The 576,716-nt window shown below is 40.9% G+C and overlaps 3 protein-coding genes, 1 long non-coding RNA gene and 2 other non-coding genes across 7 annotated transcripts; 3 read left to right on the plus strand and 3 right to left on the minus strand.

The window, feature by feature from the left end:
• The first annotated feature begins 42,653 nt into the window (after window positions 1–42,653).
• C1H3orf70 (chromosome 1 C3orf70 homolog) lies at window positions 42,654–164,479 on the plus strand. The gene is given in 3 exon segments (XM_005903385.2): window positions 42,654–43,158; window positions 157,969–158,118; window positions 158,121–164,479. Coding segments are annotated over 3 exon segments (750 nt in total). The 5' UTR covers window positions 42,654–42,962; the 3' UTR covers window positions 158,525–164,479.
• Window positions 164,480–169,826: 5,347 nt separating this feature from the next.
• On the minus strand, window positions 169,827–465,544 carry VPS8 (VPS8 subunit of CORVET complex). Of its 2 annotated transcripts, XM_070372165.1 has the most exons (47): window positions 465,428–465,544; window positions 455,619–455,862; window positions 454,753–454,821; window positions 448,766–448,896; window positions 443,252–443,345; window positions 440,862–440,894; window positions 439,852–439,906; window positions 432,226–432,350; window positions 431,148–431,234; window positions 428,734–428,801; window positions 423,739–423,892; window positions 423,581–423,640; window positions 422,207–422,314; window positions 417,130–417,210; window positions 414,658–414,828; window positions 407,001–407,075; window positions 405,781–405,816; window positions 404,807–404,897; window positions 404,334–404,380; window positions 402,624–402,713; window positions 379,384–379,430; window positions 372,667–372,889; window positions 368,357–368,446; window positions 365,046–365,097; window positions 350,535–350,577; window positions 349,039–349,111; window positions 348,637–348,756; window positions 336,124–336,195; window positions 330,111–330,230; window positions 329,026–329,082; window positions 322,295–322,377; window positions 321,456–321,540; window positions 319,857–319,955; window positions 310,733–310,822; window positions 307,675–307,721; window positions 283,293–283,440; window positions 271,133–271,222; window positions 267,962–268,004; window positions 264,366–264,469; window positions 258,884–258,965; window positions 258,489–258,571; window positions 250,740–250,820; window positions 246,154–246,323; window positions 242,313–242,478; window positions 207,098–207,151; window positions 173,327–173,407; window positions 169,827–170,462 (listed from the first exon to the last, which is right to left on the minus strand). In XM_070372165.1, the coding sequence occupies exons 2-47, from the start codon at window positions 455,769–455,771 to the stop codon at window positions 170,313–170,315; spliced, it is 4,281 nt and encodes a 1,426-aa protein (XP_070228266.1). In that variant the 5' UTR covers window positions 455,772–455,862; window positions 465,428–465,544; the 3' UTR covers window positions 169,827–170,312. The 2 variants fall into 2 exon arrangements, with proteins under 2 accessions (XP_070228266.1, XP_070228274.1); XM_070372173.1 differs by lacking the exon at window positions 207,098–207,151.
• On the minus strand, window positions 184,021–184,093 carry TRNAK-UUU (transfer RNA lysine (anticodon UUU)). Its single transcript has one exon. It is a non-coding gene; the product is annotated as a tRNA-Lys (tRNA).
• Window positions 276,729–276,835, plus strand: LOC138989579 (U6 spliceosomal RNA). Its single transcript, XR_011465847.1, has one exon. It is a non-coding gene; the product is annotated as a U6 spliceosomal RNA (small nuclear RNA).
• A 92,841-nt stretch (window positions 465,545–558,385) lies between the features above and the next one.
• Window positions 558,386–560,427, plus strand: MAGEF1 (MAGE family member F1). The gene has a single exon (XM_005909144.3). The coding sequence runs from the start codon at window positions 558,616–558,618 to the stop codon at window positions 559,537–559,539; it is 924 nt and encodes a 307-aa protein (XP_005909206.1). The 5' UTR covers window positions 558,386–558,615; the 3' UTR covers window positions 559,540–560,427.
• A 107-nt stretch (window positions 560,428–560,534) lies between these two features.
• LOC138989434 (uncharacterized) lies at window positions 560,535–571,095 on the minus strand. Its single transcript, XR_011465747.1, has 4 exons — window positions 569,995–571,095; window positions 564,746–564,867; window positions 564,528–564,663; window positions 560,535–563,096 (listed from the first exon to the last, which is right to left on the minus strand). It is a non-coding gene; the product is annotated as an uncharacterized lncRNA (long non-coding RNA).
• Between the last annotated feature and the right edge of the window lie 5,621 nt (window positions 571,096–576,716).

The following is a 576,716-nucleotide window of genomic DNA, read 5'->3' on the forward strand; positions in this document are numbered from 1 at the left end:
GACGCAATATTCTACGGGCGCTTATGTCACTGGTTCAGAGCCTCTCTAAGTTCTTGGAAAAGGAAGCCCTGCAGTGGGCTTCCCTGGTGGTGCTAGTGGTAAAGAACCTGCCTGCCAATGCAAGAGATGTAAGAGACCTAGGTTCAACCCCTGGGTCAGGAAGATCCCCTGGAGGAGGGTATGGCAGACCATTCCAGTATTCTACAATCCACATGTTTTCCTTTGACTCTATGCTAAATACATCTCCTATCTGGTGCTTACCCTAACAACACCCTTCCCCTTAAAGTTACATATCGGAAAGAAAGCTGCAGAGCCACCTAACTGCCAGACTCAGTTACTGGGTTACTGACACCAGTTTATGACTGCCTTTGAGGAAGACAATGCAAGAGGAAGAGATCAAGATCCTATCACTTTTGTTCCTCATCACTGACTCCTGACTGTGAGCAATTGCGAGTATAAGCTCCTCATGGAGGCGGGGCACAGTTCTTGAGGCTTGAGCCTACTGTGTTCCCCTCTCCACTGGCTGAGAATAAAAGCTGCCTTTCTATTTCCTCCAAACTCTGTCTCTGTATTTTTCATTCGGCTTCGGCGGGCAGAGAAGGCCAAGATTTTGGCTGGCGTCACTGGTTGATGTCAGCCAGCCCGATCGCTCTATCTCCTTGGTTGTTTGATTCATCTTCTGTGGTAGCTGTTTTCTGGAGGCCCTGACATGTGATGCACAGCTCTTCATAGTCTGTGCCCACTCCTATCTGTGCATCCCTTGATTCCCCAGTTTTTGCTGTCTGCAATCTTCCAGTATTTTTTCCTTCTGGGCCCTGACAAACCTTCCAAGACCTTGCCATTGCCCATGTATTCCTACCCAGGCCACTTCTCGGAGTCTTTTTCGTTCCTTCTTCTGCCACCTGCCATGGTATTTTGGCATGCCTACTTCACCACACATGTGCGATCACTTTCTCCAAGCCTCCAAGAGCCAGCCTAGCAGTGTGTTAGTAATGTGTATCCTAGACCCTGCCTGGACACAGAGCCTGTGTGGGTCTCTGTACATCATGGAAAGGGTTTCCACATCAGTAAACTCACTCTACCAAAATTTATGTTCTGCCCATCTTGATCCAGCCACGGGTCACTCCTACATGCTCTCCAGCTTCTGCCAACACCTCTTGGCTAGATCCTATACCTCCTTGAGGATACAAACCCTTTCTTGTCTTAGTCTTAGCTTCTCCCTGGATAGGTTATTTTGTAACTTCACTCTCGTTATTGTTCTGATGCCCAGGAGGGGAGTTATTTCCTGAGCTAGCTTGTGTCTTGGGTAACAGAAGGCTCTGAATTGTTTTTGAGGAAGTGGGGAGCACAGGTCTTTAGGAAGGAGGAGTGGGCCTCTTTTGCAGGCCCAAAGTGTTCAGGGGAACTCAAAATTCGATATTTTCAATTCACTGACCCAGATGTCCCCCTTGCCATTCACAGGGCCCCACTTCTTCTCAATCAAGGCCTTAACTTTGACAAAGCAGAATTGCAATGAGAAGTCACCCTTCCTCTGAAACTCCATTGCCTCATAATTAAACCCTGGGCCTGACCGTCTGTGACTTCCCGTCCTGTGACTTCAGCAAATATCTCTCTTATATGTTGTGAGGGAAGTCCACTGACATTCACAGTTTGTCTTAGATTGGTAGTTAATCACCTTCACACCTTTTATTGTATTTCTGCAGTACAGGAATAGCCCTCAGCAACAGCCATCTGAATCCATGTAATTATGACTTCCTGTAACCTCTCAAATGCCTGAAATAGCACCCCCATCACCTTCTATGGATATCTTGTCCCAACTTGTCCACTGATCAAGGTTTTAACATTTGCACAGTTACAGCATGCTAGTTTTCAATACTCCATTTACTACCAGATGACATTTTCGTTGCTGGTTGGCTGGTTTGTAATCCAGCTCTAGAATCCCATTTTAGATTTTGCTTCCTGAGACCACTTCTGTTAGCAGTTGGTGTCAAACACGTTTCCCAGGAAAGAGACTCTGAAACAGAGATTTCCCTGTAGGAAGGTTCCTAGTGAGAGCTCTTGGGAATAACCCTGTTGAGGGAGTGAAGAAAACAAGACTGAGCAGAAGGAGGAGTTGAACCATGAAGCAGATGTGGCAGCAGCCTCAGCAGATCTTTGGGGAGCTCTGAGGCTCAGAAAGCCCTTCAGAGATGTCCTGAATTGAGGCAAGGGGATTGGGCCTTTGCGCTTCCAACTTTTGGGATGTGGGTTGTCCCCAGGGAGGGAGGCATGGCCTTGGACAAGGCATATACCTTCAGCCAAGTTGAATATCCTTGGAGGAACTCAAGTCCTTGGCTTCTCCCAGCAGCCTAGGGAGTACTGCCTTGTTACTGAAAGGGGGGACCTGGGCCGTGCACCACAGCCTCCAATACACAGCTTCTGCCGTATAGACCTTCCAGGTCACTCTTCCCACAGCAGCTGGTCCTGCTGTGATCAGGAAGCCCTGAACTCCCAGCCGTCCCTCATCTCCAGGACTCCCATCCCAACAGAGCTCTGTATATCTCCTCATTTGGTGCCTTGTCTTCCTCAACTATCTAAATCCTTCCCTGAGTCCCCTAGAATCCACAATTTCCATCAGCAAAATCTCTTCTAATCTAAAAATGTGCTCTGAATATTCCTTCATCTTCTTGGGCCTAAATTCTTGGAGTATTCAGAAAGGCAGCCTCCAATGACTGCCTTCACCAGCCAGCTTCTGAATAATTGAGAAATAAAACAAAAAGTAGTGATGGGGACCAAATATCACCTTTCTTGTTGGTAGAGGCCAGATTGGAGGATATGGGTTTAGTGTATAACCTTGTGGACTTGATAACATCACACTTGAGAATTAGACCACCCCACATATTCACACGTATTTCACATGTGGACCACACATATTTTTCTTTTTTTTCTTCTGAAGCCCTCAGTTATGCAGTTTTAAATAATTCCCTGTTGTATATAAATTGTCTCAGCCCCCTTTTGGAAACATGTCAGGTACAATTAGAAAAAAAAAAGAGAGGCAGGATTCTCAGAAATCGGATAAATGATAATAGGATCTAATGTGTTATGTGCCAAATAAAAAAGGTAGGATATTACTACTGGAATTCTGCAAAGGAGGTGGTCACTAAAAAATTAAAGCCCCAACCTCAAGGAAGCTATCCTGTTACAAGACACTTCCCCAGGCCATTCACTTCCCCACTCTTCTAGATGGCTATTTCACACCCCCTTTTTTTCTGAATTTCGTCACCTCCTTCTCTCCCCCTTCTCTGTTGATGTCCTTGCACAGAAGAAAATAGAAGCAATCAGAGGAGAACAACCACAAGTACCCACCAACACAGCTTGCCCACCCACCCCCTGCATCTGTGCTCCTATATCCTGCTGTCCCTCCTATTTCTGTGAACCGACCACCTGTGTGTATCAAGGCTCAGCTCCTCCACTACGCGCTGATACCACCCCCTTGCACCTACTCAAATGCAGCACTCCAGTGAGCCTCTCCTCTTCCTTCTGCTTCATCAACCCCCCTCTTTCTATGGCTTCTTTCCAACTAGCATACAAGCAAGCAGTAATGTCTTCAATCTTAAAAAAAAAATCTTGTTTGAAGATAATTTCTGCTCTCTTAAAAAGTCTTGATCTTATCTCCCCTTCCCACTACTAGCTTTTCTCCTTTTTCCTTCATGCCAAACATCTAGACTGATTATTCTCATTGTTTCCTGTTGCTTCACTCTCATTTTCTCTTGAACCTGTTTCAATCAGATTTGTACTCCTAGCACCCCACCAACAATGCCTTTGTCAGGGTCGCCAATGGCTCTTTTATTGTTGAATCCAATGTTGAGTTTCTGATTCTCATCCTATTGATTCATCAATCATTCCCTCTTCCTTAAAAAGCTTGCTCCATCTGATCCCAGGACACCACCTCTCTTGATTTCCTCCACCTCACTAGCTTCCTTTTTAGATTCCCCTGCTGGTTCTCTATCTTTCTCACCAGGAAATATTGGAAGGCCCCATGGCACAGTCTTTAAACCTCTTCTTTGGTTGATGTACACCTACTCTCTTGGTGATCTCATTTAGCTTCAGGCTTTAAATATCATCTACACATTGAAAACTCCTAAATTCATACCTTTAGCCTGGACTTCTCCCTGTTTGACTGTCAATTTGACATTTCCATTTAGATGTCTAATGGATATCTAACACTTTATACATTCAACATCAAGCTCTTGATATCTGCCAGCACACCCCCTCCAACCACCACCCCCGCCAAATATAGGCTATTCCTGCAGCTTACCCCATTCTATCCTGCCAATTGCTCAGAACACAGACCTTAGTGCTATCCTAGACTCTTCTCTTTATCTCAGTTTCCACATCTAACCCATCAGCAAATCTTGGTGATTCTACCTGCAAATGACTCCAGAATCCTGCTACTTACCACTACCTCCTCTGCTGTCACCTGGGTCCAAGTTATCTTCGCATCCTAATGGGACTCCCTATTTCCCTCCTATTCCCGTGGCCTTGTCAACACAACATCTGGAGCAATCCTCCTACTCAAAATCCTCCATGGTTTCCCACATCATGTAGTATAAGAATAAGATTCTTTACAATGCCGCAAGAGCCCACATGATAAAGTCCTACTACCTCTTTGACTTCAGCCCCTATTTCTGTTTTGGATTATCCTGCCCCAGCTGACCTCCTTTGTGTTCTCTGCATACACCAAACAAGCTCCCACCCCAGAGCTTTGCACATCCTGTTCTGTCTACCTGAAACTCATGGCCCTCAGATATCTGCATAGCTTGCTTTCTCCCTTTTTTAGCCTCTGTTTCAAGGTCACCTTGTTAGAAGGTGTCAGAAGGGCAACCTCACATACAATAGCAATCATTCCCTTCCTTGTTACTCCCTATCTCCTTGATCTTGCATTTTTTCCATACCACAATTACTGTCTGACATATTATATATTTGTTTATTTACTTTTTTTCTGTAATCCTTCCCCTGATGTAAGTTTCTTGAAAGTATGTTTTCTGGGTGTTTTGTTTGTTATTCTGTCTATCAGATCTAGTCCCTTAAATCTATTTCTCACTTCCACTGTATAGTCATAAGGGATTTGATTTAGGTCATACCTGAATGGTCTAGTGGTTTTCCCTACTTTCTTCAATTTAAGTCTGAATTTGGCAATAAGACTTCATGATCTGAGCCACAGTCAGCTCCTGGTCTTGTTTTTGCTGGCTGTATAGAGCTTCTCTTTCTTTGGCTGCAAAGAATATAATCAAACTGTGGAAAATTCTGAAGGAGATGAGAATACCAGACCACCTGACCTGCCTCTTGAGAAACGTGTACGCAGGTCAGGAAGCAACAGTTAGAACTGGACATGGAACAACAGACTGGTTCCAAATAGGAAAAGGAGTACATCAGGGCTGTATATTGTTACCCTGCTTGTTTAACTTATATGCAGAGTACATCATGAGAAATGCTGGGCTGGATGAAGCACAAGCTGGAATCAAGATTTCCGGGAGAAATATCAATAACCTCAGATATGCAGATGACACCACCCTTATGGCAGAAAGTGAAGAGGAACTAAAGAGCCTCTTGATGAAAGTGAAAGAGGAGACTTAAAAAGTTGACTTAAAGCTCAACATTCAGAAAACGAAGATCATGGCATCCAGTCCCATCACTTCATGGGAAATAGATGGGGAAACAGTGAAAACAGTGTCAGTCTTTATTTTTTGGGCTCCAAAATCACTGCAGATGGTGACTGCAGCCATGAAATGAAAAGACGCTTACTCCTTGGAAGGAAAGTTATGACCCAACCTAGATAGCATATTCAAAAGCAGAGACATTACTTTGTCAACAAAGGTCTGTCTAGTTAAGGCTATAGTTTTTCCAGTAGTCATGTATGGATGTGAAAGTTGGACTATAAAGAAAGCTGAGCACTGAAGAATTGATGCTTTTGAACTGTGGTGTTGGAGAAAACTCTTGAGAGTCCCTTGGACTGCAAGGAGATCCAACCAGTCCATCCTAAAGCAGATCAGTCCTGGGTGTTCATTGGAAGGACTGATGTTGAAGCTGAAACTCTAATACTTTGGCCACCTATGGTAAGAGCTGACTCATTTGAAAAGACTCTGATGCTGGGAAAGATTGAGGGCAGGAGGAGAAGGGGATGACAGAGGATGAGATAGTTGGATGGCATCACTGACTCAATGGACATGGGTTTGGGTAGACTTCGGCAGTTGGTGATGGACAGGGAGGCCTGGTGTGCTGCAGTTCATGGGGTCACAGAGAGTTGAACATGACTGAGTGACTGAACTGAACTGTTTGTTGTTCTAGTTGAAACCTAGACCAGTGCCTGGTACATAGGAGATGCTTAATATACCAGATGATCCTTAAACAATGTAGGGGTTAGAGGTGCTGACTGCCTGTGCAGCTAAAATCCATGTATAACTTTTGCCTCCTCCAAAATTTAGCAATTAATTGCCTACAGTTACCAGGAAGCCCTACCTGTTACATAAAGTCAATTAACACATATGTAGTATGTTATATGTATTATATTCTGCCTTCTTATAGTAAGAAGATGGCATCACTGACTCGATGGACATGAGTTTGAGTAAGCTCTGGGAGTTGGTGATAGACAGGGAAGCCTGGTGTGCTGCAGTCCATGGGCTCGCAAATAATCAGACATGACTGAGCAACTCAACTCAACTGAACTGAACTTCTTATAGTAAAGTGAGCTGCTGCTGCTACTGCTGCTAAGTCACTTTAGTCGTGTCCGACTCTGTGTGACCCCATAGACAGCAGCCCACCAGGCTCCCCCATCCCTGGGATTCTCCAGGCAAGAACACTGGAGTGGGTTGCCATTTCCTTCTCCAATGCATGAAAGTGAAAAGTGAAAGTGAAGTCGCTCAGTCGTGTCCGACTCCTAGCGACCCCATAGACGGCAGCCCACCAGGCTCCCCGGTCCCTGGGATTCTCCAGGCAAGAATACTGGAGTGGGTTGCCATTTCCTTCTGCTGCTGCCGCTAAGTCACTTCAGTCGTGTCCGACTCCTAGCGACCCCATAGACGGCAGCCCACCAGGCTCCCCGGTCCCTGGGATTCTCCAGGCAAGAACACTGGAGTAGGTTGCCATTTCCTTCTCCAATGCATGAAAGTGAAAAGTGAAAGTGAAGTCGCTCAGTCCTATCCGACTCTCATCGACCCCATGGACTGCAGCCTTCCAGGCTCCTCCTGAATGGGATTTTCCAGGCAAGAGTACTGGAGTCGGATGCCATTGAGCTACAGAAAAGAAAATGTTATTAAGAAAATCATGGTGGTTCAATGGTTAAGAATCTGCTTTCCAATGCAGGGGATGTGGGTTCGATCCCTGGTCTGAGAACTGAGATCCCCTATGCCATCAGGCAACTAAATCCATGTGATACAACTAGAGAAGTCTGTGCACCACAGCAAAGATCCAACTCAGTCAAAAAAGAAAATTATAAGGGGGAGAAAATACATTTACAGATTGTACTGTATTTATTAATACCATTAGTTTGGTTGTCTGTTTACAAGATGTTATATGTACATTAATATTGTCTTATATGATACAGAACATGGTAAATGTTATTCTTATTACTAATACTAGACATCAAAAATGAAAAGAGAATGCAAAAAAGAAATTTGTATTTATTTGCAGGTGTAAAGTTTCATACATCAATAGCAAAGCAGCAGCAGTATGATTACTTCAGGGTGGCCTAGCCTATAAGCTAATGAATTAATTATCACAAAATTTTTATGGCACAGAATATTACAGTCATACTCATAACACAGTACTGGAAACATTGTTGCATTAAAAGAACACCCTAACTTGTGGTAGCAGGGTGATACAGTTTATCCAGTTACCAGAGAGAGGCATCCTATATAGTAATGTAATTCTTTGAAAGCAAAGTTATGTAACAGTAAAAAAAAAAAAAGACAAAAACACCACATTATTAATTTTATATCAAATATCACTCACTTTATGCCTATGTTAGGATAGGCTAGTATCTACATATATTTATGCATTCCTAATACACTGTTTTCTTAAATTGTTCAATATTTCTAGGTTATGTGGTTCATTTGTGAATTGTTTCAAATTGTTGCAAATTTCAAAAAAATTTGTCAACATATTTATTAAGAAAATCTGCATGTAAGTGGAATTGTACAGTTCAAATGTATATTGTTCAAGGGTCAACTGTATTTACTGAAGAAGTAAAAATCTTAACGTAACCCTTGTCTGAGGTTAGCCATTCTAAAATATCATAACTCATGTTCTGCATACTGGAGATTAGCCCAGGCTATTTTAAGAATGCTAAAGGATAGTTGTAGAATGATTGCTCATCTACTGTCTATTTAAAACTATATTTGCACAGCTTAATATAAGCTGATATAAAAACTAAATTTCTATAGGTAACCTAACTTCTGTCTTGTCTACTCACCTGAAACTGTAGAACACATGATCCAATAAAATTTTTCTCAGTTTATGATTTGCATTAAAAAATACTTACAAATAACTAAAAATATATTTTGTGTACAATTAAAAAATTCTTTTTATTTAAGATAATAACATTACATAAAAAATATAAAATTCAAGAATATTTGTTAATAGAATGTATGAAAATTTGAAATCTGAACTATTGCAGAAAATCTAACTTTTGCTATACTTTTGTATTTTCAGTTATTCAGCTGGTCCTCAGAATATCTCATAATTTAGACTCTATGTCAGAAAATGAAATAACATTTTTGAAGTAAACTTTAAATAAAGCATTCCATGAACTTGTTATATTGAGTTTTTTGCTGCACTCCCCACTAGATGGTGCTGCTAAGAAGTTTTCTTAAAAATTCCAATTTAGAGATATACTTTTAACCAGGCAATAGAATATCATTCATATGTTTAATGATGGTTCTGTAATAACATTTGTTTGTAAAACTTTCAACAAAATGTTCTGTGGGCTTCTAGAGTTTATGTGTGGATGTGATGTGGGTCAGTTTTATAAATAATAGGCAATCTGCTGCTGCTGCTAAGTCGCTTCAGTCGTGTCCGACTCTGTGAGACCCCATAGACGGCAGCCCACCAGGCTCCCCCATCCCTGGGATTCTCCAGGCAAGAACACTGGAGTGGGTTGCCATTTCCTTCTCCAATGCATGAGAGTGAAAAGTGAAAGTGAAGTCGCTTAGTCGTGTTTGACTCCTAGCAACCCCATGGACTGCAGCCTTCCAGGGTCCTCCATCCATGGGATTTTCCAGGCAAGAGTACTGGAGTGGGGTGCCATTGCCTTCTCCGAATAGGCACTCTGAGTAGGTGAAAATTGGAGAGAGAATTTCAGCTGTAATGGCATTTGAAAGTATTAAATTTCCAGTGATCATCATGCAGTTGGCTTTCAATAAACTGTCTCTAACTTAAAAAAATTAGGTAAGATGTACATAATTTTCTTGTAGATCATGCTCAATCTACAAAAGTGTGTATTTCAATTAAAAAACCCAGTTGCTTATTCTTACATCGTTCATGAAAAGACAGCTTTATTCATTCTTTCAAATAGGAGATAAGTTTTAAAATTCATAATTGAACAGTTGTACTTATGGTTCTTTCTGTGAAGATATTTTGTCTATTAGACAAAAATTCAGTGTTTTTTTCAGTGTATAATATAAGCTGTGCATGCATGCTAAGACACTTTAGTTGTGTCAGCTCTTTGTGACTCCATGGACTGTAGCTTGCCAAGCTCCTCTCTCCATGGGGTTCTTCAGGCAAGAATATGGGAGTGGGTTGCCGTGCCCTCTTCTAGGAGATCTTCCTGACCCAGGGATCGAATCCTCATCTCTTTACTCTCCTGTGTTGGCAGGCAGGTTCTATACCACTTGCACCACCTGGGACCAGTGTAATAGTGTGAGCTATTGGTAAAATACAGCAATTAGCCCTTGTGACCATTTGCTAAGAGCTGCTAATTTCAATGGGAAAACCCAATGGATACAGGGAGTCAGATTCTATAATTTGCTGCAGATTTGATAGTTTAATGGAAATTTGAGGTCAAAGTCCTCTTTTATTTTATCCGTTATGGAAATTGAATCTCATTGTGAAATAGCCATTGCATTTTTTCTTTTCTGTATTAAATTTCCACTTTTTTCCCTTTTACAAATTGATTCTATTTTCTATCTTTTAATTATTATTATCTTCCCAGATTTATTGAGATATAACTGCATACAACATTGTGTAACTTTAAGGTGTACATGATGATTTGATATAGGCATATATGGGAGATGACTACCATAAGATTAGTTACTGTGCTTATCACCTCACATGCAATGGCACCCCACTCCAGTACTCTTGCCTGGAAAATCCCATGGACGGAGGAGCCTGGCAGGCTGCAGTCCATGAGGTCGCTATGAGTTGGACCTGACTGAGCGACTTCCCTTTGACTTTTCACTTTCATGCATTGGAGAAGAAAATGGCAACCCACTCCAGTGTTCTTGCTTGGAGAATCCCAGGGACGGGGGAGCCTGGTGGGCTGCCGTCTATGGGGTCACACAGAGTCGGACAAGACTGAAGTGACTTAGCAGCAGCAGCAGCAAGAGATACTCTCCCAGCAATACAAAATAGTATTGTTAACTTTGGTTACCATGCTGTACATTAGATGCCCAGAATGTATTCATCTTATAACTTTAAGTTTGTACCCTTTGACCACCTTCACTTATCTCCCTCCTTCTCCCCGGCCCCTGTTGTTATTCAGTCGCTATGTCCAAGTCTTTGCAACCCTATGGACTGCAGCACACCAGGCTTCCCTGTCCTTCATTATCTTCTGGAGTTTGTTCAAACTCATGTCCATTGAGCCAGTGATACATCCAACTATCTCATTCTCTGTTGTCCCCTTCTCCTCTAGACCTCAACTTTCCCAGCATCAGGGTATTTTCCAATAAGTTGGTTCTTTGTATCAGATGGCCAAAGTATTGGAGCTTCAGCTTCAGCATCAATCCTTTCAATGAATATTCAGTACTGATTTCCTTTAGGATTGACTGGTTTGATCTCCTTGCTGTCCAAGGGACTCTTAAGAGTCTCCTCCAATAACACAGTTTGGAAGCATCAGCTCTTTGGTGCTCAGCTTTCTTTATGGTCCAACTCTCACATCCATACATGACTACTGGAAAAACCATAGCTTAGATTAGATGGATCTAAAACCATAGTTTAGATTAGATGGACCTTTTTCAGCAAAGTGATGTCTCTGCTTTTTAATACACTGTCTAGGTTTGTCATAGCTTTTCTTCCAAGGAGCAAGCGTCTTTTAATTTCATGACTTCAGTCACTGTCCACATTTGGAGCCTAAGAATATGAAATCTGATACTGTTTCCACTTTTTCCCCATCTATTTGCCAGCCCCTGGTGACCACCAATCTATTGTTTCTATGAGTTCAATTTTTTTAGATTTCATATATAAGTGAGATCATATAATATTTGCCTTTATGTGCCTACTTATTTCACTTAGCATAATGCCCTCAAGTTTTATCCAAGTTGTTGCAAATGGCAGATTGAATCATTATTGTTACTTTATCCTAGTGTTACCAGAATTGGGATGAGAAAAGGGAAGGCATCATTTACATAATCATTTGCTTAATCATCTACATTTATTTGCATAAGTAATATAAATCTATTTGAGCACACGAGAGGCAGATGGGAGGGGAAAGGAGAGGAGCCTGGAGAGGGCAGGGTTGGAACTTCGGAAGGGTCTTCTGGGTCGCAAGGGTCTGCTTCCCTTTTGGAATGTGGGATGACAGCATCCAGGGAGACAGGAGAGACAGAGGCTGACCTCTGGACTTGAGGGCACTGGGGCTACGAGGGGATACAGACTATGAGACTGTCACTGGAAAGAGCCAAAGAGGAAAGGAGAGCAGGCTGCAGGAGCACAACTCAATGCACTTCTTTCTTTTCTCTGCAGCTGCTGTTCCCTCTGCCAATGGCCCCAGCCCAGAGATGGGGAAGTGGGAGCTCAGGGCCAGGGATCAGCAGCTGTTCTGCTTGGCTGCTGGCAGGGGTGCAGCCCAGCACACAGACGTCTTTCTTCTTCCTCGGAGAGAGTGGGAGGCCGCTGTAAGTGGAGCCTTGTTTCTTGGTCTCTCCATCCCCCAATTATCAGAAGGAAACCTCTGTGCGGTAGTCTGTCTCCCACTCCCAGACAGGGCTCGACCACAGGACAACACAAGAGAAATGACCCCAGCCTATTAGCACCCTCTTTTAACTTTTGAGCTTTTAACTCTTCTAACTCTGGGCTTCCCTGGTGGCTCAGATGGTAAAAGAGTCTGCCTGCAATGCAGGAGAGCTGGGTTCAATCCCTGGGTCAGGAAAATCCCCTGGAGAAGGAAACGGCAACCCACTCCAGTGTTCTTGCCTGGGAATTCCCATGGACAGAGAAGCCTGGTGGGCTATAGTCCATGAGGCTACAAAGAGTCGGACACAACTGAGTGACTAACACACACTATTCCTGCCATTTTAACTCTTGAAGAGTTAGGCAATTTGGCAGACCCCAAGGCCAGAGGCTGGCTTCAACTGGAGGAGGTAGTTTGGGAGGAATCTTGGTCTGATGTTCAGAGTTATTTGTTTCTCTGCCTCCAGAAGAGTTAGCAAAATAGGACTGCTGCTGCTGCTGCTAAGTTGCTTCAGTCGTGTCCAACTCTGTGTGACCCCATAGACCGCAGCCCACCAGGCTCCCCTGTCCCTGGGATTCTCCAGGCAAGAACACTGGAGTGGGTTGCCATTTCCTTCTCCAATGCATAAAAGTGAAAAGTGAAAGGGAAGTCGCTCAGTCATGTCCGACTCTGTGCGACCCCATGGACTGCAGCCCACCAGGCTCCTCCTTCCATGGGATTTTCCAGGCAAGAGTACTGGAGTGGGGTGCCATTGCCTTCTCTGGCAAAATAGGGCAGTAATTGCCAAACTTTTAAGATCACACCTTCTCTGGTTTAAAGAGTAAGAAGAAAGCTAGAGAATGAATGAGAGAATGCACTCTTAGTGTGACTTAATATAGGCATGATAATTTTTTCTCTATGGTTGCTAAGTTGTGTCTGACTCTTCTTCGACCCCCATGGACTGTAGCCCCCCAGGTCCTCTGTCCATGGGCTTTCCCAGGCAAGAATACTGGAGTGGGTTGCCATTTCCTTCTCCAGGGGATCTTCCTGACTCAGGGATGGAACCCACATATCCTGAACTGACAGGCAGGTTCTTTACTACCAAGTCCCCAGGGAAGCCCAGGCATTATAATTACCTTTGTCTTTATCGTGGAAAAAACTTGCAGCCCTTACTACTGTAGGGCACTTTTCTAAATATTCTTCAAGTATTTTGTTTTCACAACAACTCTGTGTGGTAGGTATTATTAGCTCATTTTACAGATGAGGGAACTGATGCACAAAAAGGATTCTTGCCTAAGGACACACAGGGGCAAACCTAAGATTTTAACTCAGACCATCTGATCAGGCAGTCTATGCTCTTAACTAGTATTCCATGAGATATATACTTAGTTATAAACACATACATATGCTACTGTGATTACATGTAGTTTATGAAACATAGACATACAGTGACATTTTAAAAGATGAGGGTAAAAATAAATATAAATAGAATTTCTACTATATTATTTCTTTTTTACCCAGATGGATTGTTTTATAATCCCTCGCCTTAGAGACTATTCTGAGAAGTTGGAGCCTGGTGGAAAGACCACCACAGGCTTGGGAAACAGGAGATGTACCATTGCACAGTAACCCACTGGGCTCCCATCCTTTCCAGCACAGGGGCCCTTTTAACATAAAAACAGTTTTGCAAGTGCTCATATAAAAGTTATACCTTTTGTATATGTTGACTGAGAAAGGACTCAATGATTAAAGCTATCAAGTAACACTTGTACTTTTAAATGACTTCATTTTATCCGCTGCAACACTGCGGACAAAGCATGTTGCCCTCCATATCTCAAAAAATGCACCAACCTAAGGCATCTGGTCCCATCACTTCATGGGAAATAGACGGGGAAACAGTGGAAACAGTGTCAGACTTTATTTTTGGGGGCTCCAAAATCACTGCAGATGGTAATTGCAGCCATGAAATTAAAAGACGCTTACTCCTTGGAAGAAAAGTTATGACCAACCTAGATAGCATATTCAAAAGCAGAGACATTACTTTGTCAACAAAGGTCTGTCTAGTCAAGGCTATGGTTTTTCCTGTGGTCATGTATGGATGCGAGAGTTGGACTGTGAAGAAAGCTGAGCGCTGACGAATTGATGCTTTTGAACTGTGGTGTTGGAGAAGACTCTTGAGAGTCCCTTGGACTGCAAGGAGATCCAACCAGTCCATTCTGAAGGAGATCAGCCCTGGGTGTTCTTTGGAAGGAATGGTGCTAAAGCTGAGACTCCAGTATTTTGGCCACCTCATGTGAAGAGTTGACTCATTGGAAAAGACTCTGATGCTGGGAGGGATTGGGGGCAGGAGGAGAAGGGGACAACAGAGGATGAGATGCCTGGATGGCATCACCAACTCGATGGATGTGAGTCTGAGTGAACTCCGGGAGTTGGTGATGGACAGGGAGGCCTGGCATGCTGCAATTCAGGGGGTCACAAAGATTCGGACACGACTGAGCAACTGAACTGAACTGAACTGAACTGAAGAGTTAAGTATTATGTTTTATTCAGCGGACTTGCTGAGGACTTATACCAGGAACTTAAGATAATTCTAAGAGGCTGTCTGCCAGGCTTAAGCTGTCAGCATGCTCAGTCACTTTAGTCTGTCTGACTCCTTGTGACTCCATGAACTGTAGCCCACCAGGCTCCTCTGTCCATGGGATTCTACTGGCAAGAGTACTAGAGTGGGTTGCCATGCCCTCCTCCAGGGGATCTTCCTAATCCAGGGATCGAAACTGCATCTCTTGCATCTCCTGCATTGCAGGCAGATTCTTTATAGCTGAGCCACCGGGGAAGCCCTTAAGTCCTCAGCAAGTCTACTGAATAAAACATAATTCTCAACATTTTAGGTTGTGCATTTTTTCAAGTTGACAACAGTATCTACATCATGTAGAAAAGCATCCATATACATGCCAGTCACATTCATTTTTCAGTCTATATACGTCCCTTGGTGTGGTATGGATTTCCCTGCTTTTTATAATAATCCCTGGCCCCTGGGGGTACCCAGTTTTTGTAGATGTTGAGATCTGCACGTGTAGTGTAAACAGTCTGTGTTCTGGAACCAGCCAGGCCTGGACTGATTTTCAGTGCCAAGTGTGTGTCCCAAGATGAGTAACAAACCTTTTTGAACCAGAGCTTCCCGATTTGTAAAATGAGGATAACACATCCTTGCTTGTTTGTTGTAAGGAGAGCTCCATAGCAAAGTCTCTAGTGTGTGTTGACACAATACATGGTAGTTGTGGTTCTCAGAGGGCTTCCCTGGTGGCTCAGATGCTAAAGAATCTGCTGCAGTGTGGGGACTGGGTTTGATCCCTGGGTTGGGAAGATCCCTGAAGGGAATAGCAACCCACTCCAGTATTCTTGCCTGGAGAATTCCAAGGACAGAGGAACCTGGCAAGCTATAGTCCCAGGAGTTGCAAAGAATCGGACACAACTGAGCAACTAACACACACACACACACACACAAACACATACATGGGTTCTCAGAAGTAGATCTCCTCTGAAGCCGCTGCTGCTGCTGCTGCTAAGTTGCTTAAGTCGTGTCCAACTCTGTGAGACCCCAGAGACTGCAACCCACCAGGCTCCCCCGTCCCTGGGATTCTCCAGGCAAGAACACAGGAGTGGGTTGCCATTTCCTTCTCCTACTGAAGTTTAAATTTAGTTCTTTCCAAAACTTTAGGAGGGTCATGGCAATTTTGTGATTTGTAATTTTGTATTCTTTTTCCTAAAGAGGGGCTCTAAAATTGTATATATTTCAGGTGCATGTGGGTCCTCCCATTAGTTTCTGGCAACCCTTTGGCTCTAAAAGGGTCACCTGAGGGTCAAGGTGCTGTAATGCCCAATGGAATGCCCCGTCCCTCTGAACTAGGAGTAAAGGCAAATAGTGTGAGCGCATGGGAACTGCTGAGTTCTCAGAGAAGAGACTTCAACAGCTACCGTCCAAGAAGATGCAAAAGTGAGAGCACCAAGTATTAAGCCTCATTGGGGTGTGGGTGTGGTGAGGAGCAGGAGTGGTGTGTGTGTGCGTGTGTGTGTGTGTGTATGATGGGTACACGCTGAGAAGGAGCAGAGATGCTTCCTGAATCCACTAAGCTCTGTATGGCAACCATATCAGCAGGGATTCCCTTCCCCATCTGCCTAGTCAGACCAGAATTAAGATCATCTCTTAGCTGGGGTCTGAATGGTATCCTGAGTTGATGGTTCTCAATCCTGGTTGCATAAGCAAATCAATCTTGGGAGCTTTGAAAACATCCTGATACTTGGGCCCACCCTAGAGATTCCCATTCATTCGGCTTTGGGTTGGGCCCAGATCCTGGTATTTTTACAAGTTCCGTAAGAGATTCCAGTGTGTGGTCAGGAAAGCCATTGTCTAAATTAGTACGAGCAACTTCACCAGGACGGCAGCTGCATAAACAGCAGCAGGTGGCATAGACCTTTCTTCAGACAACTGTGGGCCAGGAACTGCATTAGGAACCAACACACCTAAGAGCTAAGACTGTGGGCCACAAGGAATTTGTAGCCTACTCAGGGAGAAGCACACAGGCTGCTATGATGCTTGGAAGAGAGACTTTCATTTCAGCTAGGATGTGTTGAGGAAGACTTCCTGGAGGAGTTACCTGAGTCATAAAGGATAAAGTAATTATCCAGATAAAGAAAAGGGGGAAAAAAAGAGTGGTCCAGACAAAGGGAACAATCCTTGAATAAAGATTTAGAGGTATGAACCACATTTAGAAGGTGTGATAGTTAATTTCATGTATGAACTTGACTGGGCCTTGGGGTACCCAGATTTATTATTTCTGGATGTGTCTGTGAGCGGGTTTCTGGATGGGATTAACACTGAACTGGTAGACAAAGTAAAACAGATTGCTTCTCCAGTGTGAGTGGGCCTCATCAAATCCATGAAGGCCTGAATAGAAGGAGAACCCTCTCTCTCTACTTTACTGTATTGGAGCAGGGAACGGGTCTTTCAGGCGAGAACTTGGACTGGAATTATGTCATGGGTTCTTCTGGGTCTGGACTTCTCAGCCTCCATAATCATCTGAGTTAATTCCTTATTTAAAAATCCCTTTTGAATATTGGTTCTGTTTCTCTGGAGAGCCCTGACTGATACAGAAGTTGTATTGGTTGGGGTGGGTGTATGGGAATGACATGCAATTTAGGATTACTAGAGGGGGAAAAAAGTGAGACAGTGAGGCTCAATCAGGTGGGTGAGAGGGTCAAGAGAACACGGGACCATTGGGCAGTGATAGCTTGCGGTGACCGACGTCGGATTTGTGATCTCCAAAGATTTAGCTTCGGGACCAGGGACCAGGATTGATTACTCAAGAGCTTTTGTGTAGCAGTTTCATTAAAGTATGAAAAGGGACAAGAGAAAGCTTCTGACATAGACATCAGAAGCAGGACAGAGAATGCCCCTCTGGCTAGTGTTAGCAAGGGAGTCACATATTTTTTTAATTAGTTATTACAGTAAATCAAAAGAACGTCTGAAGGTTGTAAAGATCTTACTAGACCCACTCCCATAATTTACATTTTAAGATAACAGGATTAGCCAGAAGGTTTTCAGGAAGGAGAAACTGTCCTCAAGCAGGATACATTGTTGTTATATAATCCTTAGTACAGAGTTTAAAGTGAGTTGTTTGTTGTGTAATCATCAGTTCTCTACTTTTCTTAGTCTTAGTTTTATGTGACTAAGACTAAGGAAAGTAGAGGGGGGAAAAAAGATGTTTGTCCTTTCCTCCTCCTCGAGAATTCCAGACCCCTATCTCCTTGACTGCCCCAGACCCCTCTCTCCTCGGGGACCCCCGGACTTCTTATCAACCTGCCCAGGGGCAGGCTGGCTGGACTGGCTGGAGCTGAGCCAGGTGAGCAGCTCCTGTGAAGAGAAGGAAATGACTCAGTGCCAGTGTGACCACAGGAAGCTCCTCTGGACCCCCAGGCTGTAGGAGGAGGGACCACAGGGCTCCGGACAAACCAGCCAGAGAGGGTGACAGAACAGGGAGGGGGACCACATTTGCTGGGTTTGAGTTCCTCTGAGCTGATGGAAAGACCCTGGGCACATCCTGGAAGGGCTTTTTGACAGAGTGAGACTTCAGCCCATCTTGCAATTCAGCCCCTCCCCTCTCTGGCCTGGCAAGATTCTTCCCAAAGCTATGCCACTTAGGAGCTCAATCATATATGTTTATTCTCAATAATATATTTTGTTTGAAAGTTTTAAAAAAAATTTTTGTACACCTATCTTATCTCTGATAAGGTCCTTTATGCTTCTATGGACAGAAATCTGTTTCTTCTCCACCACTTAGATAAACGTTTTTCTGTTTGTTTTTCTAGATCATTTAACCAATTTGTTTGTTCTAGTTTATATTTAGCGCTCTGACTCACGTTAACACTCTTTACTATGTTCTGGCACTACGCTAAATGCTCTACTTACATTATTTAAGTCACTCCTCAAAAGTACCCTTGTTAGGTAGGTAGTAGAATAGGGAAAAGGAGTCCAAAATGGCGGTGGCTAAAAGACAAGGAAGGTCCGAGGACCAGAGTGAAGACTTCAGGCAGAACAAACAGAACAAACAGCACTCCTGGCTAAGCCCAATTTGCATAGGGCAGGCCCAGGTGGAGGAAAAAACATATAAAAGGAGGAGCCAAAGTGCTTTCTCTTGGACTCTCTCTCCCACGTGCGCTCTCTCTCTCTCTCTCTCCTCCCCCCCCTCCCCCTGCCCTCCCCCTGCCCTCCCCCCTGCCCTCCCCCTCCTCCCCGCCCTCCCCTCCTCCTCCCCGCCCTCTCCCCCCCCCCCTCCTCCCTCCCCCCCCTCCTCCCCCCCCCTCCCCTCCCGTGCGTGGATTCTCCTGCTATCTTATAAATAAAATGGAGCTGTAACACTGATTTGCCTAAGAGCTGTAACACGGTTTGTCCAAGACCCGAGAGCTGTGACAAGCCGAGGGCTTTAATGTCCGTCGCTCCAAATCTTTGTTGTGACAAGACAAAGAACCGAGGAACATACACTCGCGTGACACCCTCAAGTTAGGTATTATGAGTCCCATTTTACCAAGAAGGAAAAAGAGACTTAGGAATTTAAAGAACCCCACCAAACTTGATCTGATTCCAATTTCTTGGAATTATTATTATAATTATTATAATATAATTATTATATTATATATAAATATAATATAATAATTATTATAAGTAAATGCTTTTTTATACCAATAACTGTCTCAATTGTATTTATTAGTGATTCCTTCCCTCACTGTCCTAGTTCTGATTTGTCACATATTAAACTCTTAGAATTTGAATTAATCTGTTACATTTTTATTTTTCTGATTCAACAACTTGATTATTTTTTAACTTGGTGCTCCATTGCTTTTATAATTACCACTCTATAATATGTTTTAAAATTTAGTAAAGCAAAATCTACAGTAGGGTGAGTCAGTAATAATTATGTTTAAAAAAATTACTTGGCATTCTTCTTGTTACTGTTACTGTGGACTTCCCTGGTGGCTCAGAGGTTAAAGCATCTGCCTGCAATGCAGGAGACCTGGGTTCAATCCCTGGGTTGGAAAGATCCCCTGGAGAAGAAAATGGCAACCCACTCCAGTATTCTTGCCTGGAAAATCCCATGGACAGAGGAACCTGGTGGGTTACAGTCCACAGGGTAGCAAAGAGCTGGACACGACTGAACAATTTCACTTTCTTGTTACTGTACCAGAGGAATTGCTCTCTTCATTTGTTAGGGACTTTAACTTTCTGAGGTTTCATTTGATAAATCTGCATATTAACCTTGGAAATACTATTATATTTACTTTCCCAATTAACAGTAACTATAGCACTCAATTTATTAATGATCCTGTCTATAATTTTTATGAATAAACCTTGCCTCAGGTTAAATAAATTCCCATTTGTTTGCTCTTCTTTTTTTTTTTTTGCTATAATAGCAAAAATAGAATCCATTTTTATTGTATTTCCTTGTTATATATCAGTACATATACTGACACATATATAATATAATACACATATACATATATGTTATATGCAGTGTGTGTGTGTGTGCTCAGTCATGTCCAACTCTTTTGTGACCCCATGGACAGTAGCCTGCCAGGCTCCTCTGTCCACGGAATTTTCCAGGCAAGAATTCTGAAGTGGGTTGCCATTTCCTGCTCCAGGGGATCTTGCCGACCCAGGGAGTGAAACTGTGTCTTCTGTGTCTCCGCATTGACAGGTGGATTCTTTGCCACTGCACCAACTGGGAAGCCTGTATAACACGCATATATACCTATACATTTTTTGGAGTCAGTCCTGCAGCTAAACTCATTATTTCCAGTAAATTTTAAGTTACTTTTCTTAGATTTCTAGGTCTATATTCATGTTATCTGTAAAACAGAGATAGTTTAGTTTCTTCCTTTCTGAAATTTATACATACTATTTTTTCTTAAATAGTTATTGACAACATTTATGGAACAATAAATCTGATTTGAGAAACCAGTATGTGTTTCTTCTTTAAGAATAAAATCAACTGTTTGTTTTCAATACACTCTATTATGTTTAGACTGGAAATCCAACATAGCTAATGTTGCCTTACTTTCCTGTTTGGAAGAACTGAAAATAAAAATAGGGTGGCAGTAATTCAAACTAAAATAAGCCAAAAAAAAAAAAAAAGGTATATTATCAGGACTTAGAAGCAATTGTTCCTATGACTTTTTCTGGGCATTGCTGGTATATTTCATCCACACGAGTCTCTTGAATTTGTCTCTCCTTGGATTTTAGATCCCTAGTGCTACACAGTCTGTAGTTACGAGGGTCCCTGCCCTAAGATGCTGATATTTTTCTTGTTACCAGTACCTCTTCTTCCACTTTCCTTACCTGGGAATAAAGGATTTATTCCCACATAAAAGAGGTGACTTTAGTTTGCATTCCCACCAACACTGCTGGGCATACACACTGAGGAAACCAGAAGGGAAAGAGACACGTGTACTCCAATGTTCATCGCAGCACTGTTTATAATAGCCAGGACATGGAAGCAACCTAGATGCCCATCAGCAGATGAATGGATAAGAAAGCTGTGGTACATATACACAATGGAGTATTACTCAGCCATTAAAAAGAATACATTTGAATCAGTTCTAATGAGATGGATGAAACTGGAACCTATTATACAGAGTGAAGTAAGCCAGAAAGAAAAACACCAATACAGTATACTAACACATATATATGGAATTTAGAAAGATGGTAACAATAACCCTGTGTACGAGACAGCAAAAGAGACACTGATGTATAGATCAGTCTTATGGACTCTGTGGGAGAGGGAGAGGGTGGGGAGATTTGGGAGAATAGCAGTGAAACATGTATAATATCATGTATGAAACAAGTCACCAGTCCAGGTTTGATGCATGATACTGGATGCTTGGGGCTGGTGCACTGGGACGACCCAGAGGGATGGTAGGGGGAGGGAGGAGGGAGGAAGGTTCAGGATGGGGAACACAGGTATACCTGTGGCAGATTCATTTCGATATTTGGCAAAACTAATACAATATTGTAAAGTTTAAACATAAAATAAAATAAAAAAAAATAAAATAAAATATGCATACCTGGATACCTATTTCCATAGTAAAAAAAAAAAAAAAAAAAAAAAAAGAGGTGAGTTTAAACATGAGATGCAGAGCAGGATTTTGCCTTTCTGATGAATTAATGAACTATATTCCATAAGACAAAAAGCAACCCTAAATTACCAACACCTGATTTTAAAAGCTTTCATCAGGAAGAGATGAAAATTATAGCTAAAAACCTGTTAAAATCTCTTTGGATATATATTATTATATTATATGTATTTCCATTTTCCTGTTAAAGTGATGTCCTATATTACTTTTACTTCTTTGTATGCACGTGTTTTGTGTTTCTAAAATTAAGCATAGTGACTAGTACATGCAAAGTGTTTTTCTCTGCTTTTACTAACACAAAATCTTAACATTTATGTTCATTAATGAGATGCCTTAACATTTATGTTCATTAATTTGATTTTATTCCTATTCAGATTTTGAAATCATTCATTTTCACTTCATGTAATAAATTGGACAACATGCAACACACACAAACCCGTACATTCAAGGTGTATGTGACATAGACATTTTTGTTGTTGTTCTTTGAAAGTTTGGGAAATTTTTGTGTACCCATCAGGACTACGCATCTTTGTGGGAGTAACTGCTAGTATTTCTCAGTTATTTAATCTTTCACAGGGCTTTATATTTTTGTAAGTAGGCATTCATTTTGGTTATGTATTATATTCTTATTTCTAATCTTATTAATTTGAATTTTTTCTTGTTTTCATTGAGACAATAGTCATTTATTAAAAAACACTTTTTAAATACACATCTTGGTTTTGTTCTTTATTTTATTTACATATATTCTTATTTCTTTTCTTTTCTTTTTTTTTTCTTCTAGTCTTGATTTGCTACTTTCCCCCCAGCTAAATAATTTAGCATTTTAGTTCATTATGTTTATCTTTTTATCTATTTATTAATAAAGGTGCTTACAGTGATCTTTCTACCAATAACTGGTTTGTACAAGGTTTCCCTATGCAACAGTACAATGTTTAAGAGCATGGTCTTCAAAGTTAGGCTGCCTGGGTTCCTATCTCAGTTTTAGGCCTCATCAGCTGTGCTGCCTTGGACTAGTTACTGAACCTCTCTGTGCCTCCAGTTTCCTTATCTGTAAAGTGGAGATGATTTCTAGGATCCACCCTGGAGATCATTTATGTAAAGATTATTTGAGACAGTATGAGTACTTAGCATAGTACGCAGTACATAGTAAGTTGTTAATAAGTGTTAGTATTGGAATTGTTATTGCTATCATTTTTAATTAGAAAATGCAGATTACTTAGTTCCTTCTGTAGGAGACTTCAAAGGGAAGAGGCACCTCCAGTGACAGGTAGGATGAAAGAGGAGCCTGGCGTGGAGGACTGGTGTCTGGCTGAGGGGTGGAGAAGGATCTGTGATTCCCAAGCTGGTAGTGTGGGTCCACAGCTGGAAAACCATGTAAACTGCTTTCAAGAACTAGAGGTTGGTCAAGCACAATACAGCAAAGTTCTAGGTAATTATAGCTTCTGCTCTTTTTGCTTTTTCTTCTTCCTCTACCTTATCCTTGGGGCTTCTCAGGTGGTGCTAGTGGTAAAGAATCCACCTGCCAACACAGGAGACGCAAGAGACGCAGTTTTGAAACCTGGGTCGATAAGATCCCCGGGAGGAGGAAATGGCAACCCACTCCAGTATTCTTGCCTGGAAAATCCCATGGACAGAGGAGCCTGGTGGGCTACAGTCCATGGGGTCGCAGAGTCAAACACCACTGAGCATGCACACTACCTTATCCTTACAGCCTCTCAACTCCATCTTTATCCCCCTCTTACCCCAGTTCAAACCCAAATGAATCTCCACTAAAATGTAAATGATTAATAAGATATAAGTTCTAATGTATTTGAATTTTACATTGGTGTAGTTCCAAGGTAAATTAATTTTCATGTGGATTTCTTGGGCCCACTTCAATAAAGTGTTAGGTTTTTTTTGTTTTGTTTGTTTGCAAGGGGGTTGATGGGCTAAACATAGGGGAGGGGCCTTCTTAAGTATCCACATATGTGCCTAATATCCCATCAACCTAGTCTTATCTAGAAGTCAAGGCCAGACAGCTGATTTGAATTTTTGTTAGGGGCAAGGTAAGGAGGTTACAAAGAGAGTGGGAAGTAGTCTGTAAATTAATATCTGTATGAATAGGGTGATGGTTCTGTGAGAAATAAAATGTGAGGCCCCCTTCCTATCTCAGATCACCTTCTTCCTGGCTTCCCACTCAACAGGGAAGAAATTTTTAGTTGGAACGGTCAGAGCCCAAGACATGGATTGGGCAGTGACATAGATTGTATTTTCCCAAACTGTCTCATCTCTCACACTGTTCTTATGATGTGATGCTGACAGGCTTCATTCTGAGATGGGGTCTGCCCTCTCCCTTTGAACCCAGGCAGACCTTTGTAAGTGCCTCAACTAGTCACCGGAGAAGGAAATGGCAACCCATTCCAGTGTTCTTGCCTGGAGAATCCCAGGGACGGGGGAGCCTTCTGGGCTGCCGTCTATGGGGTCGCACAGAGTCGGACACGACTGAAGCGACTTAGCAACAGCAGCAGTATGAAAGTTACTATGACTTCCACCTGGCTTTCTCTAGAGGCACTGGCCGTGTTAGGGGAAGCCTCCTGGAGAGGACACGTGTGAGCACTCTGGCCAACAGCCAACTACAGACATGTGAGTGAATGCTTCTTTAGACATGCCCAGTCCTCAGCCTTCGAGTGTTCTGTGGAGACTGCAGAAACAGTGGAGCAGAGACAAGCTATCTTTGCTGTGCCCTGTCTGAATTCCTCCTGCTCCATTGGAACCACAAGACATAATCTACGATCCTTGTTGTAAGTCATTACATTTTGGAGTGATTTGTCACACAGCACCAGATAAGGAAAACACAGTACATTTATAACAGGGTGTGAACCCATGGGCTCCTCTCCTGCGCTTTCTGCCTCTCTTCTAGATGCATCGTGCCTGGCGAGTCTCTTTTCTTTTCTACTTTCCTCCTAACATGCACTTGGGGGAGCAAATAAGCCAAACCTATTGTGCAAACCTGGCCATACAGGTCCTCTACTTCTTAGACTTCTTCCTCTTTGCACATGATCAGGGGGCAGGGATATACCAAGAAGAAGGAGGTTCTGCTTACTTCTTTACCAGAGAGCTCTACATTGGGGTATGGGCACCTGGGCCCTCCTAACACGGAGGCATCTTGTTTCACAACCTGTGATTTCTTTCCATGCTTAGTTTCCTTGGAGCCTAATGGGAGGGCAATCAAGCAGTGGCAGCAAGGCAGGGTTTGTGCATTGCTGGGTCCTTGCCTATAATATTGCAGTATCAAAACCTCATCCTAATAACCAAACATGGGTAGAGAGTGAAAAAGGAGTAATCAAAATGTAAAATGCACAAAAGCAGAAGCCAATTCCTCTTTATATCTCTATGTGGAAGAAAAAGAACAGTAGCTTTAGAATCACAATATATGATTTCTTTCTCTACCAGGATAGATTGTAGAATGAGGAGTTTGAAGACCTTGGGCAAGTCAGCTCATCACTTTTCTGTGACCCCACTTTCCTGAATGTTAAAAGGGGAGTTTTCCTTAATCCTGTCCATCTGCAAATCCATAAATCTCTGCTCTCAGTCACTTTCCAAGCAATTTACACCTTCAGTTTCCAAACACGAACATATGCATTTGGATGGGCACCCAACAGGCGATGCGAGAAGGATGAGGGTGGCTCTGTGGCTCCTGGAATTCATAACAGCTGCCACCGGGGCTCAGCTCTCTCTCTTTGGGAAGTGGAGGATGAAATTCCCCAGGATCAGCTGCTCCTTGGGGAAATACAGCTGCCAGTGATGAGAAACGGCCTTGGTCTTACTCTTATCTTACCCTAGATGAACTAGCTCTGCTCATGGAATAACATGGGTGCCCCAAATTCCACTCAGGTATACACTCAGGCCCAGTAGGAATGAGGAGGACAGCAAGCAAGCCTTATTCTATCCCATTGAAACTGGGGCACAGAAGGGCTTCATTTTACAAACAGCTATATATAGAACCTGAATGAAGCCACCACAATGTTTAGAACTAACTGCATTGATGATTCTTTGCACCTGATCCACTGGGGGTGGGAGGGAAAGAGGGGCTTCAGGCAGAAGCTTTCAGTGTTGTCTCATTGCATGTCATCTTCCTACAGCTAATTTCAACCTGACTTTTTTTTAGATAAATTGATATATAAAGTTATACTCATTTCAGTTATACAACACAATGATTTGAAATATGTACCTATTGTGAAATAATTGCCATAATAAGTCTAGTTAACATCCATCACCAGACATTTTTTTTCTTGTGATGAGAACTTTTAAGATTTATCATTTTATCAACTTCCAAATATATAACACAATATTATTCACTGTAATCACCATGCTGTAATTAATTACATCCCCTGCTGCTACGTGCATGCTCAGTCATGTCCGACTCTGTGACTCCACTGTCCATGGGATTCTCCAGGAACTAATACTAGAATGGGTTGCCATTTCCTTCTCCAGGGGATCTTGCCAACCCAGGGATTGAACCTGCATCTCTTGTGTCTCCCGCATTGGCAGGCAGATTCTTTACCACTGCACCACCTGGGACATTATCAGTTATATCCCCAGGACTTATTTTTCTTACAATAAAATTTTACACCTTTTGACTCCCTTCCTCCATTTCTTCCACCCTCCACCCCCCGGCTCCTGCCTCTAGCAGTCACCAATCTGTTCTCAGTATCTATGAATTTGCAGAGGGTGTTTTTGTTTTAGATTCACGTGTAAGTGAGATTCATAAGGTATTTGTCATTCTCTGTCTGGTTTATTTTAGCATTATGCCCTCAAGGTCCATCCAAGTTGTTGCAAATGGCAGGATTTCCTTCTTTTTATGTCTTATTATCCTCACACTGACTTCTGAAATAACAGTATCATATTTCTGACGTGTTCTTCCACTCCCAGCCTCTGCTGGACACACGTTACCTGTACACTACCCCAGGCGTGTCAGCCGCAGCACCTCCATGTCCATAGTTCCTTCAGTGGGAAACTGTCTACCTGCTAAAGGAGCAGTTTAGGCGGCCTTTGCATCACGTGACTTCACTTTCTTTTCCTTCAGTTGCCAATGAGTGCTAAGACGGTGGTCAAATTCTCACTCTTAGGAATTCAAACTGGGAGGAAAGAAGAAAAGCTAGGTCATATAAAGAACTGAATTAGAAAGGATTAATAGTGGAAAAGAATAAGTAGGGGTTGAGACCATATGAGGTCAAAGTTAGAAGAAAGCAGATACTACGAGGGAAGAGAAACTTTAAGGTAGACAACAAAATAATAGAAAAAGTGTGTTTGTGATGTGAAGCAAGAACAGTAGAATCACATTTCTGGAGCACAGGGGTGGCCACCTGCTGCTGTTGGTCCCAGGGCTGGTTTACATGCAACCCCAGTTCCTGGAGGCCTGAATGTTCAATGACTTCTGGTCTTTGTCTCTTTTTTTCTTCCTTTTAAAAAATATTTATTTATTCATTTATTTGGCTATGCCGGGTCTTGGTTGCCGCACATAGGATCTATCAGCTTCTATGCAGTATTCGGGAACGTTAGTTGTGGCATGCAGGATCTAGTTTCCCAACCAAGGATCCAACCTGAGCCGCCTGCATTGGGAGTGTGGTCTTAACCACTGGGATCACCAGGCAAGTCTGAGGTCTTGGTTTCCTTTAGCGCACCGTGTACCTCCTGACTTTAAAATTCACATTGTACAAAGTACTGAATACCTGGACACACACCCACCCACCCACCCTCCAGGACACTGAGTACTAAGAACTCTAGCATGGATGCTCTGTGATGACTCCTGTTCTCTGAGCAAAATGCTGAGGACATTCACTGTGTCCTGAAGAGCCCTTCCATGGGAGATGATGGCCAATTATGTCACTGTCATAATGTCTGCTACCCTTAAGTGTCTGTTCTGTGCCAGGAACTATACTTGGCATTGAATAACCATTGTCTCCTCACTTAATCACAACCATCTCCTCTAAAATTGGTGTTATCAACATGTGAGAGTTGGACTGTGAAGAGGACTGAGTGCCGAAGAATTGATGCTTTTGAACTGTGGTGTTGGAGAAGACTCTTGAGAATCCCTTGGACTGCAAGGAGATCCAACCAGTCCATCCTAACGGAGATCAGTCCTGGGTGTTCATCAGAAGGACTGATGCTGAAGCTGAAACTCCAATACTTTGGCCACCTCATGGGAAAAGTTGACTCATTGGAAAAGACTCTGATGCTGGGAGGGATTGGGGGCAGGAGGAGAAGGGGACGACAGAGAATGAGATGGCTGGATGGCATCACTGACTCGATGGATGTGAGTCTGAGTGAACTCTGGGAGTTGGTGATGGACAGGGAGGCCTGGCGTGCTGCGATTCACGGGGTCGCAAAGAGTCGGGACACGACTGAGCGACTGAACTGAACTGAACTGAACTGATACAGCTAAGAAAATGCTGGCTCAGAGAGCATACGTGATATCAGTTGGCAAATGGTGAAAACAAGATTTGAACTCTAAAACTCAAGTCCTCCTCATTCTGCTGTGACACCTTCCTAAGGAGTGCTGTTAAATCCAGCTTCTCTAGAAACTGAACTCAGCTTCCCACACAGCACAGAGTTTCAAATGGGTTTGATTTTGATAGCTTTAAGGAAGGCAGGGATTCCGCAGTTCATAGGTCCCCATTGCTGTCTATTACTTTATATCCAGAGCTCTTTACTCCTTTATGTTATTTTCTTGGCCCCAAAAGCAGTGGAGTTTTCAGCCTCTGTGAGTGAAGCACACTAACGTGTAAGTACAATTTCTTATGCAGAGTACCCTACCTCAGACGTCTCTGAGCCAGCCTCCAAGTAGCTATTAGAGTTCTCCCTGAGAATGATTCCCAGCCACTTTGATCTCCACACATTCCCAATGGAACTCTTTCTCTTTCTCTCTACATTCCTCCTTCTTTGTTCCCTAGCTAATGACTAGCATGGTCCCTGAAACTCCTTTGCTCCCCAGACTCAAATAATCCAGAATTTTATTGATTATACCCCTTCAGGATTTATACCACTTTTCCTGCTTTCCATTCCCACCATTCAGGCTCTCTTCCCACCCCACTCCCCCTCGCCCAGAGTGGAAATTGCCTTACCTCTCATCTTGCCCCATTCAATTTCTCCTACTGGCTCATTCTAGGCTTAATAGTTTTTAATGGGGTAGCTATTTTATTTTTAAGTTTAACTAATCAATTTTATTGCAATAAGTGGTTCAAATTGTAAATTCTCCTTGGATAATACTTGGTTTTAAAAAATTGAAGTAGAGTTGTTTTACAATGTTGTGTTAGTTTCAAGTGTATAGCAAAGTGATTAGTAAAAGTGAATATATTTTTAAAGATATATTCATATATTCATATGAAATATGAATATATATTCACATATAAAAAGATATAAAAAGGACATATATTCTTTTTCATAATACATTATAAAATATTGAGTATAGTTGCCTGTGATATATAGTAGGTCCTTATTTTTAATCTATTTTATATATAGTAATGTGTATATGTTACCCCGAAATTCCCAATATATTTTAAAATTTTTAATTTATTTATTTTTGGCTGTGCTGGGTCTTTGCTGTTGTGCAGGCTTTTCTCTAGTTGTGAAGAGTGGGGGCTACTCTCTAGTTGCTGTGCACGGGCTTCTCATTGCAGTTGCTTCTCTTGTGGCTCCCGGGCTCTAGAGCACAGGCTCAATAGTTGTGGTGCTTGGGCTTAGTTGTTTTGTGGTAGGTGGGATCTTCCTGGATCAGGGATGATCTTGTGTCTCCTGCATTGGCAGGCAGATTCTTTACTACTGAGCCACCAGGGAAGCCCCTCTAATATTTAAAATTCACACTTGATCCTGTCGCTCTGGGCTCAGAATCCCTCCTTGGCTCCTATATTAGTTATCTCTTGCTGCATAAGAGATTATCTCATAGTTTCTGTGGGTCAGGAATCTGGGTGCTGCTCAACTGGCTCAGGGTCTCTTAAAACTGCAGTGAAGGTGTTGGCTAGAACTGTTTCTTCTCAGGATTCAGTTGGGAGGAATTGCTTTCAAGCTCACTGATTTGGTTTTTGGAACCTTAAGTCCCTTCCAGTGTTGGCCAGAGAAGGTCATTTCCTTCCATGTGGCCTTTTCCATAGGCCACTCACAATGTGACTGCCGGCTTCCCTCACAGTGAGATCTCAGAGACAGACGGAGACAGAGAGTACAACAGCAGAAGCCATAGTCTTTGTAACCTAATCTTGGAAGTGACTCCCTCACTACTTTTGGGGTTGCTTAACCCAGTCCACACTCAAGGGAGGGAATTATTCCGAGTGTGAATACCAGGAGGTGGTGATCCCTGGGGGCCATGTTAGAAGCTTCTTACCACAACCTGCACTCTCCTGAAGCTGTAGTTTGGCTCTGCTCTTATGGGCTTGCAAAGAAATGAGGTTCTAGTATTCCCAACCAATATGTATCAGCTTCAGTGGCAGCAGGTGGACTTCATGAATTTGTTTCATTCATGTTTTATGGTATATTTTTATTGAACAAAGTGCTTCCAGCTGAAAAGTATTTAAAAACCACTGGTTTAGGGGACTCTGTCTAAACTTTGTAGGGCTGTTCATGATCTGTCCCTCCTGCCTATTCCACGCCTCATCTGACTGGCCTGTCAGGCCAGCATGACTTTCAAGCAAGACAGACTTACAGAGTTGCCCTTTGCCTTTCTTGCCTGCATGCATGCTGTGCTCTATTCCATCATACCCCAGCCCAGGCTGACTGCATTGCCAGGGCTAACTCATCCTTTCCATGAAATATTTTTTGCTCCAGGCAGATTTTTCTGTTTCCTCCTCATTCTTTTACTGTGCTTTGTTTAACCCCCTTAGATAAAGCAATTATCTTTTGTATTCTTATGGTTGGTTTATGTTTCCCTTCTAAATTTTCTCCAGCATCTAACCCAGAGCCTGGCACGCAGAAGATGCTCAGCCGCTGTTTGTGGAGTGAATAAACAAGCCCGGCACTGGATGCTGGACGCTGCCTCAATGCTTGGGGCCCTGGGTGTGGACGGAGTGCTGACCGCAGCCCGGCATCTTCAAGGGTTGCATGTGGCACCTTGGCTGTCTCATTTATAATCCATGAGACAGTCACTGTATTCCAGATTGCTCTTCACTGTCATTTTAGCCTTTAGCTGCTTACTGAAATGAGCTAATTAAAGCTGAATTATTTTAATTGCTAATCATCAAGAAAAAAGGTTTTCTTTTTTTTTTTGAATGGAAATGGCAAACTGTGTGTGTTATCCTACCATTAAAAGAAGCCAGAATGTTCTTGTTTCGAAATTATGATGGGTCTGCTGCTTCCAGAAGTGAGTGTGGACCACTGGAGTGTAAAGAAAGGTTATGCTGTGTGGAGCACAAAATTGACCTAGATCCTACTTCCATTAGTGTCACATCATATTACTCAGGAAAAGTCCGGTGGTTATTGGGCTTGAACATTGAGGGTGTGTACAGATGCCCACAGGGGGGTGATGGCTTGGCACATTAATCACAGGCCTTTTGCCCTCCTCTTATGTTCAAAATCTACTCTGGAGGTTATTTTTCCATAAAAAATTTTTCATAGATAAAGATATTTCTCTAGTTGATAAGATAAATTGGGGCAAAACTTGGTGTATCCCTTTAAAGGGCAGCTAAGGGATGGAATGGTGAATTTTGAAAATTATATTAAGATGATCCACAAATATCTACCACTTCCACTGCTTCAAAAAGACTACAGGAATTGCTGTTCGGGATTGCTCAGGGTGTTACAAAACTGAACTTGGGTGGGCTTTACCAACACAAAGCGAAGCCAACCTACTGACATTGGGTTGTGGTGAAGGCAAGCACACTATTTATTGCAAGGTGCCATGCATGGCAAATGGGCAGCAGATGACCTGAATTCCTGGATGGCTCTTAAGGAAGGGTTTTTAAAGGCAAGATTATGGGTGAGGGTTGTGGGAGACGTTTTTCTGGTTGCTTGGTAGCAAGGTAACAAGGTGATGTTTCAGGAATCTCAATCATCAGCCTTTCAGATCAGATCAGTCGCTCAGTCGTGTCCGACTCTTTTCGATCCCATGAATCGCAGCACGCCAGGCCTCCCTGTCCATCACCAACTCCCGGAGTTCACTCAGACTCACGTCCATTGAGTCAGTGATGCCATCCAGCCATCTCATCCTCTGTCGGCCCCTTCTCCTCCTGCCCCCAATCCCTCCCAGCATCAGGGTCTGAGGTGGCCAAAGTACTGGAGTTTCAGCTTTAGCATCATTCCTTCCAAAGAAATCCCAGGGCTGATCTCCTTCAGAACGGACTGGTTGGATCTCCTTGCAGTCCAAGGGACTCTCAAGAGTCTTCTCCAACACCACAGTTCAAAAGCATCAATTCTTCGGCTCTCAGCCTTCTTCACAGCTCAATTCTCACATCCATACATGACCACAGGAAAAACCATAGCCTTGACTAGACAAACCTTTGTTGGCAAAGTAATGTCTCTGCTTTTGAATATGCTATCTAGGTTGGTCATAACTTTCCTTCCAAGAAGTAAGCGTCTTTTCATTTCATGGCTGCAGTCACCATCTGCAGTGATTTTGGAGCCCAGAAAAATAAAGTCTGACACTGTTTCCACTGTATCCCCATCTATGTCCCATGAAGTGGTGGGACCGGATGCCATGATCTTCGTTTTCTGAATGTTGAGCTTTAAGCCAACTTTTTCACTCTCCACTTTCACTTTCATCAAGAGGCTTTTTAGTTCCTCTTCACTTTCTGCCATAAGGGTGGTGTCATCTGCATATCTGAGGTTATAGATATTTCTCCCGGCAATCTTGATTCCAGCTTATGTTTCTTCCAGTCCAGCGTTTCTCATGATGTACTCTGCATATAAGTTAAATAAACAGGGTGACAATATACAGCCTTGACGAACTCCTTTTCCTATTTGGAACCAGTCTGTTGTTCCATGTCCAGTTCTAACTGTTGCTTCCTGACCTGCATACAAATTTCTCAAGAGGCAGGTCAGGTGGTCTGGTCCCATCTCTTTCACAATTTTCCACAGTTTATTGTGATCCACACAGTCAAAGGCTTTGGCATAGTCAATAAAGCAGAAATAGATGTTTTTCTGGAGCTCTCTTGCTTTTTCTATGATCCAGCGGATGTTGGCAATTTGATCTCTGGTTCCTCTGCCTTTTCTAAAACCAGCTTGGACATCTGGAAGTTCACGGTTCACATATTGCTGAAGCCTGTCTTGGAGAATTTTGAGCAGTGTGAGATGAGTGCAATTGTGCGGTAGTTTGAGCATTCTTTGGCATTGCCTTTCTTTAGGATTGGAATGAAAACTGACCTTTTCCAGTCCTGTGGCCACTGCTGAGTTTTCCAAATTTGCTGGCATATTGAGTGCAGCACTTTCACAGCATCATCTTTCAGGATTTGGAATAGCTCAACTGGAATTCCATCACCTCTACTAGCTTTGTTCGTAGTGATGCTTTCTAAGGCCCACTTCACTTCACATTCCAGGATGTCTGGCTCTAGGTCAGTAATCACACCATCGTGATTATCTTGGTCGTAAAGATATTTTTTGTACAGTTCTTCTGTGCATTCTTGCCATCTCTTCTTAATATCTTCTACTTCTGTTAGGTCCATACCATTTCTGTCCTTTATCGAGCTCATCTTTGCATGAAATGTTCCTTTGGTATCTCTAATTTTCTTGAAGAGATCCCTAGTCTTTCCCATTCTGTTGTTTTCCTCTATTTCTTTGCATTGATCACTGAAGAAGGCTTTCTTATCTCTTCTTGCTATTCTTTGGAACTCTGCATTCAGATGCTTGTATCTTTCCTTTTCTCCTTTGCTTTTTGCTTCTCTTCTTTTCACAGCTATTTGTAAGGCCTCCCCAGACAGCCATTTTGCTTTTGTGCATTTCTTTTCTATGGGAATGTTCTTGATCCATAGTTCATCAGGCACTCTATCAGATCTAGGCCCTTAAATCTATTTCTCACTTCCACTGTATAATCATAAGGGATTTGATTTAGGTCATACCTGAATGGTCTAGTGGTTTTTCCTACTTTCTTCAATTTAAGTCTGAATTTGGCAATAAGGAGTTCATGGTCTGAGCCACAGTCAGCTCCTGGTCTTGTTTTTGCTGACTGTATAGAGCTTCTCCATCTTTGGCTGCAAAGAATATAATCAATCTGATTTCGGTGTTGACCATATGGTGATGTCCATGTATAGAGTCTTCTCTTGTGTTGTTGGAAGAGGGTGTTTGTTATGACCAGTGCATTTTCTTGGCAAAACTCTATTAGTCTTTGCCCTGCTTCATTCCGTATTCCAAGGCCAAATTTGCCTGTTACTCCAGGTGTTTCTTGACTTCCTACTTTTGCATTCCATTCCCCTATAATGAAAAGGCCTTTAGTTCTAACCAATCTGGGGACTATTGGCTTGTGATCAGCATATAGTCATCATCTTCCACTGGGTGGGGGTCTTAGTTTCTATAGAATAATGCAAAGACATGCATTACATTGTTTTATATATAATCTCTTTAGAAGAAATTAGAAGTCTTGTGACTCTATTGTTCTAATCATTAACTACTTTAGTCTGTTCTCTGAAACTCAAAGGAAGCCAAACAAGAAGGGGAGGGCACAGAGGGCCTTGTATCCAAGAAAACACTGCAGGATCCTTCTCAGTTTCAGGGACCCATCTGTTTTTCTACTTTGCCTTTGATGAAGGTGCAATGGAATATTTTGCAGGAAAGCTGTCCTTCATGGTGCACTGTGTAGCAGAAGGTTAGGGAAGGACCATGAGTATTTACTATGAGTCTGTTCTTCTTGCAATGTCTAAAATACATCTTGGCAGAGTTGTTGCAGCCTGGGTCACTCACCTATAAGACGTTAAGACATTGATTCAATAAGATTACAAGCCAGTCTGTTAAGCAAGACTTCTTTTTTAATTTCAAAGGCTTCATAGAAATCTCCATGTTCTGGGGGCTTAATGGTTTAAAAAATAGATGTTTTGCCTTTCTATATTGATTTTTTTTTTTTACTGTTTAGTCATACATTTTTTAATGTGTCCATGCAAAAATATTTGTTGAGTGTCTTCTAGTACCAAGTGGTAGGCACAGCATGTCCTTGAGTATGGAGGAGTGAGAAAACTAAGAAAAGGCTTCGAGTTGGCTTCCAGCTAGAATTTGAAGGAAAGGAGGGGCATTCCTCACGTATAAAGTGAGGGGCAGGCAGTTCAAGGCAAGGAGAACAGAATGGGGAAAGGCACAGAGGCAGACAGGAAGGAACGTGTATTACATGTCCAGAAGCAAAGTAACAATCTGGAGAAGATTTGGAGCCATGGGGAGGGCTTTGTATAGCCTCAAGATTAGGAGTTTTTTCAGTAGGCAATGAGAAGTGTCAAAGGTTTTAAGGCCAGGTATGTTTTGATTGGGGTTCCCAGGTGGTGCAGTGGTAAAGAATCCACCTGCCAATGCAGGAGACGCAAGAGACTCTGGTTTGATCCCTGGGTTGGGAAGATCCCCTGGAGGAGGGAATGGCAACCCACTCCTGTAATCTTGCCTGGAGAATCCCATGAACAGAGGAGCCTGGTGGGCTATAGTCCATGGAGTCGCAAAGAGTCAGATACAACTGAGCACCCGTATGTGTGCTCGCACGCACACACACACACACACACACACACACGTGCTGATCAGATTTATGTTTTACAGAAATCTCCTCTCAGCATCATGAAGGAAGGATTGAACATAGAGAGTCTGTAAACATGGGAGACATTTGAAGGTGTTGAGAGGAAGACTGATATTTATTGAGGATCTGCAATGTGCCAGCTATTGTGCTAGACTCTTGACATGTTATTACAGTTACTGACTACTGCAGGTGTATGGGATAGGAATTATAATTCCCATTTAAGAGATGAAGCTAAATAATGTGTCCAAGATGGCTCAGCTAGGTGGTAGAGGAGCCGAGCTTTGATTCTGCTCTGTCTGATTCCAAAGCTACTGCTCTTTCCTTTACATCAAAGTGGATGATGAGGGTCTGAATTATGCCAGTGGCAATGCTAAAGAGGCAGCCTCCCTCCCCACTGAAGACTCTTAATATAGTTGCACCTCATTTGGAAGCTTCTCCATCCACTTCATCATTCTAATTGCTTTAATATGACAAATTGACCAATTACTAGCAGGTTATTTATAACCATGGTGGAATTAGTTGCTTGGTTCAATCAAGCAACCAAAAGTAACTGATTTGTAATGACTCGATTTATCAAAGTGTTCAGAGTGGTTGGTGTGTGTGGACAAAACTCACATTAGCATTAGACAAAAACGTGCAATCGAGAATGGCTGACTATTCACAAATGACAACTGAACCAAAAGGTTTCTAGCACTTGCTCCATCTATAACCAAGTGGGCAGGTCATAGTTTTGAGTGCCAAGAGATATTCTGGGAAATCATTTTTGTTTTGCTGACAAAGAAACTGAAGTCAGGAAAGCACAAATGATTTGCCCAGGCCTCCTAACCAGAAAACAACAGAGCTTAGATTTGAACCATCTCCATTGTTCTGATGCCCAGTCCCAGAGAACCTGTCACACTTTGCCTGCTGAACTGTGACTCTGAGCAAGTCACTTAGCCTCTTGAATCCTCTATTACTTTGCCCACAACAAGATAGAATCAGTGGATGTCATCAGTGAGCTTTTACTCTGTAAGAAAATACTCAAAACTCAGCCTCTTGAAACAACAGCTGTTTTATGTAGCTCCTGATTCCGTGGTGTATCCTCATGGTTGCTCTGCCCAGGACTGGCTCCGCAGGGTTCTACTGGACTTCTCACTTCTGTGATCAGCAGGTAGGTCCAGGGTAATCTAGTATAGCCTCACTATACTTCTATACTATGCTTCTATTGCTTGATAGACAATTATCTGGGCCTTATCATCTGGGGGCACCTCCATTCTCCTCCACAAGACATTTCATCCTCCAGCAGGCTTGTTCCACCAGCTTGTATACATTTTGCTCTCATGGTTTCAAGCACAGAAAGAAAAAGTAAATTTCAATGAGCAGGTTCTTTGGAAATCTATGCATGTTTTCTATTTTCCCACTGGCTAAAGCATTGAGAGTTGGACTGTGAAGAAAGCTGAGTGCTGAAGAATAGATGCTTTGGAACTGTGGTGTTGGAGAAGACTCTTGAGAGTCCCTTGGACTGCAAGGAGATCCAACCAGTCCATCCTAAAAAAGATCAGATCAGTCCTGGGTGTTCATTGGAAAGACTGATGCTAAAGCTGAAACTCCAATACTTTGGCCACCTCATGCGAAGAGTTGACTCATTGGAAAAGACTCTGATGCTGGGAGGGATTGGGGGCAGGAGGAGAAGGGGACGACAGAGGATGAGATGGCTGGATGGCATCACCAACTCGATGGACGTGAGTTTGAGTGAGCTCCGGGAGTTGGTGATGGTCAGGGAGGCCTGGCGTGCTGCGATTCATGGGGTCGCAAAGAGTCGGATACTACTGAGTGACTGAACTGAAAGCAGTTCAGAAGATGTGGTATGCAGTGTCTAAAATGGCTCCCAGTGATTTCTGTCTCCTGATATTTATGTCTTTGTGTAACCTCTGCCCCTGCTGTGAGGGCTGGACCTATTGATTTGCTTCTAATAGATGGAATATGCAAAATGATGAGGCATCACTTCTGAGACTAGATTATAGAAGACTGACACTCTTTTTTACATGCTTGATCTTGTAAAGCATGAAGAGGCCTATGAAGAGGCCCATGTGGCAAGGAACTAAGGGTACCCGCCAGCCAACAACCAGTAAAGAACTGAGACCCCCCAGCCCAACAGTTTTTAATGAATCAGATCCTGACAACAATCAATCAGTGAGCAAGCTTAGAAGTAGGCCCTTCCCCAGTTGAAACTTCAGATGAGAATGCAGCCCTGGCCCATGCCTTCATTGCAGACTTGTCAGTAACTTTGAAGCAAGTGACCTAGCCAAGTCATACCTGGAGTTCTGACCACAGAAACTGTGTTGTGTGTGTTAATTTGGGAGTGATTTATTACACAGCAATAGGTAACCAACATACATAGCTAAGGTCAGCATCAGTGTGGGAGAGGAATATTCAAGGGTATGGTTATTGAAAAGGTAATTATAGGAATTATTCACACACATTTATAAACAGTTTTGTATAGATGGATGTTTTCCAGCCTTTCAGAATCTGAGATGGAATAATTTCCACTACTTCAACAACAATGATTAACTCTGTGTTAAGTACTGGGAACAATATGGTGAACAAGAACAGAGGCCATGTTCCTGGCCTCAGGCACCTATAGTTTGTAGCAGAGGAGAGGGGATGAGGAAAGACATTAGCTCAATAATTCCTTTTTTTTTTTAACTTAAAAAAATTTATTTTTATTTTTTTATTGAAGGATAATTGCTTTACAGAATTTTGTTGTTTTCTGTTAAACCTCAACATGAATCAGCCATAAATAATTCCTTCTTTAATTATGTATTTAAAGCTGTTAAGTGATAGAAAGGAAGTATGTATATAACTATAAATTAGTTTGGATTGGTATGAGAAAACTCGAGAAAGTGGCAGATAAGCTGAAGAGGTAGGCAAGAGAGAAAGAGGCAGGAAAGAGAGAAATTCCACAGTAGAAGTGGCATTCTTAAAGGGAAGCTGGATAGGTGGTCAGGAGCTATGGAATAAGTTCATATTTATGGGCAGATTGTATCCTGCCATGTGATAATGGTATTGTGGGTTACGGTTTTTAAGCTTTCATTTAGAGATAGATGTTAAAATATTTATGGATGAAATTATATGATGTATGGTGTGGTGTGGTGTGGTTTAGTCGCTAAGTCATATCCGACTCTTGCGACCCCATGAACTGCAACCTGCCAGGCTCCTCTGTCCATGGGATTCTCTGGGGAAGAATATTGGAGTGGGTTGCCATTTCCTTTTCCAGGGGATCTTCCCAACCCAGGGATCAAACCTGGGTCTCCTGCGTTGCAGGCAGATTTTTTACCAACTGAGCTACAAGGGAAGCCCATGATGTGTGGGATCTGCTTCAGAATAATTCAGTGGCAGGGTGAGGGTCAGGAGTGGGTAGAGCTGCAGATGAAAGATTTTCCAAATGAGTTAATGATTATTGAAGCTGGGTGATGGATACTTGTGGGTTCATTATACTACTCTACTTTTCTATGTTCCATAATAAAACTTAAAAAACTTAAATCCTGAAAACACATCCTGAAGGCTATGTATATGTATAATGTTTGAGAGGTCACAGCACATATACCTCCTTGTGCTCCATTCCGGAAAATAGAGGTTAATAACATCTTTAGGGCAAGGGAATGGAATGAGTTTTATGTTACAGAAAGTATAAAGACTTCTCAGCTTCAAATCATATGGCTAACATAAAGTAGGGTATTTGGGTCATTTACCTTGCCTCCTGGCTGTAACACATTACTTCTGCTCATTTTTCGCTAGCTCAGACGGCATGGTTTCATATATAACAGAAACTTATAATATGGTTCACTCTTGAATAAAAGCCAGCCGAAGGATTCTGTTCAAATTACATAGCATGGACAGTGTTAGAGCGAATTTATGGGTTAGGAAAGGAAAAGAATACAGTAGGAGAGAGGCGAATCCTCTTTTGTTCAAAAAATTCTGGGTTGGCTTGCAATGGCAATAATGGATTATTAATTTCTTTTTCTCTTTTATGTATGTTATTCTGAGGTGGGTCAGGCTGTGAAATTAATAGCAGGGATGGAGACATGAGTCAGGGATGTACTTCCTTAGGATATTTTTGGTGGGGGAGAGAAATACCTGGGGCTGAAGCTGAAGACATGATGCTTCATGTTTCAATGTTCAATTGTTTCAATGTTAGGTTATTTGGGGAATCACAGTTTGAGATTTTGATTCATACCTTCCTTGACAGTACCTTTGCCACCAAATTGTTTTTCTTCAGTTCAGTTCAGTCACTCAGTCACGTCCAACTCTTTGCGACCCCATGGACTGCAGCATGCCAGGCTTCCTTGTCCATCACCAAATCCCGGAGCTTACTCAAACTGATGTCCATCTAGTTGGTGATGCCATCCAATCGTCTCATCTCTGTCATCCCCTTCTCCTCCCGCCTTTAATCTTTCCCAATATCAGGGTCTTTTCCAATGAGTCAGTTCTTCACATCAGGTGGTCAAAGTACTGGAGTGTCAGCTTCAGCATCAGTCCTCCCAGTGAATATTCAGGACTGATTTCTTTTAGGATTGAGTGGTTTGATCTCCTTGCAGTCCAATGCACTCTCAAGAGTCTTCTCTAACACCACAGTTCAAAAGCATCCATTCTTTGGCACTCAGCTTTCTTTATAGTCCAACTCTCACATCCATAATGACTACTGGAAAAACCATAGATTTGACTAGACAGAACTTTGTTGGGAAAGTAATGTCTCTGCTTTCTAATATGCTGTCTAGATTGGTCATAGCTTTTCTTCTAAGGAGCAAGCATCTCTTAATTTCATGGCTGCAGTCACCATCTGCAGTGATTTTGGAGCCCCCCAAAATAAAGCCTGTCACTGTTTTTTTAAATTTTATTTTATTTTTAAACTTTACATAATTGTATTAGTTTTGCCAAATATCAAAATGAATCCGCCACAGGTATACATGTGTTCCCCATCCTGAACCCTCCTCCCTCCTCCCTCCCCACCTGTCACTGTTTTCATTGTTTCCCCATCTATTTGCCATAAAGTGATGGAACTGGATGCCATGATCTTTGTTTTTTCAATGTTGAGTTTTAAGCCAGCTTTTTCACTCTCCTCTTTTACTTTCATCAAGAGGTTCTTTAGTTCTTCTTCACCTTCCACCATAAGGGTGGTGTCATATACATATCTGAGGTTATTGATATTTCTCCTGGCAATCTTGATTCCAGCTTGTGCTTCATTCAGGCTGGCAGTTCATGTGATGTACTCTGCATATAAGTTAAATAAGCAGGGTGACAATACACAGCCTTGATGTACTCCTTTCCCAATTTTGAACCAGTCAGTTGTTCCATGTCTCGTTCTAACTCTTGCTTCATGACCTGCATACAAGCTTCTCAGGAGGCAGGTAAGGTGGTCTGGTATTCCCATCTCTATAAATTTTCCACATAGTTGTGATCCACACAGTAAAAGGCTTTGGCGTAGTCAATAAAAGGGTTGTTTCTCTTCAACCCCTATTAAATGAAGACTTCACTAGAGTCATATATATGCAGATTACAGTTACCATCTTAAGCCAAGGTTAAATAAAAGGGAAGACTGCTTATGGCAGTGAAGATTTTCAGAGCTTGAAGATGAATTTGGTTATTTCAAAACCATGATGAATCTCTTTGTTAGTGCAAAGCAGCAAAGGAATAAAGTAATGGAGAAGGTGGACCTGGGCATAAACATGTTCCCACACATCATTTGTACTGAAAGGCTTCGTTGTTGTTCCCTGAACCTTGGCAATTACAGGCATTTTCCTGTGCTCTGAAAAACATTTGGCAAACAGCGAGAGGAGGTCCCCTCCTTTTCTGTGTTCAAGGCTGGGCTCTGGCCTTGTTGCAGGGAAACGCTAATTCCCAGTCGTTCTCCCTGGGAGCAAATGGTTTGTTTTCTCCTCACTGAATCCTGCCAGGGGTGAGTTCTCAGCAGCAGAGCCTGGCATGGAAAATCCATTTGGAGCAACTAGTCCCCAAGAGGGAAGAAGGCAAGCCGATTAGGGGGTGCGGGGGACAGCTGCAGCCACCGTCAGGGCCAGTCACACCTGCAGGCCGGGGTGGGCATTAATACACAAAGGCACACACAGAGTCCACAGCAAACACGAGTCTTCTTGTATGCCCACAACTACACGAACCACACCCAACCAAATCCATCCATATATACCACACACGTACACTCAATATAGCAGTCACATGCACCACACTGCCATATACATAGCACAGACACATACACTGCATAACAACTGTGCCCACCACACCCCACATACACATGGTTACATAGAAACTCATCTACTGAATACCACATACAGAACGTATACCCTACCATACAAAACACCCCACTCACTCTCCACAGTGGTCATATGCATCCATGCCACATATGTGCATGAACACACATCTCACAGTCCACGTTACAGTCACAGGCATCATACATACCACACACATACCATGCACACACTTAACACATCCGATTACACATACACACCACATCTAATCCACATAACAAATATACACAGGAAACACATTCCACATACCAGTCCCATGCATCACAAATACATCTCTGTTACATACACAACCCCATGGCACCCAGCTTGATAACCTTCCCGCTTAGCAAGGTGGGGCTGCAGCCTCTGGCTGAGAAGGGGCGGGTGGTGGTGTTAACACAGGCCATGCCCTGCAAGCTGGTGGCCTTGGCCCAGGATGTGTGCCCCAGGGGCCGCGCTGGGAGCGGGAGACAGCCCCGGGGGAGCGCACATGTGTTCTGTGTGCACGTGTGCGTGCCCCCAGGGGCCGATATGCCCCGGCACTCTGGGTGTGTGTGTGTGTGTGTGTGTGTGTGTGTGTGTACGAGAGCAAAGTGGGCCGCGCGTGGGGCAAGGCTGTGCGTGTGTGAAAACTCCGCTCCCACCTGCGCAGGGACTATAGCGCACTCGGCGTCCGGGTCCTCAACGTGCACAGCCCTCCGCGGAGTATGAACATGTGTTTCGGAGGGAGTGTGTGTGGGGGAAGCGTGCGTGGAAGCTGGCGTGCGTGTGAAAACCGAGCCTCCGAGGCGGCTGTGTTCCTAACAGCCCTCCGTCCGTGGGGGCCAGCCTACGGAGGTTGAGTGAGTGTGCGGCGGCAGCAGGGCCGCCGAGCGTGTGTGAGCAGCCGTGTGTGAGAAGGCGGGGCTGGCGGGGGGACTCGTGGCGTCTGCCGGAGCCAACGCGCGTGTGTGCGCGTGCGTGTGCACGTGGGGGCGCGGCGCGCGCCACGGCGGAGGGAGGGAAGGCGGCGGCAGGCCCAGCCCCCGGTCGCAGCGCCCGGGGCGGCTCCTCTGCGAGCCTAGGGACCGCTGCGCTCCCGCCGCCGCCAGCTCTGCTACCGCCACCTCCAAGGGCTGACCTGACTCCCGGCCCGCGCCGCGCCCGCCTCGGCTTCCTGCCCGCCCAGACGCCGCTCCTACCGAGCTCCGGTCTCGGCTCCGCGGAGTGAGAGGAAATGAGTGCGGCCGCGGCGCCGGCGCCCGAGCGCGGTTGGAAGAGCGAGAAAGTGGACGAGGCTCAGGCCCTGGCGCGGAGTTGCGCCGCCCGCAGACCCGACTTCCAGCCATGCGACGGGCTCTCCATCTGTGCCACGCACAGCCACGGCAAGTGCTTCAAGCTGCACTGGTGCTGTCATCTCGGATGGTGTCACTGTAAGTCGAGCCACGTCTCCTCGCCTTTCTCCGCGGTCCCGAGGGCTCCCGCGGGGCCGTCCGGGGTCGTAGTAGGGACTGTGCGGCCTGGGGGGCGCCTGGCTGGGCCGGGGCTGCCCTGCCGCAGGCCGGGGCCACCGTGGGGTCCGGGCGGCGGGAACTGCCCTCGCGCCGGACCAGTCGGGCCGGCGCTGCCTTGGCAACGAGATGAAATCTGTGGGGAACCTACCTTTTTAGCCACTTCTACAAAAGGGGTCTCCCCGTCCCAGGGAAACTGGGGTGTATTCCTCCCCGCCCCCCGCCCCGCCCCTGTTTTCTTTTTCTACCGAAAAGACCAGGCGCGTGTGGAGAAAGGGTAGAGAGCCGTCAGAGTTGACGACAACTGGAGGGGAAGTCTTTTTTCAGGGCTGGTGGTTAAAATGTGTACCTCTTAATTTTTTCACTTTTGTCTTAACTGGCTGCTATTTAGAAGAAAGAGAACCCTTGGATTTGGAATCGTAGCCCATTTCTTGTATCCAGATTGAGAAAGCGCTGAAGAGTGAGGGACTGCTTCAAGAAGTTAATATTAAGAGTTTGGAAGGGTGAACTCCTTGAATACCCAGTTCCAGCATATAAAGCCAGTGTATTATAGAGACTGTTTTAAAATTGCAAAAATAAAATGAAAGTAAGCTTCTGTGATCTTAAAGTAATTTGTAGAACTAAATGGTCTAGACCTTTTCTCTTATGTCTATCCTGCCTGTGATTTTTAAAATATTTAAGTGTCCATTTAATCAGAATTTCACTATTTTATTAGTTTATGGTATTTGGCCTGCTATATCTGATGAATTATTTCTTTTTAGAAATGTATTCTAAACTTAGTTCCCACATAACCTTATAATAGAGGGTTTGTAGTGTTTATTTAGGATGCAGATTCTCAAAGTGATCTTAAAATTATTTTTTCTTCGTTGGTTAGAAAAAATGGCTCCCAACAAGAGATGCAGTACATAACAGATACTTGTTTCTATTAATTGAACATAATAAAATATGTTAAATTTATCACTTCAGGGATAGAGAATTCTTACATTTCCTTTACAAATGCAAGACACGTTGAACAGTATTGGTTTTTTGCATTCTGTGTACTGTTGGGTCTGTTTTGTCCTATATCTCATTATTCCTGTTGCTCTCAGCTCCATTCCTAATTGTATGGCATTGCTTCCGTGGGGAACAGGGTGAAGAGTTGAAAGTAACAACTGTGGGAAACCTGTGATGCTAGAGTACACAAGTAGGGTGACTCCAGTGAGTCCCTTTCCTGTGGAAGTATAGAAAGAGTCATAGTGTGAATTGTGAGGAACATTAAAGATGGTCCAGTTCAGTGCCTGTCATTTCGGCAGTCTCCCCTTTGAGTACACCGTAACTGGTGGTAACCTTGCAGTCTTCTCAGGCAGCCTCTTCCTTCATTAGACAGCTTTGACTCTTAAAAATGCTCTTCCTTATATGGAGCTAAAATCAGTTACATTGGAATTTCTTCCTACACCTCCTATTTCTACCTTATGAAATCATATATAACAATCTTAACCTTTTTTAGATCCTGTCTGTTTCAACTCTTCAGATATACACATGATGTAGACTGTTTTACCCTATCTCTAGTCACAGCATCTGGCCTGAAATAGGTTTGTAATTCACATTTGTTGAATGACTGAATGAAGGTAGCCATTGTTTTCCTCTCAAGCATCGTCTTGTCCTATTTATAAATCTCCATTCCTTTCTATGGGCTTCCCAGGTGGCTCAGTGGTAAAGAATCCTTCTGACAGTGCAGGAGATGCGGATTCGATCCCAGGGTCTGATCCCTGGGTCAGGAAAATCCCCTGGAGAAGGAAATGGCTGCCCACTGCCATATTCTTGCCTGAGAAATCGCATGGACAGAGGAGCTTGGTGGGTTGCAGTCCATGGGGTAGCAAGAGTCGGACATGACTGAGTGACTAAACCACCACCATTCTTTTCTGCCTTTCCTTTAATGGTGTTCAGGCCCCTAAGCATCCTGGTTTTTCTATTCTGAACATATGCCGATATGGTTATGATTCTATGAAGATAGTGACCCCTAGAAGGGTACACCATATCCCAGCTGTGGTATGATCTGTCCAAAATTAAGCAGGACTGATATCGCCTGTTTGATATACTACTACTGCAGCTAGCATCACATTAGCTTTTCCTCCACATCATATTGAGCTTGTCGTTGTCAGATTGAAATAAGCTTGCTGTGAACTAAGCCATTAAGCCTCTTTTTTGTTTGTGTGTGTGTTTTACATTTGTGGCATAAGTTAGAGCGCTTGCCTATCTCATAGTTATATATTTGGGATATGGCTACTCACAGATCACTTAGATAGATCCCTTCCGTATATTTTCCTCTTTCCTTATTGATAAAATTGTTAAACAGGAGAAGACCACAGATGAAAGTCCTGAACTGTCTTTCAGGTTCATAACAATTCATTAATGAACACTCTGTTGTTATGATCATTTTAACAGTTACCTCACTACCTAATTGGGCTTCCCAGGCGGTTGAGCTATAATCTGCCTGCCAGTACAGGAGACCAAGAAATGTGAGTTCGATCCCTGGGGGGTCCGATCATTTGGTGTAGGAAATGGCAACCCACTCCAATATTCTTGCCTGGAAAATTCCATGGACAGAGGAGTCTGGTGGGCTACAGTCCCTGTGGGGTTGCAAAGAGTTGGACATGGCTGAGCGACTGAGCACACACACACACACCTTATCATACCTTTATCCACCTTTTGTTTATCTTATCTATATTGGTTTAGTGAGATACTGATCAGATACTTTGTTGAAATTCTCCCAACATACTACTTTTATGTCTTTTTGATACATGATGTCTATCTGTAAACATACTTCTGTAAAAAAAAATAAAGGAAATTAGTTGAGTATAATGTAGGTTGATTCCACAGATGCTTAACATTTTCTTTTTTAAGTGATTAGTAGCTACTTTTTAAATAATCTGAATTTAGAAAGGACTGGCATTGAGTATACTGGACCATTCGCAGTTCTTTTTTTTTTTTTTTTTTTAAATCAAGCCTGCATTTATTTGCTCTCTTCAGTCTTTGGCAGCCTTCTGGGATTCCATGCTTCCTCTGCTGCTGGTGGTTTGGTGATCACATCCAAGAATAGCTTCAGTTCATTTAGAGCAGCCAGCTGCCCTGTTCAGTCTCCTCACCTGTGTGAGGCATCAATTCTTTCTACCCTTTTTAAGCCTCAATATTATTTTTCTTTAAGAGAAGCAGAATTAACATATTTGAGAAGTTCTACTTCTTTTGGAATGCATGAACACAACATCAGTCCTAAATAAAATTCTTTTAATTTTGGTGAACATACATTGAGCACCTTCTCTTTATGAGACATTATTATGGAAACTGGGAATACAGATACGAATATAGCTGGATCATGTCCCATAAGCAGAGTGTAAGGGTGTGATTCATCCTATATTTATTTTTGCATTCCTTTAAAAGCACAAATGATATGAATGAAAAATGATCAACTTGTTCACCAAATTGGTAAATATTAAACCAGGAAGACTACCTTGAGATGCTTGAGAGAGGAAATTCAGAACAAATAAAGGAAATTCAGTTTTATATGGTTGATGTTAAATTTGTGAAATTTATAACCTTATGAAGTAGAAAAGGCTGCAAGTGCATACCTGTTCATGAAAGACACAAACTGTGTATATGTTGACAGATGCAGTGCTTGATGTAAAGGAAATAGTATATTTGGGTAATCGATTTTGAGGACTATGTCTGTGATGAAAACTGGATATGTTCTATTGATGTCTCTGTCAGAGATAGATTATTGGGCTGATTGAATTATGGCCCTGAATCTGAACCTTTATTTTTTTTTTAAGGAGTGGTATTGGGTTGGTTTAACAAATGAAGGATTCCAAGAAGAGTTTTGAGAGAGGAAAAGATATGGCTTGGCTAGGGAAGAGGGATGGTAAACAATAAATCATATGTAGATATTGTAAAGTAGCTTTTTTGTGACTGGAGTAGATAGAATGTTAGAAGAAATAAGAAATTTGATTGTTGAGGTGTTAGGGAGGGATGAACTGGACAGTGGGGAAGTTCCAGTTGCTAGAGACCTTGGCATTATAATGGTGAAATGAGTAGTGGGGGGATGAAATCGGCATGGGAGAATATTTTCATATTAGTGTAAAAAAATAGGTTGAAATTCATGCAACAATGTCTATTTAATGGAAATTAGAACAGATTAGATTTAGAGGGGGAGGAAGAGGATAGTTATAAAGGATGGATTCTAGAATTTTGCCTTATGCAGCTTGGATGGATGGTGATGCTGTTCATTCACTAACAACCACATACTGGAGAAGAACTAGGTTTGGATGATCATGGAATCATGAATCCACAAAGACCATGAATCCAGTTTTGTATCTATTGAGTTTATGTTGCCTTGTCATTGCATGGCGATGTCAGTAGGCATTTGGATATAGAGGATATAGAGCTTGGAGAAGTCTGCACTGGAGATAATATGGAAGTCTATAACTTCTTTATAGATTGCAGTTGTAGCCATGATGAAGCATGAGATTGCCAGCAGAGAAGTTATAGTGTGAGAAATGAAGAAACCCTTTAGGCTTTCCCTTTAGAACACTTAACATTTAGAGGCTGGTTACAGGAGGATGAGCCGGCAATTGAATCTAGGAAGAGATGGCCAAAGAAGAAAAAATCTGGAAAGCATGGTATTACAGAGGCCAAGGGAAAGGAGTGCTTTAAGAAAGCGTATGAAGATGAAATTTGTTTTCAGCAGGTTATTTCTTAGATATTGGTGAAACTAGAAATAGTGATTTTTTTTTTTTAAATTACTGAAGAAGAGGCTGAAAGGTTTAGTTTTGCAAGAATAACTTAAGGAGTATACTTAATTATAGCATAGCTATTTGCGATCATGAATTCTTCAAGGTAGAAAGGGAATAAAATACCAGGATAAGAGAATTAGGACACAAAGATAGTAGTTAATATTTATTGAGTGATTACTTTGTGCCAGAGTAAGCTGATTATGCTAAGCATTCAATAACCAATGATGTTATTATGTCCATTCTATAGTGGAGGAGAAATGCTTAAGGAAGTCAAGTGACTTTCCCGTGGGCATGTAGCTAGTAAGGAGTAGAACCTGGATTTGAAGCCTTGTCTGTCTGATTCTTGGGCCTGGAGTCTTAACCACTACAGGCATTCTAGAGCAATTTAAAGTTAATGAGCAAAATCAACAGTTTTTTGGCTTTGTTAAAACCAGTGATGGGGAAAGTTTTTAAGAAATAGGTGGCAAATTGTATCAATTGCCATAGTGAAGTACAGAAGAATGGGAAGTGTAAAGAGATCCCTGAATATGGTGAGGCGTGAAATCCAAGTTAAGAACTATCAAAGAGAAAGTGATGAGAGGGTGTTGGGGGTGAGGCGGGGATGGATAGGTAGAGGTGGGGTCATGTGTGTGATGTGATGTCTGTACCACCAGCAGAACTCAGCTTTTATTGGCTTAATAAAATCACACAATAGGTGAGCTCAGTTTTCTGCAGAAGACATCTTAAAAGATGTCTCTTTCAGGTTGAAAGCAGGAAGAGTGGGACTTGATGTAGTCTAATAGATGATATTAACATATCTAAAGAAAAACTGTTAAAGCAGAAGGTGGATAGGCAGCATCGAATTACAGAAAAATGGGAGTAGGAAAGGCAGAATTTGGAAATGTTTTTTCCCAGGACTCTTCAGAGAAGGTGGCACAGCCTAGAGGCTTAAATGTCTGGTCTTGTGACTGGACTATCTCAGCAAGTGTTTGGTTATAATCTGGCCTCCTATTTTTATATGTCCTATAGGGAAAGAAAGCTGATTAGAGGATTTAACTGTCAGGACCTTGGGGCAAGTATAGGTCTGTCCACTAGCTAGTGTATTAGCATTATGGTTTTTGCATTACTCTGTTTGTTCTATTTTCCTGCTTCTACTCAACCTCCCAAATCAAGTTCTGACTTCCCTGGGGTAATGCCAGCTGGTTTTCCCAAAGGGCAGCTCAGGCATATCAGTAACAGAAGCTACAGAAAATATATTTGAGATGTCTGACAGTGAAAACTGGCAAAAATGGGAGTGGTAGTTTGATTAGATGGAGGAGTCAGCTGAAGGTTTTTTCTTCTAATGAGGCCTCTTTCTATGTCTGGTAATTAAAGGAAGAGGATTCAGGTGTTAGCCAGTGCAGAGGTGAAGTCAGTTTCTGAGTTTTCTCTTTTATCCAGAGATAGAGAAAGCTCTTGGGTGTTTTTCCATCTAAGTGGTGTTTCGATAATAGATGACAGCACACTTGTTGTTTATATGCAGGCACAATTGTAACTTTATGCGTGTGTTAGCTCATTTGCACTTCACGACGGCCTTGGGAAGTAGCTATTGTTATTATCCTCATTTTTTAGGTGGGCACTTGCTGGAGGTCCCACGAAGTAGCCCTGGCCACATGTGGTCAGTGTATTAGAATCTCACAGACCAGCTGGTACCCAGGCTCTGGGTTTCTTGGTTCTGCTCAAGGTACAATAAGGAGGATTTCAGCTATTTCAGATTCTCTTTGGAACAAGGAGGATTTAAATAAATAAGGAAAAATAAGAATGGTTTCTTATTTTAAGAGAAGGGCAACTATATGCAATATGAACTTTTTGGAGTGGTTGCAAACTGTACAACTAGGCTTTTAAAAAGCATTTAATGGAGTTTGGGATCTACATGTGCACGCTGCTATATTTTAAATGGATAACCAACAGGGACCTACTGTATAGCACAGGGAACTCTGCTGAATGTTATGTGGCAGCCTGAATGGGAAGGGGGTTTGGGGGAGGATGGATACATGTATATACATATGGCTGAGTCCTTTGCTGTTCACCTGAAACCATCACAACATTGTTAATTGGCTATACTTCAATACAAAATGAAAAGTTAAATAAAAGATATTTAATGATGTATTTGTATAATATGAAGTTTCAGTCATGTCGTATCTTCAGATGATCCCTGACTAGTGCAAGCCTCTTTTGGTGAGCTTTGCATGTGTACCGTTAATTATTACTGGTTTCCAAGACTGATGAACTTTAAAAGGTTTGAACCAAACAGCTTTTGAGGACCTTTTTATGACTATTCCCTGCATTATAACACCCTCAGTTTAAGTTTATCCTCTCATGTTGTGGAACCTCATTACTTCACAAGAAAGAATATCTTCAGAGAAGTTAAGTGTTATTAATTCCAAATAAACACAGGGACATATGTTTAACTTAAACTAACAGTTATCTAGAAGAAGATATGCTTTCTTGAAAAATAAAGTGCTTTATATATAAAATGTGAGGACAGAGTGTGGTCGTAGAAAGAGTGAGGGCTTTGGAGTCAGACGCACTTGAATTCCGTCCTGGTTCTTCCATTCATTGGCAGGATAGCTTCGGGTAGGTTACTCAACCTTTCTCAGCTTCAGTGTTCTCTTCTGAAAAATAGGAATGAGAATCCTACCTCACAGGGTTGTTGTGAAGATTAAATGACATAAGCAGAGTACTTAGTGCAGGTGTTCAGCATCAGCCCCTCCTCAAAACAAGCGATGGAAATATTAGTATAGTCATCCCAGGGACAGGCTCTGCAGTTGGGCTTTGTGTCTGAATCCTGGCTCTGCCCACTGGCTAGTTACATGGTTTGGGGGAAGTTACTTAACTTCCTTCTTTCAGTTTCATCATTTTTAATACGGGGATAATAACGTAGTTACATTATCATAGTGGTGATATGTCAAAAACCCAAACTCCAACTGCTTCTCCTTGAACAAATGTCCCGGTTAATCTGGGATTCACTTTGTAACCACACTCATTTGTTCAGTTACACACTTCAACACAGATGGTAAAAACATACATTTTGAATAGAATGACCTTTAGAAATCAAGTTTTTCAGTTGTCCTCATTGTGGGAAGATCTATTTCATAATAGCTACTTTGTGATAATTTATCTACTTTTTACCTTGGAATTTTATTTTGTGCTCTTCCACTCCCCTGCTCTATCCTATTTTCCACCATTGTTAAGCAATGGATAGTTCTGATTAATTAGATACACCAGTTAATAAGTATTATTATTATATTATAGCAAACATTATATCAAACATGATATAGAAGTATTGTATCAAACATGGGTTAATATGTTTCAAAGGATCAGAATATTATAAAGCTGTTAAAGTGAAGCTGCACATACTAACTTTAATGATTGCTATCCTGTAACAATACTTGGGTATCATCTGGAATATTGATTTTGTGTAGAAAAATGGCAAAGTGCTAATTATATGCAACATGAAGGTTTTTGGACTGGTTGCAAAGTGTATAAAACTATGCTTTTTAGGAGGAGTCCTGGCTGCTAGAATGATGGACAAAGTAGAATTAACTGTTTTTGCAAGTTACTTTACTAAAATTCACAGAATTTTTGTTTTGTGTTTCTTTTCTTCTTATTGTTGGTTTGTTCTTCAATATTCTGATATTTAGCAGTATTCTGTAAGCACACTACCAAAAACATGCAATGTCTGAAGTGGTCAGCAGCTACAATATCTGTATCTGCACAATGCCCTGAAAAAGTCCATTCAGGACAAATTTTTTAACCTCCCTAGTGCTTATTTGCCCATTTAAAACTAGATTCTTAGTGTGACATAGAATGTTATTTCTTCCTCTGTATCTCATTTAAACAGACCTTTAGTGAGATGAAAACACTAAAAGAGTTTTGTAGTGATTTGGTATTTTGTGTAATAATTGTGGTGTTTTGTGTCTGTTAGACTCATTTGTTTTTTCTTTCTGTCTGCACACACACACACATGCACATACATGTGCTTTTTTTCATTTAAAAGTAAGTTGCTGACGTGGCATTTCACCTAAATATTTCAGCATACCTCTCATTTTGCTATGAAACCACAATACTAATCACACCTAAGATAGTAACATGAACTCAGCGACACCATCTAATACACAGTTTCCTTAATTGTCAAAAAATTAATTTTATAGCTGACTTTTCAACTCGAGAGCCAATCAAGATTCATATATCACACGGATATTTTAATGGCATAGACTGTGGCGATGGTTTCACAGGTGTATACTTTCCTCTGCACTCATCACATTTTATGTATTAAATCTGTACAGCTTTTTCTGTGTCAGTCATACCTTAGTAAAATGGTTTAACAAGTGAAATAAATCAGTGGAATAAAAACATTCATGCATCACATTTCATTATTGTATCACTTCAGTCTCCCCTTTAAACATTCTAGAATAATCATACTTTTTTGGGTGGTATTGAAGTTTTTGAAGAGTCCAGATTAACTGTCTGTAGTATATCCCATGTTTTAAATTTGCCTTATTAGATTTAGGTTAAACATTTTTGCCTAGATATTAAATTTGTGCTGTTGTATCCCTTGTATAGCATTATAGGAGGAGACATAGGTCCCTGTGTTCTACTTGTGTAGGGTGATGACTGCCAAATCTGTCAGTATAGACATATTGTTTCTCCTTTGTTACTTTTTTTGTATAGTCATTTTAATCACTTAGTAAGAGTAAGTAACTGTGGAGTGATACTTGGACACTGAGTGAATATCCTGTTCCCCAATAAACTTTAACCCATTGATTTTAGTATTGACTAGAGAGTCTGTGTCAATCACTTATTACATCGTGTTGATAGTGATATTCTAATTCTGTCCTTCCTAACATTTGATGGCGTTTGAAGAGGTTTCTTTTCTTTGTATCTCTTCTCTTTTAGGTAATATGATAGGCAACTTGATTCTTTTTAATGTGCTATAATCAAGCATCATATTTTTTTTTGATGCTCAAATTGTCCTACATTTGGGCAATGAGAGCGTCTTCAAGATGGCTTTGTGACCTTTTGACATGTCCCTATCATTTTACTTTACTGCTTTCTGAAGCAGTAAAGATATTCCAGACTTACCTAGTGATTTCCTCACTCCAGGCCAGAAATGAGTCATTTTTCCAAGAAACCCATGTTCCTTTCAGTGAAGAATGGTATGGAAACCATTATCTGGGTTTTTAATGTACCTGTTTCTGCCGGGATGCTACTGCACGTTACTTTCAGTGGACAGACTTAGAAAGTGTGTGTCTCGTTCATCCTTCCCCATTCTGTAGTTGTGCCTGCCTTCTCTGTGGGTAAAAACCCTGGTTTCCAGTATATCACAATATTTACCCATTTCTTCTATTTTCAGCTACCCATAAGACAGTTTAGGAATTATTATATTGGTTTCACTACCAATGACAAATTGATGACTTAAAGTTCAAGATAGACTATATCCTGGGAAGGATGTATGTAGTCAGAACACTCTGTTCAAAAGTTTCTTGAGTTAATTTTTTTCTGTGTGGTCATGTTATCAGTTGGGTTCATTTATTTCTGATTTGAATCAATTTCAGGTATACTTTTTTCATCTTTTTTACATTGAATTTTTAATTTTGAGATAATTTGTAGGTTCACATACATTTGTGAGAAATAATACAGAGATCCCACATATTCTGTATCCAGTTTCCCAGTGATAGTATTTCACAGAACTGTAGTGTGATATCATAACCAGGAAATTGTCATTGATACATATAGGTTCAGGAACAGTTTCAGCATTGCAAGGATACCTCATGTTGCCTCTTTATAGCCATACTCACTTTCACTTCTGCACCAGCCCTAATTAATCCCTGCCAATTACTAATCTGTTCTCTATTTCTTTAATTTTGTCACTTCCAGGATGTTATATAAATAGATCATATGTTATGTAACCTTTGGGGATTGGCTTTTTCCACTCAGCGTAATAACTCTGGCGATTCGTTCTGTTTGTTGGGTGTATCAATAGCTCGTTCCTTTTTATGGCTAAGTAGTGTTCCATGCTGTATGTGTACCGCAGTTTGTTTACCTGTTCACCCACTGAAGGACACCTGGCTTGTTTCTGGTTTTTAGTTATTATAAATAAGCCTGCTGTAAACCTTTGTGTATGGTTTACTGTGTGAACAAAAGCCTTCATTTTTCGGGAATAAATGCCCAGAAGCACAAATGCTTGGTTATGTGGAGGTTGCACATTTAGTTTTTTAAGTAACTGCTAAACTGTTTTCCATGGTTACCGTACCATTTTACATTCCTGCCAGCAATGTATGAGTGATCCAGTTTCTTCACCACATTTCCTGTCAGTGTTTGGTGGTGCTGCTATTTTTGTTTTAGTGATCTGACAGATGTGTACTGATCACTCATTTTGATTTTAATTTGCATTTACCTGATGGTTAACATTGATGTGCTTATTCACCATTTGTATATCCTCTTTGGTGAAGTGTCTTTAATTTTTAAGACTTTTTTAAGAGCAGTTTTAGGTTTACAGCAAAATCAAGAGGCAGGTATGGAGCTTTCCCGTGTATTTTGCCCCCACATGTGCATAGCCTTGTCTATTATTATTTATCAGAATTGTACATTTTTTTTAACCCAGGATGAACCTATACTGACACATCATAGTTATCTAAGGTGCACAGTTTACCTTCGGCTTCACTCCAGGTGTTGCACATTCTATGAATATGGACAATAATGACATGCATGCATCATTTATAATACCATCCAGAGTGTTTTCACTGCTCTAAAAATACCCTCCCCTTGGAAACCACTGATTTTTCTCATTGTCTCCATTGTTTTATTTTCTCCAGAATGTCATATAGTTGGAATCATACAGTATATAGTCTTTTCAGACTGGCTTCTTCCACTTATTAATGTGCATTTCTCCATGTCTTTTCATGGCTTGGTAGCTCATTTCTTTTTAGTGCTGAATAATATTCCATCACCTGGATGTACCACAGTTTTGTTTTTTTTTAATTATTTTTTTTACAAAAGTAAATTGAGGTATAACTGACATTTGTTTCAGGGGTACAGCATAGTGATTCAGTATTTGTGTATACAGTGAAGTGATCATTGCAGTAAGTCTAGTTAACATCCATCACCATACATAGTTACAGATTTTTTTCCTATGCTGAGAACTTTTAATTTAAGATGTACTCTGGTAGCAACTTGAAAATATACAGTAGAGTATTATTAACTATTATTATAGTTACAATAACTGAAACAACTATTCCCAATTATCAGGTGGTGCTAATGGTAAAGAACCCACCTGCCAGTGCAGGAGACATAGAAGACATGGGTTTGATCTCTGGATTGGGAAGATCCCCTGGAGGAGGGCATGGCAACCCATGCCAGTATTCTTGCCTGGAGAATTCTGTGGACACAGGAGCCTGGCGGGCTATGGTTGCAGCCTGTAGGGTTGCAGAGTTGGATATGACTGAAACAACTTAGCACTCATGCATCCCTGCTGCTGCTAAGTTGCTTCAGTCGTGTCCGACTGTGCGACCCCAGAGACGGCAGCCCACCAGGCTCCCCCATCCCTGGGATTCTCCAGTCAAGAACACTGGAGTGGGGTGCCACTGTCTTCTCCCATGGGTTGCCATTTCCTTCTCCAATGCATGAAAGTGAAAAGTGAAAGTGAAGTCGCTCAGTCGTGTCCGACTCTTAGCGACCCCATAGACTTCAGCCCACCAGGCTTCTCCATCCATGGGATTTTCCAAGCAAGAGTACTGGAGTGGGGTGCCACTGCCTTCTCCCATGCATCCCTAATGATAGTTTATTTTATAACTGAAATTTGGCCATTTTGACCATCTTCACTCATTTTGCCCCATTCTCTCACCACCATGCTTTTGGCAACCACCAGTCTGTTTCCTCTACCTGTGAGTTTTCAGATTTTTATTTTTTTTTTAATCCATGTGTAAGTGAGAATATATGGTATTTATCTTCTTCTGTTTGACTTATATCACTTACCGTAATGCCCTCAAGGTCCATCCATGTTGTCACAAATGGTAAGCTTTCATTCTTTTATATGACTGAATAATATTCTGCACATATAGCACATTTTCTTTATCAATTCACGTGGTGGTGGATACTTAGATTATTTCAGTGTCTTGGCAGTTGTAAATAATGCTGCTGTGAACAGGCGGGTGTGTATATCTTTCCAAATCAACACTTTCATTTTCTTCAAATGCACACCCAGAGGTGGAATTGCTGGATCATATGTAGTTCTGTGTTTAATTTTTTGAGAGACCTTCATACTGTCTTCCATAGTAGCTGCACCAGTTTGCATCCCCACCAATAGCACCAGTGGTTCCCTTTTCTCCACAGCCTCACCAACGCTTATTTCTGGTTATTTCTTGGGTGTTTTTTAATAACAGCTGTTCTAGCAGGTGTGAGGTGATACCTCATTTTTGTTCTGATTTGCATTTCCCTGATGATTAGTGATGTTGAGCTCCTTTTCATGTGTTGACCATCTGTATGTCTTCTTTGGAAAAAGGTCTATTCAGATTGTTTGCCCATTTTTAAACCAGATTTTTTGGGTATTGAATTTAGCGAGTTCATTATATATTTTGGATATTAACCCATAATGAGTTATATGATTTGAAGGTATTTTCTCCCATTGGGGAGGTTACTTTTTCATTTTGTTAATGGTTCCTTTTCTTCTGCATAAGCTTTTTAGTTTGATGTGTTCCCACCTTCTTATTTTTGCTTTTGACATCAAATTTCAAATCATCATCACCAAGAATGAAGTCTAGTTTGAAGCCGAGAAGCATGGTACCGCCAGCTTTGTTCTTCTTTCTCAAGATTGTTTTTGCTGTCTGGGGTCTTGTACACTACGGTTTCTTCATTCATCTACTAAAGGACATCTCGGCTGCTTCTAATTTTTGGCAGTTACGAGGAAAGCTGCCATAAACATCTGTGTGCAGGTTTTCGTGTGAATGGAAGTTTTCCACTCCTTTGTGTAAATAAATACCAAGAAGTGTGATTGCTGGATTGTATGGTAAGAGTCTGTCTTCCAGAGGGACTGTATTATTTTCATTTCCACTGGAAATGTTTGAGCGTTGCTGTTGCTCCACACCCTGTCCAGCTTTGCTGGTGTCAGTGTTCCAGATTTGGGCCGTTCCATGTGTGTGTTTTTCAAATGTTTTCTTCCAGTCTGTGACTTGTTTTCTAATTCTCTTTATATTTTCTTTCACAGAGCAGAAGTTTTTAATTTTAAATAAATCAAGGTTATTAGTTATTTCTTTCATGGATCGTGTCTTTGGTGTTATATTTAAAAAGGCATCACCATACCCAAGGTCACCTAGGTTTTTTCATTTGTTATCTTTTAGGAGTTTATAGTTCTGTATTTTACATTTAGGCCTGTGATTCATTTGGGGTTAATGTATGTGAAGAGTAAAAAGTCTACATCTAGATTTTTTTGCTTTTGCATGTTTATATCCAGTTGTTCCAATACTATTTGCTGAAGAGACTTCTTTTCTTCTTTAATTGGTTTTTTTTTTTTGGCTGTTGAGTTTTGAGAGTTCTTAATATATTCTGTGCACTGGTCTTTTGTCAGAGCAGTAGTTCACATTTTCTCATAGTTCTGTAGCTTGTCTTTTCATCCTCTTACAGAGTCCTTTGTGGATCAAAATTTAAGAATTTTGATGAAGTCAGGTTTATGAAATTTCCTGTTATAGATGATGCTTTTGGTGCTTTTTAGAACTCTCTGCTTAACCTGAGATCCTAAAGATTTTTTCCTAAAGCTGTTACAGGTTTTAGTTTTACATTTAAGTCTGTGATCCATTTTGAGTTTTTGTATAAGGTGTCCATTTTAGATCCAGGTTTTGTGGATTCTTTTTGTTTTTGTTTGCCTATGGATGTCCACATTGCTGCAGCAGTACTTGTTGAAAAGGCAGCCTTTCCTCTATTGAACTGCTTTTTGCACCTTTGTCAAAAAGCATGTTGTGTAGTCTGTTTCTCTGCTCTGCTCCACTGATCTCTGTGTCTGTTCCTCTGCTGACACCACACAGTGTTGACACTATAGCGACAGAACGTGTCTTTAAACCTGGTAGTCTGGGTCTTCCTGCTTTGCTTTTTGTTTTTTTCAGAATTGTTTTAGCTATTCTAGTTCCTTTACCTTTCCATATGAATTGTAGAATAACATTTTCTGTATCTGTTGGGTTGGCTAAGACGTTGGTTCGGGTTTTTCCATACAGTGTTACAAAAAAAAAAAAGAAAAACTGAATGAACTTTCTGGTCACCCAATACATAACTCTTGCTAGGATTTTGATAAACCTGTAAGTCACCTTTGCTGCTACTGCTGCTGCTGCTAAGTCGCTTCAGTCGTGTCCGACTCTGTGCGACCCCGTAGACGGCAGCCCACCAGGCTCCCCCGTCCCTGGGATTCTCCAGGCAAGAACACTGGAGTGGGTTGCCATTTCCTTCTCCAATGTATGAAAGTGAAAAGTAAAAGTGAAGTCGCTCAGTCGTGTCCGACTCCTAGCGACCCCATGGACTGCAGCTTACCAGGCTCCTCCGTCCCTGGGATTTTCCAGGCAAGAGTACTGGAGTGGGTTGCCACTGCCTTCTCCGAAGTCAGCTTTGGGAGAGTTAAAAATCTTCCTTATGTTGACTCTTCGTTCCGTGAACATGGTATGTCCCTCCATTTATTTAAATCTTTGATTTATTTCATCAACATTGTATAAGTTTTAGCATATAAGTCCTGTATATATTTTGTTTGAATCATACATAAGTATTTACAATCTGCCTTTAGTGTAAGAGACCTGGGTTCGATCCCTGGATTGGGAAGATCTCCTGGAGAAGAGATGGCTAACCTCTCCAGTATTCTTGCCTGGCAGAGGAGCCTGGCAGGCTACAGTCCATGGGGTTGCAAAGAGTTGGACACAACTGATGACTTTCAGTCACTCACATTTACAATTTTAAAAATTACAAATGTATTGAGTTTTTAATCTTGGTGTTTATTGCCAAATTTTATTGCTTGTATATGTTTATTGCTAGGATATAGGAATGTAAGTGATTTTCATTTTTCATTCAGTTTATTTTGCATTCTGTGGCCTAGTTGAACTCACTTATTAGTTCCAAGAGTTAAAAAAAAAAATTGGGGGGGGGGATTTTCTATTTAGACAGTCATTTCATATGCAGGTGGCGACAGTTTTATTTATGTTTTTTGCCTCCAATTCATATGGCTTTTCCCTTTCCCCCTTTTCTGCTTTGTTGCACTGGCTAGAACTTCTGGAACTATGTTGAAAAAGAACAGATATCTGTGCCTTGTTCTTTTCTCCTTAGGAGGGAAGCATTAGATTTTTCATCTTTAAGTACAATGTTAGTGTTAGATTTTTTTGTGGTGTCTTTTTATTGAGGAAATCCTTTTCTATTCCTGTTTTATCAAAGTTGTTATTATGAATAAGTATCAAATTTTGTTAGATATGTCAGCTTTGCACCCCTGGAATAAGCGTCACTTGGTTATGGTGTGTAATTCTTTTGATATATTGCTGAATTCTGTTTGTTGATAATTTGTGACGGATCTTTATGTCTATATTTATGAGGAGTGTTAGTCTATAGTTTTCTCTTTTAGACTGTCTTTGTGTGGTTTTGATATCAGGGCAATAGTAATACTAGTTTTATACAATGAATTGGGAATTTTTTATTCCTAGCCTATTTTCTGAAAGAACTTGTTTAGAATTGATGCTCATTTTTCTTAAACATTTGGTGAAATTCTCTAATGAAGTCATCTGGGTCTGGAAACTTTTAAAATTACTATTTCAATACTGTATAGCACAGAAATTATATTCAGTATCTTGTAATAAATTATAATTTAAAAGAATCTGAAAAATATTATTTATATACATACATATATATGGATCTCTTTGCTGTAACCAGGAACTAACACAACATTATAAATCAACTGTACTTCAATAAAAAGCCTAAAAAACTAAATTAATAATTTAGTTTCCTTATTAAACAATATTCAAATAATTGCCAATGGATGAGTTGTGGTAGTTTGTAATTTTTGAGGAATTGATCCATTTCATTCTAAGTTGTCAAATTTGTGTGTGTGTTAATTTTATTGACCTGTTTGCAGAACTAGCTCTTTGTTTCATTTATTTTCTCTATTATTTTTCTGAGTTCATTGTCACTGATTTCTTCTCTCATCTTTATTATGTCCTTCCTTCTCTTCTGCTTGCTTTGAGTTTATTTTGTGCTGCCCACTTTTTAAGAATCTTAAATATGGGAACTTAGATGACTGATTTGAGGCTTTTCTTCTTTTCTAATGTATGCAGTTATTGTTATAAAAATCCATCTCACCATTGCTTTAGGTGTACCCCACAGTTTTGATATGTTTTATTTTAGCTTTCATTAGGCTCATGTTTTGATTTCTTTTGATATATCTTTCTGATTCGTGGATTATTTAGAAGTATGTTTAGTTTCCAAGTGTTTGGAGATTTTCTTGATATAATTTTGTTACTTGGTTTTTCATTTTAATCACAGAACACATTTTGTGTGATTTTAATTCTTTTAAACTTAAAACCGGGAGAAATATCAATAACCTCAGATATGCAGATGACACCACTCTAATGGCGAAAAGTAAAGAGGAATTTAAGAGCCTCTTGATGAAGGTGAAAGAAGAGAGTGAAAAGCTGGCTTAAAATTCAACATTAAGAAAATTAACATCATGACATCCAGTCCCATCACTTCATGGCAAATAGATGGGGATAAAATGGAAACAGTGACAGACTATTTTTTTTGGGCTCCAGAATCACTGCAGATGCTGACTGCAGCCATGAAATTAAAAAATGCTTGCTTCTAGGAAGAAAAGCTATGACACACCTAGATAGCATGTTAAAAAGCAGAGACATCACTTTGCCGAAAAAGGTCCTTATAGTCAAAGCTGTGGTTTTTCCAGTAGTCATGTACAGATGGGAGAATTGGACCATAAAGAAGGCTGAATGTCAAAGAATTGATGCCTTTGAACTGTGCTGTAGGAGACTCTTGAGAGTCCCTTGGGCAGCAAGGAGAGCAAACCAGTCAATCCTAAAGGAAATCAACCCTGAATATTTGCTAGAAGGACTGATGCTGAAGCTGAAGTGCAAATACTCTGGCCACCTGATGCGAAGAGCCGACTCATTGGAAAAGACCCTGATGCTGGGAAAAATTGAGGACAGGAGGAAAAGAAGGCCCCAGATGATGAGATGGTTGGATGGTATCACTGAATCAGTGGACTTGAGTCTGAGCAAACTCTAGGAGATAGTGAAGGACAGGGAAGCCTGGCTTGCTGCAGTTCATGGGTTGCAAAGAGTTGGACACTGCTTAGCAAGTAAACAACTGGTCCAAGTATCATTGACACTTAAAAAGTATGGGTATTCTGTTAGGTGAAGTGTTCTATAAATGTCTGTTAGATTCTACTGGTTGCTTGTGTTGTTTAGTACATCCTTGTTTGTTTTCTAATATTTTCTGTCATTTGTTGAAAAGGATTGTTGATGTCTTATATACTCAGTTATGGATTTGTCTTTTACTCCTTTCAGTTTTTGCTTCATATACATTTGCAGCTCTATTGTTTTGTGCACACACATTTAGAATGGCTCTGTCTTATTAGATGACCCTTTTATCACCATCTACTATCTCTGTATCTCTGGTAACTTTCTTTGCTTCAAAGATTACTTTATGTGATATTTATAGAGGCATACCTGCTTTCCTTTGATTAATATTTTCTTGACATATCTTTTCCTTCCTTTTATTTCTAGTCTGCCTATATTGTTAAATGTGAAGTGAGGTTCTTTATTTTTTAAATTTTAGTTAACTTATCTTTGGCTGCACTAGGTCTTCAGTATCAGTGTCCTCATTGTGAGATATGACACTTGGTGGTTGATCATTGTATTGTATCAGTTTTTTTTATTGTGTAACAAATTACCCTACAACTGAGCAACTGAAAACAACAGTAAATATTTGTTATGCTTTGCATTTTCTATGGGGCAGGAATCTAGAGAGGATTAGTGGGCAGTTTTGGTTTAGGGTCTTTTGTGAGGTTGCAGTCAAGATGTCAGGTAGGATTGCAGATATGTGAACGCTTGGGCTAGAGGATCTGCCTCCATGAGTCCCTCAGAAGGCTAGAAAGCGTGCTGGTCATTGGCAGGGAGACCACGGTTTCTTTATACATGGACCTCTCCTCAGGACTGTGAGTCCCTACTGTCATGCTGTGAGTGTCCTTACAGCATGACAGCTGAGTTCCCCAAGAGCAATCAATACAAGAGAAAGGGAGGCAGAAAGCTCAATGTACGTATAATTAAGAGTCAGAGGTCATACACTGTCAGCCTGTCAAGTATTTTATTGGGTACAGAGGCCAGGCGTGACTTAATATGGGAGGAGACTGCAAGGCTACAAGTACTAGGAACCAGGAATCCTTGGGTGCCATCTTGGAGGCTGGCTACCATATGTACCATCTTTAAAGCATGGAAAAATTAAGTGAAGGAAGGACAGGCTAAGTGAAGGAAGGACAGGCATAGTAGAAAAGTATAAATATGGGATTGACATGAAGCAAGTAAGCTGATAATCTTTGTGTATAATGTTGTGATCTGCAAAAAAGACTTAGCATCTTAGTTTTATGAAAAATAAACCTATAGATAGACCTTAGTAATATTCTAGGATATTGTTTTTAGGGTTTTTGAATTTTACACATTGACTTTATTATTATTAGTGACTTAATTAGGGGATCAGTAAACAAAGGTACGCATGAATGGAAAGGTGCAAAGTTTGAACCAATGTATATCTGAGGTGTGTGTGAATAAATGATTTGGTTAAACCCTGTAACTCTGAGGTCAGAGACCTAGTTAATGCCTGTACAACAGAAGTTAATGCTCAGGATTTTGTTCTCAGGCTATTAATATTCATAGGTCTGGATGGTATTACTATAAGTGAATTAATGAATGAGTAAGTATATCTATATAGAAGACAAGGAAAGCCATATGTGGTCCAATTATGAGTGTTTAATATATTTTTGCTATTAATACATTTCTAAAGTGTTCAATTCCAATGTAAATCTATTTGGATAAATATCATACAGAGATAAATACCTGGAAATCAATGTTCTGCATTATTTGAGAAGTGCTGACTGCTTATTAAAAATAAGAAGATATGATCTAATTGGTTATGTCTGGGAGTAATGATGGAGAAGGCAATGGCAACCCACTCCAGTACTCTTGCCTTGAAAATCCCATGGATGGAGGAGCCTGGTAGGCTGCAGTCCAGGGGGTCACGAAGAGTCAGACACGACTGAGCGACTTCACTTTCACTTTTCACTTTCATGCATTGGAGAAGGAAATGGCAACCCACTCCAGTGTTCTTGCCTGGAGAATCCCAGGGACAGAGGAGCCTGGTGGGCTGCCATCTATGGGGTCGCACAGTTGGACGCGACTGAAGCGACTTAGCAGCAGCAGGTCTTCATCGCTGACCGTGGGCTTTTCTCTAGTTGTGGTATGCAGGGGCTACTCTCTGTTTGTGGTGCATGGTCTTTTCATCGTGTTAGGTTTTCTAGAGTCTGCAGAACACAGACTCTAGGGCAAGATTCAGTAGTTGCAGCATGCGGGCTCAGCAGCTGTGACTTGAGGACTCTAGAGTGTGGACTCTGTAGTTGTTATGTGTGGGCTTATTTGCCTCACAGCATGTGGAATCTTTCTGGAGCATGCATCCAACCCATGTTGCCTGCTTTGGCAGGTGAGTTCTTAACCACTGGACCGCCAGGGAAGTACTGAAGTGAATTTCTTTTACACAGCATAAGTTGTTTTTTAAAGCCACTTTGTCTTTAATTAGACCATTTATATTTAATGTAATTATTGATAAATTAGGGATTGTTTGGCATTATTTTTTTGTTTTCTGTCTTTTTTCTTTGTTTCTTTTTGTTTGTTTCTGCTCTTTCTTTTCTCTATCTTCCTGTGAGTTATTTGGGCATTTTGTAGACTTCCATTATATCTGTAATATTTTTTAGTATTCTCTATGTTTAATTTTTAGGTATACATAGACAGCTTATCATGATCTGTTAGTATCCTTTGACCATTTTGAGTGAAGTATAGAAACCTTCAGTTCAGTTCAGTTGCTCAGTCGTGTCTGACTGTTTGCAACCCCATGGACTGCAGCACGCCAGGCCTACCTGTTCATCACCAACTCCCGGAGTTTACTCAAACTCATGTTGATTGAGTCGGAGATGCTATCCAACCATCTCATCCTCTGTCATCCTCTTCTCCTGCCTTTAGTCCTTCCCAGCATCAGGGTCTTTACCAGTGAGTCAGTTCTTTATATCAGGTGGCCAGAGTATTGGAGCTTCAGCTTCAGCATCAGTCCTTCCAGTGAATATTCAGGACTGATTTCCTTTAGGATTGAGTGGTTTGATCTCCTTGCAGTCCAAGGGACTCTCAAGAGTCTTCTCCAACACCACAGTTGAAAAGCATCAATTCTTCGGTGCTCAGCTTTTTTTGTAGTCCAACTCTCACATCCATACATGACTACTGGAAAAACCATAGCTTTGACTAGACAGACTTTTGTTGCAAAGTAATGTCTCTGATTTCTAATATGCTGTCTAGGTTGGTCATAACATTTCTTCCAAGGAGCAAGCATCCTTTAATTTCATGGCTGCAGTCACCATCTGCAGTGATTTTGGAGCCCCCATAAATAAAAATAAATAAAAATAGAAATCTTACTTCCCTTTGTATCCCTCGTCCTCTACCCATTTATAGTATAACCATCTTAAGTATTTCTTCCACATGTTTAGAACCATATCAGACAGGATTATAATTTCTGTTTTAACTGTCAAATATAACTGAGAAAACTCAGGAGCAAAAGAAATATATTTATCTACTTTTTTTTTTCTTATTGTGTTTTCTCTGATTTTCAGAAGTTCCTTCTTTTATTGTTGCCTTTTTGTTTAGAAAGAAGGAAATGGCAACCCACTCCAGTACTCTTGCCTGGGAAATCCCATGGACAGAGGAGCCTGGTAGGCTACATACAGTCCATGAAGTCACAAAGAGTCGGACACAACTGAGTGACTAAACTTTCACTTTAGCCATTCTTTCACAGCAGGTCTGCTGGTGACAATTCTTTTAGCTTTCCTTCATTTCAGAATGTCTTGATTTTTCCTTTATTCCCGAAGGATGTGTTTACTGGGTATATAATTCTTAACTGAGGGACTGAACTGAATTCTTGATTGATGTTCTTTTCTTTTAGCACTTGAAAAAAAGTCGTTCTGCTTCCTTCTGATGATAAATGATAAATGGCTTCTGATGATAAATCCAGTGTTGTTTGAATTATTTTTCCCTTCTGGGTAAGGAGTTGTTTTTCTCTGGCTCCCTTTAAGACTTTCTTTCTGTTCATTTGGTTATCCGAAGTTTGAATATGATGGGCTGACCTGATTTCTTTGGATTTGTCTTATTTGAGGTTTGCTCAGTCCTTTAATCTTGTAGGTTATGTTTCCAGTCAAATTCAGGAAGTTTTCAGCCATTATTTCTTCTGCTTTTGCAACCTTATCTGTTTTGTCCTATCCTTTTGGGACATCAATAAAATGAATGTTAGATTTTTTTTTTTATTATTATAATCCTGTAGTGCCTGAAGTTCTGTTCATTCTTTTTGGGAATATTTTCTTTCTGTTAAAATTGGGTGATTTCTATTATTCTTTCTTCAAGCTCATTGAAACTTTCCTCTTCCATTCTGTTGATGCCTATTCACAGGGATTTTTATTTTGCTTATTGTATTTTTCAGTTCTCATATTGTTTGGTTGTTTATTCTTCTGTCTCTTTGAGATGATTTCTGAGACTTTCTATATTTTTCTTTGTTTCAAGCATTTTGTAATGACTCACTGAAGCACTGAAAAGTCATGCTGTTTTAAATTCCTTGTCAGATAATTCTAATATCTCTGTCATCTTGGTGTTGGCATTTGCTATAATTTCTCATTGGTTTGAGTTCTTGTTTTCTTGCTATGACTACTGATTTTCAGTTGAAACCTGGACATTCTTGTTGTTATAAGATTCTGGATCTTAAACCTATTTTTTACTGACTTTCTTGGTACTACTCTAGCAGAGTAAGGAAAGTGCTGCCTCTAATTGACACCGAATGGAGTGGCTGGTTTCTGTTACTGCTGGGTGGGAGTTGGGGCTCTCCATGTGGCCTCTACCGACACAATGGTAGAGATGACTTCATCCTGTCTTTGCACTCCGTTTCTGAGTTTACCTGTTTAGAGTGTTGAGATATCTCATTAGAATCTTTCAAGTATAGAAGTCTAGGTTCTTCACGCTTTCCTGGCCTTTGCTGTCATGAATCAGGGTACAGTTCAGTTCAGTCACTCAGTTGTGTCCGACTCTTTGTGACCCCATGGACTGCAGCCCGCCAGGCCTCCCTGTCCATCACCAACTCTCAGAGTTTACCCAAACTCATCTCCATTGAGTTGGTGATGCCATCTAACCATCTCATCCTCTGTTGTCCCCTTCTCCTCCTGCTGTCAGTCCTTCCCAGCATCAGGGTCTTTTCCAGTGAGTCAGTTCTTCACATGAAGTGGCCAAAGTATTGGAGTTTCAGCTTAAACATCAGTTCTTCCAATGAACACTCAGGACTACTCTCTCTTAGGATAGACTGGTTGGATCTGATTGCAGTCCAAGGAACTCTCAAGAGTATTCTCCAACACCACAGTTTAAAAGCATCAATTCTTCGACGGTCAGCTTTCTTTATAGTCCAACTCTCACATCCATACATGACTACTGGAAAAACCATAGCCCTGACTAGATGGACCTTTGTTGGCAAAGTAATGTCTCTGCTTTTTAATATGCTGTCTAGGTTGGTCATAACCTTCCTTCCAAGGAGTAAGCGTCTTTTAATTTCATGGCTGCAGTCACCATCTTCAGTGATTTTGGAGCCCCCCAAAATGCCATGATCTTAGTTTTCTGAATGTTGAGCTTTAAGCCAACTTTTTCACTCTCCTCTTTCACGTTCATCAAGAGGCTCTTTAGTTCTTCACTTTCTGCCATAAGGGTGGTGTCATCTGCATATCTGAGGTTATTGATATTTCTCCCGGCAATCTTGATTCCAGCTTGTGCTTCATCTAGCCCAGCATTTCTCATGATGTACTCTGCATATAAATTAAATAAGCAGAGTGAAAATATACAGCCTTGATGTACTCCTTTTCCTATTTGGAACCAGTCTGTTGTTCCATGTCCAGTTATAACTGTTGCCTCCTGACCTGCATACAGGTTTCTCAAGAGGCAGGTCAGGTGGTCTAGTATTCCCATCTCTTTCAGAATTTTCCACAGTTTGTTGTGAATCGGGGTACAGTACACAGTATTTTCTCTAATATTTGCCTGGAGTAGAGTGATTACTGTCTAAAAGTTTTACATCATGCTGGGTGATTTCTTTCCTTGTCCTTTGGTAAGAGAGAACAGGTTTTTGTTGAGACATCACCCTAAGAAAAAGAAATGCAAAAAGGCAAAATGGTTATCTGAGGAGGCCTTACAAATAGCTGAGAAAAGAGAAGTTAAAGGCAAAGGAGAAAAGGAAAGATACACCCATTTGAATGCAGAGTTCCAAAGAATAGCATGGAGAGATAAGAAAGCCTTCTTCAGTGATCAATGCAAAGAAATAGAGGAAAACAATATAATGGGAGAGACTAGAGATCACTTCAAGAAAATTAGAGATACCAAGGGAACATTGCATGCAAAGGTGGGCACAATAAAGGACAGAAATGGTATGGACCTAACAAAAGCAGAAGATATTATGAAGAGGTGGCAAGAATACACAGAAGAACTATACAAAAAAGATTTTCATGACCCAGAGTCCGCAGTGGTGTGATCACTCACCTAGAGCCAGACCTCCTGGAGCGTGAAGTTAAGTGGGCCTTAGGAAGCATCCCTACAAACAAAGCTAGTGGATGTGATGGAATTCCAGTTGAGCTATTTCCAATCCTAAAAGATGATGCTGTTAAAGTGCTGCACTCAATATGCTAGCAAATTTGGAAAACTGAACAGGGGCCACAGGACTGAAAAAGGTCAATTTTCATTCCAATCCCAAACAAAAGCAATGCCAAAGAATGTTCAAACTGCCACACAATTGCACTTATTTCATGAGAAACACTGGGCTGGATGAAGCACAAGCTGGAATCAAGATTGCTGGGAGAAATATCAATAACCTCAGATAGGCAGATGACACCACCCTTATAGCAGAAAGCAAAGAACTAAAGAGCTTCTTGATGAAAGTGAAAGAGGAGAGTGAAAAAGTTGGCTTAAAATACAACATTCAGAAAACTGAGATCATGGCATCTGGTCCCATCACTTCATGGCAGATAGAAAGGAAACAGTGGAAACAGTGAGAGGCTTTCTTGGACTGCAAAATCACTGAAGATGGTTACTGTAACCATGAAATTAAAAGATGGTGCTCCCTGGAAGGAAAATTATGACCAACCTAGACAGCATATTAAGAAGCAGAGACATTACTTTGCTGACAAAGGTCCATCTAGTCAGGGCTATGGTTTTTCCAGTAGTCATGTATGGATGTCAGAGTTGGACCTTAAAGAAAGCTGAGCACCTAAGAATTGATGCTTTTCAACTGTGGTGTTGGAGAAGACTCTTGAGAGTCCCTTGGACTGCAAGGAGATCCAACCAGTAAATATCCAACCAGCATATTAAAAAGCAGAGGCATTACTTTCCCAACAGAGGTCTGTCTAGTCAAAGCTATGGTCTTCCCTTTTGCCTTAGCTGATAGAGAATCTGCCTGCAATGAGGGAGACCTGGGTTCAGTTCCTGGGTTGGGAAGATCCCCTGGAGAAGAGAAAGGCTACCCACTCCAGTATTCTGGCCTGGAGAATTACATTTAATTTTTCTAGTAGTCGTGTATGGATGTGAAAGTTGGACCATACAGAAAGCTGAGCACAGAATAATTGATGGTTTCAAACTGTGGTGTTGGAGAAGACTCTTGAGTGTCTTAGACTGCAAGGAGATCAAACCTCTCAATCCTAAAGGTGATCAGTTCTGAATATTCATTGGGAGGACTGATGCTGAAGCTGACACCCCAGTACTGTGGCCATTGATGTGGAGAAGTGACTCATTAAAAAGACCCTGATGCTGGGAAAGACTGAAGGTGGGAGGGGAAGGGGACGACAGAATATGATGGTTGGAGAGCATCACCAACTCGATGGACATGAGTTTGAGCAAACTGTGGGATTTGGTGATGAACATGGACACCTGGCGTGCTGCAGTCCATGGGGTTGCAAAGAGTCAGACATGACCGAGCGGCTGAACTGAACTGAATTTAGCTCCAAACCTGGAATATAAACCCCCGCAAAAATCCCCAGTAACTCACCACCAAGTTGTTGCTTGATTCCTAAGATACTGGTTGGTTAGCTTTCCTTTCTCCCCAATTCAGTCATTTTCTGTTTTATTCAGTATATATAATGTGTAGGGTTTTTAGTTGTAGTTAGTGAGAAAGCATAGGAAAAAGCATCTACTCCATAGCGTCTACTCCGTATTCCTGAAAGTATTAGTCTCTGTCTTTTTAATTTGATTTTAACTTTTGACTATATCAAAAGTCAAAGCTACATATAAAAGAATGCTGAGAAAGAGTCTCATTTATAATTCTGTATCTTCCACTCCATTCCAGTGCACCTCTTTTAAATATTTTTTTCTATTAATTTTCTCTGTTATTCTATCTGTGTTTGTGTTTGCAAAATAACTGCATTCTGTGTTATGTTCACACATGTATATGGGTGTTTATATACTCATACACATTTTTATTTTTACGTTTTTTGTGAACTAAATCTAGTCATACTTTATTGCTTATTGCATTGTGTTATTGTTTGACAGTATATCCTAAAAATCATTCCCTACTCATTCATGGAGGTCCTTCTTATATCTTTTTGCCTGCATAGTACTCTTTTGTATTTATATGTGCAATAGGTTTTTAACCATTTTTCTTGCTTGACATTTTGTTTCTCATATTTTATTACAAATAATGTAACAGTGAATAACTGGTGCATGTATTGTTATGTATTTGTAGAAGTGTGCCTTTAGAATAAAATCCTAGAGGGGAGGTTGCTAGATCAAGAATAAATGCATATATAGTTTTGTTAGTGCCAAATTCTGCTTCACAGGAGTTGTTGCTCTGCTGCTGCAGCTGCAGCTGCTAAGTCGCTTCAATTGTGTCCAACTCTGTGCGGCCCCATAGAAGGCAGCCCACCAGGCTCTCCTGTCCCTGGGATTCTCCAGGCAAGAATACTGGAGTGGGTTGCCATTTTCCTCTCCAATGCATGAAAGTGAAAAATCAAAGTGAAGTTGCTCAGTTGTGTCTGACTCTTAGCAACCCCATGGACTGTAGCCCACCAGGCTCCTCCGTCCAAGGGATTTTCCAGGCAGGAGTACTGGAGTGGGGTGCCATTGCCTTCTCCTTGTTGCTCTGGTCAGCAACATACAAGAATTCCAGTTTCCTCACAGACTTATGGTTAGAGTGTGTTGTCAAACTTCTGAGCTTTTGCCAATATGATAGGATAGAAATAGCATTTCATCTAAGTTTTAACTTCTCATATTATGAGTGGAGTTTAGCATATTTTTGTTTTTACCCTCATTCTTCAAAGATATGTTCATAAACATAGACTTCTAGTATACTGAAGATATCATTCTATGTTCTGCTAGGTCTTCTTGTTGCTGCAGGGAAATCATCTGTCAATTTGTCATTCCTTTGAAGGTTATCTATCTCTTTTTCTCTTGCTTTTAATATAGTGTCTTTGTCTTTGATGTTCTACATTTGACTTATGTGTCCAACATTTGACTGTCTGTCCAAATGTGGAATTCTTTTCTCTTTATCCTGTTTGTGATTCATTTGGCTTCTTCAGTCTGTGGATTGATGTCTGTTATCAGTTCTAGAAAATACTTGCCCACTTACTCTTCATATATTATGTTTTCCCTATTCTCACTATTTTCTTTTTCTTTTTTTGAACTCTAATCAGATGTTTTAAATGTTCATTTTACCATCCTTGTCTTTTAATCTGTATTTTTTATTGTGAGTCCGTTTGTTGCTATATATTGCATTTTCAATAATTTATTTGGATATGCCTTCTAGTTTATAATCCCTTCAGTTGTATTTAATCTGTTATCAAATTAATTCATTGAGTTTTCCACTTATTGTATTATTTTATAGATACTGTCTTTGGTACTTTTTCAAGTAGTCATTTTGAAAAAGACTTGCTCATTTTTAGTAGGTACTTATTTTTACTCTTATTTTCAGTTCCTTTTATTTCTGTGGACGTACCAGGAATACTTGTTTTATATTCTGTTTCTGATCACTCCAGTATTAAAAGCCTGGCAGATCTGATTCTACTGGACTTTACAAAGAGCCTTATTTATTTGTATATTGAGTTTTTGAACTGTGAGCACCTATTTCTTTGAATGTTACCCGTAGAAATTCCTCCAGACTCGATTTGCTTTTGCTTCTGCCAGGCATCTAGAGGCACTCACTATAGTGCAGGACTGCTTTAAACTAGACACATACCTTGACGTATTTGGACCACCCAGGAAGTATAAAGTTTGGCTAAAACCTTTTGAAGGACAGCTTTTGTTTATGAGTTGTTGGTTTTCTCCCCTCATTCCTCGTGTGTCCAAGATTCAAGATATGTAAAAGTCCTACAGGAATAGGTTTATTTCTAGTGTACTCTTACACTCCCCATACTCCCGTCTGTGTGGGGAGCTTACTTTAAGGCTATTTATGTGAAGGCTTACATTTTCAGCTCCTGAACCCTCTGCTTCCAGAAGGTCCTAGAAACCAAAGCTCAAGTTCACCTCTTCCTACAAATATCCTCAAAGTAAATATATTTGTTTTTATACTTACTTCTTTGAATTTCTTCCTTTACTTGGGTTTTGGTCTGGTAATTTCATAATTTTTTGGTCAGTTTTTTAGTGTAGTGGGAATATTAAAATTTTTTTCTAGTGTTTCAAAATTGTTTTTGGCAGGAGAATTAGTCTAGTTGACTAGTATACCATACAATCAGGAAAAGTCTATTTTTAAAATTCCTACTGTGTGGTATTTTTTTTTTTTCAAAGCATTTTAGAGTAAAAATTGTATTCATGGAACATAGATATATGCACATATGAATTTAGTATAATGAGAGGCAGTAAGTATATTAATCATCTGTTTAACCAGACATCAGATTTCAAGCAAACTCTGTTTTAAGAAGACATTATCACTTAGTTTCTTTGTATTGAGTACAACTGACCGTTGGACAGTGCAAGGGCTAGGGGTACTGAAAATCCACATACAGCTTTATATTCAGCTGTCTATATTCATGTTTCAACATTTGTGGGTTCAGTGAATCTCAGATTGTGTAGTACTGTAATACCTGTTAATTGAAAAAAAAAAAAATCCACATTTAAGTGGATCCATACAGTCAAACTAATGTTGTTCAAGGGCCAGCTGTAGTGGGTGTCTCTGTTCCCTTCATTGGAGAAATTATCACCTAATCATATGTTAACTTTTGTGTCAAATTACAGCAACTTCTATTTTGATTTGATTAAGATGACAGTCATTTGATTGTTTTACAATTTTAGACTGTCAAACTATTTGGGATATTACTTGTCACCTAGTAGGATGGCAGTAATACAAACGACAGATAAAAACAGGTGTTAGTGAGAATGTGGAGAAATTTGAACCCTCAATGCATTGCTGGTAGGAGTGTGAAGTGGTGTAATCATCTTGGAAGACAGTTTGTGAGTTACTCAAAAAACATAGAGTTATCATATGACTTAGCAGTTTTACTTCTACATATATACTCAAGAGAAATGAAACATGTCTACACAAAGACTTCTACACAAATGTTACAGAAGTAGTATCCATAATATCCAGAAAGTGGAAACCACCCAAATGTTTCATCAGTTGATTAATGGATGGCTAAACATGGTGTGGTATATCCATACCTGTACTATTATTTGACAATAAAAAGGAATGAAGTACTGATGAATGTGGCCACATAGATGAACTTTGAAAACATGCTGAGTGAAGTCAGTGAGACACAACGCCCACGTATCGTATGATTCCATTTGTATGTAACGTCCAGAATAGGCACAGGGACAGCAAGTGGATTACTGGTTACCCTGGCTGAAGGATGGAAGAGTAGAGAGTGTATTAGGGTTCGCCAAAAAATTAGAACCAGTGGGAGAGACACACACACACACTCACACACACACATTTATTATGGTGAATTGTCTATGTGATTATGGAGGTTGAGAAGCCCCATGATCTACAGCTTATGCTGGAGACCTAGGTAAGCTGAGTAATAATTCAGTCTAAAACTTTGACGTTGACACAGTTGTTATTTACACGGAAGTAATCTAATTGATGCTTTTGAAGTGTGGTGTTGGAGAAGACTCTTGAGAGTCCCTTGGACTGCAAGGAGATCCAACCAGTCCATTCTAAAGGAGATCAGCCCTGGGTGTTCTTTGGAAGGAATGATGCTAAAGCTGAAACTCCAGTACTTTGGCCACCTCATGCGAAGAGTTGACTCATTGGAAAAGACTGATGCTGGGAGGGATTGGGGGCAGGAGGAGAAGGGGACGACAGAGGATGAGATGGCTGGATGGCATCACCGACTCTATGGACGTGAGTTTGAGTGAACTCCGGGAGATGGTGATGGACAGGGAGGCCTGGCGTGCTGCGATTCATAGGGTTGCAAAGAGTCGGACACGACTGAGCGACTGAACTGAATCTAATTAAGAATTATATTTTATTTATTTAATTAACTTTTATTTAACTCTTCATTTTGAACTGAGGGAAAAGTTATAAAATAATATAAATTTATATATCAGTCTGAAGTGCCATCTTTACCCAGGTTTCCCTAAATATTAATATTGAGCTTACAGTTTTATGGTATGATTATCAAAATCAGGCTTACTGCATATTTTGTAAGGTCTGTAAGTTAAGATGGATTATACATTTTTAAAGAATTATTTTTTAAAAAAAGGCAAAGAGGGATATGTAACAGAGACCTTATTTGGTCCACAGATCCTAAAACATCTGCTGTCTGGTCCTTTGCACAGAAGAATTCACTGACCCCTGATCTGATTTCCATAGGCTGTTCAAGCAGCCCCAGTTTTTTCACTGATACCCTTTTCTGGTCCAAGATCAAATTTAGGATGCCACGTTGCATTTAGTTGCTATGTCTCCTTAGTCTCTTAATTTGGAACAGTTCCTCACTCTTTGTTTTTTTGTATTGGTGCTTTTAAAGAATTTGCTCAATTATTTTTTAGGATGCCCTTCACATTGGGCTTGTCTGATATTTCCTCATGATTAAATTCAGGAAATATACAATTTGGTAAACTAGCTTTTTAAAAAATTGAACATTTTACGTATTCAGTTTGAAATCAGAATTTATTGTCCCTCAGTTTTTAATCTGAGAACAATACAAACTGTAGACTATTCCTCTTGTATTACACTGTTAAAGTGATTATTTTTATATAATTTCTGGATGGTGTTATTAGCCTTTTTTTTTTTTTTAACAGTAGTCAGGAGATACTCTGCTGTTATTTATAATGGCTTTTTTCTTCAAGAACTACTGACTATATTGGAACTGTTAACAAGAGTGAAGTTTTGTCTTTGCTTTGAGCTAATGTTAAATATTATATTTAGATTAAGGAGCTAAGGCCTTTATTATAATTTTGTATAGTTTAATGTCACCTGACAGTGAATCTACCTATAATGATGCTGGGAGGGATTGGGGGCAGGAGGAGAAGGGGACAACAGAGGATGAGATGGCTGGATGGCATCACCGACTCGATGGATGTGAGTTTGAGTGAACTCCGGGAGTTGGTGATGGACAGGGAGGCCTGGCGTGCTGCGATTCATGGGGTTGCAAAGAGTCGGACATGAACTGTGCGACTGAACTGAACTGAATGTAGCAATATCAAGCCTCATTTAAATAACAAAGGTTATTAGCAGTTTTTAGCAGCTTGAGAAGCTGTGTTTCAGAATTGATCTGCATTTCAAATTGTGCGTGTGAAATTATAGCTAAAGCTGGAGAACTTATGTTTTACTTTAAAGTCATGATTAGTGTACTTAATTTCTGTATTTAACTTTGGATTTACTTTAAACAGAATTATGGATTTATGAGCCTCCCTGTATAGCTATCATTTTGATAGCCCTTTATTTTGAAAAGATGTAAAAATGATATTTTATTCACTAATCTCATTTAATCATCGTGACTCTCAAAAATATAATAATTTAAAGGCCAAGTTCATATACTTAGAAACTTTCTGTTAAAGAAAAATAGGTAATTGAAGAAAAAAAGCTATTAAATGATTTAATCCGTTTAACATTAGTTTTAATTACTTGTTAAGTAAATGCCATATATTCATAGTATGATAGAACTTATATCTGACTTCTCTAGAACTTAGAAAAGGAAGTACCTAGAGACCATCTGTTTCAGGGTTTTTCAAACTATGCTCTAAGGTAGGGTTCCATAGATGTGCCTGGGAAATTCATAGTGAGGACACCGCCCTTCCACTTCAGAGAGGCATCTCTTTATCTGTTCTACATGAAGTAAAAAAACTGAAGAAATTATTGAAGGAAAGTTATATGGCTCAAAATAGCCTAGAGTCAAAACTCCCCTTCAGGTCCTCCCCACCATTCTATGCAAAACAAAGAACTCTCTCACCCAAAGAAAGAAATGGACCTTAAGGCTGATTACGCTCAGCTGGTCCAGCCTCTGGCCGATCTCCAGAATTCCTTGCCCCAGCTGTTTAAGAGATTACTGCTCGGAACAATCTTGTAGAAGAACAGGCCCTCTTAAGACAGTAGCTTTCCACATATACGCCTATATATACTTACTCTTTTCTTGGTGGGTTAGTGCAGCAGCTCACTATTCTGACTGCTGCCCCTTCTCGCCTCATTAAAGGTGATCTATTCCTGTAAAGTGCCGGTCTGGTTCTTTTTCCGAACCTTGCCTTCTCTAACTCCTTTACCCTACAATTATTAGCATCATGAAACGAAGAAAGTTACATTTTTTGTATTCAGTGCCCTTCACAAGGTTAATCAGATATAAGCTCATTCATTTTCAGAAAAAGAGATGTAAAACTCTGAAACTTATGTATTATAGTGTTTGCTAGATAGAATCTGGAGAAGGAAATGGCAGTCCACTCCAGTACTCTTGCCTGGAAAATCCCATGGACAGAGGAGCCTGGTAGGCTACAGTCCATGGGGTCGCAATAGGATATGGCCTAATTCATTTTAATTTCTAAGCAGTTTATTTTCATTAAGCTTCTTCAAAGGTTTTATGATATCTGAACATTTTAGTTTTACTTCGGTTACTGTAAGCCTGCCTTTTCATTTGTGAATTTATTCCTTGGTTTGGCATGAGTGTTTCTATACTGGTGGATTAATTATATTCACACACAAAACAGAAAATGGAGGCATCTGGAACAGTCAAGAAGCCAGAGAATCAGAATATTTGTCGTATTGCAAGGGGGAATGTGCTTGGCAAGATCCCAGCCTACATCCCTAAAAGAATATGTGAAGATGCCTCATATTCTTCAATATGTGAAAGTAACTTACTTACATAAAATTCTAAGCATGCTGCTTGTTTTGTAAACAAAGTGCAATAATAGTATTATCACCACTAACATTTCTTTTAGATCCTTTTTTTTTTTCCTTTTCCCATTTCCCTTTCTTTTTCTTTTATGTTTAACTGGTTACCAGGGGTACCATTAAAACAGCTGGTTGTATTGGGCTGTTTTGAATGGCTCTTGTACCAAAAGTTTGCTAGCAGCTTTGGATATTTGCTAGTAGAGTGCTGAAGTCACTGACTTCAAATTCTTTTGAACCTAGAAGACAGCCTCATGGAACATTTCTTTTATCCTTCTCAGTATTCTAAGACCTCCAACCATTACTGTTCTTTAAAAGTCTCTTTATTTGTTAGTTGCCTCTCCAGAGATATTTTCACTTAGGTGTTTAATGCCTTTTTAGCTGTAAGAGTCCTTCTCGAGAGTGTCTGTTCTGTGGATAGTTTATACATGGGCTACAGCTCTGCTTATCTCTTATCCCTGAACTTTAAAGTTGTATGTGTACAATCTCTAAAAAACAAAGCAACTGTATATTTGCAGTATATTTCATATGTTTTAATACAAACCTAAAGTATATTTTTTTCTATTTCAATTTTCTCAAAACATAAATTGTTGCGATGTTGAAGAGTATACTTCTCCCTACAGATTTGTTGTTCTTTCTTTAATTACTGCGAGAACTAGTACTTGACTTGTTTATTGTATATATTTGACTTTTAGTCACATTCTAACATGAATGAAAATTACAGAATGTGTCTTGCACAAAGCATGGTGCTTTTAATAACTAAAAATTTCCCACCATAATTTACAAAGATTCTTTATTTTTGGCGGTGCTGTGTCTTCATTGCTGCCCAGGCTTTTCTGTAGTTGCAGGGCTCAGTCTTCTCATTGCGGTGACTTCTCTTGTTGCAGAGCGTGGGCCCTGGGGACTTTCGGTAGTTGTGGCACATGGGCTCAGTAGTTGTGACCCCCCGGGCTGTAGAGCACAGACTCAGATAGTTATGGGCTTGGGTTTAGTTGCTCCAAGGCATGTGGGATCTTCCTGGATCAGGGTTTGAACCCATGTCTCCTGGATTGGCAGGCGGATTCTTTACCACTCAGCTGCCAGGGAAACCCTGCCACCATATTTTTGCTATTCATTCAACAAATAGTTATTGAATACCTAATGGTGCCAGGTACTATTCTAAAAGCTGAGGCTTCAGCAGTGAACAGAATACAAAAATCCCCATCCTCATGGACTTTCTAGTGGTTATTAAAAGTGATGATATGTAAGTTTGTTGCTTTTATGGGATCATTGTCATTAAAAAAAGTCTTTGGTATTATCTCAGGTACTAGGGAGATTTGTGTGTGTGTAGTTTCTTTTTTAAACAAATAATATTTGGATAGTATATTATGATCACAGCAGTATTATAAAAGGTAATGAGAATGGGAAGAGTATGGTCTTTATTGGCAGTCAGATTGACTCAAGTTTGAATTCTAGCTTTTGTGCTTATATTCATTTTGCTATGTGGTCTTGGGTAAATATCTTAACTTCTCTGAGCTTTAGTTTACTAGTGTGTCAACTAGAGGTAATACCTATATTGTAGAATTATAAACAATGTAATACTTCATGGTATTGGTAACTACATCATTATAGTTATCATTGTATTCTCTGTAGTTCATATCTATAGTCAACAATGACGTAAACAATAAGAAGGCAGGGCCTAGGGCCCAAGATTTAGACGTTTCCAGACATCATTTGAGTTACTCCATTCATTGGGAGAGGAACTGGATACTTAGAGTAAAGGAGCATTTTTGGAAATCAGTGAGGCCTTTAAAATGCAAAAAGGTTGATCAGATCAACTTCAACAACTTTCATTTAAAAGCAGAAGCTTTTTGATTGTCTCTCATCAGTGTGGTCACAGATAGGAATTTCTGTTGGCTGCTGTGACCAAGGGCGTTGGGTGCAAAATTTTTCATCACAGCTTTTGCTCTCAGCTTTTGGCATGACGTTATCTACTTTTGTATACTACCTTTAGCTGAGACCAGCTTTTCTTCACCTCATACCATGTGTCTGGCTTCATATTGGTTAATCCAGATGGTTTGAGCTTGTTTTACTCCTTTTGTCATGGGCCAGAGACCTGCATTGGAAATGGAAACGGCAACCCACTCCAGTGTTCTTGCCTGGAGAATCCCAGGGACGGTGGACCCTGGTGGGCTGCCGTCTATGGGGTCGCACAGAGTCGGACACGACTGATGTGACTTAGCAGCAGCAGAGACCTTGAAAATATAACTCTCAGGAGATGTATCAAAGTTGTAGCTAAGCACAGCAGCATGATACGCAGTGGTATAAGAGTGAAATTCATCATGAATTTTTAAAAATTTCTGAAGATTTTTCTTACATATTAAAATCTGTTTATCCTTAGTCACGTTTCAAATGTCAGATTTTGACACCACAGGCAATCTGTCACTTAGAAGCTGGTTGACAGTGTTATTAAATTTGCGTTTTTAGTTAGGTAGAATACACTTTTTCAAGAAATACTGTTCTAACTTATAATTAGGGTCTTAAAGTAGCTACTTGGAGACTAAGATTTTATCGACAGCATATTAAAAAGCAGAGACATTACTTTGCCTCTAAAGGCCTGTGTAGTCAGAGCTATGGTTTTTCCAGTAACCACGTACAGATGTGTGAACTGGACAGTAAAGAAGGCTGAGCGCTGAAAAACTGATGCCTTCAAACTGTGGTGCTGGAGAAGACTCTTGAGAGTCCCTTGGATAGCAAGGAGATCAAACCAGTCAATCCTGACTGTGGTGCTGGAGAAGACTCTTGAGAGTCCCTTGGATAGAAAGGAAATCAAACCAGTCAGTCCTGACTGTGGTGCTGGAGAAGACTGGGGTGCTGGAGAAGACTCTTGAGAGTCCCTTGGATAGCAAGGAGAGTCCCTTGGATAGCAAGGAGATCAAACCAGTCAATCCTAAAGGAAATCAACCCTAAATATTCACTGAAAGGACTGATGCTAAAGCTGAAGCTCCAATACTGTGGCCACCTGATGGGAAGAGCTGACTCTGATGCTGGGAAAGATTGAAGGCAAGAGTAGACGGGGATGACAGAGGATGAGATGGTTGGATGGCATCACTGAGTCAGTGGACATGAGTTTGAGCAAACTCCGGGAGACGGTGAAGGACAGGGAGACCTGGTGTGCTGCAGTCCATGGGGTTGCAAAGAGTAGGACATGACTGAGTGACTGAACAACAACTACAACAAAGATTTTATTCAACACCTAAAATATTCCCAGATGGTTGATTTTATTGTGGTAATACTGGAAGTACAATCATATCGAAACTTGGGGTTCCTAGGGCAGGGAGAACAGGTAACTCTATACATGGTAGTGTAAAACTATGTATTTCCTTCTGATACAGAATATCTTTATGCAAGACTGAACCAAGACACATGGATGCCCTAAGCATGCTGTTATGTTAATGTTCTTCTGCACTGATACTGCTTAAATATTTTGTTCAACATTTATTGGTAGTGAAGAAAAATAAATGAAAGTAGATCTTTATGTTCAGAAAGAAGGATTTCTTATATATTACTAAGTGGAATATAACACTTGTTACATGCAGGATTCAGAATGCTAAGAAATAGGTGGGCTCAGCAGTTTCCGTATAAAAAACTGTCTACCTCAGGCATAGCAGAACCAATTTATACTTCACTATAAAATGTGAAATCCTGGGATTACTAGGGCTCTATTTCCAATTTATCCCTTAGAAACTGGCATCATGGGTCTTGCTGTCCTGTTCCTTATTCAACACTGTCTCCATCTCTGGGTGAAAGAAATTTTTCTGTTTTCCAGTATCTTTGTAGGATAAGAAGATCCTACTAGACCAGCAATAGGTCAAATTGGAAAATAAATGGGTCTTGTCCCAATGCCCACAGGTGGCTCTAGATGAATCTTTTCTGCTATCCATTTTATGGACGGTTTGCCCCAATGGGTCAAGTGCGTGAACACTAGACTCATTTACAGCTGTCCCTTGATATCTGCAAGGGGGAGCAGGGAGACTGGTTGGTTGGCTCCAGCACCCCGCCCCCACCATGGATACCAAAACCCAAGAATTCTCAGTTCCTTACATAAAATGGTGCAGTATTTGCATAGAAACTATGCACATCCTTCTGTATACTTTAAATCAGAGGTCTCCAGCCTTTTTAGTACCAGGAACTGGTTTCGTGGGAGACAGTTTTTCCATGGACAGGAGTGGGGTGGGGGAGGGGGATGGTTTCAGGGTGATTCAAGTACATTACATTTCCTGAGCACTTCATTTGTATTACTATTACATCAGCTGCACTTCAGATCATCAGACATTATATCGCAGAGGTTGGGGACCCCTGCTTTAAATCATGTCTAGATAATGCATCACAAATACAATGTGAATAGTTACGAGTACAATATAAATACTGTGTAAATAGTTGCCTACTTATGGCAAATTTAAGTTTTGCCTTTGGAACTTCTTGAAATTTTTTTAATCTCTTTCTTTAAAATATTAATTTATTTTAATTGGAGGCTAATTAGTTTACAGTATTGTGGTGGTTTTTGCCATACAACAAGAAGAATCAGCCATGGGTCCACATGTGTTCCCCCATCCTGAATCTCCCACCCATCTCCCTCCCCACTCCATACGCCATCCCTCTGGGTTGTCCCAGAGCACTGGGTCTGCTTCATGCATCGAACTTGCACTGGTCATCTGTTTTACATATGGTAATGTACATGTTTTAGTGGTATTCTCTAAAATCATCCCAACCCTTGCCTTCTCCCACAGAATCTAGAAGTCTGTTCTTTACACCCATGTCTCTTTTGGTGTCTCGCATACAGGGTTGTCATTAACTGTCTTTCTAAATTCCATATACATGTGTTAATATACTGTATTGGTGTTTCTCTTTCTGACTTACTTTACTCTGTATAATAGGCTCTAGTTTCATCCACCTCATTAGAACTGACTCAAATGCGTTCTTTTTTTTTATAGCTGAGTAATATTCCATAGTGTATATGTACCATAACTTCCTTATCCATTTGTCTGCTGATGGACATCTAGGTTGCTTCTGTGTCCTAGCTATCGTAAACAGTGCTTCAGTGAACACTGGGGCACATGTCTCTTTCAGTTCTTGTTTCCTTGGTGTTTATGCCCAGCAATGCAATTGCTGGGTCATATGGCAGTTCTGTTTCCAGTTTTTTAAGGAATCTTCACACTGTTCTCCATAGTGGCTGTAACTAGTTTGCATTCCTGCCAACAGTGTAAGAGGGTTCCCTTTTCTCCACATCCTCTCCAGCATTTATTGTTTGCAGACTTTTTGATGGTAGCCATTCTGACCAGCGTGAGATGGTACTGCAGTGTGGTTTTGATTTGCATTTCTCTGATAATGTGTGATGTTGAGCACCTTTTCATGTGTTTTTTAGTCATCTGTATGTCTTCTTCAGAGAAATGTCTGTTTAATTCTTGGCCCACTTTTTGATTGGGTCATTTATTTTTCTGGTGTTGAGCTGCATGAACTGCTTGTATATTTTGGAGGTTAATTCTTTGTCAGTTGTTTCGTTTGCTATTATTTTCTCCCATTCTGAAGGATGCCTTTTCACCTTGCTTATAGTTTCCTTGGTTGTGCAAAAGCTTTTAAGTTTAATTAGGTCCCATTTGTTTATTTTTGTTTTTATTTCCATTACTCTGGGAGGTGGGTCATAGAGGATCTTGCTGTGATTTATGTCAGAGAGTGTTGTGCCTATGTTTTCCTCTAAGAGTGTTATAGTTTATGGTCTTACATTTAGCTCTTTAATCCATTTTGAGTTTATTTTTGTGTATGGTGTTAGAAAGTGTTCTAGTTTAATTATTTTACAAGTGGTTGACCAGTTTTCCCAGCACCACTTGTTAAAGAGATTGTCTTTTCTCCATTGTATATTTTTGCCTCCTTTGTCAAGGATAAGATGTCCATAGGTGCATGGACTTCTCTCTGTGGTTTCTGTTTTGTGGAACTTTCTATTTCTAATCCATAGTTGATTGAATCCATGGATGCATAGCTTGTGAAAATGGGGACCTGACAGTATTGATCACCTTTTGTTTGCCAAGCACAGCACTAGATTTGTTCAGAGATAAAAAGAGTGAAAAACAGCCTTTTCCTTAGAGGAATTTAGAGTCGCAAAGAGTCGGACATGACTGAGCGACTGAACTAACTAACTGAACTAGAGAGTTGGAAGAGAACCAATTTATTGAGTACCTACTGTGTGCTGGGGAGTGTGTTAAAAGCTTTTACATGCATTATCAAACATGATCCTCTGTGAGTGAGTATCATTACCTTTTTGAGGTACAGACAGTACCGGGGTTCAGAATGTGGAGTCAATAGCTTGACTCTTTGGATGTAGACTCCCCCAACATGATTTCATGCAGCAAGTAGACTACTTAACTTCTAGGGACATCCGTTTCCTCATCTGTAAGATGTAATAATACAGCCAACCTTGCAGAGTTATTGTGAGAATTTAATAAATTAATATGAGCAAAGGGATTAGAAAATGTGGCACATAGTAAGTGTTCAGTAAATGTCATTATTTACAGATGTGGAAACTGAGACTCAGAAGTTAATTAACTTGCTAAAGGTTAAATAGCTGAAGCTTAATTGATGAAAATAGAATTTAACTGTTTCTTTCCCTTCACCTGTACTCGGTGGACATTGATATAAGACAATGGTATTCAGAGAGTTTGAGAGGTATAAATGGTTAACAGTAATTCAGAAGAGGGAGTACTTAATTCTGCATTGTGAATTAGATAAAGAAATCCTTAATTGGATGTATTAAGGATAGATGAGGAAAATTCCACTTGGGAAAGGGATATTCCAGAAGGCAAACTTCAATAAAGCAGGGACTATGTCTTAATAATCTGGTAGTCCGGGTACCCAGAACAGTGACTGGAATGCAGTGGACACTTGGTAGATGGTTATTGAAACTGAGCTGAGCAAGTGGGGAATGGAGAATGAGCATTGAGGGCGAATGGGTCAAGCTTGGAGTCTCACTTCCTTCCTTATTTGTCCTGGAGAGGTTGACTTTTTCTTTTCATCAGTCTCGATAAGGAATGACCTCAATTACCCATATCCTGTGTCAATGTCAATGTCAAGGGGCTTCCCTCATAGCTCAGTTGGTAAAGAATCCGCTTGCAATGCAGAAGACCTGGGTTCGATCCCTGGGTTGGGAAGATCCCCTGGAGAAAGGAAAGGCTGCTGCTGCTGCTAAGTTGCTTCAGTCGTGTCCGACTCTGTGCGACCCCATAGACGGCAGCCCACCAGGCTCTGCTGTCCCCAGGATTCTCCAGGCAAGAACACTGGAGTGGGTTGCCATTTCCTTCTTCAGTGCATGAAAGTGAAAAGTGAAAGTGAAGTCTCTCAGTCCTGTCCAACTCTTAGTGACCCCATGGACTGCAGCCTACCAGGCTCCTCCGCCCATGGGATTTTCCAGGCAAGAGTACTGGAGTGGGTTGCCATTGCCTTCTCCAAGGGAAAGGCTACCACTCCAGTATTCTGGGCTAAAGAATGCCATGGACTGTGTAGTCCATGGGGTCGCAAAGAGTTGGACATGACTGAATGACTTTCACTTTCACTTTCTTTGTGTCAATGTAAGTTAAAACCAGTTAAGGAAACATTTTCACTGTACTTTGTTATTCTAGTTTAGCAGAAACTGGAAAAGAACATCCAGTAAGCAAAAACAGTTGCTTTCCTTTCTTTGAAAATGTATAAACCAAAACATTATTTACTATTCTGGCCCACAAAGTTAGTGAGTCTGCAGGTTTGGAAAGAGAAGGCGGAGACAGAGACTTTATATCTGAGTCTTAGATGATTTAGTTTGTTACCACCAAAAATGGCAAATGGAGTAAGTAGATTTGAAGAGAATAGATTGGGTAGAGGAAGCTATATGGTGTTTAGATTTTTTATTTCAGATTTAACTCCTAGTGCAACAAATCATATATATGTGTGTGTGTGTGTGAATGTAGATATATATGTATGTATGTATGTTGTTGTTCCGTTGCTCGGTCATGTCCGACTCTTTCTGACCCCATGGACTGCAGCACACCAGGCTTTCCTGTCCTTCACCATCTCCTGGAGCTTGCTCAAACTCATGTCCATTGAGTCGGTGGTGCCATCCAATTGTCTTGTCCCTGTTGTCCCCCTCTCTTCCTGCCTTCAATCTTTCCTAGCATCAGGGTCTCTTCCAGTGCGTCGGCTCTTTGCATCAGATGGCCACGGTATTGGAGCTTAAGCTTTAGCATCAGTCCTTCCAGTGAATATTCAGGATTGATTTCCTTCAGGATTGATTGGTTTGACATCCTTGCAGTCCAAGGGATTCTCAAGAGTCTTCTCCAACACCACAGTTTGAAAGCATCAATTCTTTGGGTCAGCCTTCTTTATGTTCCAACTCACATCCGTAAGTGACTACTGGAAAAACCATAACTTTGACTATATGGACTATATGCCTTTATAGGCAAAGTAATGTCTCTGCTTTTTAATACTCTAGGTTTGTCTTAGCTTTCTTCCAAGGAGCAAGAGTCTTTTAATTTCATAGCTGCAGTCACCGTCCACAGTGATTTTGGAGCCCAAGAAAATAAAAGTCTGTCATTGTTGCCGTTGTTTCCCCATCTATTTGCCGTGAAGTGATGGGACTGGGTGCCATGATCTTAGTTTTATGAATGTTGAGTTTTAAGTCAACTTTTTCACTCTCCTCTTTCACATTCATCAAGAGACTGTTTTGTTCTCTTTGCTTTCTGTCATAAGGGTGGTGTCATTTGTATATCTGAGGTTATTGATATTCCTCCTGGCAATCTTGATTCCAGCTTGTGCTTCATCCATCCCAGCATTTCACATGATGTACTCTGCATATAAGTTAAATAAGCAGGGTGGCAGTATACATTCTTGACATTTCTCCTTTCCCAGTTTGGAACCAGCCATTGTTACTTGTCCAGTTCTAACTGTTGCTTCTTGACCTGCATACAGGTTTCTCAGGAGGCAGGTAAGGTGGTCTGGTATTTCCATCTCTTGAAGAATTTTCCATGGTTTGTTGTAATCCACACAGTCAAAGGCTTTAGTGTAGTCAAAAAAACAGAAGTAGATGTTTTTCTAGAATTCTCTTGCTTTTTCTATGATTCATTGGGTGTTGGTAACTTGATTCTGATTCCTCTGCCTTTTCTAAATCCAGCTTGAACATCTGAAAGTTGTCAGTTCATGTACTGTTGAAGCTTAGCTTGGAAGATTTTGAACATTACCTTGTTAGTATGTGAGATTAGTGCAATTGTGTGGTAGTTTGAACATTCTTTGGCATACATATATGTATGTATGTATAAACAGAGGGAGTCGTTTTTGTTGTTTTGATGTCATAGCATAGGAGTTCTTAATCTCACTTTTTGTATCCTGCTTTCAAAGGTGTATGTTGTTTCTGGTTGCTTATTTTAACGTTATTGAAAATAGAGTCTTACTGGCAAGTTTTTTACTGGTTTAAAAGGTTTTTAGGATAGGGTAGGGATAAATTGTTGAATGATTTCTGGGATTAAATATATTCCTTTCTACATGGATGTATATGTATACTGTTTCTTCATGACCTTTTAAAATATTTAAAAAATTTAAAACTCTCCAGAAAGCAGGAATAGAAGGAACATACCTCAACATAATAAAAGCTATATATGACAAACCCACAGCAAACATTATCCTCAATGGTGAAAAATTGAAAGCATTTCCTCTAAAGTCAGGAACAAGACAAGGGTGCCCACTTTCACCATTACTATTCAACATAGTTTTGGAAGTTTTGGCCACAGCAATCAGAGCAGAAAAAGAAATAAAAGGAATCCAGATTGGAAAAGAAGAAGTAAAACACTCACTGTTTGCAGATGACATGATCCTCTACATAGAAAACCCTAAAGACTCCACCAGAAAATTACTAGAACTAATCAATGATTATAGTAAAGTTGCAGAATATAAAATCAACACACAGAAATCCCTTGCATTCCTATACACTAATAATGAGAAAACAGAAAGAGAAATTAAGGAAACAATTCCATTCACCATTGCAATGAAAAGAATAAAATACTTAGGAATATATCTACCTAAAGAAACTAAAGACCTATATATAGAAAACTATAAAACACTGGTGAGAGAAATCAAAGAGGACACTAATAGATGGAGAAATATACCGTGTTCATGGATTGGAAGAATCAATATAGTGAAAATGAGTATACTACCCAAAGCAATTTATAGATTCAATGCAATCCCTATCAAGCTACCAACAGTATTCTTCACAGAGCTAGAACAAATAATTTCACAATTTGTATGGAAATACAAAAAACCTCCCGAATAGCTAAAGCGATCTTGAGAAAGAAAAATGGAACTGGAGGAATCAACCTACCTGACTTCAGGCTGTACTACAAAGCCACAGTTATCAAGACAGTATGGTACTGGCACAAAGACAGAAATATAGATCAATGGAACAAAATAGAAAGCCCAGAGATAAATCCACGCACATATGGACACCTTATCTTTGACAAAGGAGGCAAGAATATACAATGGATTAAAGACAATCTCTTTAACAAGTGGTGCTGGGAAATCTGGTCAACCACTTGTAAAAGAATGAAACTAGACCACTTTCTAACACCATATACAAAAATAAACTCAAAATGGATTAAAGATCTCAACGTAAGACCAGAAACTAGAAAACTCCTAGAGGAGAACATAGGCAAAACACTCTCTGACATACATCACAGCAGGATCCTCTATGACCCACCTCCCAGAATATTGGAAATAAAAGCAAAAATAAATAAATGGGACCTAATTAAACTTAAAAGCTTCTGCACATCAAAGGAAACTATTAGCAAGGTGAAAAGACAGCCTTCAGAATGGGAGAAAATAATAGCAAATGAAGCAACCGACAAACAACTAATCTCAAAAATATACAAGCAACTCCTACAGCTCAACTCCAGAAAAATAAATGACCCAATCAAAAAATGGGCCAAAGATCTAAATAGACATTTCTCCAAAGAAGACATACAGATGGCTAACAAACACATGAAAAGATGCTCAACATCACTCATTATCAGAGAAATGCAAATCAAAACCACTATGAGGTACCATTTCACACCAGTCAGAATGGCTGAGATCCAAAAGTCTACAAATAATAAATGCTGGAGAGGGTGTGGAAAAAAGGGAACCCTCTTACACTGTTGGTGGGAATGCAAACTAGTATAGCCACTATGGAGAACAGTGTGGGGATGCCTTAAAAAACTGGAAATAGAACTGCCTTATGATCCAGCAATCCCACTGCTGGGCATACACACTGAGGAAACCAGAAGGGAAAGAGACACGTGTACCCCAATGTTCATCGCAGTACTGTTTATAATAGCCAAGACATGGAAGCAACCTAGATGTCCATCAGCAGATGAATGGATAAGAAAGCTGTGGTACATATACACAATGGAGTATTACTCAGCCATTAAAAAGAATACATTTGAATCAGTTCTAATGAGGTGGATGAAACTGGAGCCTATTATACAGAGTGAAGTAAGCCAGAAGGAAAAACATAAATACAGTATACTAACGTATATATATGGAATTTAGAAAGATGGTAACAATAACCCAGTGTACGAGACAGCAAAAGAGACGCTGGTGTATAGAACAGTCTTATAGTCTCTGTGGGAGAGGGAGAGGGTGGGAAGATTTGGGAGAATGGCAATGAAACATGTAAAATATCATGTAGGAAACGAGTTGCCAGTCCAGGTTCGATGCACGATGCTGGATGCTTGGGGCTGGTGCACTGGGACGGCCCAGAGGGATGGTATGGGGAGGGAGGAGGGTTCGGGATGGGGAACACATGTATACCTGTGGCGGATTCATTTTGATATTTGGCAAAACTAATACAATTATGTAAAGTTTAAAAATAAAATAAAATTAGAAAAAAAAAAAAAGCAGAGACATTACTTTGCCAACAAAGGTCCATCTAGTCAAGGCTAAGGTTTTTCCAGTGGTCATGTATGGATGTGAGAGATGGACTGTGAAGAAAGCTGAGCCCCGAAGAATTGATGCTTTTGAACTGTGGTGTTGGAGAAGACTCTTGAGAGTCCCTTGGACTGCAAGGAGATCCAACCAGTCCATCCTAAAGGAGATCAATCCTAGGTGTTCATTGAAGGGACTGATGCTGAAGCTGAAACTCCAATACTTTGGCCACCTCATGTGAAGAGTTGACTCATTGGAAAAGACCCTGATGCTGGGAATGATTGAGGGCAGGAGGAGAAGGGGACGACAGAGGATGAGATGGCTGGATGGCATCACCGACTCAATGGGCATGGGTTTGGGTGGACTCTGGGAGTTGGTGATGGACAGGGAGGCCTTGTGTGCTGTGGTTCATGGGGTTGCAAAGAGTCAGACACGACTGAATGACTGAACTGAACTGAACTGAACTGAGGCAATAATAGCTCTAAAAGGGGGCTTCCCTTGTGGCTCAGTGGTAAAGAACCCGCCTGCCAATGCAGGAGACAGGTTTGATCCCTGGGTTGAGAAGATACCCTGGAGAAGGAAATGGCAATCCACTACAGATTCTTGCCGGGAGAATCCCATGGACAGAGGACCCTGGCAGGCTACATACAGTTCATGGGATCGCAAAAGAGTCAGACACGACTTAGTGACTAAACAACAACAATCTCTAAAAAGACATTTCTGTTATTGCACTGGGCTTTCATATCAACTCTAACACCAAAAGGCCTAAACAAGATATATAACTTGATATACATTATTATTGGACAGTTTATTATATATCCTGAAAAGAAAAGAGACTAGAAAGGCTTCTATCACCTAACTAATCTTCAGGATTAATCTATAAATGAATTTTATCATGTTCATATCCTTCCATGTAAATTATTGCATTCTGTTATATTGAATTATTTGAAATTGTCATCTTGTGGGTCAAAAATTGTTGAATGTCAGCAATTTCATAAGATTCAACCTAATAGATTACTTCTTAGGTATCTTGTTTGAACTAAGCATTGAGTGGTGCAATGGGGACTCAGCAATGAAGAAAAGCCATAACAGTAATAATAATACCAATAGGTAATGTCTAATAAGTACTTGGGGAATAAATGCTTCATAAGCTAATTTTTCTGGTAATTCATGAAGAAGGTAATTCTTACAATCCCCACTTTCCAGATAAGCTGAGAATTCAAGGAGGTGAAATGATTTGTTCAAGGCTATACAGCTAACAGATATTCTCTAAACTAAAAAATTTTACTACCAACTGGAAGAGATGAACACATGATGTAATGCAAGACATGGCAGAGGGTGGGTGCCGAAACAAGGCTCACACAAATTGCATGCAGAAGGTCATATGATTAAGGCTTTCTTCACTTTACAAACTAAGTCATCTTGGACGAGGGACAAGGGATAACTGTCTGTCATAGAATCTTAATCCGTAACATAAAGTATTACGTGGTCTCTGGATTCGGTATCTGACCTTTAGACAGTGACAATACATTATACTTTTATTTAGTGAACAAAATATAAGGACAATTTAGAACTCAATATTCAAATGAAAGAATGATAAATTCTTCAGTCTAACCATAAAGTGAATGAAGCAATATATGCAATGGAGGCTATGTTTTGGAAGCTGTTCCAAGTTCATGCAGGGTTGATCCTCTTCACCTACCCACATGAAATACTGCCTAGGAATCAGCAGTCTATGGTCCTCAAGCTAAATCCAGCCTGAAGTCTGGTTTTACAAGTAAAGTCTTATTGGAACACAGCCATTCCCATTCCTTTACAATGTGTTATTAATGATCGATAGTTTAAATAAAGACTGTTTTGGGCCCCTAAAAAAAAAATAAAAAAAAAAATAAAATAAAATTAATTAAAAAATAAAAATAAAAATAAAATATTTTTAGAGGCATTGTTTTTACAACTATAGTTGCTGCTTAGTTATCTCAGAAATAAAGGATATATGTGTTGTGAATAATTTATTTACAACAGAGTAAAATTCATTTCTATTAGGTTTTAGAAATAAGAATTAACTGTTTCATAGATTTGTGGATCATAAAGGTACAACATCTGGTTTGATGAAGTTTTTCACTTTTTACTCAGTTGTTTTATTGTTTTATAAAAGTACTCGCTAGCCTCTTCAGAACTGATGTACTTAGAAATGTCTGTATTGTGGCACTGAGTACCATGGTCAAGTTTCAAGGAGAAATTAACTGTCTTTGAAAAACAGCATTATTTGTCAAATTAAATTAGTGTTGCTAATTTATTATTGGTTTTGTTGCTTGTGTATTTAACTTGAAAATTAGTTTCTGATTTGTATTTGTATAAGAGCTATAAGCCTAAGAGGCTTATATGTAGTTTTATGTTTGTTTTTCAGTGATATTATACTAATAAAAAAATTGACATTAGCCTTGAGGGGAAAATTTTCTGGGCCAAATAATCCCGTAACCTTAATTCATAAAAAATGTTTCTCAGTTTTTTAATACTTGTGTTGATCTACTCTATATGTTCTTCATATGCCAATTACATAGATTCTTTTTTTTTGAGGGAATAATTTTACTTAGACTTAAAAAAATGTTTTTTTAAAGGAATTGTTTCTAGATCTTAGTTCCTTTTTACAGGGGACTAATTACTAATTAATTGTATCTAATCAAGGTGTTAGAGATTAATTAAGACTTTAAAAATTGAGATTAAAAATATAAAGAACTTGCATTTTTGCAATACATTTAGCTTTTTAGTAGTACTTTCTTGTTCGTTGTCTCATATATAGGCCCACTTTTTAAACTGATTAATTTCTCTCCATAAGAGTTAGCTTATTTTAGTTTTAATGTCAGAATGAGTTAGGTATTTTACTTTTGCTTTTATATCCTGTATTTCTGGATAGACAGCACATAATGATCTTCAGGGGTATAAAAGGGACACCTTAGAGAAGGTACTGGAAAGGTATTCTCTGTTATTCCTGGGTATGAGATAAGGGGGATGGGGAATTTCAATAGAAAAGGTAGATAAAAGATACCTGGAAAACTTCCTGAGACACTAAAATGGATTTTTTAAAAGCTGTAGAATCTCCTCTGGAAATTTGAAACTGAAGATATTAAATAATACTTTTGTAGTGTAATTATCAGTTCAGTAAAGGAATGGACAAGAGATCTCTTGCGTGTTTATGATGAATTTATCAGTGAACTGTACCTTCTCCCCTGGGCTGCTTTTTTGGCCATGTGACTGTGCAGCTGGACAGCTCTGCTCTTAAAAAGGCTTAGTGCTCAGTTTAATGATTTGCTGTTGTTGGCTTAAAAGTTTTAAGCTTTGAACATGAGGCCTACATTTTCATTTTATACTAGGACCCATAAGTGATGTAGTCGGTTCTGCCTTTTCCTACGACTGTTCCACTCTAGGCAGAGAAACACACATGGCCTTAATACAGAAGAAAATAATACCTGTTTTCCATGGTTGTTTGAAGGTATGATGAGCTACATGTGAAAGTCCATTCTGAGTCTCTTCAGTATCCGATGTGACTTCTGTTTTCTGTTACTTCCCAGGGCTCTCTTTCCAGCTGCATGTACCTGGAGGCACCCAGAGAAGTTATTTGGGACTCCTTGTTCTGACATTTAATGACCTTGTTCTATAGCCATTTTGCCACATATCCCTGAACTTCACTTGTCTGAAAAGACAGCTCCTTCAGTCTGTGACTCACATATCCCTTTTATCATCTTGCAACAAATTCTCTAAGCTGTCTTACCTAGAAAAGGAGCCTGGAGCTTTCAGCTGTAGAGTTTTTATTAGCTGCATAAAGACACTGGCAGCCTGAACCTAGACCGCTCACTGTATTATGTCATTTAATATTTTTTAAATTCAGGAAATTAGGTTAAAGAGTGGTTTTAAAGAAAAAAGAACGTGTAAGAAACTGTTTATAAAAGTTGAGCATTATAGAATTGTAAGATATTTATCGTTTTTAACCTTCACTTTTTTCAGTGGCATCCTTTTCTACTGCTTTCTTTTCCTTTTATAAAGTCAGGTTCATTGAAGTAAAACTCAGTAAAATTCACACATTTTTATGTATACCCATGAAATTTAAACACATATAGTTGTGTAAACATCACCACGCTATGCTACACTAAGTCACTTCAGTCGTGTCTGACTCTGTGTGACCCCATAGATGGTAGCCTACCAGGCTCCCCCGTCCCTGGGATTCTCCAGGCATGAACACTGGAGTGGGCTGCCATATCCTTCTCCAATGCATGAAAGTGAAAAGAGAAAGGAAGTCGCTCAGTTGTGTCCGACTCTTAGCGACCCCATGGACTGTAGCCTACCAGGCTCCTCCGTCCATGGGATTTTCCAGGCAAGAGTACTGGAGTGGGGTGCCATTGCCTTCTCCAAAACATCACCACAACAAGTTGTAAATATTTTGAGCACCCCAAAGTTTTCCTCAAGCTCCTTTGTTATCTCTCCTCCAACCCTAAAGCAACCTTTAGTCTGTTTTGCTCCTTATAGCTTTGCTTTTGCAGAATGTTTTATAAATTGAATCATACAATATGCAACCTTTTTACTATAGTTTTTATAATATTCCAGAATGTTATATAAATGGAATTATGTAGTGTGTAGCTTCTTCCACTTAACATAATGCTCTTAAGTTTCATCCATGTTGTTGAGTGTATCAGTAATTTGTTCCTTTTTATTGCAGTTTCGTATTCCATTGTATGAATGTACCACAGTTTGTTCATTAGATTTGGACACTTGGGTTGTTTCCAGGTTTTGACAATGAAGAATAAAGTTTCTATAAACATTTGAATACATGTTACTGTAGAGATGCATATTTTTATTTCTGTTCAGTAAATATCTGGGAATAGGATTGTTGGGTTGTATATGTTTAATTTTCTAAAAAATTGCCAGACGTTTCCAAAGTTAGCTGTACTGTTTTGTATTCACACTGTCAGTGAATAAGTGTGCCTGTTGTCTTACATCCTTGTCAGCACATGGTATTGTCAGCTTGAAAAAACAATCCATTTAAATATGGGTGTAGTAGTATCTCATTGTAGCTTTAATGTGATTTCTCTAATAACCAGTGATACTGAACATCTTCTCATATACTTATTTGCTATCTGTATAGTCTTTGGTGAAATATCTGATCAAACTGTTTGCTCAGTTATTTGTTGTATGTTTTTTGCAGTTAGGTTGTGAGAGTTCTTTATATATTATGGATGTCAACTCCCAACTCCTTTGTCAAGTACGTGTTTGCAGATTGTTCTCCTAATCTGTGGATTTTCTTGTAGTATGTAGAAAGGAGTTTTAAATTTTGATGACATCTAGTTAAACTTTTGTTTTTTATGGTCCATGCTTTTTGTGTTCTATTTATGAAATCTTTGCCTATTCCAGGATCACAAAGATCACCTCCTGTATGTTTTTCTAGAAGTTTTACGGTAATACGTTTTGTATTTAGTTGACTCCTGCATTTCAAGTTAGTTTTTGTATATAGTGTCGGGTATTAGTTGAGATTCGTTTTTTTGGAAACGTATGGATATTCAGTTGTGTCAGTGCCTTCCATTGAAACTCTCCTCCCTCCATTGGATTACCTTGGTGTCTTTATTGGAAATCTTTTGACTGTAAGGGTGTTAAACTCGGTATTCTGTTTCATTGATCTATGTCTGTCCTTTCACCAGTACCACACTGTCTTAATTACTATGGTTTTGTTATAAGTCTTGAAATCAGGTAATGTTGAGTCCTACTCACATTATTGTTCTTTTTCAAAATTGTTTGAAAATACACATTTTAGAATCAACTTCTTGATTTATAAAACAAAGCAAGTCTTCTGGGATTTGAATTTCGTTTGCATTGAATTTGTAGATGAGTTTGGAGAGATGTGATTTTCCTTCGTGTATTTGGAAGCTCTAATGTTAGGCTTAGATATTTAGGGTTATTATGTCTTCTTACGGAGAAGGCACCCCACTCCAGTACTCTTGCCTGGAAAATCCCATGGATGGAGGAGCCTGGTAGGCTGCAGTCCGTGGGGTCGCTAAGAGTCGGACACGACTGAGCGACTTCACTTTCACTTTTCACTTTCATGCACTGGAGAAGGAAATGGCAACCCAGTCCAGTGTTCTTGCCTGGAGAATCCCAGGGACGGGGGAGCCTGGTGGGCTGCCGTCTCTGGGGTCACAGAGAGTTGGACACGACTGAAGCGACTTAGCAGCAGCAGCAGCATGTCTTCTTAGTCAATTGGCCCTCTTATGTAATATCCCTCTTTATCCTTGGTAATAGTCCTTGTACTGAAATCTACTTTGATGTTAAAGTTACTCCAGTTTCCTTTTGGTTAACTTTTGTATAGTATAGTTTCTTTATCTTTTTACTTTTGACTAGTTTATATCTAAATATTTAAAGTGGGTGTTTTATAGACACCGTATTGTTGGGCCTTGCTTTTTTATATAGCCTGGCGTTGTAACTTTTTGATTGTCCTGTATGATCTTGGTCTTGTTACTTCTCCAGCCTCACATATCTCATTGCCCTCTCCCTCTTCACTGTTCTGTCAGACCAGCCTGAATTCCGATTGTAGGGCTCATAGAGCATTCTTCCCTGCTGTAAGCCATTGTTCTTGCTGCTGTGTCTGCCTTGAATATTCTCGCATCCTGTGGTATCCTACTATCTCTCCCCCCTCCAGCTTCCTGTGCTGTAAGCTGGTAATAGAACACACACCCTTCCTGTGCTTCATGCCATCACTTTTACGCACCATCTCTTCACAGAAGCCTTTCCTGGCGATCCTGTCTCAAGTAGGCCCTCTCAGTTCTTTGTAACAGCATCATACTTTTTTTCCTTTCTAATCACAGTCACAGTGTCTGTGTATTGGCTTTGGATGTCTCTTTGTTTACTATACTCTCTTCCTTCTCCCACTGGAATGCCAATGTCGTGGAACTAAAGGAATCTGTTTTACACTGAATGTTTAACATTCACTAATACAGTGTCTGATATATATGTTTATTGAATTAATAAATGAATACTTTTTCAAAACCTTGCTCTTTCTGGGTGTGACATGACCATATATACGTACACTTTTCCCATTGTATATATTATCCATTAGGCAGAGATGCATTTATACTTGCTGAATTACCCTTTGCCCATTAGCAGTCATGTCTCTCAAGCAACCTTTAGTGATGTTAGTGTTCTGTGACCTAGTATAGGATCTTTAGAAGACATTTATGAAACTTAGCTTCATTTTTCTAAAAGTACCAAAATTCTGAAAAATGAAGATACAAAATTCTGAAAAATGAAGAAAACTAAAAATAGATTAGTGATGTACTTTTAAATTCAGCATTGGATTAATTGAAAGCCTACCTCAAAACTTCATAATCACTTAAACATGCCTTTTCAGTTCATTTTTACATTTGCATATATACTAAAATACGGTACACTGTTCAATCTGTCATGACCAACAAAGTGGTAGTAAACTAGGTGTTAGAGCCAGTGTATCACCAGTCAGTCATTAGGATCAATAAGCATTGTTGGTGGGAAGAGGGACAAAGTCTGTTTAGAAAGTAAGTAAAGTTTTATTTTTGAGGGACTTTAATGAGGACTTATAATGTTAAAGATGATGTATTAGAGAGTAATATATCACAATAAGAAAGTTCTCTGGTAAAATAATGGAATAAGAAAATACAGGAATGTCCTTCTCCTGATGCAAACACAGATACATTTTGAATTAAATATAGCAGCAAGAAAAAAATTTTTCATGCATGACCATGTTTGAAGACAGGAAATGCAAATTTCTTTGTGCCAGAGGGAACTCAAGAGATTGGAAATTAAAGGCCCATGAGACAGTAATTGGACTGGATATTGGCCTCTGGGGTTTTCACTCAGGTCAGGGAGTAAGAGTGGGGAGCAAGGGCTGCATGTGTTAAATAGAAACTAGAACAAGACAGCTTCCTAAAGAGTATTTTTATCTCATGAATCAAATCAGATACAGGAAAGAAACTGAAAAAACATTGCTCAATTAGTGTCATCCAGTTCTTGCTGTTTTCCAGTAAGAAAGTGATCTGGCCATGGGTTTTCCAGATTTGAAGCTGAATCTGTTCCCATTACTCTTTTTTTTTCAAAAATTTTTATTTTATATTGGAGTGTAGTTATTTTATATTGGAGTGTTGTGTTAGCTTCAGGTGTATAGCCAAGTGATGCAGTTATTCATATATATGTATCTATTCATTTTCAAATTCTTTTCTTATTTAAGTTATTACAGAATACTGAACAGAGTTCCCTGTGCTGTACAGTAGATCCTTGGCTATCTGTTTTAAATATAGCAGTGTGTATATGCCAATCCCAAACTCCAAAGTTACCTGTCACCTCATGCATCGCCTCCAGTAACAATAGGTTTGTTCTTGAAGTCTGTGAGTCTCCTTTGTTTTGTAAATATGTTCATTTGTGTGATTTTCTTTTTTTTAGATTTCCCATATAAGTGATATCATATGATATTTGTCTTTGTCTTGACTTCATTTAGTGTGATAATCTCTAGGTCCATTTGCTGCAAATGGTGCGATTTCATTCTTTTTAATGGCAGAGTAATAGATAGCATATTAAAAAGCAGAGACATTACTTTGCCAACAAAAGTCCGTCTAGTCAAGGCTATGGTTTTTCCGGTAGTCATGTATGGATGTGAGAGTTGGACTGTAAAGAAAGCTGACCATCGAAGAATTGATGCTTTTAAACTGTGGTGTTGGAGAAGACTCTTGAGAGTCCCTTGGACTGCAACCAGATCCAACCAGTCCATCCTAAGGGAGATCAGTTCTGAGTGTTCATTGGAAGGACTGATGTTTAAGCTGAAACTCAATACTTTGGCCACCTGATGTGAAGAACTGACTCACTGAAAAAGACCCTGATGCTGGGAAGGATTGACGGCGGGAGGAGAAGGGGACAACAGAGAATGAGATGGTTGGATGGCATCACCGACTCAATGGAGATGAGTCTGAGTGAACTCCAAGAGTTGGTGATGGACAGGGAGGCCTGGCGTGCTGCAGTCCATGGGGTCGCAAAGAGTCAGACATGACTGAGCAACTGAACTGAACTGAATAGTCCATTGTAAATATGTACCATATCTTCTTTATGCATTCACCTATCAGTGGACATATAGATTGCTTTCATGTCTTGATTATTGTAAACAGAGTGGTAATGAACATAGAGAGGCATGTATCCTTTTGAACTGTATTTTTCTCCAGTTGTCTGCCCAGGAATGGGATTGCTGGGTCATATGGTAGTTCTATTTTTAGTTTTATAAGGAACCTCCATACTTTTCTTCATAGTGGGTATACATTCCCATCAGCAGTTTAGGAGGGTTCCCTTGTCACCACATGCTCTTCAGCATTTATTGTTTGTAGACTTCTTGATGATGGCCAGTCTGACCAATGTGAGGTGATACCTCATTGTAGTCTTGATTTGCATCTCTGTAATAATTATTAGTAGTGGTAAGCATCTTTTCATGTGCCTTTTGGCCATCTGTATCTTCTTTGGAGAAACGTCTGTTTTAGTCTTCTGCCTGTTTTTCAAATGTATTTTTTTATTTTTTTGATATTGAGCTGCATGAGCTGTTGGTAAATTTTGGAGATTAATCCCTTGTCAGTTGCATCCTTTGCAAATATTTTCTTCCATTCTGTAGGTTGTCTTTTTGTTTTGTTTATGATTTCCTTTGCTGTGCAGAAGTATTTGAGTTTAATTAGGTCCCATTTGTTTATTTTTGGTTTTATTTTTGTTACTTTTAGGACACAGGTCAAAAAAGATATTGCTATAATTCAGTCAAAGAGTGTTCTGCATATGTTTTTCTCTAAGAGTTTTATAGTATCTGGGCTTATACTTAGCTAACTTTAATCCATTTTGAGTTTATTTTTTGAATGGTTCTAATTTCATTCTTTTACACGGAGCTGTTCAGTTTTCCCAGCACCATTTATTGAAGAGATTGTCTTTTCTACGTTGTAGTCTTGCCTACCTTGTCATAGATTAATGACCATGAGTGTGTGGGTTTATTTCTGTGCTTCCTATCCTGTTCTGTTGATCTGTGTTTCTCTTTTTTTGTGCCAATACCATACTGTTTTGATGGCTGTAGCTTTGTAGTATAGTCTGAAGTCAGGGAGTCTGATTCCTCCAGCTCTGTTTTTCTTTCTTAAGATTGCTTTGGCTGTTCAGGATCTTTTGTGTCTCCATACAGGTTAAAATACTGTTTTTTTAGTTCTGTGAAAAATACCATTGGTAATTTGATAGACACTGCATTGAGTGTGAATTGCCTTGGGTACTACAGTTATTCTGACAATATTGATTCTTCAGCCAAGAACAGGATTAATTCTTTCTACCTATTTGTGTCATCTTCGATTTCTTTCACCAGCATTTTGCAGATTCTTTACCATCTGAGCCACTAGGGAAGCCCATAGTTTTCAGAGTACAAATCTTTTAGGTAGGTTTGTTTCTAGGTATTTTATTCTTTTTGATGTGATGGTAAATGGGATTGTTTCTTTAATTTCTCCACTACACCTTTTGTTGTTAGTGTATAGGACTGCAAGAGGTTTCTTTCTGTGTATTAATTTTATATCCTGCAGCTTTACCAAATTCATTAATAAGCTCTAATAGTTTTCTTCTTCCTCCTTGGGTTTATCCTGCCTGGGACTCTCTGTGCTTCTTGGACTGGGATGACTCTTTCCTTTGCCATATTAGGGACTTTTTCAGCTGTTATCTCTTCAAATATTTTCTCAGGTCCTTTCTCTCTCTCTCCTTTTCTGGTAATGCTATAATGTGAATGTTGATGTGTTTAATGTTGTTTCAGAGGTCTCTTAGGCTGTTCTCATTTCTTTTCATTCTTTTTATTGTTCCATGGCAGTGATTTCCACCATGCTATTTTCCAGCTGACTTACCCATTCTTCTGCCTCATTTTTTCTGCTATTGATTCCTTCTAGATTATTTTTCATTTCAGTTACTGTATTCTTCATCTTTCTGTTCTTTAAGTTTTTCCAGGCCTTGTTAGCTTCTTGATGTGTGCCTCCATTCTTTTTGCAAGACCTTGAATCATCTTTACTATCATAACTCTGAATTCTTTCTTGGGATAGATTGCCTATCTTTACTTTACTTAGTTGTTCTTCTGCAGTTTTATCTTATTCCTTCATCTAAAACAGAGCCCTCTGCCATCTCTTTTTGTGTAACTTTCTGTGATTGCAGTTTCTGTTCTGCAGTGTTGTAGTTCTTGTTTATGCTGTCAGTTCCCTAGTGGATGAGGCTGTGTAAGAGGCTTGTGCAGGCTTCCTGGAGAGTGACTAGTTCCTGCCCACTGGTCAGTAGAGCTGGGTCTTGCCCCTCTGATGGGCAGGGCCGTGTCAAGGGGTGTGGTTAGCAGGCAGCCATGTGCTCAGGAAGACTTTTAGCAGCCTGTCTGCTGATAGATGGGGCTGTGTTCCTGCCCTGTTGGTTATTTGGCCTGAGGCACCCCAGTGCTGGAGCCTGTGGTCTGTTGGGTGGAATGAGGTCTTGGTGAGAAGATGGTGGCCTCCAGGAGGCCAATGAGCACTCCCCAGAATTACTGCTGCCAGTGTCTTTGTCTCTACAGAGAGCCACAGCCACTGCCTGCCTCTGCAGGAGACCCTCCAGTACTAGCAGGTAGGTCTGGCCCAGGCTCTCATGAGATCCTACTTTTTTCCCTGGGCACTGGAGTGTATGAGACCTAGTGTGCTCCCTCCACAAGTAGAGTTTCTATATCCCCCAGTCCTATGAATTCCTGGCATCAAATCTTGCTGGCCTTCAAAGCCAGATGCTCTGAGGGCTTCTCCAAATGCCAGACCCCTAGGCTAGGGAGTTTGATGTGGGGCTCAGAACTTTTACTCCTGCTGGAGAGCATCTGTGATATAGTTATTTTCCATTTTGAGTATTGCATCTGGCAGGTATGGGATTTGATTTTTATCTCATTTGAGCCCCTCCTGTTGTCTCGATGTGGCTTCCTCTTTGTCTTGGATGTAGGGTGTCTTTTTTGGTAGGTTTTAGCATTTTTTTGGTCAATAGTTGTTTAGCAGTTGATTGTTATTTTGGTGTTTTCATAAGAAGAGGTGAGCTCATGTCCTGCTTTGCCATCTTGTCTCTGTCCATACCTGCTATCCTCTAATTGCCTGACTACTCCAAAACATTGTTGACATCCTTTGTGAACTTCTGTCAAGGTGGTCGTTCCTCTGTGTTTGATGAAATTAGAGGAGTATCATGGTTCTATGAGTTGATGAAGGAAAATATTCTGTGCTCTTGGCCTTGGGTGTTTATCTCTTTGGTCCTTGAGTGTCTTTTTTTAAGGATTTGTCTGTAAACCGTATAACCTTCACCATCTACCTCCCACACATAGAAACTGATATCCTCAATAAACATCTTTTCTGCTCCCCACTTTTGAGTGTCTTCCTTGGAGCTGTGGAGGATGACACAAAGGGTAATAAAGGGCAGGGGGGATGGAGGAGGAGGAGGCGCAGGCAGAGGGGAGCTGAGAAAGTGGCTGCTTCTGGAACTAGTGAGATGTCTCTAGGCAGGGCCAAGCGGCAGCAGCAACAGAGAGGGTCTGTGTTGCTAAGAGCCTTTGGTCTCTTTCTCTCCTCCTCTCACAGCCAAAGAGGAGGAGAATGGAGGGTGCTTGGGAGAGAGGCTGTGGAGGGGTGATGGGTTAGGGGTCATGAAAGTAAAAGTTGCTCAATCGTGTCCTGACTCTTTGTGATCCCATGGATTGCAGCCAGGCAGGCTCCTTTGTCCATGGAATTCTCCAGGCAAGAATACTGGAGTGGGTTGCAGTTTCCTTCTCTAGGGGATCTTCCTGACCCAGAGATTGAGCTCATGTCTCAATGCATTGAGAATCTCCTGCATTGCAGGCAGATTCTTTACTATCTGAGCCGCCAGGCAAGGGGTTGTCTTTGGGTGGTTTTTTCTCTCTTAGGCTTACTGCCCCTCTCCCCATCACTCTTCTTTTAGGTCCTATCCGTGTCCTCTCTTTCTACCAGTTTTCATTTTACTGCATTTTAAATAAAGTTGTAAGATAGAAAAAAGGAGAGTCTCCTGGTCATTAACCTTTTATTGGTTTCTTGAAAGCTTTGGTTGTTCTGGGTTTCGGAGAGTGGCTTTTAAGTAGGGCAAACATGTAGTCATTTATGAGCTGTGATAGAAGCAGCCAAGTAACAAAAGCTTCCATCTTTATATTGTTTTAATTATGTCCATTAAAGAATCATTGGAGGAACATTTTAATGTTTCAAAAGTCTGGAGGAATAGACGATGTGTTAAGAAAAATGAGGTTGCTTTAGCAACTAACTCTTCTTTTCAATATAAGGACCTAGGATAAATTTACAGAAGTCATTAACATCATCTGTAAAAGGGTAAAGTCATTTTCTGGCAAATTCTTAAGTTAAAGTATCCTTTCAATAATGGAATAACATGGTAGAGTGGTTCTTGAGATAATATCATTATTTTAAAATGACTCAATTTGCACCGAGTACAACATTCAACTTTCCTGTTTTCTTAGAACTGATTTATTATTTTAAATTGTTTTTTTAGATTTTATATAGTGTTCTGATACGGGTTTTAAAATTTTGTTATTAAAGCACACCAAGGAGAAGTAACATTTTTTTAAAAGCAATTTTGTTAAGTCACAGTCCTCTTTGAAGACCTTCAATGTAATTTAAATGTCAGTGTTTATTTCCAGCTTTATTTTATTCCTATAATGTTTTCACTAAGTAAAGGTTTGTGCAGACAGGTGTGAACCTATGTAATAAAATGCAGTATATGCACATCTGTATGCACTGAAACCTTTACTGAATGCCCCTCTATGTTGGGCACTTGGGTACCTACAGAGCATATACAGATGATAGACACAGCCCTTATTGGGAGAGTCAGGGGGAGAGAGACAAATAAATGGAAAACTACCGTTCAGTGTATATGCCATATGAAAATATATCCAGAATGCTATGAGAGCACAGAAAAGGAGTATCTAACTTAGACTTAGGGATTGGGGAAGACTTCCAGGGTGAAGGATACTGAGCTGACTTTTAAAGGAAAACAGGAACTGACTAGGTAAGGAAAGGAGGGTCTTTACAGATTGGAGATAGCACTGTGAAAAGACTTGTTAGATGTAAAAGAACATTCATTTATTTGCCAGACATTTATTGAGCGTCTGCTTTATGCCAGGCATATGTAGTACCTCCACTGGGGACACACTTGAGCATGAAAACACACACTTCGTGTCCTAAGGGCCCTTACAGTCTGTATGGAGAAAGATGAATAAAATAGTCACACACATAATTGCAAATGCTGTGACTGTGATAAAAGCAGTGAAGGAAAGGTTTAAGGTGCTGTGAGACATTTATTAGAGTTGGGGTTGGGGCAGTGGTCCCTGAGGAAGTGACACTGGACCTGACACCTGAAGCATGGGTTTGTAAACACTGTGCACAGTTGTGTTGATCTCACTTTTACTGTTCTTATAAAACAGGTTCACGGGAACGGCTGGAATGTAGGGTCTGTGTAGGGGAGGGACAGGAAACGAGGCTGGAGAGGTGGGCAGGAACAAGATCATGGAAGGCTTTGCGTACCATTCTAGGAAATTTTGTTTTATCTTGAGGATGATGGATATTGTGAACCACTGAAGGATTTGAAGCCAGGCTAAGAGAAACATCATCAAACTTGTATTTTAGAAGGGTCTCCTTGAGAAAGCTTACTGTGGAAGATTGATTGGAGAAGGCAAGATTACATTAATAAACATACCTGTTTCTCTGCCAAGTAATACATGCTAGGTTCTGTACCTTTAATTAACATTTTAGTTCCTTCATTTCTGTGCTGTCAGTGGCCACTCTTTTGTGTCTTTACTTATATATTTTTGGTGGTACATATGGTAAGAACCATGGTTTTTACCTTTAGTTGTGGGCATGGCTTCTGAGGACTTCTTATAGGTATTACAAGGAGGAAATGTATTTCATGTATTTTAAAGTGCTATGTCATAGCTCCAGAAATAATTACTGATTAATGTTTTCAGGAGGGAAAAACAAGTAGGAAATGACTGGGTTATGCTTATATTTGCATTTTTATTGACAAGGTTGCTGATTTTAAAAGTAAGAGCTTCTGCTTCAATGAATGACTGGTGATAAATATTAATATTTCCTTAACTGTTGGTTCTTATGTGAAAATTCAGAATGTTGGACCAGCTGAGCTCTAATGACCTCTCTGGCCATTGTAAACTGTGATTCTGTGTTTGCTCTTTCAAGAGATAGTCAGTCACACTTTGGCTTTCTTCACTGTCAAATCAAATTAAGGCAGTGGTTTTCACCAGTGCTTGATTTTGCTTCCTAGGAGATACTTGGCTGTGTCTGGAGACATTTTTGACAGTCACAACCAGGGCGTTGCTACTCCTATCTAATGAGCAAAGGCTAGGGATGCAGCTAAACTTCTTACAATGTATAGGACGGCTGTCCATAAAAAGCATTAACAAACTTTTGGACATGATGGATATGTTATGAACTAGACTGTGGTGATGGTTTGACAGAGCATGCTTATCTCCATACTCATCAAGTTGTGTACATTGTATACATTAAAATATGTACGGCTTTTTGTATGTCAGTCATAACTCAGTAAAAGTGGTTTTTTTTTAAAGAATTAATTTTCCATCCCAGAATGTTGGGAAACCCAGAAATAAGACAAGGTTGATGAAACTTCCTTTGGTTAAAATATAATTCTTCAGTAGATGTGATATTCTCTCTCTACCATTGTCTTAGTCACATTGGGCTGCTGTAACACATACGCCCAGGCTGGATGGTTTAAACAGCAACTATTTATTTCTTACAGTTCTGGAAGCTAGAATGCAGAGATCAGGGTGCCAGCATAGTCGTGTTCTGGAGAGGGCCCTCTTCCTGCTTTATAGATGGCTGCTTTTTTGCTGTGTCCTTACATGGTGGAGGGAGATTATTTCTCCTTTGTCTCTTACGAGGGCACCAATCCCGTTTATGGGGGCTCCATATTCATGACCCAATTACTTCCCAAATACCCCACCTTCTAATACCATCACATTGAAGGATAAGATTTCAACATACGAATTTTGGGTGGACACAAACATTCAGTCCGTAACAGCTATAACATTTATTTGCTCCTTTGTTCATTCATTCACTCTGAACATTGCCAAATCACTAAGCACATCATCTTTGTATTTCTGTGATATTATGAAATACAGAGGAGGTCTTGTTGAGATATCTGAAGGACTCAGTAAATAGCATTCCTCTTCTTACACTGAGTTCTGAAGCAGTTGAGAAATAAGACAAGAATCAGTATCTGGGAACCAAAATTTCAGCCTCATTCTAATAAAATCAAAGTTAGAGGATGCAGCTTATATTTGCTGGCAGCTGGGCTTCCAAATTCTGAAGCTCAGAGTTGGAAGGCCTATCCACCCAATCATAGCAGCACTGGACTGAGGTGAGTGCCACTGCAGAGACTGTCCTGAAAGAAGTAGGTCAGACTTGTGTTCTGTGATCGGCTCATTTCCAAGAGGTAAAAGGAGGGAGCTGAGCCAAGTGTACATAGTTTATTCTTCCAAATTTGTCAAGTGGTAAACCATTCTCTGTTTCCTTGGATGAAGGAGGAAAGGCATAGAGAGGGCCAAGAGTTTGCTACTAATTGAGCGCCCTCTATAGGACATGTGGGGCTTCCCAGGTGGTGGTGGTGCTGCTGCTGCTGCTGCTAAGTCACTTCAGTCGTGTCCGACTCTGTGTGACCCTATAGGCGGCAGCCCACCAGGCTCCCCCGTCCCTGGGATTCTCCAGGCAAGGACACTGGAGTGGGTTGCCATTTCCTTCTCCAAAGCATGAAAGTGAAAAGTGAAAGTGAAGTTGCTCAGTTGTGTCTGACTCTTGGCGACCCCGTGGACTGCAGCCTACCACGCCCCTCCAACCTTGGGATTTTCCAGGCAAAAGTACTGGAGTGGGGTGTCATTGCCTTCTCCTGCCACTGCAGGAGACATGAGAGATATGGGTTTGATTCCTGGATTGGGAAGAACCCCCGGAGGAAGGCATGGCAACCCATCCAGTATTCTTGTCTGGAGAATCTCATGGACAGAGGAGCCTGGAGGGCTACAGTCCATAAGTATTGCAAAGAGTCGTACATGACTGAAGCAACTTGGCTCATGTAGGACACATAAGGAAAGAAGCAGACACTTTCTCTGTAACAGGCCTCAATAAATGTTAGGCAGCTGTGGTATAGAATCTACCCATACCTTGAATGTCTGCAAAGTCTAGAAAGGGACAGGTTTTTTTTTCCCTTTCTGGATTTATGTGCATTTATTGTGTTTAATCTATCCATTAGTTAACCCACAGTCAGATGACTACAGCTAAAACTAGGAAAAATGAATTAGAATTTTAGATAATAAAAGAGATCTTACAAATTACTTTTTCTAGTGGATTATAATCTTGGTTGCACATTGGAATCACTTGGGAAGCGTTTAAAAAGTATTGATGCCAAGGCACCATCCCAGACCATTTAAAATATAATCTTGCAAGGTAGGACCTGCGTATTGCTGTTTTATAAAAAGCCACTCACAGGATTCCGCTGCATAGCCAAGACTGAAAATCACTGATCCATTCTGGCCTTCTCATTTTATGTAAAAAACCTGACTCTCAGAGAGTTTTGATAACTTGCCTAAGGCTATAATTATAGTGAGAGCTGGGTAAGAATCTGGCCTTCTGCCTCGGAGTCCAGTGTTTCTTATTGAAAACAAATCTTTTGGTAGGTCTGCCTTTTTCTTTTTCTTCATAATTTTAGCTCAGCAAAAGAATTTGCAAAAGCATGTCAGGAATCCTGGCTCTGGTGCTATCTGGTTAAGTCATTAGACTTCAGTTTCCTTACCTTTTAAAATGGAGAGGTTAGACAAGATCATTTCCAAGCTTTCTTAGTGAAACTGTGTTAGGGAGTTCCCTGGCAGTCCAGTGGTTAGGATTTGGCACTTTGATTGCATGGGTCCAGGTTCAATCCCTGGGTCAGGAAACTAAGATCCTGCAAGCTGTGCAAAGTGGTCAAAAAAACAGACAAAACTGTGTTAAGATTTAGGTAAGATTTACTTTTTTAGTTAGTAAAACTGTGTACTTCTATAGTTTCAAAGCATGAGGTGTTTTTTAAACATTGTTGATTTTGGGCTGCGCCGGGTCTTCATTGCTGCATGGGCTTTTTCTCTAGTTGCTGCAGGTGGGGCCTGTTCTCTAGTTGCAGTGCACAGGCTTCTCACTGCAGTGACTGTCTTGTTGGAGAGCACAGGCTCTAGAGGCATACGGCTTCAGTAATTCAGGCTTCTGGTTCTAGAGCACAAATGTGCTTTGTTGCTCCAAGGCATGTGGGATCCCACCCGGATCAGGATCGAACCTGTGTCTCCTGCATTGGCAGGCAGATTATTTACCACTGAGCCACCAGGGAAGCCCTCAGTGCATGAGCTTTATTGCTTCTTAGATAGGGTTAATTGCTGCTGTTGTTTTATCTTCTGTTAAGAATCTAGCAAGTGTGATGCTAGGTGTTTTAGATACATTAATCCATTTTAATTGAAATATTTTAGGATAGGTTTCGGGTGGGGAATCTTTAAAGTAATCATTAAAATCTAGCTGCTGCCACCATTTAAAATTATAATGCCTTGAATATCTGAGCTTCTTTAATTTGTTGCATTAATTTACTGTACAGGTAGCCTTTAGGGAGGTGTTTACATGCTAAGGAATATCAGAGAAAAATGCTGCCAATTCTTGGATATTTCCAAGTCCGGTTATATTCAAATATCTGAATAGTTACCTGAATCTTTTTAATGTAATCCTAATATCCCTGGTGACTCATAGAGTAAAGAATCTGCCTTTAGTGAAGGGAACCTCAGTTCGATCCCTGGATCGGGAAGTTCCCTTGGAGAAGGAAAGGGCTACCCACTCCAGTATTCTTGTCTGGTGGGCTACAGTCCATAGGGTTGCAAAGAGTCAGACAAGACTGTGCAGGAGTGACTTAACATTTTCACTTTCCATATTCCTCAGTATACAAATAAAACTTGAGATAAAATTACTTAATCCAGTTCTGTTCTTTTAGTTACTTTTGTGTTCGTTTATTTTCTTATAGTAATCATCTTAGAAAGTACTATTTGAAATTTAAATTGTTAATATGAATTGTTTTAGCTTCTGACTCTTAAGGGCAGGGTCTATATTTTACAGGGATTGAGTTATTATGTACTTCCTGCTTCCCTGCCCCACATAGTTCTATCACTGGCGCTTAAGAAGTACTTAATGAATGTTGATTAGCTTCACTGCTGGGCTTCCCTGATAGCTCAGTTGGTAAAGAATCCACCTGCAATGCAGGAGACCCAGGTTCGATTCCTGGGTAAGGAAGATCCCCTGGAGAATGGAAAGGCTACCCACTCCAGTATTCTTGGACTTTGCTTGTGGCTAAGCTGGTAAACGGAGAAGGCAATGGCACCCCGCTCCAGTACTCTTGCCTGGAATATCCCATGGATGGAGGAGCCTGGTGGGCTGCAGTCCATGGGGTCACTGAGAGTTGGACACGACTGAGCGACTTCACTTTCACTTTTCACTTTCATGCATTGCAGAAGGAAATGGCAACCCACTCCAGTGTTCTTACCTGGAGAATCCCAGGGATGGGGGAGCCTGGTGGGCTGCCATCTATGGGGTTGCACAGAGTCAGACACGACTGAAGTGACTTAGCAGCAGCAGCAAGCTGGTGAAGAATCTGCCTGCAATGCAGGAGACCTGAGTGTGATCCCTGGGTTGGGAAGATCCCCTGGAGAAGGGAAAGGCTACCCACTCCAGTATTCTGGCCTGGAGAATTCCATGGACTGTATAGTCCATGGGGTTACAAAGAGTTGGACATGACTGAGCAACTTTTGCTTTCACTTTAGCTATATTACTATTTTATACCTTGGTGTTGATAGTCCACTGTGTCTTTTTTCCATGTATATCATAACTGGGATTTTCCTTTTGTCACTATCTGGTAATGCATTCTACTAAAAACTCACTAAGAATAATGAATAGGATTATTTCATTAGATGATTCTACAAGTGTTATTTATAGAGCCTTTTATGCTTGTCCATAATTCTATGACTGGATAATGTTTTTCGAACTTCTGAATAAACCTCAAGTGAGGCAGGAAACAAGACCCTGCTCTTTTCAGCCGTGTTAGAAGAAAAGGAATACTTTGTTTAAGCAATCTTGTGTTTCTTTCAACTTCTGTTCTTATAATTCTATCAAAAAAAGTATGACACAGTTAATTCTTTACAAGTCTCACTTTTTTTCGTTTTTAATTTTCCACCTGTTTTTCCTTTTTTCTAGTGCAGGTGAAAGTTTCTGCAGGAAGGCAAATAGTAGATAGGCTACTCTGGTTTTTTCCCAGTTCTGTATATGGTTTGTGTGCATGTCAAGCGGCAGCTATCATTTTGGGATAAAAATGTTAAAAATTTAACTCATGTTCAGTGAGTTCAGGTTTGAGATAATGCCATGGGAGTCTCTACATTTGCAGATCTGGGATTTTTTTTTTCAAGTACCATGGTTATATTGATAATTGTTTATATATACCAAAAGAAAATAATTAGTCTATATATGGATAAGTCCAGGGATATAATAATGTTTTGCATGCTAAGTCGCTTCAGTTGTGTCCATCTCTTTTTGGATGTTTAGACTGGTTAAAATATTTTCTTTTTTGTATATTATAAACAATAATAAATAATAATCATGTTACTTCAAAAAAAAAAAAATCCCAGAATCTGCAACTGCAGGAAGATCCCCATGACTTATTTCAAACTTGAGTACTGAACATAAGTTAGATTTTTAACATTTTTGTCCCAAAATGATAGCTCCTGTTTGATGTGCACTATCATTTTGGGATAAAAACTATTTCCTCCAGTGTATCCAAATCTGATTTCTACTTATGGCAGTCGCCATGTTTCATGTGATCAAGAGCTACCAGTGGCCACTGGAAATATTCCAGTGTACCTAATACTGCATAGCATAGGACTAGGACATGGCCTAAATATTATCTTTTCTTAAAAATCAACAGATAGTTCCTGTCTATACTTACAGGTGAGACCACTTGTTGCTTGGAGAGAATAAAAATTTCATGTGCCAAAAAAAAAAAAAAATTAGAACAAGATAGAGAGTCCAGAGATATACCCATGCACCTATGGGTACCTTATATTTTGACAGAGGAGGCTAGAATATACAATGGGGCAAAGATAACCTCTTAAATAAGTGGTGCTGGGAAAACTGGACAGCAAAAGAATGAAATTAAAACACTCAATGACACAAATCAATGCAAGATCCTCTATGACCCACCACCTAGAGTAATGGAAATAAAAACAAACAACTGGGACCTAATTAAATTTAAAAGCTTTTGCGCAGCAAAGAAAACTACAAACAAGGTGGAAAGACAACCCTCAGAAGGGGAGAAAATAATAGCAAAGGAAACAGCTGACAAAGAATAAATTTCCAAAATGTACAAGCAGCTTATACAACTCAATAGCAGAAAAACAACCCAATCAAAAAGTAGGAAAAAGACCTAAACAGACATTTCTCCAACTACAGATGGCTAACAAATACATGAAAAGACACTCAACATCGCTCATTATAAGAGAAATGCAGATCAAAACTACAATGAGATACCACCTCATACGGGTCAGAGTGGCCATCATCAAAAAGTATACAAACAATAAATCTAGAGAGGGTGTGGAGAAAAGGGAACCCTCTTGCATTATTGATAGGAATGTAATTGACATTGCCACTATGGAAGATGGTATGGCAATTCCTTAAAAAACTAGGAATAAAACCACCATATGAACCAGCAATCCCACTCCTAGGCATATACCCTGGGGAAACCAAAATTGAAAAAGATACATGTATCCCATTGTTCATTGCAGCACTATTTACAGTAGCTAGAACATGGAAGCAACCTAGCTGTCCATCAACAGATGAATGGATAAAGAAGTTGTGATACATTTACACAATGGAATATTACTCAGCAATAAAAAGGAACACATTTGAGTCAGTTCTGATGAGGTGGATGAACCTAGAGCCTAGTATACAGAGTGAAGTAAGTCAGAAAGATAAATATCATATACTTACACATGTATATGGACTCTAGAAGGATGGTGCTGATTAATTTATTTGCAGGGCAGCAATGGAGAAACAGACATAGAGAACAGACCTATGGACACGTGGGGAGGGGAGGAGGGAGAGGATGAGATGTATGGAGAGAGTAACATGGAAACTTATAATACCATATGTAATATAGATAGCCAACGGGCATTTGCTGTATGCGCCAGGGAACTCAAACAGGGGCTCTTTGACAATCTAGAGGGGTGGGATGGGGAGGGAGATGGGAGGGAGGTTTTGGAGGGAAGGGAGATAGGTGTACCTAATGGCTGATTCTTGTTGATGTTTGACAGAAAACAACAACATTCTGTAAAGCGATTATCTTTCAATTAAGAAATAAAAACATTAGACAGAAACTCAAGATAGAGGTTATCTCTTGTGGTGATAGGGTCTGTAGAGGGAGAGGGGAATGAAATTAGGAATGAATCACAGAAATTTCAACTATATTGCTAGTTTTAGGATGGGGAGCACATGTATACCTGTGATGGATTCATTTTGATATTTGGCAAAACTAATACAATTATGTGAAGTTTAAAAATAAAATAAAAAAAAAATAAACTTAAGTGGTGGGTGCATGAAAGTTCATTATGTTTTTCTTTATACTTTTGTGTAAGACAGATATTTCACAGTTATTATTTTTAAAGCATTGAAAGTAGACTGTATAAGAATAGGTTGAATATGCAGACACCCTAAATGTAATTTTTTTAGCCAATTTTTTTAGCTAATTGTTTAGCCATATAAGTTCATGCTTATATGAACTATTTGTTGAAAAACTTTGCAGAAATAAATTTTCTAGGTAAATTTGAAAATAGTGGAATTATTTGGCAATGGAAACCTAATGTTTCAAGTCTAAAAGACAGAATGAAAGAAAGCCAGAATAAAGAAAAGTGATGCTTGCTGGGAAATAAGGAAATGAGAGCAGGTGGCAGATACTCACTTAACAAGTTTCTTGTTATAGTCAGAATGTTGTCACACAGTGAGCCACAGAGTCATACACAAGTCATCAATGACATCTGTCAGAGTCTTAGGACTGGGAGGGATGCAGGGGAAAGAGAAACCAAAGTCTGAACTTTCCTAAAGAACAACCTACACAAGTTCACTTAAGTCTCTCTGTTTTGGGGATTTTTTTCCCTTGTTAATATGAGCTGATTTATTTTCTCCCTGAGCATGTCATTTTACATCAAGGCTTAAATCAGTACCTTTCACTGCATGTAAGATTCCTTATCTTTTTGGAGTAGGAGTGACTCAGAAGCCCAGTTGTAAATCTCAGCCTCTGTTGGTGCTGACAAACACAGGGCTTACCCAGCTCTGAAGAAGTCATCCAGACTTTGCATTGGCAGCGTACCAGAGCCAGCCTGCTTAAGGAATCTTTTGGAAACTGGACTGCCTTCTAAGAAATTTGAGTCTAAAATACTTTTTAAAAAAATCATAAAAAGTAGGCATGCAACTTGCATGATAAAATATTTTTGCACAGTTGCCATTACCTTATCTCAGAATTGTTCTTTGGCAATTATGTCTCTCCTTTGTTCCTTTTTCTCTTGTCTTACCACTTTCCACTGGTATAGCAAAAAGAGGCAGGCTTTCAGTAAAATTATGAAAAGTTTCTCCCTTCATCAGCATCAAAATGCATCTCTGTACTTGTAAAAACCAAATCAAACCTCAAACAAGACAAAATAAAACCTAACTAGAAAACTAAACAAAAAAATTGAAAACCCTACTAGAAAAAATATGACTATTAAACTTTCTGTCTAGGTAAGTTTCCCCATTTTTTTTTTTGTTTGTTTAGTTTTCTTTAATTGGGAAAAATACTGAAGTTTGATAACCCTCCTGATTTTCACAATTGTGTTTAAATCCTCTGCATACTCTTCAGGGTATGATTCCTACAACTGCACCTTCTACTCTGGCAGGCCTATGACCAGAACTTAACAATATGTATCCCATTCCCCATGGAATCCTCATGACAGTGTAACACTTGAACCACTTAGATTTATAGTTGTACAACTTCCCTTAGAATCTTTATGGTAAGTTTTAATGGGTGAGCTTTAGTAGGCCAAGAACCTTCCCGTGGGGGGATCTCTAAATAAGTATGTGCTACATAAATTACTAATTTTAGGGTAGATTTCCAAGGCAAAATTTTTCTAACATATTTAGTTTTTAAATTTGTAGTTTCTCAACTATTTGCTTTGAGTTACCTGATGCCAGAACAGTTTTATTAAAAGCAGCTTTTTCATTGATGCATCTCTAACTTCAGAGTAGCTGTTGAGTAGACATCAGTTCAGTCGCTCAGTCGTGTCCGACTCTTTGCTACCCCATGAATTGCAGCATGCCAGGCCTCCCTGTCCATCACCAACTCCTGGAGTTCACTCAAACTCATGTCCATCGGAGTAGGTGATGCCATCCAGCCATCTCATCCTCTGTCGTCCCCTTCTTCTCCTGCCCCCAATCCCTCCCAGCATCAGAGTCTTTTCCAGTGAGTCAACTCTTCGAATGAGGTGGCCAAAGTATTGGAGTTTCAGCTTTAGCATCATTCCTTCCAAAGAACACCCAGGACTGATCTCCTTTAGAATGGACTTGGTTGGATCTCCTTGCAGTCCAAGGGACTCACTCTCAAGAGTCTTCTCCAACACCACAGCTCAAAGGCATCAATTCTTTGGCACTCAGCTTTCTTCACAGTCCAACTCTCACATCCATACATACTAAAGGAAATATTTTTGTAGTTAGGATATCACATATCTTTCCAAAGTGTTTCCAGTAAGACACACTTCTTTTAACTTATAGTCATTGAATAAACATTTACTTAGTACCTTTTCTATGACAGCAATGGTAGCTCATCTGCTTTTCCTCTGCTGAAGTCATATTATATAGAATATGCCACCACAGGAGTGATGATCATGTTATCTACTCAATAACTATCTTTGCCTTTTCTTTTTAATGTTTTAATTCAGTTGGGGTATAAACATATGCTGCTGATACAAACATAAGTACTTCTAATACTGCATAAAGATGCAGATTTCTTTAAAAAAAGGGGGGATATAGCATTAAAAATAGTCACTGTATTTGTTGGATTCATTAATGTCAATCGAGTATGGTTTGATTTATAATATTTACACTTAAACATTTTCCCCCTTTGCTTATTTTTTCACCTTTTAAAAACAAAAAGTTAAAACTTCATAGTGGTTCCTTAATTTAAATGCTTTTTTTTTTTAATTAAAGTGAGGATAATGTTGGACAGAGAACAAAATGTTCCCCATATAATTTAGGGAAACTGTCAATAGGAAAAGCACTGATATGATTTAAATCAGTAAGGTATGATAATTCAGCCATTTAATGATATAAAATAGAAACTATAACATGAACTTTTGCCTAACTAATTAGCTATTCCCCTAGTGTCATCTTATTGCAAGGGAGTTAATTTTGAAGAGAGAGTAATTGCTGTTCTCAGTGTACACTCTCAGGAATGGTAATGTTCATATTCATGGCCTCAGATACCTTATGGACTCTTAAAATTTTGTATCTCCTTCAGATACCTCTCTTCTGTGTTTTAGGTACATGTCCTAGCAGCTTATTAGAGGTCTGCATGTGAATATCCACAGGTACTTCAAGTTCAACATGTATAAGACCTTACACGTCATGTACCTCCCTCCCAAAATCCACTCCTCTCATCATTCTCTAACAGCTTTATTTGAATATATGTGACAGTCAGTAAACTGCATATATTTAAAGAGTACAGTTTGATAAGTTTTTACGTATGTGTACAGCCCCTAAACTATCACCACAGTCAAGATAGTGAACATATCCATCCCCAAAGTCTTGTTGTGTCCCTCTGTAAGCCCTCCTTTCTTCCATCCCCTCCTGTGTCACCCCTCTTCCTCTCCACCTCCAGCCGCAACCACTGGTCTGCTTTCTGTCACTGTAGAGTGATTTCAAATTTCTAGAGCAGGGTTTGGCAAAGTATGGCCTGCTATCATGTTTGCAAGTAAAGTTTTGCTAGAACACTGCAAAACCTGATCTGTGTACTATCTATGGCTGCTTTCGTGTTATAATGGCAGAATTGAGTGTTTGCAACAGAAACTTTATGGCTCACAAACCCTAAGATACTTACTATTTGACCCTTTACAGAAAAAACTTGCTAATAGCTGTTTCATACTGAATCACACAGGATGTACTTTCCCCAACCCCTTCTTTCATTCAGCATAATTGTGAGATTTGTCCATGTCTTACATGTTCTCATTAGTCCCTTCCTTTTTATTAAGTAAAATATTGTTTATTACCTCGTCTGGATATACCACAGTTTATCTGTTCACCACCTGTAGATGGACATTTGTGTTATTGCCAGGTTTTGACTATTGCAAATACAAGTGCAGTGTGCATTCATACTTCATAATAAGAGTATCTGGATCATATGTCTAAAGAATGTTTAAACCTTCAAAGTATTTCACAAAGTAGTATCAAAGTATGTCTTCAGATAAGGTGTGAGAGTTCTAGTTCCTCCATATCCTGCTAGCACTTGGTACAGATAGTCTTTTGAATCTAAGCCATTCTAATAGGTATGTGGGCTTCCCAGGTGGCTCAGCGGTAAAGAATCCGCCTGCCAATGCAGGAGATGCAGGTTTGACCCCTGGGTCGAGAAGATCCCTGAAGAAGGAAATGACAACCCCCTCCAGGATGGAGGAGCCTAGTGGGTTCCAGTCCATGGGGTCACAAAAGAGTCAGACATGACTTAGCGACTAAACAACAACAAATATGTAGTGATTTTTAAATTGGATTGTGCATTTTAAATTGCATTTCCATAATGACTAATGATGTTGAGCATGCTTTCATGTATTTGCTATCTGTGTATCTTTGATGCCTGTATGCAAATTTTTTGCTCAGTTTTTAATTTGTTTTATTATTATTGAGTTTTGAAAGTTCTCTATATATTTTGGATACTAGTCCTTTACTAGATATATGATTTGCAAATATTTTCTTTCAGCTTGTTGCTTGTCTTTTCATTCTCCTAACACTATTTTTTGAGAGCTGAAGTTTGTAATTTTGATGAAGTCTAGTTTATCAGTTTATTCTTTTGAATCATGATTTGGATGTCATCTAAAAGCTTTCCACAACCTAATGTCATAAAAATTGTCCTGTGTTTTCTTATAGAAATTTAATGATTTTAAGTTTTACATTTATATTTATGACCTTAGTTTGAGTTGATTTTTGTATGGGGTGTCAAGTATGGATCGGATGTCTTTTTTTATTTTTTTAATATCCAGTTGTTTCAGTATCATTTGTTTAAAAGACTAGTATTTCTTCATTGAATTGTCTTTCCATCTTTGTCAGAAATTAGTTGTCCATTATATGTATGGAGCTGTTTCTGGACTCTCAGTTCTATCCCATTGATCTCCTTGGCTATCTTGATTCCAATAGTGCTGTCTTCATTTCTCTAGCTTTTTATAAGAAGTCTGGATATCAGGTACTGATAAGCCTCCAGCTTTGTTAGTTTGACTAATCTAGGCCCTTCCACTTTCATATGACTTTTACATGACTGAGCTACTAACACACTTAATGACTTACAATCACTTTTCAGCTGCTGAGCTTTTGATTGAGATTGTGTTGAATTTATACATCAGTTTGGGAGGAATTGACAACAATACTGACTTTTCAAACCTGTGAATAAGATATCTTTCTTCTTATTTAGGTCTTCCTTAATTTTTCTCAACAGTGCTTTGTATTTTCCAGTGTGTGTGCTATACTCAGTTTTGTCCAACTCTTTGCAACCCATGGGCTGCAGATTGCCAGACTCCTCTGTCCATGGGATTCTCCAGGCAAGAATACTGGAGTGGGTTGCCATTTCCTCCTCCAGGGGATCTTCCTGATCCTGGGGTCAAATCTGAGTCTCCTGCATTGGCAGGCGGATTCCTTACCAGTAGAGCCAGCTGGGAAGCCCAGGTGTATTTTCCAAGATATGGTCTAATTTGAATTTATGGTCAAGGAACCATGCTTTGTATGACATGAATTTAATAAATTTAATTTATTGAGGCTGGATTTATGGCCTGTCTTGGAAAATATTTCATATACACTTAAGAATAATATTTATTCTGCTCTTTGGGAGGTGTGTAAGAGTCAGTGATGTCATGGTGGCAGATAGTGCAGTGTAATTCTATCCTGTCCTTACTGATTTTCCTTCTGCTTGTTTTCTCACTTAGAGTTATGGAAACATCTGATTATAAATGTTGATTTGTCTGTTTCTCTTTGCAGTTCTATCAGTTTTTGCTTAAAGTATTTTGAAACATTTTAGGAGCATAACTTTTAAAATTATGTCCTTGTAATTAATTTACCCTGTTGTCATTGTGAAATGACTTATTTCAAATCCAAGGTAATGTTTTTTGCTTTGACATTTATTTTGTCTGATATTAATGTAGTGACTTTAGTTTTCTTTTGATTAGTGTTATGTCCTTTTGCTTTTAATTTATTTGTGTCTTTCTATTTGAAATCGTATTTTTAGATAGCATGTGTGCTAAGTTGCTTCAGTCAGGTCCAACTCTTTGTGACCCTGTGGACTGTAGCCTGCCAGCCTCCTCTGTCTGTGAGATTCTTCAGGCAAGAATACTGGAGTGGGTTTCCCCTACCTTCTTCAGGGAATCTTCCTGACCCAGGAATCGAACCTGCATCTCCTGCGGATCCTGCATTGCAGGCAGATTCCTTACCACTGAGCCATCGGCGGAAGCCCAGAATTGGGTATTTTTTAAAAACCCAACTTGATAATTTCTTTTAGTTGGGTTTTAACCTTTTACATTTATTGTAGTTATTGATGTGCTTAGCTTTACAAGTGTCATGTTGGTATATTTATTCTTCTTCCCTTTTTCTCTTTCCTTTTGAATTAGATTCCATTTCATTTTCTTTGTTGCCCAATTAGGTGATTCTTTGTTATTTTACTGGTTATTTGAGGATTTAAGGTATCAAACTTACCATAGTCTACTTTCAATGATATATCGTATGGTGTATGTATTATATTACAGGTCATATACATCATATTACATATAGTATAAGAACCTTGTGATAGTATACTTCCATTTCTCCCCTTCTGGCCTTTGTGCTATTATTGTCATGCATATTACTTTTATTTATGTTATATTAGTAAATTCCATAATACACTGGGGGTTTTTTGTTGTACAAATGATCATTTGCCTTTTTATAAGATTAAAATAATCATAATTTTATGTATATATACATGAGGTTTCCATTTCCAGTGTTCTTCATTCCTTTGTGTACATCCATAGTTCCATCTGTTACCTTTTCCTTCTGCCTGAAGGATGTCCTTTGATTTTTTTTTTTTGGTAGTGTCGGTCTACTGGTAATGAATTTTTTCACCTTTTGTATATCTGAAAATATCTTTATTTAGCCTTCACTTCTGAAAGGTATTTCCCAGGATATAGAATTCTAGGTTGACAATACTTAAAAAATGTTGTTCTACTGGTTTATTGTTTGCATATTTTGACAAGAAATCTTTGTTCCTTCTTGTATTCAATCCTCTGTCTTTTTACTCTGGCTACTTTTAAAAAGGTATCCACCCCCCCCCCCCGCCCCCAAATACTCTGTACCCATTATCAGTTATTCCCCTGGTACTTCCCCCAACCATCTCTCCAGACCTAGGAAACCACTAATGTACTTCCTCTCTTTATGGATATGCCTGTTCTGACATTTCATATAAAGTGAGTCATACAACATACGGTTTGTGTGTCTGACTTCTTAGCATAATTTTTTTTATGTTTCTTTTTTTTTTTTACTGAAGGATAATTGCTTTACAGAATTTTGTTGTTTTCTGTCAAACCTCAGTGTGAATCAGCCATAGGCAAACATATATCCCCTCCCTCCTGAACCTCCTTCTCATCTCCCTCCCCACCCCACACCCCTAGGCTAATACAGAACCCCTGTTTGAGTTTCCTGAGACACACAGTAAATTCCTGTTGGTTATCTATTTTACACATGGTAGGGTAAGTTTCCATGTCACTCTTTCCATACGTCTCACCCTCTCCTCCCCTCTCCCCATGTCCATAAGTCTGTTCTCTGTGTCCATTTCTCCATTGCTGCCCTGTAAATAAGTTCTTTGGTACCATTCTTCTGGATTCCGTCTATATATGTTAGAATATGATATTTATCTTTCTCTTTTTGACTTACTTTACTCTGTATAATAGGTTCTGGGTTCATCCACCTCATCAGAACTGACTCGAATGTGTTCCTTTTTATGGCTGAGTAATAGTCCATTGTGTATATGTACCACAACTTCTTTATCCATTCATCTGTTGATGGACAGCTAGGTTGCTTCCATGTTCTAGCTGTGTAAAAAGTGTGGCAGTGAATAATGGGATACATGTGTCTTTTTCAGTTTTGGCTTCCTCAGGGTATATGCTTAGGAGTAGGATTGCTGGGTTATATGGTGGTTTTATTCCTAGTTTTTTAAGGAATATCCATACCATCTTCTGTAGTGGCTGTATCAATTTACATTCCCACCAACAGTGCAAGAGCATTCTCTTTTCTCTACACCCTCTCCAGCATTTGTTGACTTTTTGATGATGGCCGTTCTGACTGGTGTGAGGTGATATATCATTGTAGTTTTGATTTGCATTTCTGTAATAATGAATGATGTTGAGCATCTTTTCATGTGTTTGTTAGCCATCTGTATGTCTTCTTTGGAGAAATGTATGTTTAGGTCTTTTCCCCACTTTTTAATTGGATTGTTTGTTTTTCTGGCATTGAGTTGTATGAGCTGCTTGTATATTTTGGAAATTAATCCTTTGTCAGTTGTTTCATCTGCTATTATTTTCTCCCATTGTGAGGGTTGTCTTTTCACCTTGTTTATAGTTTCCTTTGCTGTGAAAAAGCTTTTCAGTTTAATCAGGTCCCACTTGTTTGCTTTTGTTTTATTTCCATTACTGTAGGAGGTGGGTCATAGAGGATCTTGCTTTGATTTATGTCCTTGAGTGTTCTGCCTATGTTTTCATCTAAGAGCTTTATAGTTTCTGGTCTTACATTTAGGTCTTTAATCCATTTTGAGTTTCTCTTTGTGTATGGTGTTAGGAAGTGTTCTAATTTCATTCTTTTACATGTAGCTGTCCAGTTTTCCCAGCACCATTTATTGAAGTGGCTGTCTTTGCACCATTGTATATTCTTGCCTTCTTGGTCAAAAATAAGATACCCATAGGTGCATGGGTTTATTTCTGGGCTTTCTATTTTGTTCCATTGGTCTACACTTCTGTTTTTGTGCCAGTGCCATACTGTCTTGATGACTGTAGCTCTGTAGTATAATCTGAAGTCAGGAAGGTTGATTCTTCCATCTCCATTCTTCTTTCTCAAGACTGCTTTGGTTATTCAGAGTCTTTTGTGTTTCCATATGAATTGTGAAATTTTTTGTTCTTGTTCTGTGAAAAATGCCATTGGTGATTTGATAGGGATCACATTGAATATGTAGATTACATTTGGTAGTATAGTCATTTTCACAATATTGGTTCTAGCTACTCAGGAACATGGAATATCTTTCCATCTGTTTATGTCATCTTTGATTTCTTTCATCAGTGTCTTATTATTTTCTATGTACAGTTCTTTTGTCTCCTTAGGTATGTTTATTCCTAGATATTTAATTCTTTTTGTTGCAATGGTGAATGGGATTGATTCCTTAATTTCTTTTTCTGATTTTTCATTGCTAGTATATAGAAATGCAAGTTATTACTGTGTATTGATTTTGTATCCTGCAACTTTGCTAAATTCACTGATTAGCTCTAATAATTTTCTGATACTGTCTTTAGGGTTTTCTATGTACAGTATCATATCATCTGCAGACAGTGAGAGCTTTACTTCTTTTTTTCTGATCTGGATTCCTTTTATTTATTTTTCTTCTCTGATTGCTGTAGCTAGGACTTCCAGAACTATGTTGAATAATAGTGGTGAAAGTGGACACCCTTATCTTGTTCCTGATCTTAGGGGGAATGCTTTCAGTTTTTCACCATTGAGAATAATGTTTCTGTAGGCTTATCATATATGGCCTTTACTGTGTTGAGGTAGGTTCCTTCTATGCCCATTGTTTGAAGAGTTTTAATCATAAATGGGTGCTGAATTTTGTCAAAGGCTTTTCCTGCATCTGTTAAGATTATCATATGATTTTTATCTTTCAATTTGTTAATATGATGTATCACATTGATTGATTTGTGTATATTGAAGAATCCTTGCATTGCTGGAATAAACCCAACTTGATCATGGTGTGTGAGCTTTTTGATGTGTTGGTGAATTCTGTTTGCTAAAATTTTGTAGAGGATTCTTGCATCTATGTTCATCAGTGATATTTGCCTATAGTTTTCTTTTTTGGTGTTGTCTTTGTCTGGTTTTGCTATCAGGGTGATGGTGGCCTTGTAGAATGAGTTTGGAAGTGTTCCTTCCTTTGCAGTTTTTGGAAAAAGTTTTATAAGGATAGGCATTAGCTCTTCTCTAAATGTTTGATAGAATTCTCCTGTGAAGCCATCTGGTCCTGGGCTTTTATTTGTTTGGGGAGATTTTTGATCACAGCTTCAATTCCAGTGCTTGTAATTGGGTTGTTGATAATTTCTGTTTCTTCCTGGTTCAGTCTTAGAATATGGAACTTTTCTAAGAATCTGTCCATTTCTTTCAGGTTATCCATTTTATTGCCATATAGTTGTTCATAATAGTCTCTTATAATCCTTTTTATTTCTGCATTGTCTGTTGTAACCTCTCCTTTTTCATTTCTAATTTTGTTGATTTGATTCTTCTCTCTTTTTATCGTGATGAGTCTGGCTAAAGGTTTGTCAATTTTGTTTATCTTCTCAAAGAACCAGATTTTAGTTTTATTAATCTTTATGTTATTTTTTTCATTTCTCTCATTCACTTCTGCTCAGATCTTTATGATTTCTTTCCTTCTACTAATTTTGGTTTTTTTGTTGTTGTTCTTCTTCTTTTTCCAGTTGTTTTAGGTGTAAAGTTAGGTTGTCTTGTTGTTTGTCTTGTTTCTTGGGTTAGGATTGTATTGCTATAAACTTCCCTCTTAAAACTGCTTTTGCTGCATCCCATAGGTTTTGAGTTGTCATGTTTTCATTGTCATTTGATTCTAGAAATTTTTTGATTTCCCTTTTGATTTCTTCAGTAACCTGTTGTTTATTTAGAAACACATTGTTTAATCTCCATGTGTTTGTGTTTCTTACAGTTTTTTTCTTGTAATTGATATCTAGTCTCATAGCATTGTGGTTGGAGAAGATGCTTGATATGATTCAGTTTTTCTTAAATTTACTGAGGTTTGATTTGTGACCCAAGATGTGGTCTATCCTGGAGAATGTTCCGTGTGCACTTGAGAAGAAAGTGTATTCTTCTGCATTTGGGTGGAATGTCCTGAAGGCATCAATGAGATCCATCTCATCTAATGTATCATTTAAGACTTGTGTTTCCTTATTCATTTTCTGTTTTGATGATATGTCCAAGGGTGTGAGTAGGGTGTTAAAGTCTCCTACTATTATTGAGTTACTGTCAATTTCTCCTTTTATGTCTGTTAGTGTTTGTCTTATGTATTGAGGTGCTCCTATGTTGGGTGCATAGATATTTACAACTGTTATGTCTTCCTCTTGGATTGACCCCTTGATCATTATGTAGTGTCCTTCCTTATCTCTTGTGATCTTCTTTATTTTAAGGTCTGTTTTGTCTGACATGAGGATTGCTACTCCAGCTTTCTTTTGCTTCCCATTTGCATGGAATATATTTTTCCATCCTCTCACTTTCAGTCTATATGTGTCTTTAGGCCTGAAGTGGGTTTCTTGTAGACAGCAAATATATGGGTCTTGTTTTTGTATCCATTCAGCCAGTCTATGTCTTTTGGTTGGAGCACTTAATCCATTTACATTTAAAGTAATTATTGATATATATGTTCCTATTGCCATTTTCTTAGGTTGGTTTTGTAGATGTTTTTTCTTCTTTTGATTTTCTTGACTATGTAAGTCCCTTTAACATTTGTTTTAAAGGTGGTTTGGTGGTACTGAATTCTCTTAACTTTTGCTTGTCTGAAAAGCATTTTATTTCTCCATCAATTTTGAATGAGATCCTTGCCAGGTACAGGAATCTTGGTTGTAAATTTTCCCCTTTCAGTACTTTAAATATATCCTGCCATTCCCTTCTGGCCTGTAGAGTTTCTGCTGAAAGATCAGCTGTTAAGCATATGGGGTTTCCCTTGTATGTTACGTGTTGCTTCTCCCTTGCGGCTTTTAATATTCTTTCTTTGTGTTTAGTGTTTGTTAGTTTGATTAGTATGTGTCTTGGCATGTTTCTCCTTGGGTTTTTCCTGTATGGGCATCTCTGTGCCTCTTGGACTTGATTGACTATTTCCTTTTCCCTGTTGGGGAAATTTTCAACTATAATCTCTTCAAAAATTTTCTCATACCCTTTCTTTTTTTCTTCTTCTTCTGGGTCCCCTATAATTTGAATGTTGGTGCATATGATATTGTCTCAGAAGTCTCTGAGACTATCCTCAGTTCTTTTCATTCTTTTTACTTTATTCTGCTCTTCAGAAGTATTTCCACCATTTTATCTTCCATCTCACTGTTCATTCTTCTGCTTCAGATATTCTGCTATTGATTCCTTCTAGAGTATTTTTAATTTCAGTAATTATGTTGTTTGTCTCTGCATGTTTATTCTTTGATCCTTCTAGGTCTTTGTTAATTGATTCTTCCATTTTCTCCATTTTGTTTTTAAGGTTTTTGATCATCTTTACTATCATTATTCTGAATTCTTTTTCAGGTAGTTTGCCTGTTTCCTCTTCATTTATTTGGACTTCTGTGTTTCTAGTTTGTTCCTTCATTTGTGTAGTATTTCTCTGCCTTTTCATTTTTTTGTTTTTAACTTACTGTGTTTCAGGTCTCCTTTTCCCAGGTTTCAAGGTTGAATTATTTCTTCTTTGGATTTCTGCCTCCTTAGGTTGGTCCAATGGTTTGTGTAAGGTTTGTATAGGGTGAGATTTGTGCTGAGTTTTTTGTTTGTTTGTTTTTCCTCTGATGGGCAAAGCTGAGTGAGGTGGTAATCCTTTCTGCTGATGATTGGGTTTCTGTTTTTGTTTTGTCATTAAATGAGGTGTCCTGCACAGCGTGCTACTGGGGGTTGGGTGATGCTGGGTCTTGTATTCAAGCAGTTTCCTTTGTGTGAGTTCTCACTATTTGATACTCCCTAGGGTTAGTTCTCTGGTAGTGTAGGGTCTTGGAGTCAGTACTCCCACTCCAAAGGCTCAGGGCTTGATCTCTTTGGTGGGATGGTCACTGGAGGAGGTGGTCTTTCTCGGGTGCTGGTACCATTCTGCTTGATACGTTGTTGTTCTCATTTATCTGGTGTGTAGTCATCATTCAGCCAGGCTTTGGGTTTTTAAGGAGGAAATTGTTTCATAGGTAGCTGCAGAACCAGTTTGCCCATGGGTTGAGGTGAGTTCAGGATCTTCCTACATCACAATCTTGAGCTGGAACCTCATTCTTTATCTGATCCTGTGGCCATTCCTGGTGAGTTTGACTCCAGGACTCCAGGGGTGAGTTGGACTCAACTCACTCCCTCCAGTGAGTCCAGTCGGGGCTCGGCTTTCCGGAGAGTCAGGACGCCGATCTGAACGAGAACCTGGAATACTGTCATGTGACGTGCCTCCTCGTTCGTCTCGGGGTTCCTTCGCTCCAGCCTGGCCAAGCCTCCAGTCCAGTTGGCTCAAGGGGCCAGCATGGTTGGAATCTTGCTGGGGCCTCCACTAATGTTGCAGAAACCAATAATCGAGAAACCAAGCACCACACTTGGAGAGTTGGGGAACTCAGGTTTATTACACCAGTGGGCCCAGAGAAGTTAACACTCTAAGCTCTGAGCCTTAGCATAATGTTTTTAAGATTTATCCATGTTGTAGACAGTATCATTACTTTTCTGCTTTTTATGATCTTATAAGTAAGATTCGATTATATGGATTATACCACATTTTGTTTATCCATTCATCAGTTGAAGGACATTTGGGGTGTTTCTACTGTTTGGCTGCTCTGAATAATATTGCTATAAATGTCTGTGCACAAGTTTTTTTATGGACAACTCTTTTCCATTCTCTTGGTTATATATCTAGAAATGGAATTACTTGGTCATAAGGTAACTATATTTAACTTTTAGAAAAACTTAAAAAATTTCCAAAGCAGCTGCTCCACTTTAGATTCCCACGAGCAGTTTTTCCCATTCTTGCTGACCCTATTGTTGTCTGGGCTTCCCAGGTGATGCTAGTGGTATAGAACCCACCTGCCAATGTTGGAGACATAGAGATGTGGGTTCGACCCCTGGGTTGGTAAGTTCCCCTGGAAAAGGGCTTGGAAACCCACTCCATTATTCTTTGCTGGAGAATCCCCATGAACAGAAGAGCCTGGGAGGCTATAGTCCATAGGATTGCAGAGAGTCTGGAACAACTGAAGCAACTTAACACACTGCTGTCTAGTTTTTTTCTTCTTATTATTACAGTCATCTTAGTAGTTGTGAACCAGTAGCTCATTGTGATCCTAATAACTGATGTTTTTGAGCATCTTTTTACATGTTTGTTGGCCAATTGTATTTCTTCTTTAGAGGAATGTGTATTCAAATCCTTTGCCCATTTTAAAATTAGATTACTTATCATCTTTTGTTGAGCTATAAGAGCTCTTTATATACTCTGGGTAGAAGTCATTTCTCAGATACATGATTTATGGGTATTTTCTCCCATTTTTATGTGTTGCCTTTTAACTTTCTTGAAGCACAAGTTTTTGGTGTTCTATCGAACAAAACACTGTCTAACTCAAGGTCACAAAGATCTAATCCTATATTTTCTTCTAAGAATTGTGTAGTTTTATCTCTTACATTTGGGTCTGTGGTACATTTTGAGATGATTTCCATACATGTTGTACAGTAGGGGTCTAACTTCTTTCTTTTGCATGTGTTATCCAGTTGTCCCACCATCAACTTGCCTGTTGAACATGAGGATTACAGTTACAATAATTGTATTTGTGTCTGCTAATTTTAACATCCTTGTCATTTCTTGATAGATTTCAATTCATTGATGTTTTTCACATTAAAGGTTATATTTCCCTCCTTATTTTATATGTCTGGTTAACCTTTGGTTGGTTGCCAGAATGGTGAATTTTATCTTGTTGGTTTCTGGGTGTTTTTGTATTCTTAAAGACATTCTTGCACTTAGTTCTAGGAGGTAGTTAAGTTAATTGGAAATGATTTTTTTCTGGTTTTGCTTTTATGATTTTTTAGGTGAGTAAAGATCAATGGTTACTCTAGGGCTAGTTTTTCTGTTAAAAAAAAAAAACTACTAAGTACTAAGAAACAGTACTGAGAAAGACCTTCCTGAGTACTGTCCTCAGTGCCCTACAAATTACAAATCTGGCTCGTGGGACCTGCTCTGAGCGGCAGGCATTGTCCCTCTAATCCTCTTCAGTTTTCTCCTCATCAGCATGTGCAGGCACACTCTGGAGATACTGTGGGTTTGATTCTAGAGCACCGTGATAAAGCACATATGACAAAGTGAATCATGCGATTGTTTTGTTTCCTAGTGCCTACAGAGGTTGTCTCTATGTCTACAGCTGAGTCCCTTCTCTGTTCACTTGAAACTATCACAACATCAATACAGAATAAAAAGTTTGAAAAAAAAAACCTAAAAAAAAAAAGGAGTTACGTTTACTCTATACAATTGTCTTTTAAAACTGGAAAAAAATGTGCATACCTTAATTTAAAAATGTATCACTATAAAATGGTATTATCATCTGTGCCTTCAGTGAGTTGTAATCTTTTTGTAGTAATAACACCAAAGATCATGGATCACACTCATCATAACAAATACAGCAATAATGAAAAGGTTTAAAATATTGCAAGGATTACCAATATGTTACATAGAGACACAAAGTGAGAAAATGCTGTTAGAAAAAAATGAAACCAATAGATGCCTCTGTGCATGGTTGCTACAATCTTCAATTTGTTAACAAAATGTATAGTATTTCCAAAATGCAATAAGGTGAATCACAGTGCCTGTACTCATCAGCATGCTATTGAATATTTATAGGGGCTCTCTGCAGGTCTCGGGATTTCTTTTTCATGAGCAGCTCTTTCCTCCCTGGTATTGTAGCTTTCTTAGTCTCCCTGGACTTGCAGCTTTGTCTTCTTATCTCAGAGTATATTTTTTTGAGGCTTTTCCTAGGTTGTCCTTCCCTATGCTGTGGCCAGGGAATTGTCTCAAGGCAGTAAGTTTGGAAACTTGTAAGGCTTACCTCCTTTGTTTTCTGTCTCTCAGGAGAAAATTTTTTGGTCTCTGATGTTCAGCGTCCTGAAAACCAGTGTTTCAGATATTTTGTCTTTTGGGTTTTTTGTTTGTTTGTTTCTGTGTCATTGCTTAAACCTAGGAGTCAGAAACCTAGGAGTTAGCTTTGGCTCTTAATTCTCCCTTCACATATCAAATTATCATGTCTTAAAATTTATCTCTTTCTAACCTACTCCTTTGCCAGTGCTTTAATTTAGGCTCTTATTCATTTTTCTGGTGAAGCCCATTCTTCTGGGCTTCCCTGGTGGCTCAGATGGTAAAGAATCTGCCTGGAATGCAGGAGACCTGGGTTTGATCCCTGGGTGGGGAAGATCCCCTGGAGAAGGGATTGGCAACCCATTCTAGTATTCTTCCCTGGGAATTCCATGGACAGAGGAGCCTGGTGGGCTATATATAGTTCATGGCGTCACAAAGAGTCAGACATGACTGAGTGACTAACATACAGCACACACTCATTCTTTTCCTCTAACCTAGGTTGTCCTCCTCTCTTCCTGATCCTTTGGTTTTTCTTCCCTACTATTGGCAGAGTGGTCTTTCTAAAGCACAGATACACTCTAACTGCTTTCTTCTTTACTTCAGATCCTTCAGTGATTCCCCATTATCTTCTGGATAAAGTCTGTATGTCCAATCCCTATAGCAAGGCCTGGCTCATCTTTTTTGGATTCTTTTCCTTCTTATATTTACTGCTTATTCCAGCCATACTCAGGTGATTTAATCCTTTGAAAACCTTTGCTCTTATGCACTCCTGTGCTTTTACACACTGCATTGTCTGCTTGGAATGCCTGACCTTTTCCAGCCCCACCAGGTCTTCAGCCACCAGACTCAGCTTAGACACCATCTCTTACAAGTATTTGCTTCCCTCCTGCCCTCCAGCAGTAGGTTCCTCTCTTGTTTCTCTGTTCCTCCTCTGTTCTCTCTACATCATCACTTACCACATTGTATTACAATTGTTATTTCTTTACTCTTATACAATATAGAAATGACAGCTATTTGCTAATGATGATACAGGGTTACATACCCATTGTGTAACTAGAAGAGGGATGCAAAATTTGGGGTAGAATCATATGACCCTTGGTACCAAATTCAAAATATATAAAGGAAATAACTGAAAATAAGTGAAATAAGTCAAAATATTTGAGGTACTAAACATAATTTTTATTTGATTTTATAATGTTGAATTGGAACATAAGACTCAGAATGCAGTTTGGTGAAACTGCATAAAAAATAACATTAGAAAAAATTAATATTTAAAAATACTTAAGAGTTGCAAGTATTGTTAATCTAAGGAAGCAGGGACAATATTTATTAGAAAACTTGATGGAAATACCTGAAGAATATAACCCATTAATGTTTGTGAGTTTCATCATTTTGTTATAGTAGAATCAGACTAGATCAAGTTGTATCATTGAATCACTTTGAAGTATATAATACACATGCATGTTTGCCCTTTGAAAAAAATTTTTTTAATTTAAATTTTTATTTCATATTTGGGTGTAGTTGATTTACAATGTTGTGTTAGTTTCAGGTGTATGATTAAGTGGTTCAGTTATACACATTCTTTTTCAGGTCTTCCCTGGTAGCTCAGCTGGTAAAGAATCCACCTGCAATACAGGAGATCCTGGTTCTATTCCTGGGTCAGGAAGATCCTCTGGAGAAGGGATAAGCTGCCCACTCCAGTTTTATTGGGCTTCCCTGGTGGCTCAGATAGTAAAGAATCTGCCTGCAATGTGGGAGACCAGGGTTTGATCCCTGGGTTGGGAAGATCCCCTGGAGGAGGGCATGGCAACCCACTCTAGTGTTCTTGCCTGGATAATTTCATGGACAGAGGAGCCTGGCGGGCTACCGACCGTGCAGTCATAAAGAGTTGGACATGACTGAGTGACTAAGCACAGTACATTACTTTTCATATGCTTTTCCCATATAGGTTATTATAGAATATTGGGTAGACGTCCCTGTGCTATATATTAGGTCCTTGTTGATTATCTCTTTTGTGTATAGTAATGTGTATAGTGAAGTGAAGTGAAGTTGCTCAGTCATGTCCGACCCTTTACGAACCCATGGACTGTAGCCTATCAGGCTCTTCAGTTCATGGAATTTTCCAGGCAAGAGTACTGGAGTGGGTTGCCATTTCCTTCTCCACGGGATCTTCCTGACCCAGGGTTCGAACCCAGGTCTCCTGCATTGCGGGCACTTTACCGTCTGAAGCCACCAGGGAAGTGTATATGCTAATATAAACCTCCTAATTTATCCCCCAACCCCTTCTTTCCCCTTTGTTAACTATAAGCTTGTTTTTGAAGTCTGGGTGTCTGTTTTTGTTTTATAAATAAGTTTATTTGTATCATATTTTTAGATTCCACTTATAAGTGATAATATATGACACATGTCTTTGTCTGCCTTACTTCACTTAGTGTGACAATCTCGAAGTCCATCCATGTTGCTGCACATGGCCTTATTTTATTCTTTTTTAAATGGCTGAGTAATATTCCATTCTATATGTGTACCGTATTTTCTTTTTCCATTCCTCTGTCAGTGGGCATTTAGGTTGCTTCCATGTCTTGGCTGTTGTAAATAGTGCTGCAATGAATATCAGGGTGTGTGTATCTTTTTGAATTATTGTTTTCTCTGGATATATGTCCAGGAATGAGATTTCAGAATCATATAGTAGTACTAATTTTAGTCTTTCTACTCTTATTTGTAGTGACTGTACCAAGTTACATTCCCACCACCAGTATAGGAGGGTTCCCTTTTCTCTACACCCTGTCCAGCATTTATTGTTTGTAGGTTTTATGATGATGGCCTTTCTGACTGGTGTGAGATGGTACATTACTATAGTTTTGATTTGCATTTCTCTAGTAATTAGTGATATTGAGGATCTTTTCATGTGCTTTTTGGCCATCTGTATGTCTTTTTTGGAGAAATGTCTATTTTGACCTTTGGCCTTTTTTGATTGGGGTTTTTCTTTATATTGAGCTGCATTAGCTGTTTGTGTATTTTGGAGATTAATCCTGTGTACGTTGCTTTTTTTCCATATATTTTCTCCCATTCTGTGGATTGTCTTTTCATCTTGTTTATGGTTTCCTTTGTGCTGCAAAAGCTTTTAAGTTTAATTAGGTCCCTTTTGTTTATTTTTTTTTTTATTTTCATTACTGAAGGAGATGGATCTAAAAAGATAATGCAGTGATTCATGTCAAAGAGTGTTTTGCCTATTTTTCTTCTAAGAGTTACCAAATCCATCTTAGTTTGGGTCTTTAATTTATTCTGAGTTTTTAAAAATTAGAATATAATCGATTTACAATGTCATGTTAGTTTCTGCTGTACAGTGAAGTATATCAGCTCTATGTATATGTTTATCCCCTCCCTCTTGAAACTCCCTCCAACTTCTCTGGGTCATCACAGAGCACTCTCTGTGCTCCACAGTAGGTTCCCGCTAGCTATCTGTCTTATACATGGCGGTATGTATATATGTCAGTCCCAGCCTCCCCGTTCATCACACCCTCCTCTTCCTCCCCTATGTCTACATGTCTGTTCTCTGTGTCTCTGTCTCTGTTCCTGCCCTGTAAGTAGGTTCATGTGTACCATTTTTCTTTAAAAAAAAAATTGTTTTTATTAGAGTATAGTTGATTTACAATGTTGTATTAGCTTTTGTAAATTAGAGGGTACTTGCATTACAACGTTGTATTAATGTCTGCTGTACAGCAGTATGAATCAGCTGTAAGTATACATACATACCCTCCCTCCTGAGCCTTCCTCCCACCAACCCCTGTATCATCCCTCAGGTCATCACAGGGTGCTGAGCCGAGCTCCCTGTGCCTGTGTGGCAGCTTCCCACTAGCCATCTGCTTTACACACGGTAGTGTACATATGTCAGTGCTACTCTCTAAATTCATCCCACCCTCTCTTTTCCTTACTGTATCCGCAAGTTCATTCTCTATGTCTGTGTCTCTATTCCTGCCCTGCAAATAGGTTCATCAATACCATTTTTCTAGACTCCATATATATGCATTAATATACAATATTTGCTTTTCTCTTTCTGACTAACTTCACTCTGTTATGGACAGACTCTAGGTTCATCCACATCAGTATAAATGACCCAGTTTGGTTCCTTTTTTATGGCCAAGTAATATTCCTTTGTATATATGTTCCACAACTTCTTTATCCATTCATCTGTCGATGTATATCTAGGTTGCTTACATGTCCTGGCTATTGTAAATAGTGCTTCTATGAACATAGGGGTATGTGTGTCTTTTTGAATTAATGTGTCATTTAAGCCTGTGTTTCCTTATTGACTTTCTGTCTACATGATCTGTCCATTAATGTGAGGTGATAAAGTCCCCCACTATTATTGTCTTACTGTCAGCTGCTCCTTTTATGGATGTTAGTATTTGCCTTGTATATTGAGGTGCTCTTATGTTGGGTGCATATGTATTTGCAGTTGTTATATCTTCTTTTTGGATTGATCCCTTGATCATTTTGTAATGTCCTTCTTTGTCTTTTCTAACAGTTTTTAAAGTCTACCTTGGCTGATATGAGTAGTGCAATTCCAGCTTTCTTTTGATTTCTGTTTGCATAGCTTTTTCTGTCTTCTTACTTTCTACTTCTGCTTCATTGACTACACTAATGCCTTTGACTGTGTTGATCACAACAAACTGTGGAAAATTCTTAAATAAGAGATAGGAATACCACACCACCTTACCTGCCTCCTGAGAAACCTATGTGCAGGTCAGGAAACAACAGTTAGGACCAGACATGGAACAATGAACTGGTTCAAAATTTGGAAAGGAGTACATCAAGGCTGTATGTTGTCACCCTGCTTACTTCATTTATATACAGAGTACATCATGCAAAATGCTAGGCTGGATGAATCACAAGCTGGAATTAGGATTGCTAAGAGAAAGACCAGTAACATCAGATATGCAGATGATACCACTCTAATGGCAGAAAGTGAAGAGGAACTAAAGAGCCTCTTGATGAAGGTGAAGGAAGAGAGTTAAGAAGCGGGCTTAAACTCAATTTTCAAAAAACTAAGGTCATGGCATCTGACCCCATCACTTCATGGCAAATAAATGGGGAGAAAAGTGCAAACAGTGGCAGATTTTATATTCTTGGGCTCCAAAATCACTGAAGATGGTGACTGCAGCCATGAAATTGAAAGACACTTGTTTCTTGGAAGAAAAGCAGTGACAAACCTTTGTTGTTGTTCAGCCACTCAGCCGTTGTTGTCTCTTTGCAACCCCATGAAGTGCAGCATGCCAGGCTTCCCTGTCCTTCACCATCTCTTGGAGCTTGCTCAAACTCATGCCCATTGAGTCAGTGATGCCATCCAACCATCTTGTCCTCTGTCATCCCCTTTACTTCCTGCCTTCAGTCTTTCCCAGAATCAGGTTATTTTCTAATGAGTCAGTTCTTTGTATCAGGTGTCCAAAGTATTGGAGCTGCAGCTTTAGGATCAGTCCTTCCAGTGAATATTCAGGATTGATTTCCTTTAGGATTGACTGGTTTGATCTCTTTGCTGTCCAAGGGACTCTCAAGAGTCTTCTCCAACTCCACAGTTGGAAAGCATCAGCTTTTAGGTGTTCAGCCTTCTTTGTAGTCCACCTCTCACATCCATACATGACTACCAGAAAAACCATACCTTTGACTAGACGGACCTTTGATGGGAAAGTAATGTCTCTGCTTTTTAATATGCTGTCTAGGTTTGTCATAGCTTTTCTCCCAAGAAGCAAGTGTCTTTTAATTTCGTGGCTTCAGTCACCATCTGCAGTGATTTTGGAGCCACAAAAGATAAAGTCTGTCACCATTTCCATTGTTTCTCATCTATTTGCCATGAAGGGATGGGACCAGATGCCAAGATCTTAGTTTTTTGAATGTTGAGTTTTAAGCAAGCTTTTTCACTCTCGTCTTTCACCTTCATCAAGAGGCTCTTTAGTTCCTCCTTGTTTTCTGCCATAAGGGTGGTATCATCTGCATATCTGAGGTTATTGATATTTCTCCTGGCAATCTTGATTCCAGCTTGTGCTTCATCCAGCCTGGCATTTCACTTGATGTACTGGAATTGATGCTTTTGAACTGTGGTGTTGGAGAACACTCTTGAGAGTCCCTTGGACTGCAAGGAGATCCAACCAGTCCTCCTAAAGGAAATCAGTCCTGAATATTCATGGGAAGGAGTGATACTGAAGCTGAAGCTCCAGTATCTGGCCACCTGATGTGAAGAATTGATGCATTGGAAGAGACCCTGATGCTGGGAAAGATTGAAGAAGGCAGGAGGAGAAGGGGATGGCAGAGCATAAGATGGTTAGATGGCATCACTGATTCAATGGACATGAGTTTGAGCAAGCTCCGGAAGTTGGTGATGGACAGGGAAACCTGGAGCGCTACAATCCATGGGGTTGCAAAGAGTCAGACATGACTGAACGACTAAACTGAACTAAATTTTGCATATAAGTTAAATAAGCAGGGTGACAATATACAGCCTTGACATACTCCTTTTCAAATTTTGAACCAGTCCATCATTCTATGTCCAGTTCTAACTGTTATTTCTTGACCTGCATTAAGTTTCTGAGGAGGCAGGTAAGGTGATATGGTATTCCCATCTCTTGAAGAATTTTCCACAGTTTGTTGTGATCCACACAGTCAAAGACTTTAGCACAGTCAATGAAGCAGAAGTAGATGTTTTTCTAGAATTCTGCTTTTTCTATGATTCAGTGGATGTTGTCAGTTTGATCTCTGGTTCCTCTGCCTTTTCAAAATCCAGCTTGCACATGTGAAAGTTCTTGGTTCACATACTGTTGAAGCCTGGCTTGGAGAATTCAGAGCACTATCTTGCTAGTATGCGAAATGAGTGCATTTGTGCGGTAGATCAAGACCATCCCCATGGGAAAAAAAATGCAAAAAAGCAAAATGGCTGTCTGGGGAGGCCTTACAAATAGCTGTGAAAAGAAGAGAAGCGAAAAGCAAAGGAAAAAGGAAAGATATAAGCATCTGAATGCAGAGTTCCAAAGAATAGCAAGGAGAGATAAGAAAGCTTTCCTGAGTGATCAATGCAAAGAAACAGAGGAAAACAACAGAATGAGAAAGACTAGAGATCTCCACAAGAAAATTAGAGATACCAAGGGAACATTTCATGCAAAGATGGGCTCGATAAAGGACAGAAATGGTATGGACCTAACAGAAGCAGAAGATATTAAGAAGAGGTGGCAAGAATACACAGAAGAACTGTACAAAAAAGATCTTCATGACCAAGATAATCACAGTGGTGTGATCACTGACCTAGAGCCAGACATCCTGGAATGTGAAGTCAAGTGGGCCTTAGGAAGCATCACTACAAACAAAGCTAGTGGAGGTAATGGAATTCCAGTTGAGCTATTCCAAATCCTGAAAGATGATGCTGTGAAAGTGCTACACTCAATATGCCAGCAAATTTGGAAAACTCAGCACTGGCCACAGGACTGGAAAAGGTCAGTTTTTATTCCAATCCCAAAGAAAGGCAATGCCAAAGAATGCTCAAACTACCGCACTATTGCATTCATCTCACATGCTAGTAAAGTAATGCTCAAAATTCTCCAAGCCAGGCTTCAGCAGTACGTGAACCGTGAACTTCCAGATGTTCAAGCTGGTTTTAGAAAAGGCAGAGGAACCAGAGATCAAATTGCCAACATCTGCTGGATTATCAAAAAAGAAGAGAGTTCCAGAAAAACATCTATTTCTGCTTTATTGACTATGCCAAAGCCTTTGACTGTGTGGATCACAATAAACTGTAGAAAATTCTTCAAGAGATGGGAATACCAGACCACCTGACCTGCATCTTGAGAAATCTATATGCAGGTCAGGAAGCAACAGTTAGAACTGGACATGGAACAACAGGCTGGTTCCAAAGAGGAAAAGGAATACGTCAAGGCTGTATATTGTCACTCTGCTTATTTAACTTCTATGCAGAGTACATCATGAGAAACGCTGGGCTGGAAGAAGCAGAAGCTGGAATCAAGATTGCCGGGAGAAATATCAATAACCTCAGATATGCAGATGACACCACCCTTATGGCAGAAAGTGAAGAGGAACTAAAAAGCCTCTTGATGAAAGTGAAAGTGGAGAGTGAAAAAGTTGGCTTAAAGCTCAACATTCAGAAAACGAAGATCATGGCATCTAGTCCCATCACTTCATGGGAAATAGATGGGGAAACAGTGGAAACAGTGTCAGCCTTTATTTTTTTGGGCTCCAAAATCACTGCAGATGGTGACTGCAGCCATGAAATTAAAAGACGGTTACTCCTTGGAAGGAAAGTTATGACCAACCTAGATAGCATATTCAAAAACGGAGACATTACTTTGCCAACAAAGGTCCGTCTAGTCAAGGCTATCGTTTTTCCTGTGTTCATGTATGGATGTGAGAGTTGGACTGTGAAGAAGGCTGAGCGCCGAAGAATTGATGCTTTTGAACTGTGGTGTTGGAGAAGACTCTTGAGAGTCCCTTGGATTGCAAAGAGATCCAACCAGTCCATTCTAAAGGAGATCAGCCCTGGGATTTCTTTGGAAGGAATGATGCTAAAGCTGAAACTCCAGTTTTGGTCACCTCATGCGAAGAGTTGACTCATTGGAAAAGACTCTGACACTGGGAGGGATTGGGGGCAAGAGGAGAAGGGGACCACAGAAGATGAGATGGCTGGATGGCATCACTGACTCGATGGACATGAGTCTCAGTGAACTCCAGGAGTTGGTGATGGACAGGTAGGCCTGGCATGGTGCGATTCATGGGGTCACAAAGAGTCGGACACGACTGAGTGACTGATCTGATCTGATCTGATGGTTTTTTTCAGTAGTCATGTACAGATGTTAGAGTTGGACCATAAAGAAGGCTGAGTGCTGAAGAATTGATGCTTTCAAACTGTGGTGCTGGAGAGGACTCTTGAGAGTCCCTTGGGCAGCAAGTAGATCAAACCAGTCTATCCTAAAGCCCAGCAGGCTCCTCCGTCCATGGGGGTTTCCAGGCAGGAGTACTGGAGTGGGGTGCCATTGCCTTCTCCAAAAGGAAATTAACCCTGAATATTCATTAGAAGAAGTGATGTTGAAGCTGAAGCTCCAGTACTTTGGCCACCTGATGTGAAGAGCTGACTATTGGAGAAGATCCTGCTGCTGGGAAAGATTGAGGGCAGGAGGAGAAGGGTGTGACAAAGAATGAGATGGTGGATGGCATCACTGAATCAATGGACATGAGTTTGAACAAATTCCAGGAGATACTGGACAGGAAAGCCTGGCATGCTGAAGTTCATGGGATATCAGAGTTAGGTATGCCTTAGCGTCTGAACAACAACAATACCGCCATTTTCACTCTGTATGTTTTCCTAGGTCTGAAGTGGGTCTCTGGTAGACAGCATGTAAACAGATCTTGTTTTTGTATCCTTTCAGCCAGTCTGTGTCTTTTGGTTGGAGCATTTAATCCCTTTACATTTAAAGTAGTTACTGATATGTAACTTCCCTGATAGCTCAGATGGTCAAGTGTCTGCCTACAATGCGGGAGACCTGGGTTCAGTCCCTGGGTCGGGAAGATCTTCTGGAGAAGGAAATGGCAACCCACTCCAGTATTCTTGCCTGGAAAATCCCATACCAGGTTCCTCCATGGGGTCGCAGAGTCAGTCACGACTGAGCGAATTCACTCACTCACTCACTGATATGTATGTTCTTATTGCCATTTTGTTAATTGTTTAGGATTTGTTTTTGTAGGCCTTTTTTCTTCCCTTCCTCTTTTGCTTTCTTTTCTTGTGATTTAATGATTATCATTAGAATTGTGTTTGGATTACTTTTTCTTTTTTTGTGTGTATCTTTTACATGTTTTGGTTGAGATTACCATGAGGAGGCTTTGATAGAGCAGTCTGTATATATAGTTGTTTTAAGTTGCTGGTCTCTTAATTTCAAATGTAATTCCAATATCCTGCATTTAAACTTCCTTCTCAGGATTACTTGTTTTGATATCATGCTTGTGTGTGGATGATATCCTGCCTTTGCTGTATTTTTTGCCTGTACTGGTGTGCTTTTCTGTTCAAAATGTTCTTGTTTATAGGTGGCCTTTTCTTTTCTGCTTAGAGAAGTTCCTTTAGCATTTGTTGTAATGCTCGTTTGGTGGTGCTGGATTCTCTTAGCTTTTGCTTGTCTGTGAAGCTTTTGATTTTTTCCTTGAATTTGAATGAGAGTCTTGCTGCGTAGAATATTTTTAGTGGTAGGTTTTCCCCTTTCATCACTTCAAATATATCAGGCCATTCCCTTCTGTCCTGCAGACTTGCTGCTGAAAAATAAGCTGATAACCATGTGGGATTTCCTTGTGTGTTATATGTTGCTTTTCCTTTATTGCTTTTAGCATTTTCTCTTTGTCTTTAATGTTTGTCATGTCTCTTTTTGCATGTTCCTCCTTGGCTGGAGAAGGAAATGGCAACCCACTCCAGTGCTCTTGCCTGGAGAATCCCTCGGACAGGGAAGCCTGGTAGGCTGCTGTCCACGGGCTCGCAAAGAGTCGAACACAACTGAGTGACTTTACTTCCTTCCTTCCTTCCTTGGCTTTATACCCTATGGGACTCTGCACTTCCTGGATTTGAGTGAGTGTTTCCTTTCCCATGTTAGTGAAGGTTTTGGCTACTTTCTCCAGATATTTTCTCAGATCCTTTCTTTTGTCTTCTGGGACACCCTGTAATGCAAATATTGGTGCAGTTAATGATGGTCCCAGAGATCTCTTAGATGCTTCTCATTTTTTAAATTCTTTTTCTTTGTTCTGTTCCACAGCATTGTTTTCTACTAATCTGTCTTCCCACTTCCTTATTCTTTCTTCTGCCCCAGTTATTCTTCTATTGATTCCTTCTAGTGTACTTTTCATTTCAGCTATTATGTTATCTCTTTTCGTCAAATCTTCTAGCTCTTTGTTAAATATTTTTTTGTATCTTCTTGGTCTCTGCCGCCATTCTTTATTTATCTTTTGGCCATGCCATGCAGCATGCAGGATCTTAGTTCCCTGACCAAAGATCAAACCTGTGCCCCCTGAAGTGGAAGTGTGGCATCCTAACTAACCACTGGAGCACTAGGGAGTTCCTTGTGACTATTCTTTTTCCAAGATTTTGGATCATCTTTACTGTCACTTTTCTGAATTATTTTTCAGGCTGATTGACTATCTCCACTTCGTTTAGTTACTTTTTCCTAGGCTTTATCTTGTTCCTTCATCTGGAACATACTTCTCTGTCATCTCATTTTTATAACTTTATGTGATTGCAGTCTCTGTTCTGCAGGCTGCAGGGTTGTAGCTGCTCCTCTTGCTTCAGCTGTCAGCCCCCTGGTGGGTGAGGCTGTCCAAGAGGCTTGTTCAGGCTTTCCGATTGGAGGGTCTGGCATGCCCACTGGTGAGTGGAGCTGGGTCTTGTCCCTCTAATGGGCAGGGCCCTGTCAAGGCTTGTGTTTAGAGGCAGCTGGCATCATCAACTCAGTGGACATGAGTTTGAGCAAACTTTGGGAGATAGTGAAGGACAGAGAAGCCTGGCATGTTGAGTCCATAAGGTCACAAAGAATTGGACACTGATTGACCAAACAAGTGCATTTCGGATGACTTCAGCAGCCTGTCTGTCTGTGGGTGGGGCTGTTTTCCCACCCTGTTGGTGGTTTTGCCTGAGCACTGGAGCCTGCAGGCTGATGGGTGGGGCTGGGGCTTGGTGCCAAGATGATGACCTCTGGGACTGCTCACCTAATGAATATTCCTTGGGGCCTCTGCCACCACTGTCCTTGCCACGCCCCTGCCTCCGCAGCTGGTGAGCCATGGCCAACTCCTGCCTCCTCTGGAGACCTTCCAAAACCCACCAGTAGGTCTGTTCTGGACTCCTGTGGAGTCACTGCTTTGCTTTGGGTCTCAGGGCACTGAAACCTTTTGTGCGCCCTCCAAGGTGGTGTCTGTGCTTCCTTCAGTCCTATGGAGCTCTTGCACCCAAGCCCCTCTGGCCTGGAAAGCCAAATGCTCTGAGACACTTCCTCCTAATTGCAGACCTCAGGCTGAGGAGCCTGATGTGGGGCTTGGAACTCTCCCTCCTGTGGAAGAAACTGTGATGTATGTGTTTTCCAATTTGTGGATTGCCTGTCCTCTTGGTATGGGATTTGATTTTATCACAAAAGTGCCTCTCCTACTGCCTCGTTGAGGCTTTCTCTTTGTCTTTGAAAGTAGAATATCTTTTTTTTGGTAGATTCCAAAAAATGATTTTGGCATTTTCGTCAGAGGAGGTGAGCTCAGGTTCTTCTACTCCACCATCTTGTCCTTTTTCCGGTTTTCCCTGAAAAGAACAAAGTTTGGAACGTCTCAGTGCTGTTTCACACCAGCTGGCCTGAGAGACAGTTAAAGCTGAAGTAGAAGATCCCTTTTTGGGGTGGTTTAATCAAGGAAATGGAGAAGGCGATGGCACCCCACTCCAGTACTCTTGCCTGGAAAATCCTATTGACGGAGGAGCCTGGTAGGCTGCAGTCCATGGGGTTGCGAAGAGTCGGACACAACTGGGCGACTTCACTTTCACTTTTCACTTTCATGCATTGGAGAAGGAAATGGCAACCCACTCCAGTGTTCCTGCCTGGAGAATCCCAGGGACGCGGGAGCCTGGTGGGCTGCCGTCTATGGGGTCGCACAGAGTTGGACATGACTGAAGTGACTTAGCAGCAATCAAGGAAAAACGGGCACTAGACTAAAGAGTTGGGTACGTTGTTTCCCCGACAGTAGAGGTTAATGTTCAACAGGTTATACAGACCTTGTCCCCATTGCAGGTAAAATCAGTTTCACTATATTATTCAGGGTGCTCCAGAGAAACAGTACCAATAGGATGTGTGTGCATACAGGAAGAGATTTACTATAAGAAATTGACTCACACAATTATGAAGAATAGTGAGTCCAAAAAGCTGCCGTGTGGACTGGCAGGTTGGAGACCCAGGACAGTCAGTGTTGTAGATGAAGTCCCAAACAGTCTGCTTTGCCTCTTGGCTCGGAAGGCTGGTCTTTCTGCTCTCTTCATGCCTCCAGCTGGTTTGGTGGGGCACGCCTGCATTATGGATGGTGATCTGCTTTACCCAAAGGTTACCAATTTAAATGTTAGTCTCATCTGAAAAACCCTCCTGTGACATACATAATTTACCATCACATCCACCAAGCTGTAAAATGAATAGTTTTGTAGTAAATTTCCTTAGGTAGTACAGTATATGAATATGTCTCCCCCCAACACCCCCCCGCCCCGGGTTTATAAAAATGTTTACTCTAAAGGGAAAAAGTGTCTTCCTTTGTCACATCATTTTGTACTCCTTTGAGGTTTTATGGGAACACTATAGGTTTTTTGAATTATTAGCATTAATGAGTGAACTCTTGGAGATACTTATTTTGAATAGAATGTGGCCTGTTTGTATTCCAGACAGAAGCAATGAAAGCCTCATTATTCTTTGTTTGAAACCATCAAGAAGATCTCACCTGACATTTTAGGTTCGTGTCTGTAAAGGATTCACAGGAATCCTGTTTGGTTGTTTATAGGCAACATTTAAAAAATTCCACAATTGGTATGCCTCTGGCGGGAATAGCTGGGGACCTCTTTGAGCTAGCCATCTGCACAGACAGTTCTCAGGATGGCTTTATTTGCTTAGATTAGTCCAGGCACATAACAACAACTGCACCTGGATATGCTTCATCCTTGCTGTAAGGGTGGTGTCTCTGGGAGTGTTTTTAAGCCACCGTTTAGTCCCCAAAGGCCTGTGGCTTTGTTTCTGTGCAGGGGAGATATTTTTGATGATGGTACATTTTTTTTTCCTTGTAAACTCAAGTGGTAATTTGAAAAACTCATCAAACCCAGAGAAATCTTATTCAGCCTTGAAAATCTGCATTCATTATCATGTTATCAAATCTCATTGTTGTATCATAAAGCTGAACCCATGCAGATAGCCTCTCTCGTCATAAATGACCACACACAATGTGGGCAAATAGCTGTAAAGCTTGCATAGTGCTAAGCATGGTGTTGATTGGAAAGGATTACTTCCCCTGCTGCTCCTGCATGATCCAGTTATGTCTAGGACGTCACATGTACTGAGGATTTCTTTTCTCAGATGGTTCTTTTGTGTTCTACATGCTTTACAAGCAGGGCCACTCTCTTCCTGTCTCTCTCCATTGTCCTCTTTGTAGGCAGTTGTATTCCAGGCTTCAGGGAAGAGCTCTACTGTACTTCACCAGCCACGATGTTCTGCTCTCATTCATAAAGGTACTGAATGCTACTCCCAACCTACCTTGAGAGTGTAGCAATTATGTAAATGTTAATAGTTTGATTTTAAATTAAATCTCATTGATACTTAGAATGTGTTTTATTATTGTGACTAAGAAAAAGTTCCAGAATGCCATGTTGGTTTGTATAAATTTGAAAATGATGTTCTTGACTAACATACAGACACGTTTCTTACAAAAATAACCTTTAACAAAGATGTATTGTTTTACATTCAGTAAACACCTACTGAGTCCCTACTGAGCCCCTGTGCAGAGCACAGATGCTTCAAGATCGTACTTTTCTTAGATCAGGTTGACTGGTTAGCATTCTTTTCTTGTGAATTTCTGAACATTTTATCCCCAGATCAATAGATAAATGTGGCAGATGTCTTATACTATTTCCCTTAGCGTAGCTTTAGACTGTCAGGAATACCTGTCCATTGGATTAATGGCTGCTAACAACTTACTTGGGGGGTCTGTAGAACACAGCTGTGTGCTAGCAAAATGGCAGAAACTGCCCTGGAGTCTTCGTGCTCTCAGTCTCCACTTGTGCTGCCTTCCATCGGAAACTTTTTTGTTCTCAGTTTTTTTCTATTTGAAATTTTAGATATCTGTTGTCCAGTCTGGTAATTCAACCCATCCACTATTGATTTTTGCAGAGAAAGGTAGGAAACTGAGATGGTTTACTAAGATGCCAGTAAGGCCAAGGCTTGTTATAAAGAAATCAAAGGTAATGATTATCATCACCATCGTCTTATCTTCAGACAGAAAAAGGGAGGTAACTCACGCAACTTTCCTTAGCTTGTAATGATACACAATCAGCTACCTTTCTCCTTGTTCCTCTCTCCCTCCATCAAGCTTTTCTCCCAGAGTTCTCCTGTGCTGCCAAGTGCAGATGTGACACATACTGGTTGAGGCTCTGTGTGCTCTCTCAGCAGCCATCTTTTTCTTTCTGAACCTATGGCTTGCATGTTTTATTTCCCCCTCAGTCACCCATCCTTAGAAGACTCCCTAAGCCATCCCTTTTCTAATCAATTACTATATTAAAACCAGCTCTACAGAACAGCTCCCAGTGGGTGAGTAGAATGTCTGACATATTTGCCCCATGAAACCCTTATTTGCCCTCGAAAGGGACTGGAAGCCTAAGAGACTTCTCAATCTCTGCCTTTTTTGTTTGCTTTTTTTTTTCCCGCCTATGGCCTGTTATAGCCAGACTTGCCTGTTGGATGTTTCTGAACTCTCTGGTCCTACAAGAGTCTCTTTCCCAACTGGAATTGTCTGTGTCTGCAGATTCAAGGAGTTCCATTGTATCAGTTTATTCAGCAGAGTGGCTCTTATGGTATCCAGTCTTCCTTGGCAAGGGAAGGGTCCTGCTCTCTCTAGATTGTCTGGGTGGCATTGGTGGTACAGTGGTGAACACAGCTCCTTCCAGATTACCTGGGTGCTGGGACTGGTCTCAGTGACGATAGCGCCTCTGTTGCAGTCAGGCTGTTCACTGCACCGTGCCTCAGACATCCCATGCTTCGCCCACCTCTGGATTTCTCACAGAGCCTGCCACTTTACTTCCTTTTGTCCAAGCCCTCGCTCTTAAGTGTACATTCCGTGTTTCTCAACCCTTCCAGCCCTCACTTTTCTCTGGGCTCCTGCACCGTATATAGTGAATACTTCCTGACTTAATACTTCTCTTTCCTCTTGTGCTTGCACACGTTTGCGTGACCTGAATTGGATCCTAGGAGGGATGTATTTTACACTTTTCTTTACCCCTAGTCATTCGTGGTAGTTACTTACTAAAATACACAAAATTGTTTTGGACATATATCTGCCCCTCACATCAGAAGATGTGACTTCAGGTAGGACTAAACATAATTTCAGAAGGGATAGAGGCTTCATCTTGTCTCTCTTCAGATTGACTGCTCTAACTTGGTAAATGTGGGGAAGAGCTTCTCTCTCTGTTGTTGGTTTATGGCACTTCCAGAAATGTTATTTTTAAGGCAGGCCTCACCGTACCAGCTGCCCACACTTCAGGGTGTCAGAATCGTGGCCCAGAGCATGTGGACTGTGGAGGTCTGTTAGTGAGGGCTTCTACCCTGTGTCGGCTGCTGCATGATCCTTCCTGCCTCTTCCACTCCTTCTCTCACCAGTTTGCCTTAACTCCAGATCTGAGTGTGAAACCAACCCAGAGAGGGTGGTAGCTTGGTTGCCGAAGTCTGATTTGTGCTTCAGACTAGCTTTATCTGCGCATGTCCCATGAATGGAGCAGACAGAAATGGAAGTGAGCAGAAAGCAAGGCTGGGAAGCCTCTCAAGGGGCTTGGAGACCTGCAGGCAGCTCCTGTCTTCTACAAGCAGCACCAGTGGTAGGAAGTCTGCAGTGTGCCTGACACTGAGTCAGTGCTTTAGAAGGGAGAGAGCACTCACCGCTTTACCCCGAGGAAGTGGAAAGCAGGGCACTTGAATGATTTGGTAAAGGTTGGGCAACCAGTACTAGCAGATTGGGATGCAAATCCAGGTGCAGTGGGCTCCCCAGTCCTTGCCCATGAGCCCCCAGGCTCTGTCACCTTTTAGGAATGTCTCCTGGGTTCCTTCCTGTTCTGATCCAGGTGACTTCAGTCAGATGTCATGCTTGAAAACCCACAGTAGCCTCCCTTTAACCGCCCCTCTCTTCTCTTTCCAGTCCCTCTGCACATCTTTACCCGACTGAGTTCTCTGATTCCTCTTTTGTCGTTATTACTTGTCTCCTCAGGAAAACACAAACCCTTTGGCCTTGCATTCCAAGCCCCATCCAGCCTCTGTCTTCCTCACGGACTTCATCCTCCTTTGCTCTCTTGGTTGGCCCTGTGAACCCACATGCCAGCTACATGTTCTGGCTCTGGACATGGCCTGGAGCAGTCCCACTTGCTGCTCCACAGGTGCGTGTCCTTTAACATCCAGGTACAAGCCCCCTGTGAAGTCTGGAATCCTATATCGCGGCATGGCGAAGGCCCTGCATCCTCACAACTTTACTCAACTGGTGTAACCTGCCAGGCTGCTCCTCTCAGTGGGATTTTCCAGGCAAGAATACTGGAGTGGGTAGCCATTCCCTTCTCCAGGGGCTCTTCCTGACTCAGGGATTGAACCCGGGTCTCTGGCATTGCAGGCAGATTCTTTATCATCTGAGCCACGAGAGAAGCCCTTATTTTTACTTTATGTTTTATTTTCTCCCTGCACTTTGACTGGAAGCCACTTAAAGCATGACTGCACATTTTAAGTGATAAGTTGCTCAGTCGTGTCAGACTCTTTGCCATCCCATGGACTGTAGCCCACCAGGTTCCTCCATCCATGGAATTTTCCAGGCAAGAGTACTGGAGTGGGTTGCCATTTCCTTCTCCAGGGGATCTTCCCGACCCAGGGATCGAACCTAGGTCTCCCGCATTGCGGGCAGATGCTTTACTGTCTGAGCCACCAGGGAAGCCCAAAGTGAAAGTGTTAAGTTGCTCAGTCATTTTGTCCAACTCTCTGAGACCCCATAGGCTGTAGCCACCAGGTTTCCCTGCAAGAATACTCGAGTGGGTTGCCACTCCCTCTTCCAGGGGATCTTCTCAACCCAGGGGTTGAACCCAGGTCTCCCACACTGCATTGCAAGCAGATTCTTTACCATCTGAGCCACTAGGGAAGGTGGTAGTCAGTAAATTGGTTAAATAAGTAAATAAACCATGCTCTGGTGCTCTGTCTCACTAGGATTTTGCTTTACATTAGTATATGTTCCACCACACTGAAGCTTACACAATTTGAAAAATGAAGAAACTAGGATCTTGCATACATTTCTGATTGGGGACTTCAATATATTGAGCTATATATGAACTTTATTGTTCTTATAGATTGATATACAAAAATATTGGTATATTGATTGCTAGTGGAGCATGGTGGAGGAGGGTGAGGCCACAAAAAAATATTGGTTATAATAAATGTTAGGTTCTTTTGCTTTTAGCTTATGATATGCTACATAACTAAGTAAATAATGCACATGGCTGAAATAGCTGGATAAGATTATTTAATATTGCTTTCAATATAATGATTGCCCTTGGGACTAAATTAAGCATTCTGTGATTCACTATATAAAATCAAAGAACCAAACTGTGGATGCAATTTCCCTTAGGCCACTCAATTTTTTTCAGTAGATTTACCTTTTTAATTATGTTTTGCTTAGGCTAATTTTAAAATCACTTTGCATTCCCTGAGAGCAGTGTTCTTCATGTGTCAAGGGGACACACATTTAACAGTCATAAAACTGTCTATAAAAGCAAAACTCTCATTGCCCCCAGAGGGTCTTTTTTTTTTTTTTTAAAGAATCAAAATGTGCAACTGGTCCTAAAAAAATAGTTTAACAAAGTACGTACAACAGCTTAAGGGGCTATATAAATCATTTTTTACATCCCTTACCCCACTTTGTGCTCTAAAACCAAAAGAAATGCCTTCAAGGAAATGTATTTACCCTGCTACAAATTGGAGTATTAGCTGAAGTTAATCGTGGAGAATGACAGTATAAACTAATGAGCATTAAGTAAATCTTATTAATTAAAAATGAGTATATGAGAGAATAGCATTGAAACGTTTGTATTACCATGTGTAAAATAGATGACCAGTGCAAATTTGATGCATGAAGCAGGGTACCCAAAGCTGGTGCCCTGGGACAACCCAGACAGATGGGGTGAGGAGGGAGTTGCGTTCAGGATGGTGGGACACATGTGTACCCATGGCTGATTCATGTCGATGTATGCAAAAACCATCACAATATTGTAAACTGATTATCCTCCAATTAAAATAAATAAAATAATTTTTTTAAATGAGTATTCTCATGAAGAAAGAACACAGGATGTCATAAGGCTTAGGTCCTGGAACTGACCTCTGACTTATTACATGAGTTTGAGAAAGTAATTAAGTCTCCCCTCCCACTCGTCCTCCCCCGGCTCCACCAGGATGAAAACATAAATCTTTTTTAGGGTCTCGTTGAGTCATTGTGGAAACAGTATGTACTACATACTATTGCTAAACACCATTGGGAAGAATAAGCAGAAAAATTATGAACCAAGACTTTGAACCAGGTTTCCTGAAAAGAACATATTCAGAATTTATTTTTTACTTAGTGATCACAGAAACCTATTGTGATTAGTTTCATTATTGAGAATGTGATTTCAGCTCCCTTGAAAAAGATCCCAGATAAATTAATTGGGTTATGAAGTTTATTTTTAATTCTTATATTATTTGATTTCTTATTATTTTTTAAACACACTATTTATTTGCCTGTGCTGGGTCTTAGTTGCAGCACATGGGATCTTCTGATCTTTGGTGAGGCACGTGAGATCTTGTGCTAACAGTGGAGCATGTGGGATCTAGCCCTCTGACCAGGGATGGAACCCGGGCCCGGAGAGCACGGTCTTAGCCACTGGACCACCAAGGAAGTCCCTTCTTATATTATTTTTAAAAATGAGTGTTAAATAGTGTAATGAGGTTTAGTCCTCACTTTCCTATGGATGAATTTTGTGAGTGACTGAATGAGTCTTTGGCAAACTAAGATTCTACTTCACAGGAGTATTTTGAGAGTAAGCTTAAGAATGTGTAAGTTCTTAAGAAAGGAGTTAGGGCTCTTTGGAGAAATGGCTGATTCCATGACTGGGCCAGGGGAAGCCAGTAACTTCTTAGGATGTCACAAAATGAGGAAGTTGTCATGAAAATATGGGCATGTTGAAATGACACAGGGGCTAACTGAAAGGAGCTTGTAACAGCTAAGTCTGGGATAGTCTGAACAACAAAATAAGTAATAGTAGTAACGGATTACAATCTCTAGAAAAAATAAATATCTGTGAGTCCATGCTTCTATGAGTAAATAATTGAATACATTTCAATTGAATACATTTGAATAAATAAATGAGGGAGAAGGAGCAGCTCCTGCCAGGGTAGAATTCTCATTAGTAAACATAGAAGAAATGATGGAAATAGAAAATCACTGTTTGGCAGCCACCACCGTATGACTGTTGCGGACCACACCCACATATGTATGTATGTCTGCTGAAATTCATAGATGGAGGTATGATGAGAAGCAGGATATTTGAATAGTCTTGAAATATCTCTTCACAAGATACTTAACACTACAAAGAGACAAGAACTAACTTTACAGTGGGGAAACCTAGACAAATACCACATTTAAACAAGTGTTCCAAGTTAACACCATCTGTCATGAGACCTGTCCATAGCGTCCCTCCTGCTACAGTCCTACATGATGAAAAGGGCACAGCGGCACCTCAGTGATGGTGTTTTTCCCTCATTGTTTTCAATTATACTTTTTTATCTTGAAAAAATTATAGATTCACATGCAGTTGTAAGAAAAATACAGAGAGAGCGCCCATGTATCCTTTACCCAGTGGCAACAGTAGTTGTAACACAGTGGTGTAGCATCATAACTGAGATGCTGACAGTGGTGTAATCAAGGTACAAGCATTCCCATCACCACAAGGATCACTCCTGTTGCCCTTGTCTAGCTAACCTGCTTTTAAAAAATTGGGTTATTTTTCCTGGTTTTGAGTTGTAAGAATTCTTCATATTCTTCATCATACAGATTTTTATCCTCAGTCTGCTAATAGAGTAAATCATACTGATTATTATTTTAAATTATACTAAAAGGCACATAATGTTTGCCATCATAACCATTTTTTAGTATACAGTACAGCAGTATTAAGTACATTCATAGTGTTGTGCAAGCATTGCCAACATCCATCTCCAGAATTCTTTTTATGCTGCAGAACTGGAACCAAAACTATCCCTCTGAAACAACAACTCCCCACACCTTCTTACCCCTAAGCCCCTGGAAAAGACCGTTCCACTTCCTTTCTCTGTGAATTTGACTATTCTAGGTGACTCTGAATGCAGAGTTCCAAAGAATAGCAAGAAGAGATAAGAAAGCCTTCCTCAGCGATCACTGCAAAGATATAGAGGAAAACAACAGAATGGGAAAGCATAGAGATCTCTTCAAGAAAATTAGAGATATCAAGGGAACATTTAATGCAATTTGGGCTCGATAAAGGACAGAAATGGTATGGACCTAACAGAAGCAGAAGATATTAAGAAGAGGTGGCAAGAATACACAGAAGAACTGTACAAAAAAGATCTTCACGACCAAGATAATCACAGTGGTGTGGTCACTCACCTAGAGCCAGACATCCTGGAATGTGAAGTCAAGTGGGCCTTAGAAAGCATCACTACGAACAAAGCTAGTGGAGGTGATGGAATTCCAGTTGAGCTATTTCAAATCCTGAAAGATGATGCTGTGAAAGTGCTGCACTCAATATGCCAGCAAATTTGGAAAACTCAGCAGTGGCCACAGGACTGGAAAAGGTCAGTTTTCATTCCAGTCCCAAAGGCAATGCCAAAGAATGCTCAAACTACTGCACAATTGCACTCATCTCACACGCTAGTAAAGTAATGCTCAAAATTCTCCAAACCAGGCTTCAGCAATACGTGAACCGCGAACTTCCAGATGTTCAAGCTGGTTTTAAAAAAGGCAGAGGAACCAGAGATCAAATTGCCAACATCCACTGGGTCATGGAAAAAGCAAGAGAGTTCCAGAAAAACATCTATTTCTGCTTTATTGACTATGCCAAAGCCTTTGACTGTGTGGATCACAATAAACTGTGGAAAATTCTGAAAGAGATGGGAATACCAGACCACCTGACCTGCCTCTTGAGAAATCTGTATGCAGGTCAGGAAGAAACAGAACTGGACATGGAACAACGGACTGGTTCCAAATAGGAAAAGGAGTACATCAAGGCTGTATATTGTCACCCTGCTTATTTAACTTAGGTGCAGAGTACATCATGAGAAACACTGGACTGGAAGAAACACAAGCTGGAATCAAGATTGCCGGGAGAAATATCAATAACCTCAGATATGCAGATGACACCACCGTTATGGCAGAAAGTGAAGAGGAACTCAAAAGCCTCTTGATGAAAGTGAAAGTGGAGAGTGAAAAGTTGGCTTAAAGCTCAACATTCAGAAAATGAAGATCATGGCATCCGGTCCCATCACTTCATAGGAAATAGATGGGGAAATATTGGAAAGTGTCAGCCTTTATTTTGGGGGGCTCCAAAATCACTGCAGATGGTGACTGCAGCCATGAAATTAAAAGACACTTACTCCTTGGAAGGAAAGTTATGACCAACCTAGATAGCATATTCAAAAGCAGAGACATTACTTTGCCAACAAAGGTTCGTCTAATCAAGGCTATGGTTTTTCCAGTGGTCATGTATGGATGTGAGAGTTGGACTGTGAAGAAGGCTGAGCGCTGAAGAATTGATGCTTTTGAACTGTGGTGTTGGAGAAAATTCTTGAGAGTCCCTTGGACTGCAAGGAGATCCAACCAGTTCATTCTAAAGGAGATCAGTCCTGGGTGTTCTTTGGAAGGAATGATGCTAAAGCTGAAACTCCAGTACTTTGGCCACCTCACGCGAAGAGGTGACTCATTGGAAAAAGACTCTGATGCTGGGAGGGATTGGGGGCAGGAGGAAAAGGGGATGACAGAAGATGAGATGGCTGGATGGCATCACTGACTTGATGGACGTGAGTCTGAGTGAACTCCAGGAGTTGGTGATGGACAGGGAGGCCTGGCATTCTGCGATTCATGGGGTTACAAAGAGTCGGACATGACTGAGCGACTGAACTGAACTGAAGGTGACTCATATAACTGGAATCATAAAGTGTTTGTATTTTTGTCACTGGCCTGTTTCACGTAACATGGTGTCCTCAGGGTTCATCCACATTATGGTGTGGTTTTCCTTACTCTCTGAGGCTGAAGAGCATCACATTGTATATCTTGTTTATCCAGCCGTCCATCGGTGGATGGACCATCCATCAATCGGTGGACCCTCAGGTGGCTTCCACCTTTTTGGTTATTGCAAATAACACTGCCAGGAGTATGGTGCAGATGTCTCTTCCAGACTCTGTTTTCAGTTCTTCTGGGTGTGTTCCCAGAGGTGGAATATTGGGTCACTGTGGTATCTAGATTCTTTTCTCTCTCTCTCTCTCCTTTTCTCTTCTCCAAGCCCTGTTGTCTTTGAGTATCTTTCCTTTTAGGGATTTAAGTTTTAATAGTTTGTATCCATTTTTTTCTTTAAATAACACAGTAAACCTTTCATTAAGATTGTTGTTCAGAGAATACAGTGGTTATTGAGTTTCCTGGCTAAGTGGCCAGAAACCCCTTCTCTGCCCGCGTTTTTGCATTGTACCCCTACATCACCGGATAACAGGCTGTCATTCAAGCTCTGAATAAGCACATTTAGTAGGTGTAACTTGTAGAAGAAAATGTTATCTGGAATGCAGCATACACCTTTCTCTCCAGGCTGCATTTCTCTTACTACACTTCAAGACAGAAAAATGGTACTTTGGAGGAGAGAGGATTAGAGAGAGTAACAGGTAGAAGAACCGAGGAAAAATAAAAGCAAATTATGAAGAAACACAGAGGAGGGTTAATGGGTGGAGGCAGCAAGGAGGGTGAGTGAGAGTAGGAGAGGCTGGGCAGATGGGTCAGGCTGGGCAGATGGGTCAGGCTGGGCAGAGGCTGGGCAGATGGGTCAGGCTGCAGGACGCCCTCCACCTTTGGATGAGGCAGAGCCCTGGTCCCTCAGGATCTTAAGATCCTCTTATGTCGTAACAAGTGGTTGACTAACTCAGAGGTTACTTGGGCCAGAATGTGTTCAATCAGCATCTGCAACAAGCATTTCTTGAGCATCTGCCATCCGCAGCCTCCTGAACTCAGTAACCAACCATTTCAGGTGTTGAGTTCACCACTCTGTGGACAGTAGGCCCTTACATTCTCCCAGTTCCTTCTCTGTCGCCCACCCAACCTCATCTTTCTCTAGTCCTGGGGCTGGTGGATCAGAGGTGAGGCTTGAAGGTCTGCCTTTTTGCTCTCTCTGCTTAGAGCCAGAGGTCCTGCCATAACAAACTGTTAGATCTTGCCTGACTTGAACTTTGCCTGACCAGGAGTAATGCCCTCCTTTACAGATAACAGTATTGAAGATTCCTGATATATTTAAAACAGCTTCCCAAGCAAGCATGATGGTTCTTTTTGCTTGTATTTTTGGTAACCGTAGGATTTGTGTGAAATATATCCAGGCTTGGAAGCAGACCTGGGACCCCAAAGGTTTAACAGTTTTATCCCCAAATTAATTTTTTTTTGTTTTTGTTTCTTGGCTGCACTGTGCAGCATGCAGGATCTAGTTCCCTGACCAGGGACTAAACTCAGACCCTAGGCAGTGAGAGCGCTGGATATCCAGAGAAGTTCCCTTACTCCAGAAGGAAACCCAGTGTATTTTTAGAATAATGTAATTACAAAGAAGTTGTGGCATCTAAGCCTACTTTTGTATACAGGAGCCAAGAAACAGAGGTAAAAAATACAGGCAGGCTTGATTGATCTTAATACATGAGTGATATCATACTGTCTCTGGCACAGTTTGCTGTTTACATGCCTGATCTAAAGTTTCTCTTCAGGAATCTAAGGTAGTTTTCCTTATAAATGTGATCCCTATTCTAGAACTTTCAATTTGATGGAGAACTAAAACAGATGGGAGCAGAGCACAGTGATTGATTTGCCTACAAAGAGATGCTCATGAGAAGGTCATAAACCAGCAGTTCTAAACAAGGGTTATTTTGCCTCCAGGAGCATGTGACAACAACTGGAGACATTTTTGGTGTCAGCCCAGGGAGGAGGTTCTATTGGCGTCTAGTGGGTAGAGGCCAAGGATGCTGCCAAGCATCCTACAGTGCCAGGGGCAGCCCCTCCGCAAAGGGTTATCTGGTCCAAAATAGCGACATCACGAAGGTTAAAAAACAGTCATGAGTATGCATGGAAGATATCACATGGACTGACTGATGAATCAGTTACACTAGGAATAAGCCCAGGGTGGTGCCCACATTTGTGGCTTTAGTCTCTAGGACTTTTAGTACTTTTTTCTTCCAGATTTATATTTTTAAATCATATTATATTTTGTTGTTGTTCAGTCGCTCAGTCATTGTGTGACTCTGCGACCCAGTGGACTGCAGCACGCCAGGCTTCCCTGTCCTTCAGTATCTCCTGGAGTTTGCTCAAACTCATGTCCATTGAGTCAGTGATGCCATCCAATCATCTCATCCTCTGTTGCCCTCTTCCTCTCCTGCCCTCAATCTTTCCCAGTGAATTCACTGGGGAAAAAAGTGAAAAAAAAAAGACCTGCCCATGGTCTTTTCCAGTGAATTGGCTCTTCACATCAGGTGGCCAAAGTATTGGAGCTTCAGCTTCAGCATCAGTCCTTCCAATGAATATTCAGGGTTGATTTCTTTAGGATTCGCTGATATGATCTCCTTGCTACGCAAGGGACTCCTGAGTCTTCTCCAACACCATAGTTAGAAAGCATCGATTCTTTGGTGATAAGCCTTCTTTCTGGTCCAGTCTTAACACCCTTACATGACTACTGGAAAAACCATAACTTGGACTATACAGACATTTGTTGGCAAAGTGATGTCTCAGTTTTTTAATACACTCTCTAGGTTTGTCATAGTTTTTCTTCCAGGAGCAAGCATCTTTACCTTCATGGCTACAGTCGCCGTCCACAGTGATTTTGGAGCCCAAGAAAAGAAAATCTGCTACTGTTTCCATTTTTCCCCATCTGTTTTCTGTGAAGTGATGGGACAGGATGCCATGATCTTAGTCTTTTGCATGTTGAGTTTTAAGTCGGATTTTTCACTCTCCTATTTCAACTTCATCAAGAGGCTCTGTAGTTCCTCTTTTCTTTCTGCCATTAGGGTGGTGTCATGTGCATATTGGAGATTGTTGATATTTCTCCTGGCAGTCTTTTGATTCCAGCTTGAGCTTCATCCTGCCTGGCATTTCACATGATGTACTTTGCATATAAGTTATATAAGCAGGGTGACAATATACAGCCTCGACAAACTCCTTTACCAATTTTGACCCAGTCCATTGTTCCATGTCCAGTTCTAACTGTTACTCTTGACCTACATACAGGTTTCTCAGGAGACAGGTGAAGTGGTCTAGGATTCCCATCTCTTTAAGAATTGTCCACAGTTTGTTGTGATCCACACAGACCAAGACTTTAGTGTAGTCATTGGAGCAGAAGTAGATGTTTTTCTAGAATTCTCTTTCCTTTCCTACGATCCAATGGATGTTGGCAATTTGATCTCTGGTTCTTCTGCCTCTTCTAAATCTAGCTTGTATATCTGGAAGTGCTTGGTTCATGTACTGTTGAAGCCTAGCTTGAAAAATTTTGAGCCATTATCTTGCTAGCATGTGAAATGAGTGCAGTTGTGCAGTAATTTGAACATTCTTTGGCATTGCCCTTTCTTGAGATTGGAATTAAAATTGACCTTTTCCAGTCCTGTGGACACTGCTGAATTTCCCAGTTTGCTGGCATATTGAATGCAGCACTTTCACAGCATCATCTTTTAGGATTTGAAATAGCTCAACTGGAATTCTATCACCTCCACTAGCTTTGTTTGTTGTAATGCTTCCTAAGGCCCACTTGATTTCACACTCTGGCTCTAGGTGATTGACCATGCCATTGTGATTATCTGGGTCATTAAGATCTTTTTTGTACAGTTTTTCTGTGTGTTCTTACCACCTCTTAATCTCTTCTGCTTCTGTTAGTTCAATACCATTTCTGTCCTTTATTGTGCCCAAGTTTGCATGAAATGTTCCCTTGGTACCTCTGAGTTTCTTGAAGAGATCTCTAGTCTTTTCCATTCTGTTGTTTTCCTCTATTTCTTTGCATTGTTCACTTAGGAAGGCTTTCTTATCTCTTCCTTGCTATTCTTTGGAACTCTGCATTCTGATGGATATATCTTTCCTTTTCTCCTTTTGCCTTTAGCTTCTCTTCTTTTCTCAGTTATTTATAAGGCCTCCTTAGACAACCATTTTGCCTGTTTACATTTCTTTTTCTTTGGGATGGTTTTGATCACCACCTCCTCTACAGTGTTACAAACTTCCGTCCATAGTTCTTCAGGCACTGTATCAGATCTGATCCCTTGAATCTATTTGTCACTTCCACTGTATAATCATAAGGGATTAGATTTAGGTCATACCTTAATCAGTTAGTTCATTCATTCAGTCCTTTCTGACTCTTTTCTACCTCATGGACTGCAGCACGCCAGGCTTCCCAGTCTATCACCAACTCCCAGAGCTTGCTCAAACTCATGTGCATCGAGTCGGTGATGCCATCCAACCATCTCATCCTCCGTCATCCCCTTCTCTCCTGCCTTCACTCTTTCCCACCATCTGGGTCTTTTCTAATAAGTCAGTTCTTTGCATCAGGTGGCCAAAGTATTGGAGCTTCAGCTTCAGCATCAGTCCTTCCAGTGAATATTCAGGACTAATTTCCTTTAGGATTGAGTGGTTTGATCTTGCAGTCTAAGGGACCCTCAAGAGTCTTCTCCAATACCACAGTTCAAAAGCATCAGTTCTTTGGCACTCAACTTTCTTTATGATCCAACTCTCCCATCTATACTTCTTGAAAAACCATAGCTTTGACTAGACAGACCTTTGTCAGGAAAAGTAATGTCTCTGCTTTTTAATATGTTATCTAGGTTGGTCATAGCTTTTCTTCCAAGGAGCAAGTGTCTTTTAATTGTATGACTACAGTCACTATCTGCAGTGATTTTGGAGCCCAAGAAAATAAAAATCTGTCACTGTTTACATTGTTTCCCCATATTTACCATGATGTGATGGGACCAAATGCCGTGATCTTAGTTTTTTGAATGTTGAGTTTAAGCCAGCTTTTTCACTCTTCTCTTTTACTTTCATCAAGAGGCTCTTTAGTTCCTCTTCGCTTTCTGCCATTAGGGTGGTGTCATCTGCGTATCTGAGGTTATTGATATTTCTCCTGGCAGTCTTGATTCCATCTTGTGCTTCATCCAGTGTGGCATTTCGCATGATGTAATCTGCGTGTAATTTAAAAATCCATCTGCCCTGTGATGGATAAGGATAAGAAGCTTGTGGAAGCTTGCTGATGGGAGGGACTGGCTATACCTGAATGGCCTAGTGGTTTTCCCTAATTTCTTCAACTTGTCTGAATTTTGCAATAAGGAGTTCATGATCTGAGCCACAGTCAGCTCCAGGTTTTGTTTTTACTGACTGTATACAGCTTCTCCACCTTCAGCTGCAAAGAATATCCATCTGATTTCAGTATGACCATCTGGTGATGTCTATATGTAGAGTCTGTCTCTTGTGTTGTGGGAAGAGGGTGTTTGCTAAGACCAGTGCAGTCTCTTGGCAAAGCTCAGTCTTCGCCCTGCTTCACTTTGTACTGCAAGGCCAAACTTGCGTTTACTCCAGGTGTCTCTTCACTTCCTAGATTTGCGTTCCAGTTCCCTATGATGAGTTTGACATCTTTTTTGGTGATAGTTCTAGAAAGTCTTGTAGGACTTCATAGAAATGTTCAACTTAAGCTTGTTCAGCATTAGTGTTCAGGGCACAGACTAGGATTACTGTAATATTGAATGGTTTGCCTTGGAGACTTAGATCATTCTGTCATTTTTGAGATGGCACCAAAATACTGCATTTCAGACTCTCTTTTAATTATGAGGGCTGCTCCATTTCTTCTAAGTGACTCTTGCCCAGTAGTAGATAAAATTGTTTAGTCTCTAAGTTGTGTCTGATTCTTTTTCGACCCCCTAGACTGTAACCCACCAGGCTCCTCTGTTCATGGGATTTTCCAGGCAAGCATATTGGAGTGGGTTACCATTTCCTTCTCCAGGGGAGTAGATACAATGGTCATCTGAATTAAATTCTCCCATTGCTGCCCATTTTAGTTCACTGATTCCTCGAGTGTCAGTGTTCACTGTTGCCATCTCCTCTTTGACTTCTTCCAATTTACTTGATTTATGGACCTAACATTCCAGATTTCAGTGCAGTATTGTTCTTCGCAGCCTCAGACTTTATTTTCACCGCCGAACACATCCAAGACCGGTCATTGTTTCTTCTTTGGCTCAGCCTCTTCATTCCTTCTGGAGCTGTTTCTCCACTCTTCTCCAGTAGCATACTGGACACCAGCTGGTCTGGGGGGGTTCATCTTTCAGTGTCATATCATTTTGTCTTTTCAGACTGTTCAGGGGTTCTCAAGGCAAGAATGCTGAAGTGGTTTGCCGTTCTCCACTGGGCCACGTTTTGTCAGAACTCTCCACCGTGACCCGTCTGTTTTGGGTGGCCCTACACCGCATGGCTCATAGTTTCATTAAGTTAAACAAAGCTGTCATCCATGTGATCGTTTTGGTTAGGCTTACAGGTAATTGTCATCTCTATTTTCTTAACACTTTATACAGAGATGGCTTTGTTAACTGTTGAGTGAAGAAAATGAGGAAAGAGACAGTAGGAACAGATCCAGTTAGGTTTCACTTCCACATAAATTCTGTGAGAGACACTTGAGGGTTCAGAGCAGAGGGAAGCTTTGGGGCTAAGCTTCTTGATTTTCTGCAGGCCACTCTCTGCATCTGCCTGTGCCTTTACTTCTGCTTGGCTGAGGTTGTGCCTGTGAAGCTGGCATTAGGGAGAATATCTCCTGTTTAGGTCACTGATGAGCTTTGGGTTTTAAAAGAGATCATTTCATACACTGCACCTTACCCCAGCCACTGAGGGTGACCAGGACAATCCTATAGGCAATATGTGTGTGTATGTGTTCTGATTTACATTTAGAAACCTGAAGAATGAAAGTCTTCCCTAATCCTGCTAATAAATTTTAAATATCTACTGTTGCTTACTTGCTAAGTTCTGTTTAACTTTTTATGACCCCTTGGACTGAAGCCCACCAGGCTCCTCTGTCTTTGAGATTTCCCATGCAAGAATAATGGAGTGGGTTGCCGTTTCCTTCTCCAGGGCATCTGTCTTCCCAATCCAGGGATCGAACTGGAGTCTCCTGCATTGGCAGGTGGATTCTTCCCTGGTGAGCCACTGGGGAAGCCCGTTTAAGTTTCTATATTAGCATCTAATCACTAAAGATAAAATGGACTTATTATTTTATGGTGTATTATACTATTTTACACCATAAAATAAGACTGATGCTGAAGCTGAAACTCCAGTACTTTGGCCACCTGATGCAAAGAGCTGACTTACTAGAAAAGACCCTGATGCTGGGAAGGATTGAAGGCAGGAAAAGGGGATGACAGAGGATGAGATGGTTGGATGGCACCACCGACTCAATGGACATGAGTTTGAGCAAACTCCAGGAGGTGATTAAGGACAGGGAAGCCTGGCATGCTGCAGTTCATGGGGTTACAAAGAGTTGAACATGACTGAATAATAGCAACAATACAATTTTACAGTGTGTTTTTACCACATTATATTGTAAATGTTCTTTATTCTGGTATGATGGGAAAATCATTTCAAGATGCCTGAAAATAAGGATGATAGCATCCACCCAGCTACTCCAGAGGCATTAAAAAGACTCAAATATAAAATTAAGATTTCTAAAGCGTGTTGAGTTTTTAGATGAAAACACCATGATGTTTATGTACCATGCTGGATTTTTGATTGATTATAACCATGTTGATTCTATTTTTAGTTTCTTTGGAGATGGTTTTGAAATATTTTTAAAAACATTCCGAGTCCTCCGAGAGAAACCGTTATGGCTCCCTTAGCCTACAGGTGTAGTGCTCTTAGATTTCAGTTGCTTTTCTGTGTCCCCCCACAGGCAAGTACGTGTATCAGCCGATGACCCCTGTGGAACAGCTGCCCAGCACTGAGATTCCTGCGAAGCCTCGGGAGCCTGCGAACACCATTCAGATTTCGGTCTCCCTCACTGAACACTTCCTGAAATTCGCGTCTGTTTTCCAGCCCCCTCTGCCCCTGACTCGCCAAGGTACTGTATGATCTCAGACCTCTTTATTGACAACTATCAGGTTAAATGTATTAATGGGAAGATGTGTTATGTGCAGAAGCAGCCGGCGCCACATTCCCACAAAATGAGCCCTGAGGAGGTCTCTGCACACGATGCCTTTATTTCAAAAGAGAGCAATACACCAAAAATAGATCACTGCTCTTCTCCCTCAAGTTCCGAGGACTCTGGGATCAACGCGATCGGGGCTCACTATGTGGAATCGTGTGACGAGGACACAGAAGAAGGAGCAGAACTGAGTTCAGAGGAAGATTACAGTCCAGAGAGCAGCTGGGAGCCAGATGAGTGCACCCTTCTTTCCCCCTCGCAGTCTGACCTGGAAGTGATTGAAACAATAGAAACCACCGTGTGAGGCCCGGCGGGAAGCCACTGCTCTGCTCCATGCTGAGCTTTTGTACTTCTGTCCGATGGACCCTTTTTCCAGTGCAGTCAGTGTTTTCTACCCCTCTGTAACAACCGTAGCAGTTCAGTGGTCTGCTGATTAGCTTCACTTTTAAATTTGTCTTATAACTAAGACATTCTTTTGTTATAAATGGTTTTCTTTTGTATCTTCACTTCCTTCCTATGTAGCATCTGGTGTCATGAATTGTGACCCAGCCTTAATTTCACTGGGAACTTTGAAAGCAATGAAGCGATGATCACAGAGCGTCATGGATCAGGTTGAGGAGATACCCAGAGTGAAGGAGACACTGTTCTATAAATAGCCAGTTCTTCGCAGAACAGCTCTCTGGCAGTCCTTTTGGCGTGCTGATGAGCACCGCTGCCCTGCTAGTCCTGGTGGAAAATCGGTTCACGTGACCAGTCCAGGGTGTGCTCTGGTGCATGCCATTCTGGCCTTTCCTCATCTCTCTGCTATCTGCACTGGCTCTGGGCCAGTGTTGCCACAGCTTCCTGGAGGCCAGCTCAGCCCCCAGTTAAAGCAGTGTCTGCACAACCAGCCCTTCATGACCTGGGGCTGGGCTAGACCTCGCTCCAGAAGAGATGACATCATCTGTCTCATGCTCAGTCCAGCTTAGGTTGAATGCCTAACCCCCTCCAGGGTGCTATGTGGATACGGAAATGAATAAGGCCTGACTCCCAGCAGGAAGGGACCATAGTCTACTAGGGGAGGTAATCCATGCAGGTGAGGGGACCTAGAGTGCCCTGGGAAGCCGGGGGAGGCAGAGATGCACTTGGCTTGGGCTGGCTGGAGAAGGAGTAGCATTTGAGCTGGCCTCAGGGGTGGCTTCCCCAACATTTCCCTGCTTTTTCAGTTCAGTTCAGTTCAGTCGCTCAGTCGTGTCCGACTCTTTGCGACCCCATGAATCGCAGCACGCCAGGCCTCCCTGTCCATCACCAACTCCCTGCTTTTTAAAATTGTTCAAATCTGCGGGAGACTTTTAGGAAGTTATATAGGTATTATATTTAGGAGGCAGCCACATCTCATGTCTTAAGGGAAAAAAATCAATAATAGTTTTAGTTAGCATGGAAATGCTAAAGACAGCAGTCCTTTAGGGATTAGGAATGAATCTAATAGGTTTGATTAACTCTGCTTCATTTGGTTGTATGAAGCATTAGAATGGCTTAGGTGAGAAATGGATTAGAATTCAGTATGATGCATGGATTTTTTATGCCAATGCAAAAACAGTTGAAATAGTTCACTGCTAAGTCAGGAGAAAATATTTTGTGTAATATTCATTCCCTTTACTACAGTAATATTCATGGGCTATTGTAAATGTTCTCTTTTCCTACACACATAAAATAGTGACTGATTCTTTCTTATTTAGCTCTCTTCAGAATTTTGCTCCTAATCTCCATTTATAACAGGTGTTCTTGTGTAACTTCTCCAAATGTACTGTCTGTGAGGCACAGTTAAGAATCCAGGAAATTTGAAATAGGCCGCATGAAACTAAACTATCCAAGCTGGGGACAGACAGTCACTTCCTGTACCCTGACTCTCCATGAGCGTGCTCTCGTGGCGTCATCTTGTGCCCTGTCAGCATCACGACGCGACTCTTCTGTGTCTCGTTAGTTCGTATTTTAAGAAACAAGAAGGGGCCTGTGTGTCCTTTCCTGAAGCCTCCACTTGGCATCCTGCACAGATCTCTCCAGGCGGAACCTGCTTTCCTAGTTATATGTGCAGTCCATGTGACTGGCTAGAACATTTCGTTAGGTTCAGGTGCCCTAAACATCCTGAAGGGTTTAGAAAGCAGAGTGTGCGTATTCCTTTGGAAGCAGTGTTACTTAACACTTTGTGTGCTAACAGGTGAGAATGCAGCCAGCATCAAGTTCCCACTTAATGAAACATAAAGAGTCAACACATCAACCCGAGAAGATGGTGTCCAGAGCTCCAGGGCCAGCGGGGCCCAGGAGAGGGCGACAGAGGCGGGTGTGGGGAGAAAGGCTTAGGGACAAAGGGCTGATGAGCCCTGCTCTGGGCTCTTAGCACCACTGGGACTGACTGGCCGCCTGCAATCAGGGTCCTGTCTGCAACTAGCCGTGGGTGAGCTCATTTCATCCCTGGACAGGAATATGAGGCTCTGTTTGCACTGTTCCTATTAGTTCTCTCCTCCATCTGTTCATGTGGTGATAGTTGGGGTCAACCACCAGGTCTCTAAAGCCATGGAAATCCATGGGCTCAGGGCCACGCTTCAGGCTGGCTGTGCCAGGGTTGGGCTGTTCATATTTATATCTATGACTTTTGCCTAGGTTCCTGTTTTTTAAAACTCCTGAACTGCCATTCAGATTAGCCAGGATTTTAATGGAATTTTTAGATTTAACACTAGTTGATAATCACTTTAAATACTTGCACAAACTCTTTATAATTAAAATCTCACTAAGATTCACTTACTACTATCAATTTTATAGAATTGGAGACATCCCATTGGATTCTAAATATAAAATGCTCCTGGATCTCAAAATAGCCTTTTCTAAATAAGCACAAGCAAGAATTTTTTTTGTCCTATCACTGTTAATATTAATAATTGTCTGAAATCATATATGATTGAACCAGAATTCTTTATGCTTGGATTCCAAAACAACTGATAAGGGTATAAAAATATGTAGTTTCAACTTCAATTCTAGGCCTATTCTGTTCTATATTATATGAAAGAATTTCTCTGTAATCCTGATACTACATTACTCATTTGTATAAGCATATTTATAGGCACTTTAGAAAATGTTTAGACTGCAGTGTGTATTATAGACATTGAACACAGTTATGTTAAATAGGCTTTTGATTAATACTTGTACATTGAGAGATATGAAAGCTTTATCATTTGGACCTTTGCTCACCTGGGGCAAAGAGGTGGGCTGTGTGAATGGAAAAACTGCTTTCTCAGGCTTTTGTCAAAAACTGACACCATTCCCACTTTTTGAAAGTTGGTGTAAAAGCTGTTAGGTAGAAGATACGAAATAAGTACTGTGTGGAGTTTAGCTTTCTGATCTAACCAAGATTTCTTTTAGCATTTTCGAGTTTCACATGTGTTCATGACTTTTCTGAGAAATAACAAAGCAATTAAAATGCTTTTAGTGGTTATAACTATTTGGTACATTAACAATGGAAACTTTACAATAAAAAATCTAGGTATATTCAAGATTTGAAATGCAAATCTGAGAAAAACCTCTGTAGAAAAACTGCCGCATTCCTGGAAGGGGACGACCTGTAGTTCAAGGTAATACAGTAAAAATAAAATCAGCAGAACCAGAACAAAACCATGAAGTTGTTTTCCTGAAGTACCTTTTTGGATTTGATCTAGGATTTGATTTTATCTTGAGAGTGGTGGTTTTATTTCTTAATCTCTGTTTCCTGGCCTGTTTGAGCCATCATAGTAGTTCCTTTGATCATAACCTCCTTTTATGCAAATATCTCTACTTAGGCAGTAGGATGCAACCAGGTAATTTAGAAAGCTGTCAAAATACCCAGATACTTTTGGTGGTATAAATACTTTTAGGCAAGGGGGAAAAAAAGCACAATTAGAAAAAAATATTTATACTGTCAACACTTATTATTCCATCTTATTTGCAAAATTTTGTTGACACGTTTTGGATTTTTACATGAGGAAACCAAAGCTTTCTTGGTTTCTTCCCCTACCTCCCACTCCAGAGGAGGTGTCAGTGCAGTGAGAAGGCCAGTTGTTTCCGGCTTTCGTCTCTTCCCCTTGAGGAGGGGAGAGCGAGCAGTGGGCGTTCTGTGCTCTCGGTCAGTGCCGTCAGTCCCAGGGATGTCCGTGTTTCTCACATTCAAACACGAGTACAAGGGCACTCAGAACTAACTTTGGAATAATTAACCTTTAGAAAATTTGTGTCACTGCTCCCTTTCATTATCACGGGTAATTGAGAATTGGCTGTGCTGGGAAAGGGCCCCGTCTCTGGCGTGCTTTGAGTTCTTTCTGTTCAGATTGAAGTGCCCTCTTCATAGGCTGGACAAGTCTAAAAGCAAATCATCACTAGCGGTTTTAATGCTGAGCTTCCATATCACGGTGTTCATATGTACTTCTAAGGCTGTTCGTACCTTGTAATGTTCACTTACTGTGTGATTTTTAAAACCTGTCTATTTTCAAGTTTTAAGCACAATGTTGATTGTTCTCTAATTTACCTTGTTTTCCTACAAACAGCTCAACTTTCCTCTCTGTATAATACTTTAGGAGAATACGACCTTGTAAAATAAACGTGATTTTTTCCTTTTTTACCAGCACAAATATGCTATTTTGAATTTTGGAATATCCTTCCTCCCCACCCCACCCCCACCTTTGGAGAAGTTCTGTCTGATTAAATAGTAACACAATGTGAGCTAAATGAAAAACAACCTCATTTGGAAAGTGTGAAAGCATTTATATCAGTGCTTACTTTGTACTAGGAAATAAGTCATTTACATCATTATTCCATTTAAATTTTACAGAAACTTATTGCAGATTATTATTATGTACATTATACACTCAATGCTCAGCACTAGTGGTAACTCCCAGAACCCTTTAAATAACTGTTTTGTTGACTGCATTAGGTTTATAATAAAAATTACGTTCCCTCCCAAATAGGATTTATTTCACACAGAGCGGCACTCTGTGTATTCAGCTCACATGTTCCACGTAAGACGGCTCTGACTGCAGGCTGGCAGCCAGGGTGGCCGCTGCCCTGCTGAGCCTTGGGGCCCGGTCACTTTGGTCACCAAGGCTCAGCGTGGCAGGTCCAAGAGCTTGATTTTTTTATTCATACCAAGAGCAGAGCAGCTTTGGGGTTGGCTTTTACTGAATAACCAACCTCATGGGGAGTGCTAAATAAATTTGTTCATCAGTAATAAAAGTAATACCACTGTTCATAGTAATAATGATGCAGCTGCCTTCCTGCTTCCTGAGTTATCCCCACAGCAGCCCTCCAGGAGAGGGTGCAGCATCTTCCTGTCACACCAGGAAAAGGCCTCAGGAAGTAAACATTTGCCCAAAGTGGTGCAGCCTGCAAGTAAGTGGGACTTGGATGTGAACCCAGTCACCTTGGCCGTGGAGCCCGTGTGCTGGGCCTTTTGCTTCCTCCTGTAGGCCTTCCCGCTCTGAGGACCTTGGGGGCTGAGCCAGGAGGCAGACAGTGGGCGAGCAGCAGGGCACAGGGTGTCCTTTCTGTCCCTGACCCAGTGGACACCTTCCCCTTCCTCATCCAGATGCTGCCAGGCTTCTCCCTCCCTCCCACTGTTCTGTGCTCCACGTGGAGCCCCACCCCCACCCCCCAGGGCGCGGGTACTGCACACACAAGCGGCTGCGCGCGCACATACGCCATCTTTCTGTAGACATCTCAGTGCTTGGATTTGGCCATTGCTGCTTCTGTGTTTAATCACGAATCTAGGCTAGCTCTTCCTGCCTTCACAAAAGATAACTTATCTTTTAGAATGACTTCTGTAGACAGCTAATCTCATCAACTGTGTGTGCATTCTACTGATTTAACTACGTAATTGTATTGCCAAGTTTTAGAAAGCGTCTCATTGTAGCATCTTACAGATGCTGACTACACACACTTTTATTCTGCAATAAACTTTAATTTAGCATCTCGTCCTCATTACATTTCAATCACTGGGAACTGGTAATGCCTTTAACCCTTGGAGTGCCACTCTGATTCTGTGCTGAATGAAGGGGTAAGATGGGACCTTAGGACTCAGGCCTGCTGGGATGAGGGTCAAGGAGAAACAATTAGAAGTCAGAATTCTTCAGAAACCAGGCAGATAAGAGTACATGCCTGCATATTCATGGTGTTTTTCTGTTTGCTTTTTGGAATTTTCCTAGTTTTCAAAGAGTGAATTGATAATTACTTACACACTCAGAAACAAACCCTGTGAGCTGGAAGATACTGAGTCCCAGGACAGTCAGGGCAGGTGGAGCCTGATGTTGCTGGGGGTTTGTGGGAGGGAGTGGGGATCCCGCGAGTCTGGGCAGCTTCCCACCTGCTCCCCTGCCTGGGGGAGGGGCTGCTGAAGGCTGGGCTGCGGACTGTGTGTCCTGGAACCACTGGCCTCCCCAGGGACTGACGCCAGTCCAGGCCTCCACCCATGACTGGAAGGGTTTTGAACCAGTGGGTTGGAGAGGGGATTTGTTTCTCATTGTCGTCCTCAGTTCCCAGCCCGAAACTGTGCGTGTGGTCTTGGAGACGGCAGATCAGGTCTCTGGTGGGACATTTCAGTCCTCTCTCGACGACGAGCCATCACCCAGTGTGCGTGCTTCCCAGAGGATTCATGCCCGGAAGGTCTGGACCATCACTGCAGGATGATGGCAGAAAGTGCAGCGGTGTGGATCCTCGAAGCCACACAGCCTCTGAAGGGGAATTTAGCAGGGCATTTCCACAGACACCATCTTACCTGCCAAACCCAGCAACTGTGTGTGCCAGGTGGGACAGGATAACTTCATGAGTTCATGGCTGAAGCATCCAGGAGCCAAGCTGACAGTAAAGGCAGGTGAGTCGCTCCTAATCTGCAGGTAGGTAGCAGGTCCAGAGCTTGGTCCAAACATCCAAATCCAGCTGGTGTTAGCCCTCACTGGTTAAGCCCCTGCAGTCACGCCTGCCCTCTCCTGCTGCTCTCCCTTACCTGCCTCTCTCCTCCTCACACCTAGCCTTCCCCACCCCTTCCCAGCCCTGGCTCTAGGCAGGGGCATCCAGGAACCACAGCCCAGCCCTCTGGGCATCACTGCTCTAGCTTTCTGCCCAGCCTGGCTTGACCTTGGCCTGGATCTGGCTGAGACCCAGGCTCAGGAGTGGCCCACCCTGGATCTAAGAACCCTCTTGGGAACTGGCCTCGAATCGTAGCACTTTAGGTGTTAGTGGCTTCTACCTTCTTTCTCTCCCAGCCTCACTGAAGTGGGGCCTTGGATCCCAGCTCCTTCCTGTGGTGAGCACCAGCCCTCACCTACCTCAGGCTTGCCTCCTGGGGGCAGCTGACCCCAGGGGACTGTGGCCCGACTCTGATGATCCAGCCGTAAACAAGGAAGAGCCCCGTGTAGTAGACTAAGGGTTTCGGCCCTGTGTTTAGAGTCTGCTTGTGTGAACTCATGCCAGAATTCATCAAGCAAATGTAGGAACACCATGTACTGGCAGAAGACCTTGGTAGAACCACAGCAGTGCTCTCACAGGCCACGCGGTGAGGCCTGGAACCATTGGGAGGATCCAGGTCTGGGGTTCTGTGGTATGTCTAGAGGGTGGGCTTCCTGAGGCCACGTGGGATTCATAGGGATCTTCAGAGCCTGGTTTTGCTGGGAATCTAGACTGTTGAGTGGTGACTGTAGCTTGACATAGGAGCTGCACTGAATGTAGGAAGGACTGGGGTTTCCCAAGGGACCAAGGCCCCAGTGAACATGGGGCCTTGAGTGGGCACCTCTGTAGGTCGCCGGAGATCAGAACACCATCAGAGGGTCCAACTAGAATTCACTGGGGGTCCTTACTGATTCCTGGGTGTCTTGAAGAGGTCGGTTCTTCCCCAGGAGATTTAGCCTCACCCACCTGTCCCAAGAGTCGCAAGCAGGCAGCGAATTCCTAGCGCTGCAGTGTCACTGTGCCCAGCAGCACAGCACGTGGGCCCCACGTGTCAGGGTCAGCCTGACAGGATAGAGGCCTCAGAAGGGAGTCACACGTCATGGCGAGGTCGGCGGCGGGGAGGAGGAACGGAGGAAGCTGACTGGAAGTCAGGAAGTCACTGCTGCAGGTGGAGGTGGATTGGGGGAATATTGAAGAATGATGGACTGACTCATTCTTGTACAGGAGAGGCTGGGCTGGCAAACCATGAGGTCCTCCAGGTTGCTAGGGGCTGGAATCTGGCCCTCCAAGATTATCGGCACCAAATTCTGACCTTTGAGATGGATGTGGCATAGAGTTCTGAGGGAACAGACGTCAGGTAGGAACAGGGGCTACTGGCTTTGTCCTTGAGGCTGGAGACATTCGTTTATTCACACAGGCAGGCATATGCTCAAAAATCTTAATTATACCTGCCCTCTGACCCTGAAAAATCACTCCTAAGTTTAGACCCAACAGAAATGCATACATGTGTCCACCAAAAAGACAGGAAGACAGTACTGCAAACAGCCCAATCATCCATTAACAATAAAAGGGATAGGTTATTGTGTATTCATACAATGGGATACTCCTTGGCAATAAGAATGAACAACGTGGGTAAGTCTCAGACATAATTGGAATAAAAAAAAAAAGCCACTTCCAAAAGAGTAAATGTACTTTATTTATATGAAGTTCAAAACAGGCAAAAGTATGGTTTTATACTGCACGATGGCGGCTAACTTCGGGGTGGGAGGTGATTAACAGAATTCAGGGGACATCTGGGCACTGGTCATTTCTGTTTGCTTGATCTGGGTGCTGCTTATACAGGTGTGTTTATTTCATGGATTAACCCAGCTTTGCACATGTTGTTTGTGAACATTTGTGTCCATAAAAAGTTTACCTTAAAAAGAGACTTAAAAGATGGTTGCAGCCAGTCTGCTTTCAGCACTACTGTGAAAGATGCAGGCATGGACCAGACAGTCGTGTGCCCTCAGGAGCCATGGAGGCAGACAGGACCACACCCAAGTGGGGAAACAAGGCGAGTCAAACTGCTGCTCTCCTGGGGAAGCGGGGAAGGCTTCAGAGAGTACTGGAGTGTGCAGGGGCTGGTGGCAGAAAGATGCCACCGATGCTCTGAAGGGGAGGGGCCGCGGACAAACCCTCTGATGAATCAGAACACCCCCCCACCCCCCGCCCCGGGGCCCAGTGGGGCCAACTCCCCGCAGACTCCCCAAGGTCGTGGAGTCCTCCTTGGGCTGCCCGGAGGACAACACAGCAGGCCTTTCCTGCAGCTGTGCGCGCGTCACAGGCATCTCATTCTGGAGATGCACTTTTGGGAAAACATTTTCAGCGGGGAGAGCCGAGTGGAAACATACTGCTTCTAAAAGGATCCCCAAAGCTCTGAATTACTTATTCACTGAGCGTTCATCACTGATGAGGCCCCTGTTGGCTTTGCTTTTCCACAAACACTTCCCTCCGCATCTCAGCATGGTGGGCTGTGGTTGGTGATATGCTGCCTTTACAAAGCATCTCCCACACATCACCTGGACCTTTGCTGCAGAGGGAGCAGATGTATCTTTGTTTCTCAGAGGCCTGTGGGGGACCCCCTGACCGGCAGCCCAGGGCTGTCTCCATCAGTCCATTCTGCCTCCCGTGGGGGAACTGGGTGAGACTGCATCTGCCCCCACCCACCACAGCAGGAGGCGGGGCGCACTCTGCTGAAGCTGGGAGCTGAGTAACCATTTTCAGATGGTCCTTTCAGATACTCTAGAGAAGGAAATGGCAACCTACTCCAGTATTCTTGCCTGGAGAATTCCATGGACAGAGGAGCCTGGTGGGCTACAGTCCCTGGGGTCGCAGAGTTGGACACGACTGAGCGACTAACTTTCAAATACTATTTACCAGGTACAAAGAAGAAACGGGCTGTGATGGACATTGCTGTGTTTTGGCCAATCAGAACCCCTGCTTTCTTCTCTCAGGACCCCGATTTCCTTTCAGAGGACCCCCTGCCCTCCCCTGGGGCAGCATAGGAGGAGCTGGCTCAGCTCAGGTACATGCCCTCCCTAAATGGGTGCCTGGAGCCTGCCTCCCCAGGGTCCTTCCTCCTGCCACCTGTCACAACCCAGGGGTGGGCACGTGACTGGAAGAGCAGCTGGAGCTCTGCACTGGGCTGGACTGTGTGCTGAGGGCTGGGATTCTGCACCCCTGGGAGCGCCCCCCCTGCAGTGAGCTCCCCTGGCCCCATCCGCAGCACAGCCGCCGACTGAGCCTGGATGTACCTCCAGAGAAGTCTCCCCTGTGGAACTGCTCTCAAGTGGGGCCCGATGTCACTGCAGACTAGGACACGTGCTAAGTGCCAGGAGAGGGGACGTAGGGCCTAGCTCAGGCGGCACGTCCCAGGGCCCAGCAGTGCCCGGCCATGGGGTCAGTTTCTCACCTACCCTCAGATGAGACGAGGGCTCTTCAAATCCAACCCAGGAGGCATGACCTGGGTACAAAGCTGTCAGCCTTTGTTCAGTGGTACTGTGACTCGAATAACAAGGAACTCTTGGGACTGATAAATCAGGGAAGGGCTGGAGGAGAGCCGTGCTGGTGTTTACTGGTCCTGGTGTGAACGGGGGCTCGGATGCACAGTGAACTAACTGCTTTGGCTCCTTCGAGTATAGACTGAGGAAGGGCAGCAAGCGCTGCATTTTGCTTTGAGATTGTCAAGCTCCTTTGGCTTTGATTTTACTCATCATCAAGAAATCAAGAAACCTTCTGATACGGAGCTTGTGGAGTGACATCACTGGCTCTGGACTCAGTTCTGAGTTCGGATCTGTGGTCTACCACTGTGTGTGTCGCCCTGGTTAAATTTTCCTGTGTAAACCTCAGCTTGCTTGTCTGCAGGATGGGGTTGAGACCCTCGTGCGTCTGATTGCTGGTCTTGTACTGTGGCCTTCGTGCACCCCCCGTGCCACCGCCTTGCGGAAGTTCTGTGCTAAGAGTTCAGCTCACATATCTGGGCAGTATGGCACATGTCTGCACTTCGCGTTCTCAGGCACGGGCTCATTTAGTTTTTATCTTATAAAGAAATGGAAGCTGTGAGAGGTGAACTGACTTGCTCAGGATCACAGCCAGGATGTGGCAGAAGCAGGATTTCTTTTCTATTAGCATTTCTATGTAGTTTCTACATGGATTTCCTGGGGGTTGTTCGAGGGGATTAGAAAGGGCCCAGGGTAATGCCTGGCACCTGGAGAGCTGGGGTGTGGACGGTTACTGGGGTGGTAGGAACTGTGGGCGTCGGACCTGGAGCTGGACCGGAGCACTGCTCTGCAGCTCTGGGAGCCTGGCCAGCCCTGAGTCTGAGGGGTGGACACCCAGTCTCTGCCTGTGTGGTGTGCTCTCGTGTGGTGGTTGGCTCAATGATGTACAAAGTTCTTGGGCCAAGAAATGTGAAAATCCTGCTCTGGCAGCCTGGACCCTGGCCGAGGAGCACCTGGGCGGCTGGTGGTCTGGATGGAGCCTGCGACGTGGCTGCTTATGGAATAAAGGCAGGGCTGCCCCAGTCAGGGCCTTGACTTTGAGCTAATAGAACTGAACTGTGGCCACAAAGGTTCTGAACGTCCTTTGTGACTTGGTAGACGGAGAGTGAGACAGTCAGCAGGCCTGAAGGGCATGAACGGGAGGCATTTATTGTTAGAGACGGCAGATGCTAACACTCAAACGGGCTTCAACACAAACGTGAGGCAAGTGAGGTGCCCCAGCCCCCACAGCGCTTCGCTCCCTCCAGCGCAGGCTTCCTTGATGCTGCAGCCCAGCGACCACTGTCCCTCTGGCAGCAGGAGGCAACGGCACCCCATACTAACCACCGGCAGGAGCAGAGGGGCTGGGGTGGCCATGGACTGGGCTGCTGCCCACAGAGCTCTGCCTGTTCTCCACTCTTGGGGAAGAGTCCAACAGACAAAAACGCATATCCTTAAATAACTGGATGCAGGTACATCATGTTCATTTGCTTAATAAGCAAAACAAAATCAGTCTGGTGCCCAGGCTGCAACAACATCGGGAGGGCCAGAGTCTCTGTGGCTGGGGGGCATGGGGTCCTCAGGTAACCCCTCCCCTTGCTGGCCTGTCTCTGGGCTCCAGGCCGAGGAAAGACTTCAGTCCTCAGTCACCGGGGGAGGAATGAGCTGCAGCTGGAAGTTCTCCTTCTGGAAGATGCTGTTGAAGGCGGGGCCACTCTGGGACCCTCCAAATGGCCTGCAGCTCTCGCCACTGCGATTCTGGGAGAGTTCCGTGAGGAGGGCCAGCTGCAGAGGAGAGGACGCAGTCAGCGGGGGCTGGAGGTAAGACTGGGCACGGACCCCACACCTGCATCTGCATCTAGCTAACCACCACGGTGACTCTGCACATGTTCACATCCTCTGGTAAGGCCTAAATTTCCTCCTTTAACGACGAGGAGGCTGGACGTGGTAAGTCTCACAGGCATGTCACACTATGATACTTTCTGAGCCTCCCTCATGCTGTGTACCCTCTGCAGGCACGTGACCCTGTTGCCCAGCTCACTCCAAACTCCCTCTCTCCTTAGTGGGCTTTCCTCAGAGTGAGTGGTGATCTCTGGCTCTGCGTCCTTGCCTTCATGATCCAGATAGCTCCCTATGGACGCCCCAGCTGCCACTCATGGATGCCACCTTCTCCTCCAGGTGCCCTCCGTGCTCCAGTGTCCAGCAGTGACACCCTCCCTGTTACTGGCTCAGTGCTGGGGGACCTGCCAGGGCAGGCAGACTGTTGATCTAGTCCGCTGCCCGCCGGGAAGATTAGGCACAGAGCCTGATGACCTAGCCCCAAGCTGCCCTTGACAGTCAGAGGAGAGAGGGGTGCCACAGCTGAACTTTACCCGCAGGGGCAGCGGCTGTGAGGACTGAGCCGGCACCTACGGCGGGGCAGGCCTCCCGGTGCCAGGACTTCGCACAGCCCCAGGTGACTGCCCCCAGCGCCTTCCAGGCTGCTAGATCCTGCCACCAGGTCTTTCACATGCAATGTGTCTGATCCTCCACAACCACCTTCTGGGGAAAAAACCCAGAGCTCCGAGAAGTGAAGTAGCCGGTTCACCCCAGGGGTGAGTGGTAGCCTGGGGTTCAAGCTCCGGTCCCCGGGACAGTTTCCGGTCGGCCGGGTGGCCTGCGGCTCTGCCTCCCCTGGAGACGACACCTGTCACCTGCTCTCTTCCCGCCTCCTCCAGGCTGGCTGTCTTCTGCCCTCTGACGTCTGATAGGGGTTCTTTCCTCACCTAGGTGACAGTGGCAGGAGGCTTACACGTGTCTGTCCTTCTGTTGAAAACTCACTGCAGAGGCTGTGGTAACTGGGGAGATGTCTGAAGAGCCTTGGTTCACAGTGCCGATTTACCTAAAACACTCCAGTACCTGGCCCTGCTCAGACATGGGACTGTGGTCCGAGGCAGAGTCCCGAACCAGGCTCCCTGCGGGGACTCCCACTGTTGTCGAGCAGGTTACAGAGGCGGGTCCCGAGCTCTGCACAAGCCCCACCCACGCCACTCCCATCTTCTGTAACCCTCTGGGCTGCCACCAGCCGCTGGCATTCTCTGCATACGATGCCGTAACAGGACAGGCAACAGAGGCTACATAAACACCAAGTTCTTTCACACTCAGACACTGAAGTGAAAGGATCAGTCACAAAAATATTTTTTGTTTTCCACTTCTGTACCTTAAGTGTTCTGGAAATTGACTGGGCCCAAATAGTGGCTCAATAGTGTGAAGCAGAACTTCCTGAGAATCAAAGGCCCAGAAACCCCACTCCTGGGGCAGAGCCGGGCTTAGGCTGGGAAGGGGCGAGGTGAAGCCAGGTCAGTGAACCTCCTGGAAGAAAAGCCTCTGTCCAGACCAGCTCTCAGAGATGGAACCACCATTTTCCCTCTGGGCTGCCACCAACCTAGCAGGTGTGTGGGGAATGGGAAAAGGGAGTGCAGCACAAAAACAAGAGCCTAGAGACAGTCTGTGCAAGCTCAAGGAAAGGGTTGGGAAGAAATCTGGCCCGACTAGAATTCAGGTGTGACTGGGGCAAGGAAGAGCTGGTTGAGTATGACTCCACCTGCAGGGGCTGGAGAGCCAGGGAAGTGTTATAAGCCAGGGGGTAACAGGACTTGGGGGCTTGGAGATGGTGCCCTGCACGCAGCAGAATCCCTAGAGAGGGACAGAAGACCTGCAGTGACCTCTGGGAGCTGGAGGGAAAGGGGAGAAACAGGAGACCGCCCTATGGAGTGGGTGGGGTGGGAAGGATGAGCCCAGGGTGCCAGCAGGTGACCGGATGACAAAGAATGCCACACAGAGACAGGCAGGGGCAAGGAAGAGCAGGGTGTTGGGGCATGACTGCCAGTAGCCCTCTAAATATGTACTCTTCTTTTACAGTTCCAGGATTCAGTAGTGTTAGGGCTTCTGGAATCAAGACCAGGTTCCCTAGTCTCCACTGCAGTTAGGTCACGTGTCTAAGTACTGGACAAAGAAGGTAAGTGGAAGTGGTGTATACAGTTTCTAGGAACTATCCTTAAATAGAGGGCTTATGAACTTCCTTTTCTTCTCCCTTGCTAACAAGAACGCAGATGTGATGGTTGGAGCTGGGGCAAACATGTTGAACCACGTGAGTATAATCCACATATTAGAGATGATAGAACCACTAAGTAGAAGAAATCGAGAGAGATATTCATGGAATGTGCCCTGGGATCCCTGCATTTGCAATTCTATCTTGGTTAAGCCACTACAGTTTGGCATTTATCTTTCATGGCCAAAACAAATTCAACCAGTGCAGATGTACAGCAGAGTCTGGGGCTTAGGGCAGATCTGGGAGTCATCAGTAAAAACAAGGCTCCCAGATGAGGGACTGGGCTTAGGCCTGCTTTCTCTGGAGGCAGCACAAACACAGATGCCCTCCTGTGTCCTCAGCCCAGGGTACGTAGGGGACAGAGATCTTTCCACTTCCTCTGCATCCTTTGCCAAGTTCTCAGTGCTCCCCAGGGTCAGGGCTCCACACACCATGACAGGGATGCCAGGGCACCTTACAGACCGAGGAGGAGGCTGGAGTGAGGACCTGGGACATGGCGTTCCCAAAACAGTAATCATAAATAGGGAGATGAACATCTAGATGACCACATGAACATTACCCTGGAACTTCCTCGGTAGAGATGGCAGAGCTGATCAAATGCTTGGATTTGCTGTGGATCCAGAACAGGTTCTGAGGTTGCCTGAGAAATCAGAAACGCTAGGATTAATAACATCCAAGGGCAGCCTCCATGGAACATGATGCCGTGCTTCCTTCACGTGGAAGAAAACCCACGCTACCAGCAATCCACGAGCTACTGTACTGAATATTTATTACAAGTGGTGCACACCCCCACAGGTCCTTAGTGCCAGCTCTAGGCTGACAACCTCCCTAAGGCTTCTCCCTGTAGCCTCAGTGTTTCCATACTTACGAGCTTCCTTTGGGGTGTCGCGGTTCCTCTTTGCCTTTACTATGGAGAATTTAGCTCCACCCAGCCTTGCACCCCCACATCCAGAACTGAATACAACCAGCAAAGATGCCCCTTCTTTGTGCTGGTGGTGGGGCTATGTTACAAATGAAAAATTATGTCATTTCCCTTCCCTTCCCTGTAAAGCTGATAGCTACCCAAGGGACTGAGATTTTAGTCTGTTTTGGGGAGAGGGAAAGTCTAATTTGCTTCTCCAGCAGTTTTGCCTTGTCCCACTGGTTACTGTGCCAACACCGTGATCCTGCTCTCTGTGGATCCAATCCAGCTCACAGCTGGAGGAAGAAATGGGATCCTGGCAGAGGCCGCTGTAGGCTTTGGAGTCAGAGGTGACCTGAAATACAAGTTCTGACACTAACCTGCTGGGTGACCCTTAGGCAGGTCCCTTCTCTGACTTGTGAGAGAGGAAAATGCTTCCTTATGGGCTTACTGAATATTAAATTAGATGAGATCCTTTATATAAAATGTCTTTTATCTGCTACCCCCCCCCCCCATAAGGGCTCAGTATATGCTGGTTTTTATTACTACAATTCAGAGCATCCTCAGTTAAATGATGGTGTGTTTCAACGAGGAAGGTGTCAACATGAGCGCCTATCCCTGAGAGCTGAGCGAGGGTTCTGGGACTTAAGGGCTGCAAATGGGGGTCTGAAGACTTGTTCTGTTTACAGGAAGTCCTGGCAGGAACAGGGGAGGCAGAGAAGAAGTAAACACCACTTGGAACTGTCACCATGTACTGAGCCTTTCCTGCGTGCCAGGCCCTGTGTGCTCTTTGTGGATGAGCTCACTGAACCCTCATAACCACTCTAGGAGGAAGGTGTTGCCATGTCTAGCCCTCCCCAGCCCCTAAGGATTTGAACTTTCAAAAGCATTACAGTGTTAAGAGGTTATATAAACTTGTGTCCTAGGAATGACTTTGCTGCTTTTCTTCAAAATTTTCCCACCCTTAGGGGGAAGAACCCTAAGCACTAAGACAGAATGGAAATAAGCACCACCCCTGAATAAACCATGCTCGTGAGTGTGAAACAGCTTCGCAGCTTCATCTTCTGTGAAAGAATGTGTTTCAGTATCGAGAGAGCAGCTGCCAGTAAGGACGCTCACAGCGCCTGGGCTTGTGGAGTCCCGCTGTGCTCTCCTGGAGACCGGCCCAGGCCGCAGGTGCCCAAAGTCTTCCTGACGCTCTCAGTGACATGGGGATGGCGGAGGTTGGCCCGTGGGAATCCCAAGCCAGGCCACCGGGAAGACAGGAGGATAGACCACAGAGGCCCCACTTTTCATTCTAGACTCACACCTCTGGGTCTCCAGACACTTGGAGGGATCACTCTCTATTCTTGAGAACGTTCCAACTTGCCTTGACACTTTAAGAAACACTTCTCAATCTAATTTGGTAGAAAAATGATTCTGTTCTTGGAGAGAAATTGTGTGGAGTATCACACTTCAGTTTATACTAAGTAAGATGCACAGGGGCGTTCCAAGCTAAAGATGATCTGAAGGTTTGAAAAATACTGCAAACCAAGCTCAAACAAGCAAGAAGAAAAACACATAAATACTTTTGAGAGACTTAACAATGGAAAACATGGTCCTGCCCCGATTTTCCACATCCCTCCAGTACTGCTGGCATGAACTGGGGCCAGGACTGGTTATGGACGACACCTGCCTTTCACTGGCCACTCAGCACCTCAGCTGTGGGGCCTGCCATCCCCACAGTCCATATGACAAGGGACCAAACCACCCTGATCTTACTTTTGCCGATTCCATGGTTACTCCATGATAGAGTTTAAACGAGGGTCTAAGTGGGACAAAGTCAGGAATGGACTAGGTAAGGTGGCGCTGGGTGGGGGTGCTAAGGTGGTTGATTAAAAAGAAGGCGGTAAAAGCCAAGCTGGAAAATGATGAAGTGACAAAAGCAGGAAAAAGCTGTCAGGAGATACACGGCTGTGCTGGTTACGAAAATGCAGATGACGAGCCACCGAAGACATGCCCATCGAGCCCTGTGCGGAGAAAACTGTACTGGACACAATTACTAGTTGTCTAGACTTTGCGCCAATTGTGTTTTCTGTTTTGCTTCTGTCACAAAGGAACTCAAAGCCAAGTGGTCGGTACAGCTAAGTAGCAGCTGTACAGGACGTGTGGCAACAAGGTTAGGTTTTACATTATTTTCCATAGGCACATGGTTTTTAAAATCTAGATTTCTGCATTTATTTCATCATTGGATGTATTTTGGAAGCCAAATCATTTTGTGAAAGCGAAGGTCATGTGAGATCAGAAGTAGAAAATGCATGTGACACACTCACAGATCACTCTCAATGGTGACAAGCGAAAAGCATTCCTTCTACGATTAGGAACAAGACAAGGATGTCCACTCTCACTACTTTTATTCAACATAGTTTTCAAAGTCCTAGCCATGGCACTCAGAGAAGAAAAAGAAAAGGACTCCAAATTGGAAAAGAAGTAAAGCCCTCATTGTTTGCGGATGATATGATACTATACATAGAAAACCCTAAGGCCGCTACCAGAAAACCACTAGGGTCATCAATGAATCTGGTAAAGTTGCAGGATACAAAATTAATACACAGAAATCTCTTGCATTCTTATACACTAACAATGAAAGAGAAATTAAGGAAACAATCCTATTTGCCATCACATCAAAAAAAAAAAAAAAAAAATCCAGGCATAAACCTACCTGAGGAGGCAAATAACCTCTGCTCAGAAAACTCTAAGACGCTGATAAAAGTACTGAATGGATAACACAAACGGAAAGGTACACCGTGTACTTGGATTGGAAGAGGCAACACTCAATGAATACACTACCCAAGGCAATCTGCAGACTCAGTGCGATCCCTATCAAATTACCAATGGCATTTTCTACAGAACCAGAACAAAATTTTTAATTTGTATGGAAACACAAAAGGCCCTGAATTATTCCTTAAAAAACTAAAAACAGAACTACCATATGATCCAGCAATCCCACCCATGGGCGTTTACCTGGAAAAGACCATAGTTGGAAAAGATACGTGCACCTCAGCGTTCACTGCAGCACTCTAGCTAAGACGTAGAATGTCTAAATGTTCATCAACAGAAGAATGGATAAAGATGTAGTACATGTAACAATGGGATATATTATTCAGCTATTAGAACAAACTATACCATCTGCAGCAACATGGATGGACCTAGAGAGTATCATAGTGAAGTAAGCCAGAGAAAGGTAAATGTATCACTCATATATGCAATCTAATTTTAAAAATGGTACAAGTGAACTTACTTACAAAACAGAAATAGACTAACATTTCACAAACAAACTTATGGTCACCAAAGGGAAAATGTGGAAAAGAAACGTGGAAGGGAGGAATAAATTAGGACTTTCAGATTAACGTATACACAGTACTATACATAAAATAGATAACCAACAAGGACCCCTACTGTCCATGGGATCGCAAAGAGTTAGACACAACTTAGTTACTGAGCAACAATAAGAACAAGAAAGACCTACTGCATACAGCACAGGGAATGCTACTCAATATTCTGTAATAACCTGTATGGAAAAGAATCCGAAAAAGAATGAATATATGTATAATGAACTCAATCACTTTGCTGTACACCTGAAAGTAACACAACATTGTAAATAAACTGTACTCTAATAAAAGTATAAAATGGTACTGTTAAAAACAGCATCATGCTTTTGCCCCCAGGAAGCACTACATAGTTGATGAGTCTATCCAGGCACAGAATACACTCCTTTGGGAGTTTGCTCACTGAGGCAGCAAGTGTAGGAGTCTCAAATGCTGGTCCAACTCATATTTTCTGATCTAGCTCTTCTTCAGTATGAATGTGCATAAGAACCACAGAGATCTCGTTAAAATGCAGATTCTGGTTGGAAGGTGCGGGGTGGGGTCCGAGCCTCCAGGCAACACTTGGAGTAGCACCGCTGACCTGTACCCAGAACCACTCAGCACAGCTGGACTTTCTGTCCTCACCCCGTCCTAAGGGGAGCAGAACCCGCTCAGCTTATGGGCATTTGCCTTCTTCCCATTCAACTATACCACATCAACCAAACCACCAGCATTTCTCTTTTTCTAAGGTGTCCCAATTAGGTATGTTTTTAACATTCACTGAGTTCACTTTCATCTTAGCAACCCTTAGGTATAATAAGAAAATTTAATGTTTCTGCCACATGGTTTACTGGATTTAATTGCAGGCCCTACACCTACCTACTTTACCATATAAGTTAACACAGGTGTGTAAATTGAGAAGAAAAAGGCTACGAGACCTGCTCAATAGGAATCAAAAATTCACAATCAAGGGTCATAACAAGAGCCTCTACCTTATAAACCCTAGTCCCCCTCTCCTGGAGAGAAAAGCTGGAGTAATAAATAGGTAAGTGTGCACACAAACACATACCCAGAACCATAATTTCAAACATGATATGCCAATGCAGGGTGACTCTGAGTTCCAGGCTTGTCATCATATTCTGCTCGAGGCCCTTACACTCCTTGGAGATACCTAGGGAAGGGATTTTCCAATGACATCCTTCAGAAACTTAAAAATGTGGTTGTTCCATGGGTGTGAAATAACTAAGGTGACAAGTCCTTTCTGATGAAACAAGCCATCATCCTGAACAACGCAGATACTGAACAAAGGTGCAGGCTGGGGCCACCCTGGAACCCTCTGGAAGCAGAGCTGCTGCAGGATGGGATGCCCTGTTCCTGGCCAGGCCGTGCTGTCTCTGTGGAAGTCTATCTGCGAACAGGTCATCTGAAGAGATAGCAGAGCTATCTGTAGATGTGCCTGGGACCCAGCAGATGCTCACCTGTCTTAAAATCCTGCCTGGAACAAGACAGAGCCTTTAAAAAAAAAAAAAAAAAGCATTCAGGGAATGACTAATACCTCATGAAGGTGAGGATTTCTATCTGCTTCTCTTTGGGTGCAGCAATGAGGTGGGGTAAGAAGGAGGGGCAGGACAGGGCCCTGGGAGGGGGCTCGTCCAGAGTCCTCTTCAGCTGGTTTATGCCCCACCCTATGCAGGCTCATCCCCTCTCACCTCCGGGCTTCACGAATGGGGACCAGTTCTCTGGTTCAGGTATTTCTGGGACCTCTGCTATATTAGCACCTGAGGTATAAAGATGAGTCAATCAAGAGGAACTTAACATCTCATAGATTCTGGGCCATGAGAAATCCATAAGACGATTTCATTTTCTCCAGTGTTGATAAGCAAAGCGTGAGAGATTACTGAGGTATAATAACCATATACACCATATTTACCAGGGCAGCCGCATTTGAAACAACGCTCTCACATTATCTACATATATCGTCAAAATGTCCCTGAAATTACACCATTCTGGGGTCCAGATTACACTCTTGCACACATGAGACACTCTCTCTGAGCACTTCTGTCAATAAATAAGCAGCCACGTGGCTGGCCCATAACTATACTGTGCTTCCTGTAATTGTCTAGCTGTCTCCCTGTTAGCCTGGGAACTTGAATACCAGAACTACTTCTTACTCATCCTTCATTCCCAGTGCTCTGCAGCCAGAAAATGTTCAACCAACATTTGCTGAACATCCCACATCTTCCTTTACTCTGAGTTGTCCATCTTAGGAATCAGAGCGGGCAGCAGCTTGCTCTCCCTGGCCCATTGTGAAATCACTGGCATTGTCTTCCTATTTCTAAGAACTTGATTTTGTAAAGATTCTTTGTGACTTCTGGCATGTTTATCCTGTATCTCAGTGAAATATCTATTTCGTTTTATTTAATTCACTTTAAGGGGAAGGATTATTTCTCAAATGTCAGAAAATACCAGCCCTTTTAAGAAGGGAGGGAAATCTACCAAACCCGTGGGACTTGGTTAAAAGCCTCTTTCTGTTGTAGCTCTGGCATATCCTGTGCTGGACCCTCCCTCGCATGTCCTGCCCGTGACACTGCAGTGGCTGGCAGCCAAAAGCCTGGGCTCTAGAGCCTGCCTGCCTGTGCCCACACCCCAGCATCACCATCACTGGCACCACAATCGCTGGCAAGTTACCTATTCTCTCTGAGCTAGGGTTTCTATGAGCACAGTGAAGACAGCTGCCCCACATAAAGTGGCTGAGAAGATTAAGGAGTACAGTAGAAGCCTAGGACTTCGCAAGTCCTCACTTAAGTGTTACTAACTGGAGGCACAGGAGGGCCTCCCGGTTTACACACAATACTGGTCATGTGTACCTAGTCCTAACGTGGCCACTGAACACAGAAAAGAGACGTCAGAGCACAGTGCAGACAAGACTGGCAACTCTGGCAACGAGAGGGATGGGTGGATGCTGCAGGAGAGAGAGAAGGAGCAGTCGGGGGAAGCCTTGAGCAAGAAGCGCCCCGAGGACAGGGCGCTGTCTCCCACTAACGGGGCCTAGCGCTTGGTCCAGCACGGAACAGCTATGAAATGACTATCCTCTGATCAAACCAATGGAGGCGTGGGAAGGGTGAGCAGATTTTCTACTTACATAGTCACTGAGGCGTTTCTCAACCACCTGGAACTTGCAAAGCAGGAAGTGTGACTTCACACAGCCCTGGCTCCACCTGGATTCTGTGATGACTAGTGAGCAGTTCTGGCTGAGTTATTTAGCTTCTCTCAGCTTCATTAGCTGCAAAACACTACTCTCCAGAATTGTGCGGATCACACTGACATGTGGGTCCGGCACCTTTTTGATGGTCAATAAATGGCCGTGACTGCTGTGCCTGTGTTATGTCTGTGCCTGGGGAAAGCATCTGGAAGGCACGGCACTGGACTGAGAAGCTGGGAACTTGAGTGCTAATCCTGCTATAGGTCCCTGTATAACCTGAGCAGGTCCCACTGCTCTGATGGGTCTGTGTTCTGACCTATTGAAGGGCAGTGCTATCAGGGCCACACTGCCATCCGGGTGCCGTGAGACTACAGGCAATTCGGGGCACAAAGGCTGAAGGTAGTGGTGTTTACTGAAGCTAATCGGGGATCTTACTGCAGCATTAGAAGCAAACTAATGCAACCAACTAGGGCGCTGTCACCAAGACCCATGATAGGGCTGAAGAGAAACAGTAGATTCAGCCTAAGATGCTGTACAGAGAAACTGATTTGCTAAATCAGTGCCATGCTCAAAAGAAAAGCGGGAGCGCCAAACGTGAACACAGCCTCAGTCTCTGCTTTACAGTGCTTTATCCTTAAACAAAGCACCAAACCTAGACCATCTAACCCACAGGCACAGAACTGATCAGGAGTGATTCTCCAATTGGAAGAGAAAGAAACTATCTGCTAGAGCAAATTTCTTTCCTCCCATGTAATGAAGTCCAGTAACAAGAGCTGAAAATTAAACTAGCTGAACATGAAGAGGAAGAAGCAATGACAGCCCCGGACATGTCCTTGTAACACTCAGAATTAAAGTAAATCCAGTGGAAAACGAGGCCCTGATGATCTGGGAGAGCCCCAGGGAAAGGGACGCAGGGCAGAGCGAGTGTGCTAGCCCATTTCAAAGCTCAGTGCCTCCCAGATGGGTGGAAGTGAGCGCTGTAATTACATCCGCTGCAAGGAAGAAAACAAACCAGGGCTTTCGGGATTCACAGGCCTCATAAGCACATCAAGCTTGATACAGGAAACAACTCTGATCGCTGCCACCCCAAAGGCTGAGTTCCTAGGAATATGTATAATAACACCAGGCATTCTGGATACAGAGCCTTCCGAGTCATACATGCAGACAGAGGTACTCATGGAGACTGAGCTCTGCCTGATCATGTCTTATTCTTCACAATAAACAAGGCCCTGAAATAAAAATCCCAGCATCTCCATTCCTAATTGTCTTCCCACATGAGAAGGCTGAGCCTAGAATGTGAGAGACATCGGCTCTTGGTCTAATTTTGTGATACGATTGTCTCCTCTGCACTCCAGGAGCCTTACTGCTGGCGCTTCTGGAATTTGCTGGTGGAGATGGGGGCAGAGTTGGAGCAGAATGGACGTAATGAGAGCCATATTTCCCACTTTCTCTTGCCTTGGCCTCACTATCAAGTCTGTCTTTATTTCTTATACAGCTAAGACTTTTGCTACCACAACAGTTAGAACTGGACATGGAACAACAGACTGGTTCCAAATAGGAAAAGGAGTATGTCAAGGCTGTATACTGTCACCCTGCTTATTTAACTTCTATGCAGAGTACATCATGAGAAACACTGGACTGGAAGAAACACAAGCTGGTATCAAGATTGCCGGGAGAAACATCACTAACCTCAGATATGCAGATGACACCACCCTTATGGCAGAAAGTGAAGAGGAATCAAAAGCCTCTTGATGAAAGTGAAAGTGGAGAGTGAAAAAGTTGGCTTAAAGCTCAACGTTCAGAAAACGAAGATCATGGCATCCGGTCCCATCACTTCATGGGAAATAGATGGGGAAACAGTGGAAACAGTGTCAGACTTTATTTTTCTGGGCTCCAAAATCACTGCAGATGGTGACTGCAGCCATGAAATTAAAAGACACTTACTCCTTGGAAGGAAAGTTATGACCAACCTAGATAGCATATTCAAAAGCAGAGACATTACTTTGCCAACAAAGGTTCGTCTAATCAAGACTATGGTTTTTCCTGTGGTCATGTATGGATGTGAGAGTTGGACTGTGAAGAAGGCTGAGCACCGCAGAATTGATGCTTTTGAACTGTGGTGTTGGAAAAGACTCTTGAGAGTCCTTTGGACTGCAAGGAGATCCAACCAGTCCATTCTGAAAGAGATCAGCCCTGGGATTTCTTTGGAAGGACTGATGCTAAAGCTGAAACTCCAGTACTTTGGCCACCTCATGCAAAGAGTTAACTCACTGGAAAAGACCCTGATGCTGAGAGGGATTGGGGGCAGGAGGAGAAGGGGACGACAGAGGATGAGATGGCTGGATGGCATCACTGACTCGATGGACATGAGTCTGGGTGAACTCCGGGAGTTAGTGATGGACAGGGAGGCCTGGCGTGCTGTGATTCATGGGGTCGCAAAGAGTTGGACACGACTGAGCGACTGAACTGAACTGAACTGAAGCCGACTTCACTTTCACTTTTCACTTTCATGCATTGGAGAAGGAAATGGCAACCCACTCCAGCATTCTTGCCTGGAGAATCCCAGGGACGGGGGAGCCTGGTGGGCTGCCGTCTATGGGGTCGCACAGAGTCGGACATGACTGAAGCGACTTAGCAGCAGTAGCAGCAGCAACTGTTTCAAGAGGGCTACCTAGGTGGTGCTACTGGTAAAGAATCCACTTGCCTATGTAGGAGACATAAGGGATGCGGGGGTTTGATCCCTGGGTCCAGAAGGTCCCCTGGAGGAGGGCATGGTAACCCACTCCAGTATTCCTGCCTGGAGAAACCCATGGACAGAGGAGCCTGGTGGGCTACAGTCCATGGGGTCACAAAGATTCAGACATGGCTAAAGTGACAGCACACACACACACACAAGCTGTTTCAAACTAGAGGTCCTTAATATTTAACCCTTTTGCCTAAAGTGAAACTGACTTCAGAAAGCAGTGACGCCATACTTCCTGCTTCACCTGCAAACAGAAAACACCTCTCCTAAAATTCCCACCCACAAGGCAGTTTGTTTTCACACAGAACCTGACCTCTCACCTTCATTTCCCAATACCGCAAAACTCTCAATGAGCTCACAGTTAACAACGAATTAGGTGAAGAAATAATAAAATAAGCTGGTATGTTGCTAAGCTGACTAGAGACAGGAGGGAAACACTGGCAGAACATCTCCTGAGGAGATTTCTCTTAGAACCAGCTGTGAAGGAAGAAAGTATGTGAGGCTGGACATGGGAATCGTGACAGACTGACTGAAAAATATCCATTAAAAAACCCCACCAACTACAAGACCACAACTGAAAAGAAACAGTACAGTGACTTTTCACAGCAGAGGAAGAAAATGCTGATTTAAGTTTTCTATGATGTGAAAAAGGAGTAACCACCACTAACAGCTAACAGTTATGGAGCAAGTGATTACTGTGTGCCAGCGTGCTCTGCGCCCTGAACTTGTATTATCTCACCTCATCTAATCATCAGACACCCTAAGAGGCTGGTTCTTTCATCACCCTCATCTTACATTTGAAGGAACTAAGCTCCTGGGGCAGGAGGTGCCCAAGGTCACACGGGTTGGTGGCACAGCCCAGATGTGAACTGGGCGGCCCAGGCCCAGGGGTCTCCTCCACTTGCCATGCTCTTGGTATTGGCCTGGAAAAAGCCTGACAGTCACTTTCAAGGGACCCAGAAGGTTTTACCCACACTAGGTACAAACAGCTCATGTAGCTCAGTATCAAACAAATAACCCAATTAAAACATGGGTAAAAGATGTATTTATTTAATTTTGGCACCTGGACAGGGACTTGAACCCTGGACCCTCTGAGTAAAAGTCTGATGCTCTACCAGCTGAGCTACCTGGGCAGGCAAAAGATCTAAACAGACATTTCTCCAAAGAAGACATACAGATGGGCAAAAACCACTTGAAGAGATGCTCAACATCACTAATTATTACAGAAATGCAAATCAAAACTACAATGAGGTATCATCTCACAGTGGTCAGAATGGGCATCATCAAAAAATCTACAAAACAATAAATGCTGGAGAGGGTGTGGAGAAAAGAGAACCCTCCTACAGCATTGGGGGGTATGTAAATTGATAGTCATTATGGAGAACAGTATGGAGGTTCCTTAGACACTAAAAACAGAACTACCATATGAGCCAGCAATCCCACTCCTTGGCATGTATTTGGAGAAAACCATAATTTGAAAAGATACATGCACACCAATGTTAATGGCAGCAGCACCATTTACAACAGCCAGGACAGGAAAGCAAGCTAAATTTCCATCAACAGAGGAATGGATAAAGAATATTATTGAACAATATTGTGAAGTAATTAGCCTCCAATTAAAATAAATAAATTTTAAAAAAGAATATCACTCAGCCATAAAAAGGAACGAAACTGAATCATTTGTAGAGATGTGGATGGTCCTAGAGACTGTCATACAGACTGAAGTTAAGTCAGAAAGAGGGAAACAAATACTGTAATATTGATACATATATGTGGAATCTAGAAAAATGGTACAGATTATCTTATTTGCAAAACAGAGACAGAGACAGAGGTAGAGAACAAACGTATAGATACCAAGCGGGAAAGGGAGGTGGGATGAATCATGAGATTGAGACTGATGTATACACTACTGATACTATGCATAAAGTAGATAACGAATGGGACTGACTGTATTGCACAGGGAGCTCTGCTCTGCTCTGTGGTAACCCAAATGGGAAGGAAACTTTAAAAAGAGGAGATACATGTATATGTGTAGCTGATTCACTCTGCTGTGTAACTAACACATTAGAAAGCAACTATATGCCAATAAAAATTAATAAAAAAGCATATATGTATATAATGGAATATTATTCAGCCATAAAAAATCAAAAAATGCCATTGGCAGCAACATGGATGGATCTAGAGATTGTCATACTCAGTGAAATAAGTCAGACACAGAAAGACAAATGTCATATGATATCGCTTATGTGTGGAATCTAAAAAATGGGAACAAATGAACTTCATTACAAAACAGAAATAGTTATGAATGTAGATAACAGACTTACGGTTACCCGGGGACAAAGGAGGGAGGGATAAACTGGGAGATTTATGTAAAATAGATAACTAGTAAAAATCTGCTATATAGCACCAGGAGCTCTACTCAATACTCCATAGTAGCTTATATGGGAAAAGAACCTTAAAAAAAGAGTGGCTATATGCATAACTGAGTCGCTCTGCTGTACACCTGAAACTAAAACAACACTGTAAATCAACTACACCCCAATAAACAATAAAAAAAAGGAGCACCCTAGGACTAGCTGGGCAGTATGTGAGCCATGCTCTTGAAACACCGATGGCCTCACCTTCTTCAGGAGATCCTTCACCGATCTGTTTTCTAGTTAAAACAACATCCTATAAGGCCTGTGAGGTCTCAACAAAAAGCCCAGGAGGCAGCAGGGTGGATGAAAACCCTCTACAGCTGTCAGTGTCATGCCTACAAGTGCATCTTAACGGGCTGGGCTGCAGAGGTCCTGTGAGAACCAGCAGTGCTGAGGAACGAGCCGAGCTCCTGCAGGGAGACGCCTCATGCATGGTGAGGAGACAGCGTTATGCGCACATCAGGCCATGAATGTGTTCTGCCAGCACAGAAAAGGCTCTGAGCGGGGCTAACACTAATCCATTGTGTTGATACAGTTGAGGTCAGTTATCTCATCTACAAAACAGAAACCTGCATGACCTTCCTCACATGAGGGGAGTTGACAGGAGGGAAGAAGGGGAGGAGAAGGAAGAAATGGAGAAAACGTTTCCTGTCATCTATTTAAGTCTCTGGCCTTATTCTACTACTTTTATGTTTGATGTGTATCAACCCAACAGGTAGACTTGAGTGTCTGGTTTACATGGGAGGAGGTTCAGACACGTTAAAATACAACTTGTAAGGGGAGCTCCTGACAACAGGTCTAATCCTAAGCCCACTCTCCACGTTAGTAATAACACGAGGTGCTCCGAGTGTGGAGGTGTCAGGGACTTTCGGAGGACAGCCTGAGCTGGGGGCATTCCAGGGGGCTGAGGATCCCTGGGGCCACTGACGAGGGCAGCACCACAGCGCCACGTCACTATACAGATGACACAGTGGCTTTTCTTATTTGGTTGTCCGCCCATTTTGCTCCTTCACAAAAAGCAATGTCCCCCAGTTGGTTTCAAGTCTCTGACGCCTGTATACTCCACCAGTCTATGCTTGGCTACTCCTAACCTGCTTTGGAAAGCAACACCCTGGGAAAAATCTATGGTGGCAAAAATTAATGATCTCACTATGCTTAGAAAAAAAAGGTTTTTTAAAAAACAGATCAGGCAACTGTAGAATGCAGCCTCAATTTTATTTAACTAATGTAGTTCCTTGGTCAAATTTACAAACCTTGCCTGTTATCCTAACAGGGATTATTATTATTATAGAGCCAATTAGTGTAATGGAAAGCTCAGACTCCCAAACACATTAAAAAATAATTTCTGGGTGTCGCCACCCCCATGTCATGGAGGCATTATCTAGAGTCGGCATTATCCAGAGATGTCAGGACACAGACCAGGACCATTGGTAACTAGAAATGGAAAATGAAAGTACCAGGAAATGCCGTGGATGACAACTAGGCTGGGACCCCAACCTCCTTCCTTTCCAGGGGCACGTCCTATGCAAACCTTCATTCCTGCTACATGGTATATTATGGTCCCTCCATTCTTGCTTTTTCTTTCTGTCAGGAAAAGAAAATCTAAAAGGATCCAGAAAGACTTATTTTTATGGGAAGCAGAGAAATGGTATAGACCTAACAGAAGCAGAAGAATTAAGGAGAGATGGCAAGAATACACAGAAGAACTGTACAAAAAAGATCTTCATAACCCAGATAATCACAATGGTGTGATCACTGACCTAGAGCCAGACATCCTGGAATGTGAAGTCAAGTGGACCTTAGAAAGCATCACTACGAACAAAGCTAGTGGAGGTGATGGAATTCCAGTTGAGCTATTTCAAATCCTGAAAGATGATGCTGTGAAAGTGCTGCACTCAATATGCCAGTAAATTTGGAAAACTCAGCAGTGGCCACAGGACTGGAAAAGGTCAGTTTTCATTCCAATCCCAAAGAAAGGCAATGCCAAAGAATGCTCAAACTACTGCATATTGCACTCATCTCACACGCTAGTAAAGTAATGCTCAAAATTATCCAAGACAGGCTTCAGCAATATGTGAACCGTGAACTTCCTGATGTTCAAGCTGGTTTTAGAAAAGGCAGAGGAACCAGAGATCAAATTGCCAACATCCGCTGGATCGTCGAAAAAGCAAGAGAGTTCCAGAAAAATATCTATTTCTGCTTTATTGACTATGCCAAAGCCTTTGACTGTGTGGATCACAATAAACTGTGGAAAATTCTTCAAGAGATGGGAATACCAGACCACCTGATCTGCCTCTTGAGAAATTTGTATGCAGGTCAGGAGGCAACAGTTAGAACTGGACATGGAACAATGGACTGGTTCCAAATAGGAAAAGGAGTACGTCAAGGCTGTATATTGTCACCCTGCTTATTTAACTTATATGCAGAGTACATCATGAGAAACGCTGGACTGGAAGAAACACAAGCTGGAATCAAGATTGCTGGGAGAAATATCAATAACCTCAGATATGCAGATGACACCACCCTTATGGCAGAAAGTGAAGAGGAACTAAAAAGCCTCTTGATGAAAGTGAAAGTGGAGAGTGAAAAAGTTGGCTTAAAGTTCAACATTCAGAAAACAAAGATCATGGCATCCGGTCCCATCACTTCATGGGAAATAGATGGGGAAACAGTGGAAACAATGTCAGACTTTATTTTTCTGGGCTCCAAAATCACTGCAGATGGTGGCTGCAGCCATGAAATTAAAAGACGGTTACTCCTTGGAAGGAAAGTTATGACCAACCTAGATAGCATATTCAAAAGCAGAGACATTACTTTGCCAACAAAGGTTTGTCTAGTCAAGGCTATGGTTTTTCCTGTGGTCACGTATGGATGTGAGAGTTGGACTGTGAAGAAGGCTGAGCGCTGAAGAATTGATGCTTTTGAACTGTGGTGTTGGAGAAGACTCTTGAGAGTCCCTTGGACTGCAAGGAGATCCAACCAGTCCATTCAAAGGAGATCAGCCCTGAGATTTCTTTGGAAGGAATGATGCTAAAGCTGAAACTCCAGTACTTTGGCCACCTCATGTGAAGAGTTGACTCATTGGAAAAACTCTGATGCTGGGAGGGATTGGGGGCAGGAGGAGAAGGGGACAACTGAGGATGAGATGGCTGGATGGCATCACTGACTCAATGGACGTGAGTGTGAGTGAACTCCGGGAGATGGTGACAGACAGGGAGGCCTGGCGTGCTGCCATTCATGGGGTCGCAAAGAGTCGGACACGACTGAGCAACTGATCTGATCTGATCTAAGTTACAAAGAAAAGCTCCTGAGTGGGATGGCATTTTCTGTCAGTCAGAAATCCCCCTCTGTCTTATTAAAAAATCAAAACAGGGAATTCATATATGTAATTAAGGCTTCCTACCCTTTGATTATCTAATTGATTACTGTCTACTTAAGAGGAAAGTCAAACGATTATCTTGATGGATGCTGCTGTGGGGTAGCAATTAGGACAAAGCTCTCTTCCGAGAGCAGGGTCCTTAATGATTTCCTATCAGAGTCCTGATTGCTGACACATTTTAAATTCCAGTATTCCTGCCCATTTTAACTGGATAAAATGATTACCTGATAACAAGAGGAGTAAAGAGTCAACTGGAAAAGCAAGTTTAACCCTAACATTATATAGCCAAACCCAATTCAAGTTAACAAGTTAATTACAAACCTAAGGAAAAAGAACGCCTGTGCACTGTGGATATACCCTATTTCTTTTAGACACCAATTTGCTGTCTGCCAACAGAGAAAGAGATTGTGGACCATTTCTCCTTTTAGGTCTTGGTTGTTGGGAGATGGAGGGTAGGAAGTGAAGTGAGAAGAAGAAAGTTAAGAAAAGGTACTATATTAAGCTATTTTAACTGAAAAAAAAAAAAAAAAAAACCAGCAAACTGGAGACTTCCAAATCTTGCCATTATAAAGTAATACTGCTGAACCAGAGTAGCTCTCCCAACATTAGTAGGTACAAAATCAGCCATATATAAATATAAATATAAATATATCAGTTATTTCCAAATTTGGGACAAAAGGCAGAGCCGGACTGCAATCCTTGCCAGAAGGGAGATCCACCACAGGTGTCCTGTGACTGCCCTGGGGTTCTATCTGGATGCACTTTCTGGACTGCAGCACAGGGAAGGAGAGGCCAAGGGGAAAGCGGCAGTCTTGCTGAGTCAAAGAACTAGAGACAGGAGTCTGGGGCTGGGAAATGGGTAGAATTTTGAAAAGGAGGAAGCTGAATTGAGAAGGAGCTCTAGGACTCTATATAGGAGTCCCCTTAAGCAGAGGGTCACCAAGAGTCGGACAGGACTAAGCACAAAGTAAAGTAAGTGAAGCTTCTGACCGATTACTCAGCTGCACATATGCAGGCAAGACTCCAGAGGCCTGTCAGAGAAAAACTGCTGGGGAGCAGCTCTCAACAGCTGTGAGATAAATGGAGCTTCTGGAGGGTACGGAGTGCTGGAAGACATGGGATACTAACTTCTAAGGTGAAAAGGCCTTGACGAACACCTGGGTGTCCACTGAGACCAAAAGAAAAAAGCCATGTATTAGGATCAGGGATATTCTAGATCTGGCCAAACAAAGGTTAAGAGCAAGCCTCAAAAATATGTAGCTGATTTAACAGTAAATTAATAACCTATCAGAACAAAACTCAAAAGTCTCTAAATGAAGACAACAAAATCCAGATGATAGCACATCATCCACAATGATGAGGATAGAATCAAAAGTTTCCAGATATGTGGAACAGGACAATGTAACTTCTAACTGGGAAAGAAGTTGATAGAAACAGAGATGACAAATACTGGGTTAGCAGACAAGGAATTTAAAACATATAAATATGCTTAAAGATTTAAAGGAAAGGATAGCCCTAACAACTCAATATACAAGAGAACCTCACTAGAGACACGGAGACCATAAAAAGAATTAAATGATGGGAGATTAGTAAATGAATCTCTAGCACTGCAAGGTTCCTATATTTTGTGTTAAGTAGTAAAATATTAACTCTAACCAGATTGCAATAATGTAAACATGTAGTCTGTAATTCCTACAGCAACCAGCAAAAAGATAACAACAGAAGAATCAACCAAAATACTAAAAAATATCCAAACAGCCCCAAAGAAAACAAGGAAAAAGGAACAGGAAAGCAAAATACAGATAAATCAAAAAAAGAAAAAGGAAAAGGAGACAGATAAGTCAACAATTATAGTTGGAGACTTTTAACACTCTTCAGTAATTATCAATAATAAGATAACTAGACAAAAAAAATCAGTAAGCATACAGAAGATATAAAGAGCACTAACGACTGTTTTCACTTAATTGAAATTTATAAGAATTATACCCAACAACTGTAGATTACACTTTTGAATGAATAATGTTCATTGAATAATGTTCACATTGAGGAACTATATGCTTGGCCATAAAAAAGTCTCAATGACTTTTCGAAGATTTATATCATACAGTGTATGTTCTTTGACCTCAACAGAATTCAATCAGAAATCCACAACAGTAATGTATCTAGTATGACCTAAATCAAGTCATTTATGATTACACAGTGGAAGTGACAAATAGATTCAAGAGATTAGATCTGATAGAGTGATTGCCTGAAGAACTATGGATGGAGGTTTGTAACACTGTACAGGAGGCAGTGATCAAAACCATTCCTGAGAAGAAGAAATTCAACAAGGCAAACGGCTGTCTGAGGAGGCTTTACAAATAACTGAGAAAAGAGAAGAGAAAGGCAAAGGAGAAAAGGAATGATATAGCCATCTGAATGCCGAGTTCCAAAGAATAGCAAGGAGAGATAAGCAAAGTTGTCCTAAGTGAATAAGGCAAAGAAATAGTGGAAAACAATAGAATGGGAAAGACTAGAGATCACTTCAAGAAAATTACAGAGATACCAAGGGAACGTTTCATGCAAAGATGGGCACAATAAAGGACAGAAACAGTATGGGCCTAACAGAAGCAGAAGATACTAAGAAGAGGTGGCAAGAATACAGAGAACTATATGAAAAAGGTCTTAATGACCCAGACAACCACAATGGTGTGATCACTCACCTAGAGCCAGACATCCTGGAATGTGAAGTCAAGTGGGCCTTAGGAAGCATTATTACAAACAAAGTTAGTGGAGGTGATGGAATTCCAGCTGAGTTATTTCAAAGCCTAAAAGATGAAGCTGTTAAACTGCAGCACTCAATATGCCAGCAAATTTGGAAAACTCAACAGTGGCCACAGGACTGGAAAAGGTCAGTTTTCATTCCAATTCCAAAGAAGAGCAATGCCCAAGAATGTTCAAACTACCGTGCTCATTTCATATGCTAGCAAGGTAATGCTCAAAATCCTTCAAGCTAGGCTTCAACAGTACATGAACCAAGAACTTCCAGATGTACAAGCTGGATTTAGAAAAGACAGAGGAACCAGAGATCAAACTGCCAACATCTGCTGGATCATAGAAAAAGCAAGGGAATTCCACAAAAACATCTACTTCTGCTTCATTGACTACCTTAAAGCCTTTGACTGTGTGGATCACAACAAACTGTAGAAAATTCTTCAAGAGATGGGAATACCAAAGCACCTTACCTGTCTTCTGAAAAATCTGTATGCAGGTCAAGAAACAACAGTTAGAACCAGACATGGAACAACAGACTGGTTCAAAATTGGGAAAGGAGTATGTCAAGGCTGTATTTTGTCACCCTGCTTATTCAACTTACATGCAGAATACATCATGCAAAATGCCAGGCTGGATGAATCACAAGCTGGAATCAAGACTGCTGGGAGACATATCAACAATCTCAGATATGCAGATGATACCACTCTAATGACAGAAAGTAAAGAGGAACCTTTTGATGAGGGTGAAAGAGGAGAGAGGAACAGCTGGTTTGAAACTCAACATTCAAAAAACTAAGATCAAAGAATCTGGTCCCAATACTTCAGGGCAAACAGAAGGGGGAAAAGTGGCAAAATCACTGCAGACGGTGACTACAGCCATGAAACTCAAGATGCTTGCTCCTTGGAAGGAAAGTTGTGAGAGACAACCCTAGACAGTGTATTAAAGAGCAGAGACATCATTTTGCTGACAAAGGCTCATATAGTCAAAGCTATGGTTTTTCCAGTAGTCATATATGGATGTGACAACTGGACCATAAAGAAGGGTAAATGCCAAATAGTTGATACTTTCAAATTATGATGCTGGAGAAGACTCTTGAGAGTCCCTTGGACTGCAAGGAGATCAGACCATTCAATCCTAAAGGAAATCAGTCCTGAATATTCATTGGAAGGACTGATGCTGAAGCTGAAGCTCCAATACTTAGGCCACCTGATGCGAAGAACTGATTCACTGGAAAAGACCGTGATGCTGGGAAAGGTTGAAGGGAGGAGAAGGGGACGAGAGAGGATGAGATGGTTGGATGGCATCACCATCTTGATGGACATGAATTTGAGCAAGCTCTGGGAGTTGGTGATGGACAGGGAAGCCTGGCGTGCTGCAGTCCATGGGGGTCGCAAAGAGTCGGACACGACTGAACAACCTGAACTGACTGAATATATTGGGTACATGTGTAACTTTTATCCTGGGAATCAAGGTGGATGTGTGGGGTAACAATTGAGGCAATGAGAAGGTGGGTTTCACTGTATTTCAACAAACTGTCCTGTTTCAGATTCAGTTCAGTCTCTTGGTCATGTCCAACTCTTTGTGACTCCCTGTTTTAGATAGTGGAGGTTAAAAATTTTTCATTCAAGATTCCTCCTCTCCAAATGCTTTTCAGCTATTACTAAATTCTACTCAAGTATATTTTCATTTTGTTCTGACACTCTCCATTATTTTTGTCCTTTTCTGTTGTTTGCATATTGAAAATTACCTCAAAGCAGCTGAGGAGACAGGTGGGGTATAACATATTAAAAAAAAAAAAAAAAAAAAAGGCCACAACAAATAACAAGTTAGAAAGTTAGGCCAGACACTGAAAACGATAGACAGTAGTTTATGCCAAGTACCAAATGAAGTATGAGTAACAACTGCTGTAAGAATTCAAAGGAAGACGTCAAAGACATTTAAATTCCATATTATGAACTGCAAGTGGGTTTCCTGATTATCTCCCTGGCCTATTCACTCTGCCACTATGGTACAGGTTTTCCTCTCTCTCCAAACTCTCAACATTCCTTACTTCCTTCATATTCTCAATTGATTTCTCAGTGAACTAGAAATCGAGGAAGAAAACCTCTCCAAATGTTTGCCACCACAGCCACAACGCGGTATCCCAGGCAGAGTGGCCTCTGTGTTGTTCCCAGGTCACACTGGCACTCTCCTGCATCCAGACCACTGCATCTGCTGTTGCTTCTGACTGGAATGCTCTTTCCACTCAGGCTCACATGAGTGAAAGTGAAAGTTGCTCAGGTGTGTCTGACTTTTTGTGACCCCATGAAATTCTCCAGGCCAGAATACTGGAGTGGGTAGCCTTTCCCTTCTCCAATCTTCCCAACCCAGGTCTCCCACACTGCAGGCAGATTCTTTACCAACTGAGCTATCAGGGAAGCTCCATGACTGAACCTTCAACTTTTTTCAGGTAGAAAACGTTAGCTATCAACCTTCGATGACTACTCCATTTAAAAATGCAATCTTCCTTTTTATCTCCCTCATTGTGTTTTTCCTCCATAGCCTTTTCAGAATATAACACACCATATATCTTTAATATTTTCCCTCTGTCAGCTGAATGTGAGCTCTGTGAAGGCAGAGACTTGGCTTTGTTCCCTGCAGGATCCCCTTGTACACAGACCGGTGCCTGGTTGTACAGAAGGTACTCGATAAATATTTTTCGAATGAAGCAGAATTTGAGCTGGAGGTTAAAAATAAGGCATCACTTGTGAGGGGAGGGAAGGAAGGACATTCCAGACTACAGAAAGGAGAGGAAGAGCAAATACGTGGACATGGGATTCATTATGCTTAAGAAAGTGAGAAATTTCCTTTAGTTAAAGAAGAAGGAAAAGAAGAGAAGATGAGGACAAAGTGTGGACTGGTGTGCATCAATGGCCTAAACTGTCAATCTAAACTTATTCAGACTTAACTTTGTTAGCACCAAGGAGCAACTGAAGTTTTCTCAGCATAGAAGCGGTGGAGCAGGGGGCACTGGAGCTCTAGGAGACAGAGGCAGTGGGTCAGTGAAGAGATTCTTGGAAGTAGACAGGTACACTGACTGGGGAATCACAGCACTATTGAAGCAAATGGGAAGAGTAGGGAAAGACGGTTGGCACTGTTGAAGAAGACTTCTCACAGCTAAAAGCAAAACACGGGGAATTAGAGAATTTCTTCTTCCTAAAGACTGCAAAGAAATCTCTGTAGAATTTCATTTTCTTTCGCACAGTGCAGTGAAGTTGCTGGAGACAGATATGAATTGCCCTGTGTAGTTCCATAAAAAGGTAGCCTTAACTGAATCAATCAATAAAGGAAAAAGTTATGTGACTCAACCATTTAGAGTGGGGTCTCTTCTTTAAGAAAATGCTGTGTCTGGAATAATAGCTACCATTAACAGCTATTTCACCACAAAACCTGGGGGCTAAAACGTATTCATGTCAAAACAGAATCACAACTAGAACGCCTGTGGGATATGTATGCTGCTGCTGCTAAGTTGCTTCAGTCATATCCCACTCTGTGCGACCCCATAGATGGCAGCCCACCAGGCTCCCCCGTCCCTGGGATTCTCCAGGCAAGAACACTGGAGTGGGTTGCCATTTCCTTCTCCAATGCATGAAAGAGAAAAGTGAAAGTGAAGTCGCTCAGTCGTGTCCGACTCTTCACGACCCCATGGACTGCAGCCTACCAGGCTCTTCCGTCCATGGGATTTTCCAGGCAAGAGTACTGGAGTGGGGTGCCATTACAGAAAACAACAAAAACCACAAAAACGTCCCAAAGCAGTGACCTGTCAGACAGAACACACCATATTAAGTAAATACCCACTCTTCATCTTCTCTTCCTTTAACCAAAGATTTCTCACTGTTGGCTGTACATACTCGATTCCATGTTATGATATTCCATGAAAGGACTGGGAGCTTTCAGGGGTGACACAGTAACTGATTTGGGACAGTGGTCCAGACAGAAGGCTGTACTCTAGGTAACAGTATATCAGCCACTCAGGAACATCACGTACATTAAAGCAATTCAAACTGCAAAGCTCTGCTGTTTGTTGAAATATCACCTATTTGTAAAGGTCATAGACTCCAGAGTGCAATTAAGAATGGCCTACTGAGTTGTTTTTAATGCACAACAATAAGCTGTTGGCTGCTCTGGCACACATGCTGAAGAGAAAAGAAGATCTCTGCCATGTATTTTAGCAAGGCTGAAAAGCTTCATCAGGAATACTGTTGGAGGGGAAAGGCCCTTCTGTAAGCTGCTCAATACTCTGAGCTGCAGTAGGGTCCAAAATTCCAAGGAGATGGTAGACATGATGGCATTACTTGTTTGATAAGCACTACTTATTATATACTTCCATATACTGAGAGGGGACCAAAGATAGAATAAAGAAACACCACTGGCTCTGATGTGCTCTCACATACGTATATGCTTTCATATGACTGGATTCTACTCAGTGGAAACAATCGTATCAACTATTAATAACCAAGAAGCAGAATATTAAGGTGTCACATTAAGAAGCTGAAAAATCACATCCATTAACCTTCAACTGCCAAAGTATGGTGACTAATAAACATGACTAGGTGTCTCATGATCAGCTACACCACTCTATTCCTGGCTTTGTTCAGTACAAATATTTTATCCATGGCTTGGATAAACATAAAACAGGCCAACATGCATGGTATGAAAATACATGACTCCCAAAGGTTATAAACTGAAACAATGCAAGAAAAGCCCTGTTTTGACTCTAGAAACTGATTTATTTACATAGGGCAGGACCAGCAGCATGTGTGAACAGAATCAGGAGTTTGCTATCAAACATAGTTGAATCATCCTTACCAAATGGCTGCTAAAAAAGTTAATGTGCTTCCGGTTCAATTTATAGAAACAGAACCTAGAGAAGGAAAAGGCTGCACACTGTCCAACAATAGGACATTCTGGAAAAGAAAAAACTATGTAGACAGTTAAAAACAAACAAACAAACAAAAAAGCACAGCAGCTGCCAGAACTTTGCAGGGAGGGAGGGAATGATGATTAGGTTATGTAAACTGTACATATGACTGTAGTGTAAACTTTTGATTTTAGCTAATAATAATGGTGGCTAATTAAGTGTAATACATATACCACAGAAATGCTAGAGGTTAATAACAGGGAAAATTGGGGTAAGGGGATATATGGTAACTGCATATTTTCCATAAACCTGAAACTGCTCTAACAAAGTTTATTAATTAAAAAAAAACACATTAATCAAAATGCTACATTAGCAAATATTAACTTAATGCAAAAGAAATGGGTGAGGAATGGGATCTGCACACTGAGTAAGAATTCTGAGATCCCCTGAGACCCTTGGCTAGTCTCACTTTTCAAGCCAGAAGATACATACTATTATAGTAGAGAAGGATTAGTGTCATAAACAAATGCTCACTGCTGTCCTTCTTAGTAACTGTTTCTCATTGACATTCTCTCTTTCTACCTGAGGACTAATAGGCAGGTTTCAGAAAGCCGAAGTCACGGACTTCAGGTCATAATCATGGAAAACAATGAAGGTTTTCTATATATAATATCATGTCATCTGCATATAGTGACATGCAGTTTATACATGCAGTTTACCTCTTCCCTTCCAATTTGGGTATCTTTTTCTTGTCTCATTGCTGTGGCTAGGACTTCCAATACTGTATTGAACAGAAGTGGACTGAGAGTGGGCATCCTTATCTTATTTCAGATTTTAGTGGGAACGCTTTCAGCTTTTCACTGTTGAGGATTACATTGGCTGTGGGTTTGTCATAAATAGCTTTTAATTAGTTGAGATGCATTCCCTCTGTATCCATTTTGGTAAGACTTAGCATGAAAAGATGTTGAATTCTGTCCAATGGGTTTTTTTTTTTTTTTGCATTTATTGAGATGACTGTGTGGTTCTTGTCTTTTCTTTTGTTAATGTAGTATATCACATTAATTTGCATATGCTGAACTATCCTTGTGAACTTGGGATGAATCCCACTTGGTCACTGTGTATGATCTTTAGATCACAGATGTGGCTAACTAAAATTTTGCTGTGAATTTTTGCATCTATATTCACTATGAAAGGTACTGGCCTGTAATTTTCTTTTTTGGTGGTATCTTTGGTTTTGGTATTAGGGTGATGGTGGCTTTGGGAGTGCTCCCTCCTCTTCAATCTTTTGGAAGAGTCTGAGAAGGATCAGTAAAAGTTCTTTGTATGTTGGGTACAATTTGCCTGTGAAGCCCTGGTTCTGAACTTTAGTTTGCAGGGAGTTTTTTTTGGTTGTTTGTTTTTAAATTACAGATTCTATTTCACTTCTAGTGATTGGTCTGTTCAAATCATCTATTTCTTTTTTATTCAGTTTTTATGGACTGTGTGTTTCTAGAAAGTTGTCTATTTCTTCTAGGTCATCAAAATTGTTGACATATAATTGTTCATATTCAAATTGGAGGAGGAAGTAGAACTGTCACTGTCTGCAGATGAAATGATACTGTATATAAAAAATCTTAGAGACTCCACACAAAAACTACTAGAACTGATAAATGAATTCAGCAACACAGCAGGGCACAAGATTAACATCCAGAAATTGGTTGCATTTCTTTACACTAACAATGAAATAGCAGAAGGAGAATGTAGAAAAACAATACCTTTTAGAAATGATACAAATGAACTTAACAAAACAGAAAGAGACTCAAAGACTTACAAAACGAACTTATGGTTGCCAGGAAAGGGATAGTTAGGTAGTTTGGGATGGTCACGTACACGCTGCTATATGTAAAATGGATAACCAACAAGAACCTACTGTACAGCACATGGACCTCTGCTCAATGTTATGTGGCGGCCTTAATGGGAGGGGGGTTTGGAGGAGAATGGGTACATGTACATGTATGGCTGAGGCTCTTCATTGTTCACCTAAACTATCACAACGTTGTTGGTCAGCTATACCCCAATATAAAAGAAGTCAGTTCAAAAAATAAAACTAAAAAAAAAAAGATGCACCCATATGATCACAGCAACACCATTCACAATACCCAAGATATGGAAACAACCTAAATGTCCACTGACAGATGAATTGATAAATAAGATGTGGTGCATATATACAATGGAATACTATTCAGCCATAAAAAAAAGAACAAAATAATGCCATCTGCAACAACATGGATGCAATTAGTAATCATCATACTAAGTGAAGTCAGAAAGACAAATATATGATATCACTTTTATGTGGAATCTAAAATATGGCAAAAAGGAACCTATCTACAAAACAGAAACAGACTCAAAGAGAGAACAGACTTGTGGCTGCCAAGGGGGAGAGGGGCAGAAGGGGGATGGACTAGGAGTCTGGGATTGGTAGACGCAAACTATAACAAACAGAATGGATAAACAATGTCCTATTATATAGCACATGGCATTCCATTCAATATCCTGGGATAAACCAGAATGAAAAGGAATGTATATATGTATATAATTGAGTCACTCTGCTGTACAAAAAAATTTAACCAACACTGTAAATCAACAACACATTAAGTAAATAAATAAGAATAGGAAAGAACATGGCAGCAACAGTCAGATCCATGACCATGTCAAACTTTACCTGAGCCATGAACTCCTGGCAAACAGTCAGATAAGGAAATTCCCCTTAACCTGTTTTCCAGAACACAAAGAACCACCCCTCCCCATAAGACTCAGAGAAGACCTAGCTAGTCCTCAGGCTTACATATGACAAAGCCAGACACACACCTACCAAGTTTCCATTCTTTGCCTCAAAAAAGATTAGCTGACGTGCCTGTCCTCACTGATTGATTAGAACAAAATGCTTGCCAACTGATGACCAAATGTTAGCTAGGCTTCTCTCCTCTCAAGCTTCTGACCCACCCTCTGCTCAAGCCAGCATACAACCTCTCCTTAATGATATCATCTGAGAATCAGCTGACATCAAGGAAAGACATTTCTTGATCACTGTCTGATTCTGCCACCTACTCCCCCATATCTGGTCCTTCCTAGACTTGTTTACCTGCCTTTATAAAAGAAATTTCCTTTCTGCCTGATCTTTGAGACCCTTGCAGATCCTTTGGTCAAATGTTCCCCCTATGGTAATAGCTTCCTCCCTTCTATTGTAATAGCTCCCTCCCCTTATGGCAGTAATTCTTTTGAATGAAGTCTCTTTTTATCTAAGTCCAAATTTGTTTTTCTTTGATAGACAACATATTCTATTAATTCAGACTAGGTGTTAGGGTCTAACTAAAATCATTCAGCATATTAACGAGCATGCCACTTGCTTAATGCAACTACAGACTCATAAGATCTTAACCTTCCAAAAGATCTAAAAATCAACCAGTCCACCCTCTCACCCAGAGCAAGAATACATCTATAGAAGCTTTGAGAGACAGACATGCTGCCACTGCCTGCATACCTCTGGTAATAGGTAATGTAAGAAAATTCTCATACTAAACCAACATCATCATTTACGCAGTATTTACCCTTAAGTACTAGTCTGTCCTCTGAACTACTTACTGGGTTGGCCAAAAATTTGGAAGTCAGAAGCATCCTTTGAATTGGGTTGGCCAAAAATTTCATTCAGGAAACCCAAAAGAAATTTTTGGCCAACCCAGTAGTTCAGCCTAAACAAAATTTTTGGCCAACCCAATACAAACAACACTTCTAACTTCCAAATCAGCACCCTCCAGATATCTGAAGGCGACTGCACCTCAGCTTCTTCACATCAGCATAAAGAGGTCCTTTGGCCTGCTGAGATCTTCTATTCTGTCTATGCAAAAACAAAGATCAAATCACATCCCCTGGTTGCTCTGTTTGTTAAATCAATAGAGGCATGGAAGTCACATCTGGATATAATGTGCATCTAAGTTTTTCTAAGACAAATACTTTAAGGAAAGAGGCAGCATACAACAAGGGCTATCACTTTGTTGTTCGTGAGGAGTCACACCTTTGCAGGAGAGTTAAGGGTGAGGCACAAAAAGGCCAATGACTTTAGCTTATACTACAAAGTTATAGCAATCAGAACAGTATGGTATTGGCACAAAAACCAATACACAGATCAATGGAACAGAATAAAGTTCAGAAAGAAATCCATGCACTTATGGTCAGTAATCTACAACAAAGCATGCAAGAATATACAATGGAGAAAGGACAATCTCTTCAAGTGGTGTGGGGAAAAACGGACAGTTACACGTGAAATTAGAACATTCTGTAACACCATACACAAAAATAAACTCAAATTAAAGACCTAAATGTAAGACCTAAAATCATAAAACTCCTAGAGAAAGACACAGGAAGAACACTCTTTGACATAAATTGTGGCAGTATTTTTTGGATCCATTAGATCCATTTCCTAGAGTAATGGAGACAGAAGGAAAAATAAACAAACAGGACCTAATTAAACTTAAAAGCTTTTGCATAGTGAAGGAAACCATCAACAAAAAAGACAACCTACTGAATGAGAAAAGGAATTGCAAATGATATGACTGATAAGAGGTTAATATCCAAAATAAATAGTTCATGTAACTCAGGATTAAAAACACAAAAAAACAAATGTTGGCAACAATGTAGAGAGAAGGGAACCCTCGTATGCTGTTGATGGGAATGTCAATTGTGCAGCCACTGTGGAAAACAGTATGGAGGTTTCTTATTAAACTAAAAATAAAACTACTACATAACCCAGAAATTCCACTCCTGGGTATATATCCAAAAAAAACCCTCAAAACACTAATTTGAAAAGATACACGCACCCTAATATTCATAGAAGGATTATTTACAATTACCAAAAAAAAAAAAAAAAAACTGGAAGCAACCTAAGTATCCATCAACAGATGAAAGAATAAAGAAGATGTATATATGTACAATGGAATTCTACTCAGCCATAAAAAAGAATGAAATTTTACTACTTGCAGCAACATACATGGATGTGGAAGGTATTATGCTAAGTGAAATAAATCAGATAGAGAAAGACAAATAGTATGTGGTATCACTTATATGCAGAATTTAAAAAATACAATAAACTAGTGAATGTCTCAGAGAAAAGAAACAGACTCTCAGACAGAACAAACTAGTGGTTACCAGTGGGGACAGGAAATACAAGGGGAGGGGAGTGGGAGGGACAAACCATTATATACAAAATAAGCTACAAGGACACATTGTACAACACAGGGAATATAGCCAATATTTTATAATAACTATAAATGGACCATAACCTTTAAAAATTGTGAATCACTATATTGTATACCTGTAGCTTATTGACTCACTGGAAAAGATCCTGATGCTGGGAAAGACTGAAGGCAGAAGGAGAAGAGGGTGACAGAGGATGAGATAGTTGGCTGGCATCACCGATTCAATGGACATGAACCTGGGGGAGATGGTGAGGGACAGGGACACTTGGCGTGCTACAGTCCATGGGGTTGTGAAGAGTCGGACACGACTTGGTGGCTCAACAACAACGACAACAACCTATATAATATTGTACATCAACTGCACTTCAATTAAATAAAGAAGGCAAATGAATTCTTATTTAAGCCATCACCACACAACAGCTAGGAGCTGTTGCATCTGTCTCTCAGCACTTTCTCCTTTTGTGTTCCTTTGACTTTTGTGAAACTATCATTCTTGGGCTGGTCAGTTAAAGCAGCCAGCTTTTCCTGTTGCTATGGAAACAGTGGTTCTATGAGGCTTTTTCCATAAAAAAAAAACAAACTTCCCACTCCATAATTTAATAAAAATCATGAGCAAATACAGTCACCTACATTCCTGACATGACTGGCAAGACTTGGAATCATCTATAAAAATTCTGCCTCACCAGAACATTTCAGAAAAAAAGTCAGCTCTAAATTCTGATATTACGTGTGAAATTGTACACCAATTTCTGGGAGGCTTGGCTATTAAATCCACCAGTTCAGTCACCATTAACTTGTGTAGTTAAGAGCCTGGCACATTATAGGCTTATTGAATATCTGCTGAATGTACCCAGAACTATTAGAAAGGCGTCCCACTCTGCCACTCCCAGTTTCCTCCCTAACTGGAAGAAGAGAACACTGAGTGTACCCCTAACTAGTGGGCTCCACCAGCCAGAGTACCCAGCCCCTGATGCTTCCACAACAGCAGAGAAAGCTCGTCTAAAACAGGGATGGCTCAGAGAGTGTAACCATGCTTTTGTAATCAAGAATAAGACAAAACTGCTTTCTCTGATTATTATGCATGTAACAATGCCATTGTTCATTCTAAATATTCATTGGAATGATTGATGCTGAAGCTCTAATACTTTGTCCACTGGATGCGAAGAGCCAACTCATTGGAAAAGATCCTGATGCTGGGAAAGACAGAAGATGGGAGGAGGAGGGGGTAACAAAGAATGAGGTGGCTGGATGGCATCATCGACTCAATAGACATGAGTCTGAGCAAACTCTGGGAGATAGTGAAGGACAGGGAAGTCTGGTGTGCTGCAGTCTATGGGGCTGCAAAGAGTTGGACACGACTGAGTGAGTGAACAGCAATGTCAACTTTGCCACACAAGTTCTGGTTGGTGTTTCTAGCGTAGTGAAGAAATGATGCATTATAGCTAAGAGGTTTTTAATGCTGCCTTCCACTAACTCTCTACACTTCTTTAATCCACCTCAAACACCAACAGTACCTTCAATCTTGATCTATGCTATGGAGTTTATTGCAATGAACTCTATGACAATTTCTATCTGAGGAAAATGTATCTAATTTTCAAATTTCTAGTCATCCAAGATCAAGATACATTCAAGATACAGAAGTCCTAGGAAAGTATATGCGTCTTCCTACTTTTTTTTATTGAACTTATCAGTTAGAGCACATTAAGAAGAAATTTTATATACAAAAAATATGGTATACAAATTTTAAGCACTATAGATAAATTATTACACATGATAAGTATTTCTAATCCGGAGCTTTCCAAAGGAATTTCTAAAATACGAAATGCTCATGGAATCTGCCAGGTTCTGACACGGCAGCAGAATAGAATGACTCCTCCACGAGATACCCACCCTGAGCCAACACGGCTCCCGGCTCCTCAGCACTTGAATGTGGCTCTTGGCAGGGCCAACACTGACAGCAGAGTCACCAAACACTTCCTGTGGTTACTGGTCAACAGAAAAAAGCTTTGGCTCAAAGCAAGAACACTGCTGCTCTTTTGTGTTTCTTACACATGTCACTCTGGCAGTCACACTGTTCAACAGATACTGCTGGTGCTCCCATCTGTCAGTGCAGCTTTGGGAAGAGTGACTGCAGATCCAAGATGACAACCAGGATACACAGATATGCACAAACAAACACAGATACACGTGCCGAACTAGGGAAGTAACAAGGCTCAGTAACGCTGAGCCTCACACTGATCGTGTCAGAGTGTTGCTGACTGAGCTCAAACAGTAAGGAGCTGACCATGCTGGGAACACAAGCCCAGGACAGCAATGATGTTTCACTGGTTCCTTCTAGAGTTATTCAGCAGAAACTTCCTCTTCCCCCTTGAGCCCCCAAAACAACTATGAAGTCTGTGGAATCTTACATCTCTCTCATCCACGAAACAAATCCTGAGCAACTGCGTACTCTGTTCTACACTTAGAGGAACAAGAAACACAACTGCTGTGGGCCCTGCCCTCTGAGGTGGAGGGTCTAGTTGGGGATACATATAAGCAAAGAGGCAATGTCAACACAGCCAGGTAAGCATGTTGGTAGACACAAGTTCAGGGTACTCTGAGAGCTCAAAAAAGGAAGGACGCCTAACTTAAGACTTAGGGTGTCAAAAGGGTGTACTGCCACTGCCACTGGCAAGTCGCTTCAGTCGTGGCCGACTCTGTGCGACCCCATGGACTGCAGCCCACCAGGCTCCTCCGTCCATGGGATTTTCTGGGCAACAGTACTGGAGTGGGGTGCCATTGTAGGGGGACAAAAAAGGCTAAGACTTGAATCTACCTCACCCCCTCACTCCATTAGCATAGCACAGGCTTAGGATTTTGTTTCCTCTAGTTGGTCCTTCCGCCTCAAACCTCATGTTTGAGGGGAGCACTTATCCTTGAGATGAAAAGCAAACTTCACAGGCTGCGCTCTGTCACCTGGACTCTTGTTTATTTCACTGGGCTGCTGCAAGCTCCCAGATTTAAAATAAGCAGAACAGCCCCCATTTCCTGAAATGTGTTGTGTTCACCCATATCTGCCAATACCACCTTTTCCCTTGTTTCCAGGCTGGATTAGGCTCTACCTCCACTGGGAAGCCTTCCCTGATCTCTTCTCTTAGTCTGGGAGAAGCACCTGTTATGATGTACATTTTAAAGTTTTTCTAAACACTGTAACCAGTGAGATATTAAGTACGTGCTGTTAAGTTAGGGCTTCAAGTCAGGGTGGTCAGTGGCCCTAACCAAGAATCCACATTTCAGAGACGGCAACACATGAACTTCCAAAGGAGGCTCCTAAAAGCCTTTTAGCTGTTCATATATGGACTAACACCTATGACTTTGCTCATTAGCTCAGAAAACACCAGAAAAATTTTCCTTTGGTAAAATTAATGGCTTGATAATCAGAATGTTAAATAGTAGAAATGGTCTCTCATTGCTAAAATAAAAGGTATTCAAAATATGTATTAATAGTCTGGATAAAATGTTTTCGAGATATTAATTTAATAAATGTCTTTAAGTACGGTTGGATTTGCTTTCATTATAATCTAGTAACAAGATTGTAGGGGAGCAGCTAACCATTTCTCAAGTTTCTTAATTGGACTCTGTACCTAAAGGATATAAGAGCTGTACTAAATGAGGTTAGTAATTTCAAAACAAGGCAGCACCCCATCACCCTGCATGGCATGTGTCAAGCTGCAAGGTAACTGTCAGGGCACCTGTCTACCTTCTCCACTAATGGCTGAGGTCCTTGAGAGCATGGGTGTTATTTCTCATCTCTGTAGTCTGCTTCTTTGCTCATTATCTACTACAAAGAAATATTTGCTGAATGGACAATAATATCAGTAGCATAACAAAGTGAAAGGACATTAGACTAGGAGTTGGGGGAAACTTGTGTTTTAATGCCAGTTATAATTTACTGAGTATTTGATATGTGTCAGGCTCAGTGGTAGGCACTTAAATCGTTTCTCATTTAATCTTTAAGTTCTGAGAGGTAGCATTATCCTTTTACAGAGAAGGAAACAGGGAGGCTGACTTGAGGTTATTCAGATAAAGTGGTGGAAGAACCGATCTTTGAATCCAAGTCTGGCTGAACCCAAAACATGGGTTTTTAACTACTGTGTTAGAAGTGTGTTCCACGTTAACATTTGAGAGAGGCAAAAAAATTTCCCTCTAGAGTCCAGTTTCCTCCTTTGTTTACTGAGTGGGACTAAGTGGCAGATGCCCTTTCCAGCTCCTCATGGTACAGTGCGATGGCTCTGAGCGGCAGCAGTCACCACCACCACCTTGCCTGCCTTTGCTGCCTTGACAAGAGTGAAAGAGGCCTTCATGTGCAACATGTTCTAGGGCTTTTCAGATAACATATTTTGCTTCTATTCTTTTTTTTTCTTCCTTTGAAGCAGTCTTGGAGGATTCTGAAGGCAGAGAAAAGGGACCTGTTTTTGGCACAATGCTTTGAAGCTAGAACCTGCTGTTAAGTCAACAGGGCCAGCAAGTTGTTATTTTTGTTCTATTATACAAGCCTTTGCCGACATGGATGCAGTGAAATTGTTTAAAAAGGGGGGGGGCAAGGAAAGCAAACCTTCAACCAGGACACTTCAACTATCAGAGAAATAAAAACAGAAAAAGAGAGCATAGCAAAAGTGCCAATCTTTTGGCTATGTTTCCACTGTACTGCTACATCTGGATAAAGAAAAGGATTTTAGTGGTTCTCTTGGCATCATCTGAGAATTACTTGGTTGAAAGACACACTCTATATGTGCCACAGAGTTTACAGTCAAGGGGTGAAATAGCACAGATAGAAGTTCTATCTCATGAGTATTTATGAGGACTTACTTAGCTGATACCTGCTGAAATGTTAATACCTCAGACTAGTCTGTTCTAGGAATAGCCACCTGGAGGGATGGTACATTGTTAAGAAAAACTATATACCTTTCATCCTTAGAATTTTCATCTGCTATCACTCACTGATACCAGGATGCCCATTTGGTGCTAGTAGTAAAGAACCTTCCTGCCAATGCACAAGACATAAGAGACGTGGGTTCGATCCTTGGGTCAGGAAGATCTCCTGGAGGAGGGCATGACAACCTGTTCTCTCTGTCCTGGAGAATCCCATGGACAGAGTTGCCTGGCAGGCTACAGTCCCTAGGGCTGTGAAGGGTCAGACACAACTGAAGCAACTTGGTACATAGTACACACACAGGAATTCTAGAACAATCAAAGTCCCTAGTTGCCAGGAGACTGATGCTAGACTCAACCCCCCAACTGGCTTCTCTGGAAGAGTCAAAGAGCTCTGGTGAGCTCTTTTTAAGGCATCCAATCAGAAAGAACTTTTGACAGCACTAAGATGATTAAAAATCACTCATTTTGAACACACTGTTCAATAGAGGAGAACACATACACAGAAGGAGGAAGTTGGCTTTCTTCCATTAAAACTCACTCACCTTTTTAATAGCAGGATCCCCTTTGGACAGATGACAGGATGGGGACATTTTTACCTAGGGGAGAAGAAAAAGGCAAACCTTTTGATACGTTCTTATTTACAGTTGAGTTTTGTTTGACCCACCCTCAAAATAACTCAACTAGAAGTGGCATAGTAGTGTGTGTGCATGCTCAGTCATGTCCAATTCTTTGAGGCCCCATAACTGTAGCCTGCCAAGCTCCTCTGCCCATGGAATTTTCCAGGCAAGAATTCTGGAGTGAGGTACCATTTCCTTCATCAGGGGATCTTCCTGACACAGGGATCAAACCCGACTCTCTTGTGTCTCCTGCATTGGCAGGTGGATTCTTTACCACTAGTGCCACCTGGGAAGCCCCAGAAGTGGTATAACTGAGATAAAACAGACATTTTAAGGGAACCAATGAATATATGTATATTTTTTAAAGTCCCTTTGAAGTTTCTCTGAGATGAAAAACTCAGTGGTTAGCCAAGATAAAAATGTGATTAAGCTATGAAAAGTATTACAGATAGTCCAAATTGGTTTTAGCCAAATGGTAAGGAACCTAAGAGATCTTTGGGGACAATATTAATTTTAATTATCTTTGTGGACAACTGACATGATCCAAAGTAGTCAGGAATATATTATTTCATAATGATAAAGAAATCAATTCATCAGGAGGACATAACAATCCTAAACATCTACACATCTAACAGCTTAAAATATGTAAGTTAAAAAGTGATAGAAATGCAAGGAGAAATGGATCTTACAGCCAGAGATTTCCATATTTCTCTCAAGAAATGAGAGAACAAATATGAAGATTACAGAAGATATACCCAATTTCAAAAATGGGCAAAGGATCTGAACATTTTTCAAAAGAACACATACCAAAGAACAATAGATACATGAAAAAGTGCTCAACATCACTTATGAGAGAAATGCAAAGCAAAACTACAGTGATGTATCACCTCACACCAGTTAGGATGGCTTTCATTAAAAAAAGACAAGGTACAACCAATGTTGGGGAGGATGTGGAGAAAGGGAGCCCTTACACATTGTTGGTAGGAATGTAGATTGGTACAGTTATTATGGAAAACAGTATGGCAGTTTCTCAAAACATTTTAAAAACTGAACTATCATATCATCCAGCAATCTCACGGCTAGGTATATACCAGAAGGAACTGAAATCAACATCTTGAAGAGATACCTGCTCACCCATGTTCAGCATACCATTATTTACAATAGCCAAGATATGGAAACAACTCAAGCATCTATCAGAAGATGAATGGATAAAGAAGATCTATCTATCTATCTATCTATCTATCTCACATCCTCATACACACACACAATGAAATATTACTCGGTCATAAGAGAAGGAAATCTTACCATCTGCAACAATAAGGATGGACCTAGAGGGCATTATACAAAGAGAGAAGTCAGACAAAGAAGGACAAATGTTGTATGATATCACTTATAAGTGGAATTTAGAAAAGCTGGACTTGTAAAAACAGAAAGTAGAATGGTGGTTACTAGGGGCTGGGAGGTTAGGGGTAGTGGGGGGGGGGTGTTGTTAAAGAGGATAACCTTGTAACTAGTAGAGAAATAAGTTCTGAAGATCTAAGGCACAACACAGTGATCAGAGTCAACAATACTCTACTATACATTTCAAAGTTGCTAAGAGACTAGATCATTACTGTTCTCAACACAAAAAAGAAATGGTAATTATTGACACGATAAAGGTGTTTGCTAAGGCTACTGGTATGAAAAGGCAAAAAGATATGACACTGAAAGATGAACTCCCCAGGTCAAGAGGTGCCCAATATGCTACTGCAGAAGAGCAGAGAAATAGCTCCAGAAGGAACGAAGAAGCTGAGCCAAAGTGGAAACAACGCCCAGTTGTGGATGTGGCTGGTGGTGAAAGTCCAATGTGTAAAGAACAATACTGCATGGGAACCTGGAATGTTAGGTCCATAAATCAAGGTAAATTGGAAGTGGTCAAACAGGAGATGGCAAGAGTGAACATTGACATTTTAGGAACCAGTGAACTAAAATGGATGGATGGGTGAATTTAATTCAGATGACTGTTATATCTACTACTGTGGGCAAGAATCCCTTAGAAGAAATGGAGTAGCCCTCACAGTCAACAAGAGTCCAAAACACAGTACGTGGGTTCAGTCTCAAAAACGACAGAATGATCTGTTTGTTTCCAAGGCAAACCATTCAATATCACAATAATCCAAATCTAAGTCCCAACCACTAATGCCAAAGAGCTGAACACTTTTATGAAGACCTACAAGACTTTCTAGAATGAACACCAAAAAAAAAAAAGTGTCCTTCATCATAGGGGACTGGAATGCAAAAGTAGAAAGTCAAGAGATATCTGGAGTAACAGGCAAGTTTGACCTTGGAGTACAGAATGAAGCAGGGTAAAGGCTAACTGAGTTTTGTCAACTGGACTGCACTGGTCATAACAAACACCCTCTTCCAACAACACAAGAGATGACTCTATACATGGACATCACCAGATGGTCAATACCGAAATCAGATTGATTACATTCTTTGCAGCCAAAGATGGAGTGACTCTATACAGTCAGCAAAAACAAGACTGGGAGCTGACTGCAGCTCAGATCATGAACTCCTTGTTGCCAAATTCAGACTTATATTGAAGAAAGTAGGGAAAACCATTAGGCCATTCAGGTATAACCTAAATCAAATCCCTTATGATTATACAATGGAAGTGACAAATAGATTCAAGGGATTAGATCTGATAGAGTGCCTGAAGGACTATGGACAGAGGTTCATAACATGGTACAGGAGGTAGTGATCAAAACCATCCCCAAGAAAACGAAATGCAAAAAGGCAAAATGGTTGTCTGAGGAGGCCTTACAAACAGCTGAGAAAAGAAGAGAAGTGAAAGGCAAAGGAGAAAAGGAAAGATATACCCATCTGAATCCTGAGTTCCAAAGAATAGCAAGGAGAGATAAGAAAGCCTTCCTAAGTGAACAATGCAAAGAAATAGAGGAAACCAGCAGAATGGGAAAGACTAGAGATCTCTTCAAGAAAATCAGATACCAAGGGAAAATTTCATGCAAAGATGGACAAAATAAAGGACAGAAATGGTATGGATCTAACAGAAGCAGAAGATATTAAGAAGAGGTGGCAAGAATACACAGAAGAATTATACCAAAAATGTCTTAATGACCCAGATAACCACGGTAGTGTGATCACTCAGATGAGAGCCAAACATCCTGGAATGTGAAGTCAAGTGGGCCTTAGGAAGCATCACTATGAACAAAGCTAGTGGAGGTGATGGAATTCCAGTTGTGCTATTTCAAATTCTAAAAAATGATGCTGTGAAAGTGCTGCACTCAATATGCCAGCAAATTTGGAAAACTCAGCAGTGGCCACAGGACTGGAAAAGGTCAGTTTTCATTCCAATGTTGAAGAAAGGCAATGCCAAAGAATGTTCAAACTACTACACTCATCTCACATGCTAGCAAAGTAATGCTCAAAATTCTCCAAGTCATGCTTCAACAGTACATGAACCGAGAACTTCCTGATGTTCAAGCTGGATTTAGAAAAGGCAGAGGAACCAGAGATAAAATTGCAAACATCCACTGGATCATAGAAAAAGCAAGAGAGTTCCAGAAAAACATCTACTTCTGCTTCATTGACTACACCAAAGCCTTTGATTGTGTGGATCACAACAAACTGCGGAAAATTCTTCAAGAGATGTGAATACCAGACCACCTTACATACCTCCTGAGAAACCTGTATATGCAGATCAAGAAGCAACAGTTAGAATCAGACATGGAACAACAGACTGGTTCAAAACTGAGAAAGGAAAGTCAAGGCTGTATATTGTCACCCTGAATGTTTAACTTACATGCAGAGTACATCATGTGAAATGCTGTGCTGGATGAAGTACAAGCTGGAATCAAGATTGCCAGGGGAAATATCAGTAACCTCAGATATGTGGATGGCACCACCCTTATGGCAGAAAATGAAGAGGAACTAAAGAGCCTCTTGATGAAGGTGAAAGAGGAGAGTGAAAAAGGTGGTTTAAAACTCAACATTTAAAATACTAAGATCATGGCCTCTGGCCCTATCACTTCATGGCAAATAGATGGGGAAACAGTGACAGATTTTATTTTCTTGGGCTCCAAAATCACTGCAGATGGTGACTGCAGCCATGAAATTAAAAGACGCTTGCTCCTTGGAAGAAAAGCTATGACCAACCTAGACAGCATACTAAAAAGCAGAGACATTACGTTGCCAACAAAGGTCCATCTAGTCAAAGCAATGGTTTTTCCAGTAGTTATTTATTGAGGTGAGAGTTGGACCATAAAGAAGGCTAAATGCCAAAGAATTGATGCTTTTGAACTGTGGTGTTGGAGAAGACTCTTGAGAGTGCCTTGGACTGCAAGGAGATCCAACCAGTCCATCCTAAAGGAGATCAACCCTGAATATTCATTGGAAGGACTGATGCTGAAGCTCCAATACGTTGGCCACCTGATGTGAAGAGCTGACTCATTAGAAAAGACCCTGATGCTGGGAAAAACTGAAAGGAGGAGGAGAATCGGATGACAGAGGACGAGATGGTTGGATGGCGTCACTGTCTCAATGGGCATGAGCCTGAGCTAGCTGTCGGAGATGATGACGGACAGGGAAGCCTGGCATGCTGCAGTCCATAGGTCAGACACAATGGAGTGACTGAACAACAAAGCTACTGGGGTAATCATATTGTAATACGTAAATGTATCAAACCAACACAGAGTACACTCAAACCACACAATATTAAATGTCGATTATATGTCAATTTTAAAAAATAAAAAGGAAGGATATAGAAAATGGACATTGACAGAACCCTCCACCCAACAAAGGTAGCATACATACATAATCTTTTTCTGGTACAGTAGAGATATACCTCAGAGATATTATGAATTCAGTTTCAGGTCATTGCATTACAGCAAAAGTTGCGATAAAGCAAGTCACACAACTCTCTGGTTTCCTGCTGCATATAAAAGTTGTTTATACTACACTAGTCTATTAAGGAGCATTATATCTAAAGAAACAATGTACATATTTTAATTGGAAAATATATTCTTGCTTAAAAAATGCTAACTATAATCTGAGCCTTCAGTGAGTAATAATTTCTTTGCTGATGGAGGGTCTTGCCTCTATGTTGATGGCTGCTGATTGATCAGGGTGGTGGTTTCTGGAGGCTGGGGTGGCTGTGGCAATTTCTTACAATAAGACAACAATTAAGTGTGCCACATCTATTGACTCTTCCTTTCACAAATGATGTCTCTGTAGCATGCAAAGCTGTCTGACAGTATTCTACCCACAATAGAACTTCTTTAAAAACTGGAGTCAATCCTCTTAAACCTTGTTGCCACTTTATCAACTAAGTTTACGTAACATAAATCCTTTGTTGTCATGTCAACAATCTTTACAGCATTCTACCAGGAGTGGATCCCATCTCAAGAAAACACTTTCTTTGTTCCTTCATAAGAAGCAACACCTCATCTGTTCAAGTTTTATCATGATATTGCAGCAATCCAGTCACATCCTCAGGCTTTACTTCTAATTCTCTTGCCACTTCCACCATACCTGCAGTGACTTCCTCCATGAAGTCTTGAACCCCTCTAAGTAATCCATGAGGGTTGGAATCAACTTCTTCCAAACTTCTGTTAATGTTGATATTCTGTCCTTTCCCATGAATCACCAATGATCTTAATGGCATTTAGAATGGTGCACCCTTTCCAGAAGGTTTTCAGTTGACTTTGCTCAGATCCATCAGTGAACTATGTCAGCTATAGCCTTATAAAATGTATTTCTTTCATAATAAACTTAAAAGTCAAAATTTCTCTTTGATCCATGGGCTACAGAATGGATACTGTATTAGCAAGCATGAAAACAACATTAATTTTGTTGTGTATCTCCGTCAGAGTCCTTACATGACCAGATGCATTGTCAGTGAGCCATAATATTTTTTTCAAAGGACACTTTTTTTCTGAGCAGTATGTTTCAACAATAAGCTTAAAATATTTAGTAAACCATGTTGTAAGCAGATGTGCTGTCATCCAGACTTCGTTGTTCCATTTATAGAGCACAGGCAAAGCAAAGTTAGCATAATTCTTAAGGGCCCCAGAATTTTGGGAATGGTAAATGAGCACTGGCTTCATCTTCAAGTCATGACCCGCATTAGCCACTAACAAGAGAGTCAATCTGTCCTTTGAAGTTTTGAAGCCAAGCACTTTAAGAACTTCTCCTCTCAAGCTATAAAAGTCCTAGAGGGCAAGGCATCTTCTTTTAATAAAAGGCTATATCATCTATGATGAAAATCTGTCATTTAGTGTCCCTACTTTGATTAATTATCTTAGCTAGATCTTCTGAATAACTTGCTGTTGCTTCTACATCAGTACTTTCTGCTTCACTTTGCACTCTTATGTTACGAAGATGGCTTCTTTTCTTATACTTAATGAACCAGCCTTCGCTAGCTTTAGACTTTTCTTCAGCAGCTTCCTCATTTCTTTCAGCCTGCACAGAATCGAAGACAATTAGGGCCTTGCTTTGGATTAAGTGAATTTTATGGCTGATTTGATCTTCTATCCAGACTACTAAAACTTTCTCCACATGAGCAATAAGACTGTTTTGCTTTACCATTCGTGTGTTCACTGAAGTAGCACTGTTAATTTCCTTTAAGAACTTTTACTTTTCATTCACAACTTGGATTAACTGTTTGGCACAAGAGGCCTAGCTTCTGATCCATTTTGGCTTTTGGTAAGGCTTTCTCAGTAAGCTTAATCATTTCTAGCTTTTGATTTAAAGTGAGAGAAATGTGACTTTTCCCTTCACTTGAACACTTAGAGGCCACTGCAGGGTTATCAATGGGCCTAACTTCAAAATTAATGGTCTCAGGGAATAGGGAGGCTTGGAAAGATCCCCTGGAGAAGGGAAAGGCTACCTACTCCAGTATTCTGGCCTGGAGAATTCCACGGACTATACAGTCCCTGGCGTTGGACACGACTTAGCATTACCTTTCTTTCTTAAGGAGAGGGAAAGAAACAGGGGATCGGCTACTAGGCGGAGCAGCTAGAACACATACATTTGTTAAGTTTGCCATCTTAAGTAAGTGCAGTTTGTGGTCCCCAAACAATTACAATAGTAACATCTAAGATCACTGATCACAGATCACCATGCAATAATAATGAAAAATATTGTGAGAATTACCAAAATGTGACACAGAGACACAAAGTATGTAAATGCTTTTGGAAAAGTGGTGCCATAAACTTGCTTGAGGCAAAATTGCCATAAACCTTCAATCTGTAAAAAAGAAATGAAGTTTCTGCAAAGTGCAATAAAGAAAAGCACGATAAAATGAGGTAAGCCGGTATACACGGACCATTTACCAACATAGATTATTTTTTGACAATAGCAATTTTCAATTAATTTCAAACAGTTCAAGCCATACAAAGAATATTCTCTGACTGTACTAGAAATAAATTAGACATGAGTAACACAAAGTTTTCTGGAAAATTCTCAAATATTTAGGAACTGACAAATTTCCAAATAATGCTTTGATCAAAGAAGAAATCAAAGGGAAATTAGATCCTAAAAATACCCATAATCATGAAGAAACAAGATCTGAATAGACCAAAAATTAGTAAGAAAACTGAACCAGTAATAAAAAATACTTCCCCAAAGAGAAAAGTCCAGGACAAGATAGTTTCATTGGTGAATTCCACCAAGTATTTGAAGGAGAATTAATTCCATTCCTGCTCCAACTCTCCCAAAAAACTGAAGAGGAGGGAACTCATTTTATGAGATCAGCATTAACCTTCAAGGAAAGAAGATTACAGGTCAATATCCCTGATGAATATAGTTGAAAGAATCATCAACAAAATACTCACAAACTGAATTCAACAGCACCTTATAAAGTTCATATATCAAGTTTAAGTGGGATTCATGGGATGCAAGGAGGGTTTAACATATACACAAATCAATAAATGTCCTAGCCAGAGAAATTAGGCAAGAATAAAAGGCATTCAAATTGGAAAGAAACAAGGAAAACTATCTCTGTTGGTAGACGATATGCTCTTATTTGTAGAAAATTATAAATTTAGATTTCACAAAAAAGCTATTAGAATAAACAAATTAATAAAGTAGTAGGATATAAAATACAGGAAATCAGTTGTATTCCTATACACTAACAATTAACAGTTCAAAAAGGCAATTAAGAAACAATTCTATTTACTATAGCATCAAAATTAATAAAATACCTAGGAATAAACATAAGGAGGCAAAAGACTTATATACTGAAAACTACAAAATGTTGCTGAAAGAAGTTAAAGACAAACAGAAAGACACCCTGTGTTAGTATTTAGAAGACTAAATATTGTTAAGATGTCCATACTATCTAAAATAACCTATATATTCACTGGGGTCAGTTTCAAATGCAATGGCAATCTGAGAAACAGAAAAATCCAACCTAAAATTTATATGCAATCTCAAGGGACCCTGAGTAGCAAAAAACAATCAATTAAAAAAGAACAAAGCTGAAGGTCTCATACTTCTTGATTTCCAAACTTACTGCAAAACTACAGTGATCAAAACTGTGCTAGTCAAAAACAGATGCACAGATCAATGGAACAGAAATAAACCCACATATTTACAATCAAATAATCTTCGACAAAGGGGGCTAGAATACATAATGGAGAAAACAGTCTCTAGCAAGTGCCGTGTTTGGAAAGCTGGAAAGACTCATGTAAATCAATGAAATTAGAACACTCGCTCATATCATATACAAAAATAAACTCAAAGTGGTTTAAAGACCTAAATATTAATATAAGACATGACACCATAAACCCCTAGAACAGAATATAGACAAAACATTCTCTGACATAAATCATAGCAATATGTTCTTAGATTACTTACTCTCCCAATACAAAAGAAATAAAAGCAAAAGTAAACAAATGGAACCTAATCAAACTTAAAAGCTTTTGCACAACAAAGGAAAGTATAAACAAAACAAAAAGACAACCTACAGACTGAGAATATTTGCAAATGATGCAACTGACAAGGGCTTAACTTCTAAAATATAAAAACAGCTCATACAACTCAGTATCAAAAAAAAAACAAACAACTCAATCAAAAAATGGGCAGAAGACCTTAACAGACATTTCTCCAAAGACATTCAGATGGCCAGGCATCTGAATGTTAAAAAGATCAACATCAACTAATTATTAGAGGAATGCAAGTCAAAACCATGATCATAATGATCATAATCAAAAAGTCTACAAATAATAAATGCTGGATAGAGTATGGGAAAAAAGGGAACTCTCCTACACTACTGGCAGGAATAAAAATTGGTGCCACTCTGGAAAACAATATGGTGGTCCCTTAAAAAACTAAAACAAGAACTACCATATGATCCAGCAATCCTACTCCTGGGTATATACTGGAAAAAACTTTAATTCAAAAAGGTATGTGCACTCCAACATTAACAGCAGCACTATTTACAGTAGCCAAGACGTGGAAGCAACTTAAATGTCTATCAACAGATGAATGGATAAAGAAGATGTGGAGTGTGTGTCTGTATGTGTGTATAAAACTCAGCCATCAAAAAAAATGAAACACTGTCATCTGAAGCAACATGGAAGGACCTAGAAATACTGAGTGAAGTCAGAGAAAGACAAAGAAAGACAAATATTATATAGTATCACTTATACGTAGAACCTAAAAATAACACAAATGAATTTATTTACAAAGCAAAAATAGTCTCACAGACAAAGAAAAACAAACTTATGGTTACCAAAGAAGAAAGTAGGGGGTAGGGATAAATTAGGAGTATAAGATTAACAGATACATGAAAGTGAAAGTGAAGTTGTGTCCGACTCTTTGTGACCCCATGGACTGTAGCCTATCAGGCTCCTCCGTCCATGGGATTTTCCAGGCAAGAGTGCTGGAGTGAATTGCCATTACCTTCTTCAAACAGATACATACCACTATGTATAAAATAGATAAACGACAATGATTTAATGTATAACACAGGGAACTATATCCAATATATTCTTAACCTAAGAATAACTATAGGTTATTTCTTGCAATAACCTTAATGGAAATATATGTGTGTGTACACACATATACAAAACAATCACTATGTTGTACACCTAAAACTTTTTCACAACAGCATTGTAATGTTTACAATATTTATATAAATTATCGTTTATATATTGTTGTAATATTATAATTTACAACAATACTGTAAATCAACTATACTTCAATAAACACCTCCCCTCCCAAAGAAACAGTGTGCTAACTGGCATAAAGGAGGAATTATAGAATAGAATAAAATAGACTGGAAATAAATCCTGTAAATGGTGTATATGGTCAAATGATTTTCAACAAGGGTGCTAAGTAAGACCATTTAATGTGGAAGAGACAGTCATTTAGACCAAATGGTGGTGGGAGAACTGGAGAGCCACAAGCAAAAGAATGGAGCTAGACTTACAGTCTATCATATATATCAAAAATTACCTCAAAATGGATCAAAGACCTAAATGCCAGAGGTAACACTATGAAACTCTTAGAAAAAAAAATATAGGGGGAGAAGTTCCATGACTTAGGATTTAGATTTCTTGGATGTGACAGCAAAGGCACAAGCAGCAACAACAACAACAAAGAGACAAATTGGACTTCATCAAAATTAAAAACTTTCATGGACAAATGGACACTGTAAATAGCATAAAAAGGCAGCTCAGAGATTGAAGAAAGTATTTGCAAATGACACCCGTGATAAGGGTTAATACCCAGACTATATAAAGAACTTCTAAACTCAACAACAACAGGACACACCACTCAATTAAAAAACGGGCAAAGGACTTGAATAGACATTTCCCCAAAGACGATAAACAAACACATGAAAAGACGCTCTATGTCATTAGTCATTCACAGAATGCAAATTAAAAACATAATGAGATACCATTGCACACCTATTAGAGTAGCCAATATTAGAAAGACTGACTATATCAAGATGTGGAGGAACTGGAACCCTCATAACTTCTGGCAGGAGAGTGAAATGCTACAATCACTTTGGAGAACAGTTAGGCAGTTTCTTAAAATGATAAACATACATTTTTCATATGAGTCAGCCACTCTGTTCTGAGGTATCACTCAAGAGAAATAAAAATATATGTTGAAACAAAAATTTTTTACATAAATTTTCATAAAAGCTTTATCTATAGGAGCCATACACTAAAACTGCCCAAATGTCTATCAACAGGTGGAATAATAAACAAATTATGGAATATCCAGAGAGTCCCTTGGACTGCAAGGAGATCCAACCAGTCCATCCTAAAGGAGATCAGTCCTAGGTGTTCACTGGAAGGACTGATGTTGAAGCTGAAACTCCAATACTTTAGCTACCTGATGCAAAGAGCTGACTCATTTGAAAAGACCCTGATGCTGGGAAAGACTGAAGGCAGGAGGAGAAGGGGACGACAGAGAATGAGATGATTGGATGGCATCACTGACTCAATGGACATGGGTTTGGGTGGACTCCGGGAGTTGGTGATGGACAGGGAGGCCTGGTGTGCTAAGGTTCACGGAGTCGTAAAGAGTTGGACACGACTGAGCAACTGAACTTAACTGAACTGATAAGATACAATATTACTCACCAGTAAAAAGGAATGGACTCTTGATACAACAATGTGGATGCATCTCAAATAACTTCACTGAGTGAAGAACCCAGACCAAAAAAGCATACGTATTTTAGTTTCATTTATCTAAAATTCTAGAAAATGCAAGACCTCTCAAATGGCTCAGTGGTAAAGAATTTGCCTGCCAATGAAGGAGCCACAGGAGATGTGGGTTTGATCCCTGGGTCAGAAAGATCCCCTGGGGGAGGGCATGGCAACCTACTCCAGTACTCTTGCCTGGGAAATCCCATGGACAGAGGAGCCTGGGGGGCTACATGGACTGTAGCCCTGGGATCGCAAAGTCAGACACGACTGAGCATGCACACAGCAACTAGAAGATGCAAATCAATGTACTGTGACAGAAAGTCAATCGGTGATTTCTCTGGATCAGAAGAGAGGGGCTGAGTACATTTTTGCAGGTGATGGATAGGGTCAGTATCTTGAGTGTGTTGATGAATTCATACACATATACATATGTTAAATTTGTATACTTCAAGTACAATTTATATCAACTGTACCTCAATAAAACATTTAAGGAAATTTGCAGAGTACAGTAAAAAGAGTGTTCAGAAAGACATTTATAGCTTTTTATGCTATTCTGGAAAACAAAGGTTTAAAATAAAGAAACTTCCAATTTAAGAAGCTAGAAAAAGAAGATCAAAGTAAAAGCAAACTAAGGAAGGTAATAATAGGCAGAAATCAATGCAATACAAATCAAACAAAACAACAGAGAAAATTAACAAAGCCAACACTGGTTTTTTGAAAATAACAAAATCAATAAATTGCTATTTAGGTTGATTGAGAAAAACAGAATATAAGTTACCAATATTAGCAATGAAAAGGAAATTATTACTCTGCGCCACATTACTCACAGATGTTTTAAGAGGCAATAGGAGCCTATTAAGAACAACTTTATACCGAAAATTTGATAAATGAAAAGGATACACTCCTTAAAAGCAACATATAAAACTGGACCCAAGATAAAACAAAATATGAATAGTCCTACATTTGTTAAAGAAGCTAAATTTGTTATCAAATCTTTACACAAAGAAAACTCCAAGTTCACATAGTTTCAGCAGTGAATTCTAGCAAATATTAAGTATACAGAGACTAAGATATGAAATCAGAATATCAACTTATTAACCTATAAGAAAAAATAATTATTATAAGTAGTTCAATAGATACTAGATACTATCTGTCTAGAATGATGCAGAAGAGATAGAAGCACTGGGAAAGCAACTGGGCTCAACTTCTCAAGCCTGTTCCGACGGTTTAATTCTAAGAGCCTACACTAAAAGGTGATACAGACATTTCCTCTAACTGTGGCATCAAGCTATTCAAACAGGACCATAACGCAGTCTTTTCTGCCTTTCCCCTCTGACTTTCAGAATAACTTTAGAAAATATACCTCAACTCAGGGATCAAAACTGTTGGCTACCCAGACTGTCCTTTAAGATTTAGTAGGTCTGCAAAAATTAGACTTGAAAGTCTTTGCTTTAACATATCATGACATTAATACTCTGGAATTTACTCCAGATGTATGATGTAGCTTGCTAAATGTGATCCAATTTTAACTCCTGGTATGCTCTTTCTGAAAAGGGAGAAAATAGATTTTCAAAGCAAAGTAGATATTTAAGCTTTAAAAAATGACCTCATAAAAGGATCTGCAGACTTTTTAAAACAAGCCAAGAACTAGATGTGGTGCTGGACAATTTATCTGAGAAAGCGGTTCTCTGAAGATTAAGTCAGAGTGTTTGAAGTGGCAACAGAAATGGTCTAGAATCACTTATGAAAGGTTTTATTTCTCATTTAACAGGATTCCTTCTGGAAATGCCTCAGGCAATGCAGCTTAAAAGACACTTCAAATCCAGGTGTGTAGACACTATACCTGGGGGTATGGATGATATACTGTGCCAAGGCCTTAATAATGCTACACTTTTGTAATCTTTGTTAATAAAAAGATTCCCAACTTAGAGAAGCAAACTGAAGTTAAATAGCAATAGGAATATCTTATTGCCTTGCTTTTTCAAAAACTAGCCCTGATTTTTCTAATTACCAAAGGAATACATGTTCATAGGTGGAAATTAAGGAATACAAGAGTGAAATAAAGCAAATAAAGATGACGAGACAACCACACAGCAATAACTACTATTAACATTTGGAATCATACTGTTTTGTGATCTTTTCATGTAACATCTTGAGACTGTTTATTCCACCATGTCAATATTCTTTGACAACATGTTTCTTCATGGCTATAAAGCAGTCCATTCATTACATAGATAGGAAAGGAAAAGGAAAGGGAAGTTGCTCAATCATGTCTGACTCTTTGCAACCCCATGGACTGCAGCCTCCCAGGCTCCTCTGTCCATGGGATTTTCCAGGCAAGAATACTGGAGGGGGTTGCCATTTCCTTCTCCAGGGAATCTTCCCGTTTCAGGGATTGAACTTGGGTCTCCCGCATTGCAGGCGGACGCTTTACCCTCTAAGTCACCAGGGAAGTAATCTAACCAAGTATCAGGAGGCTATTGGAACATTAGGTTGCTTTCAATTTTTAAAAATTATTTTAAAAATGCTGTCATAAACATCCTTGTGTAACACTTGGCATACACTCTTCATGTGTTACTTTCATTGCCCAGATTAAGTTCCTGCTTCTAAGGATGTGTGTGTGTGCGTGCTCAGTTGCTTCAGTCGTGTCTGACTCTTTGTGATCCTATGGACTGTAACCTGCCAGGCTCCTTTGTCCACGGGATTCTCCAGGCAAGAATACTGGAGTGTGTTGCCATGCCCTCCTCCAGGGGATCTTTCCGACCCAAGGATTGAACCCATGTTTCCTGCGTCTCTAGCACTGCAGGCTGATTCTTTACCCACTGAACCACCTGGGAAGGATGTAGACATTTATAAATAAAAACTGCCAGTTTTCCTCTTGAGAAGCAGATAGATCCAGAAACTTTATTATAATTCTAAAATCCCAAAAGCTCTGAATTCAAAAGTATTTCTTTTTAAAAACTTTTGGCACCAAAAATTATCTGACATCAAAACCTGACCTGAAGTGAAGCTATTTATGGTCTTTATCCCACATAAGGATTTGATTATGGGATGCTGCCCTAGACCCCACTGGGAATGTAACATAACATACAACATAAGCATCGTTTATTACTTTTCTTTAGTACTTTATAAAGATGCCATTTTCTTGTCCTCCAGCCTTCCATTCCCACCACCTTTATAGGAAAGTCAGTTATTGTTGTATCACTGTCTTATCTTTGGCTGCTTTTAAGATTTCCTCTTTATCTTTGGTTTTAGCAGTTTGACAGTGATGTGTCTGAGTGTGGTTTTCTTTGTACTTATCCCACTAGCAGTTTGCTAAGTTTTTGGACATATGGGTTAATGTTTTTCATCAAATGTAGGAAATTTTCAGTTCTACCCCCCTACTTATCTCTCCTTGCTTTTGAGAATGCCAGTGAGAGATATATATATAAAAGACTTTTTGATATCATTTCACAGGTTACCAAGTACTCTTTATTTTTAATCTTTTAGTCTCTGTGCTTCAAGATGATTTCTATTGAACTGTCTTCAAATTATAGATAACATTTGTTAAAAAGGCTGCTGATATCTAATGAAATTTTCATCTCAGCTTTTTTAGCTCCAGAATTTACATTTGGCTTTATTTTATAGCTTCCATTTATCTGCTAAGATTTCCCTATGTATTCAATCACTGTGCTAATGTTTTCCTCTAAATCCTTTAACTGATTTATAATTTCTATGTTAAAGTCTTTGACTGCTAATTCAAATATCTAGGTCATCCACAGATTTACTACCATTGATGTTTTTTCTTTTGATTTTAGGTTACCTTTTCCTTCTTCCAATTGATCGTATGACAGTTTGGGCTTTAACTTTGTGAGGAAGGATTCATTTCGCTTTTGCCCTTAGTCTTAGTATGGCATTTAGTCCTAAGGCATGGTCCTTCTACTGTTTCAATACAAAATCTGAGGTATTTATCAATCCCTCAAATTTGTCAAAGCTCGCACTCAAATTGAGTACTATGCAGCTGCTGCTATCTCTGCTCAGTGCTTTAGGCCTCCTGATGCTACTTTCTGTCTGGTTTCTTGAAGCACTGTTTGTATATGTGCAACCTGGGAACTCGCAAGAGTGCGGGGATCCCTCTTTCCTGGCTCCCTTCTTTCTGAGATGTCCTCTCTCAATTTACAGCTGATTTGGTAGTCCTGAACTCTTGTTTCATCTCAATAACAATACTACTTTCTTAAGCTCTTTTCCTCCAGTTCTCCAAGGCAAAATGAGATAAGCTTTAAAGGGAAAAAGGCTAGTCAAGCAAAGCGCCTTTAGTTTGCATCCCTCTTTTAAGGTTTTTGTTCCTACAGTTTCTGCCTACTTCTGGTTGCTCTCCAAACAATACTTTGTCTATAGAATTGCTACTGGCAGAAGAGTTGTCCAATACAGGCCATTATTGGGACTGGGACTCTGTGTTACATTTCTGAGAAACCTGTATGGGGGTCAAGAGGCAACAGTTAGGACCCTGTGTGGGAACAACTGATTGATTCAAGACTGAAAAAGGAGTACAACAGGGCTGTCTGCTATCACCCCGTTTGTTTAACCTATACGCTGAGCACATTATGAGAAATGCCAGGCTGGATGATTACAAGCCAGAATCAAGACAGGCAGGAGAAGCATCAACAACCTCAGATAAGTGGATGATACCACTCTAACGGCAGAATGCAAAGAGGAACTAAAGAGCCTCTTGATGATGGTGAAAGAGGATAGTGAAAGAGCCAGCTTAAAACTAAATATTAAAAAACTAAGATCATGGCATCCGGCCCCATTACTACATGGCAAATAGAAGGGGAAAAGGTGGAAGCAGTAACAGATTTCCTCTTGTTGGCTCCAAAATCACTGCGGATGGTGACTGAAGCCATGAAATCAGAAGATGATTGCTCTGGGCAGGAAAGCAATGACAAACCTAGACGTGTGTTGAAAAGCAGAGACATTACTCTGCCAACAGAGGTCCATATAGTCAAGGCTATGGTCTTCCCAGTGGTCATGTACGGTTGTGAGACCTGCACCATAAAGAAGGCAGAATGCCAAATGAATACATGCCTTTGAACTGTGGTGCTGGAGAAGACTCCTGAAAGTCCCTTGGACAGCAAGGGGATCAAACCAGTCAATCTTAATGGAGATCAACCTGAATATTCACTGGAAGGACTGATGCTGAAGCTGAATCTCCAGTATTCTGGTCATCTGATGCAAACAGAGGACTCATTGGTAAAGTCCCTGATGCTGGGAAAGATTGAGGGCAGGAGAAGAGGGCATCAGAAGATGAGATGGGTGGACAGCACCACCTACGCAATGAACATGAACTTGGGCAAACTCTGGGAAATGGTGAGGGACATGGAGGCCTGGTGTGCTGCAGTCCCTGGGGCTGCAGAGTCGGGCACCACTGGGTGACTGAACAACAACATTACATTTCTACAAACATTTTTTTCTGTACTATCCCTGCCCCTACTTCTTTCAGAACTCCAATGACATTTGTATTTTGCCTGTTCAAGCAGTTCTATAATCCATAGTTATCTGTTTCTTTTCAGTGTGTATTTGATTCAGGATAGTTTCTACAGTTATAAAGTCAAGTTCACTAATCATTCTGCAATGCTCATTATGCTGTTAATTCCATCTAGTGTGTTCTTCTTCTCATACATTCAAGGTTTAATCTCCAGATGTTTGATTGGCTCTTCATAACTTCCATCTCTCTAACATGTTCAATCTTTCCTCTAGCTTCTTCAACATATGGAATACAATTATAATAGCTGTTCTTGTCTACTAATCCTAGCATATGCGCCATTTCTGGGTCTGTTTCAATGGACTGTTTTCTTAAGACAATTTTTTAATAGCAGTTTTAGGTTCATAGCAAAACTGAGAGGAAAGTACAGAGAAACTATGTATATGCCATACTCCCACAGATGCAGAGTTTGCCCTGTTATCAACATCTCCCACCAGAGAGGTGCATCTGTTGTAACTGGTGACGTGTTACATGGACACATTATCTCCATCCAAAGTCCACAGTTTACATTAGGGCTCACTCTTGGCACTGCATATTCTGTGGAGTTGAACAAACATGTAAAGACACATATCCATCTTTACAGTATCATACAGAGTATTTTCACTGCCCTAAAAATTCTGTTCCATTTATTCATCCTTCCCTTTCTTCTCCCCGCAAATAAACACTGATCTTTTTACTGTCTCCATAGTTTTGCCTTTTCCAGAATGTCATGTAATTGATTTTTTTATCCTTTTTATGATGTATTTTCCTGCTTTCTTGCATGCCTTGTAATTTTTTATCAAATGCCAGGCACTGTGAATTCTACTTTGTTCAGTTAGATACTTTTGTAATCCTTAACATATTATTGAACTTTGCTCTGTGATGTTGTTAAACTACACGGAAATAATTTGATTGTTTTAGATTCTGCTTTTAAGTTTTGTTAGGTGGGATCAAAACAGCAGTTAATCTAGGGTTAAATTTCCCCAAAATACTGGGGTCAAAACCTTACTTAGTACTCTCAGTGCTGCCCTGTGAGTTATTATGCTTTCCAGGTTTGCAATATTTCTGGCTCTCAATGAATCTGAGGCACTGCTACCCCTAATATTTTGGGTACTTCTTTTTCTGGCCTTGAGTCATTTCCCCACACACTAATGGGTCAGTATTCAATGCAAGGTTGCCTTCTACAGCTCTCCGGAGCCCTTTGTGTGGCTCTTTTCCGTCCAATAGTCTGTCCTGTGAACTCTAGCCACCTGTCTTCCTTGGACTCCCTGCTCTGTCTCAACTCAGAGACCCTGATGAACTCTGCCTCGGTTCTCCCTCCCTGTGCAATGGCTTGGAAACTTTCCTTCAGGAGTACATTAGGCGGTAATGCTAGGATTTATATAATTTGTTAATTGTCTCTCAGGGGTCATTATCCTTCACTACTTGAGGTCCAATGTCTTGAGAATCACTGCTTTATATATTTTGACCATTTTCTTCACAAAAGACTCCTAGTGAAATGGAAGTCTCTGTATTACCATTCTTAAAAAAACAAAAAAATTGTGAATTATGAGACATATCTGGCTAAAAGGATTTGGATAAGAGACTGTGGACTTGTACAAATATGCATTCCCACTAGTCTGTCTCCTCACATCCCCATCATAAATGCATTAGTACTTTTAAAATATGCCAGTTTAATATGTATTTTTAAAAATTTGAAAATTTAATACATTTTAAAAAGTGGTATCATATTGCTGTTTTAACTGGTATTGCTTTGATCATTGGTAAAGTTGAACACTTTTTCACATTTTATTGGACAACAAAACTTTTTATACCATTTGCCTATATTTCCAGTAAAACTTTAGTTCTGTGTAAAGACTGGAAACACTTTTTTTGGTACTATTGTCTTCCTCTTCAAGCTTTTTCTGGATCAAAGGAAAGTGAAAAAATTTATAGAACCTTAAAAATCTGATTGTTACACTGCTCTGGCAAAGAGGTGAAAACTTGGATGGTAATAGTGGTGTGGCTGTCTACACATTTTCCACAATCACAATCAATGGATAGTATCAATTCCCTTGTTTTAAACTCTTCTTACTCTTACTGTAAGAATATAAACTAAACTCTTTACCAGAATCTTACAAGCTAATAAGGATCCGGCCCTCCCTACCTCTTAAACCTCATTCTTTGCCATGTTCCCCTTTATCACTATGTTCCAGACTGATCTTTTTCAGTTCCTTGAACAAGTTACTTCCTCCTCTGTTCCTTTTTGCCTGCTGTTATCTTTTGCCTTGAATGTTCTTCCAGGGCTGAACCCTTCTTACCTCTGCAGACAGATATTTTCTGACCACCAATTATCAGTAGTGTCTGACTCTTTGTGACCCCAAGGACTGCAGCACGCCAGGCCTCTCTGTCCATCACCAACTCATGTCCATTGAGTCAGTGATGCCATCCATCTCATCGTCTGTCATTCCCTTCCCCTCCTGCCTTCAATCTTTCCCAGCATCAGGGTCTTTTCCAATGTGTCAGTTATTTGCATCAGGTGGCCAAAGTATTGGAGTTTCAGCTTCAGCATCAGTCCTTCCAATGAATATGCAGGACTGATTTCCTTTAGGATGGACTGGTTGGATCTCCTTGCAGTCCAAGGGACTCTCAAGAGTCTTCTCCAACACCACAATTCAAAAGCATCAATTCTTTGGTGCTCAGCTTTCTTTATAGTCCGGCTCTCACATCCATACATGACTAATGTAAAAACCATAGCCTCGACTAGATGGACCTTAGTTGGCAAAGTAATATCTCTGCTTTTTAATATGCTGTCTAGGTTGGTCATAACTTTCCTTCTAAGAAGTAAGCATCTTTTAATTTCTCAGCTGCAGTCACCATCTGCAGTGATGTTGGAGCCCAGAAAAATAAAGTCTGCTACTGTTTCCACTGTTTCCCCATCTACTTCCCATGAAGTGATGGGACCAGATGCCATGATCTTCGTTTTCTGAATGTTGAGCTTTAAGCCAACTTTTTCACTCTCCTCTTTCACTTTCATCAAGAGGCTCTTTAGTTCTTCTTCACTTTCTGCCATAAGGGTGGTGTCACCTGCATATCTGAGGTTATTGATATTTCTCCCGGCAATCTTGTTACCATCTTTCTAAACTCCATATATATGCGTTAGTATACTGTATTCTCCCGGCAATCTTGATTTCAGCTTGTGCTTCATCCAGCCCAGCGTTTCGCATGATGTACTCTGCATATAAGTTAGATAAGCAGGGTCACAATATATAGCCTTGACGTACTCCTTTCCTGATTTGGAACCAGTCCACTGTCCCATGTCCAGTTCTAACTGTTGCTTCCTGACCTGTATACAGGTTTCTCAAGAGGCAGGTCAGGTGGTCTGGTATTCCCATCTCTTTCAGAATTTTCCACAGTTTCTTGTGATCCACACAGTCAAAGGCTTTGGCATAGTCAATAAAGCAGAAATAGATGTTTTTCTGGAACTCTCTTGTTTTTTTGATGATCCAGCAGTTGTTGGCAATTTGATCTCTCTGGTTCCTCTGCCTTTTCTAAATCCAGCTTGAACAACTGGAAGTTCACAGTTCACATACTGCTGACGCCTGAGTGGCGTCTGCGTGGCGCTGGAGCAGCAAGCGGCCAAGGGCAAATACCCCACATCCAAGGTCAGGAGTGGCAGCTGTGGAGAGATACCCCATATCCAAACTAAGGAGCAGTGGCTGCGCTTGCTGGAGCAGCTGTGAAGAGATACCCCATGTCCAAGGTAAGAGAAACCCCACAAAGACGGTAGGCACTGAGAAAGGGCCTCAGAGGGCAGACAGACTGAAACCATAATTACAGAAAACCAGTCAATCTGATCACAGGGACCACAGCTTTGTCTAACTCAATGAAACTAAGCCATGCCGTGTAGGGCCACCCAAGACGAATGGGTCATGGTGGAGATTTCTGACAAAATGTGGTCCACTGGAGAAGGGAATGGCAAACGACTTCAGTATTCTTGCCTTGAGAACTCCATGAACAGTATGAAAAGGCAAAAAGATAGGACACTGAAAGATGAACTCCCCAGGTGGGTAGGTGCCCAATATGCTACTGAAGAACTATGGATGGAGGGTTGTAACACTGTACACGAGGTGGTGACCAAAACCATCCCCAAGAAAAAGGGATTCAACAAGGCAAAATGGTTGTCTGAGGAGGCCTTACAAACAGCTGAGAAAAGAAAAGTGAAAGGCAAAGGAGAAAAGGAAAGATATACCCATTTGAATGCAGAGTTCCAAAGAATAGCAAGGAGAGATAAGAAAGCCTTTTTAAGTGAACAACGCAAAGAAATACAGGAAAACAACAGAATGGAAAAAACTAGAGATCTCATCAAGAAAATCAGAGATACCAAGGGAACATTTCATGCAAAGATGGACAAAATAAAGGATAGAAACGGTATGGATCTAACAGAACCAGAAGATATCAAAAAGAGGTGGCAAGAATACATAGAATTGTACAAAAAAGGTCTCGATAACCCAGATAATCATGATGGTGTGGTCACTGACCTAGAGCCAGACATCCTCAAGTATGAAATCAAGTAGGCCTTAGGAAGCATTACTACAAACAAAGCTAGTGGAGGTGATGGAATTTCAGCTGAGCTATTTCAAGTCCTAAAAGATGATGCTGTTAAAGTGAAGCACTCAATGGTGGCCACAGGACTGGAAGAGGTCAGTTTTCATTCCAATTCCACTATGTCAAAGCATGTTCAAACTACCACACAATTGTGCTCATTTCACGTACTAGGAAGGTAATGTTCAAAATCCTTCAAGCTAGGCTTCAAAGTATGTGAACCAAGAACTTCCAGATGTACAAGCTGGATTTGGAAAGGGCAGAGGAATCAGAGATCAAATTGCCAACATTTGCTGGATCAAAGAAAAAGCAATGGAATTCCAGAAAAACATCTACTTTTGCTTCACTGACTATGCTAAAGCCTTTGACTGTGTGGATCACAACAAACTGTGGAAAATTCTTCAAGAGATAGGAATACCAGACCAGTTTACATGCCTCCTGAGAAATCCGTATGCAGGTCAAGAAGCAACAATTAGAACCAGACATAGAACAACAGACTGGTTCAAAATTGAGAAAGTAGTATATCAAGGCTGTATATTGTCACCCTGCTTATTTAACTTATATGTAGAGTACATCATGGGAAATGCTGGGCTGGATGAAGATCAATCTGGAATCAAGACTGCTGGAAGACATATCCATAACTTCAGATAAGCAGATGACACCTTATGGCACAAAGTGAGGAGGCAGTAAAGATCCTCCTGATGAAGGTAAAAGAGGAGAGTGAAAAGTTGGCTTAAAACTCAACATTCAAAAGACTAAGATCATGGCATCCGGTCCCATCACTTTAAGGCAAATAGAAAGGGAAACAATGGGAAACAGTGACAAACTATTTTCTTGGGCTCCAAAATCACTGAAGACGGTGACTGCAGCCATGAAATAAAAGATGCTTGCTCCTTGGAAAAAAAGCTATGACCAGCCTAGGCCGCATATTAAAAAGCACAGACATCACTTTGCCCACAAAGGTCCATCTAGGTCAAAGCTTTGGTTTTTCCAGTAGTCATGTACGGATGTGAGATGGACCATAAAGGAGGCTGAGTGCCAAACAATCGATGCTTTTGAACTGTGGCATTGGAGAAGACTCTTAACAGACCCTTGGATAGCAAGGAAATCAACCCTGAATACTCCTTGGAAGAACTGATGCTGAAGCTGAAGCTCTAATACCCTGGGCACCTTACACGAAGAACCGACTCACTGGAAAAGACCCTAATGCTAGGAAAGATTGAGGGCAAGAGAAGATGCGGACAACAGAGGATGAGATAGTTGGATTGCATCACTGACTCAGTGGACATGAGTTTGAGCATACTCCAGGAGATAGTGAAGGACAGGGAAGCCTGGTGTGCTGTAGTCCATAGCAAGACACAACTGAGCAAATGAATAACAAGGTATATATTATATATGAGCTGAAGTAATGAATCACTTAATACTAGTATATAATAACAAGAATATTGGAAAATGAGCATAAGTCTCCTCAAAAAGATGCATTTATATTAGGATTATTTATCACCTCTCTGTACCTCTGAGACATATTAATATTCATTTCATCTGTAAGTTTAATTTAGAAGGTACTCTTTTGAGAAATGCTTCTATCTTCAAAATTCACTTTTTAGAATTTCATTTGAATCTAACATAACAGTGAGCTAACATTCTGTGAAAACAGAGAAATGAAAACAGAGCCTTAATACCAGTTTTCCTATTTCATTAAATAGCATGTAAAACAAATCTCCAATTTATAGTGGGATAAATAAACAATGTACAATGGTTAACAGAAAATTATGACCAGTGAGCATTAACAAATGTCACTTACTGAATAATTTCTTCAAAGTTGTAAATACTTCCATCTGACATTATGTGTAGATTTATCCCCCAAAATCAAACATTTTCTTATACAATTCTAAAAACCAAGAAATAAAACAAACTCCAAGTACCAGGGAAAGTATCAGCTTCATTCTTCTCATTCTCTCCTGCGATTGTTAAGGATGACTAGGCATCTATATGTTTATTTTCAATCCCCTTCTTCTTTGCATATTTATCTCTTACCGGAAAAAACAAAAAACTCTGATATTTGACTGCTGTATCTGGTCATTTACTGAAAAGGGATGATATATCCAAATCTGAAAAAGATATCAAGCTATACATAATAAGACTTTCTAATTAGTCTCCAAATGCTCTTGTTTTTTTAAAAATTTATTATTTTTAAATTAATTTTTTATTGAAGGATAATTGCTTTACAGAATTTTGCTGTTTTCTGTCAAACCTCAACATGAATCAGCCATGCTGCTGCTAAGTCGCTTCAGTCGTGTCCGACTCTGTGCGACCCCATAGACGGCAGCCCACCAGGCTCCCCCATCCCTGGGATTCTCCAGGCAAGAACACTGGAGTGGGTTGCCATGTCCTTCTCCAATGCGTGAAAGTGAAAAGTGAAAGTGAAGTCGCTCAGTCGTGTCCGACTCTTAGCGACCCCATGGACTGCAGCCTACCAGGCTCCTCTGCCCATGGGATTTTCCAGGAGTACTGGAGTGGGGTGCCACTGCCTTCTCTGAATCAGCCATAGTTATACATATATCTCCTCCCTTTTGAAATTCCTTTCCATTCCCCTCCCCATTCCACCCCTCTAGGTTGACACAGAGCCCCTGTTTAAGTTTTCAGAGCCATACAGCAATTTCTGTTGGCTATCTACTTTACATATGGTAATGTAAGTTTCCATGTTACTCTTCCCATACATCTCACCCTCTCCTCCCCTCTCACAATGTCTATAAGTCTATTCTCTATGTCTGTTTCTCTGTTGCTGCCCTGTAAATAAATTCTTCAGTATCATTTTTCTAGATTTCGTATGCATGAATTAGAATACGGTATTTATCTTTCTGACTTACTTTACTCTGTATAATAGACTCTAGGTTCATCCACCTCATTAGAACTGACTCAAATGATTCCTTTTTATGGCTGAGTAATATTCCATTGGGTATATGTACCACAACTTCTGTATCCATTTATCTGTCTATGGATATCTAGGTTGCTTCCATGTTCTTGCTATTGTAAATAGTGCTGCAATGAACAATGGGATACATGCATCTTTTTCCATTTTGGTTTCCTCCTAGGTATATGCCTATGAGTGGGATTGCTGGGTCATATGGTGGTTTTATTCCCAGTTTTTAAAGGAATTTCCACACTGTCTTCTATAGTGGCTGTATCAATTTACATTCCCACCAACAGTGCAAGAAGGTTCCCTTTTCTCCACACCCTCTCCAGAATTTATTGTTTGTAGACTTTTTGATGATAGCCATTCTGACTAGTGTGAGGTAACATCTCGTTGCAGTTTTGATTTGCATTTCTCTAATAATGAGCAATACTGAGCATCTTTTCATGTGTTTGTTAGCCATCTGTATGTCTTCTTTGGAGAAATGTCTGTTTAGGTCTTTTTTTAGGTCACTTTTGGATTGGGTTGTTTGTTTTTCTGGCATTGAGTTGTATGAGCTGCTTGTATATTTTGGAAATTAATCCTTTGTCAGTTGTTTCATTTGCTACTATTTTCTCCCATTGTGAGGGTTGTCTTTTCACCTTGTTTGTAGTTTCCTTTGCTGTGAAAAAGCTTTTAAGTTTAATCGGGTCCCACTTGTTTATTTTTGTTTTATTTCCATTACTCTAGGAGATGGGTCATAGAGGATCTTGCTTTGATTTATGTCCTTCAGTGTTCTGCCTATGTTTTCCTCTATGAGTTTTATAGTTTCTGGTCTTACATTTAGGTCTTTAATCCTTTCTGAGTTTCTCTTTGTGTATGGTGTTAGGAAGTGTTCTAATTTCATTCTTTTACATGTAGTTGTCTAGTTTTCCCAGCACCATTTACTGAAGTGGCTATCTCTGCACCATTGTATATTCTTGCCTTCTTGGTCAAAATAAGGTACCCATAGGTGCATGGGTTTATTTCTGGTTGTTCCATCAAGACCATACTGTCTTGATGACTGTAGCTTTGTAGTATAATCTGAAATCAGGAAGGTTGATTCCTCCAGCTCCACTCTTCCATCTCAAGACTGCTTTGGTTATTCAGGGTCTTTTGTGTTTCCATATGAATTGTGAAATTTTTTGTTCTAGTTCTATGAAAAATGCCATTGGTGATTTGATAGGGATTGCACTGAATCTGTAGATTGCATTTGGTAATATAGTCATTTTCACAATATTGATTCTTACTACCCAGGAATATGGAATATCTTTCCATCTGTTTATGTCATTTTTGATTTCTTTCATCAGTGTCTTATAATTTTCTGTGTACCATTCTTTTGTCTACTTAGGTACGTTTATTCCTAGATATTTAATTCTTTTTGTTGCAATGGTGAATGGGACTGATTCCTTAATTTCTCTGATTTTTCATTGCTAGTATATAGAAATGCAAATGATTTCTGTGTATTGATTCTGTATCCTGAAGCTTTGCTAAATTCACTAATTAGCTCTAGTAATTTTGGATACTATCTTTAGTGTTTTCTATGTTCAGTATCATGTCATCTGCAAACAGTGAGAGCTTTTCTTCTTCTTTTCTGATCTGGATTCCGTTTATTTTTCTTCTTTGATTGCTGTTGCTAGGACTTCCAGAACTATACTGAATAATAGTGGTGAAAGTGGACACCCTTGTCTTATTCCTGATCTTAGGGGGAATGCTTTCAGTTTTTCACCATTGAGAATAATGTTTGCTCTAGGCTTGTCATATATGGCCTTTACTATGTTGAGGTAGGTTCCTTATATGTCCATTTTTTAAAGAGTTTTAATCATAAATGGGTGCTGAATTTTGTCAAAGGCTTTTCCTGCATCTATTGAGATTATCATATGGCTTTTAATCTTTCAATTTGTTAATATGGTGCATCATATTGACTTATTTGCATATATTGAAGAATTCTTGCATCCCTGGAATAAACCCTACTTGATCATGGTGTGTAAGCTTTTTGATGTGTTGCTGAATTCTGTTTGCTAAAATTTTGTTGAGGATTTTTGCATCTATGTTCATCAGTGACATTGACCTGTAGCTTTCTTTTTTGTGTGTGCTCTCAGTTTTTTAAGTTTTAAGAGAAATAACAATTGGAATATTTCTGGCACATAATAATGTGTTAGCTTATTGCCAGCTGTCAAGAGCTTTCAGTTCAGTTCAGTTCAGTCGCTCAGTCGTGTCCGACTTTTTGTGACCCCATGAATCACAGGACGCCAGGCCTCCCTATCCATCACCAACTCCCGGGGTTCACTCAGACTCACGTCCATCGAGTCAGTGATACCATCCAGCCATCTCATCCTCTGTCGTCCCCTTCTCCTCCTGCCCCCAATCCTTCCCAGCATCAGAGTCTTTTCCAATGAGTCAACTCTTCGCATGAGGTGGCCAAAGTACTGGAGTTTCACCTTTAGCATCATTCCTTCCAAAGAAATCCCAGGGCTGATCTCCTTCAGAATGGACTGGTTGGATCTCCTTGCAGTCCAAGGGACTCTCAAGAGTCTTCTCCACCACAGTTCAAAAGCATCAATTCTTCGGCGCTCAGCCTTCTTCATAGTCCAACTCTCACATCCATACATGACCACAGGAAAAACCATAGCCTTGACAAGACAGACCTTTGTTGGCAAAGTAATGTCTCTGCTTTTGAATATGCTATCTAGGTTGGTCATAACTTTCCAAGGAGTAAGCGTCTTTTAATTTCATGGCTGCAGTCACCATCTGCAGTGATGCTGGAGCCCCAAAAATAAAGTCTGACACTGTTTCCACTGTTTCCCCATCTATTTCCCATGAAGTGATGGGACCGGATGCCATGATCTTTGTTTTCTGAATGTTGCGCTTTAAGCCAACTTTTTCACTCTCCACTTTCACTTTCAACAAGAGGCTTTTTAGTTCCTCTTCACTTTCTGCCCTGTTAATTAATGTTAAAACTAAAATCTAGTACATTTTTCATTATATTTCTTTGAATTTATATTAAGCTGCCTGCTGGCCAAGAATTATTATTTTTAAAATGAATAATAGTAAGTTAATTTCTTCTAATGCTAATCAGTGCCAATACAGGTGGTTATTTGCTACTCTAAATTTAATAAAAGAATAATCTAAGATAAAAGCAGGATGAGTATTTCAGTTGAAATTAGTTTCTCAAACGTATTTTATCTGTGAGTTATATATGAGGATACAAAACAGAAAATTCAACTTGCAAGGTCTATTCTTTGGACCTATATCCCGATTGGCCTACTGTAAACCTAAGGGGAGAGGGAGTGATAATAAGGGAAGAAAGAAAGATATCTGAGTCATTTCTGTTACATTTCCTGGCAAAGAATAAAAAACTTGTTATAGAAGAAAGCAGACTTTCTGGGAGAATAAATCCAATCATGCCTGTGTAGAACTGTTGGGAGAAAATTGACATGTCAGAGTTATGGCTGATATATATTGATCAGTTGTGAAAAACAGAAATGAAAGAGGCAAGAAAAAAGATTTTATCCAAGAAAACCACAGGTCTGAGGGTCACTTGTATCCTGTTGAATAAGAGTCAGTAACTGAAGAAGTAAAAAGTCAATCATCTCAAGTCTTGGAAAAGGATGAAATAAAAAGCTATTTGACAGAAGGATCATATTACAAAGGCAGTGAAAAGTTTCAAATGTATTCAGTTATTTACTGAGGATAGAAAGCAACAGGTGGAAGCTGACTGGCAGTCTCAGCTTATTTTGGAGTCACTGGGACACACACCTCTGTTTCTCTCCATGCACAGATCAGGAACTTAATAACCAAGGGTGACAGATTTTTGAAGGAAATTAGAAAGAGCAAAGTAGAACTCTCATGAAATTAAGCTTAATAAAAACCATCATGTATAGAATTAGTATCTTCATTTAAAATTTTCTTACAATTAAAAATGTGAATGGTTCATACAATGGTAAGAAATCTCAAGTTAGCACAGTCAACATAGTATCATTGTACTTTAAAAAAGAAAGGCAGTGCCAAAGAATGTCCAAACTACCACACAATTACACTCATCTCACACGCTAGCAAAGTAATGCTCAAAATTCTCCAAGCCAGGCTTCAACAATACATGAACCATGAACTTCCAGATGTTCAAGCTGGATTTAGAAAAGGCAGAGGAACCAGAGATCAAATTGCCAACATTCGTTGGATCATCAAAAAAGCGAGAGAGTTCCAGAAAGACATCTACTTCTGCCTTATTGACTACGCCAAAGCCTTTGACTGTGTGGAGAACAACAAACTGTGGAAAATTCTTAAAGTGATGGGAGTATCAGACCACTTCACCTACCCTCCTGAGAAATCTGTATGCAGATCAAGAAGCAACAGTTAGAAACGAACACGGAAGAACAGACTGGTTCCAAATCAGGAAAGGAGTAGGTCAAGGCCGTATATTGTTACTCTACTTATTTAACTTACATGCAGAGTACATCATGTGAAATGCCAGGCTGCATGAAGCGTAAGGTGAATATCAAGACTGCCAGGAGAATTATCAATAACCTCAGATATGCAGATGACACCACCCTTACGGCAGAAAGTGAAGAAGAACTAGAGACTCTTGATGAAAGTGAAACAGGAGAGTGAAAAAGTTGGCTTAAAACTCAACATTCATAAAACTAAGATCATGGCATCTGTTCCCATCACTTTATGGCAAATAGAAAGGGAAACAATGGAAACAGTGAGAGACTTTATTTTTGGGAGCTCCAAAATCACTGCAGATGGTGACTGCAGCCATGAAATTAAAAGACACTTGCTCCTTGGAAGAAAAGCTATGACCAACCTAGACAGCATATTAAAAAGCAGAGACATTACTTTGCCAACAAAGGTCCATCCAATCAAAGCTATGGTTTTTCCAGTAGTCATGTATGGGTGTGAGAGTTGGACTATAAAGAAAGCTGAGCACCGAAGAATTGATGCTTTTGAACTGTGAACTTCTCAAGAGAAGACTCTTGAGAGTCCCATGGACTGCAAGATCCAACCAGTCAATCCTAAAGGAAATCAATTCATTGGAAGGACTGATGCTGAAGCGAAATTCCAATCCTTTGGCCACCTGATGTGAAGAACAGACTCATCGGAAAATACCCTGATGCTGGGAAAGATCGAAGGTGGAGGGAGAAGGGGAAGACAGAGGATGAGATGGTTGGATGACATCACCGACTTGATGGACACAAGTCTGACTGCGTACGCTCTGGGAGTTGGGGATGGACAGGGAAGCCTGACATCCTGCATTCCATGGGGTTGCAAATAGTCAGACACAACTAAGCAACTAAACTGAACTTTAAAAATAACCTTTACCAGATTTCAATAAAGTCAGAATACTAAAAAGAGAACAGTTAGGAAGAAGGAAAACAGAGTGATGATGATTTAAAAAACTTGATTTCAAATACTGGTCCTCTTTCTCTGAGCTACATACAGTTCCTTCAGCTAAAGTTGTTGTGAAGATTATCATATTCATATCTAAAGCATATATTTGATAAATTTCATCTTCTGTTTCCTTCCATTACCAACCCACTAGATCCTTTTACAAAATCTTACTAAGAAAACCAAAGGAGACAGACAGCTAGAAAATATAAGGAATTCAAAATAGTTCTCCTTCTATTTTCCTTTATTAATTAGGAAGCATCAAACAGATTTTCAAGACGATGATCAGTAATCCCACTGGAGTTTCCTAAAGAAATGAAAAGGTTGGACTCATTTCCTCTGCCCTGCAGAATAGGATAGCCTCAGAAATGAAGCTTCCTTTGACATACAGATCCAATTTCAAAATAATTTCCCTTCTCTCAATGTTCTGAGAGCAGGCAAGAGGAAAGTCAATGAAACAGATTACTTTCTTGTGTGGGGTGTGCGGATATGGGAACACGGCAACCAATGTAGTACAAATGTCTTCAAAATTCAACATCCATTCTTGGAACAAATTCTCAACAGAACATGGAGTAAAAGGGAACATCCTAAACATGATACAAAGGTTACATACCAAAAGCCTACAGTTAACATTATATTGAATAATGAAAAATGAATACTTCCCCCTACAATCAGTAACAAGACAAGGATGTCTATTCTCACCATTGTTATTCAATTGTGATTCTCACCATTGTTATTCAATTGTGTTCTAGAGGCCAATGCAATAGGGCAAGAAAAAGAAATAACACTGGAAACAAACAAATACAACAGTCATTATTTGCATTTGATATGATTATGTAGATAATACCAAAAAATATACAAAAAAGTACTCATAAGTAAGCTTAGTAAGGCCACTGGTCACTAGATACAAAGTCAATATGCAAAATAAATTGTATTTCTATATTTTGGCAATGAACAATTAGAAATTGAAATATAAAACAGTAAAATATGTAATATCAAGTCATTAAATACTTTTTGTTTTGTTTTCTAACATTTACTTTTATTACATTTTACAAGATATCTATGACAAATTAAAATTTTTAAAGCTCTTAATTTCCAAGTAAGAAAATAATTTTTTTTTAATCCCATTTGTAACAAAGCCAATACCATACAGTCTACATTATTGTGGCTACGTACAAGATCTTCATGTCAGGAAGGAATTCCTCCTACTTTATTCCTTTTTAAAATTGCTTTAGCTCTTCGAACTTTTTCCTTTTTTTTTTAAATTTTATTTAATTTTTAAACTTTACATAATTGTATTAGTTTTGCCAAATATCAAAATGAATCCACCACAGGTATACATGTGTTCCCCATCCTGAACCGTCCTCCCTTCTCCCTCCCCATGAACCTTATAAAACATATGCCAGATTTATATGCCAAAAACTACAAAACATTGATGAAATAAATCAAGGAAAATTTAAATAAATTGGAGCTATACCATGTTAATGGATTGGACTCAATATCATTAAGATGTCAACTCTCCCCCAATTTATCTACATAGTCAACACAATCCTAATAAAATCCCAGCATGAATATCTTGGAGAGAAACTGACAAGGTGATTTTTTACTTTATATGGAAAAGCAAGTAGAATAGCCAAATGTTAGAAAGAAGAACAAACTTGAAGGCCTCACACAATCTGATCCAGATTTATTATAAAGACACAGTCTTGGAGCAAGGACAGATATATAGATCAATGGAATAGAATAGAAAGTCTAGAAATAAACCTACATATACAAGGTCAACTGGGTTTTGATTAAGGTACAAAGGCAATTCAATGGATACCTTCATTCAAAAGAAAGAACTTCAATCTTTATCTCACCTGGTATTAAATAACTCCCAATGGATCAGTGGTTGCCAGGGGTTGGAGGGTGAAAAGAGAGGTTGACTACAAAGAGCTATGGGGGACTTTTGAGGGACGTGGTAATATTGTTCTATGTCTTGATTATAAAGGAGGTTGTCAAAACTTGCAGAAGTGAATTTACTGTTTGTAAATTATGTATTAAAATATATAACTGCATACACAACTATTTTTTTAAAAAGGAAAAAAAGGCATATTTTAGCCTCTGGTGACTATCTAGAAAGAAAGAAAAAAAATTAATTGATAATATGCATTCAGTCACAATCTGTTTATGAACAGAATATACCTGAAAGAGGGAAAAAAACTGAAGTACACCGAAATGCAAAGCCTTAGGTGTCTACATAAATAAAGGTTCCCACATCTGCATTTGAATTCAGCTTGGAAAGATGTTAGAAATCACAGGACCTGATTTTCCTTTCCTTTCCTGATTTTCCTTTCCAGTGCGAACAAGGAAGCACTGGATGACTAATAAATTTTCAATCCAGAAACATATTGAACATCTTCATCTGTATATCCAGAAGACATCTCTAACTCCTGTCTTACCCTCAGGTATGTTCTTTATTTATTGCTTTCTATCTCAGTAAATGGTACCACCATCCATTTGGTTGTTCAAATAAGAAATCTGGGTACTATCTTTGACTCTTCTCTCTGTCTTCCCTTCATCACCAACCAATTTAATTATCCCAAGTCCTATTAATTCTACCTCTCAAATATAGGTTACCTGTTGTAAAGCAGAAAATAATATAGAATTAAAAGTTGAGCATAACTGCATCTAGAAGGTGAAAGAGCAGTATGAGATGAAGCTAGCGAGGTAGACAGGGACCATATTAATTATTTTGATGTTTGTACTCATCTCAAACACATCTCACATATGGTTCTCTTCTCCATTCCAACTTCCACCATTCTAGTACAAGTTACTATTTCTTTCCACAAAATAATTTCAATATTCTTGGGTCTCCCTACATTCACCTATTCTTGTTTTCCTTTCAATTCATTTTCTGTACTGCAGTTCTTTTAAAAGCACTATTCTTTAAAAAAAAAACTACTATTTTGATCATATATTCTTCTTTAAAGCCCTTCAATGTCTTGTTTCTTTAGCACAAACATAAAAATAATTAGTATGGTCCCTGTTTACTTACTAATTTCATATAATACCATTCTTTCACCCTCTGGATCCAATCATACTCAGTGTCTAGTTCCTGCAGAGGTGCTTTGTTTATTCTATATACTGTTCCCTCTGCCTGGCATATTTCTCCTCCTGCCTATCCTTGTGCTTAAACTCTATCTTCTTTTTTTGCTTAGGGGGCAGCTAACTAACACTTTGAAGAAATCTTCCATGACATCTCATGTCTAGATCAGCTCTGCTCATTATCTACTTTTATAGCACAGTTCATCTGTAAGTACTTGTGGTATAATAAAAAATATCATTCAGTCTTTGTCCCTGGTTCCTATCACATAGTTCCTAAAACTCTCAGACTCTCCTGAGTGATAGACTGCCTTCTGAATGCTAATGAGATGACTGGTACTTGGGGACCCCTACATAGTTTCAGGATGGCAGCTGGTCATCAGAAAGATCAAACCATGACTAGAGATTTGGAACTTTCAGTTCTTCCCTCCCAATCCTTCCCCCATCCCCATATAGGAAGAGGGGAGAGGGGCTAGATATTGAGTCTAAGCACTAATGGCCAGTGATTTAATCAATCATGGTTAGGTAATGAAACTTCCAATAAAAACCCCTAAATGTTGAGGTTCAAGGAGTTTCCGGGTTGGTGAGCACACCGATAACTGGGAAGGTGGTATGCCAAGATACGGCATGGAAGCTCCGGGCACCCCCTTACCTTGCCCTATGCATCTCTTTCATATGGCTATTCCTGACTATCCTTTATAATAAACAGGTAAACATAAAGCATGTTCCCAAGTTCTGTGAATTGTCCTACTGAATTATTAAACCTGGGGGAGTGGATCATAGGGACCCCTAAATTTGTCAAGTCAGATAGAACAGTATGTAATCTGGTACCCCATTTGTAACTGGTGTCTGAAGTAAGGACAGTCTCTTGGGAATGGACCCTTAAATGTATAAAGTCTGACACTAATTTCTGGTGGTCGGTATGAGAACTGAATGGCATTACTGGGCATACAGTTGGAACCCAGAGAACTGACAGAGTTGGTGTCAGAACTGAATATAGAAAAAACACCATGTAATTGGTGTCAGAAAGAACTGGAGAACACTTACTGGAAATCTGTTTATAATTTTGTTGTCATACAAACTCCATAAGACAAATGTCTTGTTCTAGCATTTAACATGGTGCCTGGCACATGGTTCTGTATTTACTGGATGAATATGGATACTAGTGGCTACCACAGGAGTGCAGAAACTCTGAACTATTATCTGGGAGAAGCCAGGTCAGAGTTTTTTCCCTGGGTTATCTTCTGACTTAATATTCAAAGTTTAATTGATTTAGCATATGCTATGCTAAGTCACTTCAGTCGTGTCCGACTCTGTGTGACCCCATAGACGGCAGCCACCAGGCTCCCCCGTCCCTGAGATTCTCCAGGCAAGAACACTGGAGTGGGTTGCCATTTCCTTTTCCAATGCATGAAAGTAAAAAGATTTAGCATAAGTTAGATGATTTAAACATAATTCTAAATCATCTTTGATTGCTCCTCATTTCTCCAATCTGAAATGCTGGATCACCTCAGAAGTCAATCCTTCTATCTTCGATAATCTTTATAACCTTTCTTTTCTCTATACTCCCATCTCCAATGCATGCTCCCTTCTAACCTTCCACATCTAAATAAATCGCAACTACAGACTTCCAGTTTCTCAAGCCAAAAACAGAGAGAAAAAAGCAATGGGTCCAACATTTCACTAAGTGATGTTAACGTCAACTACAGGATAGGGCGGCATGGAGGAAGGTGCAGGAAACAGAAGACTAAGTAAATTTGCTGAGGCCTGAAAAGACCTGAAAAAAAATGAGGCCAGGTCTAAAAGACACTGTTAAGAAAAGACTATCTGCATGAGTGAGAGTGACAGTCACTCAGTCGTGTCCTACTCTTGGTAACCCCATGGACTGTATACTGCCAGGCTCCTCTGTCCATGGAATTCTCCAGGCAAGAATACTGGCGTGGGTTGCCATTTCCTTCACCACCTTGACATGAAAACAAGTTTTACCTGTGATGGGGTTATCCTTCCCTTTTTAACTTCAGATGAATTTTCACTCAACTTTCCTGCTTTGTTACTTGAGCTGCATTTGTAGCACGTCCATCTTGTTTGCCCTTCAATTTCTATGGTGCACTCTTTGCTTTGCAGACAGAACGAGTGATATAAATGGCCACAGCTGCAAAATGAAGGTAACCAATTGACACTTTTCATTATCATAAAATCATAAACCTAAGTTGTATTAGACAGTATTTAAAAGTGATAATTATTTCCAGTAAGCTGAAATGCATTGGTGGGTATATAGTTTAAGAAATAAGAAAAGAGATTTACTTGTTGCTCTCCTCTCTTTTTCAAAATCCAGACTCATGTATTTGTACACTTCAGTTGTGAGTACAACAGCATCACAGTTCTCTGACTACAAACTACCCAGGGGTGAGTTGAACTTCCGCTCATTTCTCAAACTATGAAACATCTTTAGATGGTTTGAACAACGTCAACTGGGGAAAATAATAATTATTTAAGTCATTTGATAATGACATGAGTGGTATTTCTCTTCAAATTTGAGAGTCATGATTTGATTTATAAGCATTCACAAAAATGTTACTACTATACAGTAAATTCTAACATCATTACTACAAAGAAATTTCCTGTTAATTACATTAAGCTACCAAATAAAACTTCCAGAAGTAAGTGTTGAGCGTAATTCTAAGTCATCTTCACTGATTCCTTCTCACTTCTCCAACCTGAAACGTTGGACCACCTCAGAAGTCAGTACTTTTCTCTCTTCGATAGTCTTTAAAATCTTTTCTCTATCCTCCCCCATATATGTAACATGCCCCAAACCAAATTCTTGATTTCCACCAAACCCCACCCTCAATGCACACTCTCATCCAGCCTTTAAATAGTAACTAGAGCCTTCCAGTTTCTCAGGCCGAAAACTATTCCTTCTTTCATACCTCATATACAATCTATAAACAGATCTTGTCAGCTATTCCTTCAGAATATATACAGAATCCCATCACTGCTTACTTCATTACAATCATCTTGGGCCATCTCTCACTTCAGTTAAGTTCAGTTTAGTCGCTCAGTCATGTCCGACTCTTTGCGACCCCATGAATCGCAGCACGCCAGGCCTCCCTGTCCACCACCAACTCCCAGAGTTCACCCAGACTCCCGTCCATCGAGTCAGTGATGCCATCCAGCCATCTCATCCTCTGTCGTCCCCTTCTCCTCCTGCCCCCAATCCTTCCCAGCGTCAGAGTCTTTTCCAATGAGTCAACTCTTCGCATAAGGTGGCCAAAGTACTGGAGTTTCACCTTTAGCATCATTCCTTCCAAAGAAATCCCAGGGCTGATCTCCTTCAGAATGGACTGGTTGGATCTCCTTGCAGTCCAAGGGACTCTCAAGAGTCTTCTCCAACACCACAGTTCAAAAGCATCAATTCTTCGGCGCTCAGCTTCTTCACAGTCCAACTCTCACATCCATACATGACCACAGGAAAAACCATAGCCTTGACTAGACGGACCTTTGTTGGCAAAGTAATGTCTCTGCCTTTCAATATGCTATCTAGGTTGGTCATAACTTTCCTTCCAAGGAGTAAGCGTCTTTTAATTTCATGACTGCGGTCACCATCTGCAGTAAGTTTGGAGCCCCCAAAAATAAAGTCTGACACTGTTTCCACTGTTTCTCCCATCTATTTCCCATGAAGTGATGGGACCAGATGCCATGATCTTCATTTTCTGAATGTTGAGCTTTAAGCCAACTTTTTCACTCTCCACTTTCACTTTCATCAAGAGGCTTTTTAGTTCCTCTTCAGTATTCTTGCCTTGAGAACCCCATGAACAGTATGAAAACGCAAAATGATAGGATACTGAAAGAGGAACTCCCCAGGTCAGTAGGTGCCCAATATGCTCCTGGAGATCTCTCACTTGGATTAGCCTAAATGGTCGTTCCACTTTCACCCTTGATATTCTGCAGTCCGTTCTCACCACAGCAGTCAAAGTGATCCTCAATACATAGATTATATTGTGTCAACCCTATCCTCAAAACCATCCAATGGCTTTTCATCTCAGAGTAAGAGTTTAATTCTTCATGATGATTTAGTTCCTACATGATTTGGCTGCTGAAGTCATCTCTTATCATTTTCTCTTCACTCTGCTCAGGCAATGCTAGCCTGCTCACTCACTTCCAGAGAAGTATGCCAAGCACCTGCCTCATGGTTTCTGCACTTGCTGATCCTCTGTCTGGAGCACTCTACCCCAATATTGCATGGAAACTTCCCTTAAGTCTCTGCTCAAATGTCACTTAAGTTTCTCTAACAACTCTTCACAAATTACTAGTTCCCAGGGTTCTCTCTCTTCTATACCATATTTACTCATGGTAATTATTACATTTTTATTAATTAATTCATTTTTAACTACCTGTCCATAATCATCTGAACAGTGGTGTTCTCCCTGACCACTCTTCATAAAACATCTTCTCCCACAGACACTCTACATCTCACTTAACATGCTTTTTTTTTTTCCCCACCCTGTTATTTACTATCTGGCATTTCACTTGTCTATCTCTTTCACTAGAGTGTAAACTCTGAGAGCAAAACCTTTGTTTTGTTCATCTAGTACCCTATCCCTTCTAACAGTACCTGACACATAGTGTGTTTGATAAATAGTTGTTGAATGAACGGGCTCTTTATGTGATAAGAAATACTTTCCCTTCTAATCACCAAATCTACCAATCTTTATCTGTAAAAACAGAAGCTAACACTTATACAGTGCTTACTGTATGTCAGTATGGTTTTAAGTGTCTTATGTAAATTATCTCATTTAATCTTCACAAAAACTCTAGCAAGTAGGTACCATTATTATCCCTCTTTACAAATAAACAAACTAAGATGTAAAGAGATGAAATGATTTGTCAAAGTCTAATAGCTAGGAGAAGGAAACGGCAACCCACTCCCACTCCAGTACTCTTGCCTGGAAAATTCCATGAATGGAGGAGCCTGGTAGGCTACATACAGTCCATGGGGTTGCAAAGAGTTGGACACGACTGAGCAACTTCACTGGAATAGCTAGGAAGTGGAAGGGTAAAGGTTTGAACTCAAGGTTTAAAGCCTGGCTCTAGAGTCCATCTTACACTGCCTCTATCTATATATTCTGGATGAGCTGTTTCCTCCTGAGATCAAACCTTCTACTTTTGCACTAGACTTCTTCTCTCTTTGCATTGTGGCTTTAAATATCATTTACATGCTGATGATTTCTAAATTTATATTTCCAGGACATATCTCTGACTAGAATAGCTGTCTACCTGACATTCCTACTTAAATGTTTAAAAGGCATCTCAAACCTAACATCTCCAAGACAAAACTCTTGATTTCCCTAGGTCCTTATGCCTGTTCTTCTTATTTTAGAGGACAGTACCACATTCATTCAGTAGCTTGGGCTGAAGATGTTTTTGCCTGTCACTTCACATCAGCAAGTTAGCTCTTCTCTTAAAATATATTCCTAACCTTCACTCCTACTACTCGCATTCTGCACAAATGTCACTTTCTTAGACATATCTTTCCTCATTATCATATCTTAAAATAGCATTCTCACCCTGAACACTTTTTCCCATCCCCTTACCCTGTGTATTATTTCTCTCCATAGCTCTCATTATCTGTATTTATTTGTGACCTGACCACTCTAATACTCTTTCCCCCTGATCCCTATGCAGAATATAAGATCTAAGAGAACAGGAACTCTGCCTTGTTTTGTTCACTGCCAGAATGGCGGACTGGGGCTGTGCGTCTATGTGTGCTCCTGCCTGGCAATACATGTACACACTCATATGTACTACGTTTCCTTCCCTCTCTTACCTAAAGACAATAATTTCATCAGCCATTTCTTGGCGTCTCTTGTACTGCTGCAAACAAATAGAGCAGTAATCCTGCTTTGGATTCAGTCCTCTGGTAACTGAAGCTCTCAGGTTACACAATGACCAATGCAGATCTTGGTTTAGAAGGCTAGTTGTCGTTTCCAGCAGGGTCTATGAATGAGAAAAATAAAAAGAAATCAACAAAAAGTTGTTTATAAAGTGAGAGACAGAGGGGATGAGTCAATTGAGTCTCTCAATTGCACTTGCTTCATTTTCAACCATAGCTGAATTGGAATATACTACAAAGGCATAAAATCGATCAAATAAACATCAAAGCACCTCAGACTTAACTGGTTAACTTCAATGCACAAGTACTGATAAGTACTACATCAAGAGTCTCAAAATAATTATCAAAAGGCTGTCACTAGTTACTATGGAGAAATGAGTACTCTGCCATCATTGTGGCTTAATTTGGTACTGATGGCTTTCAGATGACTGGATTAACCCAAAGCTACTTATTTATTAACACTCATATAATAAGCTCTCTTTGAATTGCTCAAAGTTCTAACAATTGTTAAAAAAATACTCTGATTTTTTAAATACAAACTGCATCCATAGCAATATTCCACATTAACTTTTCACTGGAAAAGCTAATGGTCATTACTCATTTTTCATCTCCCTTGGGCAAGAGATCACATTTTCCAATCAGCACTTAAAAGCTATTTAAATCTACTCAAGACTGTGACATCTGTCATTAAGTCACATAAAGATATTTCACAGCTATCACATTATGTCATTTAAGGTTCCCTGTATTTGGAAAGTATTGTTTCCTTCAGTTCAGTCGCTCAGTCATGTCCGACTCTTTGCGACCCCATGAATTGCAGCACGCCAGGCCTCCCTGTCCATCACCAACTCCTGGAGTTCACTCAAACTCACATTCATCAAGTCGGTGATGCCATCCAGCCATCTCATCCTCTGTTGTCCCCTTCTCCTCCTGCCCCCACCCCTCCCAGCATCAGGGTCTTTTCCAATGAGTTGACTTTTTGCATGAGGTGGCCAAAAATACTGGACTTTCAGTTTTAGCATCATTCCTTCCAAAGAACACCCAGGACTGATCTCCTTTAGAATGGACTGGTTGGATCTCCTTGCAGTCCAAGGGACTCTCGAAGAGTCTTCTCCAACACCACAGTTCAAAAGCATCAATTCTTCGGCCTTCAGCCTTCTTCACAGTCCAACTCTCACATCCATACATGACCGCTGGAAAAACCATAGCCTTGACTAGACGGGCATTTGTTGGCAAAGTAATGTCTCTGCTTTTGACTATGCTATCTAGGTTGGTCATAAATTTCCTTCAAAGAAGTAAGTGTCTTTTAATTTCATGGCTGCAGTCACCATCTGCAATGATTTTGGAGCCCCCCAAAAATAAAATCTGACACTGTTTCCCCATCTATTTCCCATGAAGTGATGGGACCAGATGCCATGATCTTCGTTTTCTGAATGTTCAGCTTTAAGCCAACATTTTCACTCTCCTCTTTCACTTTCATCAAGAGGCTTTTGAGTTCCTCTTCACTTTCTGCCATAAGGGTGGTGTCATGTGCATATCTGAGGTTATTGATATTTCTCCCGGCAATCTTGATTCCAGCTTGTGCTTCTTCCAGCCCAGCGTTTCTCATGATGTACTCTGCACATAAGTTAAATAAGCAGGGTGACAATATACAGCCTTGATGTACTCCTTTTCCTATTTGGAACAGTCTATTGTTCCATGTCCAGTTCTAACTGTTGCTTCCTGACCTGCATACAGGTTTCTCAAGAGGCAGGTCAGGTGGTCTGGTATTCCCATCTCTTTCAGAACTTTCCACAGTTTATTGTGATCCACACAGTCAAAAGGCTTTGGCATAGTCAATAAAGCAGAAATAGATGTTTTTCTGGAACTCTCTTGCTTTTTCGATGATCCAGTGGATGTTGGCAATTTGATCTCTGGTTCCTCTGCCTTTTCTAAAACCAGCTTGAACATCTGGAAGTTCACAGTTCACGTATTGCTAAAGCCTGGCTTGGAGAATTTTGAGCATTACTTTACTACTGTGTGAGATGAGTGCAATTGTGCGGTAGCTTGAGCATTCTTTGGCATTGCCTTTCTTTCGGATTGGAATGAAAACTGACCTTTTCTAATCCTGTGGCCACTGCTGAGTTTTCCAAATTTGCTGCCATATTGAGTGCAGCACTTTCACAGCATCATGTTTCAGGATTTGAAATAGCTCAACTGGAATTCCATCACCTCCACTAGCTTTGTTCGTAGCTTTGATGCTTTCTAAGGCCCACTTGACTTCACATTCCAGGATGTCTGGCTCTAGGTCAGTGATCACACCATCATGATTATCTTGGTCATGAAGATATTTTTTGTACAGCTCTTCTGTGTATTCTTGCCACCTCTTCTTAATATCTTCTGCTTCCGTTAGGTCCATACCATTTCTGTGCCTTACTACATCTAATTCTCAACATTCAGATGTTGAGACAACATCATTTTGATGTGCAGTTGGGTTCTTTTCTGTTGGTCCCAAAGGGGAAGATATACTGTCCATCCTCCTTGCTACACAGTCTTGTCCTTAAACTTTATCTATAATCCAGAACTTTTTGTTCTAATGGTCTATTTTAATTCTTTCCAATCAACTCCATCTTTTCTTCCTCTTCCAAAGTTTGTAAAAACTTTCAGTTTTGCATTCAGCTTCCTTTTGCCATCCTGGAATCTGTGCCTGAAGGGGGATCAGCTTCCTTGCACTATGCTTACTTAACAAAACTGCAGTTCTTACAACACCCTAAGAAAAGCTCTGTCACTCAATTTCTTTTTCTTCTACTGAAAAAGCAGACATTGTATCTAACATGTCTAAATGGCACTTTTCCTTGGTGGCTTCATGAGTCACTTTGAAGTACATGAAGAAAAATTTGTACACTAAGCTGGCTCTTACTGAGAATTAATGCCACAGGCAGTTTCGGGTTAAGGGAAGAAACACCCGCTGGATCATGGAAAAAGCAAGAGAGTTCCAGAAAAACATCTATTTCTGCTTTATTGACTATGCCAAAGCCTTTGACTGTGTGGATCACAATAAACTCTGGAAAATTCTGAAAGAGATGGGAATACCAGACCACCTGACCTGCCTCTTGAGAAACCTGTATGCAGGTCAGGAAGCAACAGTTTGAACTGGACATGGAACAATAGACTGTTCCAAATAGGAAAAGGAGTACATCAAGGCTGTATATTGTCACCCTGCTTATTTAACTTATGTGCAGAGTACATCATGAGAAACGCTGGGCTGGAAGAAGCACAAGCTGGAATCAAGATTGCCGGGAGAAATATCAATAACCTCAGATATACACATGACACCACCCTTATGGCAGAAAGTGAAGAGGAACTCAAAAGCCTCTTGATGAAAGTGAAAGAGGAGAGTGAAAATGTTGGCTTAAGCTGAACATTCAGAAAACGAAGATCATGGCATCTGGTCCCATCACTTCATGGCAAATAGATGGGGAAACAGTGGAAACAGTGTCAAACTTTATTTTTGGGGGCTCCAAAATCACTGCAGATGGGGACTGCAGCCATGAAATTAAAAGACGCTTACTCCTTGGGAAGAAACTTATGACCAACCTAGATAGCATATTCAAAAGCAGAGACATTACTTTGCCAACAAAGGTCCATCTAGTCAAGGCTATGGTTTCTCCAGTGGTCATGTATGGATGTGAGAGTTGGACTGTGAAGAAAGCTGAGAGCCGAAGAATTGATGCTTTTGATTTGTGGTGTTGGAGAAAACTCTTTGAGAGTCCCTTGGACTGCAAGGAGATCCAACCAGTCCATTCTAAAGGAGATCAGTCCTGGGTGTTCATTGGAAGGACTGATGCTAAAGCTGAAACTCCAATACTTTGGCCATCTCATGTGAAGAGCTGACTCACTGGAAAAGACCCTGATGCTGGGAGGGGTTGGGGGCAGGAGGAGAAGGGGACAACAGAGTATGAGATGGCTGGATGGCATCACCAACGTGATGGACGTGAGTCTGAGTAAATCGGAGTAAACTCCGGGAGTTGGTGATGGACAGGGAGGCCTGGCGTGCTGCAATTCATGGGGTCACAAAGAGTCAGACATGACTGAGCTACTGAACTGAACTGAATGACCATTTCTGGTTAGTGGTGATTAACTGTTTCAGAATGTTTAAAAGAACACTAATTTTATTCTGCAATTTTTCTATACTCATGCTGATCCTTCCTTTTTTGAGTTATACCTTTATATTCCATTATTTTCCAAGAAAGTTTCTTATATTTTTCATTTGGAAAACAAGATCTATGTCCCACCGCTCATGAATCAAAAGAGTAAAATAAATTCTAAAGCTGCAATTACACATTCCAGAATATATGTGTATATGTATACAAAATATAAATTAATTAAGGTCAAGAGAAATTTTAAAATTAGAAAGTCATACACTTCAATCTTTCAAACTTGCACTAAACAGATGGTAATTTCTAAAGAAAAGTATAGGTGCAAAGAGAAAAGAATAGCTTCTTTCTACCTTAGAATGGGCTTAGAAATAGAAAGTAGCTTACCTGTTCATAGTTAAAGGTATCCAACATTCCCAGAATAAGGCCCTGGATTTCTCCAAGTTTTCCTTTTCCATAAACTGGGTCCTAATTAGAAAAAAGTTGCTAAAGATTATAATTCCATTCTTGTTATTTTAAATGTATTTTAAAATATAAGTTATCTGATAAAGTCAAATACTCTTAAGTATTTGTCAATAGTCACAAAATACTTATTCTTCTATGAGCCTTTCTACTGGAAATGTACACTGGTCTCAGGTCATCAAAGCATTTTGGAAAAGCAAATAAAATTTAAATGATCCAGGTCTCTTGCTTAACAACCATAAATTTCACTCTGATTTTCTGCAGCAAGCTTCCTTTCCTTCTTATTAAACATCACCTATCGTTTTGGGGGGCTTCCCTGGTAGCTCAGATGGTAAACAATCTGCCTGCAATGCAGGAGACCCAGGTTCAATCTCTGGTCAGGAAGATCCCCTGGAGAAGGAAATGGCAACCCACTCCAGTATTCTTGTCAGGAAAACCCCATGAACAGAGGAGCCTGGCACGCTGTAGTCCATGAGGTCACAAAGAGTCGGACATGACTGAGCAACTAATAGACACACATCCCTTTTTGAGCTCTTATTTATCTGCTACATTAAAACCAAAGTACTCAAGAACACCCAGAATCTGTTCAACTCCTCCTATGACCCACATCTGGCCACCGTCTGGTCCAAACCAAGTCACGCCAGTTTAGGAGACCAGTTTCTGAATCTAAGCAACTTGCAGTTTTTCAAAGTTTTTTTTAATCAAATCACTACTGATAAACAACAGATACCTAGACAATGTTCCTTCCACTGCTTTTCATATGAGGTATGCCAAAGAGTTTATCATAAACAATTTGAAAAACACTGTTGTGTACAAAAATAAAAGTGAACTGAAATCCAACCACCCCAATAGAAACACTTTTGATTTTTTGAGGTATATTCTTCCAGTCTTATTTCTGGGGAAGGAGAAAGAAGGATGTATTTTGGGGGGCATTTCACATAATACATTTACTTTTTTTACTTAATAGTATGTTGTGAGCAGTTTCCCATATCATCAAATAATAGGAACAGTTACAGGGTATGAAACATGTGAAGATGGTATGTGTTATTCAACCATTCTCTGTGGTTGGGGATTTAGGTTTCTCTCCCCATAGTCCACCTTGAGGTCCCATCCCTATTATCAAATGCTGCTGCTACTACTAAGTCGCTTCAGTCGTGTCCAACTCTGTACGACCCTAGAGACGGCAGCCCACCAGGCTCCCCCGTCCCTGGGATTCTCCAGGCAAGAACACTGGAGTGGGTTGCCATTTCCTTCTCCAATGCATGAAAGTGAAAAGTGAAAGTGAAGTCGCTCAGTCGTGTCTGACCCTCAGCGACCCCATGGACTGTAGCCTACAAGGCTCCTCTGTCCATGGGATTTTCCAGGCAAGAGTACTGGAATCAAATGCTGGTGGCTGTAAATTTTGGTCTCAGTCTCTGAGTCTTTCTTAGGAGGAGATTTCAAGAAAGAAAAATGACATACAAACTAATAAACTAAATAATAAACTAGTATTTGCTAGATAAAAGTAACAAATACGAGTAACTAAATGATAAACTAATGTTTGCTGGGAGGTATGGGGAACACTTCTGGTTACTTACTAAGGAGTAGGGGTTATTAAAATCTTGGTACAGTGAGTTCAGATGTTAAGAGAAAAAAAAAAAAAAAAAAGACTGTGGACCAGGGAAAACTTAGGAGAAAGATACAGAAATGTGAGAAGAAACTGTGCTTTCATGCACTTGTACAACATAATCTTAGGATTTGTTTTTTTTCTCTTCTATGCTCTGGTGATGGTTCCTGAAGACAGGACAGATGCAGTTTCTAACTCAGGTCAGTGATCAGTACTTTCAGCTGGTCAAGAGCAGCACCAGATTGTCTGCCATAGGTTCCTGGTCCTGATGATGAGGTACTGCTGAAGAAACCATGTCCTAATTAACAAGTTTACTTCCTGTACTAATTAACAGGTTTACTTTGGGCTTGAACAGATCATTTAAACTTAGTGGGGAAATCTGTCTCACTGAGACATTCGTGTACTAATTAACAAGTTTACTTTGGGCTTGAACAAATCACTTAAACTTACTGGGGAAATCTGTCTCACTAAGCTAAAGATACCTGTCCAACAATGTGCAGAGCATCTGCAAGAGACAAAACAACAGACATCTCAGACTACCTCTTTACTAGAACAACAACTCAGGCCATGTACGCATGAGACAATCTTTTAATTTTCTTTGCATAAAAACGGATCCATGTTAACACTTCTGAACTTACATCCAATTACACTTATGGTCAAGCTCTCAGTAAATATACCTCTTTAAGTATAGATGGACACTATGTAATACTTTATTACAAAAACATTGTAACAGCTACTCTAACATGTCCACACATACACAATACAAGTATGTACTGTGTATGTGTGGACAGAAAAGCACACACTCCAGCACAAAAAAGCTCTGTTATTCACCTATGACAAGGGTGGTTTGGAGAACAAAGAGGTCTTGAAAAGGTTAAATGCTGGAAAAAGAAGAAACCTTTATAGGTCACGTCTATATTTGTATCAGTACATTTCACTCTAATATGCATAATTTAAAAGCAAAATCATGAAAATAACCTCATGCTGGGGCAACATATAAATTATAGAATGCAAAAGAGAGCTCAAGGCTTCTGGCACAGCATGCACACAATCTACTAGCTTTTCAAATTATTTTCCAAATATGTCAGCTAGATTCTTCAGCAATAAATAACTGCTGAAGTTTCTCTTTAACTTGTCCATAATCTACAAAAGAAGAGCACATTTAGGTACTTCAAACAAACTTGTTTTTTAAAAAGCATGTTATAAAAAGATGTGATGACCACTTTTTTCCAGCATTTTCTTTCTTTTAAATTGAAGTAATAGTTGGTTTACAATATTGGGTTAGTTTCAGGTGTAAAGCATAGTGATTCAGTTATTTTTTCTGATTATATTCTGTTATAGGTTATATGATATTGAATATAATTTCCCATGCCATACAGTAAATGCATGTTGTTTGTCCATTTTATACACAGGAGTTTGCATCTGTTAAACCCATATTCCTAATTTGTTCCTCTCCCCCCTCCTCCTCTTGGTAACCATAAACTTGTTTTTTTATATCTGTGAGTCTGTTTCTGATTTGTATGTAGATTCATTTGTCTTCTTTTTAGAGTCCCATATATAAGTGACTGGAGAAGGAAATGCCAACCACTCCGGTATTCTTGCCTGGAAAATTCCATGGCAGGGGAGCCTGGTGGGCTACAGTGCATGGGGTCTCAAAGAGTTGGACATAACTGAGCAACTAACACTTTCACTTTTCATACAGGGAGGCCTGGTGTGCTGCAGTACATGGGGTTGGAAAGAGTTGGACATGACTTAGTGACTGAACAATAACAACAATACAGTATTTATTTCTGACTCACTTCACTAAGTATAATATTCTCTAGGTCCATCTATGTTCTTGCAAATAGCAATACCTCTATTGCTTTCTGATACTTATTATAGCATACATATGGGAAGCTGGCTGTATAGCACAGGGAGCTCAGTTTGGTACTGTGTGATGATCTAGAGGGGTGGGATGGGGTGAACTGGGGTTGGAGGGAGGCTAAAGAGTGAGGGGATATATGTAAACATACAGCTGATTCACACTGTTGTACAGCAGAAACTAATACAACATTGTAAGCAATTATGCTCCAATAAAAAGAAATTTAAAAATTTAAAAAAATTTAAAAAAAATACAATTTTTACTGATCAAGCATTACTTATTATTATTTATCAAACATTACTTTAAAATATGAATAATGCCGAGAGAGTATAAGTCATTTGTTTGTATTAATTCCCTTAGTAAAACAGTCATAAGCAGCTTTTCAGAAGCCAAAAATTACTTTTGCCATAGAGTGAAGATAAGAACAGGGAGTAAAGGCAGAATGTATATAACATAAATATGGTCCCTTAAAAATACTAACTTATCAAAACTGAAAGGGAAAAAAAAAATACTGACTTATCACCTAATGTTCATGAATGAAACCTGTACAATTAAGGTCCCCAGGAACATTTTGAATGAACATTTAGGTCAGGAAGATCTTTGAGAACCTCTCATCATGTCAATATCTCTTCTAAGGGGCAATAAAAATAGGTAAACCCTCTGATACTTGAATGTTTCCTAGAACTCCATTTTGGCCTTAAGCCTTTTTTACTAATTCCATTCATGCTGAACTTCCTCTAGTTTCAAAGAATTTAACTACTACTTCTGTGCTGATGACTTCCAAATCTTCCTCTCCACTTCTTACCTCTTCCTATGAAGTCTGGTCTTGTATCCCCACTGCTCATTGTTAGCCAAACAAAACTGAAATCAGGGGCTTAGCTGGGTTCTTCTTGTGTTCTCCTACATCTAATCAGTCAAAAGGTCAATTAAATTCTGTTAGCTAAGCAAGTTCTGAATCCACTTCTCCTATCCATTCTATGTAACTCAATTAACAAACTTTGAGTACCTATTATGAATACATTCTGGGTATTTCTATGCCTTCAGTCTCAGTCTCGAGCCCTTCCACTTTATCCTATATAATACAGACGGAGTGATCTTTCTAAAAAGAAACCTCATTCCATCAGTCCTCTGGTTAAAATCTTGTAATGACTATTTAGTGAATTTAAAATAAAAACCAAAGTCCCTTCTACAGTTTACAAAGCAATTAAGGACAGGGTCCCTGCCTCTCAAACTTCAGCTCTGTGACGCAACTTTAATCTTGTCCTATGTTCCAAGCATACTTAAACATCTGCAACTCCTCAAACATACCAACCATGTTTCACCTCAGATTCTTTTATATATAGTTCACTCTGCTTAGAATAGTCCCTTTTTTTTTTTTTAAAACCACTGATTCCTTTAGGTTTTTTAAGATTCAGTTCAGACATCTACTCCTCCAGGAAATCTTTCCACAGTCTGTCTCACATATATACTTTCATTGGCATTCCTCTGGCCACAGAGGAGAAACCTAGCTCATTCTATCTTACTCAAAAAATATAATAATTGTAAAGGTGCTGGGGTGTTTAAGGATCCAAACAAAGGAATACAGGTAAGGCTTAAGAACAACAATGAGGGATGCAGACACCTTCAGGATTTTCTCTCCATACTCCTCTCCCAATGTCTTGAATTCTCTCCTTCTATCTTCTCTCTTCTCCATGTATCTTGTCTATTCTCCTCTTTGTGTGCCTGCTTCATTGTTCTTCTCTCTGAAGATTAACTTTATACTATTTCAGTCCATATGACAGAAAGGTAGTCACTGTCAGCTCCTGAACTTTTGTACCTTATATAATCCAGAAAACTGCAGAGAAACTCTTCACCTTTTCAATTCAGTTCCAAAATTTCCTGAAGAGGATACTGGTTGGCCCCTCTTGGCCAGCTGCCCACTCCGAGTCAATCAGGTAGAGTCAAGGGGCAGAGTCATGCTTTCACATGGCTGTTCCACTATTATCATGTGGACTGAAAGTGTACAGATACAGAAGTAGCAATTACCCTACCTGGGGTTCAGAGCATGTAATCCTTAAGGCAGCCAATATGACCTGCTCTTTAGAGCCCTATGAATTGTTATATCAGATATTTTCTTGTCTCCCCACAGGTCTTTTAAGGCAAGAACTGTGCCTTTTTTCCATCTACCCAGATAATTAACCAAACAGGGTAACATATAATATATAAATCAATTAATAACTAACTCCTCAAAAAAACCAGTGAAAGTCACTCAGTTGTGTCTGACTCTTTGAGATCTCATGGATTGTATAGTCCATGCAATTCTCCAGGCCAGAATACTGTAGTGGGTAGCCATTCCCTTCTCCAGGAGATCTTCCCAAACCAGGGAATCTTCCCAACCCAGGGATCGAACCCAGATCAAACCCACTGCAGGTGGATTCTTTACCACCTGAACCACCAGGGAAGCCACTAGATTTATAAGATTAGAGTGCCACGAAACACCAGGGACTGAATGAAGCAAATGAAGGAGCTTACATGATATAGTAGGAGACCATGTATATTAAGAGATCAGAGACTTTGGTGGTAGTCTGGATGTTGCCTCTAATGGTGGATCAGGTACATAACTTTCTATACTTTAGTTTCCTCCTTCATCAACAGAAATTTTTATAGTAGCCCCACCTACTTCAAGAGATTCTTGTGAGCTTCAAAAACAGTATCTGTGAAAGCAACTTGAAAAAATAAAAATCTCTATACAAACATAAGGTAGAGTTACGTGAAAACAGGAATTTAACAATCAGCATACTCTCTTGATTAGTGTGAGTTAACCACTGATGGTGGAAATGGTAAGACTACAACTAAAATGAATACCAGTATAACACAAAAATAAAGATTTTCAAATATCAAAAGCCTTCAAGGATACGAGTCTCGAAATACACTATTTAAAAAAAAATTATATGCATTTGCCAAAAGAAAAAATCAATTTCTATTTATTATAATTTATGTATTAAAATGTGATGAAAGCTCAACATAAAGATAAATGTGTATAATAAGAGGAAAGACACTTTTGGCTTTAGGATTTCATTTTTTTCTAATTTATTGGTAAATTAAAGTACTCCTGCATTATAGAGATAGTTCATATATGACTAAAACCTTATGACAGATGTATTTTAGAATGGATATAAGAAAAGCTGTCTGTACCAAATTATTATTCAATTCATGATAAAGATCAAATGAAGTGATACATGTGAAGACACATTCTAAATGATAACATACAATGTGGTGAAAGACTGTTGGATACAGTAGTCTTTATCAGCAAAGGCCCAGCTGCTTCATACCAGATGGGAAAGGAGAACTTGTAGAGTCTTAAAAGAGAGCTGAAAGCAACATTCTTGGCTGGATAAAAATAATTTGAAAATTATGAAGATCAATAGCATCATATTACTGTTTTGCTTTGTTTTGGTGTGTCTGTATCCTGCTTCCCTGGTGGCTCAGATGGTAAAGAATTTGCCTGCATTGTGGTAGACCAGGGTTTGATCCCTGGGTTGGGAAAATTCCCTGGGGAAGGGAATGGCTACCCACTCCAGTATTCTTGCCTGGAGAATTCCATGGACAGAGAGGAGCCTGGCACGTTATAGTCCATGGGGTTGCAAAGAGCTGGGCATGACTGAGCGACTAACACTTTCACTTTTCACTTATCCTGCATAAAGTAAGGAAAGACAAAATGGATTCTAAGGATAATTCCTACTGTTTGCCCAAGAATGTTCACAGATTTTTCTAAAAATATCTTAGCATATTTTTAGCATTCTCTTTTTGATGAAGTTGTAAAGGTTCAGGCCTTTTTGCTGAAGAGTAAGAGATGAGTTTTGGACAAAGTTTTAGGATGAATTAGAAAACCTAAGTAACAAGATTAAGAAATGTCCATATTAACAATTTTTATGTGGTTTTTTTGCACTAAAAAGTGTAACCAGCTGGAAACAGGACACCAAAAAGAAGCTTATGTATCTGAATCCCAAGGTCACAGTGAACAACTGAAGGCTGCAAGGGTGTGCCAGGTAAACTGACATCTCTGGATGACAGCTAAAGGATGAGAGTCACAGTCATGCCTTAGATATTATCTAATGCCAAAAATCAGCTGCATTGTGTTCGAGACCCGCTTAAACATTATTTATATATACATAACTAAAATATAGGTTAAAATTGATCAACACTGAATTTTACCCTTTCAACTCACCTGTAAGATTCGCTGCAGGATGGATGGAAGGGCAATAAATGCTGCCATACTGTTGAGAACTTGCATGGTCAAAGATTTCAGAGCTGTTGTAACAACATGTTAATATTAAGGTTAGTTTAAAATCAGAGTTTTAGGTTTTTCCTGTAAGTCAGGAATAAAGCTTCCTAGAAACTTAGCTAACCAAGCTAAGTTTGATATTTTAAAGCTACTGTTATTTAGACAAAGGATGTAACTGGTGCCTCAGAAAGAAGTGAACCTGAAAAATGAGATCAACATTACAGTATGATTTCATTAAGGATAATAATAAAAATATGATGTTTGGAGAAGGTATTTAAATGACTATTTCTAGCAGATAAAACTTGAGTGATGGTATAGATGGATGCTGATAAACTTACCTTCAGAGTGTGGATGAGGTGAAGCTGAACTAGACAGCTTCTGAGGGGCCATCATTGCCTCCAATAACGGAAACCAGAGTGCCTATAATGTCACAGAAAAACAAAAGTACTGTGCTGTTTTTAAGAATAACTAACATCAGCCTACTGTTTCATAGGCTGAAATGTACTTCTCATACACACTTGTTGGTAAAAATCAGGAAAAGAAAAGATGGAACACCTGACAAGGAAGAGACAATAAAAAGCAAAAACCATAACCACAACAGATACCTTTACCATGCACCTTGGGAAAATTAAGGAAGCTGAAGTTAAGTAAGTCTAGACCTTGGAACTGCAATCTTCTGTGTCTCAGAAGAGGGGAGGTTCAAATGAGCCAGAGCAGAGCCTCCAGCTATTCTTAACTGTCTAAACGGACCTATGTAATGCAGAAGGGGACAGAGAACTACCTCACAACTACCCTCCTCCCATTTCTTGTCAGCTTGACATCAAGCAAGATAAATGAATACAATTATCTCAAGTTTTCTCCTGTGTCAAGCATTATTTTGTATTTCCTCAGTCATCATAAACTAAGAAGTCGAAGTTACCATTATTTCAATTAATATTCCCAACCACAGAATGAGGTTGGAAATTTATTTACGAGAAAATTAGTTTATGAGATAAATTAATAGATCTGTCATTTATTCCTATTAGGTACTGTATTAAGTGTTTACATACAATTTTCATTTCAACTGGCAATTTAATCTCATGATAACCTAATACAGTAAGCATTACCTTTACTGGAGATGAGATAACTGAAGCTTAGAGAAGTTGAGTAATTTGCCAAAAGATTATACACTGCCATATGTGCATCATACGTATTCTTGCTAAGCCTTAGAAAAAATCTTCATCATCAAAAATCAAACTAATACATTTTAAAATTTCAAGCATATTTTCTTGTTGGGTAGAGATTTACAAAGCCCTCATTTAACCCGGAATCTTGGAAGAGACCTATTCCTGCAAACATCCAACAGGCATGAAGAAAAGTCAGCACTGAGAGAGCAGGACAAGCATGGTTACTCAGGGAGCCCACTAAGGGGACAGGCTCACAATCCAGAGACTTTCCAACTGGGCAGCCTCCCACTGAAAGAGCTCTATACAAGGAAGGCCTTGTCTGCCCCCACTTGAGGTTTTCTAAGGCCAGGATTTTATGCTTTATTTTTTAAACAGTTTTTCTTCTAGTTTTTAAGATACTTGTTTTAACTATGTTGTATACTGACAATTCTTTATTTTATCAAAATTTTAATTTATTTTATCTAGTACTCATGAATTTTTAATCTTGTATTTTATTCTTAGATGGCTTTACTTTGCTTGTCTTTCAGTTGTCTATTTCAACTTGTTTTTAAACCACATCATTTCTTTCTGTCTTTTAATCTAACTGTATATGGTATACCTAAATTTTACCTTTTTGGTTTTTATAATATATTTAGAAATTTGATTTAAATTTGTCCTTATTTAATCCAGGAATTTTAGATGAATTACCTTTTTAAAGGTTATTTTATTCTTGATTTATAAATAGCAGACTGGGGAAGCATGGTTGTACAGGTAAGAGCCATGGGAAGTATTTATACCCTAAATAGAGGAACTTTTCAATTAAATCTCCATATTAACCAGAAATATATGGCAAGCACCTTTTAAATATTTCATCTCTCTTGCTCTTTGCTGGTTCTTAAAATTTTAACTTGGATAACTCTAAAAACTCACAGGCTAAAATAACCATTATGATAATGACAATCCTAACCCCTGAGAGCAACACAACTGAACGTGAACTGTCATGTTACATAACCAACCACTTTCCTTTTCACGGAATTATGTGCATAACAAAGCCATATTTTTTATTATATGTAATCACTGGACACTGGGGCAGACAGACATACAAAGGAGGACAAGTACAGATTCCACCTGGAAAAGGACCGACAACCCAACTTCCTGCACTCGGACTTTAACTGAAGAGACTTCTGGGAAGAGACGGTACAGATAGTGCATTATCAAGCTTTTGGATACTTCCAATTTTCTAGTTAGTTTAGGGTCTGTGGCCAGAGCTCTTTGTTCTCTCTCACTCTCTCCAAAACAAAAACAAAAAGGAACAAAGGCAAACAACCATGAATGTCCCCCAAACTTAATGTGTGATATTACATATAATCAGTTTAGCATTTTCACAAAAATAGTATTTGAATAAAAACTAACATTCAAATGTCTTCGTTGTTGTTATGAAAGTTGCTCAAAAAAGAAGCAAAAACCAGTTGTCAGAGGGTGGGGGCAAATAGAGAGTGGTATTGAGACGTGCATGCATGTCCAAGAGAGGAAGACTCAGATACCAGCTCAGATACATTTTTGACAAACACAAAAAAAATACAGAATAAATTACCCTTTCACCACATCAAAGGAAGCCTTAGTTCTGTCTATGATTAAGAGATTAGAGTTCAAATATAATCAGAATAATCCCTAGAGTTCTGGAGGTATGAATTTAATATCTAATTCTGCCATTAATACATGTGAATCTGGACATATTTCAGATTCAGTTCAGTTCAGTTGCTCAGTCGTGTCTGACCCCAGTCATGTTTGACTCTCTGCAGCATGCCAGGCCTCCCTGTCCATTGCCAACTCCCGGAGTTTACTCAAACTCATGTCCACTGAGTTGGTGATGCCATCCAACTATCTCATCCTCTGTTGTCCAATTCTCCTCCTGTCTTCAATCTTTTCCAGCATCAGGGTTTTTCAAATGAATCAGTTCTTCACATCAGGTGGCCAAAGTATTGGAGCTTCAGCTTCAGCATCAGTCCTTCCAATGAATATTCAGGACTGATTTCCTTTAGGATGGATTGGTTGGCTCTCCTTGCAGTTTAAGGGACTCTCAAGAGTCTTCAACACCACAGTTCAAAAGCATCAATTCTTCAGCACTCAGCTTTCTTTACAGTCCAACTCTCACATCCATACATGACTACTGGAAAAACCATAGCTTTGACTAGATGGGCCTTTGTTGACAAAGTAATGCCTCTGCTTTTTAATATGCTGTCTAGGTTGGTCATAGCTTTTCTTCCAAGGAGCAAGCATCTTTTAATGTCATGGCTGCAGGCACCATCTGGAGTGATTCTTGAGCCCCCCAAAAATAAAGTCTCTCACTGTTTCCCCATCTATTTCCCATGAAGTTATGGGACCAGATGCCATGATCTTAGTTTTCTGAATGTTGAGTTTTAAGCCAACTTTTTCCCTCTCCTCTTTCATTTTCATCAAGAGGCTCTTTAGTTCTTCTTCACTTTCTGCCATAAGGGTGGTGTCATCTGCATATCTGAGGTTATTGATATTTCTCCCGGCAATCTTGATTTCAGCTTATGCTTCATCCGCAGCATTTCTCATGACGTACTCTGCATAGATGTTAAATAAGCAGGGTGACAATATAGGCCTTGACGTACTCCTTTCCCTATTTGGAACCAGTGTGCTGTTCCATGTTCAGTTCTAACTGTTGCTTCCTGACCTGCTCAAATTCTACTGTTAATATATGTGAATCTGGACATATTTCAGCTTATGTGAGCCTAATGGCTTTATTTATAAAACATAACTGTCATTTTTCCTTAAACTTTCCATACGAAGAAGGAAGAATATCAAGTAGGTATTAGGGAGGAGACAGAAAGTTTGAAAGATAAAAAGGCTTAGTATTAAATATATATAAACACAGCTTTAACAATTTTACTTTTGTGTTTTTTTAATCAAAATATAACCATGTGCAATATAGACAGTTAGCCAAAAGATAAAATAAAAACTCATGAATGGAAAAATCATGGCAAAAAGGAGTGGTGTAGGACTTCCTTGGTAGCACAGTGGATAGGAATGAATCTACCTGTCACTGTGGGGGACAGAGTTTGATCCAGGAAGATCTCACATGCCACAGAGTGGCTGGGCCCATGTGCCACAACTACGAGCCTGCGCTCCAGAGACTGTGAGCCCCAACTACTGAGTCCACGAGCTACAACTACTGCAGCCAGTGCGCTCTAGAGCCTACGCTCCATGACAAGAGAAACTACTGCAATGAGAAGCCTGAGAAAAACAACAAAGAGTAGCCCCAACTCGCTGCAACTTGAGAAAGCCTGCAACACAGCAATGAAGACCCAGTGCAGCCATTAATAAAAATATATAATTTTTTAAGTACTTTAAAAGAAAAATAAAAGGAACAGTGTAAAGCTTATAATCCATTTAAATAAAGATTAAAGACTAAGGGAACTGTCGATATAGAAAAGAATGTTTTGTTAACCTCAATGAGGTAAAATAACATAATTAATAAAAATTCAGAGGGATAGAGAAGAGAGGCTGGAGCAAGTATGTATGGGTTCACATAAACTTCCTTATTGGCTGCACATCATAGATACTATAAAAACTGAAATATGATTATAAATGATAATTCCAATCTATTATAGTTATTCAGATTTTTTAAACTTCAGACAGATTTATTAATAGATAGTATAGTAAAGAACTATTTATTTGAAATTCAGAAATTCCTCAGTTTTACCCAGGCTTCCTAAATGAGATTAAATACTGCATTTTTAAAGAAAGCATTTTTGATTCAATTTTTCTAAAATTATATAAACCTAGGCAGATAAAAAAAATATCTACAGTGATATTCACCAAATGATAATGATGGTTATTTCTGAGTGATATGATAGATACAGGATACTTTTTAAAAAATGTCCTTCTGTATAACTTTTTGTATTGATGGATTATAAAAATAATGGGTATGCATCATTTCACTCAAAGTTTTTTAATAAAAAACCCACATCCATTATGTATATGAGTTTGTTATACACAATATATATTCTAAAGGGTGTTCAAAATTTATAACCTTAAGTGTCCCCCTGTGCCTGGCAAAGTAATAAAGCCAGTCTTTCCTTCTCCTCCTAACAGAAAAACAAACAAACAGAACCACACTGATGATGGGGGTCCAGCCCCAGAGACTTAAATTTAATTGATCGTGGTACAGTCTGGGAGTTTTCAAAGGTCCCCAGGTGACTTATGTGCAGCCAAGGTTGAGAAGTACTGTATGCTAGCCTTTTTGACCTTTTCCAGCTTTCTCTGTATCCCTTGAGGCTTTTCCTCCAGTTCTTCATACTCACTTTATCCCCAGGGAATAAAAGAGATGATAAATGGATGACACATCCATAGTACCACTACACAGAATACACAAAATCTCTGTCCAAAGAGAACAAGGACATCTAGTATTCACACACCTAAGTTTTGCAGCACAGTCAAATCTAAGAATATAAAGCTTTTTGTGAGAACAAAGCAGACAGGCCCTTCCCATAATAACTTTAGGAGTCACATACTCCTGGGAACACTGAATGGTGATTAAAATCCAGTTGCATAGAATTCAGGTAGCTGAGAGGGCAGTGGAAATAGAATTAATTTCTAGTTTCAGACTAGAACAGACTTTTAAAAGGCTTTGTAGTCATTCTCCTACCTCTCTCTGTTGTTGGTTCAAATTATGTGAATTTCTCTGGCAGAGGGCAATCGTCTCTACCATGGTCTCTTCAACATCCTTCAATGAGGGATCCTCTTTGGTATCTAGAGTCAGAAAAATTGTTAACATCACTCAAGGGTATAATACTGATAATCTCAAAGCTTCTGTAAAAAATGAAACATTTTTTTCTCTGCACATTTTTAGGTTTAAATGATATAATCATATGTAAGACCTGATACTGAGGTTTAGTAGATTAAAAAGCAGATAATCATTTGCAACAGCTTTCTATGTAAATGTTTGACATTCCTAGGACATAGAAAGCACATGATATTAATACTTAGCACTGTAATGTACTTTAGCTATGGAAAAATCCCCAATTATTTGTTTGTGGATTTGTTAGTAGAAATATCTTTTACAGGTCTCCCTCTATTTCTTTAATGTACATGTTTCTTCAAGATACTATTTCAGGCACTTTTCTCTTCATTTCTTTTTCAATAACTTCAGCTACTCTTCTGGTTTTACCTCTTATGTCCTTGCTGATAGCCTTCAAATATACACCGCCAGCCCTTGTTCCTTTCATAATCTGCAGGCTGAATTCTCACCAGGCTCCAGGCACCCATTTGTACATGGGCGTCCTGCAATCTCTTTGAACTTTCGTATGTGCAAAACTTAGCCCAGTTCTCTCACTTCAAATATGCTCCAACCCCTTACATTTCCAAACTAACAGAACCATGACCTTTAAGTCAACCAGTTTATAAATCTTCATCATCTTTAATGCTTTCATCTATACATTCAAATAAATAGTTTATTTTGTTAATTCCATATCCATGCTCTCATATATCCACGGCTTTTACCTGATGGAGCCTTTCATCACCTTGTTTGCACTATAGCTTAATTTTTGACTTCCAAATCTCGGCTTCCTCATTCCCCTTTATATTGCCACTACAGTTCTCTTAAGGTTTCCCTGGTGGCTCAGTGGTAAAGAATTCGCCTGCCAATGCAGGAGACATGGGTTTGACTGGAGGTCAGGAAGAGCCCCCGGACAAAGAAATGGCAACCCACTCCAGTATTCTTGCCTGGGAAATCCCAGAGGAGGTTGCTGAAGAATCAGACATGACTGAGTGGCTAAACAACAGTAGTTCTCTTAAGCACAAGTCCAAACATGAGTCTCATCCATCAAAAACTAACTTTTACCAATAGAGCGTCAATAAACCTCTGCTCCTAAGTAAGCACCGTGACCGTCCTGGGGCATTGTCCCACCAGATTATTTCCCAAGGTCACTGGTCAGGCACTTTCATGTTCATGTTCTCTTCAACCCAGAAGCGCCTTTCCTTGCTTCTGTCTGTCAAATTCCTACTCATTATTCCAGTCATGATTACTTCCAAGGTTGCATCTTCCACAAAAGAAACGCAGTTACAGATAGTTCCCCAATTGTGCACAAGCCTTTGTCACTCTCACTGCATCTCTACTACAGTATTTGACTCTACCTGCTTTGGAAGTGTTTTTTTTTAACATATCTGTCTCCTTCAAGTGAGTTAGCTCTTTGGATGAGGACGATGTTTTAGCCATCTGTGTGTAACCCACAGGAACTAGCTCACTGTTGTGCAATTACCAAATCCTCCAAAATTCTTAAGCACACCGTCAAAACTGGAAGGCAGCTATGCTTACTACTACACCACCAATGCACACCGTCAAAATTGAATCTGACAGTAGATGGTAGTTATGAGACTATTACTGAGAAATTTATCCTCGTTGGAATTCAAAGAACTGGCTTCCCTAGACATATCACCTGCAAATCACTGTAGTGATTTAGGGAAACATTCTTATTTTTCCCATAATCTTTCATGTAGTATCTGCAAAAATTATTTTCATAACAAAAAATTAAAAAAAGAAAAATACTATAAATGCAACCAATCTAGCAGTCAAATTGAACACTTACTGACAGCACAAAAACCACAACTAAATGCTTAGTTGAACTACATAAAGACAAGTCAACTGTTTGTGGAAGTTCTAAGACCGAATACTCTATGGGGAATTAGGGTAAAGGTGTTTAGAGGACTGTGTGGGCCAAGGAATTCAAGAAATGTGTTAGTGAGTTAAAAAGCTAAAACAATCTAAAGATCACCTATCCAGTGATTCTCTGAACTCTGGGAGGACTGTTTTGAAAATGTTAAGGAATAGGAAAATGAATAATCCAATTCAAAAGTGAGCAAAAGATCTGGACAGACATTTCGCCAGAGAAGATATAGAAAATGGGCAATTAAGTACAAGAAAAAAATGCTCAACATCACCAATCATTACACAAATGCAAATCAAAACCACAAGAGAGATGCTATCTCATACCCAATAGGGTGGCTACTACCAAGAAAACAGAAAATAACAAACGTTAGTTAATATGTGGAGAACTTGAAACTCTTGTGCATTGCTGGTGAGAGTGTAAAATGATATTGCCATTATGGAAAATGGCATGGTGTTTCCTCAAAAAATTAAAAACAGAACCACCATTTAGCTTAGCAATCCATATATCCAGCAATATATATCCAGAATAAGGGAAAGCAAGGACTCAAAGAGATGTCTGTATACTCATGTTCACAGCAGCACTGATCACAACAGTCAAAAGGGAGAGGCAATCCAAGCGCCCGTTGATAGATGAATGGGAAAACAAAAGCAGCACATACATAAAACAAGAGCATTATTCAGCCTTAGAAATGAGTGAAAGTCTGCATGTGCTACAACATAGACAAATCTTGAAGACATTATGCTAAGTGTAATAAGCTAGACACAAAAGGACAATTACTACTTGATTCTACTTATATGAGATACCTAACCCAGAGTAATCAAATTCATCAAGTCAGAAAGCAGAATGGTGGTTACCAGGGGCTGAGTGGGGAGGAGGGAATAAGGAGTAACTGATGGGCACGGAATTTCAATTTGGCAAGGTGAAAAGGTTCTAGAGATGGATGCTGGTGATGACTGTACAACAGTGTGAATGTACTTATTGCCAATGAACTGTACACTTAAAAATGGCTAAAACAGTGAATTTTATGTGGCACTTACTTTACCACACTTTTACAAAACAAATAATTTTTTAGTATCAAGGAATATAATAAAAATTACATATCTATCTGTGACAAAGTCATTCAACATACTAAACTTCAAGTTTTACTGCTTTCTGCTAAAATCATGTAAGTTCAAAACAGAAACACTGGCTATTACTTACTAATTCGAAGCTCTGCTTTGTTGTTGTTCAGCACATTACAGTAATTTTTAAAATGTTAGTTATGTATCTCATTTATAATAACCAAAACATAAGAACAAAAGTATAGCCAAAAATTAATTAATACCAGTGAAGAATATATCTAATTTTCTGTATAATGAAATGACATCTAGTACTGATAATTAGCATCACAAAAGCACAATGGTTTATATTACTTCCTATTATGAGCCTTGAAAACAAGTCAAAATTTGGATCAATGATAAACAGTAATATACAGATCAATGTAATTATTACTTAATAAATGTAGTTTTTCACTTAATACATTTTAAAACATGGGGTCCACAGAAAAAGAAATTGCAAATTACACTCAAGAACTTACTTTTATCTTGACGTATTATCTCTTGAAGTTTGCTTTGTAGTCTCTAGGAGGTAAAAGGAACATTTTATATTTCTAATCCACCAACACCTGAATTAACATATTTTAAAGGTAAAATCCAAGAAACAAGGTTTTTAAGAATGATCTCTGTCATTCAGAGGAGAACATCTGTGTATACAGAAAGCATAGCTAGTAGTACTGGAAGTGACCCAATATATCAAATATCACTTATTCTGCCCCACTTTTGCTTCTGTTGTACCACCACACAGTCATCATTGACACTCTTTAGGCACAGTAATGGGGATTAGGGTTAATCCATGCTTTGGAAGGGAATAAAATTCACACTCAATTATGAAAAAAAGGGATGGGTGCAAATAAAAAAGGACATGACAAGTCTATCATGACAGCATAGGGCACAGCCTTGGGTGTGACATCTTCTAGATACGCAGTTGTAGCATCCACTACTCCATTGAATTCTAGATCCTCAGACACTCTTAACTGATATTCCAAAGGCTTTTTAATATAGACTGAAGTTGACCTTAATGCATCCCTTCTACCCCAAATTTGCTTTCCTTGAGGTCTTTTATAGGCTAATGGTAAGCTAAAAATCAGAATCATTGTTAACTGCTCCCTCTCATTCACCCCATACCATATTCAAATGATCAATAAGTTCTTAAATCCACCTTCTCTTTTCACTTCACCAGAACCGTCACACCCACTCAAGCCCTCCTGATTCACTGCTGCAATAGCCTCGCAAGTGCTCTCTGCTTCCTCCTTCTCTGCATCCCACAGATCCTCCTACAGTCAACAGAGCAGTCTTTATGAAACAACATCACATCAGTTTCTTGTTTAAAAACCTTCAGTTCATCCTGGGTGAAAAGACAATCAGCCCTAATTCTTTAGCATGTCCTACAAAATCTTTCCAAATCTGAATCAAGTCTTTGTTTCCAGCCTGACCTGCCTATTTATACACTGATAGCTGAGCCCTAGTAAAGCTACTGGCTCATCTCCTAGCAGTTCGTATTCCTCTGTATTTTGCAAATGATCATCTTATTCCCTGAAAAGATCTCCCACTTCTCCATTTCCCATCTATGCCAAGAATACATTTACTTATCCTTTAAAATTGGGTTCATGGTATTATCAACAAATAAACTGCAAGGAAAATAAGAGATGAGAGAGTAACCTAGAGATTAAAAGGGGTTAAGAGCCTATACAAATTCTCTGTGGAATACTGTTCCTTGCCTGTTTCATAATTATATGGCTAGAAAAAAACTAGAAGCTAATGTGAACTATTTTTTAAAATATAAATCAGATCAGATCAGTCGCTCAGTCGTGTCCGACTCTTTGCGACCCCATGAATCACAGCACGCCAGGCCTCCCTGTTCCATCATCAATTCCCGGAGTTCACTCAGACTCACGTCCACAGAGTCAGTGATGCCATCCAGCCATCTCATCCTCTGTCGTCCCCTTCTTATCCCTAATCTATTCCTAGCTAGATGACAATGTTTAAAAAATGTATATATAATCATACACATCAGGATGGCTATTACCAAGAAAATAAAAAATAACAAGTGTTGGTGAAGAGAAATTGAAACTTCGGTGCACTGCTGGTGAGAATGTAAAATGGTAATAGTGGCTATAGAAAAATGGTATGGCAGTTCTTTAAAAATTAAAAATAGAACTGCCATTTGATTCAGCAATCCCAGTTCTGGTGTATATTCAGCAATCCCACTGAAAGCAAGGACTCAAGAAGATATTAGTATACCCATGTTTATAGCAGCATTATTCACAACAATCAAAATGTGGAAGCAACCCAAGTGTCCACTGTTGAATGAATGGAAAAACAAAATGTAGTATATATAATGGAATATTATTAAGCCTTAAAAGATGAATGAAATTCTGACATGTGCTACAATATGAATAAATCTTGAAGACATTATGCTAACTGTAATAAGCTAGACACAAAAAGACAAATACTATTTGATTCCTTTTATGTGAGGTACCTAGTGATCAAATTCCCAGAGTCTGAAGTAGAATGGTGGTTGCCAGGGGCTAGCAGGCAGGGAAGAATAACTGGTCTAATGAGTTTGGGAAGCTGAAAAAGAGATGGATGTGGCGAGGCTACATACCAATGTGAATATACTTAATGCCACTGAAACGGTAAATTTTATAACAATTAAAAGAAATTTTTTACAGAACTGATGTAACACCAACTGCTGTCGGAATGTAGAGCAATCAGAACTCTCATACATTATTGGTGGAACATAAAATGCTACAGCCATTGTGGAAAGAGGTCTGCTGCTGCTGCTGCTAAGTCGCTTCAGTCATGCCCAACTCTGTGCAACCCCATAGACAGAAGCCTACCAGGCTCCCCCGTCCCTGGGATTCTCCAGGCAAGAACACTGGAGTGGTCTGCTAATTTCTTATAAAACTAAACCTCTACCTATCTTGTGAGGCACCAATTCCATTCCCCGGTATTGACCCCAGGGAAAGGAAAACATTTTTGCACAGAAGCAGTCATAGCAACTTTACTCATAATAGCAAAACACTAGAGATAGCTCAGGTGTCAATCGACAGGAGAATGGATAAACTGTGATATAGTCATACAATTAGATGCTACTCAACAATAATAGGAACTGATACATGTAATAACAGAGATAAATCTTAAAAGCATTATGCCAAATGGAAGAAGAATTATACAAGAGTATCTATGGGATGATTCCATTAGTATGAATGAACAAAAAAGGCAAAACTAATCCACAGAGAAAAAAATTCAAATTGTTCTCTCTGAGGGGACAAAATTGGGAACTGACTGTGAAGGAACTTTCTGGGCTGAAGGTAATGTTCTCTTATCTTGTTAGGCACTGGAGTTAAACAAGTGCATGCATTGTTATGATTCATTAAATGGTACATTCAAAACTGGAGGATTTTGTTGGATGTAAATTTTACCTTAAAAAAGATACAAAGATAGATTGACTCAAGTTAAAGACATGCATGATAAAAATATCTAGGGATAAAATGTACTGCTGTCTGCAACTTACTCTGAAACATAAGAAACTGATGAAAACTTACACAATGTTTTACGTCAATTTTATCTCAAGAAAAAAAAATAAATTGATAAATGGATAGAGGGCTAGACAGAAATATGACAAAGCAAACAGAGTAACATGTTACCTTTAGCATTATTAAGAAGGCACCATGAATATCTCCTTTCTTTTCTAATAGATAAGCAGTGACTTCACAAAGTTGATACTTCTGGGTAATCTAGCAAAGAAAAAAAGATAAAGTTTTTGTTGAAAAATCTTGTTTGTGGAGTCAAAATATCCTATTAAGGATGAAAAAGTTCTATGATAATAAATAATGAATTCATATGCTAAACAGTATATTACTGATGCTCTACAGCATAACATGCAAATATTTGTCTTTCTAGTCTTAGAGTGGCCTATTTGGGACTACAAGTGAACCAAAGTCATTCATTCTCTTTTCACTTATTTAAAAAGTTGTTATGCACCTGAATTATGTATATCCACTGAACAAAAAGTAACATGTACACATAAATAGTAATAATATACACCAGAAATTGCTAAGTGTAATTATTCATAAAATATTTAGAACAAAAAGACAATGAAAACACTATAAATTAGCTTGTGGGATCTTAATAAAAATTAATAAACCAGGAGTTTCTAATAAGTTAAAAAAGAAATATCAGTTAAGCCAAGAAAAAAGAAAATAAATACAGAAAAGAATGTCATAAAAAGAAACAACAGTGAGATTTAAAAAAATCCTACGTTAGTCTTTAAACTTTCTCAGGAGTCAGAAAAAAGAAAGGCACAAATAACATATTAACAGGTGAAGAGATCAAAGAGGGAAGATGTAATCATCTTAATAAATGCAGAACAAGTAATACGATGCAGCACCCGTTTCTGACAAAAATAAAAACAATACAAAACACTGTAACCCAAACTGGTAACTGAACTTTCTTAGTTTAATAAAAATCATCTATTAGAATCCTAAAATAAACACCATATTTAATATAAAATGTTAGACACATCCCCTTTTATTATTTATCTCTTTTAGTTCTACCAGTTTATTGCTACCAACCCATCTCCCTCCATCCTCATGCACACATGCTCAGTCATGAAACCCCATGGACTGCAGCCCGCCAGGCTTCTCTGCCCATGGACTTTTCCAGGCAAGAACACTGGAGTGGGTTGCCATTTCCTTCTCCAACTTTTTAAATCAGAAATAAGGAGAGAATGCATATTTTCACTGCTGCTGCTCGGTAATATCCCAGAGTTCCCAGACATCTGGTGAGGGAATGAAAAAAAATACAAGATTGGAAAACAATGCACAAAAATTAACAGCACATACCAGCAATAATCAATCTTTTAAAAGTCATTTCAAAAAATTTCCTTTTAGAAATTTCATTTCCAATGAGCCCAAGTGGCCATGGAGGGAGTGGAGCCACCTCATGCCATGGCCCTGCATCTAGCCAGAGCGGAGAGCCACTGCAGGGATTAGCGTGCATGCCTGTACCTGGGAGGGAGCAGCAGCTGCCTGGACTTTGACCCTTCCTCCAGCCGTGTCAGTGTCTGTCACTGCCTGCACACAATTAAGTGCAAGCATCAGGAAAGACCGGAACCAGCCCAGGCCCTCAGCCTGCCTCTAACTAGGGAGGAGACTGCCATTGCTGATGCAACTGCACAGAGGTAAAAATGGATCCAGCTTATTAGTGTGGCTTCAGCCACTCTGGCCCTGACCCTGCCTCTACCCAATGTGTGCACACCAGGAAAAAAAGGGGCACAAATTGGATTTCCCTAGTAGTCCAGTGGTTAAGAATCCATCAGCAAATGCAGGGGACACAGATTGAATCCCTGGTCTGGAAAGATCTCACATGCTGCAAATCAACTAAGCCAGTATGCCACAGCTACTAATCCTGTGCTCTTCAGCCCACGAGCAGCAACTTCTGATCCTGTGTGCTACACCTGAAACGTGGGGACCTAGAGCTCGTGCTCTGCAAGAAGAGAAGCCACTGCAATGACAAGCTCATGTACCACAAGGAAGAACAGCCACAAGAGTAGCTCCTGCTCACTGCAACTCGAGAAAGCTCATGCACAGCAATGAAGACTGAGCACAGCCGTAAGTAAATAACAATTGCTAATTAAAAAAAAAAAAAAAAAAAAGGTGAACAATCTTAGAAGTGCAGTCCCAAGCCCTCAGGTCCCAGCCACACCCCGAACCACGGCGAATATCACCATCACACTGGGAAGAAACCCTGCTCCAGACCCTCAGGCCTTGGCATCACCCCTGACACGGCAGTGACTCTAGCCCTGCAAGCCAGCAATACAGAGCCTGATAGCACAGAACAGGGAAGGACGCAGCCTACGCTCACTTTAAATTTAGCTCTTCCACCGATGCCACTGGGGACAAGCAGACTTCACAGGGATGCTCCCACATATGGACATGCCTTCAAGACTGGGAACTGTTTCACATAATCTCACAGAGAAAAACAGAGAACGTCAAACAAGATATAAAAAAGAGGAATGTGTTTCAGATGAAAGAGAAAAATTCATTAAGGGGATGGGAAACAAAAAGTGATAAATAATTTACCTGAAAAGAGTTCAAAGCATTACTAATAAAATGCTATCTGAACATGGGAAAATAAGATGAACACAGTGATAACTGAAACAAAAAGAAAATAGAAAAGAGGATTATCAAAGCTGAAGAATACAAGAAGAATTTAAAATACAGAAGGAGGAGTTAACAGCAGAATGAAAAACAAGTTAAAACCGACACCAATAATATACAAAGAACCATAACAGGCTACTACAAACAACTATATACAAATAAAATGGACAACCTAGAAGGAACGGACAAATTCTTAGAAAGATATAACCTTTTAAGACTGAAAGAGAAAGAGATAATATGAACAGACTAACCACAAGTACCGAAACCAAAATTACAATTTAAAAACTCCCAACAAACTGAAGTCCAGGTACCGACTGCTCCACAGGTGAATTCTATCAAGCATTTCAGTTCAGTTGCTTACTCATGTCTGACTCTTTGCGACCCCATGGACTGCAGCACACCAGGCTTCCCTGTCCATCACTAGCATCAGGACCTTACTCAAACTCAAGTCCATTGAGTCAGTGATGCCATCCAACCATCTCATCATCTGTCGTCCCCTTCTCCTCCCACCTTCAATCTTTCCCAGCATCAGGGTCTTTTCCAATGAGTCAGTTCTTCGCATCAGGTGGCCAAAGGATTGGAATTTCAGCATCAGTGCTTCCAATGAATATTCAGAACTACTTCCTTTAGGATGGACTGGCTAGATCTCCTTGCAGTCCAAGGGACTCTCAAAAGTCTTCTCCAACACCACAGTTCAAAAGCATCAATTCTTCAGCACTCAGCTTTCTTTATAGTTAACTCTCACATCCATACATGACTACTGGAAAAACCATAGTTTTGACTAGATAGACCTTTGTTGGCAAAGTAATGTCTCTGTTTTAATATGCTGTCTAGGTTGGTCATTGCTTTTCTTCCAAGGAGAAAGCATCTTTTAATTTTATGACTGCAATCACCAAATGCAGTGATTTTGGAACCCAAGAAAATAAAGTCTCTCACTGTTTCCATTGTTTCCCTTCTATTTGCCATGAAGTGATCGAACCAGATGCCATGATCTTCGTTTTCTGAATGTTGAGCTTTAAGCCAACTTCTTCATGCTCCTCTTCCACTTTCATGAAGAGGCTCTTTAGTTCTTCTTCACTTTCTGCCATAAGGGTGGTGTCATCTGCATATCTGAGGTTATTGATATTTCTCCCAGCAATCTTGATTCCAGCTTGTGCTTTATCCAGTCCGACATTTCGCATGATGTACTCTGCATATAAGTTACATAAGCAGGGTGATAATATACAGCCTTGACGTACTGCTTTTCCTATTTGGAACCAGTCTGTTGTTCCATGTCCAGTTCTAACTGTTGCTTCTTGATCTGCATACAGATTTCTCAGGAGGCAGGTCAGGTGGTCTGGTATTTCCATCTCTTGAAGAATTTTCCACAGTTTATTGTGATCCACACAGTCAAAGTCTTTGGCATAGGCAATAAATCAGAAGTAGATGTTTTTTTGGAACTCTCTTGCTCTTTTAGAGAAGAGTTAACACCTATCCTTCTGAAACTCTTCCAAAATATTGTGGAGGAAGGAACACTGCCAAGTTCATATTATTAGGCCACTATCACTCTGATACCAAAACCAGACGAAGGCACTACCAAAAAAAATTTACAAGCCAATATCACTGATGAATATAGCCACAAAAACACTCAAGAAAATACTAGTAAACTGAAACCAACAATGCATTAAAAGGATCATACCATGATTAAGTGGGATTTATTCCAGAGAGGCAAGGATTCTTTAGCATCCATAAATCAATCCACATGATACACTATGTTAACAAACTGAAGAATAAAAACTGTATGTTCATCTCAACAGATGCAGAAAAGCTTTTGACAAAATTCAAAACCCATTTATGATAAAAAGAAAAAAAAAATCTCTCCATAAAGTGGGCATAGAGGGAACTTATCTCAACAAGATAAAGACCATATATGACAAGTCCATGAGCTTCCCTGGTGGCCCAGATGGTAAAGAATCTGCCTGCAATGTAGGAGACTGGGGTTTGATCCCTGGGTCAGGAAGATCCCCTGGAGAAGGGAATAGCTACCCATTCCAGTATTCTTACCTGAAGAATTCCATGGACAAAGGAGACTGGAGGGCTACAGTCCATGGGGTTGCAAAGAGTCGGACACGAGGTTGCAAAGAATTGGACATGACTGAGCAACCAACACTTTTTTCTTTTCATGACAAGCAAACAATATTCTCAATGGTGAAAAACTGAAACCATTTCCTCTAAGATCAGGAACAAGAAAAGGGTGTCTACTCTGGTCACTATTATTCAACACAGTCTTTGAAGTCTTAGCCATGGCAATCAGAGAAGAAAAGGAAATAAAAAGAAATTCAAATTGAAAAAGAAGAAGTAAAACTGTCACTGCTTGCAGATGGTATGATACTATGCATAGAAAATCCTAAAGATGCCTTTAGCTGCCTTTAGTCTTTTAGGATCAGAAAACTACTAGAGCTAATCAATGAATCTGGTAAAGTTGTAGGATACAAAATAAATGCACAGAAATCTCTTGCATTCTTATACACTAACAATGAAAGATCACAAAGAGAAATTAAGGAAACAATCCCATTTACCTTTGCAACAAAAAGAATAAAATACCTAAGAATAAACCTACCTAAAGAGGCAGAAGACCTATACTCAGAAAACTATAAGACACTGATGAAGGAAATCAAAGATGACACAAACAGATGGAGTGATATACCATGTTACTGGATTAGAAGAATATTGTGAAAATGACTATACTACCCAAAGCGATCTGTAGATTCAACACAATCCCTATCAAATTACCACTGACATTTTCCACAGAATTAGAAGCAAAAATTTTATGATTTATATGGAAACACAAAAGACCTCAAATAGCCAAACCAATCTTAAGAAAAAAGGAGCTGGAAGAATCAGGTTCCCTGACTCAACGCTATATTACAAAGCTACAGTTATTAAGACAGTATGGCCCTAGCACAAAAACAGAAATACAAATCAAAGGAACAGGACAGAAAACCCAGAGATAAACCCACACACATATGGTCACCCAATCTATGACAAAGGAGGCAAGAATACACAATGCAGAATAGACAGTCTCTTTAATAAGCGGTGCTGGGTGCTCGCTTCGGCAGCACATATACTAAAATTGGAACGATACAGAGAAGATTAGAATGGCCCCTGCGCAAGGATGACACGCAAATTCGTGAAGCGTTCCATATTTTTGTATTACTCAGCCATTAAAAAGAATTCATTTGAATCAGTTCTAATGAGATGGATCAAACTGGAGCCTATTATACAGAGTGAAGTAAGCCAGAAAGAAAAACACCAATACAGTATACTAACACATATATATGGAATTTAGAAAGATGGTAACAATAACCCTGTATATGAGACAGCAAAAGAGACACTGATGTATAGAACAGTCTTATGGACTCTGTGGGAAAGGGAGAGGGTGGGAAGATTTGGGAGAATGGCATTGAAACATGTATATTATCATGTATGAAATGAGTCGCCAGTCCAGGTTCGATGCACAATACTGGATGCTTGGGGCTGGTGCACTGGGACGACCCAGAGGGAGGGTATGGGGAGGGAGGAGGGAGGAGGGTTCAGGATGGGGAACACATGTATACCTGTGGCGGATTCATTTCAATATTTGGCAAAACCAATACAATATTGTAAAGTTTAAACATAAAATAAAATTAAAAAAAAAATAAGCAGTGCTGGAAAAACTGGACAGCTACACGTAAAAGAACAAAATTAGAACATTCTCTAACACCATACACAAAAATAAACTCAAAATGGATTAAAGACCTAAGCTGCTGCGCCACAACTATTGAGCCTGTGCTCTACAGCCCAAGAGCCACAACTACTGAGCCCATGTATCACAACCACTGAAGCCTGGGTGCTCTGGAGTCCATGCTCCTCAACAGGAGAAGCCTCCACAATCAGAGGCCTACGCACCACTGGAGAGCAGACTCCGCTCACCGTAACTAGAGAAAAGCCTGTGTAGCAATGAAGACCTATCACAGCCAAAAACAGCCACATGGACCATTAACCATGTACATGGAAAAAATATATATATAAATTCCTCTCTCAATCAGTTTACAAAAATAAATTCCAGATGTATTAAATGCCTAAATGAAAAAAGTCTCAAACTACAAAACTCATATAAGAGGATATCCTTTATGCCATTAAAGTAGGAAATAAAGGTCACACACACAAAATTTTGACACTAAAGGAAAAGACCGATAAATTAAAATAGAAGTCACTAAAAACACGTTAAAAGACACGCAGTAACAGACTGAAAGAGGGCATCTCCAACACACAGAATCAGTAAAGAACTAGAGATCCAGAAATTAGAAAGAACTTCTAGAAATCAGTAAGAAAGGGTAAAATCTTAATATGAAATTGGACAAATGATATGAATACACAATTCAGAGAAAAGAAAATCCAAAGTGTCACTAAACATATGGAAAGATATGCAACGTCATGAGTAAGCAATGTAATAATCATACTGGCAAAAATTAGGAAGTCTAAAATACTCGAAATCAGCAAGGACATAAAAAAATAGCACATTTCAAACACTAATGATGAGAATGGAAACAAGTAAGAAATTAACTTGGCAATATGAGTAGAATTAAGCTACTCTATTGTCTAAAGAATTCCACTTTCACACATATTACTTAGAGAAATCTCAGATGGGTACGTAGAAGATATGTACAAAGATGTCCAGAGTGGCATTGTTTATAATGGTAAAAAACTGGCAACACTCTGATAGGAAATATATAAACTGTGGCATGGTCATTCAATGGACATTAAAATGAAAGAACTACTCTGACAATACAAAACTTTTACTGTTTAGTTTGAGGCTCTTTTTTTAAAAACAAAATTTCTGATCAACTGTTCACGACAACTGAAGTGTTATTTGTTAAAATATTTATTCCTTTGCGTGACATGCTAGATTCCCATGGGATATAGCTGATCCATTGTAAATTGTAAACATTACCTAATTTTACATAAATGGTGTCATAATAAACTATCTTTGCATCACAAAAAGAAAATGAAAGAACTACAGCTACATGCATTAAAACTGATAGACAAAAAATTAACAAAAAGCAATTTGCAATAGGATTATTATGTGTGATGCTGTTAATACAAAATTTAAAAGCATACAAAACTGTAACTTGTGTTTTATAGGTAAATTCAATTCATATATAGGAAAAATTTTTTTAAAAGGATGGGAAGAAGAAACTTCCAATCTTCAGGCTGGTGGAAACCTCAGGGGAGACATGATAGATAAAGGATGACTTTCTCCTATTTCTAAAACAAACAACAAAGATCTGAAGCCAGTATGGCAAAATATTAATATCTAAAGAGTTGGGTTCATGGGCACATATGTATTTGATATTTTGCACACTTCTGTATATTTTGAAATATTTCATAATTTAGAACAATTTATTTTTTTTTTTTTTTTGTAGTCCAAAACTTTATTTTATAAGTGGGAAATGCTTGGGTACTACCAAAATAAGAATAAAATGTTAGTTTAAATTACATTTATAAAGAAACAATTCCAAAATAATTAATTTAAAATAATAGTACTTCCCTTGCACTGAAGAATGAATGGCATCTATATATTCTGTCTTCCAACTGGCATTTAGAGAAACTCTTAGATACATATTTTGAATAATAGATTAAAATGTTTAATTAAAACATCCATATACATCAAGGTGAAAATACAGAAATCACCTTGTTAAAATTGGTAAGTCAGTTTGGCAACTTGTACTGATAACAGATATATATATATATACTGATATCTGACAATAACACGATTAAGCATGTCTAAGGCAATTTAATTAATTAAAAATTTTCATTTTGAGCATCATATACAATTTTTTGGAGTTTTGTACATGGAACTTACCTATTTTGAGTAAAAGCATTCTATTTCAGATACAAAATTCATAACAAATTTGATAGGTGACTGAAGTGTAAGGAAAAGTAACACAAGAAGACAGAATGTACATTTTGTATTGGCATTAGAGAAAAAAAACTGGCTTGTATATCTTCTTGGTTCCTTGTTGCGGTACAAAAATTTTAAAGATATATGTATTCCCACTGGTGAAAGAAATCAAAGAGGACACTAATAGATGGAGAAATATACCATGTTCATGGATTGGAAGAATCAATATAGTGAAAATGAGTATACTACCCAAAGCAATTTATAGATTCAATGCAATCCCTATCAAGCTACCAACAGTATTCTTCACAGAGCTAGAACAAATAATTTCACAATTTGTATGGAAATACAAAACCTCAATAGCCAAAGATCTTGAGAAAGAAGAATGGAACTGGAGGAATCAACCTACCTGACTTCAGGCTCTACTACAAAGCCACAGTTATCAAGACAGTATGGTACTGGCACAAAGACAGAAATATAGATCAATGGAACAACATAGAAAGCCCAGAGATAAATCCACGCATATGGACACCTTATCTTTGACAAAGGAGGCAAGAATATACAGTGGATTAAAGACAATCTCTTTAACAAGTGGTGCTCTGGTCAACCACTTGTAAAAGAATGAAACTAGAACACTTTCTAACACCATATACAAAAATAAACTCAAAATGGATTAAAGATCTCAACGTAAGACCAGAAACTATAAAACTCCTAGAGGAGAACATAGGCAAAACACTCTCTGACATACATCACAGCAGGATCCTCTATGACCCACCTCCCAGAATATTGGAAATAAAAGCAAAAATAAACAAATGGGACCTAATTAAACTTAAAAGCTTCTGCACATCAAAGGAAACTATTAGCAAGGTGAAAAGACAGCCTTCAGAATGGGAGAAAATAATAGCAAATGAAGCAACCGACAAACAACTAATCTCAAAAATATACAAGCAACTCCTACAGCTCAACTCCAGAAAAATAAATGACCCAATCAAAAAATGGGCCAAAGATCTAAATAGACGTTTCTCCAAAGAAGACATACAGATGGCTAACAAACACATGAAAAGATGCTCAACATCACTCATTATCAGAGAAATGCAAATCAAAACCACTATGAGGTACCATCTCACACCAGTCAGAATGGCTGCGATCCAAAAGTCTACAAATAATAAATGCTGGAGAGGGTGTGGAGAAAAGGAACCCTCTTACACTGTTGGTGGGAATGCAAACTAGTACAGCCACTATGGAGAACAGTGTGGAGATTCCTTAAAAAACTGGAAATAGAACTGCCTTTACGATCCAGCAATCCCACTGCTGGGCATACACACTGAGGAAACCAGAAGAGAAAGAGACACGTGTACCCCAATGTTCATCGCAGCACTGTTTATAATAGCCAGGACATGGAAGCAACCTAGATGTCCATCAGCAGATGAATGGATGAAAAAGCTGTGGTACATATACACAATGGAGTATTACTCAGCCATTAAAAAGAATACATTTGAATCAGTTCTAATGAGGTGGATGAAACTGGAGCCTATTATACAGAGTGAAGTAAGCCAGAAGGAAAAACAGAAATACAGTATACTAACATATATATGGAATTTAGAAAGATGGTAACGATAACCCTGTATCATGGAGACAGCAAAAGAGACACTGATGTATAGAACAGTCTTATGGACTCTGTGGGAGAGGGAGAGGGTGGGAAGATTTGGGAGAATGGCATTGAAACATGTGAAATGTCATGTATGAAACGAGATGCCAGTCCAGGTTCAGTGCACGATGCTGGATGCTTGGGGCTGGTGCGCTGGGGGCCAGGGGATGGTATGGGGAGGGGGAGGAGGAGGGTTCAGGATGGGGAGTGTATACCAAATTAAAAAAAAAAAAAAAAAAAAAGATGAATAGTAAAAATGCAAAAGTATGAGTTCAGGTTTTAAAAATTTAGAACAATTTAATCATGCTGTATCATCAAAAAAGCAAGAGAGTTCCAGAAAAACATCTATTTCTGCTTTATTGACTATGCCAAAGCCTTTGACTGTGTGGATCACAATAAACTGGAAAATTCTGAAAGAGATGGGAATACCAGACCACCTGATCTGCCTCTTGAGAAACCTGTATGCAGGTCAGGAAGCAACAGTTAGAACTGAACATGGAACAACAGACTGGTTCCAAATAGGAAAAGGAGTACATCAAGGCTGTATATCATCACCCTGCTTATTTAACTTATATGCAGAGTACATCATGAGAAACGCTGGGCTGGAAGAAGCACAAGCTGGAATTAATATTGCCGGGAGAAGTATCAATAACCTCAGATATGCAGATGGCACCACCCTTATGGCAGAAAGTGAAGAAGAACTACAGATCCTCTTGATGAAAGTGAAAGAGGAGAGTGAAAAAGTTGGCTTAAAGCTCAACATTCAGAAAACGAAGATCATGGCATCTGGTCCCATCACTTCATGGGAAATAGATGGGGAAACAGTGGAAACAGTGGCTGACTTTATTTTTGGGGGCTCCAAAATCATTGCAGATGGTGATTTCAGCCATGAAATTAAAAGACATTTACTCCTTGGAAGGAAAGTTATGACCAACCTAGACAGAATATTAAAAAGCAGAGACATTACTTTGCCAACAAAGGTCCGTCTAGTCAAGGCTATGGTTTTTCCAGTGGTCATGTATGGATGTGAGAGTTGGACTATAAAGAAAGCTGAGCGCCGAAGAATTGATGCTTTTGAATTGTGGTGTTGGAGAAGACTCTTGAGAGTCCCTTGGACTGCAAGGAGGTCCAACCAGTCCATCCTAAAGGAGACCAGTCCTGGGTGTTCATTGGTAGGACTGTTTTTGAAGCTGAAATTCCAATACTTTGGCCACCTGATGCGAAGAGCTGACTCATTTAAAAAGACCCTGATGCTGGGAAAGATTGAGGGCAGGAGGAGAAGGGGACGACAGAGGATGAGATGGTTGGATGGCATCACTGACTCAATGGACACGGGTTTGGGTGGACTCTGGGAGTTGGTGATGGATAGGGAGGCCTGGCGTGCTGTGGTTCATGAGGTCACAAAGAGTCGGACACAACTGAGCAGCTGAAGTGAACTGAAGTGAATCATGTGGGGCGTTTAGGAGTGGATGCAGAAAATACAGGTTACTGTTTCACCAGTATTGATGGCAAAGACATAATGGCAGCTTAAAATCAACTTTAAATAGGGAACATACTAGCCTCTTAGGGTAGATTAGAACATGTGCGTATATATACATATGCACATATGTGCATACACACACACATTTCCATTTGGAAATGGAAGAAAACAAGGAAGGAGAATCAAGGCAATGACTGTGCTAACTGCCATTTAGCCTCATAAGTCTCACGACACTATCACAAGACTATCTAAACCATCAGTGTCTGCAAGTAAGAGTTTGGTTTTTCACTTTTAATATTTTTACTGTATTCCTTTTTCTGTGTTTGTCCTGTTGGCTAAAATGCCTGTGAAACTTGATTAATAACCATTATTGGCATGTGCTGTTTCTGACTTCACCAGAGTGAACAGAGAGGCAATTTATCACAGCAAGGAAAAGCATGCACCATGGAGTCAAATGAAGTGGGTTCATTCTTCGATGCTAGCACACACTGGGCATAAACTCAGGCAACTGATTTAACATATGCATCTCCCTGTGCTCATCTGTAAAACAGTGAATGATAAACGTTGACTCTTTCCTTCTCTACAGCATTGGTCTTACCTGAATAGTTTCTTCTAGGCGGTAGCACTCAAGGACTTGCAGCGTCTCAATAACGTGGTTTGGGCTGAACTGACACAAGAGCTCAATGAACTGCTCTATTATACAGGGAGATATCTGCAGCGATTCTTGATTTACATGAATACCTTCCCTGAAAACAGAAAAGGCAAGAGAGTAGCATTATTTAATCATATCTGTAATTAAGGCTACAGGTAAAAAGCATGCTAAGTTTCCCAGGTGGCTCAGTGGTGAAGAATCCACCTACCAATGTAGGATATGCAAGTTTGATCCCTGGGTGCGGAAGATTCCGTGGAGAAGGAAATGCAACCCCCTCCAGTATTCTTGCCTGTGAAATACCATGGACAGAGGAGCCTGATGGTCTACAAAGAATTGGACACAACTCAGCGACTGAACAACAACACAAAATGTTACCTTAAAACCAAGACTACCTTTTGGTCGGGTAAAATTGTGAATTAAAAGTCTTAATGTTACTTAAGTTATTAAGGTGAATTATATACGATAGAGACATTCTAAATCACAAAGCTTCTCAATTTACCTTGAATAATTATGGAAATGAGATTCAGTGCGGGCTCCTCTAAATCACATATAAAGTTCTATTATTGCTCAAAAAAACCCAAAGATAACTCAGTTTAGTTTGAATAATTTGATCCGTGAATGACTATATACAATAAGCCATCTTCCAGTCTCAACAACTGTCCCTACTCTACTTCCCTTATAGTACCAATCACATCATGTTGTAATCACTTCTTTAATTATCCATCTTCCCTAAAAGACTATAAATTCTGTGAGGGCAGCCACCAGGTATCTTCTCACTAATGAATTCTCAAAGCCTGCAACAGCATCTTGCACAATGCAGCAACAGCTAATTATTTGGCTGTTGTGAAAACAAGCAAGTGGATGAAGAGTAAGATATATTAAATTTATGGTTCATTTGCCTGGAATGTCAGCCATTCACAAAGTCTGCTATTTATAATGCCTACACAAAAGCTGTGGAGGTCGAGGATTAGTTTTATCATGGTGGAGACTACTGGAAATATTTAGAAAAATCAACTGCTGCTCATTGGAAATCTAAGAATCATTTTCTCTCTACCCTCCAAATAAGTCAGTTTTTCTGGGAGTCTATCTTCTCTTCAGAATTCCTCAACCAAAGCTCTGTATATAAAGAACTGGAACAGGGTTAAGAAGATACAAAAATGACTGCTTGGAAAACTAACCTTCTAAAGAAAGGTTAACAGTCTGAATAGACCAGTCTCTAGAAATGAAATAGAATCTGTAATTAAAAAAAAAAAAAATCCCTACCAAAAAAGAACCGTCCAGGACCAGATGGCTTCTTAGGAGAATTCTACTAAATAGACAAAGAACTTACACGGATCCTTCTCAAACTCTTCCAAAAGAACCAAAGAGGAAGGAATACTCCCAGAGACGTTTTATGAAGCCACTGTCACCCTAATACCAAAACTAGACAAAGACACACTACCAAAAAAAGAAAATTACAGGTCAATACCTTTGATGAATATAGATGCAAAAATTCTCAACAAAATATTAGCAAACTCAATCTAACAACACATAAAAAAGGTCATACACCACGACCAAGTTGGATTCAACCCAGTGTCACAAGGATGGCTCAACATATGCAGATTAATCAATGTGATACATCAACAAGAGAAAGGGCAAAAACTATACAATGATCTCAACAGACGCAGAAAAAGCATTTGATAAAATTCAACATCCATGCGTGATTTTTTTAAAAAAACCCTTACAAAGACTGATATACAGGGAACATAGCTCAACATAAAAGCTGTTTATGACAAACCCACAGCCAATATAATATTCAACAGTGAAATGCTGAAAGCCTTCACACTAAAATCTGGAACCAGACAAAGATGTCCACTCTCACTACTTCTCTTCAAGATCATATTGGAATCCCTGCCACAGCAGTCAGACAAGAAATAAAAGGGTATTCAAATTGGCAGGGAAGAGGTAAAATTATCATTATACACAGATGATGTAATATTATATATAGAAAACCTTAAAGACTCCACACAAAAACTACTAGAACTGATAAATGAATTCAGCAATGTAGCAGGATACAAGATTAACAAACAAAAATCGGTGACAATTCTTTACACTAACAGTGAAATAGCAGAAAGGGAATCTATTTTAAAAAACACCCTTTAAAATTGCATCAAAAAAAATTTAAGAATAAACCTCTCCAAGGAGGTAAAAGACTTCCATGCTGAGAACTACAAAACATTAATAAAGGAAGCTAAAGATGATTCAAAGAAAAGGAAAGATATCCCATGCTCTTGGGTTGGAAGAATCCTGTTAAAATGGCAATACTACCCAAAGCAATCTACTGATTTAATGTGATTGCTATCAAATTATCCATTTTTCACAGAACTAGAACAAATATCCTAAAATTCGTATGGAACCATAAAAGACCCAGAATTGCCATAGCAGTCTTGAGGAAAAAGAAGAAAAACAGGAGACTAACCCTTCCAGACTTCAGACAAAGCTTTGATTACAAAGCTACAGTTATGATTAAACAGTGTGATACTGGCCCAAAAACAGATATATGGACCAATGAAACAGAACAGAGATCCCAGAAATAAACCCAAACACCTATGGTCAATTAATCTTTGACAAAGGAGGCAAGAATATAAAATGGAGAAAAGACAAATCTCTTCAGCAGGTGGTGCTGGAAAAGTTGAACAGCTGCATATAGATCAAAGAAGTTAGAGCACACCCTCACACTATGCATACACATGAGCTCAAAACTGCTCAAAGACTTATTTATAAAACAAGATACCATAGAACTCCTAGAAAAGATCATAGGCAAAAAATTCTCTGACATAAATTATAGCAATGTTTTCTTAGGTCAGTCTCCCAAGACAATAGAAATAAAAACAAACAAATGGGATGTAAGGCAATTACAAGCTTTTGCACAGCAAATGAAATATAAACAAAACAAAAAGACAACCTATGGAATGGGAGAAAGTATATGTGAATGATGGCACAGAGGCTTAATTTTCAAAATATACAAACAGCTTCTACAACTCAACAACAAAAAAACAACCCAATCAAAAAATGGACAGGAAAACCTCAACAGAAGCTTCTCCAAAGACATACAGATGTTCAAAAGGCACATGAAAAGACGCTCAACATCACTAATTATCAGAGAAATGCAAGTTAAAACGACAATGACGTATCACCTCACGCCAGTCAGAAAGGCTATCACTAAAAAGTCTACAAATAACAAATGCTAGAGAGGGTGTGGAAAAAAGGGAACCCTCTTACACTGTTGGTTAGAATGTAAACTGGTGCAGCCACTATGGAAAACAGTATGCAGGTTACTCAAAAAACTAAAAATAGAGTTCCCATATGCTCTAGCAACCCCACTCTAAGCACATACCCAGAGAAAACTCTAGATCAAAAAGATACATGCACTATTCACAATACTCAAGACATGAAAACAACCTAAATGTCCATCAGATGAATGGATAAAAAACAAATGGTGTACACACGCACACACACACGTGCGCGCCTGTGCTTGTGGAATATTACTGAGCCATCAAAAAGAATTAAATAATGTTATTTGTGCCAACATGGATTGACCTAGAGAATATACTAATTGAATTAAGTCAGAAGGAGAAAATAAATACTGCATGCTCTCACTTATATGTGGAATCTAAAATACAACACAAATCAACATATCTATGAAACAAAACCAGATTCACAGATACAGAGAACAGACTTGTGGTTGCCAAGGTGGAGGAAGGGACTATAGGTGGGATGGAACGGGAGTTTAGGATTAGCCAATGCAAACCCACATACAGAATGGATAAGCAAAAGATCCTACTGTGTAGCACAGGAAACTATATTCAATATCCTGTGCCAAACTATAATGGAAAAGAATATGAAAAAGAATATGTATATGTATAACTGACTCCCTTTGCCATACAGAAGATATTACCACCACACTGTAAATCAACTGTACTTCACTAAAATCAAATAAAAAATAGCTAAAAAGGAAAAAAAAAAAAAAAAAAAGTAGAAACAGAGAGAGACAGCCAGAAAGGTTAATGGTCTAAATCAACCCTTCTAGTTTTTTCTCATAATGGCACATAGAAAATGACTGTATTTATCTGGCCCATCAGAAATCAGACTGATTACAAGGTACTCTGTGTACCCTAAGAGGTGCCCCTCAAGATTTAAGGGAATCAGTCTTTAAACAACTGTAATCCAGGTGCAGCACACCAACAGCCATAGGCAGGAATATCTGGACTTGAGAATGATCTAGGAGTTATTAAGTATTCTTTATGGTAGTACATAGCACTCCTGTTTTTATTAGCAAGACCCTTCAGTTACAGAATAGGAATCATATTTAGAATAGAAAATCCTTTCCAAATTAAGAGCTTTATGACCTCAGTCCTGACCAGAGGTTTGGCAAGGATCTCACTAAATTCTGCTGCTTGGGGATTTCAATACATGCTGAGGCTAATTCAGTACCTCCTCAAACAGGCTGTAAATCCCAAAGATCAAGTTTTCTTCTTTTTTCATTTCACAACTGCCTTTAAGGCAGGATTGTTGTTAAATGACTGGCTATTCCCTATGTAGACCACCACCTGAGTTCTGATCACATAACTTGAAAACTATCTAAGCGTCCCAACTACACAATAAATTCTGAAACCAAAGACGGTGCCACATTCATCACTGTTTTCCCAGCATTGGCACAGTACTGTCACAAAATAACAGGTGCTTGGTAAACACACACTGAATTAAACTGAACTGATGAAATAAACAGTACATTGGACTGTCTTCAAACAGAGGGACCCAAAATGTAGAACAGAGGAGTGAAAATTACAAGAACTAGGGCCGTAAAGTCAGATGTAGCTAGGAGCAAGTCCTGTCAGAAAGTTCTACATGGAGAAAATAGATGAAGATGGCACAGGGGAATGACAGTTCTCTTTGTAGAACCAAAGTTGTGTCTCAATAGAACACAATTAGGTAAAAGAGAAAGGGAATGCAAACCAATTCTTGACATTAAGGTGAGTCCGTGTACTTTCCATATGTTTATACACAGTTCAGTTCAGTTCAGTTGCTCAGTCATGTCTGACTCTTTGCGACCCCATGAATCGCAGCATGCCAGGCCTCCATGTCCATCACCAACTTCCGGAGTTCACCCAAACTCATGTCCATCGAGTCGGTGATGCCATCCAGCCATCTCATCCTCTGTCGTCCCCTTCTCCTCCTGCCCCCAAATCCCTCCCACCATCAGGGTCTTTTCCAATGAGTCAGCTCAGTCAGCTAGTCGCATGAGGTGGCCAAAGCACTGGAGTTTCAGCTTCAGCATCAGTCCTTCCAATGAACACACCCAGGACTGATCTCCTTTAGAATGGATTGGTTGGGTCTCCTTGCAGTTCAAGGGACTCTCAAGAGTCTTCTCCAACACCACAGTTCAAAAGCATCAATTCTTCGGAGCTCAGCTTTCTTTACAGTCCAACTCTCAAATCCATACATGACCACTGGAAAAACCATAGCCTTGACTAGACAGACCTTTATTGGCAAAGTAATATCTCTGCTCTTCAATATGCTATCTAGGTTGGTCATAACTTTACTTCCAAGGAGTAAGTGTCTTTTAATTTCATGGCTGCAGTCACCATCTGCAGTAGGTGGTGCTAATATTATACCTATGCCAGACTTCCAGTAATATGTCTTACACACGCAAGACTATGGAGCAGATTAAAATCAGACATAAGCACCTGCCGATAAACCACAGTACTTAATTCTTTCCAGAACATTTATTCACAAAACCCTTTACAAGTACTGAAGATGTGAATATGCATCAAACCAAGCAAATCACTCAAATGAATAGATTTTGATGCATTCGTTTTTGAGGGAAATAATGTGTCTGCTGGGAAATGATCAGGCAAATCAACATAATCAAAACTTTAATAAGTAAATTGTAGCATTAACAAATTTACATCCATTTCTGACTGCTGCTTATCAGTCTTACACATAAAAGCAATTTGTTATATCCATTTCTCAAGCATATTTCTATTATGTCTTTTATCAGCTACCTCCTTTGCCAAATACTCATTGCTAATTTTAATGGCTGTCAAAATTATGTATTTTAGACCTAGCCTTTATCTACTCTTTAGGGAATTTCTATTTTAATGACAGAATTGACTCACATGATGTAAACATTTAAATACATATAAAGGGAGAATTTTAGAAGACTCACACAAGGCTTTCTTTCGTTACCTTTAAAATAGAGTATATGTATGTCATTTGAAGCATGCGCACACACACATAAAACTCTAAACACACTCCAAAATTCAGGTTGGAGAAAATATTCACTCAGTCTGTGAAAATCAATTAAAATTATAATCTAGTATAATTGGCTATTTCTGGGGAAGGATAAACTATATGTCAGTTTTGAAAAGCATAACTTAAAATTATTCTAATATTAAAATTTCTGATTTCAAAATATTTGACAAAGAAAATGAATATTTTTCAAGAATAAAAAAGTCTGGTCTAGTCCTTCCCCTTCATTCTAAAAGCTGCACAAAAATAGACCGACCAGTCTAGACTGCTTTTCTAGATCTCTGAGATCTAGAAGAGTCTCCTTTAGTGAGTTGCTTTGACAACTGTGGGCCACCTCAGTTTAGTCTAAATCCTCAGTGCCTGAACTCTCTGCTCATTTCCATATATCCAGCCCTTGGAGGTGGTGGCATACTGATGACTACCCAGTACCTTTGGAATGTGAAGTTGCTCAGTCGTGTCCGACTCTTTACGACCCCATAGACGGCAGCCCACCAGGCTCCCCAGTCCCTGGGATTCTCCAGGAAAGAACACTGGAGTGGGTTGCCTAATGACTCACAACCCATAAGAGCAAAGAAAATTATTTTCCATATAATTTTTATTCAAATCAAGTCACTTCACAAAGCCATGAAGCTGAAGTTTTAGCTTTCCACATATATCCCATGTTAAAAATTCCATAATGGACTCCTGTGCAAATTAAACAAGAACCTGAGTTTGCCAATTTGCCTGAAAAAATGCTTTAAATGTGTTAATTATAGGTAGCAAAGACAATACCCACAATTTGCACGAAACTGTAACATAATCAACAGTAATGTTCCACAAAACTGGACAGGTGACTGGCCTAGATGGAAACTTGTCCTCCGGCAAGAAGGAAGCCAGTACTCGGTCTCTTCACTCTCCATGCTGACTCTGCATGCTGTGCAGAGCTGCTGGTATTCCTCAGAGAGGAACAGCTGCAATCCTATATACACTTTTATGAAGCACAGTCCAAAGGAGACAGGCTAACAGCAAAGATGCTGCACATCAAATCAATGTAATAACAGATTGAAGATAGATCTTTAGCAGATAGGATTGCTTTCCATTTCCTTAATCTAACAATCAAGTGTCAAAATGTCCTCTTCCAAATCTCAATAGAATTTTTGTTACTTATCTGATACTCATAGAAAAAAGGTGTATTGTTTTGAGTGATCTCCTGCATAAGCAGGAAGAATAGATTTTTAAGCCTAATGATTTTATGGATTGAAAAAAAAAAACTTATCTGTATAACCTGATCAAGTACAATATCTGAATCAATTTAATGCTGTACAGACTTCAAATAAAAACTTACAGGTTAGCTAAAACAATTTTTTCTACCACTATAATAGTAATAGTAATAATAATAATAATAATCATGGAGGTAACTGCAAGTGCATTTTTCTAATGCAAAGCTCCCCGTATCACTAATATCTGCTACTGACCCTACTAGAAAAGACTGCCTTAATGTGGCCCAAGTAGATTAAAGAGTGAAAAGCTGCAGGTCCTGGCATCTCAGTATAATATAATCTGATACACTTTCAGTTTTGCATGGGAAACTTGATACCATCTCTCTCCCAAAGGATAGATGGAATCAGAAGAGACAGAAAAAAGGCAGTTCTATGACACCACCACAGAGACAGTCTTTAAACAGACAGTGGGTCAGACTACTATAAATCTATTATGACATCCATACATAATTCTGACCATAAAAAGAACAAAGATTTCTGGTCTCTAGTCTAGCATGCAAAGAGTTTCAATTCAGTTCAGTTCAGTCACTCAGTCATGTCCGACTCTTTGCGACACCATGAACGCCATCCAGCCATCTCATCCTCTGTCGTCCCCTTCTCCTCCTGCCCCCAATCCCTCCCAGCATCAGAGTCTTTTCCAATGAGTCAACTCTTCGCATGAGGTGGCCAAAGTACTGGAGTTTCAGCTTTAGCATCAGTCCTTCCAAAGAACACACAGGACTGATCTTCAGAATGGACCGGTTGGATCTCCTTGCAGTCCAAGGGACTCTCAGGAGTCTTCTCCAACACCACAGTTCAAAAGCATCAATTCTTCAGCACTCAGCTTTCTTCACAGTCCAACTCTCACATCCATACATGACCACTGGAAAAACCATAGCCTTGACTAGATGGACCTTTGTTGGCAAAGTAATGTCTCTGCTTTTGAATATTCTATCTAGGTTGGTCATAACTTTCCTTCCAAGGAGTAAGGGTCATTTAATCTCATGGCTGCAATCACCATCTGCAATGATTTTGGAGCCCCCCAAAATAAAGTCTGATACTGTTTCCACTGTTTCCCCATCTATTTCTCATGAAGTGAGCTTAAAAGTTATCAATTCCATCCTCACAGGAAACAAAGTTGAACAAACTGAAAATCAACAGCTCTTTTTGGATCCATCTGAGAAAGGAGGTCACAGAGCAAACTGCCACCCCTCAAATTTGAGAGCGGTGGATACAAAGTATCACAGCTAGCTGGAGCAGAAGCCCAGAAACAGAGACCACTGCTGCTGGAACTAGGACTGGGGCAAGAAAACCTAAACTCTGACAAACACACCGGAGGTTCACTGAGGACCAACTTCAGAGTAAAAAATTCTTGAGGGGCTATGTCTTTTCAGGAAGTTCTCATACTTTTGTTAGTTTTACCTCCAGTGGGCTCGCCAGGTTCACTGTAACGACTCGAGAAAAATCCCATCATGCTTCAGCAGAGGGAGGGGAAATGTGGCCACTCTGAAATACAATCAGAGTTTCTTAACAAGGCCTGCTGTATGGACTGAAACAGGTACCCCCAAATTCATGTGCTGAAGTCCTAATTCCCAGTTCCTCACAAGGTGAACTTACCTGAAAATAAGATCTTTGCAAATATATTTAGTTAAGTGAGGATAAGATTATACTGGAGTAAGGTGGGCCTCTAGTCCAATACAATCAGTGTCCTTCAAAGAAGAGGAAATCTAGACACAAACATACACCCAGGGAGAATGCCAGGTGAAAGCTGAAAACTGGGTGATGCTTCTGCTAGTTCAATTCAGTTCAGTTCAGTTCAGTCACTCAGTCGTGTCCGACTCTTTGTGACCCCATGAATCGCAGCGCACCAGGCCTCCCTGTCCATCACCAACTCCTGGAGTTCACTCGGACTCACGTCCATCGAGTCAGTGATGCCATCCAGCCATCTCATCCTCTGTCGTCCCTTTCTCCTTCTGCCCCCAATCCCTCCCAGCATCAGGGTCTTTTACGATGAGTCAACTCTTCGCATCAGGTGGCCAAAGTATTGGAATTTCAGCTTTAGCATCATTCCTTCCAAAGAACACCCAGGGCTGATCTCCTTTAGGAAGGACTGGTTGGATCTCCTTGCAGTCCAAGGGACTCTCAAGAGTCTTCTCCAACACCACAATTCAAAAGCATCAATTCTTTGGCACTCAGCTTTCTTCACAGTCCAACTCTCACATCCATACATGACCATTGGAAATGCCAAAGGCTGCCAGCAAATCACCAGAAGCTAGAGACAGGGCACTGAACAGATTCTTTCTCATAGCCCTCAGAAGGCACCAAACCTGCCAACACTAATCATGGGCTTCAAGCCTCCAGAACTGGGATGATAAATTGTTGTTTAAGCCATACACTTTGTGGTGCTTTATTAAGAAAGCCCTGGCCGATCTAATATACCTGCCCTACTATTGGAGAAGGCAATGGCACCCCACTCCAGTACTCTTGCCTGGAAAATCCCATGGACGGAGGAGCCTGGTAGGCTGCAGTCCATGGGGTCGCTAAGAGTCAGACACGACTGAGCGACTTCACTTTCACTTTTCACTTTCATGCATCGGAGAAGGAAATGGCAACCCACTCCAGTATTCTTGCCTGGAGAATCCCAGGGACTGGGGAGCCTGGTGGGCTTCCGTCTATGGGGTCACACAGAGTCAGACACGACTGAAGTGACTTAGCAGCAGCAGCCCTATTATTACATTAGAGCCAAACCAACTGGGCTTTTCCTAGAGCATAACTAAGTTGCTGTTGTTCAGTTACTAAGTTGTGTCCAACTCTCTGCAACCTTATGGACTGCAGCACACCATGCTTCCTTGTCCTTCACTATCTTCTAGAGTTTGCTCAAATTCACATCTATTGAGTCAGTGATACTACCTAATCATCTAATTCTCTGTGGCCCTCTTCTCCTTTTGCCTTCAATTCTTTCCAGCATCAGGGTCTTTTACAATGAGCTGGCTCTTCGAATCAGGTAGCCAAAGTAACTAAGCTGAGAAACGCCCAATTCCAGCCTGTCTAGCCTTTCATGTGGGGAAAGGGAAATGCCCAACTCCAGCACCCTCTTGCCTGCTTGTCTCACTTAAAGTGGGGTTGGGGACCGAGAGGTACTTGGGAAGGTCACAGGGGCACTGCCTCAGGAAAAGACTAAAAGCTTATCACAGGATGGTAGACTGCTTCCTTCCACCATTGTCATACTTCACTGTTACATCAGTAGTGCTTCTAAATAACAGGGACATGCAAAGAAAGACCCACACATCTCAGACCTTACTTTAGAAGTCCTGTGTGCTGTGTCCATGTGTGTGCTCAGTTGTGTCCGAGTCCCTGCGACCCCGTGGACTGCGGCCCACCAGACTCCTCTGTCCAGGGCATTTTCCAGGTGAGAATACTGGAGTGGGTTGCCACTTCTTACTCCAGGGGATCTTCCTCCCAGATAAACATAAAAACTCATACCAAAGGCCTACTTACTTCAAATCCTTTTACACTCTACATTATGTCTAGCTTTCAACAACAACAAAAGTACAGGACATATTAAAACACACACAGAGATGGCCTGAAGCAACTTTGCAAGCATCAGAATCAGACTCAAATATGGCAGAGATGCTGGAATTACCAGACAGGAATCTAACACAACCATGATTAATATGCTAAGGGATCTAATGGAAAAACTGACAACATATAAGAACATTTGGGTAAAGTAAGCAGAGAAATCATAACACTGAGAAAGAATCAAAAGAAAATGCTAAAAAGAAAAAACACTAAAAGAAATGAAGAATGTCTTTGACGGGTACATCAATAGTCTGCACACAGCTGGGGAAAGAATCACTGAACTTCACGATATGTCAACAGAAACTTTCAAAACTGCAACACAAAGAGCAAAAAGACTGGGAGTGGCGCTGGGAAATCAAACAGAATATCCAAGAACTATGGGACAAATACAGTTGGTATAATATATACAAGGTGGCAATATGATAAGGATTAAAAAAGAAGGAAAAGTTCAGAAGAAATATTTGCAGCAATAATGACTGAGAATATCATCAAATTAATGAAAGATACCAAACCACAGATCTAGGAAGCTTAGACAGAACCAAGCAGGATAAACAGCAAAAATCTACTGGAGTGGTTAGCCTTTCCCTTCTCCAGGGGATCTTCCCAACCCAGGGATCGAACCCAGGTCTCCCACATTTCAGGCAGATTCTTTACCAGCTGAGCCACAAGGGAAACCCAAGAATACTGGAATGGATAGTCTATCCCTTCTCCAGCGGATCTTCCTCACCCAGGAATTGAACCTGGGTCTCGCAGGTGGATTCTTTACCAACTGAGCTATCAGGGAAGCGCCAAAAAATCTACACTTAGGCATATTAAGTCAAAACTGCAGAACATCAAAGACAAAAGAAAAAAACCCAGAAAGAAGCCAGCGGAGTGGGAGGGGGGTGATGAAGACAACTTCACCTATAGAGAAGCTAGGATAAGAATTATATCAGACTTCTCTTCATAAACCATGAAAGCAAGAAGAGAGTGGAGTGAAATATTTCCAGTGTTGAAAGAAAAATACTAACCTAGAATTCCATATTCAGTAAAATTATCTCTCAAAAGTGAAGAAGTATTAATACTTTCTCAGACAAAAGTTGAGGGAATACATTCAGTAAACTTTCCTTTCAAATAATGTTAGTTCTTCAGAAAGAGCAAAAAGGATGCAGGTCAGAAATTTGGATCCACATAAAAAAAGGAAGAGCACTGGGAAAGGAATAAATGAAGGTAAAGTAGAAATTTTATTTTCTTATTCTTAATTATCATAACAGATAATAGTGTCAAAAGAATAATAGTAACAATGTGTTCAGTGATTACAGTTTATAAATAAGTGAAATGAATGACATCAATATTATAAGACACAGGAGTAAGAAATTATGAATGTTATCTACCCATGAAGTACTACAGTGTTACAGCTGAACTTGGAATTAGTTATAAATCAAAAATCAAAAGGTAACTACTAGAAAAATTCTGAAGAAGTATGCTGCTGCTGCTAAGTCACTTCAGTAGTGTCCAACTCTGTGCGACCCCATAGACGGCAGCCCACCAGGATCCCCCGTCCCTGGGATTCTCCAGGCAAGAACACTGGAATGGGTTGCCATGTCCTTCTCCAAGGCATGAAAGTGAAAAACGAAAGTGAAGTCGCTCAGTCGTGTCCGACTCTTAGCGACCCCATGGACCGCAGCCTACCAGGCTCCTCCATTCTTGGGATTTTATAGGCAAGAAAGAGTACTGGAGTGGGGTGCCACTGCCTTCTCCGTTGAAGAAGTATAATAAATATATTAAGAGAAGAAAAATGGAATCATATATAAAATGCTCAATTAAAGTCAGAGGAGACATAAAGGAATAGAAAACAAACAAAAACAAAAAACTAGGGTGATGAAAAAAATAGTAGTATAAATAAAACAGAAGAAAGGGTAGGATTTTATAAAAGCCAAAAAGTACCTTAATATGTGTCCTTTTCATTGTAAACAGAAAAATATGGGTATCTGGGAAGTTTTCTTTAAATATAAAACAAGAAAAGTTTTTGAAACTTTAGTATGTAGTAATCACGTGAAACTTTTTATTGTGTCACGAATTCTAAAAGCAAAGAGCAGACCATTCATTCCAAACTCCTAACAATTGCTCTCATTTTTATTATTAACTTACCAATCTAAACTTTTATCATGGAAATGGCAACCCACTCCAGTATTCTTGCCTGAGAAGTCTTATGGACAGAGGAGCCTGGTGGGCTACAGTCCATGGGGTCACAAAAGAGCTGGATATGACTCAGTGACTAAACAACAACAATAAGCCATCTATGAGGGCAATGAATATGGTAAGCATGAAGCTATCTACATCATTTATTCATACACACAGACAATATGAGTGCATAAAATTTACTGTTATATATTTTCCAGTTTAACATTATTTAAACATTCACACTGCCATGTTTGCCAATTTGGTATTCAATTATGTTTATATATCTCATCATTGCAACACCTACCGTATTACTTGGGTTTCTCTTACCTTGGACGTGGGGAATCTCTTCACGGCTGCTCCAGCAAAGCGCAGCTGCTGCTCCTTACCTTGGACGAGGGGTATCTCCTTACCGCCACCCACGTCCAAGGTAAGAGAAACCCAAGTAAAACGGTAGGTATTTCAAGAGGGCATCAGAGGGCAGACACACTGAAACCATACTTACAGAAAACTAGTCAATCTAATCACACTAGGACCACAGCCTTGTCTAACTCAATGAAACTAAGCCATGCCCCTGGGGCCACCCAAGACAGGCAGGTCATGGTGGAGAGGTCTGACAGAATGTGGTCCACTGGAGAAAGGAATGGCAAACCACTTCAGTATTCTTGCCTTGAGAACCCCATGAACAGTATGAAAAGGCAAAATGATAGGATACTGAAAGAGGAACTCTCCAGGTCAGTAGGTGCCCAATATGCTTCTGGAGATCAGTGGAGAAATAACTCCAGAAAGAATGAAGGGATGGAGCCAAAGCAAAAACAATACCCAGTTGTGGATGTGACTGGTGATAGAAGCAAGGTCCAATGTTGTAAAGAGCATTATTGCATAGGAACCTGGAATGTCAGGCCGATGAATCAAGGCAAATTGGAAGTGGTCAAACAAGAGATGTCAAGAGTGAATGTTGACATTCTAGGAATCAGCGAACTGAAATGGACTGGAATGGGTGAATTTAACTCAGATGACCATTATATCTACCACTGCGGGCAGGAATCCCTCAGAAGAAATGGAGTAGCCATCATGGTCAACAAGAGTTCGAAATGCAGTACTTGGATGCAATCTCAAAAACGACAGAATGATCTCTGTTCGTTTCCAAGGCAAACCATTCAATATGACAGTAATCCAAGTCTATGCCCCAACCAGTAACGCTAAAGAAGCTGAAGTTGAACAGTTCTATGAAGACCTACAAGACCTTTTAGAACTAACACCCAAAAAAGATGTCCTTTTCATTATAGGGGACTGGAATGCAAAAGTAGCAAGTCAAGAAGAGTAACAGGCAAATTTGGCCTTGGAATACAGAATGAAGCAGGGTAAAGGCTAATAGAGTTTTGCTAAGAAAATGCACTGGTCATAGCAAACACACTCTTCCAACAACATAAGAGAAGACTCTACACATGGACATCACCAGATGGTCAACATCGAAATCAGACTGATTATATTCTTTGCAGCCAAAGATGGAGAAGCTCTATACAGTCAACAAAAACAAGACCAGGAGCTCAGATCATGAACTCCTTATTGCCAAATTCAGACTGAAATTGAAGAAAGTAGGGAAAACCACTAGACCATTCAGCTATGACCTAAATCAAATCCCTTATGATTATACAGTGGAAGTGAGAAATAGATTTAAGGGCCTAGATCTGATAGATAGAGTGCCTAATGAACTATGGACGGAGGTTCATGACATTGTACAGGAGACAGGGATCAAGACCATCCCCATGGAAAAGAAACGCAAAAAAGCAAAATGGCTGTCTGGGGAGGCCTTACAAATAGCTGTGAAAAGAAGAGAAGTGAAAAGCAAAGGAGAAAAGGAAAGATATAAGCATCTGAATGCAGAGTTCCAAAGAACAGCAAGAAGAGATAAGAAAGCCTTCCTCAGCGATCAATGCAAAGAAATAGAGGAAAACAACAGAAAGGGAAAGACTAGAGATCTCTTCAAGAAAATTAGAGATACCAAGGGAACATTTCATGCAAAGATGGGCTCGATAAAGGACAGAAATGGTATGGACCTAACAGAAGCAGAAGATATTAAGAAGAGGTGGCAAGAATACACAGAAGAACTGTACAAAAAAGATCTTCATGACACAGATAATCACAATTGTGTGATCACTCACCTACAGCCAGACATCCTGGATTGTGAAGTCAAGTGGGCCTTAGAAAGCATGACTACGAACAAAGCTAGTGGAGGTAATGGAATTCCAGTTGAGCTATTTCAAATCCTGAAACATGATGCTGTGAAAGTGCTGCACTCAATAGGCCAGCAAATTTGGAAAACTCAGCAGTGGCCACAGGACTGGAAAAGGTCAGTTTTCACTCCAATCCCAAAGAAAGGCAATGCCAAAGAATGCTCAACCTTCCGCACAATTGCACTCATATCACATGCTAGTAAAGTAATGCTCAAAATTCTCCAAGCCAGGCTTCAGCAATACACGAACTGTGAACTTCCAGTTGCTCAAGCTGGCTTTAGAAAAGGCAGAGGAACCAGAGACCAAACTGCCAACATCCACTGGATCATCGAAAAAGCAAGAGAGTTCCAGAAAAACATTTATTTCTGCTTGATTGACTATGCCAAAGCCTTTGACTGTGTGAATCACAATAAACTCTGGAAAATTCTTCAAGAGATGGGAATACCAGACCACCTGATCTGCCTCTTGAGAAACCTGTATGCAGGTCAGGAAGCAACAGTTAGAACTGGACATGGAACAACAGACTGGTTCCAAATAGGAAAAGGAGTACATCAAGGCTGTATATTGTCACCCTGCTTATTTAACTTCTGTGCAGAGTATATCATGAGAAATGCTGGGCTGGAAGAAGCACAAGCTGGGATCAAGATTGCCAGAAGAAATATCAATAAGCTCAGATATGCAGATGATACCACTCTTATGGCAGAAAGTGAAGAGGAACTAAAAAGCCTTTTGATGAAAGTGAAAGTGGAGAGTGAAAAAGTTGGCTTAAAGCTCAACATTCAGAAAACTAAGATCATGGCATCCGGTCCCATCACTTCATGGCAAATAGATGGGGAAACAGTGGAAACAGTGTCAGACTTTATTTTTTGGGGCTCCAACATCACTGCAGATGGTGACTGCAGCCATGAAATTAAAAGACGCTTACTCCTTGGATGGAAAGTTATGACCAACCTAGATAGCATATTCAAAAGCAGAGACATTACTTTGCCAACAAAGGTCTGTCTAGTCAAGGCTATGGTTTTTCCTGTGGTCATGTATGGATGTGAGAGTTGGACTGTGAAGAAGGCTGAGCGCCAAAGAATTGATGCTTTTGAACCGTGGTGTTGGAGAAGACTCTTGAGAGTCCCTTGGACTGCTAGGAGATCCAACCAGTCCATTCTGAAGGAGATCAGCCCTGGGATTTCTTTGGAAGGAGTGATGCTGAAGCTGAAACTCCAGTACTTTGGCCACCTCATGTGAAGAGTTGACTCATTGGAAAAGACTCTGATGCTGGGAGGGATTGGGGGCAGGAGGAGAACGGGATGACAGAGGATGAGATGGCTGAATGGCATCACTGACTCGATGGACGTGAGTCTGAGTGAACTCTGGGAGTTGGTAATGGACAGGGAGGCCTGGCTTGCTGCGATTCACGGGGTCGCAAAGAGTTGGACACGACTGAGCAACTGAACTGAACTGATCTTACCATTTAGATAGCTGCTTCCCTCATCTACTTTCTTAGACAGTTTTTTCACTATAAGTATGCTGATAGGGATAATTTAATATTAACTACTTTTTTCTTATGGTATTTTCTTAGAATATATTTTCCAAAATGGACTCACTGGAGCAAAGCATATGTATAACCTTAGAGCACTTAATACATATAGGTTAAACTATGAAAAAAAGAAAGTGGACTAAAAAGAAGGAACACATATTGAAAGGGCAGGCAGAACAAGCCTGTATCCCATGAACAAATAGTTCAATACTACTGAGGAACAAAGGGGAAAAGAGAAATGGCAGAATGGAAGAAAATTCAGTTGAACCAATACTCCTGAATAAAATTAAGAAGGGTCTTTTATATTATAAATCCAGGATTTTACCCTGGCTAACAGAAGCTAAAAGAACTTTGAGAAAGGGAAACAGAACATTATCATTATTTGGCTGTTTGAAAAGAGAAGTAGAAAAATTAAGAGGGCTGATTACGAAAACAGCAACAGAGACCAGGAGAGTGATACTGAAGGAATGAACGAGGGGATTGGAGGGGGCCAAGAGGAGGACTCACATATAAGAGATAGCCAAGAGGTACATTTTGATGATTAACGTATTCTGTGTAGTAGGGCTGAAAAGGTGCAGAGGAGCGGTGAAGAAAAGTTAAACTCATCATCGCACCTAGTATTTTATTTAAAACGCTTACACTACAATTGCCTCTGAAGCCAGGGTGCCATCCTATTCACCATTTTATCTCCCATGCCTGTCACAGTGCTTAGTATGCTATAGTTACTCAGTAAGTTTTTAAATGAAATAAATATGTGGATACTGCCATTTGCTAAGAAAGAAAATAAAGGAGGAGAAACACATTGAGATTGAAAAAACAGTATAATTCTGAGCTATTTCAATCTCTCACACATTGCTTAGCAGACAACAATCTCACTATAGAGAATTATTAAGGAACAAAGATATAATTGAATGTAAGCTGTCTATCCACCCAGCCATCCAATCATCTAGTTACCTGAAAGGAGATTAGGAGATGATGATGTGTAAGGATTTAGAAGACTGAATTTGAGCTGCTGGCAAAAATACTAACCAGAGATAGAGTATCTGATGGTGAGTCTGGCCAAGTAGGCACTCACTGAAATAGGAATGCATTTTTATATGTTAAAGTTCATGAAGATATATAATATTCTTTTCAACTTTGAAATATGCTATTTCAACACTGTGTCAATATCTTAAAATATCCCTTCAAAATTATCCAGATAAAGTGACAGATACAAGTTAAATCAATGTATAACCATTTCCATAATCTATGTTTTTGTTCCTTGGCAAAGACACTCATTTCCTTAGCAATGTTCAATTTTTACTTTATTTTGATTAAAGACTTAGAAACACAATGTGATGTTTTATATGTTTTTTTTCCTACAAGAAAATCATACCACATATTTCAGAGGCATCCAGAACATTGTTAACAAAGGCTAAAATCGACATTACTGAGAAAACTGTACTGAGGAAAATACTATACACACAAACACACTTGTACATTCTCTTCATTCCTTCTGAAGCTCATAGCCCCACGAAAACGATCAGTGTCCTTCTGCATTGTCCCTCAAGCATCCCCACTGTACAAAGACCTGCACCTGGGTGTAAAGTATCAGAACTGCGCTAAGAATTCCTGGCCAGCAGGAAGGCACCTGGGGAGTAGGGGTGGGGTAGAGTTTTATGTAGCAGCTGTTCTCAAAAGAAGGAAATTGGAGGAGGATGCAAATCCTTTCTCTCCCAGGCTGTCGGCCTCAATTCAGGCAAATAATTTGCTTCTGGAGGATTAACCTCCCTCCCTTCAAAACTATCTAATCTTTCTATATACAAATGCCACCAATATCTTTGTAGGTCAATTAATTCTACAAAGGACATTATTTACAGAGCAAAGGTAACTTAAAGACATTGGATAAAGAAAATAGAGAAATACACATGAGAATTCAACTAGATTATTGGTTCCCTAAAAAATGCTGTTGACAAAATAATGAAATAATAAACTCTTGCTTTAAGTACTCAATAAATACAAGTAAATTTTAAATCAAATATGCATAAACTACACACACACACACACACACACGAATGAGGGCAAATCCTACTAACTCAGGTTTTTGGGGCAAGAGGAAAAAAAAAGTAATATTCTGATTTGACACATATATATAAGCAGTCCCCACCCCAAAATAACTTTCTTTCATTTTCTCTACTTTCCAGAATGCCGCTATAGGAGCTTCATGAGAGGAAAAACCTGGATGTTTAAAAAAAAGTCTTACTGCTTAAGAAGAACAGAAAGAGAACAATCAAAGGTAAAAATAGTCTGAAGTTGTCTGCCAGGGAAAACTGCTAGGCAGAACCAGTCTACCTTCTCTTGATGTTCTTTTGACCCTAAACCCCTTTTTCTATACTCCCCTCAGTTCCCACTTCAGATTTCCCAATACCTGCAAAGATTCTAATCCTTTACTTCAGATCAGTCAACAGCATACTCATTTACAAAGGCTAAACTGTGATGGGAAATCATTCAGAGATCAATGTAAACTAGTCCATACTACCTTGAGGTCAACTGGCATTGAAAAAGGGCTTTTTTCAAAGTTGTGTATACTTCACTGTATTCATATGGTAACTGTACATTCTCACTGTAAAAGTGTCACATGATACAGAAATTGACAAGCAACTGGCAAGAGTTTTGAGTGTTTTGATTGGGGATGGAAGAAGTTAATCTTGGATTTTACCTAGGATCAATACTATATTTCTGAATGTGCTAATAAAGTGGGGAGCTTGAAGAAGTGTGTGCACCCTGCACCCCTTGAAAGAAGAGGACAGAGTGGGAGAAGGCAGAGTTCAGAGGGCACTCAAGACAAACTATAATTCAGAACTTGGTATAAGGCAGGCTTTGGAAGCAATGCCTCCTTACTTTCTCTGAACTCAACCTTCCTAACCTTCCTCCCCCTCAATCCAGAATTCAATGTACATATTATCAGTGATGGGGTTCAGGATACACTTTCCCAAAATTTAGCTTGTTGGCATATTGATGGACTCTCTGCCCTTCCCCTTCTCCCATGGAACAGATCACAAGACTACCTTATGAAAGGTTGGAGAAGGAAATGGTAACCCACTCCAGTATTCTTGCCTGGAGAATTCCATGGACAGAGGGGCCTGGTGGGCTACAGTCTATGGGGTCACAAAGAGTCAGACATGAGTGAGTGACTAACACTGACTTACTACTTATGAAAGGTATTCTCTCTCTTCCTAGAGGGAAGGAGCTTCCTCATCTCTGAAGACAGAGAGACACTGAGAGGAATCCAAACAAACATTCTTGCTAAGTTTCCCCCGGTGTATTAATTACCCTTAGCTCATAGCCTTCAGTCCTAGTACATTTGTCCATGACTTTCTACTCTTCGTCAAACCTAGCATAAAATGCTCAGGTTTAAGTGCTTCTTCAGGTCTTCATTTCCTTATCAAAGTTTCCATATCACATAAAACACTCAATAAATTTATATGCCTTTCTCTTCTTAACCTGCCTAGAACCTAGACAGGTAGAAGGAAAACAGTTTTTCCTACCCTCACTGGTATGATATATTAACATTGTGAATCAAACAGGCTTTTATGGGTTAATTGAGACACGATCATTGAAACATGTAAAATATCATGTAAGAAACGAGTTGCCAGTCCAGGTTCGATGCACGATACTGGATGCTTGGGGCTAGTGCACTGGGATGACCCAGAGGGATGGTATGGGGAGGGAGGAGGGAGGAGGGTTCAGGATGGGGAACATATGTATACCTGTGGCGGATTCATTTTGATATTTGGCAAAACTAATACAATTATGTAAAGTTTAAAAATAAAATAAAATTAGAAAAAAAAAATACTGTTTATATAAAAATGACTGTACTGAAACGCCAAACATCAAATTTAAAATAAGTTTACAGCATAATCAAAACTGATGCCTGCCTCCTAGGTAAGACATAAAGTAAGAGGATGAAGTGTAATGGGTTCTGGGTTGGGACTCTCAAAGCAGAACACCAGGTCTTTGGCATCTTGGATATGGTGGATCAGTAGGAAAGTACGCTCTCTTTAAAGGTGGAGCTGAAGTTTTCAGTCTTTTTCTGTTAAAGAAAAAATTATCCATGACACTTGTTAAAACGGTAAGGTAGACTTTATTTGGACTATCATGATAGGCATGAGGAATACAATGGGGTGTTGCAGTAAGGGAGACAGACTGGGCTCAACTCAAACACAAGAAGTGGAGATAGCCATGGGGTAGGGGACAGTCCATGGACAGAACCTAGACAGGTAGGTTCTTATCCTATACTAAGAGCATAGGATAATTCTTTGACAAACTGACCTAACAGAATACTTCCTGAAGGCAGGCCAGGATGATCAGATATTTCCTGGGGGGGGTGGTAGGGAATAAGAAATTTGGACAGATATCAAGGGTGACCACATATTGAGGGTAAGGATTCTGGCTAAACTGACATAGCAGGATTCTTCAAAATACACTCCACAGAAACAGAGATGGAAGCCCAAGGTCAGACCTAGTGGAGCAGAGGGCTCAGAGGAGTCTGAATAAAGTTTGGTCAAGAGGAGAATCTTTGTCAACTCTTAATTTCTCTAGGCTAAAGTAAAGCTGGGGACCTGGCTCTTATCAAAAGTGAGGACATTCCAGGTCATGTGGCTTTGTGGGGAGAGGAAAGGGAAAGGACTGTGTGTGCACTGCTTCTCTCTGAAGTAGGTGAGACAGAGCCTCAGAGCTGAATTGATGTGACAAGGAAGGAGTAATGTGTGAAAAATTAACTTAGAGTTAATTATCCTGGGTTGGGAGATATGTAGGGAGATAAAATATACTGCTATTGTTTAGTCGCTAAGTTGCATCTGATTCTTTTGTAACCTCATGGACAACAGCCTGCCAGGCTCCTCTGTCTATGGGATTTCCCAGGCAACAATACTGGAGTGGGTTGCTATTTCCTTTTCCAGGGGATTTTCCCGACCTGGGAATTGAACTTGTGTCCCCTACATTGGCAGGCAGATTCTTTACCACTGAGCCACCAGGGATATATTGAGTAAATGTAAAATTATTTGTGTTTTGCTAGTGAACAAAACAATTGTCATAGTACTTCTAAAGGATCTTTAGTTCAGTCGCTCGTATGTTATAAAGGATCTTACCTTATAACATATTTATAATCTAGGTATAGGTAATAATACAGCAGGACTTTTCATGGAAGACCTCTAATACTCTTGTGATTTGCCATTTTTATTACTGTGAAGTTTAACTAAATTAAATATCAGAGCAATAGCATAGCAAATGACTATACTGACACTATACCTAAAACTTATTTTAAAAATTAAGATTTCAACACCATCGTCCTCTATACTTTGCTACATATGAGAAAAGACCAAGTTCAAAGCTGAACTTCTCTGTCCTTCCAGCTTGAGTATCTCCAGGTAGGATGGTTGGAGAACAAGGACTCAGTTAAAATAAATTATTCAAGGGGAAGAGGAGTCAGGTCTTAAGAGAATGGACCTGATACTGGTGGGATAGAAGGAATTCTGATCTGGGGAAAAAAGGGACATGGGATCCAGAGAAAGGGCTGGGCACCTCCTTCCTCTTCCACTTAGCTCAGTCCTCCTTGGCCTCATATCCCTTCTCAGCTCCACCCTCAGCCCCATCCTTCTCCCAGCTTTCTTCCTTCCCTCCTACCCCTAATCATAATTCTAAGGTATCTCCATCAGTTAATTCCAGCAGTGGGCTAGGGCCCAAACTGGATCTGAAGGAAGAACAAATGACTCATACAAATTATAAAAAGATGTCAAGCCTCAGTAATTTCTGCAACCAGGGAATTAAAACATAGATACTTTGAAAAGGTGTTGAACTGGAGCTCAGGAGGGTATGTAGTCAGACTGCTTTTCTCAACATCCACACATCTGTATGACTCAATTTAAAGAGGCATAATCTGGTTAAGGTTTAAATGGTAGAAATTTCAAAAAATTTTTACATTCTACAAAATTCCTGGTATTTTGGCATTTAAATAGGCAGAGAATACTAGAATAACCAAAATTTTTTATTTTTATAATAATATACTTTGGCCACCTGATGCGAAGAGCTGACTCATTTGAAAATATCTTGATGCTGGGAAAGATTGAGGGCAGGAGAAAGGGACAACAGAGGATCAGATGGTTGGATGGCATCATGAACTCAATGGACATGAGTTTGCGTAAACTCTGGGAGTTGGTGATGGACAGGGAGGCCTGTCGCGCTGCAGTTCATGGGGTCGCAAAGAGTGGGACACAACTAAGCAACTGAACTGAATCTCAAAAGTAAGTATATGACTGTTTTCAATGGCTAGTGTACATTACAAGGCATGTGAAAGCTATGTCACCCTAGAATATTACATTCAAGTCAGTGATGCTTAACTCCACATGTACATCATGATAACTCTGTGGGGTTGGGCTCAGGCACCTATATTTTTAAAAGTTTCTTAGGTGATTCTGACACACAATTCTGGTTAAGAGTGACTGTCTTAAAACTGTTAGTTGCTCAGTCATGTCCGATTCTTTGCAACCCATAGACTGTAGCCTGCCAGGCTCCCCTGTCCATGGAATTCTCCAGGCAAGAATACTGAAATGGGCAGCCATTCACTTCTCCAGGGGACCTTCCCAACCCAGGGATCAAAGCCAGGTCTCCTGCATTGCAGGCAGATTTTACTGTCTGAGCCACCAGGGCAGGAAGACATTAAGATCTCATATACAGAGCTGCTCTGCTTACAAACCCATTACTAATCTCATCATCTCCTTGGTTTAGTTTTTATTTGATGAGTATTACAGGAGCACTTAAAGAAACATTTAAACTTTCCTTCCCACACCTCCAGAAAGTTATTTAAAACTAAACATTTCAAATGAAAGTTTAAAAAGTAATACATTTAAAGGTGGGCTGGGAACTAGGTTATTTACTTTGAAAAGTAAAGCTGTCAATCTACAGTATAGAATAAGGAATCAGAAGGAGTGATGCTACCAGAGGCAGGGGAAGCTAAATGGTCATCAAATTCTTCCTAAAACATGTCCTAATGGCATGCCTTCATTATTTTATTTAATAGATGACAATTTATCATGTAGGTTCACATTCAAATGGGAAGAAAAATATACCTTCAAGATGTAATCAATTTTCCAATCATGTATTTAGAATAATCTCTATAACCAGTACTCCTGCTAATATTAAAAATCAAGAGCTAACTATACCATCTGGATATCATGAGTCAGTTTCTAAAACTCAATTCATTTCCTTTGGTTTTTCATCCATGTATTATGAAAAACTAAATTTTATAAACATACCTTGGGTCAAGAAGGCTTCTTAAAAACTTGAAAAGCAAAACCTGGTTCTGAACAGAAAAATAAAGAATACAATTAAATATTAAAACAAACTCTTTCAACTATGCTGTGATAAAGAATTTTAGAACATCCCTTTAAAAAGCATGTATGCATATGTTTACTTCTAGTAAGCTCTCTGTGCAGATCTAAGAAATGCTGAAGAATCATTTGGAGGTCATTTCTTCTTAGTAATTCTAATCATTGTCACATATTCAATTCTGAGTGCAGAAGAAATATAAATACATTGTTTTGCCCCTCAACCCTTGCCAAAAAAAAAAAAAAAATGCCCTCTACTGAGACAAATCCTGTAACAGTTCCCAGCATGAAGACCCTTGGAACGGGTCCAGAGCAACTGCTCTGACCTGCTCTGGCTGCACAGATGGGTTCACCCTGCCTCACCTGGTTCTCCCTGTGACAATGGCCAACTGTGAGACAGTTAATCTAGGTGAGGCTCAAATAGCAACCACCACCAAAAAAGCTCATTACCTTTCCAATATAATCAACTACAGAAGAGACAGCAAACTACAACAAGTTAAGCCTGCTGTGCTGCAGTCCATAGGGTCACAAAGAGTCGGATACGACTGAGTGACTGAACAACAACAATACTGCATGATATAAAAATTTTATAACAATTCACTCATTAGTGCACAGGCAAGGCTTACCATGAAGCAAACATATCAATTACACTAGGCTACCATAAAGCAATCATACTGCTTTTTCATTATCAATGCATGAGTTGTTATGCTTGTAAACAAATACAAATTTCTTTTTCACATTTTTTCATTTTTGATGTCATGTTTTAATAATATATATAACATATACAGTGCTTTTATAAGACAATATTGATATGAGTACTGATGGATGATTCATCTTATAAATATACAACAGTATTGATAAATTTTGTTCAGTACCGTAAATGTATTTTCTCTTCCTTAAGATTTTCTTAATAACATTTTCATTTCTCTAGCTCACTTATTCTAAGAATACAGTATATAATACATATAATAGACAAAGCATGTGTTAACTGAAGGTTTCTGTTACTGGTAAGATTCCCAGCCAACAGTAGGCTATCAGTAGTTAGACAAAAGTTATATAGGGACTTTTGACTGCATTGAGATTGGCACCCCTAACCCCTGCATTGTTCAAGAGTCAACTGTATATGTTTTTATATCCTTATCACTTTATCAGTGTGCTTTTGGCCCATGGCCTCCCTTGTGGCTCAGCTGAAAAGAATTCGCCTGCAATGTGGGAGACCTGGGTTCAATCCATGGGTTGGGAAGATCTCCTGGAGAAGGCAAAGGCTACCCCCTCCAGTTTTCTGGCCTGAAGAATTCCATGGACTGTACAGTCCATGGGGTCATAGAGTCGGACCCAACTGAGTGACTTTTCTCTTCTTTCTTTTGGCCCACAGCCAAAAGAAATATTCACTGAATTAATAGATGACTCCTTATCTTGAGTTAATGGGCCTCATCATACTGGACAACCAACCCTATAGACCCAGGAGTCATTTTTTACTCCACCCATCACATTCATCTAATTTCCAAGCCCCACACACTTTATTTCACAAATGTGTCTTAGGCTTGTCCTCTCCACTGGCACTGCTTTCATCCTGTCCTAACCATTTCTTGCCAAGACCTTTTGCCTTCCAACTGGTCTCGCCTCTATTTGCTCTCTTTGCCAGCCCATTCTCCACACACAGAGTTAATATTCTATCAAATGAATCTACCGGTATCACTCCTTTGCTTAAAAAAAAACTTCAGTCTCCAGCACACAGGAGATAGAGCATAATTTCTTAGCATTATATACATGACTGTTCAATATCAGCCCCCAAACTCTTATTTTCCAGTCTCTATACATTTAATTCCTTCCTTCCAATATACCTTTTACAGATTAATATAATGCTTCTTCCACCATCGTCTTCACCACATCATTCTCTGAATATGAATGCTGCTTCATGCCTTCAAGTCTTTACTCACCTAGAGCCCATTATCTAGAATGCCCTTTTCAATTCTCTGCCTGGAAAACTGACGCCAATTATTCAAGACCCGGTTTGGGCGTATCTGGGAACACTTGTCTGACTTGCTCACACAGTCTGTCACTCTCTCCTCTTGTTCCTACAGCACTTTTTATGTATGTCTGGTGTAGCGCTTATAACACTATACTATGGTTATATAAGTGCTTCTTTATTCCACAGGAAAAATTAAGAAAAAGACTATATTCTGATTAGTGCCCCCCCAGAGCCTACCATACTGTGGTACAGAGTAGGACCACAGTAGTATGTAGTGTGAATATGAATGAATGAAATGAAATCAAATCCATATCTTTTATCACTCATGCCAGCTGCGCTCCCCCCCACCCCCCACCACTACTTTGGTTTCCCTCTTGCATACCTAACTTCCACCTACTATAATTACTACCTGAGGACTCTCGGTTGTGCTACATGCCCCTGTCATTGTCCTAATCTCTATCACTTGTGGCCACAATGGTAGTGAGCAAAACTCACTACTAGCACTACCACAGTAGTGACAAATGGAATGCTGGTCCATTAAACAGTACTTCAAACTGAGCATCTCAGTATTCAGCATTAAAACAGCTGTATTCTAGCTAAGATTTTCCCCCAAAAAAGTTCTAAATAGACGGCATTAGCCCAATAGGAGCATGATAGAAATCTAAACAAATAACATCAACTCTGAAGAGAATATGGTCACAGTCACTATAGAAAAAAATAAGAGTTGCGGGGGGCGGGGGGGGAGGACCCTCTGTGGATTACAATTTTAGAGTAAGTACAGGTTATATTTCCAAAAATGTTTCTGTGATGGTAATATTCATTATGCACAAAGATAAACTCCCTCATTTCTGGACCTAGATTATCACAGAATTGCTTCTAAGCATGCCCACGCACACACACAATGTGCAGAAACTGCTATTAAGGCAACAACGAGGGGAAGAAACCATTACAATACAGATTTCTTAGGTGGGTATTCAGTAACTGCCTCTCCACTAGATGTTCTGCAGAATTTACCTGAAGTTTCTTAATGACTGTTTCGATCTGTTCAGAAAAGTGAGTAGCAACCAGCTCTGCAGCTTTACAGGGCTTCAGGGCCACAAGTTCCTGTAACAAAAGAAAAAGATAAAATAATCTTCAGTGTTAAATTTAAATAGAATTTCCACAAATGTGATGCATAATACCAACATCAATACTTTCACGAGCTTCTATACTGCTTTTCAGAAGACCTCAATATAGGGCCACAATTTAAAAACATATTAAAAACATATAAAAAAACAAATTAAAAACATAAAAACTACAGAGCAAAATCAGAAAAACATCATGTAAAAAAAAAATCAGATTTTTATATAAAAGGTAATTCAGAATTTGTAGAAAATGAAAGCACTAAAATTCTGGATTTAGGCCATGATAGCTACAGGATGAATGAAAGCTCCCCAAATTCCCTGCTAGTGAATTTACCCTTGAGTTTAAAGTAATAACTTAAAGAAGTGGAAACAAAAAAACAAAAAAACCCCACACAGTTGCTATTTCTTTAGCTAAGACTTCTGAAACTTTACCTCCAATGCCTTGTAGATTTTAAAACCAAAATTGTCTTAAGAAATTAACTTAAGGTCGTAAATCTCAAATGACACTAAGAGGTTGACCACTGTTAATAAGACCTATTTCTGTCAAATCTAAGACTTGCCATCTGCCCTCTCCTTGAACTTTCCTAGACATTACTGGCTATCCCTTTCTTCTTGAAACTCTCTTCTTACTTGGTTTCTGTGACCCTATTCTACCTTTTCAATTGTATGATCCATGGCTAAAATGCAAAGGCTGTCTATAGATCAACATATTATACTGTCAAATAAAAATACAATGAACTATCATGACTGCAATATTCATGATATATATCTAATAATTTTGTGTTGGTATTTTAGAATTAATAATACTTAGCTGACACAAATAACTGTAGTTTATACTATTTTCATACAACACAACTCAAAACAGAAAAGGCACAACTAATCAATATCACATATAAAAAGAGGGATATTACTATTGATCTTCAGATATTAAAAAGATAAACTATTAAGAATTAATCTATGTCCAGAATTTGAAAATTTAGTCAAAATGGCTAAATTCTTAGAAAAATGTAATTCAATAAACTGACTTAAGAAATAGAAAATCTGCATTGATTAGTAGTCACTAAAGAAATTGAATGAATAGTCAAAAATCTTCCTATATAAAACACTCCAGGCCCATATAGCTTTACTGGTAAGTTCCCAGCAATCATTTAGGGAAGAAATAATTACAAAGTTAATTAATCTCTTACAGAGAATAGAAAAAAACTTCTTCAGCTCATTATATAAGGGTAACAAACCTCTGATACCTAAACCCTGTAGAACATAAGGAAGGAAGGAAAATTACACATTGGTCTTAACTGCGAACATTGATAAAGACAGAATCTAACAATGTATAAAAAAGATAATATAACAGGCTCTAAGTTGCATTTATCCATAGAATTCAAGGCTGATTTAATATCAATAAAATTTATGACAAAAACAGAATAAGGGAGAAAATTTTAGCATACTAGAAATAGAAGACTTCCACAAAAATCTTTATACTAAACATTGTATGTCAGAAATAAAATTTTAACCATATTATTAACATTAGTGTTTTGCTAAAATATATGAAGTTGTGACAATAAATCTAACAGTAGATGAATCTACAGAGGAAATTATAAAACACTCCAGAAAGATACTGAACAGACAGTTACACCATATGGTCATAAGGTAGAAGCCTCATAATGTAAAGATGTCAGATTAAAAAAGATTCAAAGATTCAATGCAATCCCTGTCAAAATTATAAGGTTAGGAACTTGACAAGTTGATTCTAAAAGGTATTTGGAACTAAGCAGCCAATATTCTTTTAAAAATATGAAGACTTATTATAAAACAACAATATTTCAAGTAGTGACTTCAAGACCAATCAAACAGAACAAGACCCAGAAAAAGACAAAACACAGAGATTCTTGACATCTCATGATAAGGTGGCACTGTTGAGCAGTGTGTAAAGGTAATCTTTTAAAATAACTATTGCTAGGACACAGATCAATGGAACAGCAAAGAAAGCCCAGAAATAAACCCAAACCCACACTAACGGTCATTTATCTATGACAAGGCAAGAATACACAGTGGAGAAAAGACAGCCTCTTAAATAACTGGTGCTGGGCAAACTGGACAGCTACATGTAAGAGAATGAAAACAGACCATTCTCTAACACCATATACAAAATAAACTCAAAATGGACTAAAGACCTAAATGTAAAAGCAGGTACTGTAAAACTCCTATAGGAAAACTTAGGCAGAACACTCTGATATAAATCATAACAATATTTTTTTGGATCCATCTCCTAGAGTATTGAAAACAAAAGCAAAAATAAGCAAATGGGACCCAATCAAACTTACAAGCTTTTGTAGAGCAAAGGAAAACATAAACAAAATAAAAAGATAGCCTTCAGAATGGGAAAGAATATTTGCAAACAATACAACCAATAAGGGATTGATTTCCAAAATATACAAACAGCTCCTACAGCACACACACACAAAATCCAATCAATAAATAGGCAGGAGATCTAAACACATTTCTCCATTTCTCAAAAAGATGGCCAATAGGCACATGAAAACATGCTCAACATTGCTGTTAGAAAAATGCAAATCAAAACTAAAATGAGGTATTACCTCACATGGATCAGAAAGGCCATCATCAGAAAGTCTACAAATAGTAAATACTGGAAAAGGTGTGGATAAAAGGGAACCCTCCTATACTGTTGGTGGGAATGTAAACCGGTTTAGTCAATATGGAAAATGGAGGTTCCTCAAAAAAACAAAATTAGAACTATCATATGATCCAGCAATCCCACTCCTGAGCATATGTCTACCTAGAAAACATAAAAACTTTAAATCAAAAAGATACATGCATTCCAGTGTTCATAGCAGCACTATTTACAACAGTCAAGACATGGAAGCAACCTAAATGTGTACAGACAGATGACTGGATAAAGAAGATGTGGTATATGATGGAATATTACTTAGCCATTAAAAAGAATGAAATAATGGTATCTGCAGCAACATGGATGGACCTAGAGATTATCACACTAAATGAAATCAGACAGAGAAAGATAAATAACCATATGATATCACTTACATGTGGAATCTAAAAAAAAAAATGATCCAAAGGAATTTATTTACAAAACAGAAGTAAGACTCACATACACAGAAAACAAACTTACAGAAACCAAAAGGGAAAGCGGGGAGGGATCAATTAGGGATTTTGGATAAACAGATACACACTACTATATAAAAGGTAGATAAATAATGAGGACCTACTATACAGCACAGGGGACTATATTCAATATATATCTGGTAATAACCTATAATGGAAAAGAATATGAAATGGAAAATATATATATATACAACTGAATCACTTTGCTGTATACCTGAAACATTGTAAATCAACTATACTTCAATTTTTAAAAAGGGGGAAAGATTCAAAAATGGAAAAAAATTGTTCCTGAGAGAACTAGGTATCCATATTTTAAAAAAAATTAATTAATCCCCACTTCAAACCCTATACAAAAACTGCTTTTAGGTGGGTCTAAGATTTAAAGTTGAAAAAAGAAACAAGAAAGACAACAATACAGAAGGACTTCAGTACCAAAGAAAAAAAACTGATTATTCTGACTACTTAAAAAAAAAAAACTTTTCTTAAAAAGAACCATAGAAAAAAGCCACGGAATAGAATATACTTGCAATATGTATCACTGAAAATAAGACTAACATCCAGGATTACAAGGAATTCCTTCATGAATGAGTACAAGAGACATTCTAACAGAAAAATGGGCAAAAGACTTGAACAGTGATGTCACAGAAAGAAAATTTAAATGGCCAATAAATATGTATATATCAATCTCAGTAATTAAGGATATGTAAATTTAAAACAAAACGAAATGTCATTATACATCCACTAGACAGACAAAATTTTAAAAGTTCAGCAAGAATACAGAGTCAGTGGAAAATCTCACACAATGCCGGCATCTGCTGACGTTTAAAGTATTTATCCCAGTTAAGTGGCAACTACACACCCCAGAACAGAGATTATCAAATGTTAACATGCATCAAAATCACCAGAGGGGCTTATTAAAATATATTGTTGGGACCTGTCGACAGAGTTTCTGATTCATTAGGCCTGAGGAGAAGACTGAAACAGCATTTCTATCAAGTTCTCAGCTGATGCTGTAATGCTGGACTGGAGATCAAACGGAACCACTGTCCTAGAAAAATGCATGTGGCTGTGTTCAAGATGCATATGTAAGATACCAATAGAATGAACAGAATACTTATAAAATTTAATACTGTACCGTAATAAAAATGAACTGCAGCTACATACAACAAAATATAGAAATTTCTCAAAATATTGAGAAAAAGAGAATAACCTCAGAGTATAACCTCATTTATATAAAGTTCAGCAACAAGCCAAACAAAACATATATTTTTAGGGGTGCAGGCAGATGCAATGACAATATATAAAAGTGTAATAAATTATCAGAAGAACGAAGATAAATACTCATTATCCTTGTTCTTCTGATATTAGTGAGGCAGTGAACCGTGATGAGGAAAGGATACATGGGAACAGTCTAGGGTACTAGCAATAACTATTTCTGGTATGTTGAGTTTTAAATTTTTTATTAAACTGTACTTTTATTTTATGCACTTTTCTCTTTATATTTCAAAATGAAAAGTGTTTTTAAAAATTTCATGAAACATGAATTGTCCATATTGGAAAAACCATCTAAATGAGAGATTCTTTACTGAAATCCACAGACCCAACCTAAGAATGGCTTTTAAGAAATCTGTGGATCCTTAAATAGTGAACAAAATGATGCATCCAAGCACATGTGCAAGACTAGGAAGCACAGGTCCAGATCTTTCATTAGAGTCTCAAATGCAGTCTGTACCTCGCAAAGTGTTAAGAACCACTAATCTATACGCTATGTACGTATACTGTCTGAAAACTTTATTATAAGGACTTTCCCTCTACACACTTAATGTTGATTTTATTTATATTAAAAAAAAGCCACACAAAACCTTCAACAAAAAGTCTACAGATTTCTAATGTGACCTTCAGAAGTACTAAAAAGTTCAAGGTAAAAAATAAATAAATAAAAGGCACAGATGTGGGGAAAATAGTCAGCAGAAATAATTGTTGTGCAGCAAAAATATTTCTTGCTTCACCAGTATGAGTTTTCTGCTGAATAATTTGTTTGTTCATGGATTAATGCATCATGTTTCACATTATGCAGAGAGACACAGCTTCATTTTTGGATGTCTGGAGTCCATGTGCTCAAAGCACGGCATAATGCAGTTGAAATGAAAAGAACAATGAGCCATAATGTAACTATGAAGACTTAAAGGGGATGATGAAAAGAAAAACAATACCAAATGATTAGAAAAAAAATATATAATTCACAGTCAAAGAAGGTTTTCTTGGGTTTTCTTTCTTTCACCAAGACATATTGATCTTGTTGTTAGCAGAAACATGATAAGACTAAATAACATATATGTGTTGTCAATCCAGTAAATGAAAGTGTGGCAATTCCTTCATCCTACTGACTGTAACACTTTTCACATCAGATGTTTTATATTAGATGCTGTTCACATTTCTAATCTAAACTTCATAATCATCAGGAATTAAAAGTATTCACATTACATGCAATGCTTTCTGAAAGGTTCAGAGCTCATCCTTTCTTATCATTTTTCATATGTAAAAAATTTTAAAACATGTTGAATAATCATATCTTTCACTACATCTCTAAACCCATCACCATCTCCTGATCCTTGCTACAACGAGGAAGAAACAAACTTTGTAGATGTAAATGTTATTTACAAAACTAGAACTACCTCAGCATCCTTCATTACTATTTCTTTTTCTCAATAATTAGAGGACTAAAAAATCAGAAGAGATTCCAACAGCTCTCTAACTCTGTTGGTTTCTGAGGAATATTGTATGTTTTGAACCTAAGAAAACTAAAGTGAGGAGTGATTTCTGGGCCCTTTTTCAGAATGCATTTTGATGCCATCCTCATCACACACATAATCAGTTCAGTTCAGTTGCACAGTCATGTCTGACTCTTTGCGACCCCATGGACTGCAGCACACCAGGCTTCCCTATCTTTCACCAACTCCCAGAGCTTACCCAAACTCATGTCCATCAAGTCGGTGATGCCACTCAACCATCTCATTCTCTGTTGTCCCTTCTGCTCCTGCCTTGATTCTTTCCCTGCTCAGGGCCTTTTCAAATGAGTCAGTTCTGCACATCAGGAGGCCAAAGTATTGGAGTTTCAGCTTCGACATCAGTCCTTCCAATGAATATTCAGGACTGATTTCCTTCAGGATTGACTGGTTGGATCTCCTTGCAATCCAACCAAGGGACCCTCAAGAGTCTTCTCCAACACCACAGTTCAAAAGCATCAGTTCTTCAGTGCTCAGCTTTCTTTATAGTCCAACTCTCACAGCCATACATGACTACTGAAAAACCATAGCCTTGACTAGATGGACCTTTATCAGCAAAGTAATGTCTCTGCTTTTTAATATGCTGTTTAGGTTGGTCATAGCTTTTCTTCCAAGGAGCAAGTGTCTTTTAATTTCACAGCTGCAGTCACCATCTGCAGTGATTTTGGAGCCCAAGAAAATAAAGTCTCTCACTGTTTCCACTGTTTCCCTATCTATTTGCCATGAAGTGATGGGACCAGATGCCATGAACTTTGTATTTTGAATGCTGAGTTTTAAGCCAGCTTTTTCACTCTCCTCTTTCACTTTCATCAAGAGGCTCTTTAGTTCTTCCTTTCTGCCATAAGGATGGTGTCATCTGCATATCTGGGGTTATTGATATTTCTCCTGACAATCTTGATTCCAGCTTCTGCTTCATCCAGCAAGGCATTTCGCATGATGTACTCTGCATATAAGTTAAATAAGCAGGGTGACAGTATACAGCCTTGATGTACTCCTTTCCTGATTTGGAAACAGTCTGTCCAATGGACAGACTGGACAATTCCATGTCCAATTCTAACTGTTGCTTCTTGACCTGATACAGATTTCTCAAGAGGCAGGTCAGGTGGTCTGGTATTCCCATCTCTTTCAGAACTTTCCACAGTTTATTGTGATCCACACAGTCAAAGGCTTTGGCATAGTCAATCAAGCAGAAACAGATGTTTTTCTGGAACTCTCTTGCTTTTTCCATGATTCAGCGGATGTTGGCAATTTGATCTCTGGTTCCTCTACTGTTTCTAAAACCAGCTTGAACATCTGGAAGTTCACGGTTCACGTATTACTGAAGCCTGACTTGGAGAACTCTGAGCACTACTTTGCTAGTGTGTGAGATGAGTGCAATTGTGCGGTCATTTGAACATTCTTTGGCATTGCGTTTCTTTGGGATTGGAATGAAAACTGACCTTTTCCATTCCTGTGGCCACTTCTGAGTTTTCCAAATTTGCTGGCATATTGAGTGCAGCATCTTTACAGCAATGTCTTTTAGGATTTGAAATAGCTCAACTGGAATTCCATCACCTCCACTAGCTTTGTTCATGGTGATGCTTCCTAAGGCCCACTTGGCTTCTCATTCCAGAAATGTCTGGCTCTAGGTGAGTGATCACATCATCTTTGTTATCAGTGTCATGAAGATCTTTTTTGTATAGTTTTTCTGTGTATTCTTACCACCTCTTCTTAATATCTTCTGCTTCTGTTAGGTCCATACCATTTCCATCCTTTATTGTGCCCATCTTTGCATGACATGTTCCCTTGGTACCTCTAATTTTCTTGAAGAGATCTCTAGTCTTTCCCATTCTATTATTTTCCTCTATTTCTTTGCACTGATCACTGAGGAAGGCTTTCTTATCTCTCTTTGCTATTCTTTGGAATTCTGCATTCAGATGGGTATATATTTCCTTTTCTCCTTTGCCTTTAGCCTCTTTTCTTTTCTCAGCTATTTGTAAGGCCTCCTCAGACAACCATTTTGCCTTTTTGCATTTCTTTTCCTTGGGGAGGGTCTTGATCACTGCCTCCTGTACGATGTCACGAACCCCCGTCCATAGTTCTTCAGGTACTCCATCAGATCTAATTCCTTGAATCTATTTGTCACTTCCACTTTATAATCGTAAGGAATTTGATTTTAGTCATACCTGAATGGTCCAGTGGTTTTCCCTACTTTCTTCAATCTAAGTCTGAATTTTGCAATAAGGAGTTCATGATCTGAGCCACAGTCAGCTCCCAGTCTTGTTTTTGCTAACTGTACAGAGCTTCTCCATCTTTGGCAGCAAAGAATATAATCATCTGATTTTGATATTGACATTAGTCTCTGTATTTAGGCATCTGAAGCAAATTTTTGGGCCAACCATCTGTTGGCTCAGACAGTAAAGATTTCGCCTGCAATAAAGGAGACCTGGGTTCGATCCCTGGGACAGGAAGATCCCCTGGAGAAGGAAATGGCTACCCACCCCAGTACTCTTACCTGGGAAATCCCATGGACAAAGGAGTTTGACAGGTCCTACTCCATGGGGTCACAAAGAGTCAGACACTGCTGAGCAACTAACAACTAGCAAATATTTTAAAAAGAACTTTTAGTTTCAAAGTCAATTACTGCATTCCTATAAAACAGCATTAATAAACAAAATGAGAATCATCATCCTTTTACATAAGAGAAATACATCCTCTTACATAAGGGAAATACATCAGAGAGAATAACTCGTTGCAGTGATGTTTCTAAAATTCCATCAAGTAACTAAGGGAATGGCTCCTGTCACATAATAGGGGAAAAGATCAATAGTAGTCTCAGAATTCCTCAGAACATTGTGAAAAAACACTAAAATTCCAGTTTGTGAACTAGCTGATTTAACATGAGTTATTTTCAGAAGTCATGACATAATAAGCTGTATACAGCATGGGTTTTCCACAAATGTGAGGTGGAATAAATTATCTGAAAAAGATGTTAACCCTCAAGCAAATCAACTTAATAATATATCTCCCACTACTTAGTTAGCAAAAACTTAATTTGGGAGATATCTATACAAATACGGCAAAGTTTTCAAAATTCTACTGAATCAGTACCTCAATATGATCCATAGCCTTCTGCCATACAGACTGCTTCTCCTCCACACTGTATCCAGGAATGGATAAGATATTGTGAATGTAGTTAAAGACTTCTTCCTGAAAAGCACAAGACAATAAAATTTATTCATTCATTCACTCAAGAATACTTAGTCACTATCTACTATCTCTTGAGAGTCCCTTGGCTTGGGAGATCAAACCAGTCAGTCCTAAAGGAAATCAGTCCTGAATATTCATTGGAAGGACTGATGCTGAAATACTCTGGCCACCTGATGCAAAGAACTGAATCACTGCAAAAGACCCTAGGATGGGAAAGACTGAAGTCAGGAGGAGAAGGGAACGACAGAGGATCAGATGGTTGAATGGCATTACCGACTCAATGGACATGAGTTTGAGCAAGCTCCAGGAGTTGATGATGGACAAGAAAGCCTGGCATGCTGCAGTCCATGGAGTCGCAAAGAGTCAGACATGACTGAGTGACTGAACCGATCTGATCTACTATCTGTATCGGTCTTGGTAAATATCTATTATTTAGAGAAGGAAACCATTTTGAGATGGTTAATCGATGGAGTGAAGTGAAAGTCACTCAGTCATATCTGACTCTTTGCCACTCCAAGGACAATATAGTACATGGAATTCTCCAGGCAAGAATACTGGAGTGGGTAGCTGTTCCCTTCTCCAGGGGATCTTCCCAACCCAGGGATCAAACTCAGTCTCCCACACTGCAGGCAGATTCTTTACCAGCTGAGCCACCAGGGAAGTCCAAAAATACTGGAGTGGGTAGCCTACCCCGTCTCCAGTGGATCTTCCCGACCCAGGCATCAAACTGGGGTCTCTTGCATTGCAGGCAGATTCTTTATCAGCTGAGTTACCAGGGAAGCCCCTTAACTAATGGAAGACTGACTTAAAAGAGAAAGAGTAACTGTTTAGGGTACATTCTTAGAAGTTGCAAATGTGTTCCAATTAATTTCAGTCTCGATTTCATTAACCCAGAGTGAATATTATTCTTTTGCTTTGGTGGTCCCTGTCCACATTGTTAGTTTGACATCAAATCTGTCTTGCCCTTGTCCATTATGCTCCACTTACACTGATCTTTGCTTCATTTATATGATCCCTATTCAGTTTCTTGAACAAGTCAAAAAATTTTCCCACCTCAGGATCTTTGCGTATACTGTTCCCTACCCTGGAACATTTTTTCTATGGGCTCCTTGCTTGACTAGCTTCTTCTCAAATTCCAAAACTCAGTTTATATGGCATTTTATCTGAGATTCCTTCCCTGGCTGCTCTGTATAAGTTCGTTCCCCCATTATTTACTCCTGTGGGAACCAGTTTCTCTAACGCTCATCACAATTTGCAATTACATATTTGGTTTTCTTACTGTCAGTCTCCATCAATAAACTCTAAGTTATAAAATTACAGGAACTATGTATCTGTTTAAATTATCAATATACACTTGAGTTAATAACAGGCAGTCAATAAACAGCTGTTGAATAATGAAGAAACATATGTCCAAATATTTCTACTGAATAATTACTTCTACTTGATAAGGTGAGGGAGGAAACTGCGTAAGAAAAAAGGTAAAGTGGTCTCTTAACTCACCTCTCGTAGTGGGTCACGTAAGTAGCAATCAATAATTTTGTCATATTGGTGTTCTTGTTCATACATAAATTCACAAATTTGGTAGCTAGAACATAAGAGGAAAAACTTCAGTGTACCAAACAGGCAGGTGGTTATCAACTTACTGTTTTAAGACATTTGTTCAGGCATAGGTGTTAGAATTAAGGAAAATGAATACAGTAGATGTGATTTCTACTGTTAAATCAAGTTATCGTATCTAAGGAATATGAGTATCTGCCATTCCTTTGAATACAGGTTTTAAAATGCTGCTGAATACTATGTTTATAAGAAATTTCAAAGATGTGCATAAAATAAATGTTAAAGCAACAATATATCATATTAAAAATAGTTAATGCATTAGAAACTAATACAATCAATAATATGAAGTTTCCCTGTTCAGAATTAAACATGTCAAATGAAATATTTAACAAACTAGATAAACAATAGTGCTAACATGCTGCATCTGTTTTCTATGTTAAATTCTGCATTGTTTACAATATAAATGTAAGGTAACTGCCAAAAATCTTAAAAATATCCTGGAAATTTTAAGTAAAAAAAACCAATAAGACTGATATTTCATTTTTACACTAAAACAAATGAACAAGAACTTCAAATTTACTTGCTATTAATTTCTGCAAACTAAACTAACTTCTAGACTTGAAAGGCAAAAACTTTTGCATTTAGGTTTTTTAAAATTATTACATGCATAGCTTTTCTTAATTAAAAAAAATGGCAATGCATCAGTCAACCAGGCTTCAAGTTAGAGAAGTAATACTTTAGTAGTTCTATGGGAACTGATATATGGCTTCAATACAACTTACAATTCTGCTTTCTCTGCCATACGGATGAGTCGACTCTCTTCAAACTGAACTATGCCTCCAGCCTGCAGCAATTCTAAAAGGACCTGAATATTTAAAATAAATGAGTAAAGACACTTTGGAATCTACTTTTATTGATTAGCTCTTCAGGAGTCCTTTCAGCCACATAATCATACGACCCTTATGGAAGAAAGTGAAGAACTAAAGAGCCTCTTGATGAAAGTGAAAGAGGAGAGTGAAAAAATTGTCTTAAAGCTCAACATTCAGAAAACTAAGGTCATGGCATCCGATCCCATCACTTTATGGCAAATAGATGGAGAAACAGTGGAAACAGTGGCAGACTTTATTTTGGGGGGCTCCAAAATCACTGCAGATGGTGACTGTGTCCATGAAATTAAAAGCCGCTTACTCCTTAGAAGAAAAGTTATGACCAACCTAGACAGCATATTCAAAAGCAGAGACATTACTTTGCAACAAAGGTCCATCTAGTCAAAGCTACGGTTTTTCCAGTAGTCATGTATGGATGTGAGTGTTGGACTATAAAGAAAGCTGAGTGCCCAAGAATTGATGCTTTTGAACTGTGCTGTTGGAGAAGACTCTTGACAGCCCCTTGGACTGCAAGGAGATCCAACCAGTCCATCCTAAAGGAGATCAGTCCTGGGTGTTCACTGGAAGGACTGATGCTGAAGCTGAAACTCCAATACTCTGGCCACCTGATGGGAAGAGCTGACTCATTTGAAAAGACCCTGGTGCTGGGAAAGATTGAAGGCAGGAGGAGAAGGGGATGACAGAGGATGAGATGGTTGGATGGCATCACCGACTCAATGGACATGAGTTTGGTTAATCTCCGGGAGTTGGTGATGGACACGTAGGCCTGGCGTGCTGCAGTCCATGGAGTCACAAAGAGTCAGACGCAACTGAGTAACTGAACTGAACTGAAGCAGCTGAATAAAAAATTAACCTTTACCAAACTAAGTATCTAAATATATGACCAGGCTATGAGACATATTTTAAAATAAATCTCAAAATATAACACAATCACTACTTAATCATTAGAGCAGTATCAGAAAGCTCTCTCCTATATTTAAGTTCAAGATCCAGGGTAACATGCCCTTTCTCAGAACTCCAGGACGCCATTTAACAAAACATTTTTCAAACACAGGAAATTACTTCCAAATTAATTTTTTTACAAAGGCAGAAAGAAATAAAACCTAGCCTACCTTTACACTTCAGAACTCTAATCCATTTTGAGTATTACAATGCACTGCTATATAGGACAATAATGGAGCGAACATATCTGCTGAAAACCTCAGTTTGAAATAACATGATCAACTGCCAGTGCTGGAGAGAGTCTGAACCAACTTATGGGAGTTGAAGCTAACTGTCAGCTTTCTAGGAATTTTTAAGCTGGCTGTTAAATACAGGCATTGTTAAAAATAAAATTATATAAACTTACGATTAAATAAAAACAAAGGTAATACCCAAACTCACCACTTCCTAAGTATTTTACTGTGTATGCTCTCTAGGTTAGAGACTGTAGCCTTAATGCATGGTGGGCTTCCCTGATGGCTCAAACGGTAAAGAATGTGCCTGCAACGCAGGAGACCCAGGTTCAATCCCTGAGTCAGGAAGATCCCCTGGAGTAATAAACGGCAATCCACTCCAGTATTCTTGCCTGGAGAATTCCATGGAGAGAGGAGCCTGGGCGGCTACAGTCCATGGGGTCACAAAGAGTCAGACACAACTGAACGATTAACACTTTCACTTTATCTGTACGGTGGAAATATTATGTAAGGGTGTGTTATGGTACATCACTCCCCAACTTCATGTGCAATGTGATATCACGCTGGAAGGTTGAAATCAGCCACGATGGGAATACTTACACCATGGAAATTAATAAATGCTATAAATCAGGGCTTGTTACATTTTTAAAGGATTATAAAATAAAGAGTATGTGACAGAGACTATATATGACCCACAAAACCTAAAATATTTACTCTCTGGCCCTTTACAGAAAAACTATGACAATTTCTGGCTAAGATATTGATGGAGATAAAGTTAATAAGAGAATCAAACTTAAAAGTCTGTTTGTTGGAGTCATTATACTGAAAATAGCACAAAAAAATTAAGGAATCATTTTTCCAATATTAGAAAACTGTTATCCAATTCAGCAAAGAAGTCACAACACTGATCAATGAGTGAAGTTCTGACATGCTTTCATTACTGCACTTTCATCTTATTCATTTTAATAAATGAAAGTATCAATCAACATTCACATCAGTACAAAATTTTGATATAAGAAAAACAGCTTAAGAGAAAGACTGCTGGATGAGAAGGGAAGGAACCGAGCTCTGACTTTACTGATGACCTTGAGCAATTTGCGTCATCAGTTTTCTACTTTCTAAAATGAGTGAGGGAAAAAAATCCCCAGGTAATCCCAAAAAGGATTCCCAATAACAGATTACTAACTATGATTACTTTTAAAGGTTTGGCTTTTACATTTAGGTTTAGTTTTTATTTCTGTTTTATTTAGTAATTAACATAAGAAGTTTTTATCATTTTATATATAGCAACACCATGCATAACATGATTCACTTTTCCTGCCAATAGAGAAATAGGGGCAAAATGAGGGACCCACATTACTGTTTGTATTCAGTATAATTTAAGAGACAATCAAAATTTTAGCAGCTGTTCTCTTTCCTAAGATAGTCTGCAGCAGTCATGGGGCCACAGCTGTGCAGAGAAAGGGTTCACTGTTGCGTTCCTATGTTCTTTATCTGAGTCTCAACCTCCGGCTGGGAATATATTACCATAAAAAAAAATCAGCATTGGTCCAGAAGTACTTAATTTTTGTAGCTTACTTATCTGACAAAATCTTGTCATCAGTTATAAACAGACTGTCTTAGTGTTCACAATTAGAGTGGCTAAGCTTTTAAGAAATCCTACTCCTAGAAAGCACCCTCAAGCAAGTGGCTAAACAGAAAGAAGTGGTGATCAGTTTTTTCTCACAGTGATTAGTGGAGGGATAGACAGATTCATGGTGTAGAGTTCTGACAAAACATGGGCCACTGGAGAAGGGAATGGCAAACCACTTCAGTATTCTTGCCTTGAGAAACCCATGAATAGTATGAGAAGGCAAAAAGATAGGACACTGAAAGATGAACTCCCCAGGTCAGTAGGTGCCCAATATGCTACAGGAGGTCAGTGGAGAAATAACTCCAGAAAGAATGAAGACACGGAGCCAAAGAAAAAACAAAACCCACTTGTGGATATGACTGGTGATAGAAGCAAAGTCTGATGCTGTAAAGAGAAATATTTCATAGGCACCTGGAATGTTAAGTTCATGAATCAAAAGCAAATTGGAAGTGGTCAAACCTGGGGATGGCAAGAGTGAATGTCGACATTTTAGCAATCAGTGAATTAAAATGGACTGGAATGGGTGAATATAACTCAGATGACCATTATATCTACTATGTGGGCAAGAATCCCTTAGAAGAAGTGGAGTAGCCATTATAGTAAACAAACTTAGTAAACAAAATGCAGTACTTGGATGGAATCTCAAAAATGACAGAATGATCTCTGTTCATGTCCAAGGCAAACCATTCAATATCACAGTAATCCAAGTCTATACCCTGACCAGTCATGCTGAAGAAGCTGAAGTTGAACGGTTCAGTGAAGACCTACAAGACCTTCTAGAACTAACACCCAAAAAAGATGTCCTTTTCATTATAGGGGTCTGGAACACAAAAGTAGGAAGTCAAGAGATACCTGAAGTAACAGGCAAATTTGGCCTTGGAGTACAAAACAAAGCAGGTCAAAGGCTAACAGAATTTTGCCAAGAGAACACACTGATCATAGCAAACACCCTCTTCCAACAACACAAGAGAAGATTCTACACATGGACATCACCAGATGGTCAATACTGAAATCAGACTGATTATATTCTTTACAGCCAAAGATGGAGAAGCTCTATACAGTCAGGGAAAACAAGACTGGGAGCTGACTGTGGCTCAAATTATGAACTCCTTATTGCAAAATTCAGACTTAGATTGAAGAAAGTAGGGAAACCACTGGACCATTCAGGTATGACCTTAATCAAATCCCTTATAACTATACAGTGGAAGTGACAAATAGATTGAAGGGATTAGATCTGATAGACAGAGTGCCCGAAGAACTATGGACGGAGGTTCATGACAATGTACAGGAGGCAGTGATCAAAACTATCAAGGAAAAGAAATGCAAAAAGGTTGTCTGAGGAGGTCTTACAAATAGCTGAGAAAAGAAGAGAAACTAGAGGCAAAGGAGAAAAGGAAAGAAATATCCATCTGAATGCAGAGTTCCAAAGAATAGCAAGGAAAGATAAGAAAGCCTTTCTCAGTGATCAATGCAAAGAAATAGAGGAAAGCAATAGAATGGGAAAGACTAAAGATCTCTTCAAGAAAATGAGAGATACCAAGGGAACATGTCATGAAAAGATGAGCACAATAAAGGAAGGATGGTATGGACCTAACAGAAGCAGAAGATATTAAGAAGAGGTGGAAAAAATACACAGAAGAACTATACAAAATGATCTTCATGACCCAGATAACCACGATGGTGTGATCACTCACCTAGAGCCAGACATCCTGGAATGTGAGGTCAAGTGGGCCTTAGAAAGCATCACTATGAACAAAGCTAGTGGAGGTGATGGAATTCCAGTTGAGCTATTTCAAATCCTAAAAGACAATGCTGTGAAGGTGCTGCACTTAATATGCCAGCAAATTGGGAAAATTCAGCAGTGGACACAGAACTGGAAAAGGTCAGTTTTCATTCCAATCCCAAAGAAACGCAATGCCAAAGAATGTTCAAATGACCGCACAATTACACTCATCTCACACGCTAGTAAAGTAATGCTCAGAGTTCTCCAAGCCAGACTTCAACAGTACATGAAGTTCCAGATGTTAAAGCTGGATTCAAAAAAGGCAGAGGAGGGATGGTATGGGGAGGGAGGAGGGAGGAGGGTTCAGGATGGGGAACACATGTATACCTGTGGCAGATTCATTTTGATATATAGCAAAACCAATACAATATTGTAAAGTTAAATAAAATTAAATTAAAAAAAAAACAAAGGCAGAGGAACCAGAGATTACATTTTCAACATCTATCCGAGCATTGAAAAAGCAAGAGAGTTCCAGAAAAACATCTATTTCTGCTTTATTGTCTACGCCAAAGCCTTTGACTGTGTGGATCACAATAAACTGTGGAAAATTCTGAGAGAGAAGGGAATACTAGACCACCTGACCTGCCTCTTGAGAAATCTGTATCAGGTCAAGAAGCAACAGTTAGAAATGGATGTGGAACAACAGACTGGTTCTAAATGGGTAAAAGAGTACATCAAGGCTATATACAGTCACCCTGCTTATTTAACTTATATGCAGAGCACATCATGTGAAATGCCAGGCTGGATAAAGCACAAATTGGAATCAGGATTGCCAGGAGACATATCAATAACCTCAGATATGCAGATGACACCACCCTTATGGCAGAAAGCGAAGAAAAGCTAAAGAGCCTCTTGATGAAAGTGAAAGAGGAGAGTGAAAAAGTTGGCTTAAAACTCAACATTCAGAAAACGAAGATCATGGCATCTGGTCCCATCACTTCATGGCAAATAGATGGGGAAACAATGCAAACAGTGAGAAACTATTTTCTTGGGCTCCAAAATCACTGCAGATGGTGACTGGAGCCATGAAATTAAAAGATGCATGCTCCTTGGGAAAAAAAAGCCATGACCAACCTAGACAGCATATTAAAAAGCAGAGGCATTACTTTGCAACAAAGGTCCGTCTAGTCAAAGCTATGGTTTTTCCAGTAGTCATGTATGGATGTGAGAGTTGGACTATAAAGAAAGCTGAGTGCTGAAGAATTGATGCTTTTGAACTGTGTTGGAGAAGATTCTTGAGGGTCCCTTGGACTGCAAGAAGATCCAACCAGTTAGTCCTAAATGAAATCAGTCCTGAATATTCAATGGAAGGACTGACAGTGAAGCTGAAGCTCCAATACTTTGGCCACCTGATGTGAAGAACTAACTCATTGGAAAAGACCCTGATGCTGGGAAAGATTGAAGGCAGGAGGAGAAGGGGACAACAGAGGATGAGATGGTTGGATGGCATCACCGACTTGATGGACATGAGTTTGGGTAAGCTCCGGGAGTTGGCGATGGACAGGGAAGCCTGGTGTGCTGCAGTCCATGGGGTTGCAAAGAGTCAGACACGACTGAGCGACTCAACTGACTGACTGAGACGGACGCCAGTCCCCAGAAATGGTGAGCACTAGTGCAGTGGAACCACAGGGCACTCCCAAAAGCTGAGCGTTCCAATACTCAAGATCTTGAAGTGTTTTTGGTTCATGACCATAGCAACTAGGTATGGTTACTAACTTAATGATGCTGGCAGAAAGGAACATGTAGTAGGTGCCAACTATTGCTCATAAAGGAGAAGGATAAAGTTTTTATTCTCTTTTGATGTCACATTGAACGCAAGACAGGTGCAGTCTGCCTAGAAATTTATTTGTAGTTTGACTGAGGCTCAAACTATAACCGTCCACACTATTTCCTGGTTGCCACTATCTCACATAGTATTAGGGTTAGACACAAGTCTTTCTGCCCTTACACCGTAAGGTCTAGTACAAAAGGTTTTTTCTGGTTCACTCTGTCTTCTTTCCCATTCTTTAGCAAGATGAGTTCTAGCAATTCATACCTGCTGTCTTTCAGAGTGTCGGGAGTCATCATCAGGACTACAAAGGAATTCAAGGACCTGGTCAAAGAAAAGGTATTTTTAAATTGGATACCAGCGTGCATGCCATAAGGAAAATCATAGTTCCTCTTTCTATATCACCAATTCATTCACATCCAGCTCAACAAACACTACAGGGATATGGCAGCTTCCCAATTGGTCAGCCCAATATATGACACAGCAGGCTCAGTTATGCTAACAATATATACCTTAAACACATTTCTTTACTATTTAGAAACATGACTAGAATCTGACATCATATATACCTTAAGATCCCCAAAACCATGGACCAAGCTAAGTACGGACTTTGGAGTCAGGCCACTTGAATCTGAATCCTAACCTTATTAATACTTAATAACAACATTTATTGCTGGTAATAACACTTATTAAGTGACTTGGATGAGTGATTTAACCTCTCCAGGCTTTAGCATCCTCATCTGCAAAACAGGAGTAACAACTATAGCACATTCAGAGGTACTGGGAGTACTCAGTTAATACATACATGTAAAACTTTGAAGCAGAGCATGGCACTATGAAGTGCTCAATAAATGCTGGTCATGATTAGCAACTTTCTCCAGGTAAAGAGTATTTTCTTCGTCACCTGTGGCTTTGTAGAAGATATTTAACTGGATTTGGAAATACCTTCAGAGTGGTTAGTAAGTAAATTTGGATTTTCTAAAAGTAATCTCTCTTCCAGATGATCAACATCATAGTCTTACTATCAATGAGATGGGTAATTATATAGTTGAAAAATTCTTAAGTCAAAAATTCTAGGCAAATTTAGAACAGAATAATTGGGAAAACAATCTCTATAAACCAATCTCCACAAATCATACTCCCATGACACCAAGTTACTGAACAGTCACACAATCCTAACACAACACTAAAAAACAAAAGCTATTTTAGATCCAAACTGAAAGATGAACAAGCCTCTAACTCATAGGACACTTACCTGGTAGGTTATTCTATTAAGAAACCATGTAATCCAGTGAATTTTTCTATAAACGGTAAATAAAATAACTCTACTTCTTATGGTTAAAGACACTCACCTGATCAAAAAGAGTTCTGTTTACAAATAAGGTGTTGTCAGGCTTCGCAAGCTGCCGGGCAAGGAAGGTAAAGAGACACCCCACTTGTGAGGGCGTAAAATCTGAATTCTCCACCATAACCTATGAGCAAAAGAGACCATTTATTCAATATACCATCTGGTTTGACACAGAAAAATATACAATTAGAGGCAGGGGTGGGGAATCCTCAGTATGAAGGACTCATAAAAAGATTCTTTATCAGCTGTGTGACAACTGAGTTCAGCACCCCTCGGAGAAGAAGCACAACTGCCTGCACTCCGGAAAGCACGTTAGTGACTCCTGGTGTATTTACAGGCACAAGTTCGGCAAGAACTGAATTGCTACAGGTAGATTTACAAAATATATATACATATAAATCATGTTTCCTTCTTGAATTCTTAAAAGAGAATCTAAAATTAAAGTAACCCTATTAAAAATCTGTCCACCAACACAGGAAGAAGGGAGCTGCTTTCGGGTTTAAAGGTAAGACAGCTTGAGAATGAAGGTATCCCAGAAAAGAAGCCAGCCAGCCTATGAGTCAGTGAAGTGAATGGCTTCTGCCTTGGCTATAAGCAGTTCAGTGAACAGATGGTTTCATATAACATGCTCTTTACAACCACACACAGTTATCAAGTCATAATCTCTCCTCTGATTTAAGTGAGCTCTCATCTCCTGAGTACCTACTACTATGCCTAAGATGCTTATGGTAGAAGCCTTCAAGGGAATTGTGAACCAGAAAGCAAAGTGAGACAGGTAAACAAATCTTAAATAAAAATCATAATGTGATTAGCACTTATAAAGGAACAAATGACAACGGAAGCACAGTGGGGGAAATTCAGTTCAACTGATCAGAGAAAAAATGTGAAACAAAAAAATGAGAAAAGTAGCCTCTAAACTAAGTTTTAAAGCCCGTGTGGAATCCATGACAGGGGAAGAAATGTCAGGAGAAAGAGCAGTCCAGGCAGAGAGAAGAGTGGGGGCAAAAACATGAACACAAGAAAATATAAGTTTGTCTGGAAAAATACCATGTTTCATTAGAATGCAGCAGTATGCATGAGGAGGGAAAAATCAAACCAAAAGAAAAACTTAGGGTTCCAATCCCATTCCAAGGAATCCAGAATTTATTTGTTAGAAAATGGAGGAGTTACTAAAGGTGTAATGAGGAGAGCTGATTGTGATCAGCACTATGCATAGGAAAATTACCCCAACAGCAATGCTTAGGATAAAGTAACAGAAGCAAGAAATAAAGGTAGAGAGACCAAGATGCATGGGACTGCAGAGGTCCATGGGAGAGTCAGAGGAGTTCAGAACAATGCAGTGATGAACAGGGAAGGAGAAACAGGTGCAAAAGTCACTGCAGAGAGGCAGGTATTCACATGTGTGGAAACATGTGGCTAAAGGAAGAATGAAAAATGACAGGTCTTGAGCCTGATAGCAGGGAGGAGAACAATGCTATTAACAAAGAGAGATGGCAGAAGTCTGAGAAGGAAGACCAGGCATTGTTTTAAACTAACTGAACTTAAGGAGGCAATTCTACAACAAATTAGGCAACAACAGCCCATCTCATCTACAAACTCTCTCCTTTCATTTTCCCTTCAAAGATAAAATGTTCCCTTAGGGCCCCATTTTTGGCCTAGCCTTTTCTCACTTTGCTAAGCAGTTTGCCCCTGTCTTTTACTGCCCCTGTCTTTTACTTAGTCCAGCAATCACAGCTTGCTCAAGTGCATAATTATCATTACTAGAATATGAGGATGTTTCAAGTTGTAATCTGTGTATCTAAATTCCAATTTATAATATTCAAAGAGCTTTCTATAGCTTTAAAATACTCAATCATCATTTCCTTTCCGCATGTGGGTCCTTTCTTAGGATTCAACTGTCAGGGCCCAACTAGTGCTCTTCTCTGCTTTTAGCTCTTCCTTTTGCTCTACAAGTGTAAACTACTCTCTCACCTGTCTGATCCTAAAAACGTCTTCTAAGGAAACAGTTCGAGTAACTCACAGCCCCATTCCCTTGCCACCTCAGCAAGTGCCCAACTAGGTATTATCCCAGAAATTTTAGCTTCTTTCCATTTCTTCTGATCAATTTCAGAGACCATGCTTACAAAATTTTCTGGGCAATCTTATACAAAGTCACAAATTTACAGCTTTCCCACTCTATGTCTGCAGCCATTCAGCACCCATGATAATGCCTGAGGTTTGATGCTCACTCTCCTGTTTTCTGGTACTTGCCTGTGCTCCCTCAGAAAAGCTACATACATGGTGACTACAACTATCACCAGAATGAGAAAATAATCTCAAACTTACCATTTGAGATAGGGTCATTCTTCACTGACCCTAGGTTAAGTACTATCAAAATAATATATAAGATGCAGCCACTTTGTAAAACAGTATGGAGGTTCCTTTTAAAAAACTAAAGATACAGCTACCATATGATCCAGCAATCCTATCCATGGACATACAGCCCAAAAAGATTAAAGTGTTAATTGCTCGGTCGTGTCCAACTCTTTGCGATCCCATGGACTGAAGCCCACCAAGCTCCTCTGTCCATGGAATTCTCCAGGCAAGAATACTGGATTGGGTTGCCATTTCCTCCTCCAGGGGATCTTCCCGACCCAGGGATCAAACCTGGGTCTCCTGCATTGCAAGCAGATACTCTACCATCTGAGCCACCAGGGAAGCCTGTATAGATGAAGACTTTAGTTCAAAAAGATACATGCACCCCAATGTTCATAGCAGCACTATTTATAGTACCCATGACATGGAAGAAACCTAAGTGTCCATCAAGAGACAAACGGCTTTAGAATATGTGGTTTATATATATACAATGGAATCTTACTAAGCCATAAAAAAGAATGAAGTAGGACTTCCCTGGTGGCTCAGTGATGAAGAGTCTGCCTGCCAAAAGCAGGAGACATGGGTTAGATCCCTGGTCTAGGAGGATCCCACATACCGAGCAGCAATTAAGTCCATGTGTCACAACTACTGAGCCTGTGCTCTAGAGTCTGGGAGCCACAACTACTGAAGCCGTGCACCCTAGACACCATGCTTGGCAACAAGAGAAGCCCATGCAACCACAGCTAGAGAGTAGCTCCTGCTACTGCAACCAGAGAACAGCCCATGCAGCAATGAAGACCCAGCACAGCCAAAAAGAAATAAAAGTATGAAATAATGCCAATTGCAGCAACAAGGATGGACCTACAGAATATTATACTTTACTGAAGTAATTCAGAAAGAGAAAGACAAATATCATATGGTATCACTTACATGTGGAATTTAATAAATAATACAAATGAATCTATATACATAATAGATTCACAGATACAGAAAACAAACTTATGGTTACTAGTAGGGAAAAGGAGGAGGCAGGGGTCAATAGGAGTACAAGATTAACAGATACAAATCATTATTCACAAGCACAGGGAACTCTGTTCAATGTTATGTGGCAGCACGGATAGGAAGGGAGTTTGGGGGAGAATGGATACATGTACATGTATGGCTGAGTTCCTCTGCCTTTCACCTGATACTATCACAACACTTTAATTGGCTATAGTCCAATATAAAATAAAAAGTTTAGAAAAACCAAATTACTATAATAAAACAGATAAGCAATAAGAATTTACTGTATAGCACAGAGAATTATATTCAGTATCTTCTGATAACCTATCACGGAAAATAATCTGAAAAAAAATACATATATATACACATACATATATATATATCTGAATCACTTTGCTACATACCTAAACTAACACAATACTATAAATTAACTATGCTTCAATTTAAAAAACAATATACAAAAGCAATAATTCACCAAGAGTAACAGTTTAAGTACTTTATGGAGTTTTATTTCCTTCATTTGGATCATTTTCCCAACTTAGTACAGTTTTAAAACTTAAATTCTAATTCAATCAACTTGCAAACATTTCTTGAACACCTACCAGATTGTAGGCATCGTGCTAGATGTGTTAAAATAATGACAAAAAAACAAACAAACATATCCTTACAGTCTCTACCTACAGGAAACTCATTCCAGGTAGGAAAAGACACATGTAAACAAACCATACAGTATGTCAAGTGTAGCATGAAGTGTTACAAGATCCCAGAGAAAAGGCAACAAGTCAAACTGGAAGTGTAAGAGAGGGTTCTGAAGAGCTTCTCATGGATGATATTTGAGTTATGTCTTGGAGAATGGCTAGGAATTTGCCAGGCAGAGAAAGCAAAGGAAAACACATGATGGGATAAAAGAAAACTCACACAAAGAACATAAGCCAAAAAAGATGACACAGAAAGTTCACTGAATTTCAACAATTTAAAACTGGTGAGAAGGGAGTTCCCTGGTAGCCGAGTGGTTAGGATTCCAGACTTTCACTGCCATGGCCGGGGTTCAATCCCCGGTCGAGGAACTCAGAACCACAAGCTGCTAAGCATGGCAAAAAAAAAAAAAACTGTTGAGGAGTTAATAATACAGACTGGTGGGGTGAGAGGGAAGGTCAGAGAAGGAGCAGCTATAGAGATGTAGTCAGGGGTCAGAAAGTAAAAGGATCTTGGATACCATGTTAAAATTTACACGGATATGGCAAAAACTACTACTTGTGCTCCAACATCTGTTCCTTCCATCTAATTTAGAAACAGAACTCATTTTTAGCTGAACACGTGGCCACCCACCATACAGAGTACACTTCACAGTCTCCCTAGCTAAGTGCTATCTACATGATACAAGCAGAATTCCGGTGCACAACTTCTAAGAAATTTTCTCAAAGAAAGAGAACATTTTCTACCTCATCTCTTTCTGCATCCAGGCTGGTTAGAATGCAGAGGTAATACTGGAGCCTAAGCAGTCATTTTGGACCGAAAGACACAAACCATGGACTGAGAACAACGGCAGTAAGACGGAAGTGTTGTGCATCCCTGACAAGTTTGTGAACCCATCCTACTAGACCAGGCTGCCTACACTCCAGACTTATAGGGAAAAATTAAATTTCCACAACAAACTGTTATTATTTTGAACTTTCTCTCACAGAAGAACTTAATTTCAACTGCACCATAATGGGAAGCCGGAGAAGAATATTACCTAGAAGAAAGGTAAGATCACAGATTAAAGGACAAGATAAGACCATTTGGGAAGGTATTTTGAAACCTAAGTGAAAATTCTCCATACTAGCCACCAAGATCAAACTGACGTTATTTGGGAGCTCTCATATTCATCACTGCCTATTTTACAAGGCTAATAAAGAGCTCAAATGAGATCATGTATATAAATGTGCTTTGAAAATTATAAAGAACTACTATAAATGTAGTTAATGAATTAATATTATACACAAAGAAAATATTTCAATTTTGATCTCTTCTCCAAAATAATCTAAAAGTCACTAAGAGGAAGAAACTACCATTTTATAGCCAAATGAACAGGATAAAAACTCTAAGTTTTTAACTACAAGAAGAAACTGGCCTGGGTGAAGCTGTGCAGATGGACAGGAAAAGAATCTGTCTCCGCAGTCATTCACTAGCAACAGCATGAATCTCAAAATAGTTTTCAATTGAATCCAGATGGACTTAGATTGGGATGATCATCTCTGCGTGCCTCAAATCCTTCCTAAGTTACCCATCATCTCAGTACCATGGCAAAACTACATATGGCACTACCTTAGCAACACAGTGATGCTAGTATGAGACAGGCATCAGAACATTATTTTCTCAAAGCATTCTGAAGTTAGTCTCTATTATTAAATGTAATCATACTAACATAGCAATTATCACAATATGCATTTCTCAAGAGTAGCACTCTGTATCCAACATCCAGTCTAAAGCTGAGATACATTATATTCTTTGAATTAATGATTAGTACTTTAGCTTTTGAAGACAAAGACATCATAATAAAATTTTTAAATGATTTTAACATATTCCTTTATTAAACAAGATTATTTTAGAACTTGCTATAAAGTAATTCACTTTTATAAATATAAATATCAATACAAAGACATTCTAGGGATACTCACCTTCAACAAAATATCCACAATACGTTGTTGATATTCTACAGCTTGCTTATCATTTTTAAAATCTTCAAAAGTCTAAAAAGGAAAAAGAAATTTTAAAAAGGTAAGTATTATTTGAAAATTTTAGAAGGAAACAAGATATTAAATTCTTGTTAATAGGTAAATTCCCAAATAAGATAACCACTCCTCAATAGGTTTTTTCTTATATAACTTCAACAAGTTATTTTTAGTGAGTTTAACAGAAGGCTACATTATTCAATATTATATGATATTCTGAATAAAAAGTATAAAAATAAAGTGATTGTTATACAACCCAAAAGTGATTCACCCTGGTGATATGGTGGATAAGAATCCGCCTGCCAATGCAGGGGACACGAGGTAGATCCCTGGAGTTCAATCCTTGGTCCAAGAAGATTCCGCATGCCGGGGAACCACTAAGCTTGCGCACCACAGCTTCTGAGCCCACACACTCTACAGCCTGTGCTCTGCAGCAAGAGCAGCCCTGCACCGCAGAGCCCATGCACCACAACTAGGAAGCAGCCCCTATTCTCTGCAACTAGAGAAAACCTACCCACAGCAACAAAGACCTACTGCAACCAAAAATAAAGGCTACTTTTTAAAATTTATAAAAATCCAACAAAGGAAGGCAACGTTTATAGGCAACAAGAAAGAAAGAATACTGATGGGAAGAGGCAATTTGTGAGCAAGAATCTGAAAAGGATGAAATACATGTTACATGCTCAGCCATCATCCCGTCCATGCTATTTGGAAACAATAACTGAAATACAGTTGTTAACTGTCATGAAAAGAAATTTCCATGACAACTAGGAAGAAATGATTTTCAACAATAGATACTTTTAAAAATTACTATGGTAAAACTGTGACAATATTAAAATCCTCAAGAATACATACAAAGAATAGGTATTCTATTTTCACAACACTGCCAAGTACAGCATTTTTTATTTTATGTTTCTGCTCAAGTAGAGCCAAATACATTTTGAATAGAACTTGCACCCAAGTAAATGACAGCACTGGATTCTGAAAATACATAGAAGCTATAGGCCGCATATATGAAGAAACTGAAGGGAAGGAATGGAAACGCAGACTTGTGGACACAGTTTGGGGAGGGAGAGGGTGGGACTAACAGAGAAAGTAACATCAACATATATACACTGCTATGTGTAAAATGGAGAGCTGGTGAGAAGCTGCTGTGTGTAACACAGGGAGCCCATTCTGGCACTGTGTAATGATCTAGAGGAGTGGGAGTGGGGAAGGGAGGAAGGCTCAAGAGAGAGGGGATATATGTATAATTATGGCTGATTCCTGTGGCTGTGTGGCAGAAACCAACAAATCACTGTAAAAATCAAAAAACAAACAAAAAAACTGAAATGAAAATACTTATTGAGTAAGAGTGATAAAGACTTGAAGATCTTCCTAAGGCTTTCTCTTAGGACATTCGGCCCTTTGTTGCTGTTCAGTCGCTCAGTCATGTCTGACTCTGCGAACCCATGGACTGCAGCACACCAGGCTTCCCTGTCCTTCGCCATCTCCCGGAGCTTGCTCAAACTCATGTCCGTTGAGTCGGTGATGCCATCCAATTGATAGCTTATGGTGAACAGTGTTGGATTTGTGATCTCCGAAGATTTAACTTCGGGACCAGGGACCAGGTTTGATCACTCAAGAGCTTTTGTATAGCAGAGTTTAATTGAAGAAAAAAAGGGACAGAGAAAGCTTCTGACATAGACATCAGAAGGGGGACAGAGAGTGCCCCACCTGCTAGTTTCAATAAGCTATTTTATGCCTGTTATAAAGTTAGTAATCATATAAGAGAGACACCTCAAGGCTGACGGAGTTTCACCAGGCCCCTCTCCCACAATATGCATTTTTGAAATAGGATGGCATGAGGTATGTCATCCCCCAGCCGTAAAGCATTGATATGAAAACTGGTTCATTGAGCCATTAGCAGTCAAAAGTTAGTCTTAGGTGGAACCATTTTGAAGAAAGGCAAATTCCAAAGCAAATACATAGTTTCATTAACATAGCTTAAGAAAAACATTTCCATAAGAAAAACGCATTGGATAGCTCAAGATTTGAGAAAAGTTCAGTTCAGGCAAAACCAGGTGTCGGCATAGCAACATAGAATTTTAAGAAACACTTGCAGCTTATTTCCTCAGTTTGGAGACCCCTGGCCTTCCTGCCTGTTACCCTCTCACAATCTACCTAATCCTCTGTCGTCCCCTTCTCCTCCTGCCTTCAACCTTTCCCAGCATCAGGGTCTTTTCTAATGAGTCAGCTCTTTGAATCAGGTAGCCAACGTATTGGAGCTTCAGCTTCAGTCCTTCCAATGAATATTCAGGGTTGATTTTCTTCAGGATTGACTGGTTTGATCTCCTTGCAGTCCAAGGGACTCTCAAGAGTCTTCTCCAATACCACAATTCAAAAGCATCAATTCTACGGCGCTCACCTTTCTACATGATCCAACTCTCACATTCATACATGACTACTGAGAAAACCACAGCTTTGACTATATAGACCTTTGCCATCAAAGTAATATCTCTGCTTTTTAATATGCTTTCCAGGCTGATCATGGCTTTTTCTTTCACGGAGCAGGCGTCTTTTAATTTCATGGCTGCAGTCACCATCCACAGTGATTTTGGAGCCCAAGAAAATAAAGTCTCTCAGTGTTTCCATTGTTTCCCCATCTATTTGCCATGAAGTGATGGGACTGGGTGCTATGATCTTAGTTTTTTGAATGCTAAGTTTTAAGTCAGCTTCTTCACTCTCCTCTTTCACTTTCATCAAAAGGCTCTTTAATTCCTCTTTGCTTTTTGTCATAAGGGCGGTGTCATCTGCATATCTGAGGTTACTGATACTTCTCCCAGCAGTCTTGATTTCAGCCTGTGCTTTACCAGCTGGACATTTCACACGATGTACTCTGCCCAAAGGTTAAATAAGCAGGGTGACAATGTACAGTCCTGACGTACTCCTTTCCTGATTTGGAACCAGTCTGTTATTCTATGTCCAATTCTAACTGTGTTTCTTGACCTGCACACAGGTTTTTCAGGAGGCAGGTAAGGTGGGGTGGTATTCCCATTTCTTTAAGAATTTTTCAAAGTTTGTTGTGATCCACACAGTCAAAGGCTTTTTAGCATAGTCAATGAAGCAGAAGTAGGTGTTTTTCTGGAATTCTCTTGCTTTTTCTATGATCCAACGGATGTTGGTAATTTGATCTCTTGTTCCTCTGCCTTTTCTAAATTCAGCTTGTAGATCTGGAAGTTCTTGGTTCATGAACAGCTGAAGCCTAGCTTGAAGGATTTTGAGCATTATCTTGTTAGCATGTGAAATGAGTGCAACTGTGTGGTAGTCTGAATATTCTTTGGCATTGCCCTTCTTTAGGACTGAAATGAAAACTGACCTCTTCCAGTTCTGTGGCCTCTGATAAGTTTTCCAAATGTGTTGACTTATTGGGTGCAGCACTTTAACAGCATCGTCTTTTAGGATTTGAAATAGCTCAGCCGGAATTTCATCACCTCCACTAGCTCTGTTCATAGTAATGCTACTAAGCCCCACTTGACTTCACATTCCAGGATGTCTGACTTTAGATGCATTACCACACCATCGTGGTTATCCTGGTTATTAAGACCTCTTTCGTATAGTTCTTCTGTGTATTCTTGCCATCTCTTCTTAATCTCTTCTACTTCTGTTAGGTCCATACCATTTCTGTCCTTTATTATGCCCATCTGTGCATGAAATGTTTAAATCTACAAAGCAGTAATTTACTACTGACTATCCCGAAGCAAGGAAATAGACTATGTATTGTACCAACAGATTAAAGAAGAATTTCCAAGCCACAAACTTTCAAGACTACATCATAGTTAACATTCAAACCAGAATATCTGCTATTCTTTAAACTGGCCCCAAGCTTCCCCAACTTCTCCAAAGACCCTCTGCTCATGCTCTTCTCTACTAGCATGTCCTTCTTTCCCTTTTCTTGTCTGACACACAGTAAGCATTTTAAACAATGACTGCTGATTTGTCTAGTTAATTACAGAGGAAAATGAAATCTTTATAAAAAAATTTTTCTTCACCTAGAATGCTTTGCTGCGGTTAGTTAAGAAAAGCTGAAATGAGTTACCTAGGGAACTGTAGGAACTCTTACCCAAAAAGCTCAAACAGAGGGTATTTTGGTGTTTACATGGGTTAAACACAACCCAGTCTGAAGAGGGAAAGATGGTCGAGAAAGTGTCTCAGTTCTAAGGCTTAGGAAAACAACAAATATACACACATTCAAACAAACACAACTTCCCCCTCACACTCAGCCTGCCAAAGTGAGATGTCACTCCGCTGTCAGACAAGATACTATCTGCTAATACAAGTGCTATTCAAGTAAACACAAAATCATGGAGAATTAGCCTATGTATTAAATAACTACAGCATTGACAGCAAGTAAAAAAGAACTGCTTTATCCACTTGCCTTTTAGTAACATGTATTCACTGCTTTGAAACACACATTGCAAGTTTACTACTATAAACATAATTAAGTGGTGAAATACTTTTATTACAAATGTTGTGATATACACAATGACATATTTTGACTGTAGTTAACAGCTGCCACCAAAATGGCACATTTATGTTAAAACATTATCATTCCACAAAGATTCTTCTAATTATACAATGCTTATTAGAGGAATAATATGTAAAGACGTCCTAATGGAGAATGACAGTTTGTGAAATGCAAAAGTAGACCTAAATTTCAAGTCCAAAGTCACCTGTGAATTTGGTCATAAAAACTTCTTTCTGTAGCCCCTTAAAATTATTACAGAGTTTTGGTATGGCAGAAAGTGAAGAGGAACTAAAAAGCCTCTTGATGAAAGTGGAGAGTGAAAAAGTTGGCTTAAAGCTCAACATTCAGAAAATGAAGATCATGGCATCTGGTCCCATCACTTCATGGAAAATAGATGAGGAAACAGTGGAAACAGTGTCAGACTTTATTTTTCTGGGTTCCAAAATCACTGCAGATGGTGACTGCAGCCATGAAATTAAAAGACGCTTACTCCTTGGAAGGAAAGTTATGACCAACCTAGATAGCATATTCAAAAGCAGAGACATTACTTTGCCAACAAAGGTCTGTCTAGTCAAGGCTATGGTTTTTCCAGTGGTCATGTATGGATGTGAGAGTTGGACTATGAAGAAGGCTGAGTGCTGAAGAATTGATGCTTTTGAACTGTGGTGTTGGAGAAGACTTTTGAGAGTCCCTGGGACTGCAAGGAGATCCAAACAGTCCATTCTAAAGGAGATCAGCCGTGGGATTTCTTTGGAAGGAATGATGCTAAAGCTGAAACTCCAGTACTTTGGCCACCTCATACGAAGTGTTGACTCATTGGAAAAGACTCTGATGCTGGGAGGGATTGGGGGCAGGAGGAGAAGGGAACAACAGAGGATGAGATGGATGGATGGCATCACCGATTTGATGGACGTGAGTTTGAGTGAACTCCGGGAGTTGGTGATGGACAAGGAGGCCTGGCGTGCTGCAATTCATGGGGTCACAAAGAGTCGGACACGACTGAGCAACTGAACTGAACTGAACTGAATGATAGTTGGCTAAATCCTGATCCAGGGGTCAAGAAACATTGTAAAGGACCAGAGAGAAAATATTTTACACTTTGTAGGATACATGTGGTTTGCATGACATATTCTTCCATTTTTATAATCCTTAAAAATAGAAAAATATTCTGTCTCACCCAAGCCAGAGGTCAAATGCAGTGGATTTGGTCTACGGCCTGTAGTTTGTGAACCCCTGTCCTAATCTCTTTACATATCTCCCAATAAGATCCACACATATAGAAAAGAAGAAAAAGAATAACCCAGAATCCAGACTAATGGGAAAACTAGAAGGACAACACATATTAAAAACTGTGACTTACACAAATGTGGGAAAGTAAACATCTCCAACTAGCAAAGTTGGCTCCAAAGCCCATTAAAAAAAAACAAAACCGTCAAGAGAGAATTGGGTAGAGGAAGGGAGGGTATGATGAGGTTTCAGCAGGCACAGAACACATAGAGTATCAAATGGAATTCACCTCCAAAAGAAAAAGAAGATCCATCCTGGGTGAGCAAGTACTGAGGCCAGGTCTGCAACCCAGTGGATCATAGCACTGGCTGATAGGAAGATCAAAGGAAGGAGTCTGGCAAGTATGAATCAGAGGTCTTGGCAAGATACAGCTTTTGAGATAGAAAAGGGAAAGGAAATATATTCCTTGGAGACCTGTAGTAAAGAAGGAAGAGCTCAAGAAAAAGATCCTACTAAAACAAGAGACTTGCCAAAGATTGAGAAAACAGACTACACCCCAAAGACACTATTTAAGAAACTGCACTTAGTTATAGCAAATAAAGCAGGTACTTGAATTTGGAAAATAGTATGTAATCTTCCCCCATGATCCAACAAGATCACCAATTATTGCTAGTCCAGAAAAATCCACTAAAAAATGACCAAAAAAAAAAAACCCAGAAAGTGAAGGCACTCAAGAATAAAAATAAGAACTAGCCACAAAATAGAAGTAAACTATAAACAATATCTCAACATACATGAAATATATTTAAACATACAATTGCAGATTTGAAAGAACATCACAAACCAGAAATTTAAGAATTCAGAAAAGAAATGAAGAGTAGGAAAATGTGAAATAAGAGCTAACTGAACTCGAGGGAAAAAAAAAAAACTGAAAGAAAAATAAGTCATCTTAGAAATGGAAGACAGAATTACAAGCTACCAAAGGGAGGACAGATATGACCAAAAGTATAGTTAACAGAAATAGAGAACATAAATAAAAACAACCAAGAAAATGAAATTTAAACAAAGAAGGAAATAACAAAGACCAAAGAAAGGTGATAAATATAGAAGACAAAGAAGATATAATATACAAATACCCTAAGTTTCTGAAGATGAAGCACAAAATAATGGAGCAGAAAAAAAATATTTAAATCTGTAATTCAAGAAAACTTTTTTAAACTAAAAAGACTCAAATTCACATATTGAAAAGGCCCACAGTACATATATGGCAAAACTGACCGAAAATAGTCAATTCTAAGTACTATCTTAAACTGCTGCTGCTGCTGCTAAGTCACTTCAGTCGTGTCCGACTCTGTGCGACCCCATAGACGGTAGCCCACCAGGCTCTCCCGTCCCTGGGATTCTCCAGGCAAGAACACTGGAGTGGGTTGCCATTTCCTTCTCCAATGCATGAAAGTGAAAAGTGATAGTGAAGTCGCTCAGTTGTGTCCGACTCTTAGCAACCCCATGGACTGCAGCCCACCAGGCTCCTCCATCCATGGGATTTTCCAGGCAAGAGTACTGGAGTGGGGTGCCAATGCCTTCTCCAATATCTTAAACTTTTAGTCTTTAAATATTAATATAAGGAAAAAAGTATTCTGGTACTCTAGGAAAAGATTAAGTCTCTGGGAAAGTTAAGAAAAGTCAAGTTGACACCAGTTTTCCTTATGGCAGTATATAAGAGCAAGATAAGTGGGAGGCAACTATTATTTCACTTCAAAAAATTTTAATTGTATAATATTGAAAAGAAGAGACATTACTTTGCCAACAAAGGTCTGTCTAGTCAAGGCTATGGTTTTTCCAGTGGTCATGTATGGATGTGAGAGTTGGACTGTGAAGAAAGCTGAGAGCCGAAGAATTGATGCTTTTTGAACTGTGGTGTTGGAGAAGACTCTTGAGAGTCCCTGGGACTGCAAGGAGATCCAACCAGTGCATTCTAAAGGAGATCAGCCCTGGGTGTTCCTTGGAAGGAATGATGCTAAAGCTGAAACTCCAGTACTTTGGCCATCTCATGCGAAGAGCTGACTCATTGGAAAAGACTCTGATGCTGGGAGGGATTGGGGGCAGGAGGAGAAAGGGACAACAGAGGATGAGATGGCTGGATGGCATCACCAATTTGATGGACGTGAGTTTGAGTGAACTCCGGGAGTTGGTGATGGACAGGGAGGCCTGGCGTGCTGCGATTCATGGGGTCGCAAACAGTCGGACACGACTGAGCAACTGAACTGAACTGAACTGAGAAAACATTACATTGAATCCTATCACTTAGAAAACTACACTGAAAACTACAAAATATTTCTGAGAAAAATTAAAGAAAATCTAAATTAATGAAACAGTATACCTTTTAATGGGTCACAAAATTCAGTATTGCTAAGTCAATTCTTAAATTGACTAAATACTGAACACAATCCTAATCTAAATCCAGGCAGGCTTCTGCAGAAGTTAACAAGATAACTTAAAATTCATACTGAAATGCCAAAAACAACCCCAAAACTACAAAATACAAAGTAATTTTGAAAAAGAATAAGAACATATAACATGATTTTCATACTCATTATAAAGCTACAGTAATCAAGGCAGTGTGGTACTGGCATCAAGATAGACAGACAGACCAGGGGCATAGAACAGAGTTCTGAAATAGACCCAGTATACATAGATGATATGTCTTTGACAAACTACAAAGACAATCCAGTAGAGAAAGGACAGTCTTTCTGTCAAATGATGCTATAAGAATTAGGTATCTCAATGCAAAAAAAAAAGCAAGAAAAAAAGGCCTTGCATCTAAACCTTGTACCACAGGCCAAAATTTCTTCAAAATGGATCACAGCTTTAAAGGTAAAACCATAAAACTTCTAGGGAATATCTTTGTGACCTTGGGTTAGGCAAAGATTTCATAGCTACAGCCCCAGAAGCAGGATTCCTAAAACAAAACCAATAAATTAGACTTGATCAAAATTTAAAATTTCCGCTATTCAAAACACAGTATTAGGAAAACGAAAAGACAAACTACAGACTAGGAGAAAACATCTGCTAAATTCATGTAATCTGATTTTTTAATACTTACCTAAAAAAAAATTCTCAAAACAAGAAAACAAATACAGTTTTTAAAAGTAGGGAAAAATGGTCAAAAAATGGATATGTTCACCATAGAGTATATATGGATGGCGAATATACGAATGGTAAACATAACTTTTTTGCTAATATATTTTAATGAAAAGATGTTTAATGTCAGTTGTCAGGAGGGAAATATAAAACTACAATGAGATACCAGTATACATCTACTAGAATGGTCAAATTAAAAAGATGAACCATACAATGAAGAAACTGATACTCTCATATATTACTGGAATGAAAACTGGCAGAACCACTTTAGAAAAGTCTTGTTAGTTTTTTATGAAGTAAAACAATACACTTCACAAAAGACCCAGTGGTTTCATTATTTGGTATTTACTCGAGAGAAATAAAGATGTATGTCCACACAAAGGCTTATATGTAAATATTCATGATAGCTTTAGTCATAGTAACTTAAATGGGAAATAATCAAAAGGACCAACTATTGGTGGATGGATCAACAAACTATATATCCATAAACTGAAAAATTACATAGCCATAAAGAGGGACAACCTACTGATAAAAGAAACAGTACAGGTAAGTCTCAAAAGCATTAAGTGAAAGACACCAGAAGAAACCGCAAAGTTTATGTTTTCTCTAAATGACATTTTAGAAAGGTGAAACCCTGTTTCCCAAAGCAGATCAGCAGTTGCCAGGGGCTGGGATTGGGACTCACTAAAAAACTGCAAAAGTGACCAACTGTTCTGTATCTAGATTGTGGTAGCAGTTATAAGACTGCATATGCTTGTCAATGGAGAAGGACATGGCAACCCACTCCAGTATTCTTGCCTAGAGAATCCTGTGGACAGAGAAGCCTGGTGGGCTGCTGTCCATGGGGTCGCAGAGAGTCAGACATGACTGAAGTGACTTAGCATGCATGCATGCATGCTTGTCAAACTCTTCTCTTAAAATGGATGAATTATATTTTGTATACATTGTATCCTAATAAAGCTAAAGTTAAAAACCTCACTTGAAAAAAATATTCCTACATTTTAAAAAGTGAGAAAATATGATTTAAAAGTCTGTCATTTAAGTTTTTTAGTGGGTCCCTAAAAATGTTCTTTTTATTAAGACATATTAATTAGGAAGGTCACATGAATAATCAACTATAGTAGACAAATATGGAGTGAATCCAGGATTTAGGATCCTAAGTCTTATCAATTTCTCCAGCTGTAATACTTGGGGATGCAGCCAACCCTTGATGCACACACACAAGGAAACCTCTGCTTGTCTTTTAGGCATTTCAAATTCATTAAGTCCAAAAAAGAACTAATTATCTGCCTCCACCATACCTCACCACTACTCTGCACGCCCACTCTCATCCATCTCCTAATAAAACTGTTTCTCCTCTGATTTCCTGTTGAATCTACAAATAAACCACTATACATTCAGTTCATAAGGTCTGAAATGTAGGAATCTTTGATGCTTCCTTATTCATCTTACCTTTCACATCGAATTGTACACTAAACTCTAAATTTTAGGCTGATTTACCTCCTAAAATATCTTTCAAATCCTTTCATGTCTTAGAACCCCCATTGCCACTGTCCTAATTCAAGCTGCCATTATCTTCTATCTGGATGACCACAAAATTTTGCTAACATCTTCATGCCTCCAATCTTATTTCAATCCATTTTCCATTCAACAATCAGAGGGAATTTTTCTAAACTACAAATTATGACATTTTTCTATTCAGACAGTAAAAAATCCATCTGCAATGCCGAGAGAACTGGGTCCAATCTCTGGGTTGGGAAGATGCCCTGAAGGAGGAGGGCATAGCAACATACTCCAGTATTCTTACCTAGAGAATCCCCAATAACAGAGGAGCATGGCGAATTACAGTTCATGGGGTCGCAAAGAGTTGGAAGGACTGAGCAACTAAGTAAGGCAAAAGGCTTCAGCAGCTGTAAAGTCCAAACTTCCTACCACAGATAATAAAACTCAGTCTCTACCTGCCTCTCTGGCATTCTCTCTCTCCGCAGAATTCCTTACACTTAAAAATGTGGCCATACTGAATTTTTTTCAATTACCTTAACACACACCGCTCTATCTTATTTCCAGGTCTTTCTACATACTCTGTCCTTCTACCTGAAATACTTTTCCCTAACCTTAACCAGACTTCTACACATCCTGTGAGACTCACCATCGACATCATTTCATCCAAGACACCTTCCTGACCCTTCCATTAGATCCCCCTCCTAAATGTTCTTACAGCATTCTGCATGTCTCCAGTGACATGTCTTACACCATGCTATAGTTACTAATCTACAAGCTGCATCCTCTTCCTCCACAAAGGCAAGGTTTATATCCTGTCAGCCCAGGGTACACACACAGTTACTACAGTATGTGTGACATACTTGGCAAATATTTGTCAAGTAAATCACAGAGATTTTATCGCAGTCTTACTATCAATGTCAATATCATAATTTAGACATAAGCATAATCCCAAATGATCTTCAGTGGCACGACAGCCCTTTAAAAAATGAAAACTAGGTAAAATTCTTTGTTGCTCTCCAGGACGCTTTATGAACCCCTGCCCTACCACTTCTTGTTTCTTTTCTCCTCCAGGCCAGACACTAAGTACACTTCCATTGTATTCTGGACGTCTACGGTCTCCTAAACCAACTAGATTTGACTTTTATTTTCTAAGTTTCTTTTCCCTTCTTCTTCTGCTATTTAAGTTACTACTTCTGAAATCAGATTTTCCAATTAAACTAATACAAAATGTCATATGAGTGGAATCTCAACCTTCTCACAGGCACTTTTAAAAAGTTTAATAGTTTATTATTCAACTTATAATAAGAGCACTATATGTTCATTAAATAAATTTAGTTCATCTCACAGATATAATCACTATTAATATTTAGATATATTTCCTTCCTGTCTATTTCCTTCAAATATTGTGCACATACAATATTTTTTTAAAAATTTGTCAGTCTGCTGTTTCACTGGATACTAAAATATAAGCACTGTCCACATTATCAAAAGCTTTTTAAAAAACAACTACAATATGGCTTAATTAGGAAGATATATCATGTTTTATATAATTATTTCCCCGGGGGCATTTTCACAGAGAAGCTGGTTTACCCAGACCTCTCTTTAATAAAAATAAGAATAAGGATATTTTTTTAGCAGGAAGCTTCCATGTTCCATTTCAACTCTAGCTGCTTCTACTATCATCATCACCACATGTCATTCAGAGCAATCTGCCATCTTCAGTATGCAAACAATAACAATTTATGAAATAAAGGATGTTCCACATCTAACTCCGCTTTAACTTTTTAATAAGGATGAGTCAGAAAGAGACATACAGACAGACATAGACAAACACTAGACATAGACAAATACTCAGGGAGGAAGGAAAGAGAGGGGAAGAAAGCAGGAAAGGAAGGGTAGGAAGGAGAAAAAGAATTAGAAACTATGGATGGCACAACAAAATTAAACATTTGAGACCCTGACTTACTGCTAGGGCATAAAAACTGTACCTATGTAAGGACTATTATTCATTTTTCTTTCTATTAAAAATAATTATCACCCCAACTATTTTAAAAATGCCTTAGAATCACAGTATTTCTTACCAGCGCCAATACATTTAGAAATTCTCGTGTGTCGAAATGCAGCAAAGTCCGAATATAAGGATAGATTTCTTCTTCAGGGGGAGCTTCTGTTGAATGCAGGCGAATTAGAAATTCAAAAACCTGCAAGTTGAAAAAAAAAAAAAAGCTGATTCTTTTCTCACAAAGTATCTTGCTAAAGCAATGACTCCCATTTGTATAAAATAAAACCAGGTTGAATTTAGTTTAAATTGCCACTGGGTTGTAACTTCTCTAACCTCTCTCAGCTGTGATTACTGGCTCCAGTGATGGTGTGCAGGCTCTCTCCTGTCACAGCAGATAGCTCCCGACCCATGTGCAGCCCTCAATTACAATTTGTCTTTACTGCATTTTAAGAGAGTAAAAATGCTACGAAAATGTACCAACCTGGTTTTTAACCAAGGGAACAAGATCTTCAGGGATGTCACCCAGCGGATAGGCACGACCTGCTAGACAACAGCTAGAAGAGAAGAAATTGAACGGATTTGGTGACTCTTAATGGGCTAACTTCCTGGGAATACACTGTTCTCCAACCCAAGATACTAGTCTGATGTTTAAGCAGGCTCAGCTCTTGTCAGTTAGGTCAGGTCCAAATCCAGATTGAGATGATAGCCAGTTCAGAAAATGTGGGTGACAGAAGGTGGTGGTGAAATAACACATCCTGTGACTGAGTAATGACTTTCATTTCTTTTTATTTTTCCTAAGAAAAACCCAAGCTGCACGCACTAAATGAACAAGAAGGAATAAGGACAGATTACCTAAAAGTCTCACACCCAGCATCTGGAAAGAATCTGAGAGCATCATTATACTGTTAACAGGTAAAAGCCTCAGGTTCACAGAGACTTTTAAATCCAGTGGTTCTAAGAATGGTGAATAAAGATGGGAAATGAGCTAGGCTAAAAAATATTTGTAATCGGACAAGCCTTTGGGGAGAATTAGAATCTCATGAGAAATTAACTGTATGGTTTTACCTCCAAACCAGACCTTCCTAATGGCTAATGACTAGCTCTGGGGGCTGAGTTATAAACTGTCTTCTGAATATATCCTTATTTTGGTGGCAGGGGATGAGGAGGAGTAAATTTTAAACCTCTGTGAAGTAGTTATCAATTTTAAATGTTAGAGACAGCTGGATACCAGCATATTCTAAAAAGTTTAAAGCGCAGATGATAAAGAGCAAGGTAAATGCTACATATGTTCTTCTATACTAAAGCATCGATGTAACAAACGTGAAAGAGGTCTCAAAGTTAATAACTCTGATGCACACAGAAGCTAAAATGATGTGCCAGCAGGTTCTGCCACCTTCCTGCCTACCTGCCAGCCACTTATTTATGTAAAAGCTCTATTAGGATACAATTCTGAGCTTGTATTAGTCTATCAGAAGAATTCTGATCCAGGAATAAACAAACATTTCCGCTTACTTCAGTCACTAACTTTTGTTCATGATGCAAACTAATTTCTTGCCCTTATACATAAAATATGGACAAAAACATATCCCATAGACTTGGTAGTAAAAGTAAAATACTCTATATCAAGATTTCTCAACCTCTGCCCTACTGATATTTCGGTATTCTTTGCTGTGGGGACTATCCTGTTCACTGCAGAATGCTAAGCAGCATCCCTGGCCTCTATGCATTAAATGCCAGTGGCATCTCTCCTGACCCCAGTTGTGACAAAGCAAAATGTCTTTAGACATTGCAAATATATGGCAGAGGAGAGCAAGGGTGGGGGACAGAATTACTGATTGTTCAGAAGCACGGCTATACATGAAAGAATACTGAAAAACGAAAGCACTACACAGATTAAGAGATGACAGTACCTCTGAGAATATAGGAGAAGTTTTGTAAAAGAAGGACACACACATAAAGAAATTAAAAATCTCTTACCTAATATATACAAGAAGCTTGTTGCCCATAACAACTTGCTCATCTAAAACAGAAAAGTATCTTTAGCAATTCTCTCTCAAAAGCTTTTCAGAAATATAATCTTTATGTGGAAACAACAACAAAAAGTCCTTTGGCATTTAAGGTGCTCTAGGTATATTCCCAAACAACAGAAAAGTGAGATAAGACCACTGTAATTAATACTTTTTTTTTTAAGAATTTCTAATAGATTCTTTTCACAGACACAAAATCAGTCAGTCATTCAAGGGTACACATACAAGAAAAGGTGTAAACCTTGTATAGGGATCTATGTATTGTTGGCTTAACTAATAGCTTGGGCCAAGAGAAGGTATTGAATAAGCAATGATTTGACAAATTAACTAATTAATATTGAGCTATAATTATAATGCCTTCTCATTTGTAACATGGACTCTTACTACTTACAATATTCTAGGCTAAAAAGGTCACTGTTCACATATGTTTAAGAAACTTAAGACCAAACACTCTTTATGACCTTTTGTATCCTAAAGTTATATCTAAGATGTAACATTCTGTCATCTGGTAGTATAAATTTATTTCTTGGCTAAAAGAAACTGGAAACATAATTAGACCAAGTTTTAGGGCAAAAGATCAAAGTTAACAAAGAATAGTATAAGAGCATCAAGAAGGGGCGAAGTGATCAGCAATCCTTATGGTTGGTAGGAATTTATGGTTGGTAATACTGCTGAACTGAAATTTTTGACAAGAATACTGGAATAATGCAAGCAAGTGTACATATCTTAATCAATAATCCTTTGTAAAGACTCCAAGTCTGTGTTGTTGTACATGCAAACAAACTTGAATTGCTCAAAATTACATGAATAATTACATTGTTTCAATTCCAAATATTTTTTCCAATCAATAAACTTTTACTTTTGTAGAGAAGTTTTAATCATGTTACAGCAAAATTGAGACAGAGGTATAGAGATTTCTTGTATATCCCTCATTCCTATACCACACAACCTCCACCACTACCAACACCCTGCACCAGTGAGCCCTTTCTTGTCATCAATAAACATACACTAGTGTATCATCACCACCTAAGTCCTCAGTTCACAGTAAGGCTCACTTTTGGTGCTGCACACTCTACAGTGTGTCATTCGCTCAGTCGTGTTCACCTCTTTGCGACCCCATGGTCTGTCCATAGAATTCTCCAAGACACTGGAGAATTCCACTCCAAGAACACTGGAGTGGACTGCCATTCCCTTCTCCAGGAGACCTTCCTGACTCAGGGAACGAACCTGGGTCTCCTGCATTGCAGGCAGATTCTTTACCATCTGAGCTACCATCTGAGCTGTACAGGAAGCCCTGTACACTCTATGGGTTTTGACAAATGTATAGTAACATATATCCACCATTATAATATCACAGAACAGTTTCACTGCCCTAAAAATCCTCTGCTCTACCTGTTTGTCCCTCCATTCCCTTTAACCCCTAACAAATGCTGATTCTTTTATTGTCTCCATAGTTTTGCCTTTTGCATCATGTCATATAATTGGAATCCTAAGCCATCGCCTTTTCAGACTGGCTTCTTTCACTCAGTTATGCATTTAATTTTCCTCCACATCTTTTCATGGTTTGATAGCTCATTTATTTTTGGTACTTAATGATACTTCATTGTATGGATATACCAAGTTTATTCACTCATTCACCCACTAAAGAACATCTTGCTTGCTTCCAAGTTTAGGCAGTTATGAAGAGAGCTACTACACATTTGTGGTGACGCCTTTGTGGAGACAGATTTTCAACTCCTTTGGGTAAAGGAGTGCAGTTGCTAGATCATATAATAAAAGCACATTTAGTTCTATAAGGAATTGCCAAACTGTCTTCCACAGTGGCAATACCATTTTGCATTTCCACCAGCAATAAATGAGAGTTCCTATTGCTCCACATCCTAGCCAGCATTTGGTGTTGTTGGTGTTTCATATTTCAGCCATTCTAATGGGGGTGTGTGCTGGCACCCCATTGCTGTTTTAATCTGTAATTCCCTAATGGTGCTGAACATCTTTCAATATGCTTACTTGCCATCTGCGTATCTTCTTTGAGATGTCTGTTCAAGTCTTTGTTCATTGTTTAATTGCATTATGCATTTTCTTATTGTCAAGTTTTAAGAGTTATTTATATATTTTGGATAACAGTCTTTTGCAAATATTTTCTCCCAGTCTGGATTACCTTCTCATTCTCTTGATGATGTCGTTTGCAGAGCAGAAGTTTTTAAAGAAGCACAGCTTATCAATTACTTCTTTCATGGATAATAATCTTTCTTTCATGGATAGTGCTGTATCTAAAAATTCATTACCATGACTACAGTCAACTAAATTACTGCCTGTGTTGTCTTCTAGATATTTTACAGTTTTGCATTTTCCAATTACGTCTATGGTCCACTGTGAGTTAATTTTTGTGAAAGCTGTAAGGTCTGTGTCTAGACTCACTAGATTCACATTTGCTCCTTGGAAGAAAAGCTATAACCAACCTAGACAGCATATTAAAAAGCTGTCATTTTGCAGGTGGATATCCAGTTTTTCCAGCACCATTTGTTGAAAAGACTATCTTTACACCAAAAGCTTCTTCAAAGATTAGTCAACTATGAGAGTCTACTGCTGAGCTATTTTGTTCTACCAATCTATTTTTATATTCTTTTGGCAAAATCACATTGTCTTGATTATAGTGAAAGTGAAGTTGCCCAGTCGTGTCCGACTCTTTGCAACACCATGGACTGTAGCCTATCAGGCTTCTCCATCCATGGGATTTTCCAGGCAAGAGTACTGGAGTGGGTTGCCATTTCCTTCTCTAGCGGATCTTCCTGACCCAGGGATCAAGACTGGGTCTCCTGCATTGCAGGCAGATGCTTTACCCTCTGAGCTAGGTTTACATTAAATCTGAAAGTTAGGTAGTGTCAGTCCTCCAACTTTGTTCTTCTCTCTCAATACTATTTTAGCTATCCTGCGTCTTTTGTTTCTCCATATACATTTCAGAATAAGACTATTAATATCCAAAAATAACTTGCTGGGATTTTGATTGGGATTGCACTGAACCTGTAGATCAGTTTGGTACAAAATGACATCATGACAGCCTAGAGTCTTCCTATTCATGAACACAGAATATCTTTCCAATTATTGAGTTCTTTGATATCTTTCATCAGAGTTTCATAGTTGTCCTCATTTAGATCTTGTATATACTTTGTCAGATTTATACATAAGGGTACTAACATAAATGGTATTTATACCATGAAATACAATGAAATTAAAAAGACTCTTGCTCCTTGGAAGAAAAGTTATGACCAACCTAGACAGCATATTAAAAAGCAGAGACATTACTTTGCCAACAAAGGTCCATCTAGTTTAAGCTATGGTTTTTCCAGTAGTCATGTATGGATGTGAGAGTTGGACTATAAAGAAAGCTGAGTGCTGAAGAATTGATGCTTTTGAACTGTGGTGTTGGAGAAGATTCTTGAGTGTCCCTTGGACTGCAAGGAGATCAAACCAGTCTATCCTAAAGGAGATCAGTCCTGAATATTGACTGTAAGGACTGATGCTGAAGCTGAAGCTCCAATACTTTGGCCACCTGATGCGAAGAACTGACTCACTGGAAAGGTTGAGTGGGATGCTGGGAAAGGTTGAAGGCAGGAGGAGAAGGGGACAACAGAAGATGAGATGGTTGGATGGCATCAACAACTTGATGGGCATGAATTTGAGCAAGCTCTGGGAGTTGCTGATGGACAGGGAACCCTGGTGTGCTGCAGTCCATGGGGATGCAAAGAGTCGGACACGACTGAGTGACTGAACTGAACGGATAAATGGCAGTGTGCTTTTATTTTTGAATTCCACTTGTTCACAGAAGGTATATAGTAAAGTGACTGCCTTTTGTATATTAACTTTGTATCTGCAAACTTGCAACAACTGCTAATCACTTCCAGGAGTTTTGGGGTCAATTCTTTCAGACTTTCTACATAAATGATCAAGTTACCTGTAAACAGTTTTATTTCTTCCTTCCCAATCCACATACCTTTTATTTCCTTTTCTTATCCTTTGGACTAGCTAAGACTTTCGGCATCATGTTGAAAAGCAGTGGTAAGAAAAGGACATCCTTGCCTTGCTCCTCACCACTAAGTTTCTCACCAATAAATATGACATTAGCTGTAGGTATTTTGTAGATGTTCTTTATCAAGTTCCACAAGTTTTCCTCTATTCCTAATTTGCTGAGTTTTTATCATGAATAGAAGTGGAACTTCGTTAAATGTTTTTTCAGCATCTACTGATATGATCGTGTGATTTTTCTTCTCTCATTCTACTGATGTGATGAAATACATTAATTGACTTTCAAATGTTGAAGCAGCCTTGCGCACCTGGGATAAACCTCACTTGGTTGTGGTGTATAATTCTTTTTATAACTTGACAGATTCAATTTGCTAATATTTTTTTGAAAATTTTTGTTTTTATATTCATGAGAGATATTGGTCTGTAAGTTTTATTTCCTTACAATGTCTTGGTTTTGGTATCAGGCCTCATAGAAAAAGCTAGAAAATATTCCCTGAGTTCCATCTTCTGAGAGATTGTAGACAATTGGTATAATTTCTCCCTTAAATTTAAGTTTAGCAAAATTCATCAGTGAAACACACTGGACCTAGTGTTTTCTGTTTTTGAAGGTTATTAATAACTGGTTCAATTTCTTTAATAGGTACAGGCTTATTCAGATTATCTATTTCTTCTTATGTGAGTTTTGGCAAATTGCATTTTTCAAAAAATTGGCCTGTTTCATTAGGGTTATCAAACTTACAGGCATAGAATTGTCCATAATACTCTTTTATTATTACTCTTCTAATGCCCATAGGATCTGGACAGCTATCCCTTCTTCCATTTCTGACATTAGTAATTTTGTGTCTTCTCTCCTTTTTATCCAAGCTAGCCTGGCTAGAGGCTCAGATTTGATTGATCTTTCCAAAGAAAGAGCTTTTGGTTTTCACCAACACTCCCCTCACATAAACAATTTTCTCAACTGATCTCTTAGTTTCAGTTTTATTAATTTCTGCTCTAATTTTCATTATTTTTCTTTTGCTCACTTTGACTTAATTTGTTCTTTTTCTAAATTCCTAAGGTAGAAGCTTAGAGTACTGATTTTAGATTTTTCTTCTTCTCTAATATATGCATTCAATGTTATAAATTTCCCTCAAAGCTCTGCATTAGCTGCATCTCACAAATTTTTAAGTATTTTCATTTATTTCAAAATACTGTTAAATTTCTCTTGAGATTTCTCCTTTGTCCATGTATTATTTAGAAGTGTGTTGTTTAATCTCCAAGTGTTTGGAGACTTCCCAGCTTTCTTTCTGGAGAAGGAAATAGCAACCCACTCCAGTACTCATGCCTGGAAAATCCCACGGACGGAGGAGCCTGGTAGGCTGCAGTCCATGGGGTCTCGAAGAGTCGGACACGGCTGAGCGACTTCACTTTCATTTTCATGCATTGGAGAAGGAAATGGCAACCCACTCCAGTGATCTTGCCTGGAGACTCCCAGGGATGGGGGAGCCTGGTGGGCTGCTGTCTCTGGGGTCACGCAGAGTCGGACACAACTGAAGCGACTTAGCAGCAGCAGCAGCTTTCTTTCTCTTAGTATTTTCTAGTTTAATTCTATTATGGTCTGACAGCAGGATTTATATGATTTCTATTCTTTTAAATTTATTGTGCTTTATGAACCAGAACGTGGAGTTTTTTATATTCTGCTTTCATCTTTGCTACATATATACATGAAAGGTAATTTTCAAGTTTGTTTCAAAAGGATTAGTTTCAGGGCTACTGAAAAGGGATTAAGAATAAACAGGGATTAAGACTCTACCAAATGATCTTCCCCGTTCCTGTCCTTACAGAAAGAAAAAACTATAAAGCCTAGACATGATATGAAAAGCTACCTGAAGGTACTGAAAAGGGAACAGAAGTAGTAGACAAATCTGGTGGGAAGTTCACATTCTCTGGGAACAGGACAGACTGGCACCCACGCAGTAACTGCACACAGAAGCTGCAACAGAAGGAAAACTAATCTTTCTGGGAGAGGGGACCAGAAAAGTGAAGGAAACCATGAATGTGGAAGAGACTAGTGAAATCTCAAAATAGAAAGAGTCAAAGAGGGGATCTTCAAACTATCTACCCATATTAGTGACTGATCCCTAAGCTGCTGTGTATGAACAACATTCAGAGCAGCTCATCCAGAAAGAAAAGGTCAGAACCAAGAAGAGAGTTCACCCCTGAAGGTCCTAGAGTAGTTGGTTTCAGTGTGGAGTTCATGTGCTCAGAGGAGAGGAGACAGGGACGTGCACAAGTAAATTACCATCACTGGAGGTTTGCAGTCTGAGACCAAGTGCAGTCTGTGTGCCAAGCATAGAAGCAGCTGGGGGCTCACGTGGGAAAACCAGCAATCTTTCTGGCTGGGGAGCTTGAGAAGTTAGGTGATGTGAACAGTCAAAAGACTGGCAGAATCTTATAAAAAAGTAAGCCAGAGAGAGGATCTCCAAACTTGATTACCTTCATTATCGACTGACCCTTAAGCCACATAGGTGGAACAGAATCAAAGCAAAACAGCTAAGGACAAAGGACCTTTGGAGAAGAGACTGGAGCCACAACAGAAACAGAATTTGCAATTCAAGCCCAGCCAAGAAAATTACCTGATAAAACAACGAGAAAAAATTATTGGTGGAAAAAATTTACAGAATCCAGAATCTCCATAATGTAACATTCAAATATTCAGGATACAATCTAAAATATTTCATCATATTTCATGTGATGAAACAAGAAAATAAAACATTATGTTTTTCTTAAGGGAAAAGAAAATCAAGTCCAAACCTGAAATGAACAAAATGTTAGAACTGATAAGAATTTTAAATCAACTATTATATTTCTCCTCAATGAAACAAAACAAAATATGTTTCAACACATGAAAATTTGAACAGATAAACGGAGAGATGCTGGAGAGAAACAGAAGCAATAAAAAAGAACCTAAAGAAAATTACAGAACTATAAAATATGATCATGGAAGATAAATATTCAGAGTGGATTTAACAGCTGAGTTGACATGAGAGAGAGTGAACCTGAAGGCAGAGCAACAGAAACCATCCAAGGACAAGGACAGAGAGGAAAAAGGCCAAACCAAACAAAAGCAAAAGCCAGATGGACTGACCTATAAGATGATGAAGGGAGAACCTCCAATAATCTGCTCCTCCATGAAAGCAAAGAGAACACTGGCAGATATGATCAAAATCAACTTTTCCAGAACTCTCGAAATTACTTAAGGCTTCCAATAATCCTGCTGCTGCTGCTGCTAAGTCGCCTCAGTCGTGTCCGACTCTGTGTGACCCCATAGAGGGCAGCCCACTAGGCTCCTCTGTCCCTGGGATTCCCCAGGCAAGGAAAATGCCTGAATCTCAGTAAGAACAGTGAGCTTCACGGTGGTTTAACATTACCTAGTCCCATTCGCTTTTTCCCAGCTTCACCATAGCTTTGAAACCAACAAACAGTCTTGCAACTGTGGTAGCTATGAAAACCAGCACCCATGCAACCATTCAAGGGGGCAAAATGGGTTCAGAGTGCCCCAAAAGCCCACCCCTTAGAGAACTATCACTGTCTAACCTATCTGGCAGCTCACTTAAAAGCTGCATTCTAGGGCTTATCTTTTTCTGTCCTGACTCAGAGCTTACTCGAAATAAACAGCACTATCCTCAAGCGATATTTAACTTAACAGGTGCCAGAGGTAGTGCACCAGAAGGAACTGATTAAAGACCCACCAGAAAATTTAAAAGGAAAAATTGGAGAATGGAGGTCTTCAGGGGCTTTCAAAATTTCCAAAATATTTCTGGAACTCGAGAAGGACATAGACATGTACAGGTAAAGGGCTGTGGATACATGCAGGAAAGACCTGAAAAGACTTACAACCTAGGCCTGACTTTGAGGATCTGCACAAGCAGGAAGTAAAGGCTAATAAGGCTGAATTGTAAACTCTACTGCAGCATCAGAACTCCAAAATAAAATAAAAGCTGACAGACCTAAAATAAGAAATAGATACTTCAACAATAACATTTAGATACTTCAATACTCATTTTTCAATAATGGATAGAACAATTAGAGGAAGATGAACAGGAAATAGAAGTCTTGAACAAAACTATAGGTCAACTAAATCTAACAGACATCTATAGAACATTCTACTCAACAACAAAACACGTCCATTATTTTCAAGTGCACTTGGGATATTCTCCAGAATAGGCCATATGTTAGGCTGTAAGTTTCAATAAACGAAAAAAATAGAAACCATACAAAGTATGTTCTCTAACTACAATGGAAAAAAGTGAGAAATCAGTATCAGAAGGAAATGTGAGAAATCCAAAAATATGTGGAAATTAAATAACATACTTCTAAATAACCAATATCTCAAGGCAAATTATTGGAGAAGGAAATGGCAACCCACTCCAGTGTTCTTGCCTGGAGAATCCCAGGGACGGGGGAGCCTGGTGGGCTGTCGTCTATGGGGTCGCACACAGTCGGACACGACTGAAGCGACTTAGCAGCAGCAGCAGCAAGGCAAATTAGAAAATACTTCAAGATGAATGAAAATAAAGATACAAGAGACACAACTTACGGAACATAGCTAAAACATTGCTTAGAGATATTTGCAGCTATAAACACCTATTAAAAAAAAAGGGAAGAAAGAGTTCAAATCAATAATCTAGACTTTTACCTCAAGAAACTAAAATAAATAAATAAATAAACCCAAGGCAAGATGAAATAAATAACAAAGGCTAAGCAGAAATAAATGAAAGAGCAAAGAAAAATAATATCACTAAGATCAAAATCAGTTCTTTGGGGAAAAAAAACAATAAAATTGACAAACCTTTAGCTAGACAGATCAAGAAGAGAAAAGACTCAAATTACAAATATTAGTAATAAGAGACATCACTATAAACCTTATAAAAACAGAAAGAATTATAAGAGAACACCATAACCACTATATGCCAACATATTAGATAACAGATTAAATGGATAAATTCCTAGAAATACAAAACCTACCAAAACTGACTCAAAAAGAAATGAATAATATGAACAGACTTAACAAGCAGAGACTGAACTAGTAATTTAAAAACTTCCAACAAAAAATATTCCAGGCTCACATGGTTTTATTAATGAATTCTACCACACATTTAAAGAATTAACACCAATCCTTCAAAACCTCTTCCAAAAGACAGAAGAGTGAACACTTCCCAACTCATTTCATGAGCAAGTATACCAAGATATAAAATATACTTGATACTAAGACCAAAAAAGAAAAGATATGAAAAGAAAATTATATACACCGTTTTTGTGTTTCCTATCTAGAGAATATCCTTTAGTATTTGTTGGAGAGATAACTAAATAGACATTTCTCCAAAGAAGACATACAGATGGCTAACAAACACATGAAAAGATGCTCAACATCACTCATTATCAGAGAAATGCAAATCAAAACCACTATGAGGTACCATTTCACGCCAGTCAGAATGGCTGCTATCCAAAAGTCTACAAGCAATAAATGCTGGAGAGGGTGTGGAGAAAAGGGAACCCTCTTACACTGTTGGTGGGAATGCAAACTAGTACAGCCACTATGGAGAACAGTGTGGAGATTCCTTAAAAAACTGGAAATAGAACTGCCTTATGATCCAGCAACCCCACTGCTGGGCATATACACTGAGGAAACCAGAATTGAAAGAGACACATGTACCCCAATGTTCATCGCAGCACTGTTTATAATAGCCAGGACATGGAAGCACCCTAGATGTCCATCAGCAGATGAATGGGTAAGAAAGCTGTGGTACATATACACAATGGAGTATTACTCAGCCATTAAAAAGAATACATTTGAATCAGTTCTAATGAGATGGATGAAACTGGAGCCTATTATACAGAGTAAAGTAAGCCAGAAAGAAAAACACCAATACAGTATACTAACGCATATATATGGAATTTAGAAAGACGGTAACAATAACCCTGTATAGGAGACAGCAAAAGAGACACTGATGTATAGAACAGTCTTTTGGACTCTGTGGGAGAGGGAGAGGGTGGGATGATTTGGGAGAATGGCATTGAAATACGTATAATATCATATATGGAACGAGTTGCCAGTCCAGGTTCGATGCACGATACTGGATGCTTGGGGCTGGTGCACTGGGACGACCCAGAGGGATGGTATGGGGAGGAAGGAGGGAGGAGGGTTCAGGATGGGGAACACAGGTATACCTGTGGCGGATTCATTTCAATATTTGGCAAAACCAATACAATATTGTAAAGTTTAAAAATAAAATAAAATTTTAAAAATAAATAAATAAAAAATAAAATAAAATACCCCAAGAAAAAAAGAAAATTATAGAACAATATCTTTTATGAAGACAGCCATAAAAAATTCTTAGAAAAATTTAGCAAACTCAATCTTAAAACATGTAAAAACAATTATATTGTGACCAAGTGAGATTTATTCCAAGAACGTAAGACTGACTTAGCATACAAAAATGAATCAAGCTTATAAACCATATCAATAAAATAAAGGATAAAATCCACAAGATTATCTTAACAGATGCAGAAAAAAGCATTTGATAAAATCCAACCATTCCATGTTAAAAACACTCAAATTAGGAACAGAAGGCAACTTTCTCAAAATGATAAGGCCATCTATGAAAAACCCACAATTAACATCATATTCATGGCATCCAGTCCCATAACTTCATGGCAGATAGTTGGGGAAACAGTGCAAACAGTGGCTGACTTTATTTTGGGGGGGCTCCAAAATCACTGCAGATGGTGACTGCAGCCATGAAATTAAAAAACGCTTACTCCTTGTAAGGAAAGTTATGACCAGCCTACACAGCATATTAAAAAGCAGAGACATTACTTTGTCAACAAAGGTCTGTCTAGTCAAGGCTATGGTTTTTCCAGTAGTCATGTATAGATGTGAGAGTTGGACTATAAAGAAAGCCGAGCGCTGAAGAATTGATGCTTTTGAACTGTGGTGTTGGAGAAGACTCTTGAGAGTCCCTTGAACTGCAAGGAGATCCAACCAGTCCATCCTAAAGGAGATCAGTCTTGGGTGTTCACTGGAAGGACTGATGTTGAAGCTGAAACTCCAATACTTTGGCCACCGGACGCAAATAGCTGACTCATTTGAAAAGACCCTGATGCTGGGAAAGATTGAGGGTAGGAGGAGAAGGGGACCACAGAGGATGAGATGGTTGGATGGCATCACCAACTCAATGGACATGAGTTTGGGTAAACTCCGGGAGCTGTGATGGATAGGGAGGCCTAGCGTGCTGTTGTTCACGGGGTTGCAAAGAGTCAGACATGACTGAGCAACTGAACTGAATTGAACTTAATGGTAAAAAACTGAATGCTTTCCCCCTTAGGCAGAAAAAGCTAAGGATGTCCATTCTTGCCACTTCTGCTCAACACTGTATTGGAGGTTCTAGCCAGATCAATTAGGGGGGAAAAATAAAAGGAATTCAGATCAGAAAGGAAGAAGTAAAATTAACTTTATTAACAGATGACATGATCATATAGGTGAAAAATTCCAAAGAATCCATTTTAAAAATGAGAACTGGTGAATGAAGGATGCAGGTACAAGATCAATATAAAAATCAACTTTACTGCAAATACCCTGGTGGTCCGATTGTTAGGACTCAACACTCACTTCTGGGGCTGGGGTTCAAATCCTAGTTGGGAAACTCAGATCCCGCAAGCTGCTGGTATTGCCAAAAAAAAAAAAAATTTAATTTTATTTCTATACACTGCCAATGAACATTCTGTAAATGAAATTTTTTAAAAATACATTTATAATAGCATCAAACTAAATAAGCTAGGAATAGATTCAGCAAAAGAAGAAGTATATGACTTGTACACTGAAAATTGCAACACTGAAAGAAATTAAACAAGACCAAACAAATGGAAAGATAGACCGTGTTCATGGAACTGGAAGATGTAATAATGCTAAAATAGCAACAGTCCCCAAATTGATCTATCAATTCAAAGCAATCTTCTCCCCAAATTGATCTATCAATTCAAAGCAATCTTTATCAAAGTCTCAGCTGTCTTTCTGCAGAAGTTGAGAAAATAAACTGATTTTAAAAGACCAAAATAAATGGAAAATATATATCCATAGGTTAGAAGACTCTACATTAAGATGGCAATCCCCTCCCCACCAAAACTAACCTAAGAATCAATGCAACCCCAAACAAAATTCAAGTAAGCTTTTTAAAAGAAACTGATAAGCGGATTTTTAAAGGTCATTCAGGAAGGCAAAGGGCCTTTTATTCTGAAAAAGAATAAAGCTGGAAGACTAAAGATACCTGATTTTAAGACCTACTACAAAGTTACAATCAAGACAGTGTATATTGGCACTGGGCTTCTCAGGTGGCACTAGTGGCTAAGAACCTGCCTGCCAATGCAGGAGAGGTAAGAGACACGAGTTCGATCCCTCGGTTGAGAAGATCCCCTGGAGGAGGAAATGACAACCCACTCCAGTATTCTTGCCTGGAGGAACCCCATGGACAGAGGAGCCTGGTGGGATACAGTCCATAGGGTCGCAGAGTTGGACACAACTGAAGCAACTAAGCACTGACATACAGGCCAATGGAATGTAGCAGAAAGTTTGGAAATAAACTCATACAGTCAGTTGACTTTTGACAAAAATCAATTTTTTGCAAAAACAATTTTTTCACAAAAGGTGTGCAGATAATTCAATAGAAACAAGATAATCTTTTCAAAAAATGGTAGAGGAACTAACTGATAACTACAGAGGGAAAAGTCCCTGAACTTCACCTTGCATCATATATGAAAACTGACTCAAAATGTATTACAAAACTGAACAGAAATATTAAAACTATTTTATCTCTAGAAGCAAACAAAAGATAAAATCTTTATGATGTTGAGTTGGACAAAGATTTCTTAAACAGAACACCAAAAGTCAAAAACTACAGAAAAACAAAATAATAAAACGGACCTCATGAGGACTGAAAACTTTTGTTCTTTAAAAACATGGTTAAGAAAACAAAACAGTAAGCAATAGACTGGGCACAAAATTTTGTGAAACACATACTTAAAAAGGCCTTATATCCAGACTACATAAGGACTCTAAAAGGCTCTGGTGGAGATTTCACACACCCAGAATTCAATAATACGAAGTCAAATAACATCTCTTCTCTACCTTTCTAGAAAGTGCTAAAAGATTTAAATGGATGACTCATACAAAAAACAAAAAATACGTGAATGGGCAAAAGCACAAGAAAAGATGCTGAACATCACTAACCATGAGGGAAATAAAAATTTAAACCACAATGAGATACCATTATCCACCCACTTAGAATGGCTAAATATTTTTAAAGACTGACAACACCAAGTGCTTGCAAAGATATGGAGCTATCAGAACTCTCTCGTACTGCTGATGGGAATGTAAAACGGTATACTCATTTTGAAAAACCAAACAGCAATACTTCAGAAAGTAAAACATATATTTACTATACAATCCATCCATTCTAATTCTAGATAGCTGTCCAAGAAGAATGAACACATGCCCAAGAAAACTTATTCACAGCTATGGGTCAGCAATGGGGGATAAGAACAACATAAGGGATACCTGTGGTGATGAAACTGTTCTGTACTGTGACTGTATCAGTGTGACTACTTGGTTGTGATACTCTGCTTTAGTTTTGTAAAATGTTACCACTGCTATGTGAGATGATGGATGTTCAGTAAACTTATCATGATAATCATTTCATGGTGTATGTAAATCAAATCATTATGCTGTACACCCTAAACTTATTCAGTGTTGTATGTCAATTGTATCTCAATAAAACTGGAAGAAAAAAAAAAAAAATGTTACCACTGAGGGAAAATGGGTAAACAGTATGCAGGATCTCTGGGTCATTTCATACCATTGCATGTGAATCTACAATTTCCTCATAATAAAAAGTTTAATTAAAAACATAACAAAACTCATTCACAGATGGAGCAGCATTACTTATAACAGCTCCAAAACAGAAGCAAATGGATCCTTCAACTGATGAATAGATAAACCAATGACAATGGATTACCATTTTCAGCAACTAAAGGGAACAAAATTATATATGCAACAACAAGGATGAATCTCAAAAACACTGTGCTAACTGAAATAAATAAAACACCAAAACTAAATACTATGTAATTCTATTTACATGAACAGTAGTTAAAAAAAAAAAAAAACAGTAGGTCAGAAATTGCCAGGGGATGGGACTATGGGAAGCAGAGTACAAGGGACAGAAGGAAACCTTTTAGTGTGGAATTATATAGCTCCTTCTACAATTTGAATATGTCAGTTGTTACATGATCATGTACAATTATCAAAATTTACACTGTACACATAAAATTGGTGAAATCTGTGTTATTTAAATAATATTTTTAAACACAAAAAAGAGAAAAACATTAAGGCTTAGAAAATTAATACCTGTTAGCGTCTTTCCTGCATTCAAAGGAGGTGCAATGACTCTGAAAAGTTTCTGCATGAAAATTAATAGAACAATCAACATCATCTTTAAAAAAATATTTCAAAAAATTATTAAAATCTTATGCTATAATCGCCTTTCTCTGATTGAATTAGTCATTTGCTATTAAGATTAAATACAAAAACTTTTAATGTGGACATAAACTGTTTCAGTAGAATCACTAGGAAATAATCATTGTTGTCATATTCCTCACTGAAAGAAACCATTTAACAAATACCAGTTAGAAGAAAGTCTTTGTTGAGAACATTATTTCTAATATAAGCTATCCTCAGACTCCTAAAAGAGCTTTATTCTTTTAAAAATAGTAAGCAAATCAAAGGATTAGTAGCCCACCAAAACAATAAGATTACTGTAAGCTGAAAACATGTGAACAATCAGCAGCCACAGAAAAAGACATTGAAATGGAAGCAGAGCCTATGAAAATATAAGATTTTCTTGTATTTTCTTGTAGGCCAACTACGCTGGCCTTCCTGGGAGGGAGTTTACTGTTTTGGGAGAAGACAGGCCCTTAGCGCTGGGAAGTGGGGCAAATCCAACTATTCATTAGTATCCAAAACCCCAATAAAGCTCTTCATATTTTCCAAGGAAAACTAAATCCCTCCCCCCTCACATCCCAAGTTTCATTAAACTGGTAGATAAGCCTCTCCCTCTGGCTGTTTAGCGATTCACTCATTTCTGAGTTCTCCCAGTACAAGTGTGAAGAAACCTTGTCTTTTACTCTGTCAATCTGTTCACTGTCAGTTAATTCACAGTCTTCTCCCCACCATTCGGATTTCAGTTGGTAGAGAAAAAGTTTTCCCTCCCAACACAAGGCACTATTATGTTAGAAGCAGCCAAAACTAGAACTAAGGAAAGATTTCAGAGACTATGGTAATCATCTCAAGTATGATGACACTGTCTTTCATTCTAGAAAAACTAGAAAATTTCAAAAGGCAATACAGTTTCTTTTTTTTTTTAAGTTTTAGTTCACATTAGAGTACAGTTGATTTACAGTGTTGTGTTGAGGGAGGAAAGGAACAGACTGAGCTGACTCCATCTTGAAAAAGAAGGAAGCTCCATCTTGCACTTTCAGTGAGCTTTGGACTTATGTGCCTGGTAGCCAAGGGGATAACATACCTACGGCCAAACTGGCCTCTTGGACTGATAAACACCAGATTCCAAACCAAGAATTCCCGTTGCCAAAAAGAATGTAATAATCCCCTATGTAGTCAATCACCTTTGTAATCTTTATGACACCCACTGGTGTAGGCTACAATGTATAACTAGCCGACCCTTCTGATTATGAATCATGGCTGTAACCTGATTGTATCTCCCCTTAACACTTTCCAGTCTAGGTTTAAGGAATGTGGGGATGTGGGCTTGAGCAGTACACTTAAGGTATATAAGGTTTTCACAAAAGTCGGTCGGGGTCCTTGGCTAAGAGGAGACTCTGCCTTGGGCCCACTGGTGTAATAAACGGCACTCCACTGTCTGCACTGTCCTTCTGAGTGAGCTTGCTTCCCGGAACGCATGGCTACAACAGTGTTAGTTTCAGGTGTCCAGCAAAGTGCTTTAGTTATACATATACACGTATCTATTCTTTTCAGATTCTTTTAATTTGGACCTCTTTAAACTGAAGTAACTAAACTTTAAACACTAAATAGTGATTTCTTTACAGGCAGAGAATTATAAAAGGGCAATTACAGGATGCCTCTAACTTCCCACTGCTAAAATCTCCAAATAACTATTTAACAACAAACACCAAGCTCCTGCTGAAAGTCATTAAACTTGAAAACTACTCAACAAAAAACAAGGCAACCTCAACAGTAAAGTGTTCCATCTGAGATGCATAGCTATAAATACAAACCAGATTCTGAGCAATAAAAAATCCACACAAAACAGAAACTTCAAAAGCAGCAATAACAAAACCCCACAACCATTTTTATCACAACATACAATGCATCAAATCAGAATCTGTTTGCAGGGATTATTTTGAGAGAAACTAGAAACTGCATTAATTATTTCTAATTGTGGTTTAATAGTGTAATTGTGGTTTAAAAATGGAGAACATTTTTGCATGCACAGAGGTCATGGACCTCACTGAAGAGGCAGCTGAGAGGTGTTCAAATTTGAAACACAGACAATCAAAATCAAAACCAGTGCGGGAAGGCTGTGGCACTCTTCTGGAAAATGACCAAGAGAAAAGAAGTACACAAAACTTAAGGAGTTATGAACTAAAGGGATATTCACCTTCCAAGTGAAAAGAAAACTGAAATATCATGGAATGACTGCTGACTTAAATAATACTGTAAATGCTTTCAGATGTTTATTAAATATGCAAAAATGCTGACTGGATGCCTTCCAGAGACGCCTGATCTTCTGACCCAGGTAATGCAGTTACTGTAATAACACGGTGGGCTGGCAGGGCACTGCATGTGTGCTAAGTCCCTTCGGTCATGTCTGACTCTTTGAGACTCTATGGACCGTAGCCCACCAGGCTCCTCTGTCCATGGGATTCTTCAGGCAAGAATACTGGAGTACGTTGCCATTTCCTCTTCCAGGGGATCTTCCTGACATACGCACAATCTATAACCCTTAATTCTGTCTTCAAATTTAAAGGAACTAACATGATGGAGACAGGTTTGTTTCTTTTAAAAATAAACCCAAAAGATTTTTAGGTGCTCTTTTCTAATGGTAAGGATAATAAGAAATTCTAATGAATGCTAGAAAATCCTGAAATGGGAAAAGCAACAAATTAGCTATTAATAAATAATGACCTCTCACCATTTTCAGGAGTTTCCCCTAGCAGAATACAGCTACAAAACAGCATTACTCAATCGTACCATTACTCCATATAGAGTAATAGAGTATTACTCTACTATAGAATTGAATAATTATTCATTATTAATAAATAATAATTAAATAATTATTCCATAGTATAGAATAAATTTCTTATAACTTTTGGAAAAGCTACAATAATATGAAAATCTTTTAGAAAAAAAACGTAGAGTCTCACAGGCTTTTATCTATTGTTCCCTGGGATTTAAACACCTACTTATGCAGATAAAAAGAATGAAATGGCATATACGTATATGAAGGTGTAAAATTATAAAGACTATCTAAAGTCCTGAACAACAATGGGTGCAAGTCTAATAAACCTACAAGACAATTTAAAGTGACTGGATGAAAACAAACTATTCAAAGCAAATGGAGAGAAGCGAAAAAACATTAATAGACAATATTAAATATGTGTACAAATTAGGAAGAATCTTACCTCCATTGGACTAATAAATTCATTCATGCCTCTGTTGTAGACATAGATCATAGCATCATATAGTCGATTTTCCCAACACATGAGAACTATCTGTAAAAAGGAAATGTTGCTTGGTCCATACAATTTAGTAAGTCTCACCAATTATTTTCCTCAAAGCTTTAATTATGGGGAAGATTTTGAATTCTCTTTCCTAATTTTTCTTATTCCTTCTCTGAAAAAAAAATCTGAAATTAAAGTACTCAAACACAATGCCAGGGTAAGAGCTGTTGTAGGTTCGATGTTACTTTAAATAGTATAATAGCTACTTTTAAACATCCTCCAATATATGATTTTATTTCTTCTCTATCCTCCCCCTTTCCATATCCATTCTACCTTTGGTCACTAGTTCTACAAATATTTACCAAACATTTATATTCAGATCCTCTCCTTGGCATTGGGATAATACATAAGACAAATCCAGATCTAGTCTCTACCCTGACAGTGCTTCCATTCATCCTGGACACTCACCAAAAGAAGGGACACAAAATGGTAAGTGAATTATGACTTGGGGAAGATACTCAATTATGCAAATAGTTCATTTACAAATGTGTTAAGTCTATAAAGGAAACTGTCTTGGTCTGGAGTATTCAGAAGGTCATCCCTGAGGGAGCAATATTTAAGTTAGGACCTAACGGATACATGAAATTAAAAGACGCTTGCTTCTTGGAAGAAAAGCTATGACAAACCTAGGCAGCCTATTAAAAAGCAGAGACATTACTTTGTCGTCAAAGTTTCATATAGTCAAAGCTATGGTTTTTCCAGTAGTTACGTATGGATGTGAGAGCTGGACAATAAAAAAGGCTGAGTGCCAAAGAATTGATGCCTTCGAAATGTGGTCCTGGAGAAGACTTTTGAGAGTCCCTTGGACAGCAAGGAGATCAAACCAGTCAATCCTAAAGGAAACCAACCCTGAATATTCACTGGAAGGAGTGATGCTGAAGCTCCAATACTTTGGCCACCTGATGTGAAGAGCTAACTCAATGAAAAAGACCCCAATGCTGGGAAAGACTGAAGACTAGAGGAGAAGGGGTGACAGAGGATGAGACAGTTGGGTGGCATCACCAATTCAACAGACATAAGTATGAGCAAACTCTGGGAGATGGTAGAGCACAGAGAAGCCTGGAGTGCTGAAGTCCATGCGGTCGCAGAGTCAGACACGACTGAGTGACTGAACAAGAGATGCATGTATGTAAGCCAAAGGCAGAGGAGAAAACAAGGGGTTTTGCAGGCAGAAGGAGCAGAAAGGAGGAAAGGAGCTTGAAGTGGTTAAGGATGAAGAGAAATCAATTTGAGAAAATAGAAAGAGGAACAGAGATGACTGGAAGGATCAAGTTCAGTTGCTCAGTCGTGTTCAACTCTTTGCAACCCCATGGACTATAGCCTACCAGGCTCCTCTGTCTACGGAATTTTCCAGGCAACAACACTGGAGTGGGTTGTCATTTCCTCCTCCAGGGGATCTTCCTGACCCAGGAATTGAATCCATGTCTCCTGCATTGGCAGGTGGGTTTTTTTTTTTTAACCACTGAGTCACCTGCGAAGCTCTGACTTGAAGTATGTAGTACATCACACTCTGTTCCTATGAGAGCTAAATTATAGTAGTGAGTGACAGGAGAAGACTGAAGTAGAAGAGCAGAGGTCAAAAAAGGGGAATGGTAAGGAACAGCCAAAGAGGTTCAGAGGGAAAATGGAAGTGAGGTGTCATGGGAGTTTTTCCAGACAAAGGCACGTTCTGGGTCCTCTTCTCCTCCTCTCAGCCAGTGTCAAGGTCATACATATCTTTATAGCTTCCCTAGCCTCCCCTCTGACCCACATATTCAACCACTGACTTGATATCGTCACCTAAATGTCTATGTCTAGTAGTATCTCAAAACTGCAAAATATACCTCCTGATTTTCTCTCCTACACTCAGATCTATCCCAGTCTTCTAATCTTCTTAAAGGAATTACTATCCACCTTGCTTCTCAAGCCAAAATATTAGGCAAGAGTCTTAAATTCTCTCCTTCCACACCTTCAGGTCTGATTCATCAGAAAATGAGTTCTACCTCCAAAATATACCCAAAGTCAAACCATCTCTCTTCACTTCACCACTACCATCTCTGGCCAGTATACCTCCTTTTGACTAGCTCTTAACCAATTTCCTTGCTTCTTCTCTACTTCTCTACTTCCCCATCTGTCATTCTGCTACCCATAAGCAAATCAGAGTAATCTCATTTAAAATCATTTGATGATTTCACATAACACTCAGAATAAAATAGAAAAATCTGTACCCTGCCCTGAAAGGGCTACCTCTCTTTTTCAATCAAGTTGTTTTTCCTTCATTTGTAACTTTAACACCGAAGGGCTTCCCCTGTGGCTCAATGATAAAGAATCTGACCACAATGCAGGAGATACAGGAGACTTGGGTTCAATTCCTGGGTCAGAAAGATCCCCTGAAGGAGGGCATGGCAACCCACTTCAGTATTCTTGCCTGGAGAATCCTATGGACAGAGGAGCCTGGTGGGCTACAGTCCATAGGGTCATAAAGAGTCAGACATGACTGAGTGACTAAGCATGTTAATACCCAAGGCATATCTTTTTTTTTTTGCTTTTTTGCTTTTTTGCATCAGCTGTTGCTTTTACCTGTAACAATCTTCTCCTCCAAGATCTTTGCATTACTAATTCCTCTTGCCATTCAGATTCCAGAATCAATCAGACTCAATGCTATTTTCTCAAGAAAGTTTTCTATAACAATCTAAGATAGTCTCTCATTCTCTCTTTACCTGTTTGACTTTTAACAGAACACTTGTCTTGGATATTTTTGGTTTGTTTATTTGTTTGTCTTTTACTGTCAAACTTTTTTTTTTGCTAATGTTGGCCTTATGAGCCTTGTCCACTAGGTTCATGAAAGCACACTCAGAGGCTTTCACTCAATAAATTCTTCTTGAATTAATGAATAAAAGCTGTTGAAGGAATTTGGGAAATACCATTTGATATAGTGGACATGGAGGTCATTACAGACTCTAGTGAAAGCAAAGTTGAAGAATTATTAAGATGTGAATGAAATGGAAGAAGCAATCTAAAAGATACTTTCAAAGTGTGGGAAAGAAAGGAGAGAAAGAGCGGGGGAAGGAAGGAATCTGGCTGCAAGGGGGAAATTAGATGTGGTGGTAAGGCAAGAGGAAGAAGGGGAAGGTTTGATACAGAGAGAAAGTAATCTGAGGGGGAGATTGTTTAAACTGCTTTTTTAACATGAAAAAGAGTAGATATATTAACCCAGTTTCAGAGAAAAGCTAAAAATGTTGAAAGGAGAAGAAATTAGAAATTTCTCTTGTATCAGTGACAGGTAAATAAAGCTAGAAAGATAACATGCTCTCAAATCAATGGACCTAATGTCAGATGTGAAGATTATGCCAACTTACCCACGTGATAGAAAGGCATATATAGAAGAGGAACTGGTTTTTGCAAACTCACAGGCATTCATACAGAGCTTCCAGGAAGAAAACAATAATCATTTTTCAAAAACTTCATTTCCATGTGATTTTGCACATTAAAAAAAAAAATAACCTATTGGTCCTTCTAACTTTGCAAGTCACTCATATTTTAGATCATAGGGCTCAGCCCCTTGGTATCTTTGTGCCTTTGCTCATAATTGGACTAATGTGAAACTAAAGAGTTAGTGAAGTGTCCTAGGTCAGATACATATTTGCTCCTCAATTAAGGACTTAAAACTTGTTCTGGAGACCTCAGATATACTAAAAGCATTTTATCAAACAGCAGGTTGGCTAATCAAGCTAAAATGTCCAAAAATTTGCTTCTTATACTATGCTTTGTATTTCAAAACAATGTATGAAAGTTATCAACTCTGGACATATAAACTAACTTTTCAAAAAAATGGCTTCATACTCTCTAAAGTAAAAATATTCTATTATTCATGTGAAAGTACTTATAGTTGAAATTCATTTGCAGGATGAAAACTGTAGTAGTGAACAAACTGATGAAGGAGGATAAGCCAATAATCATTTACTGAGCAACTACCAAATATAAACTCTATGCTAAGAGGTCTGGGGGCTGTCAAAGAAACCAAAGGCTTGCAGGATTTTCTAATCTAGCTCTCAATAAAGAACACTTCAAAGAAATATACTGACAAATACAAGTTTATGAGACCTCTTATTACCAAAAAGTGCTCAAAAATAATTGGGGTTGATAGAGTGAGGCCCAATAAAATCAGATAAATATAATCAATAAAGGAATGATGTCTATTCCATAATTTAGTAGACTGCCTATAAACTCACCTGCTGAATATCTAGGCTGGTGATATCCATATGCACAATGAGGGCTTCCACATTTTCCATTAACTTTTTATCTTGGAAATGAACAATCAAGTCTTTCATCACCTGGGGTGTGATCCCCACCAATTTATCACTTAAAATATATGGTTCAAGGCACTCCAGAAACACTCCTTTGGCCACTGAATTTTCACTTAATTTGTCATACACCTGGCTAAATAAAAGATCCCTGTAACAGAATGGGGAAAAATACTTTTAGGAACATTCCAACCATCCATGAAATTCAGTCTACTAAGTATATCTCATCTTTCTCCTATTTCAACTTCCAAGTTTACTAAAAATAGTAACAATATTTGCATAGAGCTTTATGTTTAGAAAAATCTCATAATATATATACTATCCTAATTAATTTGCCCAATATTTTTTAATTTAAATTGTTGAGTAAGTTAAATAATTTGCTGGAAGTCAGTTAGCTAACAAGGGGATGGAGTCAGAATTTGAATCAGTCTTCAGGCCTAAACTCTGTGCTGAATCCCTTATGACACACTGCTTCTTAAAGACAATACCAATATGAGAGCAGGTAGTACAGAGACTATGATGAAACAGAAAAAAATTAGATGGACTATTCACAATTTATCCTTTCCTCTTTCCTGGTATCTAAATCTTCCCATCTAATCTGCATGGCCAATTTGCTTCTTTATCTAGTTCTTGCCCCTTGCTTCCCCAAAGGGTTCAGGTAGTGATAATTGAGAGAAAGGAAAAAGAAAATGTTCAATATTTTAAAAACATGGCTGAAAACTTTTATTGCAGAAATTTAAAAAAATGTAATTAATCAAATGCTGCCACACTCAATAGTTGTTTTATTTATTTCGATTTCTTCTGCAAAGAATAACTTTACTTCTTTTAAAGATTTCTTTTATGTGGACCATTTTTAAAGTCTTTATTGAATTTATTACAATATTGCATCTGTTTATTTTTATTTTTATTTATTATTGGATTTTTGACCAAGAGGCATCTTGGTCAAAGAGATGCGATCTCAGCTCCCTGATCAGGAACTGAACATGCATCCCCTGCACTGGAATGTGAAGTCTTAACCACTGAACCACCAGGGAAATCCCCGGAAATAATTTTAGAGTTATATTCATCATTGATATAATCTGAATTTTGTTTTATGCAATTATATGATAAGCATTATTCTAAGTTTCTGCTGCTGCTAAGTCGCTTCAGTCGTGTCCGACTCTGTGTGACCCCATGGACTGCAGCCTACCAGGCTTCTCCGTCCCTGGGATTCTCCAGGCAAGAACACTGGAGTGGGTTGCCATTTCCTTCTCCAATGCATGAAAGTGGAAAGTGAAAGTGAAGTTGCTCAGTTGTGTCCGACTCTTAGCAACCCCAAGGACTGCAGCCCACCAGGCTCCTCCATCCATGGGATTTTCCAGGCAACAGTACTGGAGTGGGATGCTATTGCCTTTTCCCTCTAAGCTTCTAGTCACTTTTTAAAATTATCATTTTGTCTAACTTATGTGTCAATATGCCGAAACATCAGAATTTATTTAGCTATTCCTGTAGGATAACACTTATTTCTACTATTTCACTATTATGAGTAAGTGAACAACTCCTTACGTAGTCTTTCCATTTGGGGTACTTATTAATAATTCCTTAGTCATTCTACTTTTAGAAATTTATTTAAAGTCAAAAGATACAAAAAAAAAAAGTGTGGCATTTAAATGGTGCTAGGAAAACTGGACACCTAAGTGTCAAAGAATGAGATTTGAACACTTCTAACACCATACACAAAAATAAACTCAAAATGGATTAAAAACTTAAATGTAAGGCCAGAAACTATAAAGCTCTTAGAGGAAAACATAGGCTGTACACACTTTGACCTAAATAACAGCAAGATTCTCTCTGACCCACCTACTAGACTAATGGAAATAAAAACCAAAACAAACAAATGGGACCTAAAAAAACCTAAAAGCTTTTGCACAGCAAAGGAAACTATAAACAAGGTGTAAAGACAACCCTTAGAATGGGAAAAAATAATTGCAAATGAAGCAACTGATAAAGAGTTAATCTCCAAAATATGTAAGTAGTCATATAGCTCAGTATCAGAAAAACAAACAACCCAATCAAATTAAGGGCAGAAGACCAATAAACACATTTCTCCAAAGAAGACATAAAGATGGCCAATAAACACATGAAAAGATGCTCAATACTGCTCATTATTAGAGAAACGCAAACCAAAACTACAATGAGGTACCATCTCACACCAGTCAGAATGGCCATCATCAAAAAATTTACAAATAAATGCTGGAGAGGATGTGGAGAAAAGGGAACCCTCCTGCACTGCTGATGGGAATGTAAACTGATACAGTCATTAAGGAAAACAGTATGAAGACTCCTTTAGAAACGAAGAATAAATCTACCATATGACCCAGCAGTGCCAGTACTGGGCATATACCCTAAGAAAACCACAATTCAAAAAGACACATATACCCAATGATCACTGCAGCAACATCTTCAATAGCCAGGACACGGAAGCAACCCAGATGTCCATCAACAGATGAATGGATAATGAAGTTGTGGTACATTTAAACAATGGAATATTACTCAGCCATAAAAAGGAATGAATTTGAGTCAGTTGTAGAGAGGTGGATGAACCTAGAGTTTCTTATATAGAGTGAAGTGAGTCAGAAAGAGAAAAACAAGTATTGTATATTCACACACACACATATATATGGAATCTAGAAAAATAATACACTGATGAACCTAGTAGAGAACAGACCTGTTGACGGGAAGGTGGGGGAAGGTGAGAGTGGGGCAAATTGAGAAAACAGCACTGACATACATAGACTATCATGTGTAAAACAGATAATGAGAAGTTGCTAAATAATACAGGGAGCCCAGCCTGCCACTCTGCGGAGACACAGAGGGGTGGGATGGGGGAGGGGAGGGAAGGGAGGAGGGGATATTTTACATATACATAATTATGGCTGATTCATGTTGTTGTATAGCAGAAACCAACACAAAATTGTAAAGCAATGTTTCACCAATTAAAAAATAAATAAAATTTAAAAAAAAATAAATTATCTCCAAAAAGCATCACAGCACCAATCCACATAGCCATCAGCAATGTATAATTTCAACAGTTTCAATGGACAATTGTCTTTGGGTTTTTTTCCCCATATAATTTAATTATAAATTAAACAATGTAACTTTTCAGTTCTCTGATGACTGGCAATCCATGTTTCCATGCATACAATGTACTGACATATAATTCACTGATTCTTTAATTCTCTCTTTTTTAAATACAGTAACTGTGCTAATTCTATTTATCTGTTAGGATTGATTGATTACTTATTTATTTGCTAAGTGTGTAATCTTTACATATTTACATATTACACATATGTAATTACAGTATGTGCCTCACGTCAGCTGTGAAAAGTGGTAGATGGTTCATCCACAGATGTGGTCTTTTATGACAAGTTCCACAAAAAGGAGAAGAGTAGATTCTGAAAGTAATGGGATGGGGACTTGCCTCACCTGAAGTCCTGGAAGGGGACAAATGATAAATGGACTGGCTACAACTGCACAGAACCCCACATTGCTTTCTTTTTTTTTTTTAACAGTCTTTTATTTTACTGATTTTTTTTTTTTTTTTTAAATTTTGCTGTGCTAGGTCTTAGTTGCAGCATGTGAGATTTAGCTCCTCAACCAGGGATCGAACCTGGGACCCCTGCACTGGAGTCTTAGCCACTGGACCATCAGGGAAGTCCCAATAGACTTTTATTTTATTTTTAATGGAAGACAATTACTTTACAATATTGTGATGGTTTCTGCCATATATCAACATGAATCGACAATAGGTATACATGTGTCCCCTCCCTCTTAAACCTCCCTCCCCATCCCATCCCTCTGGGTTGTCACAGAGCATCGGCTTTGGGTTCCCTGTATCATACAGCAAATTCTCACTGGCCATATACTTTACATATGGTAAGCATGCTTCAGTGCTACACTCTGAAATCATCTCACCTTCTCTCTCCCCTACTTCGTCCAAAAGCCTGTTCTCTATGTCTGCATCTCCATTGCTGCCCTGTAGGTATGTTCATCAGTACCATCTTTCTAGATTCCATATATATGCATTAATATAAGGTATTTGTATTTCTCACTTCACTTTGTATAATAGGCTCTAGGTTTGCTTTATGCTGCTTTTCAATAAACAGCATTTGTAATATTGGGGGGGTCTGTATCCATTAATTTTTTTTCTCATAGCCACAAATGTAATTTTTGCATCATTTTCCCCTTTGCTTTACATTTATTGGAGTATTTTTCATGTTAGTTTCATTTTAAATCAATAGTCCATTACATTTTTGTGATTACCAACTAGTAGCCAAGTAAAAGAAACTGAGATTAATGAAGCTTTACTATAAGAAAGATAAAATAAGAGTAACAAAGTAACTCTAATGAATTTAAGGAAAATGTTGTATTTGCTAGCCCTTGCACTCTGTAATCGGAGAAGGCAATGGCACCCCACTCCAGTACTTTTGCCTAGAAAATCCCGTGGACGGAAGAGCCTGATAGGCTGCAGTTCGTGGGGTCGCTAGAGTCGGACACGACTGAGCGACTTCACTTTCACTTTTCACTTTCATGCATTGGAGAAGGAAATGGCAACCCACTCCAGTGTTCTTGCCTGGAGAATAGCAGGGACGGGAAGCCTGGTTGGCGGCCGTCTATGGGGTCGCACAGAGTCGGACATGACTGAAGCGACGCAGCAGCAGCACTCTGTAATGTGTTGTTAAAAACAACATGCTAGGAAAGATAATTATATATTTCAGCTCAGCACAAAAAGTCTGGAGGAGAATTAAAGAGCTAAAAATTCAGTAACCAGAGCATAAAAGTTGACAAATAAGGCACTCCTGTGACAAACTGCAGCATGCAGTGCTGGTAAGATTAACGGCAAAACTACGTTTCTTTCTTAACCAGTAAGAGGCTATAATAAAGAAGCAAGAAAAACATAACTCAGCAACTCCTATCTGCATCTATAACTTCAAATAAAAACAAAATTCTAAGACATTTTCTCATCATCCTGGGAGAATATTTATTAGAGTATCAGAGAAAGAGTGAGAAAGAAAAGTACATACAAAAAAAAGTTTTTGGCTCTTGTGTTTCTCTCTGTACTTAGGCATTACTCTTCAGGGTGCAGACTTTGTTTCCTGGAAGGGCTAATTTCAAAACAGATGTTTATTACTTCAAACTTAGCTCCCTACAGAGAGTGTAGCAGAAAAAAATTCATTCTGAATAACAGAGGGCCATCAAAAAAGTCTTCTACATAACTTTTAATACTCATATTAAAGATCCTATTTGGAGTTTATCATTCATAACTTCAAATTGACAGAGAAAATTACCAAATTCACTTTCTGACCTATCAATTTAACAATTAAAAAATGTGAAGAACTCAGCTTTGATGATGCGATAATTACAAATTCAGAGACTGAAGGGAGCAAGAGCATCATCCTAACACTGGCCAGTGTACACTAAATATATCAACAGAACCAAACAACACCCCACTAGATATAAGAGAAATGTCTTCCATGGGTCTTTATAAAGAAGACTATATAATGTAAATACAATATAATGTATACTGTAAAACAATGTTCTCAACAATACCCCAACCATGAATACAATACACCTCACTGGATAATTACATTTAATGCTATAGCTAAAACACTGGAATGAATGAGCCCTAAGTAAAAAGAAGCTAGAGCCCTTTGTGACTTAACTGAAGGTCTGACACAGCAAATAACTGTCTTCTTGATAACCTTCACTGACACTTTCTAGTATGATCCAACTGTGTATGATTCAAGCAGCCTGAACAGACATCAATCCAAGAGTCAAGGCAGCGCTGCACAGGGTTTGGGGAGTGTCTGCCCTGGATCCTCAGAGCTGTCCTCCACTACCGAAGATGCGGTGCAAGCTGGTGTTAGGAGCAAAGCCCAGGAGCCAGACCACCTGCATGAGAACCCTACCTTTGCTCCTCAAAAGAAGCATGAGTAAGCTTTGCAAGTTGCTTAATCACACACTGCTTCTGGAACCTCATATGTAAAATGAAGATAATAATGATACCTACCTCACTATTATAAAAGTTAAATAACTTGTTATAAAAGATAGATACATTAATGGAAAGTATTTAGAACAAAACCTGGAATATAGGATACTAACTATTATTATAAATCTGAAGAATTATGAAATAGTACAGGCTGGTTAATTTACACAGTTACAATTTAAATAAACAGAATCTAATCAAGAGTTTATTTACACTGATTTCTTTTAAACAAAGAGGCTCCAAAAACCAACACTGTGGAAACACAATAAATCTTGCCTTTTTTTGAATGGTATGAAATACTGTGTTTTAGTGATGATTCATAAAAAAGCATAGTGCATGAATCATACACTTTTAAGATCTTTAAGTAGTATTGTTCTTTTGCTATGTTCTTCATCTCCACTATTCTGCCACATAAATTTACAGATGATATACCCACAGCATCTATATTGGACAAGTTAATTTTATTAGGTAAATGGACTGAAAATTTTTAAAGAATCAAATTTCTGTAAATTCATTGTTTTAAAAAACCATTCGGTCAAATTCATAGCAGTATATTGTAATATAAGCAAGAGGCAAGTAGGATTCAAAATAATTGAATCTGACAGGCAATGTATACTCACTTTCGCTGTAGCAGAAGGCAGTAATCAACTATGACGGGTACCATATCCTGTAGAGAAACAATAAAGAAAGCATCAGAACCACATCTCTGTCCAATGGCCCCCTGCATAGACACAACACATAATAAAAGTAGTCTGTTTCAAGTACTGTTGGGAGAATATAACTTGGCACTATACTTTCGGTAAGCAATTTGGCATTCTATGTCAAAAGCCTTAAAAATGTGAAAACTCTTTTACCCAGTAATTCTATCTGGAAATATATCCTAAATACATTTAAGAAGGAAAAAAAAATTAATGTATTAAGGTATTCTCTACAGCTCTATAATAAAAGAAAGGGGAGAAGGAGGCAGACGGGAGGGAGACATTAAAATTAAATATACAACATGGGAAAACAGTTAATTTGCTATTTAAATATTATGTAGATATTGTAAGTTAATAAAGAGCATATAACATTATAACAACACTGAAAATATGCAATTATCTCACACTTTTGTAAAGAAAATCCGCAAGGAAAGAAATAGATCAAATAAATAATATAATACGGTTAGTTCGTCCCACTGGTGGCTCGGGTGATTAAAGTTGTCCATATTTTGCTACAATCCTCCAAACCAGCTATTTTAAGGTTGATTTAATTTCTCAGTTTCAAAATATTTTGATTTTTTAAAATTCATCATATATAGACTCACATCAAGCAAATGGCAACCCATAATTTTGGCCTTTTTAAAGAGAAATCGTTTGAGGAAGGAGCAGTAGCTTATTATGACTAGAACTTGTCAAGTACTCAAGCATTAACATTTCAGCAGTGCTCTTTCATTTCTGTTAGCTGAGGAGCAATGGTTTCCTTTAAACATCCTGGAAAGCTTAGGTTATGTGCAGAAGAATATCCTATCAGAAGAGAGGAGATGCTATGTGAAGAAGAGAATACCACATGCTTAACAATCCTTTGACAAAAAGAACAAAAACTAAGGAATCCTTATTATCTGAACGAGAAGCAAGCAGAAGTAGGACCTATGATTCTAAAAGACTATTCTTGCGCCATCCATCCTGCTTCCTTATCAATATTCCTCATGACTACATTAGAATCTTACTTAGGTTCTTCAAAAACAGAAACTAAAGCCATAGATTTGAATCATGTTAGAGCTGTATTAAGTCTAAACCCTGAGTGAGAATACAGAGTGAGATGAATAATCTCCAGGAGAAAACAAAACAAAAAAAACTTCTTAGAAACATTGGGGAAATTTAATAAACACTCTTAAAAATACATAGTTGAGCTCCCCCTGCCCCAAAATAGGGGCAATATCCAGGGTTTAAAATTGAAAAGGGAACTGCAAACTAAAACAATAAGCCCTGAGCTGTCACTCAAACTGGCTTATAAATTTGTTATTCATATAAGAGCTTGGGTTTTAATGTCAAACAAGCTGAGGCCTTGATTCTTACAACATAAAGAAATGACACAAAGACCCTCCTAAAACCAGGATTCTTAGAAGATGCCTCCTTAGTGAAAGGAAATTGGGCGGGGGGGCGGGGGAATGCCTATAGGCATAGAAAGATCACAAGAAATGCTGTCTGTCTCTGCCTGGATGCCTGGACTCAGTGGGGATAAATCTGTACTCTCTGAGAATTTATAAACAAGATCCTGCCTATAGGTAGATTTGGGACTTGAATTTACACTATCTCCCTAGTATGGGAATAATCAAGCCAAGAAATGAACATAAAAGGTGATCCTGAAGAAAGGATACTCCCAGGGCACTTGAAAGAAGAAAATTCCAGAAACAGTATTTAACACAGGCAAAATAAGACCTGAAAAAGTCCCACTAAAGATGTGCTCAAAATAAAAAATTTTAAAGCACCTCATGAAATAATGTATCATAAGTAAATGGCAGCAGAAACTACAAACAACAGAGGGAGACCCATAAAACTTCAAATATTATAATTACTAGGTAGAATTATTAAAGTATATTCAGAATTATTAAAGGCATAAAATAAGGAATTAAGGGCCTAGCCTAGTATTAAGTACTAAGGATAAACTACAGGGATAATGGAGAGTGAAACCACCAGATTAATACATGCAGACAAATCATTCTGTTGATTCTATAAAGGGAGGATCTGGAAAACCAAGACTGAAGATAGGTGGCTATTACAGTCCAAGATGGAAACAGGAGATTAAACTGGGGTAGTGAGAGTAGGCATAAAAAATGGCAGATACAATCAATAACCATAAAGAAAAACTGTAGAGGTTGGTGACAGACTGGTTGTGGGTAGGAAGGCATAAGGAGTCTATGAAACTGCTAAGTTTCTAGTATGAGTGATGGTTAGATGACGATGTCATGAAATGAGATAAGGAATAAAAGAGGCAGTGTCAGAAGGAAGAAGCTAAATGTAGCCTGGGCTACCATAATAGCTTTGAGGAACATCTTTACTTAGATGTTGAACAGTAAGCAATTGGATATAGTAATCTGAAACACCTGGGTAACAATCACACACTTCTAAGTTATGAGAGGAAATATTATACATGAATAAAACTGTCCAGCAATAACAGGGGGAAAAAACCAGTGAACACTGAACTACATCTTGAGGACGACCAATATTTATGACACGGTCAGAAAATGGAAACAAAATCCAACTCAGGAACAGTCACAAAGGTTTAAAAGTTAGAAGAAAAGAAAAAAAAAAAAAAAAAGAGCATACATTCATAGATATCTACAGGATACAGAATTTTAAAAAGGAAGGAGTGATCATCACTGTTTAATATAGCACTGGGGATGAAAAAAGATGAACATTTTATTTTATTTATAGATTAGGATACCATCAGTATCAGTAGTAAAAAGGTGTTTTATCTTCGTGACTAGATGGTAAGCACAGTAATGAGTGAGAACCAGCTTGCAGAGAATTGGGGGGAGAAAGGTGAGAAAGAAAGGAGGAGGAGAGGGCGAGGAAGAGGAAGAGAAAACATCAATATATGTGTAACTGAAACCCCTGAATAAGAAAACTAAAACAATAGAACAAATAGTTCAAGATACAACCCAAGAAAACCTTCCTGAGATTTTTTTTTTTTAACAGTCATCAATCTACATATTACTAGTGCAGGAAAAAAAAGGCCTAGGATGATTATTCTGAGACCCAGTAAAATTACTGGATTACCCAAACTAAGTAGCCAGTAAATACGATGAATTTTGAGAGAGGACAAAAAAACACCTGGCTAGCCTCAGATTTTCCCACAGTAGTATTCGATGATAGAAGATAACAGAACAACATTTTCAAGATCCTTAAAGAAAGGCAAAATGCTTTTCAATATAAAAGCTAGAAACCAACAATGTGAAGACTCAACAACTCAAAAATCATTGTTCTCTTGAGGCTTCCCTTTTTTTTTAACTTCTTCCACATTATTTTACTTTTGGCCAAATCTTAACCAAATAGCCTCCATATCTGGAAAAAAAAGATGTGTCTTTTATTAAACATTTGTCACCTTCTGTTTAGAAGCCTATCATTTTATAGCCAAGAATGTGAAGCATATTCTTCTTCATGAAAGTAATATGAATTCAAAGAACATTTGAAAAATACATAAAGACATTTTAAAAGATAAAATGCCCTCCATAATTTTACCACTAAGAGAAAATATTATTTAAAATGATTATATTTCTTTGCCTTTTTCTAATCATTTAGCATAATTAAGATATCAGTTGTTCTCAAAGTGTGACTCATAAGAGGACCACAGGAGGTCTTCAAGACTCAAGAGTTTTGTGAAGTCAAACATTTTCCTGATATTATAATCTTAATAATAATATGAAGATTTCACTTTTATTATTCAGCATATTCACATTTGCAAATATAATGCAACAAGGGTCAGTTAAACTGCTGTCTTCTTAGCCCAAATCCAAGCAGTGGAACCAATCTATACTAGCAGTCATCATATTCTTCATAGTCATACCCTTAGAGGAAAGGGAAAAAAATTCCATTTTCACTCAAGATTGCCCTTAGGGGATTCCTCGATGGTCCAGTGGTTAAGAATTCGCCTACCAATGCAGGTGGACATGGATTTGATCCCTGGTCAGGAAAGATCCCACATACCACAGGATAGCTAAGCCCACCGCCGTATCAGGAGGAACCACCACAATAAGAAGCAGGCACATGGCAACTACAGAGGAGCCCCAACTCACCGCAACTAGAGAAAGGCCGTGGGCAACAACAAAGACTCAGTGCAGTCAAAAAAACAAACAAAGACTATCTTTGATGAAGCAGTGCTTTTTATTAATTTTATTAAATCTCAACCTTCAAGGTACATTAAAAAAAAATTGTGTGTGATGAAACAAGAAATAGGACTAAAGCACTTCTGTTGCACAGCAAAGCACTACAGTTGTCTCAACAAAACCACTTGTGCGACTGAGTTGTGAGCTGAACCAATCACCTCTATCATGGAGTTACGATGATTGACAGAAAAAGATATCTGTTCAGACTTGAGTGTATGACGAAAACTTTTTCAGAAATGGAACACAGTAAAGCTGTCACTTTAAGGGAAAAAAGGAACATGTTGCTAATGATTAAAATTCAAGCTTTCAACTGAAAATAAGAATTTTGGAAATCATATAGCCACCACTGTGAACTTTACAGCTTCAGGGTAAAGACTTCACTGGTGAAACTGGAGGTGATTCATTAGCCCTTGGTTTGTTTTTTTTTTTGGCCTCATGGCGTGGCTTATGGAATCTGTTTCCCTAACAGGAATTGAGCCTGGGCCCCCTTGACAGTGAGAGCGCGGAGTCCTAACCACTGGACCACCAGGGAATTAGTCTTTCTTGAAGGAACGGATTCAGCAGCCAAGAAAATGACTGGGAAAACTATAGCAAAAGCACTGGCGATCAGCAGGAACTACATTTAACTTAAAAAGTAAGCCTAAAACAAACAGATACCCTGACAGTAAGGAAAAGACTTACATGAAGACAAATTGGGAGGAGAAAGAAAAAAAGAAGGTTGGAGGGAGATTAAGTGGCTTCATCTGCATATTGGTAGTCAAAACACATCCTTTAAAACTCACAAACTTAGAAGTAGAAACATTTTTAACAGTATAAAAGATAATGGTTAAAATCTGGTACAGAGGAGGGATTGAGGAGGAAGAATAAAGAAAATTACGCTAAGGAGGAAGAATAAAGAAAATTGTGCTAAATTTAATAACAGAAAGGACCAATGCCTTCCCCCCCACCAAAAAATAGAGGATGACGAGAACTATACAATACTATAATTACAAAGGTAATCACTGGAATAAAAGACACAATCTTAAATATCAGAAGTACAGTAAAGTGGTAAAAGGTTTTCTTTTAAAAAAATAAAAACAAAAAATATTTGTTTTAATCCACCTAAGATTTTCAGATTGAAATCTGAAAAAAGCAAAAATCTAAAATCTTAAAAAAAAAGCCAACCCTCAAACTCCATGCAAAGAAAAACAGGATTGTGATCAGATTAAATGTTGTTTATCAGCTAAAGTAAAATTCAGGCTAAAATGGTATTAAGTGAGTAAATAAACCATCATGAAGATCAATTTCCTATTTCTATATGCCAAATTACAACATGATACGTTCTATATTAGACAGTGCTAATGCTCCTAAGGCTTAGAAGATGGAAGGAAAAAGAGAGAAAAGAGTGCTGTAACAGGGCACTGTCCACGAGAAGCTGGGGTGATGAAAAACGAGTAAGGATTTAGGATATTTAACAATTTTAAAAATCTGACTGATAATGAACTATTTATTCTCTGTGAAAACACACAAAATACTATATTTCAAGTGCTGATGGAACAGTGGGAGCAATGAGAAGTGATCATACATTGGGCCACAGACACACCCAAAAAAACCCTAAATAATCTTCAAAATGTAGAATTAGTACACAAAACATTATCTGATCCCAATACAAAAAAACTAGAAAGGAATTATACATCAGAAAATAAATGTTCTTTCCACCTAAAAAATAAACTTTCTCTAAAACTTTTCAAAGAAGGAATACTAATCACATTTGAAGATTATAAAGTCAATAATGACAGTGGTACATACTGAATTGACTCTTTACTGACTGAGCCACCAGGGAAACCCACGAATACCACTCCGGTATGGAACTACCTGACCCAGGAAATGAACCAGGGTCTCCTGCATTGCAGGTAGATTTTTTACCAGCTGAGCTACCAGGGAAGCCCACTGAATTGATAGCTTTAAAGAAATCTATAAATTGACATTTTTAGAACTCCAACATCAGCAAAACATACATTTTTCTTAAACACACAGGACATTTACTAAGATAAATTATGTATTTTAGGCCATAAAGCAAGTTTCAAATTTAAAAAGATTCAAGTCATACAAAGTATGTTCTCAGACCACAATGAAATTAAATCAGAAATTAACAAAATAAGTAACAACAGAGATGACATCACTATAGATTCTCCAGATATGAAAAGGGTAATGAAAATGTCATGAGTTGTTGAGAATGATGAAACTTAGATGAAATGGCTGCATTTCTTTAAAGATAGAAAATATCAATGCTCACTCAAATAGAAATAGAACTACATAACCTTCTAAGAAAATGTACTTTAAAATTTTCCTACAAAGAAAACTCAAGACTTTGATACTTTCAATGGTAAATTTTATCAAACATTTAAGGAATAAATAATATCAAGTATTATAATAATTATTATTAAAATCAACTCTTCCATAACACTGAAAAGGAGGTAATAATTCACAATTCTATGAAGTCAGTATAACCCAACACCAAAACCACACAAAGGCATCACAAGAAAACAAAACAGATTACCATTCTTTATGAACACAGATATTCACATTAGAAAGGATAATATCTCATAACCAAGCAGATTTACCTAAGGAATGTAAGTTGGTTTAAAACTCAAAAAATCAATATAAATCACCTGATTAACAATGAACTATGGACAGAGGTTCGTGACATTGTACAGGAGACAGGGATCAAGACCATCCCCAAGAAAAAGAAATGCAAAAAAGCAAAATGGCTGTCTGAGGAGGCCTTACAAATAGCTGTGAAAAGAAGAGAAGCCAAAAGCAAAGAAGAAAGGGAAAGATATACTCATTTGAATGCAGAGTTTCAAAGAATAGCAGGGAGAGATAAGAAAGCCTTCCTTAGTGATCAGTGCAAAGAAATAGAGGAAAACAATAAAGTGGGAAAGACTAGAGATCTCTTCAAGAAAATTAGAGATACCAAGGGAACATTTCATGCAAAGATGGGCTCAATAAAGGACAGAAATGGTATGGATCTAACAGAAGCAGAAGATATTAAGACGAGGTGGCAAGAATACACAGAAGAACTGTACAAAAAAGATCTTCATGACCCAGATAATCATGATGGTGTGATCACTCACCTAGAGCCAGGAACATGAAGTCAAGTGGGCCTTAGGAAACACACTACCAACAAAGCTAGTGGAGGTGATGGAATTCCAGTTGAGCTATTTCAAATCCTGACAGATGATGCTGTGAAAGTGCTGCACTCAATATGCCAGCAAATTTGGAAAACTCAGCAGTGGCCACAGGACTGGAAAAGGTCAGTTTTCATTCCAATCCCAAAGAAAGGCAATGCCAAAGAATGCTCAAACTACTGTACAATCGCACTCATCTCACACACTAGTAAAGTAATGCTCCAAATTCTCCAAGCCAGGCTTCACCAATACATGAACCATGAACTTCCAGATGTTCAGGCTGGTTTTAGAAAAGGCAGAGGAACCAGAGATCAAATTGCAAATATCCGTTGGATCATTGAAAAAGCAAGAGAGTTCCAGAAAAACATCTATTTCTGCTTTATTGACTATGCCAAAGCCATTGACTGTGTGGATCATAATAAACTGTGGAAAATTCTGAAAGAGATGGGAATACCAGACCACCTGACCTGTGTCTGGAGAAATCTGTATGCAGGTCAGGAAGCAACAGTTAGAACTGGACATAAAACAACAGACTGGTTCCAAATAGGAAAAGGAGTATGTCAAGGCTGTATATTGTCACCCTGCTTATTTAACTTGTATGCAGAGTACATCATGAGAAATGCTGGGCTGGAGGAAGCACAAGCTGGAATCAAGATTGCCAGGAGAAATATTAATAACCTCAGATACGCAGATGACACCACCCTTATGGCAGAAAGCAAAGAAGAACTAAAGAGCCTCTTGATGAAAGTGAAAGAGGAGAGTGAAAAAGTTGGCTTAAATCTCAATATTCAGAAAACGAAGATCATGGCATCTGGTCCCATCACTTCATGGCAAATAGATGGGGAAACAGTGGCTGACTATTTTGGAGGGGTCCAAAATCACTGCAGATGGTGACTGCAGCCATGAAATTTAAAACCGCTTACTCCTTGGAAGGAAAGACATGACCAACCTAGACAGCATATTCAAAAGCAGAGACATTACTTTGCCAACAAAGGTCCGTTTAGTCAAGGCTATGGTTTTTCCAGTGGTCATGTATGGATGTGAGAGTTGGACTATAAAGAAAGCTGAGTGCCAAAGAATTGATGCTTTTGAACTGTGGTGTTGGAGAAGACTCTTGAGAATCCCTTGGACTGCAGGAAGATCCAACCAGTCCATCCTAAAGCAAATCAGTCCTGGGTGTTCATTGGAAGGACTGATATTGAAGCTGAAACTCCAATACTTTGGCCACCTGATGGGAAGAGCTGACTCATCTGAAAAGACCCTGATGCTGGGAAAGATTGAGGGCAGGAGGAGAAGGGGACAATAGAGGATGTGATGGTTGGATGGCATCACTGACTCAATGGACATGAGTTTTGGTAAACTCCAGGAGTTGGTGATGGACAGGGAGGCCTGGCGTGCTGCAGTTAATGGGGTCACAAAGAGTCGGACACGACTGAGCCACTGAACTGAACTGAATTAACAAATGAAAAAAATCATATCAAACAGTGAATAATGTATATCTGACAAAATTCAACATCCATTCATGAAAAAGAACTCTTAGAAAAATAGAGAGGGAAATTTCCACAACTTGATAAAGAGTATCTGCAACAAATATGCAACTAACATTACACTTAATGGTGAAAAATCAAATGTTTTAACTCTGGGAACAAGGCAAGAATGTCAGCTCTCACCAGTCTTATTCAACAAGGGAAGAAGTTCCAGCCCTAGAAATACTGCCCTGGAAGTTCCAGCCATTGGCAGGGGTGGTATTAGGGGTGGTGGGGGAGAAAGCACAGATTAGGAAGAAAAAAATAAAACCGTTCCTGTATGTGGATAACATGGTTGTCTACATAGCAGATCCCAAGGAATCTACACAAAACTTCCTAGAACAAAGAAGTGAGTCCAGCAAGATTGCAGGATACAAGATAAACACAAAAACCAACTATATGCTATTAGTGAACACATGGCCACCAAAATAAAAAATTCAATCCTATCTACAGTTGCAAAAGAAAAGAAGGGAGGAGGGGAGGGAAGGCAGGCAGGCAAACTGACTAGGTACACTCTAATAAATCACGTACAGCAATCATACTGGAAGACTCAACATGGTAAAGATGTCAGTTCTGCCCAAATTGATACATATGTATAATATATTGATAATTTCTATCAAAATCCTCAAGATTTTTTTGTACAGACAAGAATATTATAAAATGTATATGGAAAAGGAATTAGAATAGCTGAAATAATTTTGATATGAAAAATAAAGTGGAAGAATCACTTTATCCAATTTCAAGACTTACTGTATATAGCTACAGTAACCAAGACTGTGGCACTGGCAGAAGTACAGACACACAGATCAACGCAACAGAAAGGAGAACTGAGAAGTAGACCCACACAAGTACACCCAACTCATTTCTGACAAAGGTGCTAAAGCAATTCACTGGGGGAAAGACAGCTTGTGCCAGAGCACTTGGACATTTAGAGGCCAAAAAACAAAAATAAACCTTCAATCTAAGTCTAAGTTATGTAAAATTTAATTCAAAATATCACAGATTTAAGTATAAACACGAAGCTGTAGAACTTAAAAAAAATACACACAGGAAAAAAATCTTCAGGATCCCAGGTTAGGCAAAGAGTTCTCAGACATGATGCCAAAGCATAAAAGAAAAAGAAACTGGACTTCATCAAAATTTAAAACTTTTGCTCTTCAAAAGGCCCTGCTAAAAAGTGTAAAAAGAAAAGTTACTGACTGGAAGAATCATCTATTTGACAAAAAACTAGAATGTAGAATACATTTTTAAAAACAATCTAAAATTATCAAAACGCAAAAGTAAAATGGAAATCTACTTAGAACATAGGCAAAACAAACAAAATTTGACAGAAGTTAAACCACAATGAAGTATCACTACATATCTATCAGAATAGCAAAAATAAAATTGAGAGTGACTTCACCAAATACTGGTGAGGACATGGACAAACTAGATCATTCATATATTGTTGCTGAAAACATAAAATGGTACAACCACTCTGGAAAACAATTTGGTAGTTTCTTAAAAAAAAATTAAATATGCAGCTATTGTATAATCCAGCAATTGCACTCTTGAACATTTCTCCCAGAGAAATGAAGAAAGCTTATACAAACTTATACACAAAAGTTTATAGCAGCTTTATTTTTTAACAGCCCCAAGCTGGAAACAATGTAGACGTCCTTCAACAAGTGAATGGTTAATCAGACTGTGGTATGTCCATCCACACTATGGAATACAACTCAGCAATAAAAAGCAACAAACTACTGACAGATACAACCACCTAGATGAATCCCTAAAGAATTCAGTTGAATTTAACAAGGTCAATTCCCAGTGGTTCTTGAAATGACAAAATGATAGAAATGGAGAACAATTAATGGTTGCCAAGGGTTAAGAAATGGGAGTGGGGGGCGGAGAGGAGAGAAGAAGTCATGGCTACAGAAGGGCATAATGAGGGATGCATATGGTGATGATGCTGTTTTTTGGTATCTTTACTTCACTGGTCAATATCCTGGTTAAGTACTTGTACTATAGTTTTGCAAAATGTTCCCACTCGGAAAAACTGAGTTAAGAGTACAATGGATCTATTTACATTAATTTTTGCAATTAAATGTGAATCTACAATGATTCAAGAGCTTCCCAGGTGGTGCTAGTAGTAAAGAACCCCCCTGCCAATTCAGGAGACATAAGAGATGAGGGTTCGATCCCTGGGTCAGGAAGATCCCTTGGAGGTGGGCATGGCAACCCAGTCTGGTATTCTTGCTTAGAGAATCCCATGGACAGAGGAGCCTTGCAAGCTACAGTGTTCACAGGGTCACACAGAGTCGGACACAACTGAAGTGACTTAGCACGCATGTACAATGATCCAAACATTTAAAATTTAATTAAAAGAACATTGCTAATTATTACAGAAATGCAAATCAAAACTACAATGAGATACCACCTTATTCCACCAAGAATAGCTATCATCAAAAAATCCACAAACAATAAATGCTGGAGCGGGTGTGGAGAGAAGGGAACTCTCCTAAACTGTTGGTGAGAATGTAAACAGGTACAGCTACTATGGAGAACAGTATGAAGGTTCCTTAAAACTAAAAATAGAACTGCCATATGAACCTGCTGGGCATATATCTGGAGAAAAACATGATCCAAAAGGATACATGCACCCCAGTGTTCACTGCAGCACTGTTTACTGCTAACTGCTAAGTCACTTCAGTCGTGTCCGACTCTGTACGACCCCATAGACAGAAGCCCACCAGGCTCCCCCGTCCTTGGGATTCCCCAGGCAAGAACACTGGAGTGAGTTGCCATTTCCTTCTCCAATGCATGAAAGTGAAGAGTGAAAGTGAAGTTGCTCAGTCGTGTCCGACTCCTAGCGACCCCTGGACTGCAGCCTACCAGGCTCCTCTGTCCATGGGATTTTCCAGGCAAGAGTACTAGAGTGGGGTGCCATTGCCTTCCCCGCAATGTTTACAATAGCCTAGAAATGGAAGCAACTTAAGTATCCATCAATAGATAAATGGCTTTAGAAGATGTGTTTTATATATATAATGGAATACTACTCAGCCACAAAAAAGAACGAAATAATGCCATTTGCAGCAACATGGATGGACACATACACTGTCATACTGAGTGAAGTCAGACAGAGAAGGACAAATAATGACATCCTTTATATGTAGAGTCTAAAAAGAAATGATACAAATGAACTTGCACAACAGAAAGGGACTCACCAACTTAGAAAATGAACTTATGGTTACCAGAGAGAAGAATGAGAGGAAGAGATAGTTAGGGAGTTTGGGGTGGACATGTACACGCTGTATTTAAAACGCATAACCAACATATACCTACTGTATAGCACGTGGAACTCTGCTAGAGAAAGACCACTTGCAACAATGAAGACACAGCACAGCCAAAAATAAACAAACAGATATATATATAATTTAAAAAGAAAAAAGAAAAAGACCAGTTCTTCTACTGAAGCAAAACCCTCAGTCCTTCCAGCCAGACCTGTCTACATATGCCTCACTATGAGATATTGGGAGATCAAGGACCCACATGCAAACTCCAAGTCCTCCTGCCTGTGCTGTGTGCTGCTTGCTTATTTGATTGTCTTGCAACACAGACACTGTGAGCAACATCTGCTTTAAGCAGGAGATTCCTCTGAGTCTCAAAAGCATACAAGGCCATTCCTGAGAAACAGCTGGACTTCTGGTCTCCAGAATTTTTAAAAAGTAAACATTTTTCTAATCTCTTCCTCAATACAAAGCCCTATAACATGTGAAGAGTTGACTCACTGGAAAAGACTCTGATGCTGGGAGGGATTGGGGGCAAGAGGAGAAGGGGACAACAGACGATGAGATGGCTGGATGGCATCACTGACTCGATGGACGTGAGTCTCAGTGAACTCCGGGAGTTGGTGATGGACAGGGAGGCCTGGCGTGCTGCGATTCACGGAGTCGCAAAGAGTCGGACACGACTGAGCGACTAATCTGATCTGATCTGATAAGTGATCAAGTGACCGAAGAAGATTGTTTCTCTTGTTAGATATCTGTGTATACTTAAGATTAATTTTAAAAGACAATATGAATATGTGACTTACAGGCTGAGCTCACAGAAGACCTAAATTTAAGCATGTCAATTGTCTGAGTGACTGAATAGATCATTTTATTGCATTGTGACTGTCTTACCATCTGCCAACTGAAGATATAATCTCTGGCTTTCCCTATTTCATGGGGATGATGTGAAAAGAAATGAGATAGTAGATGCAGATTCCTTTGCAATATAACTAGAGCAATATAATTCTCATAATTTATATTCTAAAAATCAATCAGGCAATAAAAAATGCATTGTTTGATAATGATTCAAAATCTTAATTAAAGTCTAGAATATATATGTACACCAAAGCAGATACACATACCTAAACACACACACACATCTCAGATAGAAAGATCAACAGATCAATCCATCTCTGCAGGCGCTCAGAATTAAACAGCTGGTACTCCAGTATTAGTACACAAACACCGTGAACAGCTATATATAAATAGCTCTCTGTATGCGTAAGTGTGTATATGTATTTTTCCTTCTTTTTTCTTTTCAGATATAATTATAACAAAATAACCTCGTAAGGAAAAAAATCTGACTCCCTAGAACCAACATTTTTAAACAAGCCTCAGAGACAAAGCAGTGTGCTGGACACCAGTACTGTTTTTCCTTCTTCGAATCATTTCAGGGAAGCATGAATTAGACAAGGAAAGCTCTACTGCTTCATCCTACATTTAGCTTTTAGTCCCTGTCCACTCTTTGGCATGAACTCTTAATACAAAAATAAATGCCAACGGCTGCAATAACAAAGGCTCTGAATGTTCTTATTGACATGGAAATGTAAAATGAAACTGGGAAGGGAGCCTGGTAATGATTAACGTAAGGTTTCACTTTAAAGATATTTTTAAATTATATAACTTTTCAAATCTTTTTAAGGTTGATTCATATTTTTTAAATGCTTTGGGTTTATTTATTTAACCTCTACTCTGTAACATGAACAAACAAAGATAAATGTAGCAAGATAAAATAACCAAAAATACATGAAAATGCTTCCACAGTTCACTTGGCAGCTTTAGAGTTGGAGAACACTGTTAACAGAGAACTCAGAAACCAGAAAAGCCAAAGGGACAGACTGTTTCTGGAGTTGTTAACTGTGTTGAATACTACTGAGGATGAATATGATGAGGAATAAAAGGGCCCAAGATCATTCAAATATTATTACTATGATTACCCTAAAATGAAATCATTTGTATTTTCACTTTTATGTATGTTTTAGTATCTTCCTAAAACCACATTATTATTTAGGTCTTCTTTATTGCAAAGTGACCTAGCTGACAACATACTGGTCTGAAATTTTCAAAGAATAAACTGCAAGGTGTACAGAATAGGGTCAAGGCTCCCAAGTCAAAGAGGCTGGTGCCTACTGTGGTTTGATTTACTGTACGATACTACACAAGTTATTCAACCTCCCTCTGCGTCTGTTTATACTAGTATGCATCTGTAAAATGGGGATAAATAATAATACCTAATCCTCAAGTGTGTTATCAAGATTAAATGAGATACCTGCCAGGCACATAGCATACAATAATATTAGTCATGACTGTGGACATCTGTGCTGCAAAGGCTAAGTTTTATTCTCAGTTCATACCTCCCAGAGTTAGACTGAAGACAGCTAGGTTTAAAATATATTTCTTAAGGCAAACACAGTATACAAGATAAATTCATGTATTTTAAAAAATTCCTTCAACAAATACTTATCAAAATCAAGGGCACTAAACCAGATTCTGGGAATACAGTGGTGAAGAGATTAAAAAATGGTCTCTGAACTCATATGAGTCCCTAGCCTTACAAAGTCTAGCTGGGGAAGGCTGACACTGAATGAGTGATTTACATGACAATTTTACAAAGAAATGAATCTGACAATCTGGAAGTCAGAGGAAGTGATGTTTAAGCTGGCACCTGAAAATACACAGGAGCTAAAAAACAAAAAAAGGGGGGGGACATTTTTTATGCATAGAACACACCATAGGCAAAGGCTCTGAGTCAAGAAAGAACAGGAATACCAAGGATCTGAAAAGAACTCTGAAGTATGAAAGGGATACAGAGAATTACAGGAATACAGGCAGGGACAGTACACAGAGCCCTAGAAACCGCCTGGGAATTCAGTCTTTACTGTGAAATGAGAAGCCCTTAAGATATTTTAAAATCCTGAGTCTCATGTCTATATGTAATACATTTCTCTCTGGCTGCTGTGTGGAAAAATGGTCTCTAAAGTACAATAAGACTATGTACAGGAAGATCAATGCAGAGGCTATGGTAATATACCAAGAGAAGACTGATGGTGATGTGGAACAGGCCAGTGGTAGACTAGACAGAATGATTAAATTGGAGGAATAGTCAAGACGCAGGAAAGGAAACAAGTCAAAGACAAGAATCATTCAATTTACTTTAGGTGGACATGGATCCAATCACTAAAACAGGGGTCATCAGATAAGGTTTTGAGAGGAAATGTTTGGAGCCTAGTAGGCTGCCATCTATGGGGTTGCACAGAGTCGGATACAACTGACATGACTTAGCAGCAGTAGCAGTTCATGAGTTTGAAAGTGAAAATATTAGTCTTCAGTCATGTCTGACTCTTTGCGACCCCATGGACTGTAGCCGACCAGGCTCCTCTGTCAATGGAATTCTCCAGGCAGGAATACTGGAATGGGTTGCCCTTTCCTTTTCCAGGGGATCTTCCTGACCCAGGGATCAAACCCGGGTCTCCTACACTGCAGGCAGATTCTTTACCATCTGAGGCACCAGAGAAAACCCTCATGATTTTGAGGTACCTATAAAACATCCAAGTGAAGATGTAAATAGACAACTTAACTATAGGGATCTTGGAACTCAGAACAACTTAGGTTGGAGGTAATAGTAAGATAGCTATTTACCTATGTCACAAGATAAAGTAATGATTCTTAAACTTCCAACATGCTGATGAATCATATCTCAGGGGCTGAATTCAAATCCTGGTCACCAATTTCAGAGAGTCTAACTCAGCAGAACAGGGAAATAACTCAAGAAAGGCATTTTTAACAAATACTCTCAAGTGACAGACAATATCTTGAGAACAAACAAAGACATTAGTAGCAAGAGAGAGAGGGAAAAAACCTGGAATGTATGATACCAGAGAAGCCATTGAGACAGACTGTTTCCAGAGTTGTTAACTGTGTTGATTGCTACTAAGGACCAATAAGATGAGGAATAAAAGGGCCCACAGAACTCAGACAAGGAATGGGAGGGAGGTGAGGAGACGAAGACAGCTATGTGTGGCTCTGTTGAGACTGTACAAACAAGAGGCATAATAAGATTCTGGGAGATGGCGTGGGGCAAAGAAGGGATTTGTTTGTTGTCCGACTTTGTTTTTAGGAGCTTCCCTGGCAGCTCAGACAGTAAAGAATCTGCCTGTAATGTAGGAGACCCAGGTTAGATCCCTGGGTCGGGAAGATTCCCTGGAGAAGGGAATGGCAACCTACTCCAGTATTCTTGCCTGGAAATCCCATGGAGAGAGGAGCCTGGCTGGCTACAGTCCACAGGGTCGCAAAAGTCAGACACGACTGAGCAACTAACACTTTCACACTTTGTTTTGGGGATAAGAAAGACAGCCTGAAGAAAAGGCAAGGTTCAAGATGTATGAGACAAGAGAACACTTTAATTCTCTTTAATCTTACTAGCTATTGTACAAATAAATTATAATTATAGGTTCAAACCTTTCTTAGATAAATAAAAGCCAAAGCCTATCAAAAACATCATGAGATCCAAAAGCTATCTTCTGTAGTTAAGACAGGGCAAATATTGATTGATCTTTGGAGGAAAGCAAAAATACTGAATGGTATTATATATTCTGATTCTAAGGAAAAGGTGAGGCTCCTCCTCAAAGGTAAAGATTAAAACTGAGACAGCAGACATGAGTGCCACCTGCTGGTAAAATGTAAATGCTCAGTTTGTTTCTTTTTTTTTTTGGCCATGCCACAGGGCATGTGGGATCTTTGTTCCCCAACCAGGGATCAGACCTGCACCACCTGCATTGCAAGTGTAGAGTCTTAACCAATGGACCACCAAGGAGGTCCCAATGCTCAGTATTCTGACTGAGATAGAATCTAGTCTTAGGAATTTCAACTAATTGGATTACTGGTTACCTGTTTCCAATGAGTTTCTTGATAAAGATAATGAAGTCTCAGATCTTCCCACCCAGCAAAACAATGTCTTTTATAAACACTCCTGTTTCAATGTTATTCTCTCAAATCATCCCACCTTCGCCTTCTGAAACATGTACATTACCTTATGTAAAATAGATGACCAGTGCAAGTTCTATACATGAAGCAGGGAACCCAAAGCTGGTGCTCTGGGACAACCCAGAGGGATGGGGTAGGGAGGGAGATGGGAGAGGGGTTCAGGATGGGGTGACACATGTACACCTGTGGCTGATTCATGTTGATGTATTGTAATAATCCTCCAATTAGAATAAATTAATTGATCAAAAAAAAAAATCTCCTAGTTAGCTGGTCATCATCCCTTTACTTCAATACATTCGACAGTAGGAGGCACACAGTCCAAGACTTATTACATAATCATTAGACCATTTAAAACTGAACTAGACCTTCTACCCACTTATGGGCTTCCCTGATAGCTCAGTTGGTAAAGAATCTGCCTGCAATGCAGGAGACCTGGGTTGGGAAGATCCCCTGGAGAAGGGAAAGGCTACTCCAGTATTCTGGCCTAGAGAATTCCATGGACTGTATAGTCCGTGGGGTTGCAAAGAGTCGGACACAACCAAATGACTTTCACTTTCACATACTAGCCTTGCCTCTGCTGCAGTACAATAAATCTCCCTATGGTAGTCCTTCACTATCTGAAAGCAGATAGTGCTTTCAGAGATCTGAAACTTATATATATACTTATATCTGAAACTTATACCATATCTGCACTTACTTTCTCCCTAGATTAAACAACTCTGGTATTTTTTTTTTAACTGTTGATTTTAAAACCTCCCACCAGCCCAGTTGTTGGATAAAAGCTGGTCCGTCAATAGTCCATAAACTATCTTATTTAGTTTTTATTTTCAACACATAGCCCAGTGGTACTATCACTTTCCTCTATCTGGGTCTTAATACACAGTTGACTCATACTAAGTTTATGGTCAACTAAAATCCTGTCCAGCTAGATTTCCCCAATCCAGGATGCATTCAACTTAATTATTTGAATCCAGTGCGAGTCTTGATGTCTATCCTTGCTAAATTTCACCTCATAACAATTTTGATTGCACTTTGTCAAGATCATTTTGGACCCTGATTCTTGGTTCTATCCAAATTCGACAAGCCACTCAATAAATCTTCATCCAAATCAATGATAAAAACTTGGATATGAAAGAGCCCTAGAAAGTAATTAATACTAGGCCTGCAAGAATACTCTTTGGGGTAGGAATGTTTCTCATCTGTAAATCTACTATTTACTAATCCATCTCAGCAATGAGAGTAATGAAAAACTAAGGCAAATGCTTTAACAAAATCAAGATGTTATGTAATAAGCATTGCATGAATGTAGTGTCCTCACATTCCTTTCAAAAGTGCCATTTTTATGAGTTTAGCAAGGTTGTTCTTAAGTGAACTCATGGAAAATGTTCACAAACCACAATGGGGTTACAGTGGATAGTTCCTACATCCACTTTTCTTCTACAAAATTACACTGTAAGAGTTAACCTATTTTACTATTTTATGATTAAATATTACAATTTAACACTTAAAACAGTAGATTTGTGGCCATTTGTGCATGTATTTTACTCATCCTAATGGGCTAAAGATCACCTTTTTCAAAAGTATAGTCCTCTTGAGTGAAATAAGCTATGTCTTCTCTGCTTAGGCATCCATGCTTAAGCAAGTGTGCCTTATTTGAAAACTGATCCAAAGTTACTTACAAATTATTTAGATAGCTCTGACTATTCAAATAGGACCATGGGTTATAATTCCACTGGGTCTTGAGATCTGAACAATCATAATGTAACTATATGAAACATATGCTGGGCTTCAGCCTGTTTCTTTAATATATTTATCTGGACTTTTCCATTTTAAAGACCACTCTCTGCGCTCATGAAAATAGAAGCAAAACCAGAAGTGTTGCTCCAGGGTAGAGTGCAGCATTCCAGATGTGGACTCCAAAGTCCCAGTACTGGATTCTAATCCCAGCTCTATTGTTCACTAGCTATGTGATCTGCAACAGGTGATTTAACCTCTCTGTGCCTTGGTCTCACTCATAAATGTGAATAATGACAAAACCTACCTTGTAGAATTACAGGAATTAAATAAGTTAACATGTGTAAATGGTTTGTAATGGTGTCTGCCACACAGTAAGCACTGAATACTTTAGATGTTTGCTATAATTATCATTCCTGATCGTCTACTATCATCACCCCTTCTCACCCATCCTTTCCCTGAACTTGCTCTGAAAATAACAATACAGTACAATGGTTACTTAAGAGCTGGGTTTTGAAGTCAGAATAACCTGGACTGGAGTTTCTGACCCCACACTTAATCAGCAATATTACCTTCAGAAGTCACTTAACCTCTCTCAGCCTAAACTTTCTCTTCTATAATATGAGGATAATAACAGGATCTACTTCATAGGGTTGTTGCAGGAATTAAACAAAAATGAATGCCACACCCTTCATGTAGTACTTGGCATGTAATACACATATTAGGTTCAGATCAGATCAGATCAGTCACTCAGTCGTGTCCAACTCTTTCTGACCCCATGAATCGCAGCACGCCAGGCCTCCCTGTCCATCACCAACTCCCAGAGTTCACTCAAACTCACGTCCATTGAGTCGGTGATGCCATCCAGACATCTCATCCTCTGTCGTCCCCTTCTCCTCTTGCCCCCAATCCCTCCCAGCATCAGAGTCTTTTCCAATGAGTCAACTCTTCGCATGAGGTGGCCAAAGTATTGGAGTTTCAGCTTTAGCATCATTCCTTCCAAAGAAATCCCAGGGCTGATCTCCTTCAGAATGGACTGGTTGGATCTCCTTGCAGTTCAAGGGACTCTCAAGAGTCTTCTCCAACACCACAGGTCAAAAGCATCAATTCTTCGGCGCTCAGCCTTCTTCACAGTCCAACTCTCACATCCATACATGACCACAGGAAAAACCATAGCCTTGACTAGACGGACCTTTGTTGGCAAAGTAATGTCTCTGCTTTTCAATATGCTATCTAGGTTGGTCATAACTTTCCTTCCAAGGAGTAAGCGTCTTTTAATTTCATGGCTGCAGTCACCATCTGTAGTGATTTTGGAGCCCAGAAAAATAAAGTCTGACACTGTTTCCACTGTTTCCCCATCTATTTCCCATGAAGTTAATCTTTGTCAAAATCCCTCCGTATCCTTTAGTATTTTGGTAGGTACAATCTGGACCATACGAGTCTCTTTTCTGATAGTCATATAGATTCTTCATGCTTTTGACAAATATCTTTGGTTATCGACCTCTCTCCAACTTTGGTAGATGTTCTGTGTTTTATAGATATACTTCTCTCAACATTCTTCCCCATTTCCTTTCTCCTTGGACTGTTTGTGGTTATTGTGTCAACATTTAAGAATTTCCTGTTCTTCGATCTTATGGTTGCCGGGGGGGAGGGATGGGGAGAAAGGACAGTTAGGGAGTTTGGGATATGCATGTACACACTGCTCTATTTAAAATGAATAACCAACAAGCACCTACTGCATAGCACACGGAACTCTGCTCAATGTTATCTGGCAGCCTGGAAGAGAGGAGAGTTTGGGGAAGAATGGATACATGCATATGTATGGCTGAGTACCTTTGCTGTTCATCTGAAACTGTCACAACATTGTTAATTGGCTTTACCCCAATACAAAATTGGAGAAGGCAATGGAACCCCACTCCAGTACTCTTGCCTGGAAAATCCCATGGACAGAGGAGCCTGGTGGGCTGCAGTTCATGGGATTACTAAGGGTCGGACACGACTGAGCGACTTCACTTTGACTTTTCACTTTTATGCATTGGAGAAGGAAATGGCAACCCACTCCAGTATTCTTGCCTAGAGAATCCCAGGGATGGGAGAGCCTGGTGGGCTGCCGTCTATGGGGTCACACAGGGTCGGACACGATTGAAACGACTTAGCAGCAGCAGCAATACAAAATAAAAAGTTAAAAAAAAAAAATTCCTGTTCTTTGTGAATCTATTAGTATTTAGGGGTATATTAGTATTTTGGCCTATAACCATGAGACTGTTCCCATATTTGTTTTGCTGAAATATCTGCTTTCTAAAATACAGGATTCATAATGTTATTTTTCCTCATGAGATGTTATTATAACCTTTAAAATAATGAGATAATTTTTCTATCAGTAGTTTATCCCTTCTACTTCCCCAATCATTGATAAAAAGTAAATTCAGAATAATGATTCCCACCACTGTTATCTTTACTGCCTATGAGGCTAAGTGATTAATAAATCAAAATTTTATTAGATATTCTTTTAGCAGAATTAAACTTCTGACAAATATCTAGGTGGTTAAAGAAAACATTACTACCATGATTTGTTTCTCAGTAAATTTTAAAATCTGTTTTAGAAACCATCATCTACAGTCCCTGTCATGCTGATTCCTTAATATTTCTCTGTCAGAATATCACTTTTCATTCCTTTTTTCTTTTATAGCTCTCTACCAGGTTCTTCCCCAACAAAGTGGTTTCCACCTTATGTGTATATTCACACGCATGCCATGTGTACACACACACACACACACACACATCCTCCTCATTAACCCCTCTAAGCATGCCCTATTGGATGTTCCTTTTCACCAAAGTACACCTTCCAACAACCAGAGTTCTTACATGAATACCATCCTACCACTTCTTGATAACAGATATTCTCTTGTTAAAATGCTGAGTTTGCTTTTCTCTATATACTGTAGTGATATACAAAATCATTTATATACCAGGTACTATTCCTAAATAGTTCTGTCCCCAAATGCTTTCTCTCTGCCATATGTTTTCCTCCTAGCTTATCTATTTCTATAACCTTATATAAGCTCCTTTCTCTTCTTCACTACAAATTCAGTGAGCCACAAGGTAATAAATGTTACTTTGCTAGAAGCCCACTACTATGGCATTCAATAGTACAGTTCAGGAAACCAAATCCTGCTCTGATACCCTCCAACTGTTCACTGCCGTATCTACTCTTGTCTTCCAAAGTTAAGAGCATCAAATGCAAACATAAAAACATATGAGCTGTGTCTGCTCCTCCAACTCCAAAACCCTATATTTCTTCTAAATATGTCCAGTAATGTGCATAAGAAAAGTTATTTTGACTAGACTATTAACTTCAAGATAACAAGGAGCACACATCTTTTGCACACTATCGTCCAGTGCCTAGAACATATTAGACCAGAGGCTGCACACTTTGACCCATGGGCCAAGTCCTGTCCACAGCCTGTTTTTGAATGGCTCCCAGCTACGAATGGTTTTTACATTTCTAAAGTGTTGTTTAAAAACAAGTAAAAAAAAAAAAAATCACATGGACGAACGTGTGACAGGGACCATATGTACCCCACAAAGCTTAAATTTTACCATCTGGCCCTTTTTAGAAAATGTTTGCTGACTGCTATACCAGACCCTCAAATATTTGTTGAGAGAGGAGACAGGGGGAGGGGAGCAAGACCTCAGAGTGAAAAAGAAGAAACAGATTCCCAACAAATATACTTTGAGATGATTGCAAATGGTAAATACTCTCATAATAAACACTGTGCAGATCTTTAAATCATTCCTTGACTTCTATTTTCAGAGTTTCAAGAGAAACTGAAGGTTTTTTATTAGTATATTTAAGAGATCATAATTTTTTGGCAATGTACCTATTCTTGAATCACAGGTGCTCCTAAGAGAACTAAATTTAAACCTTGGTAGTCCACTTGTCCAACAAGTCAACGGAAGTGTTAGTCATCAGCAAGGTGTAAGGCGTCAATTCACAGGTATGCACCCTCATACACACATCTGTTCCTTCCATGAAGCACCAAGTACCTAAGCACTGACACCCCACAACATTTTACTCATCTGTTCCCATGTGTCTGTACACCTGTTACTTCAAATTTTAATAACTGAGATGTTCCACAAACCCTGTAATAAATCTCTGAATACCGAAAAATGTTTAAGCAAAAGATCAAAGTTCCATTCTCAAATAATATCAAAGACCAGTACTAGACCTGTTCATAGTAATGTCTATTAGAAGCACTTGCAAATGTGTACCTGAAAATGTTGCTCCATCACTTGGATTTTTCCCTGGTCTGGGCACTTTTTTAGAGCTCGGTCTGCATAATGCAATAGGATTTCTACCATCTGGAAGGAAAACAGTAATTAAAATATGTCTCTAAAGCTTTGTAATACTTAATATATGTCATCTTAATATATATGATCTTAAATAATACAGAATCAGGCTTGGCTATTTTATGAAAAAATACAATTTAAAATTTTAGTGGCTTTATTTCCCCATTTTTTAACCCCAGCCTAATTTCTTTCAGGCTCAGGGTTAGTACCAATTTGTTAATCTTTCCTAATAAATACCTCCAGGTTCCAGATGGCATTAGTGTGAAATAAAAATGAAATAAAATGTTGACGTTTACCTCTTCAGTTATCCTCTACATAGATCTTTCCCTAAAGAACACATACAGGCAATTCTTCCTACCAGAAACTAAGAGAATCATTTATAAGTCTTTGGAATGACCAGTTTCTGTATATGTTTTCTAAATGTTTATACTAATTTGGAATCTAATTTTTACCAATGCATTTGCACAATAAATAGGGGGAGGAATGACAACAGTAAATGAATTCAGGCAAGCCTAGACTAGGAAAACAAAGCTAGTATTAAATATTAACATTAGCCATATTAATGCTAATTAACAGCTTAAAGCTCAACATTCAGAAAACAAAGATCATGGCATCCAGTCCCATCACTTCATGGCAAACAGACATGGAAACAGTGGCAGACTTTATTTTTGGGGGCTCCAAAATCACTGCAGATGGCGACTGCAGCCATGAAATTAAAACACAATTACTCCTTGGAAGAAAAGTTATGACCAACCTAGACAGCATATTGAAAAGCAGAGACATTACTTTGCCAACAAAGATACGTCTAGTCAAGGCTATAGTTTTTCCAGTAGTCATGTATGGATGTCAGAGTCAGACTATAAAGAAAGCTGAGCCCCGAAGAATTGATGCTTTTGACCTGTGGGGTTGGAGAAGACTCTTGAGAGTCCCTTTGACTGCAAGCAGACCTAACCAGTCCATCCTAAAGGAAATCAGTCCTGGGTGTTCATTGGAAGGACTGATATTGAAGCTGAAACTCCAATACTTTGGCCACCTGATGCGAAGAGCTGACTCATTTGAAAAGACCCTGATGCTGGGAAAGATTGAGGGCAGGAGGATAAGGGGACGACAGAGGATGAGATGGTTGGATGGCCATCACTGACTCAATGGACATGAGTTTGGGTAAACTCCAGGAGTTGTTGATGGACAGAACGTGCTGTGGTTCATGGGGTTACAAAGAATCGGACATGACTGAGAGACTGAACTGAACAATAATAATAAACATCAGCCATCTTTGCTACCTCAGGCAATACAAATATTTGCACATATAGTATTTCTCATTATTACTTATCAGTTTATAACAAATGTCAGCATCCTATGGGCTACAATAAGTTCAGAAACAATCCAGATCCCTGGGTTTTCTTCTTCCTCCTGTCTGCTGTCTTCTGGCTATTTCACTATTTATAATCTTCATTAAAGAGTGAGCAAGGGAAAAAAGAAAAGGCGCTAAGAAGGAATTTACAAAAGCATTCACAGTAACAACCAAGGAATTATCATCTGATTTGCTTTTTTATACACTCTCTTCTTGACTGTAGTCATTTACCTAATCACGTCCAAGATGTACCCCAGTAAAAACCCTATTAAAATACTCACCCGATCTGCAACAATAGCCTTTCGCTTACTGGCATCCCCTGATAACCCTGCAGAGAAGCAAAACCCACATAAATCCGAAGTTAATCCACATCTTCAGGAGTGAAATTGCTCTGGTCTTCTATTGATAACCTATGCTAACAATAGATATAACAAATCTAGGTAACAAAATATTGGGTAATATGCCATAACAGGAACACCTCCCATCAACTGGCCCAGACAGCATGTCAGTGTACTTTCCTTTTGTTCTAACAGTTAAGTTTTCCTTATGAAATGAATTTTAAAAGTGACATTTAAAATTCTATATCCTGTATTTGTCATTAACCTTTTCTCCTGAAAATCTGTAAGGTCTGATAACATCTTGCTTATAAAACACTTGAACACTAAGTCAAAAGTATTCTGTGAATGATTAATATTATTCATTTTCTCTGCTCCAGAAAAGCAGTACCTACTACACCAGTGTTCTGTTGACTTACCTACTACTGCTTTTGCTTTTCCTTCATGGAAAGACCATGCCAGAGCCAAAGCTTCTGTAAGACAGTCTTGTTTCAAGAGGTGATCCACTCTCTAAAATGAATAAATGAGAGAAACCACACCCCTTTGTCTGACCAATCACCAGTAAAAATTCCTATTCTACCTAGTGTCTTTACAGAAGTTGTTGCTTATTAGCTAAAATTATAATAACCATGTGACTATCTTATTTCCAAGGAAAACAATTTCATAAAGCACTGGATAGTACAGTGACTGTATAAGTTGGTATAAGGAGCTACAGCCTAAACCTGAAAAGAGGAAACAGCTAGAATGTTGCTGGAGCAGAAACAGCTAATTGCCACAATATCCATTCAATCCCTCCTCCTTCATAACAAATTCCAAGTTTGTTTGAGATAGCAATAAACCGTTAGACAGCTAAAGGACATTTCTAAGACTCTCCTGTGGCCACGTGGGGCCATGTGACCAACTTCTGGCCAATGATAAGAGGAAGTGTTATTTGGACATTTCTGGATTGTGACCTTAAAAGGTCAGGGCCAGGCTTCTCTTCTGTTCCTCCGTAACAGCTGGAGCTCCGGCAGTTATACTGGAACATAAAATGACCTTGAGACTAGAATCCATACACAAGAAGGGTGACATTTTTTTTTTTTTATATATATAGGGTAGTATGACAAAGACCATGGAGCTGCCATATTAGCCACAGACTGTGTACCTCCAGACTGCTGTTACTGCTGCTGAAAGATCTTTTATACCACTGGTATTTTGAATTTTCTATATACATAGCCAAACCTTATCAGGGAGTTGGTCAGTTTTATCAAATCAAGTATATGATAGAATGGCTTTGATGTACACTTCTGAAATTAAAAAGCACAAATCCAAATAATCTTTTTCTGCAAAGTCAAAAAATGCTAAGATGTGTGCAATTCAATAGTGCTAATATATAAAATTACTCTGAACTCACCTCCCTCCAGCTCCTCAGCATCATCACATAAACAGACTAGAAAACGAGAAGGAAATTAGACTTATCATCTCCAAGAGACTTACTTGAGAGACACATTTGTCTCAGTTCTACATCTCATTGTACATCTAAGTAAAAATATTTCATATTACACTTAAAAGTAAAGGGTCGTTCAAGAGCCCACATTAAAAAGTAAAACAGGGACTTCGCTGGCAGTCCAGTGGTTAACACTCCATGCTTCTACTGCAGGCAGGTTTGCTCCGTAGTTGGGGAACTAAGATCCTACATGCCATGTGACGTGGACAATAAAAAAAAAGAGTACATCAAACATTTAAAAGTGAATAAGTCTATCCAAGGGGTTCATTCCATGGACAAAGAAGGAAAATCCAATCTCCCAACGTGCTAAGCTTTTCCATGCTAAGTTAAAAAAAAAACAAGGAGCAAACTGATAGACAACAAGCTTTAAAAAACAAAAACAAATTAATAAACAAAAAGTTAAAAAAACAAAAGGGACAAATTGATATACAAAAAGTTCCTATTCTAAGTCAAATATCTCAATGCATTTTATTAATAATATACCCTAAGCTGATCTAGGGCTTCCCAGGTGGTACAGTGGTAAAGAATCCGCCTGCCAAATGCGGATTCAGTTCCTGGGTTGAGAAGATCCCCTAGAGGAGGGAATGGCAACCCCACTCCAGTATTCTTGCCTGGGAAATCCCATGGACATAGGAGCCTGGCGGGCTACAGTCTATGGGGTCGCAAGGAGTTGGACACAATCGAGCGAGTGAACACAAGCTGATCTAAGCTAAAGCACATCTTAATTACATGACAAAAATATATAATAGAGTTATCTTCCTGGTCATTAAAACATAATTGTGAAGGAAGATTGAGAAAGTATACCTCTGAATAAAGAAAATACGCATCCTATTATTAACCAGAACCTAAACAAAGGTAAAAATATAGTATGTCTAAAAGTAGAGGAAATTAATTAGTTGTGCAGTACAGAGAACTATATTCACTATCTTCTAATAACCTATAATAAAACTAAGGGGCAATCTTTTAAAAAATTAGTTAAACATCATGATCATCTAACCCTTCAAAGTTTTCAATTACTGCTGATCAGTATTCACTTTGTAATGTACTGCTGTCTTTACCAGCAACCTCCTTCAGCCCCAACTCGCCTGACACAAACGCACACCAAGTCACAAAGTGGAAGAACTTACTTTTGTTCCCAAATAAAAGATCTGACCACCATAGCTACTTATGGATTGATAGCAAGCCTTCTCTCCAACCAAAGCCTAAAAAAAAAAATTTAAAGGTAAAACACTACATGCATTAGAAGTCTCAAATTTTCAAGAATGTAGAATACAGAGACAATATAGTTTCATCCTGTAAGTGAGGGGGGGGGAAATGTCAGTCCAGTGCCACTCTGTCTGTGGAAGTGGCAGAAAAGACAAAGTGCAAAAAGTAGTTCTCTGCTTGTATATGGTCTTTTTATCTTTCAGAGAAATGCAAAAAACGGAGGAACATGGCAACTTCTAAACTCGAAGAAAAACTTGCAACCTGCCCACTACCGGATGACAGGCAATCACTGCTTCTGTCAAAGAATAGGGCTAATTGAAATGATACCTCCAAGTTCTTTGAAATAAATATCAACAAAAAACGCAAAAGTAAACAGGAAGATGAAGCAGTGCAGTATATGAAAGTCAGCACAGCCCAGCAAATAGAAACAAGACTTACTGCCTGACAAATCTGGGTTGCAAATTTAGGCTCTGTCACCTACTAGGTGACAGAGTTTAAACAAGTTTCAAAGTTCTGACACTATGTTTTTCCATCTTTGAAAACCATGCAGTTTCTGAGAGGCTTAAATACAGTAGCATTTATAAATCTTCCAAAACAGATGTGGTCAAGAACTGATAACTAGTCATTTTTCTTACGAAATTATAAAAATATATACAAAGGTCGACAGAATAAAATAATGAACCCAATGTATCCAGTAACTAGCTTCATTAATTATAAGCTCAATCTTGTTTCATCTACAATTTCCACTGACTCCTTTATAGCACAGTAATAATTCTGAAATGAATCTCAGATTTGAACATCTCATTTACAAAAATTCAGTTTATGCATAATAAATCCTTTTTAACATAACCATAATTTCCTTGACAGACTTTTAAAAATTAACAATCATTCCTCAATATCAAATATCTGATCAGTGTTTGGATTTCAGATTGCCTCATAAATGTCAAACGTTACTGAGATTTTTATTCTTTGTTTCTACATTTCATTTGTTAAGTCAAGACTCAAATAAGGGCCACACACTGAAGCAGGCTGATACATCTCTTAAGAGTCAGTGTGCCTCTATCTCTCACAGTCCTTTACTTTCCATGCAGTTTATTTGTTGAGGACACTGGAACACTTATTCATGGGAGTTTCCTACTATCTGAATTTTGCTAATGGCATCCCAGTGGAATCTTTTAACATGTTCCTCTGCTTCTATATTTCCTCTAGAAGATCAGAATCAGGGTTTTGCATTTTTTTTTAGTCTGGGTTTCTGGCAGTACTACTTTAAATTTAAGTACAATGTTAGTGCTAGGATTTTTGTAGATGTTCTTTTTAATCAAGCCGAAGAAGCTCCCTTCTACTTCTATTCCTAGTTTGCTAAGAATTTTATCAGAAACGGATACTGAATTTTGTGAAATGCTTTTTCTATGTTTTTTGAGATGGTATTATGACCTTTCTTTTACAATAAACTTAACATAGTGAATTACATTGACTTTTGAATGTTAAACCAGCCGGGTGTGACTTGGATAAATACCATTTGATAACGATTCCGCTTTTCATACATTGCTGATTTACTACTATTTTACAGATTTTTGCTTCTATGCTCATGAGGTCATCGGTCTGTATTATACTTTATTGCAATGTCTTCAGTTTTATTATCAGAGGTAAGCTGATATCATAAAAAGAATTATGTGCTCCCTTTTCCTCTATTTTTAAAAAGATTTTTATGTGAAATTGATATTTTTTCCTTTATTATAATAGACTTTACTAGTGAAGCTATCTAAGCCTGGATTTTCTTTGCAGGAAATCAAACTAACATACAACCCCTTAGATTTTCATTTCTTCTTGGTCAGCTTTAGTAATCTGTACCTTTCAAAGAATTTTTCCACTTCATCTAAAATTGTTTAATTTTTAGGCATAAAGTTATTTATCTTTTTAATATTTTCAGACTACACAGTGATTTTATCTCTCTCAGTATGATATTAGTAACTGCACCTTTTTTCTGAATTACTCTCATTAGTGTTTTATCTATTTATCTTTTAAAAAAACAAGTTTTATTTTCTTTGATTTTCTCTACTGTTTGTCCATTTCCTATTTAACTGATTTGTGTTCACTTTTGTTATTTCTTTTTAATATATTTCCAATTTATTTGCTCTTCTCTGTTTCTTTAAGATAGAGACTTAGGTTACAAATTTGAGATTTTTAAAAGTTATTTAAAGCTATAGTGAAAGTAAAAGTCACTCAGTCATGTCCAACTCTTGGTGACCCCATGGACTATATAGTCCATGGAATTCTCCAGGTCAGAATACTGGAGTGTGTAGCCATTCCCTTCTCCAGGGGATCTTCCCAACCCAGGTATCCAACCCAGGTCTCCCTATTGCAGGCGGATTCTTTACCAACTGAGCCACCAGGGAAGCCCAAGAATACTGGAATGGGTAGCCTATTCCTTCTCCAGGGGATCTTCCTGACCCAGGAATCAACCTGGGTTCTCCTACATTGCAGGTGGATTCTTTACCAGCTGAGCTACCAGGGAAGCCCATTTAAAGCTATAAATTACCCTCAAATTGACTTATAGACTCCAGATTTTTTTTTACATTAATTTACAATGTTGTGTTAGTTTAAGTGTACAGCAAAGTGATTCAGTTATTTTACATATATACATTCTTTTTCAGATTCTTTTCCCTTATAGATTATTATAAAATATTGAATACAGTTCCCTGTGCTATACAGTAGGTCCCTGTTGGTTACCTATTTTAGATATAGTAGTGTGCATATATTAATCCCAAATTCCTAATTATCCCTCCCCGCTCTCTCCTTTGGTAACCATGTTTGTTTTTCTATGTCTATGAGCCTGTTTCTGTTTTTGTAAATAAATTTATTTGCATCTTTTTTTTTAATTCCACATATGAGTTATATCATATGATATTGGTCTTTCTCTGGTTTACTTTAGTATGATAATCTCTAGGTACATTTATATTGCTGTATCTGGTATTCTTATAGCTGAGTAATATTCCACTGTGTGTCTGTGTGTGTATATATATACACCACATCTTCTTTATCCATTCATCTATCGATGAACATTTAGGTTGCTTCCATGTACACACAACACGTCGTGGCTATTGTAAACAGTGCTATGAACATTAGACTGCATGTATCTTTTTGAATGATAGTTTTTTCTGGATATATGTCCAGCAGTGGATTGATGGATCATATGGTAACTCTATTTTTACCATTTTAAGGAACCTCCATATTGTTCTCCATAGTGACTGGACCAATGTACATTTCCACCAACAGTGCAGGAGGGTTCCTTTTTCTCTAACTCTCTCCAGCATTGATTATTTGCAGATGCTTGGATGCTAGCCATTCTGACTGGTGTGAGGTGATACCTCGTGTTGTTTCGATTTGCATTTCTCTAATAACGAGCAATCTTTCATGTACCTATGAGCCATCTGTGTGTCTTCTTTGGAGAAATGTCTTTTTAGATCTTCTGCTTTGTTTTGTGTAAAAATGCTGAGCTGTATGAGCTGTCTAAGACCACAGATTTTTATATGCTGCATTTTCACTTTCATTTAGTTCAAAATATATTATAACTTCCTTTGAGATTTCTTCTTTGACTTATGGGTTATTTATAAAGGTGCTACTTAATTTCCAAATATTTGCATTTTCTCCAGATTTACCCTGATGATTCTTTCAACAATTTACTGTTCTTTGCTTTATGGCCTAGCATATAATTTATTGGATGCTCCATCTGCACTTGAGAAAGTTTGTAACTTACTTTTGCTGGGTGGAATATTCTACAAATATCAGTTATATCAAGTTGGTCAATAATTCTTTTTAAGTCTTCTGTATACCCTTGATGGTTTTCTGTCTGCTTATTCTATTAATTACTAATAAAGGAGTTTTGAATTTTGCAAACTCTAATTGTGGACTTGTCTGTTTCTCCTTTTAGATTTGTTATTGTCTCATATATTTTGAAGGTCTGTTATTGGGTGCTTAAGCCTTTAAGATTATTATGACTTCTTGATGAATTAATTTTTTTATCAATTTGAAATTTCTCTTTATCTCTGGCAATATTGCCTACTCAGAAATCTACTTAATCTGATATTAAAATAGCTATTCTTAGTATTTGCACAATATGTCTTTTTCTTTCTTCTTACTTTTAACTTATCCATGACTTTGTATTTAATAAGAGCTTTTTGTAGACAGCATAGAGTTGGTCCTGCTTTTTTTTTAAATCCAGTATGACAATCCCTGCCTTTCAACTGAAATGTTTAGACATCTTCCATTTTCTATAATTATTGATACAGTTGGATTTAGATTATTTTATTGTTTTCCACCTGTACTACCTCTTTTTTTATGCTTCATTGAATATTTTTTAACATCCTTTTTTTTGCTACTATTGACTTATAAAGGGATACTTTTTCAGTGACTACTCTAGTGTTTATAATATGCAGCTTTAACTAATCTCAGTCTACATTTACATAATATACAATTTGATGTATAATGTTAAGAACTTTACAGTACTATACTTCCTTCTCCCCACTCCCTGCTATGTACTATTTCCGTCATCCTATTACTTCTACATAGCATTAAGTATGTACCACAAAATACCATTACTTTTGTTTTAAACAGTCAACTTCTTTTGTTAAATGACAATATTAAGGTTTACATACCATAAAATTCACTCATTAAGTATACAATAACATTTTGGTAAATGTACAGTTGTTCAACCATCGCCAAAATCCAATTTCAGAATATTTCCATCACTCCACAAAGATAACTTTTACCCACTTCCAGTCAATTCTCATTCCCACTCTTAGTTCCAGTTCTATTAATCTAATCTGTCTCTATAAATTTACCTTTTCTGGACATTTCATATAAACAGAATCAAACAATACATGGTCTTTCCATATGGCTTCTTTCACTTAACACAGTATTTCTGGGGTTCATCCATGTTGTAACATGTGTCAATAGTTCATTTTTTAAATTGAGGAATAGCATTCTACTACATGGACATGCCACATTTTGCTTATCCATTTATCAGCTGATGGACATTTTGACTGTTTTGACTTTTTAGCTATTATGAATAATACTGCTATGAACATCTGTGTACAAGTGTTTTTGTGGCAATACGGCTTCATTCCTCTTGAGTAGCTAGCTAGGAATAGAACTGCTCTATCACATGGAATCTTTAATATTTTGAGGAACTGCCAAAATGTTTTCTACAGTGACTGCACTATGTCCAACAAGCAAAATATGAATGTTCCAATTTTTCTGCATTGTAGTCAACAGTTGTTATTGTCTCTTTTTGATTATAGCTATCCTGGGAGGCATGAAGTGGTAACTCATTGTGATTCTGATTTGCATTTCCATAATGATTAATGATGTTGAATATCCTGTCATCTGCTTTTTGGCCATTTGGTGTATCTTCTCTGGAGACTACTGCAGATTATGGCAGATGAGAAATCTGCTCTTACACTTATTGCTGATCCTCTGCATTTAATGTGTCTTTTTCCTCTGCCTGCTCTAATATTTCCTCTTTCCAATTCATTTGAATCAATCTGTTCATTTTACTTGTGTTTGGGTTCACTGAGCTTCTTGAAATTCTGAGTTTATTGTTTTGGAAAGTTTTTGACCATTATTTCTTCTAATTTTTTCTCTCCTCTCCTTCAGAGATTTCTACTACACATTAGGCTACTTCATGCTACCTCACTGGTCACTAACACTTTTTTTTTTCTTAATTTTTTTTCTGTTTCATTTTGGATAGATTCTATTGTTCTATTTTCAAGTTCACTAATATCTTGAAAATGACTGTTTTTGTTTTTTGTTTTTTTTCCTTGATTTTTCTTTTTCCCCAGACAGGAGAGCAAATCCAGTCCCCACTATTCCATCATGGCTGAAAGCACAAGTTCAAAGTCTATCAGTGTTTTTAATAATCACTCAGACTGCCACCACCACCACTATGCCACAGTTGCCAGGAGTCAGGGAGAGCTGATTTGGGGGCTTCCCTGGTGGCTAAGACGGAAAAGAATCTGCTTTCCATGTGGGAGACCCAGGTTTGATCCCTGGGTCAGGAAGATCCCCTGGAGAAGGAAATGGCTACCCACTCCAGTATTCTTGCCAGGGAAATTCCACAGACAGAGGAGCCTGGTAGGCTACAGTCCATGAGGTCACAAAGAGTCAGATGACCGAGTGACTGACACTTTTACACTTCCAGACAAAAGAAACTAAGTGTGGGACAATAATTAATCTTAACCTAGTGAATTCTATTGAATTACCATTTCTTCTTCTGGATTTTCCTAGTTTCTAAATTCTGAAAATACTGGAAGACTCTTCCACATATATTTATGCTCTGAAGTTCTAATATCTCAGGGAGATTTGAGCAATGGCTAGATACTATGCTGGAGACACTCATAAATAAGACCTTCACTACTATTTTTTTCCAAGAAATTATACAGAGAAGCTCCACAAGAGTCTAAATTTCCTGCTTAAATATTACTGACTTAGGAAACATGAGATGACAATTTCAAGTAATTTAACTATAAACTACATATGTAAATGGGCTTCCCTGGTGCCACTAGTGGTTAAGAGTGAAGTGAAAGTTGCTTCATCCTGTCCAACTCTTTGTGATCCCATGGACTATACAGTCCATGGAATTCTCTAGGCCAGAATACTAGAGTGGGTAGCTTTTCCCTTCTTCAGGGGATCTTCCCAACCCAGGGATTGAACCCAGGTATTCTGCATTGCAGGTGGATTCTTTATCAGCTGAGCCACAGGGGAAGCCCAAGAATACTGAAGTGGGTAACCTATCCCATCTCCAGTGGATCTTCCCGACCCAGGAATCGAACTGGACCCCCCTGCCAATGCAGGAAACATAAGAGATGTGGGTTGGGAAGATCCCCTGGAGGAGGGCATGGCAACCCACTTCAGTATTCTTGCCTGGACAATCCCAGGGACAGAGTAGCCTGGCGGGCTACAATCCATAGGGTCGGAAAGACTTGGCACACACACCTGTATAAACTGCTAAATGCCATTGTCATTGCTTAAAATATAGTAAAATTAATACTAAAATAACTTTTAGGTCTTCCTTATCTGCAGACTCCTACATTTCATCTATCTCCCATTCCTAAAGAATTTTTCTCTCAAAGCTCTCTTTGCCTTTCAATGACCAGAGTCTTCATACCTGTTCAAGTCTTTAGCAATTATCCATATACTTCCAAAGCCTTACAAGCTACTTGTCTCTGTAGTCTTTAGTTCCTTAAATCTATCAGGCTTGTTGTCACCATATAAAACTTTCTAAAATATCTTGCTTTTACAATTTCTCTCTTATGAACTTTAAATTTCACTTCATTATTTTTAGTATAAAAGTTAAAATTCTTTGGTATTAGTCACATTTCTGAATAGAAGATAACAGGAATTATTGTTTTAATTCACATTCTTGAATACTTACAAATAAATTCACATCCACTTTAACCTAGTTAGTGGTTTTCAAAGAAACATCAAGACATAAAGATAACTCCTCAGAATTCTTAAAATAAAGCAACAACAAAATATCAAGTTTATCAAAACAATACTAAAATAATGGATTATCCTTACCAGTGCCTGGCTCACGTTTCCTCCAGTGGCTAGTGATTTGAAATGGCTGCTATTATAGACCAACTGAACTTCTGAGATCTCCACTGTTTCCAGTTCCTCCTGAGTTTGCCGATCAATCACATGCAACTTCTCTACACTGTCCAAGAGCACAATTGTGCGTGAGTTTATCCACTGTAATTCAAGCATACAGAAACACAAGAGTGAGGCCCATCCCACATCACCATCCAGGACGAGAAGAAAGCTTGGCCACTCAGTTAAATGACGTTGAGGACCTTAACCATTTAATCAATCAGGTGATGACAACACAATCACAGCAAGAACTACTCAGTACCAGCCCAAAGAACAGCAGGTACACAGCATACAGTTCTGATGGTATTAAAGTGATTCATAATGTAAAAGAAGGCTAACTAAGAGCCTTAATAGATATTATCAGATAAACTGTTTTTTATCAAAATTTTTTAAAGGTAGTACATTGACACAATAACTTAAAAGTGACCAACTTTGCATTTCCAGTGTTTCTGACATTAATCAAACAAAATGGCGAACCCTCATAAACCTAGCTGGTCAAAGAATGATCATTAGCATTTAAGTATTACATATTTTAAAATGGAAACTATTTTAAAAATATATATTTCCTTCACCTACAAATTATGGCAGAGTTCTTTGCTCTATTTCTGTATATAGTCTGAATATTTGTTAATAAGTACTATTACAATTTTTAAAGTAATAATAATGTTAAAATCTGCTAAAGGATGTCATTTTGATTAAATTTCTTGGGTTATATATAAAATTTATTTTCAAAATATTTTTTGAAAATTCTCAATTCCTCCCCAAGAAATAAATGAAGTCTTAAAATCTGCACAATTAGAATTCTAAATTAGCCAGAACAAAGTATTTCCCCTACACTTTCTCTGATATTAGTTTTGGTTTATTTATATGATCTCTTCCCATCTCAGAAATTATTTGCATAATCAAATAACAATCAAAAACAATCAAGTTGAAAATGGATCAATTTTTCTATTTTAACTATGCTACATGTATATATACTTTATCAGTGTAGTGGCTGCCATAAGGGAAGGGTTTGGTTTTTCAAAAAAACATTGTCTCTCAGAAAACAGAGTTTGACACTCAAACCCTTTACAAAGAACTTTTGTAATGTGCTCTCTTGATTACTTTGAGAAACAAAGTACCATTCAGAAAGACACATTATTTAGTCTTCTACAAACTTAGTGCTAGCTTTTACAGACTTTCAAAGGTCACCTGGTTAAGAGAAAGAATGACCAAGAATGTTAGCATGTTTAGCAATTATTCTTGGGATTAGACTCTCACTATTTTAATTGTTGACATGTTGTAAACAAGCCTTTTAAAGGTAACTTACAAAGCAATGTGGTTAGGGGTCACATCATAAATATGTCACAGGACAAATGAAAAACACCCACTGTCCTACTATTAGAATGGCTACTTGTGGCTGGGAAATTTTTTCCAGGGACAGAATCATACGCAGATGTTTAGAGATGTACCTCAAACATCTTAAATGCAAGTGACGATGATGAATTCTAGACAAATATGTCAGACAGTTCCACAAGGGATTCTGGTAATGACAAAACACTGAAGTCTAATACACATGGGAAGAGGTTGAACAAAATTATTTCATGAAATGTATATGGGAAAACAGTGTTATTTCTAAATCAAGTTTGTAAGATTTAAAAAGCAATGTGCAACTAAATTAATAAATCATCTATTTTAAAAATTGATATGAAAGGAAATCATCTTTTTTTTTTAAAACCCAAAGGTTGCTTAGGACCGAAATGCATGGTAGAGAGAGAACTCTGCAAAGTTTTTAGCCACAAGAAAATAGTCTCTCCTGAACCAATAAGGACATACTCAGAAGTACCAAAATGTGTTTACAAAGAAAGCCTGGCAATGATCCTGAAGAAATTATTCTGATCTACCCTTTGAGCTATTCAAGATATTAAAGAAAACTTTTGGTGATCTTGCCAGTGTTCAGCAGGCTGAAGGACAATAAAAATAATATGTGGCATCACACCAATGTCAAGACTTTTTTCAGTACAAGCAGGACTTCACTTCTGTCCACATTTTATATGATCCTAAAGGTCATGGTACTCTTGCCTGGAAAATCCCATGGACAGAGGAGCCTGGTAGGCTGCAGTCCATGGGGTCGCTAAGAGTTGGACATGACTGAGTGACTTCACTTTCACTTTTCACTTTCATGCACTGGAGGAGGAAATGGCAACCCACTCCAGTGTTCTTGCCTGGAGAATCCCAAGGACAGTGGGGCCTGGTGGGCTGCCATCTATGGGGTTGCACAGAGTCGGACACGACTGAAGCGACTTAGCAGCAGCAGCAGCAAAGATCATGGTTTATGGCAAAAATCCTGGGAGCCTTAACATAACATGGACTCAAAACAATTACATAAAGTAAATGGGGGTATTTCGTTTCAATAATACTCACAGTAAAGTTGATGAGGTCATAGTATAGGTGAAGATGCTTTTGCTTAGTAACATGTATCGCTCCAGATTCGTCTCTCTTAACCTGATGATGAAATAAAAACAACCTGAATATCAGCTACTGTTTGAGACACTTTAAAAGTTTCTCACCTAGTCAATCCACCTAGAACATGATTTCCATTCAGAATATGGGTAAAACAAATACTGATAACTAAAGTAACTATTAAACAAATGAAATAAATCACTCACAAGTGTATGTAGTATATCTGGTATAATCCATGGTATACCTGGTCAGTGGTCAAGCTGTCTGTTTAGGCATACCATTGTTTTAAATGCACTTCACTTTATTGTGCTTCCAGATATTGTGTGTTTTACAAACTGTGGCAGCCTTGCATCAATCTATTGACACCATTTTTCCAACAACATTTGCTCACTTGCTTCCTGTCTCTGTGTCACATTTTGGTAATTTTTGCAGTAGTTCAAACTTTTTCAGTATTATTTGTTATAGTAATCCGTGATTAGTGATCTTTGATGTTACTATTGTAATTGTTTTGGCTTTTTCTAAGCAATGAAGTATTTTTTTTTTTTTCAACAAGGTAATGATTGAAATCTAAGACTAATCTCTCAAGTTATGAATTTTGGTTCTATTGGTAAATCAGAAGCTTCTGGCTGAAGTATTTTTTAATTAAGGTATGTACACTGCTTTTTTTCAGAGATAATAACACACTTAAAAGACTACAATATAGTGCAAACATAACTTTTCTATGCCCTGGGAAACCAATCAACTTATGTAACTCACTGCACTGCAGTATTTGCTTTATTGCAGTGGTCTGAAACAGAAACCAATAATATCCCCAGGGTATGCATGTACTGGCAAATGTAATATTCACTCTGTTATACTCAGAACAAACTAACTTCATCACATCAATAACTGTATTTAGCCAGAGTTAAAGCATAAAATAGGATTAGTGGCATGGTGTAAAAAAAAGTAAAACAAAAGTACATTAAAAGGAAAATAAGGTGCTGCAGTTACCAAAACTAGGCTTTTCTGAAATATGATACCGTTGCTGCTGCTAAGTCGCTTCAGTTGTGTGCGACTCTGTGCGACCCCATAGACGGCAGGCCAGCAGGCTCCCCCGTCCCTGGGATTCTCCAGGCAAGAACACTGGAGTGGGCTGCCATTTCCTTCTCCAATGCATGAACTAGTATAGCTCAAACAGCCCGAAATTTCCCAGAACTTCAAGTGTTACTATTTTATTTATATATGCATATGTATACACTCTATAATCTTCATCTGTCCTTATCATTTGTTCTATTTCTGCTCCAAGGCGACAGAGCACTGAAGAAGACAGACACAATATAGTGACCTGCCTGAAATAGAACAGGACATCATCAATTCCAGTGTAATACCAATACCAAAGAGAGATCAAAGAAGACTGAAGGCAAGGCCACCAGATACGTAAGAAGTGATGTCCTAAAGCCTCTCCTCCTCCGTCTTTTGTGTGATGCCATACTGTTCTATTTCCCCACCTACCTCCACATGCCTTTATAGGATCCTCCTTTCTATTGCCTTTGTTGTCCTTTTCCTTACACGAGTGTCCACCAACATTATGGATGCTCTTGCTTTTGATTTACACAGCTTCAACTACCTTCTCGATCTTGGAATTTTCATTTGCACCCCAGACCTGGATTGCCAGTCTGCCCAGAGAACATTCCCTAATATACCACTCAAGTCTCACCTTCACTTTCAACCCAACACTATCCTTCCCGAACCCTAACTCTTTGAATACGTCATGCTCCTAAAATACAAAGCCAGAAATGCAATGTTTTATGTCCTTCAGTCCCCATGAAAAACCTTGTCTTTCCTTCAAAATGCCATCCCTAACTCTCACTGCACCCATCCTTGTCTAAAGACCTCACTTGCTTTATTACAAGAGCAAAACCCTTCATTTCCCTCCAACCTCCTATAATCTGTTCTTTTTGCTATATCTACAGTGCTATTCCTAAAATGTCACTTTAATCGTATCACTTTAATTACCTAAGAACCTGTGATGGTTTCCCCTTACCAATCTAGGGCAATTATTATACAATCTAGATCAGAGGTTAGCAAACTTTTTCTGTAAAAGGCCATACAGTAAATATTTTGGGATCTGCAGAGCATACAATCTCTGTCATAACTACTCAACTCTGCCACTGTTGAGTTTTGCACTATTGTGCAAAAGCAGCCATAAATAAGACATAACCAAATGGGCATGAAATAAAACTTCACAAAATCAAGTAGCCAGCCAGGTCTGGCCCACAGGCCACAGTTTGCCAATCTCTAATCTAGATCCATCCATATATTCAACTTTATTTTAAACAATAAGCTTCTCCCTGTTATTAATTGTAACACTTGTTACTGGCCTTCTATATATTTAAGTACTATCCTAGTACTTGGAATACAGCAGTAGGGTTGGTTTTAGACTTATGGTGCTTTCAGTCTAGTGATGAAGAAAAATGTTAAATAAGGAATTTTAGAAGTGCTGAATGTTATAAAAGAAGGTATTATGGATGTTTGTAGTGGGAAATGCTAACTGAGATCAGTAGGTCAGGGAAGGCAATGCTAATCATGAGCTAGGATACTGTTGAAGAGAGCACAGAGCTTTCCTGGCAGAGACGTTGGCATATGCAAAGACACCAAGGCCAAAAACATGGAAGCATCCTAAATGTACATCAATAGATGAATGGATAAAGATGTGGTACATAAATACAATGCAGTGTTACTCAGCCACAAGGAGAATGAAACAATGCCTTTGCAGCACCGTGGATGGACCTGGAGACTGTCATACTAAGCAAATCAGACAGAGAAAGACAAATACATGATATCGCTCACATGTGGAATCTAAAAAAATGGTACAAGTGAACTTATTTACAAAACCGAAACAGGCTCACAGACATGGAAACAGACTTATGGTTACCACAGGGAAAGAGGGAATGGGATAAATTAGGAGTTTGGGATAAGCAGATACAAACTATTATAGATAAAAGATAAACAGCAAGGTCCTACTGTAAGGCACAGGAAATTATATTCAATATCTCATAATATCTACAATGGAAAAGCTGGAAAAGAATATATATATATATATATATATATATATATATATATATATAAACTGAATCCCTTTGCTATACACCAGAAACTAACTCAATACTGTCAATCAACTATATATGTCAATTTAAAAAAGAAATAAAAAGACACTGAGGCAAAAGACTAGTTAGGAAGCTATTTCAGAGCCTGGGTTAGAAATGCCTGTGGTTTAGGCTAGGGAAGCAGCAAGAGGTGAGACAAAAAAGGAAGTAAATTAGAGTCAGCAGAATGTGTGATGGAGCAGGAATAGAGAGAAAAATGCAACTAAAAGACAACTCCTATATCTCAGGCTGGAGAAACTAGGTGGACAGTGAGGCACTTGCTTCACTGAGCTACGAAACTCAAGAAGAGATTCCACAGGCACATTCTTATCTCTGTGTCTTCAGTTCAGCTTATTTTCCCCAATATGTATATCCACCCCTCCTGTAGTATTTGCCCTGTACCCTTCATAAAGTCTTCCACAGCCTCTGTAATCCATACAAATCTCTTCATACTCTGAATTTACATCAAGTTTTAAATTCTCATCACATAGTAGAGTCCTTAAACTGTCCTCGCTAGTAGCAGGGAACATACTGGTTTTGCCTTTCAAACCATATTTTAACCTATTTTAAAGAAGAAATTAAGTTTTATACGTCCTCCAATTGCCTCGTGTCCACTATAATGTAAAGGACATAGTAGGTGCTCAATGATACTTGCTTTCTAATAAACACACTACATGTAGGTAGGTAAGCCATTAATGAACTGGACATGGACAACAGAGTGGTTCCAAATAGGAAAAGGAGTTCGTCAAGGCTGTATATTGTCACCCTGTTTATTTAACTTATATGCAGAGTACATCATGAGAAATGCTGGGCTGGAAGAAGCACAAGCTGGAATCAGGATTGCTGGGAGAAATATCAATAACCTCAGATATGCAGATGACATCACCCTTATGGCAGAAAGTGAAGAGGAACTAAAAAGCCTCTTGATGAAAGTGAAAGTGGAGAGTGAAAAAGTTGGCTTAAAGCTCAACATTCAGAAAACGAAGATCATGGCATCTGGTCCCACCACTTCATGGGAAATAGATGGGGAAACAGTGGAAACAGTGTCAGACTTTATTTTTCTGGGCTCCAAAATCACTACAGATGGTGACTGCAGCCATGAAATTAAAGGACGCTTACTCCTTGGAAGCAAAGTTATGACCAACCTAGACAGCATATTCAAAAGCAGAGACATTACTTTGCCAACAAAGGTCCGTCTAGTCAAGGCTATGGTTTTTCCTGTGGTCATGTATGGATGTGAGAGTTGGACTATGAAGAAAGCTGAGCACCGAAGAATTGATGCTTTTGACCTGTGGTGTTGGAGAAGACTCTTGAGAGTCCCTTGGACTGCAAGGAGATCCAACCAGTCCATTCTGAAGGAGACCAGCCCTGGGATTTCTTTGGAAGGAATGATGCTGAAGCTGAAACTCCAGTACTTTGGCCACCTCATGTGAAGAGTTGACTCATTGGAAAAGACTCTGATGCTGGGAGGGATTGTGGGCAGGAGGAGAAGGGGACGACAGAGGATGAGATGGCTGGATGGCATCACTGACTCGATGGACATGAGTCTGAGTGAACTCCGGGAGTTGGTGATGGACAGGGAGGCCTGGCGTGCTGCGATTCATGGGGTCGCAAAGAGTCGGACACAACTGAGCGACTGATCTGATCTGATGTACATTCAAATATTTACACATACACATAAACCATTAATTGTTAGTCAAAGGAGATGGAAATAAAAAATACACCATGAGGAGGCATGGAGCTGAGGGTTTTCCATGTTAATCACTAAAGCCTCAAAAATTAAATAGGTCACTCTCTTTCCAAAGAATTACAATAGTATATTTCTTTGAAACAATATTAAATTACTGGTGAATCAGAATGATAACCTATGACAAAGGACATCAGCACAGATGTAGCATCATATTAGGACTTACCAGGAGAAAATGAACAACATCTCCTCTGCAGAAGGCTAGCATGGGATTCACGTAATTATGCACTGCCACGAAGTGCCAGGCCAGCAATGGAACGCTGGAAGGATCCATCTGGGTAAGAAGGAAAAAAAAAAAATCATTGTTAACACAAGAAGAATAAAGAGAAAACTCTGGTTTAATACAGCAATGGACTGGTGTTCCTTGATAAAAACTCCTCCTAATTTCTCATTAAAATTCCAGAGGAGTAGAGACTGATTAGGAACCGTCAAGAGGGAACCTTCTTTGTGGACAGAAATGTTCCACATCTTGACAGAAGTTTGGGTTACCTAAGTATCTATATTTGGCAAAGTTTAGCAAATGTACACTCAAGATCTGTGTGTTTTGTTGTATATAAATTTTTCTACCAAAGGAAAGACTTTGACTACTGAACTGTACTTAATCATATACATGTTGAATATTTAGGGGGAAAAAAAAGAGTACTAATTTCTGCAATTTACTTGGAAGCACATTAAAAAAAAACAATTTGATGACTGAATGACAATAAACAGGTATATAATGAAGTATACAATAAAATACTAATGGTACAGTTTTACAATGGTAGGTATATAGATGTTTAATGTAAAATCCTTTCAACTTCTCTATTTATTTGAAAATGTTCATAATAAAATATTGGGGGAAAAATCAACAAAAACAAAGATGCAAACACATACCATGATAAGTCTCAATTAGCCAGTGAAGGTCACCTAAGTACAATTAACGGTAACCTGAGCAGGCTCTACCATCTGAAAGGGCAGGGCTGCTTCCCCTGGGGCCCAGAGATAGAGTGAATAAGAAAGCTGAAGACTGAGCTCCCTCCTTACAGGGCCTACTTTCTGGACTAGTCTTGGTTCTACACCGTCATTCTCCATCCCATCCCATCCATGCCTCTCCTTACATATTCACTGGAAGAAAACATCACTTTGAAAGCATCCAAGCAGGAAGGAAAAGAGATACCGAGGTGTGCACAATACATTGCAAGAAGCATCCACCAAAATGAAATATCACAGGCAGAAGAAACCCCGGAGAGAATACGTGAGAGCAATTCTCACTATACTACGGTGGGGTGCTCTCTATCAGTAGTTCAATATCAAAGCAGCAGCTGTTCATGAGAGAAAACTTAACAGACTAAAGGTAGGGAAGTATAGACCTTGTGATCCCCAGGACACTGCTCTGGTCGCCAGCTGACACTGTTTTGGTCACATCAAGGTAAGCAGACAGAGAGCTAATTTCCATTCTATCTAGCTTTCTGACAGCCTCAGAGAATTCGCCACTCGTGAGTCATCTTCCCCGACCTCCCAACATGGTCTTTTTGCCCTTAAGATGGAGAGGCTTACTCACCCGTCCATAAGGAAAAGTCATCCACACTTTCAAGGATGGCTTCAATCCAATGACCAGTATCTTTAGGGAGAAAAAATACATTTTCACTATTTACCCTGCAATTTTCAGATTTTTGGTATTCAAAGTCTCTTAAGTTATGAGCTTCATCTTCTAAATACCTTTGTTAAGGATGCCATGGCCAATAAGGAAAATTGTGTGATGGGATGATCTTTCAACTCGGGCTTAGAGTGGAGAGGTTCAATACAGCAAACTTCACCCTTGGAACCGCTAAACAGGCATCGAGATTCACAAGTTCTCACTCCCATCACTCTCCTGAAAATGTAACCCAAAATGCAGAATCAACTTAGCAATGATCCAAGGCACTACATCTCTACAGCAGATGACTACAAAAGCCTCCTGACCCCTACTCCTGCCCCCAACAATCCAAACTCCACATGACATCAGCATGTCCTTTTCAACATAGGGTCAGATTTACCACCTTCTCCTATGGCTTCTCCCTCTCCAATGGCTTACCACTGTACACAAAATCAAATCGACTCTTGCCAGGTTTAAAACGTCCTATATCATTTATGTGATCTGTCTCCTGCCTTCACTCCTCTCCCACTGCTACTGCTCCTGATAAACACGTGCTCCAGCCACACTGGCCTTCTGTCCGCTGCTCCAGCAGGCCACAGTGTGCCCACCTCAAAGTTTTTGTGCTTGAATATCCCTCTGCCTGGAACACTTCTTCCAGGTCTTTTCATTTGCTGACCAGATTATCGTTCAGGTTTTTGTTTAAATGTCGCCTTCAGAGAGAAGCCTTCCTGAATGATTCTCAAATGCACTCCAGAATACTGACCTGTCTTATTTTCTTCATAGCACTCATACCTAAAGTTATTTATGTGTTGGTTTATTGACTGTCTCCCTACCCCCACCCCAACTAGAACGTAAGTTCTACTAGAGTAGCAACCTTGACCGGTTCACAGCCATAACTCTGGTATCTAGGCAACGCCTACACATAGGCGATAGCCAATAAACATCAGCTGAATACATCAACAGTACTGCAGTAGGTGCTGAGAGAGGGCATCAGAGGCCAGACAGAGAGAAACCACAATCACAGAAAACTAACCAATCTAATGATATGGACCACAGTCTAATCAAACTCAATAAAACTGAGGCATGCCATGTAGGGCCACCCAAGACAGGCAGGTCATGGTGGAGAGTTCTAACAAAATGTGGTCCACTGGAGAAGGGAATGGCAAACCACTTCAGTATTCTTACCTTGAGAACACCATGAACAGTATAAAAAGGCAAAAAGACAGGACAATGAAAGATGAACTCCCCATGCTACTGGAGATCAGTGGAGAAATAACTCCAAAAGAATGAAGAGACAGAGCCAAAGCAAAAACAACACCAAGTTGTGGATGTGACTGGTGATGGAACCCGTAAGGTCCAATGTTGTAAAGAACAATATTGCATAGGAACCTGGAATGTTAGGTCCATGAATCAAGGCAAATTGGAAGTGGTCAAACAGGAGATGGTAAGAATGAATGTCGACATTTTAGGAAATCAGCAAACTAAAATGGACTGGAATGGGTGAATTTAACTCAGATGACCATCATATCTACTACTTTGGGCAAAAATCCCTTAGAAGAAATGGGAGTAGCCATTATAGTCAACAAGAGAGTCCGAAATGCAGTCAGATCAGATCAGATCAGTCGCTCAGTCGTGTCCGACTCTTTGCGACCCCATGAAATGCAGTACTTGGGTGCAATCTCAAAAACGACAGAATGATCTCTGTTCGCTTCCAAGACATACCATTCAATATCACAGTAATCCAAGTCTATGCCCCGACTGGTAATGCTGAAGCAGCTGAAGTTGAATGGTGCTGTGAAGACCTACAATACCTTTTAGAAATAACACCCAAAAAAGATACCCTTTTCATTATAGGGGACAGGAATGCAAAAGTAGGAAGTCAAGAAACACCTGGAGTAACAGGCAAATTTGGCCTTGGAGTACAAAATGAAGTAGGGCAAAGGCTCATAGAGCTTTGCCAAAGGAATGCACTGATCATAGCAAACATCCTCTTCCAAGAACACGAGAGAAGACTCTACACGTGGACATCACCAGATGGTCAACACCAAAATAAGACTGATTATATTCTCTACAGTCAAAGATGGAGAAGCTCTATACAGTCAGAAAAAACAAGACCAGGAGCTGACTATGGCTTAGATTATGAACTCCTTACTGTCAAATTCAGATTTAAACTTTAGAAGGTAGGAAAAATCACTAGACCATTCAGGTATGAGCTAAATCAGATCCCTTACGACTGTACAGTGGAAGTGGGAAATAGATTTAAGGGACTAGATCTGATAAGAGTGCCTGATGAACTATGGATGGAGGTTCGTGACACTGTACAGGAGACAGGGATCAAGACCATCCTCAAGAAAAAGAAATGCAAAAAAGCAAAATGGCTCTTTGAGGAGCCTTACAAATAGCTGTGAAAAGGAGAGAAGCAAAAAACAAAGGAGAAAAGTAAAGATATATCCATTTGAATGCAGAGTTCCAAAGAATAGCAAGGAGAGATAAGAAAGCCTTCCTCAGCAATCAGTGCAAAGAAATAGAGGAAAACAATAGAGTGGGAAAGACTAGAGATCTCTTCAAGAAAATTAGAGATACCAAGGGAACATTTCATGCAAAGATGGGCTTAATAAAGGACACAAATGGTATGCTTCTAAAAGAAGCAGAAGATACTTAAAAGAGGCCGCAAGAATACACAGAACTGTACAAAATAGATCTTCACGACCCAGATGATCAGAATGGTGTGATCACTCACCTAGAGCCAGACATCCTGGAATGTGAAGTGAAGTGGGCTTTAGGAAGCATCACTATGAACAAATCTAGTGGAGGTGATGGAATTCCAGTTGAGCTATTTCAAATCCTGAAAGATGATGCTGTGAATGTGCTGCACTCAATATGCCAGCAAATTTGGAAAACTCAGCAGTGGCTATGGGACTGAAAAAGGTCAGTTTTCATTCCAATCCCTAAGAAAGGCAATGCCAAAGAATGCTGAAACTACCACACAATTGCACTCGTCTCACACGCTAGTAAAGTAACGCTCAAAATTCTCCAAGTCAGGCTTCAACAATACGTGAACCATGAACTTCCAGATATTCAAGCTGGTTTTAGAAAAGGCAGAGGAACCAGAGATCAAATTGCCAATATCCGCTGGATCATCAAAAAAGCAAGAGAGTTCCAGACAAACATCTATTTCTGCTCTATTGACTATGCCAAAGCCTTTGACTGTGTGGATCACAACAAACTATGGAAAATTCTTCAAGAGATGGGAATACCAGACCATCTGACCTGCCTCTTGAGAAACCTGTATGCAGGTCAGGAAGCAACAGTTAAAATGACATGGACCAACAGACTGGTTCCAAATAGGAAAAGAAGTACATCAAGGCTGTATGGCTGTATATTGTCACCCTGCTTATTTAACTTATATGCACAGTAATATCATGAGTAATGCCAGGCTGGATGAAGCACAAGCTGGAATCAAGACTGCTGGGAGAAATATCAATAATGTCAGATATGTATATGATGGAGAAGGCAATGGCACCCCACTCCAGTACTCTTGCCTGGAAAATCCCAGGGAAAATCTCCATGGATGGAGGAGGCTGGTAGGCTGCAATCCATGGGGTCGCTAAAAGTCGGACATGACTGAGCGACTTCACTTTCACTTTTCACTTTCCTGCATTGGAGAAGGAAATGGCAACCCACTCCAGTGTTCTTGCCTGGAGAATCCCAGGCATGGGGGAGCCTGGTGGGCTGCCATCTATGGGGTCGCACAGAGTCGGACACAACTGAAGTGACTTAGCAGCAGCAGCATGCACATGACACTATCCTTATGGCAGAAAGTGAAGAAGAACTAAAGAGCCTCTTGATGAAAGTGAAACAGGAGAGTGAAAAAGTTGGCTTAAAGCTCAACATTCAGAAAATTAAAATCATGGTATCTGGTCCCATCACTTCATGGGAAATAGATGGGGAAACAGTGGCCAACTATTTTTTTGGGCTCCAAAATCACTGCAGATGGTGACTGCAGCCATGAAATTAAGACGCTTACTCCTTGGAAGGAAAGTTATGACCAACCTAGACAGCATATTAAAAAGTAGAGACATTACTTTGTCAACAAAGGTCCATCTAGTCAAGGCTATGGTTTTTCCCGTAGTCATGTATGGATGTGAGAGTTGGACTATAAAGAAAGCTGAGCACTGAAGAATTGATGCTTTTGAACTGTGGTGTTGGAGAAGACTTTTGAAAGTTCCTTGGACTGCAAGGAGATCCAACCAGTCCATCCTAAAGGAGATCAGTCCTGAATATTCATTGGAAGGACTGATGTTGAAGCTGAAACTCCAATACTTTGGCCACCTAATGCAAAGAACTGACTCATTTCAAAAGACCCTGATGCTGGGTAAGATTGAAGGTGGGAGGATAAGGAGATGACAAAGGACAAGATGGTTGGATGGCATCACCGATTCAATGGACATGGACAGGGAGGCCTGGCATGCTGCGGGTCATGGGGTCGCAAAGAGTAGGACATGACTGAGCGACTGAACTGAACTGGTATTTTTCAAACAATTATTTTGGACTTGATATTGTCAGGAGGCATGCGAAATGTAAGAAACATAGTCCTTACTTTGAAGAACTTTGGAAACAAAATACACATTGAATTTTTTTGTCTTTTTAAACTCAGATTTATAAATGTTCTTATGCATATCTAAACAGTCTTTCCCTTTATTTAAAGAGTAAACAGGACAATTCCAAGGCAAAAGGAACCTTGTACACCTGGTCATTATGGTTATAACCAACTGGGCCCGGGGTCTAAACTAAAATTACTGATATACTCCAGGATAATGGTTCCCAAGACTGACAGAGTTTAGGAACACTTTGGGGAGAAGGAATCTAGAATCCCAACTCAGAAGTACTGAGACAGAATTTTGGGGGACCAGGCATGGTGCTCCGTATGTTCTGTAAGCCTCCCCAGATAAGTGTAATACACAGCCACAACCTATTTACAATTACATGGGTTTTCCAGACCTCTTCACATTCAACTTCAAGTCATTAAATTGGAGCTAATCTTTTCATTTGTCTACAAACGTCCAATAGTCTCTTACTTAAATGTCAATTCAAAAACAGAGCCTCCGCTGTCATTGCAAATTGCAAGAGTTGGATCATCTGTAAACTAAACAGAGAAGGAATTTATTTTAACAATTTTTAAAAAACCAGTCAAATGTTAAAAAGGGGAAAATTTATAAAATTTTAAAAATACAAGACAAACACATTTAATAGCATTTGAAATCACCTAGACTGACCTTATTACTCTAATACAAACTTACCCATATTTAGAATAAAAATGGTTCAATATCATTAAAAACTGAGACTTTAAAGAAGTAAAACCTTCTCAAAAGGATAAAAGAAAAATACAAATTATGATTCATAAAAGCCCTAAACTTATCTACTTGGGTTCTTATATTAATTTTTTCAAACTTGCTATTAAGCTGAATAGGATACTTTGGATATACTTACAGCTGCCTAGCTCTCAAGAATAAAGACACAATAAAAGATATTTGATGTCTTTGGGAAATAAGCTTGTTAGAATATGTTTTCTGAATAACTGAAGAGTTAATCTACTATATTTAAAAACAGTTTAACTTTTTATGCAACTCTTCCTAAAATGTGCTGCCCCTTCAGTCTTCTTCAATAAAGTATACTTTAGTTACTATTATCCACCCTGGAAAACTCAATAAATAATGTTCACAATGAGAGACTGTCCTAAGGGCTGATGTGGCCTGGCAGATGTGCATGCCAATAGATACAAAATTGAATAACTTAATTTATATCACTTCCAGTGACTAGTCTCCCTAACCCCAAAGGTTGTAAAACCATCCTAACTGGCATGCCTTTGGACTCTTCCAGAATGGCTGAGGTACAGGAGGCCACTATGAAATGCATCTTCTTCAACCACACACAAGCAAAGTACAGAAGTCCTACACCATGGTTCTCAAAGGCCTAGCTGAGCAGTTGCAAAAGTGGAGTGTAGAGAAAAATAACAGCATTCATAATTTTTATCTTCTACATTCTGAGTATGTGTTTTATGATATACTTAAATTTAGTACAGTAGCACATTTAATTTTAAATATTATATATATATATACACACACACACACACAGAGACATGTATGTGTGTGTGTGTGTGTGTGTATGAATTAAAGCCCAAATTATTATTGATGGGATGTGTACGGTTAAGTTTGGAGAATAACGAGTGAGAGGTTGACAGCATAAGAAGCCTTTGCCAAAAGCGGGCCCCAGAATTTCTGAGAAGCGTCTATACTTGTAGCATTGCCAAGCAACGCAAGTGTGCTTTCAATGTCAGCTACATTCTTCTGCTTTTATTTCTTCTGCCTTTTTCTCTCTGTCTTTACCTCTTCTGTTTCTTATTGTTTCTCCCAAAGATTTTGCTTTTTTCTGCAAATGGATTGGATTTTCATAAACCAACAAACATTTATTGAGCAACTACTACATGTAACACACAAAAATAAAAGAGAAACAGATCCTGGTTTCAAAGGCCTTAATCTATTAAAGCAGATAAGACATAAACAACAACATATTAGAAGTTGGCTCATGCCGTATGAAAACAGGTCAAGATAAACTGCCATGATGTTCAGAAAGAGGAGAAATTCTCTCTACTTTTACTTGTCTTGGTTGTTTTCATTGTTACTAAATGCTTCAATGCTGCTTTGTCACAAAAGACTTTTTACGTAACTAACTGAGATGCAGACACATAAACTCCAGATGCTCCCAGACTTTAAAAAGCATATGTATGGATAAGAGAGGTCTGCACAGCTAACTAACCAAACGTGTACATGATTAAAATCCAGAAGATCTGATTTTAGACTTCTCTAGTTATAATCCTGTATGTTTTACACTTCTGAACGTGGACTTGACAGCATATAAAAACCAAGGTTCACACTGTATTTATAAATTAAATGTTACCTAAGGTGGTTTATTTTTTTCAGGCATGTAAGGAGAAAGTCAAGATTCGAACCTTGATGCTTTTCCTTTGGAGGCCTGAAAGAAAATAAACCAAGAAATTTGTTTCTAAACATAATGCAAACCTTGGTTCTTTCACAACCAGTGCCTTGAACTTCAAGTAATTCCCAACAAAGTGTGACAGGGCACACCACCCCAGCAGTAAAATCCTGGTGGACTAAGCAAAAAGTAAAAAGACCTTTTAAAATCTGCACGGAGTTTTCAGCAGGGTACTGCCTGTCTTTGCTGCCAACCTTTCATCTAGGATCACTTCAGTTTACTCTCTTTCCTGCTGTATCTACTAGACGTCAATACAACTTATAGCTGAATGTTACCATGATAGCCTATCTCTGGATTTTACTTGGGAAAACATCTTGTTGGGCCAGTCACATAAAAGACAGTTCACTTTCAAGGATTCTGTTTATAAAGAAATCTACTTTAAAATGGATACAAGGGCATAATAATAAAGATTATTAGAAAAAGAAAATAAGAACTGTACCTTAATATGTAATATTGCTGTTCCCGGAGGATGAGCATCTGTTATTGATCTAAGAAGCTTTCCACTGGCCAAATCCCACATAGTGATCTATAAGACAACTAAATGCTTTAAAAACAAATTTATTGCTCTTTTTTGGACTTAAGTATCTTGGCTTTTGGCTGAAATAATCTATTCCTGGCCTATAAACATTGCAGACAAAGAACTATAAAGTTAAAACATAACTAAAGGTTGCAGATCCGCTGAAGCATGGGGCCCTTTTCCATCTTCATCCTCCCCTCATCCTACCCAGTCTACTTTTCCCTTCAGATTTTAAATCTTATTCTTTTACTGAGAGGTAAAAGAGATTTATTTAATGAGTCAATCTCTTTAGCACTGGTAAAAATTATCAAAAGGGCTTATTGCCAAACCAATTAGTGACATGTAAGTCAGAAGAAGAAAAGAAACAAAACTTACTGCCCAGTTTCAGAAGTAAAAACAAATACCAAATTTGTGTCCAGGGACACAGTTACAAAGCAAAATATATACTGTACTTAAAAATCAACAACAATCATCCTCACGACAGAAAGAAAGATATACAGGTCTATCTTGGGCTTCCCTGGTGGCTTAGAGGGTAAAGCATCTGCCTGCAATGCAGGAGACCCAGGTTCAATCCCTAGGTCGGGAGGATCCCCTGGAGAAGGAAATGGCAACCCACTCCAGTATTCTTGCCTGGAAAATCCAATGGACAGAGGAACCTGGTAGGTTATAGTCCATGGGGCCTCAAAGTGTCGGACACAACTGAGCGACTTCACTTCACTTCACAGAAAGAAAGTACATTTTGTATAATGGCCTGGTTGGTTTATAAAAGCTATTTGCGTATAGGGACATATGAATTGAGATATTAAAAATCATAGACTCTGGCTCAGTCAGTAACTTAATTTAAAAATTTAGACAAAAGTCAGACCAAGCAAATTCAGGTTAGCTCTACATATAGACATATCACTTTATAACATGTTTTTGTCTTCAAGATACTGACCTAGAGATAACAGGTTTAATTCATTTCACACTGTCTTATAGGTAAAATAAGGTTTCTATTTACCTGTCCCTTAGCAAAGCCACAGAGAAGTCTTGAGCAGTCATTGTTGATACTGAGGGCAGAGATAGCTCCATACTGACCGCCAACACTAGTGCTACCCAAGCAGAGTCGCAAAGCTTGATTCTGATCTAAAGAAAGCAATTGATAAGTCAAGTGAAAGAAATAAAGGTCTGACTAAGTATGTACATAGCACAGGCCTGTTTTCAAACACTTTGAGGTAGTAAGAATCAAAAGAATCAAACAAAGTTACGTTCATCTTAAAATACATTTATTGAGCAACTACTAGACAGTGGGCATTGAATTAGACACTAAGAATGCAGAAAAACGGTAACTACAAGGAAGCATAATACAAAACTTGCTCATGTTAAAAAGAAAATACTAAGAAAACTGTATCTCTTGGAACAACCAACTAACTTTCATTCTAGAACCATATTTTTTGCTATTTTTAGAATGCAAGATACATGAAATACCACCTTTTACAGTACATTTAAAACTTCAAAAATCAAAATTTATTTACAGTTTGGCTACAATTTTCATTTATATTATCCCTGAAGATTTACCAGGCAAATGAACAGAATAAATAAAATCATAGGGTATGTTTAAACAACTTAAGGAAATTCTTTTCAAGCATCAACAGCTGATACGCTAAAAGCAAATAATTCAAATCTCTACTAAATAAAGTTACTAAAAGGCAAAGATTCTGCCGTAATCACCTCTGATTTCTCTAGGAAGCATTTGGATATTACTAAACTTTATTATCTAATAAGTAGAAGAAATTCTTCTAGGGCTTCTCCTAGGCAGTGCTTATATTATATAGAGCTCATTACTGTACCCACTTGAAAACAATAAAATAAAAATTTTAAACATAAAGCATGTCTACAAACTTTAACTGTTTTTTAGTTGGTGGGGGGGAGGACACCATACTTGCACAATCAGGAGTTCTCTTAACTCCCCCAGCAATTGTTTGTGCTTCCCTTCACTATCTATGTGCTACTTTTTGGAGGTAAATACATCTTACTTCCACTCCTAGACTATGACCTATCTAAGGGCTGAGATCATGAGAGAATTAACATCCCCAGAATGCCTAGGGCAGTGCCTTGCACACAGAATGCATCTGACAATCATCTTAATAGATGCCATATTTGCAAATCTTCCTCCCATAAAGGTAAGCCCAGTTATCATTAGAAAGAGCCTAAAGACATTCATTCCCAAATGCATGGAATAATACTAGGTAAGCCCTTTTGCCCATACAAAGTGAATACTGTAAGAATATTTTTCTATGTTCACAAGCAGGCTCAAATAGCAATCCCCACCTCCCCAGGAGTTCTGACACAATTAATGTCAGAATTAATTGTCTCAGTTTTGACATAATTAGTGGCTGTATCCAGCACACAGAAAATATTTGATGTTTTATGATGTCACTTTAGATCTTAGCCTTCCAAGATGAACATTTGAAAAGGAATAAAATTCATAATATACAAGGTGTGATGTACTTTAAAAGTCCTATGTTTATTCACATCTATATTAATCACAAGAACAGATTTTTTCCTTATTTCTTTCCATCCTTACATACATTTTCCTCCCTTTTCCAGTTTAATCCAAACTGTTGTAATTGCCTTTTTCCTGACTCTAAATATGATATCACATTTTACTTTGCTCTACTGAATTGCATGCCTAACAGTGTTTTCCATGATCCTTATTTTGTCAGGGCTACGTTATACAGTTAGTAGATGATCCTTACACCCTGTTCTGCAAATTGTCAAGATTCATTGGTTGGGCAACAGTGTTGTATACATACTACCACTGTGGGTCATGTGAGTAGTCCAACGAATGGACTGAAAAAGTTAGAGGACAAAGACAGAAATTCTGCACCAGCCTCAAAAAGTCCATTTAGCCTGGTTGTCTGCCCTCTAGGCAAGAGTAGTGTCGGAATAGTCTCTGCTTTGATATCCAAACTACACAGTTCTGATCGACCAGTACTTAAAGACACTAACTATTGCTTTAACAAAGTCCTTACTTTAAATTTGAGTATTTAAGTACTCTTATAACTCAGGGATCACCAACTCAACAGACATGAGTTTGAGTAAACTCCGGGAGTTGGTGATGGACAGGAAGGCCTGGCGTACTGCAGTCCATGGGGTCACAAAGAGTCGAACACGACTGAGCGACTAAACTGAACTGAACTGATAACTCAGGGAGAGTAAGCACAGGAGAATTTAAGGAGTATGACAAAATAGAGAATAAGGGTACCATTAAGAAAAAGGAAGTAAAGAGGGGAGGAAAAAGACACAACTAACCTTTACATTAAAAACCCAGACATGATTCTTTTTCTGACTGTGTACTAAAAACTAGCTAAGACAGGGACCAAATTATCAACAGTGGTCACTCCTAAAATATGTACTAAATTTATATCCCATAGGACTCTGTTAACGAAGACTGTCAATGTTTTCCCCTTGACTTTTACAATGTATTCATTATCTTTATAATGTCCCTTTATAAGGTAGCACGGCTGTGAGGTAATGGACAGTGCCTAAAACATAATATTGTTTAACTCCACAAAGATACTTATCAATTCGTATTGGTGTCATTATACATTCTGTATTTATGGTGCCATATGAATAAACCTATACAATTTAAACAAATCAGAAAAGACAGAATTTCTGCGGAAAGAAGAAAGCAGGGTCTTACTGAAGAGGTTTCTTCTACTAGAACATTCTGTAGTCCAGATTTTTCTAGACTATTCTGGGGAAAGGTACTCGGTGAAGACAAAAATAAAACCTCTTTCAAACAATTTATAAAGTTACACAGAAGGAACAAAAAGGACCTGAACAGCAGTAAGAAAGGTGAAAATCAGAGCTTTCCATGTTCTACTCCTCCAAGGGGGCTCTTGATTTGGGGGGGGGGGGGGGAATGAGACTATCATTTTTCCTATAAGCTTCACAGAGTTGGTACAGAGCTTAAATTTTGTAAATGCCTATGAAAAATATGAAAGCTATCCAATGATACACATGCAAAGAATTATTTTAATGATAATAAGTAGCTTATCAATTAAGAGAACTCAAAGCCCAGATACCACAAAAAGCACATCTAAATTGACAGTGCAATGCATTACATCTATTTCTTTATTAGTATATCTTTCAAAATACACTTTACTTAGGGTTGATCCCAGCATATTCTAGGCTTAAGAGTAATGGACTAAGTAACAAAGAAAAGCCATAAATAACATATAAAGTCTACAATAGCCATAAAATCTAAATTTGAACATACTTCAAGAATTTCTGCTCTTTCCACATACCAAAATTAACCTAATGTTCTATTTCTTCACCCCAAATTTAACTACACCCTAAAGACCATCGAAGAAGGAAATACCTAGATCCTAGAAAGAATCGAAATCAAATTATATGCATAGAGCTCTACTTTTATCACCAGTATTCACCATTCTTCAATACTACTCCTTTGTGCACATTAAAATATTCTCTATGACCAAAGAAGAAGAAGAAAAGAGAGATTAGGAAACACTTTTCATCAATGATCATAAAGCAGCAGAAGCACTTTATCTGACCACCATCTAACACACACAGAATTAAAGCTCTCCATTCCCTCTTTAACCTTACTGACTAAAGCCCAGGATACACTGACTCCCCACAGATAACTGGCTATTTTCTAGAATGCAGATGCTTAGGAAGAGTCAACTGTTTTCATTTCCAAATCTGTTCATGCCACTATAAATACTACTGCACTTAAAAAACGTTAAACAATATGTCAACTAATGAAATAGAGTGCAAAAGAGCAAGCTGCTGTTTCTATGACAGCTAAATGGATGTTTTTGAAAAACTTGGTAAAGGTGAGTTGCTCTAAATAACTGTCATGAAGTAAGGTATGGACAAGATAACTGCAGAAAACTGGAAAGTTCTATGAAAATCTAAAATTTTGCACACCTCAAGTGATTCACAGGTACCCAAGCTTTTACCTCTTTTGTTTAATTAAAAGTACAAATTTTGCATGACCTATCATTGATGTAGCTTGTGCCAGAAAAGGATGCTGCAGACCTCCAACTGGCAGAAAAAAACTCAGTTTTGGACTGTATCAAAAGATTAGGGGGGAAATGAATATTTATTTTCATTTAAAATAAAATATTGAAGGTATACATATATTTGTAATTTTTAACAATTCTCTAACCAATTTCAATTAGCTGGTTCTTTTCAATAAGCATTTCATAACAGGGTGTCAACTGTAATTGATAACATTCTCCTTCAACAATAAAAAGGTCAAAAGAAAAAGAGTCACTCATGCACATCAAAATTACTATACCTTTTCCTTTGAATCCATGGAGAAAAGATCAAAAGAAAGAGAAAAGCAAGAAATCAGTTCAAAAGTTCAGAGAAAAGACAGGTAAGATTTCAAGAGTATAAGTGGTAAACTTTACTTACCTGTGAGAATGATACTAAATGTGATTAAATGATATGTCTAGCATTTATATTTAGGTATTGGTTATGGAAATAGAAAAAATTCATAATATCCAAATTTTAGCATAGTAAATCCAAGTCCATTAAATTTGATAAAACAATTTCAAAAAGATAATCCATTAAGGTATACTAACAACTCAAAAAAATGAAAGACTAAAGGGCCTTAGGATAGGGATATATCTCTAGTAAGAGTCAGATTTTTGAGATCCTATAATTAGGTAAGAACCAAGATACATAACAAATACCACATACCTTTACTTCCTTAAGAATAGGAATTCTACATCGTGCTTAAGAAACTTACAATGATTACTATTCTAATGACCCAGGCCTTCATTCCAAAGAGACTCTAATGGTACTTAAACAAGTTCTTCCTGCTGCACTTTTTCCTATGATCAACAAAGATGTTTAAAAGATCAGATTTAACCCAGACCTCAAATCTAGACACTTCTTAGCATTATTACTCTGCCATTTGTTCCTGACTTTCAAGCAAATTTTAATCCATTTGTTAAAACTCATTGTCCAGATATCTGATTCCTACAAAAATAATGAGTAAAATTTACTAACTGCATGATTAAAAATCCAAACCATAACTAGAATGTTATGATTCTTTCTCAAAATGCTCATTATGGCATACTTTCTTTTTCATGAGACTTTAATGAAAGATTACTGTTTCATCAAATCCACAAGAAAGTTGCTTGGGTCTATAAAAAATCAGAAAGCAGCCCCAAGGAAATTGAGACAGCAATGAAAGACACTGTACTGTTCTCCCCTGTTAGTTTTTTATTTTAAAAGACTTCATTTTAATTTGTTGCAGTGAATTCTACATGGGTTTGATTATAAGCAGCCACATATTCTTAGAACCTTGGGGGATAAGGAAGAGATATTAAAGCAGATAGAGTTGAGAGTGAGTACTGGTAAGGGGGAACAAAAATAAGCATGTTCTGCTGATAGATAAACATATGCATTATAGTCTATCCTTGTTCATCTTAGTTCTTGCGTTCTTTCCTTCTTGTATCTTGGAATTCGCCTCCATTTCTCTCAGAACAGGTGAACAACTTGGAGGAGTGGAAACATACTAATCTTGGGATTCAGTATACTTTGATTTTGAATTTGGCTTTGTACATGTCACTTAACCTCTCTCCAGTTCTCAAACACCTCATATGTAAATAAGGTGACTAACTAAAAGTCCTTTCAATATTCTTTCCCAAAATTCTATCAATCTAATACCAACCCTGCCCTCATAGGAAAACAAGCATTCTTATACCTGATAGGAGAGCAAGTTGGTAAAACTTTCTAGGAGGCAGTTAGGCAATATACATCAGAAACATTTAAAATGTTCATACCCTGACATAAGCTAGTCCACTTTTAGGAATTTGTCTGAAAGAAGTAATCATGTGCACAGAAAACTGCAGTTACAAAGATGGTCATCACTCTATTTTTTTGTTTAGAAACAACCTAAATGTCTTATAGAAGAAAATGATTGATTAAATGGTGAATCCATTTAACAGGATACATGTAGCCATTAAAAATGATGTTACACAGAAACAGACTCACACAGAAAACAAACTAATGGTTACTAAAGGAGAGGGATAAATTAATAGATACAAACCACTATATATAAAATAGATAAACAACACAATCCTGTATATCACAGGGAACTATATTCAATATCCTGTAATAAACCACAATGGAAAAGAATATGAAAAAGAATATATATGTGTGTGTGTGTGGGTGGGCATGTGTATATATATACACACACATGAACTGTATCACTTTGATGTACACCAGAAACTAAACACAACACTGTAAATCAACCATACTTAAATTTAAAACAAAAAAGCTGATAAAACAGGAAAAAAGATACTACACATGATTTTAATAATTATATAGAAAAATGTTCATTATAATGAAAAAGCAGGTTACAAATTAACATGATCCAATTTGGAGAGTGCACATATGTATACACATATGTACAGGACAAAAGATTTCAAGGTCATATAGAAATGTTAGGAATTATTTCTGGATGGCAGATTTTGGTGTATCTTCAATTTTTTGCTCATCTAAATTTATTATGAACACATATTATGGAATAAGAGAAATAATTAAAGAATCAATTCTAAAGTTCTCTCTAGAGAATTGTATTTTTTGTTTCCATTCTTCTCATCCCCAGACAATACTTTGTATCCATCACCTGTGAAAAGACTAGATGTTAAAATCACATGATGAACAGGCTTCTGGTATAATGGAAAACTTGGAAGTCAAATTATTCAAAAACAAGGGAAAATTACTAGTTATTCAATCATGATAAAGATGCAAGGACCACAAAGATCAAATTATGGTTCTGCTATTAAAGTGTTCCCAGGTATTCCATAAATAATATTCTGTAGCATCCTTACTAAAATACAGTGTCATCCGGAATTCCATTTGAGAGAGTTCCAAAAGCTTTAAAATCAGTGAGAACACTAAAAATGACAGGAAAACATTTTCTAGTAGTATTTAAACAGAACAAAATGTTTTGCTCATAGTTTGGGGGCAAAAGCAAAGAAAGATGAAAATCAGAGTTATTTAGTCTCACGGAGGAAAAAAAAATGAAAAAAAAAACTTAGGATTATCACGTACCATAAAAATAAAACTAACGAAGTTCTCATCTCAACCCAAAAAATAAAGTGATTATAGGCTAAAAAACTTTCAGTTTAGAGGGATTTACAATGTAAATGAAAAAACCTTACTATCAGTTAAGAGTTACTGAAAATTACTGAGAAAGCCTGGAAATCTTTCCCTGACGATCTTTTCAAATACTTACTACTCAGATATAATTTAGAATAAAAAAATTACCACCACCACAAACCAGAGGCAGACAAAATGACAAACCCTGTTGCTCTCAACTTTACATTCTTTTTGTCTAGGTCTGCAGAGAGTCAAATGGTGTATGGTATGATATAATAGCTTATAAATTCATAAAGAAGAAAATTAACTTGCAATGAGCAACAAAATGAAGCTGAGTCAAGCACTTTTTAACTATAAAAATGCTGACTGCTACTCTTCAAGTTTTTCTGGCATTTTTCAGAAAAATAAAGTTTACTATAAAAACTGTGATTAAGAGATATTATCTTTTAAAAAACTCAAATACTTAATATTTAAAATAAGCAGCTAGAAAATTTACCAAATATTAAGGCCAATCCATGAGATGTACCCACTGCTATCAAACTGGATACTGCCTGAGAACAAAAGAGAAGATTATATTTTAAAACATTATATCAAGGATCTTGAAATAATCAGAATTAAATTTGTTGGTCTTCTTTCCTCTAGACACCAGATAACACACCAACTATTATAAATAAGGAAAATTTCATCTAGGAGGCAAAATGCAAGATAAAACTCAGAACATCTTATTTCTTGGCATCCCTCTAAATTTATTCTAAGGGTAACAATACTAAAATATCATATGTTCAACATTATAGGCAAAAACATGCCACTTAACTTCCTCTAAAGCAATTTAAAATAAAAAAAGTTCAAGTTTCCAGACAAAGTAAAGGCACTTATGCTACCTAACCAAGAGCCTCCTATGAGGTGTGGGAAAAGAACAGGAAAGACCTTCCCCAGCTCATTCACAAGAGCCAAAAGGCGCCAGAAATACTCAAAACTCAGCCCACTTCCCTCACCAATTGACTGACTAATAAGAGAGCTACAGGAGGCAGCTGGAAATAGTTGAAAATAGAAAAGAGGGCACTAGTGTGCTTTCAATATCCCCCAGTTCTCTATAATCACCCCCACAGATTTACTATTTGGCAAGCTTGGCAATGGAGTTCAGAGCTGTTAAATGTACTATTTACCACAAAGTGATTTTACCGAACACTGTTTCCACTCCCTATAACCAAAAGGAGGTCAAGTCACAGAAGGAGCAAATGTACTGGGCAGGATAGTACCACATAAAATAAATCTGGAAATGGGCTAATCAGTATCCATTATATGCATCTCAAAAAACAAAACTGAAGAGTAACAATACACTAGAAAGAGAATATTCAACACGACTAAATTTTAAATGATTACTGGCAGTAAATGACATATGAATTTATCCTCGTAAAATGTATGTAATAACTGAGTATCAGAAGAATAAATCTAAGAAAACCTGGTAATAGAAAGGTTACTTTTAAAAGATTAAAGTATACTTACAATTGCTGTAGGCAAGCCAGCATCTACTTTGTCCTAAATAAAATTTAAAAAAAAAGTATTTGAAAAGATATTTCCACTTTTAAACAAAAAAATGGTATAAGGCCCTCTCTTTACATATATGATTCAGACAAGAGGGGGAACCATCACTTTTGCCCCCAGCTACAGAATTTTAGCACTGATGTTACAGCTTAGGATAGTGACTCTCAAAAGTCAAGGAGCATCAGAATCACCTGGAATATCTGTTAAAATGCAGATCCCTAGCTACACTGCTAGAACTAGATTTCAAGTCAGTAGGTCTGGGATAGTGCCCAGGAATCTGCTTTTTCTTAGGAAATTTTTATGCAATGGACACATTTTACAAAATCACTATCTTAAGGTATCTCCATTATCTTAGGTGATCATAAAATGATAAATACACTTTAAAGTTAATTTGAGTCGATTTTAAATATAATCCCACGTCATATTACTTTGAGGAGGATTCCAAAACAACAAAGTTCACAACTCCAAAAGTTTCATCTCTCCTAAGTGTTCTCCAGGCATAGACTACAAGGCTATGATGGTCAACACCACAGGAAGCCCTAATAACATCACTATCCACATGGCTGAAGGCATTACTAAACAGCCATTCAGAGGAGATACCCCAAAATATAACTAGCTTTACATGTTAATAAACCAACCATCACAGAAAAGCATACAATTTAAATTGAGCTGGTAATCCAAAATTAGAAAAACAAAGTATGAAGACTGTCACAAGAAAAGCAGTTTTCATTTTAACATACCAAAGGAGCTCAGCCATGGCAATGAAATAAGAACAGAATGCAAACACTCTGGGATTTATTAGAATTTTTCCCTCCTCTTCAAGAGAAAAGAGAAACCCTTTTAAATAACAGATTTATCTAATCATTGTTCAATGTCTGAGTTTTAGTTCAGTCTCCATTATTCAAAATATTTTTAAAACTGCACAGGTGGGTCAAATGACTGTTCTGGTTCATCTTGATTTTGAAAGGAATGAATTTCATCACCTACATAAGGATTAAATTCAGAAAACGTCATGGAAATGTAATCCTCAACAGGTGGTTCCCATTCTAGCAAATATGAGTTACTCTCCACCTAAAAGAGGAAGGACAATTGCCCAGGTTTCCCCCATTGCTTGCCTATCTCTCTATTTAAATTGACTTCATGATATATGAGCTGGGCCGGGGTATACCAAATGCCGAGAGAGAACACTTTTTCCTTTTTTTTTTCACTTTTTCCTTTTTTGTTGTTTTTGGGGTTTTTTTGTTTGTTTGTTCTGGTTTTTTTGCAAGGGGCAGGGAGGGTGGTCTGCAACAAGAGCTTTCACTGATAAACCTAAAACTTACAATGTGGCTATGGTGTCATGATCCACTTCTCTATCAATCTCTTACCCTCATAAAAAATAAAACTTTGTCCAAACTGAATATGCAAAACACTAATTAAACTCCATGAAAAGAACATAAAAACATATCAAAGTTCCTGGGATATGAATCACGATTCATATCAACATCATTATTATTACTATTACTTATATAATCTATATATTTGAATTCAGAAAACCAAAACCGAAAGACTACGTAAAACTATAAGCCTTGAGGCCAAAGGAAAATTTGATAAACATACCAGAATCAGCATCTATTGTCTTAATGGACTATTAAATATTTTTGTACTAATCCAGTGCTCCAAACCATTTTCAAAACAGACACAGATACTCTGTTCCAGCCATTACACACTGGCCACTTTCACCAATACCACCCCCATTTCACAACAAAAGCAGCACTAGACTTGGAGCCAAAAACCCCTAAATTTGAGTAATTGCTCTGCTATCTCCTAACCCAATGATGTAAGACAAGTTAATATCACCTCTGAGTCTGTCTTCTCATTTGTAAAATAGGATACGGCTTTCCCTACTTTCAAAGTTGTGAGAGTATATGAAGTAAGGTACATGAAAAGACTTTTGTGAATTATAAAAACATCACTCAGTTGTAAAAGATTCTGATCAATCATTCCTCCATATGAAAACACTAAAAAAAAAAAATCGCTCTACCTCAACCAAATACACAAGATGGCAACTAAACTGAAAAGGAATTTAAAGAAAAGGCAGATAGTGTTTCTTTTAGGCTTGCTGCCATATTTCATTTAGGCACACCCGAGACTCCGGGCAGACCTTTATTTCATGGCTGCACTAATTTCTATGTCAAGATGTGTAGCTATGTCTTATGAGTCAAAAATAATCACACAAAACCCATGAAAGCCAGATTCTGTTTTTCTTAAGCCTTGGGCCAAGAGAAGTGCTGTGCTTTGTTTTATGCTCATTCCTGCTTCATTATGCCATTGCAGGTTATAAAGCTGGGGGAAGAGAACAAAATACTTACAGCTGCAGACACTATCTGGGCAGAAATTCCCTTCAAAAGTGAATGTCGCATAACTGATCCATGGAGTGAAAAAGAATCAGGTAATTTCTTCTTTCTTTAAGGAAAAAAAAAAAGGAAAACGTTTAAGAACAGAAAATAAAAACTGAAAAGGCAAGGTCTTTAAAGCTTTGAAAGAAGAAAAAGTAAATAAAAACAAGAAAAGCAGAAAGCAATAATGTATTAATTTGTTAGCTCTGTTTTCTGAAGAGGTATAAAGTCTAACAGTCTCACATTAAAATGTTATACTAAATTCACCCTGAAACTCAGAGAAGCACAGCAGGAAAATGAATAAAGCCACCATCTCTTCTTCACAGATTCAACCTATTCCTTGCTCACCTTAATAACTACAGCGAAAGGCTCTGCTACTCATCAGAAGGTTGCCTATAGAGAAGCCCTGCTTACAGGTTTATATCACCTCTACCTGCCTTCCACCTTTGCAACCATTCTTGCCCTACTGTTGTCTGTAACGACCCTCTCATTTTCCCAACCAACTGCCTCAAATTTCCGACTCATTACTCATTCTCTGATGCTCCTACTAACAGCTCCTTTCACTTACCCTACTCATCACTGTACAAAAAATACTTCTTTAAGCTTTTACCAAACACTGAACACCTACTCCCACCTGGCTTTCATGACTAAAAGTATGTTCTGGGGATACAAATATAAAAAGCTCATAGTTTCCACTCTCGAGGATCTCATAGCCTAGCTAGAGGGACTAATGAGTAACTCACTCAAATTAACGGATAAATGTTAGAAAAGAAAAATGAATAAAGCATGATAGAAACAAAATAAAGACTTTAATCCTGTTTATTAAGGGGATATCAGGGACAGTTATAGAAAAGAGAAGACATCTGATCTGACCTTGATGGATAACTAGGAGTCTGTCGGACCAAAAAAAAGCACAAGCAAAAATATGAAGATGTAATGGTGTACAGTGTGTGTGGGGAGTGTGAGTACACAAAAGGCATGGGCCAGGAGGCAGATGTGGGAGTGCTCTGCATTTACGTCAAAATAGTAAGCAGGCTTCAGACTGACACTATGCAAAGCAGTTCGGACATTACAATGTGGGCAAAAAGATGACACCACAGCTTTTAAGCAGGTAAATGACCAAACGATCAAAAACACTTAAGTACTGGGATTCCATACAAATTTCAGGACTGCTTTTCTGTGAAAAATGTCACTGAGATTCTGATAGGGACTGACCCAAATCTATACATAGGCAGGAGTAGTATGAACATTTTAATTAATCCATGAACATGGAAAGCTTTCCATCCATTTGTTTTCTTTAATTTACCAATGTCTTTATCTTTCAATGTACAACTCTTTCACCTCCTTGTTCCAAAACGTCTTCCTAACTACTTCATTGCTTTTGATGCTGCTGTAAATGTGATTTTTATTATTTTTTATATATTTCATTGTTAGTTTATAGAAACACAACTGATCTCTATCAGCCAAAGTAATCTTAAGAAAAAAGTACAAAGCTGGAGGCATCACACCTTCTGATTTCCAACTATATTATAAGCTACAGTAACCAAAACAGTATGGTACTAACATTAAAAAAGACAAAGATCAATGACCAGAATAGAGAGCACAGAAATAACCACTTGCATATACAGTCAACTAACATTTGACAAAGGAGCCAAGAACACTCAGTGAGGAGAGAATATTCTTTTCAACAAATGGTGCTAGGAAAACTGGGTAATCACATGCAGAAGAAGGAAATCATCCCTCTGTCTTATACCACTCACAAAGATTAAACGGATTAAAGACTTAAACATAAGACTTCAAACCACAAAACTCCTAGGAAAAAGCAAACAGAAAAGCCCCTGACAGTAGTACTGGCATAGATTTTTTTAGTTATGTACGACACCAAAAGCACAAGCAACAAAAGTGGATATACATATGCTATATATAAGTATATATAAATAAATAGGACTGTATCAAACTAAAAAGCCTCTGCACAGCTAAAGAAGCAATCAAAACATAAAAGGCAACTATGGAACACGGAAAAATATCTGCAAACCCTTAACCCCATAATAACCAATATATAAAAAGAACTCTTATAACTCGGGAGCAAGAAAACCAACGGGCAGAGGACCTAAATAGGTATTTTTCCAAGGAAGACATACAGATGGCCAATAGGTCCATGAAAAGGTGCTCAACATCACTAATTTTCAGGGAAATGCAAATGAAAACCACAATGAGATACCACCTCATACCCATTAGTATGGCTATTATCAAAACAACAAAAGATAAGTGTTGGTGGGGATCCAAATAAAAAGGAATCCCTGGCCACTGTTGGTAGGGATGTAAATGGTGCAGCCACTATGGAAAATAGCATGGAGGTCCCTCAAAAAATTAAAAATAGAACTACCATGTGATCCAGCAATCCCACTTCTGGGTTGTATACCCAAAAGAAACAAAATCACTACCTTTTAAAAAGCAACTCATAGAAACAGAGACTAGAATAGTGATATCCAGGGCCTGGGGGAAATACAGAGATTCTAGTCAAAGGATATAGACTTACAGTTTTTAGATGAATAAGTTCTGGAGATCTAATGTACAGGGTGATGACTATCGTTAACAACACTTATATACTTGAAAGTTACTAAGAAAGTAGATCTTAGATTTTCTGACTCCAGAAAAAAATTGTAATTATGTGAGGTGATAAAGGTATTAAGTAACCTTTCTGCGCTAATCATTTCATAATATACATATATCAAAGAATTATACTATATACATTAAATCTACACAGTACTGTATGTCAATTATATCTCAATAAAGCAGAACAAAGTTTAGTTGTAGAAGAAACTGACGAACAAGTTAATATACCCAGCCATGGCCCCTATTTCACAAGAGTTGACAACCTAAAGAATACAGCCCTGATACAGGCAAAATTTAAGAAGTTGAAGAAAAATACACCGACAAGTTATCAACATTAAAGTTACACATGAATTCAATAAAACATTTACATTATGCTTCCTCCACTTCTTTTTCCTTTTCATGTGCTCTCCAAGAATGTGGAAGGTGAAAGCAGCCAAAATGAAGCTATTTAGGGTTAGAAGTCTTTTTCCCAAATCTTAATCATCTTTGCAACTCTCCTCTGAACCCATTCCAAGGGAATGAAGAAATGCTGGAGCTGTCCTTAGACGGCGGGAGGAAGGTGGTGGAGGAAGGAGTGGAGGGAACAGAAGGCTGGTGAGGTGATTCCCACCACCTTTCCCACACATCTCCACATTTCCACCATGGACACTGCTCCAGGTCTGATGTGTGCACCCTCTAAAGGCTCTCCTGCTTCTGGGACTCCCTGGCTATATTTAGCTTCCTACTGGGGGCTTCCCAGGTGGGGCTAGTGGTAAAGCACCTGCCTGCCAATACAGGAGATGATCCCTGAGTCAGGAAAGATCCCTGGAGTAGGAAATGGCATGGCACTCCAGTATTCTTCCCTGAAAATTCCATGGACAGAGGAGCCTGGTGGGCTACAGTCCATGGGGCTGCAAAGAGTTGGACACAACTGAGTGACTGAGCACACACCCTGGAGGTGCAGAAGACTGACAGAGTATCCACCTTCTTATGCTCTCAACAGTATCAAAATCTTCAGGGTCTAACAAGCATTTTATTTCCACCTAAGTGCAATGGCACCCCACTCCAGTACTCCTGCCTGGAAAATCCCATGGATGGAGGAGCCTGGTGGGCTGCAGTCCATGGAGTAGCTACGAGTCGGACACGACTGAGCGACCTCACTTTCACTTTTCATTTTCACGCATTGGAGAAGGAAATGGCAACCCACTCCAGTGTTCTTGCCTGAGAATCCCAGGGACGGGGGAGCCTGGTGGGCTGCCATCTATGGGGTCGCACAGAGTCAGACACGACTGAAGTGACTTAGCAGCAGCAGCAGCAAGTGGCCTTCTACTTTCCATGCAGGGCTTCAGCAGACCATATCATATACAAGTGTGATTTAAACGAATACTTAACAGAGAGCCAGAAATAAACCCTACACCTACAGTCAATTAATCTTCGACAAAGAAGGCAAGAATATAAAATGAGGGGGAAAAAGTCTCTTTAGCTTAGTGGTGCTGGAAAAGTTGAACAGACGTATATAAAGCAATAAAGGTAGAACACACCTTTTCATCATGCACAAAAATAAACTCGAAATGGCTTAAAGACTTAAACATAAGCCATGACACCATAAAACTCCTAGAAGAGAACATAGGCAGAACATTCTATGGCATAAATCGTACCAATGTTTTCTTTGGTCAGTCTCCCAAGGCAAAAGAAATAAAAACAAAAATAAACAAATGGGACATAATCAAATGTACAAGCTTTTTGTAGAGCAAAGGAAACCTTAAACAAAATGAAAAGACAACCTACAGAATGGGAGAAAATATTGGCAAACAATACACCCAACAAGGGTTTAATTTCCAAAATATATAAACAGCTCATACAACTCAACAACAAGAAAAACCAATCGAAAAATGGACAGAAAACCTAAACAGACATTTCTCCAAAGACAAACAGATGGCCAACAAACGCATGAAAAGAGGCTCAACATCACTATTAGAGAAATGGAAACCAAAACCACAATGAGGTACTACTTCACACCAGTCATTAAAAAGTCAGAATGGCCATCATTAAAAAGTCTACCAGTGTTGGAGAGGGTATAGAGAGCAGAGAATGCTCCTGCACTGTTACTGGGAATGAAAGCTGGTACAGCCACTGTGGAAAACAGTAGGAAGGTTCCTCAGAAAACTAAAAATAGAATTACCATATGATCCAGCAATCCCATTTTGGGGCATATAGCCAGACAAAACTATAATTCAAAAAGACACACACATCCCTATGTTCATAGCAGCACTACTCACAAGACCCAAGACATGGAAACAACCTAAATGTCCACTGACAGATGAACGGACAAAGACGTGGTACCTATATACACTGGATAAAAAAAAAAAAATAATGCCATTTGCAGCAACATGGACGCAACCAGAGATTATCATACCAAGTGAATTAAGTCAGAGAAAGAAAGACAAATACCAATATGATATCACCTTTATGTGGCATCTAAAATATGGTACAAATGAGAGCGGCCTGTGGGGCCCTGCCCCCTCGCCTGGGTCTGGGGGCCCGGCGAGACCGCGGGCGGGTGGGGGCAAAAAAAATAAATAAATAAAATAAAATATGGTACAAATGAATCTATGAAACAGAAAGAGACTCACAGACAAACAGATTTGTGGTTGCCAAGGGGATGGAAGGGTGGGGGAGGGACGGACTGGGAGAATTACATGAAGAATGGATAAACAACAAGGTCCTACTGTATAGAACAGGGAACTACATTCAATATCCCAGGATATTGGAAAAGAATATGAAAAAGAATATATATATATGTATAACTTAGTCACTCCTGCTATACAGCAGAAATCAACACAACTCTGTATATCAACTATACTTCAACTTTTAAAAAAAAAGAATACTTACCTTTTTAAGTTGGTCCTGTCACCACTATCTGAGCTTGCCACAGATGAAGTATCGTAAGAGTGAGAATCAATAGTATCAATGTTTAACAATGTAGGATCTTCAAGAACAAAAGATTCATCTTCATCATCAGTCTAAATTAGAAGAACATGGATACATTAATTCAAAAGTCCAAATACTCTCTAAGTCAAACAGGCATTAACGGGTTTCTCCAAAATAAACATATGCTTTCGCTGTTTTTCACCCCTTTTCCATGCATTGCTATTGACCAGAGAGGCACAGTACAGAATTAAATTTCAACTCTAGATCTCTCTCCCTACTTTTTTCACTCCAAAAAATTATTTCCTGTAGCTGAAAGAAGTAGGAGCAGTTATACAGATTATATTTTTAGTTGCCAAATATGTCTTCATATTCAAACCTGTCTAGGTGCTTTACTAGTTAACTAACAGCCAACAGCTGATTGAAGAAAATAAATACCACCTGACTATAAACAGCATGCCTTAATAACATGACAAACAGAAGAAAGGCATTCTGGGTTGGAAACAGCATGTGCAAACAGTGATTTCATAATATGGATTGTGCCAATGAAAAAGGAAGTAGTCTAAGATGAGCAGAGTATACAAGTAGGAGTTGGAGATGATCCTAGAAACATAAGCTGGGACCCACATCGTAAAAACCTTTATATTTCATTAAGCTAGGTGACAGGAGGTCCCACATTCACCACTGTATTCCTAGTGCCTAGTACAATGCCAGACACATAATCAGTACTCATTTACTTAATAAATTAATGTACTGCATACCACAGGCAGTTGGAAGACAAGGAGATCTCTAAGAAATTGACACATGATGAGAATTATGTTTAAGAAGATAAATGGGGTAGAATGAAGATGAATGAGAGTAGAGGGGAAGACTGGGGCAGGGAGACTAATAAGAACCAGGAAGAAGGCTACTGCAATTTCAAGGAAAGAGAGAAGAGTTCAGTCTAGAAATGCAGCCGAAGGGGTCAAGAGAAGGAATAAGGAGACATTACTGAGGTAAAATTAAAGATTCCTGCTTACCATTTAAACAGTGTTTTGCGGGGGGCAGAGGGGGTTAAGTTTAAGAAAGAAGTCAAAAAAGATTCCAAGGATTCTAGCTAGAGCAACTAGGCAAAAGGTAATACCGCTAATTGAGATAAGAATTATCTCAGCAGATAAAGCAAAATGAGTCTAGCTTCAAACAAGCTGATTCTAGGCAGCAGACATTAGAGAAAAAAGTTCTCATCACACCTTCGGTTTCAGCTGGACTACCTTCTCCCTTATTTCTATCCATGTTCTTAAGACAGCAGTCCACACTCCACTTTCTCGACCCATTACTGGCTACTGAGTACTACTCTTGAAGTTACCAGTCAAATCTGCCAGCCTATTTTCCTTTAGCATGCTACTGCCGCATATGCATCAAGTAATACCACTGGCTAAGCCTCACTCCTAGAAATTTTCTCTTCCCTTAGTTTCCAATACATCTATTTACTGTTCCTTCAACTTATGTGGCCTCTTCTATTAGTCATGTTCTCTACTTTCTCTTCAGCCCAACCTTTGAGTGATTTTGTTCCCCAGGATTACATTCTTGGCTCTTGGCTCTTCCTACTTCACAAACTTTCTATATGAACTAGCTAATCCACACCTATAGCTTCAAATACCATGACATGCTCAGGACTCCAAAATCTGTATCTTTAGTACCAACATTTCTCTTGAGGTTTAGGCCACATTTCCAACTGTTTTTCAGATATCTCCACATACACATGAGTGCTAAGAACAGGATGAAGGCTTGCAAGGAGTTACTGTGCTACTTGAGAGCTGTACAAGAATGGAAGGACAGCCCTAGGGAAAGGGAACGGAAACAACTCATAAATGAAATGCAGAACCAAGGTCTTAAGCAAGAGAGTCAGCCAGAATATTATTTGATTTTCTTAAACAGCCCAGGGATATAATTAAAGAAAATAGATTAGCTAAATTAAGCCAGGGTTGAGGGCTTACGGGATTAAGTGGGGGGAAAAAATGAAGAAGATAATTAAGGGTATCAGTGAGGCTGAATTTAAAATTACTAGCTTCATGGTGTGTGCTGTGCTTAGTCGCTCAGTTGTGTCCAACTCTTTGAGACCCCATGGACTGCAGCCTGCCAGGCTCCTCTGTCCATGAAGATTTTCCAGGCAAGAATATTGGAGTGGGTTGCCATGCCCTCCTCCAGGGGATCTTCCTGATCTAGCAATCAAACCAGGGTATCTTGCATTGCAGGTGGATTCTTTACCAACTGAGCCACCACAGAAGCTACACGGTTGAGATATCAATTCTCACAAACTGATGTGTAGAATCTACACAATCCTATCAAATTTCACCTGGTATATGTGTGTGTAAACCAATAAAGTAATTCTAAAACTTATGTAGAAATGCAAAAGACTAAGAATAATCAAGGCAATCTTAACAACAAAGCTGGAAGATTTGAACCTACTAGATATCAAGACCTATTACAAAGATTCAAACAGACTGTGATACTGGGGCAAGTACAGAAAGACCAATGAAACCACACCCACCATTTATGATCACCTGATTTAAAACAAAAAGTGACACCAGAGAAAACGGTGCTCAGTAAGTGCTGCTGCCTCATACCTCACACCATCCCACACACAAATTTTACACGAACTGCAGATCTAATGTAAAAGGCAGAACAATAAAGATTTTAAAATAAGACGGCATCAACATAACCTTGAAATTTGCAAAATTTTCTTCAATAGGATGCAGCAAAAAGCTAACAAAAATGGAAAAACTTAGTAAGCTGAACTACTGCTAAGAACTTCTGCTCATCGAAAGAAACCATTAACTGAGGGAAAAAGTAACCCACAGAACAGAAGAAGATATTTGCAATACATACATCTAATAGAAAGCTTATATACATCACATATAAAGAACTCCTAAAAATACTTTAAAAATCAACTCAACAGAAAAAGGGCAAAAGACATGAAAAATCAATTCACAAAAGAGATATCCAAAAGGCTACAACATATGTCAAGGAACACAATTTCATCAATCTTCAGGAAAATTCAGATTAAAACTCAGATGGGATGCTACTACACACCTATTAGGTATGAATGGTTAAAGTGAAAAAGAGAAAAATTAAAAAGCTGATGAAGATATGGGAACCATATCTTCATATATGATATATACATATAACCATATATATGATATGGTAATATATATGATAATATATATAACCATATAAGGTTATTTATATAACCATATCCATATATTGCTGCAGAAAGCATACACTATCACAACCACTTTGAGAAACCTGTGGCAGTATCTACCAAAGCTGACCATGCCCATATCTGATGATGCAGCGACTCTACTCTGAGGGACATACCCAGAAGACATGTGTGTGTGTACACATGTGTGTAGTTACCTGAAGACAGGAATAAGAGTATTTACAGCAGCACTTGTCAAAGTGGCCAGAAACTAGATATTATAAAACTGCCCATAAACAGTAGAATGAATAAAAAATAGTATGTATTTTACACAGCAAAGGGAATGGATGAATAACTACATGCAGGAAAATACAAATGAATCTGAAAACACAATATTAAGGGAAACAAGTCAGACACACAAAAGCATATATTGTGTAATTCCATTTTTATGAAGTTCAAAGCCAGAAAGCCAATCAATGCTGGTAGAAGTCAGGACAGTGATTATCCTGGGTTCAATACTAAAGGAGCACAAGAGGAGTTTCTGGGGTGCTAGCAATGCTTTATTTCTTCAGATGGACTCCAGTTACACGAAGAATTCTGTTTGTGAAAATTCACCAAGCTGTACACTTATGACCTGAGTAGATTTTCTTTATGTATGTGATATCTCCATTAAAAGTTCCAAGGAAATATCCGGCTGCATGAGCCAACAGTGGATCTGAAGTCAGGGCTACTCTCAAACATGGGGACTAAACAGGATCAACAGACTTGGTCCTAAGGAGGTCAAAGAGGAGGTTTAATGGAAGGAAGAGAATGTAGGGATGGGGGAGGATTATTATAGAGAACGGAATTTCAAGATTAAAAACCTCAGAAGTAGCACAGTTTCAAAGGATGCCAAGACCTAGTAACATTATTTCATGACCTAAGTTCTGAGATTTAGCATGTCTCAGTAATCTCTAACTTTCTGTAAAATAGATGACCACTTCTTCCCAGCATCTCTTCAGGTTTATTTATGAATTTTATAGGATATATATACCCCCACATATCCTGGAACAAGTGCTTATTTACATTTTCTACTTTTGTCCCTTTTCTTTCTTAAAATCACTCTTCAATACTTCTTCCCTTTTTAGTCTTCATAATGTTCTACAATTTAAATTATTTTTATTTTCACTTGTCCACCTGTTGAGCTCCCTGGTGGTGTGACAGCCAGCCAATTTCCAGTCCTATTTTTCTCTCAAAATCAGAGACAATCACATAGCACTTCATAATCGCAGTATTTAACACTGTGACCCAAACGCACAAGGCACCCAAATTAGTGAGGAAGATAACTGAGAAGTATCATCTTCTCAGTTAACCACTAGTGATTACTACACTTACTGATACTAGTAGGTATGTAAATTCTGCAAAGATAGTTTTCTTTCATTATAAACTACAGCCTCATTCATAAGAGCATTACTTTGACATTATGGTACAAAGATGTACAAACAGGGCTTTGTACACATCCTCTAAGACTATTTTTAGTTCTCACTTTGTAATTGAAATAATTATGTGATTAACATCATGTTATGAAAACTGACAAATTAATCTCTTCATCTGTAAATGAAAGATTTCCTATTAGAAAGCAATAAATAAATATGACTTTAACAGGATAGTCTCTCATTAACCAAAGCCTTCTTGGTCAAAATTATAAATGCTCAAGTCTTCTTAATACAGATCAAGCATAACATTTAAAAATATATTCAAAGAAACAGCAATATCAAGCTGATATTTTAAAAGAATAAAAGATGTAATTCATAGAGAAAGTAGTTTGCATCCTATATAGTACTGTCTATAAACCTAAAAGTATAGATAAAGAAGTAATAAAGGGGCGAGAGCCAAAAAAAAAAAAAGGCAAACCAGGGCCCAACCCCACCTATGGGGCCAGTGAGCATTTCTGTTGAGGAATCTTTGCATCATCTTTTACAAAACATAACTATGGATCTGAAACAGATTTTTAAAAATCTTTCTTAAATTAGGAGCTAAAACTTCCAATGGGAGTCTTAAGCAAGTTGTTAAAAGATCAAGAAGACTGAGTTGAAGAATTGTCAGCAGATGCAGGGTACAAAAAAGCCAGCACACTTCATCAACATGTACTTCCAAAGAGCTCCTTTGTAAAGCCTTTATGATCTGCTAATTCAGAAAGTAACATCATTTCAGAGTTCTGAGAAACTTTTTAATCAAGATGGTATTCATAAGATAAACTATGGCGGCTTCATTTTCTTTATATAGAAGGGTGATGAAGTGCATTACAAGGCTGTGGATACTCTTTTGTATCTCCTGAGGACGAGCTATTTGAATATCACTGGAAGAGATGACATTATCAAAACATAATACAAATCTCAAAAGTGTCATGAATTTAGTATTTCAACTCACTTAATAAAACATTTCTTTAGTCGGCCCAAGTATGAGGTATTGTCCTGGGCACAGAGATGAACAAGACATGGCTTCTGCCCCTGAAAAGCTCACAATCTAGAACTTTCTGCAATAATGGAAATACTCTTGGCATCTATGCTGTCCACTACAATAGCCACTAGCCACATGTGACATGTGATTACTTGAAGTGTGCCTTGTACAACTGAGCAAATGGATTTTTAATTTTTCTTTACCTGTAATCAGTTTAAATTGCCACATGTGACTGTTGGCTCCCTTACTAGACAATGCAGATCTGGAAACATACCCAAAACCCAGAAGTATTCAAATCAAAGTGATAAAACAGCGACTGTTAATATATACCTACTTCATTTAGTATGCTTTCCAGTGTTGGAGGAGTATCAACCTGAGGAATATCGAACTCCTTATCATCAATCTAAATAGAGAAAAGAAATTAATACTCACATAATAATGCTTTTCCTCTTATAATTGGAAGGGTGTTTTAATTGATTAGAACCATTATCCATTAGAAGACAAACAGACCACCAAACTCTTCTCACGGAAAGCCAACTCAATAATTCATGATATTAAGGGTTAGGTCAAACAACTACAGAACTGTTTCCTTTTCTATCCACATATTCAGAGTTTATCAAGGACAAATATGCACTGACGGCAACATCCTAACAATCCTTTCCAGAAAGCTTCTGTTGAAGGGCTTTGGTATCTGCTTTCTTAAACAAAACAGCATTTCTTACGACAAACCCTGAACTTCTAAGTCATAAGAGATATACAAAGGTCTGACACTGAATTTCCTAATTATTTCATAAATTATGGTGGTGGATGATTAGGTCAAACAACTTGTTATTAAATATTCATATCGTCACAAAAACCTATTGATATCAGATCAGTGAGAAAAAAAAATCACTGCACAAGAATTCTAAGTCTACCGCCAGCACTATGATAGAGATATCATTTAACATAGCTGCACTTCAGTTTCTTCCCCTGTAAAAACGAGTAGCAGAGCGTTGTGAAGCTCAAATGAGAAGATGTATTAGAGTGTTTTATAAACTATAATCAGCTATAGAAATGAAGAGTAGCATTATTTCATAAAACTGTATATAGATGCCTATTAATCTATGCAAAAATGATGAAATTAGAGTCTTTGAATTATAAAGTGCACTCTAAGCAACATTTTGGTTAAACATCATCACTTGACAAAAGCTGAATTTTTACCAGATCATTTCTGAACTCCAGTTCCTTGTCCAGATCTATATAAGAGAATTTTGAAAGTGAAGCTTCTAGACTGAAAGACTTGTTCAGTTCCTCATCAGTAGTCTTGGCACAGAGGCTCTGTTCCACATTTTCATGGTCTGGTTCATTTTCCATGTTTACTTTTAATAACTGTATTCAGTCAATCCAAGCAAGTTTTTGTTTTGTTTTTTTGGCCTCAGATCATGATGAACTGAATGATGATCTCCTTTCAAAAAAGAAAAAATATATTACTTAGATATCCTCAAATGGACATACCAAAGACTTACTGGGTCAGACTTTTGTGGAAACTGATTTCACTCAATCATCTGATTATAGACAAAGAGAAATCAATCCTAGGGTACGAGCTATGATATGGGGGGAGGGTTTTTATGGGAGCACAAAGGAGGAATATCTGACTTAGGAGTCTGGGAAGTGGCCCACCACCCAAAGTCCTAAATCTGGTGACAGTGATGACATAGGACAAGCTCAACCACTAGACCTGGTACCAACCAGATTTATGTACCTAAAAACAAGAGGGTAACTGGTGCCAAAATCTGTAGTTAACCCCTTCTTCACATTCCCAAACCTGAGCAGATCTCCAGTTCTCCGTGAAGATAAGCATACAGACCAGTTTCGTCATCAGCATCCAGACAGGGCCAGAGACCTCCAAGGGAAACTTAGTGTAGACACAGAGGGCCCACAATGGGTAGCAAGTCACTTAACAGGACACCAGCAAGTCTAAAGGTTCAGATCTATTAGAGGAGACCACACTGATGCCAGTGTAAAATAATGCCACCGCTGACTAGAGATTTCTAGAAAGAAGGCTGGATAAGGGAAGGCAGAGACAGTAAAGAAAAAGAAATGTATGCAAATTTTGTTTTTTCACAGGTCTATCAGTGTATAATGATACACTATCATATCAAAAAGAAACATAATCTGGTTTACTTTAAAAAAAACTGTCTAGAAAACAACTGTCTGCAAAATTTCTGAAAAACTAAAAATATACTCAGGAAAAAATATACATAGTTTAACCATTAAATTTGCCCTTACATGTTTTCTGTTAATAATTAGGATATAAGTGACCAAACTTTAAAACGTTTATCACTTAACTCTGCCTGTATACAATAAAAAAACAAAAATATGAAAATAGAAACAAGGCCACAGTAATGATTATAATAAAAGCAAAGGTAATTTTGTTTTCTAGACTAGGTGTTTCCCATGGTACCCCATGAGCACTAATTCTCAGTAGGAAGCTTTCTCAAATGATATACCACCCGCAGAGAGCAGAAGGCAATGGCACCCCACTCCAGTATTCTTGCCTAGGAAATCCATGGACAGGGAGCCTGGCAGGCTACAGTCTGTGGGGTCACCAAGAGTCAAAGGCATGACTGAGCAACTAAGTGCTCACATACCACCAAACTTCCCCACCAGACAAACTCCTCTTACTCTTTCTTACTGAAGTGAAGGCAGAAAAAAAAGCTGACAACCACTGAGCCACTGAAAGAATTAATTTTCTTAAAGGGAGTTGACAATTAGTTGTTGTTATTGTTCTTTTAAAAAATAACATGCCCAAAACTCATGGACAATTTTATCTAATTAGGCTCATTTTTCGTAGAAGGCAATGGCACCCCACTCCAATATTCTTGCTTGGAAAATCCCATGGACGAACGAGCCTGGTAGGCTGCAGTCCATGGGGTCGCTAAGAGTCAGACACAACTGAGTGACTTCTCTTTGACTTTTCACTTTCATGCACTGGACAAGGAAATGGCAACCCACTCCAGTGTTCTTGCCTAGAGAATCCCGGGGACAGGGGAGCCTGGTGGGCTGCAGTCTATGGGGTCGCACAGAGTCGGATACAACTGAAGCGACTTAGCAGCAGCAGCAGCAGGCTCATTTTTAAGTGTTTAACGTAAATTTCACTTCCTTTGATATTTATTTTTATAATTTTTAAAAATGAATATCTACTATGCATAAGACACAGACTCATGAAGACTGATTTTCAAGAGCTGAAACCAATTTGTGTAGCTAGTACATTTGTGTATTACCAAACAGATTAATTCCTTTCACGTGTCACAGAAGACAGACTCTGAGGCTCTGGCCTACAAACACATGCCATCGACTACATTCCTAGAAGACATAACTGAGGGTACTCTGTGTCTGGCAACATTTGAAAGCATCTTTCCAATCTCGGGTACTAAATGTACTTCTCCTTTTGCAATAAGCCAAAGGCAGAAGCAATATTAGCCTTTATGAGCCTTTCTTCAAAGAAGACTGAATTGGCTTATGACAAATTACTTCTCAATAAAGTTCCCTCTTATTTGTACCACTTAGCAAAAATGATTTCAATTAGTCAAGGGATGCTTACAAATATGCACAAATATTCACAATCAGTGTTTCCTGAAGAAGTTAAGTTTTATTCTTATACATTTTTTTAAGATAGTGGAAAAAACTACATAACAAAAACTTTAAATGACTCTATAACCTAAAACGTTTCATTCTTCACATTTGTGTCCCCAAAATAACTCCAAAAGGAAAACAATTTTTTCCTGGCTCTTTTTATATCTTCTATCTGGAGTTAATAAGAGGTTCTCAAAACAGCTCAGCATCTATGAACTCTAGTAGCAGGCTGAAGAAGTTTCAAGAAATCAAGCATTCTCTGAAAAAAGAACATCACCCTGCCATGCCACCCTACTTCATTTCCAACCATCACTTCACGGACCTCCTATTAGTGTGATGTGGTGGCAAACTGGAAAGAATATAGACCAAAGAGTCAATTAAAATCGTATCTGAATCTGGACTTTACCAGTTCCTATCTATGACCTTGGTCAATCAGTCTACCCTTTCTGAGCTCCTCTATTTCTATATCTGTAAGATGAAATATTGTGGCCATTTGTGCTGCTTGCCCAGAGCATCACCTCTTGTCCTGGGGAAAGCTGTTTCAAACTATTTGCTTCCTGTGGAGGCTGTCAATAAAAAAGCCCCTAGTAACAAAGACTGCACAATACATCCAGGGTCCTTCACCAAGATGCACCAAAATGCAACTGGTAAGGAAGAGCCACTCCCGCTGTTCGTTAAACAATGAATAATAAGGCTAAGCAATATTCCCCACCTCTACCCCATCCCATTCTGCAGAAAAGGAGGTCATTTATTCAATACATATCAACACCAACTATGCATCTGTCACTGTCTCTACCAACAAAATTTACTCTCTCGGTACAAATTTCATTCTTACTCAAGAATGAAAGCAACCTATAACCAGAAACAGAGAAGAGGAGGAAAGAGTGGACTGATATCATGCAGGCCCCAGGCTCCCATCTTTTATGTATGATGTTAGCTCCGGAATAGCTTTCCAGCATTTAGGCTACATAAGCCAACAGAGTCCCCCAGTTTTTCTTTTATTTCTGGGGGGGGGTTGGGGGGGGAGTCACAATTAAGACTCCCAACTCTCAGGAATATGATTACCTACTGTACAGAGTTACTGTGAAGAACAAATGATATAATGACTGTAAAGCATTTAGAATAATGTCTGACACAGACCAAGTATTCAAGAAATGTAAAACTGCAAGATTTCCAAATTCTTTTAAAGACCCTGAAACAAGATCTGGTACTTTTGTAAAAGTCTAGCCAGTGCTAAGTATATCCAAAGGCCACCCTACCAGAAGGCTATACTTCTTATAATAACAATAATAGCAAAGTTTCCTCATGAACTGAATCGACTTCTGGTGACTCGGACAGTAAAGAACTCACCTGCAACGCAGGAGACCTGGGTTCAATCCCTGGATGGGGAAGATCCCTTGAAGCAGGAAATGGCTACCCACTCCAATATTCTTGCCTGGAGAATTCCATGGACCTAGTACCCTAGTAACCTAGGACCCATGTAACCTAGTGGGCTACCGTCCATGGGGTCGCAAGAGAGTTGGACGCAAGTGAGTGACTAAACACAAACAAACAAAATATAACTGAACCGTAGAGGTTAGCATCTCGAGTTGGGGAGACTACCCTGGACTATCCAGATGGGCCCAATGTAACCAAAGAGTCTTTAACAGTGTGAGAAAGCGGCAGAAGACAGTGTCCAAGAAAGAGATGTGACAACAGAAGCAGGGTCAGAGAAGTGCTGTGCTACAGGCTTGGAAGATGGAGGAAGGGTGCCAGGAGCCAAGGAATTTAGGCAGTCTCTTGAAACTGCAAGAGACAAGGAGATGGACTGTCTTCTAGAAGGACCCTGGCCTGCCACAGTTTGATTTGGCCTAGTAAGACCAATGCTGGACTGGTGCACTATAGTACTGTAAAATAATAAATCTGTGGGTTTTTTAAGCCATGAAATTTGTGGTAATTTGTTACAGCAGAAATAGAAAATGAATACACTAGCAAACTTCAATTGTTTCTGGCCGTATCACCAGCATTCTGAAATACCTACCCCTCCCTTGTCACTTGGTATTGCCCAAATATTTATTGAGCAAACTCTTCCAAATGCAGACTGCTGATGAAATGCTTCATACATGGTACTTGATATTACACCTAGACAGCATATTAAAAAGCAGAGACATTACTTTGCCAAAAAAGGTCCGTCAAGGCTATGGTTTTTCCAGTAGTCATGTATGGATGTGAGAGTTGGACTATAAAGAAAGCTGAGCACCAATGAATTGGTGCTTTTGAACTGTGGTGTTGGAGAAGACTCTTGAGAGTCCCTGGGACTGCAAGGAGATCCAACCAGTCCATCCTAAAGGAGATCAGTCCTGGGTGTTCATTGGAAGGACTGATGCTGAAGCTGAAACTCCAATACTTTGGCCAACTGATGCGAAAAGCTGACTCATTTGTAAAGACCCTGATGCTGGGAAAGATTGAGGGCAGGAGGAGAAGGGGACGACAGAGGATGAGATGGTTGGATGGCATCACTGACTCAATGGACATGAATTTGGGTAGACTCCGGGAGTTGGTGATGGACAGGGAGGCCTGGCGTGCTGTGGTTCATGGGGTCGCAAAGAGTCGGACACAACTGAGCAACTGAACTGACTGACATTACACACTTGATGCAGAACAAAGAAATGAACTACTAGTAATTTCCTCTTGAAATACATTCTATAACTAGTTTTCACCCAACCATCCCATAATCTAGGGTTTTTATAGTTCTCAAGGGGATGCCACGCCAGAGTGTACCTTCAAACTACACAACAGGTTACGTGAATCAGATTAATCTAACAGAGAATGTATATCACAGAATCATGATTACCCAGTATGCTGTCCATTTCTGAGGGCTACTATACTAATAATTTAATAGCTTCAACCAAAGATCGTCTGACATCCTGAGAGCTCCCAAAACTACACCCTCTTAATTATTCCCGACCAATGAATAAAGGAGGCCCAAGGAACACCTGAGGGAAAAAAAAAAGACGTGTACCATATAAACAGCAATGACCCCATTACGACACTGGCCAACTGAATAAGAACCCTAGAATGTGACCTATATTAAGCCAGGTTAAAGTGGAATTCTTCTAGTAGTGTTTTTTTTTTTTTTAAACTTCAGCAGACATTCCCAGCTGTTCAAGTTTCAGGATCTGTTTAATTTGCTGACATTCTTTTCCTCCCAAAAGTGTTATATGAGACACTTACCACATTACCCTGAAATCAAATCAAGTTGGGTTTTTTCCTAATACACTATAGCCTTTGAAAGATACCACAAAATCATGACCTGGAAGCAACTTTACATGCCAACTTTGTTTCTGGTCTTTCCAATCCAAGTGTTCCTGTTCTATTCGTTTTGTCTTCTTGTGGCTTGTTTTGTGAAGAAAAATGTAACAGAGAATGAACTTCTGTGAGGTTTTCTATTATCTTACTCTGGTAAATGGGCTCAATTTTAGCAGTTCCCCAATGCCTACAGGATAAAATTCAAAAATTTAAGCCATTCCAGGCAGAATAATAGTTCCTTTAAAACTAACCTTATTATATGTATCCAGAGTCCCTCAAGAATAGCTTCCATTTTTCCTATGTCTGCTCACACTAGCTCACGTTCCCTTCCTTTTCCTTCCATTTATCTAAATTCCCTCATTCTGTCCTTCCTTCTGGGAACCTTCCCTACCTAAGCATCCTCAGAATCCAGAATGAACATCTAGAATAGCACCTTGGCCTTCATTAGTTAACTTACCACATGACTACATCTTTTCTCCCCAGCTGTACAACAGAAATGGGACCAAGTGTCTTTGCATACTCCACACCACTGGGGTCACTAACTTGCATAGCTACACAGACATTCAGTAAGTATCTACTGATCAACACAAGAATTAGAAGACAGGAATAACTCCCGTGTTGCGAATTAAATATATCAGTTTTATTACCTGTAATTGTTAAGCTTCAGAGGATACTACTTGACTCATCGCATATAGGAATCTATGCCATAATAAGCCAAGTTATAACTGAGTTCCACTTTAATGCAATCAGGCCTGTCAACTACAGATGATCATATTCATCCTTCAGATATCAGCTAAACCCTTGCCTCCTCAAAAGTCTTTTTTCCTGCTCAACTAGACTAGGTTCCCAGTTAGTAGGTACCTATAACATTGTTCTCCTTTTATTACACCTATCACATTACAATCATTTTTTTCACTGTCTGAACCTCCATTTCCTTCACTCAACTGGAATGTGGGTTCCAAGAAAGCCAAGATCACATCTGCCCTTTTTCCATCACTGTATTCCCAGTGCCTAATTACACAGTAGCCTAATTACACCAATCCATGCATCCCCTCACCCTCCCCACAGAAACAGCCAAGCAATGCTGCATCACTGGCTTCTAGAGCCTTAAACAGCAGTTCTGGTCATTCAAAATAAAATATGGTTAGTCATTCTACTCCCCAAAAGCCCCCTACCTTGCAAGTTCCCCTCTCTGCAATTGTTTTTTTTCAATCTCTAACTTTTTTTAAATGACCATTTTGCTCATGTATGACATGACACAAACTCCATAATTTCAAATATTTTGTGCTGTTTTACATTAATTCAACCTATAGGCCAAGATGAAAATAGTGAAAATATACATTCAGGGCTTTCCAGGAGGCACTAGTGGTAAAGAATTCGCATACCAATGCAGGTGGGGTTAAGAGACGCCTGGGTCGGGATCCCCGGGCCAGGAAGATCCCCTGGAGGAGGACATGGCAACCCACTCCAGTATTTTTGCCTGGAGAATTCCATGGATAGGGGAGCCTGGCAGGCTGCAGTCCATAAGGCTGCAAAGAGTTAGACATGACTATAGTGACTAAGCATGCACATCGTACATTCATTCAATTTACAGGAATTCAACCATTATCTTAGGCAAACAGAAAGGAAAAAAAAGAAATGATTCTCATAGGACCTGGACTCTGCATACTATTCCACTCAATAACTACAAGCTTCTGAGCGTGTGTGGGGAAGGGATGGGTATCTGCTAGTCTTTCATCAGTCTCACTTCTCACATGCCTCACACACAATCCATTTCACCTGTGCTCAAAGTAACACACAGCATGCTGTTCCAACATGCAGCAAAAACTGGCTGTGACTGACTTCCTAAGAGATCATATGTCAGGCTCCTACATGACTCCTTCACAGGGTACTGCGGTGGTACTCAGTTTTCAAGGTACTTTTTCAAAAGTGAAAGTCGCTCAGTCATGTCTGACTATTTGCAACCCCATGGAAATTCTCCAGGCCAGAAGAGTGGAGTGGGTAGCCTTTCCCTTCTCCAGGGAATCTTCCCAACCCAGGGAACAAACCCAAGTCTCCCATATCACAGGCCGATTCTTTACCAGCTGAGCTACCAGGGAACCTTCTTCAAGGACCTAGGAAAAACTGAAAAAATAAGATTTCAGAAACCAGCAGTAAAGATATTATACCACCAGTCACAGGTGATGTGGAAATAAGTCACTTTAACCTTGAACTGCAACCAGACACTTACATGTAAGACAGAAAAAAAGTCTGAAAGTGTTGTCTTTCTAATTTCATTATGCTGGTGTAGCACATAGAGCACAGGACTTGAAAACTTATACTCTGATCCATGTGAAGGTAGTTTTAATCAAGGATGATGTTATTTGTAGCTAACTGGGCATCACACTTAAGGGTACTCATTTCACTTTACTCATGGACTTCAGAAACAGGTTTCAACCATGTAATTTTGGTGGTTCTGCCAATCAAATATCCTATCTGCTTAGCCAGAAGAATAAGCACATGACACTCTTATATCCAATCTGGCCAACCAGTGTCCTTTCCTGAAATTTATAAATATTAGAGGTAGGAGTTTCCTCTTCTCTCTGTGGTGCTTAAGGTTGGATGAAGTAACAGAAAGGCTGTTAAACAGAATGAAGATAATTCAAACATTAAGATCCATTTAAGAATAGAACAGTTTGTTCTTACAAATATGTACAGATGACACCTGAAGCTGTAGGTTAAGATGATATCTAAACTCTTGTGAAAACTATAAACATATCAAAAGTTAAATACACAAGTTCAACAGGCTTTACTTTTCATTAACATACATAACTGACATTTGATACCACAGTGGTTGAAATGTCTATAAAAGGGTGGGAAAGAGCTGAAAAGTCACCAAGATGTCCCAGTATTCTGGAAGACAGAAAACACCCATCTGCTGATACTGGTCCAGGTACAAAGGAAATGTATAAAGGATAAGCAACATACTATTCCCTTGACCCCTGGAGAAAATTTTTTCACCTATGTCTCTTTGAGATAAGAAACCCAAAAGATCAACCAGAAGTTTTTCTTGTTTATCTTTATTCTGCATTCTACGGAATACACCAGCTATTACCAGAGATTTCAATATCTACTCTTAAGTTTAACCACGAGCCAACCTATATCTTACACAAACACATGTAGAGTCTCCATCCCTATTTACATCAGATACTTGAAATACACACCTGATTCGTAACTGATCTCCTAATCGCTGATATCTGGAGTAAAGCTGGCACCACAAGTTAACAACCACGTTTGGTTTGTTCTTTGGGGTGGCGGGAGTGTGGTACTGGACACAGCCTTCCTGACCATTCTAGGATCAACCTAATATTAGCAGGGCATGAAGGAGGCATGCCTGTTTGAAGAAGGGTCCCCAGCAGTTACTGAAAACCGGTGGCATGGATCCTCTCTTACTGACACTAATTCATCCCACCTTCTCTCCTCTGAAACACACCCAAACATTTTAGGCAACTCTGCCCTTCCCCGCCACCACCACTTCCCCCGAGTACCACACTTGGAGAACTAACCAGGACACAAAGGAACGGCCTCGAACGTTAGAGACCCACGTGTCCCCTGCTGCCCTCACTCTAGGGCACACTTCGCATCGAGAGAGAAACTGGACCGAACCTCACAGGGTGCGCACAAATCCTAAGAGGTGGACACCCCGCCTAAGCCTCGGCTCCACACTAGAGAAGCACACTCATCCCAGGCCTCGAGGGATGGACGAGCCTGCACCTGTGCCCCAGGCCCCAAAGGCAGGTTACACACCTGTTTCTTCTGGGGGAGTGACTACCGGCCTCCAAGACTCACAATCTGGGTAAGCAAGTGCCCCTGCACCTCAGCCTCTCATTCTATGAAACCAACAAGTGGAAACTAACCCAGTTCCAGGCCAAACACAGGGTACTCCCCTCCGCCCCAGAACAACCCCGCCCGGCCGGTGGGCCTTGGTCCAGTTAGCCTGTCTGAAGCCGCGCCGCTGTCGGAAAGGAGCAAGGCTCAGGGACCCGGCCCGCGTTCTCTTGCCGCCCCGCGTACAGCCCCCGACCGACGTCCCCACCCTGTTGGGCCGCTCTCCAGAGATTCCTTACCTGAGCTCTCTGCCGCGCCAGCCTAGGACCCCCGGACCACCTACGGACCACGTGACCCCGCCCGCTGCTCTAGCCTCACGCACGCGCAGTATATACCCGTTGGCCACGCTTCCGCTTTCTTCATCTCTCCCGGGTCTCTCCTGGGCGGTCCGCCACGCTACGCCACGCCCCCATTTAAAGGGCCAGAGATACATTTAGGTCAAGGAATTTAAGGGGTAATTAGAAGGAAATGGCCGGCGAAAGCAATGGCACCCCACTCCAGTACTCTTGCTTGGAAAATCCCATGGATGGAGGCGCCTGGTAGGCTGCAGTCCATGGGGTGAGCGACTTCACTTTCACTTTTCACTTTCATGCACTGGACAAGGAAATGGCAACCCACTCCAGTGTTCTTGCCTGGAGAATCCCAGGGATGGGGGAGCCTGGTGGGCTGCCGTCTATGGGGTTGCACAGAGTCGGACACGACTGAAGCCTCTTAGCAGCAGCAACAGAAGGAAATGGCAACCCACTCCATTATTCTTGCCTGGAGAATCCCATGGACAGAGGAGCCTGGTAGGTTATAGTTCATGCGGTCGCAGTGTCGGACACGACTTAGGGACTTCACTTCACTTTAACATATTTAGGAACTAGAGAGTGGAAACAGAGGAGGAGCGCAGATCAATAAATAATAGTCCTCGAGAAGAGAAACCCTTCTCCAGCCCTAGTGAATTTATCTAGCATTTAAGAAAGTGAACCTATCTTCAGCCAGCCCAGAAAGGGTAATTGATTCCCAGGCTTTCAGAGTTTGCAACCAGCAAATTTTAATTTTAATCTTTTTAAAGACGAACATATAATTACTAGTTTTTTTATTTTGCCAAGTAAAGATAATTAGCAGACATACACTAAAAGTCAACTATTATTTTCTAGTTTATCATCAACATTGCTCCATAAAAATACATCTTAACACCAAAAGTATAGGAGAGATATGCTCTCAAATAAAGGAGATATCTTTAAAATGAATAAAAGCATATATTTATTTCTCTTATTACTTCTCAAGAAAGATAAACACTTTCAGGACAGACTGATTTTTAGAGCCACCACTGTAGATAACAGGGACCCCAGGATCTTATGCCTGCTAGGGCCTACAGTCAAGAAAATAGAAGGAGGGGAAAATACCAAAAAATGTTCCTGGAAGGAGATATAGAAAATATTCAGTTGGGAAGACATTTATTGAGCATCAACCAGGTTCACTATGCTTCGGGTCTTTGAAGGACTCAACAGTGGGTAAGACACCACCCTGCCCTCCGGGTACTCTTAAGAACTCAGTGTACAAAGTTACAGTACAAGGCAAGCCGTTTTGAGTGCTGTAAGAAACAAGCCTTTGACTGTGTGGATCACAACAAACTTTGGAAAATTCTTCAAGAGATGGGAATACCAGACAACCTTACCTACCTCCTGAGAAATCTGTATGCAGGTCAAGAAGCAACGGTTAGAACTGGACATGAAACAACAGACTGGTTCCAAACAGGTAAAGGAGTACGTCAAGGTTATATATTGTCACCCTGCTTATTTAACTTATATGCAGAGTATATCATGCAAAATGCCGGGCTGAATGAAGCACAAGCTGGAATCAAGATTGCCAGGAGAAATATCAATAACCACAGATATGCAGATAACACCACCCTTATGGCAGAAAGTGAAGAAAAACCAGAGTCTCTTGAAAGTTAAAGAGGAGAGTGAAAAAGTTGGCTTAAAACTCAACATTCAAAAAACTAAGATCATGGCATCCAGTCCCATCACTTCATGGCAAATAGAAGGGAAACAATGGAAACAGTAACAGACTTTATTTTGGGGGCTACAAAATCACTGCAGATGGTAACTGCAGCCATGAAATTAAAAGACACTTGGAAGAAAAGCTATGACCAACATAGACAGCATATTAAAAAGCAGAGACGTTACTTTGCCAACAGAGGTCCATCTAGTCAAAGCTATGGATTTTCCAGTAGTCGTGTATGGATGTGAGAATTGGAGTATAAAGAAAGCTGAGCACTGAAGAATTGATGCTTTTGAACTGTGGTGTTGGAGAAGACTCGAGAGTCCCTTGGACTGCAAGAAGATCCAACCAGTCAGTCCTAAAGGAAATCAGTCCTGAATATTCACTGGAAGGACTGATGCTGAAGCTGAAACTCCAATACTTTGACCACCTGATGGGAAGAGCTGACTCATTTGAAAAGACCCTGATGCTGGGAAAGATTGAAGGCAAGAGAAGGGGATGACAGAGGATGAGATAGTTGGATGGCATCACTGACTCGATGGACATGAGTTTGAGCAAGCTCTGGGAGGTGGTGATGGACAGGGAAGCCTGGTGTGCTGCAGTCCATGGGGTCTCAAAGAGTCAAACATGACTGAGGGACTGAACTGAACTGAAGAAACGAGACCATCATTTCAGGATCACGCCTGAGGGAAAATGGGGAACACTTCAGGGAGGATGTGCCATCTTATTAGGGCCCTGGATTTCAGTAGACAGCAGAGAGAATTCCTGGCTGAGGGAACAGTGGGATCAAAGCAGTACAGAGCTATATTAGAGACAAGCTGCTGACCGGGCAGTGGCTTTCAAATTTTTTTGATCATCACTCACAGTAAGAAATAGACTTCAGTTATGACCTATTGACTGTGTGGGTATGTGTGTGTGTGTGTGTGTGTGTGTGTGCTTCCTGTGATATTAATTGCCTTTAGTATGTGCAATGCAACTTGGTATTTCTATCTTATTCTACTCTTTTTTATTATTCTGGTCAATAAATTGATTTCATGACACTAATACATAGCAACCCATAGTTTGAAAGCACAGGTATACAGTGTGTTAGAGGTAGAAAAGGCCGGAACCAGATCCAGGAGGGCATTAATGCCAAGCTGGGGGTGGGGGGGCAGGGGTCTGTTCTTCTGGTAAGAGCCTTTGGAGGTTCTTAAGCAGAGGAGTGGCATAATTGCAACTGTGCTTTAGAACTCTGGAGACCTGCTTTCAGGTCTGAATATCACATTTTTAGAGGAAACCTATTAAATAGGAGCCTGTCTGGAGCAAGGTAAGCAGGCTAGTGAGATCAGAAACCCTGTCTGACAGAGAACAGTTTGAAGTGTTGGGCTGAGAAGAAATTGACAGAAGTGGGGGTGGGGAGCCGGGTTATGGAGGTGGGAGGTGGGGAAGATTGCTACCTGACCCTTCTGAAATATCCCTGCAGCACTTGTGGACTTACTCTGTGTAACTATAGAAAGTAAACCTGGGACCTGTGGATAGATGTAGGGAAGCAGTTCCAACTCAGGACTGTTTGAGCATGGTCCAAGCTGACATGCTATCCTTTACAGGGCTGTTGACGGTAATTATAAAAACAAAACAATTGTATACTGATTATTGAACACTTAAAAAAAATCAGGAACTACAAAAAAGTAAAGCATAAATTACTTACATTTCAGGTGGAAAAAAAAAGCATTTGTTGTTTTGGCTTATTTTCATTGGGTCTTTTACTTTGCAAATTTACATTTTTTTGTATAATAGAACTATGTAGAAAATACAGTATTGTATCCTGCTTTTTATTTTTTCCTCCATGCTATGTCTTTTTGTTTATTTGTTGTTTTTTAAATTTTACTGTAGTATAGTTGATTTACAGTGTTGTGTTAATTTCTTCTGTACAGCAAAGTGATTCAGTTTTACATGTGTGTGTGTATATATATATATATTCTTTTTCATATTTTTTTCCATTAAGGTTTATCACAAGATACTGAATACCACTTCCTGTGCTATACAGTAAGACCTTGCTGTTTATCCATCCTGTAGTCTGCTAACCTCAAACTCCCAGTCCATCCCCTCTCTACCCTCCCTCCCCCTTGGCAGTCACAAGTCTCTTCTCTGTGTCTGTGAGCTTATTTCTGTTTCATAGAGAGGTTCATTTGTGTCATTTTAGACTCCCCATATAAGTGATATCGTATGTATTTGGTATCTGTATTTCCTCTTTCTGACTTACTTTGCTTAGTACAGTAATCTCTAGGTCCATCCATGTTGCTGCCAATGGCCATATTTCTCAATGTTCTATCTTGAACACTATATCCTGTTATTCAAATTGTTCATAAATATTTGTAATGGCTACATAATTATGGATAATATAGTTGATGCTATTATTTTTGGACACTTAGATGGGCTTTCTTATTTTTCACTGTTAACAAGAACATTGCATTGAATATCTTTATAAGGAAACCTTTGCCCACATTTCAAAGTTATTTCCATAGGATAAAAGCCTGTAAGTGAAATTACTAATTGAAATGCTCTGAAAGCTCTTAAGTCTGTGAATACCCACTGCCAAATTTCTTTCCAGAAAGGTCAGGCCAGTTTTCATTCTAAACAGAAGTGTTCAAGGGTGCCCATCACATATACCTACCAGCATTTATTTTATCCTTTTCAAAAGCTCTGCCAGTTTGATAATGGAAGTGGCTCTAATTTTAATCTGTATTGGATTACTGGTGGGTGGAATATCTTTATATATTTATCAACGCTTTATAGTTATTCTGGGAATGCAATTTCACTGCCTCTGTTTGGATTTGTGATTGGCAAATAGCACTAAGTGAATTGTTGCAGGCGTATGAGGAAAAAAACACAGAGGGATTTAAAAAATAAATGATGTGGTCACAACGAGTTATAGCCAAATTATATTGTGGTGTACCATACAAACAGAGGTTAGTGGGAGAATTGAGTCATCATGAGGTATGTGGTTAAATAGGTCTGTGCTATTGTAGTCAGTAAAATATTTATGTTGTGAGGGGCAATTTGGTTTCAGCAAAATACCATTCCTTATATTAAATCAACATTGTAAATTTTAATTTCCCCATTTTGTAGTTTTGTTTGTATTTAATTTATAAATTTGTTTTGGTTTTATAGATGCATAAAATCCATAAAAATTAATCTTTTCCTTAGTTTCAAGTTTGCATATATACACATAGATATATATGTGTATGCAACATCATAAAAAATAATTTAAGCCAATTCTAGAGGTCCATGAGACTCTTTTTCCCCTACAAGGACACTGAACATTACTTACATTTGAGAAACATTGGTATTAGAGGTTTCTTAAAATTTCATGTGTAATTATGTAAACATAGGCATTGGGATTTTTTAACAAAAGAAAAAGGTAAAAGTGGAATCAGCTTAGATATTTTATATTTAGAATTTTTCTATACAGAATATTGTTATGATTTCCTTGCCTTTGAAAAAAGCACCAAAAGCTATACTATGTTTAGAGTTCAGAGAGTATGTTTTCGCTTAAAAGGTACTATTCATCAAAGTTAACCTTGTACAGGTCATTAAGATCTAGACCGAAGAATGTTTGGATTTATTAAACTTGTCTTTTTAAGTAAGACAAAACAACTGAGCATATAGCAATTAAAATGGAAGTTCTGTGAAGTGGTCTTAAGAGAAATTAAATTCATGAGAAAAAAAAAGTCCCACACATGATGTAGGAGCCTTGGATCATGGAAATGAGTGAGGGTGAGTTGCAGTGATGGCCAGGAGCTAGAAGGGGAGCACCACCCAAGGGATGCTTCAGGAGGATGATGGCCTGATACCCAACCCGACTCATCCAGCTCTCCCCAGGCAGGGAGGATGGAAAGCATGATCCAGACATTGCTATCAGCATTACATCAAGAGTAAGCAACATCTATCCTGAAACGAAAAAAGTCTGAGACCTGGGAACGAGAGGAAGAGGCTAAGAGGTAGATAGCTGTACCACTTTTCTTTGCTCACAATCACAACATAAATTGGTCTCTTTTCCTTTTTAAAAAAGGAACCTGGTGTACAGGCCAAACCACCCAAGACAGCTGGAGAGAAGTGAAATTGGTTGTCTGTAAGAAACTCAAGCTGGTCCAGATGCCATTCTCAGGTTCCGTCTGCCTGGAACCCTCTTCCTCTCAAGTTAACTACATGGCTCACTCCCTCACCTTCCTTGGGACTTTGTTCAAATGCCACTGTGTTAGGGCAACAAAAGCAAAGCAGATGGGGGTGGAGTACTCTCCTCCATCCAGGACTCAGAGGCTCAGGTTCTTCCCATCTGGTGACACGCACAGTTGAACACATGCCTCTAAGTTCTCTGAGGAAGGCGGATAGAAGAGGCTTACCAACTCTGAACTGCCTTGGCCTGAAAATATGTATCCCTTCTGCTTGTAGTCCACTGGCCAACACCAGCCACCTGGCTCTGCTTTGCTGCAGTGGAAGCCAGGAAGTATAGGGGAGCACTCAGAATATCTGGGGTGGGGCACATTTGACTCTCACACAGGCCACCTTCTTTTCCCCAGGACTCCCTCACCACCCATTCAGACTTTATTTTCTTCCATAGTACTTATCATCCTCCAAAATGCCATTTATTCTACTTACTTATTGGTTAAGTTTCTGTCTTCCCCACTAGTACATAAGCACCATGAAAGGAGAGGCTCTGTTTCATGTATTTTTTCAACCTAAGCATCTAGAACAGCACTTGGCAAATGGTAAAAGCTCCATAATTGCTTATTAAATAAGTAAATGAATTCTGCAATAACAGTTTGTATTTGTATGTGGAGGGGGTATCGCATACACTGACCTGAGGATGCTTCCTAAGAAATAAATAACCCCCCTTAGGCATACACAAGCACGTACTGAGTGCTTGAGCCTACTATGTGCTAGGCACCATGCTTGGTGCCAGAAACAAAGATATCAGAAATACTCCCTGATCTTCCCTAGGCAGAAGAAACAATTAAAACGTAATATTTATTAAGGTCCATAATAAAAAATAAATTATGAGAGCTCAAAAAGCCAAATTCTTCTAACCTTTAGTGAGAATAAAATTTTATATCCAAGTATTACTAGAATGGCAATGAAAAAAAGAATAAGAGTGGGAGGTGGGTAGGGAACTCAGGAACCATAAATTGCTCCCCAAAGTCATAAAGGAAGTAAGATATGTAATTCTCTATCATTTTGTATTCTTGACAACAGTTGCCTTTCCCTTTTCATTCACCCATTCATTCTAGGGCCTTCCCACATCCTCTTTCTCTTCAGCCTTAGAGTACAGAGCAGCCCACGTGCACTTAGTTGAGAAAAACCTGGAAGATCTCACTATTTTAAAATATCTCTTTCTGATAAACCCACAATTTCAGAAATACCATCATTTGAAAATGAAAAGTATTTTGTCTTCCAGCCCCACCCGTGCCACTCCTCCTATACTCCTGCAAGCAAATAAGCACACACTTGTCAGACTCCTGATGGAAGAAGTGGCATCACAGGAGCCCTGCTGGAATTCAATAGCAAAAAGAGAGTGAAGAGGGAAGTCTGGGGCTGGGATCTGTTCTATTAAGATGGTCATAGGAAGGCGCTGAAGACATGAACTGGGCATCAGACAAGGGAAAGAGCGAGAAAAGAGTAGATAAGATGCAGAAACAAACAGGCATCAAATGCAAATTTCACCTATTTCACCATTTTGCTTGGGATAGCCTTGCTTACACTAAAAGGACACATACCTCTTTGACACAAAAAAGGAAGAGTTGGGCTCTGCTGAAAATGAAAGAAAATTCAAAATAATAGTAATGTTCCACTGTGTCAGGCCCCAGACTCTATGTATGTCATTTCTCCTCATGGGGGTCCTCAGTTCCCAAGTCTATATCCCGGTCCAAGTTGTGTTCTCAAACCATCAAACCACCTTCTGACTGTCAAGGGAGAGAAAAGGAAAGGAGAATGTATGTAAGTTATCTATTGTTGTATAACTACTCCAAAAATTAGAGGCATAAGACAGCAACATGTATCATCTCATCATTTCAGGAATCCAGGCATGGCTTAGCCAGGCCTTTTGGCTCAGGGTCTCTCACAAGTTTGCCACCAAGGTGTTAGCTCAGTCTGTGAATCTCAAGGCTCAAATTGGGAAGGATCAGCTTCCAATCTCCCTCGCATGGTTATTGGCAGGATTCGCTTCCCTGCAGGCCATCGGACTGAAGGCCTTAGTTCCCTGTCATGTGGGCTTCTCCACCCACAATATGGCAGTTTGTTTTAGTTGAGTAAGCATGCAAGAAGACACATCAAGAATGTGAGCAAGATGGAAGTCACAGTCTTTTGTAAGCTGATCTTAGAAGTGACTTCCCATCATTTTTTGCTACATTCTATTTCTTAGAAACACTGCTCCAGCCCACACCCAAGGGGAGGGAATTACTCAAGAATGTGACATCCAGGAAGTAGGATCACTGGGAACTGTTTTAGAAACTGCCAGCAAAGAAGGTTATGCCCATTTCCTTCAAAGACTCTTTCTTAGACTTGCCTATACCGGTCCCACCCACATCTAGCTGCAAGGGAGCCTGGGAAATATAGTCTTTATTCTGGATGACTATCAGCCAAGCCAAAACTTAGGGACTCAGTCCTGAAGAGGAATTATAGGATTCTGGAGAGTAGAAACTCGGTTGTTCTGTGTGCCAGTCCCAGGCATGAAGGAGGAAGAGGAGCAATATGGTTGGGTAGAGTTGTAGAATCTGAGTTCAGATCCTGCCTCTGTATGCCCATGCTGAATGAATTATTTAGCCTCACTTAATCTCACTGATATTCTCAGACTAAATGAATGTGAGCATCTTACACTTGGTAGGTTCTCAATAATGTCCACTAGATCTGTTTCAGAGGTAGCTTAATACCCCAGAAACTTTTAGACCAGGCTCTGACACCCAACCAGCTTGCTGTGTGACTCCATGCCAGTCACCTAACCTCTTTGCACACCAGTTTTCTGTTGGTAGAACGGAGTACAAATATCAACCTTACATATATTATCAGGTTGTTATAAAGATAACGTGAATGTTTCGATTTTTTTTATAATTCAAAATGCCATGCAAACTTACTGTGGCATTAGTGGCCACCAGGTGGCAGTGGGAGGAACGGGCTTGGGTTATGGCCCACGGCCACCAGATGGTGCTGGCATTCAGCGGATAGTACCCTGGCTTTGCTGGGAGACTGCAAGAGAACCGAAGGGCTCTTGAAGACGGCCAGTGCAACCCCTCATCCTACAGATGAGAGAAATAAGGCAAGGGGAGGGTGTGGGGAGGATGTCACACAGCAGTGGGGGCTGGAGCCCTGCTTTCCCAACTCTAGTGTTATCAGGGCTAAAGATGGCTCTTATCCATACACAGAATGAGGTTCTCACTTTCTCTCTGGAGATCAAGTTGTTCACTGTCTTGTTCATGGATTTACCAAATTTTAAAAGCCTAGAAAATGTCCACATATGGCATCTGTCTCACTGGCTGTGTAGTACAGTGGTTAAGAACATGATTTTGGCTTCAGATGGACCTCAATGTATATCTGTATAGCAGGCTCCTTACTGCAAAGTTAAGATAATTCTACCTGATAGGGTCGGTGTGAAGTTAGATGAAGCATGTGAAAATAAGAGGTATCACTAATTTCTACACACTTATCTAAGCAGTTTATGTGTATTTAATTTATCTAATTCTCACCATAGCTTTATGTGGTATCTACTATTATTAAGTTCCTTTTATAGAGGAAGAAACTGAAGCATAGAGAAGTTGTAACTTGCCCATACTCATAGCTGTAGGTAGAGGATTTAAATCTGTCTCCGGAGCCCATGCTCTTAACCATATTTATTACTAATTGTTTGGCAGAGAGTAAATGCCCAATGAGTGACAGATATGGATACACAGGGGCCAACCTGAAGATTTCCAGCTGGAGGGACAAGGGTTTGGAATGAATGGTATAACCACAATGCACCTACACTTTCAGAGTGGAGAGAACAGCACGTAGTTGGAAGAAGAATGTTAAGTATCCAAGCTAATAAAACAAAGATAACTAACAATACTTTTTTAAAAGATTACTGAAACACAGCACTTGGACTTTAGACTTTAGAGACAAAGAGAATAGGATTTGACTTTTGATCCTGCCTCCTGCTTGGACCTTGGGCAAGTTTAACATCTTGTTTCCTCATCTAAAACTTGAAGCTAATACTCTTACCTTACAGAATTTTAACACCGTGAGTGTTAAAAAACCATTGTGGTTGAAATGCACATTTTAAAAATGTACACATTAGAGCAAACATTTGATTATTATAGTTCAGTTCAGTTCAGTCTCTCAGTCGCGTCCGACTCTTTGTGACCCTATGAATTGCAGCACGCCAGGCCTCCCTGTCCATCACCAACTCCCGGAGTTTACTCAAACTCACGTCCATGGAGTCAGTGATGCCATCCAGACATCTCATCCTCTGTCATCCCCTTCTCCTCCTGCCCCCAATCCCTCCCAGCATCAGAGTCTTTTCCAATGAGTCAACTCTTCGCATGAGGTGGCCAAAGTACTGGAGTTTCAGCTTTAGCATCATTCCTTCCAAAGAACACCCAGGACTGATCTCCTTTAGAATGGACTGGTTGGATCTCCTTGCAGTCCAAGGGACTCTGAAGAGTCTTCTCCAACACCACAGTTCAAAAGCATCAATTCTTCGGCGCTCAACTTTCTTCACAGTCCAACTTTCACACCCATACATGACCACTGGAAAAACCATAGCCTTGACTAGACGAACCTTTGTTGGCAAAGTAATGTCTCTGCTTTTGAACATGCTATCTAGGTTGGTCATAACTTTCCTTCCAAGGAGTAAGCGTCTTTTAATTTCATGGCTGCAATCACCATCTGCAGTGATTTTGGAGCCCAAAAAAATAAAGTCTGACACTGTTTCCACTGTTTCCCCGTCTATTTATTTCCCATTAAGTGATGGGACCAGATGGTATGATCTTCGTTTTCTGAATGTTGAGCTGTAAGCCAACTTTTTCACTCTCCTCCTTCACTTTCATCAAGAGGCTTTTTAGTTCCTCTTCACTTTCTGCCATAAGGGTGGTGTCATCTGCATATCTGAGGTTATTGATATTTCTCCCGGCAATCTTGATTTCAGCTTGTACTTCTTCCAGCCCAGCGTTTCTCATGATGTACTCTGCTATAAGTTAAATAAGCAGGGTGACAATATACAGCCTTGACATACTCCTTTTCCTATTTGGAACCAGTCTTTGTTCCATGTCCAGTTCTAACTGTTGCTTCCTGACCTGCATACAGGTTTCTCAAGAGGCAGGTCAGGTGGTCTGGTATTTCCATCTCTTTCAGAATTTTCCACAGTTTATTGTGATCCACACAGTTATTATTCCACAAAAACATATTTATCTGGTTGAAAGCAATTCAAGATGTTAAGATATTGTTCCTCCCTTCAAGGAACTTATATAAGAAAAGTGATGGATGTACATACCACTTGGTAGGGGGTGTCTTAGGAGAGCTGAAACACGCAGTGGGAATTAGAAGAGGGCAAGGTATTTTTCTAGCAGTGATAACTGGAGACATTTTCATGGCCATGACACTTAAGATTAGCCTTGAAGGATGCAAAGAAGGTAAGGAGAATATTCCATAAGCTTTACTGGCAAAGGTAAAGGGGCCAGAAAGAGACTATTTGTTTGGAGGCAGTCCACAGTAGAAATGTGAGTCAGGCTATAGAGTGTGGCAACAGAAAAGGAAGGGAATTTCTGGTTAGACTTGGCACATTAAACATATGCATTTGACTCTGTTCCTAAAATGACAGTAAATAATAAAGTTTAAAACCACAAGGACTCCAGGAACAAGAGAAGAGACAATAGCTGATGGAAGATACTAAAAAATTTTGGAAAGACGAAAAGTAGTTGGGTGAGTATTAACTGATGAAGTAAAGACAAGAAAGCTGACTGCAAGGCAGACAGGGGGTGGAAAAGCCTTCGAGAATGAAGCTAATTTGATATGAAAACCAAAACCAAAAAAGAAAGAAAGAAAAACAAACAGAAAAACCCACCAAACCCAGGAAAATTTAGAAAATAGAGGTACCAGGTAACTCTGAAGCTAGTGGGATGGAGCTGGGCTGAAAACACAAGGAAGAATTAAAAGTCTGATTCTTCTCTCCATTCCTTGTAGCCAGCTGGCTTTTCCATCCCACCCAGAAAAATTCAGGCCTTTGGAGTGGCCAAACGAGAGAGACTGCGGACTTGGGGAAGATACCAGGAAAAGCAGACAAAGCCGTAAGGCACCATACTGAAATCAGGGGGATTAAGTAAAAATCTCCATCCTTAATATTACCTTAATTAAAAGTCTCCTCCACCTCTGACCTCATTAGGCTACCAGAATTCAGAAAGCCTGGCTTACCCTCTAGAGGAAAGAGTTTGGGCAAGTATCTGCTGGATAAACTGAGATGTGGTCCACTCCTCCACTGCAGGCCTGGGCTCTGCCCAGCATGGGGGGCCTGGGGAAAAGGGGGCATCCCTGCCCCACCCAGGGAACCCCCTTGTCCTAACTGCCCTCGGTCCCGCAGGTGTGAGGAGCCAGTCTCAGGCCAGCAGCTGCGCCGGTCGCCTCTCCCGCCCGCTTTCCACCCTGGACCCGCCCAGGGCACTCAACCAGCCCTGTGCACAGGCAAAGAGATTTCAGTGGGCTCAGGAGAAACAACCAATTCAGGAAAAAGAAATTTTAACAGCATTATTCATATCCTCAGAGGGAAGTGAAACCATTGCACCCATGAAACAAGATTGGGTCTATAGAAAAAAGAACCTTCAGAGATAAGAAAGAGCTTTTAGGAATAAAGAGGGTTAATTTTTTTTTAATTGTATAAGTTTGGAAGAAAAAAATTTAGAAGGTCTCTCTAAAATAAAGCAACAAGAGATTTAAAAAAAAATTAAGGGAAGAAAGACTAGAACACTAGAGAATTATTCTACAAAGCTCAATACAAGAACAGGAATTCAAGAAAGAGGACACTGAGAAAATTCTGGAGATTAATTGCCAAAGAAATCATTTAAAAATTTTCCAGAGTGGTATAAAAGATTATACTGACATCATTGTAAAATTTCAGACATCAGAAATAGAAAGGCAGATCCTTAAAACTCCTAGAGAGAAAAACTGGGCCACACAGAAAGGATTGGGGTTCATTATGCATCAGACTTCTCAAAAACAATGCTGAATGGGCAGGAGGATTCTTACTGGGGTGATGAAAATTTTCTAGAACTGACTTATGGTCATGAGCCAAAGATGATTGACTTCAGGTTGAGACATTGACCATGCCCTAAATTGGGTCTCTATTATGCCAAGTCATCAAGCAGATTCATTTAAAAATCACGTAACTTAATAAAAACAAGTAAATGCTCTGGCAAAATCACGTGTTAACCTGACAAAAGCTTCATGTCTCTGAAAAATAAATAAATAAAACTCGTTTGTGGTGATGACTGTTCAACTTGGTAATTTTGTGAAAAATCACTAAATTGTACACTTGAAATGGGTGAATTTTATAAATCCAATAATATATCTCAATAATGTCATAAAATAAAAAACTGAAATTAATATATAAAGCATCTCAAATACAAAAATGTATAAGCATGTTACAGAACAGCTAATAAAAAATCCATGTATAAATATTAAGCATATCATTCAAATAAAATTACTATAGAAAGTAAAACAAAAACAAATAAAAGCATGGCTGCATGGAAGCTCAAAGACCACTGAGCTGTTTCTTCCTAATTCTGAAAGAAAATTATTTTATATCTAGACCTCTCTAGGCAGTCAAACTGTTAATAAACATGAACAAAATTACTCGCAGACATGCCAAGTTTCAAAAAGTGTGTCTCTGATGTACACATTCTTATAAAGCTACTAACGGATAGAATGAGGAATAAACCAAGAAAGAAGACATGGGATCCAAGAAAGGAAGAGAATCTAATACATGAGAAAGACTAAAGAATTTTCCAAAAAGATGATCAAGGAAGCTCTGGGATGACAGTTGTGCGGCAACCCAGGGGAGCCACTGATCCAGCCTGGGGCAGGAAAACCTCAGGCTCCAGGAGTGAAGTTTTCAAGAAGATAGTAGAACATATGTATAGATAATCCAATTTATTTGAGTATTAGAAAGAGTTCCAGCCTATAAGAGAGTTTGGAGAAGGATTGGTGATAAGTGCATAGAAAACTAATCGCAGGGGAGAAAAGAAGCAATTATTAACTTTAGTGGGAAAACGCTATAAAAAAAAAAAAAGAAATGTAATCATACATAGTTTTTTATGTCAGTCAGCTGTGAGCAGTATTTACATAGTCATAGTCATGTAAATGCTGAATGTTAATTTAACAAAAAACCGTGCTTCAATAATATTGAAAGAATGTGTGTGTGGAGGGGGGTGGGTAGGGAAAGAGCCTGTAAGAAAGATGCATCCTTGAATTTCCCCAGAGGTAGACCCTGGGACTAGGACAGGTAGTTTATTTGGATCTGAAGGACACTCAGAGAGAAGCAGGAAAGCAACATAGGGAGGGGGAAACAACCAATAAAGAATGAGTAATTGGAATTTATTCCCTCTGGGAAAACTCTGGAAAATGGGAGAAAACAGAATCAGAATTATTCCACCTGAAAGGGAGGAAGCTGAGATACTTAGACACCAATTCCTGAAAGTCGCTGGTTGAGGACCCCTGCCGGTGGGGAAGGTGCTGCTGCTGCTGCTGCTAAGTCACTTCAGTCGTGTCCAACTCTGTGTGACCCCATAGATGGCAGCCCACTAGGCTCCCCCGTCCCTGGGATTCTCCAGGCAAGAACACTGGAGTGGGTTGCCATTTCCTTCTCCAATGCAGGAAAGTGAAAAGTGAAGTCGCTCAGTCGTGTCCGACCCTCAACGACCCCATGGACTGCAGCCTTCCAGGCTCCTCCGTCCATGGGATTTTCCAGGCAGGAGTACTGGAGTGGGGTGCCATTGCCTTCTCCGTCGGGAAGGTGGCATATGCATTTTCTGGAACGTCAGCCTGCTGCATTTGAGGGCAGAGTCCCAGAGCCTTCAGCTACAGAGATGCAACCCTGGCAGTTAGAAAGGAGGAAGGATGCTGCATGGTAATGTCTAAGAGGCACAGGTGGGACACTGACAGCATCTGAGATAGAAGTCAATAGATAATATCTAAAATAGAAAAAAATCTAAAATTACAACATAAGCGTTTACTTCCACTAGAAAATTGAGATAAATGCTTGAAGAAAAAGCAAAAAATGTTGAAAGTCATTATCTCTTGAGAAGCAGAAATGAGAGGTGAGGAGCAATAAACCAGAGAGTGATTGGTTTTTCATTATATTAATACTTGAAAAGTGAAAGTCGCTCAGTCGTGTTTGACTCTTTGTGACCCCGTGGACTATACAGCCCATGGAATTTCCAGGTCAGAATACTGGGGTGGGTAGCCTTTCTTCCCAACCCCAGGATTGAACCCAGGTCTCCCACATTGCAGGTGGAGACTTTACCAGCTAAGCTACAAGGGAAGCCCAAGAATATTGGAGTGGGTAGCCTATCCCTTCTCCAGGGGATCTTCCTGACCCAGGAATCAAACTTGGGTTTCCTGCATTGCAGGCAGATTCTTTACCAACTGAGCTATTAGGGAAGCCCTATATTAATACTTAGTAGGACTATTTCACTTCTGAACACTATTAGTTTAATGAAAATTATATTTACAAAAACATGAACAGGCAGTACAAAGGAAGATGGGGTCATGAGACAGTCAAGTGAGGGAATTCAGGGGGCAGGATCACGACACATGTGAGGGGGAGACAGGAGACAGAGAGCAGATAAGACTTGGCAAAAGAAGTGTGAAGGGAAGTGTGAGGCGGAGGATCATATTTCAGGAGCAGCAGTCACCAGTGTTCAGGCTGCTGTGCTGTCATCATGGAGGGTGAGATACAAACAAAAGCGCTTGCAGTTAGCCTGCGCTATGAAATAGCAGAAAAGTCACTGCCTGAGAAGTCTGGGGACCTAACTTCTGGTCCTCTTTTCACCTCCAACCCTGGGCAAGTGACTGACCTCCCTGGACCTAAATTCTCACATCTGTGCAATTGGCCTGACAGTCAGTCAGCTGTAGGCACCGGTACAGTTATACATGCTTGAGAAACAGACATGCTTCTACACTGCTTGAGAAAAAGCCATTTCCCTGAGTCCTTCAAATTGGCCCCCTCCCCAGCCCCTTCCTGCCTGGTCCCTCCTCTGGAGCCCCTCCCCTCCCCAGACCTTCCTCCACTAACTAAGGGAGGATGCTTCCAGCCCTTGCCCGGGGGTATGGCCTGCATCCATTCCAATTGGTGGGCCCTTTGGATATTGGTTGTTAAATATTTTGACTATCACCCTTGCTAATAATACCTTCCCTGTCTACCTGACAGTGACCTGGTAAGGATCAAATGAAATAACAGATGTGAAAGGCCTTTGCAAATGCTCCAAGTGCTGTCATATATTGGGTAAAATATTGTTTTAACATCAAAATGCGAAAGTAATGCTGCCGAGAGACGCGGTCACAGAGGGCATGGACACAGAGCGGTGATGAATTGCAGGGCTGGAGCCCGAGTGAGGGGGAGGGGGAGGAGAGAGTGGCAGGGCGGAGAAGGGAGAGAAGAAAGGAGAGGCTGAAAACCAGGCAGATTGTGCAGCCTCCCTCCCTAAGTCATTGGGATGCTGTATATTAGATGCAGGAGATCTGGGTCCCCTCTGCCCTGCCCCAGGCCCAGAAGCCAAATCCAGCTCAGACTACATGCTGTGTTTTTACCCTTCCACCAGATTCTGTGTGTGTCTGTGTGTGTGTGTGTGTTGAGGGGTAGGAAGAGGCAGGTGACATAAAGCCTTATGCATATGTTCTTGCTCATGCAGCTTGATGTGGTCTGTCACTAGGAAAAGCCCTAGGATGGCAGGAACCCCAGATATTTTGGGGTTTGTGCCACCTCTAGATGTCTGGGATTCCCAGATCCAAGCCCTGCACCTGAGGTCTTCCTGTAAGATCAATCTCAGTGATCTTCTACTCTCTCTGGGACCTCTACAGTCTACAAACATGTTCAAACACCTTCCTTTATTTAATACTCACAACTACTCTGTAAACTAGGTAATGTTACTCCTGTTTTACAACTGAGGAAACTGAGGCTCAGAGAAGTTGAGTGACTTGTCAGAAATAAGCAGAGAGCAAATGGCAAAGCCAGGACTTTGACCCAAGTTTCCTCCTTTCCTAAACAGACAGAGTTGCTGGAGGTCTTGTTTGAAAGGACAACCTTCTTTTAAAATTCAGGTCCTCTGACTCCAAGTCCAGTGCCCACGACAGTGACCCTCCTGGAATAACTACTGCTTCACCGAGAAGAGGAATTCTCCAGAAGGATCCACGGGTATCTTTGTGCCTAACAATTTCAATATTACCTCCATCTCTCTCCCATCCCCCTGCCTTCTGTGCTCATATGATCATGTGCTCCTCTCTTTCATAACCTTCAGGATAAAATTTAAAGTCCTGCCATGGCACAGCAGCCCCGTCAAAGCTCCGTCTGAGTATCTAGCTCAAAGGCTTCAAACTCCAAGGCCTGTAGAAGCCAGAGAGGTTTGTTAAATAAATGGGAGAAGCAGGCAGGTGCTGGGAGTAGGAGGCAGTGGGAGGGAGCACGGGCCCACCTGAAGGAGGAAGCGGATCCTCGGCTCTCAGCACAGGTGGCCACACAGGAACGCAAGGCTAGGGTGATGCAGAGTTATCTTCCAGCGTTTCGAGAAAAGCCAGAAGTCCAGAATTTTATGAGAAATTACTCAATTTTTAAATGTTGGGACAATTAAAAATACATTTATATTATACAACTTACAAGTACATACTACACTTGTTTTCAGGTTGAATTTGGAGGGCGGACTGCCATTTTGTGATCCCTATTCTGAAAAATCCGGTCCACACATTATTTCCCAAGTGAGTGAAGTGAGAAAAGTCGCTCAGTTGTGTCCGACCCTTTGTGACCCCATGAATTATAGAGTCCATGGAATTCTCCAGGCCAGAATACTGGAGTGCGTAGCATTTCCCTTCTCCAGGGGATCTTCCCAACCCAGGGATCAAACCCAAGTCTCCTACATTGCAGGCAGATTCTTTATCAGCTGAGCCACAAGGGAAGCCCAAGAATACTGAAATGGATAGCCTATCCCTTCTCCAGGGGATGTTCCCAACCCAGGAATCAAACTGGGGTCTCCTGCATTGCAGGCAGATTCTTTACCAACTGAGCTATCAGGGAAGCCCTTATTTCCCAAAGATACCATATATTGTTCAAGGCACAGGATCTTTGCCCAAGCCAGTCCCTCCACTTAAAATGCCATTTCCTCCCTCCCCTAATCTCATCCCTTGGACAAATTCCTTCTTGTCCTTTGAGACCCATGTCAACTGTCACCTTCTTTCCGGGACTGTTCACAACCCCCTCTGCCCCCACCCCAACTCCAGGCAGAACTAACAGCTCATTCGTCTGGTTCCCAACACACTTCAGGCTAATGTCTAACGGTGTGTCTTGTGCCCTCAGCACGTGGGGGCTTCACCAGCACGTCGGGGGAGTGCGTGTGCTCATCCGAAGGTCTCAACACACCACCTGGTTGAAATCCTGGCTCCATTCTAGGTCAAGTACTTAACTTTTCAAAGTCTCCATTTTCTCATTTGTAAAATGGAAATAAAAATATTGCCTACCTCATAGGATTATATAATGGTGAGGAGGAAATGTGTGCAAAGTGCCTTCTCTAGTCTTTGAAAGGTAGTAAGTACTTGCTTGTATTTTAGCCATAAAAAAATTACTTTTTTTCCTAAACACTTTCTGAGCAGCTGTGGCATCACATGCCAGGTTTGGGGTGGGGGTCAAACCTGAGAAGACCTTCAACTCCATGCTCCTGTGAGTGGAATGGTTTATCTAACAGCAAGTTTAAGAGAAAGACCAGAGCATGCCAAGCCCACCCCCTTCCTCTCCCTCCCTCTCTCTCAGAGAAGGTCTGCCTGCAGGACACCACCTCCAGGGGAAGGGTCTATGATGTGGCCCGCAGCAGCAACCAAGCTCTGCAGGGTAGGGGCCAACATCAAGAAGCTCACTGTGGACACCCATCAAGCCTCATCTTCCACCCCAAGCTTATCAAAGAAAAGCTGGTGTTTCTATCTGCATGACTCCAGTTGAGAGGAGGAGTGTTGTTGACTAGTTTCTTCAACCAAATCCATTCTCTGGGAATACAGAGATAGAGGAGGCACGGGCTCAGCTCCCATGTAGCTCATGGTATAGTTTCTTTCTGGTCATCGGAGGGGAAGGAATTCTCTGAGATCACGTGGTATGGGGCAAAGAACCTGGGTTTTGGAGTCACACAGATCTGTCTGAATCCTAGTTCTGTCACTTATTAGCAGGGCAAGATTCAAACAAGTTATTCTGGCTCTGGGTTTTGTCCTCTGTAATTTGGGGTCATTGCAAGGGTCAGGGCCTATTACAGGGGAGTGCGGTTTTGCACATTCACATGGGTGCTCAAATTAAAATGTTGACACTGTGCCCAACCAGTGTTGCCTCCTGAAGCCTTCACTTTCTCAGCAAATGGCAATCTATTTTTCCATGGCTCAGGTCATTGTGTGCTCCCACCCCGTATCTGATCCATCTGCAAATTTTGTTGGCTTCATAAACCATATCTGGCGTCTGACCACTTCTCACCTCCTCTGCTGACTCCCTTGTCAGAACTGCCATCACCCCCATCTTGGTCACTGTGGTAGCTTCCTCAACACTCCCCTGCTTCCATTCTTCCCTTCTGAACTGTATTTTCAAGCCAGATGGAGCTCATTAAAAAGTAAGTCAAGTCATGTCCCTCCCCTGCTCAAAATCCTTCAAAGGCTTCCCCTGTCACTCAGAGTGAAAGCCAAAGTCCTTCCAGCGTCTGGCCCCCAGCTGCCTTTCTGATCCATCTCTTACCCCTTTCTCCCCTGTGTTCCCTGCTCCAGCCACCTCTGTGCTCCAGCCACACTGGTCCCCTGGCTGCTCCTCAGAGATGCCAGGTAGGCTCCTGTCTCAAGCCTTTGCACTGTCCATCCCCTCTGCCTAGGGATGCGTTACCCCCAGAGAGCTGCAGAGCTTGCTTACTCATTTCCTTTGAGTCTTTGTTCAAGCGTCATTTTCTTTGCTGAGGCTTTCTTATGTTTTTAATTGTAACACCCCTTTCCCTTTACCACCTGCCTCCCTTATTTTATTTGTCTCCATTATTCAACTGACATTCTTTCTAGGGCTGCCATGAAAGTTGTGTGGGTTGGACGCCTGGCCAAAGAATCAAGATCAGACCCAGACTCTGCTCGCCAAGCTCTGTGACTAGCCACTGGCTGGCCTCAGCCCAGAGGAGTGGCCTTCTCCTAATTTCTGTGAAGATGCTCAGGTGCTTCCTGGTGGCTCAGATGGTAAAGAATCTGCCTGCAAGGCAGGAGACCTGGGTTCGATCCCTGGATTGGGACGATCCCACTCCAATATTCTTGCCTGGGGAATTCTATGGACAGAGGAACCTGGCAGGCTACAGTCCATGGGGTCACAAAGAGTCGGACGTGACTGAGCGAGTAATGCACACACACATGCTCAGGTGGTGTAGTGGTAAAGAATCTGCCTGCCAATGCAGGAGAAGCAAGAGACTAGGGTCTGATCCCTGGGTCAGGAAGATCCCCTGAAGTAGGAAGGAAATGGCAACCCATTCCAGTACTCTTGCCTGGGCATGGACAGAGAGGCCTGATGGGCTACAGTTCACAGAGTCACAAAGAGTTGGTCGCAACTGAGCACAGAACAACATAGTAGCTCTGTAAGTTAGTTGATAACCCAAATATTACGTATTTCATTTCTTTTTTGTTTATCATTTGTCTTCCCACCCTCCCTCATCAGAAGGGAAGCTCCAGAAGGCGAGGATTTTTGTCTGTTTTCTTCACTGCTATATCCCTAGCTCATGTAAAAGTGCGTGACACACAGTAGGTGTTTAATAAATATTGACTCAGTGACTATGATGACTGTTCAACAAATTTCATTGTATTGAATAAAAGTTCACGCTAAAAATAAAAGACACTCAAGCCTTTATCGAACTCCCTCTTCAAACCACTTAAGGATTCCCCCTGTCTGGTGGAGTGAATATTCTGAGCATCCATTACCACCTTTGATCACTTTCTGCTGTGTCTAACAGAGTCGGGGTGTATTGCCATCCAACACTGACTTCATTTCTTCTGCATTAATCACACTCAGCCTTGCCAACTCCAGATTCCATTGTCTCATGTTTCCTGTCATTTGCTCCCAGGGAGGAACTGTCTGCAGGATGGGACAGAGAAGCTGGAACGGTGGCCAACACCCACCCAGATCCTTGGATCCAATTGTCCACTGCTCTCTATGCATCTGGAAGTCCCGCAGATGCCCCCAAAGTAGCGTGTCCAAAACTGAACTAATTTGGCTCCCTACCTTCACCCTCCCATAAACCTGCTCTTCCTACCTCAACTGGTAGCCATGGCAGTTTCCAAGCCAGAAACCTGGGATGCATCCTTACTCTCTCCCCTTTAGCCACCACATGCAATCAACCTTCTAAAAATCATTTCAGAAGGATACCCCCTCTTTCACTGTTCAGTTCTTCATCATCTCACTTGCTCACAACAGCCCCCCAACCCTTTCCCCACTGCCATCACCCCAGTTCATCCTGCAGCCAGAGCAGTCTTTCATAAAAGTATATCTGACTCTGGGACTCCCTCTGAAAACCCTTCAAGGGTACCTCGTGACAAGAGGGTGCTGTTTAAGCTCTCAGACCCCACATGGTCTGGCCCCTCCAACCTCACAGTCCACTGCTTTTTTTTTAAGATTTTTTTTTTTTTTAATGTGGACCATTTTTAAAGTCTTTACTGAGTTTGTTACAGTATTTCTTCTGTTTTCTGTTTTGGTTTTTTTGGCCACGAGACGTGGAATTCTAGCTCCCCAACCAGGGATAGAACCCACAACCCCTGCATTGGAAGGTGAAGTCTTAACCACTGAACTGCTGGGGAAGTCCCTAGTCCACTCCATCTTGCTCTTATACTTTTTGCTCCTATGAAACTGAGCTACTCATTGCTCCCAGGACATGTCATGTGACCTCACTGCATTTCTCTCTGCTCGCAATGCTCTCCTCCACTTTCTCTCCAGGCAAGCGTCTCTTTCATCTACTGAGAAAGTCACTTGGATGTAGTAGCATCAAATCCTGCTTTCTTGCTTACTAGTTATGTAAATTTAGATCATTTTTAAAAACCCTCCTTGCCTGTTTCCTCTTCTGTAAAATGAGAATGATAACAGAGCGTACCTCACTGGGTTTTTCTAATCACTAAGGGAATTAATTGATGGAAGGCCCTAGCAGTGTGTCTGGAATGTGGTAAACACTTAATAAATGTTTGCTGGTTTTTAACTATTTAATCCTCAAATCATCTCTTCCCTCTTCAATGCCACTTTGGCACCTTGTTCAAACATCTGCCGTGCACTTAGTATTAGATGACTGGTCTACCTGTCTGTCCCTCAAACTGGACTTACTGGACTGGGGGTCTCTTTAAGAGCCAGTCTTTAAATGTGGGCTCAGTAAATGCTGGTTCTATTCAAGTGACTGAAGGAAATAAAGACAAACCTTAAGTAAGACGTTCAGAAGGGCTGCACCTCAAGGGAATGCTATGAACTTTTATTCTAGTTCGAGGCTCTGGGACAGTTGGTATTTCAAGGTGCCCAGTAGCCCTTCTGCCCTCGTGATCGATGCCCCATCTCCAGCTTGCGCACCACCACTGGCCGTCCTCAGCATTGTCTTGCCCAGGGGAGCCTAGACAGGGATCCTCCCTTCCATACTGATCGTGGACAGGCAACATTCCAGAGCCTGGTGCTGACATCCCGGCTCATCATCTATTGCTAAGTAGCACTAACAGGAGAGCTCAGATGAACCTGCTTAGGAAGCTGGAAGCAGGGCTGTTGGGGGTGGGGGTGGGGGTGGGGGGGTCCTTCCAGGCAGCACACAAACACTCCTGCAGCTTGATGTTACGGTAGCTCCAGGCTTGCCTGCCAGCCTCCCCAAAGACTTCCTTCAGTCATTCTCACTCCTGTGGTCCACTCCATCATTGAACATCAATCAGGTGCCTCCTACCTCAATGGTAAAGGTTGGAGTGTTTTCAGGTTTTCACACCCACAGGCAAATGTGAGCTGCCTCCCCCGGCCCTCTCTCCACCCCGCCTCATCCCTCTCTGATTTCTTCTATGATGCAGTACACATGAACCACTGCCTTCTGCAACCAAATCTGGACTTTCCATCCTCATTGCTGAATATCTATTAATACACTGACTTCTAAACATTTGGTGACCGTTCTTCCCATTGTAAGAGAAGCTAGCAAGGCTGTGGCCCAGCCACTCCCATCCATGCCAGCCCCTCTCTCAGAAGTTGTCCTGCTCAGGACATGCTGAATGGGCTGCCCAGGGCACCCAAACCCATCTTTGGGACACAAAGAACCCACCACTTTGGAAGCATCTGCAAACCCTATTTGTCCCCATCTGTCTGGTATTTCTAATTAAACATCAAAAACATCCTCCCTGGCCTGGCTGTCCATATGAAGGAGAGGAGCATACCCACAACAATCCAGGGGTGGGGAGGAAGTGAGCAGCTTGAGTTTGCCAAGTACTTTATGGATAGTAATGCAATAAAGAAATTGGAAAATGCACATATGTTTGTGTGCGCACGTGTCCAGCTTTATACAGAAGGAAGCAGATTTGGGGTAAGGAGAGATGACAGCTCAGTTAATAGCTGGGCTCATCAGAATGGCTGGGGATGGGAGCTACCTCCCATACTCTTCCTGGAGCTCCTTCTCTGGTTAACCTCTTCCCATGTTCCCCCTTTCTGACTCCTTTTTTTTAACTGTATGCTTTTATATATATATATATATTTTTTTTTTTTTTAAATTTGGCTGCACCATGACTTAGTTGCAGCATGTGGGATGTGGGATCTAGTTCCCTGACTGGGGATCAAACCCAGGTCCCCTGCATAGGGAGCGTGGAGTCTGAGCCACTGAACCAGCAGGGAAGTCCCTTCTTTTTCTTTCTGAGAGCCCTAATTCTTTCTCCCAAAACTTCACCCACAGCCCTGACTGCTCCCTGCCCACCTTACCGTCCACCTCAGCTTGCCTTGCCCCAGGAGCCACTTCTTTCCTTGGGCTTGATTCTCTCATCCACCACCACTAGCTCTAGGCCTCTTCTCTCTGTGCTCTCTTCCCGTCTCTCATCAATGCCTTAGTTTGCCATCTTCTTTCTGTGGTTTCCAGCGCTTCCCCACCGGCTTTAAGTTCCACCCACAGCAGAACTACCAGAGAAACGTTCCCTACCAAAGAAACCTCTCCTCACAGAGGTCTCTGTGAGGAAGGTAAAGCAAATCCCCCATTGTTCAGGGCAATTAGCTGCTGTGGATGGGAGCCATTGAATGGCTGCCCACTCGTGGGAGGCACTTGGCTACAAAAGGCCTATTCATGATAATACATTTTACAGACACCCCGGAGGCCTGTGAGAACCTCTGCCCAGACACCCTGCTCCACAGGAGAGAGAATCCCTGTCAGCTCGAAAGAAACAGTTTTCCTTCCCTCAGATGAACCATCAATTGGGAGCATCGCCTATGCAAATGAGCTTTCTAAAGCCTCTCTGCAGAAGAGACCTTCTTCTTCCATGAAGGCCAGAAGGTGTAACCTTTCGAAGAGTGTGTTCCAGCTTCCTCCTGTGCCTAATTACTGAGCTCCTTTCTTCCTAATCATCTTTATTTTAATGTAAGAATATGGTAAATGTCAGAATGTCATGAGATGAATGTATGATCTAATTTATTTTTGCAGGGAAAAAAAATGAGACCTGAAACATCTATTTAAGTCAGGTGTTCTGAAAATGATTAAATAAGAGGAATAAGAGGAGGACCTGAGTGTAAAATACAGCTCAAGAGGCCGGGTGCCACCGATTCAACCTGCTTATTACCCTGTACGATGTGAATAATTTATCACATTTTACCCTGCATTAAGCACTGTTGAGGATTAACCTGCGGTTTATTTGCAGACCACATTAACCCCTACCTGTCTCAACCCGCTGTTTTGGGTGGGAGAGAGTTGTGGGAACTCTCTCTGCTGCTCTAGTGTCCACGTTAGCGAGGGCTGGACAGCAGTAACTAGCCTGATTAACTAGCACTCTCCAGAGAATTCATCTGGGAATAGAAAGTACCCATGTCGCCTGCTTCTGGGGCATTTTTCTCCTCCTTTCAAGTCCTCCCACTTGGGCTGTCTCCCCCACCCGCTACCATCAAGTCCTTTCCATTTTACTTCTTATGTATCCTTTCATTTCTAAGCCATACACACTGGTCCAGGCCCTTGCTGCTCATGCTGGACTCAGAGTCCAGCCTCTCCCTCCTGACCCCCTTGGCTGGTCCCCACCCTCCCATTTATCCTGTAACTGACCAACATTCCTAAAACCCAATTTTCACCCAGCTTTTCTGGGCTTGGAAGCATTCAGTGAAGAGTCCTGCTCAAGGATGCAGACCTGCCTCCTTCACCCAGCACCCAAGGGTGTGGCACCGTCATTTCTCCAACCTCATTTCCTTCTTCTCCTTTCCAGATACCCACCCTTTCAACAAACCGACCCCTACATCTCTCTGAACAACCAGACTCTCTCCCACCTCCATCTTTGTTTTTTGTTTGTTTGTTTTGCCACATCACGCAACTTGTGGGTTATTAGTTCCCCTATGAGGGATCAAACCCAGGTCCCTGGCAGTGGAAGCTTGAAGTCCTAATCACTGGACCGCCAAGGTCTTCCCTCACACCTCCACTTTGACCTGCCTTCCTCCCCAGAAGCCATGCACCCCCTGCATCTAGCCAGCCCAAAATCCCTACTGGCTCACAAACTCATCACTCCTGGCTCCAGACTGCTCTGAGCTTGTTTCCAGCCAGCCTCAAACCAGTACCCCACTGAGCACCCCTGCAGTGGGAACTGTAGGCTCTGCCTGGAGGCACCCAGAAACTGCAATCAGCTTGGAAGCAAGATCTGAGGACCTGTCTCCAAGGTGTAGTGGGTATTCAACTGATTCTTTACAGATCAATGAAAATAGCAACTTTTCTTATGGGCTTGGATTCACACTTTACATACACACTTTACACTTTACAACATAATCACACTTTATGTTGATTACAACTTATGTAATCAACATAAGTTGATTTACAACAACTGTCCATGTTTTTAAAAATGTTATTTGTATTTAATGCTTTTTGGAGGACTGCCTAATGAAGAGGAAAAGAGCAAAATAAACCTCTCCAAGCCACTCTTTGACACTGTACCGCCCTTGAACTATTCAAGGAAGCATAAAAGGCCAATTCATAAGCAAATCTTTTGCATAGAAAAGCACAATTTACACAGCACACCTAGTAGGTGTCAGAATTATTCACAAAATGGGTGTGACCCCAACTTTTGGAACCATTTATTTGCCTCATTTTCTGCCACCTTATTTTGTTTTCCAGATGTCCCTCCAGGACAGGGAGGCAAGCTCACAAGGAATGCACAGCCTGTCTGCTCCTTTCTCATCCCCCAGTGAGCCTGCTCCAGGACTCTCAGGATCTGCCTCTGTATTCACTCTGCCGGCTCACCTGGCTCCACAGGACCACCCTCCCATCCACTTCCTTCACTCCCACTGGAGACAACCTCAGACCTTACCTAATACTTCAGGATCTCCACAACATTTTCTCTTTTTCCACTTTCCTACTGGGCCTCTTATCTCAGATCCCTTACAGAAGGAGATAAGCAATGAATGACTGGGAGAATGATGTCCCTTGCACGTCCTCGCCTGTGTAATAATATCAGTGTGGCCCATTACTGGCCCTTCACAGAGGTTGTTTCACATCAGCTCTGAGGCTCAGGCGCTAATGCGCCCCATCCAGGTTACAGAGCTATCGGTGTATCACCCCTTTCTCCAGGACTTCTAGGGCACCCTGGAGGATCCCGTGTTTCTGACTGAGCCAGGCTCAAAGCTGAAGTTTACACAACACACACCCAGAGTAAATGACCTTCATTGGTCCTAACCTACATACCTGCCTGAAGAACAGAACAGGGACAGGTTTGTGAGCCCAAACAGGATGGGTGGCAGCTTTCAAGCAGTTCCTCTCTGTGGTGAGTAGCTCAGCCTCTATGCCTGGAACGCACTGGAGAACTGCCGTCCAGTCCTCTCCTCGAGTAGAGGCCTCCTCAGCTTCCTCGTCACACGGGTTACTTCCCCGTTCACTCCCTGCCCAGATGCGGGTCCAGCTGCAGCCTCAGCCCACGGACGCAGCAGGCACCTGGGAAACAGCTGCCGGTGACCCAGATTGTCTTTGGTCAAGGCCGGCCCAGCCTGCAAGTAGCAACTTATAGAACCCAATTCCGAGAGTCCTAGGAGATCTTACCAGCTGGCCAGAGAGACAGAGGCATGTGGCCAGTGGCCCTAGGGCCACCCTTCTCCTAAGGTCTAGGAGACAGTCAGTCCCAGGACTGCAGCAACCAGACTGACCGAGGCACATATCATCTCCAGGGTGGTGATTCAATCTGTGCTTGGATAGGACCACTAGTTCACATGGGGCACCCTGGCTTCACTGCTCAGCAACTTAATTAAGCATCTGAACAATGAGAATCATACACAGACTAAGAACAATTATTCACCAGCAAGGAAGGAAACTGGAGGAATCCAGAAATCTTCATGAATTCTCTGCACTGGAAGAAAGGATTAAAATCTAAGAAAGGTAGAGGACTGCACTAGGAGGGAAAAAAAAAAGAGCCTCAAGTGTGGCAAGAGAAACTATAATTAAAATAGCAAATTGCAATTTCGGGGTGGGAGGAGGGGATAGATGAGCTTAAAGACCAAGGGACATCTAGTGAAGCATCTGACAGAAATGATTCCCAGGGATGTTCTGGGGAGAAAAATCCATCTGGAAACAGAGAAAAGGAAATGAAACAAGAATTTGCTGCATTATTTAAAGCTTCCCATGGTGGGGGTAGGGTAGGGGACATTCAGGAGACAGGAGGTTAACAGAGAAGAGAATGGAATTGCTCTACTAAAAAGGATTAAAAGAATCATAAGGGCTTTTTAAAATGACTCAAGCTAAAAAAAAGGGGGGGGGATGCAAATAATTGTAGGCTGTGAAATTAATGGTGGCCAAGATTCTTAGTTCATTCTTTAAATCTGCTTAACAGGAAAAATGAAGGAGAGACATTTGTATGCTTGGGGAGTGATGGAGTCCTTGAAAACGCAGTTCTATAGAGCACTGACAAGACCAAATGCACAGCAGACAATATGTGTTCTGGGATAAGACTGAGCTGGCAGGGAGCTCAGACTCTGTGGCAGGGGCAACCTGCTTACCTAAAAATACCTGGTGCCCCCTCCCTTGAACATTTGTCTTTCCAAATATCTGACTCCTTCATGAAAGTCTGCACATCATGTCCAGAAATTAGCAAGGTCTACAGACGTTCTTGTAACAAATCACATTGAAATTAGGAGGGGCCTGGGTTTGAATCTTAGTGCTGTTACTCTCCAGCTTTGTGACCTTGGGCCAGTTACTGAACCTCTCTGAGTTTCATCACCTTATAGGACTATGGTGAAGATTAAACGGCATTATATATGACAGAATAGCTGTTGTAATGTTGGGTCAGTGATAGGCTATCAGAGAAGCTTAATTAAATTTAAATCCTCCACCCTTTGTCAGTGTCTTTGGTCCGAAGGACCTTCTTCACTGAGTCCTGTCCTTGCAACACACTGCTTCCTAGGAGCTCCATTTTAGAGCTCATTAGGAAACACATTGGAGAAGGCAATGGCAACCCCCTCCAGTACTCTTGCCTGGAAAATCCCATGGATGGAGGAACCTGGTAGGCTATAGTCCATGGGGTTGCAAAGAGTTGGACAGGACTGAGCGACTTCACTTTCACTTTTCACTTTCATGCACTGGAGAAGGAAATGGCAACCCATTTTCCAGTATTCTTGCCTGGAGAATCCCAGGGACGGGAGCCTGGTGGGCTGCTGTCTATGGGGTTGCACAGAGTCGGACACGACTGAAGCGACTTAGCAGCAGCAGCAGCAGCAGGAAACACAGAGGCCTAGAATCCTGGGGGAGGTACAAGTCACCCCGAGCCCCAGTGGAGTCTTCACATTGTCTCTCATCTCGACGTTGACATGCCCAGTAGCCTGCCCCGTCGGTGCAGCAGACCTCTGCACATGGCCCCTCACACTCAAGCCCACCTCTGTGCTTTACCACACTGAGGCTGTCTTCAGCCCAGCCCTTCCCAGAGGCAGCCCCCCACCCCTGTGAGATGTCTGTACATCCTGAGGCTCAGACTCACCCTAAGGGAGCCCAGCAGGTGTGCTTGAGGCACTGGTCCTGCCTGTGCGGGGAGCTGGGGGGAGAAGGGCGGGGGAGAACAGGAGACAAACCAGCTTCTAAGCAGAAATGAGGAGACGTAGATCCTGGGGTAGCAGTGGGCTTGCTGAGACAGTCTGGGAAGGGAGTCAGCAGGACCTCGTGATGAACTAGTCCTGGGTCAGGAGGATAATGGAGAAGGGAATAGCAACCCACTCCAGTATGCCTGCCTGGAAAGCCCCATGGGCAGAGGAGCCTGGTGGGCCACAGCCCATGGGGTCACAAAAAGCCGGGAATGACTTGGCAGCAACTGAGCACACACGCACAGGAGGATGAGGAGAACCTAAATGGACTCGCATCACCCCTTGGTCAGGAACACTAGGTCTCTCTCTCCAGGGCGGACAGTGGTGGCTGATCTCCCAGTTAGTACTGCCTGGCCTGTGCCCTGCAGCTGCTGGTCACTGTCACTGCCTGTTTCTAACAACTGCACTGGCTTTTTCACTCTTCTTTAACAAGGACCTGGGAGCTCCAGCTTGTGCGTGGGCATGAAAGACAAGGCTTCTCCTGGAGTTGTGCTCCGCACCCCGAGGCGGGCCCACCTTGCTGTGGCTCCAAGGATCTCATTCAGAGGGCCATTTAGTGCTCATCCTGTGCTCCTGAGCTCGAGGCTAACTACGTGCAGGGGGCAGCAAAGAGGAACGAAACATCCCTTGTGTCCCTCACTTCCCAGTGTGTGATGAGAATGGGATATCATCACTGGGCCCAGAACTCTCCAGTTTGTGTTTGCCCCATGAGGCCCACCAGGCCTCACTGTGCAGCTCTGGATGAACAGAAGTCCGCTTACTGAGGGTGGGAGAGAGGTATTCTAACCTCCTTACCAACACCTTGGTGGCAGAGGTGGCCACCAATCCCCACTGCCTGGTATGCCCACCTTCCCCTGGATGTCTGGTCCAGATGAAGTAGTTTGGAAACCATACTAATTAAGTGAGTCAATTACAGGACTGTAACTTGGAGCAAATCCCTGAGTGTCTGAGCCTCAGTGTCTTCATCTGTAAAACAAGGACTATCATACATACCTCATGGGACTGTCAGTAGGATAAACTAAAAAATGCAAATGCAATCTTTTGGTAAATTATAAACTCCAAATAAATGAACCTTAATAACTGAGTGCTTATGCATAGCCCAGGAAGCATGTCAGCCCATACCCCTTAAGGAGTCTTTCTTAGGCTCCTTGCCTAAACTTCTTTTGTGCCCTACCCTTTCCTCTCTAAAGCACTAATCAAGCAGTGTTATAATTCTCCCTTTGCATGTCAATCTCCTACAGTCTACTGACCACTGGGTTTCCTGGCCCACAGCAGGGGGGCTCAGTACAGATTTGCTGAATGAATAGACTGAGGGCCTGGAAAGTGGGGGCTGAAGATGCCAGATACAGCCACCAGGGGGCAATCAAAGCCTTCCCAAGTAGGTCAGCTTGAGTCCTTGCTGAGGCCCTTCTCATCGGGAGAGAGACCTCTGTAAGAACTGCTCTCTGATGGGTAAAGGCCAGGGCCTAGCGCCCGGGCTGCGAATTCTCTCTTTGTCTGACATCGGCTCCGTACAAAGACAGGTCCATATCTACCATGGTGTTCAGAGTCCCTGTGTCTGCCAGAGCCTGAGTGTCCAAGACAACCCTGGAGGAATCCAGCTGTGCTGGGGGTGCAGGTACTGCTGACAGGGACCAAGGGCCAGTGTATGTGTTGTGTGCATGCGGACATGCTAATCCCTGAATGGTGTGTTTATAAGAGCTCTTGGATGCTCCATGGAGATCCGGCCACCCACCCACCCTCATAAGCAGCATTGCAGAAAAGGACCAGACAGCACTGAGACCTGGGATGTGGGTCTGGTCCACCAAGTGGCCCTCTGTGGCCTCAGCAAGTAGCTTCTCCCCACTGGGCCTTGGTATCCTCACCCGTGAAATGGCAAAGCTGGGCTAGGCGGCTGAGGGTCTCTCTGGCTCTGACCTTCATTCTCTGTGTCTCTGAGGTGAGGGTTGATTCAGGTTCAAGGGCTCCAGGTAACCTTGCAGATTCTCAGTCTGGGTCAGAACCTGAATCCTCAGGATAGGCCTCTGCTACGTCTGACTTCCTATCAGGATGGAACCCAGACTCACTGCAGTGGTCACGTCCTGAATGCTGCCCTGGGCTCACAGGGGAAGGCTTTCAAATGCCTGGGGGACACTGTCACTTGTCTTTCTGCCTGTGGAGCTTTCCCAGGTGTGCAGCCTGAGCCGATCTCTGCTTGCCCTGTGCATCCCTCAGTCCCCACCTCTCGTTCTCAAACCATCCAGCTGGGAAGGTGAGGTGTGGTGACAGACTCGGTGGTCTGGGACACTGGCAGCTAGCAGAGCCTGGGGCTTCAGTCTCCGGGGACCTCTGCTCTCTGGGACCCCACCCTCACCCCCTCCCTTCACCTCCGGGCAGGACAGGCCAGACAGATGAAAATCTACCCAAGCACAAGCTGCTGTTGAAATAAAGGCAGAGATGTTTCTTTATAATTTTCCCCTTGAAATAAACCCAGACTTAAGAACAACAGAAACACGCAAAATGTGTTTTTAGTGGAACCCAGATGGAGGGCTGGAAGCCCAGCAGGCTGTCTCCATAGAGGGTTCTTGTCTCAGGAATTCTATCCTTTCCCCCCAACCCCCCTCAGGAGCACCCCCACCCCCAGCCCTCGGCCTGGGGCTCCCCAGCCCAGGGCCGGCTCCGTCAGGCCAGCTCCTTGGGGCTGTTTCCAGGTGGCCAGAGTGCTACACCCCCACACCACCCTTTGGACAAAAGGCTGAGTCTGGCATCTAGAAAAATCTGTGGTTTCAGAGATTTGGGGGAGGGGAGCAGGGACCAGGACCAACTCAATCCAAACACCTGGATCTGCCGAAATACAACAAAGAGAGTGAATTAAGACATCTGAAAAAAATACTCTGAGGAATTCCGCTCACCCACATGGCCCACTGCTTCTCATTAACCGGCTCCAGTGCTCCATATTAACATATGCAAATCCAGCCGTGGGCTGGAAGACTTAGGATACAAAGACAAGTCCTGACAGCCCCCTTCCAACCCCACCCCCAACCCCAATGGTCAAAGAGTTCCCTGTGGGATGAAGAAATCTCACCAGTTCCATTAGGGTTTTGCTAAAACAACAGTCTTGAGAGTTGTGGCCACAGGATGGTCACTCCTTGAGGAGAAAGAGACGAGAAGAGTTACAAGAGAAAACTAGGAAAACAGATCCTATAGAAGCTGACTTTTCTATGAAGTAGGACTGGTTGTTTTGCAACAAATATTCCTGGATGCCTACCACCTACCATGGGCTGTACTGGGATCTGGGGCCACTGACATAAACCCACACATGAGCACTAGCCTCAGACTGTTCAGCGAAGAAGGAGAAGGAACAGGAAATCAGAGAGTATAATTATACAGCTGATGGGAGATAGTGAGTTTGGTCATGGATGAGTTGCCTCTGCAACCTCCAGGTAAAGATAGTTGGATATGGGGGTCAGGGGCGGGAGGCGGGTGTTGGTGTTTCTGATACCAAAAAACACAGACTTCGGAGCTATCAGCATAAATTTTGAAGATGAGTTTCCTTGCAGAGAGACGTGGAAGATTGAGCCATTTTGTAGGAAGGGGCCGATTTGGGCTTCCCAAACCATTCATGGTTTTCTTTTTTTAAAAAAATTTTTGACAGTCTGTTGGGTTTTTCTTTTGCGGGGGGCGGGGGTGGGCTGTGCTGGGTCTTCACAGTGGCGTGTGGGGGCTTCCTGGTTGTGGAGCACAGTCTCTAAAGCAGGCGGGATCAGTAGTTGCCAGCAGCGCAGGGGCTTGGTTGTTCCATGGCATGTGGGATCTTAGTTCCCCAACCAGGGATCAGACCCCATAACCTGCATTAGGAGGTGGATTCTTAACCGCTGGACCACCAGGGAGGTCCCATAGTTTTCTATTTCACTTCCTCTTTGGGCCATTCCTGACTACACTCTTCTTCCGGCAACTTTCTCTCTTATTTCTCCCTTTTTTCCTGTTTCATCTTTCTGTAGGTGATTAGAATTGAATAGCGGCAGCGAGGGTCATGGGGATGGGACCGTGAACCCTGACTGCTCCAGCTCCTAGCTCCCTGCCCAGCGCACAGTGGGCCCTCGTGAGGGAGGCCCTCAGAGTTTGTTGCCTAAATAAAGGCAGAAGGAGGAGCCAGGCTAGAGTTCCACTTCTGGCTGCTTCGGGCCTGTGCTGGGCCTCACTCCTGCTCCGAGAAAGGGGAGGGAGCAGGGAGAATGAACGGCAGGGGGCCTTGCCAAGGCCCGAGGCGACGGCAAGGCCCGAGTCCTGTCTGCCCTTCGCCTCCCATTTCCAGCCGTGACACTTGGATGGAGGGAAACCGTGTACCCTCCCAGGGGACCCTCAGACCTGACCCCTGCTCCATATGCATTGAGGAGCGGGCCAAGAGTGGCAGGAAGTGCCCAGACAGAGGGAGACAGAGTATTAAAATTCCATGGGCAATTCCTTGGGAGGGAGTTTACAGTTCCTAACTGACCGTAAACCCTTTCTCCTGACAGGTCTTGGAATACATCACTCTGGGCTCTCCCGGAGCAGCTGACACATCGCAGTAACGCTTCTCCAAAAGTCAGGGTCTGCTGATTCCAGCGGGGACAGCAAGGCAAGCCGGGAGCAGCTGAAATGGTCTCCTCCAACTTCGGAGACTCAGGGCAGGCGGCTGGCTTAGCGGCAGAGGCCCAGCGACTGGGCTGTCAAGTGCAGCGCCCACGATTCTCAGACCAGAAGGTGGTTTGTGAACTGCCTGCCTCTGGGTGAAATTTTATTCACCTGGTGGGGAAACTCGTTTTCTCTCCACAGAATGCTCTGAGTGGCACGTCGCATATGTGTTTTATTAATAAAAATGAGAAAATGGAATCATTATTACTGCATAATTGCAGTTCATTTGCTAGGCCTAATCTTTCAAAAGCCCAGGTGCCGGGGGTGGGGCAGGGGGAGAAAATAAAAGGGGACCTTGATCTGAACCGCCCAGGGAACCACCTGTGTAGGAGGTTCTCCAGGAAAGACTGAACGGGTATCTTAGAAGTCCCAGAGCAAGCGGGTGTGGGCAGCAAAACGCAACCCTCTCTGAGCTACCAGACTGCAGCACAGCCCTGGCGCCAGCTCCAAGAGTCGGGTGACCTTAACCAAGGCCCTTTCCTCCTGGAGTTCTGTTGTTGTTGTTGTTGTTGTTTTTTCCCAGGAAATTAGAGCTCATATTCCTGCCCTGCTTGGCTCACAACGTTGTCCTGAGAATTAAATGACAAATGACCTCCATCATGGATTTTTTCCCTCATTCATTCAGTCAATAATCATCTGCCCAGGTATGTTTTGGGCTAGACACAGTGCTGGGCCATGAGATGTAAAAGGGAATAAAATGAAACCCTGCCTTCAAGGAGTCCACAGTATAGTGGTGGCCACACAGAGAAAAAGATGAGATGGGGGAACCCCAGATGCACACCCAGAGGAATGGCATGCCCCTCACCTGGCATAGAGAAAGCTTCAGGATAGTGATGCTTACTTGTAAAAAGGTGAGCAGGAAAACTGGAAATGTATCACACCATTTCCAAAATGGACATGCTCACGGTGTGTGTGACCTTGAAGGCAGACCTTGATGCTTCAGTCTGAATATGATTGATGTGTATTTTATGGCCACGACTGCCCAATGAGGCTGTTAAAAAAAAAAAAAAAAAGGAGAGGATGGGGTCAAGGGGATTTTTTGCCAGGCTGCTTTGCCCCCTTGTGGAGGACAGCACCCCAACTGTCTCCTTGAGTCATTCACACCACCCCCACACTGTGGCCAAGAACTCCTGCTCCTCAGACCAAACCTCCACATGCCTGGGAGGCCCCAGGTGGGCCATTAAAATGTGATCTCTTAGGCTTGTCAGAAAGGAGATTAAGATGGCAGATTGACCAGTTTTAATATGGCAGCCTCCACATGGACACAGGCAGGGAGCTGGGCCAAGTGTATATAAATTGCTTTAGTCCTTAAGACAAGAACAGAGCTAAGAACAGCACTTTGGTAGAAGACACCCATACTTAAGAAGCATGCCCATCTTTATGCTATTGACATTTTCTGTAATTTTCTTTTTGGCCTCCTTTGGGGCTTCCCCAGGGCTAAAGAATCTGCCTGCAATGTGGGAGACCTGGGTTTGAAAGATCCCCCGAAGAAGGGAAAGGCTACCCACTCCAGTATTCTGACTTGGACAATTCCATGGACTGTATAGTCAGTCTATGGGGTCACAAAGAGTCGGACACAACTAAGCAACTTTCACTTCACTTTACTTGGCCTCCTTTAATGGTTTAGATTAAGATTATTTAGTTTAATAGTTTAAGATTACTTTTTATTGAGATACAATTGACATATATTAGTTTCAGATGTACAACATAATGATTTAATATTTGTATATATTGTGAAATGATCACCATGATGAATCTAGTTAATATCCATCATCTCACAGTTACAATTTTTTTTCCTGTGATGAAAACTTTTAAGGTCTACTCTCTTAGCAACTTTTGAATATGCAACACAGTGTTAACTATAGTCACCACTCTGTACATCACATCCCATGATTTATGTATTTTATAACTGAAAGTTTGTACCTTTTGATCCCCTTCATCCAGTTCAGTTTTTTTTTGTTTTGATCTTTGTTTTTAGATTCTACATACGTGCCAGCTCACACAGTATTTATCTTTCTTTGTCTGACTTCACTTACCATAATGCCCTCACTTTTTTTTAGGTGGCTCAATAATATTCCACTGTATACATGTATACCACATCTTCTTTATCCATTCATCTACCAGTGGACACTTGGGTTGTTTCTATGGCTTGGCTATTATAAATAATGCTGCTATGAACATGACGGTGCATATATCTTTTTGAATTAATGTTTTCATTTCCTTTGGATAAATACCCAGAAGTGGAATTGCTGGATCATATGTTAGTTCTATTAATTTTTGGAGAAACCATTTTCAAAGTAAGGTTAATTTTTAGGACACCAACCTGTTTCAACTTGAAAAGAGTCACCTTATGCTCTCAGGAACCAGAATGGTGGTGATAACAAAAATCAGAGAGAGAAACCCTTCATTTTATCCTGAGAAAGATGGGGCTCAGGAGGTCCAGGTTCACCCCACATTGTCAGCCACCCTTCCGGCTGGAGTTTCTCCTTCCAGGATTCTTCTGGGTCAAACTTTGGAGGGTTTCTGTGTTTCTTTCCACAGAAAAGACATTTCACTTATAATGTCAGTAAGAAAATATCACTGAGACGAAACACTGAGCCCTTCCCTCCTCCAACGTGAGGGAGAGGTCCCAGAAAATGGTCTGGGACTCCCAGTTGGGAGTGTAATAACTTGTCCCTCTATGGACGCTGGGTCCTATTTTTTGTCTGTCTGCCAACACTGCCAGAGGTTCTCATACCAGTTAGTTGTGCTTCCAGAGGTCTGCTGGAGAGCTGGGTGGGAGGGCAGGAGACTCAGACAAGATGGGATCTGTTTCCCAGCTGAACCAGGGGAAAATGTTTATCCCTCACCTCTGGGCCTGTAATGAATTCAGATTCAAGCCACACAGGCCTAGGAATCGATAGTTTTAATCATTTCAAAAACTAGCCCCACTCTGGGTAAAATTACAATGCGCAAGAAGCTCAATGGAGCTTAAAGGCCACAACCTCATTATCATTTCATTAGACTCACATTTCAGCAAGATGGGAAGAAATGTTCTCACACACCAACCCCTCCCCCAGTTCCCCTCGCCTCCCTGGCCCCTGTGGAATAGCTGCAGAGGACTGCGATGGTTTACACCAGCTGTCAGCTCCGGGGACCATTGGCCACTCCCATCATGCACTCTGCCCGCGGAGGAAGCTTGGCGCGGTCACTGGAGACCTCAGCGCAAATCAGTGCAAATGCCTCCTGAATCAAGTTTGCAATCCTGGAAGTTTAGTAAAAACAAGCCGCTGTCAGTTTGGCTTCTCACAGCTGGAGGGGTCAAGTCATCAACACAATATAAACCCAGGCCAGCAGAACCTTGTCCTGCTCGGGGCGCCAGACGCCCTCTGGGAAGCAAAGGGTTCGAAAATGTCTTAAACTTTTCCAGTTTGTTTATTTTCCAGTGTTTAATGATATTGTCCATGCAAGGAACCGAACCTCAGCTCCTGCTAACAGTTAAAGAGGTTTTCTAATTGAGGAGAAAATGTGATTTCAAGAGAGAGAAAGAACTTGCACAGGAAGTAAAGCACATAATTCCCATTGAGAACATGCATGCAGAAAAGCCTTGAGTTGAGAAGACCCTGATCAGATGTGAGCACTGGAGAGAAAGCTGTTGGGGGGACTGATCCACCCAGGGGGCCTTTTCAGAGCAGGTCACAAAGTGTGCTCCTCTGGTCCCCCTCTGTTGTACCTGGTCACTCCAACACCACCACCAGACAGCTTCAAGATTGTAGTGTCCTCAGACCTCACCATCCCACAAGTGCACATGGATTCCCACCCATGAAAACGACCAGATTTTACTGCTGTTCGATCCTGTCTGCCATAGGTTCACTCTGTGATTCAGGGGGCCCCTTGGGAGCACCCCACATGTGCTTATCAGCAGGACTGTCATGGGGAGTAGATCCCATATCTCACCAAAGCTTTGTTCCCCCAGCCCTGTTTGCTCTCTGATGCTGTGCAGCCCACAGTCACCCCAGAGTGGGACTTGCTGCCAGCTGGCCTTCTGAAAACGCTGCCACCCATGCCCAGGGCACTGTCCCAAAGCTCCCTCAAAAGGGACACACTGCCCACCTGGTGTCCTCTGTCCACTTGAGCTTCACAGTGTCCTGCGCCCCTCCCCCATGCAGTCACACCCTGTCACCCGGACCCCAAACAGCACTGACCTGCCTGAATCTCATAGGACCCTTTATGAAAATAGCCCCTTCAGCTTCCTTTGAGGGCTCTCCTCCCATGGGACTCAGCGCTAGGTTAGTGGGGCAAGGGTGGCACTGTGTGTGTCTTTCCACTTCCAATTACCTCTCCGTTGCTGAGAGAAACCTGGGCCCCACTCCTCCCCAGCTGCAGCAGACATCTGAACCCATGGCTAGAAACGGTTTCAGCTGAGGCTGGGAGTCCTAGTCCACGTCCTCAGACCAGTCGTTCTCAACGTTGGCTGGATATTAGAATCACCTGGGGAGCTTTTTCAACTTCTATTGCCAAGGCCACACCCCAAAGCAAGAAATCAGAATCTCTGGGCATCAGTAATTTTTAAGTCTCCCCAGGCGATTCCCATCCATGCAGTCAGGATTAGGAACCACTGACTTAGAGGAAGAAAGGAAAGGAGAGATGGTGGGACACGGGCAAGGCCAAAATTCGGAGCCATTTCCCTAGGAGGGAAGGGAGCTGAAACAAGCAGACGCAGTGCCACACCCTGGGACACACACTGAGAAAACCTAAGGATGCTTTCACCAGACCGGCCAGTGACTCGCACAGCTGTTGTCAGTATCTCTTTCAGCTGAGTCAACATATTAGGAGAGTCAAAGATGAGTACAGCCCAGACCGGGTGGCATCCAAGGGATCTGCAGGGAGGAGGCCTCATCCACGGCCATGGTGGAGACAGACAGACTCCTACAATTGACAGAACGTCGGGAAAGCCCTGTGTCTCTTTCCAGACTTCCCAGGGTGGCTGGCCAGCTGCTCTAAGAATGGTGTGGCCAGGGACTGGCCTACGTTAGCTAGGTATACCAAGAGTTCATTAATTCACTCATTCATTAGTTCATTTGTTCATCTGCTCGCTCACATCCACACATATGTCAGAGCTGTGTGTAAAGGACCTCAGATATCATATGCAGCCTGGTGGTTCCCAGGCTTTGTTTTTAGCTGAGGAATGCCAGTTTAAGTGAAACCGTATGGATGCATAAACAAATACAAGGGGAGTTGCTCTGGGTAAAGCAGGATTGGAGGCCCTGGACGCGGCCCCCTCACCTCCCTTCTCCTACGAAGGCTTCATCAGATGCTTCCGTTTCAAGGAGAAACAGGGTTGGGAAACCTCTCATGTATAGATGAGGGCACTGAGGCATAGAGCAGGGTGGGGTCTTGCCCAGGGTCATTCAGATTTCATGTAACAAATTTTCCCGTGCCAGGTTCAGAAAACACAGAGCTGAGTAAGACACGGTCCTTGCAAAAGGAGAAACTTACAGCAGAGATTACTACATGCATCTCAGATGCTGAACCAGATGTCGAGTTCAATCAAATGACCTGCCTCTCTCAGCTTGGTTTTCTGAAGAAAGCCCTCCCCAGGTTATTTCCCAGCACATGGCATTGGAGGAGAGCTGCAGTCCTGTCCTCCAGAGCCCACCAGGTCTGGTTCATGTTCAGCTGGGATGCATCCTGCCAGCCCTCTGACTGTCCTGGGTGTTTTTCCTGTTTGTGACATACTTTGGATATTACATTCGTATTCTACCATCAAAGTTTCCAAAGTGTGAGAATCAGAAAACATCAGTAACTGATCAATATTACCTGCCTTCTCACTGCTGTTATTTGACACTAGATCTACTGAATCTTCCCAAAAAGGGAGACTGTTCTCTTCACAGGAGACTTTCTGGGCATGGCCTTCCTGAAGGTGCCTCTGGGGTACAGGGTGGCCAAGCTGAATTCTGAGATGGACTGAAAGTCACATGGTGCCCTAGGACAAAGCATGGGCCTGGGTTCAGTCCCTAATACTCCCACTTGCCATCAGTGCTGTGTGTGTGCAGGGCAGGCATTTCTCAAGTCCAGAATGGTGCATGCAGACGGTGCTGGCCCTCCCCAGGAAATGCCCTCAGCTACAGGGAGCAGTCTTGCCTGAGTTATGTCCCTTCCTAGGGGTGCAGTGACCCAGCCCCATTGCCTAAATGGGGGAACATCTTTGAAGGTTCATCCAAGCTTTAGCAGCCCCATGGGAGCACCTGAGACTTCGTGGCAATGTCAGTGCCATTCAACCTCTCCCTCAGCCCAGGCCTGTTTCTGTTCAGGGCTTGTTCCATGAACAGTCACCAATTAACTTTCTGCACACAGTCTTCCTCTCAGAGTCTATTTCCTGAAGACCCTGACCCTCAATGGCACATATTCAGAAAATGAGGGCAATAATCCCCACCTCTGAAAGCTATTATGAGCCTTAAGTGAGCTCGTTTGTTCATATGAAGTCTCCTCTCTGACTCTGTGCCTGGAATACAGAGTGATCAATACATATTGTTCACTTTCTCCTTCTCTCTACTTTTTCTTCCTCCAAGTGTTTATGGATTTTATAGCTAGGGTTCTTTCTCCTCTGGGGGATACATCTGGCTTTCTGTTCATTGGCTGAGCAGAAGTGATTGACACATTCAAAACCCAGTAAGGGTCCAATCTCTTGTTGTGTTCAGGTGTTGTACATAACTGTGCTCATCTCTCATAAACATACACACCAAACACACGTGCATGCACAAGGGGTATGGCAGAATTCTGCAATCTCTAAAGTTTTACAAACATCCAAGGCTTTATACCATCCCCACAACACATAGAGAATTGCTTGTATAGACACCTGTATACCAAGTGAGACATCCCAGGAAGGAGAGAGCACTTCCTGGTTGGTGCGATCAAGGAAGGCCTCATGAAGGAGATCACATTCATCAAAGGTTTTGAAGGATGGATAAAAATCCAGCAGAGAGAGTAGGAGTGGCTTTCCAGACAAAGGGAATAATATCACAGTCCACTGTGGAGCTGGGAAAACACAAAACATGTCAAGACAAGCCCTACGGTCTTGGCTGAAGACAGGGTTTTATAGAGAAGGACAAGGCAGAGGAACGAAGGCTGGGGAGACACTGTGGAACTTGATGGGGTGGAGTCTTGAAGGCCAGACTGAGGCTGGAAGAAATGGAACTCCACTGACAATTTGTAAGAATAGGGGAGAGCTTTAGGAAGCTCAGCCATGGACAGGATTGAATGGGAACAGTATTGGAGGTCAGAAAACAAGTGTTGAGTCTGTGGCCACACACAGGGCTAGCCAGATGCCCTCCCCTGGCCGGGGCACTGCTGGGTCAGGAGGGCTGGAGTCCCAAGGCAAGAGCACTAGCCTCTTTTTAAGATCACCACAACCATCAAACCTTTCAGGGGCAGCTGCGCAGGTACCCTCAGCTCCACTCTGAGGATCAACAAGTGAGCTCACTCCCCAACAATTGTTTGGGGAAGTGAAAGAGGAAACTGACTTCAATATCAGGGAGCCTGACTCACTGTTTCTCAGTGATCCTGCACAGGAAGAGTCTCTGAGCCTGCTGCCAGTCACCTCCTCTGTCCACACCTTACCTCATAGGAATGTAGACACCAAAAGGGAGTCCCAGAAACAGAACCCCTAGAGAAACTTCTAAAGACAAGACAGATCCAGCCCTCTTTCCCCACTCCCTTGCTGTAAGGCCTTGGGTGCATCACTTAACATCTTTCTAGGCCTCAGTTTCCTCATCCATAAAATGGTTATAGTAACTATCACCACCCATTTGTGGGACTTTTATGAGATCAAACAGCCTAATAAAGCTGAAAGTGCTTGAAGCACTTCAGAAGTGGTGCTAAAGCAATGCAGGGTGTCATGGTGATGCTGTTATGTAACTGTGGATGGCCATAGCTGCCGCCCCTCTAGACTGGGCATCTCTTTTCTCTGAAGAGCCTGAACGCTGCTCCTGGTTTTTATTTTTATTTTTTATTCACAAATAGTTCTCAAGTGTTTCCTCTTGTTTAGTTGTGGGCTTTACACCAGAAGGCGCCACAGATACTGCCTACCTGAAACAGATGCTTGAGTCAGATGCTACGAAAGCCAGGAGGAGGAGGGCCTGGCTGAGACAGGCTGGGAGCTGACTCACCATCACTCTGCGGGAAAGCTGCTGGTGTCTTGGTCAGAGAAAGGTAGGTGACTCAAGGTGGACTTTTCTGGACACAGAGAGACCTGTGATCACTCATCTCTCCAATCCCATCTCTTTGGTTGGCATGGATCTCGATCCCAGCCCCTCCCCTCCCAGGCTGCCTTCTGATCCCACTGCCTAGAAATCTAACAGTGGGGCCAGCATGACTCACCAACAAGGTGACCTCGTTTTCCTCATCTGTAAAATGGGTCTAATAATCTCTGAGCTGCCTGCCTTATAGGGCTGATATGAGGAGGGTCCCATGGGCCAAGGATGCAAGAATGCTTGGTGACTATAAGGTATGGTACCGAGGTAAAGGTTTGAGAGGAACTTTCCAAGATATGCTTTAAGATGATTTTTCTGCCCAGTGGAAAGGAGGGAGAAGATGGCTGACGGCTGATCTGCAGGGGCTGTAAGAGAAGTCATGGGGGGATTCCAGGATGCTGTTCCCTCCAGACTCAAAGTTCCAAAGCTGGACAGAAAGCATTTCTTAAACATGGGTATTCAAGAGAACAGCTCTTGGTGTTCTGATACAAAGTACTCCCCTTCAAAAAGAGCCAGCCCCCCAAAACCAGAAGACCAGGACAGTGGGGGAGTCATAATCTCCCCTCAGACCACAGCTTGGCTGTTGCCCTCTCCCCAAGTGTCTCTGGATGCTCTGGGCAGAGGCATGGGCTGGCCTGTGCAGTGACACCCACCCAGACCACAAAGGAACATGCTTGGGAGAGGGAAGAAGCCCTCTAATCAGGAGACGTCAGAGCTGAGTTACCAGGAGGCTGCAAGTCCCCTTTCCCAGGCTCCTGGCCTGAATGGAGAAGAGGAGAAGGCCCAGTGCCCCTGGGCAGCAGGCATCCAGAGGGTACAAGGGCGAAGCCAGGGTGGGCCCACTCGCCATCTCTGGCTTGACTCCCCTGCTCACAGGTAGAGGAGGGTGGAGAGGAAGTAGGTTAGAGTTCTCCACGGAGAGTACCCCGAGAGTAACCCACATCATCATAGCCCTCTGGGGCTTCCCTCCAGGGGGCTGGCGACAGGGGCGATGAACCCCAGAGTCCCTGAAGCAAAGTTCTCCATGTGCATGGAGAAGGTTTGGATCATCAGAGACTTTGTCCCTGTCCACCTCCCACCCCTTTTAAGTGTTCCCCAGTCTGAAATGATGTCCTCATTCACTAGTCTGAGATTTGCATTTTTCCTTTAACTTGACCTCTCTTACCCTCCAACTCAATACTCAAAAAACTAAGATCATGGCATCCAGTCCCATCACTTCATGGCAAATAGATGGGGAAAAGTGGAAGCAGTGACAGATTTCATTTTCTTGGGCCCCAAAATCACTGTGGATGGTGACTGCAGTCCCAAAATTAAAAGACACTTGGTCCTTCCAAGAAAAGCTATAACAAACCTGCTGCTGCTGCTAAGTTGCTTCAGTCATGTCCGACTCTGTGCGACCCCATAGATGGCAGCCCACCAGGCTCCCCCATCCCTGGGATTCTCCAGGCAAGAACACTGGAGTGGGTTGCCATTTCCTTCTCCAATGCATGAAAGTGAAAAGTGAAAGTGAAGTCGCTCAGTCGTGTCCGACTCTTCGCGACCCCATGGACTGCAGCCCACCAGGCTCCTCCGTCTGTGGGATTTTCCAGGCAAGAGTACTGGAGTGGGGTACTGTCGCCTTCTCCATAACAAACCTAGACAGCATATTAAAAAACAGAGACATCACTTTGCCCACAAAGGTCTGTCTAGTCAAAGCTATGGCTTATAATCATAGTATATCAAAGTAATCACGTACGGATTTGAGAGTTGGGCCATAAAGAAGACTGAGTGCCAAAGAAGTGATGCTTTTTAGTGGTGCTGGAGAAGATTCTTTGAGAGTTCCTTAGATAGCAAGGAGATCAAACCAGTCAATCCTAAATGAAACTAACCCTGAATATTCACTGGAAGGACGGATCTGAAGCTCCAGTAATCTGACTACCTGATGCAAAGTGCCAACTCATTGGAAAAGACCTGATGCTGGGAAAGACTGAGGGCAGGAGGAGAAGGGGGAGACAAAGAATGAGATGGCAACACACATTCAATGGATATGAGTTTGAGCAAACTCCGGGAGATAGTGAAGGACAGGGAAGCCTGGAGTACTGGAGTCCATGGGGTTGCAAAGAGTTGGACACGACTTAGTGATTGAACAACAACCCTCCAACCAGATCCAGATCATACTTCCTGGTGGCCTACCAGTGTGACTTAAGTTGATTGTCCAGGTTGAGGGACCTCCATATCCCTGCTCACCTTCCTTAGTTCAGTGGCCATGAGCACTAACTCTGGAATCAGATTGGGTTCAAATCCCAGGTCTCCCCTAACCAGTCCTGTGACCTGGGGCAGCTTACTTATCCTTTCTGGGTCTCCACTCTCCCCAGTGTATGGGAATCATAGCAGGATCCACCTCAGAGCCTTGCTGCAAGGATTAAATGTGTTCAAATGTGCTCAGCATAGCATTTGCCACCCGATAAGTCCTACATCTGTGTTGGCTCCTTTTGACAGTTTCCACCCATTGCCTTTTCAAAGCTGGGCTTCAGATCTATTTTTGAAAGCCTCCCTGGGCTGCTCTCTGTTCTGCTGCCTTCTCCACGGTTGCGCCTTCCCTTGTCATGTTGGGTCTCCCCTTGCTTCCTGGACACACAGTAGCTTACGTAAATTCATGGGACAAGCTAGCCAGCATTAATCCTAGGAACCCTCAGTCTTCCACCTGCCTGGGCTTGCAATCCTTTTCTACAAAGCCATGCCCCTCTCATCTTTCAAAACTTCTTAAAAACTCACCTCCTTTGTGAACCATGGCACAGTGGGAGAAGCATATTTCTCTGGGTTTGAATCCCAGCCGAATCTGTACAGCGGGTGACCCTGGGCAAGGCCACCTAACCTCTCTTTGTTTCAATTTCCTGATATGTCAAATGAGGGAAGTACCCCCTCACAAGATGGAGATGATACAGTGAAATGACCACCCCTGGGTGCCAGGTGAGTGTTGGGGGCTGTGGCACACATTAAATCCTCGATTAATGTTTCCCTTCTCTCCTTCCCCCCTGCTCTGATAGCACAGTCTCTCCTCTGCACTCTAGCCCTTACTGATCTTTATAGCTACATCAGTCTCTCTCTATACGTTCTTGGATCTTTATCATGCATTCGGTTACTCTTTCATTCATTTGACATTTATTGGGCCTTTATTATTTGTCTGATGCTGTGCTGGGTCCTGGGGATGACTACAACGAAATTCTTGTTCTGCAGAACTCACAGAAAATTAAGAGGGTCAAATACGTGTGCAGATTAGTCTAGGGTCTTATGATAAGTGTCATAGCAGGGGTGTGTGTACAAGACCATCTAGATCACAGCGTGTGGAGTGACTAACACTGATTTCAGCAATCAAGGGCCTTAAATTCAAAGGGATGAGCCTTAACTGAGCCAATGCTGGGTCCCAGCATGGTTCTAAGCACAGGGAATTCAAGATAAAGAAGACAACATCTCTGTCCTCAAGGAGTGCAGGGTCCAGGGACAAACAGATAAGAGGATGTGAGGATGATAGGTGGAGAGTGCCTATGTGCCCAGGGGGCTGTCATGCAAGGACGGGAGCAAGGGAGGCTTCCTGGAGCGGCGGACATCCAAGACGTGAAAAACAAGTAGGAATTGGCTAAACAACGGAGGGACGGAAGGTCCGTCCAGGTAAGTCTGGGAGGAGTGAGGCCAGGTGGAGGGCTCAGTAGCTCTGTATGGTTGGATGTATATGCATGAGGCTCAGAGCTTCTAAGGAACTCTCCTTTCTTTGCTCCTCTTTCTCCCTACAACATCCTTTCTCCAGTCAGAGCCCTCAGTCCCAGCTCCAGGGCCGCCCTATCCCAGAGGATAAGCTCGGGAGCCATGCAGCCCAGGCTCTTCCTAAGGGCTGGGGGAGCTGTGGAAGGAGAATAGGGAGGGAACACCTTTGGTGGGTGCTTAGGCTGAGATGAAAAGAGGAGAGAATTCCCCCATCCCCTGTTCCCCACACAAGGACACTGAGCCAGGCTTGGCTTTGGCCGTGGTCAGTCCATGGTAACAGCTGCTAGATATCAGGAAAGAACCTGCTTCCTCAGCTAAAACCTCCCCACCCCCAACCCCTCGGCCCCCCTGCCCCTGCTAGATCATAGCCCCTTCTTAATTCGGTCAAGCTGAAGGTCCCCCACCTTCCTGGCGTTTTACTACACAGCCAGAGGGAGGCAGGGATGCCCAGCACATCCCACATCCACTGATGGACAGACATGTGGTCACCACACTCACTCCCACACTTGCACACTCACACACGTGCACACACAAACTCACAGCACCCACGCGCACACACGAACTCGCACAACACTTGCCCACACATCTGCTCCTCCACACACACATTCGCACAGCAGAAGGGCACAGCCTGCCTCCGTTCCGTAAGTTCCCTTTGGGGAGTACCAGTGCCCTGGAAGGTTGTGAAGCCCTGGACCTGAAAATCCCAGCATCGCTTGCTGAGAGGGCACCAAAGGGTTAAGAGGGAACATTTCCAGGGAGTTTGCCTCTTAATCAACACAGTTAATTCTTTTCCTTTTACAAACATAAATTCTTGGCAGTCAGTAACCAAGAAAGAAAGGAGTAAGAAAAAAACCTTAACCCAACATTAGTCAAATCTTTGCCTCTTCCTATTTTTTTTCAAGTTAAAACTCAGGGGAATTCAAAGCAATGAGAGAAATCCCAGCCCAGATGGAATGTTTTTGCTAATATACGTCTGCAAGTTATTTAAATGTATGTTTAAGTGTGCATGTGTGTGTGTGAGAGAGAAAGAGAGAGAGAGAGAATATGAGAGCAAGCGAGTATGGTTGAGTGTTGCGTGCATGTGTGTGTGTGTGTGTGTGTGTGTGTGTGTCACCAGAGGCTCTGCCTGAGCCCCGCTGTCCTCCAGCCTCAACTCTCCTGTCTAGACCTGAAGCAGGACAAGGCCATTACAGGACAGTCCTTGTCCTTCAACCCAGGGTCTCCTGGGACAATAGCCCCTGCACTTGCCCCCTCAGCCCCAGGATGGCCTGGGTGACACTTTCTGTCAGGATAGATAACCCACCCACCACACACTTTCTTGTCCTTTTTCCTGCTTAGCCAGAAGACTTGGGGCTGGAGTTTCCAGGCCTGGAGGAGAGGGACAGTTGAGAGGACCAGGCCCCACCCCCACACAACAGCACCCCCACCACCACCACACACACAAGGGCCCTGCCTGGACTGGAAATCAAGGCTTAGGCTCTATTCCTGGCCTCTGGGGGTCTCTTCTCAGTGCTCTCTCATGATCTTCAGAACCCCCGGTAGTTCCTCTCAGCTTTGAGCCTCACCCCTCAGAATGCCTCCACATGACAGGCCTGACCCTCACCCACACACCCGACCTCAGCAAAGCCCCCGACCTGCCCCTACAAGAGCTCCCAGCCGGGCTCAGGGTGCAGGGGCTTTGCAGACGAACTCCTCAGCACGTGCCCCCACCTCCCAGCTCTCTCTCCTCTGCTCCCTCCCGAGCTGACTTTAATTCTTTTCATCTTTCCTCTGAAATCACTCCTCTGGTCCCGTAATCAGCTGTGTGGGTTCCAACTTCCTGATTTCCAGGGGGAGATTAAGCAGCTTTCTCCATCTAAAAGCACGTTGGATGGCTGGGCCACCCTGTAGGCTGGCCGGACCCCTTTCTGGCGAGGCGCCTACTCTCACTCTTCTGAGTCCTGGCCACCCTGTGTCCTGGGCCTTCCACAAGGATCTTCCCAGGCCCCCGGCCCGCCCTAGTCCCCAGAGATTCCAGCCCTCCCATCGTTCCTCCTTCACACAGAGGCCTCTTGGCATCTCCAGCCAGGCCCAGAGTCCGCAGTCTACAGCCTTCTCTATCACCCACTTTTGGAAAAGGGGAGATGGGGGCGGGGATATGGCAGCACTCAGGATCTGGAATCTGCAGAGGGATTCTCAGTCGGGTTGCCCACCCTTCCCTTTCTCCTAGGGCTTCTCTGCTCCTCCCACCCACTCTTGCCCTCAGAGGCCCTTTTATGAGATTGTGAACATCCATGGTCTTCCCTGGATGATGAGGTGACATGACGAGCAAGCTTTCAACTCCCCAAGAGTGCATCATCTACCCTGAACCTCTTCTGGAGCCATCTCAGGGTCTGGTGCTCAGCTGAGCCCTGGCTTGAGACAAAGCAAAATGGGGTCAGGGGCACGCACTGCCTGGGAGGGGCTGCCGGAGACAGGGACACAGAGAGAGAGAGAGTACAAGGGGAAGGAGAACTGAGCTGGGAGTTATGTGCCATTTCAGCTTGCCCGATATGAAGCTAGGGTATAGTGGTAAAGCTTAGATCTGGCTTTTCAACAAGGAAGAAAACGTTGCCTAGAAAAGGAATTCCTGAGGCGGAAAGAGAGAAAGAAGCCGTTCCGTGGGAAGTCTCCTGAAATGTCACTTTGTTAAGGCTTCAGTTTCTTCTGAAATGATGTGGGGCTTTGGGCCTCCCCGGGGAGGCCCTTCCTGCCAACAGGACCCTTGGGTCTGTCTGTCTTGGACTGAGGGCTTCAGAGAGTCCATGAATTCCCTGACATCAATATGCAAAGTCTCAAGGACATGAACAGTAGCATGAGGGAAGAGACTTCATAGCCTTAATCCTGTCCCCAAAAGGGTCTCTCATTCCAAGAAGTTAAAAACCACCGAATCAGAGGTTAACATGAAAGTGACACATGAGGCTGGCCAAAGTGACCCAAAAGATGGGCCTGGAGTGGAGCCACATGACCTCTGGCTGAACCAAGCAGACTGAGTCAGACCCAGGCAGTGATGGGAGTCTGAGGAGCTGACCTGCACTCCTAGATGAGAGGAGGGGCAAGGAGGGGTTCCGGGGATGACCCAGGTGTCTGGAGACCCCAGCTTAGAGCAGATCTCTGCCAGGTGAAAATTCCACGGCTCACATGACACTTTCATTGGACTCGGCTATTTGCGGGCTTTATCTGCTGGGGACTGGCAAGTACTAGCTGGCGAGATGGTAAAGGTGACCCAGAGAGCCTTAGGTCTTCCTGAAGCACAGGTGAAAAGTGCACAGAAGTGTCTGTGCCCGTAAGTTTCACAATATGTACCAAATTCACCCGTCTCAGAGCAAAAATACAGTCCACACTTCAAGAGGCTGTGTGTGTATCCAGGCCCGACATGGGCAAGTCAGTGGAATCCCAGAGGCATAGAGGGCAAGGTCAGTTAGTGCCAAGGGGACCATCTGGAGGGAACAAGTGTTGTTTAACAAAAAATGTCCGTTAGCCCAACCCCACACTATGGGACTACACACTAACCAGGCTGCTGGAACTTTCTGGGCCACAGTGCCCTCTTCCACGAAATGATGAAGTTGGGCTGGAGGGGTTCTGAGGACACCTTCAGTGTCGACACCTCAGGTTTTAAGAAATGCCTCCTCTGTCCCCTCCCTGGAGCTCTCGTGGGGGCGGAGTGCAGAGGTGGAGATTATCCAAAAGCCCAGGGAGTATTCCCACCCTGCCAGAGTTCCAAGACCACCGACCCAGGGCCTCTGCCCACTCCCTCCTCCCACAATGTCAATTTCCCTACAGAAGAGGTTGTGGGAGCACGATAGGTTCCCTTTTTGTGTTTTAATTTGTTTGCTTGCTTACTTTCTTGCTCAAATCGAGAGCATTCAGGGGACAGGAAGTGGGAAGCTGGCTGGGACAGGTGAGCAAGGAACAGCCTGGACCCAGCTTGTTGGCTGCTCTCCAGCCAGAAGGTTGGGGTGACCAGCGGTGAATTCTCCCTAGGTCCTGTGAGGACAGACACACAGCGGCTACTGCCACACTGGACAACCCCTCGAGCTCCCTCTCTAGAGCCTTGTGGCTGTAGAATGTTTTCTTCTACCCACTGCATATCTGTATGCTTTATAAGTGTGCTCTATAGATATGTAGGTATATATGTATTAATAGCTGTTGTTGTTTAGTCTGACTCCTTTGAGACTGCATGGACTGTAGCCCGCCAGGCTCCTCTGTCCATGGGATTCTCCAGGCAAGAATACTGGAGTGGGTTGCCATCTCCTTCTCCAGGGGATCTTCCCAACCCAGGGATGGAACCCTCATCTCCTGCATTGGCAGGTGGATTCTTGATTACTGAGCTAGCATGGAAGCCCACATACAGCTAGGCAGATAGGAATCGGTTTACGAGGTGGTGGCAGGGCTCCTGCCTGTGGCAGCCAAGTTGCTGTCAGGACTCCTCACAGGGTGGCTCCCCTGTCTCTCACCACGGCTCTCCCCCGTCACTTCCGCCTGTGACTCCTTTTCCCCACTCCCCAACGTCAAGCTGTCATCATCGCCAACTCCTCCCTCACTTTTCTTCCCTACAGCCCGGCTGTTGCTATATCCTTATTCTTCCTCCACAGCAGCTCTGAAATCTGTTCCTTTCTTGGTGTCCGCCCCCTCCATCAGCAACCCCCTCCTGTGTCCCCATCTCTCCTGTCTCTTGTCTCTGCCGGCTTTTTTTTTTTTTTGCTCCTCCCCGTCTCTGACTTTGTGCTTTGCCTGCTCTTTGTCCATCTGCCTGTCCCTCTCGGTTCATGCTTGTTTTACGTGCAGCCCTGTTTCCTGGCCCCTCTGAATCCCTGTGCACCTTTCTCTCAGCTGGCCTCTTTCTCTCTGGTCGGTTGTGGGTGTTTGTCTGTATCTCTCCGCTGTCTTCTAACAGGTCACAGCCAGAAACTCCTTGGGGAAGCAGGGTTGGAGCTTTCTTCTTTCTAACCTCGCTGTCAAGTTGACTTCCCAGCTGGCCTGAGCTCTGAGCAGAGCAGAGCAGAGGCAGCGCAGCAGGGAGACGGACCTCGGCCTGAGAGATCCATGGGCCGTGGGGAGAACAGCTGGGCCAGAGGAGCCAGTGATGCAGCCCTGCCTGTTACTAAAACAAGTGGCAGGCCTGGCTCATTTGCATGTCGGGTCTCTTTTACATAAATCTGCATGTCAAGCTGGAGGCCCAGGAGCCAGGTAATGCAAAATGATGCAAAATAAACTAGAGTGCCCTTCTGCAGGTGCAAGCCAGCCCTATCCAACTGACAGAGCAAACCCAAAAGGGCTGGTGTCCTCCTAGAGTAAGGGGGCAGTGGGGGAGTGGGGAAGTGGGGAATTGGGGGGGTGGGGCAGGAGCAGAACCGCTGGCCTGCCCTCTAGCCTGGCTCCAGGGTGGCCCTGGGAGAGAGGATGGGCCCCCATGACTGCAGAGGGCTGTGAAGCCAGCCAGCTTGGACCACAGGCTCATCCAGAACCTGGAGACTTGGACTCCAGGGCTGGGAGAGGGGGCATTTAGGGCTCACCCCATCCGGTGAGGGAAAAGGAGTAGGAGAGGGACCTTTCCAAGGTTGCCCAGCCCGATGTGGCAGGGCCCAGCACAGAAGCCTGCACTCCTGGCTCTCAGCAAAGTAACCTCTTTGTTCTGTATCATGGGATAGAAGTGGGTGAATTTCACTGGGGGTCTCCAGTGACTTTGGGGGAATCAAATCAGAGATGTCAGTCTACCCTGCTACTCTACTTGGCCTTTGGGAGCACTGCCCCTGTGCTAACCACCTTGGGGTGCCCTTCAGAGCTCCCTGACCCAGACCTGGGGTCCTATTCCCCTCTAGAAAAGGCAGCATGGGAAAGAAGTAATAGCCATTCTCCCTCTGCATTCTCTAGCTTCTGCGAAGTGTGACTTCTTGGCTCCCCTCTGGATTGGGAAGTGGTTTCTGAAGCCCCAAAGCTTCTGAGAGGCTCCTTCATGTGAGAGGTGGATGGAGAAGAGGGTTGCAGCATCACAGCCTGCCCCAGGCCCAGCTCTGTTTCTCCTCTGACCCAAAAGGCGGACCAGCCATGGGATCCCAAATGCTCCAAAGACCTCACACCCTCTCCAGATACACCACACAGCTTGTTTAAAGGGGACCCACGGCAAATCACATCTGTGCTAACTACGACCTCTGCTCCAATTCTCCTCTGCTGCAGGAAGCTGGCCAACAGAGATCCATCCTGCCCTGAAAGTGCAGGCTAACCATGGGGGTGGTATCTCATGGGGCAGGACACCCATGGTTAAAAACAATGAGCCACATCTCTGCCTGTGTAGTGCTGCTGCAACTTACCAGCCGTGTGATCCAGGGCAAGACACCTGGCCTCTCTGACCCAAGTTTTCTCATCTATGAATTCCAGGTGGTAAGCATTCCTACCTGGTAGGGTTACTGTGAGGCATAAATGAGACAAAGCACAGACAGCACCCCACACAGTGCCTGGCACAAAGGAAGCAACTATAAATGGTGAAAAAATGAAAGTGTTTATCACTCAGTCATGTCTGACTCCTTGCAAGTCGATGGACTGTAACTCACCAGCCTCCTCTGTCCAGGGGATTCTCCAGGCAAGAATACTGGAGTGGGTTGCCATTCCCTTCTCCAGGGGATCCTCCCAAATCAGGAATCAAACTGGGGTCTCCCGCATTGCAGGCAGATTCTTTACTGTCTGAGCCACCTGGGAAGCCCAGTAGTATTACTCTTGCAAATACAGGTATCATAACCAGGCCAACCTAGGTCAGAGGAAGGGGCTGGGAAGCAGAAAGAAGTTCAGGTGGGGTCTCTCTCCCACTGCCCTTCCTCTTCCCATCACCTTCTTCTGTTCCCCACCCTCCAATCTAGTCTCCACATGTGTTTAGTTCAGTTCAGTTCAGTCGCTCAGTCGTCGCCGACTCTCTGTGACCCCATGAATTGCAGCATGCCAGGCCTCCCTGTCCATCACCAACTCCTGGAGTTCACTCAGACTCACATCCATCGAGTCAGTGATGCCATCCAGCCATCTCATCCTCTGTCGTCCCCTTCTTCTCCTGCCCCCAATCCCTCCCAGCATCAGAGTCTTTTCCAATGAGTCAACTCTTCACATGAGGTGGCCAAAGTACTGGAGTTTCAGTTTCAGCATCATTCCTTCCAAAGAAATCCCAGAGCTGATCTCCTTCAGAATGGACTGGTTGGATCTCCTAGCAGTCCAAGGGACTCTCAAGAGTCTTCTCCAACACCACAGTTCAAAAGCATCAATTCTTCGGCGCTCAGCCTTCTTCACAGTCCAACTCTCACATCCATACATGATCACAGGAAAAACCATACCCTTGACTAGACGAACCTTTGTTGGCAAAGTAATGTCTCTGCTTTTGAATATGCTACCTAGGTTGGTCATAACTTTCCTTCCAAGGAGTAAGCGTCTTTTAATTTCATGGCTGTGATCACCATCTGCAGTGATTTTGGAGCCCAAAAAAATAAAGTCTGACACTGTTTCCACTGTTTCCCCATCTATTTGCCATGAAGTGATGGGACCAGATGCCATGATCTTCGTTTTCTGAATGTTGAGCTTTAAGGCAACTTTTTCACTCTCCTCTTTCACTTTCATCAAGAGGCTTTTTAGTTCCTCTTCACTTTCTGCCATAAGGGTGGTATCATCTGCATATCTGAGGTGATTGATATTTCTCCCAGCAATCTTGATTCCAGCTTGTGTTTCTTCCAGCCCAACATTTCTCATGATGTACTCTGTATATAAGTTAAATAAGCTGACAATATACAGCCTTGACGTACTCCTTTTCCTATTTGGAACCAGTCTTTGTTCCATGTCCAGTTCTAACTGTTGCTTCCTGACCTGCATACAGATTTCTCAAGAGGCAGGTCAGGTGGTCTGGTATTTCCCATCTCTTTCAGAATTTTCCACAGTTTATTGTGATCCACACAGTCAAAGGCTTTGGCATAGTCAATAAAGCAGAAATAGATGTTTTTCTGGAACTCTCTTGCTGTTTCCATGATCAAGCGGATGTTGGCAATTTGATCTCTGGTTCCTCTGCCTTTTCTAAAACCAGCTTGAACATCAGGAAGTTCACGGTTCATGTATTGCTGAAGCCTGGCTTGGAGAATTTTGAGCATTACTTTACTAGTGTGTGAGATGAGTGCAATTGTGTGGTAGTTTGAGCATTCTTTGGCATTGCCTTTCTTTGGGATTGGAGTGAAAACTGACCTTTTCCAGTCCTGTGGCCACTGCTGAGTTTTCCAAATTTGCTGGCATATTGAGTGCAGCACTTTCACAGCATCATCTTTCAGGATTTGAAAGAGCTCAACTGGAATGCCATCACCTCCACTAGCTTTGTTCGTAGTGATGCTTTCTAAGGCCCACTTGACTTCACATTCCAGGATATCTGGCTCTAGGTCAGTGATCACACCATCGTGATTATCTGGGTCATGAAGATCTTTTTTGTACAGTTCTTCTGTGTATTCTTGCCACCTCTTCTTAATATCTTCTGCTTCTGTTAGGTCCATACCATTTCTGTCCTTTATTGAGCCCATCTTTGCATGAAATGTTCCCTTGGTATCTCTAATTTTCTTGAAGAGATCTCTAGTCTTTCCCATTCTGTTGTTTTCCTCTACTTCTTTGCACTGATCACTGAAGAAGGCTTTCTTATCTCTTCTTGCTATTCTTTGGAACTCTGCATCCAGATGCTTATATCTTTCCTTTTCTCCTTTGCTTTTTGCTTCTCTTCTTTTCACAGCTATTTGTAAGGCCTCCCCAGACAGCCATTTTGCTTTTTTGCAGTTCTTTTCCATGGGGATGGCCTTGATACCTGTCTCCTGTACAATGTGACGAGCCTCCGTCCATAGTTCATCAGGCACTCTATCTATCAGATCTAGGCCCTTAAATCTATTTCTCACTTCTACTGTATAATCATACGGGATTTGATTTAGGTCATACCTGAATGGTCTAGTGGTTTTCCCTACTTTCTCCAATTTAAGTCTGAATTTGGTAATAAGGAGTTCATGATCTGAGCCACAGTCAGCTCCTGATCTTGTTTTTGTTGACTCTATAGAGCTTCTCCATCTTTGGCTGCAAAGAATATAATCAATCTGATTTCGGTGTTGACCATCTGGTGATGTCCATGTGTAGAGTCTTCTCTTGTGTTGTTGGAAGAGGGTGTTTGCTATGACCAGTGCATTTTCTTGGCAAAACTCTATTAGTCTTTGCCCTGCTTTGTTCTGTATTCCAAGGCCAAATTGGCCTGTTACTCCAGGTGTTTCTTGACTTCCTACTTTTGCATTCCAGTCCCCTATAATGAAAAGGACATCTTTTTTGGGTGCTAGTTCTAAAAGGTCTTGTAGGTCTTCATAGAACTGTTCAACTTCAGTTTCTTCAGCATTACTGGTTGGGGCATAGACTTGGATTACTGTGATATTGAATGGTTTGCCTTGGAAACAAACAGAGGGAAAGTATTAAAACACACCTACTGTCATGCCACTTCTTTGCTTTAACTCCTTTCTGGCTCCCTATTGCTCTTAGGATAAAGCCCACACACCTTAACATGGTCTTACAAGACTTTTTGTAATCTGGCTCCTGCTTATCTCTGAGCCTTATTTCTCAACCTCTTGTAACCTAAGCTTTGGGACCACAGTTGCTCAGACACGCATGCTGGCACTTACCTCCAGGCCTCTGCACGGGCTGCTTCCTGACCCCAGCTACTCACCTCTTCTGCAGTCAGTTTAGAAGTTGTTTCCTCAGAATACTCCTGCTCTCCTGGCTGAGGATGAAAAGAGAAGGGTTATGGAGCTCCTCGTCCCAAGAGATTTTTCTGAGGTTCAGGAAGTAAGGATGTCTAAGATCATTTAGTCTCCTTTGGTGGAGAAGAAACCCAAGACCCAGAGGGAGGGGGCTTCCTCTAGGTTCCCCCCAGCCTCCCTCCACACTAGCACAGAGGGAACCAGTGACCCCTCCAATCAGTGACACCTCCTCTGACACCACAGATGACCTCTCATTCTAATTCATTTGCATCTAATCATTTAATCACCTCTCCCAGGGAGAATGAATAAACAGAAAAGACCAGGAGACCCAAAGGAATGAATTCCAAGCCCTCGGAGAGCCCACAGGGATGTGTGTGTTTTGGGGCCAGGGCTATTTTAGTGACTGTTCCCATGGGTTCACTATCTCCTTTTCCCTCTTTATCAGATTCTGGTTGGCCTCATCTGCCAAGTGAGAGGAGCTTGTGACCAGGGAACCGAGGGGCACAGGGGGCTCCTTGGGGAGCTGTGAATTTAAAGCATGGCCAAGTGAGAAGCAGTCAAGGCCACTGCTGCAGCTTAGAAAACAAACAAGTTCTGGAACCAGAAAACCTAGTTTAAGTCCCACTTGCTAGCAATGTGAAAGTGCGAATCAGTGAACCTCTCTGTACCTTAGTCTCTTACTGTAAAATGGGAGTAACACAATAACTCTCTCACCAGGCTGTCATGAGGGTCTGGTGAGGGAATAGGTGGGAAAGCGCCTCCTACACGGTTCAGCACTCATATGCCTTCTTCGAGAGCCGAACATGCACAGGAAGGTTCTGATCAGGAACCCGGCTCCGAAGGCCAGAGCTGATTGCTAACTCAGCCCCCTGCTCTTGCTGCCATCCTGTGCCTAATCTGTTACGGACTGAAAGGTGTTGGGCTTATAAATATTTGCTCCTTATGGCCAGGCTTTCCTGAGTGTTATCAGCCTGGCTGATAAGATAATCCTGCCCGGTGGGGCAGGCTCTGGCACCTGGCATTCTGCGTTGCAGGTGACCTAGCAGACTTAACTTTTTAATACCTAGCAAGTCAATACAGAGGCTCTCGGCTTACTGGCTGGGAGGGGCCGGCCAAGGGGGACTCCGAAATTAATTCTCTTTGTTTCTGAATCTGATGTCTAGAATTGACCGGAGACTCCAAGTTAACACCTTTCCTGCCAGGTGGTGACTGGGTCTTCACTGGCTCCACTGAGCTCAGAACCAAAATGATTTTGAAAAGGCTTGAAGTGAGCACCCTTCTCCTTTAATTAAGCACAAAATCTCCATATCTATTTCAGGCTTTGAAAAGTGAAACCCAGAGAAGGCAGGTTCCCCAGGCAGAGGAGAGAGGTGTGTGGAATTAATATTCCATCTCTATTTTTCCTGTGTAATTTAATAAGTTGACTAAGCTTATCAGGGGGACCTGGGCTGCATTTAGCTCGTGGGCAAGCTGGGCTCACACTCTAGCCTCACTTTCCACATTAGAACAGTTAACCAGCCAGGTGAGGTGAGTCGGGGTTAAGGGGAATATCTGGGACCTGTCCCGCCTTGTTTGGGCACCCATGACCATTTGGCAGCATGTCCCTCCTCCCTCAAATGCTCTAGCCTGACCCTCGAAGTTCTGGGTGCACCCTGAACCACCTTGGGCACTCCCCACACATTCCCCCACTGCCTTTCACCTCTCCCAGCTTCAGCGGGCATATGGACTTGCTGGTATTTTTTAGAGAGAGAGTCTTTTTTTAATTGGAGGATAATTGCTTTATAATGTTGTGTTGGTTTCTGCTGTGAAACAGCTTTAAATATACATATAACCGCTCTGTCTTGAGCCACTCTCCCCCATGACTTGCAGGTATTTAAAGAAGAAGGCAGGGGAAGGGGAGGGGCTATGCTGGGACTGCCCCAGTCCTGTACCTCCAGGAAGAAAGGTAACTGCCCAGACAGGCTGTTTCCTGAGGTCCAGCAGACCCTTCTTCCTTCCACCCCATCATTCTCCCTTCTCTGCTGGTCAGAGGGCAACTCCAGGACTGCTCCTCTCTGGAACTGAGGGCTCTCAAGGAATCTGTTTCACAAACATCAAATTCTCAGAGAAAACTTCAGAATCCCGGGAAAGAAATCCTTGGAACCCAGTGTGGGAAACATTACTCTGGGCTGTCATCTCTTTTTGAACATCCACTTAGCTCCTCCCATCTCCACGAGAAGCTCTTGGGAGCAGGGAGGATATCAGTATAGAATGTTTCCAAATAAGCAGGAGGGGACTTCAGAGATCAGTGACTCCATCCCCTCTTTGCCATGGATGGATAGAATCTAGTTCAAGGAGGGAAAGTGGTCGGTCCAATGAGTTCTCACCACTGAGGCTGGGCCAGTGGGGCTTCACTGGGGATTCACTAGTGGAGGGTGCATATCACAGTCTAGGAGCTCTGGAGTCAGAGGGACCTGAGGTCAAATTTTGGCTTAGCTGTGAGACTTGGCCAAGTTATAAAAGCTTCTTTGTGCTTCAGTTTTATCATTTGTAGGATGGGATAATAGTAACCACTTCATAGGGTCAATAGATGAGATGAGGAACATTACCTGCCTGATATGTATTACTCTAGAACTTCCTAAAGGAGTGGCTTAATTTCATTTACTGCTGTATCCTCAGACCCTAGAACGTGCCATGCCCAGAGCAGCAGTGAACAAATGCATGTTGAATGGATGAATACAGCGTATAGTTCTTATTATCACCCTTACCCCTAATGGTTCTTATGATCACTATTATTGACCTGAGTATTTTCTTGTTCAACTTCACTCAGCTTTTCTTTTCCTCTCCTGGACTCTTTTCTGTTTACTCCTTGTAGCGGCATGTACAGGGGCATTCCTGCAGATGTACACCTTCATACCTGCACTGCTTCTCTCTTCACCTCTTCTCATCTGCAGCGGGAGAGGGAGAATCATGAGGCTGAATCCATACCTTTGCTTTCCTACCCAAGCCCCACCCAACTCAGGGTTCAAATTACTGCTCCCCTTCATATATCTGAAATCCTGTCCACTCTTCTTTAATATACTTAGTGCTGCTTAGTAAGTCAGGGTGGTGGAAAAAAAAAAATTCCCACCAGTATTTTTTCATTTCCAAGGAAGGCTGTCCATTTGGTTTGGTTTTGTCTGATTCAAAACTGACTGATGCAATTCCCTTCACTCTGACAAATCAGGACCCTCAGCAAAGAAGGAAACAGAGCCAAAGAGAGAAGAGAAAGGCTCAGCCACTTTTTGGAGATTTATGAAGCTCCCATTCGAGCACAGGCAGCTGGACAGTGCTCTCCTAGGTTCAGGCCTCAAGTTTCAGGAAAACAAAAAGACTCCAAGACGCGCCTTCATTTGAGTCATTTGGGTGGAGTTGGTGTTTTTATCTTTGTTATATTCCTATTACCCTCCCCTTTGAGCTGAGTGCTTCTGTCTGCCTTTGGGGTCTAGGACAACTGGGCCAAAATACCAAGAGATGATCCTTCCGTTCTCTCAAGTCCCATTTTCACTCCTTTTGTCCCACTTCTGGGGTTAGGGTTTTAATTCATTTTGAATTGGTGATCAACTTGAGAGGAAAACACATAGGAAATGGACTGTAATATGACATAAATAACTCAACGCTACAAATTAACACAAGCCTATACCTGAAAGAATCAGACCACAAGCAAATAAGAATTTGGCTAATAACAGAAAATAATAATAATGCCTATGGCCTTTAACTAGATCAGTGTGACTTAAAGATAAATTGTAAAGTGAAATACTCAATCCAGACAAACTGTAGGGGTTGGTTTGGTTTATGTATTCCCCTAAGGTATATGACTAAAAAACAGATTTTGTTTACAATCATATTTTTTAGTAAGCTAACTGAACCAACTCTTTTGCGACCCCCTGGACTGTAGTCTTCCAGGCTCCTCTGTCCATGGGATTTCCCAGGCAAGAATACTGGAGTGTGTTGTCATTTCCTCCTCTGGGGGATCTTCCTGACACAGGGATTGAACTCGCATCTTTTGCATCTGCTGCATTGGCAGGTGGGTTCTATTACTAAATTAATGGAAATGTTGACTCTGTACAGATAAGTGGTTTCCATCCTCTTGAGGGTGGCCACCCCCCTTTTTGAGTTCAGATCTTACTGGGCACAGGGCCCAATGGTGAGTGTCCAACCCCCTGAAACCTAGCCAAGCAGGGAGGCCAGGTGGAAGTGGTCCACCTAGTGGGACTCCAGCAAGCTGAAGCTGGTAACAGGAGCATCTCTTACATTGATTACAGGCCCTCTGATTGGAAGGGATGCACCTCCTGAGTTGAGAGTGGGCCCTGTGCATCAAGTCCAGTAGATGGACAATTCAAGTCGATTACAGACTGAAGGCTTGTGTCATCCCTGATGTGGTGGTGTCATGCAGATGGTGATTGTAGCCATGAAATTAAAAGATGCTTGCTCATTGGAAGGAAAGTTATGACCAACCTAGACAGCATATTAAAAAGCAGAGACATTACTTTGCCAACAAAGGTCCATCTAGTCAAGGCTATGGTTTTTCCAGTAGTCATGTATGGATGCGAGAGTTGGACTATAAAGAAAGCTGAGCATCAAAGAATTGATGCTTTTGAACTGTGGTGTTGGAGAAGACTCTAGAGAGTCCCTTGGACTGCAAGGAGATCCAACCAGTCCATCCTAAAGGAGATCAGTCCTAGGTGTTCATTGGAGGAACTGATGTTGAAGCTGAAACTCCAATACTTTGGCCACCTGATGCAAAGAGCTGACTCATTTGAAAAGACCCAGATGCTGGGAAAGATTGAGGGCATGAGGAGAAGGGGACGACAGAGGATGAGATGGTTGGATAGCATCACTGACTCAATGGACATGGGTTTGGGTGGACTCCAGGAGTTGGTGATGGACAGGGAGGCCTGGCGTGCTTCAGTTCATGGGGTCTCAAAGAGTCGGACATGACTGAGCGACTGAACTGAACAGGAGGTGGGGCCTTTGGGAGGTGATTGAGTCACAAGGATGGAGCCCTCATGAATGGGATCCATGCCCTTCTAAAAGAGACCCCAGGGACTTCCTTGGTGGTCCAATGGTTAAGAGTCCTTGGATCAATTCCTGGTCAGGGAATCAAGATCCTGCGTGCCACATGGCACAGTGCAGCCAAAAAATTATAAAGAAAATAAAGAGACCCCAGAGAGCTCTCTCTAACCCCTTCTGTCAGGTAGACACAGTAAGACAATGATGGTCTGTGATCTAGGAAATGGGCTCTCACCAGACACTGAATCAGTTGGCACTTCGATCCTGGACTTCCCAGCCTCTGGAAGTATAAGAAATAAGTGTTTGCTTTTGAAGCTGCCCAGTCTGTGGTGTTTTTGTTATAGCAGCCTGAATGAACTAAAATAGCATCCCAGTGCATTGTGGGAGCAAGAAAGAGATGGGCATCAGAGCTGGAGTATGGAGTAGGGAGGCATGGAGCTGGGGATGTTCTTTGCCAGGCTGGGCCCTTAGCCCCAAGAAGCATGCCTCTGCCTTGGCCACCAGTGACACATTAAAAACCCTGCGTGCTCATCAGTTCAGCACCTACTGCTCTGTCTGCCCCTGACATTGGTTCCCCCTTGGCTCCAGGCTCTCTCACAGGCCGGCTTTCTTGGCTTGCCATATGTGGACTTGGCAGCCTGGTCCCATTTCTCCTCCGTGACTGTCTTCAGTTCAGTTCAGTTCAGTCGCTCAGTTGTGTTCAACTCCTTGTTACCCCATGAATCGCAGCACGCCAGGCCTCCCTGTCCATCACCAACTCCTGGAGTTCACTCAGACTCACGTCCATCGAGTCAGTGATGCCATCCAGCCATCTCATCTCCTGTCGTCCCCTTCTCCTCCTGCCCACAATCCCTTCCAGCATCAGAGTCTTTTCCAATGAGTCAACTCTTCACATGAGGTGGCCAAAGTACTGGAGTTTCAGTTTTAGCATCATTCCTTCCAAAGAAATCCCAGGGCTGATCTCCTTCAGTGACTGTCTTAGAAATCCCATAAGTCTCAGGCACCAATAATTACCCCCAGGCACCAAAACCGACCTCCAGCCCCACAGCTGGATCCAACTCAGGTGCCTGGGACACCACAGCCCACCAGACTCCTGAGGGGGTCAGGGTGGAGCCTGTGGAGAAGAGGTGGGAACTAGAGAATAAAAAGACTGTGACAAAATGGGCAAGGAGAAGAACAATTTGAGTGAATATTAGAAAGACAGTTAAAAATACACCCCTGTGGTGCATGGTATGAGTGGGCTGGGGAGGAGGACTTTGACATTAAATTGATTTCCAACACCTCTGGCATAAACAGAGACCCTCCCTGCTGTGAACCCCAATGAGGTGGCCTCAGTCTGATTCTTTTGGCTTTTAGGTGTGACCTCTGAGGAATGACAGAGGAGAAAGGCTGTTCAAGCTGAGAAAAATTTATTCAAACTCCATGCAGTGTGCCAAAGCTCTTTTTTTGTTGTTGTTGTTAGCTCTGTCTTCGCTCCAAGAATGTCTTCTTTTTCAGTTCTGGAGATCTCAATGCTTACAGCAATCAGCTGGTCTGGGAGTCCTGTTTGTCTCCTCACAGTGAGCCTTGCTTCTATTTCATAACATCCTCCCTTTCAACTCTCAGTTCTTGTCAGCAGAGAGTATATAGGAAGCAATCAGATCTATGAACCAAGTTATCAATATTTGCCTTCCTGCCTCGTCATGGGTCACAAGCTCTGACGCAGAAGTGATGCTGCTGGATGAGTCTTTACTCAGTTACCCAGACACTCACATTCCCAGAAAGTGCACACCACCAGGAACTGCTGTCAATCCAAAAAGAAAATGTCTTTTTGGAACCACTCTAGCTTTACCTCATCTTCCTCCACAAACCTAGTCTAGGAAATTTTCCTATTCAGCTTAAAAAAATAATTGATGACAACTTGTATGGGAACACAGATAGCACATTTATCAAAATTTCAGATGATACAAAATCACTATTAAATAGGGTAAAAGAGTAAGGTTCCAAGTTTACCTTGATAGATTGGACAAGGAACTGAATTTAACAAGATGAAATTTACTACCCTTGCGCTCAAAACAAAACAAAACAAAAACCCAGCACAGCAGTGTAATTTCAGCATTTGGAAGAGGGAGCTAGAAGAGCCACACATTGGTTGCAAGTTCAATATTCGTGCATGCTCAGTCATGGGTGACCCTGCAACCCCATGGACTGTACCCCACCAGGCTCCTCTGTCTATGGGATATCCCAGGCAATGATACTGGAGAGGGTGGGTTGCCATTTCCTCCTTCAGGGGATCTTCCTGAACTAGGGATCAAACCAGAGTCTCCTGCCTCTCCTTCATTGGCAGGTGGATTCTTTACCACCAAGCCACCTGGGAAGTCAAAGTTCAATGTGAGTCAAGGGTATAATGTGACACTCAGAGCACCTAAGGTGAGTTTAGGCTGCATCACGGGAGGGCAGAGTTCATACAAGGAGAGCAGGAAGTGATCCTGCTCTCAGCACTCCTGGACCACACCTGATGTGTTGTGCTTCCTTCTGACACCGCTCTGGGATGAACACTGACAACATCTGAGGGGTGGACACAGGAAGACAGAGAGTCTGGAAATTATAACAAATGAGAATCATAAAAGAACTAAGGAAGTTTAACCCCAAAGAGGAAAAAGATTTAAGGGGGCATGAAAGTTGTTTTTAAGTGATTTAAGACTGATCTCCTATACAAACTGGAGACTTTTTTTTTTTCCTTTTCCAGTTTTAGAAGATAAAGTTAGCTACATGAGAATAAGTAACAGGGAGCTAAATTTCAGTCTGGCCTGAGGAAGAACTTTCTTTTGTAACAGTGAAAAGTGTGCCAAGCTAGAATAATCTGCCTGATGAGGTAATGAGTTCCCTGTCATTACAGAAATTCAGGCAAAAGCTGGAGGATCACACATGAGGGATGTTGCAGAGAGAATTCTTGTGTTCATCAGAGGATCAGATAAAATGATCTTTAAGGATGCTTTCAACTCACAGATATTCTGAATTTCAGGGTTGTTACTATAATTTACTATATATTACTTATATGAAGATATCTAATTCCTTTTGGAAAAGTGATAAAGCTGCTGAAATACTTTTTTTCAGAAATACTTTCCAGTTCTTTTCACATTCAATTTCAATTTCAGATGGAGTACAGTGGAGACAACTGTATAGGTTCAAACTTGGTTCTGTTACTTACTAGCTATGTGACCTTGGGCAAGTCGCTTCATGTCTCTGAGCCTCAATTTCCTCATCTATGAAATAGAAATAATAATAGTACCTGCTTCATAGGGATGTTATGAAGATTAAATAAATATTTGAGAAGCACTCAGAACACTGCCACATACAGTAAGTATTAAAAATGTGTTTGTTAAATTAAAAATAATGTAAAATGGCTGAAAATAAAGAATGAGAATGGTCTCAAATTTAACAAATGGTTCGAGGATGTCCTCCTCCTTTACCAACTCGTCACTAGCAGCTCTGGCTGTAAAATAGCCAAGAACCAGAGGCAGCAAAAAAAAAAAAAAAAAAAAGGCAAAAATCACACAGGCTCCCCAGCTCTCAAGAGGGAAGCAAAAGCTTCCTGTGATTGGTTTACCGTAACCTCTGAAAAGGGCTGTGTGTTTAATGACACCAGCTTATCCTTTCCTCCCCCAACCCTCCTCTCTCTTCTTGGAGTTGCTAGGAGGCCAGGGGTGTGCTGCATCCTAATAAAGCCGCGTTGGGGGAGGGAGGGGGCCAGAGCTTGTTAGATATACACGGCCTGTCTGCGGGAGCTTAATATCCTTTTACTGGAATAACTATTGTCCCAGCTTCTCAACGAATACCGACCATCATTAATAAAAGGGCTAATAAAAGCATTTATTGCGCTCAGGCAATAGCCTCGCTTTTTCTAGCTCCAGGGCCTTGGCAGAGGCAGCTATTGAGGATAAGAATTGGAAAAGTAAGACTCCCACTGCAACGCAGAGATCAGCCTCTGCCCCAGCCCCGACCCAGCACCCTCCCCCAAGGGCTGGGCAGCCAGAGCAGTGGGAGATTGGGGCATGAAGACAATGAATGCATCACTGAGGCATCAGGCTCCTGGGTCTTTTTTAAATGGTAAATATGGGGTGGTGATGCTTAAAAGAAATAAATGGTCCTATTACCAAGTTCTCTCAAGAAGCTTAAAGCACTTCACCTTGCAAGACTGTTATTCCCATTTTACTGAGGGGAAAATAAAGGCACAGAGGGATTTAGGGGCTCACTCAGCCATATGCGGTCTGATACCCTTGCCAGAACCAAGACTAGAATATAATGTTCCTGACTTCCAAATCCAGAACCATCGTGAAATTTTTAAAAGGGTGAGACTGTATCTATCTCTGTCCAGCCTCCAATGTGGGGAATCAGTGAATGCTGTGATCATCATCATTGCCTCCCTAAATTATTGTTGTTATTATAATAACTGGTGGGTAGAGTTGAGTGGGTGGTAGATACAAGATAATTACTAAGACCCCAGAATTAAAGTGTTGAGTCTCTACTTTTCCACGGCCGCTCAGAGATGAAAATGAAAGCTGTCCTCCAGGGAACTCTGAGAAGAGCCCTAATCTTGAGATAGCGTGAATCCGAGAGGGGAAGACAATGGAGAAAGGCCAGGAGAGACTTGGAAGCCAGCCTTGGAGATGCTGGGATTCTTGACTGTGGATGGCACAGGAGGCTGCGAAGGCACAATCCAGCAGCTTCAAATCCTGGTTCTGCCACTCCTTTGCTGTGTGACCATGGAAAAGTTACCTAACCTCTCTGAAGTTCAGTTTCCTCAGCTGTGAAATGGGGATAATAATCATCCCTAGCCCTAAGTCTGTTGTAAGTAAAGATTAGAGGAAAGACTGTGAGAGCTAGAAAACAAAAACCTGAGCCTAGAGCTTGCCAGTGAGGAGGGCCAGAAATTGTGGGGCTGTGTGACTCTCCCGACCTCAGGACGACACTGGCACTTTTCTCAGGACTATCCAGGTTCAGCAGAGAATAACTTTGGCCTTAGTTTCCCCCCTATTTAAGACAGGGCAACAAAATCTCTGCCCTCAGCAACTCCCTCCCCCCCCACCCCCGAGGGTTGTCAGATGGATGGAGGAGAGATACCACCCTTGGGAGGAAAGGTGGGCGTTAATAACAGCACCCTGGATCTCTATTATTATTGTCATTATTCCAGCTCTGTCCAGTAAGCAGTGAGGACCCAGGTGATTCATGGTCTGCACGCTGCAGCCCTGGTCCACCTGTTGCAACTTGCCCGCCTGCCAGGATTCCTCCGCCTGCGAGGCCTCCACCTCTTTCTCAGCTCATACTGGCAGCTCAGGGTCCTCTGTCACCAGATGGGATGGAGGCATGAGGGGGGCATTTGGGAACAGAGCACCCAGCTCAGAAGGGCTGGGACTCCTGCACCAGTGGCCATAGCCCTGCTTCACATCAGCAGCCACAGAGTAAGCCTAGGGTATGGGGCGGGGGGTTGGGGCTGGGAGATTCCGAGTTTCAGATCAACCAGTCCTCAAGAGATCTCCCAGTCCCTTCGGAGGATGACAGGGACCAGGGATGGCAGGGATCAGGGAGAAAGGGGTTCAGGCCTGGGTCTGTCCCTGTGGCAGTCCTGCTGGGTGGGGGGGATGGCAGAGGGTGAGGTAGGGATGATGGTGTGGGGGGCAAGTCCCCATCCACCTCCAGGGGGCCTGCTCTGAATGGCAGAGGCCTGGCATAAGGAACTGCCTGGAAACTGGGTAGCATCAGAGGATGGTTCTTAAACTCTGTAACCCCAAGTATTTGGGTCCTAAGGTTTCAACAACAGCTAGAGCTAAGGAAAGGGAGCTTGGGTGCTTCTGACAGCCATGAAGCACCGCCACCACCGCCCCACCCCCCACCCCGCCGCCGCCCAGCCTTGCAAGCACTCTATAAATGTGATCTGAACATCTGTGACTCACCCGCACACACCCCTGCAGTTTCGTGGTGAGGACACAGCTAATCATAGCTGGTGTTTGGGGAGGAAGAAGGATTTTGCCAAAAGGTCCATGACAGACTCTCTCCCTCCTTCCCTGGGATGGTGAAGTGGGTATGACTGGCCGCCAGTTTGGCAAGGAGTTTCTGCCTCCCTGAGGACTGGTCCTGCCTGGGACAAGAACACACCCCCAAAAGAGTCATTTAGGTTGGGGTTGGTTCCCTGGTTTCTGATCAAAGGTCACACCAGAAAGATCAGAGCTGGATTTCCTAAGATCTACCGGTGATGTTTGCTTTGGTTTTGTTTGGGCTTGTTTACATTTGAGCTGGAAGGGGCCCAACTATAGGACATATGGCTATATCTGTCAATCTAGATGAGGAGACTGAGGTCTAGTGAGGCTGAAGTGACTTATTCAAAGTTATCTGGAGTCTTTTCATACTGTTCACCTGATGCAAAGAGCTGACTTGCTGGAAAAGACCCTGACGCTGGGAAGATTGAGGACAGGAGGAGAAGGGGGCGGCAGAGGATGAGATGGTTGGATGGCATCACCAACTCAGTGGATGTGAGTTTGAGCAAACTCCAGGAGATAGTGTAGGACAGGGAAGCCTGGCGTGCTGCAGTCCATGGGGTTGTAAAGGGTCGGACATGACTTAGCGACTGAACAACAATTTAGAGTCTTAGACACAGAACTGCAGCCCTGCCTCCAGATTCAGCGTTCTTTCTATGAACTCTTCTGGGTCCATTTTGAGTCCTGAGAAACAACTGCAACAATGTCAGCCCCCATTCATAGAGCATTTAATATGTGCCAGTTACTAGATTAGGTGGTATGTACACTACATCAGGCTGAGGATATAGATGAGGTGGGACCACATCAGAGAAGTGGCTTGCGTAGATCAATTGTGTTTTCTTTCAGGTCTGAGGCACCGCATTTCTGTGGCACATTTTCAAATCATCAGCCATTCAGGATGTGCTGCTTTATCAACTGACTGAGCATTTTCTATATGTCAGTTCTCCACGGAGTCCTGGAAATCCAGAGATAAAATAGGATAGGGTCCCCCACAGTGTACTAGAATCAATAATTTACCAGAGTTAAAGAAAAAGGGTCAGAAACACAGTAAAAAAAAAAAAAATCCTGGGGAGATGGAGGCTTTCTGATACATTTTAGCAGGGTTTTGAAGGGTGAGCAGGAGTTGGCTAGGTGAGGCTAGCTATGAATGGGAGAGATAAAATGCATGCAGAAAAAACAGCAAGCAGAAACGCTGTAGAGGAAGTATTTTATGTGTTTGGAGACAACAAATAGTTTGAAACAGAGAGTGGAGAGATGGAGGGGATGCTGGGAGACAATGCCACACAGGTGAGTTGAGGCCAGCAATGAGGAAGGTCTAATGCCAGGCTAAGGAGGGCACCAGTATGGAGTTCAAGCTTTGGAGGTACGCTTTGAAAGGACTCTGAGGTTTTCATTGTTAGCTTTTATACATTCATATATGCATACTAAGTGGCTTCAGTTGTGTCTGACTCTTTGCAAGTATGGACCTGTGGACTGTAGTGCGCCAGGTTCCCCTGTCCATGGGGATTCTCCAGGCATGAATACTGGAGTGGGTTGCCAAACCCTTCTCCAGGGAATCTTCCCGACCCAGGGACTGAACCCGCATGTCTTACATCTCCTGCGTTGGCAGGCAGGTTCTTTACACTACCATCTGGGAAGCCCCCACGCATATATGCATACGTACAAATCAGAAGTAGAATATATATTTGGCCCGTCTCCCCCACCCCACCCCACCCCCACCTCCCTATGGGTCTGGGCACCTGTGAGCGTGTTCATCCACCTGGAGCGCTAATTAGGCCCTCTGGGGAGTCTGACACCGACCGCCAGCTGTGGTCACAACCGCCAGCTCATGGCCTCTGCACAGGAACTTTCTCAGTGCTTCTCTGGTGTTCACCTCATTACTGGGTGTTAGTGGAGTCTTTACCACATGGCGTTCTGCTTGGTCTGGGTTTGTCAGACGGCCCATGCAGTGGGGCACGTGTGGAACCCCCCAGCTGGGTGGTGGAACTGTAACAACTCCTTCCCTGTCCCTCTTCTGGCCCCAGCTCCTGGCCCCCCTCAAGTAAGACTCCACCCCATCAGAACCGCCACCACCACCAGCTTCCAGTCCAGGTGTTTTCAGCCTTCTTCTCAGAACAGCATGCCTTCCCTGCCTCCTCCTGGCTGGTTTTTCAGCCCACCCTGCCTGGACTAAGGGGCATTCTCAGGTCTTCCAAAGTTGAAAAAAAGAGATCCTCACCACCATATGTATCAAGATCTTCATTTTTAAAATCAAATAATCATCCTGAAGAATGCTTCCTAACAGAGGACAGAAGATGAATTTTGGAGCCTGACATTCTCAAACCCTGTCTGTGTGACCTTTGGCAAGTCACTTCTCTGAGCTCCAGTTTCCTTATCTGTAAAATGAGGATGTTGGCCCTCACTGCACAGGGATTAAAAGAGATAAACATGCAGGATGCCAATCAAGGAAGGGCTGAGTTCAGCAGAGAGACCCAAGCAGGAAAGGACACATTTCTTTGCTTCCTCTTAGAACAAGTACCTTTAGCTTCTAGGACCTAAAAAACCATAAACCAAACAACATATTCGATTGGGTCTTCTAGCTGTTGCGAGTGACTCAGTAGTGAAATGGGGTAGAGCCCATCCTCCAAACAGCTCCCCAGGCCTCTGCCAACCAGAGGAAGATGTGTCATTCCTGTTCCAGAGAGTACGAAGGGCTCAAGCCAAAGCCTTCCGCCAAGGTCCTCAGAAAGGTGGTTCCTGGACTGACCTCTGCCGGCCCATAAGCTCCACAGTTTCACTGTTCCGCCTGGGCTGCGGGCTGCGGGGCTGGTTGGTGGAGTTGGCTTAGAGAAGGGTATTTTGTATTTGGCTTTTGGAATGACTAATGAATGAGCTGTCTCCACTGCAGGAGAATTATGCCACTTAAGCAAAACCCAGCCGGGCTGGTCGGCTCAGAGATAGCTAATAGGAAATGCCTGTCAGAACACTGACGCTTCAAAGCCAAATATATTCTCACTGTGTTCTCTGTTTGCTAAGTTTACTTTATGCAAAATATAACTCAGCTGAAAATATGTAGATGGCAGAGAGCTCGCGCCTTCCCTCTGGAAGAAAGGGAGACAAGGAGGACGGTGAGGGCAGCTCCCAGTTAACCCTCCTGGTCCTGCCAGGCTGAGGATGAGCCCTTGTTTGGCCAAAGAGCACAGACCTTGCCCTGCAAGAAAGTCTGTGCCACTAATGGACCCATAACCACCACAGTCCTCAAAATAGAGGCAGCCCTCCCACACCGTGGGAACAGAGGGAGCGTGGGCAACAGACAGCACAAGTGGTCCAGCCATTTTGTGAAGCTGCAGGGGCCAGCAAGGGCCTGGGGGGGGTGCCTGTGGTTTTTGTCCTTTGGTGGTTTTACCTGCCCATCCCCTCTCTCCACAGGTGAGACAAAGTCCTCTAAACCAAGAAGCAACGGAGGAAAGTCAGTGACTTCCAGGACCCAGAACTCGGTGGCAGAACCTTGGGTACTGAACTGATGCTGAAACAACGTATCCCATGGGAAGAGCACTGAATGAAGGGTCAGGGTGTTTCTGGTGTGTGATCTTGCAGGCAACACTCATCTCTTTGGGCCTTGGCTTCACTATTTATAAATGGAGAGATTGGACCAGCTCAGCAATTTCTGGGGTCACACTGACCCAACACTGTCTGTTATTTAACAGGATAGAATGCAGGCAAGAGTGTGGAAATAGGACCCACTGCTCAATTCCCTGCCTCTCCTCTCTCAAGGATTGCCAGGGGTCGCCATGAAGAGCTGGGTATAAAGATAGGTGAGTGAGTGAGTAAAAGTTGCTCAGTTGTGTCTGACTCTTTGTGACCCCACGGACAATACAGTCCATGGAATTCTCTAGGCCAGAATACTGGAATGGGTAGCCTTTCCCTTCTCCAGGGGATCTTCCCAACCCAGGGATGAACCCAGGTCTCCCACATTGCAGGCAGATTCTTTACCAGCTGAGACACAAGGGAAGCCCTCACATCCATAAAAGATGGGATCACCTTTAAAGAGACACCTGAGATTTCTCCATGTCTGAAGTGGGACAGATTCTCCAGGCCACGACCAGGGACATTAGTGTGAGCAGATGCCCTGCTGAGGAGGAGCAAAGAGATATGGATTCCTACAGCATTTGTCCTGGAAATACTTTACCGTGTACAGCCACAGTCACCAAGCCACTTGGCAGCAGCTCAGCCCCTCTTCCCAGATAAGGGGTCTGGCCTTCCTTGAGGAGGGCACTTGAGTTTGAGTTTATTCCTTCAGAATCACAGCAAGAGCTGGGCCAAAGAATCCTGGGGCTTCCTAGAAGGACTTGGAGAAAAGGCAGCTTCCACAGTGTTCCAGGCAGGGTGGAACGCAGACAGAAACCAGACCCAGCTCCGCTCTCAAAGAGCTCCCGCTTCATTGCAAGATGGGCACGTAAGGAGGAAACCATGGATGTGGGAGGGTTCATCACAGGCTGATTTTTTAAGCCTAATAGAAGCTCAGAGAGGCAGAGGCCCTGGGCAGCCGTTGAATGCCTCTGAGCTTTAGGTCCTCATCTGTAAAATGGGGATAATTATTACCTGCCTTAGAGAACCAGACGAGATGTATCTAAATGCCTAACACACCACTTGGTATGTTTTAATCGTTTGATAAAAGGGAGCTATTACTGTTTATTGCCAAGGCTCAGAGGAGAGCTGCTCTCGGTAGAATGGGTTCCAGGTGAGCAGAGACTCATCCATCCTTTTAGCGCTTGGGGCCAAGCCTGGGGTGTCTGGACCTCCTGGCAGGCTCCTCCCTGGCTGCCAGCCATCACTCCATTTACCCCGGTTTGCCTTTTCTTTGTGTGCAAAGAACATGGGAAAGCCCTGGCTTACAGTCCTCAGAGTTGGCTTCAGAGCCTGGGGGGGCCTTCAGTGAGGTCGGGTGAGAGGCGGGCGCCTGCCGTCTTAGGAGGAATCAAGTAGAAGAGTACAACCAGGCACAAAGGGTGCAGGCGTGGAACAGTGGGCCTGGGGAGCGGGGGCAGCTGGGGCATCTCAGTACCTCCACTAAGTCTTGCACATGCACCCCGCCTTTTATTCTTAGTTGAGTGATTGATTCTGCTCAAAGTGGAGCAGAGTCCAAGTCAGGATATGTGGGGGAAAAAAGGCTGGATAATGTCCCATGGAGTGGGGTGAGGGGTGACAGGGCAAGGTTGCAGGGCAGGACCTGGGGCTTGCAGGGACACGCAGAGGCTTCAGAGCAGGCACTCCTCAGGGACAGAAGACAAGGGGTGGGAGTCAGTGCAGATAGACTCAGGCAGCCAGCAAACCGCAGAACAGGGCAGAGCCACTCAGCAGGTCAGTGGAAGAAGGCAGCCGGCAGGAAGCCTCAGCCACGGGGCCACGGAGGCCAAGCACAGGGACTGGCCCCAGAGGGTGGGGGTCCCAGGGCCACAAAGAGCTCATCACTGGTGGAGAGCAGCAGGGGAGCTCTGTGGCCTCCTTAGACAGCCGCCTAGCTGTAACAGCAGGGTACCGTAGCCTGTCAAGCTCACAGGGCGGTGGCGGGTGGTAGGAATCACACAGGGACCTCCATGCACAGGCAAAGGGGTGGGGGGGTGTTGAGCTGTGGCGGGAGCTTGAGCAAAGCACTGACTTAGCTGCCAGGGTGGCCAGACATGCTAACACAGCAACCAATGGAGCAGGAGAGCAGAGTTCTGTTCAGGTCAACCCGGAAAGCTGGTCCATCCAGCAGGTGGGGCGGAACAGCAGGAGTCCAGAAGCCAAAAGGTAGTAGTGACCAGGTTCTGGGTGGCTGGACCTCAGCTAGAAGTGGGGTGCAGCAGGGGAGTAGAGGACTGTCAAGGCCCCATTCCCAGACAGAGGGCTGTAGAAAGAGTAGTCAGGAAAATGAACTCTGGACTCTGACACACCTGGTTTGAATCCTAGCTTCCTCCCCTCAGTAGTTATCAGATGTTGAAGGTGACACTTAATCGCTCAGTTTTCTTATCTATAAGGCAGAGATAATCACCGTCTACTTCTTAGGTGAAGATTAAATAAGGCCATTTGTGGACCTTCTGGCATACACAGATGTTTACAGAAGTGTATATGTTCTTACTATGATTATTAGCCTCTGAGATTGTCAGGTTCCAGAAAGTGAGAAGGAATTTTGAGGTTTGATGGGTAGGACACGGCAGAGCCTGGCCCCTTTGAGGAAGGGCAGGGAAGACAAAATCACAAAGGCTCCAACCACAGATAAGTCCCTGCTCAAATCCCTCGTCTACTGGTGCCAGTCTGAGACCTTTAGCAAGTGACTTAGTCCTTTCAAGTCTCATTTCCTCATCTGTAAAATGCCCACACCACTATCTGCTTTGAGGTTGCTGTGACAGTTCAGTGAGATAATGTATGCAGAGTGTCCAACCCAATAGGTGCTTAGTTAATAGTTACTCTATAGACGAGGCTGATATGTGAGGGAGCGGAGGGAGGAAGGGACCCAGGGGGCATTTGGGAGCCCAGGACTTTCCCCCAGATCTTGGATCTACTGCAGCAGAAATATTAATACTTTTTCCCTGCAGAAGCAGAAGCAGCCAGAGCTACAGATACTCCACAGGTATATATCCTGTAAACACATGTGAAAACTCTGGATTCTACCTGCCTGGACTGGCTCAGGAGCAGGTAAGTCATGTCTGATGATGGAGGCCAGTAGTGGCTCTGGCTTGGAGGGACCCAAAAAGAGAGAACAAGGGAGGGGCTGGTGGCAGAAAGAGATCTTTTTCATTGACTCAGTTAAGTAAATAAGCGCTAATTGTGTACCTTCTGTGGGTTAAGGCCTATAGACACCAAGGTGAACAAGGCAGTTGTGGTTTCCACGCCTCCCGAACGGAGCATACCAGGGGAAGCAATAACAAGGGAGCTTTAGGAAGATCGTTCAGCAGCTACTTTTGAGAAATGAGGTATGGAGCCTGTGTGAGAGTGCTTGCCAGGGTCTAGGAGAGGGAATGAAAGCCTTCGGACCATCCTGGCAGAAAGAGCATCAGACAGACCTGGCTCTGCCTCTGACCAGCTCCTTGGCTCTGGACAAGTTAGCCTTTTTTGGGTCTTCAGTTCTCTCCTCTGTAAGATGAGAAGCATGGTACCTGCCTCACAGGGTTTTGGGTGACTGTTAAATTAGGTGATGCATAGAAATCTTGGCTCTCAGTACCGGTCAATATGTGCGGGCTCTTATTAATAAGAACGTTAGCAACTAGGTGAATCCAGGTGTCACACTGAAGGAATAAATGCCAAGACGCAGTGACTGAGTGTGGGAAATATTTTAGTTGACACCTGGGTGATTGTAAGGTGACTGAGTATCATTTGTGGGTCCAAGTTCCCCTGCTGGGAAAGAAGGTTTGGACTAGGGTGGAGTGCAGAGGCCAGTGCCAGCTGAAGAATTCTGAATTCATGTCAAGCCAGGATTTATGGTTCAGTTTAGGGGGGAAAATACTTGAGTTCGGCTTCTGGGTTAAACATTACCACCTTTATTTTCTCTGAGATTCCCCCAGAGAGCAGGTGGAAGGCATCCCCCAGAGCCAGAGTCAGCACTGGACTCCCCTGATCCTTGGTTCAGGTCAAATGGGAGAAGGGTCCTGGACCAAAAGTGTAGTGTGGAGCGAAATGGCTGCTCAGTGAACATCCTTCCTTCCACAGACTGAACAAGACCTCAATAAGCACAGTATCTTTTTTTTTTTTCCTTTAAAGTGGCAGTCCTATTGTGAGTAAGGGGCTTACAGGACAAGGCCCCAGACAGAACAAAGAAAACACTCCCACCAACTCTCTTGCCAGAAATGAGCTGAAATTTTCGGAGAGGTGCGTGAGCCAAAATTCTCAGGGAGAAGTCCCAGAAGACTGTCCATCAGGTGAGAAAATGTAGGCAAAATGTAACGTGTAAAATGATGAACCAGAAAATCAGCCAGCCAGCCTGCACCCAGCTATGTCTTAATGAGGCAAACTCCAAAGAAGCTTTTCCTTTAATCTGGCATTTGAAACGAAATGCTGCTAAGAAGCCCCCCACCTCACCCACCCCACCCTTACGTGTTGCCATGACGACCCAAGTTCTTAGGACTTGAAAGAACTACCTCAGCATTTCCCTCTAAAACAAAAGAAAATTATTCCAGGTTTCTGGGCAGAGAACGCTGAGGAATGGGCCCTGTTACTGGATAGCAGGTTCCTCAGAGTTGCCGAGTGATGAAATATGAGCCTACGGGGACCAGGGCCTTCAGAAAAGCGAGGAAGGAAACGGGGGATGACAGGAACCCAGGGCTCGCCCCAGCTTGTGGAGCCCATGCTCTGCCTCATTGCTGGCTCTCCCCCCTCAGCTGGGCCTCATTTGCCCCTGCAGTGAAGCACTTTAAAAGAAAACACATCCTGTCTCCATATGGAAAGGGGCAAGGGTTGGAGGGGAGCAGGTCCTGGCTCAGGGGATCCCAGGCAGGCAGCAGAAGATGCCGTCTCGTGCTCTCCAGCTTGATTTGCTCACGGAATAGCCAAGGTGGGGCCAACCTGCTGCATGTCTAAAAAGCCCCTCCAAAGCCCCCCCTTGAAAGCTCACAGTCCTGCTAATGAGGGCCAATCTAAGTCTTCGGAATCCAGTAAGCAAAGCCCAAGAGGTGACAGCTGGACAGCCAACCTGCTCCCATGAAGTTCCCTCTCGTGCCAGAGCTTCGAGCCAAAAACTGAGGCCTTGACACTTTCCTATCCAATTGCTGATCACATCTTGAGTCTACTTCTTAAAAATTCCTCAAATCCATCCACATCTTCCTCTCTCCATGGCTGTTGTCTTGATTCAGCCCTCACCATCTCTAATCTGAAATGGTACTTCCAGGTCAGCTGCATGCCAGGGCTAGAAGGGTTTACAGACACAAATCTAAACTTGTCACTTCCTGCCTAAAATCCTTCAGTGCTCCTCCTGCCTTTAGGATAAATTTTCAAATTCCTCAGGAAGATATGCAAGGTTTTCATGATGGACAGCTCTCAGCCCAGTTTACTCCACACTACAGCCATAAAGAACACAGTTCCCCCATCTACATGCTTTTCTACACCTACCCTTCCCTAACCCAGTGTTCTGGATAAGACCTGCTGGCCCCTCCTGATTTACTCTGCATCCTGCTCTGTGCCCCAGAGGCTGCCCTGTATGGATTCCATAAGTAAACTCCGGGGCCCAACGGGAAGCACCAGGAGCAACTGTAACACAGGAGAGAGTGAAGCCAGGGTAGTTACTGCCTCCCTGGACAGTCCTATAAGGCTGCCTGCTCCCAGATGGAGGTCCGTTCCTCCTATCGAGGCAGACTCATCTGCAGGACTTTTCTTCTGTGGTACAGAGACCCCCTCCTCATTTCTTCTGGCCTAGGGGCTGCTGCTAGCCTGTGTTTCTGTGATATTTTATAATGTTCCTCCACCCCCTACCCACACTCTTGCAAATAACCCCTCTGTATGTAAAGCCTCCTCAAATTATCTTAACTTAGTGTGCCATCATTCCCTGTTGGGACCCTGCCAATCCAGCCATCCTTTGTCTTTGCTAAATTTCTGTGGAGACAATATCTCCTCCAGGAAGGCTTCCCTCTTCTTCCCAATCTGTGTCAGCTGCCCTGCCCCCTTGGGCTCCCAGATCCTCTGTATAGTCCACTGTTACAGCTCGTTCCATACTTTATTGCAAAAACCAGTCCTCTGTGCACAACTACTAGAGCCCAGGAGCCACAACTACTGAGCCCATGTGCCACAACTGCTGAAACCCGCATGCCCTGGAGCCTGTGCTCCGCAACAAGAGAAGACAGTGCAAGGAGAAGCCTGCACACCACAAGAGAGTAGCCCCAGCTCACCACAACTAGAGAAAAAGCTCTAGCAACAGTGAAGACTCAGCACAGCCAAAACAAACAAATAAATAAATAAATTATAGACACATAGATAGATAGATATTCTAAAAAGCCAGTCCTCTGTCCTAAATCTGAGTCTCTGGAGGTTGGGGACCATGTGTTACTGCTCATCCCTGCACCCCAGTATCTGGTACAAAGCTACCCCTCAGAAAACACTTGCTGAATGAAGGAAAGAAGCAGGAGCTCAGAGTAAGACCTGCCAAAGACACACAGGAAACACAGTGCAACGTCTGTGTGTGGTGCCCACTGAAGCAGCTGGCTTCTCCCAGGCCACCATCAATCAGATCACAGGCAAGGCCTTGAAGAAAAAGCTATTATTTAAAGAACACCCCACAGCCAGGGCCTGAGGCCCACATCAGTGAGTATGGGCAAAGAATGAGGGAGATGCTCTGGTTTATGTGTCAGCAGCTGTGCTTCCTGAGGAAAAAGAATGGCCAGCTTTTCTCACCCCAGGGAAACAATGGAAGTCTCCATCCTTGAGCTGGGAGTCCCATGAACCTGGTGTCAACCACTGGGAGACTCACACCAACTTCAGTTCCGTTCAGTTCAGTTGCTCAGTCATGTCCAACTCTTTGTGACCCCATGAACTGCAGCACCCCAGGCCTCCCTTGTCCATCACCAGCTCCCGGAGTTTACTCAAACTCATGTCCATTGAATCAGTGATGCCATCCAACCATCTCATCCTCTGTCGTCTCCTTCTCCTCCCACCTTCAATCTTTCCCAGCATCAGGGTCTTTTCAAATGAATCAGTTCTTCGCATCAGGTGGCCAAAGTATTGGAGTTTCAGCTTCAGCATCAGTCCTTCCAATGAATATTCAGGCCTGATTTCCTTTAGGATGGACTGGTTGGATCTCCTTGCAGTCCAAAGGAAATCTCAAGAGTTTCTCCAACACCACAGTTCAAAACACCAACTTACTGAAGTAAATTCCTAAAGATCCAGGGGCTGTTCCAAAGGACCTAGCACCACTCTACCAAATCATTCACTCATTCATTCAACAAAGTTCACTGGCGCTCTGCTCTGTGCAAAGCACTTCCCTTGGATTTGCTCTATTGAAATGTTATCCAAAAGGAAAAAGTCATTTTTTTTCTTTCAGTCTGAGTCTCTGGTGGGTCCTGTATAAGACCTAGCAGGGCCAGAGGATGGGCTTCAGGTAGGAAGACCCCAGGCACCTGGACAAATCACGAGAGATGGCCAGAACAGTGACCTGGTATCATAAGTGGCCTCTAGAATCCTGGCTTCCCCTTTCCAGATGTGTGACCTTGGGCAGAGCATCTCATGTTCCTGTGACTCAGCCTCCTCCTGTGCAAAATGGCAGGACCTGGCTCATATAGCTGTTGTGAAAATTAGGTAAAACAGAACATCGTCCAGGAGGTTACCAAGAGCACTGCATCCCAATTCTATCAGACTCAATGCTCCCTTTTTTAGCAAATATTTTGCAAGACCACTTTTACTATTCTGAAATGAAATTCATAGATAATATGACCTACCTATACACATAATTCTTTAGAGAATCAATATACAACCCTAACCATAAGATAAAGAACTAAAAGAAAATAATTTAGAATAAAATAATATGCATTTTAATCTATATATGTTTGGGCATAACTACACAAGAAGATATAAGATAACTGTACCTACTTGCAATGAATATGTTTGAATTTAAGAGCAGTAAAACATTATTGACTGCAACATAATGGGTACTTCTTTAAATTTGATGTGCTAAAACAAGATTAAACAAATACTACATATTCATACAGATACATATGAATGCAGCTGAACAGAGGTGTGTTATTTTGGCACTCAAATACAGTGAGGATTTTGCTGTTCATATTGTGGTTCTGAAATGGTGAACAACTCCTGGGAAAGATAAAATACAGTATTCTCTTGATTTATATGATAGTAGCATTCATGAAAAATTCAGTGTATATTAAAACTATGCAAAAAGTACTTTGTGTTTATATTCAAAATGGAATTAGGTTCTAGGCTCAGACCAATATAAAGAGATTTTCTACCTGTATGACTGTCGGGTGGGACATTCAAATGTCAAATGTCACATGAAGTGCAGGACAAATCATTGGATAAAACTGCCTCATGTAAGGCAAGAAGTTTGGCCCTCTCTGTCTCCTTTAAGTAGTGCCCCACCAACCAGGGTAATATAAATACACTAGGTATTTCTAAAATGCCTCTAGGGGGCAGCACTGTCTCCATTGAGGATCAGTGGGCCAGAGTTTATGGGGTTACCGAACCCAGAAGGAATGCAGGATGATGGCCATTCAACCTCCAGGAACACAGACCAGACAGAAAGCATTAGGAAAATCTATCAGCATTTCACACTCAGACTCCAGTGATTTGTTCTGTCCATCTACATTCTTGTTTCGGGCTTCCTAGGTGGTGCTAGTGGCAAAGAACCCACCTGCCAATGCAAGTAGACGTAAGAGATTCGGGTTCGATCCCTGGGTTGGGGAGATCCCCTGGAGGAGGGCAATGCAACCCACTCAAGTACTCTTGCCTGGAGAATCCCATGGACAGAAGGGCCTGGCGGGCTACAGTCCATGGAGTTGCTAAGAGTCAGACACAACTGAAGCGCCTAGGGTAAGGTCATTCCCCCATGCACAAGGAATGAAGTCTCTCTTGAAGAGTATGCAGAAGGAAATCACCATATTAGGCAAGAGCTACATCACATAGACTTCCAGGTAGAGAAGAATCCTCAGCAGACGGATTGGTCCTTGTACTTTTCTCCTGGAACAACTATTGGGACCTCTTTGAAAAGCACATCATCAGTGGTCTATAAATAACCCTCAGTCTGCCCATCTATGGCTCCATTGTGAATCAACACCAGAGGATTTCACAATGCTGTCTCTCAACTGGACATATCTAAAGAAAAATCATCATCTTTGTGGGTATAAACCGTACCTCTGGCAAAACTAGTCAAGTCATTGAGGTAAGCTGATGTGCGCCCACCCCTTTCCTTGCTGTATGCAGCCTCAATGAATGACCATCAAAACCTTATGTGAATCTGAGTTCTACTCCCCATAAAAAGGAGCAATCATTTCAATCATCCCAGAAAAAGGCAGCTCGTGGGATAGGAAGCTGGAATTTAGAGGCTGACACCAGAGAGAAGAGTAACTCATCTCCTTCTTGGCTTCATTATTTTGGTGGATTCACCTGAACTCTCAAGAGGGCAGCTGGACAGGCTTTCTGGGACTGCTGTGATGGTTCTCACTACACAGAGGCAGCCCCACGCTAGGATAAGTGGGCCCTGAGCCCTCATGATCAAGTCATATCTTGCAAATGAGATTATATGAAGTCATGTTATTCTTCTCTGTTTATTTTTCTTGTTATCCCCAACCTGCCGTAAAGGCTGCTCTGAAGGATCCTGAGTTGTTTCAGTGTATGTGTGTGTGCTGGAGGGTGGGGCCACTGACTAGTGTTGGTGATGAGTGAGAAATCCCAAGGGAAAACTCCAGTCATCTCTCTCCACAGTCTCCCTTCATTGGTAAGCTTGGAGGAGTTTTCATTCATTAGTAAAGGCAGTAACTTTCTCCCTTAGAGTCTGGTGGAACAGGGAGGCCCTAGTCACCAAGTCTTCTTAGTGAAACACCAAGAAGAGAGCCCAAGACCATGCACCCATAGTTAGGTTATCAAAACTCGAGAATAAGAAGGCTGATCTAGAAGCAAACAGTTATAATGTTGGGACCCATTCTGTTGGCTGTATCTATTTTTCCAGATAACAAAGTGGGTCCACCAATCATTGGTGGGAGTGAGCCTACCTTTCCGAGAGAGTGGCTCCATCCATGGATAGAAAGGATTCACCAAAGCTGGGAACCAAGCATGGCCTGCCATGTATCACCTACATGTGTTTTGGGGGACAGAGAAGGAGCCAAGAAAACAAAACAGAAATAACTACAGCTATTTTCTCAAGACTTGCTTCTCATCACCTCTCACACTCCTCAGGAGAGCCCCCAGGGGCACCATTTCCAAATGTCCTGAGGTATGTGACCTCCAGGGTGACAGAGGCCTGGGAACTGGAGCTGCTCTCTCCCGCAAGCCCACAGCCTCCAGAATCTCCCTGACATCTCTGCCATCTGGCCTTCTGTTCTGTAGAGCAACCCCCACAACTTGAGGCACATTTTGGGAGCAAACCAGAGAAGGAGACCACTGAGTGTGAATACCGATCTCAGGAAGCCAGTGCACTCAACCAGTGGTTCCCAGCCCTGCATGCACATTAGAATCACCTGTGGAGCTTCATCACGCACCTAAGGCTAGACCCCACTGCCAGAGATTCTGACTTAATTGGTCTGGGGTAGGGCCCAGGCATGGATATGCTTTAAAATCTCCCCAGGTGATTCTAATGTGCAGCCAGGGTTGAGACCCACTATATTATATACAACAGGAGAGGCCCTCAGGCCTTCACTCAGATTCCAGTTACTCCTAATTTATATAGGCTTCTAACAATCCAGTTGTCTGGTTTCCTAGCTGGCATATGATTAAAAACTGCATGTGCAGAAGGGGAGAAAAAGGCTGCTAATGAAAAGACACTAAAACCAGCAAGATGTAACAAATGAGCGTCTGAGCACAAGTGTAAAGATAGAAAACCTATAAAAAGCAAACACAGCACTCAACCCCTCCCCTCCCCAGCATATCCCATTTACAGTAAGGGCCTGAGGCGATCACTAGGTGAAGGAGGGAGGTGGGAGGAGGGCAGGCTTCAGTCTGAGGCAGTATTACTACCCCATTTTATGGATGAAGAAACCAAGACTCAAGGAGGATCACAGATGGGCTCGCTCAAAGTTGTACAAGCCCTGAGTTGCAGTGCTGGGATTTGAAGATCAAATGTGGGTCGGTGCTTAAAAGCCCACATATGTTGAAAGTGCCATATCTGCCTGTTTAGTATGACTGACATTTCTGATGACCCAACCCTCAGTATCCAGCTATTCAAGACGTTCATTCTAGGAATAGTTATACGCACACACACTCACAAATATATGCTTAACAGTGATGAAAGAACAGGGTATCCATTTGGGAAATAAATAAATAATACAAGTTCTTTCCCAGCTCACACCATTCATCAAAATGAATACCAGATGGATAAAGATGGAAATGAAACCATAAAGGTACTAGAAGAAAATATAAGTGGATATTTTATAATCTTACAATGGGGAAGGACTTTCTAAACATGTCAACAAAAGCAGAAACCATAGAGGAAAAGATTGATAGATTTGACTACATTAAAAATTAAAAACTTCTGTACATCAAAAACTACCATAAATTGAAAAAATATTCAACCTCGCTAGTATTCAAAGAAAGGCAAATTAAAACAGCAATGAGAGGTCTTTTTTTTTTTCCTGATCAGATTGGCAATGATTAAAAAGAATGATAATACAGAGAGTTGGTGAGGGTGAGGGGAGGGAATTGGAGGGAGTGTAGAGTGGTACAGTCTTTCTGGAAGGCATTTGGGCAGTATGTATGAAAAAAGCCAAGAAGACACGTAACTTTTGACCCAGTAATTGTATGTATAAAAGTTTATCCAAAGGAAAGAATGGATCTACTACACACACATGCACATATAAAATGTATATAAGGATTTTATTCACTGAGGCACTCTTTGTAATGTTGAAAATTAGAAGCAACCTAGCTGTTTAACAAAATGAATTAGTCAAATAAATTATGCTATATACATAAGACATAATATTTTGTGGCTGCCAAAAATGATGCTGTATAGACATACAGGCCAGTGGAATAGAATAAAGCCCAGAAACAGATTCAAATATATATGAGAATTTGGTATATGATAAATGCCAAGTCAGTGAGGGAAAGATAAGATTTTTAATAATGGTGTTTGACTAACTGGAAAAAGACAGATGCTAGAGTAGCATTTCACATAGTATACCAGGATAAGAGTCAGTTGGTTCAAAGGTTTAAAGGCACAAAATAAAAACATTAAATCACCAGAAGAATAAAAGAATTCCTTTATAATCTTGGAGTAATGAAGGCCTTTCTAACTGATTCAGTAATTCAGAAGTCATAAAATAAAAGACTGATAATATATCTATATAAAAATCTTTTTAAAAAGTCTGCATGGCAAAAGCACAAAAAGCAAAAAACAAAAAGACTAACTAGAAAAAAACTGCAACCTATTTCACAAAGGGTCAATCACTCTCACATAATTTGTTTCTAGATATCAAGGAGATCAATAGCCCAATAGAAAAAAAATGCCCTTTTTCAGAAAAAAGAAATACAGATGGCTTTAAAGAATATAAAAGGATGTTCAATTTCATTATTAATAATGAATGCAAATTATAGTTGCAATGACTTTTCACCTATCAGATTTATCCATATCCAAAATACACTTGATTGGGGGAAGTTGTAGGGAAATAGGCACCCTCATACATTGCTGGTAGGAACAGAAAATGATGCACCCCTATAAAGGGCAATATGGCATTTTCTATTAATGTTGCTAATGTATTTACCCATTGACTCAACAATCTCACTCTGAATTTTCCCTGCAAATATATTTGGACACATACAGAAATGATATATGTATGTATTATAACATTACTTGTAATAGTAAAAGATTGGAAATAACCCAAATGTCTGATTATATGGAACTGCTTAGATATTATTGTCTATCTACCCCATAAAATGCCAGGAACTATATACTGATATAAAAAAGTCTCCACTACTTACTATTAAGTTTCTATTTTAAAGCACAGTACCTAATAACTACATAGTATGCTAACTTCTTTGTAAGAAGGGGCAAGGTATATATAATTGCATTTGCTTGTATTTTCAAAAAGGGGCACTGTAACTATTACAAGTGGGACCTACAGAAAGGAAATCAAGAAACCAGGTGAAGAGGGACATGAGTGCAAGCAAAAATTCTCAATTATACTTTTTAATACCATTGTGATTTTTGAACTGTGTGAAAGTATTGCCTATTTTAAAAGAAAACTAATTTAATACATAATTGTGCAGATTCACTTGTGTTGACATGAAAAGATTTTCCAAATGGACTTAGTGCATAAATTAGAAATACATACAGAATAATCTAAATTTTGTCTTTCAAAAATCATGTTATCTGTAAGGTTGTATTCTTATATAATAATTTCCATAATCTTGGGAAACAGGAAAGCTTTAGCCATAAACAAGTTCATCACATTGTATTTAATTTAAAAAATTCTGCAAACAGCCTAAAATGTAACAACACAGGTATTAAAGGTGGTACGGGATCTGTGAATAGTTTCAATTAGAAATAATAGAAAAATGTTTATTACTGTGAGAGATTAACAGTATGTCAAAAAGTATATATAATGTGCATATAAAGCAGCATATACAATATAACTCTGTTTAATAGAAAAAAAAATACATGTTTAGAAAAACTGGCGGAAGATACATGCCAGGGTATTTGTTAATTGTAGTTATCCCTGCATGTGGAATTATAGGTGTTTTGTTTGTTTGTTTTCATTTAAATGGTCAAGATTGTCACACTGTTCCATAATAAACAATGCCTTCTAAAATGAGAAGAAAAAATAAATAAATAAAGCACTAAGGAATTTTTAATGCTTTTTTAAAAAATAATGCTTCAAGAGTTAAATTCTAAACTACCTTAAAAAGTCACCTACCTGAAAGGAGAGTCTGGCTAAGTAAGGTGGGCTACCTTCATCTGCTGATGATAAGTCTTGGTCCTAGCTGAGGTTCTCATTCTCTCCTTCCTCCCGTTGAGTCTTTCCTGACTACAAGGGTGTCGGCCACCACGCTGGGACCAACAGCACTGCCCACCAGTATAGGACAGCAAGAAACTACAAAACCACAAGACCCACCTCTCCTCACTCCCACCCCAGAGAATCACTGGTCCAACCACTTGCCTTCTGGTACCTTCCGGCAGCTGAGCTAATAAACCTGCTGGGCTGGAAGGTGGCAGGTGGGCAATGTTGTAGGTGACATGGCCGGGCAGGCAGATTTTCTGCGAAAGGAAGGCGTGGCTTTCAGGTGGGGCATCTCTCAGGCAGATGCCCTCTGAGAGGCTTGGGGGAAAAGAGGAGGGGCCTGAGGCCCAGGTAGCCCCCCAGGCCCTTCACCTTTCCTGAGAGTTTACTACAATCATCTTTTACCTGGTCTCCTGCTCTGTCCCTACCTTGTCCAACCTGACTTCCAAGCCCCTGCCACTCTTATTGAAATATACCTTATTATTTTATTCCTGGGATCAAAACATTTTATCTGAAATCAGCACTTCTCAAACTTTTCCGCTAAAGTACACCAACAGCAGACAAAAGAAATGCCTTTGGTTCCCCCAGGGGACCTCACAGCCTGAAGCTCCTGCCAGCACACCCAAGCTCTCTTTGAAGTCTTCTGTTTTCTCTTAAAAATTCATGAGAATTTTGCATGCTATTCCATGATATATCTGAACTTCTCTTAATATGAAGATGTTTAAAATTACTCACCTCAAGGAAAACTGATGCTCCTGAAAGAAATATTGTGTTTATCCAAAGGCTCAAATATCCTCCTTGGAGAAGTACCTATAGCATAAAATCCAAACTCCTGACAGGCGAGGCTCTATAAAATTTGGCCCCCACAAACCCTCCTGCCTTCCTCCTGCACACTGTCCAATTGCACACTGTCCAATCACTGGGCCCCCGGGACTCCTGCCATGTCCTGATTTGCCAGGTTCTTGCCAGTCCCTGCATTTTTGCTCAGGCTCTTCCTTCCTGGGGACCCCACTCTCTACCTGCTGACAACCCACCATTCCTAAAAGCCTTCAGGGAGATTAAATGTCACTTTCCACATTACATCTCCTCTGATGGTCCTGACAAATGCGAAAGCAGCCTGTGCTTTGGGATCAGAAAGCTGGCGTTTAAGTTGTGACTCCCAACTCTTAACACTGGACAAATTATCTAACTTCTCTGACACCTCATTTGTAAAATAGGGAACAACTGTGCTTCTTTCACAGGACTGTTCTAGGGAGTAACGAAAATTCAAGCAACAGTGTCATGCCCAGCCTGCACTCCCCTACACTCCTCCAAAACTCCTAGAGCAGTCTTTACACCACTCACGGAAAGAGCAGGTGTTAATGCATGCATGATTTTTCATAATGGCTTATTTTCCCCCAATAGATCAGTGGTTCCCAATGTCCCGAAGAAGTTTCTTATATTACCCCCATGACCCCATGTCTTGAAAGATTTTGGTTATTAAATCAAACACATTTATGGAAGAGTACCCGCTTTTCTAAGTTCTCTGTCCCATGAAGCTTTCTGAACACTGAGAACTGTTCCCAGCCTCCCCTCTCCTGCCGCACTTGAGGGGCTCTGAGCAAGCAGCCACCCACAGAGACCATAAACACCTCAAGACTGCAGCTCCGGCTCCACACTTCCCACAGCACCTTACTCAGCGCCTTGCTTTAAGAACACACCTAGTAACTGCTTGTGGCATAAACAGAAAGTTCCACCCAGATGACAGTGGGGGAGAGTCCTGTCTAAATGAGCCAGGTCTGTGTGCAGAAAGGGGGCATTGTTATGGGAGGCAGGCAGTGCTGGAGGCCACCCTTCTCCCCCGATCTGCCCCAAGCAGCAGGCACCCCCAGTTCTACCAGCTGGCCTCCAGCTTCAGTGTGTGAGCCGATTAAAAAGTGCCCTCTCTTCAGTGTCTGGAAACTCCTGCAAGGAAAGTTTGCTGCCCCAAGTTGGCTTTTGACTAGAGTCTTAATAAGAGGCCTCAGCAGGCTGTGGCTGGAGAGACAATGTCACTTAGAGGAGCAGCTTGAAGCGGCAGTTAGGAGAAGAATTATTTTAATGAATACATTTCCTTTCAATTGTATGGGAATATCAAGATCCCATTAGAATAGGGAAGCAATTAGAACTAATAAAGATGAATGCACAGTGCTCAGTGCGTGCGGAATAACAAGCAGCTAACAAAGGGACTCGGAGAGCCCACACTAATCCAAGTGCACTGGCGGCCAGCGGAGGGGAAACGGCTCTGTTCAGCTGCTCAAAGGCCCTGTGTCCCGCGCATTCTGGTCACGGCCAGCAAATGGCGTGAGTTGGGCCTTGGAGTTGGGGGTGGATGGGCCCCCGCCCTGGCCCTGGGGGATAGAGATGGGCTGTTGGCAGCCCCTTGGCGACAGCCATTCAGAATAGGGCCCTGGCTCCCCGCCAGCCTCGCGCCTGCCCCTCGCACTGGGCCTCATTGTGTCCAGGTGGCAAATGCCTTCTCGCCAACTCTCCTTCGAGGTTTAGAGAGCGGGTGGGACAGTGGATGGAGGAGGGAGGGAGGGAGAGGGGGGCCCTTTGCCCCTGCATCTCTTCTCCCCTCCGCCGGCCAGGGTCTGTTCCTCCTCTGGGTTGGGTGTTATGTTACAGACACTGGTGGGTCACAGGCAGCCAAACACAGGAGTACTGTTGCTTACACAATTGCTCTTCAAACGGTAACAAACAATTTTCATTACCCAAGTCAGATCGAATCATCTGCCTGACCATCCTGCTTCAATACCAGCCACACATACAGGACCCAGGGCTTCACACTCTGCCCACTCTGCTGTGTCAGAACTGGGCTTCATTCTGTCCCTGGCCCAGGGATGTGGGACAAAGCTCTTACTCTGATCCCTTCTTTGAGCCGGATCAGCTGCATGGCTGTCCAAACTGTCAGGAGAAATAGAGAAGACATAAGCACCTATGCAGTTTGGGGCTCACTCAGATCGGGGGTGAGACACTGCTCAGAATCTGTGTGAAGAAGGCACTCAGAGCTTAGAGGACTCTACCGACAAATTTAGAAGGAATCCAACAAGATAACTCTGGCTTCCCACCAAAGCAGTCACTAGCCTTAGATGGAGTGTCAGGACTTGACATTTCTTTCTTTAATCTTTTTTGGCCAGACAATTTTTTCAACCAGGAATGCGTAAGCTCATTCCAAAATGTCTGCATGAGAGGCCAGTCATACTTATTACTGAGTTTTCTACCACGTCTCTTAAAAAAAAGCAAAAAAAAAAACCAAAAAAACCTGTAACTGTTTAATTTGTTTCTTAATGGTAGAACATTTTAAAAGTATGTTTACATTTATAACCTTACTTGAACCTCAAAATAACTGTGGGAACTGGCAAAGGCTAAGGTTGTCAGGCCTAAAAATGAGGAAACAGTGGTCCAGAGAGGTTAAGTATGCTGTGCAAGAATAAATGAATGGGCTGGCACACCAGAAGTCAGGTTTTCTGATCCGGTTCAGTGCTTTGTTCTAGAACACACCTTTTCTACACCCACAGAGTGCCAGACATTTCCAGGATAATTCATCCTGCCGGTCTGCTTTTCCAGTATGACTCCCTAACCCCTTTCCACATACTAAACTGTGCTAAGCACTGTAGGCTTTCAAACACTGTAGTCTAGGCTACAAAGAATCATCCTTCAGGAAGCTTTCAATCCAACAGTTCTCAAAGTTTTGTTTTGCCGCCCTCCACCCCCAACCCCATCAAAGAAGGAGAAATACACATTTCCTCCCTTTTAACAGCTTAAGCAGGAAGAACTGTTTTAAAAGTCTGCCTGCCTTGGCTTCCCTGTGGGGGTCCAGTGGTTAAGAATCTGCCTTGTAGGGGACACTGGTTCGATCCCTGGTATGGGAAGATCCCACATGCTGTGGAGCAACTAAGCCCATGCATCACAACTACTGAGCCCCGCACTGCAACTGCTGAAACCCATGCTCAACAAGAGAAACCACTGCAATGAGAAGGCCACACAAGACAACAAAGGGTAGTCCCTGCTCGCTGCAATGAAAGAAAGCCTCACGCGGCAGTGAAGACCCACCACACACACAAAATAAATAAATAAGTATTGGGGGAAAAAACAGCCTGCCGGTCCAGTATAAGGTCGGCACGATCAAAACTGACAACTGATTGTCCAGGCCCCTCTCAGTAAAAAACACTGCAGCATCCGGGGTTGTTAAGTGACAAAGCAAAGTCATTCAACTTTCCTATCCCTCATTACCTCCTATACCTGAAGGGTTTGTTCATTTAAAAAATGTTTTTACAGGGTGACTATAGTTAATAATACTGTACTGCATATTTGAAAATTGTTCAGAGAATAGATCTTAAAAGGTCTCATCACAAGAAAAAAAATCTTGTAACCATGTATGGTCCCTAGCCTTACTGTGGTTATCATTTCACAGTATATATGAACATCGAATCATTGTGTTGTACACCTGAAACTAATGCTATCTATCGATTATTCCTCAATTTTAAAACCTTATTTTTATAATTTTCAGGTATAATTTATACACCAAGAGATACATAGATATTAAGGGCAGAGCTTAATAAGTTTTGACAAATGTATTATCTATACCCAAACCAAGATTCAGAATATTTCCATCACTGCAGAAAGTTCATGCCTATCCCACTCCAGTCAACCCCACTCCAGGACTCCACCGTTCTCATTTCTATCACCAAAGATCAGCTGAACCCATCTTGAACATCAGATTAACTGGAATCCTATGGTGTATCTTTTGTGTCTTCCTTCTTTTACTCAATGTCAACCAGACTCATCCATGTTGTTTCAGTAGTTTATTTTTTTTTAATAAGTAGGATTATATTATTGATTCTGTTTTCAAAACCCAGTCATATTACTAATTTGCCCCTCAAAATTCTTTCCATTCAGTGTGTCTCCTGCATGCTCCATTGCATGCAGCTGCCTCCTCTAACTCTCCTTGGCAAAGCTTGAAGTGAGAAAGATACGTAAGTAGAATATTTTGTCCGCAAGGATGCCATTTCAGGTAGGAGTGATTCTACCCTCAGGAGAAACTGACAACCAGGCAGTCCAGCACTGTGGTCATGAGTACAGACTTCAGAATAGACAGATCGAGGTTCTCATTTCTAGTCCAGCACTTAGCAGATGGGTGGCTGGGGACAGGTGATTTAACCTCTCACTGACTGTTTTCCCATTTGCAAAATGAGGATAATAATACCTTCCTAATAGGGATTTGTGAGGACTAAATTATATTGTACATAAAATGTCTGGCATAATAGAAACTAATAATAGCCTCAAGTTAGACTATAATAAATATCCTCCTGCTTCATTCACATACTTTCAGCTTTTCTAAGTCTTAATGGGTTTTATACTTTACATTTTCAGACTCTTTTAAAAATAAAGAGTTCATGACTATATCTAGAAAACTCTGTCAGATATTTACTTAAAAGAAACGCTATTTCCTCTGGAAAAAAAATAAAAGCCTTTCATAATTTATTCAATGACAAGTACATACTGAGTTCTGATGCTGAGGGGCTCTTCATAAGAGTTAAGGACACAGACCTAGCTTCCAGGATATTTGGTTTTGGAGGGGAATAAAATGAGCACAAAAATAACTATAATACAAAGCAGAGTATGGTCAATAATAATAATAATTAACATCTACAAACAAAGCTAGTGGAGGTGATGGCATTCCAGTTGAGCTATTTCAAACCCTAAAAGATGATGCTGTGAAAGTGCTGCACTCAATATGCCAGCAAATTTGGAAAACTCAGCAGTGGCCACAGGACTGGAAAAGGTCAGTTTTCATTCCAATCCCAAAAAAAGGTAATGCCAAAGAATGCTCAAACTACTGCACAATTGCACTCATCTCACACACCAGTAAAGTAATGCTCAAAATTCTCCAAGCCAGGCTTCAGCAATATGTGAACCGTGAACTTCCAGAAGTTCAAGCTGGTCTTAGAAAAGGCAGAGGAACCAGGGATCAAATTGCCAACATCCGTTGGATCATCGAAAAAGCAAGAGAGTTCCAGAAAAACATCTATTTCTGCTTTATTGACTATGCCAAAGCCTTTGACGGTGTAGATCACAATAAACTGTGGAAAATTCTGCAAGAGATGGGAATACCAGACCACCTGACCTGCCTCTTGAGAAACCTGTATACAGGTCAGGAAGCAACAGTTAGAACTGAACATGGAACAACAGACTGGTTCCAAACAGGAAAAGGAGTACGTCAAGGCTGTATGTTGTCACCCTGCTTATTTAACTTTTATGCAGAGTACATCATGAGAAATGCTGGGCTGGAGGAAGCACAAACTGGAATCAAGATGGAAACAGTGGCTGACTTTATTTTTCTGGGCTCCAAAATCATTGCAGATGATGACTGCAGCCATGAAATTAAAAGACGCTTGCTCATCAGAAGGAAAGTTATGACCAACCTATACAGCATATTAAAAAGCAGATACATTACTTTGCCAACAAAGGTCTGTCTAGTCAAGGCTATGGTTTTTCCAGTAGTCATGTATGGATGTGAGAGCTGGACTATAAAGAAAGCTGAGCACCGAAGAATTGATGCTTTTGAACTGTGGTGTTGGAGAAGACTCTTGAGAGTCCCTTGAACTGCAAGGAGATCCAACCAGTCCATCCTAAAGGAGATCAGTCCTGGGTGCTCATTGGAGCGACTGATGTTGAAGCTGAAACTCCAGTACTTTGGCCACCTGATGCGAAGAGCTGACTCATTGGAAAAGACTCTGATGCTGGGAGGGATTGGGGGCAGGAGGAGAAGGGGACGACAGAGGATGAGATGGTTGGATGCATCACCGACTCAATGGACATGGGTTTGGGTGGACTCCAGGAGTTGGTGATGGACAGGGAGGCCTGGCGTGCTGCAGTTCATGGGGTCGCGAAGACTTGGAGACGACTGAGAGACTGAACTGAACTGAACTGAACTGAATATAGTGGTTAAGAGCATGGTCCCTGGAGTCATACTATATGATTGAAATAGTGGCTCAGTCATGTGATGTTGGGGAAGTTACTTAACCTCTTTGTGCGTTATTCACTTATAAAATGGGAATAATAATAGCACTTATCTAGCAGAGCTGTTAGAAGAAGTAGATGAGTTAAAATATGTAAAAAAATTAATACATTAGAAAATATGCAATAAATAATAGCTAACACTCATTGAGGGCTTCCTTGTTGGCTCAGTAGTAAAGAATCCACCTGCCAAGGCAGGTTTGATCCCTGGGTCAGGAAGATCCCCTGGAGAAGGAAATGGTAACCCACTCCAGTTTTCTTGCCTGGGAAATTCCATGGACAGAGAAGCCTGGTGGGCTACAGTCAATGGGGTCGCAATAGAATCAGACACAACTTAGTGACTAAACAACAACAAAAACCCACTTATTGAACACTATGTGCCAAGCACTACGTTAAATGGTTTCTATGCATTTCTTCACACGATCTCCACAATGTTGTCTCTACCATTATGCCCATTTTACTCACAAGGCAACTGAGGGGCAGGAAGTTTAGGTAATGTGCCCAAGATTACATAGCTAGTAAACAGCAAATCCCATAGAAAAGACCTATCCATAAAATGGGGACAGTGATAAAAGTACTTACCTTAATGAGAATTAAACAAATTAATATTTGAATGATGGTTAGAACAGAGCCTAGAGCACAATAAGGCCTACGTTAAATACAAATTGCTATGGTGATTCTGAAATGGCAGTAAATAACTAAGGAAGGCTTGAAAGGAGAGAGAGAAGTGGAGCAAGAGGAGGAAAGGGGAGGAAAGGAGAGAAGAGGGAGAGAAGGGAGGGGAGGAAGGGGGAGGAGACAGGAGGAAGAAGAGGGAGGAGGAGCTGGAGAGAGAAAGGGGGTTGGGAGACAGACTGGTAAAGGTCAGAGTAGAGCAGGCAAAAAGAAATAAATAATAGGAGTAATTAAGTCTGATTAGGTTAAAAACAAAACCCCTCCCCTTTCCTCCAGTTAGTTACTATTTCTGCCAGCTGTACCTCGATATATCTTTTATCATCTTCTTTGACTCCTGTAGAATCTGCTATCCGTACCCTCTTGTCATCCATTTTACAATACTTATGGAGTGCCTCTATGTGCTGGGCACTGTTCTGAGCCCTGGAGATATGCCAATGAACAAGACAGGCCACATCTCAGTTCCTATTCTGCACTATAATAATGCCAATACTCCAAGCTGGATTCCCAGCTTTTGGTCAGCACTTCTCCAATCCATATTCCACAGGGCCACCAGAGAGACTAGATGATACAGATCCTATCCGGGCACTCCCTAGTTTAAATCCCCCCTGTTTAAACAGATTTCAATCTCTCGAGCATCGTGTTCAAGGTCTGTCACGAACTGTCCCGCACAGCCTTATCTCCCAGGCTTCACCTCCATGCAGACCGCACTTGTGACACAGTAAATCACTCAAAATCTTAGACAAGCGCACTTAGAAATAAGCACCTGCTGAAGGGATGTGGCTAGAACTCCATCCCTATTTCATCCTTCTACACTGAAACCTTAGGATAGTCTGGTTGCTCCCGCCTCCAGCCTGTCAGACTAAAAATCAGCCCTGACTCCTCCACAGCCTGGGCATCCTGAGAAGCCTGTGAGCACTCCTACCCAAGCGGGAGCCGGAAGAGGACGGGCTTCGCGCGGCCTCAGGGCCGCCATCTTGGCTGAGTTGGCCGGAAGAAGTCTGGCAAGTCGGCAAGCGAGTGCGCACTGAGACTGCGCGGTGGCCGCGCCGCGGCAACCGTCCCGAGCCTTCTGCGGTACAGCCCAGCAGCCGCAAAACCCCGTGTCACCTCTCCTAGTCCTCCTGCAGCTGCCCTAGCCGCTGTCCAACCCCTCCACCGGGGTTTGTGCAGCGGCTCGCACACCCCGCGGCCCGCGTACGCGCTCTGCACCTGCCTACCCGAAAACATGTTGCAGAAACCCGAGAGCGGGGCTCTCCCCATCCCTCAGGCGGAGAGGGAGATGGATGGCAGCCATGACGGTGAGACCCAGGCTCTGACCGCCTCGCAGGAGATGGCCCCGAGCCCCCTCCTGCAGGAGAGGCCCGAGGAGGACCTTGGCGCTGTAAGGGAGGAGGGGGCTACAGAACCCTCTCTCACCCCGAAAGGCGCGAGGGCTTTGGCAGCCAAAACCTTGGCCCGGCGTAGAGCCTGCCGCCGTCTGGATCGGACGGTAGCCGAGTTGGTGCAGTTTCTGCTGTTGAAGGACAGGAAGAAGAGCCCCATCACTCGCTCCGAGATGGTGAAATACGTTATCGGAGACTTAAAGGATCTGTTCCCTGAGATCATCGCAAGGGCCGCAGAGCATCTGCGGTATGTCTTCGGTTTCGAGCTGAAACAGCTTGACCGCAAGCACCACACTTACATCCTGATCAACAAACTAAAACCTATTGAGGATGAGGAGGAGGCTCTGAGAGGAGATGGCCCCAGGTTGGGTCTCTTAATGATGATCCTGGGCCTTATCTACATGAAAGGTAATAGCGCCAGAGAGGCACAGGTCTGGGCGATGCTGCGTCGGTTGGGCGTGCGTCCCTCAAAGTATCACTTCCTCTTTGGGTACCCGAAGAGGCTTATTATGGAAGATTTCGTGCAGCTGAGATACCTCAATTACAGGCGTGTGCCTCACACCAACCCACCGGAATGTGAATTCTCTTGGGGTCCCCGAAGCAACTTGGAAACCAGCAAGATGAAAGTCCTGGGGTTCGTGGCCAAGCTCCATAAGAAAGAACCCCAGCACTGGCCAGTGCAGTACCGTGAGGCCCTGGCAGATGAGGCTGATAGGGCCAGAGCTGGGGCAAGTGTGAGGGCTAGGGCAAGCACCCACCTCTGGTGAGGGCCAGCTAGGGATGGGGGTGGGGGGGATATAAAAGCTACCGTCTGCATCATAAGTAGACTCGGTGGGGAGAGGGTCTTTATTTCTGTAGCATTTGTGTTCGTGTAACTAGAATTTAGTTTTTGTATCTTGCTCAGTTTTGCTGTGTTTAATATACTGTTAAATTGATGTTTATAAATGAAATTCGTCTACTTTTTCCTGTAGGATTTTGTTGTAGATTTTTGCTGGTTTTGTAAAATGAATTGAAAAACTTTACATTTTCTTCTGTGGTCTTGAACAAATTATGCAGCACCAAATGATGTATTTAAATAATTTGAAGGAACTCAGCAGTATAATGATCTGGTACCAGGGGGAAAAAATAGCTGAATGGTATCTAGCTTTCTAACAGTTTTTGTCTATTGTATAAAGAAAAAAGGCTGACATGTAACTCTGCTTAGTTTTTATAATATCTGGTGGTGGGGGGTGGGCATGCAATTAGAGGTATAACCTGGTACACGTAATAAACATTTGTTAAGCATCTTTTGTGTGATGCACTGTTGGGGGTATTTGGGAATTAAAGGGCTTCCCAGGTGACTCAGGTTAAAGACTCTGCCTGCAATGCAGGAGACCCCGGTTCCATCCCTGGGCTGGGAAGATCCCCTGGAGAAGGGACTGGCAACCCACTTCAGTATTCTTACCTGGAGAATTCCGTAGACAATGGAGCCTGGAGAGCTACAGTCCGTGGGATCCAACAGAGTTGGACATGACTGAGCAACTAATACATGCTGAGCAAGATAAAGGTCCTACTCTTCAGAGCTGGACAGTAAATAAATAAACCAGAAATTACAGTGCAGTGAGTTGAAGGCTGCAGCGAGACACCTAGCCCCACTGGAGTGATTGGGTGAGGCTTGCCTGAAATTACCTTTAGTGGGACTTCAGTGTAGGGAAGGTGAAAAGACAGGGTGGGAGGAGACCGCGGGGCGGAGGGGGGGGCATGAAGGGGGGTGAGGAAAAGAAGTTGCAATGAGGAGATGGTATTAAAAATGACTACTTAAGATGCTCTTGAGTTACATGGGATGACTTGATAGATAACAGATCTGGAAAACAGCCGCCTTTGGCCAGTGCACTTGGCCGAGGGCACTTTATTACAGTGCATACATGATGGTGTCTATTGGCATTTTGGTCTTCTCCATCTCCCTTCTCTCAATCTTCATGTGTTTTCCTCTTCTACCAAAGCCCTCAGGGACCAAGCACTATAACAATTCTGGAACAGTGTGTAGGGTGGAGGGTACGTATGACGTCCACTACTGCCAAGAAGTCTTCACGATCTCTCCCTTGGCACCAGGAAGCCCAGCACCTTCATCAGTGTTTCTGCTTGCTGCTTTCCACTTGCTATCTCCCATTAGGAGAACTGTAGACATCTTTCACATTCTTAATACACATGAAGAGTCATCAACAAAAGCAGCTCAAGCCTCTGCAGTGCCCACCACCTTCACTCTGAGGATGAATCCTATAGGATGGGTACATCGAAGAATAAGGAATCTAGATGAGTGGTAACCAAACTAGAGCTGGGTGTAGGAGGATTGAGATGCTGGCCCCTACAGCTGCCATATATGGAAGACCCACTTCCTTCTTTCTTTACTGCCAGTTTTTGTGTGTGTGCACTTTCCATTGACCTGAATAACATATCTGAGTATGTTAAGGTTAGCATGGAATACAAACACTTTGAGATAAAAGCCCAGGGATCCAAAAAATCACAGTGAGACCAAAAGCTGTAAGTTTATGGGTAAAAAAGTTTGCTAATGATTATGACTTCTGGACAGTTTATTAATATAAATTCATTAAACAAAAGTACTGAGTGCCCACTATATGCCAAGGACTCTGCTGGGTTCCAAAGATGAAAAGGGAAAACTGATTTTACCCTCAAGGAATAATAGTGATAATTTCTCACATTTGTATTTTCTCACAGCTGTTGAGAGGTCAGCAGTGTCTGTACCTGAGGGTCTGATTACTTGGTGATTTGCTTACGGTCACTTGACAAAAGATAGCAACAAGACAAGAACCCAAGTCCCTTGCCTCCCAGTGTGTTTCATTCTAGTACATTGTGCCCCATGTCTGGGTTTCGATATATTGTATGTGATTTTATTTATCACAACTGCAAGAATCAAAACGAGGCACATGTAATTAACGCCAGTTGCCACTGCAATCCTTATGGGATAAGTAGAATAGAAATACTTCCCATTTCACTGGCAGTAGAGGTGATTTTCGGAGAAGGCAATGGCACCCCAATTCAGTACTCTTGCCTGGCAAATCCCATGGACGGAGGAGCCTGGTAGGCTGCAGTCCATGGGATCTCTAGGAGTGGGACACGACTGAGCGACTTCACTTTCACTTTTCACTTTCATGCACTGGACAAGGAAATGGCAACCCACTCCAGTGTTCTTGCCTGGAGAATCCCAGGGATGGGGAAGCCTGGTGGGCTGCCGTCTATGGGGTCACACAGAGTCAGACACAACTGAAGCAACTTAGCAGCAGCAGACTTTGCTGAAAGGCAGAAGTATAGTTCATGGCAAGACAGGACTAACAACTACCATTTATTAGACATCTGCTACAGGCCAAAAGCATTCCCCTTTCCTTTTCACCACCATATTGCAAAGTTTGGTATTATGAAATACCTTCATTTTACAGATATTAATACTTGCCATTTATTCAATACCTAATATGAGCCAGCTTTTTAATGCTTTACATATGTTTTAATGATTTTTATAACAATCTAACAGGATAGATGCTATCTGTTCCATTTTGAACTGTGCAAACTGAAACTCAGAGAAGCTATAAAGTTCTCATAGATAGCATATGACATAACAAGGGTTGGAACTGAAGCCTGACTGAGTCAAAACCCCACAGCTTTTCACTGTTACACATTTCCTTCTTTTTGGAACTCCTTTCAGACTTGGGGACTTACGTTCTTTCTTGCAAACATGGCTATCTCTCTGGAAATGCAAACAAGGATTGTATAACCAAGGTAATTAGGACAAGACTGGTCTGTGAGAAGATAAAAAGGAGGTTAAAATAAAGTTGGAGAGTTATCTGTGGACATTGGTTCCAGCTCTGCCTACCCACAGTGTTCTGAGTGCTGACCACAATGTGTAGAATGTGTAGCTTTACTCAAATTCCGCACGTTTTGTTCTTATAGGCCATGTTTCCTCAATCTTCGTTAGTCTGCTCTCTCCATTAAGGCTCAAATTAAGTCTTTCATGCCATGAAACAATCATCTACCATTTGTGAACCTGCAAATAGTCCCAACGTTGCTTCCAGATGGTACAGAGGGCTGGCAGAACTCATACCCTTGCCTCAGGATGAAAGACCTCCCATGTCACAGATGCCATCATCAGCTTCTCCGAAGTACTAAAAGTGTGGCCTCTGGGCCCATGTGTAGAGCAGACCTTGGCCATGGTGAGGGCAAGAGATGAATTCCCCCATGGATTACGGTCACTCACATGAGGGAGAAGGAAGGCTGGGATCCCTGGTCTTCTTTCCCTTCAGGCACAAACAGAACTAGATCTTCCTGGGTGAAACTGTGGGTGGGAGAGCAAAGAGATTTTGTCAGGAGAGTGATAGCAGATGGATTACTTCAGATCATACTTACTCTACCACAACTAGGTAACAAAGCCAGGAAAGAGAAGTCCCTTGAAAACTGTGAATCAAGTCTTAGACAATGGGAAAGTTTCAGTTCTGCCACAGACTCTGCAGGGATCTTGACATTCAGCGGAGTCAGGACTTTTGACCCACTGGAACTTGAAGAGTGGGCGTTTGGAAACAGGCTCCAGTTGATTACAGCCCCAACATCTAACAGTCACGAAGGGCTCTGGAGGTGGCAGCTCATTCACAGCCCCTGTAAATCAGGCCTCAATTCATAGGCTCAATCACAATTTCCACTTGAGATAATTATGCTCCATGCCTTGGTTATGGTGGCAATTGATGCTTGTGCAAAATAGTCCTCAAATTGTGCAGCCCAGCAGAGATGGCAACAATTACCTCCCAGCAGAAATATAGTGTACTGACTAAAGAGGTTAGGTGTTCTGAAAAGTGTCCCAATCAGGGCCTTTTAAAAGTCATGACTATGTGACCTTGAACAAGGAATTCCAAATTCTGAGGACTGAAACTCTAGGAAAGATTAGTGGGTGATTAGAGTTAATGGTTAGCTACAATCCACACCCATGACCCATCTTACCAGCTGACTGCAGACCCTGCCCAGTTCCCAGGCTAGTCGCCACTGATAACAATAGCAGTCAACAATTATTAAGCCTTATCTATCAGGCATGGTGCTAAGATGATAACCGAGATGATAACCAAATTGGCTCCCTGTCTACTCCAGTACCCTCTCAACAGCCAGTCGAAGGTGAACTGGATGAAATTTTTCTTCCTGAAGCAGTTCAACAATGGGAGACTCGGCCTCCTGCTGATCACTCTCCTGGGCATCCTGGCTGTGGTGCTCATCAAGGCGGGATACTACTGACAGACCCCCGCCACCTCATCATCTCTGCTGAATTATTCTTCTGCTAAGTGGATAATGAACCAATCATTTTTAAATCGTACCAGAACTTTTAAGAAGATATGCAAACACACCATTTTCACCATTCACCATTAATAAAACTCACCACTTCAATCAAAGCCCCCCTCACTTACCCGCCCCCCCGGCGCCCCGGGACTGAGTATGCTTGCTCAGAGAACCTGCGTCCCTAGAGCTCTGGGCCTGGGTGGGGAGTGCGCTGGGTGATCCCATGTTCCCAGAACCTGCTCAGTGACTCCTCCTCTCCAGGGACATGGGGCTTTCCACCCCCACCTTCAGGCAGCACCCCCTGAAGCCTTCCAGAGTCTGCCCCACCCAGGTTTCCATGTCTCAGTCCAGAGAGGTGAGGCAAGATCTCCCAGACCCCTCAGGGTTTGGGGCACTAGAACTGGGGTATGGGGATCCCTGTCCCTGATCCTAGGACCTGAAGACTGACCTCCAGAAGGCGTTCCTCCTTTTTCACCAGTCTCCATCCTGTCTCGTGCTCGGCTTGTGATGGTCAGTTGTAACGTCCACATGGGGTAAATCCTCAGGGTCCTGGAAGACAGCTGCCAGGTTGGTGCAAGAATCACCTGTCATTCATAGGCTGTGTGAGTCTTACAAAGCCACTGGCCTGTTTCACTTCTGTTGTGACAGTACTCAGACAATACCCACCCTCTAGCAGGGCATGCACGTGGCAAGTCAGTGGCTCTTCAGGGACGAATCTTGTTTCTGTACCACGAGGCAAGTAAGCATCCCCTTGGCTTTCCTTGTGGCTCAGCTGGTAAAGAATCTGCCTGCAATGCCAGAGACCTGGGTTTGATCCCTGGGTTGGGAAGATCCCCTGGAGAAGGGAATGGCTACCCACTCCATTTTTCTGGCCTGGAGAATTCTATGGACTGTATAGTCCATGGGGTCTCGAAGAATCGGACATGACTGAGCGACTTCCACGTTCACTTCACTTCTACACAACAGCCCCATGAGGCAGATTCTGCATTAGCTGTCATTGCAACACTGTAGGCAGACCACAAGGAAGGCATAATCTCTTTCATGCTGTCAGTGCACAAGTTAAGTGACTTGCCCAAGGTCATGACATAACTTGTGAACTGTGAATCCAGAAGTTGAACCTGAATCTCCTGGTTCTTGCTGTTAGTCCACCCTGCTGGTCTGCAGAAGGTTCTCAGGGAGCACCCAAGCTCCCTTTGGGAAAATGGGGCTGCGGGAGAAGAAAGAAAACCTCTGGGCCTGCTCCTTTATACCATTACCTAGAGCACCCAGAGTAGAGTCAGTAAGGAACAGGAGGAACAAATTGGCTTCTCTGACTGCAGGGTCACCAGAAGGGACCCAGACTGGGAGGGGAGCCCATTTGGAGGAATGCCAGCTCTGGGCAGCAGCACTGTGGTTCCTGCAGTGGGGGACCTGGTGCCCAAGATGCAGAGGGGTGTCAGCACAGGGAGGGGCCGCCATGAGGCCAGAGAGGGCTCCTACAATGGCACGTCCTTGGGCCCCAGGGCAGACGGATCCGCTTTTCACCCCACTCTGCCATGCTCTCCTGTCTGCCTTCAGCTGAGGACCTAATTCTCTGAGCTTTGGTTTCCTCATCTTTCAAACAGAGATAAAGCTGCTGCTGCTAAGTCACTTCAGTCGTGTCTGACTCTGTGCGACCCCATAGACAGCAGCCCACCAGGCTTCCCCGTCCCTGGGATTCTCCAGGCAAGAACACTAGAGTGGGTTGCCATTTCCTTCTCCAATGCATGAAAGTGAAAAGTGAAAGTGAAGTCGCTCAGTCATGTCCGACTCTAGCGACCCCATGGACTGCAGCCTACCAGGCTCCTCCGTCCATGGGATTTTCCTGCCAAAAGTACTGGAGTGGGGTGCCATTGCCTTCTCCGAGAGATAAAGCTACCTACTTCAAAACACCATGAAGCCTGAAGGAGGGGATTACCAGGCACTTCGCACAAGATCTGCCACATGGGAACTAGTGTTATTATAAACTGTGTTCACTCATTGCAACAAACACTTATCTTCTGTACATACATCCTGGTGGTGAGATTACAGCAGAGAATAACAGACAAAAATCCTTGTCCTCTAGAGCTTGCAGATCAGTATGAGGAGATAGACAATAAGGAAGTATGATACACAGCATGGTGGATGGAAGTCTACGTTGCAGGGAGAAACAAAGCAGGAAAGGGGGTGTGCGATTTTAAACAGCCTGCTCAGGGAAAGCCTCGCCACTGAGATATTTGAGTCAAAACTGAAGGTGAGAAGCAGGAAGCCCACAAGCTGTCTGAGTCGGGGGACCCAGGAGGAGGGGGTGCCAGCAGATGGAACAATGAGTGTGAAGGCCAAGGGTGGAAGCAGGCCAGGCGGTTTCTGAGAAGTAGCTCCTACAAGCAGAGTGAGAGATGGGGGAGGGCTGAGAAGTAGGAGTGTTCCTTCTCCTCAAGGAGCTGGCACAAGGACCTAAAACAATGAATAAACACAGATCTGCACCTAAGAGTTACCCTCGGAGCTCAGCAGAGGAAGAAACCACAGCAGCCTGAGGCAGCAGGGCCTTCCGCTGGGCCCTGAAGGGGAAGGAAAGAGAAAATATTCCTTATATGTAGCGTTTGTGTTTCTAATTATAAGTGCTTGTAGTGGAAAATTTGGAGAGTTCCATAAAAATATAAAGAAGAAAATGGATTCTCTAGAACACTGGCACCCAGAGGCAACCACAGTTAACAGGGCAGTACAGTTTTTTATCTGTCTCTAGTGTATTTAGTTTTCACCTGCCAAGGGTAGAAATGATTTGTTGCTACTTTAACAAAATGAGTCACGACACTGAGCCCCACTCCAGGCAATATGTCCTCAAATACTTCTGGGTGTTCCTAGTGGGACATCTCAAAGGATGTCACAAGTCCATCTATCCACAGCAGTGACCATGTGGGGCTTATGGAGGCCCATGAAAGGAGCGTCTGCCAGAGATGGTCCCTTGGGGGGTCCTTAGCATCCATGGCTGCTGCCTCCTCTGATGGCCACCAGGGTACCAGAGGGATGCTGTGTTCTGTGTGCACAGCGTGGACAGCGTGTCCTTCTCCCCAACTCTGTGTCAAGAAATATCACCTGGGTCCCAAAGCAGCAGTGCCAGGCCCTCTCCAACCTCCTTAGGAAGCCTGCTTGTCTCTGCTTGCAATGTCTTACAAGCAACTCTCCAAACTTCAGCTGAAAATAGTTGCCTCCACCGGGACCAGTTCAGGTTCCCTTCCTCCACAACTCTTTTCCTCAAATCTTAGGAAAAAAAGGGAAAAAAAGGCAGTCCCTGTCTCCCAAGGCATGTCTGTTTACACTGCTGAACCAGAACAGTGAACATCTGCACTCACGTTGTCGGTGACTACACAGTTTAAGATTGGTGTTGATTTTCCCAAAACAAAGCAAAAGTCTGCCCCAGTGGTAAATTAAATTCTCTGCTGCTGCTGCTGCTAAGTCACATCAGTCGTGTCTGACTCTGTGCGACCCCATAGACGGCAGCCCACCAGGCTCCCCCGTCCCTGGGATTCTCCAGGCAAGAACACTGGAGTGCATTGCCATTTCCTTCTCCAATGCATGAAAGTGAAAAGTGAAAGTGAAGTTGTGTCTGACTCTTCATGACCCCATGGACTGCAGCCTACCAGGCTCCTCCATCCATGGGATTTTCCAGGCAAGAGTACTGGAGTGGGGTGCCATTGCCTTCTCCAGATTAAATCCTCTACCTCTATGCAAATCACTAGCAATTAGTTCCCTTCCTCCACATTTCCCAGCTTCTCCTCATCATGTTTTTAAAACCATAGGGTGCATCTCAGCCAGGGATGCTGTATTCCATGAGAGATGGCTATAATTTAGGTAAAAGGTTGGAATGGAGGAAAGGATTCTAGGCAAGGGAAACCACTCCAGCTAAGGTCAGGTAGCAAGAGCGTGCGGTGTCCTGGGGACCATAAGGGGACCAATTAGGTTGAAGCAGAGTTTGTGGAGGAGAGGAGAGGGCGCTGTGGATGGAGAGAGACAGTGGCTGCGGGAAAACCATGAGCACATTGACGGTGGCTTGGCTGGTCGTGAAGGGGGAGGCTGGAGGCAGGGAGGCCACTCCACGCTAGAGTGGATGGCAGCCTGACGTGGGGAGTGGTGCAGCAGGAACAAGAGTGGGAAGGACAGGCTGGGGGACGAGCTTGAAATGACTGGATAACTGATCAGCTTTGGGAAATGCAACAGAGGGACATGTGAGATATGACTCAGAACTTCAAGCTGTCATGTCTGGAAGAATGCTGGAGTCATTCATTAGAAGAGCTGGATGCCCAGGGGGAGCTGGTTTGTGGTCAAGAAAATGGCTATGTCATCAGTTACCCTGAGTCTCAGCTGCTCAGTTGAATATCTGATGGATACTTGGAGCTGGGGCAGAGGAGGGACACTGAGGCTGAAAGTAGACACTCTGAGTCTCTTTGAAGACGTAGCCCAAACCATGGGCTTTCTCCTTGAGAGAGAGTGTAGAGGGAGGAGAGCAGAAGCTTGACAAACTCAAGTTCTTGCTGAAAGCAAGGGTCTTGGCAGTCCCAAGCAGCTTACACAGAAACTTAGTCCTGCCCCCAGAGTGGCCTTCTGGGCCCATTTCCTAATTATATTTCTAATAAATGATCTGGGGGATAAGAAGAAAGTTCAGAGGCAATAGCATGGCCAGGGACTCATGGAAGTGGGAAAACAGAAGCTGCAAGTTGTTGCAAGTTGGTGTCAGTGACAGGGAGGCCAAGAGTCTTTGCGTGCATTAAAAAGAGAAGTACAAACACACAGTCGCACTGAGGCTGGAAGGACTCAGGACAGACCTAACCAAGGCTGAAATGGGTCAGCTCATGAGCTTCCAGACTTAGCAGACTTTCTCTCCCAGCTTTATAAAGGACCTTCTGTCTTGGAATGGAACTTTCCAGGCAACAGCATCACCTTTGACCAGATCTGAGATATCTCCACAGGACAGATCCCCAGCGAGGGAGGTTCCACTCAGGGAGAACCCACACATTCAGCCTCTCGGACACACAGGGCATGTTGCCCAGACACAAATGCACACTTGTTATATATCAATACACGTACAAATATCTCCTCCAACTCCACAGGAGACATAAAAAAATATCATTTGGCAACTATCATATATCAGGTACTTTGCCTAGAGCTTTCCAAGTATTTTTACATTTAGTCTCACAACAATTATGAGAGAAAGGGATCATTTTCCGATTTTGTAAAAAAAAAAAAAAAACAACCAAGGCTCAGAAAAGTGAAATATTTTGCCCAGGATCACATGCCTAGAAAATGGCAGCTGGTTCCTGACCCAGATGTGCCTGTGCACTCACATGTTATTATTCTTCTTTCTTCAATATGTGTACACAATAGACTCATACACACAAACATATACCCATCCCCTCTGCACACACAAAATCCCCATAGAAAGTAAGCTCCTTGAGGGCAAGGATTGCATTTTGTCCACTGATGTATCCCAGGCATCTGGAACAGGGACTGGGCACATAGTATACACTCAACGAATATTTTAGGGTTGTCATTAAATGAACCGAAAGCATACAGGCATGGAATACTCACCTGTGTGCAGATATGCCTACACACATACACATGAGCACACTCACTCACCTTCATACACACTTACTAAATACATTAAATCCACTGTCTGAAAGGAGATCCCAGGTGAGGCCCCAGGTCTCAGAGGTGCCCCCACCCCTCACCCCAGGCCTGCTCCATCAGCGGCCTCATCGCTGGTCTCCCCAGACCCCTCCCTGGAGCAGCAACCAGCCCTCCCCGCAGCCTCATCACATCCCACCTCCTTCTTTTCTTAGTTCACTCAAAACAAAGAATTTTTCTAAAAGATCTTTACTAAGAGAGAAAGAGAAAAACATTAAAAAAAAAAAACCAAAAACCTGTAAGCTCTTGAACAGAGGAGTCGACAGAGCCAGTTTCTTATCCTAAGTCGTGCCCTTGAGTCCAGCCACAGCCTGGCATAGCTGGTGAGGTGATCAGCTTGTGAAGATCAGGCCCTGCTTGGCTGCTCTGCCAGCAGTTCAGATGCCCAGCCTAAGGGAGCAGGGAGTTGACACAGCTGCTCAATCTGGGCGATTCTCTCTTCCTCCAGATATGGCTGCTGCTTCTGTCCAGGCACAGACTCTCCTGCCACCCTGGCCTTCAGTTAACTGCAGTTTTACACCCTCTTTTTTTCTGCCATCTGCTGTGCCCTGGGCTTGTAAACCAGGCTAGTCCAACCCAATCGCTCGGTAGAATTGTGTCAATTCTGTGTCTAAAACTCCAGCCACCTTAATTCCTTCCTGGAGCCTCAAGCCTCTGCCTGGCATGGCTCCTGCCCACCTCTGGGCCTCCATCCACTCCACCCTTCTTTTATCTGTTCTCCAGTGACATTTGCAAAGCAGTTCTGATGGAGGTGCCGGAGCCCAGGGTCCCAAGAGTCTGTTCACTCAGACACCCCAGAGCAGATCCTGGGCCAGTGTATCAACACCACTGGGGTCTCTGGATTAAAAAGTAAGTTCCTGAGCCCACCCAAGGCCTGCTGGATCAGAGTCTCTGCAAGTGAGGCCCAGAAGCCAGCACTTTTAACAAGCTTCCCAGGTGACTCTCACACTCCAAAGTCCAAGAAGGACCACCCCAGATTTATTAAATTCCATACATATCCTCATGCATATATAATAATGATAGCTAAAATATTTATTGAGCACTTACGATGTGCCGGGAAGTATTCTCATGTATTAACTCAGTTCACCCTTATAACAAGGCTGAAAAGGAGGCATGGTATCACACCCACTTCATGGTGACTTGCCCAAGTTCACACTGCCTTTGATGGGAAGTCAGGAATCAAACGTAGGCTCTGTGACTTCCAAGCCTGCATGCAACCAGCATATACTCTCTAGCACACACAACTGCACCCACATCGACCACACACAAGACCCCTAACCCCTCAGAACCACTGACAAAAAAGTTCCAACGAAAAAAGATGGAGAGCCAGGGCATTTTCCAAGGCTCCTGGTTTCTCTCTCACCTCAAGTCTGGCATACGCAGATCTGAGCCGAGCGAGCCAGCAGCCACAGCCAGCAGAGCCAGGGAGCTGGTGAGCTGCAGCCCCAGGTCTTTGGCAGCACCCCCAGGCCCTGAGGCTCAGCTCTGCCTGCTGTAGGAAGCATGCCCACCACGGGCCTCTACTGCCATGCCCCATGGACCCTGCCCCCCGGCCTCCACTGCCCAGTGTGGCGTGGCTCCCTGAGACCCGAGCCCCTGACAGGGCCCTCCCTGCAGCTAGAGAGCAGATGTGCGTGCAGCTTTCTCCAAAAGCAAGTCTTCTCAGGAATCCTGCCATGGGGGGAAGGTAGGAGGGTGGGGGAAGGAGTGGAAAAACAACTGAAATACCATAACACAGAAAAGTGATCCAAAGAAAAAGCAGCAACTGAGTATCTGGAAGGAATAAACTGAGGAGGAAAGGCGCAGAGTTGTGCAGCGTGGCCACGAGGCTGCCAACCTTGGCAGCCCAGGGCTGGGGGCTGGGGACTGGGCGGCGCCGTCAACTGGCCACAAGGCTGATCTGGCTAGGGGCTGAGGTGCAGGGAGAGCAGAGATTGGGCTGATGCGGGGTCTTGAGGAGGGGATTTCAGCCAGCAGCATCCTCCTTCCCAGGGCTCTGGGCACTGTGTTCTTCAGCCCCCAAGAGCCATTGGAGGGTCCTTCCCAACATTCTCCACCTGAAGGATTTGCTTAGGACAGTGGAAAGAACCAGAATGATGCCTGGACTCAGACACCCTGATAGTGGGGAGAGAGGGCTTTCTCAGAATAGGGCTGGATGCTCTGACAGTAGAGGAGAAAGATGGGAAGGATTTATTCTGAAGCCACAGAATGCAGGATCAAGTGGTTCTCACCTAGCTCCCTCATGATGAGCAGCGCGACCGAGGGCAACTCACTTATTAAACACTGAGCCCAAGTCCCCTTGCTGTAAAATAGGCTAACTCAGGCTTTCTCTGTACATCTCAGGGTCAAAAAAGATCCATAGATTAGACAGCCTATCAAAGCTGAGGCTTGAGCACAGAAGCGAGATGGGGCGGTGTCTCAACACATGGAGCTGAAGGATTGGGTTTGAGACCTATTTACTAGCCACATGACCTTGGAGTAGACATTTAACCTCTCTGTGCTCAAAGGAGCCAAAGCCTAGATACATGAAAAGCTTTTGAAAAAAGTTTTACAAGTAGTAGATGCTGTCAGCTCCCACTTCCTCATCATGTTCCAGGTACAGATTGTATGTATATTTTTGTGAGGCAGGTACTACATATTCCCATTTTACAGAGGGAAAAAGAAGGCTCAGGGAAGTTAAGGAACCTCTGAAAACTGACAGGTGCTTAAGTTGAACCAGGTCTGTCTGACTCTGGAGCCCATGGCATCTCTCCTATTGCAGCCCACAGGGCAGGGATAGGCAATGCCTGGTTGGTAAGCCTAGGAAAGAGGCACAGTCTTAGTAGAGGAGCCTGGCTGAGGATATTGGGCAGCAAGAGCAGGGATTCTGTTCGGGCTCGTCTTATGCAGGAGGCGTGTTGAAGTGTGATGTGCCCAGACCTGGAGGAACAGAAGCCCCCAGTGTCTCATGACAACCTGGAGGCCAGGTGCCCGAGGGTGCAAAGGCACCATAATCCACCATGAGGGCAACTGCCAGGCAGAGCCTGGGGAACAAAGCAGGGAGCACGAGAGCTGCCAAGTAGGTCAGCAGAGCAGCAAACTGTTGAGCGAGATAGGTGTGGAGCTGGGAACAAGCTGGATTGTTAATAGGATAACCACAGATAAAAGGAGGCCCAGACAGGTCATCAGGATGGCTCAAGAATCAACTCCATAGCTGTGGTTGAGGCCTCCTCTTATATAAGAGGCTCTGTGAGGCTATGGGGGATTTTGAGTGGACAGGTTATTGAGACCTGGGCTCAAGTACAGAGAGAAAGCTGGTAGTTGGTCACAGGGTATGGAGTTGAAGAATCAGGTTTGAGATCTTCTCACTAGCCATTTGACCCTGGAGTAGACACTTAACTCTGTGCTGAAGAGCCAAGCGTAGATAAGAGCTGAGCAAAGATGGTCTCCCTCCACGTATGCTCACCAGCCCCTGCCCACACCTCACATTTCCCTTCTGTTTCAGCAGTTTTGACCACTCCATTGTAATGACCAGCCAGTGTGTCCATCACCCCATCAGGACTGTGGGTTTCTCAAGGGCACCCCATCGTGGTGCCCGAGACAGGGACTTATAAGTGTTTGAGAAATGAAGGAGGAACTAAGTGAACAAAAATCCATCCTAGGGACATCCTAAAAGCAGGCAGTGGCCGATCTGGGTCTTAAAGGAGTGGATATATTTAGATAGTATTAGGTTGCCCAAAGAGTTCGTTCGGGATTTTCCATACCATCTGATGAAAAACCCGAACGAACTTTTTGACCAACCCAATACTTTCTCTTCAAAGAAATCAAAGCTCTTCTTGGTTCCTAATATTTGAGTTAGCCCTCACACAGCACACATACCAGTCCCCAAATGCTAAAAGAATTCTTTCAACAATGTTTATTCATTCCACAAACATTTGCTGAGCTTAAACTCTGAGTCAGGCTGAAAAACAAAGGCTAAGAAGATAGGGTCCTTATTTCCAAAAGTGCGACTGGGAAGTGGTTGGGAATGGGGTGCAGATAAGCACATGATAATCATATTCTTTGACTATCTAGAGGATTCTGTGGGAGCCCATTAGAGATATAACCAATTATCCAGGAGGGAGCAAAGAAAGTGTTGCTATGTATGGCTGTGCAGGTCGTGTACTGCACAAGGCAGGGTGTGCCCTGGAGCTGAGCAATGCAGTTCTTCCTGGCCAGTGGCATCTGAAGTCCTGTTGCCCCATCATCCCAACCCCCAAACCCTGGTCCATCAACCTGGTCCCAGTGGATTTTTCTCCTCCTCTGGCTTCTCTCTGAGAATTTCTTTGTCTAGCCCTCCAGAGAATTTTTCTTCAGGAAAACTCTCCAGGAGCCCCTGTGATCCCCTTTCTCCTGCCAGCTCCATAAAGCAAGCCGGCTCCTCTCAGAGAATTACAGTTTGGGGAAGTGTGATTCATGGGGAAAGAACTCTTTCCATGGCTTTCTAACCTTTGATGTGACCCCCAAAAACCTGTGGCTAATACAGAATGCTCTAAATCTCACAAAGCTCATAAACACAAGAGCCACACTGCATTGGGCCGTGAACAAGGCCTCTGGCTAGTCAGCTCCTGCCACCAGCTGGAGGAATGTTCCCCTGTTCCCACCCTACACCGATAGCCCTCCCCACCACCCCTCTACCCTCCTGGCAGCTCTTGCAGCAGCCCAAGGCCCCTGTGGCTAGGAGGGGAGGCTTGTCGAGGTCCCCGATGGCCCACCAGTCCATGGCTGGACCCAGAACCTCTGCAGCTCCAACTCTGCTAGGAAAGGCCTCAGTTGCTGAGCAAGGGAGGGAAAAGCCAAAGAAACGGACTCTAAAATCCAGCCTCCCTGATGGGAAGAACAGCTGGGATTAGAAAGATACTTGTGAATTTTAGGTGACATGTCTGCAAAAGTAGTGCCCACTGAGGTTCCTGGAAGCTTTCTTGCAAAGCAAAGCAACATAAATGAAGTCTGTTTTTCCCATGAAAACAATGTGGGTTTTTTTTTCTTGGGGGGCAGGGGAGGGGGAAGGGGGAGGTTTTTTTTAAAGAGACAAATCCATCAGCCACAAGTTTAATGAACAGGAAGCCATATACTCATTCTCTACATAGTAGATTTCTTTCTAGAGCAGGGTATAGAAGAAACAGGACAAAATGGGAATGCATCAGATAATGCAAATGAAACGCCTTGCACAGAACGTGGCCTATGGTAAGTGATCAATAAAATGGTCACTGTTATTTTAATGCTGTATTTTATTATCTGAGCAATTCCTGGGAGAGGCACTGAGAGGAGCAAGAAGAGCCATAAAGTTTTCAGGAACTCTTCGGAAGCCCTGCTTGACCACCCCTGGTGGGGCCCCAAGACCTCCCAGTGGGGAAACCAACTGACTGTGTGGAGGACGTGTGTGCTCTGCCACTCATGCTGAAAATAGTACCATCGCATGGCTGGCGGCAAAGGTGCAGGGCCAGGCAGTGGCCAAACTAAACTGACGACGAGCTTCAGGACACTTGGTCGGGACTTCCCTTCCTCCTGCATCCTCCGTAGCACACCCACTGCAGCAATTTGGAAGTCTAAAGTTCTTTTTCTTTAACCCCCCAGTCTCTTGAAACAAGTTTTTGCCATTTGGTTTGGGGTGGGGGTGGGGATGGACGCTGGGCTGGCTTCCAGCAGCTCTCTGCTGGTCTTGACAAGCCTGCCCCCATGCCGCCCTGTTCTAGCAGGTCGGTGACATGTGGACACTTGACCCAGGCCCAGGACAAGTGGAAAGATTCCTGTCCCTCTGAGCACTGTATGTGTGTGTGTGTGGTGGTGGCTGCGGGGGTGGGGGTGGTGAGGGACGGGGGTCTTGCTCTCTGGAAAACCTTTCCAGAGATTTCTTTTCCCCTGAAGGCCAGGGATGCACCAGAAAGGTGAACCTTGTTCTCTTCTCCAAGGCTGGGGCTACACAGTGGGAAGGGATGGGTTGTATACCGGTGGGGGCCGCCTAACAGGCCCCCAGCGTACAGCCAACTCACTATCTATGGGACAGAGGCATCTGCTTTCTCAACTCGTTAACTTCATACTCACAACCTGGGGAAAATCATCGCCCCCCCTGCTTTCCCCACCTCTGCTTTAATCAGATTCTCACTTACTTTACTGAACAGAGAACGGAAAGGACCTCCTCTTAGTGTGTGCAGGCACTGAGAACGAATGGAGAAATCCCCAGGGGTCTAGCTATTGAGCTCCTGTTTGCCATATTTCTCTAGAATTTGCAATCAGGAGCCATCACTTCTCACTCACCTATGGTCATCATTTACTCTTTGGGCCTCAATGGCCTCATTTGTGAAATGGGGATAATAGCAATATCATCCCACGAGGCTGTTTGTTGTGAGGAATAAATGAGGTATGAGAAAGGGCTTTGCAAATGCTACAGTGCCACACATAATAATTACAGTGATTAATATTATTATTACAGTGCTGCAAGCACTATAAAAATAGCCATTGTCCCTCAGAAATCTGCCCCTCCTCGAGCCTGTCGATGTTTTCAGGGGAACACCAGCAGAGCCTTCGAGACTAGAGTCTCTGTCTCCTGACCAAACATGCCAGGGGGCACAGCCAGGGCAGGAGGGCCAGGCTGAGGCCAGCCCTCTCTCTCCCTACCATCATCCAGCTCTAGCAAGAGGACAGTGATTATACCCCCAAGGAGGAGCAAGGTTCTTTCCCAGGGATTACCTCACTCCTCCAGAGGCGAGCAGACATAAAGAGAGGGAGGAGCAGAGTTGGCTAAGTGGGCAGCCTGGAGTCACATGACTTTCCCAAAGCCAGAGGAGGCAGGGCCAGAGGAGCAGACTAAAAGGGACTGATCCTTTAGGGTCAAATCCAGGAACTACCCACTACCCACCCCCTGCCCCAGCCCCAGGCTGAAGAGGGGCCAGGGAGACCGAAGCTCTGTGGCTCCCATAGTAACTGCTCTTGTTTGCTG

This window comes from Bos mutus, chromosome 1 (genome assembly GCF_027580195.1).
Source record: "Bos mutus isolate GX-2022 chromosome 1, NWIPB_WYAK_1.1, whole genome shotgun sequence".
NCBI classification, from domain to species: Eukaryota; Metazoa; Chordata; class Mammalia; order Artiodactyla; family Bovidae; genus Bos; species Bos mutus.

Excerpts from the sequence above, each read along its gene's own strand:
- MAGEF1 (XM_005909144.3), top strand. The coding sequence starts at position 558,616 with ATGTTGCAGAAACCCGAGAGCGGGGCTCTCCCCATCCCTCAGGCGGAG.
- VPS8 (XM_070372165.1), bottom strand. The coding sequence starts at position 455,771 with ATGGAAAATGAACCAGACCATGAAAATGTGGAACAGAGCCTCTGTGCC. Across the intron at positions 414,829-417,129 it reads ATGACCTCATCAACTTTACT|TGGATAAACTCACGCACAAT; the intron begins GTGAGTATTATT and ends CTTGAATTACAG. Across the intron at positions 404,898-405,780 it reads TGCTGAGGAGCTGGAGGGAG|AGAGTGGATCACCTCTTGAA; the intron begins GTGAGTTCAGAG and ends TATTCATTTTAG.